This window comes from Homo sapiens, chromosome 8 (genome assembly GCF_000001405.40).
Source record: "Homo sapiens chromosome 8, GRCh38.p14 Primary Assembly".
Lineage (NCBI taxonomy): Eukaryota > Metazoa > Chordata > Mammalia > Primates > Hominidae > Homo > Homo sapiens.
Window position 1 is genome coordinate 58,798,038 of NC_000008.11, and position 576,716 is coordinate 59,374,753.

General features: G+C 37.4%; 1 protein-coding gene, 1 long non-coding RNA gene, 1 other non-coding gene and 1 pseudogene across 4 annotated transcripts, besides 14 other annotated features; 1 reads left to right on the plus strand and 3 right to left on the minus strand.

The window, feature by feature from the left end:
• TOX (thymocyte selection associated high mobility group box) lies at positions 7,375-321,110 on the minus strand. The gene is made up of 9 exons (NM_014729.3): positions 320,849-321,110; positions 161,906-161,971; positions 141,265-141,507; positions 53,487-53,768; positions 40,044-40,274; positions 28,785-28,865; positions 17,301-17,687; positions 10,081-10,232; positions 7,375-9,746 (listed from the first exon to the last, which is right to left on the minus strand). The coding sequence occupies exons 1-9, from the start codon at positions 320,948-320,950 to the stop codon at positions 9,710-9,712; spliced, it is 1,581 nt and encodes a 526-aa protein (NP_055544.1). The 5' UTR covers positions 320,951-321,110; the 3' UTR covers positions 7,375-9,709.
• Positions 9,913-10,207: an enhancer, noted in NCBI's record as "tiled region #1495; HepG2 Activating non-DNase unmatched - State 12:CtcfO, and K562 Activating DNase unmatched - State 12:CtcfO". NCBI's record gives its function as "activates a minimal TATA promoter and a strong SV40 promoter by Sharpr-MPRA in HepG2 and K562 cells {active_cell/tissue: HepG2 | K562}" and the evidence as "EXISTENCE:reporter gene assay evidence [ECO:0000049][PMID:27701403]".
• On the minus strand, positions 16,375-16,515 carry RNU4-50P (RNA, U4 small nuclear 50, pseudogene; annotated as a pseudogene).
• Positions 43,445-44,644: an enhancer, noted in NCBI's record as "P300/CBP strongly-dependent group 1 enhancer chr8:59754041-59755240 (GRCh37/hg19 assembly coordinates)". NCBI's record gives its function as "activates an origin of replication core promoter dependent on BRD2, BRD4, P300/CBP, MED14 and CDK7 cofactors, with strong dependence on P300/CBP, by STARR-seq in HCT116 cells {active_cell/tissue: HCT116}" and the evidence as "EXISTENCE:reporter gene assay evidence [ECO:0000049][PMID:35650434]".
• Positions 230,618-233,040: an enhancer, noted in NCBI's record as "VISTA enhancer hs1326". NCBI's record gives its function as "enhancer in: forebrain[6/8]" and the evidence as "EXISTENCE:transgenic organism evidence [ECO:0001131][PMID:17130149]".
• Positions 242,580-242,780: a silencer, noted in NCBI's record as "peak7040 fragment used in MPRA reporter construct". NCBI's record gives its function as "represses an SCP1 promoter by STARR-seq MPRAs in K562 erythroleukemia cells {active_cell/tissue: K562}" and the evidence as "EXISTENCE:reporter gene assay evidence [ECO:0000049][PMID:32103011]".
• Positions 257,295-257,795: an enhancer, noted in NCBI's record as "NANOG-H3K27ac hESC enhancer chr8:59967891-59968391 (GRCh37/hg19 assembly coordinates)". NCBI's record gives its function as "activates a minimal SCP1, AML or CMV promoter by ChIP-STARR-seq in primed H9 embryonic stem cells {active_cell/tissue: H9 hESC(primed)}" and the evidence as "EXISTENCE:reporter gene assay evidence [ECO:0000049][PMID:30033119]".
• Positions 260,749-261,285: an enhancer, noted in NCBI's record as "NANOG hESC enhancer chr8:59971345-59971881 (GRCh37/hg19 assembly coordinates)". NCBI's record gives its function as "activates a minimal SCP1, AML or CMV promoter by ChIP-STARR-seq in naive H9 embryonic stem cells {active_cell/tissue: H9 hESC(naive)}" and the evidence as "EXISTENCE:reporter gene assay evidence [ECO:0000049][PMID:30033119]".
• Positions 277,897-278,146: an enhancer, noted in NCBI's record as "active region_27415". NCBI's record gives its function as "activates an Ori minimal core promoter by ATAC-STARR-seq in GM12878 lymphoblastoid cells {active_cell/tissue: GM12878}" and the evidence as "EXISTENCE:reporter gene assay evidence [ECO:0000049][PMID:35858748]".
• Positions 283,241-283,420: a silencer, noted in NCBI's record as "fragment chr8:59993837-59994016 (GRCh37/hg19 assembly coordinates)". NCBI's record gives its function as "represses an EF-1alpha promoter that drives an FKBP-Casp9 reporter gene in an ReSE screen in K562 erythroleukemia cells {active_cell/tissue: K562}" and the evidence as "EXISTENCE:reporter gene assay evidence [ECO:0000049][PMID:32094911]".
• Positions 311,209-311,878: an enhancer, noted in NCBI's record as "OCT4-NANOG hESC enhancer chr8:60021805-60022474 (GRCh37/hg19 assembly coordinates)". NCBI's record gives its function as "activates a minimal SCP1, AML or CMV promoter by ChIP-STARR-seq in naive H9 embryonic stem cells {active_cell/tissue: H9 hESC(naive)}" and the evidence as "EXISTENCE:reporter gene assay evidence [ECO:0000049][PMID:30033119]".
• Positions 317,747-317,796: a silencer, noted in NCBI's record as "silent region_19220". NCBI's record gives its function as "represses an Ori minimal core promoter by ATAC-STARR-seq in GM12878 lymphoblastoid cells {active_cell/tissue: GM12878}" and the evidence as "EXISTENCE:reporter gene assay evidence [ECO:0000049][PMID:35858748]".
• Positions 321,173-325,441, plus strand: TOX-DT (TOX divergent transcript). Of its 2 annotated transcripts, NR_149031.1 has the most exons (3): positions 321,173-321,248; positions 321,920-322,034; positions 322,299-325,441. It is a non-coding gene; the product is annotated as a TOX divergent transcript (long non-coding RNA). The 2 variants fall into 2 exon arrangements; NR_149030.1 differs by lacking the exon at positions 321,920-322,034.
• Positions 321,635-321,854: a silencer, noted in NCBI's record as "silent region_19221". NCBI's record gives its function as "represses an Ori minimal core promoter by ATAC-STARR-seq in GM12878 lymphoblastoid cells {active_cell/tissue: GM12878}" and the evidence as "EXISTENCE:reporter gene assay evidence [ECO:0000049][PMID:35858748]".
• On the minus strand, positions 339,335-339,465 carry LOC124900267 (small nucleolar RNA SNORA51). Its single transcript, XR_007061205.1, has one exon. It is a non-coding gene; the product is annotated as a small nucleolar RNA SNORA51 (small nucleolar RNA).
• Positions 375,841-376,432: an enhancer, noted in NCBI's record as "OCT4-NANOG-H3K27ac-H3K4me1 hESC enhancer chr8:60086437-60087028 (GRCh37/hg19 assembly coordinates)". NCBI's record gives its function as "activates a minimal SCP1, AML or CMV promoter by ChIP-STARR-seq in naive H9 embryonic stem cells {active_cell/tissue: H9 hESC(naive)}" and the evidence as "EXISTENCE:reporter gene assay evidence [ECO:0000049][PMID:30033119]".
• Positions 462,859-462,908: an enhancer, noted in NCBI's record as "active region_27416". NCBI's record gives its function as "activates an Ori minimal core promoter by ATAC-STARR-seq in GM12878 lymphoblastoid cells {active_cell/tissue: GM12878}" and the evidence as "EXISTENCE:reporter gene assay evidence [ECO:0000049][PMID:35858748]".
• Positions 484,795-484,864: a silencer, noted in NCBI's record as "silent region_19222". NCBI's record gives its function as "represses an Ori minimal core promoter by ATAC-STARR-seq in GM12878 lymphoblastoid cells {active_cell/tissue: GM12878}" and the evidence as "EXISTENCE:reporter gene assay evidence [ECO:0000049][PMID:35858748]".

The following is a 576,716-nucleotide window of genomic DNA, read 5'->3' on the forward strand; positions in this document are numbered from 1 at the left end:
ATTGGAAATCTAGTCATTAGAAAAGTCAGGCTTGGATGCTGACATGCTCTAGGTTGATTCTATAATACGTAACATCAATACCTAGTGCCTTACAAGTCTGTGAAGGAATGGGAGATCTTGAGGGCTACTGAATAACTGAAGGGAAAACAATTAGGGTGTGAATCTTTTCCTCTCCCTCCTCATTGAGCCCACAGGCACAGGCACATGTGATATCTCTGGGGAAAGCAGTAAGAAATATTCCCATAGAGATAAGGAAGGGTGGGGGGAAGATTGGAGTTCAAAGCAAAGTTGGATAGTTTCATCATCTGTGTTTTCCGCAATTAGTCAAGTTTTCACACCACACTATAGTTCTCGTTTGGGTCACTAGACTATTATTATATGCTTCCGCCTGCCATTTTAATTTTAAGTAACTTAGCAGATTTTTTTCTTCTTATGTTAACACAGGTAACATCTAGCAAGCAGTTTACATTGACCCTGTACAACAACCAAAAGTGGATGAAGTTTTGACTTGTTTATTTGTAGTTTCTTTCTTTGAACGTGGAGTGTCTGAAGAGATTTTTTTTCCAGTATGGTATGTTGTCCAAATGGAAATATTCTGCAAAGTAATGACATAAGGATAAAACCAAGATAGAGAGCTGACATCATTATGTTTGACAGAGCATATACAGGACTTATTCTGAAATTGAAGTGATCAAAGCTAACCTCACGAAAAAATGCAAACCCTCAAATGTTGTATGAAAATATACATAAACCAAATTTGTAAAGCAATACTAATGACATTTTTTAAAAAGTAAACTCCATCTAAAAAGACTCATCAGCTCCACTGTAGTCCAAAAGCTTGTTGGGTGGCAGAAATGATGATGATTAAAACCTGAGACGTCAGCAAAACTCTTTCACATCTTCAAAAATGTGAAAACAAACCTTAAGGCAAAATGTTAAAAATAGGCTCATTTTGGTGAAATGAAGCTGTTTGAATAAATAAAATTAATAGTTTTTATCTAAACCATCTGTGGTGTGAAATGGGAAGTCATATAGAAAAGTCCTTAGAGACTTCTGATCGCTCTACATTAGAAAGGAGAAGGGGCGGAGAAAAAAATGGGACCTCTTTCTATCTCTATGGGAATTAACAAAGTGATCAGCAAAGGGAAGCTGCAGGCCAACTTGCTCTGGTTGCAGGCAATCTGGCTTTTCCAGCTGTCCAGAAGTCGAAGGTAAATGTTCTGAAAACATAAGACCAGAATCATTTCAGTAAACCAATAGGTAGTATAAAGTAACAGATTCTCCTGGAAGTAAGGAAAGAAAGGAGGAGAGACAGAAAGAGAGAGGGGGACCTAAACTCCCAGAGACTTAGTACTATAAAGGACTGTCACTTCTGTTTTGTTGGTCTCCTGAAACCACATCATGAAACCAGATGTTAAAAATGGCCCAACTCAACAGCTAGAATGGCTTTGTAGGTGTAAGTATTTTGTAATAGTACCTGGAAATTGCAGTTTCATTTAGACACATTGTTCTTTCTTTTGTTCATGTATGAAACTCTTGCTAAGACAAGATTTAGGTTTCTGTGGGTCTATCTTGATAAAAAACAAAAACAAAGTAAAATATGAAATACCCCAGAATTGGTTCCAAATTTGTAGAGAGATGAATTCTGAGGATTTTCCTCAGGCTAGAGAAACCAGATAGTCCTCGCAAAGGCAAATCTAGTAAGATAAAAGTACAGGCTGCTTTTATACAGGACAATTTCTACACGTCTGTGCATTATACCAAGATGTTAGGTTTCTGGAGGGACTTTACCCATGGACCACAAGCAATGGGGATAACTTCGTTGGTTTTTGGGTAATCATAGTGGGGTCCCAACAGTTTGTCGAGGACCCCTCACTTAATTCATTGGCTTTATCAGATTCAGTCTTGGAATTGGTATACCCCTTCATCTCCCACACTTAGTTAACTCGTCTGAATAATCAAATAATTACAGGCCAATGGGAAGCAACCAAACTTATAAAAGAGCTATGAAGAATAAGTGTGCCACATGCTATCCTACAAAGCATGACAGGAATACATGTAAGGGATTTTTTTCCCTGCCCCTACCCTGGCCTTTCTTTGATTCTATTTAAAGCAGTATTGAGTATTTTTGGGATTAAAGGTTGAAGCTGTAGTCTTGTAATTTGATTAGCAACAATGTGCTTTAAATCCAGTGATAGAACTCTTGCTTTGCTGTAAGGTCTGAGGTACCTTTGGAGCAAGTAAGAGGGTGTATTTCTGTACAAACTGGCACTTGGCCTAATTTCTCAGTGTGATCAGGCCTCTGCAGAGAGAGTTCTTGCCCTAGAAAATGACCACAGTGCCCTTAAGCCCAGAGCTATTTTAGAACTTAGAACACTCAATGACTTATGGTCACAGATTAATTTTTAAGTAAATTCTGTCCTCTTGATTTTTCTTTGCCCCAGACTGGGCTTCAGAGCCAGACTCAGTGGGGCTGAGGCAAACGCACACCTTTCTTGTGTTCTCAATGTCTATAGTCACTTTATTTCTCTGATTGTAAGTGCTGAATTAGTGTTATTTCTCATCCCACTACCACCCCCCATTGTGATATGTGGAAAGGACCAGAGAGACAGCTTTAGGGTGTTCATGGTGGAAAGTGACATATTCAGGGATGAGCGGATGGCTCATTTGTCTGTACCTTGGAATCTGGCTGGATTTGATCCTGATTCAAATGTCAAGCATCAGAGTGCATCAACAGCAGAGACACCAAAATGAAGTTATTTAAAAGTTAAACGTTGGTAAACACCTGCTTGAAATGTCCTTGTAGACAGCTTAGCTTCTAAGCCACCTCCCTCCTTCCCCCAACCCCATGCCTTAGAGTGTAATGGAAAGTGCCGGCAGAGAAAGGGTTAAGAGATGACAATGTCCTTTTGCATCTGCTCTGACAACTTAGTCCTGCCTGATGCAATGCAAAAAGGCTGATATTAATCCCCCCAAAAGCAGTCATATTGGAAAGGCTAATGTGACTTTCACCACAACACTGGGCCCTTTGTAGTCTGATGTTTAATTCCATTGGAATGTTATTCTTTCCATTGCTTTTCTGACTATACTTGGATTTGAAACTACCAGGTCTTACTCCAGTACAAAACTCAATCTGCCTTGTGTTTGACAGACTTCAAAACATCCAAATCTGTTTTATTCTACGGGTTTCCACTGAATCAAAAAGCAAGGTGCATGCTTTACCAAGTAAGTGGCTTGTCCTCCTTCAGAGTTCTTGGGAGAAATCCCAGTTCCAGCGCTAAAGATGAATGGCCACTACTGAACTTCTCAGCATCCCACTGTGGGGTCTTTTCCTAGCTATATGGCAGATATGGCATGTGCCTGGCCTGAAGAAACAAAACATTAATTTTGGAATTCTGATGGCTTTAAACCTTTGATCATCACTTTCTAACTGTCTTTAAAACATTTTGCCTACAACAGTTGCAAGCTGTGGTTTTTTTGTCTGTGTGAGGTGACTAACAGTGCTACCGCTACCGCTCTCTATGTGGGGAATGTATTCATCTAGCACCCAAAACCACCTACTGGCTTCCGGCACCTCTTATCAGCTAAGCCATCAGCCCTGAGCTGACATTTCAGCATTCAGAAGCTCCCTACCCCCACCAGAAGTAAGTGACAGGAGGAGAAAAAAGCTCATTTGGCAATAGTTTGCTTTTGCTGTTTGGCCTGGAGAAAGACATTCAGAGTGGTAGAAGATTGTTTAGGAACAGCTGGCGAGCACCAGGGTGTGAGGCTGATTTTCAGATATGACAGCCACTTACAGGAATGCTGCCAGATACAGCTGTTTAAAAGCCTTAATAAACAGCAAGTCAATACTAATCTTTGCCAAATTAATCTTTTCCCTGACAGCCTATCAGAGCAATTATGTTTGGGCTTATTGTAAACATACAATTGTCAAACAGGGACGCTCCAGACTTTAAAATACTGTAGTTTGGTTCATACTCTTTCTTTAGAATGGGATTTTTGTTTTCTCTGTAGTATCGTAAGTCTTTCCATTTTATTTTCTAGTCACTGTTCTTTTCTTCTGGCCTCATGTCAGTGTGAATAAAATTTCACTTTCAAATGTCTTTGCTAGCAAGCTGTTAATAAAATGTGAAATGATTCCTGCTGGTGGGCTTCATTAATTAGGCGCAACTCTGACCGTGCTGAACTATAACAGGTCATTGTTCTCAGTTGTCTCTCATCCGGGAACAAGAACTTCATCTTCACTTCTTCTCATCTACTACATTGCAGGCTGATGCTGGATACAAATGACAAGATGTTTGGCTAAGTATGAAATGAGAAGGCAAAGTCTAATCTCTCTGTGTACACGTAGATTGCCAAGTGTGTCTAACTTGGGTTTGAAGTTACCTCTTCCTCCCGCGGCTCCCAGCCTTCCTCCTCCGTGGTTGGTGAGGTTAGGGGGCTCCCCATCCCCTTTCTCCAAGCAATGGTCTTGTGTACAGATTTGGAGACTTTTTTTTTGTTAGGAAAGGTTTTCCACACTGGGAAATCGTTCCAAATAAAAGTAGAGAAATCGCCTTTGAAAATCCTAAAAAATAGAACCAGGAAATACAGTCTTTTCCTTGCTTCACCAAGTCATACTAACACTTGGTAATTAGAAAAAAAAAATTCAGTATCCTGTTCATCAATAGTTTAATTTAGAATCCATGAAACTTGTCTCCTGAATGTTCTCTCTTGTGTTTGACACCCTACATGTCTAGCACCTCTTTTCTCCCTTCTTATTTTCTTGGTGAGACTAGTGTGTATTAGATCTTTTACTTTTGTCACAAATAGAAAAGCTCTTGTTCAACTATGTAGGCCAAAAAAATATGGCATAACTCATTTTGAAATTCTTTCAATCTTTTTGTAACCCTAGGTTTTTAATGAAACATTTGCATCTTCACTCCTAATGCTTGCCTGTAATATTCAATTCCCATCTATATTTAAAGAGCCTTTAAATCATCAAGAAAACACCATACAATTCCTGTTGAGGATAATTGATGATGTTTTATTGATCTTTCTTTGTATCATTGCATTTTTTGTGCATCTACTGTGTGCTATGACATTCCAAATTGTTTTGGAGATAAGGAAATTGTTGAATTTCAGGCAGACAAAGAGATTTTTACCATGGGGTGACTCACATGAATTCAACCATTAAGTGGAAGGGTGACTTAGATTTAGAGGTTAAACTCATGATACGAATTTTTAACCTTGCCTTGCCACTATTTTAATATTTAATAATCAGCAAAAGAGATGAATTTTCTGTTTCTATCCTTCCTTGAAAATAACAATTATGGCTGGACACGGTGGCTCATGCTTGTAATCCCAGCACTTTTGGGAGGCTGAGGCACGTGGATCGCTTGAGCCCAGGAGTTCAAGACCAGCCTGGGCAACATGGCAAAACCCTGTCACTGCAAAATATAGAAAAAAATTAGCCAGGCGTGTTGGCATGCACCTGTGGTCCCAGCTACTTGGGAGGCTGAGGTGGGAGGATTGGTTGAGCCCGGGAGGTAGAGGTTGTGGTGAGCCAAGATTGTGCCACTGCACTCCAGCCTGGGTGACACAGTGAGGCCCTGTCTCCAGAAAAAAAAAAAAAAAAGAAATAAAAGAAAAAAAAAGAAAATGACAATTATGAGTGGAATAAGAAAATGTAGGTCAAATCTCTATTTAACGGATAAACATGAGGACGTCTATGTTTAACAAAAACTTTCTGTTCCAGCAGATAACCTATTTATTACAAATGTTCATATGAATTTTTTACTATAACAAAGAAATATGAATGGCTATTGGGATTTACTGGTAATTTAAAATATTCCTTGTTTAATATAACATACCTGTCTAGGACTCATTCTAAGTGGGGTACCTTGTAAACAAACATAATTGATTATTCCTTTGAGCATTTTCTCCCAGGACTTTGTAAAGTACTTCTAATTCCATTTGAAATTACATATCAAGTTATGGTCAAAACCCCATTGTCTCTAATTCCCACACCTTTTGGTTGAATCATATGAAATTACCATTTCATAGATAAAACAGGTCAAATATTAGCAATTTCATATGGTTCAGTCTAATCACTTTTCCAATGAGTGGGACAACTCTTTTGCAAAGGGCAAGAGATCCATAGAAAAGGGATTGGTTGTTGATGTGCTAATTTTAAGTCATGCATTCATAAGTTTAAGAAATATCTTAGTAATGAATCTGAGCCAGAGTATACATTGACCCTTGATTAACAAGGGTTTGAAGCAAGCAAGTCCACTTATGTGCAAATTTTCTTTCATCTCTGCCACATCTGAGACAGCGAGACTAACCCCCTTCTTCCTCCTCCTCCTCAGCCTATACAATATGAAGAAGAGGATGAAGACCTTTATGATAATCCACTTCCACTTATTGACACTAGTTAATAACTTATTTCTCTTCTTTATGATTTTCTTAATAACATTTTCTTTTCTCCAGCTTACTTTAAGAATACAGTATATAATACATAAAACATAGAAAATATGTGTCACTCAACTGATTATGTTATCAGTAAGGCTTCTCCTCAACAATAGGCTATTAGTAGTTAAGTTTTGCGGGGGTCAAAGTTGCATAGGCATTTTCAACTGCGTGGGTGTGGGGAGGAGTTGGTGCCCCGACCCCTGCATTGTTCGAGGGTTGACTGTATTGCTTTGGTGGCCACGGCTTCCCATGGACTGCTTGTGGTCCATGCAGACAGGCCTCTTTGCGTTTAACACAAATAATAAAAATAATCACAGAGACCAACTTCATCCTTGGCTATAATTTGACTAACTGGAAGTCATTATTTGACTCATTTTGCCTTATCAACTCGGTCACATTTGAATGGGAATCAGGATTTTTGAATTATTCTTTCTTAATCATTTCTCGATTATGTTAGAGACACAACTCAACCCACTCCTACACACTCTCGCAATTTTTTCTTTTTCTAATCAGCTATAATTTTGGTTTTGGTGTGTTGGTGAAGAAATCTGTCGTTCCACAGTGTTGCTGTTATCTCTCAGAATGACTTTACTGATGGTGCTGGAAATCTTCGGAGTGCTTCAGCAGAGAACTCGGCGTGCACCCCCACTGTTCCTCTCAGCTACAAGCTCCAAGCCGCTGGGCTACTGTGCCCAGGGTGGATTCTGGCTTTCTGAAAGATGGGGATTTCCTAGGCAACAGCTCACTATACTAGAGCCTCAGGTTAGTGAGAGGGCATTCTCAGAGTTTCAGGAAAGAACATTTGTGGCCATGGCGGCCATTAACCCCCACTCTGCCCGATCACTTCCACCATAAAATTTATTTGGGATTTCTCATCTGACTAGGCTTGCTTTTTAGAGACTGATGGATCACCAAATAGAATACGGTCACGCATAATAACAGTTTTATTGATGATGTGTTTTCTTTTATTTACATTTGTTTTTACTGTATTTGGTATTGAATTTCAACACTCTCTACCCTGGTCGCACAGCTGCTCTAGAAAAGCTGTAAACAACACGGCACTGTGCTTTCCTGCACAAACCGCCTGTCAAAGTCAAAGCTGCTCATTCTCCTCCCAGTAATTACCTTCTCAGTTTAGACTTAATGCAAGTGAAATTTTTACTTTATCATAATATAATAAATAAAAGACATTAGTTAATTAGTAGTGCTGGTATATTTCTAAAATACTAAACAGACAAACAATAAACTGTGAACTTAATCACATGAGTTCTTATACAGTTTCAAGACAGGAAAATTAGAGCTCTCAGCTACAGTCATTTTAATAATCACATGGATCTGCATTATTTATTAGTTATTACATGCTCAAGTGATTCAAGGTTGTACAATGCCTAAAATCATTCCAAAGCAAGCATACCTTTTGTCTGTTTAATTCTGAGTGGATTACACAATGCATATATTTGTATTTAGTTAAACTGCTAAATTTATTTCACATATTCCAAGAAAGAGACATCAGCCATTCTCTTGGTTTCCAACCAGACTAACTTTCTTGATATGATCCCCTAAAAAGGAGTAAATCTGCTAGCTTTTTCTTTTTTTAATGTGAAAGCTATGCAAGCCCTCAGGCAGATTCTCAAGCACTTTTGGTTCCCTAGCAAATCTCTGGTACCTTAAGAATCCTCTTGGAAGACCCAGGAATTCTGGAATGAGTAGTAGCTTGTAGAGGCACAAAAGACAGCAAGAATCTCAATTTCTATCAACAGCTTTCAAATTTGGATGGCTTTCCCTTTTCTTTTGCTATCTGGTTACTCACCTTTCATTTTTAGATGCTTCCCTTTCACTTCTTCCAGCCCCTAGTTCAATTCTTAAATGCTTTCTGGATTTTGTGAAAAGCATGCAGCTTGAGGAAGTTTGGTTTGACTTTTACTTTTTTGCGGGGGGCGGGGGGTGGTGGTTCAGAATTGACTAGAACCAGCTGAGAACCAAGAAGTAACCTTTTTAAGACAGAGGACCTGTCTGTTTGTTTAGTCTTGGAGCTTGTGTGACTTGGAGGGCAATTCTGTTATGTCGTATGAAGAAATAAAGTTCTTAAATATAATAGTTTTTTGTTTGCATCAACCAAAGAAATGCAGAAATAAGGACTGGTTACTTTAATTTGCTGCTAAATGAAAAGCAGGTTTGGCTTTATTCATGTTACTGTAAAAACTAAATAATAAAGTATTCACACCAAGCGTGAATTTTTTTTTGCCAGCAAAAGTTAAAACATCAAAGAAACCTCTTTCAAATACTAACAAATTTACTTACAAACACCTATATTTATTATTTCATAAATAGGCGCAACAGGTTCCATAAAAAAAGATTAAATACAGACACAGTATGAAGAAACAATAAGACAGAGCCATATGTAAAAGTTGTAATTTAGCTGTTTCCAATCTGTTTCTGCATCTAATAAAATACCAGGTAAGCATTTGGCAGTTTTATACATAAAAGGACTTAAATGACATTTACTAACCATTACACAAAAAGTGATACAAAAAAGCAATTTTTCTGCAGTACAAAATAAATGTGTTTGCGCTTCCCTTAATACTAGTTTCTTTTTGTCTGATCAATGAGACAAAGCCAATTTGTTTTTAAATTAAAATCACTTGGGAATACTTTTTATTTTCAAATATTTTGAAAATATAGAACTATCAGTCAGTTGTTTTAAAAATGAAGTAAAAATATGAATGTTTGCCAATTTAACCCCTATTGTGAAATCAATAAACTGGAATGAGCCAGTTTCAATTACAATTTAGCTACAAAAACATTCACATTTTATACTCTAGGAGAGTGTAACATAGATGCTATTTACAAACTTGCTATGACTGCTACATCAAGCCATTTAAAAAGTCTTTAGTAGTTTCATATAAACACCCATTATGAAAACCAATGGAAAATCCAGGACTTTTATCCGAGACATCTACAGTTGCTAAGGCAGTTACTAGAGCGCAGCACTTCACAGCAAAAAACCAACATAAAATCTGAATGGTCCAAATTTCCTTCAGGGAAGAAGAAAAACAATGTCCATAAAGGATTAAAAAAATAATAAAGAAGCATGACTATTTCTTCCAGAGTGGGTGACCCACAAGCTCAAATGGTCCTAAGTGCTTAGCAACTTGTATTTTCTAATAAAATGGAGAACTGCCTTGACTGTACAAAGCAATCCATGGTGAAAACACTTCCCTGAATTCCTCAGTGGAAAGAAGAGGTGTTCAGATTCTCAAGTAAGGTACAGTGCTTTGTCCCTCTGCATGCCCCTGTAGGAAGAGAAAAAAGACAGTTCCTTGTTACAGGACAACCTGTGCTACAGGTGACAATGGGGGGATGGATGTCTTTGAATTATTTGCTCCAGCTTGAGCTGTTCACTGGGAAACTGCAATTAGTTAACCTACATCTGAAGTGAGAAGTGAGCTAAAGGCATTTATTCTTGGAAGAGCTAGAAGACTGCTTAACAATTTCTGGTGTCTTCTGCCTTCATGAACGTGAAACTATCCCGGATCATGTTTTTGGAAACAAGAGAACGATCAACTAGGGACGATATGCATGCTATGAGCGCTGTCCACCACCAGGTGGCGATGACCGGCCGCTTACCCACTACTGCAGTAGTCGTTATTCCAGTCCACCGGTTGTGGGGGAGGATTTCTGCACCCCGAACGCACATACTCCATTGCCTGGGTGACAACTTGTGCAGCTGTAGATGTAGGATTGATAATAGTCTGATAGTCGGGTTGAAGAGTAAATCCCTGAAAGGGAAAGCAAGTCCGCAAATAAGGATCAAAATGCATTTTAAGAAGAAAAGCACCTAAATATTTATTCATTCTTTGCAGACACACTAGGCCTCTTGCTTCTGTCTCTGCAAGGGCAAGCCTGTCGGAAGAGCCCAGAAAATTTAAAACAAAGGTAGAAAAGAAATGCCCACAAGTCCATTCTTCTTACCTTTCCTTCATTTAGCCATGAGTCAGAAAACCTTTAATTATACCCTTGAGCAGATAAATTGAATTGAGAAACAATTTCAAATATAGAGGAGCCAACTCAATCAAAACAAAGGGAGAAGAGGGCCTAAACCCCTCAAAGTTTATGTTTTCTATCAAACCTAAGGATACATTAATAGTTAATCCCCAGAATATGCAACAGAATCTTTTTTGAAGGATTCAGGCAGCAGGTGGCTGAGTGTTTTATTAGACTACACCTATTCACATATTGTTCTCAAACCTCTTTTTCTTCATTCAGTCACAAAGGGACCATCTGCTTCTTCTTTTATTTGTATTTCTCTCTCAGCTAAAAAATTTCAACCAAAGCTTTTTAACAGTTGTTGGACTAATACAGGGAAAAGAGATTCAAAACGACTTGCCATTGGAAAACACGGGGAGGGAAAAGTGTACGACAGAGCAAATATTTTTTAATTGAAAAGTCTATTAACTGGCAAACAATAATCAGACTTCAGGAAGATTCTTCTAATACACTGGCATGGTGAAGTGTTGACTTTTAATCCTAGCGAAGCTATTAAAAATTCAAGGACAGAATCTCTGAAGTGTATAGCTATATCTGGTAAACAAAAAGCATTCTATACTAAGATTTATTTTTAGCTTCTCTGGTGAATTCAAGATCAACATAAGCAAGTTTTTCTGGAAATGACCAAAAAGGCAACTTAATTAATCTCATGGTTGTCTCCAAAGCAGATTCCATCCATGATTTTTAACCACTAAGAAATCAAGAGATTAAAAAACAAACCATTCTCTATTTACTTGGAGAAAGCTTTTGAAGCCATAATATTGTTGAATTTTCACTTTTAAAGAACTCAGCAGGATGACAGGAGGATTGATTTTTAACTAGGGATACCTCCTTAGACTTTTATTCATGTTTGAGTGTCCCTCGTGTAAAGACTCGAAGGCACCTATTACCAAATATTCTCATTTCTCATTATTCAGTTTTAGATATTAAGTTTATTTCCTATTCAAATGATAAAGACTTCAAGCCAACATCACCACTGATTCCCACACAAGCTGTGGACAAAGACAAAACTCTGAATGACTGGAGACAAATCACTGAAAAATGGACAATTCAACCAGATTGGTTACTTGATCTCACACAGACTAAAAGAAATTCACAGCTTGTTTACGGAAAATAAGTTTGTCTGTGTAGATATGACCTGTTCCTCAAGCTGTAAATATCTTCCAAAATATTTCCCTAGTGTCTAGTTCGATGCTGGGCGAAGGACAGGAGAAAACTCTTGAGAGGAGCCTTGTCTTGGCTTCCTTTATTCAGCCTCATCACAAGGCTGCTGTAAGCATCTTGAGATCAGAGAGTGTTTCAAATACTTACTGGGTATTCTCAGGGCCTAGCCCATAATAGTGGCTCAATAAATCATGTTTTTCATAAGTAAAGTTTATTGCAGACTGTTTGATGCTACTGTTGGAAAGGTGCAGGGTATATAAATGATTAAATGTCAGGGATTTCCTATCTTTTTGTTGTTGTTAGAGACCGGGTCTTGCTCTGTCACCCAGAATGGAGTGCAGTGGCATGATCATAGCTCACTGCAGCCTCAAACTCCTAGACTAATGCAACCCTTATGCCTTGGCCTTCCAGGTAGCTAGAACTACAGGTGTGTGCCACTATGCCTGGCTAATTTAAATTTATTTATTTATTTATTTATTTATTGTAGAGATGGAGACTTGCAATGTTGCCCAGGCTGATCTTGAACTCTGGGGCTCAAGGGATCCTCTTACCTTGGTCTCCCAAAGTGCTGGGATTATGGGCATGAGCCATTGTAGCCAGCTGCTATCTTTTTAGTGTAAAGTTCTCCATATTGGATTTTTGTTTTGTTTTGTTTTTGAGACAGGCTCTTGCTCTGTCACCCAGGCTGGAGTGCAATGGCACCATCTCGGCTCACTGCAGTCTCGACCTCCTGGGCTCAAGCGATCCTTCCACCTCAACCTCCCAAGTAGCTGGGACTACAGGTGCTGCCATTATGCCTTGCTAAATTTTTTTTGGTGTGCGTGTATGTGTTGTAGAGACATAGTTTCGCCATATTTCCCAGGCTCATTTCCAATTCCTGGGTTAAAGCGATCCTCCCACCGTGGCCTCCCAAAGTGCTGGGATTACACGAGTGAGCTACCATGCTTGGTCTCCATATTGGAGTTTTACACAGTTGACAAAATGTAACCTAAAAGGAAAAAAGTCTCAAAAAAGAAGTAGTCGAGAATATATTGACTTAGTTGACAGCGTGGAAACATATGAAAAAGCAAAACACAAGCACAAACAAATAAACCCAGCAACCACACGAGACCAACCCACCCCCTTTCGCTGCCCTTCCCCACACAAAGACCACAGAAACCGCCATTTTTTCCCCCCATCCAATGAAAATAGTTCTCAGGTTGTAAGAAAACATTATTAGTTTAAGATTAAATGAGTGACTTCAGTTTACAAAACCAAAATTATGTGTTAGCTACAAAGTTCAAAGATTTAAACTTCAGCTAACTTCAATGTCTATTTTAAGATCACTAATATCAAAACAAGGACCGAGAAACATACAAGCAAAGCCTGAAGTAATATTATTTCACATTATTTTACTTTCTTTCAATTTAGCAAATGACACATTCCTCTGAACACTATAAAAAGAGATGCTGAGGTCAAATGTAGCACTCAGTAAATATTGATTATTGGTGTAAATATGAAACAACATGATGACACACACTTTTTGAAAAAATGTTTGCTTAGTAGTCTAATTAAACAAGACTGAATATTTTGCATTTTAATACTCAGGAGAAAAATCACCAACTGTTTTGTAGCATGCCTGGAATTTTAAATTTCATTTTCTGGTGCCAGATTGAAATAAAAATAGGAAACATGATAAAGATTAATTTGATGTCAGAAGGGACATTTGCTCTTTAATTAGATTTCTGCAGCCCTCGCAGTTTTGTTGTGCCACCAGAGCAAGTCCGAAAAAGCCTGCAGCACAACCAAACAGTGATCCTCATATCCACACTTTACTGGGAACTAATTTCATTTCCTGCCTGTCTGGAGAGGTATTTTCAACAGGCATCAATGTTTTTGTCTTCACAACTGATTTATTCATCAATCTCAATGTGATTTTTTTTAAACCTTTAAATTACACCCAAATCCTAAAGCAGCTGTTTATTACACAAGGAAATTGAAAATCTGTCTGTGTGATATCATACAAAGATTTTTTCTTAAGGTTATAAAGGAAGTTGACAGATATTAATGATTTTTTTCTCTTGACCTCATTCGACAATCTCATGAGCAGAAGAAAAGAAAGAAAACTGGACAAAAAAAGCAGGTCCACGGTTTCAGTGTATAAAACATTATTCTAGAAAAAAATGAAACTATTATTCCTGGTGGACTACACAATCATTTTTGTAGGATACATTCATTTTCAAAAGGATAATAAAATAGCTAAAGTAATATTGGAATATGAGACACTATTTTAAAAATACAGTTGCTGTTAACGTTCTTCTCTCTCTGTCTCTCTTTCTCTCTCTCTGTCTGGTGTTTGGATGTGTCCACATGGCTCCCACATGAGGAAGCAAACATCTTCAGCATAAAGGTGTTTTGAATGATGAATCAGGTCAGATTTTATCCACAACTCAGGTCTGCATCTACAGGCTGAAGACTAACTGATGACTCGGATGTGGGCCCCAACAGACTGTGGCGGTGGCAATAAATGAAGTGATAATGTGGAGGGGTGGTGGACTCCCTTTTTGATCCTGATTTTAGGATTATCAGTTCTCTGGGGATACCAGTCCCCTTCACCTGCAGGATCCCACTCCAATTCCCTGCCCTTGACTCTGACCTTGCCCCTACCTCTCTCTTTATTCCCCTCCTTTCCACTGGCCTCCTTCCGATCTCCTGGACAGGCCATGCTCATCCCCAGATTGGCTCTCCCAGCTAGAGTCCCCTTTCCTGGCTGCTGCTGTCTGTGGGAACGTCCTCCACACCCTTCCCACTTTCCAGTATTTAAAGCGTGCTTCCTCTTCTCATCCTTCAGGTCACTGTGCCAGCCCTTGAGAAGGGCCTTCCTTGTCCATCCTAGCTAAAGGCTCTGTCCTTCCTGCATGCACCCTGAAAGTCTGGAATTCTGTCTTCCAGTTTTATTTTTTTCAGGGGACCTTCGTTATTTGTTTATCATATCACCACTGCCATCCCTCCCCTGCCAACTCCACGGGGCAGGGGTCTCATGACTTGTTCTCACTCATCACTCAATTTCCAGAGCCTAGATAGTGCCTACCACATGTTAGGGGTTCAATTAAAATTTTTCGAATCAATTACATTTTTAAAAACTTCCAAGGAATTGAAATTGAAATTCTACTACCTGATCTTTAAATCCTTCTAACAGTGAAACACTTTTACTGCTCATTTGTTTGTTTATTTGTTCACTACTCAACAATTATTTTGACTACTTACCATGATCAAGGCATTGTTAAAAGAGTTCTTAGTCAATGTAGTCTTTGGAGCGATTTAATCTCCATTTTGGGCTTATGCCATTTGGGTAAATTGTAATCAGGTCTTCCCATCTCAGCAAGCATACTTTTTGGGATACACTAACAGAACTGACTTAAAGGATGATGAATAACTTGTCCAATGTAATCTGTTCTATTTTTTCTTATACAGTTAAGATTCTATATGGAAAGACAAATCTCTTGGATTTTTACATGTGGTCTTATGTAAATCTGAAATATTTGAAAACTATTCAGGATCATGGCCACATCATCCAAGGTGTTTGTGTTAGCATAAATAGAAAAAGTAATCATCTCTGATTGATAAATCAGAAAAAAAGATCTCTGCACACAGCTCCAGCCCGCAGCATGGTGAGGAAACTGAACTTTTGGTTTTTTTCCTTCAGGAAGAAACAGCCCCCAACTATAGCACTGTAAGCAAAACATGGGTCCTTAGCTAGGCAGCACCCTCAAACAGGGGCCAATTACCCAACCAAGGGTGGCATCCTCCAAACCATTAATTCTTCATACAAACACTACTGGTTCATTAAGATGCATGGATACCCAAGTATGTCCCTTTAATTGAAGTTGATGTCTGATGGGAAGAGTGGGAATTTGACCCTCAGAATATAACTTGGTCATATGCCTCTTAAGACAAGGCAGGGTGGTGGGAAGTGGCTTTCTACGTACTCTTCTTCCCCAGTGAATCAACAACTGTCTGTTGGATGCAGATAAGAAAATCATCATAGCTTTAACAGTATCTTTGGCTTAGGGACCAAGAAAGACTTCAGTAAGAAGATAAATCCCTTTGTTCTTCATAACGACTTTGATTTGAGAAGTAACCAGAATTTAAAGATCCTTTGAATTCTTAGGAGATACAGGTTTTCTCATATGAAAGAGTTAAGAGTCTACAAGAACGACTGTGAATGAGATGCAGCAAGCCTAGCATTTTAGAATCCAGCCTCTGAGTTTTGAACAGACCTGGGTTTGAATTCCAGCTCTGACCTTATGAGCACATGACTTAACTCTGCCAAGCCTCAGTGTCTTCCTCTAAATGAAGATAATGCTCATACCCACACTATAAGTTTTCTGAGAATTAAAGAAGAGGTGGTGTATTAAAAGCATTGGGCTTGTTACTGTGAGCTCTCAAAAATTCTGTCAATAATAATAGTAGTAATAATAATAATGAATTGGGGACTATGTATATTTGATTTCTTTTTCTGCCTCTCCTTCCGCTTCATCTCGATCCCAGTCCAACTAAAGATTCAAATTCCACAGAGAGGTAGACATCAATTCTATAGGAAATCTGTGTTTGCCTTATATCCTTATAGCTTGGAGAACAATAGAGTAATTGGAGTATATAAGTGATACCTGCATTTAATGTGATTTGTAGTTTTTACTTTTATTTATTTTTTTAAAAAATTATATTCAGTCTCCATAGAGACTATAAAAGATTGCCAGTGTCAATTATACTGCAAGTTGTCATGGCAGGGTAGTGGGAGAAGCTTTCAACTGGCAATAATCACATCTCAGATAAACTTTATTGGCTATGATACTGCCACTGCGCAAAGCTGCTTTTATTTTTTAAAATAAAATTTAAAAAATAGTTTTAGGATTTCAGGATGCCTTCTGTTCAGTTTAGTTTATATTGTTTGAGCCTAATTTTCAAATTTTAAAATAACACCAAAATCCAAAAGCAATATTTGATTTCAAAGAAAAGTTAAGCTAAAATTGCACACAAATGGTTTCAATAATCAGGGAGTGGGTAGGGAGGCTTCCAAACAGCCTGTGTTTTTCAATTTATGCAGAAGCCAGATATCCATTTTTAAATAAAACTCTGGTTAAAATGTTCAGTTCTTAGGACTTTCAGGGTTCTACCAGATTTGGTGTTGGACCTGATTTCATTTTTCAGCATTTATTGGACTCAAGAGGCATACCAGTCAAGACTTTCTCATCTCCAAACAATATTTTTTAAAAAGTTGTAGAATTCTCTATTCCAAAGAGATTCGGCAGCACTTGGTATCTTAAAATAACAAATGTACTTTACTCAAGAAACAGAAAACAAGAAGAATGATTAGAAACATGAAGCAAAATGGATATCATGGGAAAGAAACCAGTGATTATGAAAAGAAGTGACTGTCAATTGTGATGGCATAATGCCACACGAACTCACCACTTGTAAATTACATTTTACAGAAAGCAGATATTTGTTGAATATCTTTAGTGCTCTCTTGACTTAAATAGAAGGATAGAAAACACATATCCCCAATCCTGTCCTGGATAAACAGCTCCCCCCACCTCCACCACCACACTTCAGAATAGGGGTGCACACTCTAAGTCCAGAGCCATTGCACTTACTTGCTGCATGGTGGGTGAGTGTAAGGCAGACTGGACCTGCATGGGGAGCTGGTTCCCAAGGGGCTGCTGCATGGTGAGCGGCTGGTGCTGCTGCATGTTGAGATGCTGGTGAAGAGGCGGGCTGATCTGGAGGGGAGGAGGAGGGGACACAGCCATGTTTGCTATAGAGACAGTCACTGGCATTTGGTTATTCGGCTTGGGGGCTATGTTCCTGGGGAGACTAGGATGCATGGCAGTTAGGTGAGGATTCATTCCCGGTTGTTGGTGATAGTGGGAACTTAGGTACAGGGCCGAGTGGGCCTGGCTGGGCCCATGGAACACCGACGGCTTCGAATTGATCAGCTGAGGAGGTTGAGATGTCTTCACGTCAACAGGTTCACTGTAGCTCTGTTGAGGAAATAAATGAGCAGAGTTGGGAGGCTGATACATGAGTGTTGATTCAAGGTATGACGCTTTGTGAGTTTATTAAAGCACCTTCCCTGGAATCCATACCCATGACTATCCCGGACTCTCTGATCTAAGAATTTCTTCACCATTATTTGTAATGTGATTTATAGAAGACAGCTTCTATCCCTTTTAGGAAATTGAAAACAATCTGCAATGACATTTTGTTCCTTTGCCTAAATGTTTTTAACTCGGTGACTTTTCTCATTATCCAAATGAGGGTGACAAGATGGGTTTGTGGAGGGTGGGGGACGGGAGAAGGCAGATGCCGTGAATGCCCAAATGGGAAACACACGTGAAGATTACTTTCAAAGCAAATCAGTTCTGGAGTTCTTCTATAGATTATAGGTTTAGTTTTTAATTTTTCCTTTTTTATATTCTCAAAGAGACTTGGCCTAGATATTTGCACAAAGAAAACAAAGCTGGTTGATGGAAATGGATATGGGAGAACAGAGTTCTAAAATACCTTTCTGAAGTCATATAAAACTACATTAATATACTCTTCAAAGTAACTGCAGAACTTATCCTGAGTTTTAAAATGAAGTTGGTGATGAATTGTCCTCCATAATGAAGTAGATAAAAATAATCTCTCTTAGAAATTTTAGACTCCATCATAAATTAATATAATTTTGCCCTAATTTTTTCCGCACCTTCATATGATCATTTCCTAATAATATTTTAATTGATTTTAAAACTGAACATTTCAGTAAAGGCTGAAAAGAATCAAGAATTAACCCTGTGGCAATTCCTCATGGGCCTGAACCTACCTCCTACATTTCCTGAGAGGAAGAGACTGATAAAACAACCAAAGGTAGCAGGTAGAACCAACTGGAAGGAAAAAAGTGATAAAATGGATTGGAGAAAAAAAATCACTTTGTCAAAACAAGGTCTTGAGGACGCATATATGCTTTTACTCTGCAATCTCAATGTCATGCTTATTCAGCTTTCAAGTCAAAGTGAGTTTCTTACTACTTTCCACACTGCAGGGAGAACTGTGCCATGAGGGCTCTCGGGGTCCTTCTGCTCAATGCACCACCGGGCAACCCACTGACAGGCCCTTAGAGAAACGGGTTCATCATGCACGACAGCGTGAAACTCAGGCCGGGTAGCTTCATTATCACCAGGCAGCTTACATTACGGTTAGCAACACAACTCATTTGTCTTCAATAATGCAGTCAAGTTTCATGAAAACCACAGTAAGAATGATGCTGTGTATGTCTGCTGACTCCTGGGGTGACGGGGACAGGCTGGGGTGGGTGGACGATCAGCCCCACGTTCTGTCATTATAGAAAGGACACATCTGACACCTGTAAAAGTATGCCAAACCATGGAAACCTGGGGTCCTGTGAGACTCTGAATACTCCACGCACAGTATAAAGTAAGGTGTACTGAAATAATTCCAGCCCCTTTGGAGAGTCCTCTCATTCTGACATTTTCCCCTGTGTCACACTGTTGATGCAGCTTTCTGAAATAGGAACAAACATATAGACTCCCTGTCTTCAGTATTAACATTAAAAACATCAAAAACTGTTCATGCAAAAATTTTAAGGGGAGGTTTTAGATCAAAGAAGCTTTATTAAATGTAGCTCCTAAGAGGTGCTTTTCATTAAAAAAAAAAAACAAGTTTTAAGTAGATTTTTTTTGGCTTCCATTTAAAAATTCTTATTGTTGATGTGCAAAATAGTTAACAATTCAAGGAAAAGGTCAAATGGGTTAATCGAGCCTGTGTAAACAGTGACTACTTCCACATCAGAATAACATGTACTGCAATTCATATGCCTCAAAAATTATTCCGTATATGCCAGAAAGATTATGTGTTAAGTCTGTGTGTTTAAGTAATCTGGAAAAGTGTTCGGTATGTTTGAATTCCCTCTTTTTAGCCTATTGCAGAAGGGCTAGTTTCATATTTAGTCACAGACTGTGTTGACTTCATACCAGAAAGAAATCATATTTATAAAAATGGATACATATTGGTGCATCTTTATTTTTTGCTTTATAGGTGTTGTTTTTAATTTAAAAATAATACAAGTCACTCACATTCTTGTATGATCAAAAGTAGAAAATATGTGTAACTGTAAAAATGTTTTCATTTTTAATTTCTATATATAACATATTACTAGATAATGAGGTAAGTTTTGGCTAAAGAAATAAAAATATCGAATTCAAAATAAACAATGAATTTAATTTTCCTGAATTCTACTATTTAAATAATTGTATGTGGTCCATCATATAGAGAGATGATAGATAAGCAGAGGTAGAGATGGAATAGATGTACAGATTTACAGAAGTGAACAGATAGCAACCTAATTTGAGATACTTTATTACCAACCTTGTAAAGCTCTCTTTTTTCATGGATAATTAAACACAAAACATTTTCTCTATCTAGCCACTTATTTGTCATTTATGTCCTCCATATCAAAGCACACAAAGACCAGTCCCCCTCAACCTACTTTGAAAGAGTAGTAACTTTTAATCACTAGAATAACTATTGGCAAACTCAAAGTAAATAGAGTTCCAAAGATAATGATTCAGACAACACTTGAAACATAATTTTTAACATAGAGGGAGGGAGAATTTGGGGAAGTTATATATATTTTCCCTTTATTTTCTAATCATTGACTGTGACAACAGAAATAACGTATCCAGCCTTGTGCCTGAACGTGGCAGGTGCTCCAATATAAGTTATTTTCCTGTAGTCTCTTTTCACAAAGATGTCCTGATTCCTCCAAAAGGGCATCTTTTTTTGATGGTAGGGACTTGAATTTCTGTAGCCCACGCATCTACCATAGTGCAAAATACATAAAAACACAATTATGTTTTCTAAGGAGTGAATGACTATTCTTGAGCAATCCTCCAGGCAGCCACCATTGCCCTTGCTGACTTGCCCTCTTGACCAGACACACCGTTCCTCTTCCCATGGAGTGAGGAAGGATCTGAAGGCTTGGAAAAGCCACAGAGTATTAGATTGACCTTCCTCATGCTCTTCTCTGCTCTCGGCAGGACCCAAACCCTTCCTGAAGTGATGAGAAATTACAGCTTTCCGCTCTGTCCTTTGGTTAGATACACTGCCCTTTATGCCTCACTGGTCTTGGGGGAATGGCAGTAGCAGGGCAGCTAGTTCAGTCTCACCCATACTTTGGGAATTTGTATGTTTATGTAATGGTCCACTCATTTAGATGAGGAAAAACCTGCTTCTGGCTTCGCTTTTCATTAATTATTAAGCAGTCTAGTACAATAGACCATCTATTAATTACAGAGTTATTTTATTGTTCTGGAAGATAGGTAGAATAAGTTCATTTTCAGTGGCAAACTGCCATAAATTCATAATGTGATTAAATGAAAATACATAGAAATCATAATGTACTCTTACTGTCATTTTTTCCCAATTTAACTGTGAAAGCAAGGCTACAATTTTGCTGATCAATTATATTGCATATGAAGACTTCTATACCTATCATTCAGAAATTAGAACTATTTTCTCATACATACTAAGTAATTTGCATTTGTTTCCACTTTTAAACACATTAACCACTTTTATTTAGCAATGAGTGTCATGTTGGTCACCTGACAAATGTGTTTCCTAGCTTGTAGACAACTGAAAATCAACCTTTGAATCCCACACTTTCACAGAAGGAATGTGTTCTTGCTGTTAGTTTCTGAGTATGTTCTCTTTCCTATTTGCATTTAGACGACAGATTCTGGAAGATATTTTCTACAAGCCATAAAGTGGGGGTCGTGGCCATAGAGACATTTTGAGTATTATCTGTAGGGAGTTCCTTTGACATATGCAAAATGTATAAAGGATACAACTCTATAAGCCTGAAGATACCTTTTACTAACCAAATTGTTGATTACTGAAGGTAGCTTCAATCCCATTTACTTTGTATAATGAAGATAATACTGCATAGTGTATAAATTTCCCCATTCTGGGATGATATGTGCTATAAAAATGAAAGATTGACAAAGCTATTGTTATTTAAAATAGCAAAGTATAAATACAATGCATAAAAATCAGTGGAAGGAACAATATAAGAGTTGCTGAACCAAATCAAATTAATAGTCCATCTAATTTGATTCTTGTTTTCAGCACTGACCGATACTTAATGCATTGAAAATTAAACAAAATTTATGCACCTACTCAATTGTGCATTGCTCCTTCTGGAAGGAAAATTCTTTCTGCTCCATGCAGGTGATTAACTTATACCCTGAAGCATGAGATTTTATTATCTTTAAATCACGATCTGGGTTTACAGAGCTGCAAATTTTACGTTAACAGTCATACAATGATCCATCCCATTTGCAAATTCAGACTCAATATTTGTCTCCATAGCTCACCATGGCATGGTATCTGTAAGTTTGCCTCATTCTATAAAAAGAAACTGTTTTTTTCAAATCCACTTTCCTTTAATTGAACTAAGCATTGTGCTTCTTTACTACTGACTATGGAAACAGAGAACTTTCTTGACTTAATTCAATATTGTCCTGTTCTGTACGTTAAAAAAAAAAAAGGTTTCCATTTGTCCTTTATAAATTTTAGCACTTCATGAACTATTCCTTAAGGTAGAAACAAAATCTTATATTTGATGTTATGACCTTAAAATCATGAATCTGATTGCCTTTATTTAATAAACCAGAACATAGTTATCCAAATGCCATATCCTTCCAGGTTGGCAATCCTGAGAAGTTGTACACTTATTTCAATAATGCTGCCTTTATTTGGGATATTTGGGAGCTTCCCTACTGGAATTCTCTTCAGAGCCTGTGAGACACTGTTTTACATATCCTCAGACAACTCTTTGTCTTTTGATGGTGAATTTGATTTTTGGAAACAGCTAATAGTCACTTGAAGCCAAGTCTGCGGGTTATATCTGGGTGATGTTTGGGGAAAAGAATGAGGTGTGAAAACAATGTAACAAGATTGATTTTCTAATGTGGCTCATAAACTTTTCCTGACTACAGTTCTAAAAGAGGAGTTTCAAAAATTTTTTGAACTCTGGGAGCAATAATAAAATGAGTTTGCAGCCTCCCAAGGTGACTACTTTGAATGCAACACTCATTTTGGGAATATAAATTCTGGTCTATGTGGTAAAATGAAACTAGTTCCATTGCTCTATAGTTATACATTGTTTTCAGCATAATAATTTAGATCCATGTCTAGGAATTCCCGAGTCTATGGAAAAACTATATTTCCTTAAGCTTTATTTGACAGTCCAACCCCATATGACCTTCAATAGCGTGTAAAATTGCTTAAGATGGGAAGGCCAAGCCTCCATAATAGCATATATCCTTGGACCTCTTTGCAGGGTTCATAAAGATCATTTCAATTAAGAAAACTATAGATGAATGCATTTTTGTTTATATCTAGATCATATCTTTATAAAGAAATGCATCTATGATGCAAAATTTTCCTTTTTAATGTCACTTTTAAAATTTCCTTATATCAAAGTAGCCTTTGATATAAAGACAAATTGAAAATATCATCCAGCTAAATTTTCAATGATATGCAAATCTTTCCCCCCTCCTTTCTATACCTACTAATACTAAAAATAAAATTAATAATAATACTCATAGCTTATATTTATTAAGTGCTTCCTATGTTCAGGATGCTGAGTCATGCTGTTTATTTTTTAAATTTTTGAATTTTAAAAATTTTAATTGTATTGTGATAAGAACACTTAACATGAGATCTACCATCTTCACAAATTTTCAAGTGTACAATCCAGTATTGTTGACTCTAGGTCCAATGTTGTACAGCAGATCTCCAGAGCTAATTCATCTGGTTTGAGGAATGCTTTCTGCCTGTTGATTATTGACTCCCTATTTCCCCCTCTCCCAGCCCTGGCAACCACCGTGCCACTCTTTGAGTCTATGAAATTGACTATTCTAGATACCTCCTATAAGTGGAATCATGCAGTACATGTCTTTCTGTGACTGACTTATTTAATTTAGCATAATGTCCTCAAGTGAACCATGTAATTTGTATAGATTTGCTTATTTTATCCTCATGGAAACCCTAAGATGTAGGTCCTATTATCTTCTCTGTTTAACATTTGAGTAAATGGAGACTTAGAACATACAAGGAACTGCATGAAGATATGCAGTTAGGAAGTGGGAAACCTGGGATTCGAATCCAGATCCACCCGCCCCAGAGACTACAGACTCCTCAGTCTGAGGACTCTCCCAGTATGATAGAGGTGGCACTTTTTAGATGTCCTAGAACAGGCTTCCTGTGATTCCATATGAAAGTGCAGAGGTTGAAGTTGCCTTAGAGGCCTCCAATCCTTATTTATAACATTTGCTTCTGCTTTTAAGTTTCTCTATGGAAAGAAGTTGTTTAACAATTCAAGAGTTTAGCAATGTCCCCTGTTCAGATTAAATTAATCTAATTTGAAATGGAACCTATTTTCTTATTCTGTAGTCAGAGAAAATTAAGCATGAATAATCACCACCCTATGTCTAATGCCAATGTGGACTTAAACACCTTTGAGTCTTTGTTTTCTGGGTTTCATAATCTTGAATCCTCTCTTTTTCTGCTACTACCTTCTAACTTTCGGCCTTCCAGCCAATTTTATGACCTTTTCCAACTTCCCCCTTTAAATGACAGAGCCTAAAATTGAACAAGGTATTTTGGAGTCTGACCAGCACTGTGTTTGCAGCATCCTATGTCCTATAGATGTATCCTGCAATTCTGATATGCTTGTACAGCAGGAGTGACCAGAGCCGGGCAGTTTTGTCCCTGGCTCCACACAACCAGCTGAGGTACCCACCCAGCTGGAATAGCATGGCAGAAAGCAGTGCTTTCCAAACATTCTGCAGGCCCAGATTCCTCTGAAGGTCTCAGCCTCTGTTGGTAGTGGGGGTAGCAGAGTGGGCAGTCGGCTGGACTCCACCCTCAATTAAGTGAGGGCAGCTTTACTCTTAGCTGTTTCCTATGTAAGAGCTGGCATGGAATTTTATGGGAGGTTGTTACCTCGATAAAATGAGGTGCCAGTTTGAAAGATTAAAAACATTTGAGAATCACTGAGGGTAGAGAAAAGCCTAAAGCTCTGCAACAAGACAGTGGGCAGTTTGAGTCCTACTCTGCCACAGCCACTGTGGGCAAGCCATTTACTCTCTCTGCCTAGAGACTGTCTAGAAAATGGGGCTAATTCCTACTGTGCAGGTTTGCTGTGATGGGAAATAGGAACACGTGTAAAATGCCTACCACAGTGTAAGGCACACAGAAGCTACTCTGTAGACGGATGCCATGTATATTTTTGTTACTATTGGAAACAATTCAATATCCTGGTAAGAATGGGCCAGGATTTCCATTGGAAGTTACAAAAGCGAGAATATTTGTTTCCTAGGATTAAGCGTTTTATTTTTGGCAGAGTTCAACGTTATTCTAGCTTGGAGTCATGTTAATTAATCTGCTGGATTAGATGGTATATAGCACTTTTTTATTTTTTATTATTTTTCTGAGATGGAGTATTACTCTGTCGCCCAGGATGGAGGGCAGGTGGTACAATCTTGGCTCACTGCAACCTCTACCTCACGGGTTCAAGTGATTCTCCTGCTTCAGCCTCCTGAACATCTGGGATTACAGGCACTCACTACTATGCTCAGCTAATTTTTGTAATTTTAGTGGAGACAGGGTTTCACCATATTGGCCAGGCTGGTCTTGAACTCCTGACCTCAAGTGATCTGCCTGCCTCAGCCTCCCAAAGTGCTGGGATTACATGCATGAGCCACCGTGCCTGGCTGGTATATAGTATTTTTAAATGGAAGAAGTAATCACTGAAGCATTGTCAATCCTGTGACTCAATTTCACAGGTAGAGTCAAAGGTCATTGATTGCTCTTATTTTTGATCATGTTCTGTAAGAAGCAGCTAATTTTAAAGGATCACTTCAGGCCTTTCAAGTATCATGAAACAGTCCACTTGGATCTGCTATATACATGTTTGTCTCTCAGCACCCAGCCCAGTGTCCGACATAGAACAAGTGTCCTGCAGCCCTGCTCTGGATGCAGAGTATGGCCTAGGGGCGAAGAGGGAAGAAGGAGCAGACTGTGACTATGACATGGCCACAAATTAGTGAAAGGATCTATTGGCCTAGAAATGCAAAGTCATATTTGGGGAAATGAATGCCTTGCCTAGAAAATAGGTACTAAAATATATAGCTCTGGATGAGTAAGTCAAAGTAGCTAGGAAGAATTTAGGAAAATGGACGAGGTGCTCTGGCTAACACAGCTTTTCATGAACAAAAATGACCTTATCAGAGAGAATGTCAATGCTGAATGTCAATGCTGTGCCATGACTCTGAGGCACTGGGTATTTTAGGAGTGCGGGAGAGCACATTGAGAGGACTCATGAGCAGCATGGCCCAGCAGAAGACTGAGGGCAGTGCAGGTCAATGTCAGCCTTGGCCAGTGGCTACCTGCAGGTGTCTTTCCTCTTCAGTGAAATGTTGATAATCAAGCCTACTTCAAGGGATAAGGCCTGAGGATTAAGGGAACTTATGCACGTAAGATGATCCTTTAAAAACGTAAGTCCCATCAGGGTATCTGTCCCTTACCAGAACCCATTCTGTGGCTTCCCTTTGTACTGAGAATGAACCCAGTGCCTTTCAAATGTCCTGCAAGTCCTTCAGGATTGGGCTCCTGCCCATCTTTCCAACTTCAGCTCAAACCACACTCTCTCCATTCACTCAGCTCTGGCCACACAGACCTTTTCAATTCAAGGAAACATTTTGCCACCCTGAGTCTCTACACTTATTGTAGCACTGCCTGGCCAGCTCTTTCCTCTGGCTCTCTGGTTCTACAAGCTCCTGTCTTCCTTCAACCCCCAGATCCAATGTCACCTCTTTAAAGAGGTCTTTGCAGATCACCTAAGCAGATCTCTTGCTTTATCTCCTCCAGAATACTTGGATTCTCAAATCTCAATCATTTATTAGTTTATGTTTTCACTAACGATTTCCCTTGACGAAAGAGAAAGTTCTTCAAGTCTAAGGAAAGGATTTCCCTGTTCTCCACAGCATTCTCTGAGCCTGGCATAGTGCTTGGCACAGAGCACAAGCCCAGGAAGATTGGTCAAATGAATATACAAATGGGGGGTGGGGAAAAAATAGAGCTTGGTTGGCACATGGTGGTTCCTGGGAGTTACAATTATGGAATATATCATGTAGCATTTTCTGTTTGCCCCTTTAAATCTTTTAGAATAGGGAAATAATTTATAACATAGTAAAAAAATTATAATGTAGAAAAAATATGTTTAAATATGACTGGTTATTATTTGCCTTGTCCTAATTAAAATGGAAAAGAATTAGATTTTTATATATGTGATTACATCTTATGGCAGGATAGGCTGGAAAATTTTCTGATGATGTCTAGAAAGTTACAATGCAAATATCCACTCACATACAACATTGGAGGGTCATTTTTTTTAACCTGGAGAGGATGTTTGTAACTTTCCTTCAATTTGTATACACACAATAGATGGTTGTACATAAATAGATATTCAACAGCTCCAGCAAAATTTCTACTGCCAAAGAGAAGAAAAATGTCAGAGTAAGCTGTAAAAAAAGTGCTTGGTTTTTTAAATGTAGAAATGGCAATTCGCAGCATTTATACAAATTGCCGTACACTGCGGGTTGCAACTCTGAAACTGAATAGTAAGAAAAGTTGCAGCTAAGAGCAAATCTGAGGACACTTGTTTTGAAAGTAAAGGCTTAGTCAGTATCACAGCATTCTGGCAATCTGCATATCATTAACTAGTGTGCTTTGTATTGGGATTGAGACTTCATGTATTGATTTGCTCCTGTGTAAAGTGCTCTGACTAAAACTCTATTTAAAATCTTCAAAAAGAATCTGATCTTGGATGAAATAAGGAGAATTAACTTTTTAAAAGCCCCGCTATGTTTTTGGCATAATTATCTGTTAACAATATCCACATGACTATTTAATCCAATGGCTATATTGATCTAATATTTTACACTTTTTAGGTTATAATTTTATACACATTCTATGTAATACATGCAGAAATGTGAGTTGGTATCAACAGAAAATATAAATAGTTTCAGAAGGAATTAGATAAATTAGAAAGTGTGAGATAATACAAAAAAGCTAGAAATTTTAAGGTAAATTATATCTAACTAAAGTTTTCTCACAGTGCCATACCTTAGAAGTAGAACATAAGACTGGATTAGACAAATAGTTTACTGAAATTTCTTATGCATTTGTACTTTGGGCTCTCTTTTCTTCTCTGCATCAGTATATTCAGTATGTATTTTCCTCAATAAAACATAATTTATATAATTACTTTAGAGTTACAATGAGTCTGGATATTTGTGAATGAGAAAAAAAGTCTTTCCTAAGGGGAAATGGGATGAAGTCCAGAGCCCCAGACCACAGTGAACGCAGTAACAGCCAATTTGCGACATGAGATAACAGTGTCTAATGCTTATAGACTCAGTCCATTTCTCTGAAGTTACCTTCTGAAGAATTCCATAACGGGAATTGTATCTTTAATAACATGAAACCAATCAGTCAACTCTTGGGTATTTATAACAGGAAGAACTAGTGTTTAAGATATTCTAGATCACTAAATATTTTTAAGCGGTGTTTTTATTTTCAAACAAAATGATGTGATTTATAAACATTTTTGGGTCCTGCTTACCTCCTAATGCTGCTGTAATGAGTCTAGAACTTAGAGTTGGCATGTCCTCAGTAAAGGCCAATGGCATGGGGGCCTGGAGGCAATTTAAGAAAGGGATATGGAGAAGTAGAAAGTTGGCTCAGGTTGAAGAATGTACTGTGACTAATCCACAAAACCAATCATCCACAGGTGGACAATATTTTAGAAATGGCCCAGGGGATGCTGCTCTGGTCTTTTGGAGCTGAACGAATATTTCCATATCGTATAGCTTTGTTTGTAATTTACTTTTTTTTCCAACAAAGAAGATTGTGCAGAATCGTTAAAGTGATCTTTTATGCCTTTAAGTGACTATCAAAGTCTGCGCCGAGATGGCCACAATCCTTCACAATATCACACAACTGCACGTTACCTTGGATACAAGGCTGGCTCTGTATGCTGCGAGTTGCTTCAGGTACTCCTTCTTCGCAGCCTCGGTTTTCTTTTTATAGACCTGCAACAACAGCAAAGAGTCTTAAATTAGAAAGTGCATTTGCTTTTGTTTTCAGAGAAGTACAATATAGAATGATAACTGCACACACAAACACACTTATAGTTATATAATATAATAATATATATCTCCCCAAAGATTGTGTTTTCTTACTGAAACAGATTTTTAAGAAGTATGGCAATAGACTAGAAAAGAAAAAAAAAGTTAGCAACAGTAAAACTTTACACTTTTACATAAAACATATGAAAGGTTTTATCTGGGTAGATATGAGTGTAGAGGTAGTTGGCTTACAAAGATACTATTGATGAAGGTTCCCAGGGAAACCACATGTGAGTAAACAAGGCATTCATATTTATATAATGGGCAGATAACTCCACAGCACATTCACATCCTGATATATATGTTCCACGCTAAATACAAAAACAAAGACAGAATTTAGAGATGACAAATCATGTTCAATAAGCAAATCAAAGGAAACAGAAGGGAGAGTGCAGGTTCATCACTGAGTTAAGATTTGGAGCCTTGAAGTTCTATTTTCAAAGACTCAGGAAACAGTGATGGTGATTAAGGACACGTTTGGGAGAGGAATGGGAAGCCCAAGTGGCTGTGGATTGCATGCATGCCCTGCCCTGCAGTCCACTCTGGTCACGTCCTTTCCAAGAAAAACACTGGATGTCATGGGTCTGTGGACACCTCATTTTGAAAAGGTAAAAGTGTTCTGAAATGAATTTCAGTTTACAGAAGCTTTCCATTTCTGAGAGGGAATCATCTTGAAAATAAAAGCAAAATCATCCTAAATTGAGCAAAAGTACTGAAAAATGACTTGCTTGTATGCTAAAGGTCACATTGCTAAGTTAAACAGTGAGCAGTCATTAGAGTTGAAAATGAAAGATTAGCAAAGTGAACACACATGGCTCTCTGCTACCATTAAGTTGATTCTTTCAAGGCTTTAGAGTATATTTTTTGGCAATCTTTTGAAATCAGCCTGAAAGATCAAAATATTTTTCATCCTTCACTGTGTAAATGGAAATGTATTTTCATTGATACAGCTATTTTAAATTTCCCACATTTTGGATTTTACAGCAGGGCATAAGGCTTGGCTAATATTTTGTAATGCTGAACTCAAAAACAGACACACAGATCAGTATTGAAAAGTGGCTTCAGAATTAGTCAGAGTAGTTAAATATAAATTATGTCTAAAGACCAAATATCTGCCATTTGGCAGCAGGGGTCAATTTATGGTTTCAAATGCTGACTGTGGTTTGCTGAGCCCAACGCCAGCTATGAAATTCGAGATGTGAGAAATATTGTTTATTCATGAATATTTTAATTAAAGCAGAACATTTTGCTTAAGGTAAACAAATGACTAACCTTGTCAACAGAATTATAACAGGACTGTATGAAATGAATGTGCTAATTTTTCTCCTAAAGTGGGGGGCTTCAGCCTTGACTTCTGTATTTGGCATTTTGGTCTAATAAAAGCCAAGTAAAATAAGGAATTAAGAATTAGTACAATATTATCATATAATCAATGTGCCATCATCCTAAGTATGAAACTAAAGAAACTTTAAAAACTATATTTCAGAGTTTTTTTTTTTTAAGCACAAAGCCAAGAAATCCTTTGGTTCAAGCACAGGAGTATTCTAAATTTACTGAGTTAATTATTGGAAGTCAAATTCAAATTCTTTTTTGGAAATTCACACGTGAAAACAAATAAATGCTAAAGTCGAGTAAGTGCCTTTGAACAGTGTGATCTGTGTATATCGTAAGCCTTGGTGCAGCCATGAAACAGCTCTCCTGCTTTTCATTGATTTATTTTTTTTTGAGAGACAGATTTCTGTTTATAGTTTTTCCTTAAAGCTCTTCTCAAAGACATAATTTATAATTAATGACCTTAAACTGACAATGTTTACATTTGCTTTTAATACCTCAAAACTTTCAAGAGGGTTTTTCTCCCATACAGATAGAAATCCTATTCAGGACTTTGAAGCAAACATTTAGTCAATACGTCTTTTATGGTAATGCATTTTTGTATACCCTAAGCATTTCTATCATGCTTTTATTAATATGCTACTCCAAGTGACTCCCATTCAGCTAACTAGGATGCGTTTTGCTTTCAAAGGCAAATAGAATGCACTTTGGTTCATAGCATTGCCCACAGTGGCATTTTCTAAGTTGTGGCAGATAAGACAGTATTGCCAGATGGTCTGACTACGGCATCTATCATTTTTCTTTCATTGGTTTCTACTGAAACAGCAACAGTGTGACTACGATGCTATCCCTTTGTTGAGCTCCTGGCAGTTAACATCACACAAAGTGTTAACTTTCCTGAAATTTGTTGCTTAACAACCAGGGAAGAAAGGTGGCTAACTCCACATGTTTCAGGCTGCATAGATGCCCCTGGTTTCCCTCCAGAATCGATGTTGTTACGGGATACCTGACTAGCATGCAGAGTCCCCTGTTTTCTACAAATGGCTCCCTATTGGCTATTGATGATTGGCTATGTGGGATCATCGCATAAGTGCCTAAATACCACTTTAGAAAAGAGTAAACTCATCACGTCACATTACATGGATTGATGGATACACTCTTTCCTGAATAGCTGCAGATGTTCAGAGGGAGAATTCAAAGGGGGGTCATTTCAGAAGGTAGATTCCTGTAATTGTGTTGAAAGGGGAGTAGCCTGGACCAGAATTAAAATCTGAGGTAGTCTCCTCAACAGTAATTAGCACCTCAATCTTTGAGAACTACCTGATGGCTCCCATTTTGTACACTCTGTATGTCTTTCTGATGTTACCTTCTAAAATTGGACAAGGATGTTGCTTGAATTCTATATTTAATGGAAATGTCTGAAGAAAGGCCTCAACTATGAATGAATGATAATGATATATAAAAATTCCACATGCAGGTGAAGTAGGGGAAATCCTTTAAAAAAAGATGTTTAAAAATTATCAAAAAAAAATCTCTCAAAAACATTTCAAAGCCTCTAATGATAGATAAAGAAAGTCCTCTGCTTGCAGAGAGCAAAGATGTCCCAGCACGGCATTTGGCAATGAACAACCACTGCCATGAGCAAGTGCACAGACCTTCTAACTGACAAGGATGGGTCTGATTTATGTCAAAGTTCAGTTTAGGAAAGAAATGGTCTCTCACTCTTAGGGAAAGACAAATATTTTAAAGGTATGTGATTCATACAGTAAATATTAGTATTTAGTTGAGTTACAAAATGGCTTCCAAATGGTCCACAGCTGTTTGAAATAAAGTACAAAGTTGGCCAGATGAGGATTTAAAAATCATAATACATCATTTATCATTTTCCCCCACTCATCTAAACACGTTTGAGTTCATCCTGTCCTAACTAAGTTATATGCTGTGGTTTTTATTCCAAGAAAGCTACCATATCCCATCTAAGGATTGCATCTCAGTGGCTAAACTAAAACATATATAATGGCTAAACTAAAACATACGTAGATAGTCATCAAATAGCAATTCTAGAGAACCCAAATCCTGTCACATGATCTAGTGATTCACTGAGGCATTTTTGAAATGCTCTAAATACCAGCATATACACGTTTTCATACGCTTATAATCCCTAATTGAAATCAGCAGTTCAATATCAACGATATGACAAACTCAAACAGAAAAAATTTCCCATACAATCTGTCATTTTCCTTTTACTTTCTGCTTCTTCCCTAAACAAACAATCCATCCAGCTCATATAGAAAAGCAAAATCTTATAAATACCATTTAATTCCTTCTTCCTTCCTTCTTTTCTGCTCTGGCCCTTAGTTAATCTCTAGTCATAGTTTATTTTAACAGTCTTTACAATAATAAGAAGAAAAAATGTAAAATTCTTCCAATTCTGGATTCTATCCAAAAACTAAAGGCATTCTTCATTCTGGGTAAGTTCAAATGTCGTTTTTCCCACTACTATTTCATATTTATAGAAAATCCTTAGAAATGCATAAGGATTTAGAATTTAACCACAATTCCCTGCAATATTTTTTAGAAATTTAAAATTTTCAGCTTCTTTCAAGGCTGTTGTTATTTAGGTCAGTTAGAGCAAGTGCATCTATATTTTATATAGAACTTAGTCCATTTAACTTAATGGTTAAATGTCCATCTTGTATAACTCGCTCAGCATTTTCTTAGGCTCCAAGGCCTTCACAAAGTGGTATTCAGAGGATTGAAAACATTATACAATGTGACAAACATCTTGCTATGGATTCCTTTTGAGGACTGTCTGACCCACGTAAATGGTCTCAGCAACACCGGTTTGACCTGTTTCTGGAATGGTAAGAATCCGAACCGAGGTCCTTGCCTGAAAAAATGGCTACAAAATACATATCTGTTGATTTATTAAATGAAGGTCACTAAGGAAAGTATGATGCTGTTCAGTTATGCTTACCAATCTATTGAGTGCCCAGTATGTGCCTACTGTGGTGTGAGGCACCGATGTTATAAAATTAAAATCAAAAAGTCATTAAAAATTACGCCTCCATTGTGTGCATTTTGCGGATCATGCACTCTATATATTACCTCTAATTCTTTCAATAAAAATGTTGCATTGGCATAATGAATATGGGATAATCCCCGTTTTGCAGATAAGAAAACAGACTAGAATGGGTAATTATTTTACCTAATATATTAGAACAGGTATATGGTAAAACCATGGTGTGAATAAAATGAGTCTGGTGTCAAATGTTCCATCTTTCTTTGCTCAATGGTTTGTCCTAGCCATGAGAACTCCTTTTGATTCTTCTCTCAAGACATACAACTGCAAGGCCTGGTCTCTTTTGTTCACTGCTGAAGCCCCAGCATGCTTGGAACATAGTAGGTGCTCATGAAATATTTATTGAGCATCTAATCCATGGTCTCAGGTTTCTCCTTCTATGAATCAGCATTAGCATGTGTGCTAAGGATGAAACTGAACTGCATGTTCTAAATTACAATGTACATCAATGGAAACAGTGGACTGATATACAGGTATACAATCCACCCAAACATGTTTTTCAATTATAGATAAAGCACAACAGACTTGAAGGAGTATTATGTTTAAATTATTTTCCTGCCAACATCATGGAAAATTTCAAATGAAACGTCTGCTTCCATGGTCTCTGAGCGTATGAATATTTGTATATGTGTAAAACAAATGCTTATGCCCATAAAGGCATGTAAGAATCACATTTATATACCAATAATTGTATATGTGGATATATATAATATATGTAATATATATAATATATGTAATATATAATATATGTAATATATGTAATATATATATAATATATGTAATATGTATATAATATATGTAATATATATATAAATACCTGAATTTTACAAGTATGCTCACCATTTCATATAATAATTTTCATTGCTCAGTTTCAAATTTGTGTGAATATGGACGGACTTTGCTTACATTCTACAGTTTTTAAGTGAGCAACTGTTTTACATATCCTTCACTCCTAGTTTTTAAAAAATTGGGAAAATGCTTAATGTTTATAAGAAAATGGCCAAGATAAACACATGTGTGAATGTTACAGTGCGACAGGATTTTAGTTAACCTTAAGTATTGTTGACATAAAAATCCAAATTTTATCAGAAGATAAAGGGGAAAAAGAAACCCCAACAGCATTATGTAGTGGGTGTCTGAGCACCAATGAGGAGGAAATGATTTGATTCTGTGGGCTCAGAGGATTTGTCAGCTGCCTCATAAGTATAATTCTGGCTCTTCATATCCCTGCTGCTTCTAATTTAGCAGGACAGGCTCATAATTGAAGCAAATTAACTATTTACACTTGCCACTTCTACCAGGGAAGAGGACACAGCAGCAGGAAAGAATGAGTAGGAAATTACATTCTTCCCACTTGTGTCAGATCTGCCCTTATATAAACACATTAACAGTAATTTCACGAGGCGTCAAACATAGGAATAAATACTGAGGAATAAAATAATGAGGTGTTGCTATTGAGCTGAACTGCTATGGCTAATATCCTTGGATATGAATTATGCATCCTGAAAGAAGGCATATGTTAACAGTATTCAAACAGTTTCCCTGCAAGTGAGATCTGCTCATTAGGTTCTGGATCTCTAGGTAAATCCACTCTCCTCTTCCACGACAGGGCTAGCATTTACAAAAATACACTCTGGGTACCGTGGGCTGTGGTTTCTCCTGAATACACTAAACTCTGAATAGGCTTTCCACTCCATTTTTAGCAAAACAGCATGTTTATTTAGCTCTTTGGCTGCAGCTTTAAAGCCATTTAATGTAATGTAAACAAGAACATTTTGTTTGTAATTTGCTAAATGTCTTACAGCCCGACTGTGTCTCCAATTAGGAACTTAAGGTTCATTTAGTAATTTACATCTGGTTCTGATTTAAGGTGACTTTCCTTTTTCACTTAAGAGCCGGCTTGCCGTGGCTAAAAAGGACCCAAGAACACTTTATAGCTCTTTGGACCAACCCTTTCTGCTTCAAAGCGGGACGAGCTCTTTTATTTTGTAGGGTTTTATTTGTTCTATATTGTCACTGTGAACCCAGGTCCTCCACTACAATGACCAGAATCAGAGAGTTCAGAAATAATGGAGGTAAACAGGAAATTTAGCTGGAACCTCATAAAAAAGATGCTGAGGGTTGCTCAAACTCCTAGGATCCTAATACAAAGGGTGTGATATTGTTAACTTATTTTTCTTTCTCTGCAGGTTCCAGTCCGTGAAAGATAAGTAGCAGAGACCAACATCACAGCAATACTTATGTTTTATTTCCTTCTCCATCTGGTGCATTTTAAACAACTTAGTATGCTTCTGAAATGGGCTCTCCATTGTCTTACGAGTCATTAGCATTTAAAACCCCCGGTTGGAATCCCAAACACAATTCTGCTCCCATTCCAGATTCAGTACCATCTTCCAAAGTATTAAAATGGGGAGATCTCTGATATGTGGAGTTTGTTCAGTGGCTTTGGTAGGAATGATTCATAAGGGAGGTTTTGTGTTCCTTGAGGATTTTTATCGCTTCTTTCAGCTTCCTTTTGATTTCTCTTCTTTGAAAGATTCTTCACAGAAACCAAAGTACATATTGTTTCTCACTCACCATGGATTCTGAAAATAAAGATCTGCCCTTCTGCAGTGGCTTCTTACTCCCGCCTATACTCCACAATGAGGAAGCATGTGATATAAACACACAGCAGCTCTATTAGTCATGTTCCCTCTGGCTGTCAAGAAAACATGCAATTGTAATCTCACTAATAGCCGTTTTTCCTTAAATATTGTAATTTTCTGAGGCCCCCAATAAGTCATCAATAATTTTGACCATTTTTCCCAGTTTGTGTTTATATTTGTAGCTGTTCATAATTGTGGGCTATGATGACAACAGGATTTTGGAACAATTGTGGCACATGAAATCTTAGCCTTCCACCGGAACCAGCTGCCTACACAATGCCAACAGCATCACATGGTTGGTTCTGTAACATGCATATTTGTCCAAAATTTTGAATTTTAATAGTCTGCCTCGAATCTGCTCCAGGAACGTTCTTTTAAAAATACATAGCAGTATGTGTGTTCCCCAACTTGAATATTAAATGAGAACAAAACACAATTAATTTAAGCTTGAAACGGAGATATTATAGTATGTTGGCACAATGAGTTAACATAAAGGGAGAGAACAGGTGGTAATCTACTGTTATAACACTTTGGGATATTTTGCTGAAATTTTCTGGATGCCCAAATGTGCATTTCAGGCAGGCACGTTTGCTCTGCCGATGACTCTAGCAAACTGCTAGAGAAGGGCTGCTGTGGAGCAGCAGAGCGGTGGCCCAGCCGGTGCAATGTGCTCCCTTTTGTAAGCAGCGTCTGATTTCATTAATTTGACCCTCTCCCTGCTTGGTTCTGGCACAGGCCTGCATCCAACGTGTGTCCTACACCATACCTTTAGGCATAATCTGCAGCCTCACTCTCTTGGTTAAGCAAGATCATCTTTTAGGTTCACATGATAGGTTATGTTGAACTTCTGTGAAGTCAAAGGAGCATACAGCATGGGGACAAATCATTTTAGAGTGACCAAAACTGTTTTAGTCATCCCAAGGCCTTGTTTTGGTAACTCTTAAACAAGTGTTCAAATTTTAAAACATTTACTTTTGTAAGATAAAAAAATTTATTTCTCTCAATCTTGGCATAATTGTTTTGGCAACTGGATTTTGATTGAGAAACTGCTTTATGATACCAAATGATTTATATAAGTCAACTATTATATAATTTTATCCTTTATAAAATGAATTTGCTCCCCCAAACCCTATTTTCATTGAGAGACAACCCAAAGGTAGACTCATTACAAGTTACTTACTAAACTAGGCAACATATGAAACCTACAAAAGAGAAACATACAAAAGAGAAAGAGAAAAATATTTGCCATCATATATATACAATTAAAAAGCCTTGCACATAATTGTAATTATATCCACATTAGGGAGACCAGCCTCGATTCTGAATGCCAGAATGGGAAAATGGGAGTGATTTCCCTTTTTAACATGACAGTTGAGAGTAGTGAATCTCATATTTTTGGGGTCTGTAAATAACTTTGATGGTTAGACAAAATGAATGCAAAATGCTATCTTAATATTCTCCTCTTGCTATATTAAAAATAAAAAGCCTTAGTGTTATAGAATTAGCGGGAAGAAATCTGCAGCCTGATATTTACTGCCTTGAGGAACTATCTGATTTTCATCATAAGAACATTATTCTTTTCCATCAGAAACATGAGAACAGGGATTTATTTTTTAATATTGACAATGTAAAGAACCAATCGTGGGCTAGGGAGTGCCTTTGCAGACCTCCCTCTTTAGAAATCACTGCTCTTGAATATGGAAAATGATTAGGAAAATGTAACTGGGGTCAGAGGACAGATAAGAGAAGTAAGGTGAGTGGCAGAGCAGGCGATTGATGTTTCCAGAAATGAAGAGTTTGGCAAAGTAGACACTAAAGAGGCACAAACGAGCCTTGAAACAATACTCCTAGTTCAGTCACTAAGTCTTAGGTAGGGAAGAGGGGCTGAGCCTTCACGGGGGAATCATGTGTCTTCAGATGAACAAGAATTGCTGTACCCAATCCCTAGGGAAGGGAATTGCTTTTGGGATGCTTTCTTCAGGAAATTTTGTCTCACAAAGCAACAAAGTTTATGGTACTGAAGCCAGGTGCATATTCAAGAACACACAGAGGGCTTACTGGAGGAGACAGCGAGCTATGTCTTCATATGTGGCGTCATGGGTGGAGCAGGGAGGCATTAAGGTGACATTAAGGGAACAGGGAGGGGGTTGGGATTGCTGGTTGGAATACACTTAGTTTCTCATTCAGTGAGGCTCTGCTGAGTGGAGAAGTCAAGTCACTGTAGAATTCACCCTGATTGTCCAACATCAGTTGGGAACCACACCTCAGGTTTGGCAGGGTGAGAGCAAACTGACCCAAGTTAGAATAGAAACTAGCTTTAAAATTCTGCAACAATATGTTAGGTTTCGATTAGAATCCCATAATACAATGTCAACTACCCTCTTATGGTGAGTGGGTATTTTAATTGAGTGTACAGAGAACGTTTTGGTGGTGTGTTTCCTGTTCTTAAAGAAAACTCTTGCAACACAGAGCTCCATATGGCAGGCCTGTGCTTTCCTAGGACAGCACTCCTTCAGGCTGGCAATCTTGAAAAGGACGTAGGGAAATACGTAGAGATTTCAGATTCTAGAAGACAGCTTTGACTTACAGAAAAGAGAGAATGGAGGGACCTGGAAGAGCAAGTTCTATGTTTCCTTAGCAACTGGTTTTGTCATTATCCCCATCATTAATTTCATAGGGTTTGTTAGGAAAAGCATTGTAAGTTGAGTGACAAGTTTTATTCATGGTAATTCTAGGTACCAGGCATGTAACTGTAGATAAATTATTCAACACAATGGGGGTCTGTTTGTCTTATTCTCTGTTCTATCCTCAGTGCCCAGAACAGTGCCTGGCACATAAGTGCTCAACAAATATTTGTTGAATAAATGAATGAATTTAATTTATATGGCCCCATTTTGTAATCTGCAAAATTTGGGTAATAATTTCCCTGTATATCTATGAGTATTGAGTAGAACAAATCAAATAAATAATGCAAAAGTGCTTTTAAAACTATAAGACACTATATACTTTATAGATGTTAATATATAATATAAACACAATATATAGATCCTTCTAGATGCATAAATAAGTGTGGGCTTTTCTGTATTTATATAATTCCTGGACATAATGAGGAAAGATTGGTGTCTCTAATTAAGAATAAAATATGAGACTAGTTCATCATTAATGCAATTCAGTATTCTGCAATGGCTAAAACTGCACCTACACAGTTATTTCAATCACTTATTTTAATGAAAATGCTTTTAAATTTTTCTTTGTGATGCTGAGATTTTTAGATGGTGACCATGGCCATCTAGTTCCTGGTTTAGAAATGTGGGATCAACATTGCTTCTTTGCTTAGGTTGGCTCCATCCTCTCACTGAACCCTCACTCTGTGACTCCAATCCTCTTTAAGACCTTCTGAGCTATTTATGCTGTGTCCGTGGTATCTCACGTGGCCTTCCCTGAGCATGGTCCTCAGTCACACCAGGGCAATACATGAGAGAAGGAAAAAACCAGGCATCTGGTCCCATTTAACACAGCCTAAAAATATGGTGTAAATACATTTGGGGGATTGAATAACAGCCCCTGGCGGTCTTTAAGGAATGGCTAGGGGCGGAAACCCTTGAATTTGAGGTTCATTTAGCAAAGAGCAAAGAGGGTTTTGATGACAAAATGGTAAATAGTAAGTGCTGAAAAGAGGTGTGGACAGTTTTCAAAATACTTTTAGGACTTTTTTTTCAGTCTTTATGTTCACATTGGCAACATTAAGGAATAAGGCAATCCTGTCTGAGATATGTAAAAGTGCTTCCAAAAGTAACTAAACTATATAAACTTTGAAACAAAGGAATCAACATGCTATTTATGGAGGAGTAATAAAGGAGCATAACATTATGTGAACGTCTCAGAAAGTCTGGTTCGGATGGGGACACCTTCTCAGCGTCTGTTCTGGGATCTAAAGAATTTACCCCAAGCCCTGGGAGGCCATTTCTTCAGACTGCACAATCTCAGCTTATGTAGATTCCCATTCCACTGGGAATCCCTTACCTGTTTTTGCTCTTCTCCTAAACCGTCCCACATTGAAGCCACAATTTTAGAGACTTCGCCAAAGGTAGCGTTTGGATTTTGGCCCTTGATGGCGGCCTGAGTATCACGAAAGAATAACGCATAGGCAGACACAGGCTTCTGGGGCTCATTGGGATCCTTCTTCTTCTTCTTTTTGGGAGTTTTTGGTTTTTTCCCCATATCAGAGGCAGGCCGCTTCTCTCCACCATTGATCTGAAAGAGAAATCAAAATAGAATTATAGGGGGACTGAGACAATTTGGGGACAAGACATATCGTTGTTTTCCTTTGAGACTTAGACACATACCCATTCACATCACTCAAACACAGGCTTTTCTAAGGGACACATTGTTTTGTTATTTTTTTTTCCCAGATGAAACTGCATATTTCAAGTAGTCTTCATATTCATCCTACTCCCAACTTTACTCACCTAGCTTTGAAAAAAGTTGGCTCTTTTTATATTATTACACTATTAAATACAACCCCTTAACATTCCTAACTTTTTCTCTTACACTGTAACTGTGTCAACAGCAGATTTCTCTGGTAGTAACACTATTGGATGAACAATCTAACTTGTTTTCTTCTAAGGAAGTTATCCTTGTCTTTTTTTTTTTTTTTTTTTTTGAGATGGAGTCTTGCTCTGTCGCCAGGCTGGAGTGCAGTGGCGTGATCTCAGCTCACTGCAACCTCTGCCTCCCGAGTTCAAGCAATTCCCCTGCCTCAGCCTCCCCGACAGCTGGGACTACAGACGCGCGCCACCACACCTGGCTAATTTTTTGTATTTTAGTAGAGATGGGTTTTCACCATGTTGGCCAGGATGGTCTCGATCTCCAGACCTGGTGATCCACCTGCCTTGGCCTCCCAAAGTGCTGGGATTACAGGTGTTAGCCACCGTGCCCAGCCATCCTTGTCTTTCTAATTATGGCTTTAAAACCTCGGGGGCAGCATGCCCAATAAATAAAGTCAAATGGCTTTTGACTTTGTCCCTAGATCTACGGAATGCTGCCAGGAAAACCCAGCAATGCTCATGGTTTAAAGAATGGTATGGTCTAGACCCTAGATCAGTGCTGTCCAATGGAACTTTCTCCAATGATGGAAAAGTTCTACGATTTGCACTATTCTATATGGCAGCCACTAACCATATAAAGCTAGTGAGCATTTGAAATGTGGCTAGAGTTAATCAGGAGCTAAATTTTTAACTTTGTTCAAATTTAAATAGCTACATATGACTAATGGCTACCATATCGGAGAGTGCACCTCCAGAAATTAGATTCTAGAGAGTTCTAGAAAAGGTTTTTACTCAATTTAAGAGTAGATTCTATTTTCTCCCATGTTCCTAAAGTATGAATATTTTGATAATTTTAATTGTTATTCTGATACAACTGGGAAAAAACACATTGAACATATTTAAGATGGCTGCATTTGAATATTATCTTTGTTACTAACTAGATGTGATATCAATTCATCCACCTCTAAAATAAAGCATTTTGGATAGGATTTCTTTCCGGCTCTAAAATTATATGAGTCTACATGAATACAAAATAGGGCTGCATCTGAAGGATTCAATTTCCACATGCCTTGCCCCCTAACGAAGTGTCAATGCAGCTTCTGTACCCTCACCTTCTATTGTGGTGGTTGTAGTTGCCTTCTCTCTGCAGATATAATGTAATATGTATCTTATTTAGACAAATTCCTAGATGGGATATTTGTGTAAAATAACTGCCACCATTGGAGATGAAGCATGATGTACAGAGAGGTCTGTGGATATGATTTCAGAGGAACTCGCTTCATGCCTTCTTTTTATTATTTTTAGCTGTTACCTTGGTTAAATTAATTTCTCCGGGCCTCTGTTTCCTCTAGTGAAAACCAGGTATGGTGCCATTTTATAATGACTAAGATGGTATATATTTATATATGTGTAGAAGTTTAAAAGCGTATTCAAATATCAATTATGACAAGGTATAAACTTTCAAAATAATTCACTGAATGGGTGGATGGAAAATACTTTAATATTAATATGTGATACCTTATAATCAGTATGAAAGATATACCTAAGCACCGAAAAGAGATAAGCAAAAGCTAAGTGATTTCTTTGTCTTTGTCTTTATTGAGAAACCTATTAAAAAGAATATCATTCTGAAATTGTCTACTGAAGCAGATCAAAGAACCCCAGGGGGACAGGATGCTGTGAACCAAGTTGACAAGCTAATGTAGATTAACACTAGATGATAACTTCCCTGAGATGGATCAGAGAGGTGATCCTGTGAAGTCACTGGCCACCATGTAAATCTGTCAGAGACTCAGCATGTCTGGTGCTTGATATTCGACAAACTGGCATAACAATGCTATATTAAAACACATAGGCATATATATGACCTAGAATGGTGCTCCTCAAACATGGCTGCACATTAGAGTCACCTGGTCAGCTTTTAATACCCTGATGTCCAAGTCTTACCCTACACAGATTAAAGCAGATGCCTATGGGTGGGAGACTGGCCTCAGTCACACCCTCTGAACTCTTCCAACTGGCATTTTGATATCTTGAGAGACAAAACAAACAAGCAAAATTTTTCTGTGCCCCAAGGCTACCTATGGCCATATTTTTCTCCTTTTCACAACCAAACTCCTCCAAGTGGTTGGCTGTGCTGGCCTGATGCAGCCTCTGCAACCTACTTCCGTGTGCTTTCCTGTCGATTAGCTCTCAATTAGATCTCCACTGGCCACACTGCTGAATCCAGTGGATGCTTGATGCTTGAGTCTCCCCCTTACCTGATTCTCACTGTGAGGGCCCTCTCTCCCACTGGTTCCCTGACACCACCCTCTCTGAGTTTTACTCCTACCTCACTGGCCCTTGATGTTTCCAGAATCATTTTAGGGTCATCCTTTTCCACCTGGCCATTAATTGGTAGCGATTCCTGATTTGTTTTGCAGTAAACTCCCTTCTCTTGTGAGTGTACTTAGGTAATCTCACATGTAAGCAGGGTTTCCATTACTATTTGTGGGTGGATGGTGGTCAAGTTCATGTTTCCCTTGAGTTTTGCACACACAGAAACAACTGTTATTTGACATCTCTATTTGCAAGTCTCAAAGATATTTCAAACTTAAGTCAAGCTTATTTAGCTCTGTATATTTCCATTCATAGCACGTATCAAGCTTGTAATTACACAATAATGTATGTGGTTGTTAGATCTACTCCTGTTCGTGTGTAGGCACTATGAAGGCAGGGGTTGGGCCTGGTTTTGCCCACTAGCACGTATCATGGTCCCTGATACGTAGTAAATGCTTAACGTTTGTTATAGTAGTAATAAAAATATTAATGCAAAATGATAATATTTTGTAAACATGGCCACTCTTACATTCACAATCATAAAATATTTATTTAAAAGGAGACAAAAGGAGTCAACAAGGTCCACAATGAAGAATATTAAAGATAGAGTGGTCAAGGGTACAGACTTTCAGTTATAAGATGAATAAGTTCTGGGGATCTAACATACAGCACAATGACTATAGTTAGTACTGTGTTGTACACTTGAAATTTGTTAAGAGAGTAGGTTTTAAGCGTTCTCATTTTAAAAAAAGTGACTAGGTGAGGTGACAGATAGGTTAATTAGTTTATTGTGGTAATCATTTCATGACGTACACATATATCAAAACATCACATTGTACACTTTAAATACATACAATTTTATTTGTCAATTATACCTCAATAAAGCTGCAAAAAGAGTAATCCTCATATTTCATCAACGATTGAGAGAAATTGGGAACAAAGTACAGAAATAAATGAATGCTTATTCATATGGAATATTACCTAGACTCATTTTAAATTTTAATTAAAAAATTAATGATCTGACACATTGAAATCTCCATGATTACAGATTATATCAATCTTTCTGGAAAATAATCAAATGTCAATCATAGAGATAAATTTCCTATCATGCAATTTAAATGCTCTTATTAAAAGATTTCCCCACATTATTTAAATAGTTTTTGTGATGGTTAATTTTAGGTGTCAAGTTGATTGGATTAAGGAATTCCTAGAGAACTGGTGAAATATTACTTCTGGGTGTGTCTGTGAGGGTGGTTTCCAGAGGAGACTGGGGTGAGTCAGGAGACTGGGGTGAGTCAGCAGACTGGGGTGAGTCAGCAGACTGCGTGGGGAAGACAGACCCTCAGTGTGGCCAGCCATCCTTCAATAGGCTGGGGTCCTGGATAGAACAAAAAAGACAGAAAAAAGACAACTTTTTCTCTCTCTCTCTTTCTCTGTCATACATGTGCTCTTTGTCCTTCTGCTTTCTACCATGGGATGACACAGCAAGAAGGCTCTCGCCAAGGGCCTCTTGAGCCTCTAGAATTGTAAGAAATATATCTCTGTTCTTTATAAATTACCCACTTTCAGGTATTCTGTTACAGCGGCACAAAATGGACTAAGACAATTTCCCTCCTCTATTGTCCAAAATTGTGTTTGAAACACTGATCATCATGCTTATCTCCTTTTTAAGTTGGTATTTGGACAGTATGGTACGGGCTTTAGATCTACTGGAAGTGTGATTCCTTGCCATAACAGGTAGGAGGACAGTCATCCTCTTGCATTTGACAACAGGCCCTACTTTTAGGGATGTCCTGAAGAAACAGGAGAACTTGTTACTGCCAGTAAGAGGCTCAATCATATGAAAACCACCAGTTATCATTTTGAGGCAATGGATAGCAACCCTATAGAAAAGCCTAAATAATTCCACGCAGCCAATCCATTTTGTTAGTTGCCTGAAGGCTTTACCTATTTTCCTGGTTTGTCCTGGAGGGCTAGCTGGATGCAATGTTGCTCAAAGTTTTGTTTAATAGAAGCAAGTATTTCATGACTTCTGCCTCCACATTTTCAAGGCTCAGGAGACATCATTTATGCATTATAGAGTGTAACTCTGGGGCTTCCATTGTATATCTGATTGAGTACCTGAGAGGCACTAGACTCTAAAGCTATGGTGTTGCCCCCATTAAAGCAGACTACCAGCCAGTCTTATAAGATTATATCATCTTTGTCTTTGTTGTGCCTAAAAACAAGAGCATATTGATCTGCTTTCAGTCAACATCACACTATGCCTTCCCTTTAAATACTCATGTTAACTTTGGTTTGAATTTTCTGCCATGCAAGAAAACTGGCATCTGAGAAGACCAATCTAAAGGATACACATAAAATATTCATTACTCAAGATTCACTGCCTCTCCTTCAATAACTAAACTAGATCACCAAAGCTAGATTCTTGGAACATAATATTCTGAACATTTATAAAATTGCCCTTGTAGAACTGAACTATAATCTAAGACAATGCCCTGACTTCCACTGAAGACTTACATATGGGGGAAAAACTATGAATGAAAGATCTCCATTTTTTATGAGATAAAATGTACTTTGGAGGGAATTGTTTATTATATTGCTCAATGTTCCTGCATAAAGGACTAGTGAATATTCATAATATCTTTGCTCTTTATAAATGCAATAGAATGGAATGGAAACTCCTTGTTGTAGTTTGATCTCTCATGTACCCAAGTACTTGGGCTTTGCTCTATGAAATATAAAGCTGTTTGTCTTATGAACACTGGGCATTGTCCCCTGATCTGTGGGGATCTTATTTTTTATTTTTCATTTTTCTTGTGTGGAAAGGATGCAGAAATGAGCTGCCATTTTAGATTCTGTGTAATGAACTGGGAATTTGTAAGGCCTACTTTTGGAAGTAGCTTCATCACATGTGTGAAAAACACATGATCATTGTTGTGTCCAAAGCCTCCTTGAAGACAGAAATGCTGCTGTAATTTGGATCCATTTTCATGTCAGTAACGGATGCACTTTGAAAGATACTTGGCTCTTATGACCACAAACTATTTGGGATAAACACAATGATGATAGATATGACTGTGGTAGAAAAATTAGCTAAATGGATTTATAATCTGTCCCTGGACCTTAATTTTGGATATTGTCTGGATCCGGACTTCTTGCATAGATGGATGGAAGCTTATAATTTTAAATCCTAACTTTCTGAGAGTACTTGACTTTTAAAGTCTAGAGCAGCACTGTCTCGTAAAATTTTCTAGAACGATAGATATGCTCTCTGCCGTGTCTAAAAGGGTAGCTGCTAACCACATATGGCTATAGGCCACTTGTAATGTGGCTAGTACAACTGAGCAATTGAATTTCTAAATTTAATTTTAATTGGTTAAATTTAAATGGAAGCAGTCACACATGACTAGAAGTCACTGGATTAGACAGCACAGTATTTTGTACTGGACACTGCTCTAGAGTACATACAGTATTTGTAAAGTTACCAGGGTGCTAAGACTGGAGAGTTAAATTTTATTCCATCATAATCTTTAGAATATGGAAGAAACCATATAATGCACAAATGTGAATTCCTTATGATGACAAGCACATTGAAAGTAAGGAGCAGGTCCCATTAATCTTCACGTCCTTCATAGCATCGGTACAGTGTTTTACATGCAATGGATCATTATACATTTCTGCTCTGGTATTCTACAGCAGTGGGCAGAGGCTTAGACTTATGAGGCAAAGAAAATTTGAAACAAACATAGAAATTGTATGAAAATCATAGCAACTAAAACATGGCTGAGCTGAGGCCCTAAATGTCGCCCTGATTACCCACGCACTGATTTCACCATCAGTTAAAGCACTAACGAATACATAAGTGCACAAATACCTAAATAAATATTATTTATAAATAAATATTACACATAAGCTTTACACAGATACACGTGCTTCATGTAACTTACTCGTAAGACATAGATTTATTTCTCAAATCCCTAGAGGTGCCTGAAGGCTTCTGGTAATTCACCCCTGTCATGTCTTATTGGTTAATTATAGAGATGTATTTAACTTATTTATCACAAGAAAACAATAATCTTTCACTTTAAAAAAGCATGTGCTAATGGTGTTGCTTAGATAACAGTATTTCTTAAGAAGCCAGAGCACAGGAGTTAAGACTATCAAAGAAAGAGAATCACTGATATTGAAATGTCCCTGGAGAAGTTAGAAACGTCTATAAGCATATTTAAAATAAACTGCCGCGGTCCCAAAGCCTTTAATGGAGCTGGGAGAGCTGTTTAATGCACACTATCTTGCAGTAATCGCTGTAGTTTAAAATAGATTTTAATCAAGCACCATCTGCATAATAGGCTGAACAAACAACATAGAACTCCACTTATAACTCTTATCATATAAAGTAAATATTATAAACTCCTCTCCATAGAAACAGGGCATATAACAGCACTTTTTGTGATGTTTCAGTGAGTGAAAATTTTGCTACTTAAATTCATTCTCTCTTTTCTAAACTATGCCATCTAAAATCCCCTTATGAGAATAAATTCAAATAAGCATGGAAAGTAAGTCATCTAGTTACTGTGAAATCAGCAAGGCTGTAATACTTCTTTCATTTTACAATTGGGTTTATTATTATCTTTAATAACGATACACTCTATGACTCAAAACATCAATTATAGAAAAATGCATATGAAGTGCTATACTTTTGAAATGATTCACAAGTGTGGGGCATTGTATCAGTGTCATAGTTTGTAAAGCAATTTCATTTTTAAGGATCTTTGATTCTGCCAAACATAGCTGAGTATGATTTTTGAATGAGTTTAGCAAAGGCACTCAGCGGCCTTATGTGAAATAGGAAGTCTGGGCTAATGTCCAGAAAAATCACTTTAAAGTGATTTTTTAAAGAGAAAAAAGGTTGGTTGTTATTTTATACACCTACTGGTTAAATTTATCAATTTTAGGAGATCCACTTGATCTTTTCTAAATTCACTGATGTAGGGAAATATGTTTACTTCTTATTCTTTTGGATTGAGGGCTTTTACAGGCTTACAAAGAAGGCAAGCTGTTGAGGTGGGGACCCGCTGAATAAAATGCTAGGCGGCTATGTTAAGTCTCATTCTGTTTTTATTCCATGAATTAATTAAGTATGCTCAGTCATCTAGGGTATGTCTATATCCTGGCATAATTATTTACTTGAATAAATTTTAGGAAAGATGATTTGGAACCAGGTACTAAATGGCTGACTAAATTTTATCATTTTCTCCTGAACTAGTTTATTAGGCTCAGCCTTAACGAATAGAATACTTTTTTTTTAAAATAAATAAGGGTCATACATTAGTTTAATTGCTGTGATCTAATACATACTTTAAAAGTATCATACACATTATACTATATAAAGTGAACAGTTACAATATAAGTACAGTTCAATGATGACAATACCAGACTTCCAAGTCCCAGTTTTAAGTATTCTGTCCCATTGCTAGTTAGATAAAGTAACCTGACATTTGGTTCTAACACTGTTTGATTTCACTTAATATTTGTAGAAACCTGTCTGTTTCTCATTTCTACTTTATTCCAGGAGTCTTCTTGTCTTCAGAGCAGTGGTAAATAAAAACTCCTACTCTAAAGGCTTATTTAATTGCTGCTCTAGTGATTTATCCTATTTGCTTTGAGAAAAAAACCTCCTGCTTCTGTCTAGTGTGGCAGAGCACATGCATTGATGAACTAGCAAATTAGTAACAAACTCTTAAAGGCAAAAACGAAGTGAACTCAGAGACGACGCGTGTATTAAAGGCAGCTTTCATACTGAAGATATTGTTGAACCTCGTGTGAATTTGAGTTAAGAGTGCAATAGACAGAAGACAAACCCCATGCCTTACCAAAAGCAAGATGTGTAATGGGAGTGGTCCTGTTAAATCAAGACGTAAAAGATTAGACTGTCAGTGCAAGGGTGAAGTAACATTCCCTTGTATGTGACCTCCCAGAACATGCAAGAATGGCTGCTCTGGAACCTTGTTACAAATGCAGAGTGGAACAAAATCTCTTGTGTTCATTCACAAACAAAAGCCAGCATTTGCAAGATTTGTAGCCTGAACATACTCTATGTGGGTGGTCTGAAAAATTCAGGCCAAGTGTGGTTCTTGATTCTAATGGTTCAAAATATGTGGCAGAAACAAATATAAATCATCCCCAGAGAAATCCACCTTTAAACAAGCTCTAAAAGAATTCTTACAAAGTTTTCATAAATATTAATTCTCATTTCAAAAGTACAAAAAGCAAAATGAAACAAGCTATTAAAACCAACATATTCTGACTTCAAAATACTTCATGTATTGAAATTAGCAAAAGAGGGTATAAAACAAATATGTTGAACATGCTTACAAGAATAAAAGAGATTAAATACATGGGTAAAGAGCAAGCAACTAAAGAAAGAAGTCCAAACTCATTTGAGAAGGAACCAAATGAAACCAAAAATATAAAATATTTGAGATTAAAATTGCAATAGACCATTTCAGATTAGGTATAGCTGAAAAGAGAATTACGAGCTGGAAAATAAGTTAAATCAGAATGTAATACATAGGGGCAAGGAAGTAGAAAATATGAAAAAGAGTCATGGAAAGGAGAAAGTCTAATATTCATCCCCTGAGAATAACAGCATGAGAAGGGAGCAAGAATGGGATAGAGGCAGTATCTGAAAAAAATAAGGAATGAAAATTTCCCCAAAATGCTGATAGACAGAAATGATTACAATCGGAATGCATGCAAAGAAACCCACACATATCACCATGAAGCTGCAGGACACCAAAGACAAGAGAAGATCTCAAAAGCAGTCAGAGAGTAAAGTCAGGTTACTTTCAAAGGAAAGACAGTCAGGCAGTAAATTCTCAAAAGCAATAGTGAAAACAAGGATTCAGTGAAATAATATAATATCTTCAAAACGCTGAAAGAAAATAACTGCCAATCTAGAATTCTATACCTAGCAAATGTGTTTTTTAAGGTAAGCATGTTCCCTGCAGACCTTCATGAAAGAACATTTTAAAGGCATAAAGAAAAAGATGTCAGGTGAAAGAAATATATATGTGAATAAATCCAAAGGAAAAATAACTTCATAAAATAATTAAAATAGTGTTTCATGAGGTTTATTCAGTTACAGAATTCAATTAAACTATAATTAGAATGAACAACAATAACAGCTCCCAATATAAATTGAACGGAAGGTGTATGTAGTTAAAGTAATCTAAGAAAAAAGGTAAAGATATTGGTAAATTTTAGACCTCTATATAGCTGTATTCCAGGGACAGCTACTGAAAGAAGAGAAAGAATATAAAATCTCTAATCTCAAAATGGGAAATTATGTAATGAGAAAAATAAGAGCAATCTTAAAGAAGATGAGGAAAAAAAAGAAACATAAAATATTTGTGGCATAAACAGAAAGTAACATACTTAGAAAAACAAGCCTATTTTCATATTTATAGTAAGGTAAATGCAGTAAAGATTTCATTTTAAAGTAAAAGCTCATTTAACTACACGAAATTTATAAGAGACACTCAGATAAAACATGGATATTTTCAACAGAAAAGCAGAAAGTAAAAGGATAGAAAAATATATAATGTGATTCTTACCCACAATTTCCTTAAAGAGAAAACTGTGCCAAAAATGTGATTGTAATGTCAGATACTTTATGTGTCTTAAAGTATCTCTTATATTACAAATACGGGATTACAGGCTTAGAACCACAAGCTGCCTAAGTTTGTATTTCTTTGATGCTTTACTGTGTCTCATTATGACTTAAGGCTGTCAACACAGTTTCCTAGCAATCAAAATCGCGGGTAGTGTTTATAAGGTGATAATTTATTTTACTGATGTATTTACAATATTCCTGTCTGTCAAAACAGACTTATTTCATTTAATTGTTCAATTAGATGAGCTGGAATCAATATATAATTGCTTAAAGACAGCACAAAGTGTTAAGAGGAAAGCTTTAAAAGCTTTTTCTGGTGTGGAACTAAATATTCTTGTTTAGTTCACTTGTTAGAAATGATTTAAATGATCTTTTTGACTTAATGCTATTTCACATTTAACTGGAGCTGTTGCACTACAACATTCCACATAAATCCTACTCACATATAAAGGAAAAAATCCAGTTTAATCCTTAACTGTAATGAAGAATGCTTTAACATTTTCATCAGAGGATTTTTCTAGCTTAAATAAATATAATAATATAACTCAAATAAATGAGTAGGAGGATTTGAATTGGAGACAAGGTGAAAAACAGTGCATAGAATTGGAATGAAGGGTTACTTTTCTTGAGATGGAAAATACACTTAAACTTAACATGAATTCGTATGAATGTTTGTGCAGATAAAAAAGTCATTTTAATGGGTGCAGTCTTAGAAATCAATCCCTAAACTTTCCTGCATTGATAATTCAATAATCTATCACTATAGAATATGAGTTTTACTATGCAATGCTTACACAGTCCACTAAAATGAAGCGTTATAAATTATTTCAAGATGTGGATATTGAATGATTGAATAGGATACCCACTGGCAAAGTTTCATATCAGCATGGAGACATGTAAATTCATGCTTTAGCAAAATTACAAAATATGGACCTAACAGGTTAATAGCAAATGGCAGAACCCATGAATGTTAATTCTATGAATTTCAGATTTCTACCTACTCTTCTACTCATATAAGTGGAAGACTGTGAAAAATGTTATTGTAATTAGGAATAATCCGGTATACAATTTACTGTCAGAGGATGCTACTAATTTTGCATTTAATTTCCTGAAATGTCAGGAATGAATACTGATAAAGACACAATCCAGATACAAAAATTGATCTTTACTATGAGCAGAACATTAATTTTTTTCGCCTTACAATATAGTACATATCATCTGTGTTTAGCAAATTGACTTGAATTATTCATGCATAATCAAAATCTAAATCACTGTCCACAAACAAATTATTAGTGTTCACATTTGGGTTCAGGTACTCATTGGCCATTAGGTGTAATCTAACAGCCAATGAGTACCTGGAGCCATTGGAATAACCTGTATTTTCTGAAGAAAATTATTGCCCTGGAAATGGTCAGCTAAAGGCAAGGCTTTCAGCAACCCAGTCAATTATTTATGAATATCAATTAGTTTCTTCCTGCCTTTTCACCTAACTCATGAGAGGCTGACTCACTGACAACAGGGAGAGACAGTAAGGATGGAGGGATTGGCTTGGGCAGTGTTAGATTCTGCAGCTGTTCTAAAACGTACTTGGGATTTGTTTCAGTCAGGTATGGTAAGACAGAAAACATGGAAATGATGATTGTGAGGAAGAAGTTTCCATTCATAGATCCCTGGAAAGAGAAGGCACAGCAGAGCCCACAGGGCCACCTAGGGAAGTACCCAGGTTGGCCAGGAGACAGAAAGAGGGAGAAGACAGAGCATGCCCAGAGCCTTTACTGGGGATTTTGTGGGCAGGAATAGGCAAGGCAGGCTGGCATGCTGAGTAAGCCTAGGACTGGATAGTTTGAATAACTTTGGCAGGCTATGGGCTGTAAGGAGTGATCCCTAGTTGTCTGACACTTAGCCTAGGGGCGATGTAGGGTAGAGGGAATACTGGCTTCATATGTGAGAGTTTTTAAAGGAGATGTTTTGGGGTGCAGCTGTGAATTGTTGGCTTGTTTATAGAAAGGGGGCTAGCAGAGTGTCGTCTGCAATCTCTAAAAATTAGCTAGCCCTGAATTTCCAGGATTAAGGCTCCAAATGCCAGAACATCAAGAATACAAACAATAGGAAAATATAGTCAATGCAGCAATCTTATCTTTGTCATCAGGCTAAATAAATCGATGAATCACTATCTGGACTGAAAAAATTTAGCGAAGCTACTAGAAAGTTAACCATGTATATCAGGATTGCACAGCGCTGCTTTTGGTAGCATGTTTACAGTTTAATTTTCCAAAAACAAAATTCTCACAATGGTAAAAAGAAGAAAAGGTGGCTGACATAAAACCCATCTTCCTATTCAGATAACTTAAAAGAATGGCTCTGCTGGTGACAGACACACAAATAAACAACTATATTGGTAAGGCGTTAACAAAAGGTATGCAATGAATCACCCAGGAAAGGAGTCATCTAATATCCCTGGCACTTACTTTCCACGTCCTCAATATGAAATGGTTGGGTCAGGTGGCCACAAAGGTTTCATGTAACATCATCACCATACATCTCCTCTCTCTCTCTGTCTCTCTCTCTCTCTCTCTCTCTCTCTCACACACACACACACACACACACACACGACCTTCATTGTACCCCAGTATACTGCCTTCTTAAAATGGTACATTGAATATACAGGCCCAACCTTCTGTGGGCACAAACAACTTTTACGCTTAACACATCTATATTTAAAGGATTTCTCAGGGGCTTTAAAGTGTAATTGGACAAGCAGGTGGTTTAATCCAGTATGTTTGTAACCTCATGCTTCATTAACAAAGCAGGTGTCTCCCTCCAATGTTTCTCGCATGGATGATATAAACTTGTACCCAGCACAGGTCAAAGAAGGTGCCTAAGAATAGTCTCCCATAGGTCCTAAAAATAACTTATTCATACCTTAGAGGTATCATCGCCTTCATCTTCATGCACTGAACTGGATGGTGAAGGAGTTGCAGACTTGCTTCCAGGTGGAGATGGTGAGTTGTGGGGAACATTGCTTCCTCCCATATTCAAACCAAGTTGAGCACTTAGCTGTGACTGGTTAATGGTAGTCAGCTGGCCATGTGGCATCATTCCTGGCTGCTGCCTGATGTCTGCAGGCTGGCCCCTTGGTCTCATGGCTGCCATCTGAGGATGGGAACTGTACTGAGTTCCTTCTGGGTTTCGTATATCTGGCATCTACAATAAATAAATAAATAAATAAATAAATAAATAAATAAATAGGAAAGGAGTAATTTTAACAAATATGTTTTGGGCAAAAAAGTAATAATTCTTTAGATTTCCAGATGTTCTGCTGAGTTACATACACATTTATTTTATCTGGGGTAAAATAATCCTAAAAGTATATATCACCATAAAGGATAGCATAAGACTACCAAAAGACTGGAATTTGAGAATCCAGTTAGCATCATACTTCATTACTCAAGATGTGATTAATTATATTTACAGTCTTTCTACACTAGTGAAATATAGAAATATATTATTTATATATGTATTTGTATATTACAGCATGATCATATTTATATAACGTAAGTTTCAAGATGTTGATGCTCATTAGAGTGTCTGTCAAAATTATTCAATTATTAGTGATTACAATATTCACAAAAATTCATTAAACCCTGTTTGTTTTATCTTCATCATTTAAGAAAGGCTTTGGGAGTTAATAAGTATACTCTTGTACTCAGTTTAAAGCTTTACAGGGTATTACTAGCCAAAATGATCTCCTAACTACCAGACTCAAAACACTGATAGGCTGGTATTAACCAATTATTAATTGACTATTGAAATGACTGCACAGTCAGACTTGAAAGTAAAGCTCTAAAATTGCAAGGTCAACATATTAATCCATTATGCTATCTGAGTCACTGGTTTTTAGCCTTAATGAGACTCACTCTTGTAATTCAAGCAATGAATTTTGTCTCTGCAAGGATTAGAATTAAAAGCATTGGAGGATGAAGCTTTTAAGGTATCTAGAGGTCAAATGTATTGTATAAGAGGAGTATGGAGAATTTCACTTAACATTTCTCTGGCATTTTCAAACTTAAAATAATGGAGAATATTTCATGGTGCTTATTGGAGCAGCTCAGTTTTTTCATCCTGAGGGGAGCTGAGGAATTCAGGCAGGTAGAGGGCACACAAAACAAGAGAGAAAAACAAGAAAACTGTGAGGAAAAAAGATATATGGTTAAAGTTACACGTTGGAAGTGAAAAAGTAATAATGTTACCTTATTCTGTTTCATTAGAAAAGAAAATCCCACAAAGTATCAGATGTTTAGCAATGACCTGTCTGCAAATGTTATTGTGACGTGAAAATACTGTGAAGGCAAATTAAGTAACCTAGTCATAGGTTCTTGTTTTTGTTTTTATGATAGTAAAATCATTTTACACCATTTTCCCTGTAGTCATTTTACCAATCTAGTTAGATTCACCTAAAGCTAAAACTGAGGCTGTCCACAGCCCCCATGTGTGCCCTGTGTTCTTCTCCGGAACGCATTTACTGCCTCCACCATGAGGCCTCTTATTAGTCAATTTCACTCCTTTAGCTCCTTTCCAACTTTGGTTACTTCTCAGTCTTCACGCACAGTTCAAGGTATCCTAGACCTCTGGCTGGCCTCATGATTTGTACCTGCCTTTTCTAAGTCCGAATCAACGTTTTTTCCATTATCCAAACTGTATTCCTCCAAGCCTTCAAAAGTAGTTCAGGATTCTCCTTTCTGTGATGTCCCTCATAAAGCAGCTTTTACTATTCAATGGTGCATGCAAGAGCTGCAAAGGCTCTTGGTGACACTGTCAGTCTATGGAAGAGGAAAACTGGGAGGGGGTGATGATAGTGCAAGCTTGTTGAATGTTTGTGGAATAAGTATATAAATAATTATAAATGAATAAATGAAGGAGTGAAACCCAAAGAGATCAAATGACTTGACCAAAACCAAAGATAAAACCCACCTCTCCTAATTCCAGTCTTTGATACTTCCCACTGTGTTAAGCAGCTGATTCAACATTTTACATATTCCATAAAAAGGATTACAGTTAATTAAAGATACTTAAAAATGCATTTTCAAATGTTGTCTACCCAAATCAACAATGGTTTTATCTAGCCCATTCATGTTGCCTTCAGTCACATTTACTAAAATGGTTGTTGCCTCTTCTTAGATGTACATGTAACTTCTACAATCTGATCTTCTTTATGAAATAATACTAACTTTCACTGATATCCTTAAAGTTGTGCCAAGGACAGAGGGTACCATGAAAATTAGGACTGATTTTTAAAAATACACAGAAGAGACAGTGTATACTAAATTTCTTTTCAGGCCTACTGTCAAATGTCCTCAAGTCCTGTATGTTTTTAGACCCTTAGCATGCAGAAAAGCTCCCATTATGGGCACAGAGTAATGGCTACCTGTAAGTGGACACTATCCTACAGGGGGGCAGTCTTCTTTCCCAACCCTGAACCAAATAAAGCACTAATGTGCATATTCCAACTTATATGTTTTATAGCCTTGTAAATGAAAAGCATTTAGTAGCAAAATCATACTTCAACTAAATGATCTTTCCAAAAGTATGTAACTAATTGCTATCTTTATTTCTCCTTCACATAAATCCCAAGTTACAAAACACGTACAGTCTGTAACATGTCTGTATTGAGCCCATTTCTTCTCATCCTTTCAGAAATCTTGTGGTTTTAATATATCAGAGAGGATGGTTTCTAAATTAATTTTCATGTGGAGTTCCAGATTTATGACTACAACTAAAAGTGTTCCAAAAGCTTGAAGCAATCTTCACTTTATCGCACTTTCTCTCCTCCCCTGTCTTGCAATCTTCTAAGATGTTTTCTCATGTTAATTTGTGTAGTGTGTAGATCTCTGGACACTAAAATCTGCATTCCCACTCTTGCAATGGAAGGAGAAGAAGGTGGGTGTGGCTATGGAAGAGTAAAGTATCAATCTGGGTAAGGATGGTGAAGTACTCAAGAGGGTACCTCTCTTTCCACAGTCTCATCATTAGTTCAATGTATCCTGTCACCAGTGGTGTTAGGTCAGGCAGACAGCTTGAATACCAAATCAAAGCACTCTTTTCCTGTGTGGAGCATGGCAAGCACAAATGAGGGAGCATATCTGTGTCTTCAGTCCTCAGATACACTTACAAACAGTGGGATCTACCCATGGCAACATTTCTGAATTAGGAGGAGTATTTCCACTTACCTTGTTTTCCTAAGAGACAGTTCAGTATTAATCACTGCCTAATGTATAATATGGGGAAAATTAAACTCGATAAAGTTTGATTACTGAAAATATGAATAATTAGTTAGATCATGCAAGTAAGCTAATGTTTTGACTATTGGTTTCCTGCTGTAAAGATATTGATTGACTACAGCTCTGTCATGTCAAATGCAAAACCTGAAGTAGCAGAATATTATTTCCTGTTAATCACCAATATTTTAAATTTATTTTGAATAATTCACTTAAGTCATGCTTAATTGCAATGGTTGTTCTTTCTGATTCTTCTCAACCCCTTCACTGACTTCTCTTTTTTCTACAACGTCCCACCTCTAAGTGATTCCTTAACATGTTATTCTGAGTCACATTTCTTCCACCCAGATAAAATTTGCCATGGTTTTATTAATGGGAAATGTTCTCAACTAAAATGTACAATTCTGACCCAAATTCCAAGCCTAAGTCTGCAATTGCTTGTGAGACATTACTACTTGGACATCATTCTTGCTAGAAATGTGAACAAAGTTTTCTTTCTCAAATCTATTTTTTTTCTGTCTGACCAATATCTGTTGATGACACCTTCATCTTCCTTGTCACCTCTACTCAAAATGTTGCAGTCATTTTTGACTCTTTCCTTTTCTACCAAACTCTTGTGAGTTCTGTTGGGTCTACCCTGAAACATCAATTATTTCCATCTGCCCTTCCACCCGTTTCCACACCCATTCATCTATCCAGGCCTTAATTATCTTTTCACTTGCAATAGCTGCTTAACTAAAATTGGTCTCTTTACATCTACCCCAAAGAGTGGTACAAAATTAATCTTCATGAGCCATGGGCTCAAAAATTCTCCAATGACATCTGTCCCCCAAATTAAATCCAAACTGTTCAGCATGACATGAAACCTTCCAAATGAAACTCACACCTATAACCATCCTTCATCTACTCTATTGTTCAGTCAAATCCAATTGCTCCTTTTTTACCTAAATCTCTCTCCCTTAATCATGCGTCTTTGTTTACGCTGCTCTGTCATTATTCAATTACCATTTTCCGAGAATTTGCTGTCTAAAGTTATTAAAAAGAGGGGAAAAACCCCATACTTTGCTCAGTGATTTGTGGTTTGCCCAGTACTTTTACTTATTGATCCTTGTAACTTCCCTTTGAGGGAGCCATGTAGGAATAGCTGCTTTGCAAAAGCCCACAGAGAGGTTAAATGATCTCAGATCTTTCTATCAACAAAGACTGAAGTAAAAATGAAATATACTTTTTTTACATACTTGTACTTTCCCCACGATTCCATGCTGCCTTTACCATCTTCATATATCCAAACCCTAAATGTACTTTAAAGTCAAGTTCAAAGGTCACCTTATCTATAAGGCTCCAAGAACCTTCTTATTCTGAATTGCCAAAGCATTTTGTTTATACTTTCTTTATGGGACACCACTTTAAAATTTATTTCTTTAACATGTATGTACCTTCTAGATAATAATCTCCTTGATTAGTTCATGACTAATGCATTTTTCAATCCCTCTTGAGATATCTTTTAGTTAAATGGTATTCCAAATATTCAAAAAATATTTGCTGTGTCAGTGTGTAACTAAGGAAATGAATTCATCAGTATAAACTGACTTTAACTAGTCTGATGATTTTTCTTTTTTCCTGGGAACTTCTTAGTCACAAGATGAAAAGACTTGATTAATGTCCATTTCCCTTTGTGGCAGAAGCCTCAAGCTACCCTCCTACACTCATTTTCCTTTTGTGCTGAAAAATGGGCCCCTCTAGCTGGCTCAAGGAGGACATTTGTAGCTTCCTTTGCAGCTATGCATGGCCCTGTGACAATGAAATGTAAGCGGAATCCTCGTGTGGTGCTTCCAAGAAGTCTCCATGAAGGGAGGGGCTCACCTTCCTTTGTTTTTTTTTTTTTCAAGTTCCTGCTGGCAAAAACGTGGAGGTGATGGAGAGAGCTAGGGAAAATATCTTGGACCAAGACATGGCACCATAAGGACGCTGAAGGCACAAGAAAGGAGGCTGAGGGTGTGATTATTCTGGAGCCTGGACAACCTACTTACAGTGGGAGTGAAAGGGAAGTAAATGTCTGTCATTGCAGAATTACTGACATTTGGGGTTTTCTGTTATAGGCAGCCCAACATAATCCTAACTGATACACCCTAACAGATTATAAACTTTAAAAAGCTGGGAGAGAATTTATTTTGTTCACCATTATAGCCCTAGTATCTAGAACAGATCTTGGCACGTAGTAGGAACTCAATACATATTTCTTGAGTTAACACTGAATAGATGTTTAGGTCTGGTACAATTAGAATTGATGATGCCAGCTTCACATAAATAGTTGTTATAAATCCTTAATCTTTTGGGAACTTCATTTGCTAAATTCTAGGGCTCAAATGTCTCAAAGGTAATTTCTCATGTGTGTGTTCCTCATTTTGTTTATTTTCAAGCCTAATGAACTTCATATTTTCTTGGCAAAATGTCCTGCATGTCATTGGCATTTTAGTGTTGCGTGGCTCTTAATATTTATCTCACCATTTGCAAAACTCTGTCCATTTGAAAATGGGTGCTAGGTTTCACTTTTTTGGAAGACAGATCTGTTTCCTAAAAATTTACATTGCTATTGATGACCATTGTCAATTAAAATAATGAAGGGGTATTATAATGATGAAGAGGAGATTTCAATTTTTCCAATTAATGCAAAACAAAAGTCCCATTAAAATCAATTAGGAAGCCAAAGCTGAAGTCATGTATTGTCCCTCATGACCTGCCTTGATGCTAAGGCCATGTTCCTTTCTCCCCTTGTCTGGTTACCTAGAGCTGAAGAGTGCCACGTTGAGGACAGAGCTCAAGGTGCAAACATGAGGCACAATATTAGCTACATATTTCAGCATATGTTTTCACTTTCTTTCCTTTGATTTTCTTTCTTTTTTTTTTCTTTGAGATGGACTCTTACTCTGTCGCACAGGCTACAGTGCATTTGCACGACATTGGCTCACTGCAACCTCCGCCTCCCAGGTTCGAGTGATTCTCCTGCCTCAGCCTCCTGAGTAGTTGGGATTACAGGCATGTGCCACAACACCCAGCTACTTGTTGTATTTTTAGTAAAGACAGGGTTTCACCATGTTGGTCAGGCTGGTCTTGAACTCCTGACCTCAGGTGATCCACCCACCTCGGCCTCCCAAAGTGTTGGGATTACAGGCGTGAGCCACTGTGACTGGCTCCTTGGATTTTCTTTGAAAAGCAAAAGAAAAATAAAAACCCTGTGCTCATCTCAGGTTATTATTTTTAAAAAATGAGTAAGATTTTGGTGTAACTGGAATGGTGAAAAAAAAATCCTTGGAATAACATTAGTCATGTTAGTGATGAAATAGTGTTAAAATCACATACTTGAATGGCACCAGAACGATGGAGGGCCTGCCTTTCAGTGTTTAAAACTCTGTGTGCTTCACAATCCTTCCAGAGTCTGTATTCCTCCTTCAAGTATCTGCATCCTTCCCCGTCCAACACACCAGCCTTGAAAGCTATCATTATCTCTGCCTCTAGCAGACAATCTATATCAAAACAGTTGTACACATAAAACTGCACCACCGCCTCGGCTGGCTCTGCTCTGATCCAGCTGTTAGAGTGAATAGCAGTTGGTGCACAGAGCGCTGGAACATGGGTAGCCCTGAGGCCTTATTTGCTAATGTGGCTCACCAGCTGCTGCTTTCTGTGGTCTTTGCAGGCAAGGCCTGGAAGGCTGCCAGTTGCAGCAGGAGCAGGAGAACGTGAGGAATCTCTCAAGCCCGTCCATTTACCCCTGTCTGTCAGCATTTGACACCCTGAGCTGTGGAGTGCTTTCCCCAGGGCAATAAGGAGACCCTGCTGGCTTTAGCTGTGACAAGTGCTTCCTCTCGGTCCCTTTTATACACACTATCAAACACACACCGTTCATAGCACCTTAAGAAAAACTTCTGAGCCTTGCTCTTGGCTGTCCATGCAGGCCTGCATGATTAATTAGGGCAGGAAGGCAAAGCGGTTTCATTTTTCTTAGGAATAATGCACTCTAAGAGTCTATGAGAAGAATGTAAATGTTGATATTATTTAAGTCCCCAATTTGATTACATATTTTTGCCAGGGATTCAATTAATATGTAAATGTATACAACAGAATAAATGTGTGGGGAAATTTAATAATCAAAATTTATTTATTATTTTCCTAAATGCATTTCCGAGAGAGCTTAATTATTTGTTGTCCAAACACATTAAATAAATCGTTTTTACGTGACCTTCTTGTGATCTATTTATTATGTAGAAATGTGTACTTTAAATAAACTTTATTTTAAGATTTTTGCTATTAGACTTCAATTAGTTGCACTGAACACTGATAATTAACAATGAAAGAGGGAAAATTTGGAAAAATACATATGCACAGAACTTGCTATATTTTTAAAGATTGAGACAAGTGAGGTTCAAAAGAAAGGTTGGACATTTTTATAAAAATGTATTTTTATCCTCAGTATTTTAATTTAGAATAACTTGATTTCAACTCTGCATTTCCAAAAACAAAATTGTTTTTGTATTTAATATTTGGAATCTTCGCTTTTCTTTCAAAAGACAATAGCAACAAGTAGGGTTCAGCTTTCTTTACAGTACGCTACAATAGAATACCTGTAGTTTAGTTAGGGTAATTAGTCATTATAAAACAATTTATCACAAGAAAGTAAGAACCCTGGAGCACAATTTATTAGATATTTGCCAAATGAACAGCCATAGTACTCTCTAGAACCACCATCTTCAGAGAAGATTAAAACTGCCTCAGAAACCAGTGCTCACACTGCCTGACTTCTACATTACCTGACCATCTCACTCCTTTACACTGTGGTCTCTCCATTGTGGCTTCTTCCACGAATGGGCCCCTTATTACTCAAGGAATTTGGTGTGTTCAGAGCAAAACATCACTGAAGAGTCTTAAAAGTGATGGCTAAAAATCACACTGGCTAAAAACCATGTCACCAGTTTTGGTGTTTGTTTGTTTGTACATCGTCTCCCAGGGATGAACCAAAGATCAGATATTGAAGAGCAGCAAGCAACAGAGAGAAGGGGGACCCTGAACCTGTTAACGCCCTTAGTGCCCTTGCCTGGCCTCCTCTGCAGAACTCCACTGCAATTGCTGCCACATCCAGCAGATCCAGAAAGAAGTGTCTTAGTTGCTCTAGTGTATGCATCTGGATTTATATCTATAAACAACTGAAAAAGCAATTTTACGCCATTTTATTCGATTTTTTTCCTTTCTCTAAAGGAGAGGGGGGCCGTGTGCTATTGTGGAGGCAACCCTGTTCATGACACCTAGCTGCCACTGTTTCTAATGAGTTGTCTTACTTTCAACTTCTTTAACCCTCATTTTTCAACTCATAAAAAGAGGATAATTTTTCACCAACAAATATTTATTGAGTGCCTGCTATGTGCCAGGCACTGTCTTAGGTACCTGGTCCACAGTGGTGACCATGTAGTTGGAATTCGTGCCCTGATGCAGCTCACTTCCTAGTGGAAGAGACAGACAAGACAATAAATATTTTAGGACAGTGAGATGTTGTAAGGAGACAAATAGGAGAGGAGTGTACTGACCTTAAATGCTTCCTTAAAACATGACTGTGAGGATTAACTAAGATAAGGACTACGAATGCATTTTGTCACAAATGAATTCATTTTTGTGGTTGCTGCTCACGCTGATGGTTCTCTTCGGTTATTATCCTTGAGTTGCTTTCCCTGACCAGTTCTGGTCCCTGGTGAGCCACTGACACAATTATGACCAAACATTCTGGCAGCCAAAAGCTTGTATCTATGGGGACCTTCCCTGGGATAAGCAGGGCAGCTTACAGTCACAGAGCACAGGGTTTCACTGAGAGAAAGTCAACAGCACAGATAAAGGTTGAACTTATAACCTGGGTTTTAATAGCTCCCTGATCAAGGCTAATAGGCTAACTGGTAGATACAAAGTTCAAAAACATTTTAACGTATAAAAAGGTATTCCAGTTCATAGGACAGCATTCTTTTCCATCAACTATGTACATATAATCTCTCTTTTGGATCACAACTTCGGCCAGGAGGTTATGGCGTATAGCGTTGCCCTTTAACTGCACAGTTGGAAAGATGTTTTTTACTCAGATTGAGCCACCTCGTTTCTGATTGCTTCATGCCAATGCCATTTGTTTCCTGCTGTGAATCTTAAACTATCAACGTCAATATTACCAAGTTTGACACACCGTGCTTCAGTGAGCCCTTGAAAGGGCTTTCCTGCCCAGCGAAAATAAAGGAAATGTGCAAATGGGCAACAGGCAAAGTTTACTTTTACTTGACAAGGTGCATCTCTCATAACTGCAGATAATGGCAGGACATGAGAGGCTCACGGACTAAAGGGTCTGTCCTGTCTAAAAGAGCTCTGGGGATCATGTGGTCCACCCTCTGATTCCCAAAACATCTGAATTAGCAGTTCCTACAAATTACATCTCTGGTAAGGGGAGTTTATGAATGTGCTCTGGGTCTACCTATGATTAGAATCAACGAAGCCTTTTATTTGTATTTGTATAGATCATGACTTTTGCATCTGTGCTACAAAGTGTAGGCAGTGTTTTGTTCACAAGGGGCTATGATTTTATATTAAAAGTGTATCAAACATGCTACTGTTTGCTCATATCTCCTTTGTTTTGATGTGCCCAGAGAAGGGACTGAATAATGTGCTTTATTTCTAGAATACTTTCAAAGGATTGTGTGCATTGAAATAAAAAGAATGGATTGGAAGTGTAGGTTAAGTAATAAGAAAATTGGGACGTACTGGGAGACATGCCGTCTGGGAGTAGCGGATCACTTACTAGAACTACCTCTGTGTATTCATAGCAGCATGAGCTAGCAAGAATGCTTCTTCACACCATATTTAAACTTGGGAATTTAAGTTGCTTTCTCATATTTTTCCACGGAATGTTAATGGGATGCTTGCAAAAATAGAGATGTCAAGTGGGATATTGACTTCCTAACATCAGTTCAGAACATTGATATTTGAGTTCATTTAGAGGCACTTAAATCATTAGATACACGTGACATTCAGCTTAAAAATACATCTTAAGAAGCAAAATTAAAACCTTATATTCTGCTTGAGCCAGACAGCTTCCCTGTGCAGAATACTTGTATGCCCCAACTTATTGGAGACTTGAAGAAAAGTACAATTTTTACATTAGTATTTTATTATGGAAATCATCCAATAATCCTTTCAAATAATACATTATAAAACATTAAAATAGCATGAAACGAAGACAGGAAAAGGCTGGAAATCCTCTCCTTTTGAGCATGGTATTAATAACTTGGAACAATCATTCTAGGAAAATTACAATGTCTTTCAGCTATTTTAAAGTGTCTGACTCTGTAAGTGACCTTAAGCTCCTTTAAAACAATTACAAGATTCAAATATTTGTCTGCCAAAATTTTATAGCATGTTAGATAATGGGATAGATGTAATTATATATAGTCTCAATATTTCTAGGTATACCTAATTTAGTTAATATTAACATCACTCACTCATTTATGGTTTTATAAACTTTGAGTCACATAAGGTCAAGGTCTCAAAACTAATCATAAAAACTAGTGACTGCTATTCATGCTAATATAATGATCCTTTCTTTAAAACAACAGCCAATAAATTTCATTATAAAAAGTTATTAAAAGGGTTAAAAACCTATTAAATGTCAAAGAATTTGCCTGACTCAAACTTCTAATAAAGAAAGAGAATAGGCTTTCTTTCTGAATTATTTAAATCTTTACTGACTGTGCACCGAACCATGAAATTAGAAAAGTGTTATTAGAAGTATTCTCTGGTTTTTATAAAAGTTGGAGCCCAGAATGTATCAAGCCATAGTCTTTAACTAGACTAGCTAAAGCAGTAGGTCTTTAATCCTAAATACATGGCTTCTACTGATATAAAGATCATAATTAAAACTCTATCCTGTAACTTGGTGATAATAAAGTTATTATTACAGAGGCACACATGTTCATTTAGAATATATGAACTACATGTTCTAATTTTAATTTGAACAAATATCTTCCATTTTGGGGGGATAGTTCCATGTCCACTAACATAGACCCTCTCAACTAATAATAAGGTTTTAATAGTGACTGACTTTAAAGCACTAATGTTAATAATTTGAATTATCTATCATTTACTGGTTTAACACCTACCAAATATACATTGAAATTATGTCATTATGGTCTAAAGTGTTAAAAAAAATCATAATCCTGCATGATTATAGCCCTGTGTGACAAGTGGCATAAATAAATTTAGGTATTATTGAAAAATAGGAAATATATCTTTCACATTTTCAATCTCTATTTCTCCAAGTGACTATACTCAGCACAACTGATTTGAACTGGTCTCTCTCTCACAAGCAGGTAACTGTCCTCATATCAGTTTCCTCAAATGCCCATTCTTAGCCTTTGGTAATTGTGATTTTAAGTTCTCTTATTAAAAATATCTAATACTGACAGGTCCCACCTAATATACTAAGCACGGTACTAAGAAGTTTCCATGAATTACCCTATTTAGGACTCACAGCAACCAGGTGAAACTGTTACAGTCGCCACTGCCATGGTACTCACGAGGGACCCAAAGGAACAGAGAGGGCATTCTCCAGTTATTCAGTAAGTGGGTCAGCTGCAATTTGTCACAGGGCGCCTGATCTCAAAGCCTATATCATAACCATGGAACTGTACTATTGACTCAGTGTATGATCTGATGATGTTTTTAGCTGTTCTTTAAACAAAAGATAGTTGGAAGGACTTATAGGGGAGGATGCAGCTAGAACCTAGAATGACTGAATTTAATGCACTAATTTCTTTTGCAGGAAATTCAATTAATTTTTTTTTTAACTGAACACTTACTCTGTGCCTCGCACTGTGAGAGGTCCTAGGGGAAACAAAGACAGATGAGACTATCCCTGTACTCAAATAACTCACAGCCTGGAAGACATACTATAATACAAGTCAAAGGGGATTAATTGCTATAACCAAAATTGCACTGCTATAGAATTGCAGAGAATAATGCTGCAACAAGGAGTCTGTCTGCATTGCATTAAAATTGCAGTGAGCATCACTTAGAATTAAGAATTTTTTTTTTAACATCAGAAGGTACATGAGTAGAATTTAACTCCGGAGGCAATATAATTGACAGCAGACACACCATCTAATTGTTTGACAGTCAGTACATCTGCTATATTTTCATAAAAGTAATGATATGTCTAAGATAGTGTGAAAGAAAATTGAACAAAAATAAAACAATCATGTGGCCTTTCATCCAATGATAAGGATGAGTTTAAAACCTCAAAAATTCAACATACAATCAAATTATACTTTAAAAAATGTGGCTAAAAGCTATCTGACAGTTTGATTTCTGTTTGGGAATTAGCAATGTGATTCTTAAGTGTATTGTCCTGTAAGTCTTAGGATGACTAGACTTAGTCTGTAGTTTCAAGACTATATGTCAGAATATATTCTGAGGTATAAAGTTGTTTTAACTGAAAGAAATCAAAAAACAAAAATAAAAAATACACTACCATTTGATACTATATTAGCAGAGAGACCATTTCACCAGTCCCCAAATATGGGCCTAACGTTTCAAAAATAACTTGGGTTTTTTCATTGGGTCCTAAAAAACATTTATGGGTACAGCAACAGTAGCCATTTTTATCTAGAGCTTTACAACGTTCATTTCATTAGCTAAAAATGTTGCCACATAAATTATGCTTTCACAGAGTGACTGACAAACATTTCCATCAAAACCTTTCTTTATATTGTTTCACTTGTCAATCAGTGCCTTTCACTTGTTAGTAAAGCATGTTTTCTAGAAGGGAAGAATGAAAGCAAAACACTCTGTAAGAGAAGGTGGAGAGTGCACAAGTCTTACTGTGGGCCCAGACGGGGATCATGGCTTAATTATGTGAAAGCTTAATAACTCTCTGAGACAAAATTGAAAGGGAAAAGGAACTTGGAACAAATTCATTGTGAGGCATAAACACTGAGTAGACATCGTTCGCTTAAAAAATACAGTTTCCTTTCACTTTAACAGTGAAAGACTAAATGGATGCTTGATGGGTTTATGAGAGCTGGTATCAGAAACTTGTATCAGAAAAGAAGAGCTTTCCCTACATTCAGTTTTAGATGAAGACAACTTTTCCCACTTAACCATTAAGTGGCATCTCTCCCATGCAATCTAACTGAGGAAGGTGGTGGATGGGTGAGACACTGAGGAGATGTTGACCTTAAAGACCCAGCAAAGCCTGTGGAACCATTTCTAGGCCATTGTAAGCTTTTAAAATTGTGTACAAGGGGTTTAACCACAGGAGAGTAATGAATACATATGTTGATTATAATGACTCTGGTGTGGTCCCTGCCATTATATATTGGAAGGCTGTCTCAGAATAAGAATTCAATTAAGTTTGCAGTTAACTCTGAATATTCATGCCAACAATCAGGATAACACAATTTTGGTAAAATGTCCAAATATTCTCAGAAAACAGTGTTTTTAAAAATTTAATTTGGTATCCTCGTACTTTTTTTTTTTTAGTTTTAATTCTTGTTGAAAACTGTTCTAGAATGCCTTTGCCTGCTTTTCTGTCCCTGTTAAATACCTGATTCTCAATAAAATCTTGAAAGGATTTCAAGAGAATAAATTTTCCCCTCAATTATAATTGTGAAGTTTTGTGGTTATGGAATATGGAACAGACTAAAGCAATTGTATGCTGCTCTGTGGACATGCCCTTCTTAAATATATTTTCGGTCTTTATGTGGTAAAAACAAAAAGAAAAGAAAAAGAAAATATGAGTCAGCTAATTGAGAGTATTGTTTGGAGTCGTTAGTAGAGATTTTAATCTGCCAGGGGAATTTTTTAAAATTAGAAGTAATATTCATTTTGTCATTTCACTATCTTTTTTCTTAATTATGGTAATGACAGTGGCTTTTTTTTTTTTTTTTTTTTGTCCTGAGACAGAGTCTCACTCTGTCGTCCAGGCTGGAGTGCAGTGGCACGATCTTGGCTCACTGCAACCTCCACCTCCCAGGTTCAAGTGATTCTCCTGCCTCAGCCTCTGGAATAGCTGGGATTACAGGCACCTGACACCACACTTGGCTAATTTTTGTACTTTTAGTAGAGACAGGGTTTTACCATGTTGCCCAGGCTGGTCTCAAACTCCTGACTTCAGGTGATCCACCCGCCTCAGCCTCCCAAAGTGCTGGGATTATAGGCATGAGCCACTGTGCCTGGCTGACAGTGACATGTTTTTAACAACAACAAAGTACGACTGTGGCCTAAGTCTATATACTAACAGAACCACTTAAACAATAAATTTCTGTATTGTAAAAGAGTTGACTTGCACTTAGTTATACAGGGATTGCTGGATGAGAAGGTACACTGACTGACATACTCATCAAGCAGTGGTTCAATAACCTCCAACAGGGTCAGACTGCCAGACACTAAAAAGGATAAATTATTTTAGGATTTACATAATTACCAGACTGATAAGCCTCACACATTTTAATGCCACAGGAATAAAAAATAGCAGCATTATTTATTACAAAACCTTAATTGCAACAAAGTAACTGATAGAAACAGCTGCTATGTAAGTACTTACCTTTGGACACAAATTTATGCTTTCTATCCTTTTCTTAACCAATGCCCCCAGGCAATCTTAACTTAGGTAAATTTTTTCAATATGATGCCCAGCCTCCTGAAAAAAATGTTAATTGGCAGAATGGCCATTTAGAATAGAATTATAATCTTACTAACTGCACATTTATAAATTGATATTTGCAACTCTGTTGTCCCCTAATTTCCTGGTGATAGAAGAATTCAAATACTGATGTCAAATTGAGTAGCTTTTAAAAGAATGTTAAGTATGTGTGCTACGGTGAGGCAAGATATTTCTTACAAGTTATGAGAAATGCACTTTGCTTATGGGTAAAACGTGGTTTAATGATATGGAAATAAGCTCAAAGTTCCTCTGTATTGTATTTACTTACAATTTTTGTGTCTAAGACATATTTAATATCTCAGCATAATTATATGACCACAACATGACAACTCCAATAAATAGGAAAAATCTCATTTACATTGATCAACTGAGGGAAAAGTGAGAAACTTGCACCATTAAAGTTTAGAGCCTATTATAGGAGAACAAGAAGGAATATCTACCCAGCATTTTTTAAATTTAAAACCCTCTGATCATTCTTCTGCATCTACATTTACAAAAGCTAATAGAATTTTCCAGGAACAGTTTATTTTTTGAAGACAAAAAACACTCTTGGCAAAGACAGAAGTCAGAATCTTCTGGAATAGTACATTATATTTTATTTCCCCTTTCATAGGCCAGGGGTATTTTAGTTAAAGACTAAAATCACTTATATTTTGATGTTGTTCTTTTTTAATAAAAAAAAGGGAGATAGCTTTTATTTGGCTTATGTTCCTGGCCTTCAGCCCCAAACGCTCATTGTCTGCTCACAAGGTATAGCACATAAGCAGGCGCTGTCCCCATTCTGGGGGTGGGGGTTGAAGGGACTAAAGGGCTGGGTCTAGATGAATAAGGCTCTACGTTTCAGTCTCCCTCGAGGGCAGCCTCCTCTAAGAGGCTTTCCCGGACAAGCCTATTAAACGTAGATCCATCCTTCCTAACCCAAGCATCTTTTTCACAGCATAACCACAATCTAACATTGTCTAGGGTAAGACTCTGCAAACTCTAACATGTACATGAATCTTTTAGGAATCCTCTTAAAGTGTAATTGTGATTCAGAAGTTCTGAGGAGGGGCCTGAGACTCTGCATTTCTAACATTCCAAGGTGGTGTCAATGTGGCTAGTGTGTGAACCCAAGTTTGAGCAGCAGGGCACGAATTTGCACAAACTAATTGGCTCTCCTGACCAGAATCTAAATTCTGAGGGCTGGCTTTTTTGCTTGACTTGTTTACTGCTCTGTTGTCAGTGCCCAATTCAGGCACATTGAAGAACCAGGCTCAGAGGAAATTAGGATGTAGGCACTGAATTGCAGAACCATCAGTTAAAGCTTCTTAATCTCCCAAGAGAGTTTTGTCTTGTTTTGTATTTGATATGGTTTAGCTGTGTACCCACCCAAATCTCATGTTGAATTGTAGCTCCCATAATCCCCACATGTCATGGGAGGGGCCTGGTGGGATATAATTGAATCATGCAGGCAGGTCTTTTCTGTGTTCTTGTGATAGTGAATAAGTCTCATGAGGTCTGATGGTTTTATAAAGGGCAGTTCCTCTGCACATGCTCCCTTGACTGCCACCATGTAAGACATGCAATTGCTCCTCCTTCACTTTCCACCATGATTGTGAGGCCTCCCCTCCCATGTGGAACTGTGAGTTCATTAAACCTCTCTTTTCTTTATAAATTACCCAGTCTCAGGTATGTCTTTATTAGCAGCATGCAAACAGACTAATAGAATTTTGTTGTAAATTCTTTTGCTAGTCCACATGATAGAGAATCAATAAAAAACAATGATTGGCTTTTCTGCACGGTGGACTAATGAGAAAGTTATCTCTTTCAAGTCCTGGGCTATTATTAATTAAGAGAGAATAAGAAATAGAGGGACTTCCACCCACCAAACATGGCAGAGTTTATCAGCAAATGTGGGAATCAAACCATGGCTCTTGGTCTTTAAAAGTTTTCAAAATCTGGGTCAAACTTTCCTAAAGTACTTAAAAAATAGTTATTTAAAATTTCTCAACATATGAATAACTTAAGAAAGAGCTACATGAAAATAAAGGTACAACAATAAAATTTGTGGGATGCAGCCGAAGCAGTGCTTAGAGGAAAATTTATACCATTAAATATATAAGAAAAGAAGATCCAAAAATCAATAACTTAAGCTTCTACCATAGTAAACCAGAGAAAGAGCAATTTAAGCCTAAACCAAACAGAAGAAAAGAAATAATCAAAATTAGAGGAGGATTCAATGAAATCAATAACAGGAAAAGAACAGGAAAAAAAAAAAAATCAACCAAGCCAAAAGCTGGTTCTTTGAGAAAGCAGTAAAATTGATAGACCTCTAGACAGGCTAGTCAACAAAAAAGAAGACACAAATTACCAATATCAGAAATGAAAGAGGAGCCATTAATACTGATCTCAAGGACATTAAAAAGCTAATAATCCTGGCCAACATGGTGAAACCCCGTCTCTACTAAAATACAAAAAATTAGCTGGGCATGGTGGTGCGTGCCTGTAGTCCCAGCTACTCAGGAAACTAAGGCAAGGGAATCACTTGAACCCGGGAGGCAGAGGTTGCAGTGAGCTGAGATTGCACCACTGCACTCCAGTCTGGCAACAGAGCGAGACTGCGTCTCAAAAAAAAAAAAAAAAAAGCGTTAATAGAAGTATAATATGAATAAGTCTATATTTACAAATTTGAGAAGTCAAATGAAGTGGAACAATTCCTTAAAATTCAACAACTACTAAAACTCATACAAAGAGAAACTGACATCCCAAATAATCCTTTACTTGCTAAATAAATTGAATCAATAATTAACAATCTTCCAAAAAAAATCACTAGTCCCAGAAAGTTACCAATAAATATTTAAGGAAAAAATTATACCAATTCTCCACAATATTTTCCAGGAATTAGAAACAGACGAAAGACTTCATAACTCATGCTATGAGAACAGTATTACTCTAATATTAAAACCAGACCAAAACACAAGAAAAGAAAATTAAAGACTGTTAACTCTCATAAACACAAATGCAAAACTCCTCAACAAAATATTTACAAATCAAATCTAAAACTGCACCACAACCAGGATTTATATTAGATATACAAGGTTAAAGTTCAACATTAGATATACAAGGTTAAAGTTCAACATTAGAAAATCTAACAATGTATTACAACACATCGACAGTCCAATAATCAATGTATTCTAACACATCAACAGGCTAATGAACAAAAACTATATGATCATATCTATAGATGCAGTAAAAACATGTGACAAAATATAACACCATGCATGAAAAAAAAAACCATAGCAAACCAGGGGTGGAAAAGAACTTCCTCAACTTGATTTTTAAAAATCTTTAAATCCTATGGTTGATATCATACTTAATGGTGGGAAAGTGAAAGCTTTCCTGCTAAGATCAGAAACAAATCAAGGATGTCCCCTTTCACTACTATTATTCAACGTTGTACTGAAAGTTCTACCTAATGCAATAAGACAATGCAAGAAAATAAAGGGTTGAACAGATCGGAAAGGAAGAAATAAGACCGACTCTATTCATAAGTGACATAATTGTCTATGTAGAAAATCCCAAAGAATTAAAAAAAATCTCCTGGAAATAATAAGTGAATATAGCAAGTATGGAGGATATAAGGCTTTCCTGTATACCAGGAGTGAAAATTTGGAATTTGAAAATTTAAAAATACCATTTACAACAGCACTCCAAAAATGAAAGACATAAATCGAACAAACAAGTACAGGACTTACACACTGAAAACCACAAAATATTGATGGAAAAAACCAAGATAGGCTAAATATAAATAGATACCCTGTGTTCATGGAATAAAAGGGTCAGTATTGTTAAGATGTCAGTTCTTAACTTAATCGATAGAGTCAATGCAATCTCAATGGAACATCAGCAAACTATTTCATAGATATTGACAAAATGGTTTTGAAATTTATATGGAAAGGCAAACAACCCAGTATAGCCAACACAGTACCAAAGAACAAAGTTAAGGAACACACACTGATAGACTTCAAGACTTACTATAAGACTTGCAATAATGTGGACACCATGGTATTGGCAAATGAATAGACACATAGATCAATGGAACAGAATAGAGGGCCCAGAAATAGATCCACACAAATATAGTCGCTTATCTCTGGAAAAGGAGCAAGGGCAATTCAATGGAAAAGACAGTCTTTTCAAAAAATTGGTGCTGGAAGATTGGAATCCATATGCTCCTACCCCAGGCCCCAAAAGAAAAGAAAGAAAAATAAAAAAGTAGAGTAGGATCTTTTATTCAATATTAAATAGTCTTCACATACAATTAGCCATCATGCTCCAGGGAATTTACTCTACTGATTTGAAAATGTATGTTCATACCAAAACCTGCACACAAGTGTTTATAGCAGATTTATTCATAATCAGTAAAAAAAAGTCCTTCAATACGTAAATGGATGAACAGAGTGTGGTACATCCATACAGTAAAACATTATTCAGTGATAAAAAGAAATGAGCCACCAAGCCATGAAAAGACATGGTTGAACTTTAAAATGCATACTGCTGATTGAAAGAAGCCAGTCAAAAAAAAAAAAAAAAAAAGCTACATCCCATTTGCTTCCAATTATATGTGGACAGTAAACATTGGTTGCCATGCATCAGGAAGGGAAGATGGTTGAATATAGAAAGCAAAGGGGGCTTTTTTAGGGTGGTATTATTCCGTATGATACTGTAATAGTGCATATAGGAAAGTAGGCATTTATCAAAACCTTTAGAACTTAACCTCATACAAAGTAAACCATAATATATACAAATTTAAAAAGCTATTTAGGACATTGGGGGAATCTCAGGATGAAAAGTATAATGTGACAAAAGAAGCTTAATGTATTGCAAACATATGAAACAACCTCATTGAAAGGAGCAGGATAATAAGATGCTGACTTAAGTAATTTTGGAAATGAGAGAAGTCCATAAGACTAAAGGCAAAAGAATTGTACATAAGCACTGTACCCTAGTTCATAAAGTTGCTTCCCAAGTGGGCATGGGTTTACTTACAAATTGGATACCACTATTCCATGGCAGATGGTGGAATGGAACCCTGATTTAAATGGATAGTGGATGTGGGTGCCAAGTTTCTCACTATTGTGGTGGGTTACAGCAAGAGAAGGAGGCTATGCAGCAATGGACTGGAGTTGAAGACAATCAGTATGAATTCATATTTAGCTTAATGTAGATACATGTTTACATATGGAAATATTTATAGATATGTGTTACATATACAGGTCAGTATTCATACATATATCTCCCTAATCTGCCAGTTAAGAGATCCAGGAAGCAATAAAACCCCAGTAGCAATGAGCATACCTAGCCATCTTAGTTTCTGATACCATTCTCCAATAAAAAGAAATAAGGCTCCTTAGAAAAATGGCTTGCTCTAGGACAGGAGCAGAAAATATACAAGATAAGTCTGGAGCATTTTTTTTTCATGGAAGATAGAACATGTACAAAATACAAAACCAAACAATATACACACACATACAGAGTGGTGAGTGTTTGCTAGAAAAATACATACAAGAGCCACCTAAAATAGCCTCATTGGCCAATGCTAGAACAATTTGAGCAAAACACTAAGTAAAATAGTTCTGAATCATAACACAAAGTATAAAAATAAATACCCATGAGCACATTCTGATTAAAGTAAAGGGTTGAATAAGTAAACACATATGAAGGAGAACATACAAGTCTCCAATGCCAAAGAATTTCAAATAATTTATGTAGTTGTACACCTTCAGAAGGGGGGAGCACAACTCCTCATTCCTTAAACATGGGCTGAATATAATAATTTTATTTCAAAGAGTATAGTAGGGAAAGGGAGGGAAAAAAAAGAGTAATGTTACATCAGTGAAACCTGACAAATACCACCTCAAGCAGGTGATCAAGGTCAACATCAACAGTGATAAGTCATACTGATAATGTGGACCCTTGAAATGATGTGATGAGAATGGCACTTTACCTCTATCATTTTCCCCCCAATAGTACATTACCTAATGTATCATCATCAGAAAACCATCGGACACATGCCAATTGAGGGACAAATCTGATGGTCTCAAAATTGCTGAGGTCATCAAAAACAAGGAAAGTCTGAGAAACTGCCTCAACTGAGAAGAGTCTACTAAGACATGAGGACTAAACGTAATGTGGAAACCTTGGTGGAATTCTGGAACAGAAAAGGGATATCAGGGAAAAGCTGAGGAAATACAAATGAAGTATGACTTTAGACAGTAAGAAGCTACCAATATTGATTCATTAATTGTGACACATATATCATACTAATGTAAGATGTTAAAAATAGGGGAATCTTAGTCTGGGGTATGTGACAACTCTCTAGTATTTTCACAATATTTTTTTAAATCTCAAACTTCTCTAAAATAAAAAACTTATTTTTAAAAATTGCCCCAGTTTTACTCCCAATAGTCAAGCTGTATGCTAACCAAGAGTCAGGTATATTAGTTCCCCAAATAATGTTCTTGCTCATTGTACTTGTTAATGCAATTATAACGTTTATTCAAATAGTGTATAAACTGATTAAACCTGCATGCATACAAACAGAATGGTTTCTTTATAAATTAAGCCTAATGCTTTGGAAAGACTGACTAAAGATATGCTGCATAAAAACTTGCTGCTGAATTACAACATGATGATACTTTAAAAGATTATGAAAAATATTCTAAAAATCCATAAAGAATCCTCTTTCACATTGCCTCATAGGAGTCTTTGACTTCTTGCACCCTTTTAAACACATCTAAAGGGAAAATTTTCATAGACAAAGTTTCATATCTGTTGTCCGTACTACAAAGACTACAAGAGCTGGAAACATGGACCCAAACAGTCAGTTGGTGCCTTGGTACTACTCCAAAAAGACTGGATGTTTATATGCTCAACTGTCTTTTTAACCAAGGAACTACTGCATCCTGATGCTTCTACTACATTCTAAAAATATTAATTGTAAGTAGAAAGAAGTTGTCTGTATACTACAATCTCATGTGTGTCAATCAAAGTGCAGCTAAGAATGTTAACGGGATGTTTTTCCCTCCCTAAGGGCTTATTGTGCTGGCATCTGATGGAATCTTTCAAAAGGAAGGCACTAAACTTATACTAAACATCTTTGGAAGATGGTTAGTAGAATATCTGACTACTTTCAATCTTTGCTCATGAGGGAGACTCCATTTAGCTGTCCAGTTGCCAGAGATTCCATGAATATTGGATATTTCTCCTCCATAATCTATTTAAGGGCAGAGACCAGAGATTTCCTGAGTGACTTGTCATTGTCACTTCTTGAAAGGAATACACATCCTGAATGCCAGGAAGCTTTTTTTTTTTTTTTTTTTTTTTTTTTTGGGAAACCATGATAGATGAGGGTCTATTGTTGGCCAAGCATGACAAGGAGCTGGGTCCTATCATTAATCATACTGAAGAAAAAGAAACTTCCAGAGTATTCCTTTCACCTAGTGAGTCTACTATAAGGGACTTTAATCCATCTGTGCCTGGTATCCTTTCTATCAGGTTTCTAAGTGCTGGAAGTGTGCTAACAGGCCCATCCATATTTTTACTCTCTCTGCCCCCTGCCCTTTGGTAGATTTTTTTAAAAAAAACTTTTGGTATTAAAATTTCAGGAGGGAAAGTTTTTTAGTTTAGTAATACAGGAGTGCCTATTCAGAATGATGGAATTTTTATTTTGTTTTAGGGAAGGAAAGAGTGAGAGATGTTTTGAGTGTGTGTGGGTAGACAGTGGTAAGAATATATGTGTTCCCAGGGACATTTTGGCTTCCTAAGACTTTGTGAGCGCTAAGGTAACGTTGGCTTCTGGATTCGCCTACTTGAAGCATTTCAGAGCCAAGATTAGAAAATCAGAGCCAAGGACAAGAATCATGCACTATTTATTCTTGAGAAAGGAAAGTCTACTTGTATTGGAGTCAATTCCAAAAAATCTCAATAGAGGTTGCAAACAGCAAAATGAAGGCAAAATTTTAATCCACCTTAATTTAAAACACAGATATGAGGTCATGAAAAACTTTTAGGAGTAGAAAACAACATTGCAAAGGATGCAAAAACATGTAGGGTGTCTAACACTAAAAGGCGGGGAATTCCCATTATTGCTGACAACTTAGTGGACTATGTCTTTATCTTATCCACCATGAAGGCTATATCTAAACCAGGGTGTCCAATCTTTTGGCTTCCCCAGGCCACATTTGGAGAAGAACTGTCTTGGGCCACACATAAAATACAATGACACTAATGAGCGCTGATGAGCTAAAATACTGCCAAAAATCTCAAGTTTTAAGAAAGTTCACAAATTTGTGTGGGGCCACATTCAAAGCTGTCCTGGGCCACATGTGGCCTGTGGGCCATGGATTGGACAAGCTCGATCTAAACACTCAGGAGGAAGATTCCTGCATTTCCCTTGTTCTAGGAGTCAGCAAGGACATAGAAGACCTCTGAGTACAGCCGACAGTTCACGGAGTCTTTCCTTGGTATGTTTGGACATAAGTACAAGACCTCTCTGGTGGTGACATTTGTCACTGCTTCTGCTTCACATGTGGGAGGCCAACTAAGGAGATTTTTATTACAGCTTACTTTTATTTTATTTTTTTATAAAAATAAAAGTAGTGGTTTCTAACATGATTGGCAAGAATTATGAAATTCTGCTGAGTCAAATAACTTATCTTCCTTAGAAACTCTTTTTAAGTCACTCAAAGATCTCGAAGTTAAAGGTATTACATGTATTGTCTATTAAGGGAGAAATGTACTAGTATATAGTAATTTAATAGTTAACTTTTTGCATTTTCTCTCTGTCATTAAGTTTTTCAAAGATGATTTTCTGAATTCAGGGATTTTTTTCAGGGCAGGCTCCATGACATCCTAGACTCAGAAAAGTGACTCCCTCTTAGAATAGAAAAACAATCTAAAAAGAGCATAATAAGTTTAAAAGGCTATAATTTACAATCTCATGGCTATGCATTAGAATAATTTAAACCAAAGTTCTGGTTCAGTATCTTTGAAATTTTGGTGATATTCCTTGGCAATTGGTTTTATACGTAGTGGAAGAAAAAGAAGTGAGCAGAGGGTATGGCTCATGTTGGCAAAAGTTCTGGAAAGGTTAGATGAGCTGGATTCAATTCTCTGTTAGCCACAACTGGCAATCACAAATAGTCTTTAAGCTTCAGTTTTTGCTCTTTAAAATACGAGGATGTGACCAGATGATTCCTGAGGTCTGACCATTCTGGGACTGTATCTTCAGGGTATGTGTATTGCATGAATTATGAAAGAAGGAATAAACAGCGTAAGTCAGTATAATCAAGGTTGTAATTGTTGCTTAAGACAGACTGATCTGGTCCTCAGATCCTAGATTACTTTTCTTTGTATACTTAACTTAGAATATTTAATAAAGTTTCCGAGAATGCCTTACTTTTCTACCAGGTATTAATATTTGACTAATAAACTAAGTATAGAGATGGATATTTCAGAAACATAAGCATTGCCACAAAATACATGTTAGTGTACAATCTTGTTTTTTTTTTAAGAGAAGATTCTGACAGATGATGTATTAAGGGGAAGCTATGTATTATCAAATGGAAATACAGATATTTGCTCAGCAATATATGATAGAAACTGTATACACATTTTTTTATTACCTTGAATTTTATCATCTGAATTGGGTTAATTCAGGCTGATATTGGGTCCTGGTAGACAGAATAAAATGTGTTGTGATTTGATGTGGGCTAGATGAGCTCCCCAAACTCCAAATACTTTGGATGGAATGCACTATTTTACGCATTCATTAATTTGAATCAACATATCCCTCTTTTAAAATGCTGGGGTGGGGGGAAAGGACAACTGTAAATATATAAAGTCAGCCCAAATCCTTCACATCTTGGTTTGAATTACTTTAATCTGATTGTTTTCCTCAGAAAGTTTATGTGATCAGTTTCACTGAGCGAATGTGGCTTTGAAGGAGAGTCAAAGAGGACATAGGGAATTGTCCTGCGGAGGCTGAAAAGATACAGATGCCCAGCTACATGTAGCTAGCGGGTAGCATAAAGGGTCTGGGTGTTCAAGGAGCAAAAAAGGACAACATTTCAAAGGCTAGAATAAAAAACTTCTGTTTGAGAACTTTCATTCCACAGCTATTCGTGGAGTGCCTATTACATGCCAAGCACTCTGCTGGTGGAAGGAAATAGTTACAATTTTGCCTAGCCAGTTTCATTTTTCTCCTAGAAATGCAAATAAACACGAACAATATACTTTCAGACATTCTGAGAATGTTCTGAATTCCAATTAGTAAAGTCCCTTCAGTATATTATATTTTGAACTTTTAGGAAGAGGCACGTTAATAATTTAGCTTTGAAGTGAACTAAAGTGAAATGATGTAGAATTAAAAGCATCACAAAGGCTGCTAAAATATTTATGGAGACTGTATTTTGACTAAAGGATTGCATTTACAGAATGACTTATGTCCTAGTTCCTGAGATCTCAGTTTACAAAGGGAACCAATGCTAGAACCAAATTTCACAATTGTGTTTTTCATTACGAAAAGATTTTCCATGTGTCTTCCTTTTAATTAATTATAACAGTGATGTATCTAGGTGGTCTATTGCAGCATTACGTATGATTTTTAAGTGATTTTCCTATAAACATGAAAGTCTTCATTTGGTTTTTACATATTTAAAATAGCTATGGAACAGTGACATGCACTTTACCATAATAAACGCATCAGACAAGAAAATAAAAGCATAAATGTTGCTAGTTATAGTAGCACCAGAGGGAATGTGTGGTCCCGCACAAAATTGTGCTTCCTCAATTCTGAATTGGCACACTTGACTTAGAATAAATGTATTCACTTTCTCGATCTTGTGAAATAGAGACTCAACAAGACTTCTTAATAACCCTCCAACCTTGCCTGCTGTTTGCACACATGGTTAGTGGAATCACAGAACTGCACATAATCCAATAAAGCTCACACCACCAAAGATATATGTAATCAGGGATCTGAAAGAACATCCTGTAGGTTATATGCAGTCTCTTTTAACTTGTACTTCACAAAACAAACAGTCTCTTCAGGCAGAAAGAAAATACAAGTCTGTCATCCAAAGCAAATATGCAGTCGTGCAGTGTACTAACATGTGCAGGCCTTTCAAACACTTTCTAATCCCAGCAACAACCTCTGTTTCATTGCAGAAGTAGATGAATATTTGGAGAAAGCCTACATATTAAAAAAAAAAAAAGCCTCAGGAAAACTTTCCAATTGATTTTGCTTACTCTTAATCATTTGTTCTGATTGCTCAGGGTAATGAGGATGACAGAGGTTGCTCTAGGTTACCCTGACTGGGGAGCACAGTGACAGAATCAAACACTGATATGCCAGGTATGGAAAGGTTCCTGGCAACCACGGTGCATACAATCTCTCTCTGAGATTTCAGAATTCTGATCTGATACTCATCACTAGCAGTGCCATCAGCTTTTTATCCCTGATGTTTATCCCATCTTGACTCACAATTCTTTTCCCTTTTTTATAGGAGGGTGGAAAGAGGCAATGACTCAAAGTTAGGTGGTATTTGGAAAAAAAAAAAAAGAGAGAGAATCTAAAAACTCCTTTGCTCTCCCTAGTTTCAAACCAACATCAAAAGAACAGGGAGTAGGACAGATGGCCAACTCCAAGCAATGTTCTTTAGGTAATATGCTTCTATAGCATACTTTTTTAAAATTCCAAACAAAATTTTTTGCAGGCCAAAGAAACTTTAGAATTTTAGGTCTATCATCTTTCTTCTCAATCATCTTTAAAACTAGTGAGGCTTACTCATTGTTCTTTTTAAATCTGCTTTGAAATAATTCCTCAATCTTTAGGTGAATGTTGAGATAAACAATGCCATTTGAAAATAGAGAAATAATCAGTCAAGCTCTATTTTACAGTATCAACACTTGAGCAACGTATTGTTGGTGTAACACACTCAGCTTCATTTGTCTTTGATAAGAATTCTATTTTTCTGGACCTTGTTGGTAATGTTCCCCAGGCTTTTCTGTAGTTTCTAGCTCTCTTATGGATAAAAAGGAAAGAAACCTTTGTAAAGGCATTTTTTGAGAATATATTATTTGCCAGCAGACAGATCATCACGTAAGAATTGTGTTTGAGTAGGCCAGGCACAGTGGTTGACACCTGTAATCCCAGCACTTTGGGAGGCTGAGGCGGGCGGATCACCTGAAGTCAGGAGTTCGAGACCAGCCCAGCCAACATGGTGAAACCCCATCTCTACTAAAAATACAAAAATTAGCCAGGTGTGGTGGCGCAAACCTGTAGTCCCAGCTACCCTGGAGGCTGAGGTAGGAAAATCGCTTGAACCCGGGAGGCAGAGGTTGCAGTGAGCCGAGATCATGCCACTGCACTCCAGCCTAGGCGACAAAGCAAGACTTCATCTCAAAAAAAAAAAAACAAAAAAACTCAACAACAACAACAAAAATTGTGTTTGAATAAGGGCAACAGAAGGAAAATGCATAAAATCTCATTTCCATTAAGACCTACATTCATGTGCAAAGGCCTCCAATTAGAATCCTATAGAACTGATGATGCTTTGATATTTGGTACAGAAACCATATTAGACTACTGGCATGATAGCTAAGAATTTCTGTGTTTCTATGGCAATCTATTTTAGATAGTTTTACCATGATGGCTAAAACGGAATGTCAATTAGTGCATATAATTTAGAAATTACACTCAAGTCTTGCAGAATTTTAAGTAAAAGTCAGATGTTCTCCCAACAGAATAAAAATTAATTTTCTCCAAAGAAGCATTACCACATTTCAAGAAAACCTCCTTAATTCCTACTTAAGGCCCAAAAGAAATCACCTAATTTGTGACTTGGAGATTGTGAAGTAAAAACATATTTTTAGTTATTACGTCAAACAAATATACTTCATTATAAATGAAAAAAAATATGCCAAGAGCACTGAGCCATGTAATCTAGCCATCTAATAAATTCTTTACTGTGGCTGACTAGTCCTTTGGGGAATGCCACAGTACGTTCCCTGCAAAAAATCGAGAGACTGGCTTGTACCAAACAAAGCATTCCTTAAAAACAAATCTAAATGAAACAAAACCAAACCCTGGTTTTGTAGTTGACCAAATTCCAAAACAAACAAGGCTCTACTGGATGGATCTATGACAAACCTCAGAATACATATTTTAATCATTTGATCCCCAAGAATTAAAAAAAATATTTTTTATAGTGCCACCCACATGTAATATGTCCTTGTACTGGTACAACCCATTTTTAATACTTTGCTTTTTCCTCTCTTCCTTGTAAAAAATGGCACTGAATAAAGGATTATTATGTTTTATTATCTTTACTGTCTTTTTAAAATGGTCATATCTATTTTGAAACATTCAAAAATAAAGACTTCCTAGATCCCATAGGAAATCCACTTCTGAAGAAACCTAGAGCAGCTTCCGTAGCTACTAATCTAGAATGAGGGATTATTCCTGGGACAAGGGACAACTGTAAGGGAGATACAAGAAGCCTTGAGGGTGGAGGAAAGTCAGTAGTGTGCAAGTTGGTCCTATCTGCCTGGATGTCAGTGCTCTGGGATGAGGGGGCAGTAGACAATGGCATTGCAGAGTGAAGCAATGACTAAAGGGGAAAAGGATGGCTGGTTATTTAACATCCTTGAGCTTGAGTTCCTAAAATGTAAGATGGGACATCATAAAACCCATCCCTTCAGAGCTGTGAGAGTTAAATAATACATGCAAAATATCTGGCGTATATTAAGATCTTAACAAATGGTGAATACTATTATTATAGCCATTAGCTGGAAAGAGTTTTAATGAACTTAAGACTTTATTTCTACATCTGGAGGGAATAATCATGAGAGACCAGAGTGGCGGGCAGCTGAGTATCCTCTTAGGGGATACTGGATAGTTTATTAAAGAATAGGAAATGCAGGCATTCTCTCTCTTTCTGCTAGAATAAGACCCTGAAAGCTAAACATGCTAAAGCAAAATGTGAGAGATAGAGCTCTGCATGGGCCTGAGATGATGAAGTTGCTCACAGAAAAATGGTGAGCTGAGAAAGGACTTACGTATACCTAAGATTGTCTTTGAAGCTTATAAATAATGTTTCTGTGCTGTCCAGCTAAGTTATTTATGGCTTAACATCGCATTACTTGAGAAGAAGCAATTGGATTTATTGGGCTTATTGAAAGGAGGGTTTTAACTTTTTATCAATTTGGTTGCATATATGGAAGTTATCCTTGAATAGCTACATGAAGATGTGAATAATGTACCAGCTAGCCTCTAAAGAAAACACATCACCAATTAATTTACTTATTTAACAAATAATGACTGCAGGCCTCCTATATAGGAGGCATTGTCCTGGTATCTGGGGTTGGGGAAGAGGACTCCCACAGGGGCCTCCCCTGTGTGGGAGGAGGTGGGGGGTGAGCGGGATTGAGCTATAAAGATTCAGAATGTGGATCCACAAACTTTAGGATTTCACCGACCACAAAGTATTTCCAAAGTAATGAAAATGACAAAGATTTACCAACTTTTAACTTCGTTAAATGAGGACACTGCAAATCTGATTACTATTTCATTATCACCATTTCATAAAAGCAAATACATTTCAACACTCATGAAATTAGGAGATTATCTTCGAATAAAGTATTATCCTCTAAAGACAATAAAGTTTGCTTTAAAAAAGAATTTCGTGGATTTTTCTCATTTTTGTGAGGAGCAGCAAGAACTTTGGGATTAACTAGCCCCCATCCTTGCATGGCACATGTGAACCATTAAGACGTAGAGAGTAAGGCCAGGTGCTGTGGCTCATGCTTGTAATCCCAGCACTTCGTGAGGCTGAGGTGGGTGGATCATCTGAGGTCAGGAGTTCAAAGCCAGCCTGGGCAACATAGCAAAACTCCATCTCTACTAAAAATACCAAGTTAGTGGGGTGTGGTGGCACGTGCCTGTAGTCCCAGCTACTCAGGAGGCTGAGGCACGAGAATCGCTGGAACTTGGGAGGCGGAGGTTGCAGTGAGCCGAGATCACACCACTGCACTCCAGTTTGGGAGACAGAGTGAGATTCCATCTCAAAAAAAAAAAAAAAAAAAAAGGCTTAGAGGCTAAGAGCTTAAAGTCTAGTTTAGGAAAGGTGACATGCACACCAAGCCGCAGTATCAGGAGTATACTAAGGGTATTGTCATTATCATGAAATGTGATTACACATCATCTCAAACTACCCTGTAAGATGGATAGGGAAGGCATAATATTCACTTTTTCTCAGAGGAGGAAACCAGTCCTCAAAAAGGTGCAGTAACTTGCTGCATGTAATTAGCCTTTGCGGTAACTTTACTACTGCAGTTGCCTTTGCAGTAACTTGCCTCATGTCAGTAACTTCCCTCATGTAAGTAACTTGTTCATGTAATTGTGCAATTGTGACTAAAACTAAGCTCTCCCACTTCAGTAGCCATTTCAGGAAACTGCAGTGCATGTCTGGTGAACCATGACTGTTAGGGAAAATAAACACTTTCATTTTCCAGTTGTTATGTCACCCTAATGGCATTGCCTGACACTATTAGGATGGCATAAGAATGTAACAAGAAGATCATCCTAACATCCTAACATATACTCCTTGTTTGAACTCTTGTTTTTTCTTGAGTGTGCTAGGACATTCTATGCCTGGCTTCACGATGACTTTATCTTTCATTGGACAGGCAGCTACTGTCACACCAAACAACAATAGGAAAATAGATAATTTCATTTGATGTTTGAGAAGCATTTCTTAGTGGTCCAAATTTGGTCATATCTTTCTTAGCTGTTTCTGCAATTTCATAGTAGCTCTGGTTTACTTAAGAGAACTTGACAAAATGAGTTCCACTGAAGTTAGCCCCTGCTTTGCTCTGCAATTGTCTAAGCTTTTAAGGGTATCTTGTCCTTGAAGTCAGATGGATTTCATTAGAAATTGACCCACTTTCTTTAAGAACATAGCCAATGTCACTATAATTTTGAAAAAATGTTAAAAAGGTAAGTTCAAGTTCAACACAAAGAAGACCTTTTAACAATAGACAAACTGGAATGGTTTGCTGTGCAAAGAAGTCAACTACCATCACTGAAAGTATCACAGCACAGGCTTGACAAATACATGAGGGAGATGTTGTAGGACATATGAGTGCATTGGGAAAAGAGTTAACTGGATGATGTCACTATCAACTCTAAGATTCTTCGAACTGTCTCATGCAAGCTTCACTGACAGATAGGATCTAGAATTCATTAGAGACATATCCACCCTAATTGGAAATTCCACTCTTTAAGGTACAGAAGAACAATGTCTCGCTTGCAAACACTCATTTCTGAATAAAGGCAAACCATAGATTTCTCTGACACACACACGTACACGACCCACCTGCTTTCTACTTTTGTTTTTTTAATTCTATTTTCTCAGTGATATGTGTCCTAATCACTTTCTCAGCAGTGTCATTAGACATCTATGATGTGGAGCAAGGCACACAGAGCTAGACTCTGGGTTTACAATGACAGAGTTTAAGTTCCCATCTGAAGTCCCCACATTCTGCTCAACACATGACTCTCCATTACTGAGCTCACTATCACCAGCAGGCTGTGAGCCTCAGACAGGAGGTCTTGCCTTAAACTCTCTGGCCTCAGTTTTCTTACCAGTAAATGGCCTAAAGGACTTTGATTGAACAACCTTATAGATCAAACATTTTTAAATGATCTATTTTATTATTCCATTATGTGGCCTACTAAAACCTTAGAAAATTATACATTCAAATCAACTGATTTCACTATTTTTAGTGTGGCCAATAATCCAAATTCTTAGTTTAGGGAGTTTTATGCTACAACGAAACTTCATGTTACTTCTGTTCTTAAAATCATTTTCTACATTGACAAATAATTACCCTTTCAAAAATTTCTCCAAAGCTTTGATTAATAGTGTGACAGCCTTGTAGAATAAAACTATGATTTTAAAATCTAATTTTAATCACTTACCAAAAACATCACATTAGGGAACTTTATCTGGGTAAGTGGACAAAGTATGGAATGTAGGATTTCTATGAACATTGTTCATTCGTATGTTTTTTTTTTATAAAAGCACTGCTAATTATATAGAAATTGTAATAATGACAAACAGTCCACAAATTGAAACCTCAAAGAAGACATATGATTGACTTGAAAAATAATTGGTATCTTTCCACTTAATCTACATTAATGTAAACAATAAATCTTCTCTTAAATAAAGATTGTGTGAATCTTCATTTATCTTTTATGACAAGAGTGCAAAGGTTGTGGTTTAATGAATGGAAAGAAGCAACAAGGTCAGTTTTAAAAGCCTCACAGGTCAAATGTCTGACACTGAACATTAAAAAAGAAAAAAGCCCTAACATGGTAATTTCTATTTTCGTCAAACCACCAGGGTCCAGCTGAGGCTTCAAGCAGAAAGAAAGAAAACACCATAATTTTGTAACATAGAGACAAGCAATTGGAATGACAATATCCTTTTAGGATGTATTCACCAGCATTTTAATAGGTTTGAATTAGGTAGATTTTTAAACAATTTTGAAGCTTTAAGCTTTGAAAGCTGACAACAATCCCTGGCATTGATAAAGGGATGAAGCACAGCATATACTTTTATTTTACATATGCATTGATTTTTCCGCCAAATGGAAGACCTCTGTCATCTAAGAAGGTTATTCATAGATCCAAAGAGCTGATCAGGGTCATTAATAACAATAGTAAACTGATCATCATTCCAATGGGACCTGACAAGTTTCTTTTCAAAGTGGATACTAATGTATTGATGCCTGTGAAGTTCATTACAGCAGTAATAAATCATTAGTCTCTGCAAAATGATTTATAAGTTGGTTGAAATGCATTACAATAGACTGTCAAAGAGCTTTGCAGGTATAAGAAGGCTCTTTCTGGTGCTTCTACCCAAATTGTGCTGGCTTGGAGTAATTAAACACCAGCACCAAAACAGCAAAACCACTACAACTATGGTTGTCTCTTGCTTAAAATCCAAGTTTTAATTCAGGACAGACTTAATCCTTCCTTGAATTACTACTGTCCTTATAAAGGCTTTAAAAATTCTTTTTAACTTTGGTTATTCCATAAAGATTCATCATGACCCTTGCTTAAATTTCTTTTAGCTTTACCAAATAATGCTCAGAACTTTTATAGTCACAATCACTTCCTTAATATTATTTGCATGCATAATAATATGCACTGTAAATACATTTCCAAGCATTTACCATTCTGAGCTAACACTGGAATGAAGTGATTCAAAGCTGAACATGGGTTGAAAAGTTTATTTTCAAACATGTGTAACAATGTCTTTAATATTCCTAGAATGTTTTCAAAAGAGTTACCTGTATTTGCAGGTACTATTTGTCTTCCAGAAAAGGAGGAGGAATAAGCTAAAAGGTTAAAACAGTATTAACCTTTTACAGAAGATAGCACTTTCTGAAAATAAGGATAGTTCAACATTACAATAGATTAATGGGTTATATGTGATGTATATTTATTTAATTTGGGTGTGGGCAATGAAAAAATTTATATTCTCTATCATTCTTCTACTGCAAAATACGACAAAAGCAGTAATCTCATAATTACTGGTACCTTATTTTAAATAAATCACCTTAATGTATAGTTTTCTTTGATTTCTTTGGTAGTTTTCTTTCATTACAGTAGTCAGATTGGAACCTATTGCTACTTCTGGCTGAAAAACTGAGAGGTGTGCTCACTTCCAAACAGTCTCTTTTCTGGATAGCTTTAAACTATGTATAAAATATTACCTCTTGCTATGTGTCACCTTACTCTGGTCACATTGGCTTCTTCTCACCAAATGAGCTCGTTCTGATGGTCATAATAATTTACTGGGTATCTAAAGAGTTTTGCTATGTTAGTAAAAAAAGAAAGCCAATATGCCGTGCCAATACCAAATATTACCAAAAACCAGTTTTCAATTGAGATTCACTTATCGCCTGTTCTTGGCTAATGTTTCTCTGTCTTGTGGCTTCATGACAAAGACCACATAAGTCCATGGTGGACAAGGGCCATCCTGCACTGAAGTGCTACAGATTAGTCTGGTGTGTTTGCTGTGTTGATTTTCAGAGGTTAATTGCTATACCTCAATCCCTGATGTTTGTGCTGCAGTGAAGACTTATAATATTGGCTCCATAATAATCTGGCTATTATTTCACTAATGTACACATAATATATCCTGAAACTTCAATTAAAGGGATTTTCTAGAGTAGGGAATTCACAACAACAGGGGTTTTATTGGGATATTAAACCATGCCTCCATCCACAGTATACTCTTAACATTGGATCCCTGAAGATAATTGCAATGTTGAAGTTTCAGTGTTTTCACACACTTGTACATCTGCCCCAATTTATCCCTAATGACTGTCCCAAAGCACATTCTATCAGTTGATTGCTATTACAGAGTCTAAAAGGGGACAGCCTCTGAGAGGTTTCAGGAGAGAACAGTCTTTTTACCTGGCCATGTTTCTGTCTAGATGTGATCAAATGGACTCAAATAGCCTTCACTGAGAAGAATGCTGGAAGCCCCAGCCTACCACCCTCATACATGCTAAATTCTTGACATTCTTACTCATGAAAGTATCACATATTAAGGAAAGCTACAATAGACATGAGCAGCATAAAGCTTAATTTCAAACTGCAACTAACTCTAATTATTTTATCAAATTGTTTCCCAAATTTTCTGAAAGTGTTGACATCACAGCTGCATCAGAAGGGAAACTGGATGCCTTCCTTGCTGAGACACAACCAGGGCTACATGTGACCATGTGTATGTGTCTGAAGTGGACTGCTTCCTAAATGAAAAATAGGAAATCAAGATCAATGGCAAAGAGATTACAGATTCTACCTGTGGTCAGATAAAAATGCACATATTTTGCAGTTAAAATAATTATTTTGATGCTTAAATGACAAAAAAATATAATCTTCAAGCAAATGTTAGGAGTGATAATTACACATGAAAAGTTTAATTTCTTTATACTAAGTTTCTATTTGAATTACCCTATTGTTTGCAGGTTTATAATGGATACTCTTAAGTTTTCCAAGTACACAATAAAATCATCTGTAAGTAAGGACAGCTTTACTTTGTTTTCTTCCCAACCACAATTTACCTTTTATATTTACTTTTATTTTATGTTTTATATTTTATTTTATGTTTATTTTTATTTTATTTTATTGGCTAGTACTTTCAATGTGTTAAAGGTAGTTGTTATAGGGGCATCCTTATCTCATTATTTTACTATGAGAATTATCAGGAAACATTAGGTTTCCTCTGTAAACATAAGACTAAATTTTATGCTCAGATAAATACTTTTCATTACATTAAGAAAGTATCCTTTGAATACTATTTTATTAAATTTTAAAAATAGAAAATGAGTGTGGAATTTTGTCAGATACACTGATATATATTTATCATGTAATTTATGTGAAATCAACACATTTTCTAATATTGAGCTACTGTTGCATGTTTGGAATAAATCTTTCTTATTCAGGATGGATTCTTCTAATTTTTGTTTTTTCATATTTTATTTAGGTTTTTGTGTTGGTATTTATTAGTGAGCCTGTTCTTTAGTTTTATTTTTGTGTGTAATTCCTGTCAATTTTTAGTATCAATATTATACTCACTTCATACAAGAAAGGTTGCAGTTTTACTTTTTCCCCTGATGTTTTGAAAAAGTTTTTGAGAGTTTTAAATATTTGCTGAAATTCTCCTCTAAAGCCATTTATACATGCTGCTGTTTTTATTGGGGAGAGGGACAACTTTCACAACTTTTTCATTTTCTTTCTATCTTTTCTCAGTTCAATTATTTTCTAAATTATATTTTTATAGAATTTTCAAACTTATTTACAAGGAATTGAGCAAAGTAGTCTCTTATGAGTCCATTAATTCTCTATATAATTGTGTTTATTTTATATAGTCTGTGCTTTGCTCTTCTTCAACCAACCTATTTCATTGTATTTTCAAAGAACTAGATTTTAATTTTATTTCTCAGTTCTACTGTTTTTCTGTTTTGCTTGCTATTTTCTGCTCTTTAAGGTCTTTCTTCTGCCTTTCTTAAGTTTATTTTGTTGCTCTTTTACCTCTTAAACTTTTTAATTTGGTTTTTATACGTTTTATATACTTGATCAATGTTAAGTATTTAAGGCTAGGAATATTCTTACGAATACAGCATTAGTTGCACACTTAGGTGTTGTTTAACAATGGGAATACATTCTGAGAATTGTGTTCTTAGGTGATTTTGTCACTGTGTAAACACCATATAATGTACTTACACAAAGCTAGATGGTATAGCCTACTAAAGGCCCAGGCTATATAGTGTAGCCTATTGCTCCTTGTCTACAAACCTGTACAGCATGTGACTGAACTGAATATTGTAGGCAACTGTTACACCATGGGATTTGTGTATCTAAACATAGAAAAGGTACAGTAAAAATGTGGTATTATAATCTTATGGGTCCACCATCATATATGCGGTCCACTGTTGACTGAAATGTCATTGTGCAGTTCATGACTGTATTTCATACATTCTGAAAGGCCACATTTCATTTTCCTATTTTTTTAAAGTCTCCAACCAGATAGAACATACAATAGAATACCCCATTTATAATAGCAAAATGAAATACACCTAGTAATAAGTAACTAGTAATAAATTTAACAACAAATGTGTAAGATATATAAGAAAACTTACTTAAAACACTACTGAAGGTCACAAAAGAAGACTTGAAGAAATGGAAATACGTGACATGCACTTGAAGAAAAGAACTCAATATCATTAAGATGTCAATTTTCTATAGGTTAGCTTAGAAATACAAAGAAATACCTATAGAATACTACCAGGATATTTTTGTTTTTATTTGTTTCATAGGGTTGGGCAAGTTGTCCTAAAGTAAAAATACAAAATTCAACAGAAATATGCAGAAAGAGCAATGAAAAACAATTAACACTAATAGATGCCAAAATTTACTAAAACACTTGAAAAAAATCACAACAGCAGAATATTAGTATAGGAATAAAAAGACTACAGAATAGAAAATCTGGAAATAGGATCAACTGTACATTTGAATTTTCTACATAATAGAAATAAATCATCATCCACTGGATCCAAATCAATGAATTAAGGAGGGATTACTCAATGCATGTCATTGATTTAATAAGTGAATCAAGTAAAAAAAAATCAAATTGTATCCATACCTCCTCCCTAACAGCTGGATAATTTTAAGAGACAGTTCATTCAAGCAAAAGAAAATATGAATGGCTCTTAAATATATAAAAAATAATACCTAGATCTTTTTCATCTATCAGATTGGGCAAAATCCAAGTTTGATAAGGCTAAGAGAAACAGGCATTCCCATATCTAGAGAATAAAAATGTAAATTTGTATAACACATGCAGAGTACAATTTGGCATATCTATTAAAATTACAAATGCATATACATTTTTTATCCAGAAGTTCCACTGCTGCACTTACACTCATATAAGATATTTATACAGGGCTCTTCATTGCAGCATTGTTTACAATAGCAAAAAAAAAAAAAAAAAAAACAAAAAACCCTGAAAACAAAATACCCTTAAACAGGATACTAGTTAATTGAATTATGAAGAATACACACAATGGAACACTAGGCAATGATTAAAAAAACAATAAAGCAGCTCTCATGAGAAAGAGCTCCAGGAGAGAAAAGAAAGGAGCGGAGTAGTGTGTCATCTTTTGTAAAAGAAAAAGTCAGGGTTAGGGGAGGATGGAATAAGAATCTGTAAGCTCTGGAGGGAGAGAGAAGAAACCAAGTCTGTGGCTACCTCTTGTGGTGGTGGGGGTGAAAATGGGAAGCTGGAAGGTAAGAATGGGATACTTTGCAGTTTTGAACAATGTGAATGTTTTACTAACTCAAATAATTAAATTTAGAAAAAAACAGAAATTTTAAAATGACATTTATACTATAAAATATATCTGTCAGTAATAGATGGACCTCCCGTAAGTGTCTTCAAATAAGATTTTACTTCCTAGGAGGGAGCTTATCTAATGGAAGCCATGATTTAAGAAGTGAATTTCTATGTCTAAAAGATTTGTCACAACAAAATTTCAATGCTGAGATATCTTGTAATCACCTTAATATTGCTAAGTTTTTATTTCAAAATCAACAGAAAGTGCATTATTAGTTGCCAAGAGTTGAAAATTCAAACTATGACTAAAGTGATCTCTTAACATTATAAAAACAAAGTTTCCAATTTAAAAACCTTAGAGGCTATATATGTTATGACATATGACTCACACTTTCCCAGATGGATATGTATTATTCATAAAGGTTGGGTGTAAAAATAGAAAAATATTTTTAAAAAATTATTTTGGTGGGAAATCAGAAAAGTGAGGTGTAATCATTTGCACATTTCACAAAATATTTTATGTCCATAATTCTGATCATCATATTTTTTGCTCTTATTAACCAAATATATTTGACAATACATCAATTGTTCAGTAAATGGGAATTATGTACAAAATATGGTTGGTAGTCTACACTGGGAGAAATTCAAAGAGGAATCCAATGTAGTTATCATATTCACAGGACTTAAGACATGCATCAACAATTAAAAGCAGAATGTGGTAGAGTCGTGGGAGGGATACACGTTACAAGAGCACACTGGCAGGAGATAAACTATGTCCACTTGAGAGCATCTTCAACTGAACCTGAAGGGTCAGTAGAATGTTAGAAAGCAGAAGTCGGGAAAGTAGAAAATTCCAAGTCAAATTAATTTCAGATGGGCAGGAAAGCATAAGAAGCGTTCATACAATGGCAAAGTATTTAATTTATTGGATATATGAGGAACAAGTTGAGAAATAATGACAATAAAGGCTGAATAAGGTGGGCAATAGGTGATATTGGACGGTAGGGAGGAAAGGGCAACAGTGTCATATAACTCCAGGGGGCTATGAGAGAAAGGTCTTAGGCATTGGTAGGTAGAAGCGTGGATGCATAGATAACGTTAGGAGGAGATACTTGGTGTAGTGAAGAAATTATTAAATTAGAGGTGCTAGCAGAAAACCCTGGACGGGATGGATGTTCACCAAGCATTTGAAGTCATGGAACTTGAGGTTGAAAATGAGAGTAGTGTGGGTGACATAGATGTGTCAGTCCCCTAAATAGGGTGATGGAAACTCTGGGGCTGGTTGAGATCCTGGGGATGCAGAACCTTGGGTGGTGTTCACACTTAAGACTGGCAGATGAGGTGGGGCCAGTGAGATGTCATAGAGCCAGAATCACAGCCAAGTCCAACAGGATCTTAGAGATCGGTATGTTCATTACTTAAGCACACTGATCTCTGAGGTGCTCCCTTCCTCTCTCTCCTCCCTGCATTTTTTCTATATGAGCAAATTGATGGTATCTAGGGATTCAAAGAAGGAAAAGGGCAGGCCACCTTTGAAGTATGGGGTGATAAAGAGAGGAAAGATGGAGCAAATACGTGAGACACTAGCGATCTTTAGGAACAGCGCTGAGTTGTCTTTTAAGAAAATAAAAGACCTAAACACATTTTTAGGTAGAAGGAATTCAACCCAAAGCAAGAGACAAAATATTTAAAATACAGAGACATATTAGAAGGTCAAGTACACATTTAGACATGCTAATCTAAATAGGAAAAAGAAAAAAGGGAATAAAAGAAAATAAAGAGCAGGGGAGGAGTTTTCTTCCACAGAAGCCAAAGGGAAGGACTAGTCAAAGGACCAAGATGTCATCCTGTGTTGCTTTATGTGTTCAGCCCTATGTGATGTGTAATTTTAAGACAATCAAGGCAAGCAGATTTGTAGAAACTCCAAACTCATCTGACTAGCACAAAGGGTGAACAGTGGTGGTATGGGGAGGGAGGTACCACCCTCCCCTTGTAATCACGCCACCCGACTGCCTATGTAGGTAAGGGGAACAGGTGAAAACAGAGACCCTTCAGGATGGGAAAAAGGAAAGTTGAAAGAGTTTCTGTTAGATAACTCTGATTTCTTCATGAAATGAAAGTTAAGCTCCCTTGTTGAACTGAGAAGCTGAGCGCTTAGAGAGACTGGAGTGCTTGAATCTGAACATGATTTTAAATTTAGGAAGCAACTCTGCTTTCTCATGTGAGATTCATCCTAGATGCAGTGTAGCTGTTTCTGCTTTAGCACTCTTTGCCGTGGCAGAGCCTGGGCTCTGTGTTTCTAGCAAACAGTGTCTCACTGAGAAGTATGATATTCTAATGTTTTTATTTACACATTTTGGTCAGCTACTCGCATCACCCGGTTTCTACTACCTAGTACATTTTCTAAAGCATTCGTATTCATAGCATGCTACAGATGAAATTAGACAATGAGACTGATATTGTGTGAGAGGGAAAAAAAAACTCTGCCATTCCTGGGTAGAAACCATTTCTGAAGAGCTTAATCATCAAGCTCTTCAGCAATTTCAACAATTGACTGTTGTTATAATTGCTCCACTTTCTACATATCACAGAAACATGCTTACAGCCATTGTTGTATAACATTTTGGTTCTCAGCATTTCTTTATTTTATGGCATGCCTTAATGCAAAAACAATGATGGATTCCATTCCAGGATGTACAAAGTTTTAAAGGAGGCAGATGTGAGGAGAGAAAGAAAGAGAGAGAGAGAGAGAAGCCAAATCATTCATGTAGGGACATTTTTTTCTCCACTTAAAATAAAACTGCCTTTCCTGGTGGCTTTAGTCAGTTGAGTTTTTCCAGTGGGTACTGTAACAGTTAAACTGAGCAAACATAAACCTGAACTGCCCTGATTTTAGATTAAAATCCATTTGGATTATAGTTGTATGAAGGATGTTACCAATATTGTATCCAAAACAGATAAAGGAAGAATGCATGTGGCTTTGGGCTCCCTCAAAAGTGTCAGATGGCCACAAGAACACTGCCCGTACAGGATTTCAAGTACTGAGTTAACTGAGAGATATGTAAAATCACACATACCGGGTAAAGTTGAGTCACATGCAGCCTGTGCATGTCAGTTTCTAGGTTAAATGTATGGACTGTATTGCTTGCACGAGGTGGCCTTTGGAGATGTACTCTATTGGGAATCAGCACCTCACTATTTCTAGCTTCATTTCTGCATTAATTCTGTACGACCTTGGGCAAGTCACTTCATCTACCTGCTCCCCCAATTTACTTAACTGGAGCTCCCTATTACTTAAAAGAGTTGGAGAAGCAATTGTGAGGATTACATATTAAAATAACAAAGATGCAGGCAACAATATTATAAAATGCTACAGAACCGTGTAATTACCAAGTCTTAGAAGTAACTAGAAGCAGATGAATTTGTTGGTCCAACACCATATGTTTCAGGTCAAATAAAAGTGTAAGAGCAAATAAATTGTCTTTATATTACTCTACTATATTGGTTTATTTTGCTCCAATTGCCATTTAACTCAGCAATCTGTAACTGCTTTGTGTCTACAGTAATTTTGTAAAGTTATAATTTTGCATGGGAATCATGATTTGCCGTTCAAATTGCTCCAGATTACATCCATAATCTCCCCCCCACAAAACACAGACAAACATACTCCTGTAATTCTGGGGAAAAATGGAGTTCTCAACAACTTTATTCATATCTTCAGGTGGCAAGAAGATAATATTTCTTTCTTTTCTCCGAAGACATTGTTTATCTTTATATAATAATCTTCTGAAATTATTACCCATGTGAAATATTACCTATTTCCAGATGATATTCACCACTGCAGTGGTCCCTGAGTAACATGCACCACATTATCTAGTGATAGTGTTTTCAAAGTCTTGTCAAAACTGAAAATATAATTTTGAAATCTACAGCACATAAGTCCTCAGTGCATGTTTATGTAAATCATGTCATTAATTTGTTATAAGTTCAGTGCAATTATTATATTTTTGGCAGAGTTAATTTAGTAGCTCTCTAACAAAACACATCAGCACCTCTTCTCGCATGTGGAGTTCCTAATGGCTTTAGCTGCCTTTGGTGGGTTTTCTTTCCCTCACAAATACCAAACAAAGTGTTTCCTAAGACCTAAGTTGACTTTACATAGAAGAAAGTTACAAAAGCTTTCAAAACTTCACCCTCAAGATACAACTGAACATTGGACTGGACTTTAAAACTGTTTAAGGTGAAACGTGAAAGCTAAAAAGAAGATTGAAGTGTAAATGCATGAAGAGGCGAATTCAAAGTATGTTTGCTTCTTAGTGAGCAGGTGAAAATGAGAGCTTCCCTCAGTAGTAGACAGGAAGGCATTCACTTCCATCTATGAACTAGATGTATTATTGTTAGGTAAGTTAAAAATAAAGATCACTTTTTAACTGAATATAAAAACCGTTTCCAAGTAAAATGGATTGCCCTTTAGCTTATTGGAAACTTGATTCCCAAGAATGCCTCTGTTGTTTTTAACTGTGTTCAAAATCATATCCAATTGCACTCGTGTGCTTTGAAATAATAGTGCAAGGGCCTTAATTCAATGTTTTTCTGAAAGTTGAAAAGTTGCCATGCCATGCGACAATGGGTCAGATTGGGATTCAGGAAATCTTTGCTGATTGCACACCCTGCTACGGCAATCTGTGCAGGTACTGCACAAACATTGTGGTGTTTAGTTCTCAAAACAGCTCAGCGGGAAAGGTTCTATTATCCTCCACTTTGTAGATGAATTAATAAAAGATCTTTGAAATTAATTGCCATCTATGGTTAGTAAGAAGTTGAGTTGAACTTTAAACATAGATGTTCTGGCTTCATGTGTGGGGCTTGCCCTCTATTTATTGATATTGATGTTAAAAGAATAGGAGAAAGAGCTAAATTAATAATAGTTTTGATATAATGATGTATTCTTAAAAGGCTCATTGATATTAGCTTGTTTGCTATTCAGTTGTCTTTCCTAATATGTGCATTATTAACAATTCTGGTTATTCTGGAGTTCTGGGCCAGGTGCAGTGGCTCAAGCCTGTAATCCCAGCACTTTGGGAGGCCGACGCGGGTGGATCACTTGAGGTCAGCAGTTCGAGACCAGCCTAGCCAATATGGTAAAACCCCATCTCTACTAAAAATATAAAAAAATTAGCCAGGCCTGGTGGCTGGCGCCTGTAATCCCAAATACTCGGGAGGCTGAGGCAGAAGAATCGCTTGAACCCAGGAGGTGGAGGTTGCAGTGAGCCGAGATCGCGCCACTGCACTCCAGCCTGGGAGACAAAGTGAGACTCTGTCTCAAAAAATGAATAGGCTGGGGGCGGTGACTCACGCCTGTAATCCCAGCACTTTGGGAGGCGGAGGCAGGGGGATCATGAGGTCAGGAGTTTGAGACCAGCCTGGCCAATATGGGGAAACCGTGTCTCTACTAAAAATACAAAAATTAGCTGGGCATGGTGGCAGGTACCCGTAATCCCAGCTACTCAGGAGGCTGAGGCAGGGGAATCGCTTCAACCGGGGAGGGGGAGGTTGCACTGAGTGGAGATTGCACCACTGCACTCCAGCCTGGGGGATATAGTGAGACTCTGTCTCCAAAATAAATAGATAGATAGATAGATAGAGTTTTGATTGCTTGGAGTCTTACTAAATTCTAGCTGAGTAAACTTTTTTCTATTTTTAAAGTAGAGTTAGTCTTTGGAAAAGTTTAAAAAAGATTTAGAGGGTCTATCTGTATAAATAAAAAGATTATATAGTAGTTCTTTATGAATACAATTATATATAAGCAAACGTATAAATATATGAGATAAAACATTTATTATCCTACTCATTTTTGTATAACTATTGTATTAAAAGGAATACAAAAATCAAACATAAACAAAGCTGTACAGAAGAAGAGGAAAAACTTTGGAGGTCTAAGTTCTATAGTATGCTAGTGATTCAGTGAATTCACTGGATATGAAGCCTTGCAGTTAAAGCATTTGGTTCTTTGTGTGTTTACTTTAAACCAAAATCTGATAGGACTGAATTTTGTCTGACCTTCAGAATTATGTGGATCTGCTTCCTCTGTGTTGGCGTCATAGGCTTCTGTTCTGAAATTATCCTATGCTGGAAGATGCCACAACTCCATTTTTCTCTGCATAACACAGCAAATTCTTTTGTTTGGGACTGCTCTGGAAAGACCACCAGAGAGGCAGACTGGGTTTTAATTTTTGTTTTATTTAATTCCCTTGAGGCTCAGTTTCTCTGTCTACAAAAATGGAGGTTATAGTTCCTACCTCGGGAGGGGATGCTGTGGATTAAATACTGTACTGCATCTACAAAGCTTCCAGCGCAGAGCCCAGCCCAGAGCAGATGACTTGTAAGTAATTAAAGAGGGATTTGTTTCACATCTAGATTCTTTCAAAAAGAGACTTGAAGGAGTAGTTAATAAATATCAGACTTTTAGTTCTCTCCTTTTTATTCTTTTTTTCAGTATTAGTAAGATTCAAGTGTTCACATAACTTTGATTCACCAAATTGCATTGCTTCCTACGTTTGGCTATGTCAAAAAGTGGGATAAAATCTTCCAGTCCTGACACAGACAGACGAATCAGGCCATGGCCAGCCCACATGGAGGTTCAAGCGGAAAACCCTGGCTGCATAAGGACGCAGACAATACGGCAAGAGGGGAAAACACACCCACACCCAACATAAAAGGGGGATGGCTCTGCCTCTGAGCCCCTGGAAATAGGTAATGAATGTGTCATTCCTTGAGCTGGCCATCAGAATATACCATATTAGCACAACATTAAAAAAAATCCTGGCCCGGTGCAGTGGCTCACGCCTGTAATCCCAGCACTTTGGATGGCTGAAGAGGGCAGATCATGAGGTCAGGAGACTGAGACCCTCCTGGACAATATGGTGAAGCCCTGTCTCTACTAAAATACAAAAATTGGCTGGGCATGGTGGCATGTGCCTATAATCCCAGCCACTGGGGAGGCTGAAGCAGGGGAATCGCTTGAACCAGGGAGTCGGAGGTTGCAGTGAGCCGAGATCATGCTACTGCACTCCAGTCTGGTGACAGAGCGAGAATCCATCTCAAAAATAAAATAAAATAAAATAAAATAAAATAAAATAAAAACAAAAAATCCTTTTCACCTTAAGGGAGGAAATGCCATTTCAGTACTTTAGTCTATCCAAGGTGCTGGGTTTAGTCCTATTACCCTGCATGGGCCACACAATAGGCAAGATACCCATTATTTAGTTACTCACTCTTCTGCTTCATACACAAAGAAATGCTGAGATTTATTACTGTAACATATTCCTACGTTAGGGATAAGACATAAGCATTCTGTCTTAAGTAGTATAAAGGCATATAAGACATTTCTTTAGTCTTTTATTTGTCAGGTTGTTACATTTTTCTTCCTAGACTATAGCTCTGAGTGTAATTCTTAAAATATTAACCCTGGAGATAATAATAAAAATATTCCTAATTTTATTTGCCTTCTAGTATCACCATTGACGGTTTGAAATAAAAGGGCATTTACACCTTGCATTATAAAATATCTTCCTAGCAATGGAAAGTTCTATAAGCAAATTCACCTATATAAAAATGCCCTGCCTTTCCCAGATGATGATCATCATTTTCTCCAATTACCACTCACACCCTACTCTATAAACATTTTTATTTCATTTTAAAGTGAAATTCAATGTACCTGTCCTACAACTTTTCTATCTGGATGGCAGAATTTAATAATTTGGATGTAGAATTCCTGGATACTACAAAATAAATTAACGTGTCAGAAAATCAGAAACCTGTGAAGATAGTGTTTTTAGGACACGTCCAGGAGGGCATAATCCATGTATCACAAGTTCATGTCAACCACAGGCATGACAGGAACTCATTGTAAAGAGAAATTTATCACTCAAAATCAAACTGCAACATCAACTAAAACTCAGTAATGTGTTCTCTGCTTCTTTTTGACCTTCTGTTGTTGCTTATTTGAAGATCCTGGCAACTGTCAGTGATGGAATATTCATGAGGCTATAGTCATTCCAAGACTAAAATGTTAGATTCTGCCACTTTTTCATAGATGGCTGTAGAAGTGGGATTTCATTTAAATGGAAGTCTTTTTTTTTTAACACATCCTACATACATGAGTCAGTAACAATTGTTGTTGAACCGTGAATGTAATTTTCATGAATGATAAATCCTGTTTGCCCTCTTACCTTGGATATTTCTACATTTTTTTTTTAATTCTACTAGTGACTTGGCAATCCATCAAAAGATTGGCTAGTTCTTGATTGTGTCTATGGAAAAAAATTTTTTAATTAAAGTTTTTCATGTTAAAAGAAAACATGTACCTTGAATTTAATACTGATTACCTATAATCACAAGATAAACTAATAATTGGGTTCTAAACTATAGCAATATCATAACATTTTAAGAATAAATTTGATACAAACATAAAAATATTTTCAGGAACCTTTCTCCATTAAAAATCCTTTATCTGGTAAGCACATGGTAAACACATACAGGATATATCTCATAATTCTATGCAAATATCAGAAAGAGTTTTCAATTTGGCTCCCTCAATAGCCACATAGGATTATTATGAGTATAACAGTTTTATGTTCAAGTGGGATTCTGCAGCATTAAACTCATTGTTAATCAAATCAGTCAAGCTCTCTCTGGAATTTCAATTTACACCTTCGCAAAATATTAACAGTGATTAATGTTTGATCTATTCATATGTTTGATTATTCATATACAGCTTTTATCTCTCGTTGTGCTCAAAAACTACATATTTTAGTCCCAATAGGTTATAATTAACTTTAGTAACGTAACTGCTAATGCATTAAAGATCAAAGCAAAATTTGTTCTACAAAACATCCGGTTTAGGGAAGCAACTCATACTGTTTCTCAGTTTGAGGAAGTTGTGATCTGGTAGCAGAGCATCATGCCAAAAAGCTTCAGGAACTATAAGCAGTGGGCCCAAGAGCAGGGTTTTTGGCACAGGGGATACAGGAAGCATTTGGGCCCAAACCAGTGAATGACAGAGTATTTGTGCTCACACTTTTGCTTGAGTCCAAGTTGTCCGTTTTCTTCCCAACCCAGTTTCTTCTCAGATGAAGAGAGTTGCATGCTTCCTTTGCAATGGAAACTGTAGGGGTGAATCCCACGAGGACACTGACTAAGATTCAGAGGAGGTCAACCCCTTCTGTGTCTTGACCTTGGGAAATCAGTTGTATCTCCAAGGCTCCACGTTGCAAATTGACTATTTCTATTCTTATGTATTAAGCATCTATTAAACGGAGGTGTTTGTACAAATGTAATCTTGTAGTTTACTCTCTGAGGTAGGCAATATCATTCCCTTTAAAGGAAATCAAGGCTCTGAGAGGTCCAGTACCTTGGCTGAGGTGGCATAATCAGGGTGCAGCCCTGCCCTGGTCTCATTACTCCAGATCCAGGATGCTTTCCAATAAATTCTGCCTTCTTTAATGGTAGCTCCTAGGCCTACTTATAGGACAGAGTGGTTGTAAAAATCTAACACGATCATGTACATGAAAGTTCTTTGTAAGTGGTAAAGATCTGTAAGGTACAGGCTAACATAATCATTTCTCAGCTATACTTTCCCGCTTTCTACTAACTGGCTAGCAATTGTATAAACTTCTTATTCTTTAGCAGGGAAAATTAGCCCTTGCAGACAACTATTTTAGGAAAAGTGCTAATAATCAATACAGATAGACACTCTCATTTTTCAATTTTTGGCCAAAATCTGTGCTTTAGACACCAGTCTTTTTAAAAGATATAAATTCTCTCTCTTTTGATAAGTGCTTTGAGACTTGCTCAAGCAAAACTATATTGGAGTCTCTCACACAGTTGTGATAGAGTGCTCACATGAGAACTTCTCCACCTTGAAATGAGAAAGCTGGGTCAACTATGGAATTAACAAAGACAGAAATACAGGTAGATTATTTCTGGTCCAAAATATTGGTGACCAGAAGTGTTTCAGATTTCTGACATTTTTTTTTGAATTTTGGAATATTTGCATTATACTTACCAGGTTCGGCAACCCTAGTCAGAAAAGCTGGAATCCAAAATGCTCTGAAATCTGAAACTTTTTGAGTGCTGAAACAACGCTCAAAGGAAATGCTCCTGGAACATTTTGGATTCCGGATTTTCAGATTAGGGATATTCAACATGAACCACTATTCTAACTGTAGTTAAAGGAATAATATGAGAAAAGCTAAATATCCATACTGAAGTGAGGATCTGAGGCTATCAGCTGGAAAATTCACACTCCAGGGAAAACACATGAGTGAATGTTATTAGCTGAAATTACAAAACTGTTTGCCTATTTTGATCTGTTTCAACAAATATATTTTCAATGCTTTTTTTTTTTAGTTGGACTCTAAGATAGTGCCAAGATTATCATTTCAGGAGATGGTCCTTTTGTTGCTATCTAGATGGGTAATTATTCTGTATGAAGTTCTTCTATTTGCAGTGATCAATAACATTCCCATTTGACCCTTCCTCTTTGAACTAACTTGTCCTGGCCCAGGCTTGAACCAAATATTTACTTATGAACAAAGAAGTATCTCCCATTCACCCAGTGGAATAAACAGTGGCCCAACATAACTATTTTTTTCAACCACAGCATATGTTATTTTGAAAATGAATCATTCATAATCAAAATATTATACAAAATGGCTTTTTAAAATGTATGCCTGGCATTTATATAATACAACCTCTATACACACAAGTAGATGAATACATATAATACCTTATTTTGTACAGCAAGGTAAAAACATACATATGAAACATTCTAGACATCTATATAATAATATCGAAGTGTAGAAGATGAGTAGCCAAAAAAAATCATAACTGAATACATCAACTAGCATTTTAATCATTTCTACTTTAAGCTGTTTTTAACTAATTTTTCAAGGTTTGGTTGTTTAGTTTCTATGAACCTACACAGAAGATTTGATTTACTTTAAATTGAAAAAATGCTCATACAATATGACAATTTCAAAAATGTACTTTCAGTAGCTGGTGACACCATCTATTCATGTCATGTGAGTGTATTTCTTAGGGCAAGGGACCTGCAAGGCAAGACTATATAGGCCATAATTTAATCACTGCAAATAAAGAAAGTCTAGGAATGACAGTGAAATATATGTATTTCTCCAAATGGGCAGCATACTAAGATGAAGATGTTTAGAAGAATAAAATTAAGATAAAATAAAGATCATGTATAGTTGGTAGAGGTTTTTTTTGTAAACACTGAGACCTTCGTTGAAATGAATTTTTACAAATAGAGTAAGATTTTTAAAATCCATTCTTCTCTTGCATTTCATTGTCAACAGAATGCTTCTACAGTTCATATAACTAAAAAGAATCCACTATTTTAACCCTATACCTTGGACAGCATCAGTCAAATTTTGAATTCTATCTAAGGCCATTCTTAATTAGAAACCAGTAACAGAGTAGCTTATCAAATATTTTATTTCTTCCTTCAAAAATCAACATAGGATTGTTTGGTGACTTTGCTTTGAATAAAGTGTCTTTTATTACTTATTTTAGTACAACACATTAAAATCAAATATCTCCTGTAGCAAAATGATTCAAGTCCATGGAACTCAAATAATTTTCTAATAAAAAATGCATGAGACAAATAAATGCACTTTATGTTCCACAAGAAAAGGCAGTTTCAACAGGCTAATGCTCAGAGAAAATTCATTTTATCAACCAGCCATTTCATTCTTTGGTGCTGTTACAAGCTCCTTCCAGTTGCTAGGCAACCATAATTCATAGTACCTTTTAATGGATACTCTGCTACTGCTGAGAACATTAAGGTGAAGAGAATAAATGCCTTGGGTGAATCTTGAAATCTTTCATTATGCATGTCATTCTATTTCTGTAATGCTATATTGCTGAAATGTTTCTGTGGCAGGAAACTGAGTTGTAGTAATTGCATATTCCACTCATATATGTTTTGTAAGCAGAGCAGCACGTACTTGTCTAAAATGAGTTATTTCAAACATGATTGAAATTGGACTTCTCTACTTCTAAAGGTAGTAAATAAATCTAAAGAAAGAAAGAATAGGTTTAGAGTAAAATGTCTTGAAATTTCCAGTAAGAATGAAGAAATCTTCAGCACAAATCAAAAGTAATCAAGCTGGTTCAAGCTAGATCAGGATGGTTTATAAATATGTGGTACATACAAGTTGAAATGTAAAAATACAATAGAGAGAATACACTGCAAGCTTTAAAGTAGCCTGGACAGACTTTACAAAAAGGTATAGGTATAGTAGTGACATTCGTGTGTCCAAGTTTTATAGAATAAGATTGGGAATGCACCATGGATATCTTCCACATTGTTGTCCAATGGGAAAGGTGTTGTATATTAACATAGTATTATTTATTGTATAGCACACTATTTCTGGTTTAATTTAAGCATTATTTTCATTTTCTTGATTCTGGTAACATATCTCCATATTTTATAAATATTTCTATATTTATCTCAGTGCATTAAAATATAAATCTGTTATTTCAAATTAGGGAAACTATCATTACGAGTATGCTTTTCTTCCCCCTTTTTCCTTAACTTGGTGTGTATATTCCTTTCAATGCAAAAGTTACAGCCTTTATCTGACAGAAATCACATTTAACTCTTGCATTTACTTACTGGTCACCATCAATTTCTGAACTGAAGAAGAACAATGCCTCTATCTCTGTGCATGAATGAAAAATGAACAATTCAATCCATCATCTGCATGGTGATCCAAGTCAGCAGTTCTAAATCGGTGCCAGATGCAGGACGGGGGGTCCTATAGGAGAATGATTAGGCTCACAAAGACCTATCAAAATCTCTGGAAATTGAGTGCTGGCAAGGGAAGCACCTCATTTGAGACTCAAATCCAGGCTCAGAAAATAATGTCAAACCTGGAGGCATCTCAAAATCTAGAACTTAGGTACTGCCTACTTTGCATTTGGCATCATGGAACTTTTATAATAAAGATGAATCTTATAAGTTTTCTGGAAAAATGAGTTAGTTGATCATGTCATTTTGCCAAAAATGGGATATAAATCTTTCTGTTTCTGGTCACCTGGATTATTTAAATTCATGTTTCTTTCAAAAGCTGATTGAACTACACCTGCCACTTCACAATGATATGTTGTTCTTTGCTTCTTCCTCATTCCACCCTATGCCTTACAAAATGCTGAATATCCTTTGTGAGCGTTTGAAAATCTAGCAATTTTTTTCATGAACTCCTATGAATTCTACTCAGTATCTACTTGTTTAGAAAAATGCCAGCTCTACCAGTTCTTGGTAAATGTCATCCCTATTACAAAGCCTTAGAATGACTTTGTACTACCCTCTGTCTCTCTCTAAATCTTGGCTGGCAGCCCAGCCTGAATCATGAAAATGAGAATAGTTGTCCTAAATAAAAACAATACTCTTTACCATTAAAAAAGTCTTCGAATGGAGCATAACTTTTTTGAAAAAGCACTAACTGAGCAAATAGGATTCATTTGGTCTATTTCAAGCACTGATCACAGAAATTAAGAACTGCAGAATTAACACAGACCCTGGAGAGAAGACATGATTTTGTAAGAACTGGTGGTGTTGAACACAGTTAAGCAAATGTTCTAAGATGGGTGTTAAGGGAGTTTATGATATTACAAATGTGTAGTGGACTCTGTTGTTTTAGGTTGGTTGTTAAAATTGAGGGCCTTGATCATATGCCATCATTAAAAATCCCAGGGTAAATGTAGCTCTTGCAGAAGGAGGCGGGTTAGTCTAAAGCTTCTGGACAAATTCCAACTGTGTAATTATATCCTATTTAAATTCCCTGTGTAGTTTCAACTGGATAAGGTATTTTTCACTTCTAATCCAAAATTCAGATATAGTTTTTCTCTGCACTGCTAAACAGCTGCTGCATTTTTGCCCCCAATGGTATTTAGAATTGGACTCAGTTGGGTGTTCCATCAATTCCAGGAATATTCATCTTTGCTTTCCAAGTTTAATAAGGGATCTTTTTGAATACTGGCTAATATTTACACTACTAAAAGTCTCACTGAATTGAGGGTACATGGTAAATATAGAATTTTTGAACAGGAGGTGACCTCAGGGATCCCCCTAGTCTTGCATCCTTCCTTTGAGGGAGAAAACTGAATTACTAATGAGTTAACATATATCCAGGGCTTATTATGTGGGCTTAGAGATATTTAATTAATGAATGGCCCAAAGTTACAGAAATATATAATATCAGATCCAGAACTCTTAACCCTGCACCCCAGCCTGATCTCCCAGGGTTCTTTCCACTGTGCTATTGTGTGCCATATATGCATTTCTAATAAAATGGATTATCTTATTCCTGGTAGAGGTTAGATGAGCAAACACTATTAAAATGAACCACACAAGTACTACCAAAACCTTACTTTAGCAATTAAGAAAGATTAGATGTTTAGAAAATGAGGCTCAGATCATGTTTTTTAAAAAGATTCATGGTATATTCCAATGAGAAAAGTGTTCAAATACACTTATTTGAATGGTTTTGCTAAGAAAGATACTAAAATTCTGGTCCCACAGAATGCTTCAGAGTGGAATAAAAATTTACAAAATGCCTCTACATTGTGAAATGTGTGACTTTTTTGTATATTTGTTTAATAACCATCTTTCCTGCTTGTCTGTAAACACTGTGATTGTAGACGACATATTTTTTTTTTTGTTCGTTTATGGCTTCTATGTGATACTAAAGCACAGAACCTAGTTTCCAGTGGGGGTAAAATAAATATTTGTCGTTAGATTGTTTAAGGGCTTTCCACATTACAAAGGAGGTGCTTTCACATTTATTATTTTATTCTACCTCCACAGCCTATGGGGATTCGAGAACCATTTCCACCTGTGGTTGAGCTCTGGGAATCTCTGGAAAATGACATTCACTGGTGTTCTATTGACCCAACATGACAAGCTCTACCCTGTATTCCTGAATGGCTCAGAGATAATAGCTATACTCCAGTAATCACTTTTATTTAGTTAGTTTTTTACTCTTAAGCAGTAGCAGCAGGGGCCTGACCATGGTAATGACTGCATTGTCTACTTTTTCTTTTCCCACATGGAATTAGTTGGTAATGAATTATAATCAAAGCTTTAACAAACTCACTATGACTTCCACATGACTGCCACACAGTAGGAGCTCAAAATATATTTATTGAATGGATGAATGAAAATAAAATAGCCAAATCTGAATGTATGGGGAGAGCACGCTGCAGAGGGAATAGAACATGGCTCAGGGAATGCATCTTGTTCTCATTCTTGTTTGTCCACGAATTGGCTGTATAACCATTTAACTTTCCAGTACTGGGGCTCTTCCCCCTCTGTAGAATGGCACGATCTGTAGAGTGGTACGATCTTGGCTCACTGCAAGCTCCACCTCCCAGGTTCAAGTGATTCTCCCGCCTCAGCCTCCTGAGTAGCTGGGACTACAGGCGCGCGCCACCACGCCCAGCTAATTTTGGTATTTTTAGTAGAGACGGGGTTTTACCATGTTGGCGAGGATGGTCCCAATCTCTTGCCCTCATGATCTACCCGCTTTGGCCTCCAAAAGTGCTGGGATTACAGGTGTGAGCCACCGTGCCTGGCCCAACATATCTATACTATACAAAAGTAGATCATTGGCCCTTGAATAATATGAAATTAATTTATTTCACTCCCACAGAGGAACAATTATATTCATTAACCAAATGACTACTTTCCTAAATATTTTCTCCTTGAAAGATCCTATTTACTTTGACAGGCAATGTTTACCACCTGAACATTTTCTAACTTGAAAGGTGGCCTTTGGAAAAAAATCTTTAATTATAGTTTCCTAGAGTTTGCTTTGTTTTGGAAATGGAAAATACTTCCAACACTTATGCTGTCAGAGAGTGACCATGGTCATTACCAGTAAACTGTCTCCTTGGCTGGATAAGATGTACAGGTAGGGAATTTTTGGTCAACACTAGGCCGAAAAGTCCTCCCATAGGCTTTGCTGAATTTACTTTTTGTGCTATAAATCAATTCAACTTCTCCTTATGCTTTGTATGGGGATAGATTTTCAGTAATTGCACAGTCGAGTTCACAACGTGCGCCATGCTTGCATTATTCCTTTATACTGACGGAAGTGTAGAGTTACAATTTGGATTCCCTTTTCCATTATGTTTCATTATCCAATCATTCGACTTTGATCCTATGGCAATGTTTAGTCACATTTCTGAATGTTCTTTATGAAGATCGGCGATGCATTGTCACAATCGTGCCAAAGATTCTGAGCAAGAACAGTAAAGCATCTCATAATTTCACCCTGCCAGCATTGTGAGACCACTTTCCTTTTAATTACTGTCAAATTCAATTTCACACCTTTTCATTCTTTGTTTAAGGATGTACTTTTCTAGGAATATAAAATATTAACTGATATTTACACTTTGCAAAAGCTTCCTATTAATCTTTCCCTGAAACAAATTTAACTGTAAGTTCAATATTAATTTGAAGTTGATGGGGATGACTATTATATAAACAGAGAAAAATGAATTTCCTGTCAAGTAAACATGCTTTTTTCAAACACTGTGTTTGGTCCAGCATGTCTACTATAAGGGCCACAAGTCGAGAATGTGCAAAAACAGTATCTTAGTTGTGCAAGAAGAAAAAGACAGTGGCTGTTCAATATCATTTATCAAAGTAAGAAGAAAAAATAAAAAATAAAAAGAGACCCGTCCAGTGGAAGGTCACAGCCAATAACATTTCTGCAAATAGAAAAGGGATGCTGAAGCATCAGATGTAAATTGCTGTTTGCTGAAGAATTTTAATGGAGTTCTACGTCACATTATAAAATGTTTAATTGTAACCCCATTTTAATAACACCATCTGATTAAATGAAAAGACGCCTTGCTGATCGCAATTACAATCTGTCAAACTGCATATTTATTTACAGTTTGGTTTTTTAAAACCATAAGATAAAAAAAGAAAACTCTATTCAGCTTGTCAGGAAACTATAATTATTGTGTATCCTTCTGTCAGTTTCTGCATAAAACTTTTGGTCCTAAAATGGATCTAATTATATCTACATCAACATTTTTATAAACGCTACATTTTTTTTCTCCATCTCAGTGAAATCTTTGTCGTTAACTAGGAAAAACATATTCTCTTTTAAAAAGGCATTAGCCAGGCTTGTTTGCTTTCTTTCCTTCAAGATGTTATAAAATAAAACATCCCTTTCAAAATATAAAAATATTTGCTTATGTCCCTCTCTCTCCTGGCATGAGATTATGAATAAAACCAACAGTTTTTGGCTGTTCTGGCAACACTGTTTCTGATTGTCTTGGATGTCATAAAATTCCTTCAGCCTGTAGCACTGAAAGTCTAAATCTCTTTTCATAATTATATTCTGACATTCAAGGCTTAGGAATCCTCTACAGATTGAAGTGGGACCAAGCTGCTAGAACCCAGGAGGGAAAAGATCAGTCGATTGATTTCTCTAAGGTTTCTCCGACTTCTCCATCCCTCCTGTATTTCCCTTGCCACCTACATCTAAGGCACTTGATAGCTCCATTCTTATTGGGGTCATCCATACTGAAGTAGGTCCCCTGGAAATGTCCCAAACACAGGATGTACATCAAATGTGTCTTGTCCTTTGAGGGTCCATTGGACTTGATAATTTGGTCTATATATTTGTACTGAGATGTTTATGGATTATAATGCTTATTATTCTGCCCATTCTGGGAGTTAAAAATACAGGATTCAGGCAGACCACCTGAGGTCAGGAGTTTGAGACCAGCCTGACCAACATGGTGAAACTTCATCTCTACTAAAAATACAAAAATTAACTGAGCTGTGATGGCGTGCACGTGTAATCTCAGCTACTGAGGAGGCTAAGTCAGGAGAATTGCTTGAACCCAAGAGGCGGAGGTTGCAGTGAGCTGAGATCACACCATTGCACTCCAGCCTGTGCGACAGAGGAAGAGCCTGTCTCAAAAAAAAAAGTGAATTAGCTTAAAAAGAAGCACCAGGAATGTTGTTTTCAAGCATGAAGGCACATACAATTTTTTAGGATCAGAGGCAGAATTGGACCCCACATCCGCCCTCCTAGTCCAGTATCAGTGAGGCTGTCTCATAGACCATTAGACTATTATTTCAAGTTGGTTTAATTAATGCCAACTTAGAATAAAACTAGTGGCAATTCCTCGAGGGCACAAACTAGATGCTCAGTTTCTTGTACAGAAAGCCTATATGAGGCAAGTAATCTGGACTCAATTCATTGGGTTTTGTGCTAGATATCTTCAAATATATAGAAAGATCCAAACTTTTTTCCGTCAACTTTTATCTTAAGTTTCGGTGTACGTGTGCAGGATGTGCAGGTTTGTTACATAGGTAAACATGTGCTATAGTGGTTGCTGCACAAATCAACCCTTCGCCTTGGTATGAAGCCCAGCATACATTAGCTATTCTTCCTGATGCTCTCTCTCTGCCTTTCCCAGAGCCCCCGCCATAGGCCCCCAGTGTGTGTTTTTCCCCTCAATGCAAATGTCTACCTCTGGGAGGTAATCAAATCAATTGTGATTTGTTAAAGGTGAGACAATTTTGTGATCTAAAATCCTTCATCATAGAACTGTACAGTAATAGCACAGATGGGGAATCTGGACGTCAGCATTTTAACCTTTTACACGTAACCCAGCCCACACAATCTAAACAAGGCACACAGGCACTTTAGGATGGTACATGTGCCCAACTGTCTGAACGCCTTTCCTGTCATGCACCTGATGCCTTCTCACCTCTCATCTCCCAAACCTGCTGTTCTTACCTCTGTGCCTTTTTCCAGCCACGCTGTTCCCCATGCCTTGAAAGCTGGCCCTTCATGTTTCTCTGGGTTTTACTCTTCCAAATTCTACAAACCTCAGATTTGAAAGTCTCTTGAAAGGCATTCTTGAATACTGCTGGCTGATTCATGAGCAACTTCTTCTATGTTTCTTAAGCAATTTGTTTATCCCTCCTCCAAAGCAATGATCATAACATGTTTCAATACTTTTGTGTCTCCTTATCTGATATTAAAGGCAAGGACCATTGAGTATTTATTCATTGATTATCACAAGAGCCAATGTCTAGCTTAGCCCCTGGAACACACAAGACAATATATATTTACTGAATAAATTAATCAGAACACCTTATCTATTTCTGACAAAGAGTTCTCTGGTCTCAATCTGTCTCTAGGGACAAAAATTTATTGAGTCTAATGCAGCCTGCTTAAGGCATGGTCAGCTCTACTTTATACAAAGTATTTTCTTATATGAAGTTGAAAACTACCTACAGCTTTTTCTCTTGTTTTAATCATTTTGTTTTCTAGAGTTTCTCATTAATGGGATGATATTGGCTATCTTCCCTTTGTAGGAACTAGTGGGTTTGGGGATTAGTGAACTTTCAGAGAACACAGAAACACTGTAGCTTCATGGTTTTCAACTCTAGTCACACATTAGAATTACCTAGGGAATTTTTTGAAAATACTAATCTTTGGGCCCCACCCTGAAACAGTTAGACCCAATATCATTGAGGTGGAGCCCAGGGCATTTTGCCTTCTGATGAGCACTCAGGTTTGACAACACAAGTCTTCTTGCTATTCAAAATGTGGATCCTGCAATACCTAGGTGATGGGTTGATAGGTGCAGCAAACCACCATAGCACACAGTTACCTATGTAACAGGCCTGCACGTCCTGCACATGTATACCAGAACTTAAAATTAAATGAAATTAAATTAAAAACAAATAAATAAATAAAAATACAGAATCTCAGCCCCCATCCTGTACATGCTGAATCAGAATATGCATTTAAACAAGATCACTTGGTGATTTGTATGGACATTAAAATTTGAAAAGCAACCATTTACAAAAAAAAAGTTAATTCTGTACCAGTAACCTAGGCCTAACCTCCCACACCTGATTTCAGACTTGCCAAATCAGCATCTACATTTTTAATAAGATTCCAGTGATTTACAAAAATTTAATGTTTGAGAAGCACTGAATATGTCTCTTAATTCTCTCTCTCTCTTTTTTTTTTTTTTTGAGAGGAAGTCTCACTCTGTCATCCAGGCTGGAGTGCAGTGGCATGATCTTGGCTCACTGCAACCTCCACCTCCTGGGTTCAAGCGATTCTCCTGCCTCAGCCTCCTGAGTAGCTAGGATTACAGGTGCCCATCACTACACCCAGCTAATTTTTGTATTTTTGGTAGAGACAGGGTTTGATCATGTTGGCCAGGCTGGTCTCGAACTCCTGACCTCAGGTGATCTGCCTGCCTTGGCCTCCCAAAGTGCTGGGATTACAGGTGTGAGCCACTGTGCCCAGCCTTAACTCTCTTTTGAATCTTGAGTTTCCAAAATGCCCATCAGGGAGCAGATCATGTTTCTACCACATAATATAGTAAAGGAGGTGGGGAAAATTGACCCCAGCCACAGAGACCAATTTGGCATCATCTTAAATGGCCCTAATTGTGCCATGCATTGGTACAGTAATACACAAATTTGAATCAGGAACTTTTGAAGTTATTGCAATAGTCTAGGAATCCATATGCAAATCGTAAAAATATATAGTTGTATTTGACAAATGTTTTTCAAGCCTACACAAATATTATTGAGATTCATACAATCCAAATAGATTTAATAGCATTACCAACTACTTTGGATTTTCCGCATTTTTTTTTAAACCAATGAATCTTGAAAGTTCAACCATTGTCAGGTTGGAAAAATGTGACAGATTTTTGAAATTAGAATGTAAAAACTTTGGGAACTATTGGAGTTCAAAAGTTTAAGGGCAACCTGTCAAAGAGTGGGTAGATGGTTAATGGATCCTGTGTGAACAGAAATACCATGAAGTTTCAATGTTCAACCGGCCATGTATGCAATGGATATATTCCCATGTCTAGCAGGTGGCTCATATTTTGTTGGGGCATGTTGTGACAATATGAATTTTATTATTTGGGAATTTTTTCTTTCTCTGGAATACAGTTTTGAAAGTTTAAAGTAAGTGAATTAAAAAGTATGATTTGATTTATCAAAATGTATTTATCAAGCACCTTTTAGAGAGCCTGTTTCCTTAGTAGCATAGTCTTGTAAACTCTCTCCAAGGCACAAAGAAATAGGCGCAAAGAAATAAGTCATAGTAGACTTATTTGTATTCCTCTATTTCAGTGGTCTGAGTCCCCTATCCTGGCCCTTTGCTCTAGTATGGAGCTATCACTGGTATTTATCAAGGAGATTCAAAGAATAGTTGCAAAGGAGTATGGTCAAATGAGGCTAGAGATCTGAGCATCTACAGAACATGCACCTCGGATAACCAAAGATACTTCCTTTCCTAAAGTTATTCCTATATTTAAATTAGGCATTTAATTTAAATATAGGATTTAAATTATTGCTTGGTAAAATATTTCTTAGTTCTCTCTTTTTTTTTCCTTCGGAGAAGCTTTCCTTCCTCTAGTGTACTTTGCAGTCTTTTCCCTTTTCACTGTCAAATTACACAACCCCTTGGATGTCTTCCAAATCCCCTTGGGAGTTTATTTCATGGTTTAATACAGGATGACCCATTTTAAGCAGTTCCCTTTGAAAGTGTTGAACAGGAGCTGTTCAAATGAGTCACTCTCAGTTTGGGACGAGTGTAGTTATTTAATTTAATACCTTGGACCTGGAGAGATTGTTAGAAATGTCTAGATACTTCAATGGCACTACTTGAAGCAAAATGAAAATATCTACATATAATTGGAAATATCTAGTTTTACCCCAAACTTTATTCCAATTCCATACTATTTCTTATTGTTATATGTATATGTATGTATATATGCATATACTGTATATCTAATACATATGTATTTCTCGCTAATACTATTTTTAATAATGTAAGGATTAAATTCAGAAAATGCACAATTTCATAAAGTATTCTATCTTACATAGGTAAGTCTTCATTGATAGTTAGGTGTTGTTCAGAATAGACTAAATGCTGACATGGCTGAACTGAAGCTGATTATTCCGAACTGCAGTGGAAGATGATCAAGGCATCTCTGAGCAGAAAAAAACACATAAGACTCAAGTTCAAAACTTTTCTTTTTTTTTCTTTTTTTTAAACGGAGTTTCACTTTTGTTGCCCAGGCTGGAGTGCAATGGTGCAATCTTGGCTCACTGCAACCTCTGCCTCCTGGGTTCCAGTGATTCTCTGCCTCAGTCTTCCAAGTAGCTGGGATTACAGGTGCATGCTACCATGCCCAGCGACTTTTGTATTTTTAGTGGAGACGGGGTTTCTCCATGTTGGTCAGGCTGGTCTCGAACTCCTAACCTCAGGAGATCTGCCTACCTCGGCCTCCCAAAGTGCTGGGATTACAGGCGTGAGCCACCGTGCCCGGCCCAAATACTTTTCAATGCAGCTCCCCCGGCTCCACCCCAGCCTTCGGCTAAAATGAAAATGGAGTTTTGGTGTTTCAGAGAGTACCACTGAAATGGACTTTGGTTTTATTGTAATTCCTCTGGTTATAGAACTTTATCCTATTATCTCCACAGGTCTCATCATAATTTTTCTTAAATTTAATGAATTCACATTTTGAAATCAAAGAAGTACAATTTACTTTAATTTACTCCTTTTATGGATTTAAATCAGGTTTTCAGATAGGATATTTTGCCCTCTGACAGGCATAAGGAAATACACTAAGGTAACTGAAGACCCAATTCAATTCATTTTACTAGCCATGATTAGGTTTTATCCTAAACTAAGCTTAGTTCAAACTCTGCGCATGATTCTTTGTCTGGGTTTACTATGGCAATGGTTACATTTTTCTCTTTCTATTTTTCAAAGGGCCGGCTGACTAAATTTTCTTTTTTCCATCTGGGGAAAAAGAGCAGATATTTGTTTCACATTAAGTTACTTTAGAACAGCAGCTCTCAAACCTGAGTATGTGACAGAATCAACTGGGGGTCCCAACAACCAGAATTTCTGATTGAAAAGGTCTGGGATAGGACCTAAGAATTTATCTTTTTAACAAGTTTCCACATGATGCTGATGCTGCCCCTCTGTGGGCTGCGCTTTGAGAAACCCCACGGCTCAGGAGTGAACTCACCTTTCTAGACCCAGTGGTGCACATGGCATGGGAATACATCACTTCTCTCTGACTACATTGCCAAGATCTTATCTGTAACAAACAAACACATGCTCTCCTATCTCTTCATGAGCATGATGACAATGCTAACCTTCTGGCCTTCCCAACATACTTGAGTCATGCTTTAATCTTACAGCAGAGTGTTCTACCTGTATATCCACAGAGTGACTTAGGAGAGAAATGACAAGTTGTACAACTCTGATCATGTCTCCTTTGATTGATGACAAATTTTCCACTGTCCTTACTAACAAATGAAGTTCAAATGTCTTGGCTTCACACTCAAGGTTCTCTACGAACTGGCCCCAATCGAATGTTTATTCTTTCATTCATATCCATTGAATGAATGTTTGGTGAGATTTGGCTCTCTACTCCCACCTTATATACAACTTCTCCCCTTCACCCATTTCATGATGTAATGAAGTTGAAATATTTGGTGGCTCATGCCTGTAGTCCCAGCTCCTTGGGAGGCTGATGTGGGAGGATCACTTGAGGCCAGGAGTTTGGGGCTGCAGTGAGCTATGATTGCACCACTGCACTCCAGCCTGGGTGACAGAGAAAGACACAGTCTCTAAACAAATAAATAAAAATAAAATAAAATTGAAAATTTTATCTTTGTTTTCCTTCCCTTTTGGCATGCCTTCACTTCCACTGTTTTCACTGCAATTTTCTGTAAATGTGGGAAGTGATACCCCTTCAAATCTTAGGACTACAAGACAGTGTTCGTACAGCACTTAGCCTGCTGCCTGGCAGAATGTGCTCTTGATGAATGCTTGTTTTCCATTTTCTCTTTTCCTTTTCTTCATTCTCTTGGTGCTTCACCTGTGGGGTCGTGGTAAAGTCACCTTCTAACAATTGCTTTAGTTTGATTTATTTATATATCACTTCCTTAGTGTCTGTTTCATAAAATTTTTTATTTTTTTACAGGAGTAGCATTATGCCTTGAAGCTAGTAGATGCTTAATAAAAATGCCATATTACTCTTTTCTTACCAATACTTGGAAGTATAAGAATGTTTTATAAAGCTCTATGTAAAAGTCTAAAAAATATTTATTGCCGGATTTTTAGATGCTTGAAAAAAAGAACAATTTGGATTTATTTACATTAAAATTCAAAAATCACTGAGTTTTGCTCAAAGTTAGCTTTCACTTAGCCACTTTTCGAGAAAAATATAAATCATGTCCTGGTTATTGGAGTGACAAGAAATGGAGAGCACGCGCTGAAAGTGTGCTCAATGGAGTGGAGAGAATTGCAGTGGCAGGAGGTCCACCTGGCATCATTTGGCAGTTGACTAAATCATGGAAACTGGTGTAAGTGGCGTTTATCAAAATGGTTACCCAAGGAAAACAGTGAAGGTCATAGTTCTAAGCACTGTGCTGTCAATATCAATGCCTCCTTTATCCAGAAGCAGTGAAGTATGATGGGAAGAACCCAAAGAGAGTCAGAACAGGTTGGTTTCGTCCTGCTGCTGGTAGCTGTATAAACTTAGGCAAGTCTGAACACCTCTGAGATTTGACTTTATTGAGCTGTATAATGAAGGATTTTGCCTAGTGAGCCATGTAATTTTCAGCTCAAATCTCTGATGCTCTGATTGTTCCTGCAAGACTAACTCTGCAAATAGGTAGACTCCCTATTTCCTTTTGCAGTATGCTTTTAAGAGAAGGCCTGAAGAAATCTCTAATCATTGCCCATTCCACATTGACCAAAATTGTCTGTCTAGAGCAGTTGTTCTCATTCAGGGGTATTTTTGCCTTCCAGAAGATATTTGTCAATGTCTGGACATTTTATGACTGTCACAGCTAGGGGGTGGGGGACAGAAATACTGGCATCTAATGGGGAGAGGCCAGAACTGTTGCTAACATCCTACAAGGCAAAAAACAGTATCCTTCTCCCCCACAAAAACTTGTTCAACCAAAAATGTCAATAATGCCAAAATTAAGAATCTCTGGGGAGGAGCCAAGATGGCCGAATAGGAACAGCTCTGGTCTACAGCTCCCAGCGTGAGCGACGCAGAAGACGGGTGATTTCTGCATTTCCATCTGAGGTACCGGGTTCATCTCACTAGGGAGTGCCAGACAGTGGGCGCAGGCCAGTGTGTGCGCGCACCGTGCGCGAGCCGAAGCAGGGCGAGGCATTGCCTCACCTGGGAAGCGCAAGGGGTCAGGGAGTTCCCTTTCCGAGTCAAAGAAAGGGGTGATGGACGCACCTGGAAAATTGGGTCACTCCCACCCGAATATTGCGCTTTTCAGACCGGCTTAAAAAACGGCGCACCACGAGACTATATCCCACACCTGGCTCAGAGGGTCCTACGCCCACGGAATCTCGCTGATTGCTAGCACAGCAGTCTGAGATCAAACTGCAAGGCGGCAACGAGGCTGGGGGAGGGGCGCCCACCATTGCCCAGGCTTGCTTAGGTAAACAAAGCAGCGGGGAAGCTCCAACTGGGTGGAGCCCACCACAGCTCAAGGAGGCCTGCCTGCCTCTGTAGGCTCCACCTCTGGGGGCAGGGCACAGACAAACAAAAAGACAGCAGTAACCTCTGCAGACTTAAGTGTCCCTGTCTGACAGCTTTGAAGAGAGCAGTGGTTCTCCCAGCACGCAGCTGGAGATCTGAGAACGGGCAGACTGCCTCCTCAAGTGGGTCCCTGACCCCTGACCCCCGAGCAGCCTAACTGGGAGGCACCCCCCAGCAGGGGCACACTGACACCTCACACGGCAGGGTATTCCAACAGACCTGCAGCTGAGGGTCCTGTCTGTTAGAAGGAAAACTAACAACCAGAAAGGACATCTACACCGAAAACCTATCTGTACATCACCATCATCAAAGACCAAAAGTAGATAAAACCACAAAGATGGGGAAAAAACAGAACAGAAAAACTGGAAACTCTAAAACGCAGAGCGCCTCTCCTCCTCCAAAGGAACGCAGTTCCTCACCAGCAATGGAACAAAGCTGGATGGAGAATGATTTTCACGAGCTGAGAGAAGAAGGCTTCAGACGATCAAATTACTCTGAACTACGGGAGGACATTCAAACCAAAGGCAAAGAAGTTGGAAACTTTGAAAAAAATTTAGAAGAATGTATAACTAGAATAACCAATACAGAGAAGTGCTTAAAGGAGCTGATGGAGCTGAAAACCAAGGCTCGAGAACTACGTGAAGAATGCAGAAGCCTCAGGAGCCGATGCGATCAACTGGAAGAAAGGGTATCAGCAATGGAAGATGAAATGAATGAAATGAAGCGAGAAGGGAAGTTTAGAGAAAAAAGAATAAAAAGAAATGAGCAAAGCCTCCAAGAAATATGGGACTATGTGAAAAGACCAAATCTACGTCTGATTGGTGTACCTGAAAGTGATGTGGAGAATGGAACCAAGTTGGAAAACACTCTGCAGGATATTATCCAGGAGAACTTCCCCAATCTAGCAAGGCAGGCCAACGTTCAGATTCAGGAAATACAGAGAACGCCACAAAGATACTCCTCGAGAAGAGCAACTCCAAGACACATAATTGTCAGATTCACCAAAGTTGAAATGAAGGAAAAAATGTTAAGGGCAGCCAGAGAGAAAGGTCGGGTTACCCTCAAAGGGAAGCCCATCAGACTAACAGCGGATCTCTCGGCAGAAACCCTACAAGCCAGAAGAGAGTGGGGGCCAATATTCAACATTCTTAAAGAAAAGGATTTTCAACCCAGAATTTCATATCCAGCCAAACTAAGCTTCATAAGTGAAGGAGAAATAAAATACTTTATAGACAAGCAAATGCTGAGAGATTTTGTCACCACCAGGCCTGCCCTAAAAGAGCTCCTGAAGGAAGCGCTAAACATGGAAAGGAACAACCGGTACCAGCCGCTGCAAAATCATGCCAAAATGTAAAGACCATCGAGACTAGGAAGAAACTGCATCAACTAATGAGCAAAATCACCAGCTAACATCATAATGACAGGATCAAATTCACACATAACAATATTAACTTTAAATATAAATGGACTAAATTCTGCAATTAAAAGACACAGACTGGCAAGTTGGATAAAGAGTCAAGACCCATCAGTGTGCTGTATTCAGGAAACCCATCTCACGTGCTGAGACACACATAGGCTCAAAATAAAAGGATGGAGGAAGATCTACCAAGCAAATGGAAAACAAAAAAAGGCAGGGGTTGCAATCCTAGTCTCTGATAAAACAGACTTTAAACCAACAAAGATCAAAAGAGACAAAGAAGGCCATTACATAATGGTAAAGGGATCAATTCAACAAGAGGAGCTAACTATCCTAAATATTTATGCACCCAATACAGGAGCACCCAGATTCATAAAGCAAGTCCTGAGTGACCTACAAAGAGACTTAGACTCCCACACATTAATAATGGGAGACTTTAACACCCCACTGTCAACATTAGACAGATCAACGAGACAGAAAGTCAACAAGGATACCCAGGAATTGAACTCAGCTCTGCACCAAGCGGACCTAATAGACATCTACAGAACTCTCCACCCCAAATCAACAGAATATACATTTTTTTCAGCACCACACCACACCTATTCCAAAATTGACCACATAGTTGGAAGTAAAGCTCTCCTCAGCAAATGTAAAAGAACAGAAATTATAACAAACTATCTCTCAGACCACAGTGCAATCAAACTAGAACTCAGGATTAAGAATCTCACTCAAAGCCGCTCAACTACATGGAAACTGAACAACCTGCTCCTGAATGACTACTGGGTACATAACGAAATGAAGGCAGAAATAAAGATGTTCTTTGAAACCAACGAGAACAAAGACACCACATACCAGAATCTCTGGGACGCATTCAAAGCAGTGTGTAGAGGGAAATTTATAGCACTAAATGCCTACAAGAGAAAGCAGGAAAGATCCAAAATTGACACCCTAACATCACAATTAAAAGAACTAGAAAAGCAAGAGCAAACACATTCAAAAGCTAGCAGAAGGCAAGAAATAACTAAAATCAGAGCAGAACTGAAGGAAATAGAGACACAAAAAACCCTTCAAAAAATCAATGAATCCAGGAGCTGGTTTTTTGAAAGGATCAACAAAATTGATAGACCGCTAGCAAGACTAATAAAGAAAAAAAGAGAGAAGAATCAAATAGACACAATAAAAAATGATAAAGGGGATATCACCACCAATCCCACAGAAATACAAACTACCATCAGAGAATACTACAAACACCTCTACGCAAATAAACTAGAAAATCTAGAAGAAATGGATACATTCCTCGACACATACACTCTCCCAAGACTAAACCAGGAAGAAGTTGAATCTCTGAATAGACCAATAACAGGCTCTGAAATTGTGGCAATAATCAATAGTTTACCAACCAAAAAGAGTCCAGGACCAGATGGATTCACAGCCGAATTCTACCAGAGGTACAAGGAGGAACTGGTACCATTCCTTCTGAAACTATTCCAATCAATAGAAAAAGAGGGAATCCTCCCTAACTCATTTTATGAGGCCAGCATCATTCTGATACCAAAGCCGGGCAGAGACACAACCAAAAAAGAGAATTTTAGACCAATATCCTTGATGAACATTGATGCAAAAATCCTCAATAAAATACTGGCAAACCAAATCCAGCAGCACATCAAAAAGCTTATCCACCATGATCAAGTGGGCTTCATCCCTGGGATGCAAGGCTGGTTCAATATACGCAAATCAATAAATGTAATCCAGCATATAAACAGAGCCAAAGACAAAAACCACATGATTATCTCAATAGATGCAGAAAAAGCCTTTGACAAAATTCAACAACCCTTCATGCTAAAAACTCTCAATAAATTAGGTATTGATGGGACGTATTTCAAAATAATAAGAGCTATCTATGACAAACCCACAGCCAATATCATACTGAATGGGCAAAAACTGGAAGCATTCCCTTTGAAAACTGGCACAAGACAGGGATGTCCTCTCTCACCGCTCCTATTCAACATAGTGTTGGAAGTTCTGGCCAGGGCAATCAGGCAGGAGAAGGAAATAAAGGGTATTCAATTAGGAAAAGAGGAAGTCAAATTGTCCCTGTTTGCAGACGACATGATTGTTTATCTAGAAAACCCCATTGTCTCAGCCCAAAATCTCCTTAAGCTGATAAGCAACTTCAGCAAAGTCTCAGGATACAAAATCAATGTACAAAAATCACAAGCATTCTTATACACCAACAACCGGCAAACAGAGAGCCAAATCATAAGTGAACTCCCATTCACAATTGCTTCAAAGAGAATAAAATACCTAGGAATCCAACTTACAAGGGATGTGAAGGACCTCTTCAAGGAGAACTACAAACCACTGCTCAAGGAAATAAAAGAGGACACAAACAAATGGAAGAACATTCCATGCTCATGGGTAGGAAGAATCAATATTGTGAAAATGGCCATGCTGCCCAAGGTAATTTACAGATTCAATGCCATCCCCATCAAGCTGCCAATGACTTTCTTCACAGAATTGGAAAAAACTACTTTAAAGTTCATATGGAACCAAAAAAGAGCCCGCATCGCCAAGTCAATCCTAAGCCAAAAGAACAAAGCTGGAGGCATCACACTACCTGACTTCAAACTATACTACAAGGCTACAGTAACCAAAACAGCATGGTACTGGTACCAAAACAGAGATATAGATCAATGGAACAGAACAGAGCCCTCAGAAATAATGCCGCATATCTACAACTATCTGATCTTTGACAAACCTGAGAAAGACAAGCAATGGGGAAAGGATTCCCTATTTAATAAATGGTGCTGGGAAAACTGGCTAGCCATATGTAGAAAGCTGAAACTGGATCCCTTCCTTACACCTTATACAAAAATCAATTCAAGATGGATTAAAGATTTAAACGTTAGACCTAAAACCATAAAAACCCTAGAAGAAAACCTAGGCATTACCATTCAGGACATAGGCGTGGGCAAGGACTTCATGTCCAAAACACCAAAAGCAATGGCAACAAAAGCCAAAATTGACAAATGGGATCTAATTAAACTAAAGAGCTTCTGCACAGCAAAAGAAACTACCATCAGAGTGAACAGGCAACCTACAACATGGGAGAAAATTTTTGCAACCTACTCATCTGACAAAGGGCTAATATCCAGAATCTACAATGAACTCCAACAAATTTACAAGAAAAAAACAAACAACCCCATCAAAAAGTGGGCGAAGGACATGAAGAGACACTTCTCAAAAGAAGACATTTATGCAGCCAAAAAACACATGAAAAAATGCTCATCATCACTGGCCATCAGAGAAATGCAAATCAAAACCACTATGAGATATCATCTCACACCAGTTAGAATGGCAATCATTAAAAAGTCAGGAAACAACAGGTGCTGGAGAGGATGTGGAGAAATAGGAACACTTTTACACTGTTGGTGGGACTGTAAACTAGTTCAACCATTGTGGAAGTCAGTGTGGCGATTCCTCAGGGATCTAGAACTAGAAATACCATTTGACCCAGCCATCCCATTACTGGGTATATACCCAAATGACTATAAATCATGCTGCTATAAAGACACATGCACATGTATGTTTATTGCGGCATTATTCACAATAGCAAAGACTTGGAACCAACCCAAATGTCCAACAATGATAGACTGGATTAAGAAAATGTGGCACATATACACCATGGAATACTATGCAGCCATAAAAAATGATGAGTTCATGTCCTTTGTAGGGACATGTATGAAATTGGAAACCATCATTCTCAGTAAACTATCGCAAGAACAAAAAACCAAACACCGCATATTCTCACTCATAGGTGGGAATTGAACAATGAGATCACATGGACACAGGAAGGGGAATATCACACTCTGGGGACTGTGGTGGGGTCGGGGGAGGGGGGAGGGATAGCATTGGGAGATATACCTAATGCTAGATGACACGTTAGTGGGTGCAGTGCACCAGCATGGCACATGTATACATATGTAACTAACCTGCACAATGTGCACATGTACCCTAAAACTTAAAGTATAATAAAAAAAAAACATTAAAAAAAAAAAAAAAGAAAAAAAAGAAGAAAAAAAAAAAAGAATCTCTGATCTAGACAGTAAGCTAGGTAATAACTACTCTGTGAGGAGTTACTTCTTCAGCACCTATCATAGTTCTGGGAACAGAGGTAGAGCTCAATATATACTTGTTAGAACTAAGAAAAAAATTATATATATTTAAAGTATCTGATATTCCCAGTTTATTAATTATTCCCTTGAGATAAGATTGTGAAGATTCCTGTAAATATGCATCTATGACTCATGGATAGGTGACAGACAGGCTGATTGATCACATTAAGTGTCCAGTCATTTTTTAGGACCTATCTTGCCTTATGTGGAGACACGGAGTTAAGAAAGGAAACACAGAGAACCAGGAGGTACTGTTCATCAGAGGGCTGCGTCATGAAGTATGTCAAAAGGAAAATTCAGCCTGGAAGCTGAAGCTCTTGCACCATCTCTTGAACAAGTGCAAGCTATATTTCATTCATTAAAAGTTGTTTCTGCTTTAAGCAAAGTAAAATGGCTGTTTTTGAAACTTGATTACTGATCTATTGACATTAAGAATGTAGTAAGAATCAAGTTACATAAAAATCCATAAACAAGTTCAAATAAATATCCAGTTCATATTCCAACCTAGATAGGAACGAATCGGATCCAAATGTCAAAAACAGTTCTTTAAGACACAGATCTATATGACAATTTGCCAAAATCCACATGGTTAACTATGAAATGTTATACTCCACCAGAAATATTAGAATACATTTGGTGTTAAGGCCCATATAAGTTAAGTGACTTACCAGGATCTTTCAGCTACACTTTCAGTATTTCTAATAACCCCAAAATGAACGTTAATTTTACTACACAATAAGCATTCTTTCCCTAACTAGATTCCTAGAGGCAGAAATAAGAAAGAAAAAGAAAAAAATCTCAAACTCTTCTCTGCCCTTCCCTACAAATTTTGTAAATACTTATGCAAACTATTTGCCAATCAACCAGATCTTACTAAAACCCACTAACCTGAAATTTTTATAATTGTTTTTCATTATTAAAGTACTTCCTAAATAGCTGTTGGACTCAAAATCTCTGAAAGAGGTCGTTTTTAGTTATCAAAGTCATTTTCACTACATATATTTTTATCTTAATGTTTATACTTCAAAAGCATAAGTACAATCAACCACAGAGCTTTTATGATGATGATGTTCTATTACCTACGGACTCCTAGATTTTATCATTTTAAGGACTATGATCAGGTACCCAGGGGTGGGAAGAATTGTGTATTACTATCTTGGTCCCTAATTTTCCCTCTTTGTTGGATCATAGAATGCCGTGGCCTGACAATAGCTAAGGCATTTGAGCTGAGAACAATAGCTGTTCTTAGTTTAGGATCTTCCTAAATGAAGGTGCTATATAAATGTAAGTTAACGATGGGTTACTTCATGTGGCTGATAAGCCAGTATCCCTGGTGCCTCAATCATATCTGTATACTTTCTTGGAATTCTCCTAACTGTGTGCTTTATGAATTTTACAGCTCCAGGATTGAAGTTTAGGAGGAAGGGACAGGAGAAGAAGGCAAAGATAAGACGTAACGTATATTTTAATCATGATAAGTTAGAATATTTGCACAGTTAGTGTTTGCGTGTATATATTGAAATGTGCATGCGTGTGTATACACACATATGCATACCTAACTCCTCCACCTGCTTCTATGGAATCCCTGCTATATTAAAATATGAACTGTGACCTTTCCTATAGCCTTTAATTTTTAAATGACTTTTTAATTTATTATAGATAGGTGTTACACACACACAAACACACACATATATATGTGTATATACATATATATAAAAAACACCAGATATATATGTGTTATTCAACAATACTAAGGGCATGCCTTCTTCTCTCTTCTAGATGTGTGGAACACAGCAGGATTAGGCAGCCAAGACCACCACCTCTCACGGTGCTTCTAGTCTAGCAGTGGGAGGTGGCCAATCAACTACTTGAATAAACTAGATGATTTCAGGAAGTAACAATGCTCCAAGTGGCTGATATTTATTCACTTCTTCCTCATTACATGCACTTTCCAGTGACAACTCATTTTATAAAACAGGGTGATGTAATGAGGGGCGAGCGGCAGGGCAGGAGCAAGGTGCCACTTACGGCTAGAGTTTCCGAGCAGTGACATTTGAGCTGAGACCTGAATGTGAAGATCTGGGGCAAGCGTGTTCCCAATAGAGGGATGGCTAAGCGCAAAGGTCATCCGGTGGGAGGTGGGAGACAGAAAACCAGTGTGACTAGCTCGGTGAGGGGCAGAATAGTGTGAATTGAGGTCAGGGATCTTGGCAGAGCCTGAATATCATATGAAGAAACGGATTTTTTTTTCTCCTTTTATCCTAGGTACAATGAGGAGTCACTGAAGGGTGGTCAATCTAATTAATATATGCTAAAAAGGTCACACTGACTCTTGTGTGGAGAATGTATCATGGAGGAACAGGAGTCAGGAGGCGAGGCCAGTTAGGATCACTGCTATAATCCACAAAGAAGATGGTGCTTTGGATCATGGTGGCAGTGGTGAAGAAGGAAGCGATGAGGGCAGATTTCAAAATGTATTTTGGAGGCATTTCTGTGGAGACTTGCTCAGTTTGGGTAAGAAAATAACTGGGTGTCTGGAGTGACAGAAATAAGATGAACGAAGGATGAATCCCAGGTTTTTGGGCCAAGCATCTGGGAGGGACAATGGTTCCTTTCACATAATACTCACTCAGTGAAACTTCCTCACTCCAAAAACGTCTTCTTCCCCACTTCTCCCTGTCATTCATTAATCAAACCTTTTTTCATTTTTAAGATCCTTAAGAACACTACCTCCATTAATTAGGTAGCTTTTCCTGATTCCTTACATCATTTTATAACTTAAAGGGAGAGTGATGCTTTAAACTGTTGCATGATTTTCTGAATACATACCTCATTTGTTTTGCTAGACACTGGAGGGCAGGAACTATTTCCATATTAATTTTTGTACTCCTGCTATCACCAAGCATAATGTCTCACACATAGCTTACCAGGACCTGGGTTCCGGGTCCCTCAAGACAGTCCCAGTTGTAGGCCTAATTATTACTAGTTACCTGCTTGACTCTCACAGCTGTGTTGGTTGGAATGATACACTACTACATAGAGTAGACACCCAACGGCCTAGCTATTCTAAGTCCTGTGTGCATGAATGCATATGAATGCAACACAAAGAGAAGAACTGGGGTTCAGTTTGGGAATCAACTTTCATATCAATTTTGGAAACTTTTATATTCCATGAAGCTCTAAGGTAAGAATCTTCTGATAAGAGAATCTTCTGATAAAGAACCCAGTCAAAAAGTTAAGGCTGCTAGTACTACAGTAATTTCGGCTGTGTTCACAAATAGAAAATGATATGCAGAATAATGAGTTGCAGATATTCAAAGATTTTCATGCATCAAACATCTTGCTATTTTAGGTAAAAATGCATTTTTAGTATTCAGGTAAACACCTTAATTTTCCAATGACATGTGAAGGTGCAGAAGACGTAAGAAGGAGAGATTTTCAAATTGTACAGTATATACAGAGTTGTCCTCACCATCCCCTCTCTCCATACATACTAAGCAGAAGTAGGGAGGGAAATCCCTGGACACCATCTGCAGGATATTGTCACAAATACTCACTCGAAGATTCTCAAAGCCAAGAACCCATAACCAGATCTATTCCTTGTCAAAACATTTGTTTGCTCTCTTGTGGACATAACCCTAATCACTTTCTCATCTCACACATTTTATGCCTGAATGGCATCTTCTTCATAACTTAGACCAAGAGCCCTTCAGGCATGATTCTTCCTTCCCCTGTGGAGGGCAGTCCTGTGTTCATGGAAGTGCTTATCCAATAAACCGTAATAGGGGAGAATCTACTATTTTATGCATCATAAAGTTGTCATCAAGGTGCCTGAGGAAACTCTTGTGATCCACGATTCAGAGTTATGTGCATTTGTCTCCCGATAGGTGTTTGATATTTTCTCATTAGTAATGTATTTTTCTCAACATTTTGATAGATTGCCCAGGGAGATTTATTCCTATTTTCCTCTTTCTCTGGCCTCTTCAGGAATATGTGTATTATAGTCATTTCTTTTTGGCTTACTTGGCCTGTGTTTTTTGGAATAGTTTCACATTTTTCATTTTATCTTTTTCACACAATCATTAGAGAACAATGCGAGAGAATGTGGGGTGGAGTTTGACTCCTCCTCTTCCTCACTGCAGCGCTCCCTACTTTCCAGAAGCAGCCCCAGATGGCACATGGAGATGCACCTCGTGCACAGCCACAGCCCCCAACCCTCGGCCTGCCTGCACCTCTCACCATTCACGCCACAGCTTCTATGGCAAGTTAGAGGAGAACTTATGGGTTTAACCCAAATCCTACACTTAGTAATCCTGTTTTATAAACCTCAGAAAATTTGAGTTTTTTAATTTAAAAAGGCCAAAATGTTAACTGAATGTGGATAAAAAGCATTACTTTGCAAATCATGTCAGTTACAGTATAAAAATTGCATTGTTTTTATGAAAACTCACATGAGAATAAAGAAATTACAATAGTACATTCAAGAGAATTAAGCATTCATCGCGCAGTTAGCTCTTCTCCAGTTGCCCAAGATGCCAAAAGGAAAGAAGACCACAGGGAAGGACGGGGTCCCATCCCCTGCTGTTGTGATAAAGCAGGAGGCCAAGGAAGTGGAGAATCTATAACCTGCTATTCACAAGCATCTATGACAATTGCCTTACGTGGACTATCTCATTTAATCCACACCACAAGAGGAAGAAAGTATACGATAACAACCTTTCTCCATTTCACATATGAGGCGGCAGCTAAAGTACCCTGTGCCTGCTTCTGCACCTAGGACGAGCCCATCTTTCTAATCACTGCATGGTAATTGGAACAACGGACACCATGATGTTAGATTTGGGATTCTCTGCCCTCAGACACATCTGATTTCAATATTCTTTCCATTATACCAATAAAAAATACCCCTGGTTTTTAAACACATCTGCATTTTTATTCCATCTTTTAAAGTATACTGCGCTCTGAGAAACAGCCCTTTGTCGTACCATTTTTAAGGGACTATGTTTCTATAGCTTTCTGCCACCTGAGGCTGTGCTGCCACTTTACCATGCACTGACTATTCTGAATATGTGCCCCTTCCCCTTTGCAGTGGAGACTAGCTGTGTATGCATAAGAGGGTCTTGGTCCACTGAGCTACCCTGGTAAATCCATCCCGGACTAAACTCTCTTCTGGAGACTTTATGCAGTCAGTTGAGTGCCTGGGCTGAGCTGGATTGTGAATTACCATGAAAACCTCACAAAGTGCTCACATGCTTGGACCCTATAGCTCATCTTCTGAGATATCAAAGTATGACTTTTGCCCAGCACAGAGAGTGGCTTCCCAGCGAGTTTTTGGCCTCATGAGGGGATCTCCACAACCCTATCCCCAGAGGCTGGGACATTCCCTAGGCTGGGTGAGAGGAAGATGGCTGGTTTCATGATGGCCTCATGATCCTCTGTGGACCAGTCTTCTGGTCCTCACTCTGGGGTTTATCAAGAAGGCCCTGAGCCCATGGGGGGACATGAGTATGCTGCTCCCTTGGGACTTGGCCTATCAAGATGCTTTTGTGATCCCAGCCACGTCAATTTATCATTCTTGAACGGGAATGAAGAAAAGTTGGCTGAGTTTATTTACCACTCTATGTTAATTTCTTTGGCTTTTGTGAAGGCACTGCATATAGAATATGCAGTTTTGAGAGGGGACAAACTGATATAAACACATTAGAAAAAGTAGCAGGAATTTAATAAAGAGAGGTAAACATTTCTAGCTAATTTTAGACCTACTATTCTTGGCAAGCTGCCTAGAATTTTTCCTCCTTTTATTTATAAAATGATTTAAATGTCTTCATACATTTATAAGCTAAATTTTTTATACTGTCGATGGAGAGAAAAGAATACCTTGAGGTTGGCCAATAATGGGAATGTGGTAAATGGCGGAGACCCCAACTCCTGGTCTTCAGTTAGAGCTGCAGAACCCTTGTCTGTTGTACAGCCTGTTGCTACCTGAGGCGCTAACGCTGTCTTCCTTGCAGAAGACTGGTATAATTTAAATTACTGGGTTTTGACAAAGAGCTGACATTTTTCATTAGCTGGAAAGCTAATGTCTTTAACAAGTGACTTGAGAATGGACCTACAACTTTAGGTACTAAAAATGCTAATCCTGTATCCAGCTTAATCCCCACAACCATATGGTGATGTAAATATGATCATTGTCACACCTTTTTTTTTTTTTTCTTTTATAGCTAAGGAAACAGGCTCAGAGAAATCAACTGATTTGTCAAAGTCACCCAGCCAGGATTTCAAGCCCATCCTTCTTTCATTGAAATGTAGGATCTCTCGTTTTCTCTACTCATTCTCTTTTATTATTTCAGCAATGTAAAAATAATATGAGTTTATTCTGATTTTTTAAAGAAGAGGGCAGAACTGTGAATGCTGGCTTTACACTGTCAGCTTGAGTCATCACGGTGCCGAGTTCATCAGGAGAGAGACTGAGAGACAGAGAGAGGACAAAAGGCTCAATTGAGGTTTCCAATGCAAATTTACCAAGCCTCTACCAAGTGTAAAAGCACGGCTCCCAGCCTCACCAGAAATGTAGAGGAGATCTGCACCCCAGCCTGCCTAGTTCACCACCTGCCAGCTGTCCATCCCTGTGCTCTGCATCTTTGTCCCATGGTCCTTCTGCGTAAGATGAGAATCGCACCTCCCACCTCCTGGTGTGATCGTGGGGATGAAGAAGAAAACTGTGTGTAAAACACCTAGCCCAGGACTTGGCAAGAGTCGGAGCCCAATAAATGTCAGTTGATTGGTTGTTAGAACGTCCCGTGGTACACAGATACCAGTAATGAGAAGAGGAATGACAGATAGTATAAGAAAAACCCAGACCACAACCTATGGGGGTTCTGAGGAGGTGAATAACACAGTAGCTGACATGAAGCTCACTGTCTGCCCAGTACTGCTCGGAGGGCTTCAGATGCACAGACCAGATCAAGCCTCACCACCAGCACGAAAACTGAGGTGCAGAGAGGTGGAATCACTTCCCCACGGTCACATGTGGATAGTGAAGGGCCTGCCAGGGTTCAAGTGCAGGCGGCCTCACCCAGACCCACAGGCGTACCCACCACTCATACGGCTTCTCAAGATCCCAATGCCATCAGTAGGTTTCTGCGGGTGACTCCAACACTCCCCGGACAAGTTAAGAAGTGTTCCATATTTGAGAATTTGATCTTTCCTGGTCTCATACTTTCGTCAAGTTTAATATATGTAACCCAAGTGAATGATCAGTTCCTGGGTTCTATCATTCACTATACATACCACCTGCAGATCTGAGGCATCATGAAGTCACCCTAGAAATGTCTGATTTATGCGGGAGATGCTGCAGGGAAGCGCAGCTTCAGAGAAGGCAGAGCGCCCGCTATTAGCTGGGAAATACAGGCCAGCCTTGTGTGCTATGGAAATCAGGAACAAGGCTGCTTTGGGGAAAGAAAAAACAACCGCACACAAGAAAAAATCCATGTGATAGTAGCTATTAACAAGAGGTCCCACTCTGCATCTGTCCAGTGGGGAAATGGCCACTGATACTTTCAGCCATGGCTTCACCTTGGTGCAGCTACCTTTTAATACTAAAGACAATGGGATCAGAGTCCCAGACACACAAACCTAATCAACACATGAATGCGTAGAGAGACAGAAAGAAAGATACATACATATATACATACAGATGCAAGTAGCATACTTTTATTCTATGTGAAAAATAGTTACGTGATCATAGCCTATTTTCCTTTTCCTGTTAACTTTTCAAGCACTATATATATATATATACACACACATCACAATAGAAAAAATACTTCAAAATGCTAATAATTTTGTCTCTTGATAGCCTTAATAATACAGCGTTTTTAGCAATAAACTTTATGAATCCACTGTCTTGAGAAGTGCAGAGAGAGTTATCTTTCATCCATAGCATTTGCAAGTTTCATACGGTATGAATTATGATCCTATCTCCATTTGGTAAACCATTAGTTACATCTACTGGTTAACACAGAATGTGATTACATATACAATAGATATAAAAATGTAAAGCATTTAATAGCATGATATGTTTACAGGGTTGGATCATATTTTTATTAAAGATTATTAAGATCATGATTAAAGAAAACAAAACTCCCTAAAGGTTGAAAAATAATGCTTTTCAAATGTAACACATTTTGAGAGGGTTTTTGCCTATCAAAAATAAAAATGCTACCCTGAATTACAAAAAGAAGTTTAATCCTCTCTCTGTCAAAGAGTACTTCTATTTCTCTGGGGAATTTGTATAGTCCATTAAATTCAGAGGATTTAACTATCATTTTTGTGATTATATATTTATCAAAATGTGAAATATATTTATTAGTTGAAAGAAAAAAAGACACGCTCTCTGGATGATTTTGGTATTTTTCATATTTTAAGTTATTTAAAAAAGGAAAGTCAAATCTAGTATTTTAATGACTGTAACAAATGGTCAAAAACCCTCCAGGACTTCATACCTTTTCTCCTACACAGTGTGTATTGCTGCTGGCACAAAGAAGTATATAAATGGCTAATATAAAAAGACAAATAATATTATGTTTCTGTAGGTAATGCTTGTCCACGTAAGAGATCTTGAAACTTTCAAACTAGAAAAAAACTAAAATGAAAAAAAAATCTAAAACCAAAACCTGCTCTTAAAGCATTCCCATATGCTCTAGATAATAATAGTTAATGAATAATGAAGATAGTGGTGTCTTGAAATGAGACTGGCTCATTGTTCTCCTGAAAAATATTTTAGATGAATTCTCCTATGATTTCATGACAAAATGAGTTTATAATGCAACATTTCAATGTTAATAATCTACTTGCATAAATCAAGCAAAAAGCAAGTCAAAGACATGGCAAGCTGAGATATAATCATTTTGTAATTAAAAAAATAACATGAGTCATATGGGCAAATGTTTAATAGACATCAATTTTTCATATTACTGCTACTTCTGCCCCAAGACTTTGGAAGACTAGGCACAAATATACTCCTTTAGAAGTCTTGTAATTTTACTGATAGTTTTTCTCTATAAAAATAGCCATACTCAGAAAATAAATGGATTTATCTAAAAAGGAGGATCAACTACACATTGTAATTAATTGTCAAATACATCAATTTAATAGTGGAATAGGTTAGAAATGATCAGTAGTAAGTTGATTAAGTATTAAGACTATAAAGTTAGATCTATGTTTAGGGCTCAAATTCATTTAGGTCTTTTGAAAGCATTATAGAATTTTAGACACCATGATAAATGACATTGTACTTTCTATAAAACTGGAATATTTGTATCATTTTAGAAGACTAAACAACTGCTTAGAAGTGTCAGCCCAAAAAGCAATAATAATCTTGTACCTGTCTGGGGGAAATATTATGGCTAGAGATAACTTTAAGTGGGAACAAATAGATTCATTCAATCAGAAAAATAGTTATTAAGCTCCTACTATGGGCTGTACACTTATATAGAGCATTGCTATCAGCAGTTTCTACATGGAGGTCTAGGCAATGAAACCAAGTAAACTCTCAGGGTTTCTAGGTCCTCTTTCCTGTAATGAGCTCATGAGGCAGAGAGAGAACAAGAAAAATGTTTTTCTCCATGGGGAGTGGAGTTAATGCTGAGTGTTAATGCTGAATGGGGAAGGAAGGAAAGAGAAAGCAATTCTTGACACATGAAGCACCAGCATGATTATTCAAGGTAGGAGAGGGAGGACAGAACATTCGCTGGACCTGAAATGAGGAGCGCAGAGCTCAGTTCTAGAAGAAGCACTGGAGGAAGGACCACCCACAAGAAGCCCCAACCATACCCCTACACATGCCTGGACAGATCCTCCAGGTATATAACTGCTATCCAGAACAGGCCTGTTTTCATTTATTGTTTATTCCTTCTTTCCAGTCCTATGTCTTCTTTATCCAGGTTCTGTGCTGCTTTCCCCAAACTGCCCCCTCAACACATTACGAAACATTCTACTAACAATTTTGAAGTTATAACTAATGACTGAAAGCTCATGGCTAGGATCTGGAAATTCTTACTTATGGACATACTTAGAATCCCTTTGTCCAAAGACAATTATTCAAATATAAACTACAATAAATTTTTTTATTCATCTTTGTTTGCTAAATAATTGATACCCAGGCAGGAAAAAAAGATGCCTTAAGAGCAATACCACAATGGCCTTTTCAGATGTTTGCCTTTAGGACATGAAATGACCTACACAAATACAAGATGGGAAACTGCTGGCTAGAAACCAACACAGCAAGAGTCACACACTGTAGGAGGGATCAATGAATCAGCAATTAAACATATCAGCAATCAATGATGCTATTAAGGACCCTATCATAAAACATCCACGTAGAGGCAGAGAATAATTAGAAAAAATCAGAAATTAATCTGCAATCTCAGGTTCTAGAGCTCTGCCATCCATTGTCATCAACATTCCTTAAGATCATAAATGTCAAAAAAAAAAAGAGCTAATTTGATTTAAAAGTTGAAAAATAATGACCTTTGAGGAAAGGTTAAAGGAATTGGGGTTATTTGGGCCAGATAAAACACAACTGCAGGATTGACTTAATAAATGTCAAATATTTGAAATCAACTGTTCTCCAAGCATTCAGATGGCTGAGGCAGACAAAATAGGCTAAAATTTCCTATTTGGTAAGCAAGAGATTTTGGTTTAACTTTAATAAGGAACTTCCTGGAAAGAATCTAAATCTCTTACTGCAATTTAACTTAATGTTACAAGGTTAATTAAGCACAAACAGGCTACCAAGGAAAGTTATGGAATCTTGGCTCTTAGAAAACCACATATCTCAAATGGTTTAGGTTTACTCCTGCCTAGACTTAAGAGACTGGATTAAGTAGGTCCCAGAGTTTGCTTATAGCATATTATATAACTGATGTTATACCCTTTTTACTTCTTTCATGCATGGGTGAGGCACACATTTGTATGAACTCAAGGGTTGAAGAAAAAGTACAAGAACTCCTATATACCAAGTGAATCTTGAGTCTGATTACTTGGCTTAGAAAAGAAAAAGTGTTATTTTTAAATTGGCTCCTTTCCTGAATACTATTAAGGAGAACTCTAGTTTGGGATAATATTTTATTATAGCAATAAAAGCCCCAAATCGTTAACATACTGAGTCCATTGAACTATATCAATACCACATTCAAAGTAGTCTGTTTTGTGCAAACAAAGATCTTAAGTAGATCTTAACAATTAACTATAAACAACACCTATTCTTGGCCTTATTAAGAATTTGTCCAAAAAGGAAAAAACCCAACCAACCCGCATATTTATTGTATTTGGTCAAAACTAAGAACAAAAAAACCAGCCCATTTCTTCACAGTATTAAAGTGGTTTAACGCATTGTTCTTGGGTTCTGCGATATTCAAAAAAGGATAATTTGTGAAAAAAAAAAACAGGCTATAATTGCTAAACATTTGATGAATTGTGGCATAATGCTAAATAATTGTTCTTCATCATTTTTCTTCTGTTAAAGTGGCAAAATTATTTTTTATGGCTTATTTTCCTCTTTGTTTAAAGAAAGAAACAAGCTGCGGTGACATCCATTCCATTTTAAACAAACACTTGTATTATTCCACCATTAAATGGGCTGACATCATAAGCTCCTCCGTGTTCTGAAAGATGCTTAGCTCTAGTCCATGGTTACATACTTTATGCATTACATGAAATAAAATACCTCAAGATTTGGAAAATATTTATTTTAAAAACAGCAATCAAATTGTCTGTAATCACATTTTCTGCTTGGCTTTGAAAGCTGCATTATTCAATAAGCCAGTGGTCTTTTCCATAATGGCAACATATTGGAAATTCATGCTGCTCTAATACATCTGAATTCCTTGATGTGCGGCACTCCCTATAGGCCTGAAGGAACACTTCTGCTTCAGTTTCATGAGTCCTGTATAGCACCTATGAAAGCGATGGTTGTCAAAACAGTTGTACAGTGGCCTTTGAATGCAAAGTGTACCATGACTGAATGCTAAAAATGACAATAAATCTGAGTATATACATTAGGCTTGCTTTTGTTCGCTGGAAAAAGAAGGCATTTGGGAAATAAACCCCCCAATTTTATTGCCTTTTAACATCTTTTTTCCATTTCAAACTCCAGAACTGGAAATTTGACACATTCAAAGAAATTGAAATCGCCTTTGTTGCTTTCCTCATTGTAAATTTTCTATAATGCGTCATTAGGAAGCACACTCTACAAAAAGCCCAGGTTCTAAACGAATCCTTTCTTTGAGGCCATTCTAAAACTTTGCACGGTTTTTCTTTGTATGAAAGAGCTTCTGTTGACTGCACAAAGAACAAGCAATCACCACATATAGGCCAGGCTGAGAGTCTGGGATGACTTTATACAAGGTTGCATTTTCCCGTTCACCAATCCATGATTAAGTGCAGCGGTGAATATACCAAAGTGGGGAGAAACAGAAGAGAGGCTCTTGATTTCAGTTTGGAGAAATCAAAGGATTTTTCTTCAGCCATGAATACTTAATATGGGCATTTTCTTATTCTACCTTTCTGCTAAAATAGTTCCGTAGTTTCCTTTTAACAACATGAAAACACTATCCATCCACACAAAGCAATATCACTTTTTTTTAATGGCAGGATTACATTTTCCAGTCAAAAGAAATTATCTATCCAGTAGGTTCTTATAACTGATTAAACTTTGAAGGGGGGTGGGGGGTGCAGTTAAAACACTGAGACAGCCAAAGCCATGGCAAGAAAAATTACTAAGTAACTAAAATGACAAACCCGGTGAGTCTCAAAGTCTAGATCAAAGTTGTGTGGTTGACAGAAAACAAATTACAGGAAAATGCTAGTCCTGAGAAGGATCATGGAGATCAACTAGTCTTGGGGCTTTCCATCTTCTTGGGGGCAGAACATTTGTTCAAGGGAACTTTTATAAGAAATGCAAAGAAAAATAAAAGCAACACTGTTTCCTCTAACTCCTGCACCCCACCCCTGACACCACTCCCAACAAGCTCAGTGTGGATCCAGTCTTCTATAGATCTACTCCAGCCCTGCTGGTAAGAGGGTTCAGTGACTTGCCCATGACTGACAAGCTTATCCATGGCTCTCATTTCAATGCTTTTCTAACCAGACTCTATCTCTGAGAAGTGCACACAAATCAATTACTCACTATCAAAATAACTCAGAGGAATGTTGAGAAAAATGGAACTCTTGCATATTGGGTCATGAATGACTGTTTAACTTGGACCTAGAGAATCAGAACTAATTGGCACTTATTTGACAGTTACATACTTATAGAAATTCTACCCTGTTTTATAGCCTGTCTTAGAAAAGAGGGACTTCAGGAAAATGGAATCCTTTTCAAAGTGCCAGAAATTTAACTAGTTGCAGGAATCCCTACTAACAATAAAATGGCACAGACAAGAAAATGCAAAAAAGTGGTGGGAAATTTGGGAAAAACTTTCACTCTATGTATGCTGCACCCCAATATGTCTATGATAAATTCCAGAAGGCAATATAGATATCTACCTTGGATACCTTTTTATCAGAAAGAGGTTCCCATTGAATATATCTAGCCAGACATTACAGATATTAGCTACTTTAATACTTACAACATGATGAGATTAAACAAGTGAAACTGAGGCACAAAAAGTTACTCACGGTCACACAGCTGGTAAGCAGAAGTGCCAGGATTTGAACTGACGCACTCTGGCCCAAAGACATCAATTTGAATCACAATGATAAATAAAGACACCCAGTAAAGGGTAAATACTCCTTTGGTTAATAGTAGGCTTATTGCAGTCTTTTTTGACAGATGTGAAGATTCAGGATGAAAGTATAAATAACTCTTTTGGAAAGTCTTCCTTCCCATGCATTTTAACTTCTCCAAAAGAGTCATACAGGCTTGCTTTTCTCATTTTATTTAACCAACACTTATATAATGCTTCCTATGTGCCAGCTACTGGTCTGCGTAATCTTAAATATTTCCTGAACCCCGTGAGGTAAGGCCTAGAATTATCATCCCCATTTTCCTGATAAGGAAGCTGGAGTAATTACTGACTAAGCCATTAAGTCACTTAACCACTTTGAACTTTCATTTTCCATTTGTAAAATTGGGATACTAGTTCCTCATTCAGACACTGATTTTTAATTATGGACTAAATTGTTGATGTCTAATATATTAGGCATTTGTAGGAAATGCTTATAAATGGTGAAACTGTATCACTTATGTTGCCAGTGGAGATAAGAAACAGAGGCAGATACAAGAGAATATATCTAAAAACAAAATTTCAGTAAATGACATACATTATAATAATTGATATATAAGTAACACATCTATAATATCTCATAATTCATATATAAAACATCACAATAACATCTAAAATCTATACAGTATCTAAATATATACAATAAATAATATAAAAGAACTTAAGTATTTTTCACTTCCTTGATCCATTCGAATACTAAAATGTCATCATGTGAAAATACTAATACAAAGATACAATCACAGTACTAACAGCAAAAGGCTCAGCTTTGATCACATTCAAGAGCTTTTAGAAAATATAATTAGAGAAAGTTGATCCTACACATAAATTTTCCCAGGATGGCTTCTACTCATAGGATTTTTAAATTCACAGCAAAATCAATATTTAGAATCTACAACTGTTAGCTTTTATTAGTTGTTCTCATATTGTAGGTGACCTTGAAAGAAAATCTTGGAAGGGGCACTGTCATTTCGAGGTGGGCAACATTTAAACTCTCATATCTGTAGACATTATTTTCCTGTCTAATGGGCACTGATGACGTAAACTGTCCCTACACATAAACATATTTCAACAATTGGCAAACCAGTCCGTAGCTCAGTTGTTAAATTTTGTGATCATATTAGCCATGAGCAAACTTGCTAGCAAAGAGTTTTAGTAAGTTTTTACAAGGAAGTGTGATGAGCAAATTTAATATTCAAAGTTTCTTTCAAAGAAACTAATTCCTTCATGCTTTTAAAATGTAAAATATGAAAAGACAAAATGTTGTTCATCTTTAGATCCATACATATTTGTGGATGCAAAAATGGCTTAATGGCACACCACACTGCTCTAGTTCCTCGGCACCTCTTACCTACATTGGGATAACGGGCGCCAGCGGCTTTCCATAACCCCAGCCTCTTACCGCTGCTATCTACACAGGGTCCTATTGCCAGAAGGATTTTCCTACAACACTGCTTTCGTAATACTTTTGCCCTTGAGTAAAAACCACCAGCGATTGCTTCTAACCTGTCCTAACATGCCCAAGTTCTTTAGGTGGTTGTTGAAGGTTTTGGTCAAATCTCTCATTTCAAAATACCCAATCTGATTTTTGAACACTCTCCAACATGCCTTTTCTTTCCTCTTGGTTTATCCAAATCAAAGCCCTCCTTCAAGCCGTGACGGCTGTCCTACCTTTTCTACTAAGTTTTATACCCAAACCAGAGTATAAAACTCTTTCAACTAAGAGTTCCTACTGAGTTCATGGCCAGTACATCTGAGTTGGGCACTCTCTTGGTCTCTAATTGCCCCATGTTTCTAATTGTTTCATAACTGTTTATGTTTTCACTGTCCAGAAGGACAGTAGCTAGGTCTTATCAATCATTTGAGCCTTTTCAAACATTGAGACCATGGTAAGCATTCAAAATATATACACTGAGGAATGGCATTCTAGTCGTGTGGGAGCTCAAAACAAGAACTGAAGAGGCTCTTTGTTTCTCACAGGAATTAGTAGACAAAAGATAGCTCCTGATTCTTCCAACTTTATTAGATTTCTATTGCAACTTTATAGTGTATCAGACTCTGGCTTCTGGAATCCAGCCAGAGATCCCCAAGCCTTGAGAAACAGAAACAACAAATTTAATCTCCAAATCTTCTTTCTCTGAGACCATGCTGGCCTGGAAAAATTGGGCTTAATATAGACTTAATGCTAGAATCAACATCATTAACGAGACCTATACTCTCTAACACAGTAGCTGCTGGGTGAATGCGGCTACTTAACTGTAAAGTAATTAAAATAAAATAAAATGAAAAATTGGTCCCTCAGTCCCACTAGCCACATTTAATAGCCAGTGACTACTGCTGTTGGACAGCACAGATTATAGAAGAGCTCCATCGTCACACCACATTCCACTGGGAAGTGCTGAACCTTACCCACTGTCTCACCAACACGGGCATTTGCTGGAGTCGCTTTTTGCTTGCAGCATTAAAGGCTAGGACCAGTGCTGTGAGGAGGCACAGGAGACGTGCAGCTCCAGAATGTAGCTTGAGGGGTACTGGGAAGGCTTGCCACCCTATGAAAATCCCAAACAGGCTCATCTTCAAGAACTAGAATAGCAAATCAGAGCTTCATTCCTTTATCTTAGGCCAAATAGTAGATTTGTTTCCCCTATACCCTGCAAAGTGTTGAAAGTTCCTAGGGAAACATCATGTTGAGGCAAAATTATCAAAGTCCAGTTTTTGACAGTAGGTTGGTGGGCAGAGAGCATAAGGAAATTTTATGAACAGAAGGAAGCTCCTGATAGGGAAAGAGGAAGGGACAGTGGGAATGGACATGAAAATGGCCTATCTTGTGGCTGTGACTGAGTCCAGTCCCAAATGTGCCATTTGAGGATGGCATGACTGCCATGGGCAGCAAATCTGGAAAAAATCTCTGAGCCACAGTTACTGACATTGCATAAGCATTTGTTTAAGAGTGACGTCTCTTAAAGGTGTATTGAGATGGATGTAGAAATGCTAAGGAGGGTAAATTTGTTACTAGAAAGGAGGTAAATTTTATAAAGGAAAAAGACTTGAACTATATAATTGAATATCTCATTATCCTTCCTATGGCCCCAATCTCACTCCTACCATGGGGAATAAGCCTAGAGAACAAAACTGGCATTTTCCATGCATACTGAACGCCCCCTTCTTCTCCTCTCTAGGGAACAGGGGTCCCTACAGAGGCATGACCTGAATGCCTTCTTTGGCTCATGAATTGGGTCTGAAGGCTTAGTCCCAAAGAGAAGTAGGCAGGTGATTTTTCAAGGTGACTACACTGAAATACATTTTTCAGCTTTACACATTTAGCACGTTAAAAAAAATCCATTTTCTATTTATGGAGTCATACTTAATACTCATAAGCTAAATCTATACAAGTGGAATATAATCTAAAAACCTGAGTGATGGTGCTGCCAATGAGTCTCCCCTCTTGGCTGCCCAGATGGCTGCCAGATTTTAGGAAAATTCTATACACCATTGTGTATTAGGCAGTAGGCTCTGGGTTTCATTCTCTAAAGAAACTACTTTGGAGTTTCTTTTGACTCTACTTTTATTCCACCCTTATGTTCATGATTAACAGAAAAGTCATCCTGCAAAATCACTCAAGTTAGAGATATATCCCCCAATGATTTAGATAAGTGATAATATGAAATGTGTTTTTTAATATTGGCAAGTTAATTAATTTATTCATTGTGAAAATGACAGTACTGTTCGATGACTTATGAAAATGACAAGAGAGTTAGTTGGACTGTTAAGTGAGTGAACAATGAAAACCAAAAAGTGCTAATTAAAAGCCACTGTAAACCTGGGAGGAGGGTTTTATGACATGGTCTAAAGCTCTCTCCTTGGCCATCTACTACTGATTTTTTTTTCCACTATTGGGGTATAGACAGAGAAATTATTAAGTTTCAGATGACATAAAAATCAGAAGGAAAGATTTTATAATAAGCCAGTGTTTCTCAAGTATGGGATGCTTGTAAAATATACAAACCACTGGACTCCCTGGGTAGAGCCTGAGAATTTGATTTTTTGCTAGTTTGCTGGTTGATACACATTCTTATTAAATTTGAAAAATTAATGGGAATTCATAGTGTTGTCATTATAAATTGTTAGACAACAGGTCCAGTAGACTGCAATACTTTAATGGAGATAAATTTTGATCACCAGAATTATACCTCCAAAATAAAACTGAAAAATTTTTTCTTACCTTCCTATGGTATACATTTGTGGAAATTGAGAGCCGAAAATAGGAAGGAAAATCAAGGTTAACAGCAGCTGCAGTTCAGAAGATGTGGGGATCTCCCTTTTGGGGAGGAATCCTCCACTGGATGAGAGGTGGCATCTTTCAAGATGACTTTTTCTCTGAAAGCTGGTAAGCCGGTTTGACTCTATGACAGCACATTCAGTGTCAAACAATATTTAGTACTTTGGGTCATAAATACGAGTGACTGCACAAGTAATTAATTGATTTTACCTTGACTTAAATATAAAATAGAACATTGCTTTAGAAATGTGTATGATTTATAAATAACTGTCTCCACAGCTAGAAACAGTTTCAGAATGCTATTATCACAATGCCAGGCCCTCGCATGAACTTGGTCCTTGTCCTTATGGTATCCCTCAGCCCCCACCACAAACAGGTAAGCAGATTCTTACCACAGAAATGGAATTAGAAAGCAGTGTTCCATCCTGGCCCAGCATATTGGAGACTGTGATTTCAGGGAGGTCCATGTTTTGTGGATGAAATGGTAGCAGGCCATTATGGTTCATGGGGTGACACAGAGAATGGTAACCAGACTCAACTTCATTCAGGTGCACCAGCGAGTGGTCTGGGAGGGAAGGAGGAGTAATTGGTGGAATGTTGAAGTCTTCACTTTCCAGGCTTGGACCAGGGTAGGACTGTGAAAAGACAAAAGTGACATTGTTGCAAATTATCATCTTCTTGCTCTTCATCATCATATCAAACACTTGACCCTTTAGATATTATTACAAGCAGCATATGGATTTGGCAAAGACATTTCAAACCTTCAGATTATCCTGCTGCCATTTCATCATTATGCATGAAAGAAAATTGCCTCAAAGGCAGATCCACTTCTCGTATAAAGACCACTTCCATTAGGTGGTTTTATTTTTCCAAAAAGCTGAACTCAAACAGATTTCAAAGTTCCCATTAAAATTTTCCAGAGTTTTAATCTAGCTGAATACCTCTTTCATGGGAATTGTACGGAAGGAAGGCAATTTATAAAATTAACGTTTGATCAAACATGTTTCACGGGGCTCCCTACTGCTCAGATCATGGGATGTAATAAAAACGAATTCCAGAAGTTCTGGGCAATTGCTTTTGGGTTTTGAAAGGCTACCTGCTCACAATTGACAAAAGAAAATGTCGTAGAAAAGAAGCGACTTAAACATGCTGCATAAAAGTGTAGTTCCACTGAAAGTGTGATATATGAAGAAAATGCCATTAAGAGCTATTTTTATCGCAAAGATCTTATCATCAAAATCAAAGTGAAGATTACTTTTATGATTTCCAATAAGATTTACTTGATTTCCTCCTAAGAGCTGACAAATAATATTGCAAATATTTAAATTCAGTTCTGTCCATTTTGAAAGACAAAATAGTACTAATATTATTATAATACTAATTCTGGAATAAAAGCCAGCAGTAAAATAAATAGCATTAACATATGTGGGTTTTTTTTTTTCTTTTACAAACTAGCATTAGATAAAATAGAAAGGGAGGGAGGGGAACAGGAAGGAAAGATTATGTGAGGACATGCCTGTTTGAAATGGAATGTGGTAAATGTTGAAAAATACATGGAAGAAATAAAAAATCAAACATCGTTACCAATTAATATTAAATACACAGTGATATATAGCAGTCCTTCATAGAACAGGTGTCACAGTATGAAAGGAAACGTTTCGGTCCAGATAATTCTCGCAAGCTTATCTTTCAAATTAAGAGTGAGCCTTCATAGTGTTTGGGTGTATGGGTGACAAGGATTCCCTTGTCTAACAGCCCAGTGCCTGCTCAAGTGTGCAAGATTTGAAATGAGCAGGCAAGGGTGGGAGCCAAATAAAGTAGTGTAAGGTATTCATATGGTGTCCAGCCAATAAGCGTCATGCTCCTGTGTCCAAGCGCCTGGGGTTATTTTTTCCAGATGGCGTCTATTTGTCTAACAGAAAGAAAATCTTCAAGTTCCACTTTCTAAATGTTGTACAAGTTTTGATATATTTGTTTAGGTGCCATCAGAAGACAAGACTAAATGAAGAGCTACTTGGAACATCTGGAATTTAGACCTGGTCATAGAGCAGCACATGTAGGTTAGAGACAGGGGGTGTATGAAGGGAAAAATTTGACTGTTATATGCAGATAATTTTTCTTAAATATCTAAAGTTCTGCTAAAAAAATCACCAGCTCTAGAAGTTCAATCACTTGTTACCAAATTCTCCTGTTAACAATATGTATCCCATGTGAAAAATATGTATGTGCTGTGTCAAAATTACAAGTTTGATGAAATTCTCACTCGTCTGATATACTTTAGACCCTTACAGATCTAAGCCATTGGTTCCTTGTACAAGTATGCATATAAGCATAAAAGATGCCTAATGGGGAGGTGGGAGAGATGTCTATTTCATATTAAAGCACTGTACCAAGGTCTTTGACTATGTTGCCTCCATTTAACCATTATAGTAATCCATTGTGTAGCTATTATTACCCCCAGTTTCCTGAAGAGAAAATTGAGACTCAGAAATTAAATAACTTGTCCAAGTTCACTCAGCTTGGAAAAGATCAACTCAATACACATGAGGGATAAATATATCATAAAAGATGGCATTTTTATTGCTATGCTATTTATAAAGTAGTTTAATTGCTACTATCTTATTAGGTTGAATGATACAAAATTGCCAACACCCAACTGTTTCCAATAAACAAAATTTCATAATTTAAGTAATAGTATTAGCATTAATATCAGGCCTTTCCTTTCCCAAATTCCACCCCGTTGCCCACCCACTGAAATTATATGAACATAGATTTCATAATTTGTCTGTCAACACTGCAAATGCTGAATTGTTGACATCTATCTTTTAAGAAGTTAATTAGTGCCTGTTTGAAACTCTCCTGGCGGGGCGCGGTGGCTCATACCTGTAATCCTAGCATTTTGGGAGGCTGAGGTGGGCAGATCACTTGAGGTCAGGAGTTTGAGACCAGCCTGGTCAATATGGTGAAACCCCATCTCTATTAAAAATACAAAAATTAGCCGGGTGTGGTGGCGCATGCCTGTAGTCCCAGCTACTCGGGAGGCTGAGGCAGGAGAATTACTTGAACCCAGGAAGCGGAGGTTGCGGTGAGCTGAGAGCGTGCCACGACACTCCAGCGTGGGGTGACAGAGCAAGACTCTGTCTCAAAAAAAAAAAAAAAAAGAGAAAAGAGAAAGAAATTCTCCTGAATAAGGCACAACTAATGCCAGCAATAATGGAGAAAGATGTTTTTAATTTTAGGAATGCCATTAAATCTCTGAAAATACTAAGGGATAATCCACCTATAGTAGACCACCACTTTACACTCTAGGGTTTCTTCAGTAGTTAATTCTTAATTTGTGGTGTTTAAAAGAAGGTTTAATTGGTATCACTTTACATTCAGTGATAACAATTGTATTGCAATTGAGTTAAGCTACATGGTTTATTTTCATGTAATTACACATTAATGTATTTAATTCAGACAACTATACACCAAAACCACAGATTCCACAACTTAACTGGTAATAGCTAGTTATGTGGATCAAGAATTTTAACTACTAAGGTTACTTAGTAGTTTCTGTTCTTTATATTAGAAATCATGATATGCTTATTTGCCATGAGCCTATTACAGTGTAATTGATGCCATATAAAAGTATAGTGGTAATTGTATAAATGCCAAAATGTCCCAGAACTTAGAACAAGTTCAATGCCAGGCTAATTACTTATTATTTTTTAATGTGGAAATGAATTTGCTAATTCTTCATCATTGGTTTCTATGACATGAGAGCTTTATTTTGATTTTTAAAAAATAAAGATACATTTAACTTAACAATAGTTTTATAATTTAGACAATTTGCAGTTTTGGGGGATGTTATACAATAGAATATGATTCAATATTTTCCCTATTCCCTCCTCACCAAGTAACGAGTGAGTTCTTGCTTGCTCACACAGATCCAATTGTTAAAAAGAGACTGGTGCCTCCTCCCATCTCTCTTGCTTCTTCTCTCACCATGTAACACATCTGCTCCCCCTTCACCTTCCACCACCAGTAGAAGTTTCCTGAAGCCTCACCAGAAGTTGAGCAGATGCTGGTGTGATGCTTGTAACAGCCTGCAGAACTGTGAGCCACCTAAACATCTTTTCTTTGTAAATCACCCAGTCTCAGGTATTCCTTTATTACAATGCAAAAGTGACCAATATAATTCCTCTCTGACTGCTGCTCTGATCCCCTGAAGTGACTGGTACCTCCTATCCCATAGTGACACAGAGATTTCAGAGGATTCGTAAAGGAGAGTTTGTGGCCCTCTGGCTCTCAGAAGCTATGGAGCCTAACCCCCATGGCAGGTAGGATATCAGGGCCCCTTGGGTGACTGCTGGGGCACGTGAAGGAAGTCACAGCAGCAGTTCTGATGCCCATGCCTGGCCAGAAGAGAAGCCCTGATTAGACCACAAGAAGGTATATGAGTGATGAGATCAGGGGCTGAATTGTCAGAGAAGGCTTATGTGAAGGCCATGCCTGGGTGATACAGGGGACCTGGTACACATGTCCACTTATTCCAGCAGGTTCCTTTTCTGACTTGGGCTTATTTCCCTCCCTCAAGACTCAGTGAGGCCTGGAGTTTACAGATCATTCATTCTCCAACTCTCTTGGGAACAAAGATCACTTGGTCCTTTCCAAGATGATCCCCAGATGCCCAGGAGACAAGAGGACTACTTTTTTTTTTTTCTAAAAAAAAAAAAAAACAAACAAATTAGAGGCCACCAAGGAGTGAATCACATGTCCTTGGAAGTCCTATGAGTCTGGGTTCCAGTCTAGAATGCTGAGGGAGGCCAGGTATAGATTTTCAAAGGTGGTATCATCTTCTTCATCACATTTTATAGTGACATGTACCCATCCCAGTTCAGAGATTGGAACCTGAACAGCAGCATGAACCATGCGAGCTCCCTCTTCCCCAACCAATGCTGAAAGTCAGCAATGACCATCTTACACAAATGGAGAAAAAGTATTTAGGGACTACAGGGTGAAAATCAGGCCAACACTTTTAATTTTATCTTGAATCTTCACCATATTAACTCAAGGTAAATTGGAAACATATTAGCATACAGAGTGATTTGTTCTAAACCAGAGGCAGTCTAAATGATGCACATGATTCAAAGAACTCAAAATTATATTACTGTTACTTAACCAGCTTCTCCCTGATCTTAAGCTACTCCCTGGTTCAAGACACAAGAGAGTCGCGAGGTGTTGCTAGTGCTGAGCTACGCAACAGGACTCTTGTGTTCCAGCGCAAGAGGCACTGTGCATCACTCTGCGGATGGGAAGCAGGATCCCAGCGCCACTGAATGTGGGTTAGAGTGGAGTGAACTACCATGAGGCATGGTTAATTCTGGAAAATAGATGAACTTTTCAAGCCCACAAGGGAACTGTTGGGAGCATTAAAGTAGTAATTTCAAAATATTACCAACCTCAAGAGTATTTCTATGGTTCTATAATAGAGAGTCAATTACTATTTCAAGTCATTTTCTTAAAACCTTAAAATTTGGTAATCGCACATTTAGCTTATAAAGTGCTACATCTTTCTCTGATGAGAAGGAGACAGATGTTGGACTAGGCGAGAATACGCATGACTTCTTCAGTGACTGTTAAGAATGGCCACTGTGCATGTTGCCAAGAATTGAGGCTTTGAAGCCCAATGGACAAGGTCTGCTTCCAAGTCCTTTAAACCACATATTAATTTGGGTTCTGCAGCAAGCTTAAAAACCACGGGGTTCTTATAAGCATTAAAAACAAAAACATATGTAAAAAGCCTAATAATATGTGTTTGCCAGATACAAAGTTCTGGATAAACAATGGCTTTATATAGCTACGGTTACTGTTAAACGGATTTATACATGCCATGGGTTGGGTCATGTCCAACAAAACAAACAACTGTAGACAGTACAGAAGATTTAGATCCATTCTCCACAATGTCATTATAAAGGAATTTCAGTATATTTGCCATTGATTAGGCCTCATAGTGGAGAAAAGTGTAAACCCGTTCATACCTAATGTATTTATTTATTTGCTCCCCATAAATAGCTAGGTTAAGGCTTCACCTTTATTCTAACGGAATTAAATTGCACTTTTTAAGTTAAGGAATAAAAAGATGGTGGGGAACAGGGTGGCAAAGGAAGTGGAAGGTGCCAAGAATTACTGCATGTGCAGAGGCCCAACAACTTTGCTCCTTCGGGGAGCTCTGCTGGTGGGCCTGCAGCTCTGGCTGATCTGGTTCTCACAGTTCAACTCCTACCAACCCAACTAAAAGGCGAATGAATTTCTGAACCAGAATGTCACTGTCTAAATTTGTACAAAAGCTATACTTTCTAACATACTGGCTGTGTCCTTAGAAAAGCGAACTTCTCTGGGCAATTCTTGGCAAGGAGGTCAAATTGCTAATTAGAGGCTCACTTTTGAGACTATTAATGGAATCAAGAGACTGAGATTGGGAAAGTAATAGTGGATCCTTCTGATTTGCTTTGGTTTGATCTGCTTGGATGCCTTTTCAGCCATTTCACTAAAGCCAAAGTCCTTCCCTGAAGTCCAACCTTCCCAGACTCCCATTTCAGTAGAAAAGGAAACTTCTCACCTGATTCTGGGAGATCTCATTTCCCCTGCCTGTTTAATGACATACTCACATTCCTTTTTAATCATACTGCTTTACATGTTCCATGATCTGAGTATCCTGTTTACATTATTTTCTCTTCTGCAGTCCACATTTCCTTTTGCTACAGCCAGTTCCTATATTCTTATTCTATATGACAACATCTGGAAATGGAATGTTAATTATGCTGACTTTTCTTTTGACTACAGAGAATTCATGTTTTCATACGGCCCAGAGAGAGTGTTAATATATGCTAACCAGGAATAAATAATGGGAAATCTCTTTTAAACGTTGCCTTTTCTTCTCTTTTCAAAATCTAGTTTCTCTACCAGAGAGGCATTGTATTTGTGAGTCTCTGTCCACATATTGCAATCATTATACAGAGCACTTTATCTTTGGTGACAAGAAGTCCCATAACTCAGAAGAATTCAAAAGATATCATCTCGTATGTATCTTTAAATTATGTGATGGATTCATGCAATCATGCATACACTAAAAATATGGCTATGGTTATAACTTTGTCAAATATGTTTCTCATATAGAACTGTATTTGAAAGATAAATAAATAGTACTGCCATCAAACATATACATAATGCACTAATTTTTAATCTGTAACATAATTCCTGAAACTTAAGGATAGAAGAATGCCAATGTTTAAACATGTTTCATCTTCTATTATTAAACATTCCTGTTGCATGATTCAGAGAACTGAAGGGAAAGCAAATTAAACTGAGAAGTTTATTAGAAAAATAATAAGCTTCCTCTGTACATTTTTAGAAGTAAAGATATTACATGTAATGGTGATTTTTCCTGAAAGAGTTTAAATTGTGTCAATATAATCTCTGATTTCTTTTGAGAAGACCTTCAGGAGTAAGTATTTTTCAGATTCTTTTGTCTCTGCATGAACAAGGGTTGATAGCTTGGGACTATAATGTATTACTGTGGAAAGCTTCGGTCTGTTCCATAAATCATCTTAACGCTCAGCAAGAATTGTCCAACAGTGCCATTGATATATGCTCAAGCCAATGATCCTGCAAACAATTTTTTTGTCTTTCTTCATGCTTTAGACAATAGCAATAAATCATCTTCATTTAAAAACACACAATGTACTAATTTTTCAAGCAACAGTTATCAAAATGAAATTTTTGGTAGAAAGTATGACATTTATTTGTGCTCATTAATTTTTTTAACTGGTGTTAAATAAAAAGCAATGAGTGCCTCATTTGTTACAGAAGCATTGTCATATACCTACTATGTGTAAGCATCCTGCAAAGAGTGATCTGAGATACAAAGAACCGAAAGACACAGTTTGTGAAAAACATCAAAAGATATAGCTCTCATTTTGTAAAGATTTAAAGAATCAGGCTTATTTATAAAATTGCGTAAGAAACACTGGCAAATTATAGGTGATACTAGATCTTCTTTTAGTTGCATTTATGGGTATTTGTTGATGTACATGTTTCAAAAATCATATAAATTTATAGAAATTCAGTGTGTTGTCAGTCATAAACCTGGTTATCTTAAAATGTTATATATAATAAAAAGAATTGAATATTTGTCAATTGTAAGCTTTCATCAGCTTTTTAACCATGCTATTCTAAGTTTTAGTCATGTAGCATTATTGTTTTTTATTCTTCTCTAAAAACATTTACAATCAGATTCATGAGAAAGACTCCAAGTTCTCTTCAATACAAATTTCAGATAATTTTAAGATCCATAGGCTACATAAAATTTCTAGAACTCTCATAAAGAATTTGATGGAGTCATGAAATGACTCAGAGATTAAGCAGAACAAAAGTTGATTATATGAGATTGAATAACTGATCAAGATCAGGTTTTTATACTTTTATTTAAAATATTGTTGGTCCTTTATTCAAATGTTTTGTCTTCTAGATTTAAGAAAATTTTCTCTCTTCAGCTATATGTAATTTACAGCAATTTGGTAAAGTATAATTTTATAAACAAAGATAAAAATGTTTTATTACATTACTTAATTCCTCCAGAATTCAAAAACTGTGAGTGTTCTTATGGCGATATGGTTATTTGCATAAGTCCAATAAAAATCTCTCTATACTAGGAAAAAAAAGACACAGTTTGTTATAAAGATAGTGAATTAGAAGAGAGAAATGGGAACTTAGGCTCTCAATAAAGAACAGTATATTTGAAGTGTCAAACTAAGTGATATCAGAGTGTAAACAAAAAGAATTACTTGAAGCTGGGATGATCAAGGGATTGCTATAAGCAGATTTACACTGATATCAGGGCCTAAAGATCAGACACTTCTGCCAAGATGCGATAAGTGATCAGGGGAGGACCACAAAACTGACAAATGAGCAAGTCCAGGCTACTGTCCAGGCTGCTGTCCAGGCAATAGCATGCAGGTTCAACAGCAAGGTCAGGCCTTCAACCTCTAAGATAAGGTCAAGGGCAAGACTGGTCCCACCAATCAAAGCAAACTTCAGGCTACTAGGCTCAATGCAGGCCTCTTCTGGAACTGGGGAGTAAGGTAAAATTTCACTTATGAAAAGCCAGTGTGCAAAGCCGGAGTGACACCAGAACACGAGGTCAACTTGAACCTGCCCCAGAGAATGTCTGACACTGGCTCTTCCTGGGACCTGGGCTGGGGGACCCTGAGGTCAGGGTTTGCCAGCTGAGGCTTTGAGGATTCAGGGATTACTGGAACCCTGGGCTAAGCACCTGAAGCAGATCAAATGAGGGTGGGGCAGGGTAGCCCTAATACTATCTGCCTCTCTCTCCACATACTTCCAGGAAAGTCCTTAGTGTTTACATGCAGGGCTTTCTCCCGCCATAATTCATTAATGATACCAGAATGGGGAAGGGATTTGTCTCCTCTCAGTATTGCTTGGGGGTCTACATAAGTCTCCAAGCAGTATTTTTAGGGGGAATTTTCATACCAGGCATTGTACGTAATTGTCATAAATAAGGGCCTCTCCTTTGGCTAAAAAAATCCCCAAGCTTTTGGAAAACAAATAATGTACTCCCCCTCCAAACCATAAACAAATCATTAGAGAGACCAGATTCAAGTGAAAGGAGCCACTTCTGAAAGTTAGTCAGGACATGTTTTTTAGTGCTAGATCATCTTCCATATTCAATGTTTAAAGGGGTAACTGAAGTATTTAATTTCATCATTCAGCATATAATTTTATACATAATGCAATCTATTTTTTTTAGTCATCTAGACTTTTTCAATTCTCATATTGAGTTCGTACATTCTGAGATCCAGTTCTATATTTTTTGGCTTTATTTTATAAATAACCCATGTTAACTAGCTTAAAAAAATTAGAAAATATACATAGGAAAAAAAAATCACCTTTAATCCAACCACTCAGGAGCAAAACATTAAAATGTGTGTCTTTCGAGATTCTTTTTAGTGCATATTTGCTAGTTGGTTTTGAGCTTTTGTTTTTGTTTTCCATAACAAAAGTCAGATAATTGAGCTTGGATTTTGGAGCTGGAAATGCTGAATACAGATCTCAGCTCATCCCTTAGTAGATGTATTTACTTAATTTCTCTAAGCCTCAGTTTCCAAAGCTATAAAATAGGGATGATGATAGTCTCCAATTCATTAAGGATATATCAGGATTAAATAAGACAAATGAGATCATGTAAATACTTTGAGTAATACACTGGTTCAAAGAAGCAATCAATAAATGTTAGCTATATTTTTATTATCACTTAATGTGATGACTTAAAATGGACTGTGAATAATTTTCCATGCCAATAAATATTATCAACATTAGTGTTTAAATGGTTGCATATTGCATTGCATTCATGTTCTTTCATTTATTCTATCAGTTCTCTATTTTGAACATTTAGGATGTTTCGGATATTGCTGTTGCAAACCACACCATGACAAATAACTTAATCCACTTATTTCCTTAGGATAACATTCTATAGTTCTCTACTTATGCTCAAATGGAATCATAGAATGCTTGCTCAAGAAGAAACCTAAGAAATCGTCCCTGAACTTTGCATATGAGAAAAATGAGGTCCAGAGAGGTTAAATTATTTGCCTGCATTTATAGAACTAGTTGGGCAGATGAGAATCCCAAAAAAAATTAAATAGATATTTTTTACTGTTAACAATTGATTGCAATTTATTAGGTTTTAATATACTATTTTAAATCATGTGCAGCCTTTAAGTTTTAATAAATTTTTATTTTTTAAAAGAAATGTGTTAAATTGATTTTTGCTTATGGCTAGGTTCTATTTGCTAAGCCATATGCAGGCAACCAGCATGGAGTTGAGCATTCAGTGTTGGGCTCTTTCTATATGTATATAAAATATATATATTTTTATATGTGTATATTTCATATACACATATAATATACAATTACATGTGTATAGTTCATATACACGTGTAATATACAATTACATGTGTATAGTTCATATACACGTGTAATATACAATTACATGTGTATAGTTCATATACACGTGTAATATACAATTACATGTGTATAGTTCATATACACGTGTAATATACAATTACATGTGTATAGTTCATATACACGTGTAATATACAATTACATGTGTATAGTTCATATACACGTGTAATATACAATTACATGTGTATAGTTCATATACACGTGTAATATACAATTACATGTGTATAGTTCATATACACGTGTAATATACAATTACATGTGTATAGTTCATATACACGTGTAATATACAATTACATGTGTATAGTTCATATATACATATAAAAATACATGCTGTACGTGTCTATTTATGGCCAATCATTTTTATTTTGTCTCTTGAGTAGAAATCAACAAATGCTGGGTGCAAACTCACATTCTGCATAAAGAAGCCAAATTAGCGGAGGACCAGAGCTAACAGAAAGCCTGTGCTCTTGGTTTGCCTCCTCAATCAAGGGGTCCAGAAAAGAGAAAAAGAAGCTCCCATTTCTACTCATCACATGCTGATATGCAATCCTACTCCCAGGGAAGAATTGTAAGTGCATCTCTCTAAATACTGGAGGTCATCTCACTTGCTAGATCTTTCCTACAAAGAAAGCTTATGCTGAAGATAGGGATGTGGAAAAAAATAGTTGAAAAAATGAAGACAATTTCCCCCAGTTTAATGACGATAAGAACCCTCGATGTTCAGTTCCCCAGAAGTGGGATTTCTAGGAAAGAGTGGAGGGAGGGTGAGATGTCTTCTGTGGAAAGACTTCCTGTAGTTTATCTTCTGGAGGGGAAAAGGAAGAGAACTTGGGTGGGAAAAGAGTCCTGGACTTGGACAAGAAAAGTAGTGGAGTGTGGAGGGAAAGGACTGGGCAGCGGTGGTGCAGGCATGGCAAAAGCTGGCTGACAAGGGGAGGGAGGAATCACTGCTCTGCATCAAGGAATCCAGGGACAGCAAATATCCACTGTGTGATTGTTCAGCTTTTATATGTGCACAAGTATGAAATTACTGCTTTGTAACTAAGAAATGGTAAAATAGCCATGATTTCATTTGGCGTAAGCTAATATTTCCCAGAGTATTCTCACACACGTAACACATTGCCGTTATCTCAATACTCTAGAATTGAAGTATGTCAACATTTTGTCCTTAAAGTTCTAAAATAAAATTAAGCCTAGCTGACCAAGGATGGAGTTTGACAGAAGCCTTAGACCTTCCAAGGTCAGAATCCTAGCTCTAATATTTACTATCTTTTTGAGGTCTGGTTAAGTCACTCTACCTCTCTAATCCTCACTGAATTGTTGTAAGGATCAAATGAAAAAATAAGTGCATAGATTTTGTTTAGTTCCTTGTCAGAAACAGGTAGCTTCCAACTGAGAGCTATTATTATTATAAATCTAATTATTTCAGGACACTGGGGGAGGAGGGTACTGACCTAAACTTCCAGGCAAGAAGAAGCTTCCTACTACTGAAATTTATCATCATCTTTCAAAGCAAGAAGTTTCATTGAGGTCAGAGCACAAGAAATAAAAAAAAAACTTTGCACCCATAGTACAGGGAAGTCCAGGCTTCCTTGAAGGCAATTTCTGTTGACCCGGTCTCACCTGGCATCCCTATTTTCCCCCACTCCCATTTCCTCCAAGGTTACTCTCTTTGTGATTTTGGAGAACAACAACAAACAGTAGGCTTAGCTCTTCTTGAAGGAAGGCCTCCCCTGAAATGCTGGGAGGCCCAGTTGCAAACAGGAAAGCCTTCGTTACTGGTCTTAAATCATGACCATCGGAACCCTTGGGAATTTCAGATCAGGCTATCACATTTGAATAATCTGATGCTGGGCCTTGGAAGTCACTTGTTTGGCTTTGCTACTGACAGCATCAAATATCCTAATTTAAGAACAGCAAAGGATGTAGGGAGAACATTTTCTAAGATAGCCACCAATTAATTTCAAATCATTAGGGTTATAGTTACATTTTTAAACACTCAAACTGTAAAATAATATAGATCAGAAAGAACACAGGAGAAAGAAAAAATACAGATATGGACGAAGATTACACTAAAACCCTCTTTGTGTTTCTGGGAAGTCTAGCTAGGTCTGCTCCCAAACTGAGGAACTGAAACTGCAGAGGGAAACTTGGCACTTTTTTAAAGGTGTTTGAAGTGGCAGGTGAGGATACACAGGAGGAGGTCTCAGAAGACACTGGGGTAGGTGGAAAACACCTTAGCTTTTCTAAGCCCCACTGTTTTTTATAGTAAAAATGGGCAAAACTGCTTCTACTTAACATAATGACATATTGAAAATTTAGTGTTTCTTTAGAACAATCTTTAAGCACCTTGGAAATGGAACTAGCATAGACAGGTGACATTATTCAACACATTACTATTCTTAAATTGAAGTATTATACTTATTTTGGAGGGCATTCTTTAGTGACAGGTTTATTATGCGCTACCAGAAAAGAATACAACATGTTATAATTGCAAAATTTAACAGGAAGGATCATTTAGTTTTTAATAATTGTTCACATGCTAAAGAAGAAAATAGTTCAAAATATAATTGTAAACAAGCCAAATGGCTGCTTTCAAAATTTATCAAATGCTACCACACAACTGGTCAGACTGCAGTAGTGCTACAACTCCTCCCTCCAATGCCTAAATATGCTGGCATCACTTGACATCTGTCTATTGAATAAACCATGCTCCATATGGAGTGCAAGGTTTTGAGAATCTGTTTTTACCACTAATGCTATTCCATTCAGATATTTTCATGATTTTTGTCACTGAAATACATTTCCCTAATACTTGACAAAACATACTATTTGACATTTATTCTAAAATTCTCACACCTACCCAGAAACAAATAAAAAATGAACCTTATATTCACAAATCCCACAGCTTGGAAATGTATATGATACACAACATTTAACCCATCAGCAGCCTCATTAGTGTCAATGAGTAGAAACTGGCAATCAGTAGATGGTGTGCTCTACATGTGTTTATGTTTTAAAATGTTCCTAAAATAGCTCATCCGCTGGCGAGGTTGATATAAAACACTTTTCCTGGACAAATGAATTTCAGTTTAAATATTATGGCCTATTTACTTTTTTTTTAGGAATTCATATTTTCATGTAGATGATCATTTTAGCTAATGGAGTCAATACCCAACTAAAATAATAATAATAAATAATAATAATAAAGGCTGGATGGGTCAAGAATTACCTAAAGTTCAACAACATCAATGTGGTTGGCCAACAAAATAAGCAGAAAGGCCAATGTGTGTTTGACTATCCCAAGCCCTAAGATATATATTTGTATGGTGCCTGTATTCAGTATCCATACAGCTCTTAAGACATTTTTATAAACTGTAAGAAATATGTGAGCTATTTCAAGATATAATGCTGAAAAACAGACTTCCATGTAAGAAGCCAATTTAGGAAGAAAACAACATAAACAATAGTAACTTGTGTGCTCAAGTGAAGCATCTTTTTAATTTTGAGTAATGAAGATGTCAAGCCAAATGCTAGAGTAGTTTAACTTAATTAGGTGGCCTATTTTTCCAGGCATCCTTTCATTTCCCATTGAAAACTCAGCTTGTATGCAAGGCAACAAGAGCAATTTTGTCTGTAATGAATACCTCCGGGACTGCACAGAGTAATCATTTGAATGTTACACTGAAGACTGGTTTGAGTAACTAGTCTGGGCTTGTTAAGATGCCAGACTTTGTTGGGCTAACTCGATTACTCAGAGCATGGCAGCTTTATCATTCTATTGGGTCAATGGTCAAAAAGTCAAGTTAATGTTACTTCTGAAATTTCTGCCAAAAGGAACTAATCCAAAAGGAATTGGTTTAATTTACAGTTCAAATTTATGTCACAATCAACATGGAGACGTTATGGCCCACAGTAAAGATACCTTTTTTTTTTGAAAGTATTCTAAAAATATACTTTCTAGGCCCTTTTTGTCATACCTCATTTATACTCTAACCTGGAGAATTTTCTCGTTAGGAAAACATGAAATTAAACAAATAGAGAGTCATTAATTTCTTTGTAAATCTTAAAACATAATTCTAACAGTAGATTTGAGAGAATATTGTACAAAAAGAAATTTGGAGCACACTACTGTTTCCAATACCATTGCATTGCTGATGATAAACAACAGCATGATGTTATTGTAATAAGCATTGACTGTCATTATCTAGTTTATTATCATGTTAACTCTTTGAGTCTTGTACTTGAAATAATTCTCCAAGGAGGAGGGAGTGCTATAACCTTCTGTTAATATATAAGGGCACTGACACAAAGATAAAGGTTCCTACTGCAATGGACAGGGCAGGGCTGGATTTGCTAAATGTCTGCAATGCAGGGTCAAGAATTGAATCGTTGCAATGGAAGACTCTAAGTATTCATGTGATTAAAAAATGTACATAAAATATTTTAGTTGATTTGCTTATCTTTCAACAAACAATGCAGCATACCTCTGATATGTCAGACATTATTCCAGGCACAGGAGAGCCAGACAGAAACAAGAATGAGTCCTACCTTCAAGAGCTCACAATCAGGTGAGCAAGACAAGGACATTCCTGGTGATGTCAGTGTGCCATGTGCCACCCAGGGACAAATACACACCATGATAAAGCAGCCTTGTAGACAATGGTGAGGCAGCAAAGATGAGGAAAAGGAAATGAGAGAAGGTAAGATGAGTTCATGAGAAACTGTGAGTCCTATAACAAAGGCAGAAATTGTGTAGCTGGAAAAGAGGAGATGTACTCAAGAGTTAGGCCAAAAAGTAGAATCAACACTCTCTGGACTCAAGAGTTAGGCCAAAAAGTAGAATCAACACTATTTGGAATTAACCAAAGGCAGAATGACAAGGGAGACTCCCCAAGTCTCTGTTTTGGGTGTTTGAACAGGTGGTGTTAACACTTCTGATTATAAGCCATAAAGAAAAAAGAGAAGATAGTGGGTGAGGAAGCAGGTGGGAGGTGATGAGTTGTGGTTTGATGAACTAATATGTTGAATTTGAGCTGCTATCAGCAACAGGGGCCCAGTGGAGGTAGAAATCAAACCTTAAATTCACATGAAAGCTGTCCTGGATATATACATGCTCTTCAATTTTATATTCAAAATGTACTTTAGGAACTGTATGTCAAATGCTTAGTTGTAACTGATTCCAGGAAAACATAATATTGCTATATTTTATCATTCTTATTTTTAATCTTGAGATTTGAGGGATCAAGTAAGAAAGAGACAGAATTCCAGAGGGTGCTGGGGGTCGGGAGAGAGAAAACTGCTCACAATCTCAGAATCCTCTAAAATATGATCTCGGGCCAGGATATTTAATATTTAGGGTTTACTATAATGCTCATAATGAACAACAAAAAATAGTTCAAGCTTAAGGGATAACCGTTCACGGAAAGAAGAAGGAAGAAAGGAATAAAAGCAGGAAGGTGGTGGGGAAGGAGGGAGGGAATGAAGGAAGCAAGGCAGGGGAACCAAACAGAAGGAAATGGTTTAGCAGAGTAAAGTCCAAGGTCCAAGAGGAAGTGATTTATTAAAAATCTAGTTCAATCAAGTAACCTGAGCTTTTCCATAACCTGATGCCAGGAAAATCTTCTCATTCTTCCTTAATATGAAAGGATTATTTCTTGTATTAAAAAGACCAGTCCTTCTTTATCTTTTCATACAGTACTTCAACTGAGGCAGGCATGTGAAGAGCTGAGTCCCTGAGTCCAGGGCACTGGTGGAAAACACAGAATGAACAAACAGGCAGCCGTGGAAAAGGACACTTTTTTTTTTTTTTTTTTTTGAGACAGAGTCTCCTTCTGTCACCTTGGCTGGAGTGCAGTGGCGTGATCTTGGCTCACTGCAACCTCCACCTCCTGGGTTCAAGCAATTCTCCTGCCTCAGCCTCCCGAGTAGCTGGGATTACAGGTGCACTCCACCATGCCCAGCTAATTTTTGTATTTTTAGTAGAGATGGGGCTTTGCTATGTTGGCCAGGCTGGTCTCGAACTCCTGACCTCAGGTGATCCGCCCACTTCGGCCTCCCAAAGTGCTGGGATTACAGGCATGAGCAACCACGCCCGGCAGAAGAGGACATTCTTGAAACTGACACAGAAGAGGAAAGAATGGGGGAAAGCCATGGCACATCTTCAAAACTGAAAAATCAAATAAAATAACCTAGTGCTGTAGAAAGTTCTGAAGAAGAGAACTAGACTTCTGCTTCTTTTGACGTATTTAATTTAGATGAACATTTATATCTTAACAACAGCCTCATATAAAGGACTATGAAAGGTACTACAATTATTCTAGGAGCTGGAGAAGGGGGCTGAAGTTTTATCGGGAGATAAGAGAACCCCATAGCATGCGTATCTGAGTGGGCTGAGAAAATTCTGGAGAAAAGTCAGGGCTGAGGTGGGAAGCCCAATGCCCCTCTGTTTTGTTCTGCCTGCTGGCATATTCGTCCAGATATTTTATAAGATACATTTTATTGTATAGATTTAGGGTGTACAACATGTTATGATATACATATAGATAATAAAACAGTTAATATAGTGAAGCAAATTAACATATCCGTCATCTTGCAGTTACCTATTTTGTGTGTGTGTGGCAAGAACAGCTAAAATGTACTCACTTAGCAAACATCCCAAATACTATATTATTATTATTATTTTGAGATATAATCTTGCTCTGTTGCCCAGGCTAAAGTACAGTGGTGCGATCTCAACTCACTGCAACCTCCACCTCGTGGGTTCAAGCGATTCTCCTGCCTCAGCCTCCGGAGTGGAGACTCTGGAGTGGCTGGGATTACAGGCACACACCACCATGCCTGGCTAATTTTTGTATTTTTAGTAGAGACAGGGTTTCGCCATGTTGGCCAGGTTGGTCTCAAACCTGACCTCAAGTGATTCTCGGCCTCAGCCTCCCAAAGTGCTGGGATTACAGGCATGAGCCACCACGCCCAGCCCTAAATACTGTATTATTAACTATAGTCCTCATGTTGCAAGTTACATCTCTAGACTTGTTCATCCTACATATCACTACTTTGTATCCTTCTGGTCTAGATATTGTCACCTCAATCAAACATGACAAGTTCAGAATGGCAAAGAAGTGGGTTTCTGACCAGCTGCTCATCTGGCTTCCTTTCAGTAGCCCACTCACTTTCTCCCACAAACTCTTAACGGGACAAAGTTCAGGAGGCATTAAGCAACAAGGTGCCTTTAGCCAGGGTTTGGAAACACAAAGAAATCTTGAATTGCTGGTTCCAATTCTAACCACAGTAAGAAAAAAGTTAAATGATGTTTCAATTAAAGCACTGAGTGACCAGCACACTTATAGCTAGTATAGGAGAAAACAGTCAATATTCCAAGAATGGTGCCAGAGTAAAATGGAAATCTTATGAGTTTTTATTATATACTTGTCAGGCTTATTATAAGGTGGTATATTCAATTTAAAAGCTGCCTATCAGTTACAAAACTATATGCAAAAAATTTTAAGGATTTGTATACTCTAGCTTAAGAGGTAGAGAATGCATGCAGTAGATAGTGCCAAAGAGCCCTTTGGGACTGTCTAAAAGAATATCATTAATTTTTACAGTGTACTTCCATTTCTGGAGCAGTTCCAGCATTGGCTTTCTATAAAAATCATTTCAAGTTTAGAATTATGCTATTTGCTTGCAGCAACATCACAGGAGCAGTAGTGCGCCATATGTTGCTACTTAGCAACTTAGTCTATAAGTCCCAAAGCATGTACTGATTTGAAAATTGAACAGGAATTATAATTGTTGAGTGATGCTATGAGGCAAGTTGTCTTGGATTACTAAACTATGCAGATGTTTGATGTTATGTAGGAAAAGGAAAAAACTATTTTTTTTTTCCCTGCAGGATGACTAAAATCTTATTTATGGTTGCCTAAAGGGGTAAATTGATTAAAATTCCCTAAAAGAATACCAGGTAATGAATTCTTGAACACACACTATTACAGTAAACAAAAGGAATGTTAAGTGTAAAATTTAGCTAAGGCCATTCAACTTATGTAATTTGTGAAGTTTATTTTTCTCCAGAGTATGTATTATCTTACACTAGTCTAAATTTTAAAACAGCACATTCTAAAAACATTTTCATATATGCTACACTATTTTTTTAAGTGTTTATTTCTGGATCACAAGCCTGCCCTATCTTTATAAAGCACAAAAGTATTTGGGGCTCTTCTTTACAAATTATCACTGGTATCCAAAACATTCTTAGTAACTCCTGACTGACATATGAAGAAAAACAATGTTAGTTGTTTGATTTCAGTAAGGGCTTAATATTATGCATTGTACTTGAATTTTAAAATCTAAGGAGCCAAGTCATTATGATGTATATGTTCTGAATTTCCAATCCTTTATCCAAAACTCTTTAAGACGGACATAATGATTCTCTAAGAGGGAGCAGCTGCTTTATAACAGCCATCATTTATTGAGTTTGTGTTTCTACTGTTTCAAACAAATTCAATTAGCCCTTACACTTCAAAACCCTAAAGGCACCAAAGAGATGATACCAGGTTGCTTTAATCTAATAGTAATACTAAACTTGTCAGTACAGTTTTGGGATTGATGGTTAGAAGAAAATTAATAGTAACATTTTTCATTTTTTAATCAAACAGTCCTGTTCAGAACTACCTATGGATCTTGGAGGCTACTTAGCCAAATGAATTCAGTTAAGGAAGAATTCTAAATGCAAAGCTCAGCCTTCCAAAAGTATTCTTAGAGTGAACAGCTCAGTTGAATGGAAGGCAATGTAGTCAGGATCTTTGAACTTCATGATGACCTTTTCAGCTGAACAATACTGTGTAGTTTCCAGAATATCTGCCAGAGAAGGCAGTAATCCTAATGACTTCTAAATGCAAAGTTCAGGGAGATGCAGGCCTGCCTCTGTTTTGAGTTAAGTATGAGACATTTTGGTCACAGAGTGCATCCTTAACATATACATTAGATTTAATTCACTGACAACCTTAATGAAGAAAAAGAAGTTTTATGCTCCCTCCCAACCCCATTCCCCAACCACTCCCAGTTATTAAATCTATATGTGTGGATATGTAGGCATTGAACATTACTAAGAGGTTATTTTAGAATTACTAACATATGAAATTCCAATCTACCATGGTTTTTACCATTCTAGAAAAAACAAGTTTGTGTCAACAAAATGCCCCTGTGAACTGTTCCTTGCTTTCACTTATTCGTTTATTTATTTTTGCTTACAATGTTCTTATATTTTACGTTATACTGGTATCCAAGGGCAGTTATAATTTGGCTTTAAATGTTCTGCTGAATTAAAGGACCTGGACTTAAGTATCTAAAAATAAATAGTCAAACATTTACTTTTATAAGTGTAACCATTTACATTCTCATTGGACTTTTGTTGTCATTTCTCATGATTAAATACCTTGTCAACTATTCCCAGTGAAATGTATACAAAGGTGCCCTTGAAAGGTTTCAATCATATCATGTTTTTTGGCCTGAAAGCTCCTCCCCAGCCCCCACTCCTTACCTCCCCAGGAGACCGTGAAAGCAGCCTTCTAGCCCCACCGGCCATGGGATTTGGGTTACGAACGTTACGTTTTGTTGAAAATGGCCCCAACCATTGATAATTAAAGCTATTTGTGACACGTGTAGCTTATAATGATTAAATCATCTACAGTCAGAAGCACAAATATCCTGCACCTGTAAAGACTTTATTTCCTAAAGGTAAAACAACTGTTTAGGAAAGATCATGCTGGCAAAACAGCTGCCTGACGTTCTGGAGAGGAAACAAGGTAGTATCTTTCAACAAATGCCAACTCTGGCGTTTTATCAGCTCTATCTCATTAACTGGAAACAAGGCTTAAATGCTTTGTTTATAAATTATGATTATTCCTGATTGCGGCAGTTACTGATAGTGCTACTCATTTGCAATGCAACTCTTTGAATTTGTTTAATTACAATTTGAAACAAGGCAGAGAAGATTAATTAACCCACCTGGCTGGCTGGCACATAGTCCTGGCTCGGCTCTGTCATGCTCATATACATGTTCTCACCGTCAAACTGCGAATGAAATAATAGTAAACATTCAGCAATCTTGACTGCGGGTATGTTTGGTTTTTATTTGTTTTGTTTTGTTTTTTAACCATCAAACTGGAAAACAGTAGCCATAAAAAATACTGCGGCTGGGACTATGGAAAATCTGTCACAGCAAGCGAGCCACATCTTTGATGTTTCTGTTGTCATCCTTACTGACCCTGGATGTCAGTGATTTGGAGTAATTAGTGCTCTAGTAATTACAGCAAGCAAGCAAGAAATGAATGGTTTCCTTTCATCTGCAATCTGTTTTAAAACAAAATGGCTCATTTTGCACGCCATGTATACATATTGCAGTTCAGTTGTAATGAAGTATTAAATGAATGGCATGATTTCTGAAAGAAAAGAATAACGAAAAATACACGAAGGCACAGCTCGGTGCATTCTGAGTTTAGCTCTCAAAAAAGAAAAAGTGCAGAGTTTTCATAATAGACTAAAACTGGCATCATCATAATAGCCTTCTGATTAAGAAAAATTTAACTTTATAATAATATTTGAAAAGAGCATGTGTCACTACAACCATGGCTAAGAATGATAATAACAATAAAAATACACAGGCACAATGAAATACTCCTTTTTGAAATATTTCAGATATCGAATTTATGTATTAAAAATGCATAGAAATTCATACGCAAATTTTCAAGTTAGGAAAAGGATGAAAGAAAGAAATTCGCAGGGGCAGCACAATTGGAGAACTCTCAAATAGTTCAAGCAACAACAACAATAACAACAACAAAATACTTTTCAGTATTTGGGGTTTTGCAAGTAGTCATCACTCTACTCAGACTTAATCCTCAGCTATTTTTAGTCACTTGATAGATGAGCAAAGCATTTCTCTTTTAGTTAGAGGAAGAATTTTTCCAAGGTAATAATCAAATGGATGAACACAATAACTTCACAGAGCTGGGTCTGAATATACTTTCATTGGTGGACTAACTTCAGACATGGGGAATTGGAAGTCTGAATTATTATTTTTGAAACAGAATAGTGTTATTGATAGTGGTGCAAACCATGGTATTATGGACATACTTCATATACTATGAAAAAATGGTGTTATATAAGAACATAAAAAATATTGTACTATAGACATCTCATTCCACCACCTATGAACTGCTAGCAGAAGGTTATACCAACATGAGGGTCGCTCACAGCCTCTAAACTGTAATTGCCAGAGTGGGTGCCCTGAAAATTCACGTCAACATAAGCTGTAAATAAAGACCTCCCTAAAGACATGGAAGCACTCACGAGACTAAGCTCAGAGAATCAAAGGATTTCTTCGCACATCACCCTAAAAATATATTTCACATTATGTGAACAACTTATCTAAACAGAATGAAATTACTTACTGAAAGATGTGGTTGTTAGAGCAAATAAAAAATAGTACAAGTGGAAAAAGAAAAGCTGGGTGTTTTGGTTGCTCTGTCAACTGGCTCATGAACCCGGAGTTAAGTGACTTACCCCAGGTTGCTTTTCCATTGAACAGGTGAACTCTTTTTTTTTTTTTTGAGATGGAGTTTCACTCTGTCACCCAGGCTGAGTGAAATGGCGCGATCGCAGCTCACTGCAATCTCCGCCTCCCAGGTTCAAGTGATTCTCCTGCCTCAGCCTCCTGAGTAGCTGGGACTACAGGTGCCCACCACCATGCCCAGCTAATTTTTGTATTTTTAGTAGAGGCAGGGTCTTGAACTCTTGACCTCAGCCTCCCAAAGCCTGCCTCAGCCTCCCAAAGTGCTGGGATTGCAGGCATGAGCCACCATGCCCAGCTGAACAGGTGAATTCTTTTCAACACAAAGATAGGCCAGCCCCAACCAATCTGCCTGTTACTCCTAACAACTCAAGACCTAACAAAGAGCCTCACTGTGCATTTCTTCATCTCCACCCACTGTTGGAGTACACTGGTTTGTTTGCAAATGGTTTTCATGTTAAGGTGCCAAGGAACCGTTTAAAATATGGACAGTTTCTCTGACTGTAACAAACTAAACCGAAGAAGTGGAGTGAACCAAATACTCCACTGCTTGTGCATATTCTATAAATGTGTTACTTTCTATTTCATCTTCTCTAACTCATTTTCTAAATCTGGTGTTGTTCTCAAGCCAGCTAAAGGCTTTGAAGTTTTGGGTTGAGTCTATCCAACATGTACGCTAATTGAGTACATTCAGTGTTACTGCTCTTGATGAAGTCTCTTTCCTCAAGAAGTACCAACACTTAGGTAATATTGAGCCAAGACTAAAACAGCATTTTACCATAAAAGACTTGTGGCTATCGGCATTATAACTATATTTTTAAGTATATTTTATGTTCCTGCCACCTGTATCTTTACATGTATTAACTGATTTAAGCATCACAAAACCAAGAGTTAGGTATTATTATTACCTACATTTTACGAAAGAAGATACAAAGGCACAGATAAGTTAAGCTAGATGCTTCAAGCTACATAGCTTGTGAGAGGTAGGGCTGGGATGCAAACCCAGGACCCCTGGCTTTTTAGCCACCCATGCACTTCACCACCAGAGCATATCAATATATTCTGAATCATAATGATAAGTTAGCTATCAATTCTGAAAATAACATCAAAAAATTATCAAAGCAGAGTGATGACATTATCTCAATGACACTTAGCCCAATGTGGTGGCACATGTCTGTGGTCCCAGCTACTTGGGAGGCTAAGGTGGGAGGACTGCTTGAGCCTGGGAGGTTGAGGCTGCAGGTATATTATCCAGAATTTGTGGTATTGTGAGAATTTTTTTAAGTGTCGTGAGGAGCTGTCAACCTAGTATTTGGCCTGGCAGAAAACTGAGAGAGGGAATTATGGTTAATTCTATAGGTCAACTTGACTAGGCCATGGGCTGCCCAGGTATTTGGTCAAACATTCTTCTGGGTGTGTCCATGAGGGTGTTTCTGAGCGAGAATAACATGTGAATTGACAGACTGGGTAAAGCAGATTGCTCTCCCCAAGGTGGGTGGGCCTCAGCCAATTAGTTGAAGGCTTGACTAGAACAGTAAGGACTGACTAGAGTAAATGAATTCCTCCTGACTCACTGTTGAGGTGAGACATCAGTCTTTCACTGTTTTGGGGCATGACTTGAAATAACATTGGCTCTTGTTGGACCTCAAACTTGCCAGCTTTCGGTCTGGAACTACACCATCGGTTCTCCTGGCTCTCCAGCTTGCTAACTGCAGGTCTTGGGACATCTCAGTATCCATAATCATGTCAGCCAATTCCTTATACTGAATCTCTTTTGATAGATAGAAGATAGATAGATAGATATATATATAGATAGATAGATAGATAGATAGATAGGTAGATAGATAGACAGACAGATACATAGATCATCTATCCATCCATCCAGTTGGTTTTGTTTCTCTGGAGCACCCTAATACAGGTGGCTTTTAAAAATTACTATCAGGATATTCAGAACTCCTCCAAAAGTGTATTTCTGGGGAGCCTACAATATACAAATGTATTTATTTCATGCTATCACTTGCTTTCTAGAGGAGAAGAGCCATGTTGATTTGCTATGAGACTCTCTGCTCACAGTTCCTATCACACCCACTTCCTGTGTTCCAGTTCATCCCACCCACATAATCACACCTCTTTGTCCAGAATGCCTTCCTTCCCTTTCACTTGTCGCAGTGTTTTGTAGACTCCTCACCTCTCCTTAGTGAGGGCTGGGCTGTCTGCAGGCTCTGGGCTCCCCTAGGCAGCCCTCTGTTTCAGGGCAGGTTTTGTTGGGGGATTGATTCCACTAGACTGGGAGCCACCAGAGGGAATGGTGCATACCTTCCTTATCTTTAGTGCCTCTATGGCTTAGGGCTGGCACGTAATAGGTCTTCGGAAATGTTTATTGCCTAAATAAGAAAAACTGAAACATATTTGCTGGATTAAATATATTATCTTTCTAGAGAAGGTGGTGACTTGAGAAGAGGATGAATTTCAGCTTTCGGAGAATGGTTTGATGGCTTTTTAAGGCAGGTGACTCAAAGTCTTACAGTGGATTAAGACTGATATAAGCACAGATGCCCTTAAAGAGAACAACAACGACAACAACAACAAAAAAGAATAAAAAGAAAAGAAAGTACAGAAATGGCCAGGGCACCATTACTCAAATGTTAGATTCAGTTCTTCCTCAGGATTTTTATTTAATAAAATTTTATTTAATATAAAACATATAGACTGGTCAGGAATCAAGAGACCTGGCTATAAATAAAATGTGTATGCCCTCTCTCCAAAGAATCTTGAGCTGCCAAATAAAAATACGTATGTGTATCAGAATAGGCGTAGTCATTCCCATTGAGGTTGAAATCTCGTGGTTGGACACACTCCAGGGCCCAGGTGAGAAGAGTAAGCCAAGATCCCAGCATTCACAGGACCTTTCCCACCCCACCCTATCAGGTTAATATTATCACTGCACTGTCACAGCTCCGTCCAACCACACCCTGACCAGGAGCTGGTTCCAGGGTTCTCAGCAGGCCTCCTGCTGACCCAACAATCTTAGAAAGCACCCCATGCCATGGGCTTGTGGACAATTGTCACTTGAAGTAGAATTATAGCTCTTGGTCTTAGAAGTGTGCTTGTAGAATGAGGCCTGAAACCATCATATCAGAATCTCTCATGTCATGATTGAATAAATAGACTTTGTATTGTTTATAAGGTTCAGCTGGGGATAGAACTAAGGTCTGGATTCTTAGTAGAAGAGTTTTCCACTATGACATACTGCTTTTTACTCCAACACTCATAAAAAATGAGGAATCAGACTCTGACTACAGCTTTATACTTCATCTCCATAAGAAGTGGGAATAGACTCAATGGCTATTTGTAGCTGGTGTGTGTGTGTGTGTGTGTGTGTGTGCACCCTACAGACCTGAAGGCACAGCATTCACATTACCACATTCTAATGACCCCACTTCACTCTACCTGGATTACAGATTAGGTGAGCATTATTAGTAACTATTGCAATAAAATCGTATTTATTAAATATAACTAACTGCATTTCCTTACTCCGTATGCTCATCACAGTTATTATTCTTAGAAGTCAACTGAATTTAGGCATCATAACTTTTCAAAATATATCTAAGCATACTAGGGCTTTTAATTTCCATGTATTCTCAATTTAAAACCTGAAGCAAAGTTTGAAAGAATAAATAGGCTGATTTATTTAAATCTAAATGTAAATGGCATCAACCTAGGATCAGCCTTCTTGACCAAGCGCTTTTAGACTCTTTATTGTGTTTTTATTTCAAAGCACCAGGGGATGCAATCATATAAAAAGTCATTTATAATCTTCTACTTCAGTTTTTTGAAATTGTTTTTAGAGGATATTAACCAAACCCATAATCCCAAAGAGCTTTCAAACTAGGTAGTTATTATTTCTTTTATTTAAAAATTGAAAGGAGAAATCTAGCAATATCTGAACATAGCGAATGACGAGCAAAAATGGGCGATATTAGGCTACCAAAACCACAAAGACAAGAAAAGTCAAAAATAGAATGTGAAGTGTAAATCAGTCATTGGCACTGGTACAGAAAATGGGAACATTTTAGGGAAACCATTAAAAGAAAATCAGAAAACTGCTGCTGAGGGGGAAAAACAGCCTCATGGAATTCATGAAACAGTACCACATTGTATTGCCTACAAAGGGAAAAATCTTACATTTCTGGGTGTTTTCTGAAAGAATATTTGATACTTTGATGTTTGAAAAGAAGGGCTAAAAATGGAAATGTTTATAACAGGGGGTCAATTTGACATTTCTTAGATGATGCATTATAATAAATCATTTTTAGAGAGGCTAATATCCCCAAAACAAAATTTCCATTTTTGTATTCCTTGGCCCAGTATAAGATTACGAGTCATCGTTTTTTTTTTTTTTTTTTTTTTTTTTTTTTTGGTAACAGAAGAAATAAGGTTGGGCAATGAAGACTTTGTTGTTTCCTAGAAGCAAAGCATTTTGAAAGTTAAGCATCAAATATAGGGTGATAATACGCATAGTTGTAATGCTGTTCACATGCACAGTCACACAGATCCAGTGAAAACTGAGCAAAGCTAACCCCCACACTTACTGCACATCCTCACCAGTCTCAAGAGAAGATGTCAGGAGGCACTGGAGAAGGAAGAGGTGTCTATTTATCTGCTAGTGTCAAGGCTGAACCTGTTGATGATACAAGTCTTAAGTCAGTCTGCCTCCATGCTGAGCCCAGCTGAATGAAACTGGTTCTGAGCACAGCACAACTGCAGAAGTGGATCACACTGAAAGGAAAGAGACCAGACTGAGCCGAGGCTATCAACACCCAAAGAAAAGAAAGCGGAGTTACTCTGCTAGTGCTTTTTATGGATGTGCATTCCAACTCAGGAGCACACAGAGCTGAACTAGGGAAGAGCAATCCCTCTTGATTGGGCTCCTGTCACTTGAACTTGAGTGGTAAACACTCAACTACAGATCTGAATGGTATGGAGAGGAAGAATGGCCTGGGTACAGTGCGGCTGCTTGGAAGACTTGGCCACGGGTGGGCAAAAGATAGTGCTAGACCCACAACTTAGAAGCTGGACTCCACTTTGGGGCTGAGTTTGTATTTTCATTTTTGTCCCAGTGATATACTTATTTGGAGGAATATTAGATATTCTTTTTGTTAACTGTGAAAACTGAAATTTTCAATAATAATAATAATACTATGCATTTATCCTAAACCTGTGGCTCCATGGCATGAATCTCAAGAGAGAAACACGACAGTTTCCCTCTGCTGTTAAGGGTAAGGCTACAATGCAATGTTTTTCATTGTTGTGTTTTTGGTTTTTTGTTTTTAACCAAATACACCAAACTTATGATTCAAGTTATTCTTTTTTTTTTTTTTTTTTTTAGATGGAGTCTTGCTCTGTCGCCCAGGCTGGAGTGCAGTGGCACGATCTTGGCTCACTGCAAGCTCTGCCTCCCGGGTTCATGCCATTCTCCTGTCTCAGCCTCCTGAGTAGCTGGGACTACGGGCGCCCGCCACCACGCCCGGCTAATTTTTTGTATTTTTAGTAGAGACGGGGTTTCACCGTGTTAGCCAGGATGGTCTCCATCTCCTGACCTCGTGATCTGCCCTCCTCGGCCTCCCAAAGTGCTGGGATTACAGGCGTGAGCCACCACACCCGGCCAAGTTATTCTTTTAACTAGTATTAAGTAGTCACTTAGTAAGCTCTACAAGTAAGATAATGATGCCACAGTGGTTCAAACCAGTTTGAACTTCTTCCTTTGGAGGCCCTCTCTAATTTCACTAAATATATGAAGCCATTTAATTTTTGTAATAATCCTGTAATATTATTACTCTTATTTTATAGATGACAAAACACAAGGGAGTCCAGTAACTTGTCTGTGATGGATCCAGTTACATGCTCCCCAGATCTGCTCAGCCTGCCTGACCCTCAGGCTTCTGACCTTTGCTTCCAGGAACAGCTGACACTGTTCCCATGTAGCCTCCAGAGGCACCACTTCCATTGCCACCACAGCTACAAACCAAGGTGTCCCCAAGCACAGCAGCAATTTATATAGATAAGCTTTGCACCTGGCTGGAGCTGAGGAGGTTTTGGGTAACATACTCTGAGAGTGCAGGGAAATTTCCTATTGTCCCATGGAAGGACTGGCTCATGATGTCCTCTGTAGCACCTCTATGTCCCTCATGCCCAGCAACCAGCGATGAGTTGTTGCAAAGCTATGGCCACTTGGAAATATACATCTTATGTTTTCTTCTCCATGCCTCCCTGCCTTGCTTACTTTCCCCTCACTCTGGTTTCCCTGGGCTTACATTCCCAGCATTAACACTCAAGCTTTCACTGCAGGCTCTGCTTTCTGGGAACCTGAACTAAAATAGTGCCCAATGGTACCAGTTAGTAAGTGACAACACTCTTAACTGCAATGCTATGCTAATCTCACTCCATCTTTGTTCTGCTTTCATTATATTAAAGAGTCATCGATTCTATTTTAATTCCATATGCAAAGACAGAAACAAACTTATGAAACAGTGATAAATAGAAGAAACAAGAATTGCCTATATCATGAAAGCATTACTCCATTTGAAAGAAAAAAATGCAAGTTTCTAGAAAACTTCATTAACCCTAAACTTTCAGTACCAAGCAATCCATTTTCATTATATATTGTTTAAGAAAAGAATATGTGGATGAAAGCTTAACTATAAAACCATTCTGGTGAATTTAATGAAAATAAGTTTAATAAAATGAAGATATGGATTTTACAAAAAGGCCTCCACAGGGTGTCTGATATCAGAAAATGAGGAGCAAAGACTTCGGCTTCTTTGTAGGAGCCTTCTTTTTCAAATGAATTCCCAAGTAATTTCTGAAATTCTGTAATGATTAAAGCTGTAAAACTATACCGTATAGTTGAAATTCAGCACAGTTTCAAATGATTGGTTCAGAACACTCCTCTGACTTTTCATGTTTTAGACAAATTTTTTCTGAATCCATCTACGAAGGAAAAATTTGAGAAGTGCATTCAAACTTGCTGCCGAAACTCACTTATTTCCACATCCTATCAGCTCTCACCTCATTTACCACAGTACCTAAATTCAACATAGATGTGGAATGAAAAGTATGAAAGTAATTACTTTTTGGGGGTTGGACCTTTTATTGCTGCTATTTCTTTTTAAGCACAGTGAATATTTTTCAGTATCTGATAGATGCATAGAGAAAAAAGTAAGAATATTTTTCTACACATATCTGGTTTGGAACAGTATGCTCAGTTCTAGGAACCTCAAAACAAAACAAAACAAAAAATAAGACTAGTAAGTCAAGGCACTGGAAAGGTTATGGGAAGAGAATGACAGATGTATTAAAAAGAACAACAGAGAAGTTGTATTTAGGTGACCACTGAGTGGGTTGAAACGGTAAAACTTTTTTAAAAAACCAAGGACAAACGATTCTTGAATAACTTTGAGATTAAAAGTGGTAGTATCAAATAAAAATAAAATACAAATAAGAAGGTACAGGTTATTAAGATGGAGATTCTCACTTCCCTATTATTATTACTCAGACAAATTACATCGTGACTAAGTATAACAATTATGTGACAGAAATAGACTTTTGGTGATTAAACTCTCCTGGGGTAAGACAGGTGTGGAATGGTATTTTGGTATGCTCAGGCAAACCTGACCAATTTGAAACACATGAGGGTCAGTCTAGAACTACTCCATTTTTTAAGAGATATTTGACATTTATTTTTTCAGATTGCAGAGTTTCTGTTTTCTAAATGAAAACATGTCATTTTAAATAACTGGATTCAATGGCAAATCCTTCACGACATTGAGTATGAGTATGGATTTGTCCATTGTGAACCGAAGCAAAGCTCTGTTTACATATCTTTTGCATTTTAAGGAATCTGAGAAGTCTTTCAATCCATCATCATATCCGGAGTATAATGTTTTATTTTTTACATCTTCAAGTACTACATAGTTATATTCATTATTGCCTAGTTGCCCTTCATAAAACCTCATGATCTCATGTAACTTTCCCTGCTGATTTATCTAAATTTTTATGAAGATTATAGAATAATTTTCATTGCTTTAGTTTAAGGCTTCACACATAAGATGTCCCCTTCACAAGGCATATGCATTCAATGTATTTCAGATTTTCAGTTCCAAAGTGTCTTTGCTTATAGCACTTCTATCTCCTCTACACCGAGATCATTCTCCACTCCTGTTTGATTTTTTATAGCATTTTTCAAATACTTCATCCTCCCCTTTGACAATGTCCATTTTATCATATGTTGCCAGAAACATGTCAAAGCCAAAACTGGAAGACTTGCTGGAAACAGCATGCTTGCTTCTACTCAAAGCCTTATTTATTCTGCATTGTGAGAGATGATTGGTGCCCCTTGTCTTACTTTCTGGAATGTCACCATGTGATGCCCTTTTGCTGAAAAATTTGGAGAACAAAGTATCACCACATGATGCTAACAGGCACAAACCACCTAGTATGGTCTTGTTGATACATTAAAATTAAATGATCATTAATATACTCCTAGATAAAAAATGTGATATCATTCATTCATTCAACAAATGCTCATTTTGTGCCTACTTATATGCCAGGTACACACATGCATTAACTCATTTAATCCTCACAACAACCCCACAGTCAGTCAGTTTCCACGTTGTTTTACCAGTAAGAAAACTGAGTCCTGGAGAATTAAGTTTTAAATATTTCCGACATCACTCCTGTCTGCATCTACCTCTCTATTTTCTCTTGTCACTCTACATTTTATCCTTGCTTAGTGATTTTCATATGACCAGATAATCCCCATCTCTATGCTTACCCATCATCTCATCTGCCTAAAATACTTCTCCAGCTCCCACTTCCTTCTATTTCTCCCCTTATTTACTACTAATTAGATGATCATAGAATTTATCCTCCAGCTTGGAACACTTCTGACAGTGCCAGGAGGTAAGATTACTAATTATGATTGAATAACATGCAGAAACTTGAAGTCTCCCAGCCAAGGAAAACCTTACCACCAGAAGGTAATCCTTCCCTGACCTCATGGATGATTGAGGTGCCTTCTCTGTGCCTATGTCTGTGCTTTAAGGCATCTTGTGCTTATCCCAGCCCACATCTCTTTCTACTGTTGTTGCTTCACTACCTCTTTCCTATATTGAACTATGAGCATTTTGAGGGCAGAGACCGTCCTAACTTACATTTCTATCTCTAGCACTTAGCATAGGCTTAGCACATTTTATTTAGTCAATGACATTAAATGAATCACATAAATCCAGGGCAATACTGTCACAACTAAAAGTATTTCAGAGATCTCACCATTCCATTATTCTGCAGTAACATTTATTCCATATTCTTTCATTTCTAAATCAAAGTCTGTCCATGGAAATAGCTAATTTTCCAGGGATACTGGAAAAAAGTTTCTGTAAACCAGATCCTACTTTAGTTTTCCACATCTTCCTATTCTAAAGAGACCACTCAGTCACTCTAGTTTAAATAGTCTGAAAAGTAGTTCATTTTTTCAGAGTTTAGATAATGGCTAAAAGCTTCATGGTACCAAGTGGTCAAGTCCTTAACCTCCTCCTTGATTCTGGGGGTCCGTTCTAATAAGCAGATTGTGCTAGAGCTGCTCCAGATCACACTGGTTTGTTCTTTTATGCCAAAAGCAAACTGCGGGTGGGCACTGCTCTGAATCTGTAGCAGCACGATGAGGAAAAACGACTAGAATGGCAGACACTGCCGTTCTTTCCTTCCCATCGCCCACATGGCGTGTGGGAAATTCAGGGCTCTGCTTCTCTTGTAGGTAAGGCAGAATAGGACAAAATGAGGACAGATTCTATCATGGAGTGGGTTTGAAATAAGGAGACCCAGAGAAGAGTCTGGGTTCTGACAGTTCCTAGCCGACTAGTCTTGGGAACGAGAGTAAAAATTGTTCTTGCTCTACGTAATTATGTCAGATTTAGATGAGACATGCAAGAGCATTTGTAAATTATAAAGCACTATACATATGGAAACTATGGTACTTCCCCCTCATGGCAAGTTTATTTGACTGTTTCCATCATTAATTGGAAAGATCAATAGGCGGGAAGTAGTGGAAAGAATCAGATTCGGTGTGCCCTCAATTTGCCTGTGAAAAGGTCTTTAATATGGAAAGTTATCTGTAGATTTTTTTCGTTTTGTTTTTTTTTGAGATGGAGTCTCTCCTCTGTCACCTAGGCTGGAGTACAGCAGCGCGATCTCAACTCACGGCAACCTCCGCCTTCCGGGGGTTCAAACAATTCTCTTGCCTTAGCGTCCACAGCAGCTAGGACTACCGGCATGCACCACCATTACCAACTAATTTTTGTATTTTTGGTAGAGATGGGATTTCACCATAATGGCCAGGCTGGTCTTGAACTCCTGACCTTAGGTGATCCACCTGCCTTGGCCTCCCAAAGTGCTGGGATTACAGGCGTGAGCCACCATGCGCAGCCTACATATTATTTTTTATCTTTATGTAAATGCAGTTATACCTGAAATATGAAATAATGGGAGGAAAGTAATGAAAAGGACAAAAGAAAATAATGGTAAAATCACCAATTAAATGAAAACTTTGTAGATCATTATATGTATATATATATGTGCATGTAAGCATACATAGACGTGCATATTCTTTAAATATGTACACATTTATTTACTCTGTATGTGCACAAAATATTTTTCTCTTGCAATGTTTTTATTTGGCTAACGTTAAAGTTATTTCAGATTACCTAGGGAAACAGCTATTATAGCACAGTATTAAAAACTACCACACAAAACTGCAGGAGGAGTTTTCTGAAAATGCAAAGTGCTGTTGAACTCTTCTCTTAATTCATACAGAAAATATTACCCAGTCATAACAAACTACACAATATTACTTTCATTAAAATTGCTTCGGGCTAATTTATTGTCATAAAAGAAAGATATCAGACAGTTTGACATGAAAATATAAGGTTATACTTAAATATAGTAGTACGACATAGGATGATATGTCTCCTATAACATTTTAGTATCCATAGCTTATTAGTTTTATGCATTGAATTATCCATAACAATCACTCTTTGTATTTAATTGAACTGTATAACCATTTTTGTTCTAGTTCAACAATTACATAACCTAGCTAGATACTTAAGCTGTTTCAGTAATCAATTAATGCTCCATTTAATACTCACATCAAAGAAATTATGTAATCTCTTCTGTATCATATTTTTCACATTCTGTCAAAAATTACATTATTAATAACTTTTGCACACTTCATATTTGCTATAAAAAATTCTTGCATAAAGTAATCTTTTTACCATTAAGTAAATTAATGTTAGATTAAGTAGTTTTAAGATAATATTGCTTAAAATACCTTCGGAACAGTTCTGAGCAGAATGTGCACATTTTAAATAAACGAGTCTTGTTTCCAAGAAATCTTTTAACGTTATTTGAGATATTAAACTTGCAACAAATAACTTAAGCATGTATTAAGAACAGGAGTTAAGTAAGACTGGGGTGGAAACTAAACATTAGAACAAGATTAAATTATCCAACATTTATTTTAGATTTTTATTTTAAAAGCAGAACAATGTTGCCTTTTCTTCAGTGCTAATAGGACCTTCCTCAGAAAGTGATATAGTACCTATTCCCCATTCTACATAATGCAGGCAACAAAGCTCTTTAGATGCACGACAGGAAATATGCCACGTCTAATATTTAAAATTCATATTTTACAGGATCCCATTATATTCTATTTTCGGGCAATGAACCTGCATTTGTAACAATCCATTTGTATTAGTGGTTCCAAAAGCTAATGTGGTTTCTCAAAATAGGTACTTTCCAACTTTTATGTAGGTTATAAACAGTACTTTTAAAAAACAGTGCCTTTTCACACTATCAGATGACTGAAAAGAAAAGGGCTTGTGAATATGCATTCTGAATAAAGCCTCGGAGGCTCCACGCATCTGCTATTTTCTCCATAAAACTCCTTTTTATGTTTTATCCAGTAGCAGCCACTGAAAACTGATTTTTAGTCCAATATTCCTTGAGGTGTGAGGCTGACTTTATGAAGGGTTTCTGTACTGCCAACTGCATTAACCATATAGTATAAGTAATTCCATTATTTAGAAGGTTATTAGCATTTCCTTGGTTCTTTGTGGATTCAAAGTTTTGTTTTGGTTTTGTTTTTTCAATTGCTTGGCCATAGCTTTGCTCACTCTTATTTAATAATACTAATTATCACGAGGGATACACAGTGCAACCCACATTTTCTATAGAAGTGGTTTTCTTTTTTTTTTTGAAATGGAGTCTCACTCTGTCACCCAGGCTGGAGTGTAGTGGCGCGATCTCAGCTCACTGCAACCTCTGCCTCCCAGGTTCAAGCAATTCTCCTGCCTCAACCTCTTGAGTAGCTGAGATGACAGTCATGCACCACCATGCCTGGCTAATTTTTGTGTTTTTAGTAGGGATGGGGTTTCACCATGTTGACCAGGCTGGTCTTGAACTCCTGACCTCAGGTGAAACACCTGCCTTGCCCTCCCAAAGTGCTGTAATTACGAGTGTGAGCCACTGTGCCTCACCTGGAAGTGGTTTTCAAATGGGAGTGATTTCACCCCAGCCTGGGGAGGGCACTTAACATTTGACAATGTCTGGAGGTACTTTTGATTGTTATGACTGACGGATGCTTCTGGCGTCTAGTGGATAGAGGCCAGGGATGCTCCCATACACCCTACACTGCCCAGACCCTGTAGAAAAGAATGATCCAGACTCATGTCAACAGTGCTGCTGTTGAGAAACCCTTGTCTATGTCATGGGTTGAGTTTGTGGTTTTGGTCATTTTTATGACAAACTGTGAGTTGAGAGATGAGGTCAACAATGAGATGTTTCACTTAGGAATAAAGACAGCTCAAATTCTAAATCCGGCAATAAGTCTATATATTTTTAAAGAATCACTTAGATATGGACTAGGTAATTTGTACAATGTGCTATAATTACCCAACTCTTCTAGGGCCTTTAGCACTATTCCAGGTGTTTAGGTGTGGTGTTCAAAAGAAGAATCAAAGAGCCTTGATTGTCTCAGGCTTACAACTCTGTTAACTCAAAATAAACATACACTGTATTACACAAACTTTGGAGTTATAATCACTCTCGGTGACTATAGAATAACAAAATAAATTCTTCAAACTACACATAAAAACTGCCACTTGTTATGATCAAAACCTAAAAGCTCTAAGAAAAATTACCGATTTGTTAGTTAGGATTCTATTTATCCTTTCATGCGAAAAACTAATTATTTGTTTGCAAGATGCTGCATCTTCATTAAAATCATTAGTATTCTGAGTAGATGGCACTATTAATTTTATGAATGGAATTGAAATTTCACTACTATGTTCCATACGGTTCTTAGGACAAGTGAGTATCCCCTCAAGATGTTATCTGTGTAAAAAGGGTAATTCTTCATAGGTACACAAAGTAGTTACATGTAATTCACAGTATGCATTATTTTTTAAGTAGTCTTACTAGATAGCAGGCAGGAATTATAAATTGTTCAGATATAAATATATGTATAAAGTTGTACATATACACACATTATAATTTATGTTTACCTATATGTAGATTTTACAGATATATATTATTATATATACTTACAGAGAAATGTATATGTATATATGTGTGTGTATATAGATAATAAGTGTGTATATGTATGTATATGTGTGTGATATATATATACACACACACACACACACCCCCACACAGAGAGAGAGAGAGAGAGGGGAGATTGACACTACTTTAGAGCAATATAAAGTCATCGTTTCAATTTTTCTAACAAAGGGGAGTCTATGACCAGGTTCTCTTCTAGAAAAGCAAGTAAACTAATTAAGTCCTTAATTTGGAATGTATTTCATACTTTTTAGGAAGTATACAGGTATATCTAGGAAATATTGTGGGTTTTGTTCTAGACCATCACAATAAAGCAAATATCAAAGTAAAGCAAATCACACAAACTTTTTAGTTTCTCAGTCCACATACAAGTTATGTTTACACTATACTACAGTCTATTAAGTGTGTGATAGAATTATGTCTAAAAATGTGCATACCTTAATTAAAACACATTTTATTGCTAAGAAATGCTAATAATCACCTGAGCCTTCAGCAAGTCATAATCTTTTTGCTGGTGGAGGGTCTTGCCTTACTGTTGATGACTGCTGACTGATCAGGGGTGGTGGCTGCTGAAGGCTGGGGTAGGTGTGGCAATTTCTTAAAATAAGACAATAGGCCAGGCGCAGTGGCTCAATCCTGTAATCCCAGCACTCTGGGTGGCCGAGGCGGGTGGATCACAAGGTCAAGAGATCGAGACCATCCTGGCCAACATGGTGAAACCCCGTCTCTACTAAAAATACAAAAATTAGCCAGGCGTGATGGCGTGTGCCTGTAGTCCCAGCTTCTCAGGAGGCTGAGGCAAGAGAATCGCTTGAACCTGGGACACGGAGGTTGCAGTGAGCCGGGATTGCACCACTGCACTCTAGCCTGGAGACAGAGTGAGACTCCGTCTAATAAAAAAAAAAAAATGAAGTTTGCCACATCTACTGACTCTTTCTTCCATGAAAGATTTCTCTGCAGCATGTGATGCTGTTTGATAGCATGCTACCTACAGTAGAATGTCAAAATTGGAGTCAATTATCTCAAATCCTACTGCTGCTCTATCAACTAAGTTTACATAATATTCTAAATATTTTGTTGTTATTTCAACAATGTTCACAGCATTTTCACCAATGGTGATTCTATCTGAAGAAACCACTCTCTTTGCTTATCCATATGAAGACTCCTCATCCATTAAAATTTTATCATAAGATTGCAGCAATTCAGTCGCATGTTTAGGCTCTACTTCTAATTTTGGTTATCTTGCTATTTCTACCACATCTACAGTTGCTGCTTCTATGGAAGTCTTGAATCCCTCAAAGTCATCCATGAGAGTTGGAATCAACGTCCTTCAAACTCTTGTTAATGTGGACATTTTGACCACCTTCCATGAATCATCATGAATGTTCTTAATGGCAACTAGAATGGTAAAATCATCTCCAGAAGGTTTTTACTTTACCTTTCCCAGGTCCATCAAAGGAATCATTATTTATGGCACCTATAATCTTACAAAATGTATTTCTGAAATAATAAGACTTGGAAGTCAAAATTTTACTCCTCGATCCATGGGTTGCAGAATGGATGTTATGCTAACAGGCACGAAAACAACATTCATCTCCTTGTACATTTCCACCAGAGCCTTTGGGTGACTAGGTGCCTTGTTAGTAGTGGTTGGGAAGGAATCTCATTTTCTAAGCAGTAGGTCTCAACAGTGGGCTTAAAATATTCAGCAAACCATGCTGTAAAAGGATGTACTGTCATCCAGCTAGAGTAGACTGAGCACAGTTCTTAAAGGCTCTAGATTTTCAGAATGGTAAATGAACACTGGCTTCAACTGCAAATCACCAGCTGTATTAACCCCTAACAATGGAGTCAGCCTGTCCTTTGAAGCCAGGCATCAACTTCTCCTCTCTAGCTCTCAGTCTTAGATGGCATCTTCTTCCAATAAAAGGTAGTTTTGTCTATACTGAAAATCTGTTGTTTAGTGTAGCCACCTTCATCAGTGATCTTAGCTAGTTCTTCTGAATAACTTACTGCAGCTTCTACGTCAGCACTTGCTGTTTCAACTTACACTTTTATGTTATGAAAATAACTATGTTTTTCTTTAATACTCATGAACCAACCTCTGCTAGCTTCCAACTTTTCTTTTGCAGCTTCCTCACTTATCTCAACCTTTATAGAATTGAAGAGAGGTAAGGCCTTGCTCTGGATTAGGCCTTGGTTTAAGGGAATGCAGTGGCTGCTTTGATCTTCTATCCAGATCACCAAAACTTTCTCTACATCAGCAATAAGGCTGTTTCACTTTCTTATTATTGGTATGTTCACAGGAGTAGCACTTTTAATTTCCTTTAAGGACTTTTCCTTTGCATTCACAACCTGGCTGTTTGGCACAAAAGGCCTAGCTTGGCTTGCCACATGCCTTCTTTATAAGCTTAATGATTTCTACTTTTTAATTTAAAGTGAGAGATGTGAGACTCTTCCTTTCAGTTTAACACTTGGAGGCCATTGTAGGGCTATTAATTGGCCCATTTTAATTTTGTTATGACTCAGAAAATAGGGAGGTCTGAGGAGAGGGGGAAAAATAGGAGAGCGGCCAGTCAGTGCAGTGGTCAGAACACACACATTTATCAATTAAGTTCATTGTCTTATATAGGTGCAGTTCATGACACCCCAAAACAATTACACTAATAACATCAAAGACCACTAATCACAGATTACCATGACAGATATAATAATAATAAAAAGTTTGAAATGTGAGAATTACTGAAATGTGACACAGAGACCAGAGTGAGCACATGGTGTTGTTAGAAAATGGCGCTAAAAGACTCTTGCTTAATGTGGGGTAGCCACAAACTGTCAATGTGTAAAAAACACAACACTTGTGAAGTACAAGAAGGTGAGGTGCAATAAAATGGGGGTATGTCTGTATTTGCATCCCAATTGCAATTTAATGGGTTAATAACATTATGAGTTTTATTTTTTCAACAGGGTAGGCATGGGGGAGGAGTCTCAGGAAAGAGTGGAAAGCCCAAGGGGATCTGCCTGGGATCTTAGATAGTCCCAGGAAATTCACAAAGTACATGATCTCCCAGATTAATAACCTTGAGAAACGGGAGTCTAGAGCCACTTCAGTCTGCATGGAATTAGAAGACAATGTCAGCAAATCAGAAATGTTGACAGGAAAAAATCTGCATAAGGCAGACATCTGGGAGGAGTTCATTTGGGTTCTTTCCAAACCTTGAAATGACAGACTCCTCGTATGCTTCTGGGACCCACCTTTGCAAGGAATATGCACGCACAGTGGTCTTAGACCATCTTAGACAACATAAGGTATCTAATGTTTTAAGTATTTAAACACATTCCCAGATGGAAAATGATGCATTAATAGGTTTCATTTTTACAATAGCATATTGGTTAGTTTTTTAAAAAATCTACACTTTAAGAGCAGCTTTAGGTACACAGCAAAACTGAGCAAAATGTACAGAGTTCCCATATATCTCCTATCTCCACACACACTACCTCCCCCACTATAAACATGGTGGTCCATTTGTTACAACTGATGAAGCTACACTGATACATCATTATCACCCACAGTCTGTAGTTTACATTAATTAGGGTTCCCTGTTGGTATTGTTCATTTTATGGATTCCAACAAATGTACAATGACATGTATCCACCACTGTAGTGTCATACAGAAAAGGAGCTATGCTTGTGGTTTTTAATTTTTTAAAGTATTTTTTGTGGACACAATTAATGCTAAGAGGATTCTTTTCAGCCAATGCTGCCTGTATCTACCTCCGAAAAATGCTATTGCTAAAAATAGAGCCTGTAGCCTAAAATCCTACTTGTAGTCCCTACCATACTGAGTATTAATTGGATTTTTCTTAAATTAACATTAGGGAAGGGTTACAGAAAATGATATGCCTATTTAATGCTCTGCTTATTTGACATGATACCTTTCCAGAAATATCTGTAAGTAGATACAGGATTTTACATGGATTAAAATGTCAGTAGTTGATTTCATAAAGAGGCAATGCCACAATTATACTTCTTGTGCTGTTCCATACTCAAACTGAATTTCTGGGAACATTTCCAAATATCCCCAATAGTCTTTCTAGGTTAGTGACCAGGAATGTTTGCAAGTAACTAAATTTATATCATTTGGATGAAAATTCCATTTGTGTTTCAGGCTATGTTGATACAGAACAAAGGAGAGTAGACACTTGGCAATTATCCTGTTAATTTGATGAATGTGGATGGCTGTCCGGCCTTACCAGATATTTCAAACCAACAAATAGAATTCTTTTTGTCTCAGTGATCTAATTTGTTAACCAGATAACTGCCAAGACTGCAACTTCATTCTGTTCTGTATAAAATTATTCGTAATTTTTCAATATTTCCAGAATCAGCTGCTTAAGGGAAATATATGTAAATATATGGATATTTTTGCATTCAAGCTATATTTCTCACTCCATATTGATGATATAAAGGGAAACAGAGAGAGATATAGATTCTCATGATGATTTTTGTCTTGTTTCTCAAATGTCCAGTATATATTAAAAGCAATACAACATGGTAGCTAAAAGCAGCAGCTTTGGAGCCAGTGTGCTGAGTTCAAATCTTGACTCTACCTCTTACTATGTATGTGACCAATGCCTCACTTTTTCTCTCTGTAAAATGGGGAGACAATAGTGCCTATCTCATGGGTCATTGTGAGCATAGAAAGTTGGTACATACAAACTGCGTAAGATAGAGCTCAGACTATAGTAAGCACTCAACAAATGCAACTATTATCTTTACATTAACTTTATCATTTAAAAGATCCAGGAAGGACCTTTTGGGGATGATGAAAATGTTCTAAAAATGGATTTGGGAGATGGTTGCATAGCTCTGTAAATTTAATAAAAAATCATTTAATTGGCCATTTAACACAGGGGAATTTCATGGTAATTAGATAGCTTAATACAGCTGTTACATTTTAAAAAGATGGGCCAGCCTTATTAAATCAATAGCATTAGCTTCTTGAGTTGTAAAGCCTGAGAACAAGAACAGAGAAATATGAGAAAGAAAGAGAGACAATCTGATAGAGGGAGAGCCCATCTTCTCTCCCCTCTCCCACTGTATGGACTGTTCTCTAACACAGTAGCTACAGAGACCTCATCAGCTGTCTCCTGGGAGCTGCCGCTTGGCCTGTTCTCTCATCGCCCTGTGGTGGCTATCAGTGATCTGTCCAATACTGGAAGGTGTACTCTGAAAAAAAAAACTAAGATTTACTCTTCTGTTTACACAGTGTCTTGAACCTACTCGTAAACTTTGTTTCCTTCAACCTTTTTCTTTAAAATCAAGTACAAACTAAGAATAGGTATCCCTTTCCCCACTCTTATTACCTCATTGCCTGAATATTTTTTAAGTGTATTCATTGATTGACTAATTAATTCAGCATTTTTGTGTTACCACCCTCATGTTCCAGGCATATTCCTACAAAGTGGAAGGGGAAAGAAAAAAACCAAGGCAATGTGGTCCCTGCCCTCTAAGGTCTTAGAACTGCTAATGTGGCCCAATTCATTTGGATCTGCCCTTCTTCAAATCTACCCACTCTTTCCTAATTCTAAATAAAACTTAAACCTTTTTTGAAGGTGTTTCCACCTTTCCAGTGTAGATAATCCTTCCCACTCACCCATCTCACTGGTCAAGAGGTAGAGGTGAGAACTCGTTCCTGCCAGAGCATCATTCCACTGCCATTCTCAATTAATTCCTCTTTGGAGTCTACATCATCTGCTTATTCCACATTTTCTCTCTCCTAACTGTTGTTATCTCTTATTTTCTAGGTCACCTCCAACTTTATTCTCTCTGTTTATTGCCTTTCCTGATTTTTATATTTCTCTTGCAGATCTTTTCCAAATTAGCTTCATTTTCTTGTTGTTGCTTCAGTTTTAACTAATGACTGCAGTTCGACTTCCTGTAGGCACTGGTAGTAATGTGAACTAGTTACCACATAGAACTGAACTCTGTGGATGTCAAATTGCAAAATTTCTGGCTCTGATTAGAACTTCCTACCCTCCCACAACTTCCATTCTTTAATTCTCTTGAGTCTTCCATCTTCCTTCCCAATTACCTTTAATCCCTCTACCTCTCTCTAGTCGTCGTTCCACTGTCTCCAAGAAGATGTAGACTAGATTTCAGAATTCATCACTTCAAGCAAGCTTTTTCTACAAGCCTCTTTATTTTGACATCTTTGATGGTTTTCTTTTTTTTCATTTCCCTCCATCTGCCTTACCCTTCGCCTGGCCTGGGGAAGTCCCACTCTCTCACTTTCTTTAGTCCCTGCTTCAAAATCACATAATATTGCCAGAAATAATCATGAAATTTATCTGATTAATTCCACTATACAATAATGTTTTCTGTGTTATCTAGGCCCTAGTTTTACTGCTCATCTTTTCCGTTGAGTTTCCATCACATTTTCCACCTCACCTCTTCCAAACATTTTTTCTGATCTTCTAATACTCAATCCCTTACCACCTTCTCTAATGATCACCTTTTCTCTTACTGCACAGAAAAGTCCACCCGAACAAACTCCCTTAATTCTCCTCCTCTTCATCTCCAAATTTTTGTTGGAAACTGAACTCTTTCTTCCTTCTTTCTTTTTGGCTTCAGAGATAGATTTTTCTCCATTCTTAAGAATAATCCTTCCCTTGGACTCTCAACTGTATCCCTCCTGGTAACTTGCCCCATCTGTCATTTCTCATCTTTCATCACCCCCTTAAGCCTACAAAAAGGCTCAAATTCTCCTTTATCCTTACAAACAAAACAAAACAAAATGAAACCCAAACAATCAACCAATAGCTCTTCTCTGTACTCAACCACCCACTGAAGTTACTAATTTCTCTCTCTCCTTTCCATTACCACAGAACTTCTCAAAGTAACTTGGTATGCCTCTGCATGCACTTCTAACCACTCACTTGCCCCTTGATCTCTTGAAGTTGCGTGCTGTCTTCTCCTCTCCTTATACTCATTCTCTTTCCCTCATTCAGAACTGACAGCCAGCCCTTCCCACTTGGATCTCTCAGCCTTTTATTTCATCCTAGTCTTCAAGACAGGCTCTCCTATGCCCCCACACCCCTTTCCTTACTCCTGAGTGCTCCCCAGAGGAATGGCGTACACACCCTCTTCTTGGGAATGAGCGCCCTTCTACAGAGAAGATCTCAAATATCTTTTCGGGGAGGATTACTCTGCCTATCTCCATCTTTTCATTCTTATGCCCTGCTGGACATCTTCATCAAAGACGCCTATCAGAATCTCAAGTTGATTGTGTTCAAGGCTCAACTCTTCTTCCCTCTAAAACTGGTCCTCTATCTTTACTGATGGCATGACTCACACTCCTTAGTCACTGAAGCTTCTAATTTAAGTATCTTATGAATCCTTCTCTATTCTTTGCATCCCAAGTCCTGCACATTACAGATCTCAAACACCTGTTCCCACCAGTTCAATCCCAATCTATGGTCTTCTCACCTTTTGTCCAGATTGTTGCCATTATCATTTAACTGATCTCTTCTATCCCCTGCTTCCTCTCAATGCAATCCATTCAATATAACTCTGAAAATAATGTCCTTAAGTTATAGCCTTGATCATAGCTCTCCCCTCCTCAAAAATATGCCCTGGCTTCTCATTGACAATTGAACAAAATGGATCCTTCTTATTCTGATATCCAAAGCTTTCTGACATCTGCTGTCTGCTCAGTGAAGCCAAACCAATGTGCTCTGCATGCCCTGTGACATCACCATTCCCTCCTCTCTGCATTTATTCATATGGTCCCTCTGGCTGGTGATGTCATACTTTATCTCCAAATATCCAAATTTTAACCATCCTTCTTCTGCAGCCTTTCCTGATTCTCAAACCAGAGTGGTATTTATCCCTCCTTTGAATCAGAAAATTCTCCATTAGTATTACTCCTACATCAGTTTCACTGTCTGCCTGAAATATTTGCACATGTATGTACTTTAGCTACTAGCTTATGAACTCACTGACAGCAGACACTGTGGACTTGAGTCTAGTTCAGTGCCTATACACACATCATTGTGTAGAATGGTGGTTTCCACACATGACATGCAGCAATCTCCTAGGAGGCTTGTTAATACACAGACTACTGGACTGTCCCCATGTGTTTGAGTCAGTAGGTCAGCAAAGGGGCCTGAGAATTTGCATGTCTCAGGTAATGTTGATGCTGCTGGTCCAGCAACCACACTTAAAGAACCCCTGGCATCGAGTTAAAGCTTCTAGGCTCAAATCCATGTTCTACCTCTTAAATGCTACAGAAATCTGAATAAAGAGACAAGTTTTCTGACCTTCAAGTTCTTCATATGTAAAAGTGAGATCATGATATTGCCAAACTTATACACATCTACGATGGTTGTTAAAACCAATTGCTGAAAATCTGTAGAACTCCATACAAATAAATATCAAATGAATAAAAATAATTAAGCCATCCACCTTAGAATGTCAAATCAATTTTGGTGACATTTTTCTCAGTGCCCCTTTATTCTCACTCCAGTGTATGTTTTTGAGTGTATTCTCTGATGAAATAATCACCTCCCTTTTGCCCTGTAGAGGTTCATCTGTAAAAAGTGTTGGATAAGCCCAACACTGTAGTGCATCAAGATCAGATGCAGTGAATATATTTCAGAAATTTCCCACTTGGGTTTGCAATGTACACATGGAAGCAATTTGGCCTGTAGGTTGAAAAGCTCCCTTCACTGCAAATGAATGACTTGGTTTATTCCATATGTGTCCCTGACATCCAGAGCCTGTACTAGGGTGAGGCATATTTGCCTGAGGAGAAAAACTTAAGGTAAAGGACTGACTAGTCAAGATAAATTATATTTTAGTACCATATTTTTTAAACAAATGTCAAAAACCCATCTGATGGATAAAAGCTTTACGATATTGGATTTGGCAATGATTTCTCTGGTGTGACTCCAAGAACACAGGGAACAAAAGAGAAAATAGATAAATGGGGCTAAATCGACATTAAAACTTTATATGCATTAAAGGACACAACAGAATGAAAGGGCAACCCACAGAATAGGAGAAAATATTTGTAAATCATATATATCTGATAAAGGGTTAATATTCAGGATATATAAAGAAAGCCAACAAATCAACAACAAAAACAAACAACCTGATTAGAAAATGGGTAAAGACCTTGGACAGATGCATCTCCAAAGAAGATGTGTAAATGGCCAATAGCACATGAAAAGATGTTCAACACCACTAATTGTTAGGGAAATAGAAATCATAACCACAAGGAGATACCCCTTCACACCTGTTAGGATGGCTATCATAAAAATTGACTAAAAAGGACGGGCGCGGTGGCTCACGCCCGTAATCCCAGCACTTTGGGAGGCCGAGGCGGGCAGATCACAAGGTCAGGAGATCGACACCACAGTGAAACCCCGTCTCTACTAAAAATCCAAAAAATAATTAGCTGGGTGTGGTGGCGGGCGTCTGTAGTCCCAGCTACTCGGGAGGCTGAGGCCGGAGAATGGCGTGAACCCGGGAGGCGGAGCTTGCAGGGAGCCAAGACCGCGCCACTGCACTCCAGCCTGGGCGACAGAGCAAGACTCCGTCTCAAAAAAAAAAAAAAAAAAAAAAAATTGACTAAAAAAATCCCAGAAAATAAGGATGTGGAGAAATTGGAACCCTGTGCATTATTGGTGGGCATGTAAGATGGTGCAACTGGCTGTAGAAAACACGATGGCAGTTTCTCAAAAAATTAAACAGAATTACCATATGACCTAGTAATTTAACCTCTGGGTATATAATCAAAAGAATTGAAAACTGAGTCTATATAGACTATGGACATAACTATGGTCCATATTTGACTATGGACATCTATATATTATATAGATATATATCTTCTATCTATATATGTTATAACTATCTATATAATATACATATATATTATACTCATGTCCATAGTCTATATAGATATATATCTATATCTTCTATCTATATAATATACATATATATATCATACTCATGTCCATAGTGGCATTATTCACAACAGCCAAAAGGTGGAAGCAACTCAAATATCCAACAACTGATGAGTGGATAAACAAAAGGTAGCATATATACACAAGGGAATATTATTCAGTCTTCAAAAGGAAATTCTAACACATGCTACAACTTGGATGAACCTTGAGAACACTATGATAAGTGAAATAAGCCAGATACAGAAAATAAAAAATAAAAGACAAATACTGTATGATTCCACTTGCATGAGGCACCTAGAGTAGTCAATATTTATACAGACAGAAAGTAGAATGGCAGTTGTCAGGGGCTAGGAGGTAGAAAAGGGAATGGGGAGTCATTGTTTGACTTTCAGTTTTGCAAGATGAAACATGTACTGGAGATTGGTTACACAACAGTGTGAATATATGTAATACACTGAATTGCACACTTAAAGTGGTTAGGATGGTAAATTTTATGTTATGTGTATTTTGCCACAGTTTTTAAAATTTAAAAATTTAACAAAATATCAAAATGTTAAACAAAGGCAGGACTGGTATACATTTTCTGACAAATATCTGCTTCAGTAGTAAATGATCAGCTGAACACAAATCTCTTTCTTCTTGTATTTCCATGAATTGGTTAATGGTGTCCTAATGTCTTATGAAATGATTCCCTACACTTTGGGCTTTTCCAGGTATGGACAAATTGGAAATTTGCAAGAAACCTCCCATTTTTAAAACCTCCATTTCTTCAACTTGCAAGAGCACCAAGGGCCTTATAAGGGTCCATCAATAGTAATAAATCTCATAATGAGCAAAAAATTATCAGTGTTGATCTATAATTTATGTGCTCTGATTATTGTTCAAATATTAATCCTTACAATACTAAATGGCATGTTCTAGTCTGAGTGCACTTTCATAAACTCATTTAAAAATCCTCACTACTCTTTTAAAACATAGTACTTAAGGTCGTCACTTAAATTTACTGATGGAGAAACAGACAGGACAGAGAGGGCACTTAGGGAAGTACTCATGGTTCCACTAATCACAGGAGGCATTGCAAAAGATGAGGAAAACCTTCAGGGTACTTAGAGCTGAGTGCTGGTGTCTCATGGTAGCTACTGAAAACTACTACAGGATTTAGAAATAGAATACAGACTCCCAGTCCGCAAATTCAGTTTGCAATGGTATGCAATTCCATTGGTTGAAACTGAAGCCACGGAAAAGCAAGTAAGATTACAGCCTGGTACTGAGTTCATGCAGTTCAAAGTAACTCTAAGCAACGTGGATCGAATAAACCTCCAGAGTCAGGAAGTGATTGGAGGGATGTGTTTTATATCTTTTTTAATTTAAGCTCAAAGAGCAATTTGAATTATGTATCCTATTTTATTTCTTACTGTTAAACCCAGACATTGAAATGTATATCCAGGGCCTTTTAGGAATACAAAGTAAAAGCAATGTCACGTATTGTGCTCCAGCAGGTAATTCAGTGTTTTAGGATTAGCCAAGAGATTTATCAAGCAGCCTCCAAGGGAATCAGAGTTCAAGTCTGGGCTCATCAATAATACATAAATAAACTGAACAATTAGGTACAAAGTGGCTATCTTGTCAGACAACTTATTAGCCGATAAATGATACACTCACTGGCTGACTTGAGTACAGAGACAAAGGACACATTAAGACAGAAAAAGGGCTGAATAAGAAAAAAGAGAGAAGCAAGCTTCCTGCAGCCTTTGGGCTTCTGTCCTGTCTCATCCTGCTGTGGAGAAGTGAGGCCTAGGTGTTAACATGGAAAGGAGAGTAAAGCCTAAATTAGAAACGCCTAGTCTGAATTTCATTACCTTCTTTAAGAGGCCTAGAGCTTAGCATCGGTATATTTGCACACGTTTGGAGAAGTTGTGGACAGGCTGCAGTCCAGAAGAGATTCGTTTTCTTTAGCAATGAGACTCTCCAGTTAGTGCCTAAGGCAGAAATTGGGGGTAGTTATTTGACTCTAGAAAATCCCTAAATTTGCATAACGACACGATTTTCCCTTAGTGTTCCAGATGCATTTGAAGACCAAACCAAGGAGGCACTTGCCTTTCAGGGACATGGAGTAACAGAATGCCAATTGTCACACACTGGCCTTCCCCCCAGCACTGTGAGGAGAAAGGAAGCAAATGCAGGTGGCCAAATGCAGGGACAACAGATGCCACTCCCTCAGAGAAATGGCGTGCTAGGAAATAAACCTTTTCTGCATCTTTTTTTTGGTTTTGGTCAAGACATGGAGTAGAATTTGCATTCATTAAGTTAGCCCTTCGTTTGTAATATAGATGGCACAAGTACCAACTTTGAAGGTACATTATAAACCGATGAAGAGTGAAAAAGTAGAATATAAAATAAATGGAAGTACTAATTCTGATTGGAGCCGGAAGAGTCTTTGAAAATCTGGGGAGGAGTAGACCACTGGAACTCAGTTCTCAATCAGTTTTAAGGTCAACGACATGAAAAGTCAGAATTATCCTTGACAGCTAAGGCCTCCAGGCTGGGGCCAGATGAAGTAGTGCCTGGTGTTTAGCACCTAACTGTGGGATACTTAGTAAGTTTCTTTAACCAGCAGGATCCTGGTCAGTCCTGCACCAGGCTCACAGAGGCACTCAGAGGCACTGGAAGTGAGGTTGGCAGATTCACCTCTCATCTCATGCACACTCTGGGTGGTTCCCCACTCCCAAGGGTTGGTGGGGACTTCTTCTGAAGCATTTCCTTTGAAAGATATGGAAATTAAGGCTCTGAGAAAAGAAGCTGGCCTAAATGACATAACTAGTTGAAAGTAATACAGGAATCCAATCCAGGTCTTCTGACTCCCAGGGTCTAAGTGAGTCCATTACCATTTTGCAGTTTGATTAATAACAGCAGGTAAATGCAAACTTCAGATGAAAAAATACTATCTATAAAGTAAACATTGGATGAACAGTCACCTGTAACTGTAAATGATGAACTAAGGTCACAATTTCACCATTGCAAAGACTGAAAGGACACAACTCTTAAAAACTCAAAAGAATGAACAAGGCTGCCAAAAAAGCACAGATTTCGGCAGATAAAAATAGGTTTTATTAATGGGTCTATTCATCTAAGTTAGGGTCCATAAACTAATGGTCACAGGCCAAATCTGGTCTGCTGTCTGCTTTTATAAACATAGTTTTGGGGCAAAACAGCCATGTTCTTTCATTTCTGTATGTCTATAGCCGTTCCCTGATACAATGGCGGAGTTGAATATTTGCCACATCAACTATCTGGCCTGCAAAACCAAAAGCATTTACTAGTCGGTCCTTTACAGGAAAATGATGCCAACCCCTGAGCTAAGTCATGATGAAACTAGGACAGATTAAAAAGTGTTATTAACAAGTCACATTTGTTAATCAAGATGGGCAATTCTCAAACTATGACTCACAAAAATAAGGGTTTTGGATATTAAGAGTTATTCTGATAAAATGGGCTCAATAGGCCAACAAGCTTTGGAAAGTCTGAGAAAATAACTGGAAATAATAATGTAATAATAATAAAGCTTACTACAGGACTTCTCAACCTCCAATATGCCAATGTGCACAGGAAATCTGAGTTGAAGTGAGGTGTGTTATTTCATGCAGTATTTCCCAGACTTATTTGACTTATGGTGTACATGCCTAGAGCCAAACCAATGGTCAGGTAGTTGGTCCTCTTCTGCAACTGTGAGACTTGGAGAAAGAGGCAGAGGGCAAAACTCCCAAGACAACAAGGAAGTCATTTATTCCCTTGCTTGCTCACTAGATTTTTGACAAGTATTAATGAAATAATAAAATTTTTCTCCTCCAAGAACCTGGCAGAGATTATCTCACTATTACAAAACTTTAGGCTGGGTGCGGTGGCTCATGCCTGTAATCCCAGCACTGTGGGGGGCCGAGGCAGGTGGATCACCTGAGGTCAGGAGTTCGAAACCAGCCTGGCGAACATGGCAAAACTCTGTCTTCTACTACAAACACAAAAATCAGCCGGGTGTGGTGGCATGCACCTGTAATCCCAGCTACTTGGGAGGCTGAGGCAGGAGAATCGCTTGAACCTATGAGGTGGAGGTGGCAGGGAGCCGAGATCACGCCACTGCACTCCAGCCTGGGTGACAGAGCGAGACTCTATCTCAAAAAAAAAAAAACTTTAGAAAACATAAACTCTTTTAGCTATGTTTAGTGCATGGTGTTATAAAGTGTCCTTTTTACCATAAGCCTGTATCTTCCAGGAGATCAACCGGATGTTGAGATGCAGAGTATCCATGAGAGAAGGGTGCATTCCTCTGTCCGGTGATGTGCCCAGTATTTGGTGTATTTTTTAACAGCTTTACACATTTTTGCCTTGCTTTGTTCCCATTAACTAAGAGCTACATGTCTGCTTGAGTAATTGTTTTTCCTTTACTGTTAGCAAAAGACCATATGCTATTTCACTTGCATCTCATTAAGCCTTTCAAATATTAGAGTTTTAAGAGACTTGGTATTTCTGCAGAAAAAATTAAGTGTCCTCCAATTAGCTGTATTTGACAATGTGTTAGTTATTAATATAAGCTATTTTCAAATGAAATGTTCTATGACCACTCTTCCTTTTGAACTAAAAAGAGTGACAGCCCAGTATGACTGAGAGGCTCAAAACCAAAGCCTTCGCTCAGGACACTTTCTCCTGTCACCTGGCTCCAGTTGGCAGACTGGCCCAAAGAAGCCCTATTCACACCTCATGACAACCAACATCATCTTGATCCATAATTGAGGTCAGACACAGGTTGGGTCAATCGGAATCACTCCAGAGACACAAAGTCCTCAGTGCTGTATCCCAGCAATGGTTGTGCTCCTCTGGGAGGGTGCAAGATTGCCCACACTTCTAATTTAACCAGGCTTCATGCAATATTTACTATATCCCACTGTCCCAAGCTCTTTCAAATACTACCTCTTTTAATTCACATAACCACACTATAAGGTGGGTATTATCAATCACCATTCTTCAGATGGCAAAACTGAGGCACAGAGCAGGTAAAGAATTGGCCTGTGATCACACAGATAGCAAGGTAAGGAGCTGGGATAGAAATTCAGATGGGATTTGACTCTAGAATCCATGCTTTTAACCATGATATGGTGGCCTCAAGGTTCAATTGTCCTGCTGAGACTTGTTTTTTCAATCCCTGGATAGCATGAAATACTCTAATATCCTTCTAGTAAAGCTTCTTTTTTTGTTTCTGTTATTCATTTATTTATTTTTATTTATTTATTTATTTATTTTTTATTATTATTTTTGGCTAGAGCTAGCCAGAGTTGGTTTCTGTTGCTTGCAACCAAAAGAAACTTAAACAGAGGAGAGAAAGCACTCCTCTGTTTTCCCAACAAGGTTTCCTCTACATATCATACTTGAAGGATACTGAAGTTGCTATTGGTAACCACCATCAACACCAAAATTCTACAGTGCAGAATTAATGTGGAACAGGAGAGAAGGGGAGAGGGTTGGGATGAGGGAGTCCGCAGCAAGCATCCCAGAGGTCTGCAGGTTTGCATGCATGTGCAACCCATTGTCAGGAATCTCTGTGCTGGTCAGCAGGTCAGCCTGTGACAACAGAATTGGGGCAGGCACTCACCTACCTAGGTGCTGAGGGCATCCTTCCATCTTCTGCTCCCACAATGTGGGCCACAGTTAGGCTAAATGTGTCCCTTGTCCATTTCCTTCAGAGCAAATGCTGTATTTTATCACCTTTAGCTCCTCAAAAACAGTTCCTTTGTCCAGAGGTTTCATTTTGTTTTAAATCTAACGTGTATTGAGCACTTACAAAATTGAGCACTCTTCTAAGTGCTTTGCCTATGTTAATTAATCCTCGTAAGCCTCATAAGAATAATATATTTTACAGATGAAGAAAATTGAGGCAGAAAGGAAGTGTACAGCTAGGCTCAAACTCAGGCAGAAGGTCCCAGAGTCGACATTGTCACCACTACCCCATGGTCCCAACACCCCATGGTGGGTAAACAACCAGAAAAATGTGCTGACAAACACACATTGTGGTGACGATAAAAATAGCTCCTAACTGTGCAATTCAAATTATCCTATTTAGTGAAGCTGAAGGGATCTGCTCATTTAGGACAGGATTAAGAAGAAAATTAAGGATTGGTCTTCAAGCTAGAAAGAGTGACTCACTTTCTCCCTCGAGCACTAGAAGTCTGATTTTCCAAAGTGACAGTACTACCTAAGAAAACTCAACAGTGCCTAAACAGACCCAAAATGTATAGCAGATTAATTGAAAGGGAAACTATAGTAAGTTCCAGGAGGAAACTGTTACCTAGAACAATCGGCCGGATCGCTTAGGTCCTCAGAACTTTTTCTGGACCATAAAAGCTAGTTAAAAAGCCTGTCTTCTCCTTTAAAAAGTGTATCTTCTCCAATAGCCTTTTTAAAAATGTTCAACACCACTCAGACTGAAATCAATGGATTTCAAAGCAGCTCTCTGCCCCTGGTGATATGAAACAAAAATGAAACTTGTGACTTTAAAAATGGTTTCAAAGAAATGTGCTAGACAATACTCAGGCTTGTTGGCATTTCTTTATTTTGCGAAGGGGTCTTCTCTCTAGCAATGAATTCATCTTCCAAAAGCTCCCGTAACATGTTGATGTTACAAACACTTGTGGAGACAGCGTATCTTGGGGTGAAGGAGGGTTAATGCTCTTCCCGACTGTAATCAATGGGAGCAGCATGATTTACAGAATCTCCCCTGGCTGTCAGGCAGCCCGCGTTATCAGCGTGCTCATCTTGGCCTCGGCAGGGCTGACGCGTGGTGGAGACGCCGGAGCCCTCGTTACACTAGTTTTACCTGGCAGGCAGTGCTAGGTCTGCGCAAAGATAAAATGAAAAGTCCCTGGGCAACCTCAGGCTATCTGTCTCTGCTGCACATGCTGCTGGCTATGACTTTGTAGTTTATGTAAAAATAGTTGTTTTCTGAAATGAAATGAAAGCAAGACGAAGGGGAATAAGCAGAGGCTGCAACTGAGAAAGAACTTAAAACACAGAGGTCTAAGTCTACAAGAATTCTAATGGGCGAGCTGCTTAGTGGTTAACTGACAGGCACCAGGCAGCCACGTGATCTTCCCCCCTTATGTCTTGGTCAGTCAAGGCACACAAATGCTTGCTGCACGTAGAAATGCATCAATGATTTCAAAAATGGAAATAATAATGTACAGATTTATTTTTTTTTCCTTATATAGGCACAGGATGTCTGCTTCCTCCTATCCAGATATTTCCAAATGAACTTTTCTTTTAAAACCACATGCACGTTTTAGGTGCCCAACATTATTTTTTGCTTTGGGCAGCCCAACTCCTTCTTTCTTCTGTATGGATTCATGGTCAGCTATACTCTGTCAACTTCTGAACTTACGTTAAAAATCTTTGGCACTAATTAGCCTTCTATAGAGAACAGCAGTAGTCTCCTCTCACGAAAAAAAATACACCATATCTTAATCAATCGTGCTTATGTAAGTTACAAAATCTTTCTGCTAAGGAAAAATTGCATTTTTAGAATTAAGCATTGCCTAACTTTTTTTTGAAGCCAACTGTACAGAACTCTTGTCACTTAAACATTTTTCACATCAATTCTCTTCTTTACTTACAAATTAAAGTTTGAAGATGGAGATAAAAAAGGGGAAGAAATGATTTTTCTCTGTTGCTGTTCATTTGCTAACACTGTTGCATATTTAAGGTATTTTCATTTTGTGAAATCCCAGCACTGGAGGTTAGGATGAGCTCTCCCTGGATACCCAAGTAAAGAAAAAAGTCAGAGAACAGAGGGAGTGAGAGAACGTGGGACCCATGTCCAGTAATGGCTCAGTCACTGGGCTCAGGGAAGGCCCAATATCTCTTTCTATCGGTGGCTTGAGAATTGGCTTGCCACCAAGACAGAGAACAGGAACTAAGCTGACAGATTGGAACCTGAACTGGGAAGAGTAACCGTCCTGTTCTGGGGATGGACAGAACAGTGAAGGGTTTCCTAGCAATGAGGACTCCAGAATCTCTACATAAGAGAGGTCTAAAGTCATTGTCTTCAAGCTACACTTTCATAGCAAATATACTGTTTTAATTAAGATTAGATTTAAGGTTAGATTTTATTTGGAAAGATGGGGGTGTATGGCCAAGGGATATTTATGGCTGGACCCTTTTCAAGAGGCTCACTGACATTGATGGATATTAATAAAGTTGATGCTATAAAGTTTCACCAGGAATGGCAGAAGGATGAACCTGTCAAGTAAGCACAGGCCGTTCCAAAGCCTAGTCTAGGAATCATTGCGCCAGACTGGGAAAAGTCCTTCTCATCTACATGGTACAGGAACTGCAGAGATTTCTATGGAAAAATAATGAACACATTTAAGAAAAGTTGAAATCAGAGTTTTCTTCTAAGAGAAAATGAAAACAGTAATAACACCCAGAGGTAAGACCTGATGGAGCTCTAGGATGAAATAACATTTCACTTCTACCATGCCTTTCAACTTTCCAGTCTCTGAATGAGATCAAGGGCAGGGAGGGAGGGAAAACCTGACTATTCCTTTAAAATTAAGATGACAGACCTTTACTCTTGAGTCATTAGTTTTATCCTTTTATATGGATTGCATTCTCAGTTTACTGTAGAGGTTCTGGCAATTCCATCATCTTCCTAAGGGGACCTAAGGGGAAAAGGCATCTTGCCATACCTTGTTCAGAATACAGAGAAAAGCATTCCCCGAATGGCTGAGTGGCCAGTTGCCATGGCAGCATAAAGACGTTGTGAATTGGTCTACCTGTGGGAAAAATTTCCAAAAATAGAACACAGTCTATTTTCACCTAGATCCACGACATATTCTTGCCAGTATTCATCAAGAGTTTCTAGAGACCTGAGCCAGGTCTAAAACAGCCAGAAAGTGCAAGAGTGGACAACTGGAAATAGCCTTCTTTCTTTGCCAGTCGTTCCGTGAAGACTCATATGAAATGATTGTTTGTCAGTAATGTATTGACTTTAGTCTAGAAAAGTCTGCATGGAGTGGTGTAGCAATGACAGAGAGGAGACGGACTCAGAGAAATGATCACTGAGTGTTGTGAAGAGGAAAATATAGATGAATCCATTCAAACTTGCATAATGAGAATGACTAGAACACACACGTATTTCCATTAAGGAAAAAAAATCAGTAAGGTCATATATCCCTATTTAGTTTATAGCTTTCAAAATGCCAAGTGTGTGTGTGTGTGTGTGTGTGTGTGTGCGCGCGCGCATGTGTGTGTATTTTTTTTTTTTAAAGAAAGGACTAAATCTCTTTAGACCTGTCGGAAACTCCAAGTCCATGAGGTAGAAAGTTCTACTGTCCAGAATGCTAAATTTCTGTCCTGAATGACTGGTAATTTCCTAATGATACCCAATGGCAGAAGTTCTATGACAGAATTGTGTTATAAAGATAACAGGATACATATAAAGTAATGCCATAAAATTTTAAATATATATTAAATCAAACAGAACATCTAAAATATTTTCCTACTCTTTCAGAGATGGCCTGAAACTTGGTTGTTTCAAAGAAAGCTGTTGGCCCATCTCCCCACTTCACCTGACTCCCATTCCCACACAGGCAACCCAACACATTCAAGGTCATGTCGGAACAGCTAACCTGACAGGGTGGGATGCGGCCTACTGCTCTGAAGACTCGAAATGCTGACGGCACCCTATTAGCTTTCTGTTCACTTCAGTCAACTTCCTTCTCATGGTCTATCCTCTTCCATATCGTGATGCCTTCCTTCCATGTATCATCCATCTTACATCATTGTGTATATCACACTAAGTGTCAATAAAGTGTTCACGCAGCAGTCTGCCCTATTAGACTATGAGCTCATCAGTGTCAATGAACATGTCCTTATTTCTGTATATGTAATAAGCAAAGCTTATTTAAAATTTTTACTTTTCATCACCAATATCACCACCACCAATATCTTCTGCCACTAACTTTATTTAAATCTCACTTGAGGAATAATTGCTATAATGGAGATAAAGGTCTTGGAGTATAGCATTTATTACAAATCCCAATTTAGCCCCTAATGTGATTTGGTTTTTTTGTTTTGTATTTCATAAGCTAAATACCAACAAGTAGCTCCTTTACTTCCCAAAGATGAAACTTCTATTTCAGTTTCCCAAAGACAAAACCGTTTTCTGAATTTCTGCTTAGGAATCCCAAATTTCTTTTGATTTTATTCTTAAGAGAGCAAACTGCAAACACTCAATGAACTACAATGCCCTAAAAAGCAGAACAGAGATTGCAAAATGACAATCATCTTATTTCATTTTCATGTCACCATGAATGTTACTTATTATTTATATCAAATTGAGCTAATGCATGGAGCACACAGGCACTGTTTATCAAGATCTCTCTACCCCTCTGGATAACACAGACAACTGAAAAAGCATGATTTGAACAATAAAGTGAGAAATACACACAAAAGTGATTACCTCCAAAATGGAAAAATAAATGTGTTTATTTTGTGTTATAAAAATATGAATTGGGGGAGAGAAATCAGATCCATCCCTTCATATGCTGGTCGTCTTTTCCATCATGAAAAATATACTTTAGCATTTTGTACCTCAGTGACTGATGTACTTGCTTGAATGAATCCTTACCAACAGGTAAAATATCATTTCGATTACTTTGTGCCATTTCAAAACTGAGGTGACTCACTCAGTAATGAGATAGAGTAAAAAGCAGTTGTTTTTAGTGGGTTTTTCCTGGGGCTGGGAATCATTTTAATTTACTTGTCCCAGATGCCACATTTCATCTAGTTGGTATTCCCTCCGTTTCCAGGCCTGCTCTCCCCTTACTCAATAAATATGGAAATCTATTCTTCGTCCAGTTTGAACATTGTAATTTTTATAGCAGTTTTACTCTTTCTGACAAGCATATTTCCACTCTCTTTTTAGTCCTGGAGAATGTGAAGAAACACACTCTTCCCTGAAAATGCTTTGCATGTATGAAACATATTTCAGAGTTCAAACTTTCTATACATGTATTGTTTAATTAGTCTCCACAAGGAAGACTTCACAATGTTTTCCCCACACTAGGAAGCAAAGCAGAGACTGAGATCATGAAGTGACTAGGGCAGACATGGCTGGGTCCAGATACAATTTCTAAGTCCAATTTTAAGGGTCTTCTCTTCCTAAAGTCTCATTTCAGAGAAGCATCAAACCCCTATCTCAGAATCATCAAGGTTCCAATCCTGCACACAGATTAGATTACAATCAATTGCCTTTCTTTTAAGTCCTTTCTGGAAAAAGGCTGGTTCTAATGAGGCAAGCAAATAAGTAACCAAGTAATTTAATAATGAATGAAAAAATAAATGAGGCCAATGCCCCTTTCCTATAACTTTATCTTTTTCTTTGTGTCCCTTAATAAGGCAATACCTTTTCCTGTACCTTTATGTTGTTTTGATAGTTTTGGTACTTTTTGTACTAAATTATATCAGTGAGCCCTACTTAGAGAAAAATATGCTATGAAAAATATTTATAGACAAATACTTTTTATCGGCAATTTCTAGCCACATTTATGCCCATTAGAAAACTATTCTTCATTTAATTAAAACAGCAACAATGCAATAGTCACACCAGTTTCCTTTGAAAAGACCATGATCCTTGAGTTTCCATCGATGATGTCACTGGGTTTTCTGGAATTAGCTAGGGGTGTAGCCAGTTATGCAATGGTTGCCAAGACAGTCCCCATTTCAGCCTCCTCTATTGGAGACCTTCCTCTAGAGGTTTGTTTCAGACTCGCATAGCTGTTGTGGTTGATTTCCTACCTAAGTAGTTTTAGAAATGCACCACTATATGACACTCACATGTTCAAACTAGTAACCAGAACCAGACTCACTAACCTCTCTGATAGCACACTCTGAAAGAGATCTTACAAAAAATACCAAGGTAAGGCTATCTCCAACACAAAACACACCTAAGGGAGACACTGCCTTTTCCTCCAAATACTCTCAGGTAGACATCAGAAAGCTGTAGCAGTCTATGAGGAAAGGTGAGTATTCACAAATAGATTTGATGACAACTAGAACAGGTGGGGGCTTACTGTGAAAGTTATCGTGAAGATGTGAGCAATTTAGAAATAAGCAAGAGGAAAGCAAGACTGGAGACCAGTGGATGAAGACTTAGGCCAGTAGTTGAGTTGAACAAACTTTGAAACTATTTACGTGCACTTGCGTCTAGGAACTGCACATTTTGGTTCTGTGGCCCTATGACTTTGACGAGTCTTTGGCTTCTGAAACCTTTTCCTAGGCCTCAAGGCTTCAGAGCCATAGATTCCCACCCTGTGCAAGTGGAACAACTATATTCATCAGCCTGCCAAGTGCGCCTGGGTGGTCAGTGTCACTAAGTTAGTTATTCCTTTGTCCCATTCATGTATTGTGTTTGCAGATCACTATTTGACAAAATCTTGCTGGGCATGGGGCATATCTTAAATAAAGGTTCAGAGTCACAGCCAATGGATAATGAAACCAATATTCTCTTAATAACTTACTTTTGCCTCTCCATAAAGAATACATTTAAATTTATATATTATTTATAGTAGGATTATACATTTGGAAACCGCTTTTTGTTTTTGTTTTGTTTTGTTTTTTTTGAGACGGAGTCTCCCTCTGTCGCCCAGGCTGGAGTGCAGTGGCGCGATCTTGGCTCACTGCAAGCTCCGCCTCCTGGGTTCACGCCATTCTCCTGCCTCAGCCTCCCGAGTAGCTGGCACTACAGGTGCCCGCCACCATGCCTGGCTAATTTTTTGTATTTTTAGTAGAGACGGGTTTTCACCATGTTAGCCAGGATGGTCTCGATCTCCTGACCTCGTGATCCGCCCGCCTCGGCCTGGAAACTGCTTTTTTAACCCATTAATAATTACATAAATGCTCAGACTTGCATATCAGATGTAATATTTTTCTCATGTTAATGTCAGATAATCAGTGGTGAGTATATGCATATTTAATATGAGAAAGAAGATTAGCCTTAATTCAAAAAAAAATATGGTAGCCGGGTGTGGTGGCTCACGCCTGTAATCCCAGCACTTTGGGAGGCTGAGGTGGGTGGATCACTTGAGCTCAGGAGTTTGAGACCAGCCTGGCCAACATGGTGAAACCCCACCTCTACTAAAAATATGAAAATTAGCCAGGTTCGGTGGCATGCACCTGTGATACTAGCTACTCTGGAGGCTGAGACAGGAAAATCGCTTGCAACCAGGAGGCAGAGGTTGCAGTGAGCCAAGATCATGCCACTGCACTCCAGCCTAGGTGATAGAGCCAGACTCCATCTCAAAAGTATATATATATATATATATATATATATATATATATATATATATATAAATTTATATATAATAAATTTATGTAATAAATGTATATATAATAAATTTATATGTAATAAATTTATGTAATAAATTTATATAATAATATATTTTATATATATAATAAATTTATATATGTATGGTAAGATTTGGAAAATGTTTTCTTAATCAGGAGCAGCCTAGAAGGTATATCTGGTCCACAAACAATTAGAAACAAAAGATAAATATTCACTGCCTACAAAGATTCTGCTAACTGAATAATTGATTCAGATAGTCTTCCTATTTTGAGTATGAAAGTCCAAAGGGTGAACTTAATCTCAAACAATAGGACAGGTATGAGTGCAAAACATTGAGTTTCCTAAACTCTCTGAATTTTTCCAAGAGAACACACTCCAAAATCACCAGTTACTAATTCATTTTATTAATTCAGTTCAATCTGTTACTTCCTAGAACTACCAAATGCTTTCTTTGGCATCATGTTTATAACCAAAATGTTTACTTTAAAATTAAAACATTTGTTTTAGTGAAAAGAGTTTCCAAAAGTAACTGAAAGTCCCAATAACTGGAAAGAAATTAAATGCAAATTGTTTTTTGGTTATAGTTTTTCGCACTTCTTCTTAGTAGCCAGACTAGTGCAAAGGAAGAAACAAAATATTTGTGCTTTTGAGATTATAGATATGATTGAGAAATAATTGACTTAAAGACAATACAAATGGCCAGTTCATTAAAAAGGAACCTGATGAAAGAAATACAAAAACAAATGAAAGCTGAAATCTGTGATCTTTAGAATTTCAGTAAACAATTTCAGGAAAAAAAAACCAATAAATTAAAGCACTATGACCTGAAAAAGGACTTTAAATCCCTGCATGGTATAGTAAGTCAAAGGAGAAAAAAAAAAGAAACTAAGAAGTCAACAAAGTTTCTGAAAACTAAATACAAGGGTTGAAAGGGTTGTCAAGACTATTGTAGAAATACTGTAGGCCCTGAAACGAGGTGGGAGGTGTGGAACTGCTGGGGTCAGTGACTACTGAGGGCATATTTTGATATGAAATATGAAATATGAATTAAATGCATAGAGGTTTGATCACTTTGAGGTAGGATGCTGGTACAGAAGACAGATCCTTTCATGAGTTGCTATAGCAGAACTCTATGTGTGACAAAGACAGGCAGAGCAAACCACTGGACGGAGTGGCACGGCGATCTCTATTTTTTAGGAAGAGGTATGGGGAGCTATCAAGTCAGATTCACAATGAGACTCTGGGGAATTTCTAGAGAAAATTAGGTTTATTAACTTGAATGAGTTTCTATCACATCATGAGTGGAAGAAGAGATAGCTAAGGTATTTTGTATGATCCACATAGGAATTTACATAGTAGACACAAGAGGGGCTGGTTTTGGTTTTTAAATTCAGATCTAAAACTTTAAATAATATAAAATTATTTTTCACTGGAATTCTGCAAGCACAGAAATCAAGACGGGAGGACCAAGATAAATTAGGACACTGGATATTTAGTCAAAATGCTAGTAGTAATATGCATTATTTTAAAAAATATAATCAGGTACCCTTTTAAAATACATCATGTCTTTTTAGGGGTAGAATTTGATCTAAAGAAATCTACTATGTACAGGGTAAAAGAGGAGGAAATCCTTTGGAGGAAATAAAAAGAATAGATGTGTATATTCAGTTCTTACAGATAATAGCTGAAGGGGTTATAAAATAAAGCTTAATCAAATTGATTGGCAGCAAGGGAGAAGTGATATTGAAGAGAAAGTGATAAGAAAGGAAAATTGTGGCTATGGTTATACACTCTAAAAATAATAATTATAGTGAAGACACTATGGGAATACCCAGTATATATAAAAGAGGTGCTAGAGGCTAGATGAATATTATTTAAAGTTCATTGGGAAAAAAATGAGCTGGATGCTATAGAAAAATGCAATTAGTTATTGTCCTAGCTGACAGATTTATAACTGACCCCCAAATTTTCATTATACTCATCTTTGAAATCAACTGAATAGTATAATTGTCTTGTTTATTCAGGCTCAGTTTGGCTTGAAAATCTTTTAATTTCACTACCAGTATGTATAATTAACTTGACTCAAATCATTTAGTATTATTGTTACTCAGTAGGTAACTTGCTCCAGGTCAGTGCTGCCATGAATCTTTTAGTATAGCCATAAAGAAAAATTGAGAATTGAAAACTTCTGTAATGTTTGCTATTTGTACAGCAATACTATATCAGTGATCAAAAATATACACGCATACACATTAAAGAGATCAAACCCACTGCAAATGAATCTTCTGTCACATATCATGACTCTCATAATAAAAATCCAGGACATTAAAGAAAATAAATAAACAGTTCAAGAATTAAATTTAAGCCAGGCAATTCAGTTATGAAATTTAAAGGTGCTTTCTTATCTCAATTGTATCTCTGATTTACTATCTTCCCACTATTCTATCTAGTGTCTCCAACTAGAAATAATATGGACTCATAAAAGAATTATGATAGCAAGCTTAGAACAATTGGTAATTATAGTAGTCTTTGCACAGTAGAAATCTCTGTAATAGTCTCTCAAGCAGAAGTAAGTCTGCGAAATACCTACAAGAACTAAGATTACTCTTTGTCTCCATTTACTCCCTGCCAATGTGGCAGGAAGAACTTTTCTCAGGTTAGCTGGGTTTAGATGGATAATCAAGTTTATGGTTTTTCAGATATAGATTATGATGCTGATACATCAAAGAGGTGACAACAGCCACCTCACAATTGTCATCTGTCCTCTTCTAATTTTCTCCCAATAATTTTGCTGACTTACATGGCGTTAAGTATTTGTGGTTCAATCTCCCTTACTTCCTACTAACACATACCTCCCACTCACACCCTAAAAAATTCACTCAGAAACAGGCAAATATCTCATGATGGGAAAAGTGATTCTAGCAACTCACAGCAATCAGTCATCAGTTTTGAGGGGATGTGAACTGAGAAGACTGAGGATAATTGAGTACATGGTATTTTGTGTCTTACTCAGTTATGTAAGCACACAGGGATGCTCACAAGTTGAAACTGTGAGTTTCAAAAACCATCCTGAGCTTGAAGATAAAGAAGATAAGGACCTCTAGAGTTAAGAATGCATTCGTGGAACAAAATGCAAAAAGATTTTAAAAATACTATTATTTTGGGTAACTTTGGTCTGCTCTTGTTGAAATTTTTATCATATTCAAGAAGTAAGAAATAACTATAAGGTCAATCAGATGACAAAATGATAGTTGCACTGTAAGTTGCAAAACAAAGAAAAAAACAAATCAAAAGAGACCAGAAAAAATAAGTAATAAAATAGTCATAGGAGAAATGTCTTATAAATAACTGGGCTGTGACATCTTTCCCTTTATCAGTAAAAGTATCTCTCTATTGTCAAGGAGACAATGGCACAATTTAAAATACAGAAGTACTTTTTTTTTTTTTTTTTTTTTTGAGACGGAGTTTCACTCTTGTTGCCCAGGCTGGGGTGCAACGGCACAATGTCGACTCACTGCAACCTCCGCCTCCCAAATTCAAGTAATTATCCTGCTGTCAGCCTCCCCAGTAGCTGGGATTACAGGCGCCTGCCACCATGCTGGCTAATTTTGTAGTTTTAGTAGAGACGGGGTTTCACCATGTTGGTAAGGCTGGTTTTAAACTCCTGACCTAGGGTGATCTGCCCACCTCGGCCTCCCAAAGTGCTGGGATTACAGGTGTGAGCCACCACGGCTGGCAGGAAATACTTTTCTTTAAAAAAAAAATGCAGACATAGGGCCGGGCACAGTGGCTCACGCCTGTAATCCCAGCACTTTGGGAGGCCGAGGAGGGCGGATCACGAGGTCAGGAGATGGAGACCATCCTGGCTAACACGGTGAAACCCCGTCTCTACTAAAAATACAAAAAATTAGCGGAGCGTGGTGGCAGGCGCCTGTAGTCCCTGCTCCTCGGGAGGCTGAGGCAGGAGAATGGCGTGAACCCGGGAGGCGGAGCTTGCAGTGAGCGAGATCGCGCCACTGCACTCCAGCCTGGGCAACACAGCAAGACTCCGTCTCAAAACAACAACAACAACAAAAAAAAAACAAACAAAAAAAATCAGGCATATAAAATGAACAACATTGTAAAAGACCTTCTAACCATTTAGCATGTATATGTCACTAGGTAAAAAATAGTTATAATGATTTTTCTTATATTTTATAAGTAAAAGGCATAAATGGTCAATAAGACAAATATCATGAAATAATATTTCTGATAGGGAATAAATTAGTCATTAACGTTAAAGCAGTTTAGTTACAGAATGAATGCACTACAGTTCAAGTCAACTAGAGCCATTTCTTGATGTTCTTAAATTGTTGGAAATGGTGCCTCAGGTGAAACACAAGGGGTATATAGATGCTTATAAATGCTGGTGAAGGGAATTCCATTTCTTTACATTGAAGCCTGTGTTATATTGAAACCTGTGTTTCAATATGTTTTTATATTTTTAACTTGAGGCCTCTGAGCCAATTTCATTTTGATAAAACTGACCTTTGGTTTCATCTTCTTCTAAAAGTAAAAAGCTTTGTTGATTCATTTTAAATAGACAAAAGTCAGACCAAACTTCAAACTATTTTTACACATTGACCCTTTTTCATGAAACTTGTTATACTGTTAGTTACTGGGTAATAAAAAGTATTTCAATATTTTTTAAGCAGAACAACTTGCGCGGTATTATTTTCAATGCCTTTTTTCTATTTAGTTACTTATGTATGAGTTATATTCATTGAAATGTTTTCTTTTTTCAGGTGCGATTCAAGAAAATATTGTGTTACTATGACTTGTCAGCTGTTACAGTTTATTACACGCTGCATCCTCCATTCTCACCTGATCCTGGCCTATTCCCAGAGATCTATTAGCGATGGGATTTTAACGAGTGACATAAGGAAGAGGGCGCTACAGTTTTTATGGAAGTTCAGGATTCACGAGGATTGTGGAAAAGTACAACACAAGACTTTTTTTCAACAGTGAAAGACGGGGGGAAAAGGAATGAATAAAATGTTCGGATTTTCGGATGTTAAATGATTGAAACAGTTTCTATTTAAATGCAAATTTGACTTTTTAAAAGATGGGACTACCAGTAACTGCACCCTAAATGGTAAAATGAAAATCAATTTGAAATATGGGATGAATAAAGTATATGTGGACTTTCTGGGAATCATTTTTTATTATGAAAACCTTGATGTATTTTCCTTTGCTCAATCCATCTTAGACTTTGGACAGCTATGTCTGGGATGAAATGCAAACATTTTTTAATTTGTTTAAGCACAAACATGGTCAGCTCGCTAGAAGCTTCCCTATTTGTTCCAGTCAGATTTCACAAAATAATGATCAACAGTATGAAGTATGTAAAATACAAGACCAAAAAGTAAGAGTTTAACTGCAGCATTATAATGACCAATATTCACTATGTGTTTTTTATGATGTTGGGGAAATCACTTTTAAGAAATGGAAATCACTACATTCTATTGATTCAAGAGCAGAATCTTCAGACATAAGTCAGCAGAGTTGACACTTTCAAATACATGAAATGTGACATCTGCTCTTACAAATGCACTATACAGCCTGTAAATCATCAAAGAGAAAAACAGTTCAATGTCATTTCAGCCACTGTAAGCTATGGTTTATACAGCTGAGAGATAAAAATAGTCATACGGTCTCTGTGACATCTAAACCACTTTTCTATTGCAGTATTCCATGTTCTAATTTATCTTTGTGGTTGAACAACACACAATCAATTGTAAGCAACTAGTGTAGTTTGACTCCAGTCAGTAGCAATTTTCTATAGCTTTATCTTTTCCCCTACTGAAGTGACTTTTAGTAATAGCCACAACACACTATCTCAATTTTTGTGGTTGGTTAGCTTTTAGCCATCATTCTAAGGGCTAACATATGCACTAATCCATACACAAAATTTACATTTAGTAAAGTACACATTAGTGATTGCATGCATTATAATAATTAGGGATCTATATTCTATGGAAAAAAGGTTTTATTCGATTTAAATTAAGACTAGTAAGAACATAGCCTTTGTGTAGGATTCCAGCTTCCACCACTTATTAACTATAAAAATTCCAGCCAATTATTTAACCTCTGAGATTCAGGTAACATATCTGAAAAATGGATGAAAAATCAATCACACAGGGGCAGCTGTAAAGACTAAATGAGACAACGTAACTACCTAATACAGTGCTTAGACATCTACACTAAACAACATAGTAAATAGTAACTATTATTAATCTTGGGTCATTTTTTATCATTGTTACTATAACAAAACATAATACTTTTTTGTGGCCCTAGTAATTAACAATGCCTGTTCGCACATCCCAGCACTGGAATCAATCCAACTTAGTAGTAGCCTATATCTGGAATATGTGTGATTACATTTTTATTTCATTTTTGCAAATAATGCTAGCATGTAAATATATTCAGAAATTTATTTTATGTAATTTAAACTTGAAAATATCATTTTCTTTTTTTTTTTTGAGACAGACTCTCGCTCTGTCGCCCAGGCTAGAGTGCAGTGGCACGATCTCGGCTCACTGCAAGCTCTGCCTCCCGGGTTCACGCCATTCTCCTGCCTCAGCCTCCCAAGTAGCTGGGACTACAGGTGCCCGCCACCAAGCCTGGCTAATTTTTTGTATTTTTAGTAGAGACGGGGTTTCACCGTGTTAGCCAGGATGGTCTTCATCTCCTGACCTTGTGATCCACCTGCCTCGGCCTCCCAAAGTGCTGGGATTACAGGAGTGAGCCACTGCGCCCGGCCCTGAAAATATCATTATTGTAAGTAGTTTTTGAAAATGATTACAAGTATTACAACTAAAGTATCATTTGTTAAAATATACTAAATACTAAATAGAGCTAAAAGGGAGGTCTATTCACTTTCTCTAAATTAGTAACTGCTGACAAATGGGATTCTATATACATAAAGAGGGATTTTACTTATCACACTGTTACATTTGTTAAAATAGTAGCACATTAACAATTTTAAAGAGTAAGAGTTATCACCATAAAATTTAACAACATAGTTTTCTAGCAAAATTCACTACATGTACAACCATTAATCACCAAAAGTTTAACTTTATTTTTTTTAATGAGCATTAAACAATAAGGAAAGACCTGCTAATCAAGTTGGTTTCTAGAATGATAGATTTGCTCATTGACAACCTTCTTGGAACTGAAACACAGTGTCTTTTATTTTTCTCCACTCTACTGCAGTGAAGCTGAAAGCCTAGTCTCCTGGTACCCACCAGCCCCTTGGCTGAAGCTGAAAGAGAACTGCTGTCCTGGCTGGATTTAAAGCCATTAGTTTAGCAGTTCTGATGCATTTTCTTTCTCAAATCTTTTTATTAGTAGAGCAGCATGCTCCAGGGTCTGTACTTGTCAGATCATTTTACGCACGGCCCTTGGCTGCTGTCCATGCCTCAGTTTCCCAGATGTGCACACAGGATCATGTACAGCACTCCCTGCCACATGCTCTTGCTTAAGGATAGGTTTTATATAGATGTCAGATCTTCTAATGTTCAAATAAGAGATGCAATGTACTTCACTTTCACTTGTCAGAAAACAAATATTCTCTGAACATTTATGTTTTAGATTCATTGTGTCTGTGCTTTTATTTAGTAAGAGAAGATGTTTTACATATAACTCCTAAGCCTGTGGTCTTTGCACACATACACAGGAAGATACACTGTAAGGTTCTTAACAAAGAACAAAAGAAAAACAGTTTCAGAAAAACTGGGATGCTGTTTCACTAACGCACTGGGTTCTGCCACTGGCTTTTACAGTAATGCTATGCCTTGATAGGTTTATTTTCTCGCTTGGAAAAGTAGCTGCTGTGCTATTGTGATGGATGTTTGCACTGGGGAAGGAAGAGGAGGAGGAGGAGAGGTAGGAGAAGAGAAAGTTGTAATTAGGTACATGTTTATGTTTCTGATCTGTTTCAATCCTGTAATTCTACCACCATGGTCAAGGACTACTGGATCACAATTTTATCAAGGACAGAAGTGCAGTCTTTTCTAATCTTTATGTTTCTCACAAAGGACCTAATATATATCTAATCCTCTAGGAACTTTTACTAAATATTAGTAATACTGACAGCAATACCAGCAACCTTCTTTAAAGATAATATCTAACTTTGGCCTTAGGTACACCACTGGCCTTTGCTTCTTGAGGTACTAACATTAAAGAGCTAATTGTAACCATTTAACCAACATTTAGAAAATAAATGGGATCTTTTTGTGCACAGACATCCAGACCAAAAAATGACTCCTGGAGAAAAGTTAAGCCCATTTTGATGTAGGTCTCTTCTAATGTTCAAGTTCCAGTTCCTCCCAGAAGCATCCTAACTCTAGAATGGAAAGATTTCCTTCTTTTCTTAACTTCCATAAAGAATAATGCTGAATGGAGGCATACACTTCGTACACACTTGTTGATGGATTGAATCCTGTTGAAATTGGGCAACAAAATCCTTGTCTGCAAAGTTTAAGAGAAGCTAGAAGTTCCTTGGCATATCATCTGTGCCTAACAATAGTGTATTTCCAGGACTTTTTCCTTTTCCCAGTGCCCACAAAACAAGCTATTACTTCTCCACAGCTCTCAGAGCTGTCGGTGTCACCACAGCTCTGCTGGAAAATAAGGGGCTGTCATCTTTTTTTTTTTCTTCAGTTATGCAAACTTTCTTTTTACTATACTTTATGTCATTTGACATAGTTTAATGAAATTCTTCTTTCTGGAAAAATTAATTTAACTCTGGGAATATGTCTAAAATTGGCAGGTAAAAAATGAGAAATGGCACTGCTAAGCAGCAGTTTGTGGACTTTGAAGTGTCCAGGGGAAGGCAATGTGTGTAACTTTCACTAGTTACTGGAGTTTAAGAACAGTATATCTAACTGTAAATCAAAGGCCTATTTTCAGAAAAAAAATATGAAGGGATCCACAACATTCAGCTCAGGATGGAAATCAATGAAGACATTTTGAATAATGGTATCTGAGTAACTTGTTTACTACCAAATCACAATTTCAGTAAGAAGGAAATCTATTGTTGAATCAACAATGGAGCTGTTTCCAATCCTTTCTGGAGTAATGTTGGGGGGGAAATAAAAAAATACATAGGTAAATAAATAAAAGTAGTGTTTGGCACTTTTAGGTAAATATTATGAATGATTCTGTCCATGAAATTATATCATATGCTGGTGTTATTTAAATATTCTCTAGAGATATTAAACTACACAGGTAATATTAATTCTTACAACTTCCAACAACATGGGACAGTCAACTTTGGGGAAGTTTGTCTAAGAGCCAGAAGGTAACCAATGATGGCACTGATAACCTGATTGAGGAATAGATTTCTTTCTTAAGAAGACCTTAGTTACTTTCAAATTTAACATGAATATTTTTCCATGTACATATCTTTGACCTGTTTCACCTCTGTTACATTTAAATTTGAAGTCATGATAGTTTTGACATTCAAAATGAACTATGCTACACATTCTTTTCATTTTTGTAGATTAAAATTATTTTCTTCCACTCATCAGTTTCTTTCATCAAATGAAAACAGTTTTTCTTGGAATGATTGCCATTTCCCTCAGGTCAGTTGGTAAAAGACTGCCCAAATGATCTGTGTGTTTGCTTGGATGACAGGACTAAGCTATATCCAGATTTACAAGTTATCTTAATTATCCACATTTTGAGGCTAATTTAGTAGTAGAATAAAATATCTTGAAGAAATTGTACAGCTTTAAATCACTGCTTGTATGACAAGATTATTAATGGATAAAGAATAAATAAGAAACAGTGGGAGTTCCATCGTATGTACTTACCTTTCAATGAAGGGGAAGCAATCTATGCTCACTCAAACCGAGCCCTGTGGGAGGGTCTGCTGGGCTGCTCACTTGCTGTTGTCTGCCAGGCCTTCTCCAAGCCTGGAAAGGACCGGAGGTCCACGTGGCAGGCCACACAGAGACTGCTAAGCCATCACCTGAGAGTGGGTCTTTCCGCACAGAAGCTCACCTCCCCCCCATGACTCCCCCCATGAGTCATTGGTCTGGAAATCACATGAGACGTAATGACCAGTCATACGTCCTGCAGGGTTCAATGGCGGTGACACTTTTCCCCGAGAAGTCTCAATGTTGCGGCCTCCTCAATGGCTGCTGGATTTCTCATGGTGGCTGTCTGTGGCATTTTCCATCAGAAAACCCACTGGCAAATCTTCCTGTCAGGCTATAAAGATAACCTCAGAGATGGCCACCAGTAAGCTAATTTCTTAGCAGAATTTGGCACACTACAAATCAGCAGTTACCCTTGATTTAAAGCTATAAACCACTTTTTTCGATAGGGAGCCTGAAGGCAGGGAGCTGTGGGACCAGGAAGATTTCAATAGATATGATACTGTAGTTCTTTCTTTTGGTTTAAATTCCCTCCATCCATCAAGTGCTTTATCTGTCCCCTCATTCCTTCTTTTCCTCCCTCTTTCCATTTTTCCTTCCTTTCTTCCTTTCCTGTTTCCTTCCCTCTCTTCCTCCCTCCCTTTCTTTCTCCATCCTACTTTCTTCTCTCCCTTCTCCTTCTTTCCTTTCTACTTTTTTTCCTTTATTCCTTCATCTCTCCTTTCTTTATTCTTTTTTTTTCTTTTCTTCCCCCTCTTTCTCCTTTCTTTCTTGATGAGTACAAGCCTCCCGGGAGCACAGCTCTCATCTTCCATTGTATGCCCTCCTTGGCCCTTCAGTCTCCTCTCTTTCCTTCTTTCCTTCTTTCCTTCCTTCCTTCCTTTCCTTCCCTCCTTTCTTTCTCTCTTTCTCTCTTTCTTTCTTTCTTTTTTTTGACAGAGTCTCACTCTATCACCCAGGCTGGAGTGCAGTGGTGCCATCTCGGCTCACTGCAACCTCCGCCTCCCGGGTTCAAGCGTTTCTCCTGCCTCAGCCTCCTGAGTAGCTGGGACTACAGAAGTGTGCCTCCACACCTGGCTAATTTTTGTACTTTTAGTAGAGACAGGGTTTTACCATGTTGGCCAGGCTGGTCTCGAACTCCTGACCTCAAGTGATAAGCTCACCACGACTCCCAAAATGCTGAGATTACAGGCTTGAGCCACCACGCCCGGCCATCCTCTCCTTTCCACCCTGTTTCTCTCTTCCACATTCTATGTTTTATTTTTCCCTTTGAGGTACTTCTCTTTTTGTTTCCTTTCTTTCTACCACAAGCTCAGCCCACCACCTCAAAGCAATCCAATAAAAAGTTAGCAACTCCTAGTTTTGCACTTTGTGCTACCATTTAATCTCATTTGCAGCATTGCACCAGCAAAGGGAGATGTGAAACTAACAAGAGATATGTAAATAAAAATATATTAAGAAATCTGGCCAGCTGGAAGTAACCTGAAATCCAGTTTTGAAATAAACATGGAAGGAGAATAGAATGTCTTATTTAAATTTGGAGTTTTAGTTTGGTTTGAAAGACTGGGGCACTATAGAGTTTCTATCAAAATTATCACTCTTGACTTTAAGATGATCTTCAAAGTTTATATCTAAGATACCAAATAGTGTAGAATTCACGAGTATAGGTTCCTACCTCTTCCACAACCAGATGTTAAATATTGGGCCAGATACTTAAAATCTGGAAGCCTGATTTTTTCATGAATAAAATGAGGATACAAAGCATACTTAATCTTAGATCACTGCAAATATTAAATGATACAGTGTGAGTAAAATGCTTTATAAGTTACCTAACAAGTAGTTCATATTAGCAATTATTATGACTATTACTATTATTACTATATTTTTAGAAAAACCATTATGAAAGAATTTAAAAATTCAGAGAGCTGAAGTATTTATGTGTGAGTGCTGACAAGATCATATTAGAATATTGCATACGATTTTAAGAGTGACGAGGCCAACGAAAATTGAAATGCAAAATGGCAAAGGTCTTATTTAGTTACCTCTCTGCCTGCCGTAATCATGCTGGATTCCGCTCCAGTGCAATGGGTTTTGACAGGATTGTGACCCTAGATGTATCACCTGATCATTGTATGAGATTATAAAAGCCATTTAACCTTCTGGGTCTCAGTCTTTACATCCCTTTTCAACAAAACTGGGATAATAATACCTACCACATAGTGTTATCATGAGGATCACTAGGATAATGAGTTTGACAATGCTTTCTAATGAGTTAAGTGCTATTATCCACTTTTTCTGCAATAAGAGAACACAAATATATTTCTCCTAGAGACACAACTCCTATTAAAAACAAATTGGAGTTAATTTAAAAGAGCAGCAGGGTTTTTGACAAAGCATCATTATGTATGTCACCTCCATTAGCTTCTGTGATATGGCTCAGGTTGCCCGGTATGTGTGCCTATCTGCATAGCTGAATCACAGTCATAACAGTCGGAATAGTAAGCAAGGCTGTTTCCCATCCTTGCTTTGGGAAATGAAATAAAGTCAGCACCTCTGGGAAAAGAAGTTTGCCTGGATAAAGAAAGAACTCATGGAAAAACCATGAGGTTAATTTCAGATATATTGTATTTTTAGATCCCTTTTCATTTGGCTCATGGAACATGTCGGAAATGACAATTACACATAATTTATCTAAAGAACATAAAGATACAGGTAGTAACTGGACATTGTTTAACAAAAGCCAAGGTAACAAAGAGACCAAGGATTAGTCTGCCACCAATGTGATTTCAATCCATCAAAACCTCTTTCTCTTGGAGGAAAATCCTATTTATTTCTACTCTATCTCCTAAGCACAATGAGCAGCTTTTCTGTGTGGAAGATCCCTGCCCTCCAAGATGCAGCCCTACCCAGGAAAGGCTGCAGAAACCAGCATGCCAGGCTCACTCTCTAACCGAAAAGCTCTGGAAAGAAGAAAGAATTGTTTCCATTTCTATGTTTGTTTTTTGAGAGAGGCCTAAGCCTCCTGAACATGGCAGTCTCAGTTGCAAAACTCAGCAAATGCTTTTTCAAGTGTCCAGCAATCTCTTTAGTAATATTGATATTTGTTCTTCCTATCTTTTTTTCAAATTAGGCTAACTTTGGCTGCAGGGTAAGTAACCTCTACCACTTACTGTCTGTAACTTTGATCAAGGTATTTAACCTCTCTCCTCTCTTCCTGTTAGTTTCCTAGTTTGTAAAATGGGAGTAATAGTAATAGTGATGATAATAATAATAATAACCACCTTTCTTCTGAGTTTAATGGAAGATGAGGTGAGATTAGATGCAGAAGTGCCTATCCTATTGCCTGGTACACTGTAATAGCCAACACATCTTAATGTCTCTCCTGCCTGCTTTTTCTTGCAAACCACTATTACTTGAAGTGCAACCCCAATGCCACATCATGGGGACAGAAATGCTACAGAGAGGAATTCATTAAAGGTCAAGACGAGGCTTGACACACAAGTTCAAGGGGACAGAAGCTCAGTTACAACATGGCCTGACCTGACCTTTTTATGTTCAAATCATTTCCGGGTCAGGCAAGACCACCCTGGAGGCATTGCATCCTCCTTCTCCCTGTCACCCTTGTATCCTCTCAAAAAAATGTGACCAGCCTTTTGTCTCTTTGATGTGGCTATAAGTAAAAATGCATAAATGACCTGGAATCCCACCTAAGGATTAGGAATTTAATGGTGATTTAAGCCAATCACCAATCTAATATTTGGAGATAAGGCAATTGGAGGACCTTTGATTATTAGTTTAGAACCACAGTCAGATGATATGTTTGTAGAAAGGATGGAGGAACTCAATAAATGGACATTTCAGCAATAAGTTTGAGGTGCACTGGGAATACCACGAGGGGGTGTTGGGGAGCAACTCAACCAGAGAGGCCCAAGGGAGTGGAGAGTTTGGGAAATGTGACTTGAGACTTAGCCTGCCACGAGAGGGACCACAGAGAACCTGACCTGACCCCATGCTTTGTGCACAGCTGGCAGAAGCCTCAGGCCTAAACCCCATACCTCACATGAGATCACAATTTTTTTTCTTGAAAAAAGAAAATAATTAATACTCAATCTTAAAGCCAGAATCAGGATATTGTTTTGTCTCTAGAAAAGGCTTCTGGAATTATAACTAATGGTATAAAAACTAAGAAATAAGTTCACATTAATCCTCATAATTTTATCTTTAATTAATAAAATAGCACATTTTTTAGAAAATCACCTTTTTACAAACACCTCACTTTCTCTTTGACTTCAAAAGTGACAATTGCAGTGAGGTAAGAAGGGGACTCACCATCTTTCAACTTTACCAAGAAAGAAACTGAGACACAGACTAAAATGACAGCCCTAGTTTCTCAGCTGGCCAGCAGACACCTCCTGTTCCCAGACAGCGTACTCTTTCCCCACCCACATTTGTTCCCATAGGTTAAAAAAAAAAAAAAAAGCCCTAAAATAAACTGAGTCAGGAAACACTGGTGACAAATAAATCAAACTAGTGGTTAATGCCATGATATACAGTCTTTTTAATTATCCAGCAATTCTATTGCTGTCAGTGCTTGTGTTCACAACTATTCACTCATTTTTACCTATTCCTTCATAGAACTATTGGCAGAGCAATGTTTTCTCAATTCTTGGATTTCCAGCAGGCCACTAGGTGAGACCACACTATCATAAAACTGCTCTTGTTTATCTGCATATTACATCCCCGGTTCCTGGACATTGCTTTCATCCTAGATTTCAGAGTCTGATACAACTGTTCAGCAACATCTTATTCTGGATGTTACTACACCTACGCTGTCATCAATAATGTAACATATTCTAGCTATAAAAACATAAAGTATGAGGCTTCAGATTATCTTAAAGTTATCATTTGATAATTTAAAACTCTGTAGGCTTTAAGTTCCAACTATCAGATAGGCCTTTTTTTTTTTTCTTGAGACGAAGTCTGCCTCTGTTGCCCAAGCTGGAGTGCAGTGGCGCGATCTCGGCTCACTACAACCTCCGCCTCCCAAGTTCAAACAATTCTCCTGCCTCAGCCTCCCGAGTAGCTGGAACTACAGCCACGAGCCACCATGCCCAGCTTATTTTTGTATTTTTAGTAGAGACAGGGTTGCACTACGTTGGCCAGGCAGGTCTTGAACTCCTGGCCTCGTGATCCGCCCGCTCCGGCCTCCCAAAGTGCTGGGATTACAGGCGTGAGCCAGCGCACCTGGCCATCAAATAGGTTTCTATGAGGCATCATTAATCATAGGCTAAGCATATTCTGCCCCAAATTTCCCCATCTGAACTCAATTGTGATAGAAACACTTTTATTTAATTCAATTCAGTTAAGTAGACTCAGCAAGAAAAATCAAGTCATGTTGTTTCCTTCTGTTTATTTTGGTTAGAAAATTAAGAAGCACTTTACAGAATAATCATGTCCCTCTTTTGAGGAGTAAGTATAACATTAAATAAAGCACCTTGCCAAATCCTGTATGCATTTATTTCTAAAACCCATTATCCCAAGTGACTAGTTCTGTGGACTAGACATTTTCATAAGGGGTAAGGGGGACAGGGAGAGGAAATAGTCATTGTTTTAGAAATGAATAAAGTTTAAAAGACACTGTAATCATCCAGCATCTTTAAAGAGTGCTATTTATTAAGAATTAACATATAAAACTATTATCAGTATATTGAAAACAAGACTTTTGTACCATGGTGAAGTTGACAATATGCTATTATCCTGTGGGGTACGTAAGAAATTAATAAATGAGTTCAGAAATAAAGCACTGATAACAGCAGCTAAAGCTGTGCTTCACAAAAGTTCCTTTAAATCCAGATGCTATCAATGGGTTCACATTGGACGCCTCCTCGTAAAATTACCAAATTCTCTTTATCTCTCATGACTGATCATTTAAATTTTTCCTGTCATCTGTTTTCATACTGAGTGTTGAGCTTTTTTTATTTTCCCCAAGTCCCTGGAAGGGAGGAGGAATCAAAGCCTATCTTGATATGCAGAATCTACAAAGTAGCTAGAACTGGAAAGCTTCCTATCGGCAGACAAAGCAATCCAAATCCAAGCTACTGTTATATCAAAACTTGTGAAGAGTGGATGGAAAAATATACTGAGGAAAATGCTGACGACCTGCTTTAAAGCTTAAATATCTTTGTTGCAAGGACAGTGATAAATAGAGAGCAGTTAAGAGTCATCTGGAGTACCAAAATGTCATTCCACTACTGTATTTATTTTTAGCATTTATTATTATTCATTGGGCACTCCTAGAATAATGGTGGTGTGAATTATGCATAGCAGAATGGAATGGAGGAATGGTATTTATAATGCTAAATTTACAAACATGAGAGAAATTAGTAATACTATGGTTATCAAAGGAAACAGGCCTAATTAAAGAAATAACCGCTACAAAACCATATGCAACTCAAAGCAGAAAAAGACAATTCAAATTTAATGAATGCCTTTAATATTAATTACAGAATTCTTAACAATACATTGGGACAGCTCTCTTGGAGAATTCAGCTTACTGTTTAACAGTTTCTGACTAATTTTATTAACCTGTACATCTGAGAGGATCAACCCCCTCTGGGTTTAATTAGAAGGAAATTCAATTTAAATCTAAATGTCAACAGTGGTTACTAATTATGGCAGAGCCCTGGACGGGACAGCCAGTCTGTAATCAGGCAGTTCCCTGGTAACAATTAACACTTTCTTTCTGAGTTATGAGTGCATTAGGATATTTTAAAATAAATACGATTCAGCACGGGACACTGCTAATATCATGAGCCCCTACTGCTAGGTGCAGACATGCAGAAGAGGATGCCAAATTAAATTACAGAGATTTCTCAAACATATAGCTGAATAATAAGCAGCTACAAAACTAGGTCAGGGTCGAAAAGCTAGAGCTGAATTCCCCTCCCCCAACATGCAAAATAAATATACCCACTATCTCTGAATAGAAATCATTCTTTTGTTATGCCCTTTGTCAAGAATACATTATTGCAAAATGATATTTATTTCCACAATCTTCACAGCTGTGAGCACGACTGAATTAATCTTTCTAGAACTGATTTCATTTGCAATTTCGTAATTACGATTATAAAATGTAAATTTATTACTTAAAAAAGAAATGATTATAAAAGACATAGATAAAAAAGACAGTGCTTTATCTATTGGTTTGCTTTGCTTGATACTAATGAAATAAATAGCTGACTAACCCTGAAATAAAAACAAACAGTATAAAGATGATTGCAAAAATGTGAAATGAAAGCTAGGAAAACAATAAAAAATCAGCTCTTTTAATGTAACACATACAGTGATAATGTGCTCATAGAAGTACCAGAACATGCAAATTTTGTCATGGTGAGGCTAAGCTTTAATGGTTAGTCATTTGAGATGTTTCTATTGCTGTTACTCTTTAAATGTTGGCATTAAAGATAATACAGAAAATACTTGGGTACCACTAATCTTTTTTCCCCCAGCTTTCAGTTTTATGCTCTTAAATGATAATCTCTAGCAGGCGATTTTCAGACTGTTTAATATTGATGACCTAAATAACAAATTAGTTTAAAGAAATCCATATTTATGACTTCAATTTTTAGTAAAATGTAGTCACTAAATTGGTCTTCTCTTCTTAAAAAAAATCATTTTTTATAATCAATATTTAAATGCCTACTGTGTGCAAGGAATTATACTGGATGCCGGGGTATACATAAGAATTCAAAAACAAGCATCACTTATTCAATTGCTACCAGTTAAAAATAATAAAAACAGGTATTTTTTAATAACCAGGACAAAATAAACCATTTATTTTATGAAGTATTTTTATTTACATAACTCACTTTCCCCCCAAAACTGGAGTGATCCACTTAATTAAAGTATCAATTTAATTTTCCCTGTTTAAAATTGTGACTCATTAATCTGGGCAAACACAATTAGTATACATTGTATTAAATATATTCAAGTGTTAAATGTCAATTACAGAAACACCACTACTGCTAACTATGGCTCAACTAAAAATGAATGTCAGTAAATGATTCTATAAGCACTTATGCTCATAATAGATGCAGCAGTATATTCAAATAAATATTACCATGTAAAACTGCTATTTATTTATCATGTGACCTCAACCAATAAAGATTCTATTTCTGTATTAGGAATGCCTTGGTTCTCTTTCTGCATTTGATCAAAATCACAAAGCAAAAATGCAAGCAATGTCACAAGGCATGTATTATATTCAAATGGATCCAAACTAGCTGCAGAGGAAAAGGCCATTTAAGCTTATGTAACAAAATAAGCTTAATAGATATGAATAAATTATTTTTTACCATATGATTCCATTCCATTTGCTTTACCTGTCCTAAGATACTGAGTTTTTGATAAAATATTTCTACTTATGACTTTTATAGCTTTGTAGAGTGTGCGCCTAGCAGAGCTTCTGGGTCAGCCTCCCAATCCCAATATTATCTATCACCTCCTCTAGCATGAAGGTTAATAACTTCTGGCTGAAGATGTCTACATTGCTCCTTCACTGTTTATAGCCATGAACTCTTCCAGGGGGACAGATGGCATCCTTCCTCCTTGAAGAGTCCACGTTTCACCTCTGGGAGGCATGCTGCCTCCACCAGGCTGCGAGGACATCGTCTAGCTTATCTAAACAATTCTAAGGCTGGTATTACTAACATTCCGCAAGTAGACCTTTAGTTAGCTGTAATAAACATATGCTACTTATCATACTGTAGCACTGTTTAGAAATTCATAATATTGTTTAAACATTCTATATGTAAATGAAATTTGGAGAGACCCTGTCTATGTAAATTATGCTTTGATTTCTTTTTCTTTATTTTTTTAAATGGCATTGTGCATCAGAGAGTATTTTTCACTAACTTCTTCAGCTCTCTACAATATCCTTCAAAATGGTACCTGAGGCACGGTATCATCCCCTGGAGGGAAACAGCTTAACAAGTGTGCTTTGCTGGTTAATTATAATGCTTCAAGGTCTGTCTTAAACTAGTATTGAATGACTTGTTTGTCCTTTGCTGAGGATAAATTTGAGATAATTTTCATAGAGATATTCCATTATTAGACACCTGTTAGGTGCTAGATCTCTTAGAAGAAACATGTTTTTAAAACTTAAGTAAAAGGAATAAACAAGAACAATTACGTTGAATATGTGATAGACAGTATAATAAGCCATGCTTCTTACACCAGTTTTTAACTGCAATTCACCAGGTAATATTATTCTGAGTATTATATTACAAACTCGGAACAGGTGTCTAGAGCTATTTTTCTACACTTTTAAATGTTAACTCTTTCTCCCTGCATAACTGAAGCTTTAGTTCAGATCTTTTGATAACAAAAAAGGAAGTTCTATAACCACAGCTCAATAATAAGGTGAATGGAAAAACAGTTGGTTTCCGTCTCCCTCAACTGCTTACATTGATGTGTTCTAGTCAAAAAGAGAAAGAGAGAGTGTACATTCTCCATTATACCAACAACCCCAATGGCAAACGATAGATACAAAGCACTGTTTTTTACTCCCTGTTGCATAAAGGCTTTATTTTTTATATTTTTATGAGTAATCTAATTTTTACTTTTATTTAGGACCATAAATTCCAAGCAAAGACTGAGTAGATTCATAATGTGCCACTGTTCAACAAAATATTTTCAGCCATTGAAATGGTAAGGTTTTAAGGAAATCGACAGTCCTATTTTATATTTGTTGTCATAGTATGGTAGTTTTACACCATCTTCTCAGGGGCAGACTTGACATTTTTGTGGACAAGAACCCAGGTGAGAAAGAAAATATCTGAAATGGGTGTGTCAGTGGGAACAGGGAACTGGGAAGGCTCTGGAGAATTCCTCTCCCTTTTGTCCCCTACCTTTTGCCCTGGCAGTTGGGCTTAGCAACACAGAGGAGCTCTCAAGTTTTATTTCAATATCAGGAAGATTCCAGAATAGCGTTTCCCAAAGTCGGTTCCACAGTATGGATAGTATGTCACGCTCCAATAGATTAAGTAAGTTGGGACATGCAAGGTTAAACAAGTCAATGAATGTCTCTATTGCAAGATTTCCCAGGGGTTCCGAGTCACACGGAAGGATTCTAAATCCATATACCCCACGTGCTTTCCCACCATTTTACTCTCTGGGGTGTTCCGGAGTTTCTTCACTCCTCCTGCAGAACCCAGAACCAACACTGGCTTGAGGCTTACTGTGGACTCCCCAGGGTGAGTTCAACAACTGTGGACCTGAAAGTTTGAACTTTTCTTCTTGATTTTAGCAATATATTCATAGTTAATGCCTTTCTTGCTGATTAAAAAAACCCCTAAATTTTAGGGAATAGCCTCAACAATCCCACTATGACTACCCAGGACTGAGAACAGAATAATTGTAATTTTTAAAGATATGGATTATTATGGTTAGCCTAGCTCATGGTTGATTCTCAATGATTTAACTTGCCAGGACAGTTCCTTAGATGTCTAAGAGTTCTGTTTTCATTGTTAAGCCTTGTAGCCTGGGTAATCACTATTGTTATCCCATTTTAGTTTCTGAGTATAAGATTTTGTATTGTTTGATAATCCCTATTTTATAAAATTTTTTTCATAGGTAGATCCTGATTAATTTTCTCACCAGGATACATCATTTACTTTCGTTAATACTCAACATTCATTTGCTTTCTTTAGTGTACAAAATTTAAACATTATATAGCATGTTTCCTAAAATTGAGGGATAATTACATAATTTAGATAATTGATAGACTACAGACTAGTAAACATAGTATTCTTCAGGGTATCATGTTTTAAACATGCATTGTTAAATAAGAAATTGGTTAGCCTTCAGCATTAAAGCCAGATTATTAGCAAATAACTAAGTGGAACCAAAAAAATCCACAATCCTGATCTTATCAAAATAATTACAGAACCTTTAATGTCCCACTAGGCACAGAGAGAAAGAGAATGTGGCACAGAAAGAATAGTGTAATGGAAACAGACAGAAATAGGACAGCCATTCTACTTTTTACACAGCAGACACAAACTAGTGTCGAAAGTTGAAGAGAACACAAAAATGATTGCCTAGCCAAAAATGAAATTTAATTTGTGTCTCAATTGACAAAATATTAAGAATATATTTGTAAGTAAAACAAAAATATAATTTAATGGGTTTACTCTTGTCATTTCATATAGATACAAATCATTTAGAACAACAGATGAATATTTTCTGTGTGTGTAGCCATATATATGATATTTATATTTGACCATATAAAATGGAATGAGAGTATGCATAATATGTGTGTGTTTCTACTTTGGAATCATTACAGATTATCATTTCACTCGGTGAGCAGTGTATTTCATATATTCTACAATTCGGCCATGTAACACTTAGAAGTTGATTTGCTTTGCAAAATATTTTTCTCCTGATGGAACTCAGCTGCATCTCTCAAATGAATCATACATAGTTCACTCTTCAAGATTAAATATGAAATACTATATACTTACAACTGCATGGCACATAGTAGGTACTCAGCTTGTAAAATGAATGAACAAATAAATGAATGAATTTATGCCTTGCCTATGAGTTGTTTCTACAATGCTAGTTTTCAACCTTAGCTCGGAAGATAGTACAGTACTACAAATTTTGTGGAAATGTTTTCAGGAATAGGCTTCAAAACCACTATAGAAAGTATTTGTTTCATAAACCATACTGGGCTTCCACTCAAGTATTTACAGGAAAGGACAGAGTTCTTGTTTTTAATGTGAAAACTGCAGGCCCACAGAGTCATTCAAGGATCTTCACAATTTGGTACAACCCCATCTTCCAATCATTTCACTTAGGATAAGCTCAACTATTAATATTTGTCATTTCCATGATGTCCCACCCGCTGTGAGGACTTCTACTGCTACTCTTTGCTGAGAATGCTTTTCTTTATCCTCTCTGCATGTCCAAAACTCACTCTACTTTCCAGCCCAGCTCAGAATCAATGTTTCTCCATGCCCACAACTATAATGCACAATCAAGTGCTACAGGAATGCGATACAGTATTTAAGATATAGCTCCTGTCAAAGTCCTAAAATGCCATGTGCCTGTATGAACAGGCATATCATCAGACATCTTACAATTTCTTTTTAAGTGTCATGTAAAAGTATTATCATACTTTTACATTGCATGATCATGCTTTTACGTTGCCTTTACATACCATGTGCATACCACTACATTATTTACCATTTATACGTGCACATACCATTACATTATGTACCATACTTTTACATTACCATACCCTTTATAAGTATAGTAAACTTCCCATTGTAAATAAAAATGCATTTTGATAGTTATCAAGTTTACTTAAAGTTGTATCTATAGAATATAGTTTAGGCAATAGTAATCATTCCTATGTACAAAAGAAGCTTTTCCTTTTATTAAAGGAATAGAGTTCCAGCCTGAGCAACATAGTGATACTGTGTCTCTACAAAAAATAAAAAAGAATCAGCCAGGCATGGTGGTACATGCCTGTAGTCCCAGCTACTCAGGAGGCTGAGGCCAGGGAATCATTTGGGAGTTTGAAGCTACAGTCAGCTGTGATCATGCCACTGCACTCCAGCCTGTGTGACAGAGCCAGACCCTGTCTCAAAAAAAAAAAAAAAAAAAGAGTTGTAAAATTTAATTTCTCTAAACCAATGTAACAGCAGAAAATGTATCTAAAACTTAAAACTTTTTAACAAAGGGATAATTCATTCCAGCCTTTTTTTTTCTATTAAAAAAAAATTGCATGAAGTCAAAGTGCTAACCAAGCTCTCCTGTGCACACTAGCTCCTGATTAGGGAAGTGGGGAAGCAGGAGGGGGAGGTTGGAGAAAGAAATGTAGTATGAGATTCTCTGGTAGCTAATAAATACATGGCTATTGTCCCTGAAAATACTGCCATCTGTTGTCAGGAAAAAAGGTCACTTGTTAAATTTTGCCAGGCAACAGGTTTTTCTACAAGCAAAAAAAAAAAAAAAAAAATATATATATATATATATGCACATATATACAATGTCAGATATATATAGATAGAGATAGAGATAGATATAAATCTGACACTGTTTCTTAACTGAGCAGGTAATCCTCCAGAAAGGAAAGTCTCTACAGGACCTACAATTTGGAACATATCCAAAATACAAAAATAGATTGGTTTTCTCGAATAGTGAAATAGTTCTCTAAAACAAGGTGACTCCTGTTGTAGGCACCTCTTAAAAATTACCATAAACTGGTATATACCATTTTGATTTTCCTTCAAATATATGCAGAGAATCAAAATCATGATTGAAATTCCAACCGTCACACCTGGATTCATACCATCTTTTTATTAACTTTTCCTGAAACTTTCTATTAAATTTTATTAGGTGATAAAAGCTACAATATTTCCTTGTGGATCTATAACAGAAGAGAAAGGAGAAAAATCACCCAAATCATCATTTAGTCAGTCTGTATGTGAGAAATTTTTGAAGTCTACATGTAATGTTATTTTTTGTTACAAAATAGCTCACATTTCCTATGAAGGGATTATTACAGAAACCATTTGTCACTTACCTCCCTCTAAAGTGTCACCATTTTTAATTAGGAAATTTAAGTTGCACCCCTGATTAAATGCAGAAGGTGTTTATGAACCATCATGATATCAATTTAGATTTTCTAAATTAGACTGAATATTTTAACTATGATTTAGAAACTCTAATCATATAGTGAAATGGAGTTAAACTTAAGTTTGGTGAGTTTTGTGAATTTCATTGGCATGTTCCCAGTCTTTAAACTCATTCATTTTCATTTCAGTCACCCACAATTATCTCACTAATGGAGGGGGAGGATCAGTGTAGAAAACCCAACCAAAGACTCCGACATGTTCTATGTGAGAGCTTTATGTACACTGTCATTTAAACCACACAACTCTATAACACCGGCTTTCTAGACCCCATTTACAAATGAAGAAATGAAAGAGGTCATGTACCTTCCCTAATTCCACACAGCTAACAGCCAACGGGATTTAAACCCATGCACATTCAGCTCCGTAATTCTTGCTTTTTCCTTTACCTCACACTGCCTCGATACATGCATAAATTGTAAATTGTGTGATCTTACTTTTCAGATTACAGGATGATTGATTTGCTTTTGCTTAAATTATTTCTGCTTCTTAAAACGTAGCAACTGGTAAACTCATAGTGAAGAAAGGCTCATCTAAGATGTCTAGGTGGAAGCAGATCTTGAATATGGGATTTAAAAGTGATAATGGATGATTCACAACTAGAAATAGACAGGTGAGCAATCAGGAGCTAGGAATGAAAGGCCAGTATATCTGAACAGTGCCTGTGGTGGTCTTGACCGTTGGCTCACTTTGCCTAGACAAATGCTGTCTTGAAGGATGACAGCAAAACCCAGCTTACAGTTTGGAATTGAGACCTTCACTACTCCAGTGGGAGGTGAAAGGTGAAAAGCTTCTATGAAAAGCACACACACCATTCTCAAATGGCTAGAAACCAGTTACTATTATGAGCTCTAACTCCTTTCATAAACAGTCACATTTAAATTATGAAAATCTCAGTGGTGTATGACTTCCACTCTGCAATTTTTGAAGTTCAGACCAATGATGTGCAGCAAACCTGCTTTGAGGACCAATCTCGCTGAGAAACTGAAGGTTTATAAGAAGACTTTTGAGCCTATAGCTTAGCTTATGTGTGTTCAGTGCACTTCATATCATTTTGAGAATAATTTATGAATCCAGTTTAGTACACAGTTAATGTCCAACCTGTGCCTGTTACTATGATAATCCCTAATCTTTACAAGAGTGTTGCATGCACCTTTCACACTCTCATGAGCTGTGAAAATACCTGAAGGTACTCTATGACTCTAATTTTCAATATTTGAGAATCACATAACAGATTTTACAATACATATTTTATCTGGTCAGTCTCTGAATTTTACAGTTGGAGAAGGCAACTCTGAGAAGTTAAGTCATCTGCTCGAAATCCCACCACCACTTAGTAACACAACTCATCATAGGAGACTCAGTCTATGGCTCTTTCCACTACATTACAAATAAAGGACCCTATTATTTTTCCATAGTTGAGAAGTTTTGACTGTTCTAATGACATGGAAGGTCACTAAGATTTACCTTCTTGGAATAGAGACTATTGCTAAATGCCAACCCAACTTATTTGCTGTGTGAAATCAAGTAAATGCATTTCACTTCTCTGAATCTTTCTTTTCTCACCTACAAAATGGGAATAGTAATACTGACTCCAACACAGAGTGTTGTGCCAGATAAACGGGTTCCTGTCCTTCTAAAAAAATGTCATACCCTAAAATGATTATAGTCATCTGTTGGTCACAAAGCTTGAGCTTGAAAAAGGAAATAAGTGAAACAGTGCTTGAACTCCCCAAAGTTCTCACTTCAGTTAAGTTATGGGAAAATCAGAGAAGAGAATTCCAAGTTGGGCACATGGAAGAAAAGAGTTTATAGTTTTCACTACAATCAAGAGCATACTTAAGCTCAATAAAGGTAATGAAAAGAAAAGGCAATATAAAGAAAAGAAAAAGAAATAGCTGTATATTAATAGAACATCCTGGGGAAGTCCTTCTCTGAATCTGTGTCTTTCTCTCTCTCGCACTGGATTATAAACTTCTTGATGGCAAGCCTCAGACCTCTGAATCTGTGTAATCACCTAGTGCCTGACATATGAGAAGTATTCAGTATGTGCTTGTTGATATTAAGAGATAAACTGTCTGGATAGCTATTTTCGCTTATAGTTTAGAAATAAATATTTCACAGCATTTGAACAATTTTAGATAAAAATATTTCTAAAGTGAATTGTGTAATCAACGCTTTACTAAAAAGCTTATAGCTTCCTTTTTCTTGATAAATCAGAATTTTGGGTTGGAACATTAATTACTATAATTTTCCATAAAAGAAGATATTCTCAGTAGCTACTAAGTGTCAAAGAAAATGGCCCCAGGCCTTTATGCTTCTTAAATTCTTAAGAGTAGGTATTTTAAAAACAGTTCGTCCAGATCCTACATACCTGTCAGGCTGTCACGTTTTTGTGTTCAGCTAGCGGCCTGACATGGTAGCCAGCAGCCCTCTTTATAATTTGCTGCTGCTAAATGCAGTGGTCTAGGAAATCTTATCACTAACCCAGCTAGGCTGTGTATAGGATGTGAGTTTCAGATAATCTGAATTATATCTCTTCTGGCTGCTACTTTTTAAAAACTAACTTCTGTGTGCTTGTCTTTACCCCCGAAAAAGAAAAAAAAAAGTGTCTGAGCTCTGGAAAAGCGGCCGTGTGATTATCCCATACAATTTACAGTGACAACATAGCCAAGATTCATTTTCTTTTAAAAGTAAAATTATTAAAGTAAATGTCAATTCCAAAGCCAGTCAAATTTGGCAAAGTTTTTAATTAATAGGATTATTAAAGATCATAGTGAAGTGTTTTTAAATATCAACTATTAACAGAAAATGATATATAGTAGCCACAGAAATCCCTTTATGCTTTAAGAAAGTTCAATCTCCATATTTCTACCACAAAGCGGCATTTCAGAAAATCTTAGTAGGTAAACGGTAGAGTGTAAAGTACAGTTAACTTGGACTCAGAAGGCCCAGGCTTCAGCCCTGACAGCCCCTAGTACTGCAGCCTTGGGCGAGCCACTCAGTACGCATCTGCAAGATTGATAATCTGGGCCAGAGGATCCTAAAGGTCCCTCTCAGGATGAAATTCCCTGATTCTATGCTATTTCTCGAGTGGGACTTCATTATAATATGTCTGTGTGGGGGTGTTTTATGCAAAAAGAAAGAAATGGTAAGTTCATTCAATCAATAAATTCACCAGCTGTTTATTTAATTCACTAGAGACTTGTTAAATACCTACTGTACATCCAATATGAGACTGAGGCCAGTCCACCCTCCACGGAGGCTCACCATTATCCAATCGGGAAGGTAGGACTACACATAAAGTAAGCAGCAAAGTTTACGTTCTTAGCCAGGCACATAGGACCTTCAAGCATAAAGGGATCCCAACCTACACTTCTAGCCTTCTCTATAGCCATTCTAACCTGATAAATGCCACATTTTAAACACACCTACTGATCACACCGCTGGCGAACATCCAGTGATCTTCCCACCTCTCTGCCTTCTCCCCCTAGTCTCTCAATCGGCCTGGTGACTTTCTTCTTCAAGGCCCAACTCAGAGGTCACCTTCTCAATGGCTCTCCAGCTCCTGTTTCCCCAGGCAGATGGTTCGCTTACCTGCATTCCCCTCCAATTTCATCCTCATCATTGTCACTGCACTTCTCATACTGAAGCAGCATCCAGTGTTCATAGGACTGCCTTCCCCATGTAGGGGACTCATCAAGGACCAGGACCTTGCCTCACTCTGATTCTACCTCCAGAACTAACGGAGTTCCAGTCTTGGAGTCAGTACTCAAAAAGGGTGACTGAATAGAATTGAACTGGTTGTAAGCAATGCACCACGTGAGTGTAAACACACAGGACTACAGCTTTATCGAGGTGCAAGTTTCAAGAGTGGCAAAAAAATGAGACCAAGTTTATATGCTCTATCTGCGCTCATTCAAGGGCATTGACGGGTTCTAGATTTGTTTCACTTAATTTTATGTTTTTTTTTTCTTTCAGTCATTCATTGAACACACTAAATGAGCCCCAGTGGAGTCAATATTGAAACTGCACAATAACCGTGTACACTTTGGATCTGTCCTCTTTCTAGGACGGTCCATGGTCCCATGTCACTGTGATGACCTACTTCAGAGTGCTGCTGGCATCTTAGAGGACAGGTTTTAGTAACTAGCAAAGTCATGGACCAATAGGAAGGCCTGAGAGGAATGTGTAAGAAAAGCAATAGAAGAATGGAACTTGGTGGGCCATGAGTACAAACATCTCATTTTTTTAAAACAACTAAAAAAGGAGGCAGGGCACAGGGATGAGATTGATCACTTTTCTGGACTACACGTGCATGTACTTCACAGCATTGTGCTATAGACTCTCCAAGGATTTCTTTCAATCTGATAAATGAGCTATTTTCCTTTAGCAATCTGAATTTGGATAAGAAAGCTTACAGGATCTAGAATCCACTATTATTGTCAGTCCCATAAGCCTGTAACCCTTGGACACTGAGAAATGCTATTAACAGCACTTGCCATTTGAGTGACATTCAGGTACCATGTACTGCACAGAGTGATTCTATCATTTAACTTCTTAAAGTTTCAAGTCATCCAAAAGAAATATGCTCCACCTACTGAAGTTGCAGTATTTAACAAATGACAATTTTCTGCCTGTCTTGCCCCAGGAGCACCAAATATTTGAATGCAAAATTTTCATAAGAGCATGAGACAATTTAATACATTTATAGAATTCTTTAAAGAGAAAGAGAGAGAAAGGAAAAAAAAAAAAAAAACCAAACCAGTGTCCCTGTGATTAGTCCAGAAGGAGTGAGGGAAGCAATGGAGAAGGGGGAGTGAAGAAGAGGTGGAAGGTGACTGCTGAAGGCTTTCGTGATTACCAAAATTCCATTGGCTAGTTCCCTGTTTGCACCTTTGCATCCCTTTATTCGTGGTCTCACCATGAAAGCTACCACCTGCTAGAGAAACAGACTGGGTGCAATCTACAAAGGAAATGTTTCTGGTTTCTGGTTTAATGCTAAAGTTATGTCCAGATTATCTAGTTCTAGGCCCTGGAACACTACTGGTTAGTAAAACACTTGCTTACAAAGAAGGTTCCAAATTTTATAAAAGCATATAACATCTCCAGCAGGCAGAAATATCTGTCTACCTAAGAGATGCTAGAATTACAGACCACGAAAGTATCCTCCAATTACACTTCAGATTTAAAAAAAGTGTGATCTTCGAGATTTGCAGACATTTTTGCAATTTATTGTCTTTGTTTCTGTGTTAGTCACATGAAATGGGTCCTTATGTCATAGGAACAAGGTTTTTTTTTTTAAATTTTTCAATGAAAGATGATTTAAAACATGAAAATGTTTTCTTTTTAAAACCAGTCTTTCTGTTTGACAGCACCAACTGGTTTGAGTCTAAGTACCTTTCTAAAACATTCTTGATTTGTTGTACAGATTTATATCTTTTCATGTTTCCTCTCATCATTAAGCCAATTATGAAGGAATTATTACCTTTGCCCAATCTGATTTTTTACGGACTTCATTGAAATAGTCTCATCACTCACAATCTACTCATGAGATTGGTCCATTGCCCAGAAGTGCACAAATGATATTTCTGATGAACTCCCATTAGCCTTAGAGGAGTTGCCGGTACACATATGATCCTCATCAAGAGATGAATATAGACTTCTATATATTTGAACATGGTAATAGGTCCTTTCTTGCAAAACTGTGACCTACTGCTCTTCATTCACATGGTTGTTAGCTGGTTAAATTTAGCCAGGTTTTGTATTTCACTGATATCCCATGTGAATTATTAGGAATCAACTCCCTAACATCAAGTCTTACAACTCTGTGTTCAAAGAAGAAACATCTTTGAAATCTTTCGAAGCATGAATTCATTAATAGATGATATACTAAGCATTAGAACTAACTGCATGAATTTGTATCTGTTACCACGAATTTGTATAAAATAGCAGTGAGCTCCCCTTAATAAGTAATTCTTTTTAATATTGCTAATCAAAACATTTTAATTCTGTTATTAAAATAGCAGCATGTGTTTGACCCAGTTGTGCCTAACTTATCATTCCTCAATAAGAACGAACTTTTTTTTTTCCTTCGAAAGGAAGTTTATAAATATGCTAGGCACATATTTCCAAGTCTTAATTTAAAACCAATGGCTATAATACGAGCTACAAAAATGAAACGTTCCTCATTTGGAGCCATAATTCAGAAAAGGGGTTATTTTACAAAGGCTTAGAAGCCATATATTTTATAGTTTCTTAGACATCAAAAATGAATTGTTTGCAAAGAAATTCATAATATATGCTTCAGGCTATTTTGGCAAATGGAGAGTATTGGGAAGATCTAATATATAGACAGATATAAACATATATCTAGATAGATATTTAGATAGATAGATACATGCATACATACATACATACATACATACATATATAGATATTGCCTATGAACACTTTTCTAAATAACACCTGGGGTGCACACTCAGGAACATAGATTACGTCAGCTCCTTGACTTGGCTGCAATGTTACTCAAAGCAGAAAAATAGACTTTTTGAAAGAACTTTTCTTTTTCCCACTTAGGTTTTCAAACAATAGCAGATTTCATAGTTTTAATATGAACAAAGTCTGCTCGATCCTTCAAAGTTACATTAAAAAGACAATTGCTGATCTACCTAAGTTTGTAAACAGGTAATTTTAGAAACATTATGGTAGCTGTAAAATATTTTTTCAATTGTTTTTATCATTGCTATAGTTTTTGGCTTGATTAGTCAATAACTTAGCAAACCTTGAGGTTCACAAAGTTGTAAAATTCTGAATTGAGGCTTCAGGAAATTTATTTGGTTTTCATCAGCATACAAATAGATAATTGCTCGTTTTGGGACAGAAATACTTTACAACTAAAGTACTTTCCCTCGGAGGAAATCGTACTGTCATTTGTTTTTATTTTCAAAATGAAAACAAATGGCACTATAATTCCTAAGGGCAAAAATGACTTCAGTCTATTTCTTTTCCTATACACTCTCATTTATTCATTTTTAGTTAGATGGAATATAGATATAGTCCCCACCCACCCCCCATCCCCATGACTTCCACTGCCACAAAATGTATTCAGTCGCTGTACAGTAATTAACAGCTCTTGACTGGAAAACTGCCAGCATGTACAACGTGACACTCTTCCTTTGAACACTAACAAAGTGCATAAGTAATTTATGTTGGATTAAATATCCCTAACAGGGACCCTTAAGTAACCCAATCACTTTAAACAGGCTCCACATGCATGCTCCTGTGCAGTGAAAATGTCAGACAGTGATAACCCACTAATAGCACAATTCTAACTATATTCCAGCCATTAGCATTTTATGACATCAATCCTCATTAAACCTGGCAAGGAAAAAGATACTAATGTTTCCCAATTTTACAGACAAGGTGGAAGAGAAATGGAGAAAATGTAGACAGGTGCTGTCTCCCAAAAAGGATTAACATTTTTTAAAATGTGGTAGCAATTTTCTGTTAGTACCTTTGTTTGCATTGAAAGAGACAACAAAGAGGTAATGGCTACAAGGACCTCGATGGAATCCAGCCAAGAGTGAAAGAAAAGACTGGTATTTCAGCCATTGTGCTCACTGCTAAAGCACTGTGCCAACTCATCTTCCAACCCATTATATGAAATTTAATTTAACCTGCTATGCAATTAATTCAGATGTTCAGCCTATTTTTCTCATGGCAGAATCCCTCACACAATGCCTTATTTAAATATTAATCAGTCCTCTTTCAATTAGGACTAATTTGCTTCACAGGGTTTCTCTCATCTTCTGATTGCAGGAAAATGGAGGTAACTTGCAACGTTTGAGGATAATTAACATGGTATTTTTATAATACTGATACATCAAATGGGACCTTAATGAACCCCGCTGATTCCATTTAGTAAAGCATGCCTCAAAGTTATAATCAAGAGGAAAGCCATTGCCATCTGTTTAAAATACTAAGGAGCACAATTTAAACACAAAATGCTTATTTCTCTAAACTGTCTATTGTAGAGGTCTGCAAAAGTCATTTTTCTATGCAAACTAATTGTACAGTATTTTAATTTAAACCTTTTATTGCACATATACAAAACAGTGACATCTTAAGATGTAGGGGCCCTGTTTAATTAAATGTTGACAACCACAGAAATAAGTAATGTTTGTTAATGTTACTTCTCTTAAGCGCACTGCACAGTTGCTGCTAAAGTAATGGTAGTAAGTTGTACATTGCTAATGAATCTAATATTTCCCAGCCTTTTATTTAATATTTGAAGAACTTTTCTTAACAAAAGCCACTGAAGCTCTACGAAATGGAAAAACATAAGCATACGCGCTCGTTTGCTGCTTCTAACGTCACTAAGTAAACAGGTTAACATTTACACATGGCCAGTTGTTCACAAAGTGTTCCATCTGCTTCCAGGCAGGTTGAAGGTCAATGTTTTAGGCTTTGAGCTGTTCTAGAGTTCCTTGGTAACATCTAGGTTACTGAGGCTACTGGCTCCCGAGGTCATTATCAAAGCATTCAACATGTTCCAACGGTAATAAAACATGATTGATAACAGACTGCTTATTTACAATGTTTACACTATGGCCACAAGGATTTCCTCTGTTAACTTTTGGAAAAGTAGGCATTACCTGTGTGTGTTTTCAATGGGAATCAGAATTTCCTCTCATTTTTTCTATAAAGCTTTTCTATCCACATACTGAGTCATTGTGTCAGAAACATCATACATCAGAATTTCATGGCAAAAACACATCTAAACATTTGATATGAAGTATCACATTCATATTAATTGTTAGTCAATCAATACAATTATCAACTAAGATGTATTTGCCATATGCAGAGAAAAAATTATTGGGGGTACAAAGAAGTATAAGCAATTTTCCACTTTGGAGCCCAGTTGGTATGACACATTCCAGTTGGGTATGACAGGTGAGCAAGAAAGACCATAGGTGTGAAAAGAACAAGGAAGAGATGAATTAGATTGGAGGAAGGGGATTAGATTAAGGCATTATAGAAAATAATAACTCACACTTAAAGTTCTGATATTTCATTAGTCTCAACTAATGGCACATTGAAATTGTTTATGTGTTGGTTACTTCATTGAGCTTGAAAACTTCTAGGACAAGATGTACAAGTTTCTCATCCCAGTGCCCATTGCAGGTGCCTATGTTTCACACCAACTGGGCATACATCAACCATTTATTGATTTTATATAAGATTCATGTGCTTAAGTATTTGGCCAATACTTAACTGAGCACACGCTATGTTCCAGGCGCTGTTCTAATCATTGGGTATAAATTAGGGAACAAAAAGATGGGGCATGTATATCCCTGCTCTCAAGGAGCTTAAATTCTAGTGGGGAGAGGCAAACAAGGTCAACCAACAAATGGGAAAACTTCCAAGCACACAGATCTATGAAGAAAGCAAAGCAAGATGTAAGGATTGAGATTGAATAGTGAAGATGTTTTAGACTGGGCAATCAAGGAAGGCCTCTCTGAGGAGGTGACATTTAAGCTGAGAATTGAATGACAACAAGCTAGCTTCAAGGAAGATTGTTCCAGACTGAGCGAGCAGGTTGGGCTGTGACCCTGAGGTGGGAATAAGTTTGGCCTATGTGAAGGACATTAAAAATAAACTAATAAATAAACCAGAGAAAAATACAAAATGAGATTGGAGAGATGGAAAAGGTCTGGAAAATGCATGGTCTTGAGTACATAAAGAGAAATTGGATTTTCCCCCTCAGTTCAATGAAAAGAAACTAAAGATTTGTATGTGAATCAGTGGCATCATCTGACTTAATGCTTAATGTTTTCTCTCTCTATCTTCTGGGTGAAAAAGGGATGGTAGGGGAGTAAGTGGAAAATCAAGGAGACTAGTTAGAAAGCCTCTAAAGCAATCCATACGAGCTGCACTCATGGTTTGGCTAGAGCAGGAATATCAGAAATGGAGAGGAAGAGATGGACCCAATATGGGAGTGAAGGAGAAGTGATGTGAGATTCAAGATGACCTTAAGGATGTAGCCCTAAGTAACTAGGATGGAAATACTGGGGAAAGAACAGTTTAAGGAAAAAGTCTAGAGTTCTCTTACGGCCACTTTAAGTTTATAGTGGAGCTGTGACACAGTAAAATCAAATAACAGAAATAATGTCCAATGTTACTTAAAATTTTAATATTTACTATTATATTAATGACACATTGAATAATTTCTTTCATATTCACTATTATTAATGACTCCACCAACAAACATTGTTTTCAGTTTTGTGACAGCTCCTTCTTTGCAGTCTTCAGAGGACACCCCGCAGTCTGGTGCCTTGGAACTTCTGCCCATGCCATCACCTCCAATTGCATTCCTCCTTCTTCACCTATACCTCTGGCTAATGCCTGCCCTTTCTTTAATAATAATGAAACTCTGACATTTAGGATTGCTTTGTGAGTCCAGGCAATGTGTTAGGTGCTTCAATTACACCATTTCACTTAAAGCTCATGGATACCCTCTAAGGTCAATGTTATCTCAATTTTATATAATAAGAAACTGCTGGGCACAGTGGCTCACGCCTGTAATCCCAGCACTTTGGGAGGCTGAGGCAGGTAGATCTCTTGAGGCCAGATCTCTTGAGGTGGGTAGATCTCTTGAGGTTTCTTAAGAGACCATCCTGGCAAACATGGTGAAGCCCTGTCTCTACTAAAACTACAAAAAATTAGCTGGACGTGATGGCAGGCACCTGTAATCCCAGCTACTTGGAGGCTTAGGCAGGAGAATTGCTTGGACCTGGGAGGCAGAGATTGTTGCAGTGAGCCAAGATTGTGCCATTGCACTCCATCCTGGGCCACAGAGTGAAACTCCAACTCAAAAAAAAAAAAAGAAAAGAAAAGAAAACAAGAAAGAAAAAAAGAAACCAAGGCTAAGAGAAGTTAAGATTCAATTTGGATATCTCTCTTAAGAAGCCTCTCCTCGTGGCCAAAACTTGGCTATGCCCATACTCCTCTTAATTCCAGAGCATGACTCTCCCATTGTGAGTTGGACAGGATTTAAAACATGGTCCCCAAATTCTTTGACACTCCTCCTATGAGATCCTAGAAGGCTCACTCACCATTCTATTGCCAGGCTGGTGCCCCTAGCACACAGTAGGCACTCAGTGAAAAACACATGCTAAAAATGAACTGTCTACAGTGGTTACAAGTTGCTGGCAGAGGGAAGAATGGGGAGATACCAGAGGATGCAGAATTTCAGTTGGGGATGATGAAAACTTTGAGGAGATGAGTGGTGGTGGATGGTTGCACAACAGTGTGAAAGTACTTAATGCCACTGCACCTGCACACTGAAAAATGGTTTAAATGGTAAATTTCATATTATGTGAATTTTTCCACAATAATAAAAAGGTCGATGCCCAGTCGCCACTATTACAAGAAAGGAGGGATCAGCTAGAATTTATTCCAGACATAAATGTAAATGTTTGCTAAGGTATGAGTTAGGACAGTCTATCACCAAGAAAAGTGGTCTTAGTCGAATTGGGGCAAACCATATTATATATCCAATCTCTCCATCACGTCAGGGGAAGGGAACTATTTCCGACAGAGCCCACACTGGAATGTATTTAAAGACTGTGTTCACAGCCTAACCTCTTGAGTGATCTATTCTAGAGAATGTGTTTTCTGGTAGCAAGAACATGTGGGGCTGCTCCTGTGACCTTAGCAGATAGGGCGGCCTCAACATAGACACTGACAGTAATTTCTTAGCTGCTCCTGCCCTTTCAGACTGAAAGTCCTTGGAATCTTCAGGGAAGCACACTGAAAGAAAATGTACCCAAACAAAAATCTGCAAGTGGCCAAGATTTTGCCTTGCACATGCACCATCCATAAAGGGACCTTCCAGGTATCCTCCCCAACGAGTTCCCATCAGACTGACGGAGGCTGACTTCTTGAAAACCCTTCCTGCAATATCGAGGAGCTCTTCCTGGTCTCCCATCCAATTGCTTATCCCGTGCAGTTTGAGAGATTGTATCTGTCTCACAGTTTAAAGATAGAACAGCTGCCAACAGTCCCAAACGATCATTAATAAGTTAACCGTTACCAGATAAGATTGAAATCTATGCCAGTCCTATTTTAAAGTAATCTCTATGATAATTACTACACAAACTGCTACCCAAATGCCAGCGCTGACGCAAGAGCGAGGGGGTGAGGTTAGGCATCTACTCCCAGCTCAACTGGAGAATATAGCCTTATCCAGATATCCTTCCCTATCCCCACCCTGTCCCCCACCTCCACCCCCACGAAGAGCAATATCCAATGCTTAAAATGGATTACCAGTGAAAGGTGACACTTGACACAACTTCCTATCTCCTTTAAAATGAAAACAGAATGGCTTGGTCCTGTCTGTCTGATGCTTTCGTCCAAGTCCAGTGTTGAGCAGGAAAGCCCTGGAAGACAGCTGAAGAGTTCTCTGCACCCTCACTCAAGAAAACCCAAGGTGAATTTCTAAGCAGCATCTCACCTTCACCTCACCAGCTCACCATCATCCCCTTTTGCATTTGGATGTTTGAGAGTAAGGGAAGAAAATGGCAAGTTAGAGAAAGAAAAGGCAATAATAATTAGAACAAATACCTACACGGCTCTCATTATGTGCCAGGTGCCATTCAAAGGCCTTGCAAAGAAGCTCATTTTGTCCACACAGCAACCCTACGGGGTAGGAATGAGTATCATCCCCATTTTATAAGTGAGCAAATTGAGACACACAGAAGTTAAGAACCAGCTCAAAGTCTCAAGGTCAGGAAGTGGAAGGGAAGGTGGAAAGAGGGGAAGAGCAGGGCCCTGGGAGGAGACGCTCTGGAGGTGCTCTGATCCTCCCAGGTGTGGGCGGAAGGAAAGCCACAGGGAATGGGGCAGCACACCTGTCTTTCTAACTGCACCGCAACCACCCCAGTTTATCTTGAGTGCCACTTTCACAGAATGTTACCATGCTCATTAGCCTACTCTGGTACTAAATTTGTCTAACTAGATTTCAGCTGGAAAAAATACTAAATTACTATCCATAAAAACATAAATCCATAAACTTAATCCAATAAAACAACAGATTTTATTGCTAAGCAACATAAATGTGTGTAGATGAAAATTAGAGCCAATAATTTAATGCAAGTTATGGTGACTACAGCAAAACAGTAATTCCCAAATTATGTCTACCTTCCATTCCTTATTTTTCAGAGACAGGATCTTACTGTGTTGTCCAGGCTAGAACACAGTGGCTAGTCACAGAGGCAATCACAGCTCACTGCAGCCTCCAACTCCTGGGCTCAAACGATCCTCTGTGTCAGCCTCCAAAGTAACTGGGGACTACAAGTGCATCGACGCCCGACACCAATTTTTAATATTTGCTTAAGCAAACAAACAGAAGCCATGCATTTCATTGCTAACATCTAATCTCTCAGAGCCTATAAATAACCACTCAATTTTTTTTATCAGTTATTTATTTACTCAACAAAACATTTAGTGAAAAATATTGTGTGCTGAGGGTGCTAGACACTCAGGCTGCAAAGCCAAAAATGTCCTGAAAATAATTTTTCTTTTTAGATCAGTGATCATAGAGAAATAATCATAATAACAATAATGATGATGAAACAATGATGGTGCAAAGAAGGACAATGACAGCTCACACTTACAGTGGTTACCATGTGCCAGCCAGAGGGCACTGTTCTAATTGTTCACATATGTGAACTCATTTAAGCTATTGTGACAGCACTATGAGGTGGTTACTATTATCCTCACTTTACAGAGGAGGAAATGGCCCAGAGAAGTCATGTAACTCCCCTTGACCACACAGCTTCAAGAGGTCAAACTGTCCTGCTGGCCCAGGCACTAACTCCAGCATTTGCCTCTCATCAGCACATATAGTTGTTCCCCTAGCAGTTGTATTCAGAGTATTCTCGAAGCTCAGGAAAAGAAAAGCAGGTCAGACTTAGGTAGTGGGTAGGGGATATTAGAAAAGCTTCCAGGAGGAGGTGCTCTTTGAGTTGAATATTTAAGTATGAATAAGAGCAATGAGGTGAAAAGGACGGGTGTGGGACGTTCTTTACTCTTGGGAAGGAAATGCAGTATCTAAAGGCATGAAGAATAGCTGATCCCCTTTGGAAACTATATCGTTTGCCAGAGATGGACTGCAGATGACATTTCAAAGAACAGTGAGAGAGGCCCAGAGACTCTGGCCTCTCATCCCTGCAACGGCCTCTTGTCTCACTCAATGAGGGGAGACTGTGTTATCTCTACTGTGTCTTATCCTGCATTTTATTGAAAATTCTTTTGAATTTTTAACAATTTCAGGACCTTGTTAGTCTCACCAGAGAGTTAAAATTGTAGACATCCTAAACACACCTATGTCCAAACCCTCTACCCAACAGTTAATCTATGTGTAATGGTGAGGCTCCTCCTGAAATTATCCATGAAAATACCATCAATCAATCAAACTAAGTTACATTCAGATGTATTAGGTAATTCATCCATCTTTTTCTATAGTATCAGTGTTTATAGATGAAATTGTTTTATTCATTACTGGTCTTAACACTGATCTCACTGATTCTTCATACATTTGGGGTATGTGTGTATGTGTGTGACTATGATGTTATTTGTCTTAATAAGGTCTGTGACAAACAGATTGCTTTATTTTTGCAGATAATAAGATAGAAAGTCATCTTTCTGTCTTTTACAAAAACATAGACCCCGTGTGTGTCTAATCCTTCCTTAGCCTTCATGCATTTCTCCCCTTCATGAAGAGGCCTTCAAAACAATGGTCTTTCTGGATTAATATCTGGCAATTCCTTATATGACCTGGAATGCGTGTCAAGAGCTGCTCATAGTTTGACTACATGGGCTTTTTTGGGATATTATTCAGTCATTTTCTCATCTGTCAGAAATATCCTACCTTGTGAATCCAGATGGCGTTTGTATTGAAAGGTTAAAACCCAACTATCAGAAGCTCCAATGTTTCCAAGCTCCTTTTTTTTTTTTTCACTTTTCCTTCTTTATCTTGGCCCTCTCTGTTTGATTACATCCTTGCTTGTTTTTTCACACATTATCAAATGTTGGTATATTTCCTTTTGGATGTTTCCTGAATGTCTAACTTTTTAAATATATTTTTGAATTTTGTCTCAACTGCCCACTTCCCTGCTTCTCTCTTTCTTAAGGTCCTGGTAAAATTCAAAGTAGAGTCAGATTGTCAGTCTACTTACTCTCATGTTCCTCCTGTGAACTGTTAGGGCTATGTTATAGTACTCGCAATTCTGTACTTAAAACAATAAAAACAAAATAAAACTGCTTTTTCTCCTCTTTGGGTCTACATATTTCTTCATTCTCTTTGTTAATTCAGAATTTTCTGTAATCCCAGCCCTTTGGGAAGCCAAAGTGGGCAGATCACACGGTCAGGAGTCTGAAACCAGCCTGGCCAACATGGTGAAACCTCATCTCTCCTAAAAATACAAAAATTAGCCGGCCGTGGTGGCAGGCACCTGTAATCCTAGCTACTTGGGGGGCTGAAGCAGGAGAATTGCTTGCACCTGGGAGGCGGAGGTTGCAGTGAGCCGAGACCATGCCATTGCACTCCAGCCTGGGCAACAGAGCGAGACTCCATCTCAAAAAAAAAAAAAAAAAAAAATTTGTACTTTTTCTTCTTCAGCTATTATCCAAACAAGCCACCCTTCCTTTCTTAAGATCCTGAAAAAACATCAAATGTGTGTGTTCATCTATTTTGTGTTAATGTTGAAAAAGTATCATGAAATAGTAACATTACACAGGACAATAATAAAATCAGAGGGCTCCAAGACAGTTTTAGAGAACATCTAGTGTCTCTATGACTTTTGAAATGCCAGACTTCCCTGTGGAAGAATTTCCTGACAGTGACACTAATTAAATCCTGAATTAGGTATCCAACATGAATTTTATGTGTATCTACTTTAATCATATGCCATAGTTAAAATGGTAAACTCAGGCAATTTATTTTAACTGAAGCCTTTAAAATATTACATTTCGATCTGTCATAACAGTTAACATATCATTTTTCTATAAAGAAAGAAACTAAGTTCCTTTCATAATTTATGGCTACCCGAACACAAAGTTGAGGTGGGAGTTTTCTAAACTTTCATGAATCAAATAAATGCCTATACAAGACTAGTAAGGCAGATGACAATTAAATAGCAGCAGCAACACAGTTAGGTTTGGTTTGGTTTTATTATAATCAGAAATTTGTTCTTTGCTTGTGATATCTCCTTTCTTATGTAGAGCTGACACATCAACATTTTTCTCACATTCCATCTGAGATTTTCAGCCAATAGTATCATTTTTCAATAACAACAGTAGCTGTTTCAGAGAGATTATACTACTTACTTTTCCTCATTTTGATAAGGCATAAACCACAAATGTCCTTAAAAGTTCAGGTTCTCCTTGGCACCCATGAAATTATATTAGAATTTTCAAGTTGGTAGAAACCTGGATTCGATGAGATTTGCTATCTCCCCAGGCTCGCTAATTAACAGGAACCCTGGAGACAGGACGCTTGGCTCTTGGGCTGGTGCACTACCCCCACAGCACTGGCTTCTGCCATCTTGGGCACTTTTGACTTTTTAAAAAATAATGTGTACTTATTTTCCCTTGGGTTAGCTCCGTTTTGAAGTCAGCAAGTTGACTGATAAAATGGCAGCAAAAAGGGACAGCGTCCTGCTCTCCTGCAGCCTGCCCCGCGATGCGGGAGCAGTGTGATGTGATGAAATCTCACTGGACTCGGGGAATGCCAGTAATTCTTAGACAGCTCCACACCAGCTTTGGCCTCAGGCAAAGGCACTTAGATTCTCCAGGATTTTGTTTTCTTCATCTACCAAATGACAGTTGGGCTAAATGACCTCTGACCTCCCTACCCCGCTTTAGAATTAAAACAATATTCCCAAATACACTGAAGTCACTTACGAACCACACTGTGGTAATCCTACATTATGTCAATTCACATCAATCATTCATTAGTGGACTTATCTAAAAAAGTCTGAGCCAGCCCGATTAAGCAAAGAATGTCAAACTCAACCAACCTTCATCAAATGGATTTGATATGAATTGCAAGTGTATTGTTCACATACCTTTATGACTGAAAGCAACAATTATCAAATATTTTCCAATCTTCTAATGAATCTAAAAACTGTGTATGAAGTGGAAATAACTATTGTTACACTTCCTTTCCTTCCTATTCTTTACCACGGTTGCTTTGGATTGCTCACTGTTCAGCAGTGCTCCACACTTCCCTTGGTAGTGAACAAGCAGACAGCTGAAGGAGTAAAAATTCTAGGATTTTTGTTTACATCTTCATTATTTCCCTATGCTCAATGCATTTCCCAGCTGATTTTCATGAATGCTCCCTCCTCTGTTCATCTCTTATTCCCTCTCATTATCCTTCCGACAGGATAATGTCCTTCCATTGTCCATTTTTTTCTCATTACTCTCTTATCATTACCCTAACTACTTCACTCTGGCATCTCACTAATTTCCCCTTCAGGCTAAACATTAAAGAATCCTAAACATTTCTGTAAATTATTGAAAGAGGCTTGTTTTTACCTTCAGAAAAATATCCAGCAAAAATAGAAAAGCTTTATGTATTTACTTTCTGGTTTTGGACAGAGGAGAGCTAATTTAAATAATTTTTTTTAAGTACGAGCTTGAAGAAACAACACATTATTTATTGAATTAACACTTCATAATTAACATTTGAGTTTGATTTACTCACAAAATGTTATACTCATTAAAAATATAATAATTCCAATGTTCCTTGCTTAACAGAAATTCACGGAGAATTTCAAATGTGAAAAATAATTTAATAAAAACTGTATTCTAAGAAGCATCGGCCGGGCGCGGCGGCTCACGCCTGTAATCCCAGCACTTTGGGAGGCCGAGGCGGGCGGATCACGAGGTCAGGAGATCGAGACCATCCCGGGTAAAACGGTGAAACCCCGTCTCTACTAAAAATACAAAAAATTAGCCGGGCGTAGTGGCGGGCGCCTGTAGTCCCAGCTACTTGGGAGGCTGAGGCAGGAGAATGGCGGGAACCCGGGAGGCGGAGCTTGCAGTGAGCCGAGATCCCGCCACTGCACTCCAGCCTGGGCGACAGAGCGAGACTCCGTCTCAAAAAAAAAAAAAAAAAAAAAAGAAGCATCAATTTCCTTCCATCTCAGAAAATTCAGAGATGGAATTTGCTATCTTAGACCATCAGCAGCAACTATTGAGCCCCTCAAATTAGGTACAGCAGTAACCTCCCACCCTGCCAATCATGGGCATTTTGTCAAGCTCAACAAACACTAATTTGAGTGCTAATATTCTGTGCTAAAGGCACTAATCATTAGTTAAATAAACAAACCATTTGAGTGTATAACTGTCAACAAGACCAAAACCTGCTCACAGAGGGATCAACCTCATGCCCTAGCCAACTACTGAAGTGCAATAGACCCAATTATACAGCACTGCTGAGTCACCAGGGCCACATCTGCACAGCACGACCAAAGCACACTTTGACTAGAAAGTCCAAGGGTAGTTCAGGAAGAATCAAATCAGAACTGCCTTTAGAGCCCCAAGCTACTCACTGCCTTAGGAGCTGGTGCTGCCTCTGGGCTTGGGATGGCCCCGCCTCTCTGACCCTCCCACTCCCCTCACTGGTCCTTTCTTCCTGGCTCCTGGCTCCTTGGCTGAAAACAAAACAAAAAACTGTGAGCAGGACACACCCTTGCTTCAAAGCCTCCATTGGCCCTCAGGAACCAGGTGAGGTCAAAATAAGCTTTAGCATCAGTTGGGACCTGTCACAATCCTGTGCTCCCATCACTCACTGGCAGGGAGACCTTTGACCATCAGCAGGAGGCACTTCATAAAAGGGACTCCGTGTGTGTGTGTGTGTGTGTGTGTGTGTGTGTGTGTGTACATGTGTAAAACATTAAAGGAGCTGGCATCGGGTGCTTTATTTCCATTTCATAAGTATTTTCATTTAATAGGTATTAAATGTACATTGTTTTCCTCCCTTTCTCTATTTAATTGATGGGTTGATTTCAAATTTCTTAATGTGGCACACCCCACTGTTACCATCTGAACCAAACTGTGTTGCTCTGGCACCTTCTTTCACTCCCCCATCCTGAGCCTCACTCAGGGGCATCAGTGTCCCCAAACTCATCAGGCAGGAGTCCGTGACCTGTTCCTATGATGCTGTTTACCATTTTTCCCCTTCAAAATGTGTACTCATTATTTAATCTCAACCTCTATGTCTTTGCAAACTCCGGTGAGCTACAGCTCCTTTCTGTCCTCACAGCACATTCATTCATTCATTCATTCATTCACTCATAGCAATTCTACTTTGTGTTTAGAAGCATGGAGGCTAGCACCAGCCAACCTGAATCAAATCCTAGCTTGACCACTCACTAGCTGTATAAACTCCAGCAAGTTCTTCATCTTTGTGCCCCAGTGCCTTTAGCTATAAATCACAGTTAAAAACGCTAGTGTCAGAATATCTGACATATGGTAGGAAAACAATAGGCATCGAAGTTAAAGGTCTTGAATTCTTGTCTTGGATCTGCCCGTTATTACAAGAGTTAATTTAGGCAAGTCGATGAAATCAACACTGTCTACCACCATCATGTTGTATGTAAAATGAGGAGGAGTGAAAGAGTCTCTCTGAGATCTCTTCTACATTTAAAATTCTAAAATTTTCTCTTAATCTGTTGATTTATAATTCCTGAGTTATGTTATGTACGTTATGTAAGTTTTCCTTGCATTAATGTGCCCATAGAATTCCTTAAAATATTGCCAGATCAAATGCAACTGAAAAGAAAATTCTCCCTAGTTTTCTTTTCTCCATATAGCGTACTCCCTTTAATTGGGAACACTTGTACTACAACCAAAGGGGTTTCTAATAAAATACAAATAGTGTCCAAGTATTAAAGCATTCTGATCGCTACATAGTAAAGGGTTACGAGCCAAAAAAATCCAAGATTACGGGAATCTGATATTCATGGGTGTTTGCACTGCATGTCAAGGAGCCCTGAGTATTGCCTGTCAAGAATCAGAAGTTCTTCAACCAAACAGCATTTCCTCTCATTCACATCTACATTAATATCCTTCAAATATGACTACTTAATACTGAAGTCAGAACGCCATTTCAGAGCTTACTGAATCAAAGACTTTTACAGCCAGAGGGAACTTTAGCATTTTAAAGATAAATATGCTCCGTTTTTGTCAGATACCACCTTTGTATATTAATCCATAATCTTAACAAGGGAGGAACAACTGAGAATAATTTACTTCTTTATAGGAACTATTTGCATTTTTATTATTATGCAAAAGCATGGGAGGATCTAAAGTATCACACAACAGGTTCTCCACAAATTCATCTTTGCTGATTGTCAAGTCCATACACCTAGTTCTTATAACATAGCTTGTAATTTAGTTCCATGTTTCTAGATGTCTACATCTAATCTTATTTGTAAAGTCATCATATAGCTGAAGCCATAAATGAAGTGTGACTCTAAAGTAATATAGCTAATTTTTAAGTAAATATTGTATACCAGAACTTTAACATGGGTATTAACTAGTCCTTTTTAAGGCACTAAAGTTATCTTGAGAGTGTTCTTTTATATTGTAAATTAGTAATTTATAATTGTATGTATTTATGGGGTACAATGTGATGTTATCATATACAATGTGGAATGACTGATCAAGTTGATCAACATATTAGTCACCTCACATAGCATTTTTCGTGATGAGAACATCTTAAATGTATTCTCAACAATTGAGAAATACACAGTACATTATTATTAATATAGTCACCATGTTGTAGAATAGATCTCAAAAAACTTATTCCTCTGTCTAGCTGAAACTTTGTACCCTTTAACCAAAACTCCCCATCCTCTACTTCCAGCCCCCAGCCTCCGGTAATCACCTTTCTACTCTATCTTAAAGTATTCAACTGGATCCATATTTATCTCAAAACTCTTGTTTTGAAATTACCTACTTTCTTTTCTGTGTGTGTGTGTGTGTGTGTGTGCATCTGTGTGTGTCTGTGTGTAAACTTTATTTTTCCAGTAAATGAAATTGGAGAAACTATCAAAAAGTCAACTAGATATGTGTTAAAGTACAGCAAAATGTTATGGTAGAATCTAGCTTTATTTTAAATTATGTTTGAATGTTTATTATTTATTTTTAAGTATTTTTATTTATTATTATATAATTAATATGTTTGAATATTTTCAAAATAAATTATAGGAAAAAATCAGAACTTAATAAAATAGGTAATCTATTGAGTAACAGACTGACTCTATATAATAAACTATATAGCTAAACTAATGTTCATGCATATCATGTCTCATAGATCCTTTCTCTATAGACGGTTATAGAAAAGGTGTTCCATAGTGTTTCAAACAATGGCAATACTCTCGGGTCAACTGTGTAGTGTTAAAAGGAGTATCACTTCTTTGGAGCTAGAAATTCCTGAAATTGTATTCATTATAGAGCATGGAGGCAACTTCATGACTTCCTTCACTAGCCAGAAATGCGAGATGGATGGGTAGCCCCGAGTAGTGCTATCATGCTTCCAGTACAGCGTGCCTTTTGAAAGGACTACGTAGGCAGGAATAGAGATTTGATCAAACATGTGGAACTGATTGATGCTGGCATTCAGCCCTGAATTCATTTAAATTATGATACCAAATACAGTAGAGAGGGACCAAGACTTATGAATGGATACTTCCTGCCTTTGAATGGCACTGAACCCCAAGAGGTCCCCTAAACCATAAGTCTTGCAACCACAAAATGTACTCTTCCTTTTTTCTGTTCCTTTTTCTCTTTTGGAACCCACCAAATTCTCTGTATATAGCTATTTCTCTGAGCCAGCTCTGGTGTAACACTTAAAAACCACAGAATTATGCTGGGAGGTTAGCACCCATTCCATAATAAAACTGTGAAATTGTTTCTTGTTCAGAAAAGCTATGGTGGTATCCTTAAAGGCTTCAGAAGGAAAAAAAATTCCATTTTCCCTTTCATGGCACTCATCAAAAAAAAAAAAAAAAGGTGGACGACAGCCACCAACACTGTGTGAAGCAACAGCTCTGCCAAAACTGTGAATAATTAACAGATTTGAAAATATAAGTAGCTTAAGCCAATCACACATTTGGCAGAGGTGAAAGTTGACTGTGGTAGCTTGCTACTACAAGTGCACTCTTCTTCAAAAACAAGATTTCCCACCTGTCCCTTGCTGACTACAGAGAGTTGAATCCCCATCCACATTTCCACAGGCTACGATGATGCCTCCAAAATCCTGGAGGAGACAACAGAATATTTATAACATTTTATATTCAAAGCATTTCAGAGAGTTTTCTGTAAAAGAAATTTTTATGATTTAAAGTAAATTAGCTTATTTCCCCAGAAATAGATGCTTCCTTCACCTAACATACATGATTTTAAAAAAATCTAAATCTCTTTTTTTATTGTGTTAAAATAGAGGGTTTTAAGATTCTCCACCAAGGCTCTTTCAAAATGTAACCCATTTCCTCTTCACACCTGCGTAAAGACTGGACAAAAGTTGAACAATGTATTTTAAGGATGAATGGCATCACTCACTTAAATGTCCCCTTCAAGGGAAAAATATTATAAACAACTCCTTATCAAACACAAGAAAGCATAAAAGGAAAAACCAACAGATTAATCATATGAATAATCGGCTACACACATGTTTTACTGCTTTCAAAAATTCATTTTGAATTGAAGTATTAGTCGTGGAATGCCTTAGGGCACTGAGGCTATCATTCCATTTAACCTACACATATCATTTCTCTAAGCAAAAATAGTGCACACTCACCTTGTACAGAATTGTTCTAATGTAATAAAATAATGTAATTGTTATTATTTTCCAGCCTTTCTTGGGTGAAAATTAGACTTTTTCTTCCTAGACAATTTCATTCTTTTTTTCAACTATTTACCTGTTCTTTTCTACTTTCCCATGATTCTCCTTTCTTAATTTTTACGTCCTTCATTACCTGCAGACACATCACATTTTTCTTATTATTTAAACGAGCTATATTTAGAAGCAACTGCACTGTATTTCTTTTCAAATATGAAAGAGAGTTTCACCTTTGATAGCACACATCTGTTCTTTTCTATGTTTATGTGATGGTGGTAATAAAAGATTTTTCAAAAATGCCTCAGAGCTCAAGATTTTATTTTTTAAATAATTCATAGGCAAGTCTTGTAACTGGTGCAAAAATAATTCTGCTGCTGAGACGCAAAGAAATCATGTTTGATGTTTAATAGCCAGGATTCTATTTCCTTCCCGTGGTTGTTATTTGAATAATGGTACAGTCTAGATGCATAGTAGTTTGGTCTGTAGAATACAGCAAGGTCACGACAAATTCTGGAGCATTTTCGGCCCCTCAAACATCTCTCAAGTTAAAATGAGTCCCAACCCATTGGGAGGCAAACCCAATGCATGCTCAAAACATCCAAACCAGATAAGCAAAATTCTGGGGTCCTGTGCTTCATTCTACTCCTCTCCTGCCTGAAAAAACTAGTGGTCTCTTCTAACTTAGGAAAGGATTAAGTAATAATTTAGTAGAAGCTGACTTTTATAGGACTCAAAAACAAAACTGCTGGCAGAGTACCTGTGATTATCATGGAATGAGGCCAAAATATTTGAAGAGCTTCTTTTGCCCTTGACTTCAGAGTGACTTTACCAGAATGTTAGAAGTGAAACAAGGCTCCAGCTGTGGCACCAACAAAGTCACTCAATGTGTTCTGGGCTAAGTTGGTGATATTGCCCTTCTCCTGCAATCACAAATAGTGCCTGTGTTTGCGCTCAGAGGTGACTGCCGTCCCCTGGGTTTAAGGGCTCTGTGTGTAATGACTTTTAGGAAACTATAACAGTTACAGAGACCTGCTGCTAGCTGATGATTTTTACCCTCCATGTTGCATGTTTTCATTCAATCATTCATTGGACAATAACCACCAAAACTATAATAACATAAATTCCATATTTATGGAGAGCCTACCATGTGCCAGGCCATTTTATATTCAATATACATACAATAAAAAAGTTTAAAACACTCAACTAAGAATTAATAATGGCACTGCAGAAGCTTTCTATAAATTAAATATTTAATGGGGATTTAAAAATCCCTGTTATTCATTATTTATTTCAACACAACCAAATTCTCCCAGTGCCCAAGCTGCATTAACACTTTCAGTCCTGAGGATCTTATTGGCAAGCTCCAATTTCAGAGAACTAAATAATAACCTAGGTGTTAATGAAAATCAGGATTGCAAAGGGTTCATAATTTACAAATAGGGAACAATTGTGGCACTGAAAGAACAAACACCATTTTCCTGTTAGAAAATAACACTCTAGGCCGGGGGTGGTGGCTCATGCCTATAATCCCAGCACTTTGAGAGGCCAAAGTGGGTGGATCATTTGAAGTCCAGAGTTCAAGACCAGCCTGGCCAACATGGTGAAACTCCACCTCTACTAAAAATACAAAAATTAGCTGGGCGTGGTGGCACGCACCTGTAGTCTCAGCTACTTGGGAGGCTGAGGCATGAGAATTCGCTTGAACCTGGGAGGCAGAGGTTGCAGTAAGCCAAGATTGTGCCACTGCACTCCAGCCTGGGAGACAGAGTGAGACTATGTCTCAAAAAAAAAAAAAAAAAAAAAAAAAGAAAAGAAAAAAGGAAAAGAAAAAGGACACTCTGGACATGCAGTCTAAGTAAACTGAATCATCATCCACCACGCAGTGACATGTTTTAAAAACTGCATATGCAAAGCATATATTCCATGTCTATTCACTGGTAATAATGCTCTGCACTATGGCATAGGCCAGGCTAGTGGAGAATGTGTCCATGGAGAAAGGGAAGAAGCAAGCGCTCCAGCTTTCCTGTGTTTCTGCTCACAGCTAGCAGCAGTACCTACCTGCACTCACTGTGCAAACTAATTACATGCAACAGGTTAGTTTTTATTGAACAATTCCACCAAGAATTGTTTTTTTTTTTTTTTTTTTTTTTTTTTTTTTGAGACGGAGTCTCGCTCTGTCGCCCAGGCTGGAGTGCAGTGGCACGATCTCGGCTCACTGCAAGCTCCACCTCCTGGGTTCATGCCATTCTCCTGCCTCAGCCTCCCAAGTAGCTGGGACTACAGGCGCCCGCCACCACGCCCAGCTAATTTTTTTTTTATTTTTTTATTTTTTAGTAGAGACGGGGTTTCACCTTGTTAGCCAGGATGGTCTCGATCTCCTGACCTCGTGATCCGCCCGCCTCGGCCTCCCAAAGTGCTGGGACAGGCGTGAGCCACCGCGCCCGGCTGAATTGTTCTGCAAATAGAGCCCTTAGAGACTCATCAGAGATTTTTTTTTTTTCCTAGAGACGGGGTTCCACTATGTTGTCCCGGCTGGAGTTCAGTAGCTATTCACAGGCGCCATCATAGCACACTAGAGCCTCAAATTACTGGCCTCAAGCCATCCTTCACCCTCAGCCTCCCTAGTAGCTGGGACTACAGGAATATGACAGTATGCTGGCTTGGAGAATTTCAAAGACAGAAGGGGCTTAAAAACACCATATAAGCTAATTTCAAAACATCACAGAATTCAATTACAAACAACATTATCAGAAAATTAAAATTTCTGTCTTTGCATTATGAATAAAGAATATTTATGTCTAACAGGAAAAAATTATTGCAATATAAGTTCTTGCATTTCACATGGATGTAAAAACATCCAGCCTCAATTTGGAATGATACTCAGAATAGAAACATATTCAATAGTGTATGATTGTTAGCAGTCCTTGATTATTATTATAGTAATGTACCTTCAGGACATATCTGAAGTGGAATAATCACTTTACAAAAAAACAAATACGGTTTTCCTGAAAGTAAAAAGTAATATTCTGTCTTGTTCTCAAGATCAAAATGGCCATGATCCCAAAGGCCCCATGCAGAGCTACTCAGCGCCTCAGAATAAGAAATTCTCAAAATCAGCAAAGAAAATATCTTTATATCCTGGCAGCTTTCAGTTCTAAAGGTAACTGACAAATTCTGTTCTTGACCATTATCTGTAGCAATAACCAGGAAGCTGCTGGGTTAACCAAACTATTAGATTGTGTTCAGCAATCACTCTCTGTCTGAATCTTCAGGTACCTCCCTGAGTCTGCACATCCATGAACAGTTCCATGAAAGCTCCACATTAGAACATAATAGATAATTCCCCCTTTTTTATCTGTGAAGACATTGAAACATCAGACAGTTAGAAAACTCACCCAAAAAGCATAAAACATATAAATAACAGAGCAAAATTTCTGGTCTTCTGGCTTCAAGTTAATAGACCTTCCCCCAAAAAGAAGGCAACAGAGGAAGTTTTCTTGGAAATGTTCTCATTTTTTATATTATCGGGAATGAATTGAGCCAAAAAATAAAGGGTGGGAGAAACCTATGGCTAATTTTAATTCTTCCCAGATACATTTTTAATTAATTTCTTATTTTTGTGGGTGCACAGGAGATTTGTATATTTATGAGTTACATGAGATATTTTGATACTGGCATGCAATGCATAATATTCACATCGGGTAAATGGGGTATCCATCACATCAAGCATGCCAGAAATATTATATTTTAAGTTACATCATCCATTAAAAGCAATTTGTATTTATATCATGTAAAACACTATTTATGTTTATATAAGTATGTATAAGCATAAGAGATATTAATATATGAAATATGGTTATTGAAAATAAAAATGTATTTTCGAAAAAATGTTCAAATTTACTCAAAGACATTTAAAATTAGTCATGAGCTCTTTTCAGCTAGTTTGCAATCTATTCCACTGACTCATTTTCAATGACAGTATAAGCAAATCATTTTATCTATCCATTATTATTTGGCCCGGTAATGAAAATGAAAAAAACAAACAGCTGGTGATATAAGAAAACATGCACGCTTAAAACATCTGAACTATATTTAAATCCATAATATAAGTCAGTTTGCTCTTTCAACTTAGGGACCAAAAAATCAGTTAATTAATCATTCAATTGCTAACAAATGCTACTCAGACTTCACTTGGCAACTATGTGGTCACCCCAAAAATCAATGATAATTAAGTGGCTGATCAATAAACTCTCCTCTTCGTTGGATCACAAAGACCCTAAAGTTTTATCTTCTGTTCTTTTTAACAAACTAGATAAAATACATTTTTTAATCAACATACTGGGCTGAAAAGATCTAGAACTTCAATATCTTGTTGTATTTTTTAATATAGATTAAAACCAATGTGTTAATGATCATATCTACAATACATCAAAGTATTAAATATTAGAAACTGGATTTTTTTTCGAACATTCTTCATTGAATAAGACAACCAAAGTAGACCAATAGCTAAGCAATTATTCAGCCAGCTGAAAACAGCAGTATGGTGAACCTGCCCAGCTCTCCATTTTTTCTAATCTATAAATTATTTTAAATCCCTTGTAAAAAGATTTCAATAGGATTTTAAACAATGGTTTTCAAACACTCAGGTAGAAGAGCATTTCTGCTGGCTACTGATACCTTTATGAACTCCTGAGTTAAACCACTTCTATGGATCACAGAGTGCTTTATAGTTTCCCAAAAGAAAGTGAATCTGTTTGAAATATGAGTATTTAGAAAGTTCGCCTCTCTTTTGGAATGTAGTCAAAGAAGAGAGAAGAGTGGAGTGGCGGGGGTTTCTATACTAAGCAGGCTTTGAAAATTAAAAGCACAGAAGTATATGTTCTTGTATTATATAGTCACACTAATAAAAGCAATAAAACATATCCAGGGGTTGCCTGACATGAACAATTTTATAAGCCTGGTATCGATCCCCAGATTCTTTTCAAGTGAGGTTGCTTTGCAGTAACCTATTCCCTTGTGCATTTTCTATCACTGCACTCCTAAGCCTTGTGCTAAATATAGGAGAGCTTGGAATTTCACGCATTGTGACAATTTATTGCAACTTTTGTTCTATTGTCAAAGTTTATTATCCAGTCAGAATTAACACCAGTGCACAAGGAAAGCAGATACAATGAAGCAACAGCTCCAAGTTGACAAAGCAGCTAGACTTGGAGCTGAAACTCCAAGCAAAGTTTTATTCTCCCTTCCAGGATTGTTGTTAGAATAGCATTTGTGAAAGTGCTGCATGAACCACACATGACTACTCAAATATTAGAAACGATAAGCCAGAATGAAACTCCACATATGCCATTAACTCAATACTCAACACGTTTTATTTCTTTGATCTAGTACTTAAAGAGCCATCAGATTAATGAATTAAGTAGAATCAAAATTATGTAATATTTTATTGAAATTTTTTTCTAATATAATGTTAATACTAGTTTTATTGAACTCTACGGTAAATTTTAAAGCATCAACATAAGGAGGAAAAGTCCATACTTTCACTTCATCCTAATTCCTTGTACTAATACAAACACCTAAATATGTTCTCAGGGTCAAGAGAAGCTCAAGATGACCTTCTGGATCTCACATTTGCATCACCTAACATTTGGTGTGTGTGCTAAGTATTTTTTCATCCTTTGTAATCTCATTTTGACAGAACTGAATTGTTTTTGTTTTTTATGTGAAATATCTGTAAGAACAAAAGTGAAAAAGCTCTCATTGCATTCTGCAGTATTTCACCAATATAGAAATCTCTGCAGTAATCCTGATAAAGTCATTAAATCATTCTTTGCTTTGAAGATCAATTATTCATCATCTAACATTTATGAGAGTCTATTTTATGAGAGGTGCCATGCTAGAAACTGGTCATATGAAGACTGAGACAAATGTACATATTCTCACATGCTCTATGGCATAAAAATATCAGCTGAGCTGAACTAGGTTGATTTTAGATGACTTCCAGAACACAAAATGAAGGGCTGCTGATGGCATACCCCGAACATAGGACATCAACATATAGATGGCAATTATAGTCTAGAAAATAACCCTTCATACTTACTAGGATATTAAACTGAAGAAAATGAGGCAGATTTGGTCCCTTAGAGAAGAAACAGATTTCCCACTATCTGATAAGGATGTGGTTTTCTTTACTTACTGTGTAGGTAAAAGCAGTATATGGGTTTAAGAAAATATCAAGGACAATGAATAAGTCTAGAACAATCCCTAAAACCTTCGAGATTATGTCAGATATCTCAAATAGTCATGGACGTTGCGGTATCTCCAGGATACAAGTAGAACAGATAACTTTAAAAACAAACAAAATTTTCATTTTAGTTTAAAATTGCGCCAGAAATCTTTACAGTAATTCTGATAAAGTCATTACATCATTCTTTGCATTGAAGATCAATTATTCATCATCTAACATTTATGGGAGTCTATTATATGAAAGACACCACACTAGAAACTGGTCACACAAAGACTAAGACAAATGTCCTTGTAAATATCCATGTCTCTATGCAACCTAAGTCTTAGCAAACAAATAAAGAAAATCTACTCTAAAATTTTAAAACTTTCGTAAACAATCTGGGCATCCAGCAGATGCTTTAAAAATACCTGTTGGATGGGGACTGAGTGTTTACACTTCTCACTGAAGTAATAAAATGATGCAGATGATGGAAAAAGTTGAATTGGTATTTAGACTCCCAATACTGCCCTGATTTCAGGTTTGTCTCTATTAAAAAATTAAATGGAGAAGTTTATCAGCTCTATTTAGTGAGTCAATATAATGAGCACATCTGAATGATCCTAAATCAATTTTCCTTATCAGGATATGTGTTTGCCCGAAGTTTTGACTCTCTACTTTGTCTTTTCTTTTGGAATCATATCCCTGTTAAGAATTTATATATGATGAGAAATAAAGCTAAAGGATATGATCCTACATAAGACAAAGCTTACAAAGAAAATTCTGTTTTGGATGAGATCCGAATATATGAGGAATCATCCATAACACTTTTCTCTTACCTACTTTTATACAGAAACAAGGATGCTATATTTTAAATATGTAATGGGAACACATTAAAGTATCATTATAACATTATTTTATATGTTTAAATGTTTTCCTACAATTAAACTTACAATCATGCCAAAAGTGTTTTTTCACATATTGACTTCCAATTTACTAAAGTCATTTTTCAATCAATACTTAGTGCATTTGCAAAGCATGCAGTGAGATTCTAGACTCTGGAATAGATCACTTTAATGAAATCAAATGTCACGTGTCATGTGGAAATAAATCATATTATTTATGCTTATTTATGTTAAAGGATAAATAAGCATTTACCTTCTCTGCTGACTTTTATAACTTTCTTAACTTTCAGAATTAATTCAAGTGTGGATTTTAGTTGACTATTCTTAAAACAAAAATCTCAATTTCTCCATTTACCAGAAAGCTACAAGGTGCTCTCCCCCAGCAATGGTCTTAGTTGAACTGAATTTCCATATATGCTGTTATGTTTTTACATGAGGCAACATAAGAGTTCACTGGGACCGAACTCCATTTCTGCCATTCACCAGCTGGGTGACACTGGGCAAATTGCTTAACATCTCTGTTCATTTCTTCTGATAATATTAGTAGGATTGGCAAGACATTCCTTAGCATATTAATAATATACCTCTCAAAGTGCTATGAGGATTAAAGCTGTTAATACTTGCAAAGTTCTTAGAAAAAAACCTGACACGTAGAAGCTGTAAAATAAAAAATTTTAATGTGCCCTACTTTCGTATCACATATATAGAACCAAATAACGAAAAATGAATTGTAAAATAATGAAAAAGCTTGAATAATGGAAAATGTGGTTCTAAATGGTTCAAGACTTAGATAAATCAATATTTATTTGAATTCCATATGGCAATAAAACTAATGATAATTATTATTTTCTGAGGATGCCCTTGACATTTCTTGGATGAAAAGAAATCATATATACAATCAAACCAAACATTGTTTAGGTCAGTGATAAAACTTTTTTTAAAAAAATGTTTTGCTTAAGCACAAATATGTACTCTCACTGACTAAGCCATTCGGTATCAAAATAACACCATTTTACTCACTATTTTGACTCCCCAAATTGCAGAAATCTTCTGACCCTTTCTATCTTTTAATATGTTACAATGAGAAAATATTATCTCCCATAAAACAACAAAGTCCTGCTATCCCTACTGAAAAAAACAACGGAACACATGGTTGTGTCTGCCCGTGTTCTACGGCAACCTTGCGCTCACACCACACTGCCTCTAGGATCTCAGCAGGTTTGTCTCGAAAATATATTGGTCTGCCTCAACTAGAAAAAACATAAAACATAATCTTGACTGTTGTTTCATTCCCTTCATAAGACCAATAATTCAGTTGTCTTTTATCCAGAAACGTAGTCTTTATAACATGTTCTGTTCTGTACTGACATTTTTATACCATTTTTCTTTAAGTGTCATGTATTTCAAACAGCTTTATAGTAAGAGTTATTGCTCAAGAGTCACTGCTTCCTTTATGGAATCTAGGGAATTTGGATCAATGTGTAAGTGGTATTGTGAACACATGTATGCTATTTAAGGATTTAGGCCCTATCATTGGCCTTGAGATACTCAAATGTCGAATCTATTTCCATTTAAAAGGGAAAAAAAGGAGAATTGTCTAATGTTTTAATGTCACTTTTCTTATAATTCTAGTAATTCAAGACCAAGCAATAATTTTGCCTACTTTATGTAAAGCAAACATATTTTTCTCAAGTCAAAAAAATATATATCATACATTTTCAAAAAGAAAATCTTGCATCCTCTTATTAAACTTTTTTAACTTTGCATCTGGAGTCTAGAATTAATTTTAACTATATTGGAAAAAAATATCAGAGAGTGGTGAAAGAGTGGTTAGTTTAACCACTTAAACTAACTTGCAAGTAATCTCCTATTCAGTGTGCATGGCTAAATGTGTGAGAATGAATGGCCAAAAAGATCTAATAAAACCCCACAGCATTTTAAAGCTACATATGCATAATGCCAATTTATTTTAATTATTAAATGCTTACGTTATAATATCAATAAATAATTTACACTGTAATTAACTCTATTATAAACAGTTCATGAATAGGCATGAGCACAGAGGTCATTAGCATATAGGGATCATTCTGATCTTTGCGTACTCTCTCCTTCCTTTGGCAGAAAGAAGGCAAGAAAACATTTTCAACTACCTGACAAATTTCCAAGCTTCATCCAGTATTCCCAAATGTCCGAGATCAGGAACTGTTGCCTTTTATCTTGCCAATCTATCCTTAGAGTTGTGAGTTCGCTGGAAATGGCTTCTATGATTTGTATCATGTAGTTTTAAATTGTCAGGATTTAGTAATTTACAGGCAAGAAAGGTTTGGAGTTTGGTTTTAAAAGTTTGACTGAGACAAATATATTGTTTTAGAAATATGTTTAGTAACATTTCCAGGAACAACAATTAAAAAAAATAGTTCTGAGAATTATATTAAAGGCCGACTCGTTACAACTTTGAAAAAGGAAGTTTCCTCGCCACAAACCAAATACATTCCTCTAAATGTATACTCTCATAAATTACAGAAATGTTCTCCACCAAGTACCAACAGCCACCACAAGCTCATAGTGATAAAGGAAGAAAAAGAAAGAGAAAAAGACAGAGAGAGAAGGAAGAAAGAGAGAAAGAGAAAGGAAGAAAGAAAGAAAAAAAGAGAGAGAAAGAGAAAGCAAAAAAAAAGAAAGAAAAAGAGAAAGGAAAAAAGAAAGAAAGAGAAAGAAAGAAAGAAAAAGAAAGAAAGGAAAAAGAGAGGAGGGAGGGAGGAAGGAAGGGACGGAGGGAGGGAGGGAGGGAAAGGAAAAAAAAAGAGTCAAAGAAAGAAAGAGAAAAAGAAAAAAATCTAACTAGCTTCATTGTAGTAGCTTACAGTTTTCCAAGGACTTTTCTGGGACTACTCTATGTGCCACTGAACTGATGTGACAACCAGCTTGCTTTATTACTTTGTATACTCCTAGAGTTGATTCAAAACTAAGCTTGCTGTGATATCAAAGGGGGAGCTGTGCTCCGATCAGCTGCAAACAGGCCCCAGGGGACAAGCACTGTTGTAAAGCAATAGGAACCCTACCCATGGATCAACATTAGCACACAGGGACTCAATGAAGCAGACCCAAGGAGGGCTTTTCTCTACCTGCTCCCCTCAAAGGCAACATTTTCTCATGTTTGAGCTTGTGAATAAAGAACAAGGGCCCACATGAATGCTGTCCCTTCTGTTTGGCCTGTTAGCATTTTGCCTACTACAGAGTTCCAGGAAACAAGAAAGGCTGCAGCCAGGAGGCAGTGGCTAGTGAGGATTCCAGTGCAGCCACCATGGCTGACCATATATTTGATCTTAAATGGACTAAACCAAAGAAAAAGGCTAGAAGCAGATCCCACTACATATGGGAAATTTAACACATAATAAAGGTGTCACTGGGAGCCACTGGGGAAAAGTGTTTGATCCCTGCCTCACACCTTAGTCAAAACTAAATCATTAGATGGGTCAAATGTTTTGAAGAAAAACATTTTCTTCAAGGTAGAAAACACTTTAATTTTAAAGTGGGAAAGGTCTTTCTAAGTATAATACAAAACTCTCTCTAAAGCTCTGAATCTTTCCCAAATCAGCAACTGGGTCTGCATTCCTAGTACTTGCTCACTTTATCAGGGACATCTACTTGCCAAGTCCTATTTGTCCCATCCTACAACTTAAACAAGACTACAGGGAGAACATCTCAGGATATAGAACATTGACAATAAATCATAAAAATTTTTACCCCTTATAAGTCCTAAAATAACTTTATTTAAAGTAACTGCAAAGTAACATTATGAGACTGCTCATAAACATTTCTCTTGCCAAAGAGATCAAAACATTTTGCTAAACATCCCATAAAAGGTAGTAAAAAATGAATAATTTTAAAGTCTTCTTGGAAGTCTTTCTAAACCAAGGACCCCAAGAATCATACCGAAGCCAGGTGTGGTGACTCATGCCTATAATCCCAGCACTTTGGGAGGCCAAGGTGGGAGAATTGCTTGAGCCTAGGAGTTCAAGACCAGCCTGGGCAACATAGCAAAACCTCATCTTTACCAAAAATAAAAATTTAAAAACTAGACTGGTATAGTAGTGAACATCTGTAGTCCCCGCTACTAGGGAGGCTAAGGCTGGTGGATCACTTGAGCCCAGGAGGAAGGGGTTGCAGTGAGCTATGATCGTGCCACTGCACTCCAGCCTGGGTGATAGAGCAAGGCCCTCTCCGAAAAAAAAAAAAAAAAAAAAAGGAAAGAAGGAAAAGAAAAGAAAAAAAAGAATTATACTGATACCACTACAGTGAAAATGGTAAGATGACCCCTTAGTAAAATGTTTGAAACTAAAATTGCCAGGTGCTTTCTTTACAGTGTCCCTAGGACTTAAAGGATTAAAGGATTGAATCTGAGCTTATGGAAACCCAAGAAAAAATATTCAGTAGTCTGTGTCATTCGTTATATAAAAAAATGCACATCAATGCAGAAATTTCTACTCCGTTCTGTTATCTGAAAAGTCACATGCCACCTGTTTAGGAAGTATCTGATTGAAAAAACCAACTGTGCATGCTTCCCTAGAGTCCCACATAAGCCCACATGAAGAGCAACTAGAAAAAGACAAAAGCAATGGCCCTTTCTTGGCAGCAAGTCAGATCTCTCCGTTTTAACTAGCTGCTTGGAAAGATAAGGTCATGACATGTCTAGAAAAACTGCACACTTACTTGAACAGATAATATACAAAAAGCTGGCCCTAGCCTTTACTAATGTAAGAATCTAAATTTTTATCCCCAGAAAAAAAGAGTATGAAAAATACCCTTTGATACCCTTTAATAACGTAGTTCTTTCCTCCCAAAGCAGTGCTGTCTCCCAAGCTCAGCTCACCCAGAAAGCCACCACTGAACAATCCAGGGAGATGAGCTGCTCCACCTTCCAAATGCTAGTGCTGCCTTGAGCACTACATATTAATGAAGACATTAACTAGTAAATTTATATTTAAATAAAAATATGATTCAGGGAAAATATTGAAACATAAAATGAAAAATATGCTATAAAATTTTCTGTTACAAACTGGCCATATCTTGTAGAAAAAAAAATCACATACAAATAGTATTTATTACACCTCTGACACTACACTGAGCCCTTTACAAGTATTATTTGCATACAAGCAGAGGCAAAGTGTCATAATACACACCTCATAGGTTTGTTGTGAGAATTAAAAAGAGTTATTGTGTATAAAATGTGTAGAACAATGTTCAAGACACTGGAAACAATAAGTATTAGTTCCTAGTATCTGATTTAATCCTCACCCCAAACACCTAAGGATTAGAGATATTAAAGAACTTGCCTAAAATGACATTGTGTCACTCCAGATTTCATGCTTGTAACTGCTGTGGGTGAATAAAAAGTATATTCTCTCCGCCCCCCGCCTTTCAGTGTACACAAACAAAACAGTGTGTATATGAATACCATATATTTATAATTATATATATGAATGCTGGGAAAAAATGCATGCTGAGTGGTCGAATTACACATTTTTATTGCTTCATTTTCCATATTTTCTACAAGCAATATGTATTCCTTTAATAATCAGCTGTTTTTGTAAATATCTTCAGGAAACTTCAATCATCAAAACTTCTGGAAGTTGTTTTTTGTTTTTTGGAGTTTTTTGGATACAGAGTCTCACTCTGTCACCCAGGCTGGAGTGCAGTGGCACAGTCTCGGCTCACTGCAACCTCCACCTCCCAGGTTTTTTATGCTTGACCCAAAGGGTGCTCTAGAATGTGGACTACAGGTCAATCCAGGCTCTAGACGGAAAAAATAATATTTTTAAAATATAAAACCAATATCCCTATCCTATTTCAAAAGGATTTTTGTTTAGACAATGGTTTACTTATTATTTGAAAGCTTAAAGAAAAAAATGATTAAGCAACTAAGAATATCATCTCATTTCAGATGAGTTCTCCCCATGTAAGCTTGCTACAAAGGAGCAGAATTTTCAGGAGCTGCTCAAGGCAGCACTAGCATTTGGAAGGTGGAGCAGCTCACTTCCCTGGATTGATCAGTGGTGGCTTTCTGGGTGAGCTGAGCTTGGGAGACAGCACTGCTTTGGGAGGAAAGAACTACGTATATATTTCAGGACTATGTTTCTAAGATGACATAAAGGTGGGAATGAAAAATAGCATGAGCTGGTTCCTTCAAGTGGTCCAGAAGGAGCAAGTGGGGCCATGAGGGGAGCAGCTGTAACTGGTGGAAATGGTGAGCTGAATCCACATGCTTGCCCACTGGAAGGAGACACCTTTGATAATTTCATTTCTGTCTTTTTCTCTTTGGAGACACTAAGTTCCGGAAGAAGGCAAGCCACATTCTCAGGATCATGTGGGTCTGCCCCAGCTAAAGATGTACAAGCTATAGGGACTCCTAAGTGCGAGCCCTGTGACTGTTCATCCTTAAATACGTTAGCAGCCAGCATGCTGACTATGATGAGTTGTGCGCTCCAAGTCAGAGGGTCTGATTCCCCAGGTTCCAGAAGGAGCTCAGGAGGCTCCATGGTGCCTTTCCCCACCTGCAACTATTTTCCTACCAGCCACTATCCAGCAAGAGCCTCCTAGACCAAGGAGCCTTTCTCTGTTTACAATTAACAACAACAAAATATCTATTAAAAGGTCAGAGTTTCTCTCAATGAAGAAAGTTAACACAGCCCAGGGCATCCAGGAAGACAGCCAACTCTGGTCTTTAATCTTGCACATCAAGCACACCCTGATGGCCAACTTCTCAGCCAAGTGAGACTGCTGGTTGGCCTTTCTAGAATGTAGGAGGCAAACAGTAAAGTCTTCTTCAAGAGCAGTAAGAGTAATCTGGCCAGAGAGGATTTGAATTGAGGTATACCGGCAGCTTTTCTATTTGTTTGTAAATGAGAGAAGATAGAGGTATTTTAAGTAGATAATGAGGGTGCCTAACTAGTGAAGTAAGAGCCAATTTGCTCTAAGTAATTGTCTTCTAGAATATAAAAAGAATTTCAAAAAACATGATCCTTTCTCATTCCCCTTCCTTCACATCACCAAAATTAAAATAAAATTTAATTCCTTTCTAAGAGCCTGGAGAAGGTGGGGCTACCTTGGATGTTCTTCTAAAGATCAGATGAGCTCCTACAGAATCCCCATTCCAAGTACCGGAAGAAAATAATTTAATTGGAAGGTAAAAAGAAGAAATATTTTACTCTTTAAATTTTTTTTTAACTGAGAAATATCACCAAGTTACTAAAGATACAGAATGGAAAAGGAAGAATAAAGAGTCATTAATAAATATATCTCCTCTGAACAACATCAACACTCATTTTGTTTCTTAAATGTCCATACAGTGGTCTACTGTCAAATTAGATAACATGAATTTATATTATTATTCAAGAAAGAATCCCATATCAGGAGGCCCATATTTCAATGCAGAATGGATTACATTATTTGTCAAGGAAAACACATTACTCTTTGAAAAACAGAAAAGTTGACCTTGGCAAACAGTTAGTAAAATTATTCCCTACTTGATTTCCCTTATGTACAGAGTGTGGGAGAGCACATATTTAGTGCTGCTTTGTGGCATTGTTTCAAAAGAACTCTTGTTATCGTGGCCAGAAAGGAGTAGTGAACATCTAGAAAATGTTCACATTAGTGTTGGGAAGTGACCAAAGTCTTGTTTCCACCTTTTATGTTATGTTGTAAAAAAAAAAAAAAATCTTTTAGAAAGAAAATCATCTAGATTTTTATAGTAAGTAGACACAGGCTTAATGTATGCTTATCTTTTTATCTTTTACCTTGATCAACCATAGTTCTTTTTTTTCATAATCAGAGACAAATACAAATAAAGCATTTATTCTTTGACAAAATTCTAAAATTGTGTAACGATTTCCCGTTTTATTAGGATGCTATTACCTTATCATTTTACCTTGTCTCAGCTGGCATTCCCACTATTTTTGTAATAATTGATAACAGAGTGTTTAATTCCATCAAGACAACATTTGATAGCCCCGTGTCTTTATGTCTTTTCATGTGGATTACTCAAATCTACCTCAACAGACTTACTTATCGCAACTCTTCCTTTCTTCCTTATACCCTTCTGGCTCCCAATCCCAATAGTGTGCTGGCTATTAATATTTTATGGCTGGGCGCAGTGGCTCACGCCCGTAATCCTGGCACTTTGGGAGGCCAAGGCGGGCAGATCACGAGGTCAGGAGATTGAGACCAGCCTGGCCAACACGGTGAAACCCCGTCTCTACTAAAAATACAAAACATTAGCCGGGCGTGCTGGCACGTGCCTGTAGTCCCAGCTACTCAGGAGGCTGAGGCAGGAGAATTGCTTGAACCCAGGAGGCGGAGCTTGCGGTGAGCCAAGATCACACCACTGCACTCCAGCCTGGGTGACAGAGCGAGACTTCATCTCAAAAAACAAACAAACAAACAAACAAACATTTTATATGTAATAATAACATAAAAATAGTACTAATAGCCAATGTTTGTTTTATACCTGTCACCTTTTTGAAGCCATTTTTGCCTGTTATGCCATTCAATTCTCTTAGTAACATCAAAAATTAAATAATACCATTATCCCATGTTACAAATGAGGAAACCAGGGCTGACAGAGACTGACTATACTTGCCACTGTATCTTGTTGTTTGGTGCCCTTTATATCTTATATTTAGAGTGGAACATTAAGCCACTCATAACCAACCAAGGCTAGTTGAAGAACAACGCTACTATTGGGGGAAAACCTATTTGAAAAATACAATCGATCTTTTCCTGCTGAATGTTCTTCCCTTGTATCACTCCCTACTCAAAATCTTCCATAAAGCTGCATCTTTTAGAGTTACTGAGATATGAATAAGTCAGCAAAGATTACAGGAGATTACCAAGAGATTGTACGGTAAAAATGATAGATTGTAAATAATGTAAAACAGAAAATGAAAACAGAACATGTTTACAAAATTGTAAACCAAATCTGTGTTTGAGTGTGTGCGTGTGTATACTTGTGCATAAAATCATGTTATTAAATGACTGGATCAAAGTATTATGAATGGCAATGCTTCAGCTTCTAAATAATCAATGTGGATCATCGAAAACCAAAGAAACCAAAGCAATTGGTACTGATTGTTGAGATAAAAGGCATTTGATGAAAAGATTGTATGGAAAGCAATGCCACAAACCAGTTCACTCCTGTAAATGGAGGAACAAAACAGCTTGTATCTCTAAAAGATAACGTTCAGTAAAGGTTTAGTAATTACCTAGTATTTTTTTCTCTGTGATGGCCTCTTCGGTAATTTCCTCTACCACAATTTTTAAATAAATGTTTTAAAATGTTTATCTGGTAAAAATCCCCTCTTTTCCCCCACCCCATAGTCACTACTAGCAAAACCCCCATCTGGCTGTAAAGATCCTTAACCAGTTTCATAGTTGGTGGCCAGGTGATGATAAGAGGATGGCAACCCCTTGAATAAAGCCCACTCCTTTATGTCGGTCGTTCCATCATTTAACACTTTCCTATATATATCTAGTAGCAAGAAACTCAGAAGGTCTGGAATGACAGCCTCTTGGAGATCACCATGGAAGAGGAAGGCAGAGCTAGAGAAAAGCAAAATCCACGTGCGCCCATGCCCAGCCCCTGCCAGGAGAGGGAGGAAGGCAACAGCAGAACAAGGGGAGTGACGCCCCTCCATCTTCTTTCTTGGCGCTTCTCTTCTTCAGATTCAGATTTTATCTTTTTATGTATTTTCATTGAGATTTTACAAGCTCAAAAGCTTGTTCTGAGGAATATTTACTTGTCCTAAACATTCCAAGAAGAGGCTTCCTGTATAGCATTTTGGGATCTCCAGTGTGTCTCTAACCCCAGAAAATTCTGCCCCCACACCCAGGAGATTCTTCTTTAACAGAACCAAAGTTTTTTACCAAAACCCAAACCTAAAAGTCAGGTGGAAAGGTTGCGAAGCAGTGTGAGACGTCCTCTAAGGGAAGTTGAGGGTGGAGAAGGGGTAAGGAGAGGTGGTAGGAGTGGAAAAGGAGGAGGTCCTAACTCCGCAGAGGCTGAGGAAGGCCTTCTGGGGAGGCAACTCCTTAAAAGAAGCTGGAAGAATGAAGACAATCCTGCCAGGTACACAGCGGAAGAACATGTCCAAATGAATCCGCTTTAGAGCAAATACCAGTAAGGGCTGGTGCAGGATGGTGGTGGCTGAGAGAAGATTACTCATAAAAGCATATTAATTTTATAAATATGGAAAATTTAACTAGATAATTAAATGTGAATTGAGTTTGAAGGTTGCATGAGAGTAGGGAGGAGGTAGTTTCTACTTATAGGGTTTATATAAGTGTGCTTCAATAGAATGGCTCTTTCGGATGACAATGATGAACTGTTCTAAGCAGACAGCTTAGGGTCACTTTCCCACTTAACAACGGGTGTCGTTCTATAGTTGTTCCCAGTGACAGAGGTTGAAACAACTAAAATTCCTCAATCCTTTACTCCTTACTAGTGAAGTCAAAGCCACCTGTATGCCTTTTGGTTTTCTCAAAAATTATACAATCAATGACAATTATTTGGAAAAGAGAGAGGGTGTGTGTGTGTGTCTGTGTGTGACAGAGAGAAAGAGAGAAAGAAAGTTAAAATTACAAAATAAAAGGAAAACAATCAGGTCTATCATCAAGCTTTAAGCTAGCATTTTTCCTGATAATATGGATTAACTTCTGTAAATGATTTAATTTAATACCTTTAACAAGGAGGTAAAACTGTAAGAATCTTTCATAGTGAAGAAAAAAGTTTATACATTTATTCCATAATTTTTTTATTGCCTATGTTTTCAGTAAAAATAAGCTTGCAAAAATTCTTCAGAAAAGGCATTTTTTTGGCCATCAAATGCACATTTTGAGTAGGTATTAGTTACAGGGCTCTAGCTACTGAAATCCTATGCATTTCTCAATGGAACTACCTAAAAACTAAGCACTGAGGATTTGTAAGAATCTCAATCAAACATTGCAACTACCAATACTGTGCATATGGGCTAATTCAAAGGAGATTTGCATGTTAACTGAATCCAGACAGGTAAATGTTTCAAACATTATAGGTTAAGAGCTAATGACTGCTTATTTTTATGTTTCTCACCTAATGATAAAATTTGCAAAATTTTTTTTTTATTCCAAAAGACTGAACGATGGCCAGAGAGTTCTAACGATGGGATTACTTGACTAAGGATATAGACTTTTTTTTTTTTTTTTTTTGAGATGGAGTCTCTGTTGCCCAAGCTGGAATGCAGTGACATGATCTTAGCTCACTGCAACCTCCGCCTCCCGGGTTCAAGTGATTCTCCAAACTCAGCCTCCCGAGTAGCTGGAACTACAGGTGCATGCCACCACGCCGGGCTAATTTTTTATATTTTTAGTAAAACGGGGTTTCACCATGTTAGCCAGGATGGTCTTGATCTCCAGACCTCGTGATCCACCCGCCTCGGCCTCTTAAAGTGCTGGGATTACACCCTAAGCCACTGCGCCCGGCCCGGGATAGACTTTTACTGAGAACATAGCTTTAAACTTAATCTCAACTATAAAAGCATATTCCAGCTTTGTGTTTCTAAAAATCACCACTGTAAATCACATGAACCAAAACGTCTATAGACATATCTAAGTAAAGAAAAGCATTTCTAATTCTTTTTGCTGTGATATATAAATCATGTATGTGTGTGTGTGTGTTCGTGTGTGTGTGTGTTCGTGTGTGTATATGTACACGAACTATGCTATACCTTCCTCGAGGACCAATGTTGTGCTAAATGTACTAAAGAGAGAATAAAAGACTTGGAAATGACATAGGTTTAAAGTCCTTTGACTCATTCCACTGGGATTATTGAAGTGCTTGGGGTGGGGGGAGGTGACAGCAAGAGTAGAAAGGAGCCAGATATTAGTGCCTATTGTAATTACCATGTTCCCTATGGTCTGAAATGCTAAAAATGAATGTTTCCTCTATTACAAGGATATAGACCTTTTTCCCTGCAAAGCTATTAACATATATAATGCACATGTCTGAAAATCATGGCTTCTCTGTCATTCTTTGGAGACCTTTAGGGACCTGGGTGATCGTATAGTCCTGAATTATAGCCAAAGTATAATCTGTCGTCCTCTAGTTTTCCAGCATATTTTTAAAAAATCACTTTAAGCAATTTTACCCATATTGAATGTCTCACTACTTTTCAACAAATTAAAATGTTTGCATTGTCTTAACTCTGGATAAAACTGCTATATAACTTGCAAATGAGAAAGCACATTAACCATACTTCATCAAGTGCCAGCATTTCTATGAATAAAATGCGTTAGCATATAATTCTAGAAATCTATTAATGTAGTTTTTTTCAAAAATAAACAAGCTTCTCGGAAGTCAAAACATATATAAACTCGTGCTCTGCTTGCACTATTCTAGGGAACATGAAATCACAAGTAAATAAATTGACATTAATTTATACCTTTTGTACAAATACATTTCCTTCTATATTTTGGGGGCAAAATTGTACCTTAACATATTCTACATTTTCTCTCTGATTTCCAATTCTTTTATCACAAAAGTAGAATAAAACAAGAAATTTTACTTCCTTATTCAGTTTTATTTCAATGTATGTCAATTTAGCATATTTTAAATAGTCTGTATAATTTTTAAAAATGAAAGAACCATTCTAATGTTAATTTGGATCAATCTTCCAAACATATGATTCCAGGTTTCTAAAAGGGGCCCACTTGAGGGGGCTTTTTAAAAGTGAACAAAAAAGCGCCCTGAGGCTTCCCAATTCACATTTAACCTACTTACATGAAAAAGGAACTGCTTTGGTTAAGAATAAACTTCCACAAGCTCAGGTTCAAGCTAAACACGCCAGCATATTAGTGAGGAAATGAGACAGCAAATAGTAACTCCTTTCATACTAGTAAAAGAATACTGTATTTATTTAAAACAGTTGGCAGAAATTCTCATTTTAATTAAATTACATTTACTGAAATAACATTTTCATAATTAAACAACAACAACAACAAAAAAACCATTTCTCCCCCTCAAAGAACTACCAAATATAATCACAGTAACTTAAAATGGGCAAAGGAGTAAGAGAATGGTTAGAATAAATGTGACTAATTTGGATTACAATTGCACGTTACTTCAGTGGTTTTCAGTGATTTAGAAGACATTATTATCCTCCTTTGCCATGTAAAATTAATACAAAGCAGATAACAAGTTTTGTTATTAATGTTTTTTAAGAGGAAGTAACTTAGTACAAGTTTCATATCGTCTATGTTATTACTTGCATATTCGAATTTAAGATTATTGGCTTATGTGAGATTAAAGATAATCTAATCTGACCCCTTCCTTTTACAAATGAGGAAGCTGAGACCCAGAAAAGTTAAGTGCCTTGTTCTGAATCATTTAGCTCCTTAGAAGAACTCTTCTGGAACTCAGAGGCTTCCCACTGCACAGCTCTGTCACAGAGCAGAAACATCTTTACTTCATAGATGACAGAAGAAAAAAAGAGAAAATAGTGTACCATCTATGTGGATTATGGTAGGAACAAAATTCTGTTCCAAACTAAGATTCTTTCACTCTTGGTTTCTCCCTTCTGAATGCTCACATGAGAACCAAAGTTCATGTTCTGAAGAAAAAAAAAATCATCAAATAATCAGATTAAGTCTCACATATTGACAAAACCAATAAGCGAATAACATGCGTCCATGATTTACCATGACGGTTTGATTGAGAGCAAAACAACAAACCCAATTCTGAATGCTGAATTCCTCCAAATAGACAAAAGATGTCCAAATTGGTAAAATGATCAACCTCAGTTATGGAAGGTACACAGGAAAAAACGAGGAGCATTTAAATGAGGGAGGAAAGTATACCAAACCACAGGGAAAACAGAACCACCCTCTTCCTTCTTGGATATTGCTGAATGCTGGTCTTGTGAACAGTAAAAAGCATTAAATGGCATAGTTGTGCCAAATAAAGTTTCCACCATTCAGAAAAGGACTTACAATAGTTTCATACATGTGCTGCTGGATTATTTAATGAACAAATAAGTCACAGTTAAAGGCTTGACAAGTAGGAAGTTTGCTACACTTGTACAAAAGGAACACCACTGATCTTTCATTAGCTTCCTTCTCCATTACTAGGTCAAATTAAATTACAAATGAGTGAAACCACATGGTTGCTTTTTCAAAACAGATTAATAACGTATTAAATGTTCTTACGATCTTAACAAGTTGCAGTAAAAAAAAAAATTCCAATAACAGATAGAAGTCAAATCCCATAATATTAAATATTTGTGACAATGACTAACCAAAAGAACCCTTGTTCTTCTTTAATTACAGATTGCCTGCCTTCCCTCTGTCACTCAAATTATGTCTTGCAGCACCATTAAATAGATCCCACAAATTCTTTGCATTCAAAACGTCCCCAAAATTCTTTCAGTTACAATCTATGACTTTGTCTGCCCTGTGTAATATTAAACTGAACTGTAGTATGAAGGCCATTTAAACTCGGAGGCCCCAGCTACTGTTAAGAAAGAAGTGAACGAAAGTTCTCCCCAAGAGTCTAATTTGCAAATTAATTTCCTTGTTCACTGTCAGTTATTCTCAACTTACAAGCTTGAGGGTCAAACTCATTATGACCAAAAGCTCATTATGACTAAAATGCAACAAAACCTGTTAAAAATAATGCACCACATTTCATAGGATGGAACCCAGACTGGTAAACACATCAATATTATGCAAACTGTGTTCCACAGAACACTAATGTGCCTGCAGATATTAATAGACATTGGGGTGGAGGAGGGGAAGGTTTTGTGAAATACTGAGTTACATACCAAGTTGCAAGCGCCTTTTCTGCAGACCGTCTTGCTGCATCTTAATCCTACTGCAAATCCAGAAGGGGGGCCGGGGGGTTGATATGCTACCAATTTTTAACTTTTAAGTAAGTTAAAAACAAATTTCCTAGAATCCCTCTTTATTTGTAAAAACAAAAATAAAACAATCTTAAAGATGTGCTTAAACAATGCTCTCATTTAAAATTAAAATAATAACTGGCCGGCCGAGGGGGCTCACCCCCATAATCCCAGCACTTTGGGAGGTCGAGGAGGGAGGATCATTTGAGGTCAGGAGTTTGATACCAGCCTGGCCAACATGGTGAAACCCCATCTCTACTAAAAATACAAAAATTAGCCACCCATGATGGTGCACGCCTGTAATCCCAGCTACTTGGGGGGCTGAGGCACGAGAAATCGCTTGAACCCAGGAGGCAGAGACTACAGTGAGCTGCGATCACACCACTGCACTCCAGCTGGGAGACAGAGTGAGACTCTGTCTCAAAAACATAAATAAATAAAATAAATAAATAAAACTACAATAATAACAAACATAGCACATTATTATTTCTAAACATATTCTCTCCTTCCAAAGTGCTCTTCGTAAATGGCAGAGATAGGATATTGCTCCAAGGATCAGGCTCCTACTATTATAAAAAAAAAAATGGAGGCGCTTATTTCATGGTTAAAAACTCCATCCCTGATTACAACTGGGTCACGAGGTTAAAAAACGAAGACTCCATTTTACCTATTAATTTGCATATGTGACACACTAAAGATTTTTCATACCCGTTTCTCTGATCAAATGGCAGTTCTCTCCTACCTTCTAAGATATAAAACCATATCTGTCATTCCATTTCTGATGTGAAAAGGTATAATTGTAGTAATTACTAACAGATAAAATTACCATATGTAGAAATAAGTAATCTATGTGAATTAATAAAGTAACTTGTGAATATTAGACATTATCATTGGGGACAATAATGGAGTGAATTTGTGTATAACCATGCCTGTCACATCATGTTCTATAAATATCTGAAATTATTATTATGCTTATCATGAATTTAGAAGATGCTAAAATTCTTGCATATTTAGCATTCAATAGGTTTCCTGAAGATCCTTGTATTTTATTGTTAATTTAAGGAAATATGCTCATTAACTCTGAACGGTGAAAATAATAATTGTTTAAAAGCAGAAAAAAAATAATATTTTCCCCAGTGTCTAATAAGAAATAACATTATGACAAGATATAAGGCAGAGAGTTAAATATAATATAGTCTCAGTGTCCACAGAGTTTATCTAGTGGGGGAGATAGCTGTAAAGGAGACGGGGGATAAAGAAGAAAACAAGAAAGAGGAAGAAGAAGAGGAAAAAAAGAGGTGACAAAAGAGGAAAACGAAGAGAAGAAAGAAGAGAAAAAGGAAAACAAGAAGAGATGGAGCAGAATAAGGCGGAAAAAAGTAAAAAAAGAGGAAGAGAAAAGGGAAAGTAAAAAGAAAACTAAACTTTTATTGAGACTTACTCTTCTTGTGTATCAGGCATTCTGAGTGTTTTACAGGTTTTGTTAATTTAATCTTTACAACAACCTTGTATGCTTGGTAATATTATACCCATTTTAATGATTAGGAAACTGAGGCACAGGCAAATGAGGTAACTTGCTACCATCATGACGAATGTTCGAGTCTGGCCACGCTCCAGGCAGGTTGATTGTGGAGCCTAGGTTTGTAACCACTTCACTAAGAATTACAACATTACCTATCATCCTAAAGTTAAGATAAGGAAGAGGGTGGCCACGGGCCCAGAGGAAGCATATAGAGCTGAAGTTGGGTCTAGCAATGCAGGAAGGGCTTCCTAAAAGGAGTGATGTGAGAAGAGTTTGCAAGAGTCAGTCGGATGAAGCAGGGAGGGGCATCTGAGTCAGGCACAAGTAGGCTGTGTGAATTCACGATGGATTGAAACAGCAAGGCTCATGAAGGTTCAAGGGCATAGTGCATGCAAGGGGGCTCCTGCGACATGGCCAGGAGTTGGGACAGCAGTGCTGCAAGCCTTGCAAGAGAGTTGACAGCAAGACGGATGGGTATTCAAGTGATCCAGTAAGAAATGAGGAGGGCTGACCTATGCGAGGGGAAGTGTTGAAGGATAGAGGGGTAGCAAATAAGAGAGAAATTAAGTTCAGGAGTAGAGAGGTGGTTGGCAGTCCATTGGCTACAGAAGTTGATAACGAGGGAGCAATGAGGATCCCTCCGTGGATGCTGGCTGGGGTCGCCAGGTAATTTGGTACAATCCTCCACATTAGAGATTACAGTAGGAAAACAAACAGGCTTGGGAGGAGAGGTGTTATGTTTGATCTTGATTTAAGATGCAGGATATTGAATTATAGATGCCTAAGTGGCAGTTGAATATAGACGTTTTGAAATGAAAGAAATCTCCATTGAAGATATAATTTTAGAGACATCAGTTTATAGTTAGTAGCTGAAGCCATTTATTTGGGATCGATCACCCTAGGAAACAATGTTTACAGAAAGGAGACCAGCCCCAGGGAATGTCGGCACTTATGATGATGGCTCTTAACCACACCTTTGGCAGGCTCAGCACACTTCCATCAGAGATAGCGCCAAAATTTCAAGCCATGATTTTCAGTGTATTAAAATGCATTGGCTTATTGATCTAAGAGGTCCAGAGAAGAAGAAGAACTTGGGGAGAAACAGCCAGAAAGGTATAAGAAAAAGCTGGGATATGTTGTACAGTGAGTCAGATACTGAGAGGAGAGGCTTCAAAAAGGAAAGTGTTCAGTGGATGTGGCCACACAGAGTTCAGTGTTGACCTTTCAGAGCGAGAAGGGCCTAAGAAGTGTGAAGGGCACTGAGGAGTCGGAACAGGTGAAGACAATGTGTAACACGGTACCCTGACCTGTATAGCGCCCGGTGGGAAAGCGATGAAGACAGAAGAGAAACCTCAAGGGCAACATGGTTTTAAGCATTTGTATTTTCAAGATGGAAGAGACATGCAACAATTGTTGTTGAATTCAAATACTTGTATTTTTAATATGGGCTAAAAGTAATAAAGCTAATTTATAACAAATATGTGACAGCGCAGCTACTTCAAAATAAACTTACAAGTGAATAATTCTCTCACATTTTTGCTCTCTTCTGAATAATTAAAAAGTTTAAGTTTAAATGGAAAGGTAAAGCCAAATATCTGCCTCAACACAGGCATACTTTTTAATGGGTCTCTTATACCTACACAGTGACAAACTAGAGTTGAATTTCTCAACTAAGGCTTTAACAACTAACACACAATCCATATAACTGATACCTGGGAACATGCAAACCTCTATCTATGCTTCTATTTATCATCTTAGAAGGAGTTAGAAACATCTCAAGGATCAGCATTAATGAACTTTGTTCAGATTCCATAAGACAGTATGTGCACATTCCATAAATTATGTCAAGGAAAACACACACACACACACACACACACACACACACACACACACACAGGGAGACCTAAGACTGAAGATACAGAAGAAAAGATGGTGGAAAGCAGGTAAGAGCACAGGTTGAGGTCTCAGTCTTGGTTAGAAGGAGAGAGAGAGAGATGCGTCCTCTACTAAGATCCAAGAGCAACAAGAAAAGAATAGTGGGTACAGAGAGATTTTTAGATGTTGTGGCTAGAAGAAAGTATTTGTTCATTTAGTGACCTCTATTTCATCTGAAATATGTTTCAACGTCATCTTTGGAAATTGATGAGGTGAATGGGATAGAAAGCTTGAAAATGAGGTAAGAATGTACAATTACCTCAGAGGGGAATGAGAGGTGGCTGAAGCTGTCACATAATTGCATCCCGAACAAAAGCAATTATTTAAAAATAAACCCCTGTACGATAGAGAAATGAATCACAGAAAAAGCTAGCAATATCCTTCAAAGTGAGAAAACATGGTGTTTCTGATTTTTCAGACAGAGAGTGCACCTACACAAGGGAATGACTACCAGCTACATTATAAATTGCAATTTGGTGTAAATATTTTGTTGCTTCTGTTCCTGCTTCTACAATAATCGTGAAAAGCTCGCAGACATGGGGCGGGTATCTATTAAAGTTAACGCAGGTTTAGTGTCTGATTCACTGAGATTCCACTTGCAAGGAGGGAGGGAGTAAGGAAGAGTGGGGCAGAGGGCTTTGGAGCAGAAGGCCTCAGGATGCCAAAACTCCAAGACACATACTTAGGGTGACACACTCTCCACCCTTAATACACACCACAGAGCACCAACCACCTGCTTACGTCTTTGAGAGTGAATGAGTTATCAAACTTCATATGGAATGCTCTCCACTCAGGGAATCTTTTCCTCACTGGACACTAGTCCTCCAAAACAAAGATGTTCCTTTCTTAATTAATTGTTCAATTATCAAGTTCCAACGGCAGCTTGTTTTAGTTATGTCTTAATTAAATGGAGTTGCACATTTAGAAGCAAAAGGAATAAAGAATTTCTAGAGAAACAATTTCAGAAAGATTAAAACTCATTAATTTTAGAATTAAGAGATAGCCAAACTTCCACACACCATTTTTGGTCACCATAATGCCCTATAGTATTAGGATGGTATCCAGGAAGCCAAAATGAAAGGAAGCCTAAACAATTTACCTATGAACTTTATCCAGGTAAGTAGATTTTGACTGAATGTGACTATGAAAACTTATGGCATAGATATCAGCTGAATATGGATCTATATCTACTCATCGAGTAGCTCAAATAATTGGCTCTGTCATGCTATGATTCATGGCCAAAGAAGACTAATCTGGATAAATTAGATATTTAAAGGAAATTCCAATCATTTTAATTCTTCTATTTTCTTAAGTTTTCATGTTTTCCCTTTGAGCAGAATGCTACACAATATTCTCATAATTTTATCAATTTGTCAAAAAATGAACATTAAAAATATAAAGTTAAAATATCGAAGAGATCATCTTTTAAGTTTTTTAAAGGCCTGGGCTTCTTCTGATTTTCTTATATTCTCCTTCCTTTTCCACCAACCTCCTAGGGACCAGCAAGATTACACATTACAGGTGTTCAGGTAAATGTTTGTGTTGACATCGTTGTAGTTCAAGTATATGCTTTTGTTAGGTTTGTGACTATAAAAACAACATAGATCAACATGCCAACCAAAAAGGAAATAAGACTTGCATTTCTGATCAGTGTAAAAATACCAGTTTAGATTGTATCTTTCCTTGACCATCAAGGCATTCTGCCACGGTGACTAAAAAAATCTTTCCGCAATAAAGTCCCCAAATATATTGCCTGGTAGGTAGAAACAGTGCTGAATTTCCTGGTGTTTTGCCACTGCTGGACTCCAGTAGATTCAATGATATCATCATAACCAAAAGACATGGGAAGGGTTCCTGATAAAGAATAAGAGCTGAGGAAACTGCCTGATGCACAGGATATTAAAAATTAATATTTTAAGGGAAATACACAAATTATGCTAATAATTGACAAATTACATAGAAATGAATTAAGAAATTGGTTATTTAGTATCTTCCCCTGAACATAGCCACGTAGTTGCATTTCACAGAAATGTGAAACTACTGAGACCTTTGTAGACCATGATACTATCTTTTCCAGCTGTGGTATCTTACATTTGGAAACATGACAAAGAATTCCTGTCACTTATCGCTTATATTATTTCTAATTCTTCCATTTTATGTCACAGCTATTTCAACTATCATAAGTTTAATAATACTTTTAAGTAAAACAAAAACCTATTATTGACAGCATATAAGATACGGTTGTAATTTCATTTTCTTTTCACATTTTCATTAAAATTTCCAGAATGTCTTATACTTTGCTTGGTATTATTTAAAATTGTTCTTGAATTTAAATACTTGTACTTTTAACACTTGCTAAATGTAATGAAGCTAATTTACATCAAATATGTGACAGGGCAGCTACTTAAAAATAATTTTACAAGTGAATAATTCTCTCACATTTTTGCTGTCTCCTGAATGATTGAAAAATTTAAGTTCAAATGGAAAGGTAAAGCCCAATCTCCACCCCCAACACAGGCATACTCTTTAATGGGTCTCTTATACCTAAACAGTGACAAACTGAGTCGAATTCCTTAACAAAGGCTTCAACTACTAACACACAATACTTATAACTGATACTTGGGAACATGTAAACCTCTATCTGCGCTTCTGTTTATCATCTTAGAAGGAGTTAGAAACATCTCAGGGACCAGGATTAATGAAATTTGTTCAGATTCCATAACCATTGTAACTTATGCATTTTGTTAAACATCCCTTGCTATGACATAAAAACCACCAGGAAAACTTCAAAAAATGAATAAAAACAACAGCAATAACAAATATCCAAAACTTTATCAAGCAAAGCCACACGAAATGCGTTGCTTGAAACCAAAGAGCTTTTGCAGTTAGTGAGTGTCTGAGGATCATGCTTCTTGTATTTAGAGTCCAATTTACTTTCAGGCCAGCACATATAGTAGGAGACTTTTTTTTTAATCTTGTTTTTTTGTTTTGTTTTGTTTTAAATCACAGAATTTCAGTGCTTAAGACATTATCATTGGATGGTATCCCAGAAAATTAAATACAAATCCTTGTGCTAGAGAAGGCTGTTCATGGTCTTCATAAATCTATTTAATAGAAATCAAGAGCCTTCCCTCCAACAGATTTGGAAGACCTGACTTAAATAATATTAAGTGTTCCATCTAGAAATGACATATCAGAATAGACTCAATTCACCCCTCTGCCCTCCAGAGGGTCCCAAAATATAGTCCTAAATTGTGACTTTCTGTGAGGCCCTTCACTTAAATAGCATGGGTCCAGTGTGACTTGCGGATATTACGAAAAACAAAGCATTACTTTTCAAAGTTCATAAAGCATTATCCCATTTCCTCATTGTCCTTGGTATTTAAATATTTTTCTTTTCTTAAAGCTTGCATTGTCCAGATAATAATTTCAATCTTCCACTTCAAACCATGGCAATAAGTACCACGACCACAAAATAAGTAACCTTGGGCAAGTCACTTAACCTCTCAACTCTTAACTTCTCCGACAATAAATCTGTCGGCAAACATGCTGTCTATCTGTTCTCTGAACAAATATCTATTAAGCTTCAATTGAAGAGAGGCAAGGAACTTGTGTTCCCTGCTAATAGTGCTGCTCAAGTACTTACATAATGGGTGCTTAAGAAACATATTGATAGCTATCTAGTAAATGTAATTCCTACATAAGAGAAATACATTTGCATTTCTCAGCAAAATGTTGAATATTTGTAGAGCAGAGAAAAAGAAGCAGATGAAGAGTGAAGCATCTTTCTTACCATTCAATACAGGTTCATTCAATACTGATTGAATGAACATCTATAAGCAATAAGTACTGAATGAACATCTATCTACGAGGTACCTCGTAAGATATGCGGATGGATCAAGCTGAAAAATATCTGGCCCCCGACGGATGAATCTTATTATTGAGACATTATTTATTCACAAAAATGATGAGGTAGCAATGCAATATTGCGTTAAAAAAAGCACAATATTAAGGACTAAGATATAGTGGACTGCTTCTGGATGTTGTAGACAGAAATTAAAGTTAGAGAAAAAAATCAAGGTGAATTGGAATCTCAAGATAAGTTCAGAAGGAAAATGAGGCCCTTGACTCTGTGCCTCTTAGGAAGCCAAAAATTTGAGTATAGCTTGAGCATTAAAGGAGCGACAGCAGCGTGGAAAAGACAAAGACAAGAGAATGTCCAACACTCAGACAGCATGAGACTCCAGGCCTTTGGAAAGAGGTGGCTGGCATTATGTGGAGGCCATGCAAGAGAAAATAGGCAGCCACTAGAGGAATGGGAAAATTAAATTGTCACTAAGGAAGAGCAGACTACCTGCTAGTCTGTTCCTGTAAGCAGAACTGAAGGCAGGGACTGCAGACAAAGTCTTTCGTAGTGACACAACCATGAGATGGTAATGGTGAAAATGGGAACGCAGATGTAATCCAGTAAGACAAATTGACAAAATGTATTAATATGATGAAGAAAACGGTGCCCTCAAAGGAGACTCCTAGATTTTTAACCCTCAAGGATCAGAAGAACAAAGATCCTAATGACAAAAATGGTGAAAGGGAGACAGTGGATAAATTTGGCTTTGGAAATGTCGGCCTGAAAACATCTGTGATGGGGTTCAGAACATGTCACTCCAAAAATATGGTGCCTTGACATAGTGAATAGTCTAAGCTGGAGGAATCTAAGAAACAGCAGATGCTGAAGGGACTCTCTGACCTTCCCCCAAAGCAGGTCATGAGACCCTCACATGAGAGGTGCCCACTGTATACCCAGAGGAAAGGAATGTCCTTATCTGAAGACAGAGGGACGCCAAGAGATCGAGTGAGCAGGCTTTGCAAAGCTTCCTCCGTGCAGCTCATGACCTTTTGTTCTAACATGAGGTGGCTTGAGGTCTTCATTTCTTTATGGAGGCTCCCATGCCATATAAAACTCAGCTTGAACATATTTGTAAGCTTTTCTCTTGCCAATCTGTCTTTTCTTATAGGGGCCCCACTTGAGAACCTAGAAGAGCAAAATAAAAAGGTATTTTTCCTCCCCTACATCTGTAAATATAAAACTGAAGATACTGGTTTTGTAGTCAGCAGCACAGTCATAGCTAAAACCTTGATGAGATAGTGCCTACTAGAGGGATGAGGGCAAAGGGAGAGAGAAAGCAAGGAAGGTGGAGTCAAAGGGCCTGCTCAGCATTAAAAGGTCAGGAACATGAAGAAACCCCGTCTCTACTAAAAATGCAAAATTAGCCAGGCGTGGTGGTGCATGCCTGTAATCTCAGCTACTCAGAAGGCTGAGGCAGGGGAATCGCTTGAACCCGGGAGGCGGAGGTTGCGGTGAGCCCAGATCGCGCCATTGCACTCCAGCCTGGGCAACAAGAGTGAAACTCCATCTCAAAAAAAAAAAAAAGGGGGTCAGGAAGGGCCTACATGAGGGAGGGAAGGGAGAGCTCAGGAAGTCAGAGAGAAGAAGGCGCTGTAAACCAGGTTAGAAGAATCTTTCAAGGGGAGGGACCTCCACTGCGCAGTACACATCCAAGAGAATCCAGTGAGGATACAAATGATTTAGCTGGAGGAATTCAGTGGATACCCCTGAGACGGTAAGATAGGGTTGAAGTGAAAGTCACGCTGCAAGACACTGATTAGAAAAGCCTGGTGAGGAAGTGAAAACAGCAGTCCTTCAGACGCAAAGGAAGGTAAACTACCCAGAGATACAAGGAGCTTCTCACTATTGGAAAAACCAAATGAGGAGATGTGAGAGTGCCTTTGTCTGAATGGTGGATGCTTCTCAAGTCTGGCTTTGCCTATATGCTGAAAGAGAATTTTCACACTGGTGAATCTGGAGTCAAATCAAGTATAACTACTTAATTTTTTTTAAAAGAATTCATAATAATGCCAAAGAAATAACTGATATTTCAGACTCGGCACCTATACTTTTGGCATCTTCCTCTATTCCTCAGAGAGATAAAAATATACAATGTGACTAATATAATGGTTATTTTTTACACAGCTGATTTTTTATGTTGCTAATTTTATGCTCCTAATTTTATGCTAATTTTTTTGCAGTAGTTGTTGTTATAAATAAATAATCTCATGTATGTTTTCAGTGAAAAGAATATTTCTATTCAAAAACATGCTCTCTTCATCAGGGATCATAGGGCAAACCTTTTTAGTACCCAACCTAACAGTCTCATATTTAATTATATTTTGCCTTACACTGTTCTCTAGTTGTATCCCATATGATCTCTCTTAAATTCAGGAAAAACCAAGTCTATCAACTACCAAGACATAATCAATCAGTATCAATACTAGAGTATCATTTGTATAGCACTTTACAAAGCAATTTTATATATCTTATTGCATATTATAATTGAAACCTCACAACCACCAAAAAAGCCAGTAGCATTTTCTCATTTTACTGAAAATATTGAAGGCAGCGGAGTGAACAAGCTGGGGTAACCCAGCTCCTGCACTCCTTGTGTTAGAGCTAGGGCAGAGCTCTGACCCACACCCCATAAGGCAGCTCTGCTCTGGGATGAACATCTTTGAGGAAGTTCTACCACAGGCACAGATAACCACCTTTCCTCAGTCACAAATGTTTCCCCTGTAAGTTAAAGTCCATAACCATAGGAGTGCATGCTCTTTATTCTGCCAATGAACACACTACTTCCTAACCCTGTTTCAGATACCCAATGCCTATGCTGTGACTCCAGCTTCCCCTTTCTTCTCTAAGTATGCAGGAAAATCGATCACCTGTTCTTGAGGGCTCATGTTAAGTTTAGAGTGTCTTCTTAGGTTAGTTTTTATCATAAAGTCTCTGTAGGAGTGAGGTCATTCACTTCTAAAATGGGTGAGGCATGATGCTTGGTACCCAGGAATGTGTGTCTCGTTGCTGTGATCCCTGGGTCTCTGAGATCCCTCTTAAAGAGATCCCTGAATAATATAGGCATCTACACATGCAGCCCCCTTCTGTTGTGTTCTCCTGGCACTGAGATCTGCTGCTGCTCCAATCCCCTCCTGGTGGGAGTCTGAAGGTTCCAGATAGCCTTGATGAAAAACTAAAACTTTTCCAGACGAAGAGCCTGAACACTGACATTTTATTTACATGGTTGATACTGAATGAAGTTCGATACTTATTGATTCATGCTTGTTTGCTAAGGGCTATGATGTAGAAAATGTGCTATTAAAAAAGGAAAATTTATTTATTGGACTATAAAGAATAGAGGCAATTGAAAGCCTGGCAACTCTATATATGGAACAATCCTTTTTGCCCCTTAATCATGGTAAGACAAATGTGAAATGTAGTAAGTGGCAACTTGCTTCTCGTGCAGGCCTTGGTTGCAGTTGGGAATACGTGCGCTGTTCACAGGGAGAAGATGAATCAACTTTGGAGGGGAAAAATGAAGAAAAAAGGAAATGGAGGAAAAATATTATCCATACAAACAGCTACATTAAGAAAATTATTAGTAATGTCACCAAAAGTCATAAAGCTTAATTCTACTTATGCTACAACCCAAGCTTGGTGACAAGTAGAGTCTCACAGGCCAGTTTATGAAACTTTATAACACAGCAGAGATGGGAACCAAGTGACCTGGGCAGTCACTGTCTCTGCAGTCCTGTGCAAGTATCTGCTAGGGAGACTCTTCCTCCAGGAGCCTGGGACAGCATCGAGGCAGTTTGGGTATCTGTCCCTACCTAAATCTCATGATGAATTGTAATCCCCAGTGCTGGAGGTGGGGCCTGGTAGGAGGGTTTGGGTCATAGGTGCAGATCCCTCATGGCTTGGTGCTGTCTTTGTGACAGTGAGTTATCACAAGATCTTGTCATTTAAAAGGGCGTGGCACTTGCCCCAACCCCCACATTCTCTTGCTCCTGCTTTCACTGTGTGAGGTGCCTGCTCCCTCTTTGGCTTCCACCATGATTGTAAGCTTCCTGAGGTCCTTACAAGAAGCTAAGCAGATGCCAGCACCATGCTTCCTATATATTCGTGAACCAATTAAACCTCTTTTCTTTATAAATTACTCAGTCTCAGGTATTTCTTTATAGCAATGCAAGAACAGCCTAACACAGAAAATTGGTACCTAGGAGTGGGGCTTTGCTATAAAGATACCTGAGAATGTGGAAGCAATTTTGGAACTCGGTAATGGACAGAGGTTGGAACAGTTTGGAGGGCTCAGAAGAAGACAGGAAGATGAAGAAAAGTGTATAACTTCTTAAAGATTGATTAAATGTTTGTGACCAAAATGCTGACGGAGATAGAGACAATGAAGTCTAGGCTACTGAGGTCTCAGATGGAAATGAGGAACATAATTGGGAACTACAGCAAAGGTCCCATGTGGTATGCGTTAGCTAGCAAAGAGCTTGGCTGTATTTTGTTCATCCCCTAGGGATCTATGGAAGTTTGCACTTAAGAGTGATGATTTAGGGTATCTGGTGGAAGAAATTTCTAAGCAGCAAAGTGTTTAAGAGGAAGTAACTTGGCTGCTTCTAACAACCTAAGCTCAGATGTGGGTGCAAAGGAATGACTTAAAGTTGGAACTTATATTTAAAAGGAAAGCAGAGCATAAAAGTTTGCAAAATTTGCAGGCTGGCCATGGAGCAGAGAAAGAAAAACCTTTTTGGGAGAGGAATTAAAAAATTTTAGTTATGCAAATATAGCAAAATTGGCAAAACAAAAGGGATCTAAGTGCTAACATCCAAGACAATGGGAAAAAGGCCTCAGAGGCATTTCAGGACCTTCCCAGCAGCCCCTCCCATCACAGGCCCAGAAGCCTAGGATGGAAGAATGATTTCATGGGCATGGCCTAGGTTTCTGCTGGCCTTTAACGCCTTGGGACACTGCTCTTCACATGCAGGCCACTCCAGACTCCAGCCTCAGCTCAGGAAACCTCAGGTACAGCTCAGGCCACTGCTTCAGAGGATGCAAACTGTAAGTCTTGGCACCTTTCATGTGGTGTTAAGCCTGTGGGTGCACAGAGTGCAAGAGTGAATGAGGCTTGGTACCCTCCACCTAGATTTCCGAGGATGAATGGAAAAGCCAGGATGCTCAGGCAGGAACACTGCTGTAGGGGTGAAGCCCCAACAGACAATCTCTACTAGGTCAGTGAGAAGGGGAAATGTGGGGTTAGAAGCCCCACACACAGTCCCAGCTGTGAGAAGAAAGCCAGCATCCTCCAGACCCAAGGATGGTAGATCCATTGGTAGCTCACACTCTGAGCCTGGAAAAGCCACAGGCACTCAACAACCTGTGAGAGCAGCCTCAGGGGCTTAGCCCTGCAAAGCCACAGGAGTGGAGCTGCCCAAGGCCTTGGAACCCACCAAAGGCTTAATTAACATCACGTGCATGGGGCCTGTAGCCCCTTTCTGTTTTCTTTTCTTTTTTTTTTTTTTTGAGATGGAGTCTCCCTCTGTCGCCCAGGCTGGAGTGCAGTGGTGTGATCTTGGCTCACTGCAACCTCCGCCTCCTGGGTTCAAGTGATTTTCCTGCCTCAGCCTCCTGAGTAGCTGGGATTATAGGGATGCACCACCATGCCTGGCTGATTTTTGTATTTTTAGTAGACACAGGGTTTCACCATGTTGGTCAGGCTGGTCTCAAACTCCTGACCTCGTGATCCACCTGCCTTAGCCTCCTAAAGTGCTAGGATTACAGGCGTGAGCCACTGCACCCAGCCACAGCCCCTTTCTTTTGTCAATTTCTCCCTTTTGGAATGGGAATATTTACCCAATGTCTGTGCCCCATTGTGTCTTGGAAGTAACTACCTTGTTCTATATTTTACAGGCTCATAGGTAAAGGTACTCCCCTTGTCTCGATGGGATTTTGGACTTTAGACTTTAGAGTTAATGCTGGAATGAGTTAAGACTTTTGGGGACGGTTAGGAAGGCATGATTGTATTTTGCAATGCAAGAAGGACATGAGATTTGGGAAAGTCCTAGAGCAGAATGATGTAGTTTGAATATTTGTCCTCACCCAAATCTTATGTTGAATTGTAATCTCCAATGCTGGAGGTGGGACCTGGCGGGAGGTGTTTGGATCATGGGGGCAGATTCCCTCATGGCTTGGTGCTGTTGTCATGACAGTGAGTTCTCACAAGATCCGGTCATTTAAGTCTGTGGCACCTTCCCCCCGACCCTCTTGTTCCTGTTTTCAACATGTGATGTGCCTGCTACCATTTTGCCCTCCACCATGATTGTAAGCTTCCTGAGGTCCCTACCAGGCTTCCTGTACAGCCTGCAGAACTGGGCCAATTAAACCTCTTTTCTTATAAATTACCCAGTCTCAGGTATTTCTTTACAACAATGCAAGAACAGCCTAATACAAGCCTCTACCTACTGGTCGGTGTTCACCTGTGTGTTGGTGGAAGTTATAAATTTTAGATGTTGTATCTGACAGTGTATAGGGAAGGTTTTGTTTTTGTTGTTGTTTTGTTTTGTTTTGAAGACAGAGTCTCACTCTGTCGCCCAGGCTGGAGTGCAGTGGTGCTATCTAGGCTTACTGCAGTGTCTGCCTCCTGGGTTCAAGTGATTCTCCTGCCTCAGCCTCCTGAGTAGCTGGGACTACAAGTGAGTACCACCACGCCCAGCTAATTTTTGTATTTTTAGTAGAAACAGGGTTTCTCCATGTTGGCCAGGGTGGTCTCAAACTCCTGACCTCAAGTGATCTGCCTGCCTCAGCCTCCCAAAGTGCTGGGATTACAGGAGTCAGCTGCTGTGCCGGGCCAGGGAAGGTGTTAAAATGAGAGGAATTTGATTCTGTGTATAAAGGGAGTTTTCAAGTTAATTCGGGATTGCAGCATAAATGAGTTGAGAGATGGCAAAAATGTAGGTATGGCTTCTACACAAGATTCTTGCAACTCCCTGAGCAATACACCCTTATTTGCTTAAGGTTTTTTAAGTTTGTTACAGTGCAAAAGAAGAGGAAGTCAATGGTAGCTTTAAGTTTCACATTGTGATTGCATGCTCAGAGCATCATTCAGCATCTCTGAAAAGTAGCACTTGAAAAAGTGTCTTTACATGATGTCTAAGAAAAGTAGAATAAAACACCTCTGAAGGTATTGATCATGTTACTTGGGAAAGCTCTAATAACTGGAACTTGTCAGGCAGGATGAAGCACTAGCCTCCTTTGGCATCAAGTTCAAAGAGATGGTGAGGCGGTGGATAAAATTGAGGCAAAGGAATAACAGGTAACTCCATCCTGTTTTAAAAGCCATAGATAACTGACAATGGGACTTGATTGAAAAAAAATCGAATACTGCACGGCAGACTTCCCTAGCTACTGTAAGACTATACCATTACCAAAATTGTGAATATATATTTCTTCATTTTCCCACAACTTAAAATGGATCGTTAAGTACTTATAAAGGGGAAAAATAATAAAAAATTTAGTTGAATATTTGTCAACTAAAGCAGTGATTTATTTCATTCTATCTGAGAACAGCTTTTTGAAACAGAGATATCATTTTAGTTGTGTTGATCTTGCCCTGCTCTTGTTAATGCCATTTGGGTAGATCCATAAGTAGTGATCTTTGCATTGTAGTTCAATTTTATTTCCTAATACTCTTTATTTGTCTGGTTTAGTTTTAATTTGGAAAAGGCTTATATTTCATTTATTTTTCTAATTAGAGGACCACTAATGCCTTAAAGTTTGCTTTTAAAAAAAATCTTCCACGGAGAATTGGGGAGTTGAAAGCATCATTCTTCAATGGGTCAGTCTGGACATTGAAAGCCAAGTTTTCCATGAGGCCTTGGCCTTGAGGCCATGAGATGGGTAGTTTCCTCGCATCAAATTGCACTGCGAAATTCACTTAGGCCAAACTAGTAGTTTGCTTGCAAACAGTATGACTGTGCAGCTAGAAGTGATCTTAACATATATTTATGGATATGAATTTTAATTAATCAATGCCCATATGTCCTTTACATCTCTACGTATGTACATCAAAAACATATTTACGAAATGCCTTCTAGGTGTGGGCATAATGCTGGTTGATGAGGGGGTAGGAAAATAAACAAGATATGGACTTTGCCTTAAGGGAAAAGGAACCTAATATTTATGAGGGACCCCCATGTACCATACCCTAGACTGTATCTTTGTTACAACTACAATCATTCTGAAGAATACCATTGAGAAGTTGTATGATTTTTGTCAGCTAAGTGATAAAATGGCTTTTAAGTTTTCTTTTAATATATCCTCATTTGCGTACCTCTACCCTTGGGAATCTGTGTGATTTCTGTATAAATCACACAGGAAGCTATGTCCCTCATCCTTTCCTTAATCTGAAATTAGAGAAGCACCGTATATTTATCCAATTTCATTTCTCCCTACCCCAACCCCTTCATCGTTGTTTTTTGTTTGTTTGTTTTAAAGAATTCACAGTCAGTCAGGTATTCCCACTGAAGAGGCTGTGTCTGGATTTCTGTCGTGAGGGAGTGTGAGTAGGCACAGAAAACACAACTCCAAATACAGGCTCTCCTTTGTACCATAAGGGACAATCAACAGACTAACCCAGGAAAGGAATCCCAAGAAGAGTTGTCTTAATAGGCTAAAATTAGAAAGGGAGGAAGGGCAGAGGAAAAAAGAGAAAGTGGAAGGAGAGAGTCCAGAAGAGGCTGCATAAATGCACTTTGTAAATTTTTCATCTTGGAACCTACTTTTTATTATAATATTTATTTAAGCAAAATTTCAAATCACGATTCAAATGCTAGCTGCATCAATTTTAAATACCTTTAGTTCTGTATATCATGATGGGAAAAGACCTTAACAATCAAAGGGTCCTCCTATCAACAATCAAATAATATTTTAAGAGTTATTCAAATATATTTGGTTATTAGGTTTATTGGAAAAATAAAATAAAAATGAGTGCCTCATCATTTCAATTTTAAAATCAACACCACAAGGAGCATTTATGGAGATGAAATATATTTATAATAAGAGTGCTTTGAAATAAATGCTATTGAGAAAGCTTGGAGAATGATTATATTTTATTTCAACAGAAAAAAACAATTGAACCCTGCTCTTGTCTTCTGTTTCAACATCATGTCTCTCTGTCCCTCCTCCTCCTGTAATAAATATTCTCTTGCCAGCCCTGCTACTGACAATAATGTAGGTGAACTCTGCACCATGTACATCTGTCATTATTAATGACCACGGGAGAGAGAAACGATAACTCACTCTTTTAGGAACCAAGAGGCTAAAATGCTGTAGAAATTTCCTTTCACAATTTTTGCTGGAAGAATATCTGCATTTATTCTTCCTAAATTCAGGAACAAGCCTCAGTGACAGAGTAGAAAAACCCTCACATTTTTAACTTTAAGTTAAAAATACTGTTAGGGCAAAAGACACTTGTTGACTTGTTGCTCTATGAGTGTTAATTTTTATCACAATGCTATACTCAATGTTTTAGGTATCACAATACATATAATCCTTTTAATGCTCAGGTTATAAAGAAATGTTATGAGAGGAAACATTTCTTTACCCATAGGTTTAAGTACCTTTCTGTATGACCGCACCGCAGAATGTTCTTACTAAAATACTTATTCCATTCACTGGGTTTATAAAAAGTATATACTTATTTTAAAATAAAGCTTTCAGGTATTTTTTACTTGAATTATGAAAGAGGACTTAAAATATTACATCTTTATTATCAAACTATAAACCAAATGCTACAGAGATAAAGAAAAAGATAACGATATATGACTCTTTAAAAACAAAGATCCTCTATTTACTTTTTAGAAAAATAAGGGAATGATTGTATTAATATTGTACTGGAAAATAGCCACAAAAGTCTATATTAGTCAGTTTTTAAGTGAGAGACAGATAACACTCTCTGGTAAAATAAAAATACACCTATCCATGCAAATATCATGTTATTTTAAACTACTAATAATTCGTAGGTAATAACTTTCTATGCATTCTCGATATCTTTTACTTCTCATTAGCATTAACACTGATGAAATTTTGTCATGAGGGTTATTTTTACTTACTAGAAATAGAATTTTCCAGAACATAAAGTTTAAGACTTCAATAGATTGGGAGGACTCCTTTAAAGCCACTAAAATGCTCTGCTAATTCTCTCCTGTCTTCCCACTGCTCCTTATAGTGTTTTACACTGTTTTACTGACATGTGAAATTCTAGAAATGTCAGCTTTTGGCAATGGTGCAGTTTACACAGTTATTAGTAGCTCTCTTAGGAAGTGTAAAGGAATACTGGAAAAAATCATTTTGTCTTTCAACAGGTTTCTAGAATACAGTAAAATACCCACAAATTTTAAACATTCTCTACCCAAATCCCAAACTAAAATACAATTTTCCAAGTGTAATGCCAAGTATAAATGAAATGGATATATCAATGGATATTCTGTAGTAGTAAGTCCAGATCCTACATCTGCTTAAATGTTAAATCATGCCAAATAATAAGAGAATAAACCAAACAAAGAAATATAAAAAGTAGATAGAAATGGGCCCCTGCAGGTCTGCCTGAAAATTTTCAGTATCCTCTAGATATTACACTATAGCACTTACCAAAACAGCCTTTGATCTGAGAGGAACTTTACTACCAAACTTTAATGAAAGCAATCCCTTTCACTTTCATGTGCAGATCAGTGAATGAAAAATAATCAGTCACATTCCAATGCCACAATTTTTAGCTACCAGCAACTGAAGGCTGAATTCAACTTCTAAATTAGTTCATCTACATTAACTATTAAGAAAAGTAATGTAATCAAACTTTTTTTAAAATTATATGATGCCAAACCACCAATCTGAAATCATAATTTTCTTTTTCCTTTTTTATTTTTTCTTTTTAAGACAGGGTCTTACTCTGTTGTCCAGGCTGGAGTGCAGTGGCACGAGCACAGCTCACTACAGACCCAACCTCCCAGGCTCAAGTGATCCTCCTGCCTCAGCCTCTCAAGTAGCTGGGACCACAGGCATGCGCCACCACACTTGGCTAATTTATTGATTTTTGTACAGACAGAGTCTCCCTCTGTTGCCCAGGCTGGTCTCAAACTCCTGGGCTTAAACAATCCTCCTGCCTTGGCCTTCCATTGTTCTGGCATTACAGGCGTGAGCCACTGTGCCCAGCCTAAAATTGAAATTTTCAATTTTATTTTTGGTTCAAATGCAAATATACTGGAGGAAGACAGCAGGCTTTGTGTTGACTGAGTGACTCTTATTTAATCAAATGATCCTAGCATTTTTATTATTATTGTCCAAAGGAAAGGAGGTAGGAGAGACTTACGAGAAAGAGAATGAGAGAAATTTTTCTTTACAAACTTTTGTTCCTCTGGTTCTCCCATTACAAATTTCAGGGTGAATCAAACCATTCCAACAAAACCCATAGAGTACTTTTTTTCTTTTTCTTTTTCTTTTCTTTTCTTTTTTTTTTTTTTTTTTTTTTTGAGACAGAGTTTCATTCTTGTTGTCCAGGCTGGGGTGCAATGGCACAATCTCAGCTCACTGCAACCTCCGCCTGTGGGGTTCAAGTGATTCTCCTGCCTCAGCCTCCCAAGTAGCTGGGACTACGGGTGTGCGCCACCATGTCCAGCTAATTTTGTGTTTTTAGTAGAGATGGAGTTTCACCATATTGTTGAGGCTGGTCTCATACTCCAGACCTCAAGTGATCCACCTACCTCGGCCTCCCAAAGGGCTGGGATTACAGGTGTGAGCCACCATACCCGGACTAAAGCCCACAGAATATTAAACCTTATTTGACTCTTGGGGTGTGAAGAGACATGAGGAGCACATTATTCCACTCCCCAACTCCATACCCATTTTTACCCTCTTCCCAGCAGTCCATGTCCAGAAGACAGAATCCGGCCTAATAAGTTTGCTTCCATTTCTCTCTGTCATTGTTTTTGCTAAATAGACTCCCATCATCAGTATATAAAGTAGACTATTCCTTAGTCCCACTTAAATTTTAAGTCACTAAGATTAAAAAAGAAGTTAATAAAGATTCCAGGGACGTAAAATCATTCAATTCAATAAACTGCTCTGAATCAAATTAGTCTGAAACACTTTATCCTTAAAACTGCAAAAACATTGTGATACTAAATATTCAATATTATCAGTCAGGCAAATTGGCCCAGGTCAAATGAGCAAATCTAAAAAATGAGATTGCTAAATTTCTCGGCTTGATAGCTTCGTAATAAATAATGTGCTTCTATTCAATCTGTACATTAAGTCTTTTATGTGGCCTTAAGGCACTCTCTGATGGCTATGCCCATTACAGTGTAGCCATAGAAACTGACACATTTATTTCTTGGATTAGTGCACCATTGAAAATATTAATATGATGCAGTAAATGGGGATTTAATCTAATCTACTGATGGTAGGATGAAGTTAGTAAAAGGTTCAGTGCCCTTATGGAGAAAGAAAGATTATATCTGCAGAGAGAAGCTTGTTATTGGTTACAAAGATCAACTAAACAGCCTATGACATATTATGCACTTCTACATTTAAACAGACTTTGTCAAACTCAGCAAGCCAGGCTTTCTGCAGGCTGAAGAATGCTTTGAAAATGAAATATATATTTTTAAAGATTTCTATATCTAAACTGAAAGACCTTTTCTCTAAAAGCATCAACAGTCGAGCACATATCTTACAACATACTTTGTGAAGCATGGCACCCAGGGAGAAGCTGGCATGCCCAAAACCGTTTTCATGAATTTTGCCTTCTGATTTAAAGGCATTTGCTTAGCCTTTCAGCTTTGCCGAAGGTTAAAAAAAAATCAGACAAACTTCATCAAAGAAAGCCAATTTTGTTTCACATGTTTGGAGAAAAATATAGCTAATCAATTTCACTGTTAATTTTTTAATACCTAACTTGAAATCAGATACCAATAAATATTCCTTTTATTGTGGAATAGATCACATTTGACTCTGGTGTCTCCTAATAATTCATAGGACTCCAGGTCTGTCCCCCCCTTTACTCTGTAGCAAACTACATAAATTTCAAAGATATATTCTGACAGATGAAGCATTGTTGAAAAGCAAAGTACAGCACTTTGTCCTTGAAATGTTAACATGTAATGCCATAAAGTATTCAAATAATAATTTACTCAATCTTTCAGGGTAATTAATTAAAATGTTCGAGATGTTGGAGAAAATCACCTTGAGCTTATAAAACTGGAAACCCACCCCCCTTTCCTCTCTGCATGCAAGCTGCCCCAGCAGACCTACCACATGCCTTCCCAGTTATGGGGTTTGATTTCAGAAGATAATAAATAGCCAGGATCTAATTTTGCCATGTCACAACCGATTATGTTTCACAAGAAAAGGTGGAGTGCTCACCTACCAGATGAAGGTGAAACATAAAACCACTTTTATTTATGTCATGTGTCCAAATTCAACTCAACCTGGCCCTGGGTCCTGTGAGTGTGTGGACTTTCACTGTCATGCGAATTTATGTACCTCAAGAAAGTGTCAAATATAAACAAAAATTTAATCAAAGGGATGGAAACCTTTATTATATTAAAAAAACACATTTTTGGCAGCGAATATAAATTATTTTAATGCCATTTATTTTACTACTTCTCAGAAGGTCACAAAGAAGGAATAAGACGTTAAGCAGATACAGCCTATGGCTATATCTTAATTCAGGTGATGATTAGCAGTGTAATTTAGACTCAGGCTTATTTTTAAAGGTTTTTCTTTTTCTTTCAAAAGTTCATTTCAGCTCACTATCTCAATCAATTGCACTATTATGCTTTGTATGCTTACGAAGGGATAGGTAACAATGTGAAGGGAAATTCATCATAGGAATTTATATTTCCAATGGGAATATAATCAGACGTAAGTTTTTGAACCTCCAAGTGAAATGAAAGACACCAGACATTTTCTGGATAACTTAGGCCAAAAATTTTTCTAGATCATGAGTATAACTGCTCCAGCATTACATTTTGGGTACAGAATTCAAGGCAAAGTTTGGACATCATAGTCCCTGTTTCTGTTCATGTCAGGAGGATAAAACAGAAAGCTGATAACAATAGATTAACAAGCCCCGGGTATTAGTCAGCCGTTCCCCTTAGTTGGATAGGCTTTGGACAGAATTTTAATGACTAAAAAAATTGCATATGATGAATAAGGATGTCATTTTCAATTAACACGAACAAAGGATCATTCCCATATTTGGCAAATGAGGTAGCTGTGGTGTAAGAAAAGCTGGAGCATTCACAGACAATGCATCACTGCTTGCAAATCAAAACAAAATGATGACATTTGGGTATCCTTGCACAATGACATGACTACACATCTCTTAGCAGGTACCTATTAGCCACAAGTTATAGATCACACTAATGGGCTTCCATTCACTAAAAATAATACTGATCTTCATATTATTAATGATTAGTGAAATGTAATACTTAACAAACCTAAATAGGCTGTAAACTATGTCAGCATCCAAGTTTAAGATAAAATAAGTACAGGCCAGAAAAGAATTTATAATAGTTCTCCATGACAAATTAGAAATCAAGATCTTAATGAACCTTAACCCTCTGAAATCACTTTGTGAAAGGCACGCTAACAGAGCTTCATGCTGATAATAGACCTAGCATATTTGTTTCGGGCATAGCACACATGCTTATGATGTACAAAACACTTTTAGGATGTAGCTTACGTGTTTACAGGTGTATGAAGCTTTATAAAACATACATATTTTCAGCACATAGTGTGGGAAATCCTGCTGTAGGTAACTGAATTTTCTTCAAGTCACTTCCTGTTGTATATTTTCTCACTTCAGGGGTCATGTCTCCAGCACAGTGGGTTGTGAGACCATCATAGTGACCTCTTTCAGCTCTTCAGTAATCTGGAAGGTACACTGAGTTAAGAGTTCCTGCAAGTCCCTCATACAGCCACTGTATTATTTCACAGTGGTGCCTGTTGGAAGTAACTTCTCAGATTAAGTGACTAGGGAATTCCATTCACTCCTTGGTAGCATGGAAGAGCCTCAGGGAAAAAACGCAAGGCTGACTTAATCCAAACCATTCAGCCAGAAGTTTTGTTTTTCTGAGACAAGGTCTTGCTCTGTCACCTAGGCTGGACGGCAGTCGTCAATCACCACTGACTGCAGCCTCAATCTCCTGGGCTCAAGGGATCCTCCGCCTCAGCCTCCCCAGTCGCTGGGATCACAGGCATGCATCTCCATGCCCGGCTAATTTTTTAATTTGTAGAGATGATCCTTATTATGTTGTCCAGGCTGGTCTCAAATTCCCAAGTTCAAGTGACCTCCTGTCTTGGCCTCACAAAATGCTGGGATTACAGGTGTGAGCCACCATGCCCAGCCAAAACCAGAAGTCTGGGATGCTAACACCTCCATCCATGCTAGGAACTTAAGGCTTTATGGCCAGCATTCTCCAGTGATGGTCTATCAGACTGAAGGCCCCATCAGATTCAGAACGTTGGCCACTGATGTGGTCAGGTGCTTTCAGTGCACTATGGCAAGATACAAAACCATTTGTTTCCTAACTGTGTTCTACTGGATTACACAAAGTTAAAGAAGTGACAATATTGAAGGGCTTCTCAGAGCCTTTTATAAGCTAATATGTAACGAGTTTCTAAGAGGAGAGTAGTGAATGCAGTGATGTTTTATTTGACCTAGGAAAACTTTTCTCAAGGAACACCTATCAAAAATTTCACAAGACATACATATTTTTGGCACACAGTGTGGAAAATGCTGCTGTAGGTAACTGAATTAAATTATCTGCATACTAGTTGCCCTGTGACTCTTTAAATTTTGCTTAAATCTAAGAGCCCTTTGGTAGAACTCATCATATGTTTCCAATGCAGGATATGACCAAGCATCTAATGTCAAGAGGCGGACACGGTGTGTGTCAGGTATCCTTTATGTATTTCTAATTAAATTTAGAAGGAAAAAGCAAACCAGAGAATGCCACCTGTTTATTGGCACCTGATATTATTATAGCAAAATCATCCCCCACAGAAAAAGGAGCCCAGGATGCTGGGAAGAGTTTGATGTAACTTTCTTAAGGTCATGAGCTCCTCAGAGAAGGAATCCAAGTATTCAGGGTCCCTGCTCTCAGCTGGGTCCTCAGTGCTGCTCACAAATCCTTATTCTTGCTTTTGGTTAGCTCCTTTCCCCTCATCTCACAGCAACTGTTCCAGATCTTCACTCATCTCTTCAAGGCCACTAGCTAGCCCCATCTCATCACTCTGGGCATAGGATTCCACCTCCTAGTGTGCTAAGTAACCAGGGACATGGACTTGAGGAGCTTCCTCAAGGCCCATCAAACAAATCAACCACCTTCTGCATGTGTCCTTACTTGCTTCCTGCCAGTTGCAAAGCACAAGTGTCCTTTATTCTATCAAAGGCAGTCCCACCCCAGCCTCAGTAGGTCCCTATGCCATCTCCACCAGCTGTGACTCCAGCAGGTTTTCCCATGTGCTCCTTCTCCAGCGGCGTTGTCCTCTCACATATAAATATACCGAAGCCTCTCCTATCCAAAAATAACCCCTTGGGCTCTGTCTCCCTCAACTATTGCTCTCTCTCTTCCCTTACCTTCTCAGGTAAATGCAGTGAAAGAGCCCTCCATACTGCCAGCCTCAAAGCCTCAATTCCTTCTCATTCCTCCGTCCACCACTGCCTGACTCCCAGCCTCAGCACTCTATTCAAACTACCTTCACCAAGTTGCCAATAATGTCCATAGTGACAAATTCTATGGCTATGTTTTAGTCTTTCTCTTATAACATCACTGTTGAGATGACACTCCCCAGAACTCTCTCTGAGACACTCCCTGGAACGCTCTATTCTCCTGGCTTCCATGACACACCACTCTATCCTGGTTCTGATTGTTCCTTCTTTTCAGGGGTCTCTTCCTCTATTCACCCCTTAAAACTTGGGTTATCTCATGATTCTTTTCCTTTATTACCAATATGCTCTTCTTGGACAATATAGACAGACAGATCTAGTTGTTAGTCTTAGCTCACTTTTGTTTTTAACTTCCTAAGCACAAAACTGTTACCTCATCTGTAAAATGGGTTTCATAACAGCATATCTCTCATTAGGTTATTATAAGAATTAAATAATACACAGAGCCCTCAGTGCAGGGCTTCATCCATGTTTGGTATGGTGGTATCAATAAGTATTTGTATCATGTTATAAATGACTTTCTTTCTCAGTGACTGGCATCCAACCAAGCATCTACATCTGATTTTCCTTTCTACCTACATCCCAAATCTTTCCACTGATTTCACCATGCTAGGTCAGTGCTGCCACTCCATTCTCCAGTCACCTTCATCTAGATCAATGGTTTTCAAACTTCTTCTAAGAAGCTTTAGGAATCCTCTTTTTCCATCTCCCGTATTTATTAAATTTCAGTGTAAGATTTGTTTTTAATAAAAAGCTCTTGTGGCCGGGCGTGGTGGCTCACGCCTGTAATCCCAGCACTTTGGGAGGCTGGGGCATGTGGATTGCCTGAGGTCAGGAGTTCCAGACCAGCCTGACCAACATGGTGAAGTCCTGTCTCTACTAAAAATACAAAAAAATTAGCTGGGAATGGTGGTGGGCACCTGTAATCCCAGCTACTCGGGAGGCAGAGGCAGGAGAATCACTTGAACCCAGGAGGTAGAGGTTGCAGTGAGTCGAGATCGCGCCACTGCACTCCAGCCTGGGCGAAAGAGCAAGACTCCATCTCATATATATATATTTTATATATATATATATATTATATATACATTATATATATTATATATTATATATACATATATATATTATATATTATATATACATTATATATATTATATATATATAATAAAAAATAAAAAGCTCTTGCTGGTATAAAAAAAGTTGGAAAATTATCAGTCTGATAGATTCCTAATTGGTATTCCTGGTTTCCATCCTGTCCTCATAAATGCATTCACTGTACGGAAGCCAGAGTAATCTCTCTAAAATCTACATCTGATATCTCACTTCTTTAATAAAATCTTTAAATGGCTTCTCACAAGCATCAGCAAACAAATGCCAAGCTCTTTAACGTAACTCAAGAGGAAGGAGTCTAGCCCCACCCTTCACTCTCATCCTGTGCTGGTCTCTTCAGCTGGGAAACACTTCCCACCTTTGTCCTGGTTAATTCTTACTGTTTCTTCTCTTTCCATCATCCTCTCTTCCAGGAAGTTTTCTTTGAGATCCAGGCCAGGTTACAGCCTCTTTTTGTGCTGTGTGTTGTTCCATCTTAGCATCTTCCATGATATATTATAATGACCTATTTGTGCGTCTCTCTTTCTAGACAGTGTCTATATCCTAACCACCTTTACCTCCCCGTGCCTAGAACAGAGTAAGTGCCCAGTAAATATTCACCACTCTGACATAAACTATTGTTTTCTTTAGAAGCAGTGAGGCATAGTGGAAAGAGCATTGGACAGGACTGGCAAACAGGTGGCAAGGGGGATCCCAACACCAACAAGTAAGTGAGTATTGTCGGGAAGTGGAATATGAGGCTATATCTGAACTCAGCAAGAAAACGTCACAAGATGTATGAGCACTTTCTTCAGGGACACAGGATGGGGTCATGGTAGAACTTCTGCAGCTCACGCCTTTTTAATCCTTTCTGTTCTTCCTATAGTAGGCTCTGAGGTGAGATCCTGCTTCCAGTTCCAGCTTCATCACTTACTGGTTGTGAGTTCTTTGTTATGCCCAAGTTTCATCTCTCCATAACAGCATCCACTTTCATAAGTACCACTGACAAATAACAGTGAATGCATCTACAGAACTGTGAAGTCCTCAAGCAAACTGTGTCTTGTTCTTATTTTAATTCCCAGTAGAGCCAAGCACAGGTGGTGGTAGGTGCTCAGTTAACATCCACTGAATGATTATTAATGTACTTTGTTATGTGTTTTATCTGACATGGCCTAACTGCTAAGTACTAGAAAAGCTTTTGAACCAAGTCTTATGAATGTTGTTTCTTCAACAAATATTTCCCTTAAGCCTGGTAAAATAATTAAATATTTACAGCTATTGTTACAAGTTTATAATGGGGGAATACCTGTGTAGAAAATGTACCTGAAGTCCTTTCTTTCTCCTGCAAAGTATAAGTTTTTCTGTGTGGGTTCTCCTGCACCTAGAAGCTGTTTGCTTGAAAATACATTCTTGCTTCTACATATATGGCCTCAGTTAAATAGTAGAGTTATTTGATAACTTGATTGTTGAGCTATAAATCCTAATGTTTTCCCCTAATAATCCAACCTTTAAAAAATGATCCAGGAGGATTCAATTACAGACTTGATCAACTTTTACTGGCATGTTGGTAAATGACAATAACAATTTCCTGCAGAAAATGTCACATCATTTGCATTTACCTGCCAGCTTGTCACACTAAACAAGACAAGTATTTGCCTACAACATCGAAATATCAAGAGTGATGGCTGTATTAATGTAAGCCAGCAAACTAAGGACTTTCAATTATTATTTACTGAAAATTATAATAAACAAAATAAAAAGAATATGACAGACCATGATTCTAATTTGGTTAAAAATTACATGTTTTACAGATTTTGTAATATTCATTATATATTAAGTATCAGTATCTTTAATAAGATAAATATTTATGCTTAAATAAAAATAGTAAAAAAATGGAAAGATACACACTAAACTATTGGTGGATGTTATTACTAGAAGTGGAACTAGAGGAGAAAGTAGGAATGTTTTGACTTTTTATTTTATTTCTGTATGAGTGAAAACATAATAAATGTAAAAATTAGTATGAGTATTACATAACTACAATATTAAATTAGCATATAGTGGGACTGGCACAGTGGCTCACATCTGTAGTCCCAGCACTCTGGGAGGCCAAGCCAGGCAGATTACCTGAGGTCAGGAGTTTGAGACCAGCCTGGCCAACGTAGTGAAACCCTGTCTCCACTAAAAATACAAAAACTAGCCAGGTGTAGTGGCACACGCATATAGGTATTACATAATTACTGTTTTTGAAAGATTTAGAATAATACTTGGGGTTTTCATTATTATATTTAATTATTATATAATAATTATAAGTAATGATAATAATTGGGTTTGAAAGACTTCGTAATTCAAATATTTTTAAAATGTAAAGCAGTAATTGTCCTGAGACACAGTGCAGAAGGACCTCTGAAGCAGCCCAGAGTTTGGAAGCAAACCCGCAGACCGCACTGTTAATGGGTTTGACATTTCTGAAGAATGAGTAGTGTTCCTTAAAGTTATCTAAGCCCCCAAGGAGGTTTACATTTCCATATGCAACCCTAAGAGAAACACATATTTTAGTCACCTTTTATCCTGGTTTCTAAAGAGAGGACACTCAAATAGCCTTTTGGTCTTACTGATGTCACTACATTTGGTAGTGGCACAGAAAGCCATTGCTACACTGGATCCAAAAATAATGATATAAAAACGAAGAATAGTATTGGATGCTGTTATTCAAAGTTCACTGTCATTTGCATTTCTTTTACAGCACTTCACTGTCTTATATCATCATTTACAGATGTCTTATAAACCCTATTATGTTCTAAGCATAAGGGACAAGGACTGTGATCATATTCGTATCATTCATGATTTTGTTAATTTTGTTGAATTATGTAATTGAGGTCACTTGTTTTAGGATCTAACTTGACCTTGCAACTATATACATAAAGGTAATATTCGCTCTAAAAGAGTTGTTTTTTTTTTCCATAGGAATTTCAGAGATACATTCTGCCTATATTCCAACACATTAAAACAATTTACGACTAGGACTTCTAACATTCATCTCAGGAAGCTTTCTTGTCAACATTGACCTTATGTGCATTCATTTTCTCAAGAATATCCTGAAAGATGAATATTAAAAATAATCTTTTTTTTGAGATGAAGTCTCGCTCTGTCGCCCAGGCTGGAGTGCAATGGCATGATCTCGGCTCACTGCAGCCTCTGCCTCCTGGGTTCAAGCAATTCTCCTGTCTCAGCCTCCCAAGTAGCTGGGATTACAGGCGTGCACCACCATGCCCGGCTAATTTTTTTGTAGAGATGGGCTTTCACCATGTTGGCCAGGCTGGTCTTGAACTCCTGACATCAAGTGATCCACCTGCCTCAGCCTCCCAAAGTGCTGGGATTACAGGCGTGAGCCACTGCGCCCAGACAATATTAAAAATAATTTTAAAAAGATGCAGATTCCTGCACATTTCTTTAAAAATAAGGTGAAACAGGTTTGCATTTCTGTGGCAGTTTTCACCTAGCCAATGATTTAAGTGTTTAGGTAGGCATGCTAGCACTCCAGTGGTTTCCGGAATTCAGCAGAACTGATGTGTTGTAGAATAGATGTGTAGAGAGGTATTTGAATCAGTCATTCATTTAACACATCCCCATTCTGTCATTTACTGATCACACACTTTTAAATAATTTACTTAAACTTTCTGAACCTCAGTTTCCTTAGCCGTGAAATGGAAATCCAAATGTCCAACTCCCCACCTCTCCCCAACAGTGTTGTTATTCATTTCAAATATATTTACAAATGCCCTGAAAACTACAAGAGGTAATACCAATTAAAGGATAATTGCTTCTTATCAAATTACTACTAAAAGTATAAATGGAAATGATAATGTCTCTTTTACACTTTTATTATCACCTGATGAAACAGACTAACATTGCTTCAAAAATGACTTTAATTAGTTTAATTTTCCAACACCCATTAACACTCCTAATAGTATTAGTGGCCATTTGAGGAGCTTTTGCTGAATCCTTATTATGCAGAGAATCAGTAACCCATCTTAACTTCTTTGCACTGTGGCAATTTATCTTTTACTAACCTCAAACCAGTGCTAACAATGGTAACCAATACAGACAGTGCATACCTCCAAATTGGAAATGAATTCCTCTCCCCTTTTATGGGATACATGTTAATGAAACTGTATTCAATAAAATCCAGATTGCCCTGTAGAATTTTAGAAACAATTCTTAAAATTTGGTGACACATACAAAAATTATGGTCTATAATTTAGTTAAAAGACTAAAACTCAACCCAGAAATCCACAACAAAGGTAATTTGACTCCTGCTTAACAGATAATGATCATAATACTATTTCTGGTAATTTTAGAGAAAATGAAAAAGATCACTAGAGGCACAGAGTTTCATAGGAGGAGAGACTCGCCTATGATTCCTCCAGATTTGTGAACACCTCCAGGAGCAAGTGTGGGGGAAGCATAGCTAAGAACCAGGTGATGAGTGTTGCTGGCGTCCTCCCATCATCTCTTTCTGTGAAAAAAATCTCCTGTTCTTTCCGATTCTGTAACCAAATGGTGTGACCTACACACACAAATCTACAGGCATCTTGGGTAGAGACTTCTTCATCTGGCATCTCTTGGGGCCTAGGGTGTCAGTTTATTAATGTGATGAATTCATCTAAGTGCATTGCTGGAAACAGGATAGAGGGCAATCCCAGGTGAGATGCATATTTTACTGGAGCCAACTATAAACAATGCTCTGGCTTTTGTTTTGGGACTCATTGGTGACTGGAGGTACTCACAGCCCGATGTGGGGGAACACGTGATCAGGAAGTCTGCTAGCACCTTCAGGTCAGATATCCCTGAAGTGACACCATCCCCGGGAAGGTTCTGACCACAGTTCCAAGATGATAACCTTAACAAGTTTGTGTCTGCGCTGGTGTGAGCTTACAAACAATGCCACCAACTTCCATACCTGTCTGAGAAACCCCAAGGAACACAAGTTAATGAGTTTCAGAAGTGTTGGAGTTTATAGACAGTGTGAGCTCCTCCGGCAGGGTCTACGCCACCGGAGTGAGGTTTTCAGCAGCAACAACAGCAACTAATGTTTCTGAACACTTCTCATCCAGGAAGTCTAGGTGGTGCTTTACACAATTTTTATCATTTAATCCTCATTATAAATTCTACCAATAAAATACTGCCGTTAATTTCATTTTGCAGATGGGAAAACTGTGGTACAGAAAAGAAATAAAACTCACGTAAAGTTTCCCATGATGCCTCTATTTCCTTCGTACCTAGGATCCTTTCTCATCTGTGGCACATTCTACACCAGAGTTAGTGGAAAAATCCATCTGTATAACTCAAATAACTCAACAGTTAACACTCAAGTGATTTCTGCTATGGCCTTGACTGATAGTTGTACAGGATGGTATAGAAAGTCTCCATGGTTTCTTGAGGAATTAAAGATAATTTTAGAGTTTTATGATATGTAAACATTATGTTTTATGAACATACAGTTTTAATATTTTGTTTTCATGCATCCTGTAAGCATAAAGATTATCTCTGGTACTACTTTAACAAGTGGTTGTCAACTAGTGTGTCAAAGCATATTTTTGTTTTTCAATTTTTCATGGTGGGCCCCTAAATTTTGATCAAAGCATAACATTTATCTTTGCTTTAACTGAGATAAATTACTTACGGCGCTATTGGCTGGGGGAATCACGGAGGGAAATCCATCATTTGGAGTAACCAGCACAAATATGATCTTGTTGCAACTCATGTTAAAAAAAAAAATCCAAGAGTGACAATGAGCTGAAGTCAAAGAAAAAGGGCACCTACAGGAACAGCCAAAAAGGTGGCCTCACAGGTACCTGCCGGAGCGCCAGCAGCCAGGTTCAACAGCACAGAGAGTGAACGCCAGAACAGTAAGAGAGCTGTGGAGGATTCCTTTTTCAGTTTTCTGAAACTTTGTTTTTAAAGCATTGACCTATGAATTCCTTTTAAGTACAGTGTCAGAAATTCTAGAATATTCACTTCTATGTGTGAACCAAAAAGGTTAAGAACGACTGACAATCTAGCACTAAGAATATATTTTGTCTTTCATGCTATTCTCTCTGCATTTTTTGGTTTTCAAGAATAAACTTCTTTTTTTTTTTTTTCCAAACCAAAACCTTCTGGAAGTCAGGAACTCTGCTTCCTTGAATCCTGCTGGTATTATATGTGTGAAAGATGGAGCCGGCTGACAGAAGGCAGGTCCATTTTTGAAAGCCTGCACACTCTCCACTTAAAATAGGGCCTTTCAAGTTGCCTGAATCAGAAAGGCTAGGATTTGTTACAGCTGTGAAAGAATCCTAATAATGATGATAAATCTGTGAACAGGACAGGAAACTGTTTTAATCAAGATGCCTGGATACAGCTGTTTGGCTTGCTCCTTCAGGCCTTGCTAAATCCCTGGATTCTTCCCAGCTCTCTGAGACCTGTCCTCCTGTAGCATCCTCCTTGACTTCTGATTCCCAAATTCTTTTTCTAATTTATGATCCATGACTTGCCCTATGAGTACAGGGAAACATTGGAGAAATGCTTTATCCTTTGCTACTTTAATATGCTCCAGTTGCCCTTTAGCCAAAAATGGTTCCGATGTGAATTAAAAAGAGTGAAGTTTTCTGCCAACATGTTATGATGGAACTAGCTGCAATCATGTTCAATGTCTACTCTCGATTAAATTTCACTCTTTGGAAACCTACCTTGCTGTACTTTTTAGTTGTTATGATGAATGCCATGGTGCCTTAAAAGACAACAGCATTAGATTTTTAAACTTGGTGTCTGTAATAGAGATGACACTCCGCTTGCTTTTAATCTCAGAACCTCTTGATATTGTGGAGTTTACTATTTAACAAGCCAATGGATTTCTCTGACTTCTTGGGCTGGAAAAAATCTTAGAGGTGATCAAGCCCCTCTTTTTAGAGAAGAGAAAGATGAGAATTAAGTAACTTGCCCCACATCATTTGGTTAGTTCTGTAATTAACATCCAGGGCCTGATATTCCATCTCCATCTTCTTTCTACCATACCAAGCTACAAACAGGACCATTTCATGAATTGATTTCATTGCTATCACTAATCATCAGCAGTGTAAAAGGAATTACCTGAAAGACAGACACTAAATGGCTTAATACCAAATAAATGAATAATTACGTTGTTTAAAAAAGTATACTGATACATTTAAGCACTGTGAAAAAAACCTGAGGTATGCAATCAATTATCTGGAAATTTCTGAACATTTGACATTATAGACTTGTAGGAGTACAGTACCCATTGGGTATTAGCACTTGGCTCAAATCTCTCTAATATTTCAAAGGAGAAGCAATCACTCCATGTTGGCATTTGACAGCAGGAAACACATAAGGTGATTATATTTTAACTATGTCCTATTATTTATATTTCAAATGTCATTAGTTTATAAGAGATGGCCAAATATGTAAGTTGTTGTAATGTAATTACAGTTTGGGAGTGAAATGAAATGATAAAGAAAAAATACATTAAAGAGACTGACTGTACCATATGGCTCTCAAAGTCAACCAAATCTCTTTTTGGACGACTCTCAAAGACCCTAAGAACTGGCTATTTTAAAAGAATATTTCACTTTGTAATGTAAAAGAAAGGTTCCTGATTTTGTCATTAAATGTAAATGTACTCAATATTTGAATATAAGGCATTCCAGTTTCCATTTAAAGACATGGAGTAGAATTGCATCTTTTTTTTTTTCCCATAAAATGCAATTACGGAGAAAAGAAGAGCTTCTGAGTGAATTATTTGAAGTAGAAAATCTTAATCAACCTCTTTCAGGGAAAAGGAGCTCTACACTGGGTAACATCATAATTCTCAGGTTGCTACAGACACAAACACACTATTAATAATGTGTTGTTTTCATTTTTTTCTCTTTGACAAAGATCACAAGTAAATATCCAACATTCTAAAACACATGGCCTAATTCTGCAAGCTGTTATAATGAAGTCCTTTGAATTATTATAAATGCTGGAACATTAAAAATTCATCAGCAAGGAGAGAGAGGTGCTTTCTATTTGTGGTGTTCTGAATTTAAACACAACCTGCTAAGAATGGCTGATTGTCCCAAGGAAGCACCGCTGACAGCCATCAGCAGGTCTGTGTAAATGGTGTATGGAAAAGGTAATAAGAGCTTCAGGAGTATATTTCAGCCCATATAATAAAGTAATTGTGAAAGTATAATTGCAGTCTGGTTCCATACCATATTAGGGGAAGAAATGAGATGGTAAGAAAATATGAGATTCACGGAATTATTTTGTAAGCAATTTCTGCAATGACTCTCACAGAATAAGTAGAATTTGTCAGAAAAGCAATTTTAAAATGCACAACGATGTTTACCTTTTGAAACCCATTATGATGAATCGGAACAAAATGAACACGGATTATTTGACTATTCTAAAAATATCCTGAGCTTATGAACACTTCATACATAAAAATAGTATTGAGTAATGTTAAACAAGTGATTTCAGCCCATTAAGGCATTAAAAAAAAGAGTTGAGCATGAACTCCCATTTTTTATTTTTGAATGATACCTAGTTCAAATTTCCAAAGATTTAAATATTTGCACGATTAGAATTTCAATTTTTAAAAATTCATTCCTTTAGCTACTTCATAAACAATCACTATTGGCTTAAGTTACCAAGTTACTGCATCCCACATGCTATCAGTTGCTGTCACAGCAAGACTTGAGACAGGGCAAGGAATGCTGGTTCTACTCTCGGTCATCTCATCTAGACTAAAGGAAAGGAAAGGAAAAGCGCAGAGAGGGTAAATGCACAAGTGAATGCAGGGGTATTCAGAGCTCAATAGTAATAGTATTTAGGTCAAATATTAAAGTTGTCCATTTAATTCTCAGCTGACTCATCTTCTGTTAATAGGGTTATGTGTATCACATCTAAGATTATTACCTCTGTAAGTACACAGATTTTTTTTCTTTTTCTATCCTCACCATTTTAGCACAGTTCCTGGCACAAAATAACCATTCGGAAAATATTTAATGAATAAATTAACCAATATCACAAATGTCATGCTCCTGGAAGCCTTCTCTGTACCAACCCTATGGCAAATGTTCTAAAACCCCTATAAAATTGGGATATGGGATCAGGTATAAGGAATCTACATCTCTTAGTCATTAATTTTTCATTTTATTTTAATGAGACCTTGAGAATAAATGTACATAAACTGCAGACACATAGTATTCATTCTCCTAGACTGCTGTTGCAGATGAAACTTCAAAATGTGTTAAATATGAGGAAATTACCTTGATTTGGACAAAGGCAAAATCTAAAACGCTTATTTTTATATGCCTAAACTGAGTTTTTAGAAGGAAAAACATATTCTTGTCAATAAGAGCAAATATCCATTATTTACACATGTCCATTTAACAAAAACTTCCAAAACCAGATTAAGGCTAAAATGAGGAAAAGGGGGAAAAATCCAAAAAACAAACAAACAAAACCTTTTATTTTTATGGTGTTCTATGGACATCGTGTAGTTTGACATTTGTTGAGAAGTCTTCTATGCACACACCTAAAATCTATGCATGCCACCCTGCCAAACCAAAGCTACTGGGTGTCCCCTAACAATAATGGGGAAGATGGGAGAGCCTGGCTGCCCAGAAACAGAAGCCCACTGTGGGCAGGTGAGGATGCAGGTGGGAGAGTGGTAGTGAAAGGGCATCCATATCAGTTTGTTTTCATGCTGCTGATAAAGACACACCCAAGACTGAGCAAATTTGCAAAAGAAAGAGGTTTATTGGACTTACAGTTCCATGTGGCTGGGGAGGTCTCATAATCATGGCAGAAAGCAAGGAGGAGCAAGTCACATCTTATGTGGATGGCGGCAGGTAACAAAAGAGAGCTTGTACAGAAAAACTCCCGTTTTGTGTTTGTTTGTTTGTTTTCAGATGGAGTCTTGCTTTGTCCCCCAGCCTGCAGTACAGTGGGGCTATCTCCACTCACTGCAACCTCTACCTCCTGGGTTCAAGCAATTCTCACACCTCAGCCTCCCGAGTAGCTGGGATTACAGGCACATGCCACCACACCTGGCTGATTTTTGTGTTTTTAGTAGAGATGAAGTTTCACCATGTTGGCCAGGCTGATCTCAAGCTCCTGACCTCAGGTGATCCACCTTCCTCGGCCTCCCAAAAATACCAGGATTACAGGTGTGAGCCATTGTGCCCAGTCGAAACTCCCGTTTTTAAAACCATCAGAACTCGTGAGACCCGTTCACTATCACAAGAACAGCACAGCAAAGACCCACCCCCATGATTCAATCATCTCCCACCAGGTCTCTCCCACAAGACAAGGGAATTATGGGAGCTACAAGATGAGATTTGGGTGGGGACACAGAGCCAAACCATATCAGCATCTAAGAAAGTAATTCAGAAGAATCTTGAAAATAGTATCAATCATCTTACAAATTATGTCTGCCTGTGGTGGAAGGAAGAGAAGAAGGGAGGAAAGAAGGAAGTATGGGAGAAAGGAATCCATGCCTCATGCCATTTATTATGTTACAGGCCTCTCTCAGCCCTATACCTGCCCCCACTTCACCCCCAAACTATCATCATAGTTGTTCAATTTCTTGCTGATCCTTTTCTTGAATTTTCCAAATTCGCTTCATGTTAGGTTTTCTATTAATGCCTAACAATATAATACCACACTTGACTATCTCCTGCCATCACTAAACATCATCAGTTTCTGCAAATAACAGAGGGATTTTTCTCTTCCACCTACACATAGGATATTTGACTTCCTCCCTCTTTTCCATTTTCTCCCTACAAAGCATAACGTAGGTCGGCCTGGGGCACCAGCAACTATTGAACCCTAACTGAAGTCATCCAGTTTAGACTAAGATAAAATACTTTGTCAAGCTTTCTTATCAAAAGTAGAGAATTAGTGAAAGTCAGGGAAAGAATCAGGGGAAACAAATCATTCCATTCTCTGTGGTAAAGATGACCTAATAAAAGGAAGTTTTTCAAGGCCTCAACTCTATTTTTTAATAATAAGGACAAAAGAGTATTATGTTGTGTCATGCGTCTCCTAGGAGCAAAGAACTATATCCCAAAGCAGTAGAACTATAGAACAGCAAAGACTATTTTCCTAGAACAGAGTTGACTTAATTGTAAGTGCTTCAAAGTATCATATTCACATTAAAATAGACATGAGTGTGTTGTAGAATATAAGATCCACATATTGCTTAAAGATGAAACCTTAGCCTTCTAAGACCTATGTAGATTGCAGAGGCAGTTCCAGGGATCTTCGTCTAGCCCCCTGAGATATAAATTCCCTCCCATTCATTAGGGCACTCCAGTGGAAAAGTTGGAAAGCTTTGCTATGTGGATACTGGAAGATTATGAGATACCTTCAAAAACGCCAACAGAGATTTCTGAATATGTTTGGACACTTTAATATACTCTCCAAATTTACTAATAATATGTGTATTTACCACTAAGCAAGCTATTTCAGGAAAGCAATTACTAATAACTTGAGTAAATATTACTCCACAATTAGAACAGATTGGAAGTTAACTCAGCAGGTGTTCTTCTAAGACTACACATAAAGCATTAATATTCATGCTAATGTCTGGGCTTATCAATTAAAAAATTAATCTGCATGTAGACTACAACTTCATATGTGCTTTAAGAAGTTAGATTTTAACATAACTCCAACTTTTGGCTAAAGTATAAAACCTCTAAAAGGTTATCTTTCATTGAAAAGCCATCAAAAGATAGATCAATTGCTGGTCATTCATTTCAACATGTGAGTCCGCCCAGGGAAGTCCTCTCTGGCACATTGTTACTAGAAATGAACATTAGCCCACTGACAACAGCAATTTGAATTCCACCCCAACTTTCCCCAGCACATTATCTCTACATTGGCAGCAGTATCTTCCTCAAACACAGTTCTAATCTTTTCACGCCCCTTAATCCTAAACTGTACCTGGCTCTCCCTATTGCTTATTCCTGCAGGCCCCTCCCGGTTTGCCATGCCCCATCTCCCACTACCGAAACCCCAGGCAACTCCCAGTAGACTCCCCCTCGGAGAGCCAAGGATGTCGCCCCTCCATGCGTTGCCTCGTTTTCTCTCTTTTGCAGCCTTTCACTCGAGTTTTTGCAACTTTTCACTAGAGGAAAACTTATTACACATGACTAATTAGTGTTGATACTCTCTCTGATAATCAGAACTCTGTCACTCATGTATTTCCAGTTTTGCTCAGATGAAGAGCAAGAGGCCAATTTAAATGTTGAATTATAGCTTAATATGTAGGTCAAGAAGTATGCTTGCATCTCCACTTCCGGGAGATAACGTTCTATGTTAATTCAAATAGCCCTATTGTATGTGTGGCTTTTATTTTGAGTTATCATAGATCATTTTATAAAAGGTGAGAAGTCTAAAAAATAATTCAAAAAATTAGGAGTAACTTTCCCCTTCTTCACTGCTGGATTTTTGAGGCCAATTGAAATGCCATCTCCTCCAGGAAGCAACAGGGATTCCTCCAACTTCAACTTTTCCTTTTATACTGCCAGCACTTTGACCACAGACTTCATATCACATCAATTATACTGTGGTTCCATGATAGTTATCTGTATTCCTCTCTTATTAGCCATATGGAGGGAGGGTTCACGACTTATTCATCTCTGTGTCCCTCCCTGACCCCCTTAACACTTAAAGTTCTGCACTCTGTGTTCAAAAAATGCTTTTCAATTTCTGAAAATGAATTAAGTGTCCCTTATTAACAACCCCAAAGCTTTTTAACAAGCGCATTCCAAATTTTTTTTAAGAAGTTGACTTCTTAGGCTCAAATATTCTCATTTCATCCCTATGCAAATATTTGTATAGGGACCACATTAGAGCTATCTGAAAATAAGAAGTTATAATGGAAACAGTGACACAGCCTTAAGTGAGGCAACCGAAATAGGAACTACTTTAATACTTTTACTGAAATGTTCTCTGCTTGATAAAGTTCATTACCAGAATATCATCTTTAAAAGTGAAATGCATTCAGCTGAGCACTTTTTTTTCATTTTGTAAATAGATTTTTTCCTTGCCTAAGCTCTCAGTATAAAGCACAAAATAGTCTTCCATAACATTAGAAAAATGTCACCCCGCACATAGAGCTGAATTTTTAAAATAAAATAGATTTTTCTTCTTTAGCATTTTAAAGGTACAGCAGTGCCTTCATATAGTGATCATCGGTACTGCATACTATATGAAGGCTGGATCGTCAGCCTGCAATTTGTTATGTTCTAAAATGAGTTGAGATAATATATTAGAGCCTAGAACAAAGTTATAAGTCCCTATGGGATATCCTAAGTCCATAAAGTCACCATCCTTTCAACATTACCCTACTTATTACTCTAGTTATATTTAAAATGACCCTGGTGCTAATCTTTTTCTCACCTATTCAAAATGACATTAAAAAGTAATTATGCACTAAATTTACAGCCCAAATCCCAAAGTTTCCTGTTACATAAAATGAAAGCTTATGTATGGCATAATTGTTTTTATTTTTTTCCTGTTTTTACATTATTAAGTTCTTGATTAGTCTGGGGTATTGTAGCCAAAGTTACCTTACAAAGTAAGTTTCACTCCACTTTAAAATCTCACATGTACCATATTGGGTTTTAGGCATTTCAGTAAGATAAATGGCTTATCACCACCACTGTATCTTGACCAAGCAGTGATAGCAGAAATGAATCTTCAACCAAAGAGCCATTTTTCTAAGAAATGAACATTCATATGTTTAATAATGTCATTTTACAATAAGCATTATATTCTTGCTATTTTCTCCAAAATTCAGAAACAACTGTATGAACCTTCCACCTCTCAGAAATATATCCTTCCTTCCCTCCCCCACCCCAGGCCAGATCTTTTCTCAAGATTGCAAGTTATAGAAAGGCAATTGACCTCAGTAAATTTTTCCACTGGCTTACATTTTTTCTTTCTTTTCTAAGTACTCTTTAGGGGGGAAAAAAAAAGAAAGAAAGATAAACACACTTCGTATAGCAAGTGCCATAAGAAAAATATGTTCTGGCAGACTTTTCCCAACTTGTAACTGAAAAGAATTTACATCATCCAAGTATATTATAAGTACAGAGAGTAAAAGAAAGAAATCTCAAAATAGATTTTTGTTCTACTTTCAAACTCCAAGGCTCAGGGAACACAAGTGTTTCACTTAAGAAATGAATAACAAATGACTTCAGTACACATACACCTTTCTCTTTTTGGAAAAATTGCACATAAAAGAGCATTTTTTGGCACGGCTGACCTGCAGAGATATGGAGCTAAGCAGAGTCATGAATTCACTCACTCTGATATGCACACATGATACGCAATTAAAATCTCCATTCACATTCCTGCCGGGTTGTCAATCATGAGGAAAGCCTTTTTGACAACATTCAGCGAAGCGTACCAACTAACCGCTCAACAGGAACTTAAACAGTAACAGCTTTTGTTACTAGCAAGAACGAATTTTTCACCAAGATTGGGTTCAGTTTCTAAGAAATCATTATGCCCTGAATTTTAGGGCCTTTCATTAAAAATGAAAATGTGTCAAAAAGATTTTGTATGGCAAGCTATGTGATGTCATAACTAGAAAATACAAGATATGTAAAAAATCCTAACCTTTTCAACTGGGTGAATCTTTTAAACTTTTTTTCCCCATTGAGAACAATGAACAATGATCTTATAAAGCAGTTTGCTGGGGGGGGGGGGAACGTGACATTTCTAATTCATTCTGAAGTTTTTCAGTAGAATTTTTAAACTTTTAAAATAGATCAAGGCTCTAAACTCACTTGAAAAGTGACCAACCAATCTATAAACCAGTGGGTAAGTGACTTTTTTAATCATGAAAAGAATATGTAGCATGTTAGAAATATTGCATGCATCAAACCTTTCAATTTATGAAGCTCTGTAGAAAATATTATGCACATAAATTCTTTCCAGATGAACCCAGAAGGTACTCTGCTCATAACTTAGTTTCTGTTGAACATCTAATCAAAGACTGTGCCCTTCATAATAGCATATTAGTGTGCTTTAAAGCCATAAATCCATAAAAACAGGACCCAGTAAAATTGAATACAGGATGCTTGTTAATCTGGTACTGTGTCTGTTTTAAGCAACTAACCTTGGATTACAAATTTGAAACAAGTTAATACTATCAGATGTTGAAATATTTGTCTTCTTACTTATCATGCTCTGTAACTGAGAGAGCAGATGCATCCTGACCATTAACAGTCATGACAAATTGCCTTGCTAATGAATGTTACACACTGAAAGTGCCATAACTGATTAAACTACAATTTCCCACTACCAGATAGAGAGAGAGTTGGGGACTCCAGCAGTGGGTGACTCTGATATTCTGATATTCTGCCAACAGGCCTTTAGGGCACAGTGCGATATTTAGAAAAACATTCTAAATTCCATATGAACGTATTCTGAAAGCCTATGTGTATACAACAGGTTTTTAAAGCATATTAGATAAAACAGCTTAGGTTGTAGCTGATGAGCCATGAAAAATAGATGTGTTTAACTATTTGGTATCCTTGCAAGTATGTGCTAAAGAATATTCTCTGATGTGGGTTTCTCTCGCTCTCTCCTTCCCTTTCCCCGCCCCCAAAACATTGCGTGTGCTTTGCATCTCACATAATCTTTTGTCAGTTCTTTTGTTGGTGCAAAATTGGCAGCAGTTCAAATTCAAAGTACTCCTATTCATTTACTGACCAATGTCATTCTAGTTCACATCAGCCAGAGAGCTAAGCTCTAAAAAACATAAAAGACTTGCTTCACCACTGACGAATAATGTGTACACTTTTACAGAGCTTAAACCTTAATGCTTTCCCTGAAACTAACAATACAGTATATCTTATCATTCCTTTTTCACAAGCAGGCAGCTGCTGAAACGCTTGCCACTTCAAAATATCAATTGCTTGCCAGAGTTGTCCTCAACACACCCTGTCAAATTCACGTATATTGTGCAATGAAAATGGTGCAGGGCTGAAAGCTAGAAATTGTGTCAAATTCTGCTGTAAGGGTATGATGTGCAAAGAACAATGTATGACAACCGTAGAGACTACAAACAATGGCACTGGAGCCACGGACTTCATAGTTCACAACTGCGCCTGTACATATTTTATTGTAGGCATTATATATTTAAAGCATGACAAATGTACCATTGTACATTATGTGCTGCACAAATAGAAGCTCCTCCCACTCATTCGCCTTTTGCATTTCTCTTGATGATGGAAACATAGTTGAGTTTCATTTTTTTCTCTTCTCTTAAAACACTGAAGATTCCTAAATCATAAAGGAAACACACACACACACACACACACACACACACATACACACACAAGGTTATCAAAAGAGTAACAGAAAATAGAAGGCAATAATACAAGATGAGAAAATGAGATCTTGTTCACTTAACATTTTGGCTTCTCTCTGAGGACACAAAAGCAAGGATTACCTTCAATACAAACTGAGGGTATGAAGAGAACTACACCAACACTATGCCTATAAATTGTTGTCTACCTAATTTTAATGCAGATAAGTGCTGGCTTATTGATTTGCACAATTTTCCAGCAAAATGGAAATCCCACGTGAATATGTTCTTTGTGTGCAGAAAATATGGCTTAAGAAGCTTTTACTATTATTGCTTTCTTATGCCAAAAGAACAATTAAGAAAATAATATCTCACCACCATATCAGGTCTACAAACTAACACTGATTAATTTCTTAGATTTTAAATATCCCTTCCCATTTCCTGATTAGCTCTGTTTGCTTTAAATGGGTCTCTGGTTATTGAAAAGTTGTTTTTCTTCTAAACATCTCTTTAAATAACATGTAAAATCTGAAAATATTCTCATTTTGGTACACACCTACTTAATTATAAAGGAGCTCACGGCTATAACAACCCGACACTAATTCAGTCAATGACTGTGGAAATGGAAACATGTTTATGGGAGAAGATTACTATGAATATATATTAATCTCTTCTACGACCTAGCTTAGGTTACAAAACCTTTATCACACAAGTAGCTTGGAGTGGAATTAACTGACTCGAGGCTAAGGAAAATGAACAGATATGTTTTTAAGGTGTTAATAAATATTTTGGAAAGAGAATAGGTGGTTTAGGTGCTTAGGGGTGCTGACCTTTGCTATGTTGATTAGTGGGACAATGATGCATTATTAACACACAGCAGCTGTACCTGAACTGCTGCCATGAATATAATAGCCTTTTATAGCCATCAGGGGAGTGAGGTAGGAGGCCTTTATTAACCACTAGACATGATTAGCACATTATGTGAACTTTACTAGGCAAATTATCTCTTATTGAAATATAATGTTGGTTATAACTAATTGTAAACATGATTTTTAAAACTTCGCAGTGAAAAATTCAAATGTTTTACTACCATTCAGCTCATTATTGGCTGGTAATCGCCGACGAAAACATGGTCTATTTTGTGGGACGTACTTACAGGAGCTGAATCTCAAAAGGCAGATTGTGTCACAGAAGGCTGCCTTTAAAATTATTTAGCATTACAAGTTCAGGGATATTAGCATACATGCAAACTTTCTCTCCCTAATTAAGTAAAAGTGTTCATGAACTAGAAAACCTGCTTTGGGATTTTTCTTTCTTTTCATTTCTTTAAGTAGTTCTTAAAAGATTAGTTTTGCAGTAAATTTTTGAGAGTTACCTTGAAAAATAACAGCATAATTTATTTCAAAAAGCTTAATTTTGGGAGAGGAAAGATTATCCCATTAGCCTTAGTAACTGAACATAGCTCTGAGAGTCCATTATGAACAGTCTTTTATGCCCTGGCAGGAAGTCATTAACATAAAATAAATCATTAGCTTTGATATTAAGCTTCTACTATCTGCAGGTTTCTATGATTAATGTTCATGACTGCATCTGCCAAATGATAAAATACACTTTTTGTTGAAAGGTTATCCTGCCTCTTTATTATTAACATTTCTCTTAATACAATTGTTACTGGCATTTTAGGCTGAGGTGTATTGGTATAGAAAGGAAGCATCGGTGTTTTTCAATGGTATGAAAACACTAATGCGTATAACACTTTACCCATCATTTTTTAAATTAACCATTTAATTGAGTTAACAGACTTAAGGAAATCAGGCAGTGCTTTAGGCCCAGTTGGCCCATTCGTTAATTAATCTTGCACATTATATTTCACATCTCTGACCCATATATCAGAGGAAGGTATAGAGAGGTAAACTTGCTTCTCTGAAGTCAGGAACAAGAGGGCATTTCCCTCTTTCACAGTTATTCTCCACTTTTATCTTCTTACAGTGCAAAACAGACAACAGCCCTCATAATAGCATCTCTCCTTAGGTGCACTGACTCTTAATGTGGAGAGGGAAAAAGAGGCCCCCCGGGGGGCCTATCAATATCTGAGGGAGGGAGATTACACACTGTACCTACAGAGACCCCATTTTCCCAATTCACCTTTGACTCTCCGGAAAGGTTATCTCTTTGACTCTCTTCCTGAAAGAACCACTAGTCTACAACTTTCCAAAACACTTTTATTCCACTAGGGCAGCAGAAATGGAAGAAATGGGCTGAGAATGCAGTATTTTGCTGAATTCTTTGAATTTTTGAACATCTTTCACCACAAGATTTGAAATAATCTACCTACTTAATTCTCATAAGTCTTCTTTGATACAAATATATTTTCTCTACTGGATATATGGAAGACTGGAACACAGATGGATTAAAGGTTTTAGTGTCAGAACTTTTACCAGACACAGAACAAAGTCAGGCTTCTCAAGAGAATGGGAAACAGAGTGGGAGGGAATCACATCCTCTTATGGTTAGGTTTATTTTGCCTAGGGAGTAAGTCAACATAGACTTAACGGCACTTGGTTTTTATCTCAAATATTCAACATAATGGAGTCTTTCCCTGAGAAAGGCCTATGGTTTTCCTTAAAAAGACCTGGTTCTTTAGTCTTATTAGGATATAACATGTCTGTTTAAAGCCCTAAGATTCTCAACAGCATCTTCTCCTGTGAAATATTGCTGAGTATCTTAAAAGGGAGTGGTAACCAGGCATTCCCAGTAGTCATGATGTTTTTCCTTTGTTGCTGCTGTTATACACATTGAGGAAGTCTGCCATTTAGGATAAATCTTCATGCATTTATGGCCAGAAATATTCCAGAACCATGAGAAACACAAACACACACACACATGCAAATACACATGCACACACAAATCCACCCCCACACACCCATACACATGCACATACCCATACACACACCAATGTTTCTAGCTCGGTAACCCCAACCCCAAAGTGGCATCAAAGACTTCAATCAAAAGGCATTTTAGCCAAAAGCTAGTATCATCACTACTGTGGATCAGACAAATAACGTGTAAGACCACATGGCACCCAAAATACATTCTATTTTCTTGGCCACTGGCAAAGCTTCTTATCAACCAACCATGGCCTCCTTTAATTAGGAGTCCTTTCCAGACAGTTTCATAAAAGCACATAATTCAGGAATGAAAAACGATAAATACTTGGCTAAAGCAGAACCATTTAAATCTCCCAAGCAAAAAACAAACAAACAGAAAAAAGCATTAATAGTGACCCTGGTTTCATGACCTTTGATATTATAAATATATATCAGTGATGATTTTTTCATGAGTAACATGGAAATCTGAAAATAGCTTTTAAAATTTAACTTTAAAATTTTTATCAAGTGAGGCAAACTTGCCATAGATCAAACTAAAGAAGTGTGGGAAATAGTGATACCTCCCATCAGGAAAGAGCAAGGAGTTTCTGGAATTACCCTCCCTTCTCGTCTTTTCTGCTGCACCGTCAACATCGAAGCACAGAGTAATATAATGTTCCCATTTTCAAAATGAATGCTGTAGGGAGAAACATGTTATAACCAGGAAAAGCTCATTCAGGTTAATGTGAATTCCATGTCTCAAAGTATTATGGAAGAACTGCTATAATTAACAGTCTGTTGGCACTTCCATTATAAACCACATTTCTAAGCAGTTTATAACTCAACTGTTTTTAATCAGAAATTGCTCTTTGGGATGAAACTTGGCATGCAAGGTTTAAAACAAAAAATTCTCAAATTCATTAGGGCATATGTAAGCGGTATCATCTTGGCACTGTAGTTTCCTAGTGGACAGCCCATTTAACACAATTCGTTATCAATCAGGGGAGACCAGCCTATCTAGTTCTGAAAAGTGCATATTCAAAGAAAAAGATGAATTGAAAATACATCAATAACTCTGAGGTGGAAGTAAATGAAAAGGGAAAAAAGCATGTCTAAAATTGGTAAAATTAATACCTTGGGTAAACATGCAATTTAAACAAATAAGGGAGCGTTCCAGCTTCTAAGATGTCTCAAACAGAAGCTTCTTGAGGGCAAGAACTACAGTTAGGATCATGAGAGCCACAGTGTCTAATAACTATGATGTGCTACAATCTTGTTTTCTGATAAAAGTATGAATTTTATATTCTTGTATTTGGATGTACACAATATGTTTTATTCTAAACAACAAGTGATCATATTTTTACAATGTAATTGTTAATAGCATACAATCAACTCATGATAATTACATTTTTATTGACATGTAAGATAACTATCCTACCTATGACTTCTCAGAAATCTTGAGATTCACACTCAGATAGCTAAAATGTAGGGTGGTAAGTGATCTAAATTTGATTAATTGATTCAGTTCTACATGGCCAAACATTCCTGTTCTAGTTATCTATGTATATTCTGATGAGAATACATCCACATGCTAACCCCTGTTACTTACCTCAAGTGTAACCCAACCTAATTTACTGTATTCCAACTGAAGATCACAGTCCCATCTTCATACTATTTTGGAATCTAAACATAGCCTTCTCACTGAGGAAGGATGTTTAAGGGGCTTATCTCTGAGCTCTAAATACACTGCATAAAATGGTAGGGGGTGTGGAAGGGACACTATGATAGCTTAGAAATATCAGTCATAGTTATTTTTCCTCTCAGCATCACATGAAGGTTGTCTTACTCTAGTACAATATTGTATAACTCCACATCATCCATTCAGGTAGGGGGGATGGGGAAAGGAAAACAGCATAATTTGGGATTTCAAAAAGCAGATACAAGCCTGAGGGCTGGTAGATTCCAAATAGAAAATGGAATCAGGTTACTGCAAGAATGGATATGTTCGCATGATTATGGTGATGATGAAGGAAGGTAAGCTGAAGAGGGAGCCAGGCAGCCGAGGCAACCACAATGGTGATTAGTATCCAGTGGAGAAGAGAGTTCAGATTAGAAGTACAGACCTCCTAGGTTCAAATTAAGATTGGGGAGGAGACTAGCAAAAGCAAGGGTGGTCCCAGGAGTTGGAGTGGCTGGGAAATGGGTAACTGGGAAGGAGATGGAGAGGTGGGAGGTAAGAGGCGCTGGGCATACTGGTAGACCTGCGACTGAGGGCTGGCTTTAAAACAGAATAGGAAGAATCATCAGTATTTGAGAAACACCCGCAGGGTCTTTTGAAGTTTCTAATGTCCTAGCAAAAGTTTAGAAAGCATTATAATAAATCACCCTTCACAGCTAAATAAAATCACTGTGCTCCCCACTACCTTCGTCATTTTCTAGGCCAACCCTCTTGAATGGAGCCCATCACAAAAAACGTATGACCACTAGAAATAGTCTCACATACCAAAACCAACATTTGAGAACCAGGTTGGTACCCAGGAAACCACCCCTAAAACTGGAAATTTCCCTACTTCTTCCTGTTCCACTGTTCTTAATTCCCTTGCAATCACATCATTTAAACAAAATCCACAATAATCATTCAATTAGATATTTACATATTAGTTTAGTTTTTGTAACTAAGCAAAATACCAAAATTCTCCTTAATATCATTTACTAACTTTTAAAATATATGATAAACTGTGAGAATACTAAACTACCTATGCAATGTTAAAAATAACATCAGATCCCTCTATAGCTCATACTTATAACTTTGTTTGCATAGACATTTAAAATTGAATTTGCAATACTGAAATAACCCACACAGTCAAGATAGCTACATTTGAAACTTTTCTATAATATCTGATTTAGTGGCCAAAAAACCATGATTGCTTGGTTTATGCTCTTTCTTACATAGGCATTTATTTAAAACATATTTAACAACCTGAAAACTTCTGAAAAGTGCCAGCTGATAAAACTCCCAGGGGAATTTTAATTATATATATGTGATGTATGAATTATCAACTATGAATTTCCCAAAGTCCTAGAAGTTATGGAGGTGGATGAAGAACTAATCAAGCATGATGCTCTAAACTGCTTATAACCCTCCCTTCTTTACCTTCTTTCTTCCCATACTCCTCCTTGACCTACTCTTCCTCCCATCTTTTCCTTTTTCTTACATTTACTGTTCAAAATAGGAATAATGACTCCTTCTTAATGTGCTTACAAATCCTGTATTTTTGATGAGTATTGCCACATTAAAGTATAATACATAATACATTTTAAATAGAAAATAAGCTCAAAGGAGATTTTGCAGAGACTGTAATGAATCTCGTTATTCTTAAAAGTTATCAAATGTCTAATGTTTGTCCTGACATTTTCAAGCAGAGTTCATCACAAATGGGTCCTTCCTTGTGCGTTTTTACGAAAAAGAACATATACACTGTCCTTCCTCATTTCAATGATAAAAGCTGAATATTCCAAATGCCCACTATTCTTCACTCTGTATATCACCAGCATGAAGCATGGGTTTGTGTTTTGGACTTCCCTGTTTCTAAATCAACCAAAGAAAGATTCAGGACATGATTCCATAAAGGCAACCACTGAGAACAGTGAAGCCCATTATTTCTCCTCCCACTGCAGGCCGAGGTCACCATCCCTGTCATTAGCCATGTCATAACATAATTGTATTACTACTCCTTATGTGGGCAGATACTGAGCAATAACTGAACACATCACATCGTTGTAAAAATGAAAAAGTACCACTTCTTTGTCCTATCTTAGCATAAAACCAGTGAAAACAATCTTTGGAAATGACGCTGCACTAAGAAACTGAAAAGAACTGTTATTACTCTGTAGGTATATATTTAAACTGATGATCTGACATCTTTAACTAGAATAGAAAACAAGACTATATCACTACAGAACTCCAATTGTAAGCTCATTTAATCCAATTTATTTTGGTAGCATTCAGCTCAATTAAGGGATACAATGTTACTTAAAATAGTCTAATTAGATGAAACTCCACTATGGTACTCATCTTTCAATGTCTGAAATATAACCATGCATTAGGCTGCAAGAGGTGAATACTGTTAACTCCAGCCTCCATGTGTCTGTCCAGTCTATGAGCTACACTGCTATTTCCAACACTGACCTATATACAGCAACATGCCATCCGTTCTGGCTGTTTGTGTAAGAGATGCCTCACACACTTGCCTTAACCAACATCATTCGCATTGTTCCCACAATGGGCTATGTGAAAATGGAGGCTACTTTGCATAGTGATATGTTCATAACGTGTATTAGTCTTACAGTAGAGCAATACTAGATTAAACCGTTTCCAAAAATGCCTCCTCCAGAGTTTATTAACTGAAAAATGTAAGTAGCATTTTGGCAATCTATAGAGCAGCAGTGCCGGAAAGTGTCAGCAGAGTAAAACAATCACATTTTAGTTTAGAAAGCTTCAGGAAGAGAATATTCATTTTCTCCATTAGAGTCTCTTCTGACATTGAAAAAAATGTCACCGGGAAACTGTAGCTACAGTTGTAGGATTCTAAAGCACAGATAGATACTGGTTCCGCTGGGATTTAGCACACCAACTTTAAATAAGCAAAGTGTTGACAGGTTTAAAATAAAGATAATTAGTAATTTATGATCTTATCACCCTATTAAAAACAAATCACCTGACAAACTGACTGCTATTTGTAGTAAGCTACATATTCATTACGCCTCCGAAGGAAGCAAGATTTACTTTGCAGTATTGTTCTTTTGGGGATGTCTGATCCAACTTGTTTTAATAAATGTAGGCACAGATTTCTTACTTCACCTTTTCCAAACTTCTGTCCTTCTTCCATTTCCCTGCAAATCCACTCATGTCATTGCAAAAACAAATGCTAGTTGACTGCATTATGCACAACTACAATTGTGGAGCTGGACAGAAATTTTGTACCAATGCTAATCATGGTGGAGTGAAAAAACTCAAGTGCCTGGGATTTGTGGGGCCTAGAAAACTATCCAGTACATTTAATATAATCGGGACCAGTGACAAATATATCTGATGGACTGCTACACAGAGATGGGCCAGAGATGTCCCTGGAGAAACATTTCCATGAAGTCTTCTTCCACTATTAGAAACATGTCTTATGACTTTGGATTTTAAAAAATCTATTATTCTCTGGATAAGTTAAATAGAAGACTCGCAACTAGTCTACAGAAAGGGTGCCTAATTTGCATTTAAAAAGAACAGTTTGCTTCTTATACACGGGGTGACTTAAAAGGAACTTCAATGAGCTAGTAAAGAAATTCTGAATACTTTCTAAATTAATTTATTCAATTCACAGCACAACCCACTAAAATTATTTAAAGCACTTAATTGGAAAATGATTTAATATATTGAAGTAATTCCTGATTTTCCAAAGCATTTAACTTTTAAATTAAATCTGACCCTACTTATCACAAGAACGAGGAGTGAAATGTGTATCCAAGTCATTAACTTCTTTTTGGGGCCTAAAATCACTGATAAACTTAATAAGATTTGTCCAGTCTCATTGCCAAAATAGTTCTGAGCTTTTGGTTCCGGTAACTACAGTGGAATAAGTCTTTACTCTCCAAGATAGGGCTGCAACTTTATTATTTTTTATTAGCAATAGTATTGGTGTCATAAGCAAAATAAAACGTAACACAATACTTGAGTGTACAGACAAAACAGATTTTAGACTAAAAGAACTATGTCACCAGCAAATAATGAAACTTCATCACACAAACTCCTATGCGCTTGCCAAAGTTCCCCGTACCTTTCAACTTGCCCGTAGCTGAAGGGCTCCCTGTACAATGGAAGCCCTTCTGCCTTGCTCAAGACTGGATGTCCCTCTTTTCTAACTTGCCTAAACACCATCGGCACACAGCACAGTCCTTTGAGTGGGTCTCACACTGGACACAGCATCGAGGAGCTTCTCCACGGGGAAGTGTGTGTGTGAGAGCCTGCCTGTGTGTCAACACTGTCCAAGACTCGGAGCTGCGACTCGGTCGCGTGGTGCGGAGTCCAGGGCTGAGAAGGCAGCGCACTAAATATCTCTGTATCAGGTAAAAAAGCCGTTTGGTGATGACTCGCCACCAGGCAAATGTTGGGAGTCCCAACGATTTTTCCCGTGGAATGCACCGAGGGTCGCCATGGATGTGCCTGCAGGGGCTGTGAGTATCAGGCAGATTTATCACCAAGCGAGAGTTGGGCGTCTAAAAGGCCCGCCCAGCGTTTTAGAGAACTCAATTCTCTCTGCCAACGTTCATCCAACGGGACTGCTTAGACACGTCCAACTAGCCCTAGGCGTGGGCAGTCGTGCCCCTGCGACCACTCTGGGGGACCGGTCCCTGCGTGTCCTCCCTCTCTGGGATGAGAGAGTTCGAGAAGCCGGGAGAGTAACCCCCTCCCTCGTACCCCCTGACTGTCCTATAGGTGGACCCAGCCGAACTCCGCAGCAGCCCAGGCCAGCGCCCCACCTCCGGGTCACCGGCATGATCCGCCTCTCCCCGGGCCCCCGCGGCCCTGGCACCCGAGGTCAGCGGGCCGTGGGTACAGCTCAGCCGCGGACCCTGCTCCGCGAGTGCGGGAGCTTTGGACTTGAACGCGACGTGCTCGCCCGGCTCCCAACAAACTTGCAATTTCCGCGCGCACCCCTTAAACAGGAACTGTTCCCCAAACCTTGACCCAGCTACCCCGCTGTGCTCTGGCCCGCGGACCTGTGTCCGAACCCGGGCTCGGCTGCCGGAACCGGTTTGAGAAAACAAAAGAGTTGTGGGGCAGTTTTCCCTGTGGGGGGCAGGGGCGCCTCCCAGGTCCCTGCACCCCGACTCCCGGCTGCTCCCCTGGCAACTAATCCGGAGAAGGGAAGTGGTGCCACGAGCCCCCACTGCCCGGGGAGGGAGGGAGAGAGAAGGGGGAACTGGGAAATAAACTGAATTCTCTTACTCTGCCTCCGTTCCTGGACCCCAGACACACCCCCAAAGTATTCCACGGTTTTCTCTTATTATTTTTTTAAACGCCCCCCGGCAAACCTAGGCAGGGATCCTTAGCCGCGAACAGCAGGAAGGAAAGAATCCGAGCAAATCGTGTCACTTTCCGCACAATCGCGGTGTTTGGCAAGCCCCCGGAGCTACTCCACAATATTTACTACCCAAGCGCACGCAGGCTGCAGCGGGCTGCGAGCCGAGCGCGCCCGGGACCGGCCTCCGCCAAGCCGGCCCCGCCGCGGCCCGGCCACCGCCGCTCCCCTCCCAGGATCAAGCAGCAAGAACACGGTGGAAACAAAAGCAGAGCGTTCACCTTGTTGCAATAGTAGGGGTCCAGGCAGGGAGAAGGTCCCAGACAGGGAGCGTCGGGCGCAGCGGCGGGCTGGGCTGGAGGTGGATAAAATCTTACGTCCATTTCACTCTCACATCAAGCAACTCCTTTTCTTTTTCCTTTTTTAAAAAAAAGTGTTCAGCAAAACAAGCTTAGACGGAACAGAGTGAGGTGTCTGGGCTCAGGAGTAAAAGAAACACCTTCCTTCCCTCACATCCGTTTGTGGTTTGTTTAAGAAGAAGAGGAAAAAAAAAAAAAAGAGGGGGGAAAAGCGCTCAACTCTCCCCCAAGCCGCGGCGCGCACCCGTCGGCGCCGAGCGCGCAGCCTGCTCCACCGCCGCCTCTTGGTCCCGCCGCCGCCGCTGCCGCCGCCGCCGGGCAGGTAACTTCATGCGCTCATTGTCCCCCCCGCCCGCCCCCCCATCCCCGCCTCCCGCGCCCCTCGCAGCCCGGCACACGCGCTCGGGCTCTAGGTACTGGGCGTTTTATTGGAGATTCTGAGTTGTTCTGCTTGTAGTTTATTTTCTCCACCTTGGAGGCCCGGGATGTGGGGGGTGGGGGGGTGGGGCGGGGATCCAGAAGGGACAGGGCGGGAGGGGGGCGAGCGTCCCGGGCCGGGCGGGGTAGGGAGCGCGGCCGGACGCGGGCTCGTCAAGGCCCAATGGCTGCTGTTCGGAACCAGAGGCCGGGGACCGGAGAAAGGAGGAGCGGAGAAGGAGAAGGAGGAGAGCACGGCCTGGCTGGGACAGAAGCGGTGGGACCCTGGGAGGCCTCCGCTGTGCCCGTGCCGCGCTCCTCGGGACCAGCGCGTCGCACACAAAGGGGCTGCCGAGCCAGAGCCACCAGCGGCCTCAGGGCACCGTGGGGAGCGCGCAGCTAGGGGGCGCTGTGGCGCACCCCGCCCCGCAGCCCCGCCCCCGGCCCTCCCCGGCCCCACCCCACTCCCACCGCCCTCTCCGCGGCCGTCCCCACCCCTATCTCCGCGACCCCCACTCCTCCTCGGCTGTTCCCCAACCCTGTCACTGTGCTCCCCTCCCTACTCCCGGCCCGTAGTGGAGGTGACTTTCCTGCGCAGCGCCGCTTCTGAGGGCGGAGAACCCACAGGGAGTGCGACCCCTTTGCACGCTGTGAGTGGGCAACTGTCCGAGGGACTCGAGCCGATCGAAGGGTGAGGACCAGCTCGCCTGGGGGTGGACGGCCTGGAAAAGCCGCCCCTCTTTGGCTTCCCTCTGCCGCCTGCAGCCCGCACCCCTCCGAGATTCGTGCCCCACTGGACGGTTTGCGAAGGCTGAGGCTGCCTTGGGGACTCACAAAAGACCACAGGGGTGATTCGAAGTGTAAATAGGGAAACAATCATCAGCACACAATCCGGCTAAAGGGATAACATATGAGTTTGCTTGTTGTCCTTCATGGGATTCTTCTCTTTTTATAGCTGGACGCCCTATAGGGCTCTTGGCAGTCCACGAAAGACCTGGAGTCCGCCTCCCCATTTCTCCGGTCGGTGAGTGGCAGGAGGAAATCGCCAAACATGTTTTCCCGCTTTGCCTCCCCAACTCGGAAACTTGCAACTTGCCGTGTCCTGGAGGTTGAGACAATTTGGGGTCTCTTGGCTGCCGTCCAACAGATTTATCTCTGAGGGCAGTGTCCTTGGTGAGAGGTCCAAGTAGGTGTGGGCGACATTGTCCTCCATCTCATGAGGGAGCAGCCCTGCACACTAGGGCCCAAAACTCTGCGAAGGAGCTTGGAAGTTCTTCATCCGTTCCACTTGTTTTGCTACTCCACACACCCTTCTAGGACATGTTGATTGCCAACTGCTCTGTGCAGCTTTCCCATAGCTGTCTGTTCCCGTGCATTTCGGAGCACCAAGCAAATACGAGCAGAGAGACCTGGAAAAAAAAATGATGAAGACAGTATTAATGATAAAATTAACATGGCTGAGTGAATTGTCAATGCAAGTTCCTTTACTAACTCTTTGTTAAGTTTTGCTTTGTACTCCTTACATCCTCTTTCTCTTAAGCCATTGTTTTAATTTCTTCTCGTTATCATTTTTAAAAGTAACAGAAATACAGCTTTCTTCCTACCTTCACGATTGACTTGGTGGAGGTTGGGTTGCAAAGAGGAAGCAGTAAGAAAAAATAATTATTCTATACATTCACAAGTCCTTCAAGGCACAAAATAAAAGTAAGAAATAGAAAATATGTCCTTTCTCCTAATAAAGGTCTTTATAATAAAATTTAAATGAAGTTTTGTGTTTCATAACAGCTTCCCAAATACTGTTGTAGATACTAAAATGTGCCTGTATGTATTTCCTTCCACAATAATAATAGTAATAATAAACTTTTTTAGGTCCAAATTAAACATTTCTCAGCTTAAATTTCTATCCTCAATCCAACATTTATTATATCAAAACTTGATTTTTAAAAATAAAACTTTCTTGGAATTCATCATTGATGTCTGTTTGATGGCCTCGTGAACATCAGGAAGATGAAATGAAATGGTTCAAGACTGGAACAATACCATTATCTGCATCTTGACTCCTGGGAGATAATGATATCTCCTGCTTTCCTCTACAGACCTACCAGTTTTCTCTGCTTTAAGGGAAAATCCAAATGCATGAGACCTGTGCATTCTTCTACATAATCAAGAGTCTGGTTTCTTCCATCGGAGTGTATGGAGTTAAAGTGGTATACTGTACATGGCATGGTGTGATAGGTGGGAATATGAGCTACTGGGGGAAAAAGTTCTTACTTCTAGCCACTTATACAAAGAGAGGCCATCTCAGTGTAATCTGAAAAAATGCTCACTTTATAATGCTGTATCCAAGGCCCATCAAAAACTAAATGGATGTATTTGTACTAAAAGTTGGGGAAAGTTGAATATCTAAACCTCTGAGCAAATCTTTCTTAATTTAGAAAATAAAATAGAGCATCATTGTAATACTTTTCAGTTTCCTGGACATTCAACTCCACATCATGGATAAATAAAATAGTTATTTGTCCATTCACTCATTCATTTGTACATTAATCAACAGAGAGAGTGGTGAAAAACACTAATGCTTTGTATTATTTATAGGTTTAAAATACAAAACAAATTACTTAAAATGGTTCCTGCTCTAGATGTAGTCTTTCAGAGTAGTATTTTCCAAACTAGTCTGGTCAGTGAAGTCATCTTAGCAGTTTAGAAAAATACTCATGCCAGAGCCCCACACGCACAGATTCTGATTCAGTTCTTTTCAGGTAGGGCCTGAGCACAGGAATTTTTAAAAGCTCTCCAGTGGCTTTAATTTTCAGAAAAGATTGAGAACCACTGGCCTAAAAGGAAAGATAAGGTAGTCTAGAAGGAAAGAGTCCTTAACAAAGGAAATGTTAAAAGTATGAAATTTTAGTAGATAGGCTGGATTGTCATTTTGTGTTGATCCCCATAAGAGGACATTGAGGATCACCACTCCCAAAACCTCATCACCTACGCTGCCTTTTAGAGATGGAGTTGGCAATTTGCCCATTTACTGTCAGTAAACTTGCATGACTTGTAAAGGTCCAGGTTACAGTTTATTCACCTGACCTAGGAACTTTATGTACTCTAGTTACCAGAAAATGAGTGCCTGTAAACAAAACGTGTCTTTACCAGTGCTGATGTAATGCTATCAGTACCTACTTGTGAAATGCCTACTATATCGTGGACCTGGTCCTAATTTCTTTACATTGAATTTCGCAGTCTTATTTAATTTTCCAGATTACTTTGGAAAGCCTCATCAGTAATTACAAACCACACGGAGCATTTGATTTTGTTCCCTCAACATTGCCCATCTTCACTTTAATTATAGTTTCACAAATTGTTACGTTTTCAAATTTATACTTGTTTTCAGTGACCACATTTTATGTCTACTGATTCTTTGTATTATGTAGGTTAAGTCCTAAATCTTGTAGTAATGTCTCCAAATCACATACAGAATGTGTTACTTTGGGGAAAATAGCTTTTAGACAGTTAATCCTATCTGTGATTTACAAGAGTCTTATAAAAATTATTCAACAAACCATGGTACTTCCTGGCAGGCATTCTTTGCTAGATTTTGGAGTTAGTTTTTCTTCAAGGGTTGAAGCCCTCTATAGATGCACATGAGAATGAAATGTCATATAGAGGGGTTGATTTTGAAATGCCAGATATTAAAACTAAAATCAAAGCCTGCCGTATTGTATAACTAAATTAATATTTAGCCCTTCACTGGCCTTTCTGATTTATGGGCTAGTTTTCCAGTGACAGCTGATGTCGCAATATTTCTAGGGAAAAGAAAGCCTCATTCTTTTAAAATACCATTCATTTTATACCTCATATGGCCCACCTAGGATTTTAAGCCCTCATTGGACATGTGTATACCCAATGAGGTTACATGGTGAAGTAGCTATTTGTTTCCTTAGAATCTAGCCAATCCTGAGTGCTATACATTTTAAATTCAAAAGGACATCATTAATGGTTTTCATGGGAAATGTTTACATGTTCTCAATTTACCAGTTAGCATTTACTGTTGTCCAGGGTTATTTAACATTTTTCTAAAGTAATTTAAATGTAAAATGGAATGATATGCAATAAGTAATATCTTTCAATGGAAGAATGCAGAGTACTGAAGTTTATTTCCTGGGGAGACTAGTGAGAAATGACTAGATTGTAAGTCTTTCTACCAGAAAATAAAGGATTTCAGAATGATGAGGAAAGTTTGAGGGAAATGAAACAGGTCCACAGATAGCTCACATGGTACTAAATGACTCATAAAATGCAGTATTTTTTACATAATTTGGGAAGTGTGCCATGCTTGTACATCTCACCATTGAGTGTGGTACAGTACTTTGATCTTCAACAATACACAACATTTGTGACATAATAGCTATAATAGGACTATTCAGCTATTTTACACGGCAATAATCCAGTCCTCTCTCATCAGGATAAACTATGAGGACAAATCCTTTCAAAATCAGAATTAGTTCCTTGTAGAAGAGTGAGGCTACAATTATCCCTTAAATAGGAGCAGCTGCAACATGGTATCGGCCTGGAGCATGGCAGTGAAGTGTTTTTCCAATGCAATTAAATGGATTTTTTAATGCAAACTAATATTCTATAAAAAGTCAATTGGTAGGGGAGTAAGTGTGGAATTGCTGAGATGAAAGAAACAATCATTTTGCTTACCTGAGTTAATATTCCTGCCTTAGTAAATGATATTTTGGTAAGAATGGATAATCAAGGCTCATATTTTCCTGTGAAGTGGGGCCCAAAAGAAAACCAGAGTAATACAAAGGAAAGATAATTCTGGTTTATTTGTACACTCTACATCTTATTTTGAAATGGATTCACAGCCATATTTTGATATTGTTTTTCAAAATGGTATGATGAGTGAACAGCAACATTTCAATTTAAACAGCAAAGGTAATACTGTGGTGGAAAAATATAAAGAGAGCTCACAGGACCTATATTAGTCAGTGCCCACATCGAGAATGAGACAAAGAGGAATGGGAACTTAAATTTCTTACCACAGAGATGATTAAAGGATCAGAAAATAAGACCTTTAAGAAAGATTAAAGGACCTGTCTAGGGAGAACAATACTGAGAGGCAATGTAATGTCTTCAAATCGTATATATCCAGAGCTCGTTCACAAGCAACAGGGAAAGAACACCTCCACGGAAGATATGACATGAGGAATTGGATTTTAATACTAGAACATGGAGGACTAAGCCCACACGAAAAGAATTTTTCCTAGCGTAAGCTTAAATGTATTGCCAAAGGAGAGGTGTCGGCTCTCAGTAGGACTGATTTAAAAATCTCTGCAAACCAAAGTTTGTGAATTCACCTGCACATCCACTGACACCCTTCTTGAGTATGCTTTCCTTATATAAGATCGAGTGGGCTGATAGTTTGAACTTAGCTCTGATTATCTAAAAGACATATACTCATAAATTTTGGATAACATATAGGGAAGTTCAGCCAGATGTGAGCTAAATAATCTCTTACAGTTCTTTGAAGTCAATAAATGCTTCCCTTTATATTATGACTTGTTGATGAATATTTTCAAGGACTTTCGTTACACAGAAAAATAACACATCTGATTTTGCAGGCAAAATTTAAGATATGACATAAAACTAAAAATCAAAATAACACATTTCTAGAGTGTTACATTAGTAAAAGGATAGTCTCACATGATAGGGATGGTCTTTTAGGATGACCTCAGAGCCAAAAACAAAAGGAGTCCTCCTGCCTTACTATCATATATTTTAAGGCATGGCATTCACTAAGTCAAAATTCACACATTTTTCAGATAAGAAATACCCCAGATTCCCAATCAGGCTGATGGCCGTTGCTGAATTCCGAATTCTCCCATGAAATCTTCCAGGGTTGTGTGGGTAAATGTGACTTTGCACCCTCCCCCTACCCGATCTCCCCCAGGAATAGGTACTGTTTCCTTCCACTAAAAATCCACTTATGCTTGACCTTTACATAATGTGATTAGCTATCTACCCATGTATTGTTTTAATGTTTCCATTTTATTCCTAATGGCTTTTGAATATGCCTGTCTCTATTAATGTGTTTGATACTGATTATAGGCTCCTAGAGAGAAGGGGCAGAATCTCTTTGAACCTGACTTTGAATCTCTTCAATAGGATATATGACCCCATGTATCATCAGTTCCTTAAATATTACTCTTTGCAAGAAGATGACCTCTTCTGAATTGTGTCTCTCCCAAATTCAATTCACCTGTTGAGGCTCCAACTCTGACGTGATAGTATCTGGAGACGGGTCTTTGATAATTAGGTATAGACGAGGTCATGAAGATGAGGCCGCCAGGCTGGAATTAGTGCCCTTATAAGAAAAGATACCAGAGAGATTGCTGTCTCCCTCCCTGATATGTGAAAACACAGAAGGTGGCTGTCTACAAGTTACGAAGAGGGCCCACCCCAGAAACATGTGATGCTGACACCTTGATCTTGGATTTTCAGGCTCCAGGACTGTAGGAAAATAAATTCCTGTGACTTCCAGCCTCCAGGACTATGAGAAAAATAAATTTGCCCAGTCTATGGTATTTTGTTATAACAGCCCAAGCTAAGACAACAACTTAGCAATCTTTTTCTTGGTCTCAGCCAGAGTTAATTTAGGATGCTACTGATGCAGATTCAAGGTATAACAGTATATAATCACTTCCACTGCATTAAGACAGCTTAGGAAGAGTTACAGTAGTCTTATATTCTCTATGTTGCCTCATCTGTATTGTTATAGTTCAATATCACCTTTAGTTAAAGAAACCATTATTAAGAGTCCTCTGTGTGTCAGGTGCTGTGACTAACAGTATATGTTAGTTGCTGTTGATCCTCCTTTTCTTCCCCTTCCCTTTTCTGCTCTTGGCTGCCTTACCCATTTATGTTTTCTGTGTCGCCTGTATACACATTTGTAATCTCTAGATTAGAAATTAGTCAGAGAATGAACAGAGAAAATAACACTTAAGCCAAGAGAAGAGCATGAACCGAGTCGGAGAGGCTTCAAAAACAAAGAAAAGTTTGGAAACAACCAGATCAATTGAGTATTTGCTATAATTTTTAAGGTGTTGAGGTGGAAGTAGGAAAAGGACAGATGCAAGAGAACCATGAGAGGAGACGGAGGAGGTTCTGATAGTTGCAATGTTGTCCTTCTAACTGAAGAGCTGGAACTCTCTGTTGGGGAGTCTTGAAGAGCTTTAATATAGGATCTAACTTTGATATATTTGGATTATAATATTTTATGAACAATGGGATTTTTCACACACTATTTTCGTTACAGTAAGGATTCCATAAGCAATTGCAGGAACTACTTACTACAGAAAGAGAGAGCAGATACTACTTTTTCCAAAATTCTATAAATCTGTTTTAGTAGCTATTGAATGTAAATATACCTAGAAAAATATTGAGTATTGTTACCCTCTGTAATATACCTATCTCTTTTTTTTTTTTTTTTTTTTTTTTTTTTTTTTTTTTTTTGAGACGGAGTCTCGCTCTGTCGCCCAGGCCGGACTGTGGACTGCGGTGGCGCAATCTCGGCTCACTGCAAACTCCGCTTCTCGGGTTCACGCCATTCTCCTGCCTCAGCCTCCCGAGTAGCTGGGACTACAGGCGCCCGCCACCGCGCCCAGCTAATTTTTTGTATTTTTAGTAGAGACGGGGTTTCACCTTGTTAGCCAGGATGGTCTCGATCTCCTGACCTCATGATCCACCCGCCTCGGCCTCCCAAAGTGCTGGGATTACAGGCGTGAGCCACCGCGCCCGGCCATACCTATCTCTTTAGCTTCATATTTTTCCAGCCTCACAATCCCCTTCCTCTCAGCCCCAACCTCAGTATCTTAAAATATAGCAAACTACTTAAACAGGACCACAGCCCCTAAATTGCAACTCTAAATTCAAAAAGTTCTGAAAACTTAAAGTTGTGTAGTTGTGTCATGACACATTGGCAGCAAAACCTAGAGGCATCATCTAATCTGAACTGACAAAAGCCTCTTTAGAGTTCATTGATCCTACTCAATGTATGTTCATATGTTTTATTGCAGAAATATTACCGTTCCATTATGTGGTACTACCTCAAATCTCACATTAAATGTGGTTTATGTAATATTCTGTAAAACTTTTCAAAAGTTAAAAAAAATGTTTATTTCAAAACGCAATTGTCTGTAGGGTGTCAGATAAGAGATGATGGACCTGTACTTGTAGTAAGCTAAACTCACTGTGACTTATTTTGAAACAGAGGAATAATTTGCCTACAATAAAACCACTGATATTAAATGTACACATTTGATAAGTTTTAAGAAATGGATGCATTTGTGGACCACTGCTACAATGACAGTGCAGAAAAACTGCATCTTTTTACAAAGTTTTCCTGAACCCCTTTGCAGTCAATCCTCCCCCAGTCTTCAATCCCCAGAAACCACTGACCTGATTTTTGTCACTCTAGTTTTGTCTTTTCCAAAATGTTCTATAAATGTAATCATTCAATATATGAATTTTTATGTCTGATTTCTTTTCCTTAGAATAATGTGTTTGAAATTCATCCATACTGTCATATCCATTGGTAGTTTGCTCCTTTTTGTTACTAAGTGTTATTAGACTATCAGTATAACACAATGTTGTTTATTCATTCACTGGTTGAAGAGCATGTAAGCTCTTTCCTGTTTCAATTATTATGAATAAAGCAGCTATAAAAATCCAAGTACAAACACTTGTATGGACATATGTTTCCATTTCTTTTGAGTAAATATCTAGGAATGTGACTGCTAGATTGTATGGTAAATGCATGTTAAATTGACCAGAAACTGCCAAGTTGATTTCAGAAGTGACTGTGCCATCTTTCATTCCCACTAAGAATGTATGAGAGTTTTGGTTGCTCCAAATCCTTGTCAACACTTGGCACTACCAGTTTTGTCAAGTTCAGGCATCCTAGTGGATGTATAATGACAAGTCATTTAATATTAGGAAAAGTCTTTTAAAACCCTTACCTTTTAAAAATTGGGTTGTTTGTCCACGTATTACTGAGTTATATAAGTTCTTAATATATTCTGAATGTAAGTTCTTTTTCAGAGTCTAGGGGGAGAAAGCTACTAGGGCTAATAAATTAGTTAAGAGAGACTATAGAATATAAGGTCAGTATACAAAAATAATTACATTTCTATATACTATGACAATTAGATATTGAAAAATACATCATTTATAATAACATCAACAATATGAAACAGGAATAAATTCCACAGAATATATACAAGACTTGTGCACTAAAAATTACAAAACAATGCTGAAAGAAACTGAAGAAGACCAAGATAAATACAGACATGCCGTGTTCATTGTATGGGGGCCTCTATAATTAAGATGTCATTTTGCCCACAATGATCTACTGAGTCAATGAAATGTCAATAAAAATCTTAGGCTTTCTTGTTGAAAATAAAAAAAGTTTATTTTAAAAGTTTTTATGAAAATGCAAAGGACCAAAACACTTTGGAAAAGAATAAAGTTGGAAGAATTATACCATTTGATTTTAAGACTTACTCTAAAGCTACAATAAAGAAAACCACATGCTATTGATGTAAGGATTTATAGACCAATCAAACTGAAGTCCAGAAATAAACCCAAATATACATGGTCAATTGATTTTCAATAAAGATGCCAAGGTAATTCAGTGGGAACATGATAGTTTTTCAATGTATTCTGCTAGAACTATTGGATATCCATTTGCAAAGTAAACCCTTACTTCATACTGCATACAAAAATTAGCAGAGCACAGATCTGCATTTAAGCAAAAACCATAAAACTAATAGAAGAAAACACAGGACCTGTGTTAAACAAAGCTTCCTTAGGAAAGAAAATGAAATTTATTAAATTGGATTGTAGAAAAATTAAGAACTTGCTTTTCAGAAGACACTGTTAATTAGATGAAAATTCATTCTACAGACTGGGAGAAAACATCTGACAAATGTCTTGCAATGCTCATGTTTGCAATATTTCTCTGCCTGGTTTCTGTTATTTCCTTTACCTGGTGTGCCCTTTTCCCTGGTCTTGGCATGAAGAGCTCTTATTTCTCTTGGAGAATGGATAAACTTGGATATTAGATCATTTTGTTCAGGAAGGCTTCCCAGACCCTCCAGCTCTTCATGTTCTAGGCTGCTCTTGGCATCCATCAGACTGTACTTTTCTGATCAATTTGCGTGTGTTTTCTATAATAAACAGTTAGTTCATTGAGGGAAAAGAGAGTGTTGTTCATGCTTTCCTGGGTTCTTGGACTGAAGAGCACTCACCTTTTCCATATCCCTATCCCCCACTCTGTCCTCTCTCAAGTAAAACAATTTTTAATACTGCCTCCCCTTCCAGATAAAGCTCTATATCCTTCCATCTTATTGCTGCTAAACTTCCTGAATTCATTCCTATCTGTTCTTCTTCACTGCACCCATTTTTTCTTCAACCCACAGCAGTTTGCAGTTTGGTTTTCTGCTCCTGAACTACTTTCTATTGAAACTGTTCTAAGACTTCCATTGAATTTCTAACTGTCAATTTCACTGAGCACTCTTTATTCCTCACCTTACTTGACTTCCTTGGAGCTTTATTAATTAGCTCCCTATTACATTGTGAAGGCTTTGAGCTAAGGGGTCCTGCTTTATTTGTCTTGGTGGATAAAGAGCTGGAGCACATCCATACAAAGAGAACAAACAGGTAGAGAAAGCTGCATGACAAAAAAAAAAAAAAAAAAAAAAAAAAAAAAAAAAACAGAGAAATGAGAGAACTCCAGGGAGCAGGGAGTCATAGGGTACCTTCCAGGAGGGAATGGCAGACATTCATCTGTTCCCTCACTCAGTTAGCCATCCATTCGACAAACACTACTTGAGTGTTCACTTTATGCCAGACACAGTGTTAGACTCCAAGTCCACAAATGCTTTTCTATACCCTCTCCTGTATGACCATTTGCTTCCGTAAATCCAACTCCAACTCATTTGCCAATCCCTTCCAACTTTATGTCTCTTTCCTATTTTCTGATTCCCAGGTACATATTTCCAACTGTCTACCAGGTATATCTGGCTGTATCTCTGGAGACACTCAAACTCAGCATAGACACATGCATTTTTTCTATAAATTTATGAGTTTTTTTCTATAAGTTTATGAGGTACAAGTGCAATTGTGTTACGTGCATAGATTACATGCTGGTCAAGGACTTTAGAGTATCCACCACCTTAATAATGTACATTGTACCCGTTAGGCAATTTCTCATTTATTCCCTGGCACATACAATTCTGATAAATATAATACATGTATTAAGCATTTCCTCCTGGAATACATATCTCATTTAATAGTAATACTCAATACCCTGCCATGATAATTAACCATGGTTCCCATTTCTTGACTCTCAGCTGGACTATTGCTGGAGTCTTCCATTGGGTCTCCTTGAATATAATTCAGAATCTACAAACCCCCTATGACTGTCTAACTAAAAGACAATTTGAGCACACCATTGCCCTGCTTAAACACCTCCAACAACTTTCTGATACTCAAGCACCCCAAACCATTTGTTGTCCTGCAAATAGCCACATTTATTTGGCTTCATTCCAAGCATCTGCTCTTACTGCCTCCTCTGTGTATGAAAAAAGTCCTCAATACCCTATATTCCCATAATGACTTTTATCACCTTCAAGACTCAATCAAATACAACTTTGGTAAAGTCTTGCTAACTCCCCTCCCCCAGTATGTACTGTGTATTCTTTCATCATGGTGTTGTAAAGATTTGCTTATAAGCTCTTCTTCCATTCTAGATTATCTAAATCATCATTATACTCCTAACATCTGGAATAGAAACGAGTACAAAAACTAGTTTTGAAAAGGCAGCTATTCTCTGATTTTGATGTGACCAGTTTCTATTAGGTGTTATTTGGGAATAGTGTCATATATTTTATGGTGAATACAGTACTTTAAAAAAGATTTAGCCACTTCCTTAGTAGTGGTTTATCTCTCCCTCAGAGAAAACCAGAATGAGTTTTTAATAAAATGATTGAAAAGGTACACCAAATCTCCAATTTAATTATTTCAATTCCAGCAAAAAGGTCTTTCAGAGAAGCTGCCGCTTGGTAAAATGTGATAAAGTTTCAACACATTCTTAAAAATTGTAAATTAATTTATAAACTTCCATTCAAAGTTTAATCTGCTATTTTCACATATGAAAACTCATAAGATTGCTTCCTATTGACTTAGTATTTTGCATCTAGAGTTTAAACTAGAATTTAATCTCTTTCTAGAAGCTTCCAGAGGCACTTGGTGCTTATCAGTGAATGTTGCCCATTTTTACTGCTTTCAGAGTTAGGTAAGGACTCCACACCCAGTGTTCCAGATCCCAACTTAGATCTCTAGGCTTATTTCTCTCAAGTTTGTGTTTCTATTAAAGCAGATCACTTCGTATTATTTTAACACTCCCTGAATTTTTATGGCTTCTATGTGTTTGTTCAGGGGCAGTGCTCTGCCTGCCTGCCACTTCCTCCTGTCATCCTCTAGCCTCTCTTCCCATCTTAACTGCCATTGCCTTTCTGAAATCTCTCTGGCTCCAACCTGAGTTCTCACCTTTCTTATTCACTGGAGTGCTTGCTGGTGATCCTTTGATGGAATTTCTCATATTTCACCCTGCCCTACAGTTATATATATATATATGAAAAAATATAATATATGCATTATATATAACATATATATTATTAGCGTATATATAATGTGTGTGTGTATATATATATATATTTTCCCTTTCTTTCTTTTATTTTAGAGGCAGGATCTTACTCTGTCACCCAGGCTGGAGTACAGTGGCTAGGTCATAGCTCACTGCAATTTGGCCTTTTGGGCCCAAGCCATCCTCCCACCTCGGCCTTTCGAGAAGCTGAGACCACAGGTGTGCACCACCATGCCCAGCTATTTTTTTTTTCATATTTTGTAGAGATGGGGGTTCTCCTTATGTTGCCCAAGCTGGTCGCGAACTCCTAGGTTCAAGGGATCCCACCTTGGCCTCCCAAAGTGCTGGAATTACAGGCATGAGTCACTGCACCCGGCCTCCTTTTTCAACTAGACAACAAGTTTTAGGGGAAGTATTACTGTGTCCAGTTCATCTCTGAGGCTCCCACAATGCCCAGAACAACTTGAAAATAACAAGTACTCAATAATTATTTGTTTAGTTGAGTTTAGTTAAAATAAATTCAAACAGCTTTCTCGTCACTACATGTTAACAAAATAATCATAACAAAGACATACATAATCACAATAAGCAGTCGAGCCAGGATTTGAATACAGACAGTTTGCTATGCTTTAAACTCTTGGATTTGGTTGCCTTGACAGCAGTTAGAATATGTGTTGCAAACTTGTTGGTCCAGCTATGGAGCTTCGCTCTAATTGCAAAAACATAAAAAGTGTCCTGAAGAGACCTAACATTTTCTCCCTGACAGTGTGTGAGAGAAAAAAAAAAGTTTTTATTGAGACATTAGTTTCAAGGAGTAGGAACACATATAAGAGCATTCCTTTCATGAATTTATGATAACCTTATCATCTATTTTCTAGTTTAATTCTTTCAGGATGTATAGATACAAACTTATAAATATGTAGACATAGTCAAACTCACTATTTGCTATCAGAGTGAGTGTTCCCAATTTGAAGACCTAGACAATTGCTCTGAAATCTACCCAACCTGGGCATAAATACAAGTTGTGCTTTTGGTCAGGCTTTGGGGAGGGAATCTGCCTTTCTAATCCTCAATTTCCTGATCTATAAGATAAGGATGCTATTAGGAGTGCAATGCATAACTTACGATAGGAAGATCCACAAGAGGCTCAAAGGTGGCAAGAATGTACTGTATTAAAAGCCAAAGATGTAGGATTTGAAATAAGCTTGGTTTGGTGATCAGATCCTTATTCTGGGCCTTTGGGCTTCAACAAGCAGGAGGAAGTAAGGTCATAGCAAAACATTGTTCAGTGTTGGGACTTGAAATCCATTAAGGGAGTGTGAAAATAATGTTAACTTCATTGGTCCCCACGTAAAGTAACCACTTGTTCTAACTGGAAGCATTATGTTTATTCATTTATAGAATATGAGAAAGAACTGAGTGAACCAATGATGTAGCAAAGAATTTTCCATTTGCATTTTGGGATATATCTGAACCTATTTTTAAGTAGTGTCTGGGGTTTTTCTGGAGGAAAGAAAGTAGAAAATCTCTTTTACATTGTCCTTTAATAGCAGGATCAAAATTTTCCTGAATTATCTGTGATTTTTCCTTATGTGCAGATGAGTTTACTGTTTTTACCATTTGGTATTTCCAGTCAACGTGCCGATCTCCACCATCATCTTGATCAAGAACCCCCTTCCAGCTCCACATCTCTCTGTTAAGAACACCTTAAGTAGGTCTTTTACTTTACAAACCAGTGTACAGTTTCTTTTCTAAAATATTTTGAGAATTTGAGGTTCTGGAAAGATCCAGAGACTACAAATGAGAAACAATAATGCTCATTGCCAAGTGATCAGACACAAAGAATTGCACAGAAATTGAAAAATACCAACCAGCTTTGTGATGCTTCATGGGCTGCTCCAAGGCCAATGCACTGGCTCCCTGGCTGGCTGGAAGAATGTGGGCCTCCTGCTCCAGGAGGAGAATGATCTCAGACCCCATTCCACCAAACTTTCAGCAGGATAGTTTGCCCTTATTTTGATTTATGGGTATTTTCCAATAAAGGTAGGTCTAAGATTTCATTTATCAGTATAATTAAATAAACTTGGAAGAATATATTCAGAAAAATATTTTTCTCCCTTTTTTAGATGGCTCTGTCTAGCTTTGCTCTGCTTATCTTGAAACTACCTCAATACAACCAACAATTTCTGCCAGGGAAGTAGAAAAACCATGCACATAGTGTTGGCTAGTTGTGTGTGCTTTCTGGGTGGGAGAGAACAGTGTAGGATTAAAAGTCAGGCTCTGAGTTCTAACTTGGGTCTAAAAACAGGTTTTGCTACTGACCAGGCTTTGGGGAGTGAATCCATCTGGGTGATTCTTAATTTCCTCATTATAAGACAAGGATAGCAGGCTGGCATGGTGGCTCATGCCTGTAATCTCAGCACTTTGAGAGGCCAAGGCAGAAGGATTGCTTGATCCCAGGAGATCAAGGCTAGCCTCAACATGATAGCAAGACTCTGTCTCTACCAAAAAAATAAAAATAAAACTAGCTGGGCATGGTGGCATGTGCTTGTAATCCCAGCTACTCAGGAGGCCAAGGCAGGAGGATCACTTGAGCCCAGAAGTTTCAGGTTGCCGTGAGCTATGAGTGCACCACTGCACTCCAGCTTGGGCAATACAGTGATACCTTGTCTTCAAAAAAAAAAAAAAAAAAGATATGGATGCTAAGGATCCTATTAAGAGTGCAATGCATACCTTATGGTAGGGAGACCCACAAAGGCAAATAATTCTAATATTTATTGAGCACTAATAGTAGGCACTGGTTTAAGCTCCTTAAATGTATTATCCCGGCCGGGCACAGTGGCTCACGCCTGTAATCCCAGCACTTTGGGAGGCTGAGGCAGATGGATCATGAGGTCAGGAGTTTGAGACCAGCCTGACCAACATGGTAAAACCTGTCTCTACTAAAAATACAAAGATTAGCTGGGCGTGGTGATGCGTGCCTGTAATCCCAGCTACTCAGGTGGCTGAGGCAGGAGAATCGTTTGAACCTGGGAGGCAGAGGTTGCAGTGAGCGGAGATCACGCCATTTCACTCCAGCCTGGGCAACAGGGCGAGACTCTGTCTCAAAAAAAAAAAAGTATTATCCCATTACTCCATGAGGTGGACTCTATTATTAATCTCAGTTCCTTGGAGAACTTGGGGCACAGAAGTGGTTTAGTCCCACAGCAGGTAAGTGCTGGCAGTAATTCTAGCCCTGGCTGCTTCTGCAGGTGCCTGCTTCTCCACTATGCAAAGCTGCTTTTTCACAAGCACGGCTGAAGTGACTCAGGGTGATTTCAGAGCACACAGCAACATGTGCATGTAGTATGCTGAGTGCTTCTGAGTGATGTGACAAGGCCCAAGAAGTCTAGCAGGATTGGTGACGGCTGAGGTTCATCACCTACCTGGGATTAGGGTGTTTGCATTTGGGAGTAAGTGTGATCAAGAGGCCAGCCAGAATTGGGCTCCTGCCACCGTGCTGAGACTGCTCTGCTCTGAGCTTTTCTTGAAAGCCTAAGGGTAGATCAACTTTCCCTTTCCTCTTTGTCTGATATTTTTGCGCCTCATCCCCCCACCATACTATCCATAAACATCAGCAGTCAAATAAATAAAAGAATACTTCTGAGGCTGCCATTTAAGATCCTGTGGGGCTGGGAGGCCTAATAAACATGTCTAGAATACTAGACATTTTTTTTGGCCGACTTCATGTTTTAAGATGCTCCATAACCTCTCCTTTTTTTGTGAAGACTTTCTTCACCTCTTTGCCCCAGATGTAGTGTTTGTTCTTCTTTTATGATGTCTTCCATATGCATCCTTCTCAACCAACCAGGAGTATATAATCTTCTTGAGAACAGGGATTCTTTTATTTTTCTTTTTTTTGAAACAGGGTCTCACTGTTATCCAGGATGTAGCACAGTGCCTTGCCTTAATCATAGCTCACTACAGACTTGAACTCCTGAGCTAAAGTGATCCTCCCACCTCAACCACCCAAGTAGCTGGAACTACAGATGTCCACCATGCCCGGCTAATTTTTTTATGTTTTATAGAGATGGGGTCTCACTATGTTGCCCAGGCTGGTCTTGAACTTCTGGGCTTAAGGATCTTCCTGCCTCACCCTCCTAAAGTGTTGGGATTGCAGGCATGAGCCATCACCACTGGCCTCAGAGAATAAGCATTTTGACTTTTGGATCACGGTATGACCTACAGCACACAGCTTATCATCTAAAAAGTAGAAGCTCATTATGAAATAGAAAAATGTGAAACATCTATAAATCAAACCATTCCATAAACGAAGTCAAGTCAAAATACAAATGACAGATTGGGAGAAAACCTTTGCAACTTATATAACAGTGTATTGTGATTCATAATATATAAATAATTTCTTTAAATTAAAAAAATTATTTAAAAAATGGATAAATGACAGTTATTTTACCAAAGGTGAAATGCAAATAAATGGTCAGTAATGTGGAAAAATTCTAATACTCATTAGAAATTGAGAAAGTGTAAGTGAAATCACTGCCCTCCAAATTTTAAACATATAGGCAAAAACTTAAAAAAGATTTACTTCTAGAAAAGAAAAAAAGAAAAGAAAAAAAAAGAAAAGAAATGAGGAGGGAGGAAAAACATTTATGTACAATGGGTAGTTATGAAAGGGTGTGAAAGAGTTTGAAATCACATATTTTATGTGTAATTATGTGTAGTGTATTAGTCTACTAGGGCTGCCATAACAAAGTACCATTGACTTAGTGACTTTAACAACATAAATGTATTTTCTCACAGCTCTGGAGACCAAAAGTCGGATATCAAGGTGTCTGCAGGGCTGGTTTCCTCTGAGGCCTCTCTCCTTGGCTGGTAGATGGCTTTCTTCTCTCTGTGTCTTCACATGGTCTTCCCTTTATGCCTGTGTCCTAATCTGTTCTTAGAAAGACACCAGTTATATTGGATTAGGGCCCACACCAACAAACACATTTTAATTTCTGTATCCCTTTAAAGATCTTGTTTACAGATATGGTTATATTTTGAGGTAGTGGGGGTTAGAACTTCAACATACAAAGTTTGGGAAGACATAATTCAGCTCATAACATATAGGGGTATACATAGGTAAACACATACTTACTAAACAGGTAGGTGCATGTTACAGAAACAAACCAAGTAGGATAAACTCCAAATTATTAGCAATGTTTACCTCTAGGGTTGGGATGGAATGGATAGAGAATATTTGATTCATTTTCCAATTGTAAAAGGTCTGGAACGATGGTCTTCCATATTTCCCTATTCACAATATAGACGAGGTGCAGGGTCCGGGGATGAAATGCATATGGGGTAAGGTTTATTTCCTTCTCTTTCTACACAGTCAGTATAAGAACACAGCTGTGTTAAACACCAGGAGGCTGTTCTGGTATTATTATTTGTTCCTTGTTCCTTTTTGAGCTTTTCAGGATTTTCAAATGATAATAACAATAATAAAGATAATAGAAATATCGTGTACAGAAACAATATCATCATCAGAGGCACACACTGCCCAGACGCTAGCCAATACTACTCCTACTCTTGGGCAAACAGGAAAGCTACATTTCCCAGCCTTCCTTGTAGTTAGTTAGATTGGATGATTTGACTGAATTTTGACCAAAGTAACATAGGTGGAAGAAAATAAGCCACTTCAAGTCTTGGCCTTAAAACATCTCTTGTTATCTTCCTTAGTTTGCTCCCTATCTTCTTGATAGCTTATTGAATCAGAGTATCTAGTGAGGGAACTCTGAGCCCATTCTCTGAGGTGACAGAGGCGTGTGGTAGAGGAAGAAGCTGGAGTTCCTGAGTCACCACATGGAGTAGATCCAAGATAGCCTGATTTATATCTGACTTTGTGTTAAGTCACTGTGTTTTATGGTTATCTGTTCCAGCAACTAACATTAATTACTATGACAAATATATAACCAATACTAGCTCTTTTCTATAAGGTAAATATCATCCATTAAAATGAAATATGTACACACGCTTCCAACTAGAAATTACTCTTCTAGGAAACAAAGCTTTACAATTAAAACCATGAGTATACAAACATGTGCTTGTAATGATATGCTTGCAATAGGAAAAAAAGTGAACTATATTTTCATCCATAGGTAAATGGTTCAAAAAATTATGGCATCATGATTTATTAAACCCTATGCAGCCATCAAAAAGAAAAATCTAGCTGTATGTACTAACTGGAAAGATACTGATCACATCAAGTTATTTTCACAACAAACCTGGAGGTAAATATCTATAGCATCATTTGTTTTTATAAAAGGTAGATGTATAAATGTGAATAAACTTAAGAAAAATTAGGGAGAATAATGTACACAACTTTATTTTAAATAATAACATTAGGTAGATGGATTTCAAAAATAGCTCCAATTCTTCACCTCTTTTTATTTATGTTCCTTGCAATACAACTTTGCAATTTCTTCTAGCAAGAAGTAGAGTCTGTTCTCCTAGTTCTTAAGTCTAGATTCATATTGGCATTTGCTTTTGACAATAGAAAATGATGGAAACTATGCTAGTTTTAAGCCTAGAACTCAAGATGCCTAGGCTCTTGAGTTCTAGGCTTAAAACTAAGCTAACTAAATTATGCCACCACTATGAGAGCAAGCATATGCTAGCATAATGGAAGAGACCAGCCAAGTTCAGCAAAGTTGTCTATGGATACACGAGCAACCCCAGCTGAGATCAGAAGGGCTGCCATCCTGCAAACCATTCCTACCTTCCATCCTTCTCTGTCTTCTTCCCTCCTTCCTTCCCTCCTTCCTTTTTGGCTTTTTCCTCCCACTCTTTCAGTAAATCTAAGACTTAGCGGTGTAGGGTACTCTAATAGACCATCACATCTACCATATTAGGCCTGTAGTGATTGAGATTAAGAAAGACACTTCTTAGCTCTGGCAACCTACATAGTAAATGGAGCCTTCATACAGCCAGTGCACTGGGAGGGTAGTGCAAAAATTATCATTACAGAACAAAATTATTCCCTTAATAAAACTGTTTCTTAATATATAGTCTGCTTTTTTCCTGCATTAAATGTTACCTACTTCTATTTTTTAAGTGGAAATATATGTATGTATGTATGTATGTGTGTATACAAACCCCCTCACAACACCCCTATATTTTATATTGTATTTTATATATACATATATAGTACATATATAATGTTCATACATAAAATATGTTATGTATTATATTCTTATATAATATATAGTATATATTATATATGTCTATATACACTTACATTTTGATATATTATATATTTATGTTTTACATTATGTTACGTATACTTATATTTTCTTATTTTTTATATACTTCTATATTATACAAACTTATATTTTTACATATGTTTACATTATACATAAAATCATGTAATGTAAATGTATGTATATTATTAGGGTGGTAAAAATGTAATTGTGGTTTCTGCCATTAGTTTTAATGTCAAAAAAACTGCAATTACTTTTACATCAACTGAATACATCTACGAATTTATATATACTACATATTAAAATATAAATATATACTATATAACATAAATATATATATTCTTTCCTATTAGCCCTCTGATACTGGTTACTCAGACAAATGAGATGTGTACATATGTTTTTATCCTTGCCTGCAGCATACAGGCCCTCTGTCTGTGGAAGTAAAGGGAATGAAGAGGCATAAAGCTGTTTATCTAGGGTTTGAAGGGCCATCCTGGTGGGGGTATCACCCAATTTCATTGAGATGGCCACATTTTCCCATGAGCGGCCTTTGCTAGGATGAGAAATTCTCATGAATAATTATGACAGTGCAACAGGAAGATGAATGGCTGTTCCAAGGGAGGCATCACACAGGAAGACTTTTTTAAGAACGCATCATATGAATGTTATAAATAAAACTAAGAGAAAAGCTGACGATTTTATCAGTTGTATTAAATTGTAATAGTTCATTAAATAATATCTCAGAATTGCTTTAGGTGCCAATTAGCTGATCCCCTCCCAACAACAATGGAAACAAGACTGCTGTTGAGCAAGACGTAGGCATAGCAAATAGTAAGTGCTGAATGGTTCCAAAACAGCCCTGGGGTGGAAGAACACTATTAACTGTAAAATAGCCAAATTAAAAATCATTGAAAGTTAGATTTCAATATGGTATTTTCTTTTTCAAGAGAAAGCATGAAATTACATTAAGGCTCATGTTGATTACTCAAAACAGAGAAATAAGGATCTCTTCTTTTGTACAGCAGTGTGTTTGCTGAGTACAAGCCTTCATTTTCCGCTACATTTCTCTGCCTCAGTACATAATTGTTGCCTTGTATGCCAGTTATTCCACACGTATTGAAGTACACCAAGGTGGTGAGCTAATCCTTCGGTTTAATGCAGTATTATGCTTAGAGTAAGATTCACAAATATTTTGAGTGAAGAAATGAATAAAGCTCCAAATTGGATGATTAAAATCACCTTGTATTCTTACAAGGGAATTGGTTAAACACAAAACACACTCAGTTAATGTTCAACTTCATGGGTAATCAGGAAATGCACATTAAATCATCTATGATACATCACTTTTCACCTAACACACACTGCAGTGAATTGTAAATTGCTACAACCTTTCTAGAAAGCAATTTGGCAAAATATATCAAGAGCTCAAAAGAGTTCATACCCTTTGTCAGGATAATAACACATCCAAGAATCTATTCTAAGGAAATAATCAGCGACACAAAGATTTTTGTACATCGTCTTGTAGCTGTAGCACTATTTATAATTGTAAAGATATTACGATTTTGAAACAATGTCTGAAAATAGAATTGTTGCATTTCTATGATTAAAGGGCTATGATTAAATGCTGTGACACCAATAATAATCACGTTTGAAGAACATTTAATCACCTGCAGAAAGGTTCAAGTTCGGTTTTGTATTCTGGTTGTGTGTATGTGAGAGAGAGAGAGAGAGAGAGAGAAATGCTTAGAAAACTCCTCCTGGTATAGAAAAAAAAAGGAAGCTGTATAAAATATATAACCAGAAATATTTGTAATGCATGATGGAGCTTCTGACAAGGAAAAAGAAAACCTTAGAAGTCTAAAAGGGCAAGAAAAGCAGAAATTATGCGGCAAGTAGGCACAGGGGTTAGTATTTTACCTGGGGGATGCCTTGAGTGGGTTTAATAAGTCCTGCGTAGGGGATAGGAAATAAACCATGGTGCTGTTAGGGCTAAAAGTCAAATCAGAGACCCTCATAGAAAGAGTGGAAGTGCTACAGGGCAACACCTACCGTAGGTAGTAGATAGAGAAAACACTTCAGAGAGAGATGGTACAGTTTATGTTTATCTTATGTTGAGTTTGAGTAAAGAAGAAGAAAACTGGAAGAAAAAAAACTCTTTTCCCAGGTGAAGGTATAAACTTTGCTTACGCTTATCTGGAGTTGAGGCCTGTGTTTATATTACATGTAAATGAGTCTCCAAATTCCCAAGATAGAAATTTAGTTGAAGTGTTATAGGTTGGTAATGCCCTTAAAGGCCAATGTTTTATTTGCTGTCTCTTCACTCTGTCCTGAGGGAGGGTTTCCCAACCTAGGGTTATGAAGACGGCTGAACACACCACACTCCACCCTGGACAGAAGAGATCGATAGCAGTTTATTAATCACACACACGCACAGCCTGGGGGAGGAAGACCTCGTGCCATGCAGGGTCACAAGGGGGTTGTCCTTGCAGAGTGAACACAGAGTGGCTACGGGAGGCAGTCTTTGTAGTATTAAGAGGATGAGGTGACCCCTGCTTCATGTGAGAGATTGTGGTTGGTTGGTTTGAATCATTCCGCAGACTGGCAGGAAACTGAAGCCTGCCATTCAGGGGTAAGCGGGCCTTGTGCTTGGTCTCTATGAGAAGTACAGTTTTTTTTTTTGTTTTGTTTTGTTTTTTTTTTGGCTAGGGGACCTTATCCATATTATCCATAGGAGTAGAATTGGGAAGGGAGTGTTACAGTTTGGCCATCTGTGGTCCTCCAAGTTTCAGGTGACAAGGCAGCACGTAATACAGAATCTTAATTTCAGGTCTTAGAGCAGGGGTCTGGAACTCCCGGGCCGCGGACCGGTACCCTTCTGTCGGCTGGTTAGGAACCTGCTGCACAACAGGAGGTGAGCAGCGGCCAGCCAGCATTACTGCCTGGGCTCCGCCTCTTGTCAGATCAGCGGTGGCCTTCTGATAGGAGCATGATAGATAGGAGCGTGATTCTGATAGGAGCGTGAACCCTGTTGTGCATGCGAGGGATCTAGGCTGCACGCTTTTTATGAGAATCTAACTAATGTCTGATGATCTGAGGTGGAACAGTTTCATCCTGAAACCACCCCCGCGTCCCCCAAACCCACCAGCCACCAACTTCATGGAAAAAGGTTGGAGACTGCTGCCTTACACCACATTCAGAAGAAGCAAGAGCAAAACCCCTCTGAAGAGATGCATTTCAAAAGTACCCTCAAGGAATTCCCACAGCTGAAATTCTAAGAAACATCTCCAGACATATTAAAAACCAAGCTGCCTGAGTGAGTCACACTAAGCATAAAACTACCGAATCAGATCTTTAATCACTAGTTGTTAGAATTATCTGATAAAAATATTGAAAAATATGTTTAAGATATCTTTTTTAAAAGATAATATTAAAAGCATGACCAAAAAAAATGAGACTACAAAAATTGACTAGAAAGATTTGATTTAAAAATAGAGATGAAATTTGAGACTATGAATGAAATTAGAGACTAATAGACTGGTTAAACAGTAAATTTAAAGCAGTTGTAAAAAGAAGTAGCAATCTGGAAGAGCCATCTGAAAAAATGGGAGGTTAAGAGACTTGTAAGACAGAAGGAGACACTCCAATAAAATAAACTGTCAATCCTGAATTATCTTTCAAGATAATCCTGAATTATCTTTCAAGATAATCCTGAATTATCTTTTAAGAATGAAGGTTTTTTTTTAAAAGACATTTTAGGCCAATAAAAATGAAAAGGTTTTATTGCTAACAAGAATAAACCAGAAAGAAAAATCATATATTTCAGGTAGAAGGAAAATGATCTCAGAAGGATGATGAGATAAAAGGAGGTATTTTCCTGAATTAACAGAGCAAACATATAGGATGAGGAAAGAAGCCACAAAATACTTAATACATCTAAAATAACTCCATGAAAAATTTTTAAAAAATACAAATATTTATCCAGAAACTGTCAGACTTTAAACAAAGTGATAGGCAATAAAGTAAACTGTGATAAAGTAGAACACCTGAAACGTAAGGACGAAGAAGGATGAAAAATATGTAGCAGGAATGTCCAACAGTGCCAAGAAACTGTTGATCTGCTCTCAGCTCGATCTGTTCTTCACTTTTTCCCTCTGCTCTGCTATTTATTACATAAATTGTTACAGGAATTGGCTCATGTGATTGGCTCATGTGACTATGGAGGGCAAGAAGTCCCACCATCTGCCTTCTGCAAGTTGAAGTACCAGGAAACTCCCTGGTGTAATTCAGCTGGAAGCCGAAGGCCTGCGAATGGTGGTGGGGGCAGGGTGGTGGCAGTGATAGGCCTCAGGTATAAGTCCCAGAGTCTGAAGATCCGAGAACTGGGAGCTTCCATGTTCCAGGGCAGGAGATGATGGGTGTTCCAACTCAAGAAGGGAGAGAGAATTTACCCTTCTTTCACATTTTTGTTCTATTCTGACATTTAATGGATTGGATGATGCCCACCTACATTGATGAGAGTACATTATCTATACTCAGTCTACTGAGGCAAATACCATTCTCCTCTGGAAACACTCTCACAGACCCTCCCAGAAATAATGTTTTACTAGCTTCCTGGGTATCCCTTAACCCAGTGAAATTGACATGTAAAAGAAATAATCACAACTGTCCATTTAAATCACTGTGGAATGAATTGAAATTTGAAAATTTTGTTTGCTACCTAAATTTTTGTAAATGTTCTATGTACTTTTGAAAACAAAATATAATCATGTGCTGCATAATACTGTTTAGGTCAACTATGGATGACATATACAATGGTGGTCCCATGAGATTACGATACTGTATCTTTACTGTACTTTTCTGTTTAAATATGTTTATATACACAAATACTTATGATCGTGTTACAATTGCCTACAGTATTCAGTACAGTAACATGCTATGCAGGTTTGTAGCTATGTGTATAGGCTATGTGCTGCTAGCTGCAAAACTGTATGAGGTTAGCAGAGTATAAAATTCAATACAGACATAAATTACAAAGCCAAATTCTGTCTGCACTGTTTACCTTTTTGATCTAACAAAGGTCAAGAGAACCATGTTAAAGTCTCCTACAAAATTTGGTTTTCTAGTTTCTTTTTCTAAGACGAGAGTCTTAAATACCATGACAGTATGTTATTCAGTATACAGTATATCTTGTGTATAATTGTTACACATTATTTGATAATTATATACCTCTTGCTGCTTTGATAATTTTAGTTGTGAATTATGATTTGTCTGAAATTAATAATGTCATTAGCTTTCTTTTATGTTTACATATACCTTATTCTCTTTATATCATTTGTCTAAGGCATATCTCTGATAAGCATCATAGACTAATTTTTTGTCTTTTTTTTGAGCTAAGGTATCACTCTGTTGCCCAGGATGAAGTGGAGTGGCATATGTCATCATATTTGTTGATTCATTCATCCACGGATGGACATTGGGGCTGTTTCCACATTTAGGTTAATGTGACTGGTGCTGCTGTGAACATGTGTGCACAAGTACTAGTTTGAGGCCCTGTTTCAATTCTTTTGGGCCTATACTTAGGAGTATAGTTGGAAGTCATATGGTAATTCTATTTAACATTTTGAGGAACTGCCAAACTGTTTTCCACAGTGGCAGTGCCAATTTACATTACCAGCAGCAATACACAAGGGTTCCAATTTCTCTAGCTCTTCACCAACACTTATTTTCCATTAAAAAAATAAAAAAGACACCTAGTGGGTGTGAAGTATTACCTCACTGTGGCTTTGATTTGCAATCCTTAAAGACTAATGATGTTGAATAGCTTTTTATATGCTTATTGGCCATTTGTATATCTTCTTTGGGGAAATGGCTATCTGAGTCTATTGCACAATTTTAAAATTGGATTATTTTCCTATTTGTTATTGAGTTGTAAGAATTCTTTATAAATTCTGGATACTAGACCCTTGGCAGATTTAAGACACAATTTTTTTTTCCCCATTTTGTAGTATGTCTTTTAACTTTCTTCATAATGTCTTTTGATACACAAAATTTTAAGCTTTGATGATGTTCGCTTTATTTTATTTTTTGGTTGTGTGTGTGTCAACTCTAGCTAGCCTCATTTTTAAACCCTAGAAATGATGCTGTGACTCTGTCTTTTGAACTTAATACGCTAGAGGCAGTAATTTTTCTTTGAGCTAAGTGATCTGTGCATTGAGTTAAAGATAATGGAATTTGTGATTCCCTTTGATGGAAACAGTCACTTCCTTTTGGTGACAAACCTGAAAACAGATGTTCCACTGTGCAGTTTAATGGCTCTTTCTAGTTAACGTATTATGCATTCCCCTGGAAGCAATGAGTTAGAAATTATTCTTTTCTCAGTTCATTGTCACTATCACCTATGCTTTACTCTGCAGACATATATACAATGTTCTATGGGATGTCAAAGAAGAAATACATTATTCTGCCTAGGAAAATGAATTAAAATTTTAATTCATTTTGTAATAAAATGAATTAAAATTTTAAGGTTGCCAGGCATGGTGGCTCATGCCTGTAATCCCAGCACTTTGGCAGGCCAAGGCGGGCAGATCACGAAGTCAAGAGATCGAGAACATCCTGGCCAACATGGTGAAACCCCATCTCTACTAAAAATACAAAAATTAGCTGGGCATGGTGGCAGGCACCTGTAGTCCCAGCTGCTCAGGAGGCTGAGGCAGGAGAATCACTTGAACCCAGGAGGTGGAGGTTGCAGTGAGCCAAGATTGTGCCACTGTACTCCAGCCTGGTGACAGAGTGAGACTCTGTCTCAAAACAAAACAAAACAAAAACAAAATTTAAGGTAAAAAATATTTGGCAATGTCAACAAACTTTGGAAGGTCATCTTATTTGAGTGCGTACTTGAGTGAAGCAATGAAAGTTTTCCTCTTTGATGTGTATGATTCTTTTCAACTTTGTTCTTCTGGAATGATAGATGATTCACACTCAATTTGGATGAGAATGAGTGCAGTAACATTCATTTCACTCATTCAACAAACAGATACTGAGGGCCTACATGTCCCAGACTCTGCTCCAAGTGCTGGGGATGCAACAGTGACCACCATAGACAGAGTCCTTTCTGTTACAGAGCTTGCATTATAGTCAGGAAGACACACAGTAATCAACTAACAATGACACACAGTAATTTCAGATAATGACAAGTAAGGAAAATGGAACTTGAAAATGTGATATGAGAGGGGACACACATTTTAATAATGTGGTCAAAGAAGCCCTCTGTGAAGAGGTGATATTTGAGCTGAGGTTTGGTTAATGAAAAAAAGCTAGCCATGTAAGAATCTGAGAGAAAGGGATGTGATTTTGGAATGAGCTAAGGAAGTTTAAAGTAAAGCAAGGAAAGTGTGCTGAAGTTGGCTGTGCAGGTGGGAGATTGTGGGCAGATGAGGCTGGTTAGGTGGGCAGGGGCTAGAACTTCTACAGCTTTGTGGCCCATGGTGAAGAGCTACAGCAGCATGGCTCCTCCTCCATCGGCAGCAGTTGGAAGTGGAGCTGGGGATTGTGGTGGCCCAGCAAATGGTCTGAGGACAGCTCTGAAGGGGCACCTGCAGCTGAGATAGGAGGTGGCAGCAGCCATCATCAGGCACTCATGGGGAAGGGAGATGCCAGCAGCCCCCGTCCTCCTGAGTGTGCCTGTCTGCCAGGAGGCAAGAGTTCTATGCAGATTCTTAGGGCAGTCCAGCCAGGGTCAGATTGGAGTCAAAGCCCTTTGTGAACTTCGTCACTTAATGTTGAATATGATTTTTCTCTTGTATATTGACATATTTTCTGTTCTAGAATATATACTTTTGAAGGCAGGACTTTGCTTCATTCAGAGCTGTATCGTCAATGCCTGGAATTGTACCTGATTTAATATTTCAATAAATAAATATCAATAAATCTGTATCAAATTAATGAATAAAAGAATAATATAGAAAGGGTCCCTGATTTTTCCTATTAGTAACGTGGACTGGGACTACAAGAGTTAACATCACTTTTGAAATGGAGATCCTTCTTTAATTTAGCTACATGGTTCCAGATTGCCAATATGTACACAAAACACAGCCAAATGTTTCTTTCTAACCAGTCATATCTTATCAGTGTCAGTTGAACAAAAAGCCTTTTTGTTGAGATACTTTTCAAGAGAATTTTCTTTTAGTAATAGTGAAAATCTGAAAAAAAATCAACCTCAAGACATTTGTTTGTGTGTGTGTTGAAATGTATCAAAGTCTAAGTTTTTGCTTTAGTATAATTATTAATTAAAACTTCCAACTGAGGAAGTCATTTTCCTCCTGTTAAGCATGATTGAATTAGCAAATGTAAGGAAAGCACTTAAAACATAATAAGAATGTCATTTGGTTGTTTATTAAGCTTTTGGCTCTGATATGCAGCCCAGAGAAGTCGTTCTCTATCTTCATGGACAAAAGAACTGAAACTGACAGAACTGGTGATGCATGAAAAAGTCTGTGTCATGCTTTGGTGAAAGCCAGTAACTACATCCAATTTTAGTACTTTTAGGGGTAGGAGATGATCATTTTCAAGAATAGCTATAAATACTCAGCTCTCTGTTGTCTTAGGCTATATGCCTGCATGTGACATCCAAGGAAGTCAAGATAAGGATAAGTAAGATCTTCACTCTTGATCTAAATGACAGAAGAGTTACATGTCTGAACCACTAAGAAACACTTACATTGTTGTTCAGTAAGATAACGCTTGTACATTTTTAGCATTTCTGCCTTTAGCCAGATCACTTACAAAATCATATGCTGTCAAAAACAAAAATGAAAATTCCATTAATGACTGCCATTTGAAAGGTTTGTAGTATTATTTTCAGCACTAATATTAACTGGAAGTCTGCTCAGAAAAGCATGTATTTTTGATACATTTAAAAAATGTACATTTTTATTTATTCTTTTAATACATGCATTCATGTCATACAAGTAAATATTAAATGAACCTTAGTTGAAAATGATACTAAAACAAACAAAATTTTAGATATGAAAAACACTTTCATGATTGTGATGCTGGTCTTATTATATAAAGTGCTTGCTAAGAATAAAAATGAAAATCAAACCAATTGTGGAAAAGCAGATGTTTTGAAAAAATGTATAAACTTGGTAAAAAAAATTTTAACTTAGATTGGGTGCTGAAATTAACACAGAAGTGAAATGTTCTTTCAAATATTTTAGAATGTTTTCTAATAATAAATGTGGTCCCTATTACAGAGCCTCTCTTTCAGCATTGTATCAGTATGGATCATGATGAAGTCAAGAAAATACATAATAATCGCAGGCAAGAAAAAAGTGAAAGCACTCACTATATTGTTAGTAAGTCTATACTGAGAAAAAATTTTAGTGGTGGAATTCCTTATTTTAAATTTTAATGTTGGGGGGAAAGGTTACTACTTACCGAAATGTATTTGAATCTGTCTAATTCTATTTCCATGACCAAAAGCCTCATCCAAGCCATTCCCACCTCGATGGCAATAGCCCCCTCGCTCAGCTCTTTCTCACTCTTGTCTCTCCACCATCCTTTCTCGAAGAGCAACCATAGTGGATCTTTTCAAAACATGGTTCAGAACAAGTCATTCTCCTATTTAAAACTCCCCAGAATGTTCCCTTTACAGGAGAGACAGACTGAAATCCCTGCCCCTGGCTTCACCTGATGAGGCCCTTGTTGAGCTTTCTTCCTACTACTGTCTTTCCACTCACTAGATTCCAGTCACATTTCTCTTTTTTAATTCTCAAACAAACTAAACTCTTCCATGCCTCAGGGCCTTTGCACTAGCTGTCACCAAGTCTTCTCAGGGCCTCCTCTTTCTCGTCATCCTGCTCTTAGCTTAATTATCAACCCTGTAGAGGTTTTCCCTGATCACTCCAACTTACATCACTCCATGGTCATTCTACCACAGCGCTCTGAGATATTTTCATCACAGCCATGTTGCTAACTGACTTGTTCTTAACCTTTCTCGTTTACTGTGTGATACACATACATACAAGAATAGGAGTTCTATCAGTATGAGAACAATGTCCCTTATGAATCTTTCAATGGCTGCACAATCTGTAGTGATAGCTTCTATTTTATTCCTGATATTAAGATTTGTGCCTTCTCTGTTTTTAGACTTGTCAGTCATGCTAGAGATTTTGATTAATTTTTTTAAGGCCAGATTTTTATTTCATTAATTTTCTCTATTGTGCCCTTAGATTCAATTGCATTGATTTTTGCTCTTATATGTATTATTTCCTCCCTTCTGCTTGCGTTGGGTTTATTTTGCTCTTTTTCTAGTATCTTAGTAGGAACCTGGGTATTAATTTGAGACCTTTTCTTTTTTGGAATGTAAATATTTACTGCTCTAAATTTGCCTCCCAGCATCACTTAAGTTTCATCCCACATTTTTTAATAATTTTGTGTTCATTTTCATTACTATGTATTTTTAAATTTCTTTTGAGACTTCCTCTTTGGACATAGAGTATTTGGAAGTGTGTCTTTAATTTCTACGTTGATATAGTTTGGGTATTCGTCTCCTCCAAATCTCATGTTGAAATATGATACCTGGCTAGGCATGGTGACTCATGCCTGTAATTCCAGCACTTTGGGATGCCGAGGGGATGGGTCACTTGAGCCCAGGAGTTTGAGATCAGCCTGGGCAACATAGCAAGACCACATTTCTACAAAAAACACAAAAACTAGCCAGGCATAGTGGCATGTGCCTGTAGTCCCAGCTACTCAGGAGGTCGAGGCTGCAGTGAGCCATGATCATGCCACTGCACTCCAGCCTGGGCAACAGAGCAAGATCCTGTATCCAAAAAAAAAAAAAAGACATTTGATCCCTAATGTTGACAGTGGGGCTAATTGGGAGTTGTTTGGGTCATGCTGGTGGAACCCACATGAATGGCTTGATGCTGTCCTCATGAGTGAGCTGTCACATCTATTAAATTTCTTGAACATTGACCATTAAAAAGAGCCTGGTACCTCCCTCCCCTCTCTGTTCCTTCCTCTTTCATCCTGTGATACCTGCTCCTCTCTGCTCGCCTTTGCCTTATGCCATGAGTGGAAGCTTCCTGAGGCCTCACCAGAAGCAGGTGCTGGTGGCATGCTTCCTGTACAGCCTGCAGAACCATGAGCCAAATAAACCTCTTTTCTTTATGAATTACTCAGCCTCAGGTATTCCTTATAGCAACACAAATGGACTAAGACACATGTGCGTAGACATTTTTCTGTTGTCTTTCTAGTTATTGCTTTCTAGTTCCATCCTACCATGATCCGAGTACATACGCTGTATAATTTCAATATTTATTTATTTATTTATTTATTTTAGAGATGGGATCTGGTTGTTTTGTCCAGGCTGCTCTTTAACTCCTGGGCTCAAGCAATGCTCCCACGTCAGCCTCCTCAGTAGCTTGGATTGCAGGTGCATTCCACGGTGTCTGGCTGTATTTACCTTTATTGAGGTTCATTTTATGGTCCAGAATATGTTATCTTGGTGAATGTTTCATGGGCTTTTGAAAAAAAAGTGCACTCTGTTATTATTGTTTGCAGTGTTCTATATGTTTCAACTAGTTGCTGTTGGTTGATTGCATTGTTCATGTTTTTTGTATCCTTGCTAATTTTCGTCTGGTAGTTCTATCAGTAGCTCAGTGGGATAGAAAGTCCCCAACTGTAATTGTTGGTTTGTCTCTTTCTCTTTTCAGTTCTATTTGTTTTTGCTTCATGTATTTTGAGGCTCTGTTGTTGAATGTGTACATATTATGTTTTCCTGGTGGACTGATTCTTTTATCATTGCGCAATGTTCCTCTGTCTCTGGTAATTTTCTTTGTTCTGAATTCTGCTTTATCAGCTATTAAATAGTCACTCCTGGTTTTTTTGATAACAGCTTTATTGAGATATAATTTACATATCATACAATTAACTAAAATTAACTCAAAATGTATAATTCAATAGTTTTTAGTATTATATTCATAGTGTTGTGCAACTATTATCACTATCAAGTTTAGAACATTATCATTGCTCTAAAAGGAATTTCTATATTCTTTAGCTTTTAACCCCAATTCCTTCTTTCTCTTCCCTAGTCCACCCCAGCCACTAACCTACTTTCTGTCTCTATGGATTTGTCTTCTGGACATTTCATATAATTGGAATAATAGAATATATAGTCTTTTGTGACTAGTTTCCTTCACTTAGCACAATGTTTTCAAGGTTTATCCATGTTGTAGCATGGTATGATTTATATTCATGACTGAATATTATTCCATTGTATGGATATACCGTATTTTGTTTATTCATTCATCAGTTGATGGACATTTGTGGTGTTTCTGTCATTTGGCTATTATGAATAACATGCCTATGTACATTCATACACAAGTTGTGTGAACATGTGTTTTCATTCTCTTGGGTATGTATCTGGGAATAGAATTGTTGTGTCAAAGGGAAATGTTATGTTTAATATTTTGGGGAACTGCCAGAATATTTTCCAAAGCACCTGCAACATTTTACTTTCACACTAGCATTAGCTACCTTTCAGCTGATGAGAGTGCAACCCTTAAACTACGTACTGGAGATGGTGGAGATGCAACATGAAACAGGGTGGATTGGACAACCCATCCTCCACCCCTCATATACCCACATTGAAATACACCAAGGCTGTTATTTTCAGCCATTAGCCGACTCAGAATAATAGATGGTTTATTGTTTATCCAGATGCTCCCATAATTATTATGTATTTGGGCATATAATCTATGGTTCTGAAGAGTACCAAATGACCGTGATTCACATCTCTTATACTTTTGGTAACTCTTACATGAGTTAAAGCCATAAATATTTATTTATTCTTAATTTTATGTGGAATTAACCCCCAAATTCCATATAGGAAGGGTGCATTTTCTACGTAGTTTTCACCTTGTAAATAGTACAGAAAATGTCATAAACAACATTTGTGTTCATTAATTTTACCCTGACTTCTCTGTAGATGCCAAGACTCAATTTCTTCTTTTTCTTTCTTTCTCTTTCTTTCCTTTCTTTCTTTCTTTCTTTCTTTCTTTCTTTCTTTCTTTCTTTCTTTTCTTTCTTTTTCTTTCTTTCTTTCTTTTTCTTTCTTCTTTCTCTTTCTTTCTCTCTCTCTCTTTTTCCTTCCTTCCTTCCTTCTTTCCTTCCTTTCTTTCTTTCTCTCTCTCTTTCTTTCTTTTTATATATATATGTATATTTTTATTATACTTTAAGTTCTAGGGTACATGTGCACAACGTACAGGTTTGTTACATATCTCTTTCTTTCTCTCTCCCTCCCTCTTCCTTTCTTTCTTTTCTTTTCTTTCTTTCTTTCTTTTTAATTAAGATTTTATTTTTTTAGAGCACTTTTAGGTTCACAGCAAAACTGAAAGGAAGGTATAGAGATTTCCCATACATCCCCTGCCATGACATGTGCATAGTCTCTCCCATTAAGAACATCCTCACCAGAGTGGCACATTTGTTATCACTGATGAGCCTACATTGACACGTCATTACCCCAAGTCCATAGTTCACATTAGGGTTCACTTTTGGTGTATTTTCTGTGGGTTTGGAAAAATGTATAATGACATATATCCACCGTTATAGTATCATACAGAATATTTTCACTGCTATAGTACCATACAGAATATTGTCACTGCTCTAAAAATCCTCTGTGCTCGGCCTATATTTCCCTTTCTCCCCTCCAACCCCTAGAAGCCACCGATCTTTTTATAGTTTTGCCATTTTCAGAATGTCATATAGTTGGAATCACATAGTATGTAGCCTTTTCAGTTTGGCTTCTTTCACACTAATCATATGCATTTTTGGCTCCTCCAGGTCTTTTCATGGCTTGATAGCTCACCTTTTAGTGCTGAATAATATTCCACTGTCTGATGTGTCAGAGATTATCTGTTTACCTACTGAAGGACAACCTGGTTGCTTCCAAGTTTTGGCAATTACGACTAAAGCTTCTATAAACATCCATGGGCAGGTTTTTGTGTGGATATATCTTTAACTCCTTTGAGTAAATGCCAAGGAGCACAATTGCTGAATTGTATGGTAAAAGTATATTAAGTTTTATAAAAAACCTCCAAACTGTCTTCCAAAGTGGCTGTACCATTTTGCATTCCATTGTCAGTGAATTGGAGTTTTTGTTGCTTTCCATCCTCACCAGCATTTGGTATTGTCAGTGTTCTGGATTTTGGCTGTTCTAATAGGTGTGTAGTGCTATTTCATTGTTTTTTTTTAATTTGATTTGCATTTCTCCAATGACATATGATGTGCAGCATCTTTTCATATGCTTATTTACCATCTGTACCTCTTCTTTGGTGAGGTGTCTATTAAGAATTGTGCCCATTTTTTGATTGTTTGTTTTTTATTGTTGAGTTTTAAGTGTTCTTTTTATATTTTGGATAATAGTCTTTAATCAGATATGTCTTTTGTAAGTATATTATCCCAGTCTGTTGCTTGTCTTTTTATTCTCTTGACAGTGTCTTTTGTAGAGCAGAAAATTTTAATTTTAATGAAGGGCAACTTATCAATTTTTAAAAATATAGATTGTGTTTTTAGTGTTTTATCTAAAGATCCATCATCAACCAAAGGTCATTTAGATCCTCCCCTATGGTATCTTTTAAGAGTTTTATAGTTTTGCATTTTACATTTAGATCTGTGATCCATTTTGAGTTAATTTTTGTGAAAGGTATAAGGTCTGTGTCTAGATTCTTCTTTTTGTGTGTGAATTTCCAGCTGTGCCAGCAGTATCTGTTGGAATACTATATTTGCTCCATAGTATTGCCCTTGCTATTGTTTTGTCAAAGATAAGTTGACAATATTTCTGTGGGTCTATTTCTGGGCTTTCTCTTCTGTTCCATTCATCTATTTGTCTGTTTTGTTGCCAATACTACACAGTCTTGAGTACTGTAGCTTTATAATAAGTCTTAAATTCAGATATTGTCAGTCCTCTCACTTTGTTCTTCTCCTTCAATATTGTGCTGGTTATTTTGGGCTTTTTAACACCTGAAAAAGATGCCTGGAAACCAATGTTCAGATGGCATTTTTAGTCCTTTAGGAATGTCTTATGCACTAGACCACCCAATGGAGCCACTCTCATCAAGAGTATCAAGGACCTCCATGTTGCTAAATTCAGTGGTCAGTTGGTCAGTTCTCTTTCCTTTGATTTCACCTTCCATATCGGCATAATTTCTTCATGTAGCTTTAAGGCCATCATCCTCTTTAGGTTTTCCTTCTATGTCACTTAACTGGCCTCCCTGTTTGTATTTTTGTGTTTCTACAGTCTAGTCTCAATATATTAGGGAAATTATTTTTTTATAAAGTGTGAGTTAATCACGATACTTCTTTCTTCAAATGCTGCAAGTGGCTCCTCATTTTATTAGAGACCAAAGTCCTTAAAATGGCCCATTTTCCTATGTTTCTTCCTCTTGCTCACTCTGTTCTATCCAATTTGCCTCCCTTGCTTCTCCTTAGACATGCCAGATCCTCTCCTAGCCTGTGTGCTGCCTGCATCCTCTGAAAAGAACACTGGTCTCAGTTTGAAACTTTCTCATATTCAAGTTTGAACTTAAATGTCAACTTTCCAAAGAGGCCTCTGTTGACTACTCTACTTAAAATTAAGCCACCCTTTACCGTGTTCCCTCTCTCCTAATTTGTTAACCTTGCTCTTTATTTGTTTTGCTTTGCACATAATTTATAATACATTATATAACTTACCCATTTATTATGTGTATTATTTATCAACTGCCACCACTTCTAATCCTACTAGACTATAATTTACACAAGAGAAGAAATCTTAATCTTTTTGTTCACTGATGAATTCAAGGCCCATGCACAATGCCTGGCACATAATACATGCTCAATATGTGTTTATTGAATAGAGAATAAATAAATCTCCCACCAGAGAAAGTCAAAATCATCATCAAAGATACCAGAAATATAATTTCTGTTACAAATTAGTGACTCTGATTTGTTTATATTAAAAAATTATCCAACAGGCCATGGAAAGATTCACAAAAACATGAAATATGTAGACTGGCAATAAAATTGTAAACAGCCAGCATTGTTTTTCCAAACAGCATCAAAGAAACTTTACCAATAACAGAAGATCTTTGATACTGGTGCATTAATGAAAGACAATATTTCAGCCTAATTAAATTTACAGTGCAGAATAGGAAAAAGTTAAGTCTTTGTGTGGTTATTAAAATACATTATTTATGTTAATATCATAAATCTTACTTGTGAATATATTCTTGATTTGCTCTATTAGCTCTGCGATTTCATAAATGTAACTATTGATTGCTTTTAAATTATTGTCTAAAAATTACTTATCCTTGTAGCTTCTAAACCAATGTTTCTCAAAATGTGTTCCAAGAAATGTTAACAGACAGTTTATGAAAAAGGAGAGTCTAAGCTCAGGTAAGTTTGGAAAACACCAAGTTAAATTTCTTCACTACGGGACTGCATGTACCTTTGAATTTTTCTAGAAGAAATTTGGTGGGCAGCATTTCCCACATTTATTTGATCACAGAACCTTTTTATTCAAAGACCATCAATATTCTGGGAAACAGTGCTATCCATACCCAGGTAAAACTATGATCTAGTATGACATTTCTGTTATATTTACCACACACATGGTGAATACATTTGTGATTGTATTTACTTCCTCTCAAATGATTACCAAGTGATAGTACTTTGCGGGACATCAGTTACATGAGTCCTACAAAAAAAAAAAAAAAAAAAAAAAAAAGCTTTGCAGATTCCTGGATAGAAGACATATAAAAACTAGGTGGAAGTTAGACATTTATCAAACACTAATGTAGAGGGGGTCTGGGGCATAACAACAGCCGAAATTTGAAGAGAAAACGGTAAGCTGAGAAGAAATAGAGACAGCAGAAAGGATGGAGAGAGGGTTGAGAAAAAGCATGCTTAACATTTTCAAGCCCTGATATGCAGCCAGAATCCAGATTTGGGGCAAAAGATTAAAAACTTGGAAAAGCCTCGGTGCCTATGTCCCATTGGAAGTGAAAAAGAGTGGGGGCTCCTGCTCTGTTCCTCACTTCCATTATTTCAAGCCACATTTCCATAAAAATTATCAAGAGTGAACAAAATGCACATTTCATACAATATGGCTGCTTTTCTTTCCTAACAAAAGAATGAATTGCCTCAGGAAATTAGATTCTTGTGACATTTGTTCCTCTTTACCATTGCAATGCAGTGTTCATTCTCTGATTCCAAAGGACAACTGATTAGCAACACATGTGTGACATTACTGAAGAAGCCAAACTTATGTGGCGTGAAATATTTCTTTAAAGACAGTAATACGGAAAAAAAGGGTATGTTATTTTGGGGAAGATGTCAACTAAATTTATTTTGTCTCAACATTAAACAATTTTATTTTGGGCCACAAAACTGTATCATATTGAGATATCCCCAAGAGTATGAAAATGATCTTCTATCTTGAATATGTTATTAAATGACTTATAAATAATTATATATGTACATAATAATTACATCTATTTGATATTTAATTTGTTTAACTAAGTTACACTGTTCCTTTAGGTAATCAATTTTAAACAGATTTGTTTGAAATTTATAGAGAGTATTTAGAAGTAAGGCACATAGTTTGAACAAGAGCTGTGCACTGACCAATTGTCCTCCCATCATAACATCTAGCAGTTGATTTATATAGTTTGTCAGGATACCTACTAGATTTTGATATCTATTATTGGATTAATATCTTCATCACTTTTAGGTTGATGTTGCTGAAGAGTACAGTCAATTGAGTGCCTTCTCTTCATTGGGCGTTAGTCTTTATAGTAGCTTCTGCAGCGTCAGAACTTGCAATGGAAGAGATATTTTTCTAGCCCAGTGGCTTCTGCTGGGTTGTAAACAGTCCGCTTGTATTTAAGGGAAGGAGCATGGCCTATAACATGACAGTCCCTGCTCAGTTCGTTGCTTCTGCCACCTGCCTTCTGGCTTAATGTTGGAAGCAAGAAGCATGCAATTAAGTGTGAGGAAATGAAAATAAATGACACCGTTCATTGCACATTACAAAGTGCCTGGCAGAAAGAGTGCTCCTTGTAGAGACCCAGTGACCCTGTGGAAAATGTGCCTCTGTTTGAGAAAATGCTGGGACTGAGACAGTGACCTGGGTTTTCTCTCTCATCTAATGTACCTATGGTTGCTGTAACACTCTTACATTTCCTTCCTGGTTTAAAAAACAAAACCAGAGAAAATTATGTTTTGAAAACAAAATAAATTGCAAATACAACTATATAAATGCCCAGGACATTCACTGTGTAATGATTTGTAGAGTCAATAATTAAATTTGAGTACAAAAGAATATACTCACAGTGACATTTTAGCTGATTTTGTAAGGTAAATTCTATAAAAACAATGATTTTAAAGTAAATAATTGATTTTTGGGAGCAACCATTTGAAAATTGTTTTGTAAAATAACATATTTTAAACCCAATTTATTTTCAAAATTGCACCTTAAGAAGCATTTAGGTAAGCTATATTGGGTTCACTTGGTAGCAGTTTAGTCATCCTCAGTGGACATCAAAACGTAGGCTGTGGCAGGTGGATACTCTATTGCATTCTATGCATAGACAGTTCTACCTCCTTTCCAATGAAGAATTGAGAGCAGGAAGTGAATTGCTCTTGGTCACAGAGCCCAGGAGAGCACGACTGAGCTGACAGAGAATCTCAGAAGCTTTCAATTTCACACTAAGATTTAATCTAGTTAATAAAGACATCTTTTGGATGTGTATATCATTTCCAGATGAGAACAGCATTACAAATCATTCTACCATACAGATTTAGTACATATTGCAGAAAAAATGCAGAACAATTATATACAATATATTTTAAATATTGAGAGGGTTGAGGAATTTGTAGACTCTTTAAGAAACTCAGGAGTGATTTTCATAATGAAAACTCATCATCAATATCTGCAGGAACTCCACATTACAGAAAATGGTGCACGTAGGTCTTTTCCTTTGGCAAAAAAAAAAAAAAAAAAAAAAAAATTCCTCAAAGCAGGCAGAGGCATGAAAATCTCAGGCCAGCATTCCAAATATTATCTGCATTGGGAAACTACCCCTCTGAAACTGAGAATAATAGAAGGCTAAGGACTCAGTAGTAAATTAATACTTAAAGTTTTAAATATTTTTGTAATTCAAATCTCTAATGTTAACATTGCTAATGTCTGTAGTAACCTAATAATTCAAGTTTCATTTAAACTCATTTATTTATTCTGCTTCAAATTTTGATGCAAATGGCTCAGCAGAGTGGAGAACAGAAGGAGCCATGTGGTAGATGCTGGGATAACCTGTTACATGTTGCCAGGAACCTCTTTATCAATAAATAATTTATCCCCTGAGCCACTAGGAGGGCTGCTGGAAGATGGTGCTCAGCTGTAGCTCCTCTATGGGTCTGTCTTCCATGAAGATGGTTGCCTCACCAGAAAGCTTATCTCCTTTCAATGACTGATCAATGTGGGTGTATAAGGGCCTGGCTGCCTTGCCCCATCTCAGAACAAGGGATGTGGAAGGAACATGATGGGAACATTGGTGACATGGAGTTCTGGGGAAGAGCTATGTGCCTAGATCTCTCCAAATGGTCACAGAATGGGACAATATCTGTGTTCCATGTGAAAGCTCACTGATGGGTGGTCTTGGCAAAGGAGGAGTTTAAAAATGAAAAGGATAGTATGATTTGTTCCATTCATACCAATCAGCCTCTTTTCATAGCTGCCCCTGTTATTGCCTCATGGGCTCATGAACAAATCAGCCATGGTGGCAAGGAAAGAGGTTGTTGGTGGGCACAGAAACACGGACATCCATTCACCAAGGCCAGCCTTGCTACAGCCACTACTGAGTGCCCAATCTTCCAGAAACAGAGACCAACATTGAGCTGCTGATATGTCATCTTTCCCTGGGGTGATCAGCCAGCTACCTGTGGCAGCTGATTACATTGCACCACTTTCATCAAGGCAAGGACAGCATTTTGTTTTTACTGGAAGAGATTCTACTGCAGATATGAATTTGCTTTCTCTGCCTGTAATAGGCTGCAAAAACCACCATTTGTGAGCTTACAAAATAGTTTTTTCACCGTCATGGTATTCCACACATTATCGTTTCCCACCTAGGAACTTATTCATAGCAAAAGAAGCATGGCAATGGTCTCCTGTTCATGGACTTCACTGGTCTCACCATGTTCCTCGCCATCCTGAAGTGGCTGGCTTGATAGAATTGTGGAGTGGCCTTTTGAAAACCCAGTTAAGGCATCGGTTAGGTGACAACACCTGAGGGCCGAGGCAATGTCCTCCAGAAGGCTGTATATGCTCTAAATCAGCATCCAACGTATGGGGCTGTATCTCCCATGGCCAAGATTCATGATTCCAGAAATCAAGGGGGTTGAAATGAAAGTAACATCACTGCCTATAATCCTTAATATCCACTAGCAAAGTTTCGCTCCCGTTTCCTGCTACTTAAGGCTGGCCTGGGCTAGTGGTCTTAGTTCCAAAGAGGAATGCTTCCATAGGGGATGCAACAAAGATTCTATTGAATGGCAAGTCAGTACTGCCACCTGATGTAGAAAGATTTGTGAAACCAAATTTATTTTTTTTGCTAGAGGCAGAATTGTATTCCATCTCTTTGACTTCTAACCAACATGGGTGTCTTTTGTAACTATGCTTATATTCACATACAGAGAGACAGAGGGTGAGAACAAGTGATTATGCTCCTTCATTGTCAATTTTTAAGAGAAAAGATTGCCATTATTTCTCTAACCCATAGTAGCAGCAACATGGCAATAAAAGCCCAGGCTTTTAGCCAGATAGGCAGTTGTGTTCAAATCCCAGTTCCTTGATTTACTAAGTTACTTAAGTTTTCTGGGGCTTAGTTTTTTATCTGTCATATAGGGCTCTATCCATCTATGTTGTGAACTAATAAAGCAGAGCATGTCATAGAGTGAGCATAGCGCCTGGTTGGATATCAGAAGGGGCAGTCCTGGTTTGCACCTGTTCTCTTGGAACAATTATTCATAATTAGATTAATTGATACTTATAATGGTATTAGTGATTATACTAATTATTAAGTGCTCTCCCTCTTAATCTCAGAAGTTTACATGACAAATTATATGTTCACTCTAATCATCATCAAATGTTAGTTTCTGTGCTCCATTTTCCTGTTGCTTATTGTTGAGAACATTGCTGTAACATGGAATTGTAAAGTCTATTCAATGATTAAAGTGCCAATTGAAGATCCTATTCCAGACGTTGGCTTTATTCAAGGGGATGTGTTATATGGACTGTCAATCTCTAATGTGATGGCATTTGGAGATGGGGCCTTTGGGAGGTAATTAGGTGAAATGAAGCCATTAGGGTAGCAACTTCATGATGAGATTAGTGGCTTAACAAGAGAAGGAAGAGAGAAATGACCATGTGAGCACATGGAGAGAAGGCAGCTATCTACAAGCCAGAAAGAAAGCCCTCACCATAAACGAACCAGAAAGCCCTCACCCTAAGCCAACTATGCTAGCACTTTGATATTGGACTTCTAGCTTCCAGAACTAAGAGGCTGGGAGAAATAAGTGTCTGTTGTTTAAACTACCCTGTCTCTGGTATTTTCTTATAGCAATCTGAGCTAAGGGTGATAAAATAGATATCTTGTTTCCCTGTAAAGAGTTCTTGAAAGAAAGCCTTAAGATAAATAAAATGTAATCCACCATTTAGACATTATAACGTGAAAAGTTTACAAATATCAGTAGAATTATTGTCACCTCATATTTTAACACACTTTCTACCTGGGGCTGCCTGTGCTTTGTTGCACATAGAATAGTCTAGAAGGTAGGACCTTCAATACTCATTCATGATTACTTACCAGAGGCGGAAAGTCGACTCATGCATGGCCCTGGTCACAGCCTCTGAGGACACATTTCTTATATCCTTTCTTTGCTAGACAACTTTGAGAAGAATGTTCTGTCAGGGTATTTATAGAAGCCATTAGCATGATGAGTGAATTCTATGGATAAGTGATGGCTCTTTAAAAATATGGCCTTAAGAAGAGAAAGAGAGAAACTCGTAGGGTGTCTTTTCCAAATAGCAGATTGCTATATTTGGGTGGTCTGAGGATTATGACAAATGTCAAGGACTGCAGACCTCACGAAAGCAGCTCATTATAGCTGAGCACACAGAATGCCACATTCAAGGTTGAGTAGCTGATTTTGTTGCAAACACTACTTTTCAGATTATACCATTTGAAATTTTTAATTAGCCATGAATCCTTCTAGGGATAACTTTCCCACAGCTCTTTATAACACTGTAAAAACAAGTCAGATTTTGCTTCGGCAACCTAAAGAACTCAAAATAAGGGTTTCAGTGTGATAATGATTGTTTCCTCCTCAAATGCTAATTTTGAAAATTCATATTTCAGAAGAATGGATGCTCCAATCCTATGGTCATTCTGCATTTCTAAATCTCATTAAAGTTAATGAATTCTGAAAATTAAAATAATAAAGAGAGCCTTTACAGTTTGACTGAATTTTTAGTTTAATAAAATAAGGCCCAGTGAAACACTTAAACCTGTTGGTAATGTCCACTTTACAAATGGCTGCTGGATTCATACACAATGTCTTTATTGTTGGGCTCATGGTGTGGACAGCATGAGGGACAACCTAAAAAAAGATTCCTGTCTTGGGCTTATCTGCTTAGACTCAGCGTATGTCGGATATAGAGAATGTGAAAATCCAGTATATTGACAAAAACACAATCCTTTGCAATGGAGGCATTCCACAAAAGGTTGCATTCTTGGAGCTGATGCTGAAAGAGATTTTGGTACATATATAATTACATTGTTGCAAGGAACACAGATAATACAATTCTACATAATAACTGTAGTGTTTCACATGGACTATTAACATTCTTGCCTAGTTTGTTTAACTTGTTTAACTCACATTTATTCCCTCTATTGAGTAGTTAATGACAAATCATTTCTACTCTCCTGTGTGTGTATGTTTTCCCTTGGATACCAGATCTCCCCAAATCCATATTTTAGAAAGTCTCTGTGAGATAGCATATTTTCCTCTGAATTTCTATAATTCATATATTTCTATAACTTTCTGGCAGGCTCAAAGCTTCAAACAAACTCCACAAGTTCGTTTGTTTCTTTAATCTTTTTCCCTGTAGGTTGCTCTAAGCCTGTATTATCTAAAAAGGAGATACGAGTTTCTAAACTTATTATTCAACGGTTAGCATCCGCATTTTGCAAATGGGGACACCAAGGTACAGAGAAACTAAGTACCTCATCCAAGGTCACACTCAAAGTTGTGAATAGATATTCTCCAAATTTTGTCCAGCAATAGAGTTCTATGACTTTGTGAGGCATTTAGTAACCTAAATTTCAGTCTAGACATCCTTGTGTGAACTCAGAAATTAACATAATCTTATAAATCATAGTTTATACTAGCTTAAAATGGAAATGCTAGAATTATGAGGCAGAACAGTGTGAGAAAAGACTAGTTATTTCTTTTTTAAAAAATTGTTATTGTTAAGAACAAAGCAATAATTGGTACACCACATCAAACCAAACAACCTTTATTGCTAAAAGACCATGATAGTCTGAGTAAACAAATTCAAAGAACTAATTGAGCACAATTCCAGGAAAGCAGTAAAAGTTGATGAGACAACTCAGCTACATCAGTGTATGATCTTTAACTTTTTCCCAGGAACCAAATCAAACCAAACCAAAAACAAAGAAAATCCAAACTATACAAATAGTAAGGTAGTGGTTAATGAAACTGTCGAGGATGGATATAAACAGAACAAATCATTAAAGTTCCATAATTTCAGGAATTCCTTCTTCACACATATCGTGTTAAAGATTACTTCAGCTATAGCAATATGATTTGATATTTATATTTTTCAGTTTATGTCCCTATCCTGGAATTCCTGTGATCTGCTGTGGCTCACAAAGCTGCAAGATTACTAAATGGAGCATCCTTAATCCAGCACTTAGTTAAGCCTTGAGGAAACTTTCCTAGTTCTTGCTGAACTCATTCACATGTAAAGTTTTTCTTACCTAGAATTTCCAATTTGGAACATAGAGGTAGTGTCAAACTGCACTGTGCTGTGTACTAAGATCAAAGGAATACACTTCCTTGTATATGAGATCATGGTTTGTTGAGTCATATAGTCTGTGTTCTCTTGATAAAGAATGGATTTTATAACACTCTTGACTGCTCAAGAAAATAAGTACAGTCCAAGATATTATGCTTTTCATAAATAAAAAAGAGCCTCACAGACATCTTCTCCACAGATACACTTAGAATGACATAGTGTATTTTGATCAAAATGTATGTTATCCAGTCTCGAAAATCTCAATGAAAATACCATGGGACTGACAGGGTATTTTTAAGGTATGAAGTTAGATTCACAATATATTTAAATAATACATTTTATCAGTCATTCAATACATTCATTAAGTGTACAAGTGTTCAAAAGAATGGTGAATGAAATAAAATCCTTATCCTCAAGGAGCTTACATTCTAGGGAGAACTGCTTAAATACCAATTATCCAATGTAGTCATAATGGTTAGAACAGATGTGTGATGGGCTAACAATGAACATAGGAATAGTCCTACCCTTCCCGATCCCCAAATACTAAAGAGGGTTCTGGCTCTATCCACTTCATTCCCTTTCTTTCTGTCCTCCCTAAGAAGGGGCCTTGCCGAATGAGCTCTGGGGTGTTTGAGATGAAATATTTTGAGCAAAAGAAGACAGGAGAAGGACAAGAAAATGTATACCAAAAAAGATGACAAAATAAATTATTTTGGGAAATAAATTGTGTATTATACATAGTAGGTATATATATTTATGAGTACATGAAGTATTCTGGTACAGGCATGTAATGTGTAATAACCATATCATGGAAAATTGGGTATCCATCCCCTCAAAGCACTTATTTCTGTTAAAAACAATCCAATTATATCCTCTTAGTTATTTTAAATTGTACAATTAAATTATTATTGACTATGGTCTCCCTCTTGTGCTATCACATACTAGGTCTTATTCATTCTTTCTAACTATTTTTCTTTGTACCTGTTAACCATCACCACCTCCCTCCCACCCACCACTACCCTTCTCAGCCTCTGGCAACCATCCTTCTATTCTCTGTCTCCCTGAGTTCAATTGTTGTTAGTTTTAGATCCCACCAATAAGTGAGAACATGTGATGTTTGTCTTTCTGTGCGTGGCTTATTATACTTAATGTAATGATCTCTAGTTCCATCCATGTTGTTGCAAATGACTGGATCTCATTCTTTTTTATCGCCGAATAGTACTTCATTGTGTATATGTACCACATTTTCTTTATCCATTTATCTGTTGATGGCCACTTGGGTTGGTTCAAAATCTTGACTATTGTGAACAGCGCTGCAATAAACATGGGCATGCAGATATCTCTTTGATATACTGATTTCATTTCTTTTGGGTATATAACCAGCAGTAGGATTGCTGGGTCATATTGTAGCTCTATTTTTAGTTTTTTCGAGGAACCTCCAAATTATTCTCTATAGTGGTTGTACTAATTTACATTTGGGAGGGAAAATTTTGAGGAAAAAAGGCAATACATTAGGGATAAGGAGAAAGAAGATTTTTTTATAAGTGTTGCTGGGGGATTATAGGTTTCTTTAAGGTGTTAGAGAAAACAAAAATGCTGATTTATCTTGAATTTTTGGGGGGGAATTTGTGTGTTTTTTAACCATTGTACTGCTTTAGAACTGAATCATGCAGGTAATAATTAATCCTTTTTAGTATTTATTAGAGGATGCAGAGTGAGCATCATAGAGTATAATTGAAGCAAAGGATCAGCACGTTCCACAGTGCCTCAGGGACCAGGAACATTCTAGATGGAGGAATGGGCCAGCTGGTCCTGGGAGACAAGTGGAGGCCAATCAGGAGAGGATGGTGTGAGTCGGGGTGGTAAAGGAGAGTGATCAAAAGGAGAAAAAGAAGGCAAAACCCCAGAAACAGAGGGAGGAAAAATGTAAAAGGAAAGAAAGATTGTTGCATTGACGGACTTTTGGGAGATTTTTCAGGTTTTGTACTCTCATGTGGAAAGTTTTGTTACAATACAAAATGCTGCAATAAACAGGCAAATACATTTGTGCCATTACTTCTGTAGAACAGATTTATACAAGTGAGTGGAAAGGTCAAAGAGCATTGTGTAGTTTATTTTAACAAATATTTCCAAAATACTTTCCCCAAAGTTTGCAACAACTCATGCCCTCACCACCAAAATCCTAGGGAAGATCCTGATTATTCTGACTTGGGTCAGACTGGCATTGGGAATCATCACTGTGCCAGATGGCGCATGGGAGATTAACACATCCACCAGGTAGGGGCCACTATAGCATTCTGTTCATCGTGAATTCGCAGTTCAAGCAGAGTGCCAGGTACATAGTATGCATGTTTTCAAACATTTTACTGAATGAATAAATAAGAGTAAGAGGATGGAAGGCAGAAAGTGGCACCGGGGACATAGACATTGGGGAAAATGTGAGAATGTTTAGCATGTGGTATTCATGGAACTTTGTGACCAGTTGGATGAAGGAGGTAAGAAAAATGAAGGGACAGAGGATGATGCCAAACCTCTTCCATATGAATTACGTAAATTTACTAAAATAAATTATAACTAGAGAAAAGTACATATGTAAGTATATATCAACATAGATTTTCACATACTGAAGACAGCTATGTAATCAGTGCTCGGATCAGGAATACATGACATCTAACCAGCTGACTTCTAATGTGGCAATTAATTGTATAGGTGGAGTCAATTATATGACTGGAACCTCTTTTTATGGAGCAGTTGCATTTGTTGATTCTCATTGTTGAATACCGTTGGTTCTCACTGTTGTATTGTCTTGTCTGTGCTGTGAAAGTACCACAATGTATTTGTCATTCTACCTCAGCTGACCATTTGGTTGAGTAGTACTGCTGGTAGTAATCTAGTACATCTGTTATGAATTTCTAGTACTTGTCTACTAGTACTAGTAGTTGTCTCTTGGTGAACAAATGTGGACAGTTATGTGGGAATATACCTCGGAGTAGAATTGCTGGATCATAGAATATTCATGTATTTAGCTTAGAAGATACCAGCAAAAAGTTTTCCAAGGTAGTTATATCAATGTACTCTTCTGCTAGGAATGAGAAGAGTTCGTAGTTGCCCCACACCCTCACCAACACTTGACATTATCTATCTTTTTCATCTAGACATTCTAGTAGGTGTATAATAGTATTTTATTTCAATTGTTGTTTTAAGTTTTAGTATTTCCCTGATACTAATGATGTTCATATGTTTATCTGCTATTTGAATATCATTTGTTTCAAGTGTCTGTTGAAACTTTTGCCCATTTTCTACTAAGTTATATGTCTTTTTGTTTTTACTGATTCTTACAATTAAAAAACACATCCTAGATATACATTTTTTTTGCTAACACATGTATTGTGGATATTTCATCTCATTCTATCAATTGCCTTATCAAGTAACTTGATAAAAATCTTTATTTTAATATAGTCTAATTTAGTGCTTTCATTTTTTTTTATACATACACCATCTTAACCATTTTTTTAAAATGTGCAGTTCACTAGTGTTAAGTAAATTCACACTGTTGTGAAACAGGCCTCCAGAAGTTTATAATCTTGCAAATCTAAAATTCCATAGCCATTAAACAACAACTCCTATATCCCCACACCCTTTAGCCCCTGGTAACTAACATTCTACATTGTTTCTATGAATTTGACTACTTCAGATATCTCATATAAATGGAATCATGTACTATCTATCTTTTTGTGACTGGCTTACTTCACTTAACACAGTGCCCTTAAGGTTCATCCATGTGGTAGCGTATGACAGGATTTTCTTCCTTTTCAAGGCTGAGTAATATTTCATTGTATATCTATGTATCTACCATAGTTTCTTCATGCATTCATCCATTCATGGACACTTAGGTTGCTCCTATCTTGAACATGGGTTCACACATATCTCTTCAAGGTTCTGTTTTCAATTCTTTTGGCTGTATATCCAAAAGTGGGATTGTTGGGTCATATAGTAGTTTCATTTTTAATATTTTGAGAAGCTTCCATACTGTTTCCACAGGGGTTGCTCTATTTTGCAATCCCACCATGCCCAAGGTTTACAATTGCTTCACATCCTTACCAACACTTATTTTCTGTTTTGTTTTGTTTTGTTTTTAGATAGTAGCCATCCGAATGGGGGTAAGGTGATAGCTTATTGTGGTTTTAGTTTGCATTTCTCTGAATGATGATGTTGAGAATTTTTTCATGTTTCTTGGCCTTTTCATTTTTTAATAGACATTTTTGATTACTCCAAAATTATGAAAATGTTCTATTAGATTTTCTTCTAAAAATGTTAATTTTGTTTTATCATTATTAGTGTTTACCTTTAATATTCAGATCTTCAATCTATTTGGAATGGACTTTTGGTTATGTTAAAGTGTCAAAGTATCTACATCTATATTTTTACTTTATATCTGTATATTTTTGTTGTTCTTATATATACCTAATTCTCACAGTAACTTCTCCCCCTGCAATTTAGTCAGCTTTGTTATAAGGTGACTGCATATGTGTGGGTCTGCTTTTGAACTCTATTTTGCCCTATTGTCCAATTTGTCTACTTTTGAGCCAATGTTATAGTGTTGTAATTACTGTAGATTGATAATAGTTCTAACTATTTTATAGTGTAATCTACCAATTTTACTCATCTTAAGATTGTCTTGGCTATTTTTGGCCCTTTGCCTTTCTTTATAAATTTTCACAATTTTTTCACTGCTCCCTGCCACACATAAAACCAGATGATATTTTACTTAGGATTTCATTGAATCTATAGATTAATTTGAGAAGAAACATTAGCTTTACAATATTCAGTTTCCTAATGTGTGAAAATGGCATAACCCTGAAGTTTTTAAAGATCTCTAATTCTTTTCAATGATATTTTATCCATATTAGTGTAGGCATGTTGCACAGTTCTGTTTAGATTTGGTGCTAACAGATTATTTTAATGGCATTATAAATAATATTATTTTTAAATTTTCATTTTTTCTTTTTCAGTGATAAACAGGAATATAATTGATGTTTTTCTATTGACTTTCTATTAAGAAATCTTGCTAAATTTACTTTTTAATTCTAATAGTGTGTAGATTCATGTAGATTTTCAATTTACACAACTATGTTGTCTTTTTTTTTTCCATGTTAACCTTCAGTTTACATATCAAAATGTCTTTCTTTTTTTATTATTATACTTTAAGTTTTAGGGTACATGTGCACATTGTGCAGGTTAGTTACATATGTATACATGTGCCATGCTGGTGCGCTGCACCCACTAACTCGTCATCTAGCATTAGGTATATCTCCCGATGCTATCCCTCCTGCCTCCCCCGACCCCACAACAGTCCCCAGAGTGTGATGTTCCCCTTCCTGTGTCCATGTGTTCTCATTGTTCAATTCCCACCTATGAGTGAGAATATGCAGTGTTTGGTTTTTTGTTCTTGCAATAGTTTACTGAGAATGATGATTTCCAATTTCATCCATGTCCCTACAAAAGACATGAACTCATCATTTTTTATGGCTGCATAGTATTCCATGGTGTATATGTGCCACATTTTCTTAATCCAGTCTATCATTGTTGGACATTTGGGTTAGTTCCAAGTCTTTGCTATTGTGAATAATGCCGCAATAAACATACGTGTGCATGTGTCTTTATAGCAGCATGATTTATAGTCCTTTGGGTATATACCCAGTAATGGGATGGCTGGGTCAAATGATATTTCCAGTTCTAGATCCCGGAGGAATCGCCACACTGACTTCCACAATGGTTGAACTAATTTACAGTCCCACCAACAGTGTAAAAGTGTTCCTATTTCTCCACATCCTCTCCAGCACCTGTTGTTTCCTGACTTTTTAATGATTGCCATTCTAACTGGTGTGAGATGGTATCTCATTGTGGTTTTGATTTGCATTTCTCTGATGGCCAGTGATGATGAGCATTTTTTCATGTGTTTTTTGGCTGCATAAATGTCTTCTTTTGAGAAGTGTCTGTTCATGTCCTTTGCCCACTTTTTGATGGGGTTGTTTGTTTTTTTCTTGTAAATTTGTTTGAGTTCATTGTAGATTCTGGATATTAGCCCTTTGTCAGAAGAGTAGGTTGCGAAAATTTTCTCCCATTTTGTAGGTTGCCTGTTCACTCTGATGGTAGTTTCTTTTGCTGTGCAGAAGCTCTTTAGTTTAATTAGATCCCATTTGTCAATTTTGGCTTTTGTTGCCATTGCTTTTGGTGTTTTAGACATGAAGTCCTTGCCCATGCCTATGTCCTGAATGGTAATGCCTAGGTTTTCTTCTAGGGTTTTTATGGTTTTAGGTCTAACATTTAAATCTTTAATCTATCTTGAATTGATTTTTGTATAAGGTGTAAGGAAGGGATCCAGTTTCAGCTTTCTACATATGGCTAGCCAGTTTTCCCAGCACCATTTAGTAAATAGGGAATCCTTTCCCCATTGCTTGTTTTTCTCAGGTTTTTCAAAGATCAGATAGTTGTAGATATGCGGCGTTATTTCTGAGGGCTCTGTTCTGTTCCATTGATCTATATCTCTGTTTTGGTACCAGTACCATGCTGTTTTGGTTACTGTAGCCTTGTAGTATAGTTTGAAGTCAGGTAGTGTGATGCCTCCAGCTTTGTTCTTTTGGCTTAGGATTGACTTGGCGATGTGGGCTCTTTTTTGGTTCCATATGAACTTTAAAGTAGTTTTTTCCAATTCTGTGAAGAAAGTCATTGGTAGCTTGATGGGGATGGCATTGAATCTGTAAATTACCTTGGGCAGTATGGCCATTTTCACGATATTGATTCTTCCTACCCATGAGTGTGGAATGTTCTTCCATTTGTTTGTATCCTCTTTTATTTCCTTGAGCAGTGGTTTGTAGTTCTCCTTGAAGAGGTCCTTCACATCCCTTGTAAGTTGGATTCCTAGGTATTTTATTCTCTTTGAAGCAATTGTGAATGGGAGTTCACTCATGATTTGGCTCTGTTTGTCTGTTGTTGGTGTGTAAGAATGCTTGTGATTTTTGTACATTGATTTTGTATCCTGAGACTTTGCTGAAGTTGCTTATCAGCTTAAGGAGATTTTGGGCTGAGACAATGGGGTTTTCTAGATATACAATCATGTCGTCTGCAAACAGGGACAATTTGACTTCCTCTTTTCCTAATTGAATACCCTTGATTTCCTCCTCCTGCCTAATTGCCCTGGCCAGAACTTCCAACACTATGTTGAATAGGAGTGGTGCGAGAGGGCATCCCTGTCTTGTGCCAGTTTTCAAAGGGAATGCTTCCAGTTTTTGCCCATTCAGTATGATATTGGCTGTGGATTTGTCATAGATAGCTCTTATTATTTTGAAATACGTCCCATCAATACCTAATTTATTGAGAGTTTTTAGCATGAAGGGTTGTTGAATTTTGTCAAAGGCTTTTTCTGCATCTATTGAGATAATCATGTGGTTTTTGTCTTTGGCTCTGTTTATATGCTGGATTACATTTATTGATTTGCATCTGTTGAACCAGCCTTGCATCCCAGGGATGAAGCCCACTTGATCATGGTGGATAAGCTTTTGGATGTGCTGCTGGACTCGTTTTGCCAGTATTTTATTGAGGATTTTTGCATCAATGTTCATCAAGGATATTGGTCTAAAATTCTCTTTTTTGGTTGTGTCTCTACCAGGCTTTGGTATCAGAATGATGCTGGCCTCATAAAATGAGTTAGGGAGGATTCCCTCTTTTTCTATTGATTGGAATAGTTTCAGAAGGAATGGTACCAGTTCCTCCTTGTACCTCTGGTAGAATTCAGCTGTGAATCCATCTGGTCCTGGACTCTTTTTGGTTGGTAAGCTATTGATTATTGCCACAATTTCAGATCCTGTTATTGGTCTATTCAGAGATTCAACTTCTTCCTGGTTTAGTCTTGGGAGAGTGTATGTGTCGAGGAATTTATCCATTTCTTCTAGATTTTCTAGTTTATTTGCGCAGAGGTGTTTGTAGTATTCTCTGACGGTAGTTTGTATTTCTGCGGGATCGGTGGTGATATCCCCCTTATCATTTTTTATTGCGTCTATTTGATTCTTCTCTCTTTTTTTTCTTTATTAGTCTTGCTAGCGGTCTATCAATTTTGTCAATCCTTTCAAAAAACCAGCTCCTGGATTCATTAATTTTTTGAAGGGTTTTTTGTGTCTCTATTTCCTTCAGTTCTGCTCTGATTTTAGTTATTTCTTGCCTTCTGCTAGCTTTTGAATGTGTTTGCTCTTGCTTTTCTAGTTCTTTTAATTGTGATGTTAGGGTGTCAATTTTGGATCTTTCCTGCTTTCTCTTGTGGGCATTTAGTGCTATAAATTTCCCTCTACACACTGCTTTGAATGCGTCCCAGAGATTCTGGTATGTTGTGTCTTTGTTCTCGTTGGTTTCAAAGAACATCTTTATTTCTGCCTTCATTTCGTTATGTACCCAGTAGTCATTCAGGAGCATGTTGTTCAGTTTCCATGTAGTTGAGCGGTTTTGAGTGAGATTCTTAATCCTGAGTTCTAGTTTGATTGCACTGTGGTCTGAGAGATAGTTTGTTATAATTTCTGTTCTTTTACACTTGCTGAGGAGAGCTTTACTTCCAAGTATGTGGTCAATTTTGGAATAGGTGTGGTGTGGTGCTGAAAAAAATGTATATTCTGTTGATTTTGGGTGGAGAGTTCTGTAGATGTCTATTAGGTCCGCTTGGTGCAGAGCTGAGTTCAATTCCTGGGTATCCTTGTTGACTTTCTGTCTCGTTGATCTGTCTAATGTTGACAGTGGGGTGTTTAAGTCTCCCATTATTAATGTGTGGGAGTCTAAGTCTCTTTGTAGGTCACTCAGGACTTGCTTTATGAATCTGGGTGCTCCTGTATTGGGTGCATATATATTTAGGATAGTTAGCTCTTCTTGTTGAATTGATCCCTTTACCATTATGTAATGGCCTTCTTTGTCTCTTTTGATCTTTATTGGTTTCAAGTCTGTTTTATCAGAGACTAGGATTGCAACCCCTGCCTTTTTTTGTTTTCCATTTGCTTGGTAGATCTTCCTCCATCCTTTTATCTTGAGCCTATGTGTGTCTCAGCACGTGAGATGGGTTTCCTGAATACAGCACACTGATGGCTCTTGACTCTTTATCCAATTTGCCAGTCTGCGCCTTTCAATTGGAGCATTTAGTCCATTTACATTTAAAGTTAATATTGTTATGTGTGAATTTGATCCTGTCATTATGATGTTAGCTGGTTATTTTGCTCTTTAGTTGATGCAGTTTCTTCCTAGTCTCGATGGTCTTTACATTTTGGCATGATTTTGCAGCGGCTGGTACCGGTTGTTCCTTTCCATGTTTAGCGCTTCCTTCAGGAGCTCTTTTAGGGCAGGCCTGGTGGTGACAAAATCTCTCAGCATTTGCTTGTCTGTAAAGGATTTTATTTCTCCTTCACTTATGAAGCTTAGTTTGGCTGGATATGAAATTCTGGATTGAAAATTCTTTTCTTTAATAATGTTGAATATTGGCCCCCACTCTCTTCTGGCTTGTAGGGTTTCTGCCGAGAGATCTGCTGTTAGTCTGATGGGCTTCCCTTTGAGGGTAACCCGACCTTTCTCTCTGGCTGCCCTTAACATTTTTTCCTTCATTTCAACTTTGGTGAATCTGACAATTATGTGTCTTGGAGTTGCTCTTCTCGAGGAGTATCTTTGTGGCGTTCTCTGTATTTCCTGAATCTGAACATTGGCCTGCCTTGCTAGATTGGGGAAGTTCTCCTGGATAATATCCTGCAGAGTGTTTTCCAACTTGGTTCCATTGTCCCCATCACTTTCAGGTACACCAATCAGACGTAGATTTGGTCTTTTCACATAGTCCCATATTTCTTGGAGGCTTTGCTCATTTCTTTTTATTCTTCTTTCTCTAAACTTCCCTTCTCGCTTCATTTCATTCATTTCATCTTCCATCACTGATACCCTTTCTTCCAGTTGATCGCATCGGCTCCTGAGGCTTCTGCATTCTTCACGTAGTTCTCGAGCCTTGGTTTTCAGCTCCATCAGCTCCTTTAAACACTTCTCTGTATTGGTTATTCTAGTTATACATTCCTCTAAATTTTTTTCAAAGTTTTCAACTTCTTTGCCTTTGGTTTGAATGTCCTCCTGTAGCTCAGAGTAATTTGATCGTCTGAAGCCTTCTTCTCTCAGCTCGTGAAAGTCATTCTCCATCCAGCTTTGTTCTGTTGCTGGTGGGGAACTGTGTTCCTTTGGAGGAGGAGAGGCACTCTGCTTTTTAGAGTTTCCAGTTTTTCTGTTCTGTTTTTTCCCCATCTTTGTGGTTTTATCTACTTTTGGTCTTTGATGATGGTGATGTACAGATGGGTTTTTGGTGTGGATGTCCTTTCTGTTTGTTAGTTTTCCTTCTAACAGACAGGACCCTCAGCTGCAGGTCTGTTGGAATACCCTGCTGTGTGAGGTGTCAGTGTGCTCCTGCTGGGGGATGCCTCCCAGTTAGGCTGCTCGGGGGTCAGGGACCCACTTGAGGAGGCAGTCTGCCCGTTCTCAGATCTCCAGCTGCGTGCTGAGAGAACCACTGCTCTCTTCAAAGCTGTCAGACAGGGACATTTAAGTCTGCAGAGGTTACTGCTGTCTTTTTGTTTGTCTGAGCCCTGCCCCCAGAGGTGGAGCCTACAGAGGCAGGCAGGCCTCCTTGAGCTGTGGTGGGCTCCACCCAGTTCGAACTTCCCGGCTGCTTTGTTTACCTAATCAAGCCTGGGCAATGGCGGGCGCCCATCCCCCAGCCTCGCTGCCGCCTTGCAGTTTGATCTCAGACTGCTGTGCTAGCAATCAGCGAGACTCCATGGGCGTAGGACCCTCCGAGCCAGGTGCGGGATACACTCTCGTGGTGCGCTGTTTTTTAAGCCCGTCGGAAAAGCGCAGTATTCGGGTGGGAGTGACCCGATTTTCCAGGTGCCCTCAGTCACCCCTTTCTTTGACTCGGAAAGGGAACTCCCTGACCCCTTGAGCTTCCCAAGTAAGGCAATGCCTCGCCCTGCTTCGGCTCGCGCACGGTGCGCGCACCCACCGACCTGCGCCCACTGTCTGGCACTCCCTAGTGAGATGAACCTGGTACCTCAGTTGGAAATGCAGAAATCACCCGTCTTCTCCGTCACTCACGCTGGGAGCTGTAGACCGGAGCTGTTCCTATTCGGCCATCTTGGCTCCTCCCCTCATGTTGTCTTAATGGCAGTTTAATTATGCCTTTTATTTATTTTCTTTGCCTCATTTTGCTAAAATTTCTGGTAAATTGAAATTTGTTAAAATTTCTGGTAAATTGAAATTTGTTAAAATTTGTGGTAAATAAAAGGGTTTATAATGATGATCATTGTTTCCTTTTCAAGCTCAGAGAATGTTTTCAAGATTTCCTCATTGAATATATTGCATGCTATAGGCATAATTTTTAAAGATAATTCTTTGCCAGATTAAAATTAGTTTTTCTAGTTTTTTAAGAGTTTTTTTTTAAATAATGAATAAGTGTTGAATTTAGTGGAATGCTGTTTATATAATGATACAATCATATAATTTATATATTTTTTCTGTCATATTTCCTGATTTTCAAAAATATTTTAGTTGGCTATTAATTCTACTTCTGCACTTAGAATAAATAAAGATCAGATATAACAAGACTAATGAGAAGTTAGTCTACTTCCTGACTAAGGAAGGTTGCGTGTCTTCCTTCAAGTGTAATTTCAGCTCTCATTCTTTTGGGTCAGGCCTATGTATATATGGGTTAGGAAATGTGCTAAGAATTCTATCTATACCAGACATATGTAATTAATTGTATCTATATCCTGTGTTGAATTTAGGAAGCTGTGTATCTCTGGACCTTTAGCTTTACCATCTGTAACCCTCCTGCGTGCGCAAGCTTTAGGATTTGGTGTCCACTGGACAATTCTTGGAATATATGTATCTCTTTATCTCTAGGACTGGACTAATTTTGTATCCCAGACTACTTGTCTACGGCCTTGATCACCTGATTTGTTCTTGCTAACTTCTCCCCAAGGTCTGAAGCCCATTTTGTCTTACCCAGTTCTAAGTTGGCAGGACATCCCAGGAAAGTTATGTAAATATTATTCAGAACTGGCAGTATTAACAAGGACTTTCACCCCTTGTGGATCAGACCCTTAAATAGATATGTGCTTGAGTACAGCTATGCTTCTTTGGCCATTTTGATTTTATTACCCGGCTATATTTTGGGGAGCCAACTGAACAAGTGAGTTAATGACTCTAAATATGGCTTTTTCTTTACTTAGTTTATTTCTCCCTCTCTCTCCATCCCAGAGTGCTTTGTGGTTTTATATAGTTTTTAGGCACTTTTAAATATTTTAAAAACAGCCACCTAGTAAAGACCTACAGGACCACTGGGCATCTAATGCAGAAAACCAAGGAGAAGAAATCTCCCTCCGCTCTCTACGGTCATAGCAAGTCCAGTTCAGGTTTACCAATAGAAGAATTGTTTTTATATATGGAAGTATCCATTTTCTTTATGAAGAAATGCATGATTTGAAATTCTTGGCCTCTCTTATCTGTAACTGATCACAATCAATCTCTGTGAACAGGCTGGAGTGAAAGAAGAGAAAGATGATGGTGGGAGGTGCCTCACCTTGAAAGTGTCCTACGCTGTAACACTTTTAATATGTTAAGGGAACACTCAGGTAGTCATGATTTCTTGGAAGGAAGGTCAAAGAAGGCCTGAAGATTAATTTCTGGAACACTTTTCACTTTCTTCTGATTGTATGATAAATAAGACTAAAGGATTTCCCTCCTATTGAGGCACACTTATGATGGTCTTGCCCCGAGCCTCCCTTTGCATGAGACAAAGAAGGAGTTTAGTAGGATTTGGAAGACTCTTCCACAGGGTTGTTAGGATTAGGCACCTTGTAGCTTCCAGGTCACCTCAGTTTACATAGGCTATACCAGGTGAAAAATGTTCAGGTTTTTTTTTCTGCCCCAACTGTCACTCAATTTTGGTTATAACTACTACTTAGCTATTAAAGTTAACAGTCTTTGAAAGATTTTTACAAAGTTTAATCTGCATTTATCCATGTAAGAGTCAATTTAACTCAATATAATTGCCACTTCTAAAACCATGTATAATTGAGATACATAGTCATATATTACCATAAGTATCAAGATGATTTTAGTTTTGATTTTGTTATAATTTGTTAACTAAAATAATGTACTACTGCAAATGGATTTTTTTAAAGTTTTTAAATACTTTTTTAAGAATTGTGAACATTTTACGTGTAGAAAACTTTTATTATAAATAATTTGGTTATACATATTACCAAAATAAGAGAAGAGAATTGCTTTCCTAATAATAGGGTATGTTTCCTGTGATGGGTAGGTGTCCGATATAAGCTAAATAAATTACAAGTAACACCTTTACCTTGCTGCAGGTGAATAAATAAAGTGACAGTGAAATAAATTATTTCTTGCTGGCCAAGAACAGAGTCAACCTTCCTTAATAAGGTAATGAAGCAACAGAGCAATACTTTATTTGCTTTTCACCTTTAGTCTGGAAAGATCATATCTCAAGGCAAGTCAGCTCTCCTCTCTGGAATTACAGAAAATATAACAATATCATTGCTTGCATTTTAATTCATATATTCATTCTGCAATAATTCCATTAATTCTAAAATAAAATATTCTATATATTAAAAGATGCTTTAATACCAAATTACAAGTTTTTATTACCAAATTATATGAATCTAAAGATCGGTTATTTTTTAAAGACACAAAATATTTACATTATGCATATCTGTGCAAGCCTAGCAAAAAGTACAGTTTTAGAAAAATAAAGCATTTTTACTTTATTATTTATTTATTTATTTGAGACAGAGTCTCTCTGTCGCCCAGGCTGGAGTGCAATGGCTCAATCTCAGCTCACTGCAACCTCCACCTCCCGGGTTCAAGTGATTCTCACGCCTCAGCCTCCCAAGTAGCTGGGACTACAGGTGTGTGCCACCACGTTTGGCTAATTTTTGTATTATTAGTAGACACAGGGCTTCACCATGTTGGCCAGGCTGGTCTTGAACTCCTGACCTCAAGTGATCTGCTTGCCTTGGCCTCCCAAAGTGCTGGGATTACAGACGTAAGCCACCATGCCTGGCCTATTTGCTTTTTTTTTTTTTTTTACGTTATTATACCTGTCTGTGTTTTTTGTTGTTGTTATTTAATGTTTCTTTATATGTTTATTCTAATAAAATAACCATAACAAAATTTACCATCTAAACCATTTTTAAGGGTACAGTTCAGTGGCAGTAAGTACATTCATATTGTTGTGTAGTCATCACCACCATCCTTTTCCAAAACGTTTCGTCTTCCCAGACTGAAACTCCATACTATTAAATAATAACTTCCCATTCTCCTCTGCCTCCAACCCCTACAAATCCCCATTCTACTGTCTGTCTCTATGAATTTGACTACTTTGGGTACCTCATATGAGTGGACTCATCTAATATTTCTTTTTTTGTGGCTGGCTTATTTCACTTAGCATAACGTTAATACTTTTCTGTTTGCTTGTTTGTTTATAATAGCCATCCTAACATGTGTGAGATGAACTCATTGTGGTTTTGATGTGCATTTCCTTATTGATTAGTGATGTTGAGCATCTTTTCAAGTACTTACTGGCCACCTGTATTTCTTCTTTGGAGACATGTCTATTCGTTATTTGACCATTTTAAAATTGTATTTTTTGATTTTTTTGTTCTTGAGCTATAAGAGGTTTTAAAAAATATATTTTGGATATTTATACTTTATTAGATATATGATTTGTAAATATTTCCTCTCTGTGTTTTCTTTTCACTCGTTAATGGTGTCCTGTCGTACACAGTTTTGATGAAGTCTAATGTATCTGTATTTCTTTTGTTGCCTGTACTTTTGGTGTCATATCCAAGAAATAATTGCTAAATCCAATGTCATGAATCTTTTCTCCTGTGTTTTGTTCTAAAATTTTGTAGTTTTCATACTCATGTTTAGATTTTTGAAACAATTTGAGTTAATTTTTATATATAGTGTAAAGTAAGAGTCCAACTTTATTCTTTGGATGTGACTATCTATTTTTCCAGCACCATTTGTTGAAAAACCTGTCCTTTCCCTTTTAATGGTTTTGGCACTCTTATCAAAAATCTTTTGACCATATATATGATGGTTTATTTCTGGGCTTTCTATTCTTTGATCTCTATATCTGTCTTAATGTTGGTGCCACACAGTTTTGATTACTGTAACTTTGTAGTAAGTTTTGAAATCAGGAAGTGTTAGTCCTTCCTTTGTTCTTTTTCAAGATTGCTTTGACTATTTGGGATCCATGAGATTCCATATATATTCTGTGGTGAATTTTTCTATTTCTGCAAAATATGTCATTGGGATTGAAGCTCTAGATTACCTTAGGTAAAACTGACATCTCAACAATATGATGTCTTTCTATCCATGAACATGGATGTCTTTCCATTTATTTATGTACTCTTTACAGTCTTTCAGCAGTGTTTTATAGCTTACAGTGTATAAGTTTTTCACCTATTTGTTAAGTGTATTCCTAAGTATTAATATTCTATTCTTTTTGATGCTATTGTAAATTGAATTGTTTCATATTTCTTTTTTGTATTATTAACACATTTTTAGTTTATATAAATACAATTAATTTTTAAATTTTGATTTTGTATCCTGAAACTTTTCTTAATGTATTTTTTAAATTTAACTTTTTATCTTGACATAGTTGTATATTCACATGCTGTTTTAAGAAATAATAGAGATTTCATGTACCATTCACCCAGTTTTCTCCAATGGTAGCATTTTGTGAATCTTAGTACAATATCATAACCAGAAGTTTGACTATGGTGAAATCCACTTACTCAGATTTCACTTGTTTCATATGTGTGTGTGTGATTCTATGCAATTCTATCACATACGTAGGATCATGTATCTATCATGATAGTAAAGATACAGAACCATTCCTTCACCACAAGGATTCCTTGTATTGTCATTTTATAAACCACACCCACCTCCTTCCTCTCTTCCTAACCCTTAGCAACCACTAATGTGTTCTCTGTCTTTGTAATTTTGTCATTTCAGCAACAATGTATAACTGGAATCATACAGATGTAACCTTTTAGGATGGGCTTTTTTCACTCAGCATTATTTCTTGGAGGGATTCATCCAAGTTCTTACATGTATTAATAGTTCATTTCTATTTATTGCTGAGCAATATTTTATGATAAGGACGCACCAAAGTTTAACTATTCATCTATTGAAAGGCATTTCCAGTTTTTGGCTATTATAAGTTAGCTTCTATGGACATTTATGTACAGGTTTTTGTGTGAACCTAAGTTTTAATTTCTCTGGAATAAATGGCCAGGAGTGAAATTGCTGGGCTATAGGGGAGTTGCATGTTCGGATTTGTAAGAAACTGCCAAAGTTTTTCCTGGTGTTGATTGCACCATTTTCATTCTCACCAGCAGCATGTGCATGATTCAGTATCTTCACATCCTCATGATCATTTGGTGTTGTCACTACTTTTTATTTTAGCCAGTCTGACAAGTGTGTAGTGATATCTCATTGTAATTTTAGTTTGCATTTTCCTAAGGCTAATGATGTTGAATATCTTTTCATGTGTTTATTGGCCAGCTGCATATCCTCTTTGGTGAAATGTCTCTTAATGTTTTTGGCTCGTTTTGACTTTTAGTTCTTATTTGCTTTTGCTTTTAACTGTTGAGTTTTGAAAATTCTTCTTACATTCTGGATACTAGTTCTTTGTTATATATTTGGTTGCAAATATTTTCTCTCAGTCTGTAGCTTGTCTTTTCATATTTACAAGGTCTTTCATAGAGGTAAGTTTGCTAGTATTTTTTTTTAATGAGGTCCATTTCTTCATGACATCTCCTAAAATTAACATTGGATATGGCACATAGTAGACATTTGATGTTTCTTTGCTGAAAGAATAAAATGAATTAAATGATAAAGAAACTAGCAAATTTACTTCTAACTTTATGATGTCTACTCCTGATATCCTGACCATTGTTAGATGTGAAAATAGTATCAGCTCATAATTATTTGATATCTCTCACATTTTTCAACACGTTATGTAGGAGCATGTGGAGGAATATTTACTGTGTTTTGAGGGGCCAGGAAGTAGAGAATAAAAAGGAATTTGAAAAAGGTGTAGATTGTGAAGGAACAAGAGGAGTAAGAGGGGAATGGCATAATATGCCCTACAGTAGCAGTTTGCAAAGTAAAGCCTGTGGGCTCCTGAGGGGCCCGAGGTGTCATTTGTCTTTTGCACTTTGTTGACATTTGCACTGATGGTGTAAAAGCAATGGTTGGTGCAGAAACGATTGTGGTTAAAACTGCTGGAAATTTAGTATGAATCAAGGCAGTGGTACCAAACCATACAAGAAATCATTATATTATTTCCCACCAGGCACTTGCAGAAGAAAAAAAAAAGCCAGTTTTGCTTAAGAATGACCTTGACTAAGCAGTAAAAATAATTATTTTTATGAACTATCAATCCTTGAGAATACACCTTTTTTCTATTCTGCATGATGAAGTGGGAAGTATACATAAAGTGTTCCTGTTGCATTCTGAGGTATTTATGGTTGCTTCAAGGAAAAAACACTTTTGTGATTATTTTAGGTGCAACTGGAGCTAACCACTTTTTGCAAGTAACACCAGTTTTTACTTGAAATAGCGTTACAGATAAACTGTTTTTTCAAACTTGGGTATTTGGCAGACATTTTCTTGAAAATGATGAATGAGGCCACAAAGTACCTATGACAAGTAGTCTTGTGTTTATTTCATTCCCCACCCAAAACTTTCTTTTCTCCATGTTTTTCTAGAGTATTTTCTCATGTTGATACTTGTCATTACTAAATCAATAACTTTGATAATGTCTGTTTGCTTTAGATTCAGCCAGCAATAGCAGAAGTAGTAAAATTGCTATCAGATTGTTATAATGACTTCCAACATCATACTCAGAAGGCCATAGGGGAATTTAACAATTTGTTTGGAGATTGGAGGGGAATATATGGAAAATATCTGTTTAGTATGCATATTGTTCTCTGGTCACTCTGTAAATACCCATAGCTTAGCGATTAGTAAACATTATTTTAATTGTCTCTTTACTTGCTGCCTTTCAGTACTAGATAGGACTCTTGGAAGGAAGGGATTATGTCTTATTAACCAGGACAGCTCTTAAAATTAGCAGAGGGCCTGGCATAAAGTGGTCATTGGATATGTCTTTGCTAAAGAATGGAATGAAGGAGTGAGAGAGGAACTAGTAAATGTGCTTCTAATTTGTGCATGTGTATCTACTGCTGATATCTTAATCATTGTTACATTTGAAAATAGTAGCATCTCATAATTTTTTGGTATCTCTTACAGAATTTGTCACATTTTGGCCAATGAGATGCTAAATAAATATGCTTTCAGCAAGGCAATTTTTGGGGTAAAGTTTGGGCAATAGTACATATTTTTATAGGACTGATGAGATTGTGTGTGTGTATGTGTGTGTATACATATATTTGTGTATATGTATATATACATATATATATGAAGCACTTAGCCTATACCCCACATATGCTAATTGTTACTTTTACTACCACTGCCGTGGTGACTGCAAGAAGAAAAAATGTTTTCTGCTTTTGCTGTCACCTAACTTCAAAATTTCTACTTAGGACTTGTAGATAAATAATTTAAGAGAGACAAAATCACATTAGACTTTAGCTCTAATCTCTTCAGGACACTAATTCTGAGGTAAAGTTTTTGGATAATATATTTATCTCCATATCTTGCTGTTTTCTCAAAAGGTAAGCATAAGAAACAAGATCAAGAGCCAGAAATATGTACCCGCTCACTCAGCATCCAGACCACTGATGTGTTAGATATTATAGGTGGAATGTAAGTAACCCAAGAGCATGGACACTATCTGCTTGTTCATTGCTGGATCCCTAAAGCTTGGCCCATAGTAGGTCGTCAATTCATATTTTTCCAGTGAATGGTTACATCACTGGTGTTTAAATTGTAACTGTTAATGAATTTTCCTGCAGTAATGTTGTAGGTTTTCATTTCAGATGACGGTGTTGTACAACAGATAATGTTTGAAGCAAATAGGTAGGGGACATGGTAGTGGGTGACAGGCAGCAATACACCTCTATGTAACCAATAGAGAAAGTATAAAAAGGCATTTTAAAACATCTGAAGAACTGATGTTACTGTTATAAAAATTAGGCTAAGAGGCAGAAGCTGCCAGGGGCTAGTGGGCTGGGAGGGATGAATAGAGCATAGGGGATTTCAGGGCAGTGAAACTACTCTGTAGGATGCTATAATGGTGGCTGCATGGCATTATTCATTTGTCAAAACCCATAGAGGGTACATCAAGAGTGAACACTAATGTGAACTGTGAACTTCCGGTGATAATGCTGTGTCAATGTGGGTTCATGAATTGTAACAAATGGTTAACAAATGTACCACTGTGGTTGGATGTGGACACTGGGGAAGCAGTGCCTGTGTGGGGGCAAGGGTTATATAGGAAATCTTTGTACCTTTCACATAACTTTGCTATGAACCTAAAACTGCTCTAAAAAATTAAATTTATGAAAAAAAGTTAGGCTAAATTGTAACCTCATGATAAGCCTTCCCCTAAACATTATAAAATAAAACCACTTCCCCTGGAAAATTAATAAACAAGGTTTTTTTTTTTTCTTTACCTGCTTGGTATTGGGGCTTACTCATTTCAATGACAATGGAAAAATCTATTACTTTTGCTTTCTCAGAAATTATGTTTCATTTTATAATAACTGCATAAAATGATATATGAAACTATAGGACTTTTTTGGTTACATAAGTTCAGCTCTTAATTAAACAGTTTATTCCATAAACAATAATTTAGCGTCTCAATTCCCCCAAGGTACAATGCTAAGTGTTCTAACAAATGTAGAGATTTTTATAGGAATCTGTTTCACTTGAGAGGTGGCTTGCCATTTTCAGAGCATGTACACATATATTTTCTCACTGTTCCTCACAAGCCTGGGCAGTTGGCAGAGAAGGTCTTTAAACTTCCACCTGAGACATTATTATTTATCTAAAAATTGTATTTTTGTACAGTAATAACATTAAAACAAAATAGAATTTTAAAACAAAAAATCACATATACCCAACTATCTTAATAAAATAAGTTTAATTTTTAACATTTTATCTTTTAGACTGTTCATGTTTGAATAGTAATCATTATTGGGTTTGAAGGGATATTCAGAGAAACTGCTTATTTAGAAAAGTAGAAAAAGTTATGGCAGTGAGGAAGTCAAAGTAAAATATGTCACTAATACATTTGGGAAAAGATGAGTGACTGGCACCACCCTGTCGGGAAACAGAGCACAGGAGTGGTGGACCTGGTAGAACTAAGAAATGTTTCATTTTATTTTTTTGATGCAAGAATGAGGGGACAACTCCCCTCAACAACTGTATTGAGAATACGGTTGTTAAAATGACCAGATAGAGTTAAAGATTTTGAAAGGTTGAACTCTGGATGCCCCACTTTTATTACCCTGGAGAGAAGTCCCTTCCGCTTTGTTAGTCCCCCTCCCACCCCCTCCTTTAAAAAAGTCTACCTTACAAAAGAAGTAAATAGGAAAAAGAGGAGGAAGAACTTGTATCTAGTTAGTTCTGTCTTGAAGAAAGTCAGGAGAGGACTGTAAGCGAGTTGATACTGCACTTGAAGGTTGAGGTCATGAAGAATGGGCTTTGAGGTAAGGGTGTAACAAAGCTTCTGAGGACCAAAGTGGTTTCTCCAGTGATTTTTTTTTCTTTTGAGACAACATCTTGTTCTGTCATGGAGGCTGGAGCACAGTGGCTCACATGGTTCACTGTAGCCTCCACCTCCCGGGCTCAAGTGATCCTCCTTCCTCAGCCTCCTGAGTAGCTGGGACCGCAGTCACACGCCACCATACCCAGCGAATTTTTAAAAAATTGTATGTAGACATGGGGGTCTCCCTATGTTGCCCAGGCTCGTCTTGAAATCCTGGCCTCAAGTGATCCTGCCTGAGCCTCCCAAAGTCCTAAGATTACAGGTGTGAGCCACTGCGCCCAGCCCTTTTCCACTGATTTTGATGGGAGGCACTGCTGGTTCTAAGTCATGGGGCTGCATGTCCATGCTCTGTCTCCTATTCTGTCACTGTGGCTGTCTGGAAGGAAACTCGGAACAGTAAGTGTTGGCAACTAGTATTGGAGAAACTAAACAAGTCTGTTCATTAGATGGTTCTTCTTGTTTTTCACTAGTAGCAGGGAAATTATGCCTGCCCAGGGTGCCCAAAGTAGAACTCAAAAGTAGAAATTCAAAAGTAAAAATGTTCAGTTGTGCGCATTATAATTTTTATAACCACAGAATAAAAGTCATTTCTTTTTTTTGCTTTTACTTTGCTTCACTTTAGATAATAACTAGATTTAAAATTGTGAATAATTTTATAATTATTTCTAATGATTTCATTATATTACAGAAGATATATTGCTGCATGTTTTACTACTTTTGGCCATTTAGGAGACATCTAAGTTATATGTTATAATTTATATTATACATATAGGTGTGAACATTTTTATTTTGTACTATTGCATTAAAAGTGGAGTTTGAAATATGAATTATAATGCAGGATATGAGTATACAAGCTTCAATAGCTTTGCTTTGTTTTAAATTTCTGCTAGAAATAGGTATGGCACTGGTTTAACTTACATCTCTTTGTTATTAGATTTCATTTTCATTATTATTATTTCCCTGTGGGTGCAAATTATTAGCTCATGTTCTCTTCCTTCCTCTTTCCATTCTGTTGTCTTGCCCCATATGTTTCCTGCTCTGTAGGACTTAAAATCTAGTAGGAACAGTAAGTGAAGGTACTCAAATAACTAACGTACATTAAAACGTTAACCTTTCGTCAGGCTATTATTCTTACTGCCTCACCCAAACTCTTCTTGACAAGATTTTGAGCAACATGTATTTCCCTAAATATTAAAGGGAATTAATATTTTGCCTCTCCCTCAATAAAGGCTCCTCCTCTTTCTCTGTCCTTTTTGGATGAATGTACCCAGTTACCCAAACCGAAGATTTCAGATCTTGTTAAGTATTGTTTTATTCTCATCTCCCACATCCATTCCATCACCAAGACCAGGCAATGCTATTTACTAGGAATCTCTGGCACCATCCAATTATTTTACTCCCATGCACTTAACCTTAGCTGAAGTCACCTTGTATTTTACCTGGTTTACCGAACTGAGGCCTCACTTGGCTCCCAGATGTTAGTTTTTCTCTAATCCATCCACAGAATTACCTCTACTCTAGTAGAGGTGAGAATGGCCACTTTTTTCTGGCCATTCTCCTTTTTCCTTTTTACATGCTCATCTTCCTCCTCTGAATAAGAAAGAGGGGAGTTTAAAAATTCTGTTTTCATGTTTTTTTCACTTCCAAGTGAATCACATTTGTACCCTCTCTTTAGTTCAGGATCTATAAACCAATCATTTAAAAACTTTTACCTCTAATCTAGACTTTTTTTTTTAATATGACCGAGAACCTTCTATTCAACCACTTCCTAAATATTTCTGCTTGGATGTCTCAACCTCAAAGCTTCCCCACATCATTGCCACCATGCAAGTCCAGAATATAACCCTAATTTGCCTGGAAACTCTAACAATCTCTAACTATCCTTTCCACATCCACCCTGTTCCCCAACCCTAATCTTATTATCTACACTACAGTTCATGATAATTTCAAAAATTCTGATTATGTTGCCCCATTGCTCTAAGGTTACACAACAGAATCGCCTGGAACTCAACCACTAGTTATTAAAGGAATAAATCAATGGTATTTCCAAAATTCAAATGAGATAATGCTTTTGTCATGTTCAAATCCTTTAGATAACTTTCCATTGTGCTTAGGACAACATTCAAAACATTTATGTGACTTGAAATTCACTGAATGCTCTGGTTCATGTTTGGTCTTTGACCTCATCTTAATTCAGTGTCAGTGTCTGCCTTCTATTTAGAAAGAAAGTTAATCTTTTTGAATCTGATATGGCAGCATAGTCTATAAAGACCATGCACTTCAGAGTTTAATGCCTCATTTTCTTTACTAGAGTGAATTTTATCCTGGAATTATCATCATTACTGTTATTTTAGAAATTATGGATTTTTTTTTTTTTTTTTTAAGACGGAGTCTCTCTCTGTCGCCCAGGCTGGAGCGCAGCGGCACAATCTCGGCTCACTGCAACCTCCACCTCCCCCGTTCAAGCGATTCTCTTGCCTCAGCCTCCCGAGTAGCTGGGACTACAAGCGCGTGCCAGCATGCCCGGCTAATTTTTTGTATTTTTAGTAGAGACGGGGTTTCACCGTGTTAGCCAGGATGGTCTCAATCTCCTGACCTCGGGATCCGCCCGCCTCAGCCTCCGGAAGTGCTGGGATTACAGGCGTGAGCCGCCGCCCCTGGCCAGAAATTATGGATGTTCAAAGTGATAACTTCTGTGTCTAACTTAGGGTATTTTCAATTGCCATTTATTCATTTATTTTTGATCACTGATCTTATTATTAATACATGAACCAACACAGACTAATAGGGAATTGCCGCAACTTATTTGATGGCTTTGGTGTTGTGAAGAGAATTTATAAACAATTCAGGGAGAATTTTGTGTGCCATTAACCGAAAAGAAAAATAGAAAAAGTAAAAAAGAAGTACCTGTCTCCAAAATGAAACGTATCCATTGTTTGCTCACTGAAATCTAAAATGGTCTTCACCTTCCAGTGATCACTTTGCATTCGAATGCTCATAACTGTTGTAGAAAGCTTGACGCCCACACTGCAGGATCTTGCTCCTCTTTAATTTCCTCTAATTTGTGTAGTGAATAACCAAATACTCATAATGCAATTAGAAGATAATCAGGCTTGTAATTATGTTAATTGCTGGAGACTTACATCAATCCTCCAGCAAAGTGATAGGATTTCAGGGGAACGATTAATGTGGCAAGAGAGTGAGCGAGAGACTGGGATGGGGAAGTGGGTAAATCGATGAACAGCTTTGACTTGTGTCATTTAACGACACTGAGAAGACAACAGAGCCATCCATGAGAAAGGCCTTCAGTGGAGATGCTTAGAAAACACAGTTCTGGGTTCCAGAAATTCAACCTCTTATTTTTTTTCCCCATAAATAAATACCTTGTCCACTTAAATTTATTGGAAGAAGCCTAATTCAAAGAAAACCGATAAATAGATGAGGGAGAAAAAGTAAGAGAAAGAGAGAGAGAGAGAATGTTGCTATTTGCTCAAGCTACCCTGTCTTATAAAAAGAACAAAACAAAATATTATTACCTTCTGTGCTCCTACACTAGAAGGGTCCTGTGAAGAGATCTCAGTCTAGCTCATCCAATGATGACCAACTTTCAAGCTGGAGCTGCCACTTGTTGATTGTAATCTGCATAGCCTCGACATTAAGTTTATTTCTAAAAACAATAAATAAAAATCTTAAGATTTCCCAGCTTTTCTTCAAGCGGGCTGGAGCTGAGCTGGCCACCCCGAAGCCTGCTGTGGACTGGCATTTTTCGCCTTCATTAGCAACGATCAGTCTGAGAAGCCCACGCTTTCTCTTCCTGCACCCACGTCGGCTGTGTGGCTCAGCAGGTGAAACGGCTTGTGGTGTGGGTTAACTGCCACTTCACAAAGACTTATGCCACCACACTCCTATCACCTCATGAAGTTAAAAATAAAGTCACTTTGCCAAGGTTTGTCTATTACCTGGAAATTAAAAACTAGGAGATCTGGGTAGTGCTGCGCTTGATGCCACATATCAGATATGATTCAGATAAACTGTAAGACTCTTTCTTCAAATGCAGGCAGACAGAATGACCACAGCCATGAAAGTAGGTCTTTAAAAGCCAAACCTCTGCCAAGGCTACTCAGCATGAATACACAGTGCTCATTTTCCATTATAAGTTATATTTTATATCCTTAATGTCAAAATAAAGGGACAAATTTGCGTTTGTAGTTCACCATATGTTTACTGCTTCTTGGCCATTTGGGAAGCATATTGGAACTGTACAGTGCATAATTAAACTGTAAGAATGTTATAAGCTGAGGTAAGGTGCGTCACATAATGGTCACTCATTTTCTGCTATATTTTTGACTACTTGTGAACCATTAATGCAAACACAGGTTCTTACGGTTTATGAAAATTTGAGTCATTATAATGACCCACATGATTAGATTTTACTGGCTACTAGAAAGCCCATATATATATATATATATGTATGCTGAACCCAGAACCATTTAAAAGAGAGAGTTTCTCTGAAGGTATCAGTCAACTGGCAATTTATTTGGAAATAAAAGGATGATTCTATGACCAATAAAAGAGTAACCACCAGTTACGAATATTACAGAATAAATGAGAGGTTTGAGAAAAGGCCAAATTTAGTGAAATGGAGTGATTAGGAAAATATATTGCTCATAGAAACTATGAACTTTTCCTGTAATTTATTTATGGTTGGCAAATTGTACAAAAACCTAATTAGACAAGCTGATGTTCTTGGAAGAGATCTCAGAGTAGCTCATTACATTAACTCCATAAATTTGTTCCTTCAGAAATCCCCAAGTAGGCAACTAATCATACATAGAGTTTTTTGCTTTTTCTCATTTCTTAATTTCAACTTGTGTCATTGGCTAGAATTTTATTTTTACTGCTCACAAAAGTAATTGAGCCAGAAAAATTTATTTAGCTTATAAATCATCACTACAAATCAGATGCAGATTTAGAGATAATTCTGTTAGCATTCTACTATGATTTCTCATCAATATAAAAATGTGAATTTCATCTCCAAAGCCCTTTAGTTTATACAATGAGAATACAATTTGTAATACTGTTGTTATGTACTGAGTACTGAGGGAAAGGATGATCCATTCTAAAAAGTGTAACTCAAATCTTCTTTAAGAGTGAAATTGGTTTTATAAATGTTTGTTACTTTTTAGTCCCTCTCAAGGTCATGGAAGAATGGCAATGCCAATGGCAGAACAGTAGTCACAGCAATGGGTGTCAAGCTTATAAGGAACAGACAGTTTCCATTCTAAATACATGCAGTTTCATTTATTACACATACCACTGATAAATCACATTTGTGTATGAGGCAGATGGGGATTAGTACTGTCGGTGTTAGAATATCACATTTTAGCTCAATTAGTGTTTCATGAAATGTTATAAAACTAAGTAAAAAAGAAACAAAAAATTCCACATTTTGCTTTTATATATTTTCCTCTCTCTTACTGATGTGCTTTTTATTCAGGTTCTAATTTCCCCTACAGTTAACAAATTTGGGTCTGTGTAGATTTTCCCCAAATTGCATTCAAGTTTCTATTAACTCTGTAGCAAGGTTTTAGCTTATCCCACTTCATGCTGATTTATTTTCTGCCTTGTTAAAATACTTCAAATGATTGATTAATGCAATGGACAGTAGCTAATACTCATATTTAAAGTTTAAAAGATTATTGAGCCTAACATCCTGAGAGTATTAAAAAATTGAAGGAAAGTGGCTAGACATGAACACTGAAATTATTTAAGAACTAGTATTTGTCAAAATCAAGCTTACAGCTCTGCATAGGGATATTCAAAATGTGTTTTAAAAGTAAATATTCCATCTGTGTAACCTGAAATGCTCTGTGAAAACTCTGAAAATAATTGCCTTAAGGTATGGCTAAATTATTTAAGCCTTATTCCTTTTGAAGTCTAATTTGTATCCCTAAATGATGTTAATAAGTCAAAAAGAGATCGTGTTAAAATGGATGTATATAATTAATATAATAAAAAGCTAGCAGTATGTTTGTGTACTAACATGAAAATTAACCTTATTTGGTTTATGCCAAAAGACAAAAATAATTGAGAAAAATGAAAGAATTTTTTCCAAGTTCATTATTATAATGATTTATACTGGTTAGGAGGTGGCTCAAAGATTACTCAAAGGACTTGGGTTGTGGGGAAGAGAGAATGGCTTCTCTATTGGGGCTAGAATAAAAGTTAAATATATAGTTTCCATTCACGGAGTAAAAGTTGTTTTCAAGAGAAAAATGCAGAAATAGTAAAACTTTTGAGGAGGTTAAGATAAACTTTGTGTGTGTGTGTGTGTGTGTGTGTGTGTGTGTGAAGAATTTGAAGAATTATGTAAGCACACACCTGTAGATAAAGGCTTTCATTGAAATAAATCTTTAAAAATTTGATTAAAGGGGTATATTAATTTAGAGACAAAAACCTCTTAATGACCATATGATCATGAAGGTAAAAATATTGAAAAATTAGAAGATTAGATTAAAAATATACACAGTAATGTAAGTTCATTAAACTCCAGTCAATGATATTCAAAAGGGTATAAATCTTGGATGAAAGAATATTAATTATAAGAATTTAAGCCAAAAATGTACCATAAGATGGAAATAAATCTTATGCACCAATACAGCATATGAAGGTTATATGAATACATCCAATATGGTATTTTACTTCCATACAAAAAAATTTAGAGGGGCCGGTGTGGTGGCTCATGCCTTTAATCCCAGCACTTTGGGAGGCCAAGGCAGGTGGGTTGCTTAAGCCCAGGAATTCAAGACCATCTTGGGCAATATCAAGAAACCCCATCTCTACAAACAATACAAAAATTATAGGCCGGGCGCCGAGGCTCACGCCTGTAATCCCAGCACTTTGGGAGGCCGAGGTGGGTGGATCACGAGGTCAGGAGATTGAGACCATCCTGGCTAACACGGTGGAACCCCATCTTTACTAAAAATACAAAAAATTAGCCGGGCGTGGTAGTGGGCGCCTGTAGTCCCAGCTACTCGGGAGGCTGAGGCAGCAGAATGGCGTGAACCCAGGAGGCGGAGCTTGCAGTGAGCCGAGATCGCGCCACTGCACTCCAGCCTGGGTGACAGAACAAGACTCCGTCTCAAAACAAAAAACAAAACAAAACAAAACAAAACAAAAATTACCTGGGTATGGTGATGCATGCCTGTAGTCCCAACTACTCAGGAGGCTGAGGCAGGAGGATCCCTTGAGCCTGGAAGGTTGAGGATGCAGTGAGCAGAGACTGCACCACTGCACTCCAGCCCCGGTGACAGAGACAAAGTGAGGCCTTGTCTCAAAACAAACAAAAAGACAGAGACATTTAGAGTACACCATTGTGCAAATGGCATTATAATTATGGAATATTGTAACCTCTTCTTTTCAGCTCTTCATTGTATAACATAATATGCCAATTAGAATTACTCATAAGTTTGTCAGTTATGTTAAAAGCAAACGAATGTTGGGTTAAAACAAGATATTTTTGGCTGGGCATGGTGGCTCACACCTGCAATCCCAGAACTTTGGGAGACTGAGGCAAGAGGATCACTTGAGGCCAGGATTTTGAGACTAGCCTGGGCAACATAGTGAGATCTTGTCTGTAAAAAAATTTTTTTTAATGAGCTAGGCATGGTGGCACATGACTGTTGTCCTAGCTACTCAGAAGGCTGAGGTGGGAAGGTCTCTTGAGTCCAGGAGTTTGAGGTTATAGTGAGCTATGATTGTGTTACTACACTTCAGCCTGGGTGACAGAGCAAGCCCCTGTCTCTGAAAATAAAATGATTTTTTTTATAGGGGTGACAATAAAAAGTATATTCATGTGTTAAAATACTGAGTTATTTAAAGTGAAATCACCAAATGATATCTTTAGAGAAGTCCTTAAGTAAATAAAAAATTAAGAAAATAATCAAATCATTGGATTATAATGACACCTGTGAAAAGTATGAATTGCTGAACAAGATTGGTCCATTTGAGAGTCCCCTTAAAGGGACAGGAGAGAAAGCCTCCTTGTGGTTATTTAGATCAATTATTTTAATTACTATTTTTGTTAAAGCATCATGCTATTACTAGTATGGAATGAAGAATCCATAAAGCATTTTGATTAAGCACCCTAAAATTGTGTTTCTCCAGTTAATGTATGAACTGAATTAGAATTTATTGAAGATAAAAATGTCACTTTAGATATGTGATAACTCCTGCAGTCTCAAATGGATAGTAATATCTCAAATGGATGATAAAAGATGAAGTCCATTTTAAATAATAACTCATGTAATTTAGAAGCAATTGACTGGGTAGAAAAGGGCTTTGTTTTTAATACTTATGATTTTCCTATAAATGGAATAGAGTAGTGGTGCAAATATAGTCCTAAATAGTAAATAACTCTCTTGCTCCTCAAACCTGTATTTTACTTAACAATAAGTTATGATTTGTAAAAGTAGCTTTCAATCAAATTATAATCTTCAGGACTACTGGTAAACCAAAACATCTGTCTCTGATACCTCTAGGTATCTTTTTCTTACCTGATTTTAATATTTCTAAAAATGTTAATTTTAACTATGGTGTAATTTTTAGACTTACGAAAGGATCCCCATGCTCTTGATCACACCTCAGTATAAATTCAGTACCAGTAATCTTTTTAAAAAAGACTTTAATCTTTAGAAGTTTAGATTTATCGAAAAGTTAAGAAGATAGTCCCAAGAGTTCCCATATACCCATCACTCAGTTTCTTTTCTTATCAATATATTAATATGGCAATTTGTAACTATTAATGAATCAATATTGATACACTACTATGATTAAAGTCCATTGTTTATTCAGATAGTCTTTACTTAATGTCCTTTTTCTGTTCTAACATCCCATGTAGGATCCCACACTCGACTTAGTCATTTTGACCCCTTAGGCTCTCCTTGGCAGTGAGTTTCAGACTCCTGTTTATTGATGACCTTGACAGTACGATTGTGTCTCAGGCAGGTTTTGTGGGAGGCCCTTCATTTGGAATTTGCTGAGAAAACTTCTTTGCTCTCACTTCTCATTTACCTCAGTTACGTTTCACAGCAATTGCAAATCTTTGACGTATATACTTAGGCTCTGAGAAGGATCCCATCACCCTCAAGCTTGCACTGTATGTCATCCATGAGTGGCAGGAGATGTTTTTCCTTACCTAGAAGTGAACAGTGCTACGTGTAACTATCTCCTTCTGAGTGAGAAAGGCCAGCACTCACTCTACACTGGGTGCCAATCTGCACCAAATGCTGTTGCCTTTATTATAGGTTTAATAGCTCCACCCAACAGGCTCTGCTGGAAACCTGTTTAAGACCTTAAAAAGAGGCATGTAAAGTTATACAAATCGAAGTTACTTGAAGTCATAAAAAGTAGAAAAGTGAACAGTATTTCAACTTTTTTCATCGCATGGTAAGAAGTACTTCCAGCAGATGGCAAAATTTTCATTGGCCCTTCTTTATATTTACCAAAAGTTCATTCCTGACCAGTTATCATTTTCTCCTTTTACAGGATATAATGTTTCCTAACAGTCACATTTCATATGAAATAGTATCCTTTAAAAGACTAAGAATCTGGCATGTAGTGGTTATTTAATAAATGTTTACTAAGTAATAGCTGATTGGATAAATAATACGTTTTTATCCTTGTGATGTTTGGCAAATTTTATTCATAGATTATTTGGTGCTACCTGTATGAAAGATATTGTGCTGGGTCCTCTAGATGAAATATAAATGAAAAAAGATTGAAGCTCTATAGACCCCTCTTCTCTCTTTCTTGACCTGTCTTTTATCACCTTTAGATAAGACCCTGACACTAAGATTGTGGGCTTGGTAATCATCATGGAAAGATATTTAACCTTCATGTGACAACTCAGTTCATTTCATGATAAAATGTCTTTATTTCACATATATTCTTTAAAAGTATTTTCACTGGGTCTAGAATTCTTTCATTCTGTTGAAAATTTGGTTCTACTTATTTGTGGCTTAGTTGTCACTATTTTAATGCAATCATTTTATTGCCAGGTTATTTAAAAATTTGCATATTACTTGGTGTTTGGCAACTTCACCATTATGTGTGTAAGATTAGCTTACTTTCCCCTCTCTCTCTTTCATCCTGCTAGGGTTTGTTTAGTATAAGAATTTGTGGATTGCTATTTTCAATCTATTATGAAAAATTCTCATCACATACCTTTTAAAAACTATTGCCCTAACATTTCTCCTCCCTCCCTACTCCACCTTTGTTGTTGTTTCTTTGTGGAGCTGCAAGTAAAAGTATGTTAGATGAGAAGTATTCTATGTTTATGGATTGAAAGATTCAATATTGTTAAAATGTCAATGATTTCCAAATTGACCTATAGATTCAATACAATCCCAATCAATATTCCAGAAATATATTGTTTTAAAATCGGCAAACTGATTCTGAAGTTTACATAGAAATGCAAAAAGACCAAGAATAGCTAACAAAATACTAAAAAAAAAGTACTCAATTTTAATCTTCTCAAGCTGCAGCAATCAAGACAGGATTTTATTGCCAAAACAATTGGCTCTAGATTGATGGAACAAAATGTAAACCACAGAAATAGGCCTGCATAAATACAGCCACTGATCTTTGACAAAGGAGCAAAGGTACTTAGATGGAGAAAGGACAGTTGTTTATGATAGTGTTGGGACAATTGTAAGTTCATATGTGATGACAATGAGTCTAGATCTTAACATTTCACAAAAATTAACTCAAAATGGATGATAGATGAAAATGTAAAGTGAAAGACTATAAACTTCTAGGAAAGAAAAGTAGGAGAAAATTGAGTGACTCTTGATTCAATGATGAGTTTTTAGCTATAGCATGACAAACATGACCTATAAAGGTTACGTTGATAAGCTGGTCTTTATTAAAAGTAAAAAGTTCTGCTTGGTTAAAGACATGATTAAGAAAATCCAAAACTAAATCACGGATTAGGAGAAATATTTGCAAAACAAATATGCGCCAAAGGCCTTGTATCAAATGTATACAAAGACCTCATAAAACTCAAAAATAGTAAAATAAGCAACCAAATTAAAAATGGGCAAAAGATCTGAATAGGCACTTCACCAAAGAAGATGTACATATGGTAAACAAGCATATGAAAAGATGCTCAACATCAATTGTCATTAGGAAATAACAAATTTTTAAAAAATGTGATACATAGCCATAAAAAGGAACTCATTCATGTCTTTTTCAGCAACATGGATGCAGCTGGAAGCCAGGATCCTAAGCGAATTCACACAGAAACAGAAAACCAAATACTGCATGTTGTCACTTATAAGTGGGCGCTAAACACTGGGTACAGACGGTGTTATGGTTTGACTCTATGTCCCCACCCAAATCTCATCTCAAATTGTAATTTCTATGATTCCCACAAGTCAAGGGTGGGACCTGGTGAGAGGTGAATCGATCATGGGGGCAGTTTCCTCCATGCTGATCTTGTGATAGTGAATGAGTTATCATGAGATCTGATGATTTTATAAGAGGATTGTCCCCTTTCGCTCGTTCACTCTCTCTTACCTGCTGCCATGTAAGATGTGCCTTTGCTTCTCTCTCACCTGCTGCCATGATTGTAAGTTTCCTGAGGCCTCTGCAGCCATGCAGAGTCAATGAAACATCTTTCCTCCACAAATTACCTAGTCTTGGTTATGTCCTTATTTTTTCTTTCTTTCTTTATTTTTTTACAGAGTCTTGCTCTGTTGCCCAGGTTGGAGTGCAATAGCACAATCTCGGCTCACTGCAACCTCTGCCACCTGGGTTCGAATGATTCTCCTGCCTCAGCTTCCCGAGTAGCTGGAATTACAGGTGTTTGCCACCATGCCTGGCTAATTTCTGTATTTTTAGTAGAGACAGGGTTTCACCATGCTGGCCAGGCTGGTCTTGAACTCCCAGCCTCAGGCGATCTGCCTGCCTGGGCCTCCCAAAGTGCTGCGATTATAGGTGTGAGCCACTGCATCTGGCCTTGGACATGTCTTCATAGCAATGTGAAAATGGACTATTACACACACACACAAAGATGGAAAAAATAAATACCGGGGAATCCAAAAGGGGGTAGTAAGGGAGGGGGCAAGGACTGAAAAACTACCTATTGGGTATTATGTTCACTACTTATTTGTGATAGGATCATTAAAAGCCCAAACCTCAGCATCACACAATATAGCCATGTAACAAACCTGCTGGTGCACCCCCAATTCTAAAATTAAAAAAACACCAGCCCTTTGAAGACTACCAAAGCCTCATTCTAGTATCAGGATAATAATTGACAAGCCAATCAGAAAGTGCATCAGCATTGATAATGACCAAGTTGCACTAGAGTAGCTACTTGTTATCAAGCACTCTACTAAGCACCTTAGGCATATTTAATTCTCACACAAACCCTAGCTGGTAGAACTACAAACATTCATTTTACAGAGACAGAAACTGAGGCTCCAGAAATGTTGAGACAGTGCCACAGATTATACAGCTGAGATTGAATCCAGTGTGTGCTCTTAGCTATCACTTTGCCCCAGTGAGTCAAATTTAGGGCCATGGCTGATGGTGCCCGGCATTTTACCATCTATCACACCTTAGGCTGTGCCTAAGTCCTGGAGAGATTTTGGGCATATGGACAGAAGGAGAAGATGCAAATCTGATTATTGTCACTCCACTGCTCAAAACTATTCACTGGTTTTTCTTTGACCTCAAGGGAGAGTTCCAAATTATTAATGTGGCCTTAAAACCCTGTGTGGTTGTGTCCTTTGTACCATGCTATTCATCCCACTTTTTACTCCCTTTCCTTCCCACTCCAGGGCCTTTGCACATCCTATTTCTCCTATCTATTTGACCCTTTTCCAGTGTGGGCCCCAATGCCTGGCACAGAGTACATGCTCAATCAGTATTTCCTGGGAGAGTAAATACAATGGGCTAAACAGCTCCACGGGTTGGGACATTTGGATTCTGATTCATGCTGTCACTAGGTAACTTTGAATATGAGCATAACCTCACTATGCCTCAGTTTCCTGACCTGTAAAGAGGGCAGACATTTATTCCTCATTCAGAAAACTGTCTTGGAGGATAATTTTTTAAGAAGCAACACACATGAAGAATTGAAAGTTACCAAGTGCTAAGCAAAAATAAAGGACAATTCTGATTTTTTTAAAGCTGATAATACCAGTTGCTGGTGAGGATGCAAAGCAACAGGAACCCTCATTCATTGCTGCTGAAAATCCAAAACAGTTCAGCCACTTTAGAAAACACTTTGGCAGTTGTTACAAAGCTCAGTGCAAAATCTTATCCTATGACCCAGTAATTAAGCTTCTAGTTATTTACTCAACTGACCTAAAAACTTATGCCCACACAAAAAAACCTGCATGTAAATTTTTATAGCAGTTTTATTCATAATTGCCCCAAACTGAAAGTAACCAAGATGTCCTTAAATAGGTGAATTGATAAACTCACTTTAATGCATTTGAACAATGAAATATTGTTTGGTAATAAAAAGAAATAAGCCATCAAGCCAAATAAAGCACAAATAAATCTTAAATTCATGTTGCTAAATAAATGGAGCCAGTCCGAAAGGCTACATACAGTGTGATTTTAATTACATGAAATTCTGGAAAAGGCAAAACTGCAGCAATCATAAAAAGAGCAATGGTTGACAGGATTTTGGAGAAGATGGTGAAGGTTAAATAGGGATGATTTTAGGGTGAGAAAGCTACTCTATATGATACTATAATGTTGGATAAATGACACTATGCATTTGTCAAAACCTATTGAACGTTATGGCACAAACAATAAATCTTATTGCTCACAAATTTTAAAAAAATAATTTAGAAAGTCAGAAACCCCAGTATGAAATACAGAATGTGACAAAATATATGAAACAACCCAGCAAAGGTTGATGGGGAAATGTGCTGACCAAAGTAACTGAAAATAAGCACAGTTTATAAGACTGAATGCAAAAGAAACTGTGTCTAAGCAGTGTACTCTAGTTGATAAAGTTGCTTCCTATGATGGTACAGGTTAACATTTCTAAAATTGCAATATATGTGCACTGGAATTGAAGAATTAAGTAAACAGATGGCAGATGGTAGGAACCAGGTTTCTCAGTGTTGGAGTGAGAATTAAAGATAAACAAAGGGACGGGGCTAGAAATATCCACGTGACAAAGGATTAAAGTTGGAGACATCATATGAACTCATGTTTAGGTTAGTGTAGGTGTAGAGATTACACAAAGAAATATTTATGAATATGTGTATAATACACAGGTTAGCACACACACACACACACACACACACACATATATTTCATTACTGTCTGTCAAGAAAGCCTGGAAGAAGTGGCACCCACTAGCAACAAGCACATCTAGTGCCCAGATCTTGGTTTCTTAAACCATTTTCCAACTAAAAAACCTGCTGGAGTAATGAATGATTCCAGGCCTGGGGCAGGAAATATACAAGATGAGCTTGAAGCCTCTTGTAGTGCCAGAAAGTAAGAAAGTACTCAAAAAACTTGAAAAAACCCTACATTAATGGGGAAACATCAAAAGGGTTTTCCTGTGAACCACCTGAAGGAGCCCCAAATGGTTAAATCTGGAACAAACTGAGCAATAAAATAAATTAAGTAATATTATAACCTAAAGCATAAAGCAAATATTTATGAGTCTGCTTTCATAAGAAGAAATAATGCAATTAATTAACTAATGAGAAAAAAGAGCCAATCTCTCATGGAGAATTCCAAATAATTTACATAGACACTTCACCCTTAAGGAAGTAGAGCTTAACTCCCCACTGCCTGAATGTGGGCTGTATATAGTGATTTCCTTCCAAAGATACAGTATGGAGAAGGAAAAAGAAAAAATAGCTTTACAGTGGATAAACCTGAAAAACATTTCCTTAAACCAGGTGATCAAGGACAACATCAACAATTATAGGTTATGTTGAATGTGTACACTTGATACAATGTGATGAGTGGCACTGTATTTCTGTGGTACTCCTCCCCCAAATCATAATGCTAGTCTAATAAAAAGTGTCAGACACATTTTAATAGAGGGACAGTCTACAAAATGCCTGACCTGTACTCTCCAAATCTGTCGAGATCATCAATTTTTCAAGAATGCCAGCAAACAGTAAGCAGTCAAAAAAACAAGCACACAAAGAAACAAGGCACTATAACACAAAACAAGTAGAAAAACAAACAATAGAAATAGATTCACACAAACTTAGCTTTTAGAATTTAAAGATTAGTGTTAAAGTGTTATGAATAGAAAGGTCTAAAAACTTGTCATGGCCAAGTGAAGCCTAAAAAGATAAAACTACTAAATGTAATATGTTATCTGTAATGAGATCCTGGCAATAAAAAAAAAAGACATTAGTTAAAAACTTAGCAAATCTGAGTAAGGTATAGAGTTTAATTAATGATAATACATCAATATTAATTGGTTCATTAATAAGAACAAATGTGCCATATTAATATAGGGTGTTAATAACAGAGAAAACTGAGTGTGGAGTATATGAGAACTCTCCACTATCTTTTTTTGTTAAATTGGAAACTCTTCTAGAATAAATAAGTTTTACTATTTTTATTGAAAAATAAGTACATTAGGCTTTCTCAATCTATGTTCTTGATCTCTTTACCTGTTTTCCATGCCTCCCCCATTATATTCTGGTTGATTATTATAATCTACATTCCAATTCACGAATTCTCTCTTCAACTCTATGTAAAATGCTATTAGCTTCTAATTTTGGCTTTAGCATTTTTTATTACTAGAAATTCCCTTTCCTTTTGCATCTTTTAAAAATGTGCCATTATTAATAATTTTTAGCTTATTGTGGATATAGTTATGCTTATATACAATTTATTAAAAATAGTAAATATACTTATTTAATAACATTTTGAAAATTCTAATAGCTAATAAAATAGTGTGAATCTATTTCTGCTGTCTGTTTTTTAACTTTTTTTTATATAGTGCCTTCTTTGTATGCTTATATATTTTTTTCTGACTGCTGACTATTTGTTGTTATTTTTAAAAAAGTTATTTGTGGGGAAGAGATTCCTTAAAGACTACAATTAAAGTGTCTTCATTTAGAGAAGATTATTGTTTTTCCTGGACTATTCTCAGAACACTTTTATACAGTTCATCTTTTGAGTTTGCCTGGATCATCCAGGTAATGTGAACCTAGGCAGTAAATTCACCCATGACTTCTCAAATTGTTATTTCTCTTTCTTTTGCACCATGCTCTGTTTAGTGCCAATCCATTAAGTTATGTAATTGGGTGGATTTACTTCTGGTTTATCTTTAATCTTAAGCATTTAGCACTTTGAAAATTCTTCTTAATGTAAAGAGGTTCTCCTATTAGATTCCTTATTTTGGGTGGCCACTGAGCCTTATCTTCCATCTGTCTCATCTGATGAGTTTGTCATACTGAAGCCTATGTTTTCAGGGATTGGCAAATACTTCAGAACAAAAGTGGCATTAGTGTTTTGGTCATCTGCTTCCCTTTCTATGTTTCTGATTTCTCTTATATTTTGGCCTGGCAGTACTTTACTCTTTTGTTAGTTGGTTCTTGTTTTTACAAAAATATTTTTAATATTTTATTTTGTACTTTAGTTTTGAGAGCAAGCAATGGCTTGAATAACCTGGTCCCAAATTAATGATAATCAAAGCCCCAAATTATTCTTTTAGTAAATATTTAATTGCTTATTTTGTTCCTGATACTGCTTTAGGAGCTGAATAGATGGCAATAAATAAGCTAAAAATAATCTGTTTTCAAGGAGCTCATATATGGTTAACAAAGATTAAAGATTTAAAAACTAAACAAAGTGATAAGAAAATGTTAGACATCAATGTTAAATGATATAAATCTTAGGAAATTAGAATTCAAGATAATCTTATAAATGTCTATATCTGCATGTGGGTTTGGGGAGCTCTGTACTCTAGGGATAGTTTTGAAAAACTTAAATGAAATCTACTGAATATGAATGACAAGATTTCTAAACAATAATATGGATCAAGTTGAATCTAAGCATTATTAGTTAAAAGATAATTCAATCAGTATAACTGATAATTTTCTTATTACTACTTGGCTATTCAGGCACGAAAAGTAGAGAAAAACAGAAATGTTTACAATTTTACATGTTTGTATGGCTCATGCTATTGCGGAACCTGCCCCGATAGTCATGTAGGTTCTTTTCTATTTTCCATAAGCATTGGCTGGCTTGAGAAATAAAGGGACAGAGTACAAAAGAGAGAAATTTTAAAGCTGGGTGTCCAGGGGAGACATCACGTGTTGGTAGGTTCTGTGATGCCCCACAAGCTGCAAAAAGCAGCAAGTTTTTATTAGGGAGTTTCAAAAGGGGAGGGAGTGTGCGAATAGGTGTGGGTCACAGACATCAAGTACTTCACAAGGTAATAGAATATCACAAGGCAAGTGGAGGCAGGGCGAGATCACAGGACCACAGGACCGGGGCGAAATTAAAATTGCTAATGAAGTTTCTGGCACCATTGTCACTGATAACATCTTATCAGGAGACAGGGTTTTGAGAGCAACCGGTCTGACCAAAATTATTAGACGGGAATTTTCTCTTCCTAATAAGCCTGGGAGCACTATGGGCGACTGGGGTCTATTTCACCCCTGCCAGTCTACAGACCATAAAATATGGACACACCTGGGGGGGCCGTTTATAGGCCTATACCTCCAGGCGAGTATTCTCTTTCCCAGGGATGTTCCTTGCTGAGAAAAAGAATTCAGCGATATTTCTCCCATTTGCTTTTGAAAGAAGAGAAATATGGCTCTGTTCTGCCCGGCTCACCGGTGGTCAGAGTTTAAGGTTATCTCTCTTATTCCCTGAACAATTGCTGTTATCCTGTTCTTTTTTCAAGGTGCCCAGATTTCATATTGTTCAAACACACATGCTGTACAATTTGTGCAGTTAATGCAGTTATTACAGGGTCCTGAGGCGACATACATCCTCCTCAGTTGACAGGATTAAGAGATTAAAGTAAAGACAGGCACAGGAAATCACAAGGGTATTGATTGGGGAAGGGATAAGTGTCCATGAAATCTTTACAGTTTATGTTTAGAGATTGCGGTAAAGACAGGCATAAGAAATTATAAAAGTATTAATTTGGGGAACTAATAAATGTCCATGAAATCTTCACAATCCACATTCTTCTGCCATGGCTTCAGCCAGTGCCTCCGTTTGGGGTCCCTGACTTCCTGCAACATCATGCGTCTCTCCTTCCAAAACATATTATTAGTGCAAATCCAGCTTCTAAGATACTGTTTTGTATGATGTCACACATGAATGTCATTTACATTGCATTATACCAAACAGTACTTTTTATTCATTAAATTATTTATTTATTTAACCAAGATTGTCCTGAACGTTGACAATATGTGGGTATAAATGAAGACAAAATAATACTATTACCTTAATTATTTTTTTCAAATAAATAACTTTTGGCTTTGTTGGTTTTTATATTGTATTTTAGTTATTTGATTTCATTGATTTTTCCTATATTATTTAGGGACAGGGTCTCGCTTTATTACCCAGGCTGGAGTGCAGTGGCATGGTCACAGCTCACTGCAGCCTTGACCTCCTGGGCTCAACTGAGCCTCCCACCTCAGCTTCCTGAGTTGCTGAGAATACAGGTGTGCACCACCATACTTGGCTAATTTTTGTATTTTTTTTTTCCTAGCGATGAGGTCTCACTGTGTTTCTCAGTCTGATCTAACACTCTGGCCTCTAGCAATCCTCCCACATTGGCCTCCCAAAATGCTGAGATGACAGGCATGAGCCACTGCCCCTGACTCCTATTATTATTTTTTTATTTTTTTTTCCTTTCTACTTTCTTTTGCTTTTCTTTTATTAATGTGAAATATGAGTTGACTGGTTTTCAGTCTTTTTCTTTCTCAATGCATACATAAAAAGCTATAAATTTTAATCTAAGAATTGTAGCTGTATTCTGTAAGTGTTGATATGTGGTATCTTCATTTTCATTCAGTTAACAATATTTCCTAACTTTCTTGTGATTTCTTCTTTGACTAGTATGCTATTTAGAAATTAGCTGTGTGATTGCTAACAGTTGATGATTTTCTAGTCATCTTTACTCATGCATTTCTAGTTTAATTCCAATATTGGCAGAGTATATACTCTGAGTGAGAGCAATCCTTTGAAATTTTTAAAGGCTTTTTTATAACGTAGCATATGGTTAATTTTTGTAAATATTCCACATGTAGATGGAAAAAGTATGTTTTGTTGTCAGTGAAAGCAATATTCTATATATTTGAAGTAACTTAAACTTGGTAATTGTTTTCTTTCAATTTATATCTTTTTATAATCTTGTTCTGTCACCTATTGAGAATGTGTGCCAAAGTAACTATGATCATAAATTTGTCTACTCTTTCAAAATTTATCAATTTTTTCATTATGTTATTGAGTGCATATTGATATTGAATTGTTATAATTTCCTAGTGGATTGATGCTTACATCATTATGAAATAATTCTTTTTGTGTCTACAAATGCTCTCTGCATTAAAATATTCTTTGATATTAGTATAAAAATATGTTTTGGTTAATATTATCATGGTAGATATTTTTCATTCTTTTATTATACTTTTAAATATTTCATTTTTTTATATTAAAAATGCATCTCTTTTAAGTGGCAAGTATTTTTTATTTTAAACATATTTTAGTTTTTAAATTTTTTATCTGAATCATAATTTTTTCTTTCAGTTCAGTTTTTTCTTAGACAAAATGTCTTCTATTTTAGTTGTCTAAAAATATCTTTGTTTCATTTGTTTTTGAAGAATGTTTTTGTTGGTTATAAAATTCTAAGCTGTGCTTTCTATATTTTGTAGCACATTAAACATTATATTCACAATATTTCATTGTATCTTGGCTTCCATATTTCTATTGAAAACTCTGCTCCCAGTCTTAACTGTTTACTCTTTGAAAGTAATATATCATTTTTCTCTTTCGACTTTTAAAATATCTCTTTCTGTCTGCATGTATGTCCGTCTGTCTCTGTCTCTGCTTTCCTCCCAACTCCACTCTCATCTCTTATCAGATTTATTATGATGTCAAGTAGGATTTGTTGTACTTGTCCTTCTGAGGTTTACAGAGGAACCTGGGGTTGACAACCTTCATCAGTTCAGAAAAATTCTCTGCCATTATGTCTCCTTCAATCTACTATTAAATCAATTTTTAGACATTGTCCATTTTAGTTTTTGAATCTCCATTTATTTCTCTTGTATTCTAATTTTCTGATGAACTTCTCCATCTTTTTACTTATTTTCTTTACATGTTCCCAAATTTTATTTGATATGTTAAATGTAATTACTTTAATATTCTTATCTGCTAACCTCAATATCTAAATCACCTGTACGTCTGTTTCTATTGCCTATTTTGGTTATTGTTGGTTTTTGTTATTTTGGTCTTGTCTTTTGGCACATAAAATTGCAGAGGATCAAGATAATAAGGAAAACCTCTTGCTGTTTTTAGATGATTATCTTAATCCAATCAGAAACAGAGTGAGTCCAGTCAGGATTAAAGTTTTGATAAGGCTCATTGTACTTCTACTTCATCCTGTGATTCTAGGCTGTATACTTCTGTTCACTGTCTAAGTGGTACAAGCAAGGAGTCCCTCCCATTATGAGTCTTCCATTTTATTCCTCAGTTTGCTTAGCTATTTTGCCTTCTACCTGCACTTCTTAACAATTCTGCAAATGCCTTGAAGGCAAAATGGCTATTATTTGATGCCTCTAAAATGTCCAGTTTTATACCTCTAGCCTCACAGGGCTGCCAAAAGCACAGATATTTCTCTTTCTCCAAGAGTTGGTCTTCCTGCTGGGATGCCACCCAAATGATCAGTCTCTCCTCTTGCACACAGAATCAACAAGTCTTTTCAGAGCAAAAGAAACTGCAGATAATCAGTTCAGCTCTCTATGGCTCTTGCTCTGTCTAATTATCCTTGCCTTAGTAGGACTCTGATGCCTTTAAACAAATTATTTTATAGTGTATTTAGTTTTTAGATGTTCTTAGTAGTAGACTTGTTCTATCACGAGCAACTTAAATCTATACAGGAGGTCATAATAACATTTAGACATTTATTATTTGTCAAGGATAATCATTTGCACCTGCTTAACAGGGGCTTTGAATAAGAGCATATCAGAATCTATAGTAGAACCTTTCTGGGTAGGGACTTGGGAGTAGTATCATTTGAAAAACTGCCTAAGTGATTGTTAGACTCATTTATCTGTCCTCCATCAAGTTGAGACCTTTGTGGGCTAAATATTTTCTACTTTTCGTCTCCCATTTCAAATTATCATAAGATAATTAGTTGTCTTGTATTTCTTTCCCTTGCTCCTGCATTTTCTCTCAGGATACAAAGGGAAGCTTCCCAGTTGAATGAACAATGATTTAGGAGAGTTTCCAGATTGTTTTAGTGTGCTTCAAAGTCTGTGTCCACAGTGACTCCTCTGGAATAGATATTATTATATATATTATGGCAAAGTCTGGATTGCAGCTAATTTCATCATTACTAATGCAAACAATTGCTTATCATTTATTGAATAATTCATTCTTTCCTTGTATGGAAGATGTTAAAATTCTAGCTCAGGTTCGTAACTTTAATCACTTATTTGAAAACAATCCTCTACAAAGTCTTAAGGATACTGTTTTGATTGATTCTCACTGTAACAAGTAACTATAACTAATTTAGGATTTTCTGGCTAATTCTATTGTGCCTTGTAGTTTCTCCCTCCCACACCCTCAATATTGTTAACTATTTCTGCCCTTGCCTAGATAGTATATGATAAATGTTTCCAAACTTGTTCTCAGCTACCATTTCTCATCCACCAGTTGGTATAGTGATGTCTCTCCAATATCTAGCTGCAAAGGGCTCACCAGTGCCCCATCCCTGAGCTGCTTCCCCAGATTGCTCTTACTTCTTGTGATGATCCCAGTGCATTTTATCTCATTGTGATACTTCTCTGTAGCCATGCTGAGGAAGAAAAGAAAAACCCCTGCATTTAGCCCCTATCACTGTTTCAATCCAGCATGATTATCTCTAAGGAGATTACGTAGAGGCAAGCTTGCTTAGAGATAATTAAGGAGACTTAATTCATAAAATATCACTTTTTTTGTAAATATTATTTGTTTGTTTCTGCTGACAGCCCTTTCTATGACTCAGACATGAATGAATAAAGACATGACTTGAGAACTACCTCTGAGCTAGAACACAATGCCAACTTCCGATCCCCCTCCCAACCAGCATTCCTTCTCCTGCCCAATCTTACTTCCAGAATATAATAATGTATTTGAAGTTTTACTTACTTTTAATGTTTGTTACATTTAAGAACTATTCTAGACCCCAATATGAATCCAACAGCTGCTAAAAATTATTTGCAAAGGCATGACATGTTTTTTGCCATTTAAAAAAATTTTAATGAAACATTTGTTGTACTTTGAATAGAATTGCAAAAATAAGCAAATAACTAATTACTGTAATTACTTCTTTACTTTATAACAATATTTGTAATTTTGGCCAAAAAAAAAAAAAAAAAAAAACCAGGCTAGTCTGATGCTCATTTGTTCAAAAGGTTGATAATCTGGCCTCAGAACTGATACTTACAGGGTGAAATCCAGTCCAGAGCATTTTATTTCTTGCCTCTACTTCCAAAATATCTACCAGTATTAATCATTTTTGTCAATATTGAAAATAGAAGAAGTTTCTGATTAAAGCATTCTGGATGTTTTTAGGTCTAACAAGCTGCTTGGGTGTAGCCACTCTTCAAACACCTACAGCGGCCTGAAATATGTTAGTAACACAGTAAAGTTACCTAAGCACTTTCCGCTATTGCACTCCTTTCTAACTTTTCGTTACCCCTCCACAAACACAACCACTCCCAGAAGATAAAGATATTGTCAGTGAATAATTTTCTAGCATTTTGTGTGATGTTTCATAATGTGGTTTTAAATAAGAGACTTTCCAGTTGAAAGTACTATCTTTGAAAAATTGTTATTTTACTGAACATTAGAAGTACACAGCCTTTATTTCTCACATGAGCTAGAAATAAAGCCACCCTCTATGAATAAGCCTTAGTTCTGTTCCTGCATTTATCCAAGTCCATCCTCAGTTTAGGGCATTTATACTTGCACCTTCTCCTGAAATCTTCTCATGGTTAACTTCTGAATCTCTTTCAGGTCTTTGTCATAAGATTCATATTCTACCTACTCAATCTAAAGTGGCTCTCTGGTCAATCTCTATAATATTACCATCTTTTATTATTTTTATATCCCTTATTATACTATAAATGATCTATTTTATTTATTTGTTTACTCATTTACTCATGCAAACTCTATGAGAAGGAGGACCTTGCCTGTTTTGATCAATGCTCTGTCTCTAGCACCTTGAAGAGTGGCTGCCACAGAAGAGAGACTCAGTAAATATTTATTATATGAATAAATAAATGGAAACTCAGTATCCTTATGTGAAAGAGGCTTAAATACATTGGAGGCATTGTATTAAAAAGAGTCAATTGTTGCAATAGGTCCCAAGGAATCAAAAAAAAAAAAAAACACAGAAGGAAAAGGTGTTTTCAGAGTAGGCAGAAAGATTAGTCATACAGAATTTAAGAAGAAAATATTTTTAAATCTTAAGTTTTAAAGATTTGAGATATAGGAAGTGTTTACTATAAACAAAAGGGAGCTTTTAACAATTCCCACTTCCAAATTCGTTGCTATTATTATTAGCAGTGAAATGGTACAAGGTGGAGTAGCAGGTGGTCTTAATTCTATCTGTAATAAATCTCAACTATTAACCATTTGATGAAACAGGGAATCTGTGTGGCATTGACTGCCCTTACCCACAATAGATTTCATTTTTAATCTTCTCAGAAAACGTAGTCAGCTCTGTCCTTGCTCTTAAGGGTCATTCAAAAGGGCTAGATGATAAAGGTACCGCTCCTGCCCTGAAAAACAACAATTGTGTGATTCCTGATTCACTGTTGTCAGGGCAAGCAATCAGGCCATTGCCGTTATTTCTCCCATATGCAACCAATGAAAGGGGAAAAGAAACAAACATATTTCTGCTAGAGCACAAAGTTCTAAACTTTTTACTAAGATTTTCTCTTAAGGGTCTGAGTCATAAGGCCTGTTTAAGTTCTCTTGATCATTTCCCCTTGTAGATAGCAGATGAAAAACAAGGATCCCTACAAGATAAAAATTCAGGAGCAAATAAATTTAATGAAAAGAACAAACAGGCTGAGAAAATAAATTAAACTAGTATTTGAAGTCCTACTACAGGCTGGGAGTGGGGGCTTACGCCTGTAATCCCAACATTCTGGAAGTCCGAGGTGGGTGGATCACCTGAGGTCAGGAGTTCAAGGCCAACCTGGGCAACATGGTGAAACCCCATCTCTACTAAAAAATACGAAAATTAGCTGGTTGTGGTGCTGCATGTCTGTAGTCCCAGCTACTTGGGAAGCCGAGGCTGGAGAATCGCTTGAACCCTGGAGGTGGATGCTGCAGTGAGCCAAGATCACACCACTGCACTCCAGCCTGGGCAACAGAGAGGAATTCCATCTCAAAAAAAAAAAAATTAAAATCTTACTACATGTCTAGCTCTGGGTAAACAACAGAATAGGTGATACTACTTTCCCATGAAGACAGACTTCTATCCTGGGTGACAAACTTACCTCTTGAGAAATCAGCAAACAGCAATGTTCCAAATGGATAAAGTACCAACATAATTTTTTTTTCATCTTTTATTTTAGATCCAGGGGCTGCACATGCAGGTTTGTTACAAAGGTATACTGTAGGATGCTGAAGTCTGGAATACAATTGAACTTATCACTCAGGTAGTGAGCATGGTACCCAACAGGTAGTTTTCAACCTTCCCCTCCCTCCTTCCACCCTCCAGTAGTCCTCAGTGTCTATTGTTTCCATTTTTATGTCCCTGTGTACTCAGTGTTTAGCTTCCAACTATAAGTGAGAACATACAGTGTTTGAGTTTCATTTTCTGCGTTAGTTGTCTTGGGGTAATGGCCTTTAGCTGCATCCATGTTGCCACAAATGACATAATTTCATTCTTTTTTATGGCTGCATGGTGTTCCATGGTGTGTATGTACCACATTTTCTTTAATCCACCACTGATAGGCACCTAGATTGATTCCATATCTTTGCTAGTGTGAATTGTTGCTGTGATGAACATACAGGTACATGTGACTTTTTGGTAGAACAATTTATTTTCCTTTGGGTATATACCCAATAAAAGTATTGCTGGGTTGAAAGGTAGTTCCATGTTTAGTTTTTTGGGAAATCTCCAAACTGCTTTCCACTACTTATTTACATTTCCACCAACATCATATTAGTGTTCCCTTTTCTCTGCAGTCCTGCCAACATCTGTTGTTTTTTGACTTTAATAGTAGCCATTCTGACTGGTGTGAGATAGCATCTCACTGTGGTTTTGATTTGCATTTCTCTGATGGTTAGTGATGATGAGCATTTTTTCATAAGTTTGTTTGCCTCTTGTATGTCTTCTTCTGAGAAGTTAATGTTTCATATCCTTTACCCATGTTTTAATTGAGTTACTTGTTTTTTGCTTGTTGTTTTGTTGAAAAGTTCCATAATACCTTTGTCAGATGCATAATTTGCAAATATTTTCTTCCATTTTGTAGGTTGGCTGTTTACTCTGTTGATAATTTCTTTTGCTCTGTGGAAACTCTTTAGTTTAATTACGTCCCACTTGCCAATTTTTGTTTTTGTTGCAATTGCTTCTGAGGACTTAGCCACAAATATTTTTTGGTGGGGAGATCATATAGTTTTATGTGTGCAGATTTATTTCTGGGTTTTCTATCCTGTTCCATTTGTCTATGAGTCTTCTTTGTACCAGTGCCATACTATTTTTGGTTACTGTAGACTTGTAGTACAGTTTGAAATCTGGTAATGTGATGCCTCCCACTTTGTTCTATTTGCTTAGGATTGTTTTGGCTATTTGGGCTCTTTTTTTCTTTCCATATGAATTTTAGAATTTTTTTTCCTAATTCTGTGAAAAATAAAGTTGGTAGTTTGATAGGAATAGCATGAAATCTGTAGGTTGCTTTGGGCAGTATGGCTATTTAAATGATACTGATTCTTCCAATCCATGAGCATGGAATGTTTTTCCATTTGTTTATGTCATCTCTGATTTTTTCAGCAGTGTTTTGTAATTTTCCTTGTAGAAATCTTTCACTGTCTTGGTTAGCTATATTCCTAGGTATTTTATTTTTTGTGGCTATTATAAATGGGACTGAATTCTTGATTTGGCTCTCAGCTGGAACATTATTGATGTATAGAAGTGCTACTAATTTTGGTACATTGAATTTGTATCCTGAAACTTTACTGGTTGTTCTAGAAACCTTTTGGCAGAATATTTATGGTTTTCTAGGTATAGAATCATACAGTCGGTGAAGAGAGATAGTTTGGCTTCTTCTTTACTATTTGGATGCCTTTTATTTCTTTCTCCTGCCTGATTTCTCTGGCTAGGACTTCCAGTACTATGCTGAATAGGAGTGGTGAGATTGGGCATCCTTGTTTTGTTCCAGTTCTCAGGGGGAATGCTTCCAGCTTTTGCTCATTAAGTATGATGTTGGCTATGGAATTGTCATAGATGGCTCTAATTATTTTGAAGTATGTTCCTTTGATGCTTAGTTTGTTGAGAGTTTTTATCATAAAGGGATGTTGGATTTTGTCAAAAGCTTTTTCGGTGTCTTTAAGATCATCATTTGGTTTTTGTTTTTAATTCTGGGTATGTGGTGAATCATATGTACTGCTTTGCATATGTTGAACCAACCTTGCTTCACAGCAATAAAGCTTACTTGATTGTGATGAATTAACTTTTTGATGTGCTGCTGGATTCAGTTTGCCAGTATTTTGTTGAAGATTTTTGTGCCTATGTTCATCAGGGATATTGGCCTGCAGTTTTCCTTTTTCATTGTGTCTTTGCCAGATTTTGGCATCAGGATAATGCTGGATTCATGGAATGTGTTAGGGAGGAGTTCATCTTCCTTGATTTTTTGGAATAACTTCAGTAGGATTCGTACCAGCTCTTCTTTGTATGTCTGGTATAATTTGGTTGTGAATCCATCTGGTCCAGAACTTTTTTTGGTTGCTGGGTTTTTATTACTGATTCAATTTCAGAACTCATTATTTGTCTGTTGATGGTTTAAATTTCTTCCTGTTTCAATCTTGGGAGGCTGTGTGTTTCCACAATTTATTCATTTCCTCGAGATTTTCTAGTTTGTGCTAATAGAGGTATTTATAGCAGTCTTTGAGGTCCTTTTGTGTTTCTGTGAGATTGGTTGTAATGTCATCTTTGTCATTTCTGATTGTGCTTATTTGGATCATTTCACTTTTTTCCTTTGTTGATCTAGTTAGCAGTCTGTCAATCTTGTTTATCCTTTCAAATAACTAACTTTTGGATTTACTGATCCTTTGTATGGATTTTCATGTCTCAATTTCATTCAGTTCTGCTCTGATTTAGTTATTTCTTTTGCTATCTTTTGAATTAGTTTGTTTTTGTTTTTCTAGTTCCTTTAGTTGTTATGTTAGATCATTAATTTGAGAGCTTTTTAAATTTTTAAGATAGGCATTTAGAGAGATAAACTTTCCTCTTAACACTGCTTTTACTGCATCTCAGAGATTTTGGTATGTTGTGTTTCTCTCTTCATTTATTTCAAAGATTTTAAAAAACTTACTGCCTTAATTTTATTGTATCCACAAAAATCATTCAGGAACAATTGTTTAATTTCTACATAATTGTGTGTTTTCAAGAGATATTTTGGTTTTGATGTCTATTTTTATTCTATGGTGGTTTGAGAGTATGGCTGGTATGATTTCAGTTTTTTAAAGTTCATTGAGACTTGCTTTATGGCTGAGCATGTGGTTGATCTTTGTGTATGTTCTGTGTGCACATGATAATTATGTATATTATGTGGTTGACGGGTAGAATATTTTCTAGATGTCTATTAGGTCCAATTGGTCAAGTGCTGAATTTCATTGTTAGTTTTCTGCCTCAATGATCTGTCTAATGCTGTCAATGAGGTGCTGATATTCCCCACTATTATTGTGTGGCTAAGTCTTTTCTTAGATCTAGAAATACTTGTTTTATGAATCTGGATGCTCCAATGTTGTGTATGTATATATTGAGGGTAGTTAAACCTTCTTGTTGAATTGAACCATTTATCATTATATAATGTCCTTCTTTGTCCTTTTTAACTGTTTCTTGTTTAAAGTCTTTTTTACTTGATATATGAATAGTGACCCCTGCTCTTTCATGTTTTTCATTCACTTGATAGATCCTACTCCATCTGTTTACTTTGAGCTTGTGGGTGTTATATTTGAGATGGGTCTCTTGAAGACAATATGCAGCTGGATCTTATTTTTCTATAAACTTTGCAACTCTGTGACTTTTAAATGGGGGCATTTAGGCCATTTACATCCAAGGTTAGCATTTATATAAGAGGTTTTAATACCATTGTGGTGATGTTAGCTGGTTGGTTTGTACTCTTGATTGTGTAGATGCTTTAGAGGATCTGTGGGCTATGTACTTAAGTGTGTTTCTGTGGTGGCAGGTATTGTTTTGTTTCCATGTTTAGAGCTTCATTAAGGACCTCTTGTGGAAAAAGGAATGCTTTTACATGGTTGGTGGGAGTATAAGTTAGTTCAACCATTGTGGAAGACAGTGTGGCGATTCCTCAAAGGCCTAGAGGCAGAAATACCACTTGAGCCAGCAATCCCATTATTGGGTATATACCCAAAGGAAAATAAATCATTCTATTATAAAGATACATGCATGTGTATGTTCATTGCAGCATTATTCACAATAGCAAAGACAAGGAATCCACCTAAATGCCCATCAATGACAGACTGGATAAAGAAAATGTGGTACATATTCACCATGGAATACTATGCAGCCATTAAAAAGAAAGAGATTATGTCCTTTGCAGTGACATTCATGGGGCTGGAAGCCATTATCCTCAGCAAACATGCAGGAACACAGAAAATCAAATACTGCATGTTCTCCCTTATAAGTAGGAGCTGAATGATGAGAACACACGGACACATGGCAGGTGGAAAGGAATAACACACACTGGGGCCTGTCAGAAGATTGGGGGTAGGAGGAGGGAGAGCATCTGAAAGAACAGTTATTGGATGCTGGGTTTAACACTTAGATGATAGGATGTTCTGTGCAGCAAACCACCATGGCACATGTTTACCTATGTAACAAACCTGTACATCCTGCACATGTACCCCTGAACTTAAAATTAAAGTTGGAGAAAAAAATTAACTAGAAGAAGAAAAACAAGAAGAAGAAGAAAACAAATCTGAGCTATTTGCGGCTCTATTGTGCGTAATTTATGTTAAAAGAAAAGAACTTATTGTTAAGCTAGTCTAGTGGTAATTAATTCCCTCAGCATTTGCTTGTATGGAAAAGATTTTATTTTTCATTTGTTTATGAATCTTAATTTGATGGGGTATGAAATTCTTGGTTAGAACTTATTTTCTCTAAAGATGCTGAAAATAGGCCCCCAATATTTTCTGGCTTGTAAGCTTACTTCTGAGAAGTCTGCTGCTAGCCTGATGGGGTTCCTTTTGTAAGTGATCTGACTCTTTTCTGCAGGTGGCTTTAAAATTTTTTTCTTTCATGTTGACCTTTGAAAATCTAATGACTATGTGTCTTAAGGATGGTTGTTTTGTATAAAGTCTTGCTGGAGTTCTCTGAATTTCTTTAATTTGCATGTTGAACTGTCTAGTAAGATGATGGAAATTTTCGTGACCTATATTCTCAGTTATATGTTCCAAGTTACTCTCCTTCTCTCTCAAGAATGTCATTGGGTTGCAGGTTTGGTCTATTTACATAATCCCATGTTTCTTGTAGGTTTTGTTTGTTTTAAAAAATTTCTTTCTTTCTTAATTTTTCACTGATTGAGTTGATTTTAGTTCTGAAATTCTTTCCTCAGCTTATACTAGTCTGTTGTTAAGGCTTCTAACTGTAGTTTGAAATTCCTGTAGTAAATTTTTCAATTCCAGAAGTTCAATTTGGTTCTTTCTTAAAATGGCTATATCATCTTTCTACTGTTGGATTGTTTTACTGGCTTCCTTGGATTGGGTTTCAACTTTCTTTCTTTCTTTTTTTTTTGGAGACAGAGTCTCACTCTGTCTCCCAGGCTGGAGTGTAGTGGTGCGATCTTGGCTCACTGAAACCTCCGCCTCCAGGGTTCAAGAGGTTCTCCTGCCTCAGCCTCCTGAGTAGGTGGGACTACAGGCACGCGCCTCCACGTCCAGCTAATTTTTTGTATTTTTAGTATAGACAGGGTTTTGCCATGTTGGCCAGGCTGGTCTTGAACTCCTGACCTCAGGTGATCCGCCCATCTCAGCCTCCCGAAGTGTCAACTTTCTCTTGAATCTAATTGAGCTTCCTTGTCATCCATATTCTGAATTCTATGTCTGCCATTTCCACCATTTCAGTCTGGTTAGGATCCATTGCTGGGGAGCTAGTGAGATCCTTTGGAGGTTAGGCCACACTCTGTTTGAATTGGCAGAGTTATTGCACTGATTTTCATCTGAAAGGAGTGGTTTTTAAAAATCTTTTTAAAGTTGCTGTTGTTTGGATGGGGCTTTTTGTTTTTATATTCCTTTTTTCCCCTTGCGTGTTTGACTGTAGTTTATGATGCATATGGACTACACAGTACAAATGTGCATCATTTCTGGGTGCTTTCGGAGGGCCAAGGCTCTGTACTAGTTCCTTAGTTGTGGCTAGATTCCTATACTGGGTTTCATAGGCAAGGTGTGCTGAAGGAATTTATTTTTGTTTGGTGGTGTAATTCAGGCTTCAATGCAGCAGATGGCACTTAAGAGTAAGGGCTGGCAGATGGGTTGTTGGACACATGCCTCTTTTGTATTTTCATGTGTTTGCAGCAGCAGTCTGGGGAGGGGGAAATAAGTGGTAAGAGATGACCCCCTTCACCAGGTCCATTCCTGAGCCTTGGGGAAGCCCCCTCCAATCACTGACATTGTTTCTGTGTTTCCTTACCCCAAGGATGGCCCTGGCGGGTTGCATTCTCCACCCCTTTTAGGAGCAGCCCAAGAGGAAGATTATGTTGCCAGGAGACCCATAACCACCCAGGCACCCACTGGTCCTCTGAGCTTGGCAGAGTCAGGGCAAGTTGTATTGTATGTCTGCAGGTGCTCTGGTGATGAAGTGGTTCAAGGGCAGAGGATCCTTGGTCCAGCCAATGGTGCTGTGGGTGTGCATCACATATGGTTCCCCTAGCCCAGGGATTTTTGCCCAGCAGACCTCTGTAGGGACCACCCAACTCATGCTCCCCATGACCAGGTCTCCCTCCAGTGTCTGCCCCAGACACCAGCCCAAGAAGCTAGATTTGTCCCAATCCTTCTGCACCCAGATTGCTGGGCTGTTGGATGTTCCAGGCCATGGGACTCTCATGGGTAGAGGCTGTGGCTGGCAAACAGGCTACGCCCTTCTTGGACTGGTCTTATGGAGAGAAGAATGCCTAGCTCCTGCACGGGTACACCAACCACCTCTCACTCTTCTTGGTGTTCTGAGAGTGGGGCTCCTCCCTGGCTTGAGCCAGGCCCCAGATCTCAGCTCAATGCACCTGAGCCTGTGTGGTTGAGACTGAGCCTGTGGCTTTTCCTCTGGCCCCTCAAGGTGGAGTAATGTCTGCGCGGGGTTGCTGAACTGCTCTTTGGCCGACAACAAAACACTCAGGTGGGGCAATAGAGGCTATGCTGTGTGAATCCTCTTGTGGAGTGACCAGGCAGGGTCCTTGGGAAGGACCAGCAGACAAGAAGACACGCAGATCAGATGTGCCTAGTCCTGTGGCAAAGACAGCCCTGCTCTCTCTTGGCTCAGCAGGAACTAGAGCCACTCATAGCAAGCTAGAGAGCCTGGGGGCATGAGCACCTATGGTTGCATTTTGTTCCAGCTGTCCCAGGTGCAAAACCTTCTGGACTCTGCACAGGTTTGAGCTCTGCCTCTGCCTACTCTCTGAACCATTTCCCCCTGACAGTATAAATATCTGGGAGTCCTGGGATCTCTTGCAATTAGGATCCCAGGGGTCCACGGCAGGAGAGTAGTGCTCTGCAGTTCCTTCACTCTAGGACCTGTTCAGAACCAGGAGGTGATCCTGGCACGCAGTAACTCTGTGCAGGCTTCCCAGCCTCTTCCCTCTTCAACTTTGGTGTTTTTGTCACCTTTCTATTGACTTTCAGTGTTTTCTCTCAAAAAATCTGTTCTGGCCAGGAGCCGTGGCTCATGCCTGTAATCCCAGCACTTTGGGAGGCTGAGGTGGGTGGATTACTTGAGGTCAGGAGTTTGAGACAAGCCTGGGCAACATGGCGAAACCTCGTCTTTACAGAAAATACAAAAATTAGCCAGGCATGGTGGTGCACGCCTGTAATCCCAGTTACTTGGGAGGCTGAGGCAGGAGAATCACTTGAACCTGGGAGGCAGAAGTTGCAGTGAGCCAAGATCACGCCACTGCACACTCCAGCCTGGGTGACAGAGCAAGATTCTGTCTAGAAAAAAAAAAAAATCTGTTCAAAGTGTGATGGTTTACTTGAGATTTTGGTTTCTCTCTGTGGAGAAGCATTTCCTGGTTGCATCCAGTTGGCCATCTGGCTCTTTCCAGTATTATTATTAATAATTTTATACCATTCCTGTTCAACCATTCTATGGTCTATTGCAGCATCTTAGTTTTCCTAAAATGCTGTTCTGAGAATAGAAATCTTCCCCTTTTGTTCATTTTCTTAAAGTCAAGCTTTTCTGCAAAGAGACCAAGGGTACCCAAAGGAAAGCCCTTCCCTTCATAAGCTTTGTCTTAGGTGAAAAGAGGAAAAGAGAGCATGACTGTTTTTCTCTTTCCCACCTGTCATTCTATTTCATCTTCAGCTTTTGCTTTTAGAAGAGCAACATACATTTTCCTTTTTTGAAAATGATATTTCATTACCCATAGGCTTTTAATTAATTCTCATAATTGAAATTATGTCAACAGAGGGTTAAATTAGTATTAGGTAGAACTTAAATTGTTTTTTCCCTAAATGTAATAAACTTTCACCTTCTGCTAATTAAAAAGGAAAGTAAGCCATTAAAATATAATCACAGTTCCTATTTTCAATAACATACACTTCAGTTAGCCTTATCATAAACTACATTTTTATAAAAATATCAAATTTTTCTCTTTAGAATGCTCCTAAAATCAGAAGTCGTCTTTCTGATATAGAATTAACACCGAATTCATAAATGATTCTCAAATTTTTAATCTGACAATTCTTGTGAAAAATGCTGCACCAAATATATGTAATACCATCGTGTGATCAAAGTACAATTGTCTTAACATAAAATATTACTCTATTATGTATATGTTGGTCTTTCAAAATAATATTATATCTTAACTGTTTTTAGAAATAGCATTTGTTTTTCCTTTTATATTCTTTCATGTATTGATCAGTTTAGTCACCTGCTAAAATGCACAAGCAGACAAATAGGCATTTGACAAAAGTTTAAGGAAAACATATGGAGGAATCTATTATTGAGGGTTTGTTAATCACACACACACACATACATACATGAGCAGACACACATTGTTGTATATGTTTTGAACGGGAATAGATTACCAACATCAGACTTTAGCAGAGAAACACGTCAGCCCAATTCAGAACATATTAATGTACTAAGAAAGTGATGTGTGAAATTCAGTGACAGTAGTCTTCTATGATCTGCAAGGGCTATGTTCCAGGATCCCAGTGAATGCCTAAAATTGTGGATACTACTGAACTCTATATACACCATGCTTTTTCATATATATATGTATATAAATAATAACTAATAATAAAATATAACAATTATGACAAATACTGTAAGAAAATTGCATGAAGTGGCCTCTTTTTCTCTCTCTAAATATCTTATTATATTGTACTTACCCATCCTCTTTTGATGGTGTGATATGATAAAATGCTTTGCATATCCCAATTAACCTGATTTGATCTTTATACATTATATTATTGTATCAAAGTATCACATGTACCCTAAAATATGTACATCTCTTATGTATCAATAAAAAATGGCTTCCTATGGGCTCAGTGTTTTCCGGGGCAACACAGATGTTGTCAATTGAAACACATTTCTGTTCATATCGCCTGCTAAAAAATTCAATGCTTTTTCCACCTTAACTTTGCACTTATCATGTACTGTGGCCATAATTTTTGCAGTCTGAGGTGTGATCGCAAAACTATCACAAATTTCTTTTTCCTTCTTCACAATTTCATGGATAAAAAAGATTCATTCTTACTGTAGATCTTAGCAACCTCAGCATAAAATTTTTATGTCTTCTTATTAAATAGAGAAATTTTACCTTTCCACTTAAGCTCTTTATGGCTTCTCTTTGGCTATCCAAATTGCCAGCATGAATACTCTTGTACTTTGGGAATCAAGTAAGGGTATTTGGATCCAAGCACTGACAGTTGATCTGATAACTGAGAAGGCTATTGAGTGACTTATAGGCTGGTAGAACAGGCAGCGTGGATACACCGGACAGAGGGAGGAGTCACATCCTCTGCAGAATGATGCAAGATTTCATCATGCTACTCAGAAAAGTGTGCAATTTAAAATATATAAATAGTTTATTTCTAAAATTTTCCATTTAATATTTCTCAGACTACAGTTGACCATGGGTAACTGAAACACAGGAAGTAAAACAGTGAATAAAGGGATACTACTATATGTATATTGTAAATATTATTTAAACTGTTAATATAAAGCACTAAATTGAAGTCTAATTTCTAAAAAGTAGACATACTTCAAAGATTGATTATTAAAAATGTACTTACAAAATTTAAATGTAAAATTATTGTAGTATAATAATGAACATTGATAATTTTTTATATTGATATATTTAAATAACACTAAGCTAATTGTTTTATTAGAATTTACAATTTTCTTTTTGTTTTTGATGGATCAATCTTTTTTAAACCTTTTCCAAAGGTTTTTTCCAAAAGATTTTCAGACTCTCAGAGTAACATGGGGCAGGTTCTTCCTGCTACTATAAACAACTAGAAAACTAGAGAAAGCATATATAACAATTTTTTGTGCATTAAACAACAGGCAGCACAGAATTCTGATCTTTGGGAAGAATACAAATGAAATGAGCCCTAGAATTGCTCTGGCTTTTTCTTGGGGGCTCATTTCAGTTTTTGGTTCAGGGAGAGGGATCTTAAGTAGAGAAGAGAGAAATTGGACTTTAAGAAAACTGAGGAGTCTAGAGGTTATGGGGCAGAGAGGGGGATACTACATAGAAAAATAAGCTTTAGGAAACAATTTGAGAGTCACCTAGAGTATTTTCTTAATTCTTAATTGGTCCACATAGAGTGATAATACATGAAACTAGTGAAGAAATATCAGGGAGCTGTAAATGAAATAATTTCCACAGATCACACAGGATAGAGAGATAGTCAAGCTTTCATCAGCTACAGTAAAGTTATTTTAGGTCACTCAGGGAATTTGGTAGAAATGTCAAAATGTTCTTAATTTAATATTATGGTTAAATAATACTTAGGATAAAGGCTACTCTAGACTCACCCTAACAAAGGTTAAACAATAGCCTCATGAGGATCAAGCTTATTATGAGAAACAAAGCCTGCTAGAACAAGTACAACAAAATCCAGAACTCAAGTATGTAACAACACAATATCTAGCATCTGGTCAGGAATTTTAGGATATGACAAAAGCTAGAAAATGCCTCCATGACTAAAAGAAAAAACAGCCATGAGAAACAGGCCGGGAAATAATAAAGGTGATGGAATTGGCAGAAAAGGACTTCAAAAGAACTATTTTATTCTGTATATCAGCAGGGATTTAAAGGAAAACATGAACATCATGAGATGAAAAATGAAAGATTTTTTTAAAAAACCAAATAGAACTGGAGATGAGAAATACTAAAATGAGAAAAACACTAGATGAGATTTATAGCAGAGTAGACACAAGCAAAAAAAATAAAAAGATAAATGAACTTAAAGCCATAATGATTGAAATGAAGCAGAAAAGAAAAAACAAAACTTAGTAAAAGGAATAGATCCTCAGGGAACTATGGGACAACATCAAGTGGTCTATCAAGTGTGCTATTTGAGTTCCAAAAGGATGAGAAAGACTCAAAGAAAAAAATTAAAGAAATAAACAATTTCCAAATTTCTAACACCAAGCACATTGCAACAAATTATTTCGCAAAATGGGTAAAGACTAAGACTTAAAGGCAGCTGAAAAAAAAAATAAATGTTATATAAAAAGAATGACAACAGACTACTTGTCAGAGATTATGAAAACCAGAAGACATTCAATGAACATCTTGAAAGTGCTATCAGGATAAAAACCAACTTGTCAATCAAGAATTCTTTATCCAGTGAACATTTGATTTTAAATATAAAAGCAAGGTAAAGACCTTTTGTAGACAAGCAAATGTGAGAGAATTCATGACCATTAGACCTGAACTATAAGAGATGTTAAATGTAGCTCATGAGGCTGAAATTGGCAGATGAACATGTAGATCTACACAAAGGAATCAAAAGAATCAGAAAACATAATTACATGAGTAAAAATAAAATAAGTTTTTCTTAGTTTTTAGGATTTTTAAAAAAATTGATCCAAAAATAATATCCAGAAATAGCGACAATGCATTGTGAAGTTTATAGAATATGTAGAAGTGAAATGTATGACAAAAATAACAAAGTAATTGGAGGAGGAAATGGAAATATACTGTTTTAATTTTATTACATTTTATGTGAAATATAATATTAGTTGAAGGTAGACTAAATTAAGTGTAAGGTGCATCCTGTAGATCCTAGAACCATCACACAAAAAATAAATAAAGCAACACACAGATAATAAACCAACAGTGGAGATAAAATGCAATACAAACTAATAATACAAAAGAAGGAAGAAAAAGAGAAAAGGAAAAAAGAAGAATAAATGTGATAAAGAGAAGACAAAGAGCAAGAAGGTAAATTTAAACCCAAATACATGAATAATTACATTAAATTAAATTCTAATTAAAAGACTGAGAGGTGGGATAGAAAATCAAGACAAATATATGCTTTTTAAAGCAAAACCATTTTAAATTTAAAAAAACTGTAGATTAAAGGTGAAAGATGAAATAAGCTTTATTATGACAAACTTATAAGAAAACTAGAGAAGGTATAACATAGCTAAAATCCACTTCAGAACAAAGAATATTACTAGGGATAGAGAGATATTTCACTGCTAAAAAGGGTCAATTTATCAATAAAATATAATAATCCTTAATATATATATATATACCTAATAATAGAGCTTCTAAATACCTGAAGCAAAAACTGACAGTTGTTAAAGAGACATGGTTAAGTCTACATTTATAGTTGAAGATTTTAATAATTCTTTCAGTAAGTAATAGGACATATAGAATATCAAAAAGGATATAGAAGACCTGAACAACACTATCAAGGAACTTAACATAATTGATATTTATAGAATGCTCCCAGCCACAACAGAGAACAAGCATGAAAAACATTCAGATAGACCATGTTCCAGGCCATACCATAAAACTAGCCTAAATACATTTTTAAATGTTTAAATAATAAAGGTATGTATTGTGACCACAGTAAAATTAAGATAGAAATCAATAACACATCGATCTGCAACATTTCTTAGTATTTACAAATTAAACAGCACATTTCTAAATGACCCATGGGTCAAAGAAAAAATTCAACTCACTAAAACTAAAAATTCAAAAGATTTCAATTTGTGGAACATGCTGCTAAAGCAAAATTTAGTGTAAAATTTATCACTTCAAATGTTTATATTAGAAAAGGAAGATGTATGGAAATCAATTATATCAGCTTTCAACTTGAGTCTAGAAAAAGATCACATCGAACCCAAATAATTAAAAGGAAGGGCATATTAATGATGAGAGCAGGAATCAATGAAATAGAAAATAGACAAACATGGAGAAAATCAGTGAGTCCAAAGATTGTTTTTCTGCATATATCAAGAAAGCAGTCCCAAATCATAACTCTAGTGAAATGTTAGGCGGTTTGGCATAAGCTAAATCAAGACAAGAGAAGGAAAGGAGGGAAATGTCACCCTGCTTTGGGAGGATGTTTTCCACTTTTCCAGTGCATTTTACTACCTTTGGGCTCCTTGACAGTTTGTTGGAATGCTGTTAGGAATAATCTGAAGCTCACTAGAATAGATAATATCGCCTCCGGATAATTTCCACGGATCTTTTTAGAAAGAGGTTTCGGCCAGGCATGGTGACTCACACCTGTAATCCCAGCTCTTTGGGAGGCTGAGGCGGGCAGATCACCTGAGGTCAGGAGTTTGAGACAGCCTGGCCAACATGGTGAAAACCCTGTCTCTACTAAAAATACAAAAATTACCCAGGTGTGGTGGCAGCTGTCAATAATCCCTGCTACTTGGGAGGCTGAGGCAGGAGAATTGCTGAACCTGGGAGGTGGAGGTTGCAGTGAGCCAAGATCACGCTACTGTACTCTAGCCTGGGTGACAGAGCAAGATTCTGTGTCAAAAAAACAAACAAAAAAGGAGCTTTCAAAATATCACTCGTAGGACTGCAAATAATGGCATAAAACATTGGTGTAATTGAAACAGGGTATTTGATCTAGATAACAACAGAGGTTTAGTATCCTAATCTGTAATACTTGAAAGACTGACTAGATGGTGTACATATTTCTAACTCTATAATTTGGTGACTTTATATATCTGTAAGCTGACAAATGGATTGATAGATGAAGTAGGAATTTGAATATTTAGAGCCTTTATATAAATTAAGTTTTATTAATAAGTTGAGTAGTAAACTGCAAAGTGATTGTAACCTCAGCCTGACTATTTCAACCTCTTCACTTTCAACTGAAGTTAAGATTTGTATTGGGAAGGCAGACACGGTGGTGTGTGTCTATAGTCCCAACTACTCGGGAGGTTGAGGCAGGAGGAGTTTGAGGCTGTATTGTGCCATGATTGAGCCTGTGAATAGCCACTGTATTGGGTAACACAGTCAGATCCTGTTTCAAAAAAAAAAAAAAAAGATTTGTGTTGAGCTCCTAGAGAATTCAAGCGACATGTTTTCTAGATAAAGTAAAACCTCCATTCATGCTCTCATTCTTCTTAAATTATCTATTTTCCCTCATTCATGAAATATTCAACAGTTTATATTTTCTTCTTCTCTCTTGTTTTTCATCATATCACTTTCATCTGGTCCCCTTTCTTTTGCTGGGACTATAGTATTGATATTTCTCTGGTTTACTTTCCATTCCTCCCTCCACACCTCCTTCCCTTTTTCCTCCCTTTCTGAAGATGTTTTTCTTTGTCATATCATCTATGGTTATACAACTTAGAAAGATAGCTTTTGGATATTTGGAAAATGGTCAGTATTATCCTTGTCCATTGGGAGACATTCTCAAGTTGTGTGAATAAGGTCTTCAACATTTTCTCAGCATTTTTGAGCAATGTACAGTGTTGACTCTAGCAAAATATTTACAAGAAGAATAAGCACTTATTGGCCGGGTGCAGTGGCTCATGCCTGTAATCCTAGCACTTTGGGAGGCCAAGGAGGGCAGATCACCTGAGGTCAGGAGTTCGAGACCAGCCAGGCCAACATGGCGAAACCTTGTCTCTACTAAAAATACAAAAATTAGCCAGGCGTGGCAGCGTGTGCCTGTAGTCCCAGCTACTTGGGAGGCTGAGGCAGGAGAATTGCTTGAACCCGGGAGGTAGAGGTTTCAGTGAGCCAAGATCGTGCCACTGCACTCCAGTCTGGCCAGGTGACAGAGTGAGACTCCATCTCCAAAAAAAAAAAAAAAAAAAGAGAAAAAGAAAAGAAAAGAAAAAAGAGTAAGCACTCATTGATAGATGTTATTAATACATGTGGAGAATATATAAAAACTGGAGGTATCATTGAAAACTATACTCCTTGGGATAAAAATTAGTATAAGTCACAGAGTTAACAATCTTAGGAAACTAGCTACAGATAAAAATTTTTGTGTATTTTAATTATTTAAAAAAGCATACCATTAATGATTCTATTTCCCATTTGGCAAAAATTATTTATCTTAAATATATTGTGGGTTACTTTCCTATTGCACATGAATTACTGAAATTGATTTCTAAAATATTTTTTCTATTTTTCTATTACCATGAGTTGGGTCTTTTTGTTTCCAGTATATATTTCAGCCAAGTGTATAGAAATTGAAGAATATATTGACTTTTGTGTACTTATTTTTAACATAGCTATATTATAGCTATATATTCCCAACCCACAAGGACTAACTAGGAGTCCACATGCTGCTATAATACATTGTTTTGTTTTGAAAATAATTCCTATGGTACTCTTGATATACATTTATGTCATCTATTAATGAATCTGTTTCTTATTTTCCAGAATTTGATATTCTATTTTTTTCCAGATTTGTGAGATTTTAAAGAGTGTGCCCTTTTTTTGTTGTTGTTTTTGAATTTGTTGGAAATGACTTTAGAGGGAAGTGGCCAAGATGGCTAACTATAAACAGTGTGCATGACTCACAGAGAAGAAAGAAGGGGCGAGTAAATACAACACCTTCAACTGAAACATCCAGGTACTCATATTGGGACTAATCAAGGAAACAACTTGACCCATGAAGAATGAAGAAAAGCAAGGCAGGGCAATGGTCCACCTGGGACAACATGGAGCCAAGGGAACCTCTGCTGCCCAGGAAATGGTGAGTGAATGAGCAACCCAGGAAACCACGCTTCTCCTACAGATCTTTGCAACCCTTGGGTCAGGAGATCTCCTTGTGAACCCACTCCACCATGGGCCTTCAGTCTGACAGAACTATGCGGAGTCTTGGCAGAACAGCTGTCCAGGCATGCATAGAGACCCTGGAACCTTAGATACTTGGGCTTTCTGGCAAAAGTAGCTGCAGCTCTGGCAAGGTGGGAGGCTAGACACCCATACATACCTCTAGGAAAGATGCTGAATCCAGTAACAGCCTGCAGGCCCCACTTCCAGGGCACCTCAAAATGATAAGACCCACTGGCTTGGCATTCCAGCCACCCACGGTAGTGGCATTGCACTTCCCTAAGAAAAAGTTCCTAGAGGGAGGGGTGTGCTGCCATCTTTGCTGTTCAGGCACCTTAGCTGTTTCAGCCATCAGGCTTTGGAGAGTCTGAGCCAGTCGGGGGTGGAAGGGATCACCCAGCACAGCACAGCACAGCTACCAAAGCCTGGCCAGACTGCTGATTTAAGCAGGTGCCTGCTCTTGTTCCTCCTCACTGGGTGTGACCTCCCAACTGGGGCCTCCAGCCCCCCAACCTGTGTTCTCCAGTTGATAGAGATCTGAATTCCCCTGGGGATGGTGCTCCAAGAGGGAGGGGCAGGCCACCATCTTTGCTGTTTGGCTGACTTAGCTGATCCAGCCTTCAGGCTTTGGAGAGTCTGAGCCAATCAGGGGCAGAAGGGATCCCTCAGCATAGCACAGCTGCTGTACCAAAATGTGGCCAGACTGCTTCTTCAAGCAAGCAGGTCCTGGTCCCACTCCTCCTCACTGGCAGGACCTCCCAAATGGGGCCTCCAAAAAACCCTGTGGGTGTTCCCTGGTCGACAGAGATTTTTAACCTCCCTGGGACAAAGCTCCCAGAGGGAGGGGTAGGCTGCCATCTTTGTTACTTGAATGACTTAGCCATTCTGGCCTTTGAGCTTCAGAGTATCTGAGCCAACTGGGGCCTGAAGTGGACCCCCAGCATAGCACAGCTGCTCTATCAAAATGTGACCAGACTGCTTTTTAAAGTGGATCCCTGATCCCATTTCTCCTCACTTGGTGGGCATCTCCAGCCACTTCCTACAGGTGCCTTTGGGTTGGCAACAGGCCCTTATCTCCCTGGGAAAAAGCTCTAAGAGGGAGGGACAGGCTGCCATCTTTGTTGTTTCACAGCCTTCACTGGTGATACCTCTAGGTACTGGAAAATCTGAGGCAACTAAAGACTGCAGTGGACCCCAAGTATACTGCAGCAGCCCTACAGAAAAGTGGCCAGAGTGTTACTGGGATGCCCATTCCCATATCTCCTCACCAGGCAGGTCCTGCAGGCCTGGGCCTCCAGCCACTCCCTGCCAGAGCTATTGAGCCAGTAGCAACTCAGCAACTCTCTAGATAGAGCCTCTGGGACAATTGAAAGCCTCTCTCCCACTCTTCTGCAGTGGAACAGCCTTTGCCACCCTCGGACTAACAAGGAGCAAAGACCCTAAGTGCCTTATCCACACCTTCAACAAGCTGACCCAAGGAGAGGAGGCCAGTCTGTCTCCCACGGGTCCCACACACCCTCCACTGCTCATCACCAGAAAGCGAACCCCTGGCTTAGACTCACAGCACAGGCCCTCCATCCTGGGCTGATTACACTGAGCGAGCTGATTACTCCAGGAGACAAACAAATGACCCTTGACCACACCCACTACTGAGATCCTCTCCTCTGCTGTCTCTAAGCTGGGGAAGGAACATAAACACTGAGATTGCCCCAGAGCTGCTGGGCAGCCAAGGAATGCCAAGTTGTGATCTATAGCCAGCACTCAAGGGGGAAAGAAACCCACACTTTCAGAGCGTTGAGAGAGAACATGGCTTCAATTATGAGGAAATATAGGAGAACCACACAACCAAGCAAGAGTCTACCAACTGACCAGTAAGCCTGAGTGCCACCTGCTTGATCACACCCCAAAGCTTCAACACCAAGAATACCTAACTAACATACCTCCCTCTGAAACCAGAGACAAGAGGTCAGCTTCAAATAAAGACACTACACAAAGCATTGGCCTGGTTATAACATCCAGAGAATAAGTCTATTGACTACAGTGTATTCAATCTACACAGTAGTTAAAGGAACACTCACATACAGAGATTAAGAAAGAACAAACGCAAGAACTCCAGTAACACAAATGACCAGAGGGTCATATGGCCTACAAATGACTGCACCAGTTCTCCAACGAGAGTTCTTAATCAGGTCATACTGGCTAGAATGACAAATAGAATTCGGAATATGGAGAGGAACAGAGATCATTGAGACTCAGGAGGATGGCAAAACTCAATCCAAGGGAAATAAGAATCACAATAAAGTGATACAGGAGGTGAAGGACAAAATAGCCTATATGAAAAAGAACCTAACAACCTAACATGTCTGGCAAAGGTGAATAACACAAGAATTTCACAATGCAATCACAAGTATCAACAGTTGAGTAAGCCAAACTGAGGAAAGAATCTCAGCACTTGAAGACTAGTTCTCTAAAATAAGATTGTCAGACAAAAATAAAGAAAAAAGAATAAGAAGTAGTGAACAAAACCTCCAGGAAATATGGGATTATGTAAAAAGACCAAATCTGTGAGTCATTGGCATCCCTGAAAGGGAAGGGGAGGAAACACACAACTTGGAAAACATATTTCAGGATATTGTCCATGAAACCTTCCTCAATCTTGTTAGAGGCCAACAGTCAAATTCAGGAAATACAGAGAACTCCTGCAAGATTCTATACAAGAAGATCATTCCAAAGACATTTAATCATCAGATTTTCCAAGGTCAAATGAAAGAATGTTAAAAGCAGCTAGAGAAAAAGGGCAGGTCACCTACAAAGGGAACTCCATTAGGCTAACAGCAGATCTCTTAGCTGAAACCCTACAATCCAGAAGAGGTTGGGGGGCCTATATTCAACATTCTTAAAGAAAGAAAACTTCAGTGAAACATTTTATATCCAGCCAAACTAAGCTTCCTAAGTGAAGGAAAAATAAACAAATGTGGGAATTTATTGCCACCGGACCTGCCTTATAAGAGATCTTGAAAGGAAAGTCCACTACCAGCTAATACAAAAGTGCACTTAAATACACAGACCAGTGTCACTGTAAAGCAACCACACGAACAAACCAACAAAATAACCAGCTAACAGCACAATGACGGGATCAAATCCACACATATTAATACTAATCTTGAATGTAAACAGGCTAAATGTCCCATTTAAAAGGCACAGCATTGCAAGCTAGATAAAAAAGCAAGACCCAATAGTGTGCTGTCTTCAAGAGATCCATCTCACATGTAATGACATTTATGGGCTTAAAATAAAGGTATGGAGGAAAATCTACCAAGTAAATGGAAAACAGAAAAAGCAGGGGTTGCAATCCTGATTTCAGAAAAAACAGATGTCAAACTTATAAGGTCCAAAAAACACAAAGAAGGGTGTTACATAATAGTAAAGGGTATAATTCAACAAGACCTAACTATTCTAAGTATATATGCACCCAATACAGGAGCACCTGGATTCACAAAGCAAGTTCTTAGGCACCTACAAAGAGACATAGGCTTACATACAGTAATAGCAGGAGACTTAAACACTCCACTGACAGTATTAGACAGATCACTGAAGCATAAAATTAACAAAGGTATTCAGGACGTAAAGTCAGCATTGGGCCAAATGGATCTGATCGAACTTTACAGAACTCTCCACCCCAAAACAATGTAATATATATTCTTATCAATGACACATGGCACATATTCTAAAACTGATCACATAATTGGACACAAAACAATCCTCAACAAATGTAAAATAACTGAAATCATACTAAATATGTTCTGGGACCACAGTACAATAAAAATAGAAGTCAAGACAATGAAAGTTGCTCAAAACCATGCAATTACATAGAAATTAAACAACATGCTCCTGAATAACTTTTGGGTAAATAATGAAATTAAGACAGAAATCAAGAAGTTATTTGAAAATAATGAAAACAAAGATACAATATACCAGAATCTCTGGGATATAACTAAGGCAATGTTAAGAAGGAAATTCATAGCACTAAATGCCTACATCAAAAAGTTAGAAAGATTTCAAATTAACAATCTAACTTCACAACTGAAAGAATTAGAGAACCAAGAACAAATCAACCCCAAAGCTAGCAGAAGACAATAAATAACAAAAATCTGAGCTGAACTGAAGGAAATCAACATGAAAAACCATTCAAAAGATCAACAAATCCAGGAGTTGGTTTTTGGAAAAAATTAATAAAATAGGCAACTAGCTAGAGTAATAAAGAAGAAAGGAGAGAAGATGTAAATAAATACAATTAGAAATGATGAAGGGAATGCTACTACTGACCCCAAAGAACCATCAGAAACTACTGTGAACACCTCTATACACACAAACTAGAAAACCTAGAAGAGATGGATAAATTCCTGGACACATACACCCTCCCAAAACTAAGACAAGAAGAAACTGATTCCCTGAACAGACCAATGATAAGCTCCAAAGTTGAATCGGTAATAAATATCCTATAAACCAAAGGTCCTGGATTTAGGAATGGGCAAAGATTTCACAACAAAGGCACCAAAAGCAAGTACAACAAAAGCAAAAATTGACAAGTGGGAGCTCATTAAATTTAAGACCTTCTGCATATCAAAAGAAACTATCAATAAACAGACAACCTACAGAATGGGAGAAAACATTTGCAAACTTTGCATCTGACAAGGTATAATATCCAGAATCTATAGGAACTTAAAGAAATTTACAAGAAAAAAAACAAATAAATGCATTAACAAATGGGCAAAGGACATGAGTAGACAATTTTCAAAAGAAGATACACATGTGGCCAACGAGCATATGAAAAAAAGCTCAGTATCACTGATCATTAGAGAAATGCAAATCAAAACACAATAAGATACCATCTCACACCAGTCAGAATGGCTATTATTAAAACAAATAACAGATGCTCACAAGGTTGTGGAGAAAAGGAAACATTTATCCACTGTTGCTGGCGGTGTAAATTAGTCCAACCATTGTGGAAAGCAGTATGGCAATTCCTAAAAGAGCTAAAAGCAGAACTACGATTCGACCCAGAAATCCCATTACGAGATATAAACCCAGAGGAATATAAAGTGTTCTACCATAAAGACAAATGCACACAAATGTTCATTACAGCACTATTCACAATAGCAAAGACATGGAATCAACCTAAATGTCCATCAATGACAGATTGGATAAAGAAAATGTGGTACATATACACCATGCAATATTATGCAGCCATAAAAAAGAATGAGATTATGTCTTTTGCAGAAACATGAATGGAGCTGGAGGCTATCATCCTTAGCACACTAATGCAGGAACAGAAAACCAAATATCACATGTTCTCACTTATAAGTGGGAGCTTAATGATATGAACTTATGAGCACAAAGAAAGGAACAACAGACACTGGGGTCTAATTGAGGTGGGAGGGTGGGAGGTGAGAGAGGAGCAGAAAAGAGAACTATTGGGTACTGGGATTAATACCTGGGTGATGAAATAATATGTACAACAAACCCCCATGACACACATTTACCCTTGAACAAACCTTCACATGTATCTCCAAACCTAAATAAATTTTTTTTAAAAAGAAAATGACTTGAGTTCTTAATGCTGAATTTTTTATTTAAAATAGATTTTCCTTATTTAAAAATCCTTCTATTCTCATTAAAATTTTAACAATTTACAGTATGTACTAAAGTTATTATCAAGATATAGAATGTTAATTTTTAGTTTATCATGCATTTGTGGTAACTATTTTAATAGCTTGCTAAATACTGCAGCATCCTTACATTCCCAGATTGAACTTTCTTGATCACGGCATGGTGTAGCACTGAGTTTAAAACAACTTCATGAGAAACAAATTGTTCATAATAAAATTTTCTTTTAAAAAATTGGCCCCCAAATAAACACTATCTATTACTCTTGTTTTAAGCAGGATTTCTTACTAGTGTCAGTGGTCAACTCTGGATCAATATCAGTCAATTATTTTTAAAAAATGGCACTGGTTTGACATGAAGTGATAAAATATTTAGTATATTTTTAGTGGAGAGTGATTAAAAGAAGAAATTGTTGATAAATTAATGGAAACATTTCTAAAAGGGAAGAGGTATAATTCATTACAAATTAATTGAATTTTAAAATACTTAAGAAGTCTTAAAGCTTGGAATGACAGTTTTCTTTTCATAGCTTTTAATCTCCTTTTCTCAATGTAGAAAGGAAGAAGTAATCAAAACTCACACACAAAAGAATACCCATGACATAACCCACTCTGAGCCTATCATTATTAATATATTCTTGCACATTTCTCCAGATCTTTTTTCCCAACACATATACTAAATTTTAAATAATTACAAAGATAGAATAAATATCATACATATAATCTGGTTTATTTTCATGAATATCTTTCCAAGGCAATGGGTAATTTCTCCAAGGTCATAGGTAATTTCTCCAAGGTCATAATTAATGATTATATACAATTTCACTCATATACTCTATTTTATTGGACTATCATTTACTTAGTTGCCTATTATTGGGCAGTGTTATTTTTTCTAACATTTCATTATTATTAACAGCACAAAGCAAAAATGAATTGTAAAAATTGGTTGTAAATAAAAAGGAAATGCATTTTCAACTGTAAAAACAAACAAAACCTTCCAACATTTAAACACAGACAAAATAGACTCAGAACAATTTTGAAAAAATTCCCCCAGGTGCACCAGTTACCAGCACCACCTGCTATACATATTCATTTTCAAACAATTAATTGTCATAACCAAATAGATTTTGAACAATTGCCTTTGACTTTTAAAAATTTAACATATTTGTATCTAGATTTATCTATTTATTATATTATCAATTTTAATTGATATTTCATACATATATGCCAGTTGGACATTTTTATCAAGCTTAAGATTTTCATATTTTATTCATTGAATAAATCAAGTAGCTTCCCACAATTTTTCTGTTTTCTGAAATAAAATATCTAACATGAAAACAATCTATTCTGTGGTATTTGAAGTACTTAATTAGTAAATCTCTCAGCATTTGACATATTTTAGAGAGTGGCTTTTAATACATGTTTTTCAATATCATATATATATATATATATATATATATATATATATATATAGCCTGTATAGCTTTTTCAACTTGTGCCAACTTTTATATTTAAAAATTTTTTGTTGACATTCTGTCATTTGCTCGAGCAATTAAAATCAATTATGAGTAGTAAATCATAATACTTAAAAAATTTGGCCAGGTGCCGTGGCTCATGCCTGTAATCTCAGCACTTTGGGAGGCCAAGGCGGGCGGATCACGAGGTCAGGAGATCGAGACCATCCTGGCTGACACGGTGAAACCCCGTCTCTACTAAAAAAAATACAAAAAATTAGCCGGGCATGGTGGCGGGCGCCTGTAGTCCCAGCTACTCGGGAGGCTGAGGCAGGAGAATGGCGTGAACCCAGGAGGCGGAGCTTGCAGTGAGCCAAGATCACGCCACTGCACTCCAGCCTTGGTGACAGAGCGAGACTCCGTCTCAAAATAAATAAATAAATAAATAAAAATTTCTTTCTCCATTCTCATTTCAATTTTTGTTTGTCTTTTATCATCTTTGGCTTGCCTGGAATTTTAAATCTTATATTATTGGTTTACCAGCAAAATTAGCTTTTAGATTTGTCATTGATCTATTATTTTTCTACTGTCTAAAACATCTCCTTGTGTAAACATCAGCATTTCTAGAAATAATGGTGTCCAGATATTATACAGATTGCTGGAACTTTTTATTATGTTTCAATAGTCAGCCCAAATTTCCAAATTTTAAGGAGCAACTTCACAAACACATTGACATGTTAAAGAATAGGTATCATTATTTCACAGGTAACATACTTAAGAAACCTTTTTGTGTGAAAAAGTGACTGGACTCATACCGCAATATGTAGAAATATATTTCCAAATTTTTTTATCTGCATCTAATATGACAAAATCTGTAGTGTTTTTATCTATATGAATTTCTAAATGTTCTATAATAGTGATCTTGCATTTTTCTCTGACATAATTACTATTGTGGGAAGTGTGTCTATAACTTTTCATATTTTCTGACATGTAAAGTATCTGATTTTATTGTGTTGGATCTTGAGAAAAGAATCTATACAATTTTTGGTGTTTTAAATCTACCGCTTTTTTGTTCTTGGCATAGTATAATATCAGTGTTTGTGAATTTTCTGTGGACACTTGTGAGTTGGAAAGGAGTGGGAGGAGAAGAGAGTTAATGATTTTTAAGTACACACCGTATAAAAAGGCTTTCAGTATTTATCTCATTTAACCCCCACAACAACACAGTGAGGTAAGAGTTATTATCTACACTTTTTTTTTCATTTGAAAAATAGATATACAGTTAAGTGACTTGCCCAATTACATCTTGAGTACCTGGTCATGCTGGAACTCAGAGTAGGGTGTGTGTGATGCCAAAGGTTCCTGCCCTTTTTACTAAATTACAGTGCCTTTCAAGGAGATGTAATTCCTAATAGGGGTGTACAGAGTTTGATGTATATCTAATTGTGGTGCATTTACTGTATTATTCATTTCTTTGCTGTCTTTATTCAATTTTTAATGGGGATTTACCCAGGATAATTGGATGCTGTAATTTAATAGTGGATTTTTAGAAATGTGCATTCCCCAGGCAATCGGTCTCATCCAGCACAGTTAGTGGTTTCAACCACTAACTCCTCCTGGCTGTCAGCTTCCAAACATGTAGTTTAGCTCCAGACTTGAGCTCGGCAAATATGTTTTTAAAAGCACAGATGAAATGCTTTATCATATTGGATGATTAGTAAGGAAGATTAATAAGCTTTTACTACAAAGTATTTGGAAAACATGAAAAATATAATAAAAATCATCTCTAATTCCACAAGGTGAGAGAACCATTAATATTTTAATGAATTTTCTTACTGTCCAATTTCTCTGTCTTTATATGGGCACACACACATACATATTTTATTTATCAGTTTGATTCAAACCAAATATTCAAACCATTGTAACCTCCTCTTTTTTACTTAACTATATAATGTGAACATTTTAATATTATTAAATATTATTCTAAAATGTGATTTTTTATTAGCCTCACTGTATTGTGTTGTGTGTATGTATTATGGGATAACAATTACATATTGTTGAGCATTCAGGACTACAATCATGTAATTTTTACACAAGTTACGGGGTGGTTGTTGGTGTAAATTTGAATTGCACCTAGTTACATAACAAATGAAATTACTATTAATAAAATTTTATTAGGCAGCGTGGCCTTGGAATTGAGCAGCCAAGAACCAATAGTGTTGAAATATGCATTATATCTTTGACAATATCACCTTCAACAATTTATCTTAATGGTACACTGCATTGCAGCTGGATTTCATCATGAACTGTCTCTCCAGCAATATCCCAAACCTTTCTCTCTGCAAAATTTGCACTCTTTAGTCTTTTTCTCAGGTGGTCTAATGCTGCCAACCTTTTCCCGTGCTGATGACAACAGATATGAGAACTAAGGTGACCCTTCTAGATAATAATCTTCTACAGACAGGTGAACTGGGAAAGCACATTTTAAATGGAATTAAATACTGTTGTATAAATCTTGATGAGACTATTCATTACTAATGGTTCTTCTATTCTTGGCATGCTTAGAATTTCATTCTACACTTTCTTGAATCTGTTATCTGTACATTTTTGCTTTCCTGTAAGTGGTTTGTGAAATAAGGAGAGCATTTACTTTCCATTTGACTATGCTATAATAGCTTCTAAATAGGAAAGTTGTGAGAAAATGTTCACATATAATGTGAAGCTATTGAATTTTTTCATAAAAGATGAGAAAAAGCAAAAAAAAAAAATCTCATTTCACCTAATGCATTTCACAGATTGCCATAAACTAAGACTCTTTATCATTGGAAAGAAAATGCTGCTTTTCTTCAATAGGAAACATACATATTTGCATTATAACAGAATGGGAAAGTTGTAAACAGAAGGGTAAATTTTGGTTGTTGCTATGCAGACTGAGCTGTCATAACCCTCAGAGATATTTGGAGAATATTTTTACACAAAAGGTGAGGATCTAATAATTTGTTCATTAAAATCTATGATTTACTTTCCATACATAAATAACCCCATAAAATTACCAACATCTCAATGACTTCAGGCCTTCTAGGGCAACTTTGTCACCTATCTTGATGACCCTTTTAAAACTCTAGTTTCATAACATCACATTTGCAGAACTTCCATATTCATGTAGTTTTAGTCAATACTGGACATTCCATTGATCTCTTTGACTTACTCTACCTCTAACATCAGAGATACAAAAATTTCTCTCCTATTATTTAATAGTTTCCATTCTCTTCGAGACAAGCCATTGTGTTCATTGTGCCATCTTTTCCTGACCTAGCTTGGCATTTTTCATGTCCACTGTCACTTTCCTGGGTATTAGGGCCTCTCTTTCCAACCTGAACTTGTTGAATGCTTTATTTCTTTGACTTCCTACCATTCCTGTCTTCTATTATCTTAATTAATTTAATCTAAATTAATCCCCAGATTCTAATTTCCACTGCTACTCTTTCTACTCCTGAGCTGTCAAGAGTTGATAAAGGTATGTTGCTGAGCAAATCTATTACACATCCATGCTACTTAGCCCCATTGGGGCTGTCATTGCTGCTCAGTATCCCTATTCCCCGTATCTGCAATGAATGCAGCAATTATTTTGAGCTCTTTTCAGGTTACTAACTTGACTCCAATCCCCCAGTTCTGAACAGATACCTTCTAAACTAATCAGGAGACAGGAGGCATCTAACGTCAGTTCTGTCACTCTGTCCTTTTGCACTATGATTCCTCCCGCCTGCTTCTTTATTTTATATATTTGAGAAAAGCGTCCTTACTGCAATGGTTCTCAGACTCTAGTAAATCACAGAACCATTTGAAGACCTTAACAATGGAGGTTTCCTGCATTTACCTTACAGACAACGCTTAAGCAGGTTTGTAGTGGGGCCCAAGAATCTGAAATTGCATGACTACTCCAAGGAGTTCTGTTGCAGAAGGGCCATAGGCTCACTCTGAGAAAAACTGCTTCAGGGCCAAGGCTCACTTTTGCTCGTCCTCTGAATCTTGTCTCTTCTACTAGAATTGAGATAAGCTGGAACATTAAGTTAAATTTCAATTTCAGGTAAACAACAAATAATTTTTAACCTATGTCCCAAACATTGCAAGAGATATGATTATGCTAAAAATTATGTAAAGGAGAGTTTATTAAGTATTAACTTACATGAACACCTGGCCCCACAATAGGCTGTCTGAAAGCTGAGAGCAAGGAGAACCAGTCCGAATCCCCAAACTGAAGAACCTGGAGTCCCATATTCGATGGCAGGAAGCGTCCAGCATGGGAGAAAGATGCAGGCTGGGAAGCTAGACCCATCTCTCCCTTTCACGCTTTTTTGCCTGCTTTATATTCGCTGGAAGCTGATTAGATTGTGCCTACCAGATTAAGGGTGGATCTGGCTTCTCCAGCCCATGGATTCAAATTTTAATCTCTTTTGGCAAAACCCACACAGACACACCCAGCGTTAATACTTAAGTCCCTCAATTCAATCAAGTTGACACTCAAGTATTATTCATCACAACATCCTATAGTTTTACTTGCTAAACATGAGACCCTACTTCTGACTCTATCCAAGGCTCTGTTTCACTTCTTTTTTTTTTTGTCTCTGATGGCTGTTAGAAAACAACTGCTTGCTGTTAGCCTATAAATGTGCTTGGACCTCAGCTTTCCTCTATACGCAGGACGAACTGAGCTTGGACTTTGCTTCCCACTGTTATTTCTCTTCATATTTCTCCAGGAGTTATCTGTCCATGATGACTCATCATTCTCTTTATTTCTGCTATGCCTTTCATGTAGATTAATCTTATTTCTCATAGCCTAGATTTCTGCTTGTTAAAATTCAGCTTCTTTAATGCTCAACTTGGTTGTGCTTCCCCACAACCCCATGTATACCTCCATCACTGCAACTACTTTCCTCTCATATAAAAATGTATCTTTGGTGTGGTTTTCCCATTGGTCTGTATGTTAGTTCCTTGGGGACTGAAACTGTTTCCCCAGTGTCTCACACAGTGCTAGGTGTACGGTAGATAGCAATTGGCATTTCTCAATGACTCTGTAAATGTAATCCTACCTTTTGCATGAAACTTTCTCTGTTCTTTCACCTGTTCATTGCCTATTCTCTGGCCTTGGGTTACAGGTATTTGTGTATTTATTTTACTCACCATTTCCCAGTCCCTACTTTCCAATGGCAAGGATCAAGGCTTATTGACTCTTGTATCCGTCTTCGTATGAAAGTTACTGTCTTACAGCATATAAATCCTTTAAAGCAGAACTACTCTGTTACCATGCTATACTGGTATTCTATGAATAGCTCATGGTTATACTTGCTGAGAAATGGATTTCATCAGCCTGGGACAGTCATCTTCACCCACCAACAGCCCATTTTACCCAGTGTGTCTCCCAAACATATTTTCTATGTGTGCTGTGATGTGGTAAAGATTAAGAATCACTGCTTTGTTGGTAGCAATTGAATAAATGAGTAGATAATTGTTATGTACTAATATTTAATATTGAGTGAGTTGCATAACTTCTCTGCCAGTTTCCTTGAAAGATTGTTCCAAGTTTGTGTTGATATTCTTCATAAAAACTCTTAGCTTTGTTTCGTTTCATTACTATAATGGCAATGATGAGGGTACAATGCCTAGTGAATGAATTGTGATAAGGGTTCTTTGTGATAAGGATTACAGACTATACAGAGGAAGTTAGGTACTCTCTCCTTAAAGAGATGTCAGTATAGCTGGGGAGACAAACACTCAACACATAGAAGAAGTACCAGAGTAGTCTATGGTGAGTGTCAAATGCATGTGACAGAGATAGAGTGCTGGAGAGCTCAGGAGTCAAGTGGTTAAGGGAGGGCTGCCCAAGAAGGTGGGTAGAAGATAGGTCTTAGAGATGGTTGGGAGTCCTACCGGTAACATGGGACATGGCTGACATGAACTATTCTAGGAAACTATTTAACTGTAAGAAGGAAACCAAGATAAAAACTGCTATGTACTTTCTAGCTGAAATTATCAGCAAGTGACAAATTTCAAATTTGATTTACTTGAAGTTTTTGACACATCATTTGAAAATACTTTTAGTGACAATTATTCCCGTTTTTGGTAATTAAAAAATAAGACAGTCATCCATAAATGTAATTTCCTCTCCCTTTCTCTGCTCTGGGTGGGGCTATGCTGTTTTGATGCCTTTATTTGCTGTAAGCATTCTTTTTTCTCCTTCTTTGTGCTCCTTTCTCTCCTTTGTTTATAATCAGAATGACTTTAGATAAGAAGGAAGGTAACTAGAAATCCAGATTCTCAGTGCAGGGGCAGGTGACCCTTCTGAGATCTCGGCCACTTGTAGTTTTTGATCAGCCATAACAAAGAAAATGATGAAAAGGGAGAAGTGAGAACTGGGAGAGCAGTCTGTAAAACCATTCTCCAGACTGTGGCTCCACAACCTCCAGCAGGTGGACTCCATTCCTCTGAGTATTTAATCAGGATTTAAAACTAAGAAAAGTGAACTGAAAACCTGGAAAGTGGTACCTGCTTTAAAAATTTCCTAAATTGGTCTTATTAGTAATAGCTTTAATGTGATGCTGGGAATACACTTCCTATTAAAAACCATTTGCTATATTGGCTGTTTTGACTTGTGGCTTATCTTAAAATGAGTTGACCTCACTGATATCTTACAAAACACTTCAGTGTTACAGAATTAGCTCTCAACTCTAACCTGAGTACACAACTTTAGTTTCCTGTAAATTACTATACAAGCTCAAAACCATTTAGAACACAGAGCACTTGATTCTTTCCAGGCACAATCAATGGAATGTCGTTTTTCCTCCATGTGATAGATACCATTGAGATTTTGTTCTCCTTGCATGATGCATTAGTATATTATTGTAACAACACAAGTATTACAATAATGAAAGTAATATGTTAGTGGTAATGACAGTCTTTACCACTTATTAGAAAGGCCAATATCATTATTAGACAATAGATTTAGATGGAAAATTTTCACTGGGATCCTTAACAGACCAAAGAGTGCTGAGGTTCTGGGAGAGTTGATCAGAGGTTTTCATGAAATCGTCTAAAAGGAAAGTAAGTTGCCTTCATTTCTCTCCAACCCTTCCCTTAGTGACCTCCCAATTATTTTCAGTAGTCTCATGAGGTCAGAATCTAGTCTATTTTTTTTAGAAACCATTCCATTTGCCCAAGAGTATTTGGTCCAAAGAAGGTCAGGATGTGTGTTGACTGACTGTCAGCTGCACTCAGGAGCCCAGTGTGTTTCTTTGGTCTTTCTTCTTGTGTCTCCACCAAAACTTATTCATCCTTTACTTGAATTCTAATTGTCACAGGCAGTGCTAATTAATAATGAATTAATAAAATAGATAAACCCATTGAGATAATGTGTTAATACTACTTTTCTCTTTTAAACAACGTTATGTCCAGTTGAAATAATTATGTATCAAATTTGTCCTTATAAAATGATATTAATGGGAGGAATTTTAGGCTATATGCAATTCTGTGGGAAAATATTTTCATTGATAATAACTGTTTACATGAAGTGATTAGATAATTCTTTTGGCATTTCATAAATGACACAGTGTAGGCAGCACAATCCATGGAGGCTGAGACTTGGAGGAGTTGTGAACATGACTCAGAGCAGTTCTAGAAGGATCAGCATGACCAGAAACAGGTTAGCCTGGCTGACATCAAAGAGTGAATGCAAATTCACAGATTATTAAACATTAATGGCTATACTAAACATGACAATCCAATGTCATAAGGATAACTAGATAGCTTAACCTAATAGACAGGGTTATAAATTCTTGAGATCAAATGGAAAAAGAAAAAAATATAGATTATCTTAGTTTCATTATTACTGGTCAAACACTAGGAAAGTTTATAGCTTTCAGTAATCTTTGGAGGAAGAGAACAAAAAAATGAAAAATAGAGAAAAATAAGATTGGGAGTAATTCAACAATTTACTGAAGAATGAGACATCTGTAGTCTACCCACTCTAAGTATAATTATAAGTAGTATGCATTGCTTTTGTTTCTTTTCCTTTCTTTCTCTCGAGCCATTCAATGTTGGTGATATTTCATATGAACACTGTATTTATCAAAAGTCTCCATTTGGAGGGAGGTATAACTCTGCCTGAAAATTGGATCATCTGTTGATAGTGTGTCGTGGCGAAGGCAGTCTCCTGGTCTGTACCTTTCTCTACACCAGCCTACTCTCACCCTGCTCACCTTTATCGCTTTGTCTTTGCCCTTGGAGTGTGCCCCAAGGCTACAATTTGCCACATCAAAGCAGAACATGGGTGCCCTGGGTTATAGGGGTGTAGGCTGGGACCAACGTGTATACCTTTTTGCCTTTGCTTATCACATTCTGAAACAAATATGTACAATGCACATTTGTTTATTTTACATGTATGGATTCATTCATACACATATACCAACAAAGACACTCATTCATAAGGATGACCTGTCATAACAGAATTTGTGAAGCTATTGCTTCTCTCATCATTGAAAATTTCCTGCTCTAGCTGCACAGATACATCACATATTAAATGCAACAAAACAACAGAGATATAAAGTCTACACACACCTATTCCTCAATTAATAATAATTTATCAGAATTCAGAATCTAGAATATTTGAAAATCATAGTAAATTCACTTTAAGGAATAGTAGATTGCTCATGGACACAAGGAACCTGGGCATTCCATATCACCATTTTGTATTTTTTAGTTAATTCCAAAGCAGCCACTAAATAAAGTAAGTGCCTCTCCCTTCTTTCTGTGTATAAACAAAGTCTTCCAACTTGTCAGGTTTCATGTTTCCAGAATTTTTCAGCCACAGAAACTGATGTCCTCAACTCTCAGGGCTAACTCTACTCATTTTACTGGCAGTTCTTGCCAAAGAAGGCTGTATGTATCTCAGGATCTTTTTACTGGGCAACTAGAACTTTTGCTGCCATGAACTTGGTGATCCTTGTGCAGAGTGCAAGGGCCCTCCCTACTGCACAGAATCCTAACACCTCTTCATCTAATCATTGTTGGTGCAGAGCACAGAGGACAGTTCTTCTGAGCTGGTGTTCATATTGGTTCTCCAATTCCTAGAGGCTCCTAAGCATGCAATCCAATTCTATTTGTCTTGGTCCTTGTCAACACCCTCCCTGTGAGGGATCAAATCTTTCTCCATACCCACCATGCTACATGTTAGGGCCTTGCTTCAAACTAGTTCTGTCACCCAGATCAATGAGCCTATCTGTTGGCTGACATTGACAAATTCTGCATGACCCATCAGATTGAACCCCGGGTTCAGTGCTAACCTGGACAGTACCAGAGATGGTCACGCCATGATGGATGTCATAGGTTAATTATGTGTCATCCCTGTTTTGAAAGTTAGCCCTAGAATCTGGTTCACTTTTTCCTTCCCTACTCCCATGCCTCTACGGATAATAGATAGAAAATATTAATTTTTTTATGGGGGCAACTAAAATTTATCTTAAGAGGAATGTGTCTATTTATAAAAATCTTCATGTGCAATTTTAGATGTGGAAAGATAAAGTTTAGAGCCTGAAAGTGTGAGCTAGGAATGACAAAGAACTGTACTCTTTTTCATAAGAAATGGGTATTAAGGGTAGATAAGTTCTGGAGAAAGTTGAAGAAGAGAGAGTTTAGAAACATTGCTACAGACTGGAGTCTAAGGAAAATGGATAATTAAGCACATTTCTTGATGGCAAGAAATGGGAAAATGGATTTTAAGAACAGGAATGTTTGACATTTTATTTTTAATTACTTCCTATAATATTCAAAATATAGAAAATAAAATTTGGAGTAATTAAATAACTTTCTGGGAGGAAGTTTAGTTACTTATTTTAAGTGTTATTAGAAAATCTATAAATGAACATTAGAATTGCTTTGTTTCTTTTCTTGCTTTCTTGTTTCCATCCTTTTTTTTTTTTTGGTACTATTTTACAGAATGCAATACTTAACCAAAAATACCTGCTGGGAGGAAGACATATCACCATTCTCAAAATGACTTGTCATGGGGATGCGCCTCCAGTTGTACATGCCACTGCTGTGGACATTTGAGAGCCCTTGGGGCTAGCCCTGTGGAGCTCTCTTTGAAAACCACAGAGCTGAGTTTACTCTGAGTTTTTTTCTAAATTTAAAATTCCCTGACTGTATGACAGATTAATGCTGCTCTTTTATGACTCATCTTAATCCAAAAGAATTATAATAAGCTGTAAATGATTAGGCAAAAACATTTGACTCACCAATTTGCATACATTTGATATAAAAATGTTGGCATGTCCAACAACATTACCTTCAAACCTACCCAGATTCTACTGCTTTTCCTCATATTCACTAGTACATCTCTAACCCAAGACTGTTATGTTGCAAACCAAAACATGCGTAGAGCAATTGTGATGTGCCAGCATCCTAAGAACCTCCTAGCAACTCTGTAAAGTGAGCATTATTATTACTGCTGTCTTACAAATGAGGAAAGAGGGGTTTAGGGAGCTTAACCCACTTGCTGCAGGCCGCATAGCTGATATATGAAAAAGCCAAGATTCGAAGAGGCTCTGAGTCTATTAACTCATCCCCCATATCACATAGCCTTGCCATTGTCTCTTACCTGGCCTCTCTGTTTCTATTCTTGCCTGCCAACATTCCATTCTCCACACCATGGCCAGAGTGGTTTTCTAAAAATATAAACAAGATTGTGTCGCTTCCCTGCTTAAAACAGCTAGTGACTTGTCATTGCACATAGAATCAAATTGTATGCATTCCCTACTGTGGCTTATGAAACCTCACAGGGTACTCTCCTGCCTCCTTCTTTATCAGTGTCTTCATACCATAGCATAAACTGCATGGGTGCAGGGATTTTGTTGGTTTTATTCATTGCCGTATCTGCAGCATGTTAACAGTACCTGTCACATAACATTAAATGAATGAAGGAATTGTTAAGTAGACCATTTAGATTGAAGGTAGGCAGATGGGGAGAGGAAACTCATTTATTATATGGATCATCCTTTTGCATTGATTCTTCTCCTGAAAATCCTGAGCTCCAAAACACCAAGACAAGCCTCTTGTTGTTTTCAGGTTTGCCAAGCCCTAGGTATTTACTCATATCTTAGAACTGCATTTATATTTGACCAGAAAATATGTTCTGCCAAAGTCTATGTTCATACTTAACACTATTCAATAAATGCTAAGGAATCTTGTTGAGGTGGGGAGGAATTGACCACTTGGCCTTTCATCTTTTAAATCAAATAATTTACAAATTTAAGCACCAATATTTGTTTAGGGAAAAAAGCTTTTTAATTGTCAATATTTATTTTTCTTTTGTACCTCAACGAAACTATCAGAATATTCTGAAGAGAAGAATTTGATCTTTTTACTCTACTGAATGATTCACATAGTAAGTACATTTTTCTTCTTAATGACCCTCTTCTACATCTCTTGAATAATCTTCTTATATGCTACACATATTTAAAGTAAATGTGTTCTGTTTGCCAACATAAAAAATGATCCCTGTTGTTAAAATGTCCATACTACTTGAAACAATGTACACATTGAATACAATCCCTATTAAAATTCTAACGGCATTCTTCACAGAAACAGAAAAAACAATTCTAAAATTTATATGGGACCACAAAAGACTGAATTGTCAAAGCAATTTTGAGGAAAAAAAATTATTACTGTAGCTTTGTAATATAATTTGTAATTGGAAAGTATGATCACACTTCATAGATTTCACCTTCTGATTTCAAATTAATTACAAAGATACAGTAATTCAAACAATATGATACTGGCTTAAAAACAGACACATAGACCAAAGGAACAGAATAGAGAGCCCAGAAATAAACCCAAATATATATGGTCAACTAATTTCTGATAAGGGCACAAAGAAGACACAGTGGGGAAAGGATAATCTCTACAATAAATGATGTTGAGAAAGCTGGATTTCCACATGCAAAAGAATGAAACTGTACCCTTAATTTGACACTATACACAGAAATCAACTCAAAATTGGTAGAACTGTAAATGTGAGACCTGAAACCATAAAATTCCTAGAAGAAAATATAGGGGAAAAGATCCTTGACATTAGCCTTGCCAAGGATTTTTTTGGCTATCACACCAAAAGCTTAGGCTATAAAAGCAAAAATAAATAAATGGGACTATATCAAACTAGTAAAATGAACAATTAAAAAAATTAAAAGCCAGCCTACAGACTGAGAGATAGTATTTGCAAATCATATATCCTATAAGAGGTTAATACCAAGAATATACAAATAATTCACACTACTTAATAGAAGAAAAATAAATAACCCAATTTAAAAATAGGCAAAAGATCTGATAGACATTTCTTTAAAGAAGACATAAAAAAGGCCAAGAGGCATAAGAAAAGGTGCTCAACATCATTAGTTATGAAGGAAATGCAAATCAAAACCACAATGACCTCATACCTATCAGAATGACTGTTATCAAAAAGACAAGATATAACAAGTGTTGCCAAGAGAAAAGGGAATCCTTGTACATGGTTTGTAGAAATATAGACCGGTGCAGACATAGTGGTAAACAGTATGGAAATTCTTAAAGAAATTAAAAATACAGCTACCATATGACCCAAGAATCCCTCTTCTGGATATATCCCCAAAGGAAATATCATCACCATCTTATAAAAATGTGTGCACTCTCATGTTCACTGCAATACTATACACAGTATCCAACATAAGGAAACAAAGTGTCCATCAACAGATGAATGGATAAAGAAAATGTGAGATATGTATGTGATGAGTGCTTATGTGTGTGTGTGTGTGTGTGTGTGTGTGTGTGTGTGTGTGTATTTATATAATGGAATATTATTAAGCCTTAAAAAACAAAGAGGAGGAGATACTGCCATTTGCCACACTGTAGATGAACATAGAGGACATTATGATAAGGGAAATAAACCAGATACAAGACGAAAAAAATGAAAAATAAAATACTGCACAATCTCACTTATATGTGGAATTAAAATGAAGCCTAATGCATAAAAATAAAACAGTAAAATGGCTGTTATGGAGAGGCTGAGGGAAAGAAATGGGGAGATGTAGCTCAAAGGATACAAACTGGAGACATTTGGATGAACAAGTCTAGGGATCTAATGTACAAGATAAGGACTGTAGTTAATGATATTGTATAGTATAATATTTGGGAATTTTGCTGATGGAATAGATTTTAGGTGTTCTTGCCACAAAAAAGGGGTACCTATGTGAGATGAGGAATATGTTAATTGGCTTGACTATAATAACCATTTCACAATGTGTGTGCATATCAAAAAATCATGTTGTACATCTTAAATATATACAATAAAGCATAAAGCAAAAAAAAAAAAAAAACCCAGAAAGAGATGTGACTGTCACTTCAGTCAGATTTTCACATATTCTGTCTTATTTTTGAAAATGTATGCACAGGTTCTTGAATAAATAATGCAAGATTCTGTATTCATTTCATGCCAAGTCTGCTCTCTATTTTTTTTTCTTTTTTTTGACATGGTCTTTCCTGCTCTGAGCCCAAATTTTTAAATTTTCCCCCTCAAATGGGAGAGTTCTCAGCCTATAGAATATTTTAGGAGTTATGATATATTTTGGAGAATTCTTTGAGTCTTTATTTATGTATTTTTTTAAACTTCATTGGATCAGTCAGATTTTGCTGGTGATTAAATCACTCTCACAATTTAGTGGACTAAACAGATGATGTATGATTCTCTGGGTTGCCTGAACACATTCTTTTCTGGCTTTCCTTGGCTCACTCTTGTGGCTGCATTTAGCTGAATGATTGTGTAAGCAGGCAAAGCTGAAATGGCTTCATCCACACCTATGGCAGTAGGTGCTGATCCTCAGCTAGGGCCCCCGGTTCTCCTTCACAACGCCTCTTCTCCGGTGGGCTAAACATTTTCCTTGTGTGGTGATCTTAAGGAAAAAGCAGAAGCTGTAAAGTCTCGTAAGGCCTAATCTCAGAAGTTGCATGACATCACTTCTTTTGCATTCTATTGGTCAAAACAAGTCACAATATTGGTCTGAATTCAAGGGTGGGAGGTAAGTGGTCATCAGCTCCTGGGGAGAGCAGCAGAGTCACATTGCAAAAGGGTGAGCATACTGGGATGGGAGGAACTTGTGGCTGTCTTTGACAATTTATTACATTCATTAACTTTGTGCAACTTTTGAGTCAGTTTCTTTCCATTGAATTCCCAGAAATCAACTCCCAAATCTACTGAATTTTGTAGATTGGGAAAAACTGTAGTATTTTGGCTAATTTGCTCTAAATAATAAATTTCAGCTCAATCTTGATCAGATAGCCTATAATCACTTAATTTTGTGCAGTATTTATAGTCAATGTTGTTATAATTGCCCACTACTTGGACAAGAATCTGGTAATGACAGAAGGCCTCTTTAGAATTATTTCTGTTCAAGTAACAGAAAATCCTATTCAAACTGGTTATTCTATAAAAGAGAGTTATTATTAACATGAAAAATCTAAAATTAGTGCAAGTGTCAGGTATAGCTTGATCAAGACATTTAATAATTTCATCAAGAAACCCACTTCCTTTTTTTTTTCTGCTTTTTCTCTTATGTTGTTGACTCTTCATTCTCGGGTTGGCTGCATTTATGGTTCCTAGATTAATGTCTGATTATCCTAGGGACATCTACTTATATATATTTATATCTAGCCAGAGACATGTTTGCCTCAGATTTCTCTTTAAAATCATGTTTATTGGATGTGTTTGTTACATGTCTACCACTGAACTAATATCTGAAGCCAGAGGAGCAGGATTTGCTGATTGGGTTAGCTTAGTCCACATGCTGAGCCCTATGGGTAAATACTGCTTTTTTGGAAATGCATGTCTTCCAAGCGGAAATTAACAACTGTTGAAGAGGGGGAATAGAGACTGAGGAGGCCACCAATACACCAGTCGGTTTTAGGAACAACGAGTTTATTTTAGGATTATTTTGGCATGCAGTGAGGTTTCTGTGGCAGTCCTGAGGCCAACCCAGGTATAACAGTTCATATTTTGAGAAGGCCAGCTGTAAAATGGGAGGTGAACTGGTGGGCCAGAGGCCAGCTGATCATCAGGGAACCACAGGGCCAGATAAGCTGAAGCAAAAGAAAGGCCTTGGCGGGCCTAAGGAAACTGCAGTGACCTTCCAAACAGAGCTGAGTGCTGTGGACAACGTGGAGGAGTGGCATGAGAACAAAACAGGCCTTGGTTGTGTTGGGGCAGGTGCAAAACAGGTTGAAGGACATTAAACAGCAGTCCTGTATTGGCATTTCCAAAATGGCTTTACACAGCATCCCCCTCTGCCGGGAAAGAGGAGGTCATGCTGCCCTGCACCCGGCTGCAGTGCCCACAGTGCCCTAACGACTGTCATTGTTTCCCACAGTGGTGGGAAACTCCTTCACACAGTGAGGGAGTTCTGAAAAAGAAGGGCTTGCATGTGTGTATCAGAGGACCTGCGGTATTACTGGCATCATGTTTCATTTGGCCCTGTCTCTATTTTAAAATAAACGCTGATCCCACTCTTAAAAATGGTTTTACCAATGAAAAATAATGTTACCTGTTTGTTTGTTTGTTTGACTAGAAAAGATAAGAACACAGTACCTGTATTTCTACAGGACAACTGCCTGGATCCAGTGGTTGCTACTTATTTTTAAAGAGTCTGTGGTGTGGCCTCTCCAGAGTTCATCATCTAGATAGTGCATGCAGTGGTTACACTTGCCTACACCCTTGATTGACTTGAGTTTGGAGCCTTTGTAAAAACTAAGCAGAATTAATCAGAGAAGTAGTTAAAGGACCTAAGCCCATGGTTTTTTAATGCCTAGAATCAGAAGCAAAATTATTGGTATCAAAGGCACTTTCCATTCCACAATAATTGTAAGCAACTTGAATCATCATAACAGATGGATAATAAAATGAAAAGCTTCCAAGACTTTGAAAGTGCTTTCTGGGTGGCAGACGCACCTTCCGTGATAGCCTAAGGCATGGTGAGGCTGAGCCAAGGCACTTGAATTTCCACTCACCTTGTGGAGCCTGTATAGCTTGTCTCTTGATACTGTGGCTTGGCTTATAAAATAAATAAATATAATTAAAAACTTGCTTTTCAATAATCCTTTATCTTACTAACATATTTAATCCTTCTGCAGTGGGAACACTGAGGAGAAATTGCTCATATATTTTTCTTTTTCTAATACGTCATTTATTTTCCAGTTAAAAAAGCAACGTATACTCATTATAGGAATTTGAAAAATATAGACTGATTACTTATCCACTAAAAATAAAAGGAAAGAAAACCACCCTCCTACAGTTTCATCATCCATAGGCAAATTTTGATTTATTTACAATTCTCCTTTCATCTCACACATTTCTCAATTCCCCTTTATCTCAATCTCCTCTCCAGCTGTTGACCTCTTTCTCTGCCACTATTTGCAGAAAATGTCCTCAAAATAGTTGTCCCCTCTGTCTGTAAATCCTCTACTCCCCTTCTCTCAGGAGCCCAATCCAATTCTGTTAATACCACACCTAGAACTTTTGGTGTTCAGGTCACAAGTGAACTCTGATCCTAAGTCCAGTGGTCAGTCTTCAGACAGGATTGACACATTTGTTAATTACTTCCTTCTTGAAACATTGTGTATACTGGCTTTAAGGATGCCATTTTCCCTGGTCTCCTTATATCCACCTAGCTGCTCTTCCCATTCTTCTTCTTTGTTGTTTTCTTGGTCTTTCCCATCTCTAAACATTGACAGCTCAGGGCTGACTCTCACTCCCCTGTATAAACTCATCCAGGTTCAAGTCTCTAATGTTATGTAGATGGCTTCTGCCAGAACTGCTTCTCTCAGACCCACATTTCCAATTGGACATCCCGATAGGCATATTAACTTGAACTATGCCAAGGTTATTTTTGATTCACAATTTGTACATAGTTATGGGGTACATGTGATATTTTGTTACATGCATAGAATGTGTAATGATCAACTCAGAGTATTCAGGGTACTCATCACGTTGAGTATTTACCATTTCTATGTGTTGGAAACATTTCAAATCCTCTCTTCTAGCTACTGTGAAATATACAATACATTGTTGTTGACTATAGTCACTCTATTCTGCTATCAAGCATTAGAATGTATTCCTTCTATCTAACTATATGTTTGTACCCATTAATCTTCATCCCAACTCCACCTACATACATACCTTTCCCAGGCTCTATGACCTATTCTTCTATTCTCTAATTCCATCAGATCAACTTTTTTAGCCCCCACATATGAGTGAGAACATGTGATATTTGTCTTTCTGTGCCTGTCTTATTTAACTTAACATAATGATCTCCAGCTCAATCCAGGTTGCTGCAAATGAATAACATTCCATTGTGCATATATACCCCATTTTCTTTCTCCATTTGTCCACTAATGGACATTGAAGTTGATTCTGTACCTTGGCTATTGTGAATATTGCTGCAATAAACATGGGGTGCCAGTATTCCTTTGATATACTGAATTCCTTTCCTTTGGCTAAATACCCAGTATGTGGATTACAGGATTTTATGATAGTTCTATTTTTACTTTTTTGAGAAATCTCCTTACTGTTTCCATAATGGCTGTACTAATTTACATTCTCCCAAACTCTGTATAAAAGTTTCCCTTTCTCCACATCCTCACCAGCATCTGTTACTTTTTTTCTCTTTTCTTTTTAATAATAGCCATTCTAACTGGGCAAGATGATACCTCATCGTGGTTTTGATTTGCATTTTCCTGATGATTAGTGATGTTGAACCTTTTTCCATATACTTAATGGCCATTTATAGGTCTTCTTTTGAGGCATGTCAATTCACATACTTTGCCCACTCTTTAATGGGATTATTATTATTATTATTATTATTATTATTTTTACTGTTGAGTTGTTTGAGTTTCTTATATATTCTAGGTATTAGTCACTTGTTGGATAAATAGTTTGCAAATATTTTCTCCTATTCAACAGGTTGTTCTTTCACTCTGCTGATTATTTCCTTTGCTGTGCTGAAGCTTTTTCATTTAATATTTGTTGATTTTTTTGTTGCCTATACTTTTGAGAACTAAACCATAAAATCTTCGCTTATATCAATGCCCTGAAATGTTTCTCCTATATTTTCTTCCAATGGTTGTATAGTTTCAGGGCTTATATTTAAGTTTTTAATCATCCTGAGTTCATTTTTGTACATGGTGAGAGATAGAAGTCTATTTTCATGCCTCTGCGTATGAATATCCAATATTCCCAGCACCATTTATTGAAGAGAGTATCCTTTTCTTAAAGTATGTTCTTGGTGCCTATGTTGAAAATCAGTGGGCTGTAAATATCTGGTTTTATTTCTGGGTTCTCTATTCTCTTCCATTGGTCTATGTGTCTATTTTTATAGCAATACTATGCTGCTTTGTTTACTATAGCCTTGTAATATATTTTGAAGTCAGGTAGAGTGATGTTCCAGCTTTTTTTTTGTTTTTTGGTTTTTTTTTGCTCAGGATTTGGATTTGTTTTTCTTTGGCTATTTGGGCTCTTTTCCAGTTCCATATGAATTTTAGTTCTTTTTTTTTTCTAATTCTGTGAAAAATGACATTGGTGTTTTGATAGAGATCACATTGAACCTGTAGCTTGCTTTGGACACTATGATCATTTTAACAATATTAATTCTTCTGGTCCAAGAGCATGGGATATCTTTCCATTTGTTTATGTTCTCTTAAGTTTCTTTCATCAGTGTTTTATAGTTTTCCTTGTAGAGATATTTTACCTCCTTGGTTAAATTGATCCCTAGGTATTTTATTTTATTTTTTTGTAGCTATTATAAATAGGATTGCCTTTTTAATTTCTTTCTCAGCTATTTCATTATTGGTGTATAGAAACACTACTGATTTTTGTACACTGATTTTATATCCTGCAACTTTACTGAATTTATTTATCAGATATAAAAGTTTTCTGGTGAAATCTTTAGGTTTTTCTCTATATAAAATAATGTCATCTGCAAAAGCAGATAATTTGAATTACTTTTTTCTAATTTGGATGCATTTTATTTCTTTCTCTTGATTAGTTGCTGTAGCTAGGAGATTCAGTACTGTGTTGAATCAAGTGGTAAAAGTGAGCATCATTGTCTTGTTCCAGTTATTAGAGGAAAGGCTTTCAGCTTTTCCCCATTCGGTATGATGATAGCTGTGGGTTTGTCATATACGGTCTTTATGTTTAGGCAGGTTTCTTCTATGTCCAGTTCGTTGAGAGTTTTTATTGTTAAAGGATGTCGAATTTTATCAAATGGTTTTTCGGCATCTATGGAGATAAACGTGATTTTTGTCCTTTATTCTGTTGATGTGATGTATCACATGTGTTGATTTGTGTATATTGATCCATGCTTGCATCCCTGGTATAAATCCCATTTGATCATGATATATTTTATCTTTTTGATGTGCTGCTGCTGCTGGATTCAATTTGTTAGTATTTTGTTAAGGATTTTTGTGTCTATGTTCATTAGAGATATTGGCCTGTGGGGTTTTTTAAATTGTATTCTTGTCTGGTTTGGGTATCAGGGTATACTGATCTTGTAGAATGAGTTAGACAGAATTCTCTCCTCTTCGATTTTGAAGACATTGGTGTTAGGTCTTCTTTGCAAGTTTGGTAGAATTTTGTGGTTTCATTCCTAATCCAACCATTTCTCATGACTTCCACCTTTACCAGTCTGGTTTCAACCACCACCCTACTACTGGGTTATTGTAATAACTTTCTCAGTGATGTCTGTGCTTCTGTCTTGCCTCCCTGTAATACCTAAATCAGATTACAATACTCTTTTGTTTATAACTTTTCAATGGGTTCCAAACTTCATGTTTTTAGCCTTGCATGATCTGGCAATTGGTTAATTCTCTAATCTCATCCCCATTCTCTCTTTGCCTGCTTTCTGCACTCCAACCATATGGTCACATTTTTGTTCCTTAAACAGCTATCATGCTCCTGTTTCATGGTATTTGCTCTTGCAGTTCCTTCTGCCTGGAACCTTCCTTTTCTGGAAAGCCTCTCAGCTCATTTGCTGCCTTGCTTCATTTATATCTCTCTTTGAAGGATTTTTAATCTGTGAAATATTGAGTTTTCTGTCACATAGCCACAGTATATCTTTGTTTATTTAGGTCTTCTTACTTTTCTCACCAATGTTTGGTAGTTTTTATTACACAGAACTTAGATATCTTTTGTCAGGCTTATCACTAAGTATTTAATATTTTTTGATGTGATATTCAATGGTAGTTTTTTGTGTCTATTGATGTGGTCAAATCAGTTAATGCAGAAAAAGCATTTGAGAAAATTAAGCATCCATTTCTTATTAAAGTTCTCAACCTAGTAAGGATAGAAGGGAAATTTCTTAACCTAATAAATGGCATCTACAAAACCCTAAAACTAACAGTGTACTTAATGGCAGAAGGCTGTCAGGAATAAGAGTATTCATCTTTATAGGGGAGGTTCTACCAGTATAGTAAGGCAAGACAAAGAAATAAAATGCATCCAGTTTGGAAAGGAAAAAGTAAAACTATCTTTATTCACAGATGGCATGATTGTTTTATATAGAAAATCCTATATTATCTACTAAGTACTAAAACTAGCAAGTGAGGTTAGCAAGGTTGCAGGATATAAGTTAGTATACAAATATTAATTGTATTCCTAACAAAAGATGTGGAAAACTTGTACCCTAAAAACTGTAAAACATAGTGAGAAACTATTTAAATATGCTGAAAGCCCAATCAATAAAAAATTAAACATATCTTTTAATATCACATCAAAATACAAAATACCTGGCAATAAACCCTTACTTTGGTGGGATTAATTATATTTGATCTTTATATGTATATGTACATATAATAGATATGTAATATATATATAATATACATGTAATATAATCCTTTGCTGGGATTTATTATAGTTGAACATTATATTTTTTTATATATTTTGGAGCCCTTGTGCTAAAATTTTGCTTAGAATATTTACCTCTATATTCATGAGACATATTGGCCTGTAGTCTTCTTTTCTTAAGCATTTTTGTCTTGTTTGGGTAATGCTGGCATCATAGAATGAACAGGGAATTATTCTCTCCTCTTCACTTTTCTGGAAGAATTTGTTTAAAACCAGTATTATTTCTTCCTTAAGGCTGTGGTAGAATTCACCAGTGAACCCATTTAGACCTAGAGTTATCTTTGTGGGATAGTTTTTAAGTGAAAATTAAATTTCTTCAATAGAAATAGGCTTATTCAGGCTATGTATTTCTTTCTGAGTGAGGTTTGGTAGTTTTTATCTTACAAGGAATTTTTTCATTTTATCTAAGTTATCAAATTACTTGGCATAAAGTTGTCCATGATATGTCCTTATTATCTTACTATTAGCTATAGAATCTGTACGGATGATGCTTCTTTCATTGTTATTATTAGTAGTTTTTTTATTCTCTCTTTTTTTTCCTGATTAGTCTGGTTAAAATACATCACTTTTATAAATCTTCTCAATAAAAGAGGTTTTGGTTTCATTGGTTTTCTCTAGTATTTTTCTATTTTTTATTGCATTGATTTCTTTGTCTTTGTTTTTGTGGAGAGGTCTCACTATGTTGTCTAGGCTGGCCTCAAACTCCAGAGCTTGAATAATCCTCCTGCCTCAGCCTCCTGAGTAGCTTGGACTAAAGGCATGTACTACAATGCCCAGCTGACTTTTGTTTTCATTTTTACCATTTTCTTTCTTTTGCTTACTTTGCTTTTTTTTTTCCAAATTTCTTAATGTAGAAATTGAAGTAATTGATTTAAACCTTTATTATTTTGTAACATATGCATTTAATATTACAAATTTTCTATAAGTACTGCTTTAGCAGTATTCTACTTATTTTAATATATGTGCTTTCATTTTCATTCAATTCACTCTACGTTGTCTTTCCCTTTTGATTTTTTTCTTTGATGTAAGTGTTATTTAACAGTGTTAGTTTCCAAATATGGAGGATTTTTTCAGAGATCTTTCTGTTATTGATTTCTAATTGAATTCTATTGTGGGCAAAGAAAATACTTTGTATTTAAAATATATGAAAACTTTTTAATTACCAAATATTGTTTATGTTGGTAAGTATTTTGTGTGTATTTTAAATAAATGCATATTCTGCTATTTTTGCTTAGAGTGTTCTATAAATATCAACCAGATCAAATTGATGGATAGTATTGTTCAAGTCTTTTGTAAAAGCCTTACAGATTTTCCATCTACATGTATTATCAGATATTGAAAATAGGGTTTTGAAATCTCTGACTGTTATAGTGGACATTTCTATTCCACCTTGCAGTTCTTTTTTTTTTTCATCATATACTTTGAAATTCTGTCTTAAGTACATACACATTTAGAGTTGTTATGCAATCTTGATGAATGTACTTTATTATTATTATGAAATGACCTTTATCTATGACAATATTCTTCATTTTGAAGTCTTCTTTGATGTTAATATGGCCACTTCAGCTTTCTTTTGATTAGTGTTTCCCTTTCCATCAGTTTCCCTTTCCATCTTTTATTTCTTTAATTTTAAACCTATTGGCATCTTTATGTTTGAATTGTGTTCCTTTGATGTGGCATATAGTCAAATCTTTGTTTTCTATCCAATCTGACATTTGCCTTTGAATTGGCATGTTTAGTTTGAATTTATGGTTAGACTTAAGTATATTATCATGCCATTCACTTTCCAGTTGTTTCATCTATTCTTTGCTACCCTTTCCTTTATTTTCTTCTTTCTTTTGGGTATCTTTTATGATTTTTTAATTGTTATTGTTGGCTTATTGGCCACAATTTGTTGTTTTGTTATTTTAGTATGTTTTTCTAAAATATACAGGTGGAGCATACCTTATCTGAAATGCTTGGAAATAGAAGTGTTTTGGATTTCAAATTTTTTCAAATTTTGGAATATTTGCATTAGTTATACTTACTGGTTGTGCATTCCAAGTCTGAAAATCTGAAATCCAGAGTGTTTTAATGAGCATTTTATTTGAGCATCATGTTGGCACTTAAAAATTCTGAATTTTGGAGGATTTCAAGTTCTGGACTTTTGGATATGAAATGCTCAACGTGTCTATCTTTAACTTTGCACACTGTACCTCCAAATTATATTGAACACATCATGTATAGTGCAGGAGCCACTCATTTGTTCCCTCCAGGCACTTCTACTATTGTTGTCATACCTTCTACTTTCTCAAATATTTAAGCCCCACACTATACTCATATTATTTTTGTTTTAGCAGTCAGTTATTTTTAAAAATGTATTTTTGAAAATCTTACATATTTATCCAAATAATTAGCATTTCTGTTGTTTTCATTTTTTCTGTAGATCCATACCCTCTCCATCTGATACAATTTTCCTTCTTCTTGGAAGACTTTGATATTTCTTGTAGTATAGCTTTGTTCTAAACACTTTTACATTTTGTTTGTTTTGGAAAGATCTTTTGCTGGGTATAAAACTGTACATTGGGATTTTTTTTTTCACTACTCTAAATAAGTTGTGTAACTTTTTCTTGTTTTCCTTGTTTGCATGAGAAACCTACTGTCATCCTCATCCTCTTTCTTGGTGTGTAACCTGTCTTTTATTCTGGCCCCCTTAAAAGATTTTCCTCTTTATCACTAGTTTTGAGCAGTTTATGAGTTGCCCTGGTGTCATTTTCTTCATGTTTCTTGTGTTTGAATACATTGATTTTCTTGGATCTGCACGTTTATAGCTATCACCATATTTAAAAAATCCCTGACCATTCCAACTTCTTTTGTATAATGCTCTCTCTCCCTTATCGAGACTGCAAATACTTGTATATTAGGCCACTTTGTTGTGACCTAAAGCTCATATATTTATTCAGCTTTAAAAATTCTTTCTCTATATATTTAATTTTGAATTGTTTATATTGCTAGGTTATTAAGGTCAATAATAATTTCTGCAATGTCTACTCTGCCATTAATCTTATCCGATATAGTTTTCATCCAGGACACTCAAGTTTTCATCTCTTGAAATTTAATTTAGTTCTTTTTCGGATCTTTCATGTCTCTGCTTAATGTTTGGAACATTTGGAGTGCAGTTACGTTAATTGTTTTAATGTACTTGGTTGCTAATCCTAACATTTATGTCATTTTTAAAAAATAGTTAATTTTCTCCTCATTAGAGGATATATTTTCCTGCTTGTTTGCATGTCTGGTAACTTAATTGGATAACAGACATTATGAATTTTATCATTCTGGGTAGAAGAACAATTTATAAATATGCTTTTGCTTGATTCTCAGTCAATGTTAAGTTACTTAAAAATAGCTTGACCCTTCAGGCCTTGCTTTTAAGATTAGGAGAGTCCTAGACTAGTGTTAATTACTTTCCTCTACTGAAGCTTTTCTACCACTTCCTGTGTACTTTACCCAGTTCCACAAGAATTATGAGTATTTGGTCAGACAGGTTCCATTCCCTGTGTCATGTGAGTGCGGCTGGGTACTGTTTTCTCTAATTCTTTCAGGTGGTTATTTCCGCAGCCTCAGAGCTTGGCTACTTTTTTTATAAAATAAAAGTTAGACAACCATGTTTACAAAAATAAAACAGAAAAGACAATAATAAAATGAGAAGTAAAATTTCTCTTTCATTGTTTTTGTATATAACAAAACCCTCTTCTAAAGTTAATTATTTATGACTTTTTTGGTATAACTTTTATGCATTTATTAGAAAGATTCCATATATATATCTTTTTATCCAACTGTATTATACTTGTTTATCTAGTTTCTTTGATTAGAATAGCATGTACATGGTTATCATTTAAGAATAAATGTAAGTGCACAGCATATTCTGTATTCAATGTTAATCATTTATTAAATTATTTTAGGAATATATCAATTATCAAATGAGATTTTTTTCCCATTCCCTTCATGATACCAAATAGATCCAGGTCCTAGGTATGTGTTTTAAAATTAGATATAATAAAAATATTTTGGTAATTTGCTCAAGGAACCTAGTTCTTGGTCTTAATGAGGATTTTATAAACTGTGTGCTATGTGCAAGTCATTTAGTCTTCCTGAGTCTCAGTTTTCTCATCTGTCATTAAATCGTATGGAATTAGGTTATATCTAATATTAATTCCAATTGTGAATTTAGATGACATCCTTAAGTTTCTTCTTTAGGACATTATCAATAAATGGAAGAGTTTTGTTGGCAACCTGGCTTGTCATTGGTGGGTGATGATGAGGACATGTTTGCCTGATCGTCATACTCACAATGGTCTTACATTTGGTTTTATATTTTTTTTCTTTTCAACTTTTATTTTACAATCAGAGGGTACATGTGCAACTTTGTTACCTGGGTATATGGTGTGATGCTCAGGTTTGGGGTATGAATGATGTCATCACTGAGGTACTGAGCATAGTAGCCAACAGTTATTTTATTTATTTACTTATTTATTTTTTAATGATAATTTAAGTTCCGGGGTACATGTGCACAGCATGCAAGTTTGTTACATAGGTATACATGTGCCATGTTGGTTTGCTGCACCTGTCAACTCATCATTTACATTAGGTGTTTCTCCTAATGCTATCCCTCCCCCAGACCCCCACTCCCCAACAGGCCCCAGTGTGTGATGTTCCCCTCTCTGTGTCCATGTGTTCTCATTGTTTAGCTCCCACTTATGAGTGAGAACATGCCATGTTTGGTTTTCTGTCCTTGTGACAGTTTGCCGAGAATGATGGTTTCCAGCTTCATCCATGTCCCTGCAAAGGACATTAACTCATCCTTTTACATGGCTGCACAGTATTCCATGGTCTATATGTGCCATATTTTCTTTATCCGTTCTATTACTGATGGACATTTGGGTTGGTTCCAAGTCTTTGCTATTGTGAATAGTGCCACAATAAACACACATGTGCATGTATCTTTATAGTAGAATGATTTATAATCCTTTGGGTATATACCCAATAATGGAATTGCTGGGTCAAATGGTATTTCTAGTTCTAGATCCTTGAGGAATCGCCACACTGTCTTCCACAATGGTTGAACTAATTTACACTCCCACCAACAATGTAAAAGCTTTCCTATTTCTCCACATCCTCTCCAGCATCTGTTGTTTCCTGACTTTTTAATGATCGCCATTCTAACTGGCGTGAGATGAAATCTCATTGTGGTTTTGATTTGCATTTCTCTAATGACAAGCGATGATGAGTATTTTTGCATATGTCCCCAACAGTTATTTTTTAAACCCTTGCTTCTCTCCATCCATACACCCCCCCATAGTCCTTAGTGTTTATTGCTCTCATTTTTATGTCCATGAGTATCTAACATGCAGTATTTGGTTTTCCGTTCCTGCATTAATTTGCTTAGGATAATGGCTGCCAGCTGCATCCATGTTGCTGCAGAAGACAGGATTTTGTTTTTTTTAATGGCTGCATAGTATTCATTGGTGTATATGTACCATATTTTCTTTATCCAATCCACTGTTGATGGGCACCTAGATTTTCTTTGCTATTGTGAGTAGTGTTACAATGAACATACTAGTGAATGTGTCTTTTTGGTAGAGTTATTTGTTTTCTTTTGGACATATACCCAGTAATGGGATTGCTGGGTCAAATGATAGTTCTGTTTTAAGTTCTGTGAGAAATCTCCAAAATGCTTTCTACAGTGGCTGAACTAACTTACATTTCCACTAACAGTGTATAAGTGTTTCTTTTTCTCCACAACCTCACTGACATCTATTGTTTTTTCACTTTTTAATAACAGCCATCCTGACTGGTGTGAGGTGGTATCTCATGATGGTTTTTATTGCATTTCTCTGATAATTAATGATGAGAATTTTTTCATGTTTGTTGGCTGCTTGAATGTCTTCTTTTGAGAAGTGTCTGTTCATGTCTTTTGCCCATTTTTTAATGGGGTCGTTTTTTTTTTGCTTGTTCAAATGCGTTACATTTGGATATTTGATGTTATTACCAAGTGATGGTGTACACATTATTACAGAGAAACTCTGACATAAATGAAAGAAAATGTTAATCATAGAGCTTTATTCTCTTTTCCTATTACTAGACACCCCATTTGCAGTAATTTTTTTTATAATTATCGCATGAAAAGCACATTTATATGGCATTGGATTTTTAAGTTAAAATGTTAATTTGTTAAGTGGAAACGTTTAAATTATACTACAACTTTTGTAATATTGTTTTGAGATTTCTTTAATTTTTAATAAATTGTGAGTGTAAAAAATGCCAGTGCCCTTATCCTCTCTTGACCTGAAGGTTGCTGGAGTATGTGTGTCAGAAAGATTAAATCTAATATGCAACATTTCATTTAGAGTGCTTGGACTGGTTCTCACAATCCTACCAGCTGAGGCTATATTTTGAGTTTGTTTTCCTTCTACTTATATGCACATATACATATGGTAGGCCTGAGATAATGAGATTCTTTTCAATTTAAGCTGCCTGTAGTTAGACATATGAACAAAACACCTCCGTATAATTTGCCTTCCTTCATGACATTTACATGGGTAGATGTGTTTTGATTTGCTTTTGTGTAGCAAATACTGTGTTATCTGGGCCAAAAACATTTCACCGTCAAAATTAAAGATGGTAAGCACAGCTGATTTTTAAGAGTATTTTGGGCAGCTGCAGAATTCTGGTGACTATCCACCAGGCATTTTATTTCTTCCTTGCCCAAACTGAGTCACTTTCTATCTTAAGGCTAAGTTGATATAAAAAAAAATCATCCTTTGCCTACTGATGAAATAAATATACAAGTAAAACAAAACTAATTAGGAGGTACGTCTAATGGAAAAGCCTTATGTTTAAGAAATGCATACATAATTTTGAAATTAACATAAGCCAGTACCCACCCATGTATCATTGGACCAGAAGTTCATCATTTTTAGTTCCATCAGTAATTGTTATTTATTTCTCTAAAATTATGCATCATTAGATATTTTCCTATCATAATGAAAATAAGGTATATGAGCTAAACATATATTTAGGTTAGAATATAATTGAAGAAAATTAATACTTGATTTAAATTTGCACGAGGGAAGATTTGAATCTGAGATGAAAAGTGATAATTGTGACTAAATTTAAGTATAGTCCTTGAAACCACTTTCTAAAGTTCTCTCAGATATTCCATTTATATAGTCTTTCCTATTCATCATAATATATTAGTTACTTTGAGAAAATTAACTTTATGCTTTCACCAATCCTACATTAATATCATTAACCCCATTTTACAGCTGAAGAATCCAGAACTTACTGGGCAACCCACACAGCTGGAAAAAGAAAAAAAAAGGCCTGGATTTTAATTCAACCCTGTCTGAGGCAAAGAGCCTGTTCTTTGACGCTGAGACACCCATTCTGCCATGAGTTGTGTCTTGCTCTGCAGCCCATTCACTTTCCAACAATGCCTAGTGGTGAGGGATTGGGCTTTATATGGGCATGGCCATGAGCTGACTCTCGAATGGCTCTGCCAACCCTTCCCAGGAAATGGCCCAAGGCTGGGCACGCTGTTCTGCTTCCCCCATCCCCAATCCCGAGTTACCTTCTTTGTGCAAGGAGCTAATTTGACATGGGGTTGAGTGTTAATGAGTCACACCACTCAAGAAATGGCTGCTTTCTCCCCACAACTCTCTATGCTAGACCTGCTGGGGGAAGCACCTGAAGTTAGCATTGCCCAAAGTGTTTTGAGGAACTAGTCTGTGTTAGAAGAAAAATAGACTCTGTGGTCAAAGAACTGCAAACAGTTGGTCTGTGTCAACTTTAAGAGGGTCAGAGTCTTTAACGTGTTAATCTGCTTCACTGGTTTCCAAGAGACAAAGTTAACATATAAGATACCCCAAATATATTTGACCACATCTAGCTGGTTTTATTTTTTTAAATAGAGCCTTTTAGGAGAATAGTATTCTGTGTAAGATACTTTAAAAATTGTTGGCTTGACCTAAAGAAGTGGTGGGAATTTCTGAAGCCCTTAATAGGTGATTAGGGGACACATTTTGGGAAGTTTTCCCTTTGTGATATTTGAGTTATATCACATTGGTAGTGTTTGTTTTTATGTGGCTGACCCTACTTCTGATACTCTCCTTAGTATCACCTTGGGCAACCCTTTTCGGGAAAACTTCATTAAGTAGACGTTGTCCTGGAATGTGTGAGTGCTCCTGGCTGAGAATGGGGTTTGAAGAACAGAAACAAGTACCCGGAGCCAAGAAGAAAGTCTGAATCCAGGAGGTCCCGAGCACATATGCGCACATATGCAATCACCAGATAAAGCAGGCAAGGGTTTCTTTTTTCCTGTGGAAGCATCGCAAAAAAGGTGAGTCCTGAGGGCAATTTTATAGGAGGGGGGACTTTGGCAGGAGCGTGCTAAGTCTCCGGACGAGGCAGGGAATGTGTGAGACTAGAAAAGGTGAATCACATCCTGGAGAAAGTAAACAATTGATTTCCGTGCCCTCTATGTCCAAGCACATCGAATTAAGTTTACTCCCCTTTCTAGAAGAGGGGAAAACATGGGGAAAAGGAGGACACCTATGATCTCATAACTCTTTCCTGCCGACCCTTTTATACTACAGCCTTTCTCCTTGGCTCCAGGTACTTGTTTTTGTTCTTCCATCCCCATTTTCAGCCAGAAAATCCCTGAAGAGTTTCCTCTAAGTAGACGCATTCATACTTTAAAAAATATTGTTGATTGAACAACCACATTAGAGAAAATGAATATTTTTTAAGCTCAAAATTGGGTTCTTGGAAATTAAAAGAATACAAAATAATGTCCAGGAGCAATAACCCTACTAGAAGAGCCTTAGAAGCAGCCAGATGGAAGATACCTTTAGCCTGCATGCAGGGAGGAGGCACGACAGAGCCTCGCGAAGGAAGGAACAGGCGCTCATCCATCTCCTGTTCTCAGCCCGCACCACTCCATCCTGCCTGCTCGCCCTCTCCTGATTTCCCTCTCACCAGTGGCACCTTCTGGGCGTCACTCTCTATATAAAACTCATGCTAATTTTGTACACAGGAGGGAAACTGGCCTTTTAACAACATAAATTGGATTAAATTATTTCCCTTGCTCAAAACTATTCAGTGGCTCTCTGCCTTTAGAATGATGTTTATATCCCTCACTGGCACCAGTGAAGCCCAGCACACGCACCTCCCCAGCACCCAGCCTCGGCTCCCTCCCTCTCTCCTCCTTTCCGAGGTGAACACATCACCTGGACTGGCTTTGATTTTGCACCTTGGAGCTTTTGTGCATAATTGTTCTCCGGTTCTTATCTTCCTCTTTTGTCATTAGGGGTTGGCAAACTATGGCCCACAAACTGGTTTTGGCCTTTGCCTTGTTTTTGTAAGACCCTTGAACTAAGTAAAAATCATTTCTATGCTTCTAAAGAGTTGTAGAAAAAATATGCAGTAGACATGAAATGTGGTCTCCAAACTCCCAAATATTCACTGTCTTGCCTATTATAGCAAGTTTGTCAACTCCTATCTAAATTCATTTGTCTCTACCAATGCATTCTAGTTATGTTCTTTATATCGCATACCTCACCTTGCAATTATATTCTTCTTAGGGTCCTTAGTTATTGAAGGTCTGATTCCTTTCTACCTCTGCAAGGACAGAGGTCATCCTTGCAGAATTCTTGAGTGTACGGCTCAGTGTCTCCCACGTGTCTTGCTGCCATGAGTGCTAAATATATATTTCTGTTTCACTTCCCAGTTCAACTTCTCAGGTGTCCTTTAATGGTTGGTGCTCCTGCTCATATCACACCAGGTTAGTTACCATTTCTGTGCTTACCTTTGTGTAATTGGTCACATGTAATTTCTGCATTAGGAAACCCAGTTCAGTTGTGGGAATAAAACTTGTACACATTCCTTTCCAGCACATGTGAATTCAGCAGTGTGACCCTGCATTTCTAGGGTTGTGCATAAGGGCTACCTATTGTGAGTTTCACAGACTTACCAGTATTCCTGTGAAGAGTCGGGAGGCTGGGCCCCGTGACGTTGCAGTTACAGCATCGCATAGGCAGGCTGGAGACCGTTCTTGTGTTTGTCTGAGCACTGATGATCTGTCTGGTTGAATCCTCTGTCACTGAAACTTAAGAGCAACAATTCTGAAATGTTAGAAATTGGATTACTGTTGATAATTGTCTTTCTATAACCATGGAAGGTCCATGTTAATAATTCTCTGCCATACTATTCAAAGATGATATCTGTTTAAGCATACATTATAAAAGTCAGATTTGTTCAACAGAGAATTTATTAATTTGTTACTTTCTCTGAGCAAATGTGACTGCACATTGGTTTAAATATTTACAAATGTAGGTGAATGAGCAGCAGAAGAAGGCAAAATTAAAGCCAAATAGGACACATGCTTTTGAAGAAAGATAGGGTTTCATGGACTTTGTTGTCGTATGAGTAATAATGCAGTACAGAAAATGTGATATGTTCACACTGTGCTTCTCATATTCACTGATTGAAAAGGGACAGTTCCATTTTCTGCAGTGCAAAACCAAGTCATTCTTATTAAAAGGTCACAGGAAACTGAGGAGAAATGTCAGGCACACAGACTGACCTATTCAGAATATAATCAAGCTTGCTTTAAAAAGACAACATCTACATTATGAAGGGGAGAGATGTGATTGTATTCTGTGTGCCTTCGTAATGCAGTTAGTGCCGATAAGACCTGAGACAATCTTGCCCTTCAGAAAATGAGTGTTTGTGGTGGGTGTGGGTGGGTCAGAGGGAACCTCATGCTGTAATGTGGCTGAGCTCATTTCTTCAGCCACTGTTTCCTTTCAAATTATTGAACCTACCATTTCGTTACAAGATGAATTTCTTTTTTTACTTCCAAGATAACTTTGCTTCACTTTCATTTTCCCTTAGATTAATTACTTTCATAAAGGGTTGATGAAAGTGGTCCCATGGATCCAGTGGCAGATTGACAACCACGCATTCCGGTCCTCTGTTTGCCCAGAGACTAAATGCGGTGCAGAGGTACCATTTCTGCAGCGCATCCTGCCATATTCTCCCATTCCGTTTGAAGAGACCAGCTGTAGAGGCAAGATGGTAATTCCATTTTCATGCCAGTTCATCCTTGGCCTCTATCCAGATTTCTAGTATTTAGGGCTTGATTTTGCTGGCTGCCTCATTCCTTGTGTGCACAGAGCTCCCATTTACTTCATTATAATAAACAGAATGATGATAAACTTCAATGGTAAACAGAAGGGTTCTTTACTTCAGTGGGAATTCTGCATGTATGAAGAGATATGGTCCAGTAAAATCAACTCATCTCATATCAAATAAATAAGCAGAACAGTGTCTGCAATGCCAAGTTGGTGTCATGTGACATATGTCTAAGAGAATGTGAACACTAGAGACTCCACTCCTGTGGTTACCAAATTACCATCTGATGGTTCATACTTGATTTCTTCAGTCTCCTGGTTGGAAATCTTCAGCTGGTTATATTTTCTTCTGACTGGTATGGCTCTTTCAGCTGATGTATAGTAGCAGATATTATTATTATTTTTTTCCTTGTGAAGATGGATAACAAATGGGGCCACCTGAAGCAAGTAGTTTATGGAATTTTAAATATTTGTTATTTCTTCATTGGTTCAAATGTGCATGGCCAACAATCTGGTATATATTTCCTCCTAAGGTGGCAATGTAGCAAACTGACATCATGTGGATGGTGCTGCCTGGTTAAGTATTCAGGGTTCTAACCAAGAGGCTTATTTAGGCATGCATAATTAGTTGAGTCAAAAACTTTAGCATGTACTTTTGATTGTTAACTCTCTATAAAGTAGTATTTTATTCAAATAACAAAATGACCTTTGCTAAAATTATTCATTTATGGTATTTAAAATGAGAATATCCAAACTGGAGTATAATATAAAGAAAAAAAAGAACCCAGGTACAGTTAGATATCCATTTTACTAATGACGAACTTTGTTTTTTTTTTTTTTAAATACAGAGTCTTGCTCTGTTGCCCAGGCTAGAGTGCAGTGGCACGATCTTGGCTCATTGCAACCTCCGCCTCCTGGGTTCAAGCGATTCTCCTGCCTCAGCCTCCCAACTAGCTGGGACTACAGGAGCACACCACCACACCCAGCTAATTTTTTGTAGTCTTTGTAGAGACAGGGTTTCACCATGTTGGCCAGGCTGGTCTCAAACTCCTGACCTCAGATGATCCGCCCGCCTCTACCTCCCAAAGCGCTGGGATTACAGGCATGAGCCACCGCACCTGGCCACTAATGGTGGAATCTTGTTAGTTAAATTGGATTTGTTTAGATTTATTTTCCCACAAAGATTGAATAAACTTGGCTTACTGTATATTTTTCTCAGCTTAGATAAATCTTCAATAGCTTCTATTAGCATCTATGGGTAATAAACTATTCCATGGATTTTTTTTTTTCTGTTAAGAAGTTTTCCTTTTAAAATTTACTTCCTTTTTCCCTCTAATAAGAGAAACCTGACAACTTTCTATGTACAACCATTAAGGGAAAACTTTTTGCCTTTAGGTTTCTTTACTTTCTGCTTTCTCTCTTTTCTTAAACATTTTAATACTTTTTTCCCTTATGTTTCTTAGTAGCTAGCTTCTTTGTCTTCTTTTAAAAATACTTTAAAAAATTTCCCGTAAGTATTGTTGCTATCTTCCCCTTTCTGGTAGACTGATTAATCTAAATGTCACTGGATTATTTATTAGCAGACTAAAATTTTATGGATGGTTTGCAGCTGGGCCTCTGGCACAGATTACATTTTTAGAAAAAAAAACCCTATTTTTATTTTCTTAGTATTTAGTTTCTAAACACACATCTGAATAGGTTTTAACAAAGCATTTTTTCCAAGAAATACAAAGGGATTTCTCTGCAAAACTATTGTGTGGCCTAGATTCAAAGGCTCCATTAAAAGTAGCAAGACTATAAATAAATGAGTCATAAACAGATATTTCCATTTTTTATTATATACTTTGTAAGCTACAACTAGGTGGGAGAAGTAAAATACTGCTGAGTAAACCTTAAGAGAAATAACTTGGAAATTGGAGTTTTAAGAAAATTGGTATACTTTTCAAGACAAACTTTTTTGCCCATTTATTGGCCTATTTTTCAAGAAAAATTTCACTTAAGAAGGCAAAAAAAAAAACATTGAGAGACATATGGTCCTTTCCCGGTAGCTAAAAATGAAACAAACTGAAAGAAAAAATGGAAGAAGAGTGAAAATATTTTGTCACCTCAGATGATTAACATCATAATTTTTGGTATAATTCTTTATGCCATTTCAAAGCACTATCACAATTGTTTTATTATGTTCCACATTGCCACTATAAAGTCAAACATGAAAAAAAGTCATAAATACAACAATTTGCCGTGTCTGTGTGTGAGTGTTGTTTTGGCAAAATAAGTTCGTCAAATGACCACCTGGAAAGGTGAGACACAAACAGGGATGATGACTCACTGCAAAAACAACAACGAACTCACGTACATTAATGTTTTAAAGTCTCCAATTTCCAAAAATTGTTTGGACAATTCATGGTATTGTTTGGACATTCATTATGTTGTTTATAATAGTGAAACGAAAAATGGAAAACTAGATGTTCAACATCAGAGAAGTGATCGAGGAAATTAGGGTATATCCTCTGGATGTAACAGCACGTAGCCATTAGCCCAGGACTCGTGGAGAGTTTGTCATCACAGGGCAGATGCTTGTTCTGATCAGAGAAAAGGCGGATGCAAAATATCTGCAGGGAGATGCACAGTGAAGTGTTACTGTAAGCAAAGCATGTGGAAATGAAAAAGAAGCATTTGAATCTGAATGGGATTTGGGGGAAAGGTTCTCCATAAGCCAGTGTTTCAACCAACCTTTAAGTGAATCGTGAAGTTCTGCTAAATACACTGGTGGTGGTAAGGAACCAGGGTGGAAATAGAAGCAGAGGAGTTCAGAGCTATGTGAAATTAATCGATCATCTCTTTTGTCATTTTAAATAAATCATATGTCCCTGGATGCCTTGATTTTTCCTCATTTTGAGTTTCATTTTTTTAAATCTTTTTTTTATTATACTTTAAGTTCTAGGGTGCATGTGCACAACGTTCAGGTTTGTTACATATGTATACATGTGCCATGTTGGTGTGCTGCACCCATTAACTTGTCACTTACATTAAGTATATCTCCTAATGCTATCCCTCCCCCTTCCCCCCACCCCACGACAGGCCCCGGTGTGTGATGTTCCCCTTCCTGTGTCCAAGTGTTCTCATTGTTCAATTCCCACCTATGAGGGAGAACATGCGGAGTTTGCTTTCTGTCCTTGCAATAGTTTGAGCTTCATTTTTAAAAACTCATTTTTAAGAGAAATAGTACAATTTGATAGAAAAGTAGCACCTGAAGGAAAGGTACTATAAAATACATATTGCTGTATATTTTGTTTTCCATGTTTGTATTTCTATTACTTAATGAGAAAAAAAAAGGTCTGTGAACTCTGGCTCTAAGTGTCAACTCTGTGAGTTTTTCGAAGTCCCTTCCCCTAAGGAAGCCTCAGTTTCCAAATCTGTAAATAATCATTATTATTATTTAGTAATAATGCAAACACTAAATAGAGTTCATTGTATGCCAGGCACTGTTTCAAGTGCTTTTTTTTTTGACAGTTTAAACTAGATTAATCCTCATATAACCCTGTAGCAGTATTAATATTATCTCTCTATGCATGATGGGGAAACTGAGGCAGAGGACAGTTAAGTAATTTACTGGTACTGGGAGACATGGGATTATAATTCAGGCAATATGGCTTCGGAATCTCTTCTCTCAAACTCTTCAGTCTTCTGCTACTCACTAATTATAATAATGCTATAATGATAATAATATTACAGAAATATGAAAATAATGATAGCACAATGATATAATAATGTTGCCTGAGAACACTAATTGGTGTGACCACGTGCTATGCTCTGTAAATTTTCTCCCATAATCCTAATCCTAATTCTTTTTCCGGGAACGGTGAGCAGTGACTGTTGTGCATACCTGCTGTTTTCTGTATCAGGGAGCTGAGAAACCCATGGTCACACAGAGACTGGATTCAAACCAGGGTGAGTTTCTCTGCAAGTGGGGGTGCACCCCACTTAACAAATGCATCCCAGTAGGAAGAGGGAATTTTCCAGGTGCTCTCTAGACTCATTGCCAGCTCTCCTTGCTGCGATTTTCTGCTAGGAACGTCTTGCAAAGACAAACTGAGAGCACCTCTGGCTCTGGCTGAGCAGAGAGCTTGTTTGTTGACTGCAGTTAAGGGTGGATCTTCATAACAAGATGGAGGAAATCTGCTGCAGTAATGACAAATTAAACATTACAAAGCACAGTTTCAATATTATTTCATTCTAATTAATGTGGGGGAATCAAACTTATAAAAGTTATGGTGTGTTTCCGGTGCCTAAGCAAAGTGTGTGGCCGAGTAGGCACTCAAGGAATGTTTGAAGAGTGAATAAATATTAAGATAGAAAAGTACTTCCTTCTACTCACTGGCTCTTTCCATGTACTCCTCTCAGTTGGTAGACATTTGTTAAGTCATTAGTACTGTGACTCACTTCTAGTAGGATTGTACGTCCTATTGAAATCCAGCCACATCAAGGGACTAATGTATTCTAAGGAGATGGAATCCAAGGAGGAAAGAGCTGTTTCTCAGCATTTAGCTTCTCCACTAAAGCCATGGGATCTACCCCTTTCCTTCTTGCCATGAATACTCATTAGCAAAGCTAGAGCCTTCAAATGCTCAGTGTTTGAGAAATATACCTTAAGATAATCTATCTCTAAGAACAGAATTTTGTAATAGTGTTGCACAAGCCCCTTGAAAGGAAGACTCTTTCTTCAGTGATATTGTGAGGCTGATCTCATCAGCTCTGAAAGCAGGCATTTCTTTGCCTTCTGTAGAGAGTGTAGGAGTGAAATAATACTGAAAAATAAAATTCATCCCCAAAGTATTCTATATGTACCATAAGGGTGAGGTAGTGATGTTAACTCTCTGGAGATGAAGCTATTTTTGTGCAACTTATTATGTGTACTTATGCCTGCAAAAAAAAAGATAGAGAAATGTCTGTATTTCTTACGTGGTGTTCCTTTTAATATTTTATAGTATTTAGTTACAATGAAAATAAATATTCAACATTAATGGAAGTCAGTAGAAATTCTGTTTATAAGAGTCTATTAATATACCACTTGGGAGGTTAGGGAATAGAGATGTGTTGAGTGGAAACACAGTAATTAAGTGGCTTCAATGTGACCATGTAGTTAAATTAGGATTAAGAAGCATAGCAACAACAACAAAAAAATCCATAAAGACTTTTTTTCGTGTACCTGAAAATAACTGGATACAAAGAGCATAATGTATCTGTTATTAATGAATGTATTTATGCTCTATTATTTGAACCTCTAATGGCATTTCACTGTAGCAACAGTCCCTGGAATCTATCCTCCGAGAATATCTGAGATGAATGCTTAAAAAATGAAACTATTTTGACTTCAGTAATCTAATGTGTCTGGCCTAAAATCTCGGTTTTTCACTTGAACATTTGAATTCCTATTTTTCACACATTTTCCAGCTCCATTTTACTGTTCTTGAATTGTGGCCACTAGAACTATGTGAAATTTCACAGGCACAAATGCACCAGGATTTGTTTTATTTCAATACCCTCTAAGATGACACTGACCATTTGTTTGCCTTTTGAGTTGCAAAGGTACCAAAAATACTGGCATCCTTCCCAGGAAGGTATCATTTTATTGTCAGTATAGCCTCTCTATAGAGGAATTGAGATGCTTAGTGTTGGCTGATGGTACCCTGTCCCAGAATGAGAGTAGCTCCACACTGGTGGGAAATTGCAAAGACCTTTGATCAAGTACAATGGCTCATTGAATTGCCTGGGGAGCTTTAAAATCTGCTACCCAGCAAAAGGCATGGAGGAATTATATAATGCTTACCAAAACCCAGCTTTCGGTACACCAACGAGGCTTGTATTTTGTGATGGGACCTGGGAGGAATTAGAGTTGAAGTATGCCAGTGGATAGAGCCTCCAGAGAATCTCATGAAGAGTAATAATGTTAGCAACCTTTTACTTGAGTATTTCCAATGTCCTAGTTACATTGTATCTATCTACCTACCTACCTACCTGTTTATCTATATGTATATGTATGTGTGCTTTGTGTGTTTCTATATATGGTCTGATTTCCCACCTGTAAAGGGTAGCATGATAACATATCAGGCAAATCAGATAAGCCTGCCTGACGTATTATCATAGTACCCTTTACAGGTGGGAAAACGTAGTTTGGAAAGTTTCAATAATTTGCACTATTAAGCTGCCAGACAAAAGTTTGAAGATTTGAATTCAGGTCTGCCAATTGCACAGAGCATGTGCTTTTTCACTGTATCTAAGTGAGCCACACATGTTAGACACTGCAGCACCAAACTTGAGTCTTAGGTATTAAAACCATCAATTACTAATCAATAGACAGCAGGCAATCACTATAGTTCTTCATACACATGATTACATATATATATATAACCTATCTACAGGTCAATCACAATCACAAATTGTTATTTGGGAGATGAAAGCCAATTGCTCTCAGTGGAGATGGAACAGAAGCCTCTAAAGTGATTGGCCTTCTCTTCATTGGTGTGTGCCTAAGGGCTGAGTGCACAGAGGTCCTTGAACCAAATTCCAGAAACTAGAATCTATCAGGGGATCATAGAAGGTTTCTGTGGTGATCTGAGAGTCCCGAATGAAAGTTTTAAATATGCTGTGCTTCTATCTCAGTGAATATCTAAACACTGAACTATTCTGGGTCATCTATAATATGGGTATTATAGAGCACAACTGTGATTTCAACACACATGAGTTTATGATTAAATTGGTGTCAAGCACTCAACCTAAAGTAACCATATTACATTTTTTGAAAAACATTGCTTTAGAACAGATTTAGATCTTCATAAAATTGAAAAGAGAGTACAGAACTGCCATATACCCTTCACCCAGTTTCCCCAATGAATAATAACAGCTTGCGGTAGTATGGTACATTTGTTAACAACTAATGGACAATATTGATACATTGTTATGTTTATATTTTATTCAAATTTCCTTAGTTTTTACCTAAGGTTCTTTTTCTCTTCCAACATCCCCTCCAGGTTACCACAATCACATTAGTTATTGCATCTCCTAGGTCCTTCTTGGCTATGACAAGTGATCAAACTTTTCTTAATTTTTGATGAGCTGACAGTTTTGAGGAGTTTTTGGTCAGGTATTCTGTAGAATGTGCTTTAACTGGTATTTGTCTGGTCCTATTCCTATGATTAGTCTGGGTTTATGTGTTTTCAGAAGGAAGATCAGAGAAATAAAATGCCATTTTTAAGTCTTTTTTTATTGTATGTGTTGAAGGTATTCAATATGAGGTTCTGATATATATATATATATATATATATATATATATATACACACACACACACACACACACACACACACACACACATATGCATACACAGAGTGATATGATTACTGTGGTCAGGCAAATTAATATATCCATCACCTTTATAGTTTTGTGTGTGTGTGTGTGTGTGTGTGTGTTTGTGTGTGGTGTGGTAAGAGCACCTAAAATCTACTCTTTACACATTTTTAGTATCCAATACAGTATTATTACCCACAGTCCTCATGCAGCACATGAGATCACTAAACTTACTCATCTTACATAATAGCAAGTTGACCTACTTCTCCCCATTTTTTTCCTCCTCCCCATCCCTGGTATCTACCATTCTACTCTCTATTTTTTGAATTCATCTTTTTTCTTGGAGTCCGTATATAGGTGAGTCATGCAGTATTCTTCTTTCTGTGTCTGGCTTATTTCAATTTATCACATCGTATCAAGGGTACATATTGTCAACATGACCAATCACTGTTGCTGTTGACTTTGATCTCCTGGCTCATATAGTGTTTGTCAGGTTTCTCTGCTATAAAGTTATTCTATTTTTTTCCCTTTCCAGGCTGTACTTTTTGGAAGGAAGTCGATATATTGAGCCCACATTTAAGGAGTGGGGAGTTATGCTCCATCTCCTTGAGGCCAGAGTATTCACATAAATTATCTGGAAATCTGTCTCTTCTCCCCTATTTACTTACTTATTTAATTACTGTGATTATATTAATATGCATATACAAATATTTATTTCATAGCTTATAATTCTATATTGTTCGATTTTGTTGCTTAAATTGTTCCAGATTTGGCCATTGGGAACTCTTTCAGTTGATTCCCAGGATGCTTTGACATACTTCTATGTTCATTTATTCGAGAATGGTATTAGAAAGCAAGATCTGGACTCTTCCAGATCTGCTGGTGTGCTCCTTCCTTCTGGGGTATCATTGATTCTGAGCCCTCTTAGCTTACAGGGCAAGAAAATAATGTGTGTACATATTAACTTGTGTATATACCGGTATCTATAAATATATCCATGTGTACCCATCTGTATCTATATTAACCTAAGCATGAGTTCATGCTGATGTCCTCAACTTTAATCCATTGCCACTTGGGTAATTGTAGCCTCCTACCTTGCTTATCTGTTAACTCCCACTTCAACAGTGAGAACCTGGCTCCCACCAGCTGCCATCCATTTACTTAATTATTCAATTAAACATACTTAATTTCTAATCCAGCATGTCTCCAAGTTGTTCTCGCAGTTGTATTCTCTGTAAGTTCTCACTTTAGCAAAAAATGCTTACTGGTAAGTTGTTTGGTATTGACACATTTGAATGTATTTGCATGAAGATATTTTTGCATTGTGAATATTTTTTGGCATATGTAAAAATTCTGAAACCAAAGCCCTTTATGTGTTCAGTGATTAGGTCAAGATCTCTAAATGCAGATTTCCACTATCTTCAGCAGAACAAGCTGGCTTAAAAATGGTGTTGCCATCTATCCAGATGAAGTCATTCTCAGTGACAAACACTGGTGGCTTTGGTGTTCTCTTAGCTACTTTTTCAAGATTCTTACTGTTCCTCATGATCCCCTCAACCAGTTACCTATGTGCAACTCGTTTCTATAGGCTGTCCTTCTGCCATCTGTCAGTTAACTTCCATATGCTGTAGTTGAAACCATTAGGAACTGCCCTTTCCAATATATTTAAGATTTAATGAGACATTAAAGACCCTAAAGCATTCTGTGCTTATAGAAACACAGAATATAAATGATTTAATTTCTAATGGTGAAATTCCAGGTACAGATATTTCCAAAGTGAACACTCCCTGTCTAGTGCTCCTCAAGTGATGCCTACATACATACCTACTTATGTATCTGTCCAAATGAGGACAACTCTCTGTGTATACATGCCTTTTATTTTCTTGCTTTTAAATAGAAACTTGAGAGCCATTTTTGGAACTGGAATCTCACTTTAAACAGATGTGTGATTTGAGTATTTTATTCATGTTAGAATTTAGTCTGAAAAAACAACCACTTGACATTGTTCAATAAGCATTTCAACAACCAAAGGGATATGTTGTCAGAATCTTAATTAGAGTGATGTGATGGGGCACGCTCGCAACACAACATGAGTAATTGCATAAAACAATCGCCCACACCCACAAGTACCAACTGTCTGAGATATAGCATGTGAGGAATATGATGGCAATCTTTCTAGATTAATTGAGATCTTTTTTATAAAACCAATTAGTTAAAAATAATTGATATAATTGATGTAATAAGACAGCCTATAGTCTTTTTGCTTTTTAGAACCTAGCCATTGTGGAATGACATGCCAGATAAAAGAATTCTTTTTGTTGTGCATATTACAGAATACTCACCATTCCAGGAAAAAGAAAAAAAGGATAATGAAGGACATGAAAATTAATTAAAGTGGAGAAATTATAGTGGAACATTTAAGAAAATTGATACAGAAAAGCTGTGTTTTTGAAAATGTAAAATATCCCTATACCTAAAAATATTGACGTAAGTGACTTGAAAGAATTGGACTGGCCCCAAGTAAACTGCTACCAAAGTCAGTGGCAAATAAGAAGGCTAAAGACAAATTTAAAAAAATTAAAGTTCCTACTGACAAAACAGAGAAATAATCTTGGGAAAGTATTTTGTATTAGTATTCATGTAATCGCTGATACTTGTTTTAAAATTATGCCAATTGGTAACATATCTCTGGGTCTTAAGTGAGGAACACCATCCTGGAACCCGTGGCTTTCTTAGTCAAAGAGAGAAACTTCTGAAGTTTCACATTAGCCAACTTTCCATCCTTCCCAGGTGAAAGCTCATTTTACAAGTTTAGTTTTAATATGTTGACATTCTACTTTTACTGTGAAGTTTTCTTTCAATGTTTAACTATGGTTAGTATTTATTTTGAGGTACTCTAGATAGCCCAGCCTTACAGAGAGATGAAGGAGTGGGGATGAGGTGGATCATGGATAGTAGCTTTAAAAGTAAAAGTGAATGGCAAACGTTATCAGAGAAGAGCAGCACTCTTCCTGAAGGAAGGGTGCAGAAGTGCTGGGTAGAACGCTTTTTCATTTTTTTGAGCAACTTCTTCTTGTTCTGACTCATGGTAACCTAACTATGAAAGCCTCAGGCCCTCAATCTTTTGCATTTAAAAAAATCATCAGCTTTCAGATCTCCCCTGTTCTCTAGCTGCCTTGCCCTGGATATCTTGTTGCTGTAGAATAATAACACCCAGTATGCAGGGCCCATAGCAGAATTTTTGATTTGATGGAACGTAATCATTCATTTGCCTTGAATGAGGTGAATGAGCAATGCAGAGATCCAACACTCAAAGCAAAACAGACAGCCGTGCTTCGTACAGTCATGATGATGACAGACGCTACTCACCACACAAACGCTGTATTCTGGGCTCTCTGCTTTCCACCTTCCAAGCAACATCACATCTAACCTTCCGCTTAACCCTATGAGATTTACTCACGCACTCATTCACTCACTCATTCATTCATCTGATACTTCAGTGTCTCTCACCAGAGGCTTGTGAAGCAAAGGTGGCTAATAGGTAGCCCCTGCTTCCGACCACTCACAATGTCATGGTAGGTTAGCATGTTGGTGGAAGGTTGTATAAGTCAAGAGGGGAACAAAAGAGGGGATAGGCCTGGGAAATTCTGGGGCTTGAGTGGAGAATAGGAGCTTGCCAGATAACAAGGAGAGAAAGCACACTCCAGGCAAAAGTAACAATACGCAAAAGCCTTCGAACAGGAAAGATCAGGCATGTTGGGGAAAGAATGACTCTCGCATAAGGAGCATGATGGGAAAGGGAAGTCTGTGAGGTGGTCAGGAATGGGTCCTGGAGAATCTCTGTGGGAGCTAAGAAGTTTGAAACTTTATCCTCTAGATAAAGGAGAGTCAATTCACAATTGACTATTAGAAAAATTTTACACATGACAAATGTTTATTGGGGTGAAAAATAGAAAAGCAAAAATAAGACAATATAAATGGACAGTAACCCCACCACATGAATTAACCACCTAGCATAAATATGCAAATATAAACATCTGTATATGTAAATATAAAATACCTATATATGTATTTATATGAATATATGTAGTCCCACATTTTTTCCATGTGTGTATGTATGTATGTTTGTGTTAACATAATTTTTCTACAGATTTAAATTGTAGTGTACATGCTTTGGAATCTTCCTAATCATATATCGTGAACATATTTTTAGGTCAATAAATATTCTATTGCAAATTTAATTTTAATTGCTGTGTGCGAGAGAGAGGGAGGACAGTGGGATCGCTGTCAGACCTAGCCAGTGTGAATGGCAGGACTGGGCAACGCTGAAGGAAGTAGAGAGATGTTCACTTTTGAAGTGCCTCCTTTAAGAGGTCTGGGTTTGGTTGTGTGTCTGATTTCTCTCTTGGGAAGAGAAGTATTCCCTTGCAATGACTCTTAACTTTCCTCCTCACTTCCATTTTTATCAGATTAATTTTAGTTGCAAGGCTGTGCCCATGTCTGGCTTGCTTTGAACAGTGCTGGCTTACAAGACATATTCCATGTCCTGTCCTGGTCATGATAACCCTGGTATGATGATGGCCCAGCAGCCCTTTATTTTACAAATCCTGTGGTTCCACTTTGAGTAAAAGTGGCATTTAAATGTTGGTGAAAAAAATAACCAAAATGGTAGCAATTTTTAACTTGACTGCAAACTTAAATGTCTGAGAATTAAGAATTAAAAGTACAATCCTTGAATCAGGCTAATTGTATACCATCGAAAGGGATTAGTTTGATAGACTATGTTTGGTGTATGATGTCAGAGAGAGACAAACTTTCCCTAAATCTACCTATAGGCAGTTGTAGGGCTCTTGTTGGCTTCTTTAAAATAGAAAATAAAACTTTTAACACATGTCTCAAAAGATATGTATATATATAGTTACTGAAGACAATTTAGAAAATTCAGAGGAGGAAAAAAAAGAGAAAAGAAATATTCCAGAATTATTAGATTTTAGTTCCAATTGAAAAGTAATTTCATATTAATATAGTTTGATGAAATTTGACAATATTAGTGTCCTAAAAGGAGAATCAGCCTGAAACTGAGTTTCTTCTCTGAAGGAGATCCTACGTAGTAAGTTAAATGGTCATAAAATAACAGGCCTTCTACATTGATTCTACTGGCTCTGGAAATTTTGTTTAGGAACCCATGGTTGGCTGTTATTTCAAAAGCATACTCATTTCTATATCTGGGAATATCAATCCAATTAAAATATAAAGAATTTATTAACTGTTGCCTGCTATAAGAGTGTGGAGATTTCTGTGGGAGGAAACTCAGCATAATTTTTACTGCTTTATTTTGACAACTTAATATATTCAGAAATATATGCAACCTATAGTTTGATTGTGTTATTTTCATCATGGAAAATGCTGCTGCTTAAGTAGAGACAAAATGATTTTGGTAACATATAGTACTAAAATTCTAGGATTCTGACTTTCTGTAATTCTGTCCCAATCTAAGTAAGAATAATGTTCAAAGCAGGTGGTAATTGTGAAGAGACATAAAATCAAGTTTATAGTTGGTAGACCACGATTAGTTAAAATTATTGAGAAAATGACTGTTTCAATGGATATGTACTCTGCCTCTTAGGAAACTGAGAAATTAACTTATTTCAAATACGCTACTCTTATTTCTAAACATGAATAGGGATTTTAGAGAATAAAAACACAAGACTTTTCAAAAAGGAAAAGCTATGGTAGAAATTGAAAGGTTGTTGAAAAGCTTTAAAAAGCTTTAAAATAGCTAATTTTTTAAAAATGTATAACTTCCTAAAAATCTTGAGATACTAAATATTAACTGATACTTTTGCCCAGTATAATTTCTTTCCTTGTCAAGGGATATACCTGTTAATTAAGGAAAAACAATTTTCACTAATAAATGTTTTCACTAATGAATATTTTAAAAGTATACTTCTTATCAAAACAGAGGTAAGAAAAGGGCACAAAATATTATAGAATCTTCGGCCATGGAGTATGGGAAGCAGGCAGGGAAAAGAGAAAGAAATACCATCAAAAGAAACTTGATTCTAGCATTGTCTGTCCTAAAGGGAGCTTCCACCTCAAATTGAAAACGTTTGGGTTTTAATAAAAGGATGATTTTTTATGTAACTGTGGTTTCATTTTTGCTTGGATAGTTGGAAGGTAAAAAGATACTGCATGCATTCCATATGTAACTCATTAGGCTGCAACAAAGATTCCAAGCACAATTATTTTGTGAGTCAAGATTTCAACTAAGGGTAAGTTATGATCTCGAAGTGTACAGTCACAAAGCTCACCTGTGTTGCCAGGTTCAGTACGGGGTGCAATAATAAATCTCAAGGAAGGCCAATTATCTTTAGACATAAAGTTTCTACTTGTTTGTATATGTTTGGCATAGGAATTCTATGATTCACCAATCAACTGTTCCTGGCAGTGCTTTCTGTGGTCTCCATATAAACTTGCAGGAAATGATACAGTCATAAGTTACATGTTCAAATTTAGAGCTTTAACTTCACAGTATTTGTCAGATATAATAACCTCTGACAAACCCTAATCTATGGGTTACTTAAACATGAAAAATTCTAGCACTCAAACCACAGATAGCATAGTAATTAGACAGTTGAAATTAACCTTGAGTTAGATTATAAATTAATATCCCACAGAGTATTGTTATTATTATCTATGATTGTGGCTTAGGAATTTTCTTTTGGCAGGCAAAATTCTTTAGTTTTGGATACCATAGTAGGTAGATTTATAAGATAAGTAATAAATATATGCACACAAAAATTTAACAATATAGACAATCTCATAAATACCAGGTAATTTTTTTGTTAAATGAAATAACATGCTATTAAGTCACTTCTTTCTCCAAATTCTGAATAGAATCAAGATGACACTTTGTAAGTTTGTGATTGGCATACAATGACTCATCCAGGGAAACAGTAATTCTCCCTAAAGCCTGGGTTTTGTTTTTTCCTGTTGAGTATTCCTTACTTCCTATAGGTGTTTCTTACATGAATTCATTGTTCTCTTGTCTGATTTTGGCCTTTAAATTATTGGTTCATCACTTAAACACTGTTTGTCGAGTGTAAATTAGTTCAACCATTGTGCAAAGCACTACGGCAATTCCTCAAAGACCTAAAAACAGAACTGCCATTCAACTCAGCAATCCCATTACTGGGTATATACCCAAAGGAATATAAATCATTCTACCATAAAGACACATGCATGCATATGCTCATTGCAGCACTATTCACAATAGTAAAGACATGGAATCAACCTCAATGCCCATCAATGTAGACTGGATAAAGAAAATGTGGCACATATAACACCATGGAATATTATGCAGCCATAAAAAATGAGATAATGTCCTTTGCAGAAATACAAATGGAGCTCAAGGACATTATCCTTAGCAAACTAACATAGGAATAGAAAACCAAATACCAGATGTTGTTACTTATAAATGGGAGCTAAATGATGAGAACTTAGGGACACATAGAGGGGAAAACAGACATTGGAGCCTACTTGAGGGAGAAGGGTAGAAGGAGGGAGAGGATAAGAAAAAATAATTAGTGGATGCTAGGCTTAGTACCTGGGTGATGAAATAATTTGTACAACAAACCCCTGTGACACGAATTTACTTATATAACAAACCTTCATATGTATCCCTGAACCTAAAAACAAGTTTAAAAAATAAAAATAAAAGAGAAATGTGAAGTAATAAGTTGATTCCCTCCAGTAAAAATACAAAACTTAAAAAATAAAATATTTGCGTATGACTCTCAATCTTCTCCAGCCTACCCTGCCATAAATTGACAACACTCCAATAGTTATATCTCATCTTATTTCAGAAAATTTCCCTGATCCCACAGACATAATCCTTTTCCCAATACTTGTCCAAAATATAACCTGAAATGATTCCCCTAGTAGTGTGAAAACATCTATTGATTAGCCAGTTGTGTGTATATATCAAATTATAGTTGGTAAAGCATTGAACATATGTAGGAATAGTCACACTTTTAAACTTACTTTATACTTCTTTATTTTACAGATCTTTAACATTGAACCAGACACCAGACTCTCAACAATCAGATTGCTAACCTCTATGCCAGGTGTAATACCCATTAAATTTTCATAAGAATACCATGAGGTGGAAATTTGTATCCCTTTTTACATCTGAGGAAGTGGAGTTCAGAAAAATTACATAAATTCCCCAAGGGGGCAGAGCTTTATCTGAACAGTGAGAAGTCCTGCCATACGTGGTTTTTTTTTTGAGACAGAACCTTGCTCTGTTGCCCTGGCGGGAGTGCAGTGGCATGATCTCGGCTCACTGCAACCTCTGTCCACCTCCTGGGTTCAAGCGATTCTCTTGCCTTAGCCTCCTGAGTAGCTGGAATTACAAGCATGCACCACCACGCTCAGCTAATTTGTGTGTTTTTACTAGAGACAGGGTTTCACCATGTTGGCCAGGGTGGTCTCGAACTCCTGACCTCAAGTGATCCACCCGCCTTGGCCTCCCAAAATATTGGGATTACAGGCGTGAGCCACTGCACCTGGCTTCACATATGGTTTTGCAATTTGGCATCCCCTAGAGTTGTGCAGGGCACATGAAAGCCCCACCAGGGTACAACTCAGCTGTTTTCTTTACAACCAGACCCCTTTCTAGTATGTTGCTCTACAGAAAAAATATGGAATGGATTCCCCTTCGTGGAAGAAGAACCTAAACTGTTACTTTGTATAGATGTGATTAGTTTGTGGCAGGAGAAAGGTGAGGTAAGAGAGGTTTATCTACAGCACCTCGGTGCCATCCCTCTTCACCCTCCACTTGGGTCTTTACTTCGTCTTCCCACTGGCCTGTGACCTCTTGCTGACTTTGTAAATGAAACTTCCAACCACCCTCTCCAGGTGTGGTCTCTCCCCTGGGAAACAATACCTCTCTTGAGTCTCAGTTTGCAGACTCTGGCTAAGGACTATTATGGCCCTTGCAAGTTCAGACTTTATCATTGCTATTTATTGGCTCTCTGACATTGAGTTAGTGATATATCTGCTCTCAGCCTCAGTTTCTCATGAGTAAAATGAGAATACAAATAATAGTAACATTATTTTTTACAAAAATATTTAAAGAGGCAAAACATAATGTTATTATCACAAAACTTGGAATGTAGTAAGCGCAACAAATGTCTCTTCTTTCTTCTTTGTCTTGATCTTCGTCTTCATCTTCTCCCCTCATTTTAACATATATGCATTTTAAATTTGGCGTTTCTCTCTTTGCACCCTACTTTTGTAGTCTGTTAAGGTAACTAAGCAGTGGGATTTCAGGCTGGTTTCCAGGGGCAAGGAGGGAACCCAGGCAGACTAACAGAAGAGTCATGAGGCATTTTTGTTTTCTGGCAACCATCAAATCACACAGGTCCTGGCCGCTAATATCATCAGGTTTGCACTTAAATGTTGAGATGCTCACACAGGTTTTGTATTTTTCATAGAGGATGTAATTGAGAATACTTTGCTCCATCTCAGTAAGTTTAGGCAAAGAGGAAGATGGAGACTCAATTATAACACTGTTCTTACCTACCGCTTCTCTCAACCCCTTTCCTCAGAGCATTCTACTGCCGCTAGAGCTTGTCTTTATTCCCTTACTATCTCTTTCCTTCTCTAACCATTCCTCTCTTCCCTTTCCTCCCTTGCCCTTCCCTCCCCTTCTTTTCTGCCTTCTTTCCCTCCCTTTCTTTTTTCTGACATGGAGTCTCACTCTGTTACCCAGGCAGGAGTGCAATGGCGCAATCTTGGCTCATTGCAACCTCCACTTCCCGGATTCAGGCGATTCTCCTGCCTCAGCCTCCCGAGTAGCTAGGATTACAGGCACCCGCCATCACGCCCGGCTAATTTTGTATTTTTAGCAGAGACAGGGTTTCTCCAGTTTGGTCAGGCTGGTCTTGAACTCGTGACCTCAGGTGATCCGCCTGCCTTGGCCTCCCAAAGTGTTGGGATTACAGGCGTGAGCCACTGTGCTCAGCCTCCCTCCCTATCTTCTTTTCTCCCTTCCTCCTTTCTTCCTCCCCCTTTCCCTCTCTCCCTTCCTCCTTTCCTTCCTTTTTTAAAAAATTTCTTTTTCTTTCTTTCTTTGTAATAAATCTGATGCTAAGATGATATTCTCACTACCTATGCTTCCTAACTTAAGCCGTGCATATATTTCTGAGTAATGGTAGTTGTATGTCTAGGCTTGAATTCTATGAATATTATATAGGCTAATAAATCTAGCAAAGAACATATTTAAAAAATAATTTTTTCTCATGGAGCCGTTGCATACACTAAGAATGCCAGAGCATTTTTCCCCTTCATCAAACACCTGGTAATGAAATTTATTGACATATAAACTTAATAAGCTGCTGATTGAGTAATTATCGATTGACGGAAATGTGTTCTTAAAAGTCACATTAACAATTGGCAGAAAGGCAAAAATAGAACAGACTCAGTTTTCAACTTACTTTATAGCATTACCTTAAAATTGTAAAGAGTTAATCTTATCACACTACACATGGCTGAATTTATAAAAGATAAAATCACAAACGAGTAATGCACAGTTACTTGTTACATATTCTTTCCATTACAACTGACAGGTTCATTAATCATACAGTGTATTTTACTATTAGAAGCTATAAAAAAGATCAAATCTCTTGTAATTTTTCTTCTTCTCTTTCATTTGATAAGTGTGTTGTTTCAGTGTGTAGATAAAATATAGTGTCAGTCACCAACAGTCTCAGGAGATTTTCATTTTTCCAGTAAGAATATCCTTGCTTATTTGCAATGTAAAAAGTCCCTAGATCATGCATCATTTCCCTATAACTTGACCATCAGATTGAGTAAAATGTCTGTAACCACAGAAGTGGCCATCCAAAAGGAAGTGCTGTGGGAGAGGAACACTGTTTTTGGCGATAGCGGTGTTGCTTACTGAGCGGTGAAGGCATTAACGACGAACACCTCTATTCATAACGAAACACTGATTCATAATTAAGGTTCATGTAAATTACACAGAGAGCTGACAGATTTCATAAGCTGTTCTGGGGAGAGGTGGCAAATTTTACAGTTTGTCACAGATTGCCAATGAAACACTTGAAAGCATAAATGAAATATAGGACTATTTGCCAATAAATAAGGGAGGCTATGATATCCCCTTTCATGGAGTGTGATGAAAAAATATGTCTTAAAGGGCTACATTCCTACTTAGCAAACAAAGGGTTTTTTTTATTTTTATTTTTTCAGTCTAGGAAGAAATCCTGAAAAGAAAAGCAATCAACCCATACAGCAAAAACAGATGGACACATTTTAATTTTTTTAATTAGTTAAAAAAATGAGATGCCTTTTTATCTCTTGTCAATTTAAAGAGGGGAGAAGTCAACCATGAAAATTCTTCTGTGTTTCTCAGTGTTTTCATTTTCTTTATTTTTAAAAGTATAACTTATAAATAAAATTCTTAGGATTTCTTAGTTTTGGTGATTTGTGTGACACTGATGTACTGTAATTTATACAAGAACTACTTCAGTGTATGTTTTTCAGTGCTTCTTGCCAACCTAAGTATTCTAAATATAAACTGAAGAAATTCAGTCTGGCACAAAACAGCTGATGAAATATTCTGGGCTTGCATTCCGCTATTTTCCCATAAGACCTTCTATGAGAAGCAGGGAATGTAAAGAGATCTTGATTAAAGTGCAAAACCGTATGCAGTCCAGTTGGTTGTAAACTCAATTTAAAGTCTACCATGAGTGGCCTTTCAACTCCATCATACAGCGCTTCATTCCTGACCAGGACACAGCCTCATAATTGTCTATTCTTAAGCAACAGCTAGTCCCACATTGTAACTCTTCCCCAGATAGTTTCAATTTTGTCATGTCTGCATATTAGGATTTCTGCAGAGGCTAGATTGGTAAAGCTATTTACTCAGCCCATAACTAATTTCAAACTGCATTTTCACAGCACACTGGAGAACTGAGTAATCATTGGGTGAAACTGAGGGGTGTAAATAGTCAATCTCCCCTTGTTCCTCCCATAGCGCTTTCTTCCCTTCTATTTACACAGATAATTGCCCCAGTTCTACATGTTTTTATTTATGTATAAGTACCATGCTTTATATTAGAGATATGAGTCTCACATTCACTTTGCTTTACTAAGGGTTACATATAGTAGATTAGCTCAACAAGTCGGCTAAGTGTTCCTATTCAACGAGATCTGAGGCTCTAGCTTGCCTGAGAAGTTCAGCCTGCATAACTCCACCCTGGAATTTTACGTAGGTTCTTACACCTGGATGCTTTTTTTCTTTTTCTTTTTTCCCTTTACAGATGTGGAGATTACTTCTCGGCTTTTTGGCTAAGATCAAGCGTACAAGTGTAGAACATTGTTTAGGGGTCTGTGTGTGTGTGTGTGTGTTTCATTAAAGCGTACAATTATTCAGTGGAAGCATCACTGGAAGTTGCCATTAGAAAGACAAAGAGGGAATTTCTAAATGAAAAGATTGAATGGATTTTCCCACAGTTATGCTTATTGTGCTGAAACTTCAATTTGAAGATGTGATTTGATTTTGCTGGAACACCCAAACCAGTGTGTTTGTTTCTCAAAGGGTCATTAGGATGAATGGGTGCATAGAAGTTTAGGAAAAACAGTCACTTTAAGTGCCCTCATTTCTATGTCTAGAAGAGTTTATTGTGAGTTTAGTTCTAGACTTATTCTTTACCTGCTTCAGACCCGCCCACAGTTAGACCTGGGCAAGCAGGGTCCTGCCCCAGGCCTGAGTTTGGAATGTCTTCCTGGAACTTCTTGTCCCAAAGGGGAGGGCAGGGGCAGGTCCCACAGCACCGTCTCTGCAGAATAACAGGGTGGCCCCAGAGTGGACCAGACCCTCTGGGTTCCTGGCTGAATTTCTCCTCTGCCAGGAGATCTTCAACCCTCTACACCACAGGCCAGTGGTGGGTGCCTTGGCTGGCCCTGTTTCTAGATGGGTGGCCTGGCAATCCGCTCGGCTCCCTGGATCACAGGAGATTGGGCCACCAGATTGGGACTAATAGGCTGATTTTAAGTAACTCTCATTTAAATAAGACACAGGGCTCTTACTTGGGCTTGAGCCATGTGTAGGGGAGAGGGAGGTTCCTGGGTTGGCCACAGCCCCCATGGTGGTACAGAACGCATGCAGGGCGGTTGCCCTGTCCTTTGAAGACTGCACACTGTGTGTCAGGCAGCCCTCTGTTTTCTCTGAGGGCCTTCCAGACCCAACTCCCTAGGGCCCTTCAGTTCGCTGGCTGCTCTTGTCTGCAGTGGCTATGGTGACATTGCCCTTCCAGGTGCATCTTACTTAGGCCGTGTGGGGGTGGATTGATTGCTTTTCTCACTCTGTGCATGTTCCTCCTGCTGGTGGCCTGGTGGGGTAAACACTGAAAGACATCTCATTTTAGGAATGCAGTGAGTGTAGCCTAAAGCTCATACTTTGGAGGATGTGTTGCTCGAAGCTGATCTTAGAAAATTCTGAAAGGTAAATGTAATAGGAATAGAAAATGAATCAGCATTGCCATTTTCCTACGTGTTCTGGATAAGACTTGCATTTGGGGTCAGTATCAAAGAAGCAGGGTAACAACCACTGAGAGTGTCATTGGCAACTAGAGTGCTGGACACAGTGGATGATGCAGTTCATTAGCAGTGATGTAACCAGCACTGCATTAATGGTGCTTGGGAACTGCAAAGGTAAGAACAAGATTGTTTCAATACAAGTGTATTCTAGAAAGTCCTGGCATTGCTACCTTTTCCTGCAATAAAGAGATTTGAAATTCCCCATCCAGGGGTGACTGTGCCTCATATGGGCCCATGAATTTTGCAGTGCATTTTAAAAATCAAGTTATCTATATAGACAGGGTCCCCACTGACAAATATTACACAAAGCCCCACACAATCTAGGAGTGGCTCTGCTTCAGGCAACATATATCAAGGGTCTAGAGATGTTGGAAGTAAAGAGATAACATGTGGTGTTATTTTGTTGTTGTTTTGATTTCATTTGCTATTGATGTGCAAGATTACCACATTTGGCTTCCATTACTATAATCTCCAACTTCAGGGTTATTGAGTCTTTTCTCAGATAATCTTCTTTAAAATTATAAATATTTATTACTCTATTACATCTGATTCTGCCAAGTTTAATAATAACTTAATATGGAGCAACACCAAATACACAGTGGGCAGTCAATACATTTATTTGGAAGTGAGGAAATAGTGTGCTATGTGTATCCACACGAGAAGTCCGAATCTGTCAATTTTAACCTCTTTTTTTCCAAGTCATGGATGGTTATGAGAAGGAGCTTCCTCTCCCTAAATGATGTAAATGTATCTCAATATATCTCTATAGTAGATAATATATTTGGTTTCCTTTGGATACAAAAAGGAAAAAAGAGGGCTGGTTTAAATTCAGAGACACCCAGGCTTTGATATTTAAAATGCATTATTAGAAGGATAAGTATTTTCTGTACTTTGAGTGTCGACGCTTGTTACTATGGATCCCGTAAGTAGAAGGGGAATGGTTTAGAAACAACTAGCTAAGATGATCATCTGACTTTTTGGATCTTCAGGGACAGAACCATTTTCTTCTTGACTCTGCTAAATATACTGGGTCCTTCCCTTTGTCTCGTTCCCTCTTCATAGGTTCTGCTCCAAACAATGTATTTGCTCATTGTATATCGTTCAGTTTTCTCTGTCATAGCTGTCTTCACACCATTTTCACACTTCGAATCATGCCTGAACGGGATATTTTCCTTTTCCCCCTCCAGTTCTACTTCTTCTCCCTGCTTGGTGCCTCGCTAGGCTGAACCTTATGAACTGGCGTTACCAGGCTCCCTGCTCTTTGCTTCTGGTTGGATTTGCCAATGGGAGTCCCCAGCAGGAGACAAGTGAGCATAAGGAGATCTCGGGGTACTCATTGCCTTGCCTCCCTCCCCAACAGGACATAGTTGCTGCATATCCCTCCTGAAGGTGAGAGCTTCTGTCGAGTGCCTTTAGGCCTGAGAGTGCCCACAGCTTCCCACTTTGCTAGTTCCAAGGTGCTTCATTAGTGCTGTTGGCTTTGCTTAACCCTGCATTGTTAGATAAATAATATCTTCATTGCATTCTCTTAATCGCCTCTTTTGAGTGTGCCTCTCACTTGGGTGAAGAGCCCTACCACTAGAGATTCTTTCTGTCTCCTCCGGTTTTTCAGAATGTATATTGCTTCTAATTTATAAACAGAGAAGGGCCTGGATTAGGCTCAGATTGCTATGTGAATCTGTTTATTTTATCCATTTGTTTTATCTCATCCCTGGAGCATCCTGAGTATCATTGATTAAATGTTAGGATTAGGTTTGGCCGATAATAGAAATAGCTCAAATAATGCATGCTTAAACAGGATGAAAACTCATTTCTCTCTCACATTAAGGAAGTTGAAATGTATATGCCAGTGATGTTATGGCATCAGGGAGCCAGGCTCCTTCCTTTCACTACTCCACCCACCTGAGGAGCTCCAAGATGACTTTGGAATGTCTAGGCAGTCCATCTGTCTCAGGGTGGAAGAACAGGCAAATGGCATGCTTGGGATTTGCACCCTTTCTATTAAGAAGACATCTTGGAAGTACAACATCACACTGATTACATATCAGTAGCCAGAACTGAGTCCCATGGCTGCAATTAGATGCACAGGAAGCTGGGAAATGTAGCTGTATGTCTGCCTGACAGTATGCTTACTGAAAATCAGAGTTCTAGTATTAAGGAAGGAATGGATTAATAATGGGAGATGATGGACAGTCTCTTAAAATGGCACCATGGTCTAGTCATCCTGTGAGGCTGTCAACACCTTTCCTACTGACTGTGCTTATGAAGTAGGTAGGGAAACTTCAATGGTAGCATCTTGTCTAATTACTTACTATTTCTAATTTATTTAAAGTGGACTGAATTGTCCATCTTCATTAACTCTTCTTTCCTACACTATTCTCTGTTGACCTTCTGCAATATGATTTTTATCCTGACAAATTTATTTAATCTGTTGCTTTAAAGATATCCAGTTACTTTCTTCTTTAAAAATTCAGCATTGTCTTTTTTGTTCTCGTTCTTTTTAATAGTATCACAATAGATACTGCTTCACTGATCAAATCTCCTTCTTCCTTAAATTTTCTTGTCACTGGCTTCCAACATGCAACAGCTTTCTGTTTGTCCACCACCTCTCTGGACAGATCTCTTCTTGTTTGCTTTCATGGCTTTTTTTTCTGTTTCCATTTCCGAATTCTGGCCATTCTTGGAAGGTTTAGGCCTCCATTCCCTTCTAGCTTCCTTTCTTGACTTAATGATTGGATATCCTCTTACAATTCAACCATGGTTTTCAATGGCCCAAACTTTGGCACAAACTACAGTCTCATGTCTTTGAATGATCTTTAAAGAATTTCTCAACGCTTCAAAAAGGATACCTGAAACCACAGAACTCTTCCTTCACAAATCTCTTTCAGAACTGCTCCATTTGTTAACACCACCACATTTTTCCTAGTTTTCTAGGCATAAAACTTTAGATCCATCTTTTATTGCATCATTTTCTTCAATCTATCATTGAGTCAAAAGGATAATTCTTTGAAACTTCTTTTGACTGCATCCTTTCCAATCCTATTGTCATTCCCATAGTAACACTGCCTGCTAAATATCTATCTGAGAGAAGCTGTGTGTGTGTGTGTGGGTGGGTGTGTATGTGTGTGTGTTTGTGTATGTAATCATTGGCATATAATAGCAATAGCCTAACTTTTATTGAGCAGGTACTATATTTCAGGGACTATTCCATGTTATTTTATAAGTGTTAACAATTTAATTCTCATAAGAACCAAAGAAGGATATATTATTGTTATTTATATTTTTGAGGAAACAGAAACACTGAGATGGGAAATAATTTGCCCAAACTCACATCCAGCAAATGAAAAATCTGGGACTTGACCCAGGCAGTATAGTTTCAGAGTCTGAACTCTTAAACTTTTTGCCACATTGCCTCTCCTTCTGCTGCTTGATCACTAGATCATGCCATGCTATCACCTCTGTCTCCTGATTACATCAAATGTAAACCTAGCAGTCTCCTTTTCTTGACCTGCCAGGATCTATCCCCATCAACCCATCCAACCCTATTTGTCATTGCAGCCTACTATATATAGCATCCCAAACTGATTGTTTCATTTTTCTCAGTTCCCCAAATTCCATTTCTTTCTTAAGCTACAATGTACTTGTTTTCTCCTGGAATAATACTTTCTTGTTCTAGTGTCTTGGCAAATATTTTCCATTCTGCTTGGCTTCAGAAATCATGTCTCCAAGGCTGCCACTGAGGAGCCTGTCCCTTTGCCTATCCATCCTCAGAGTGGAGGGCATTCAAAGGGAGAGGGGTCACATAAGCAGAGATGAGGAAGGGCACTCCACTTTGCTGGCTGTCCCTAGCATGCTTTAAACCAAAGCTCAGGTATAAGAATCTACTGCATGAATCAATTATTGATACTCATCATAAAAAATAGAAGTTTTGAGCAAAAGTGGTCAAAGATGTTCCTTTTGAAATTCAGGAAAAGGTAGTGTGTTGTATTTAAATAATTGATGAAGTCTTTACAAATCATAAGGGAACCAGAACAAAAGCCTGGTTTTCTGATCCCTAAACCACTGTATCAGTGTTGCTCCAGAGCTTCTCTGGAAGTGCAGTTACAGCCAAACAGGGTGCTTCATTCTCCCTCCTCATGTTAATTTATTCATTGTCTTCATTGTGCTTCATTGCCAAGTTTCATTTGAACAAAGAAATCTGTCGCTGAAACCATTTTGAAATGCAATGAGTTATACTAGGGGTCAGTAAATCATGGCCTGTGGAGCAAATCTGACCCTACCCTTAATTTGTGTATGGCCGGTGAGCTTAGAATGGTTTTCACATTTTTGAATGGTTAAAATAAATCAAGAGGAGAAGAGTATTTCATGACATGTGACAGTTATGTAAAATTTGAATTTCAATGTCCAAAAATAAAGCCTTATTGGAATACTTGACACTCATTTCCTTATGTATTGTCTGTGGCTGCTTTTAATGGCAGAGTTGAAGAGTTGCAACAAAGACCACATGGCCCAAAGAGCCTAAAATGTTTTTTAAGTGGCCCTTTGCAGAACAAGTTGCCCCCATTTGTGTTAATCCACATTAAGAGACTTGTCTTACTGAGCCCTTCTTTCTCTGAACATGCTAAATTTGTATCACAGAATTTCACTGTCTTGTGAGTCTGTGTGAACAACCATTTTAGAGATTTTAATAATTCCTTCATGTATTTTACTTTTGCTTTTTCTATCAGACTTCAAAACTCTATGGGGCAAGGATGAGACCTTATCCAACCAAGTTATCCTACATGTCACTTACACCAGGAGTTCTTAACATGTGTTGATTGAAAGGACAGGGAAACTTTTGAGTGCACAGCAAATATTCATTGAAGTTAGTAAAGTCAAATATGCTATATTAGGTTCCAGCAGAATCATGAATATTGTACTAGTTTGCTAGGGCTCCCATAACAAAATACCAAGGACTGAATGTGTTAAGCAACAGAAATTTATTTTCCCACAGTTCAGGAGGCTAGAAGTCCAAGATTAAGGTGGCAGCAGGGTTGGTTTCTCCTAAGGCCTGTCTCCTTGGCTTGCAGATGGCTGCCTTCCTGTGTGTGATCACATAACCCTTTTTTTTGTGCACATGTATGTCTCTGGTGTTTCTTTCTCTTTTTATAAGGACACCAGTACTACCGGAACAGAGCTCCATCCCATGACCTCATTTAACCCTAGTTACCTCTTTCAAGCTTCTGTCTCCAAATACAGTCACATTGGGGGTTAAGGTGTCAACATATGAATTTTGGGGGATACAATTCAGTCATAACAGACATCAGGGGATGATCTTTTGGAATGCTTCCTAATCAGAGTATGATATACTGGAGTAGAAATAAAGAGGTATGTAAGCATAATGCTATGGTCTCATTGTCATATTCAGCAATAGCAGTCTGATGTTTAATACTTGACTCTCTCTCTCGTATTATTACTGACTCTAACTATGTTGTCTTAGGTGGCTGACAGCATCTCTTTTTCTCATTTTTCATCTCCAGAATACAAAGGTTTTATGTCTCCCTAGACAAATTACATAAAGGAAAAAGTACATTAGACATTTTGAAGGAAAAAAAGGCTGTGTAAAGTATAAGGGCATTGTCAATACTTTCTAATGTAATTAGAACATTCTTCTGTGACCTCAGGTAGAGATTGGAAGAAGAGAATATGGAAACAAAAATAATCAAGCAGGTATACTGTCATTGCCAAGTGGTTTCTCTCCGTTGTCAAAGCCTCATTCTGAAAGAACAATGATCAATGATTTGAGACTGTTAACAATTACCACTGAACACATTGAGGACTGGTCTCCTGGTGTATCAGACCCAGGAGATGCTTCTTCTAAATAGAAATGTCCTAAGTACAGAGAAAACTTGGTGTCTGACTTTGTCATGGAAAATTTGGAAATTATATAATTTTATAAAGGATAATTACTTAAGCTTGTGAGGTAGGGAAAAAAATAGAATAATTTTTAAACTTAAAAGTGAAAAAATTGGCCTAACCTAAAGAACATATGGAAGAACACATTTCTGAACTGCATACTGCTAAAAAAAAACCCTTCTTCAGTCTCAGTTTTTCTCCCCACCACTGTTATGCCAATTTCAGTTCCAAATATGTAAATCTTGCCACGACCATAGCTGCGAGTGTGGTTGTTCAACCAAAATCACACCAAAGAGTTCTTATTGCCAACTTTGACTTCCTCTGGTTCTAGATCTCTCCTTTTAAGTCATTCATAGACACTGGTTACATGAAGTGGTGGCAGTGAAGGTGGAGATGAAAGTAGGTGTGTGTGTGCCAACACGTGTATGTGCACACGTGTTTGGGAGTGTATATATGTGTGTGTACACATGTGTATTAGAGAGAATGTGTGTGTATGTGTGTGTGTGGTATTGGTATTGGTAAAGGGACATATTCCATTTGACAGAAAACATGAAAAAGGTTAAAGCTTTTGAAAGCGTCCAATGAGTATTTGATTAAATACTTAGAGGACACTCAGCTGATTTAAGGAAGTTGTGTGCTAAAATGGGAAAAGCATGATCTTGGGAGACAGTGAGCAGGTCTGGATTTCAGCCCCTCTTCTGCCCTGTTCCAGCATGATGACCTTGAGGAAACCGGATAACTTCTCTAGTTACCTAATCTGTACACATAGGATAATTGTTTCACCACAAAGGTGTATTTCTAAAAAGTTTTTATTTGGAAAAAATTTTGGATGCATAAGAAGTTGTGAAAATAGCTCAAAAATAGGGAAAATAGTTCAAAAACAATGCAAGAATAGTTATATCAGTAGTGCATTTTGGGGGTAAATAGTTCCATACAATTTTACCTCATGCATAGTTTTTCTAAGCACCGTCTACTTGGAAAACAAAACTGTCCTGTCAAGACTTAGAAACCCCTGAGGATGGTTTTGAATGAGAATAACTGTAACAGCCAGTATACTCACATACCTTTCTTTAAACGGATGCTTTTGTGGTTTTCCCACATATAGGAATCTTAACTATGATAATTAGATGAGGTCTTTCTCATTATAAGACATTTTATCATAACACTAAGGATGTGTTTGAAATCAGGTATTTTTGAAAATGACAAAAGGATTTGTTAAAACTTGCTGAGCCCATTCTCCATAAAGAGGGTAGTATTCAATGTGTTGTACTAGAACAAACGCTAAAAGTTAGAGATAGGTTCTGATAGAACTAGAAAATTCGTACCAACCCTAAATCTTTGCTCAACCAACCTGCATCCTCTTTTGGGTGTTTGGTGTGATCAGATCTTTTGAGTGGGCCATCTTCTTAACTTCAGGGCTAGTATTTTCTATTGCACAGTTCTTAGTCATTGGTAACCAAAGATATTCTGCTTGCATTAGAAGTTCTTTCTCTCCTGAGTTCATTTGTTCTTTCATACATATTTGCTGGGTACATACTCTGTGATGAGCACTGAGTCAGGTGCCCTCCATAGAAAGGTGTGTTCCTGCTCTCATGGAAGAACAAACCTGGTAGGAATGAGAGAAGCAGAGAAGCAATTAATTACAATACAAAGTCCTATGGAATCCCCAGGAAGGGTATCCAGCCTGAAGCTGTGAAGAATCAGGAAAGGGTTCCTCAATAGGGCAACACATAGGCCATGTCCTGCAAACCCCAAAGAAGTTATCCAGGCCAAGAAGAAGGGGGAAGGGCGTCACAGGAATAGAAGGGAAACTGAGGCACAAACAAAAGAATACGCACAGAATGGCAACAACACCTTTGCAACACCATTCACACAAAGCTCTCTCAGTCCAGTGGGACCTGGTCTTTCATCATCTCATCACTAATCTTGTGAGGTTCACCCCATAGATGGTAGGGCCTTTGATTCTAGAATGCTCCTGCTCTTGCTCTGATTATGTAACTTTTACCCTTGCTTTCCTTCTGGTTTGCTTTGATTCCTTTTTACTTGAAGGGAACCTCCAAAATGGAGCCTGTGTTTGTACAAACTGTATTCATTTCTGTTTTAGTAAATGAAGTTGTATATTCTTGTTTCTGCTTTTTTAAAACAGAAATTCAAACTCAGAAAACCAAAGTACTCCAAGCCAGTTTACTTTTTCATTTAATGAAGCAAAGCTATAAGAAGTAAGTCTTCTTATAGTAAAAGTACTAAAATATTCACACGGGATTTTCAAAATATAACACAGGAAGGAGTAGAATGCTTCAAAAAAGAATATATGTTTCAAGAAGAGCAAGAAAAGTGATGGACTGAAACAGCTCCTAGGACACAGATTCTGTAATGTCTGAAGGATATTAACTCTGACACCAGTCAACTACAATAAGTGACTAATTTTATTATAGCCTTTGAAAAAAACCCTATACCCCAAGTGATTACAAAACAGCTGTAAAGATTTCACTTGACCCCTCTCTAGTACAGAAGATTTTTCTTGTTTCTCATCTGTCAGGTTATGGCAATAGCTTTGACCATCTTTATGGCTGTCTTCCATAGAATACTCTTAATTCTGTCCTGAAGTTTTATCTCACAGTATTTTTAAAGCAACAACATGAATTAAGTGTTAAACTTTTATGTTGCCCTTAAATCACTAATTTCAAAAAGGCGTATTTATAAACTTCTACCTTAACAATTGTTCAATTTAACAACTCTCTTTGAGTGCCCACCATGTGGAAACAGAAATTCGGCATTTTATGATCATTAAGGGGCCAAATATTGGCCATCCCCTGAATTTATCAAAGCAAAGATCAGCTTGTTCTAGAGTGTTTTGCCTGCTAGATTCAGCCAGTGATTGCTTGGATTAAATGCTCAGAGTGTGCAATTTATCTTAATCTCCTACTAACAAAGCCATCCCCATTGGGCTGGTAGGATTTCCCTTGTTAGTAGTGTCTTTTCTGAGCTTTCTCATTATTCTCCAGGATTTCCATTAAGAAACCACCTAAAAATTAGACATAACACCAGACATTCAATCCATGGGTAGCTACATAAGACAGAAATTTGAGCTGTCATTTATTGGTTTATTCAACCAAAATTTATTGAACACATACTAGGTGCATGAAACTAATGCAGCCATCTATATGATGCCAAATATATAATACATTCAATGTTTGCTTAAAACTTCAGCTTAATTCTGATTACAAAATATATATAGATAAAATGTTTTTTTGAAATTATTTTGAGAGCTGGGTGTATCGCCTTAAAACATAATGTCTTTAGATGACTTGTTCACTAGCGAGTTGTGTATAAATATTAAAAATAAAGGTAAGAGTTGACAGTATACATGATTGACCAGAAAGGCAGTATGTGTCATCCAGACCTCAACGTCTACCCCACAGCCTTCCCCAGCCATCTAGAGTAATGGCCAGCATTGGCTGTCCACACCAATTAAATTAATCAAAGTGTCAGCTCGCTTCTACCCTTCACAATCTATGTGTAATGCCAAAAAAATTAAACCAACTGGTCAATAATTTTTCCCAAATTGATTCAAACTCAGTTATGTGCTTTATTGTCAAATGTTTTATTCTGAGATTAAAAAAAAAACTACCAAACAAATCTGAAGCATTTTATTGTCAAATGTATTTAGTACTTTACATGGGAATAATTTCTATAGAGAGCAATGTATATAATTATGAGTGATGAATGGAAATATACAAGTGATTACGATCCATCTGTGGTTGATATTTTCGTAAAGTTGAATTCATTTAAATTAACTAATTAATTGAAAAAGGAATTGTTGTAGTTGGCTGAGGAAAACTGCAACTACAGTCACGTAGAGCAACAAGTTTCCAAGTATAAGATTAGAAGAGGAATAGGTTGTTTGTACTAGTTTTCATTCTTGTTACAATTGTTGTTATGAGAATGGATTCATGTTGTGCCATTTTCTGTTTCTTTGCCATTTTTTGTCACAAGAACAAGATATGAGAATCTCAATGGCTAGTGTTATCTATGAAAGGCAATAAACTATTCTGTTTTAACCTTTCATATGGTCTCATTTTGACTGACTAGCTATTCTACCTCTTTCTCCTAAGTTACCAATGCTGTTAAAAGAAAAGAAGAGAAATCGTTGCCCAATCAAATGGGAGAACATTAAAAAGGTCAAAGCAGTAGACTTTGCTGCTGGCTTTCACAGCATGGATGAAACATTTTTTTAAAAAAAGAAAAAAACTTATTCTTGTGACAAAGATTGCAATAAGAATAGAAAATGTCAGATCAAGAATCTATTCATGGGACAATGATTGCAATGGGAATGAAAATAGTGCACGCTTTACCCTTTCTTTTTATAATCATAGTAAAGTAACTTCATGTGGTGCTGCTTGGGAGCTCAAGTTGAGAATTCTGAAACTAGAAGAAAAAATCAAAAGGAATAGTGCGGCATAATGTAAGAAGTATCAACATTTAAGTGACCACCCAAGGTATCGGCATGTCTCAATTACAGAATGTGGGTGGTTTTAACTTAAGGGCTGGTAAAATTGGTCTGCAGATTAACCACATATAGTTAAACAGGAATTGTATTTCAATACTTACATTGCTTTTGAAATATCAAACTGTGGACCTTTCTTTATTATGTAAGCCATAAAACATGTTTCTAAATACCCATAAACTAGTAAGTCATTAACAAACACTATAGACACTTAAACATTTTTTCCTGTGACTACAAATGACAAATCACTCACATGCTTCTTTTTAAGTTCTTTCTAGAACAGAAGCCTAAATTGAGACTTCCAGTGTGCTCAAATAATAATTGTAAGATATAGAATTAAGCAGTAGAAGCCCTTCCCAAATTTAAAGTGAATTTGAATGAATTGCTTCAATATACATGACAGTTAAGATATTATTTCTAGAATAATAATATAATTAGGAAATCAAGTAATATCTCAAAACTATCATATAGGACTCCCACAATACATTTACTGAGAAACACAACCAAGTCACAAAAAGAGAACCTTTCTTTTGGCTTTCTAACTTGATAACTCATCTATTTAAATATTGGGTGTATACCTAATATTTGCAACCAGAGCCATGTTCCTGGGCCCACACAATCCCATCCTGGCTCAGTGGTTTCTCGCCAAGGCACTGTAATGTTTCCAAAACCCCCCCTCCACCCCAAGGAATGACATAGATTTGTACTTGTATTTATGAATTTTCATTAGCCTTATACATATAGGGGGAAAAAAATCAATAGCTGACTGACTTTTAGACGTCCAAAGACAAGGAAAATTTTTGAAATTAAGATTTTCTTTTCTGATTCTAAATGAGTGTTCTGAACAGAGAGCAGCAGACGTATCATCCGTAACTTGAGACCACTAAATTTACTTCTTGAGAATTTGGGGTTTCTCTTCCATTTGTGGGAAGATCCTTAAAACTCAGAGCTGAATCTTAGCTTTAAGCATAAACATTAGTTCCAAAATGGTTGTCCATATGCTATATTGGTATTTACGTTACATGATATTATATAACAAAACTAGCAAACCCTGCAAGTTCTGGAACACACAGATTTGAAAAAAAAAAAAGCAGTAAAGTTCGGTTCAAACTCCTACATGTGTTATACTTTTGAGTTTGCCATCACAGTATGACTAAAGGAAAAAGTTATTTGACTGGAGTTTAGACAGCAGCTTTTTGAGGAAAGGGACCCTGTTTCATTCATTCCCAGCAGTAAAACCTGGTGGTACTCAATAAATATTTTCTGAATTGATGAATTAATGGCCATGTTAATAAGACACTTATGATCATTGAGGCTCCAAAGGCTGTAGCATGTCCCAAACTCAGATACGGTGGGGGAACTCCAGGTGCAGCTTTTCATGGGGAACTCTCACGATGCTAGAAGTCAATGAAGCATATTTATTCATGCCTGTTTCAGGGTGGGCATTGCAAAAACCACATCAGGGAAATGTCAGTAGCTGCTGTTATTTCGAAGCTAGGAATTCATGGAGATTTCTAGGTATGGTTTGAACTTTAGGACTTTTTTGTTTCAATTATATATTGTTTAAAATTCTATCTATCTATCTATCTATCTATCTATCTATCTATCTATCCTCTATGTATCTATGTATCCATGTGTCTATCTATCTATCTATCTATGAATGACCCAAGATATTATTTGACCCAATGTAATTGTACATGTCTACAGGTTACAGGAATTTTAGGATTTTTGGAACGGCCTTTTCTACCTCCCTCAGGATGATTCCAGCATGCTACAGAAGAGCCTGAGAACTAAGGTCCCGAATCTGTTAAAATGTGAGTATCCTGGGGATGGTTGTCAGCCAACACCCTAGCACCCATAGCATCCTGACAACAATTAAAATGTTTTCTAATGACATGAAAGAGATTTTGATAAGATCTGGAATTATTGCTTATGGCCTTGGTGTGAACTCACTTACCACGCCCTGTGCTGTAAATAGGCTTTAAGGGAGAGATAGAAGATACCCAAAGGTGAGAGTCTGAGAATAAAGTGGGAATGTTGAGACAATCTTCCTATTCACTATGTTGGGAGAACACGGACACACTCCATATATCTTGTTAGAGTTATTAGGATTAGTGAAAGTGACTTTCTTTCATAAAGCTTTACTGGGATCCAGTGCCAACACATTTTAAAAAATAGAGTTTTACTTTCTCTTTCCCTGGTTGGTGTTTTTGCCTTGACTAACTTCTACCTGAAGCACCTAAAGCACTCAGTATTAATAGCTCCTTGAAGAAAAACCAGAGAATTTGGTTACAGGATCTTCCTTTCTTCTCCAGCAGGTCTAGTCTCTACTGTCAACCACTGACCCAGAGGTGCTTAAAACCAGAATCCAATATGTGCATTCGCTCATCATTTAAAATCTTTCTGCTCTACAAGGGAGAAACATTTTTCTCTCGTAGCCTTATTAACTGCAGAAAAGAGCATTTTTATTCTTAATTTATGTTCTGAAAGCATGTCAGCTTTTGTGTCTGTCATTTAGAAGCTATGATTCACAAACATGGGTGAGTTCATTAGCTGCCAAGGCTCAGGTGACTGTTGGGGTGGCCCTTGGTTTGATGTAAAAGCACAAGTGCCCATAATATCCTGAGAGCCAGCAGAATGTTTTTAAGCTGCATAAAAGAGATTTTGATATGATCTGGAATTCTTTGGCTAACTGGAGGCCAAATTGCATTCAATGTCTTAAAAGCCAGTATAAATGATTACAGAACATCCATTTCTTTAGCAGATGGTCATTTGTTTTCACTTTCTGCTTAATTTAATGTAAATATTCAGATTGACCTTTGTTTTTCCACAGTCTTACAGATTGTTCTTGAAATATCATGTCAGAGAATCTGGCTTATAGGGTAGCTTTTTAGAACAGTAATTCTTGCTTTTAAAGGATCTCAATTTTATTACAAAAATGTAAGATCACCTTATATTGATTTAACTCTACATCAGTGATCACTGATGAAAAATATAAAATTTGTAAGAGTAAAGGCCACATTACATGTAATCATGGAAAAGAAGCAGTGATTGATGGCGGAAATGCACAATGATCTTCCTTTCATGGATATTGTTTTGCGAAATTTTGAACTAGAAATAAATTAATGGTTTGGCTTTACCTTTTCTGATTGGGGGAATATTCATTACAAACTCGTCAGAATAAAGAGGAAAAATGTTTTTCTACCTACCATGTACTTTCTTCAGTTCAGCTAAAGAATTGACCTAGTTATCCTTTTGGCTTAGCTGTAGCTGGGGAGGTAGTGCACTTTTTCTTTCAGAGAGTCTTGACTTGTTGGGAAATATAGATGTCCATTAATTGAGCTTGGTTCAAATGTAGAAACCCACTTGATAAGACCCATGATAGTTGACATACAACCTCTGCTTGCATACGGTCAGTAATATTGAATTATTTACTTTTCAAGGAAATCCATTTTATTTTTAATAACTCTTACTGTAGAATATTCTTCTTTTTAAAATCAAACTTAAAACTGCTTCTCTGTAACTTCCAACCTTTGCATTTGGTTCTGCTTTCTGGAACATCATTGAATAAACTGAATTTCACATGGAGACTATTCATATATGTGGCATGCTGATTTTTCAATTCAAATATTCCAAGCTTCTTCAGCTATTCCTCATATGTAATGGTTGAGGGATTTGTCTTTTTTGCTGCTCTTTTGATGTCTTCTAGATTGCCAATGTTTTTCCTATGGAATACTTGGCAGAACTGAAAATGCATCTAAATGTGATCTGAATAATAAAAAGTAGAATGGATCTCTCACCTCCTTTAATATACAAGCCATACTTCTTTTATTATGTTTTTGTTTTTTAATTATACTTTAAGTTCTGGGATACATGTGCAGAATGTGCAGGTTTGTAACATAGGTATACACATGCCATGGTGGTTTGCTGCACCCATCAACCCGTCATCTACATTAGATATTTCTCCCAGTACTATCCCTCCCCTAGCCCTCCACCCGCCGACAGGCCCTGGTGTGTGATATTCCCCTCCCTGTGTCCGTGTGTTCTCATTGTTCAACTCCCACTTATGAGTGAGAACATGCGGTGTTTGGTTTTCTGTTACTGTGTTAGTTAGCTGAGAATGATGGTTTCCAGCTTCATCCATGTCCCTGCAAAGGACATGAACTCATCCTTTTTTATGGCTGCATAGTATTCCATGGTGTATGTGTGCCACATTTTCTTTATCCAGTCTATCATTGATGGGCATTTGGGTTGGTTCCAAGTCTTTGCTATTGTGAACAGTGTTGCAATAAACATACGTGTGCATGTGTGTTTATAGTAAGATTATTTATAATCGTTTGGGTATATACTCAGTAATGGGATTGCTGGGTCAAATGGTATTTCTGCTTCTAGATCCTTGAGGAATCACACACTGTTTTCCACAATGGTTGAACTAATTTACATTCCCACCAACAGTGTAGAAGCATTCCTATTTCTCCACATCCTCTCCAGCATCTGTTGTTTCCTGACTTTTTAATGATTGCCATTTATTATAATGTAGCCTAGAATACCTTGTGCTTTTCAGCACTTACTAACTGAATTCATGATAATCTAAAATTCCAGGTATTTTCCATGAAGAATTCTGACAAATGAACACCTCTCCCTTCTATTCTGGTGCAAGCACTTGAAGGGGAAATAATTAAAAACTGTTAATATTTTAATAAGGTGATAAAATCATCACAGTATTTTTGGAAATGAATTGACTTTAGAAGTCATCTAGTATGATCCTTAAATTTTACAGATGATAAATTTGAGAGTCCAGAGAAAATAAGCACATTGGCCAAAGAACATTTGACAGCGTGTGTTGAGGCAGGGCCAGGCCCTCAATCCTTCAATTCACTGAGAGCAGAAATACTGTTTAACAACTTCATAACTAAGACAGAAAAGGCACTGGCTACTGAGCACTGGTAAAGCAAACTGGCTGAACCCACTGGCTAATTTTAGCAACTGTCATCTGCAAATTAATTTCAGGAAGCTATATCCAGCTAGAGATTTGAATTGTGAAAGGCCGCTTGACATTTCTTTAAGGTAAAAGTGTAGAATTATTTTATTGCCTTCCAAGTACTCAGCCCCTGGCTGTAGTAGGGTCTCAATGGGATTATGTTGCTCTATCATTTTCCTCCCAGTTTTACTTCTTTCAAGTGGTGAAAGGACAGAATAGCAGAAAAAGATGCAGTAGAATTAGGAACAGGAAACCGCAGAAAAGAAACTGTTTATTTATCTTGCTCCCTGGCAGTTATTCCTCTTCTAACAGTGAGAGAGGAGTGAGGCTCGTTTCTGTCAGATAAGCAGCAAGAGGTGCTTTGATGATGGGTTAACATGAAGATTGAGTACAAACTCCCTGCAAATTTAGAATTTATTTCAAGGAAAAGACAATTTCAGGATTAGTGAGAAAAGTGCAGAATTTTCCTCTAGGTTGTTATTAGTGGGAGGCCGAAAAGTGCCACACAACTGGTCACAAGCCTCTCTGCATAACCCTGTGGAATGGAAGCTGCTGAGATTCTGATTCTGTAGGCTTGGGGAAGTTCCAGTGCTTTTAGAATTGCTCCTCAAGTTACCATGATGCACAGTTAAGGTTCATCATCACTGATATAATGGTTAAGAGCCTGGGCTGTGTATGTAGTTGATCTGCTGATTTGAATCTGAGCTGATCCCTTATTAACTACATGTCTTTCGTTGTGCCCTCTAAGCTCAATTTTCTCATACGTAAAATGCCAATGATATTGGGAAGATATTATTATGATTCAGCTTCATAAGGTTGTTATGATGATCAAATAAACTTACAGGCAAAGTACTTGGTAAAGATATGCAGTAAACATCCGATGCCTACTGGTATCCTGAGTATTTCTTTAGAAGTTCCTCTAAAATGCAATCTTCATAAATATGATACTGTTCAGATATTATGACAAATACATATCACACATGTATATACATAATACAATTTAAAAATTGGAATGTGAACAGCAAAATGTGAGAATTGGCTGGAAGGGGCTGGATTTTATGGGCTGGCAAACAAGATGTAGTGTATCACAGGACTAGAAAGGGCTGAAGTGTGTCCCTGCTGTTAAAGAATAGGATGAAAAACTATGTAAGATATTGGATTAAGGGAAAAGATAAAGAATTCCAGCTGGTTAATACACATTGAATGTCTTTGTATCCTATTATTTTATTTAATTCTCAGAACCAATTTATGAAGTCAATACTGATATTATTTGATTTCAAACTGAGAAGTCAGGGCTTGCAGTGGTTAAAAAACGTGTAAGATATATTGTTAGTAAGTGATGGAGACTCTCAAACATATGGACTGTATAGTAATTGCCATTTAGACCACAAAGTAATGATTGAAGACCTTCTACCACCTAATGGCAGAATATCCAAATTGCAGGTTTTGTTTATTTGAGGTTTGAAGAAATTTCACATTTAAAATTTTAGCAGAACTCTAAGATTCTGCAGGGTGTGAATGGGACTTGACTCAATATTTGCCACCGCACCAACAAATTTGACTAGGAGGTATCGTACCATATTTTAGAATATATAGCATTGTTTAGTGCTCAGAAAAACATGGGTTGGGACTTCATCACTTTTGGGATCTTGTGCAAACTTTGACCTCTGTGAGTGAGCTTTATGTCTTATTATGTAAAATAGGGACAAAGTTTTATACTTTTCAAGCTTCTTTATGCATAAGAAATAATACACATTGAAATAATTTGGCACAGTTCCTGGCACATAGAAGATGCTTAGTAAATGATAATGCACTTGCTTCAGGTGCACACTTAACTTACCTAAAAGCAACTATTGAGAGGGAAAGAGAGGAAGAAGGGGAGAAGAAATGGGGAAGGGAAGAGGGAGGAAGATGGAGAGGGAGAGATTTTCAACAGAGAAAGAAGCCTCTAGACCAAAAGCAGAGAGATAAAGTTAATAAATGGGCCGGGCACTCCTGGTGGCTCACCCCTGTGATCCCAGCACTTTGGGAGGTCGAGGCAGGTGGATCACTTGAGGTCAGGAGCTCGAGACCAGGCTGGCCAACATGGTGAAAACCCTGTCTCCAGCAAAAATACAAAAATTAGCCAGGCATGGTGGTGCATGTCTGTAGTCCCAGCTACTCAGGAGGTTGAGGCAGGAGAATCACTTGAACCTAGGAAATGGTGGTTGCAGTGAGCTGACATTGCACCACTGCACTCCAGTCTGGGCCACAGAGCAAGACTCTGTCTTAAAAAAAACAAAAAAAAAAACAAAACAACAACAACAACAAAAAAGTTAATAAATGCTTGGTTGGAGCTCCTAAGTGTCCATTTATAGACATTAAAATGTGATTTAAGTGGTTTTATGGGGACAATTTTGGCTTAATTTCCTCTTTAAACATTGACTAAAAAACGAAAAATTGAATGTGTTTTACTCTATGGTCAGTAGCAGTATTAATAACAAAACGATAATATTATAAGTGTGATGCTCTATTTTAAAGGTATCGATGAGGATTCAGTAAGGTAAGATTGAAAACTTAAAATGCCTTGCCAATAATTGGTGCTCTAAAATGCGAGTTCTCTTCCCATTGTTGCAGGCGCGTCCCCTCAAAATTTCAATGAAGTGTGACACCGTGAGAATCTTCACACAGGCCCCTGAATTATAATTTAGAAAAAAGGTTTTTTTCCTCCCATAGAAGGTTGAGAACTTCCTGTGAAATGATTTGATTATTTGTTTTCACAGAGCATTAAAACAGAGTGATTTTCTTAGTGATTATAGACTTAATATGGAGGTACATGGGTTTTGTAATGTTTATTGAAATACAGAAAATTTTAAATTACATTTCTTAATATTCTTCAAATCAAAAACTAGTTGAAATCTTTCCTTGTTTTAGTGTACTTTTTTTGTTGTTGCTGTTGTTGGCAACAGTGTCTTGCTCTGTTGCCCAGGCTGCAGTGCAATGGTGTGATCTCGGCTCACTGCAACCTCCGCCTCCCAGGTTCAAGCGCTTCTTGTGCCTCAGCCTCCCGAGTAGCTGGGACTACAGGTATGTGCCACCATGCCTGGCTAATTTTTGTATTTTTAGTAGAGGCAGGGTTTCACCATGTTGGCCAGGCTTGTCTCGAACTCCTGACCTCAGGTGATCCACCCACCTCTGCCTCCCAAAGTGCTGGGATTATAGGCATGAGCCACCAGGCCCAGCCTGTTTTAGTCTGCCTTTAAGACCTACATCTGTCTTCCACTCCCCAAGTTTTTTTTTGGTCTAAATTTGTTATTGTTTTGATTAATTTGACATTTCACATAAAAATATATCCATATATATGTAACAGATGAGCATTTAAAAGTTGGGTTCAATGATAGCTTAATTATCTACCCTTTTACCTGTTCTCCTAGGTGATTCTTGCATGTCTGAGGTGTCTAAGCCTTGTAGGCTAACCTTGAATGTCAACTGTTAAATTTTCCACCTTCAGCTCTTCTAGAAGGCATGGATGACAGCTGACCAGAGAGTTTTATTGAGCCTGACCATTGATGTCACATGAGTCATAGGGAGGATGTCTTTCCACCTTTACTCAGGCATTACTTAACACAGACACACAATAATGCAAGAAGTAACCCAAACCCTTCTTCATGTGAAAAGTCGAGAGTGTCAGCCGGGCGCTGTGGCTCACACCTGTAATCCCAGCACTTTGGGAGGCTGAGGCAGGTGGATCATGAGGTCAGGAGTTCAAGACCAGCCTGGCCAAGATGGTGAAACCCCATCTCTGCTAAAAATACAAAAAAAAAAAAAAAAAAAAAAAAAAAATTAGCTGAGCGCGGCGGCAGGCGCCTGTAATCCCAGCTACTCGGGAGGCTGAGGCAGGAGAATCGCTTGAACTTGGAGGGCAGAGGTTGCAGTGAGCCAAGATCACACCACCGCACTCTAGCCTGGGTGAGACAGAGTGAGACTCCATCTCAAAAAATAAAATAAAAAAGTTGAGAGTGTCATTGAGGTCATCATTGCTTTGCTCTGTCATCAACATTTAATAAACAGATCACTCTTACATGAGTTGCATTGCAAAATGGTAACTTGGCAGACTCAGATCGTGCCTCCATCCACCTAAAGAAGACATATTCAGATACATCCATCATGTGACAGAATAGAGATGTTAAAATGATTATGACTGTACAGAGGTATTGATATTACTGGAGATGTACACAGCAGGAGGCATTATCTAGTTTCATGGTCTACCTGCAATGCAAAACAAAAAGGCCTTTTTCTGCAGGCACCTGCTGAAATCCTTCTCTTCCCTTACTCTGCAGTTTAAGTGACATTTCTTCCAAGAAGTCTTTATGAGATTCTTCAGGCACAATTAATTGTTCCCTTCTCCAAATTCTCTGGTATTTATTAGAGTCTGTCTGCTATCAAACTTTGCTATGTGTCTGTTTTGTGTATTCACCATGGCAACTAGCATGTTGAACAGAGTAGTTACAGGAATAAAATATCTTTCCAGTTCGAGCCTCTTTCTTGCTGGTGTGCTCAGTGATTTCCTCTGTCTCCTACTCTATGTAGGCTGTTCCATACTGTACCTGGTGTGTTCTTCTATCTAGGAACCAGGACAAAAATCTCTCATCTTTTCTTTTTTGCTGACTACCAAGGAAAACACGTTGGTTGAAAGGGTCATCTGCTAATTATTGTTAAGAAACACACAGAAGATAATAACAGGAAACTATTCAGAAGAATGAAGATGGAACAGAGATTTAAGGTGCTTTTCCAGGTTCTTATGGTCATGTTGCCTGGTTTATAGTTCTTACGGTCATGACTAGGTTTTCTTTTTCTTTTAAATTTCCTTTCCTTTCCCATTTCCCCCCGCTTCATTCCCTCCCTCCCTCTCTTTCTCTCTCTCTTTCACTGGCATGCAGATTCCTGCTGCTCTTTATTTAGAGTGTGTGCAGCACCTCATTATAGTTCCCTTTCCTCGGCCACTGCTTTCTTTCTTTATATCTTTCTCAGAGCCTTTCCCATAGAGGATACTACAATAGAGAAGAAACATCCACTTACATATTTCCTTGTCTCAAGGAGTTAATTTTTATATCCGAAACCTCTAGGTTGACCTCAGACCTATTATTCTCTTCTTGGTCCAACCCTGTTATTTATTTATCTATTTATTAGCACCCAAGCTATTTCAAAGATAAATAAAACACGGTCCTTATTATTATTATCAAATAATAACTTGTCTTCTATTTGGATAAAGTTCTAGGTTCAAAATACTGCAATATTTTGTTATAAGTTCCAAAAGGAAGATGTATTAGGTAGACTTTGTGCAAAGGCAATTCCATGGAGATATGATAGTTAAAAAACAAAAACAAAAACCAATAGCGCTGAAACAATTAGATCCTGACAAACAAAAAATGATTCTGAGCCCTGATTTGTACCACATATAAAGGTTAATTCAAAATACGTCATATATCTATATGTAAGATGTAAAACTAAAAAATTTACAACAGATAAATACACTAACCTCATTAGTTATTAGGGAAATGCAAATTAAAACCATAATGAAACATCACACCCACTAGAATGACTATGATCAAAAAGATAGGAAAAAGTTTTGGCAAACGTGGAGAATTCAGACCTTTCAAACGTTACTGGTTGGAATGTACAATGGCACAGCTGCTTGCAAAACAGTTTGGCTGTTTCTTGAAAAGTTAAGCAAAACATATACTTACCATATGATCCAGCCATTCCACTCTTAGATATTTACCCAAGAGAAATGAAAGCATGTGTCTACACAAAGACTTGCATGTAAAAGTTCAGAGCAGTTTTATTTTAAGAGCTCTGAACTGGAAACAACCCAGAATCCATCAAATCCTAGTCTGCTTGTGAGGAAAGACGCAGTCTCTCCAGCTCACATTTTCCTTCTTGATACTGAAGACAGGCACACTGACCATTTGTGTTTTAAAATTTTTTGTTGTTAATCATTATGTAGAACTTTCAAAGGATAACAAACACAAAAATCACAAGACTGGAAGCAAGGTTACCCACCCTGAAAAATGTTTCTGTGCTGGTTTTATTCTACTCTTGTACTAGCTGGTACAAGAGATCTGGATAGTAACCAATTTTGCTCACCTACGTTTATTCCTGAGGATGAGGCTTAAAAACAAAGCTTGCTTTCCTAAAGATTCAAAGAGATTAAATGAAGGCATGTTGCACCTTTCACCTTGTCTCATGTAGCCTAATTAGACCACTAAGCATCTTTCAGCTGGATGACACCCAGCCTAGGATATTTTTTCAAAACCTCAAACACAAATAAACACTCAGTTTCTACTTTTCTGAACTGCTTATTTGTTTTTCGCATTATTAAGACAGTAGGTACAATAGAAATTAGAAAAACAAGCACAAAGAAGAAAAAGAAACCCGTCTACATATTACAAGGCAGATTAATAGTTTGGTACATTTATATACATAGCTTACAGTTGTAATTGGAATAAAACTGTAAGTATAACTTTATAAGGCTTGTTCCACTTATATCTTAAGTATTCTGCAATATGACTAAATGATTTGGAACATATAACTATAGTGGCTACAGAGTATTCCATTGTGTGGATTTATTATAAATTTAACTACCTCTCATTATTGGAAGTTAAATTTGTTCTAATTATTCAGTCTTACAAAGAACACCTCAGTGAAAATCTTTTTACACTTTTGTCCCCATTTCTGATTATTAATTTTAGTTAAGTACCCAGAAATGGAATTTCTTAATCAAATAGTCAAATAGAATTTGTTGTTTTTTTTTTAAAGAACATGTAATAAAATCACTGACCGGAAAGGTTACATCAATTTAAGAGAGTTTCTGACACAAATCCTGGCTGGCTTCCTTCTGTGGCTTTATCAGGTTTCCAGATCTGAATTTAAAAAACACTCCAGACCAGGATGTAAGCAAGACAATCCATTGGGTAAAGGAAATAACACATTGCCAAGAACTTCTATTTCCACATCTTAAAGGTCTCATTCTTTTTAGTGCTTTTTTAAAAAATAGTTGCAGAAACAGTGTCAAACATTTTTGTATACTTTCTACCCAGCTTCTCCAAATGTTAACACATTACATAACTATTAGTACAGGTAACCAGACCAGGAAATTAACATTGATACAATACTATGAATTCATCTAAATACCATATTCAAATGTTGCACATCGTCCCACTGGTGTCCTTTCTCTGGTCCAAGATCCAATCCAGGATCTCACATTGCATTTAGCCATCATGACTCCCTCTTTGTCTCCACTCTGGGAAAGATTGCGGCTCTGTCTTTATCTTTCATGAACTTGACATTTTTCAATCATACTGGCCAGGTATTTTGCAGACTGTTCCCTACTTTGAGTTTGTGTGATGTTTTCTTTTGATTAAATTTAGGGGATACATTTTTAGCAGGAGCACTACAGAAGTGATATTGCCTCTTTCTTGGTGCATCTTATCAAAAAGCATGTGATATTGATATATATAGCCCATTCATGCTCATGTTAATGTTGAGCATTTGTTTAAGGTGCTGTCTGCCTGGTTTCTCCATCTCCATCACAAACTTTTTGTTTTATACTTTGTAATTGATACATACCTTGTGAGGAGATATGTTGGAATTTCATCCTTTAATATTTTCATTTTTTTGTATCTTTTATAATGTATATACTTTATCAGTGCAATACTGTAGGTATATAACTTATAAACAACTGATCAATGCACATGTGGAGGGTAAATGCTCTAATAATTTTTGTTAAGTTTACCTAGGCAAAAACATTTTGGAAACAACTGTTCTCGACCAATTTATGTTCCTTCCTTACCCTTTAAACATGACACCCCATTCCTTCTTACAAGAAACCTTCTACGGTAGCTGACTCTACCCTGTTATATTTTTTTCCTTATCTACATTTTATACTGTGCCAAATCTGTAGATGTTTGCAACAGTTTGCTAGTTTTTAAAGCACTCTTCATTTTTTTCTCACACTTCAGTGTCATGCAGCCTATCTAGATTCTAAGCTGGTCAAAGACAGGGATCATATATATTATATTTGTTACTAGGCTAAGTCCTCTGAGGGTAGTATCTGTGCTTGGTCTATTTCTGTACCTTCCATAATATGAACATAATGCCTTGCACATAAAAGCCTCTCAATTAGCCTTTGTTTATTGACTGCGTGAGAGGATAAACATCTGGTACAATGTTTGCATAGTGAGGAAACACAATTACTTTGGTTCAATGACTGTGGCAGACACTCTTGGGTGGCTAACCAAGCCACTATTTCCAACTTCTTTCTCGCCAACTTCCAGTTAGTGTTGGGCCCATGACATAGTTTTAGCTAATGAAAGAGAAGAGGAAATCTGATGTGTAGTTCTGGGAACAGCTTTTATTTTCCTCATAAATGTACTGTTGCTTCTTCCTGCTCCTGGCTTAAAATGTAGAGGTAGTGATTGGGCTGCAGCCTCCTTAGGACCGTGAAGGAGAGAGCAAGAGAAAAGCAGAGACTTTGTTCTTTTTGTCTTTACACTGAAGAAGCAAAACCAAGAACAAGCTACTTTTGAACATCTTCTGTGTGAAAAAATAAATCCATACTGGTGTAAGGCATTATATGTGGATTTCTGCCTTCCTGTTTAGCTAAAGTATTTCTGACTTAACCTCAATAGACCAGAAAAGCAAGAATTATTCTTTGATCGATTTGAAAAAGCTTCATTGAGAATGAGGATTTCATGATCATTTGTTATAACAGAAGAAATGGCCTTGGGTGCTTGAATTAAAAGAAATAGAAATACCCATAGATATGGTACTGCTTTGGATGTGATCTGGAGAAGGGGATAGAATGAGCAAAATACAAAGATCTAATTGCTGGGCTATGCCGATGGGTGAAGGGTTGTGGGGTAGCCAGAGATGGGATAGACGCAGACCCCCCAGGAGGGCTTTGAGAGCTGGCAGTGTGAAGGAAAACTCATAATGCTACAAGGAAAGGTAGGAATTAGGTAAAGATAATGCAGCAGGCAGATCAGAAACAGGGCTACACTTATGAAAATGGAAAACTGAAGAGGCCACCAGAGATGTGATGAAATGAGGAGCAGCGGGACGTAGCAGATAGCTCAGGATGTGTGGGCTCAGAGGCAGGAGTTCAAACCTCACTTCTGCTATATCCTAGCTGAGCATGCTGGCTAGTGCACGCACTTTCACAAGTGCATGTCCTGTGTGACAGTAATAGAAGAGGTTTTATTATTTTGTGAGGCGTATACCTCAAGAGAGGTATGAAACAACTGCTCCAATAGGAAATGGTAGAAAGTAGTAAACACATGACATTTGTTGATACCAAACTGTAGTTTGGCTTGAGTGTGATTTTGTGCCACATGTTCTCTATCAATATGGAAGAGAATTCTTTGCTAGGCATTTTGTCCCTTTGACTGAGGCTCAGCCAGTGGAAGGGATGGCTTCCAATATGATGGTGGACCTCAAATCTCAGGGTCTCTGATGTGCTTGGGTTTCAGTGGTCCCAAATACAAACTTCTGGCACTCCGCTCAATTTCAGAGGCAATGGCAGGAAAGTTTGATGCAAACAATCTTAGCAGTTTAAATCCCTAATAGTTTTCAAGCCAATAGTAGTTAATGAATGTTACATTTTTGTCTTTTCACCTATTTTAATTGGGGGACCTTCTGTAAAATGCTATTTTGGGTTCTAGCACATTCACTAGTAGGGGTTACTACTCAAAGCCAAACTCATTCAGCCAACAGCACTAAAAATACTCTTGGTTTCTGCCAGTCAATTTTCTTCTATTTTCACAATTAGTGGTTCTGCCTGGAAACTGCCTGCCAACATGCAAATCTCATCCAAGGGCTGATGGAAATTTGAGAATGTGCTAAGCTGTGTAAGGTTTAAGAGCAACATTATTCATTCACTATTTGAAATATTTAAACAAATGTAAATCAAAAAAGGGGATGAAATCTCATTATAAGAAATGAATGGCTGCTTTCCACTCTTTCTACAATAGTCTTGATACGATTTACATACCATTTGTAATATTAATATTATTGTAGTAAAATAAATCACATCCTTCACTTTTACATTTTTAATTACATTTTACTGCATTTGTTCTTTTGTTTATAGTTAATTAATAAAATATTTATTACATCTTACATATATGGTGGTGTTTCTGTATTTTAATCAGATTTTACACATAATCTTTTCTCTCTCTTTTAGTATCTTTTTTATGACCCTACACACCACAGGATGTTGTTTTGTGGAAAACCTCATTATTTTTTAATGCATGGCTATTTATTAATGTATTGTGTCTATAACACACTATGCATTTCTTTGAATTGATGAATACATTTACATCCACTTGAGAATAAAAATTCCCTTAAGGGCCAATCTCACATTTCTCTCGCTGTGCTGCCAGAAGCCTATACTGATTGTTTTTCTTACTTTGTTGAGAAGTGGAAAGTGAAAAGGAGAGATAAAAATGGAGAAAAAAAGAGAGATACAATAATCAGCATTTTAAAATTTCATTTTCTGGAAAACCTTTCTGCTGAGGTAAAAAATTAATACCTCGTTGCAAAATGGAATTTTTAGAGCATGCAAATTAATTTACCCTTTGAAAAATCTTATATTTGATGTGCGTTTTATGTTGAACAATTGACCTGCTGTTTCTCAAGTTATTTTCCATTGTATTTGTTGAATTATCCCCTCTACTGCTCCACTATGTTGCACTTAGAGGATTAGATATTAATTGAATGACGAGTGAAGAACACAGTTAGCTAGAATAGCAGGTACCACTGAAGATAATTTTAAGCTGTAAAAAACAAAAGACTTTTTCTTATTTAAAACTCTTCTACTAACTGTGAGCCTTACTCCCCACAACTCAGAGAGTCTATGTAAGCTGGCAGACCAGGTTAGAGAGAAACAATGCTTCCCTCCAGGTGTGAGGAGCTGGACACAGCTGCCCAGTTAATTCATCCACTATTTGCACTATTTGTGAATTACCCTGGGGCTTGCTGGGTGTGGGCCCTGGGCATGCATCATGCTAAGCACTCTTCCCCATGATCTTGGAAATCTTGAAGGGACGCTTATCTGGATTCATTTTTGGAAACAGTACAGAAAAGTGGCTAGCATAAATGACTAGGAGGACCAGAGGATTTGACCTCAGCAGAATTCTCCTTTGCTCCAGTGAATGTGAGCCAGGTTTAAAGGGAGGAAAGTGAAAGAATGGGGAGCACGACTGAAGCTCCATTTTCTACAGAAAGCATTGTTTTGAATGCTGCAGAGAGAAAACATGATACAGGCAGAAAAGTGTCCCTCTGTCATTTTCTCCCTCCTGCCCCACTGTACAGCTTTGCTTGACATCATCAATTACCTGCACACTCACAGTGCTCTTGGAGGCATTTCCATGATGACTCTCTATATTTTAAATGCTTCTCTGTTTCCAAGAAATACATTTAATTTTCATATGGTTTGAAGAGGCTGCTGAGCAGGAAATTTATTGTGACCTTTAATTTCAAAAAGTAAATGTGTCCATTGTGACTATGTGTTCAGCAAATAGGAATGTGAAATGCTTTCTAAGAGAATATACTAGAAGGAAGTGTTTCCACCTAGTCACAGAGAGACACCACGCTTCTCCATCTTCTGAATAAATCAGGCACACGTACCTCCATGTGGGCTGTATGCAGGACCTCTTTGGCAATTAGGGGCACTCTTGATACTCTCTTACAAGCTGTGGGAGATAGTCCAGGACCAGTTAGGTATCAACAGCTTTTCAGGCATCACACTGACATATTACTGGCTTAGAGATGCTCTCAGAGGTCTAAATTAACACCCTTGTCACCTCTCTGCTCTCTTAGAGCCTAAGCAATGGGGAGATAGTTTTTTATTTTTTTATTTTATTTTTTAATGAATGACTAAGCACATACTTAAAGGTAATTATTCCTAGTTTTCTCAAAGATCTAGCAGTAAGCTAGATCTGTGGGTCATATGATATTGTTCATTTGCTATTAAGTCATTCAAATTCTCAGAGCCTTGGTTTCCTCATGCTAAAATGGGAACGCAATAATAAAGGCTTCACAAATGTTAACTGCCAGTAACAAACACTTCTGAGACTACCTAAATGCTAAATATCTTCTTTGTCTTTCTCTCTCTCTCTTTTTTTGTTGTTATTGTTTTTGACAGCATCTCGCTCTTTTGTCCAAACTGGAGTGCAGTGGTGTGATCATGGCTCACTGCAGTTGCACATTTTTAAATGTTTAAGAGACAGGGTCTCGCCATGTTGCCCAGGCTGGTCTCAAACTCCTGGCCTCAAGTGATCCTCCTGCCTCAGGCTCCCAAAGTTCTGGGATTACAGGCCTGAACCATTGTGCCTGGCCTTCATTCTGTTTCTTTGTTCCTTCCATTTGTCCTCTGCCCGGCCTTATCCATGTACTCAAGTTTCCTACAAAAATTGTGCCTTGACACTGCTTCTGACATTTCTGCTTCTCCTTTAATGGAATCCCTCGAGTTCTTTGAAGATGAGCCTAAGCTCTCACTCTCACCTACCTTTTGCTTCTGTTCACCTCACGGGGCTTCATGCTTAATATTATTTATTGAAACAAAATGGGCCTTCCTGTAACTTTGATTTGTTCTTTGTGTCTTTGTTCTCTTCTGTATTCAGAAATTAGCTTTTCATTTTCTAATTTGGTGGTGAATTCTGTACAATTAATCTCTGCAGCATTTCCAACACCAGCTGGCCCATCTTCCTTCCACCCTCTCTGTGGGTCCTGAACATGGGGATCCCTCTCTCTTCTCCCTGTGTGCTGGTGGGTGCTACCTGCTCATGGAAGTCTTCCCCATTTTCCAGCCTGGAGTAGAGACTGAGTTATTGTCCCTCAGGGCATGGGATGCTTTTCCTGTGGATGCTTTTAATAATCTGTAATTCCATACCTATTTGTCTTTTTGTTTAATGGCTTTCCACCGGGAAACATTTCCATATTGCTGCTGTTGTTGTTGTTCACTGTTAGAAAGGTAGCCTAACTCATCTTCTCCCCACCTATGGTCCTCATTGTTCTTAAAGCAGATAGTACCATTCTTCACACATAGATACTGGTGCATAAAGGTACACAAGAAATGAATGAACAAATTGAGTGTATATACATACATAGTTATATTGTGTGTGTGTGTGTATACACACACACATATACATATATATATATACATATATATATATATAAAAAACATTATTCACATGCTTTTGGGAATTAATATTTTGTTTCTCTTTATTTTTCACTGGGACTACTGGAAGATTCCCCAAAGCTCTTTAATGTCTCACAGCAGGCCACTATTTACATGGCTGTCTGAATCGTGTGCTTAAATAAAAGTTAGGTGATGCAATTTTCTTGCCTCCAAATTTACTAAACTTCATCTCACTGCTTTCAGATTTAAGTGTTCACTCTTAAACATAAACTTCTAGATCCTCAAAATCGCACTCCTCTTACCTTTCCAGGCTCCTTGCCCTAAGTCAACACCACACAGTGGTCCTCTGGCTGTGAGCACGTGGTTTCAACAGCTCCAGTTCTCTGTGCATGCTGTCCCCTCTTCCCCAGGCTTCCTCTCACTTCTCGTTGCCACTTACTCTTTGACATGCCTTGAGATTTTACTTCCTCTGTGGGTCTTTTCCCATAGCCTCTCTGTGTGATAACACTGTTGTAAACTTCTGTGATTTAGTGTTTATTGAGCATATCTTTTTTTTCTGCACAGTGCTGTACGATTGGTATTCCATCAGACAGTAATAGCCATGAAGGCATGGACTAGCCCCTTAGGCTGGCTCCATTGTCTTTGTCACAAAGTACTATGATTATTCAACTCTGTTGAATTATTAATAAACCTAGTAACAGCTGCCTCAAACTTTCTAATATAATGTATTCTGGTATGAGAGTGCTCTTAATAGAGACATTTGGACCCATTTTAAGTGCCTTTGAACAGGTGGAACAGGTAACAGTTCAGCCAAGTGTATTGACATCATGTAGGCTTTGTACTGTATTCCTTAAATGGAGTTTTACATTTAGAAATTACCTAGAACCTACCCAGTACTCACATAACTACTGCAAATGAGGAGAAAAACATATTTTTATTGGCAAAGAGAATAATGGCATAGGTCTACTATAAGGATCCTGATTCCAAAGTGAAATGTGACTGCGAAGCAATTTGTCTAAAGGCCAATGTGCCATTAATCTGTGACCAATTCTGTTCTTTGTCCCCAGAGGGATCATCAACCATGTTTTACAGGTGGATTTCATAACAATTTTATAAGCATATATGTTTACCATTATGGAGATGATTTTTGCAGGATGGAAGTCTTATTTGGTGATGTCATATTTCCCCCTAACTTTTAAAAATGTGTGAGAGCAGGGTTTATGATAGTTTATGTAAAATTATCCCAAGTATACTAAAAGTAAATAATCAAATAGTTTATTTGCTTTCATAACAAATAGAAGGTTTGATTAATCTGTTCTCTGAGGGATATGCCAAAATGTGAAACCAAAATAACTCATTCCCCTGCACTGTTGGATATTCCCAATTGACTGTTGTGCTTGACTACATCAATTTTACTAATTTTTAAAGATTTGTCTACACACTAAAGTTTGGCATTTACTAAGAGGCATACTTTCCTCCTCTCTTCTTTCCTGCTTAGGTGTGTTTTACAAGACTTTTGCTACTACCATGGGTAAAAGTTCCAGAGTTTCTGGCTCCCTTCTAGTCTGTTTACAGCTCACCCATTTGTCAAAATGTGAGACTTAAGAACATCAAGCTTCAAAACTGTCATTGGTAGTCCAGAAATATTAAAAGTATTAAAAGGCAAAACTGAATTCACTTTATTCCCAGTGATTTTGATTCTTCAGAAATGAATTAACTGAATTTACTATATATAGATGTCATCTTTAAAATATGCTTTGAATGATATATGCAAATGGTAACCAAATTAAGACAAGATTTTATGACACAAATTGAAAATCCAAAGTATGTACTAACCAAAACGATATAATTCATTAATTATTTTTACTCTTCCACTCTAAGTATCTTTTGAATTGGTTTTTCTTCATAGGTATCTAGCAAATAGATAAACGTATCAATCCTGCTTGAGAAGAGATAACACTGTCTCTGTACTTACATCCTGGTTTGTCAGATTTCATGAACAGAGCAAAATATTGCTTCCCTCACTTGTATATTGTATGCTCTGCAGAATGAAAACTCACAAATAGCCAAGCAGAGAGAACTTTCCCCATCTGTTCTGAAGTTTTGAAACTTTAGGGTAAGCCATGTGTAAGTGTATGGGGAATATTGTGTGATGTCAAGTTGTTCTTTCTAGGACCACGGAAGTAAAAGATATAAAATGTAGTCAGAGTGCAAATTCTTAGTGCTTGTTTACTTTGTGCTGTTAACTTGATGCTATTCATTTTATTCTGTACCTGTTTAAATAGCCTTAATATAGTTTATATCTTTTAAAATATTGTAGATTAAGCTTAATAGTTCCTATCATAATATACATTACATGCATTTTAAACTGTCTATATTAAAATTATACATAATTTTAATTAAGTATTACATATAGTTATATTATAGTATATAATAATATATCTATATAATGTGCTATAAATGTGTAATTAAAATTTTAAATACGTAAATTTTATGTAGATGTTAATATTTTTTAAATATGAAGTTTAATTGTGATATAAAGTTTAAAATATAATATAATTTATATTAAGTATTTAAGCAAGTACAGAAAAAATAATATTTTACACACATATGTGTAAACTCTATTTCTGTGGTTGACTCTGTGATTGTGAGGGATAAGTAAAAATAAAAACTTAGGGTTTCAAATAAGTTACTAAAATGTGTGTGTATATGACATAGATATAGATCTATCAATATGCACACACAAGCACGCACACACACACACACACACACACACGCACGCGCAACTTGGACACCCAATCAAATCACACGTCATTTTTCATTCAGCACCTGGCTGACTGCCCTCATCAGCTCTCACTGCCTCCTCTCTCCTTCCCCAATTACAGTGGCCTCCGTGGTTGGTGCTCAGTCATTTCAAGCCTCTCCTACCTCAGGGGCTTTGCACTTGCTTAGGTCATCTTTCCCTAGGTATCCACATGCTCACTTCCTTCAAATCCCTGCTCACGTGTCATCTTATTAGCAAGGTTTTTTTCTACCCACTCTATATAAACGAGTAAGCCTCACCCTCTCTTCTTTAGCATTTCCTCATCCTGTTTTGTTGTTCTCTATAGCATTTTTCATCATCTGCCGTGCTATATATGTATTTTCTCTCCTGCCATATCTATGCTTGAAACGATTACTCCTTCTGATGGAACAGGAAAAAGAAGATCTGTATCATTATGGCATGCTGGTGAATGATGACGAAAATGAGGGGACGTATCTGAGTTGTGTGAAGAGTCTCAACCTCCTCACCCAATTTTCATCATGTACAACCCAATTCCTGGAAGGTGTTAGGTGCTGAATGAGCTCTTATTAACCAGAACAAATGAGGAAACAACAGGTGACAGGGAGCTCATGCCAGCCATGTGGTTCCTGTTTGTCCCCCACCTATTTCATATACCTTAGGTATTTCTTCACATTAAAAGAAAACCATATTAATTTTGCTCTCATGCATTTACACTTCAGAATCTAATCAGGTTAAATTACAAGGGAATTATAATTGTGCTCCATTACTTAAGATTTGCAAAAACTTGCCCTCAGAAACTTTAGTAAAATATTCATGTTCAACTAGAAGATACTTGATATTTTGATAATTTTCTCAAATCATCAAACCTCAAAGGCATTTTTGAAAGTAATTTTTCATTAATTTTAAGATGAATATCAAGAAAGCCATGTTGCAAATTCTCATCCTCTTTGGCAATAGGATATTGAATAAGATATTTTATAAGATATTATTAAATATGTTATCTATATTTAATAAAAAACTTGTTAGCATAATTAGCATAAAAACAAAACAAAATAAAAATTAACAAATATTACCATTGAAAGATGTGTCCATAAGGTACAATTATGACTTTAAAATAAAATAAAGTCTTTCTGATAAAGAAATGAATGTCCAGGAACGCCTTAATTTTCTAGACTATTTTAAAGATCTAGATAGTCAAATACGTTACTAAATTTATATTTCTCTTCCTATAAAACTACAGTTGAGGGAGAAATATCCAATATATAACAAGATAGCTACAAATTCTCCAGCTTATGTAGTGTTGCCAAATATTTATGTCTCACATAATAAAAATGACATCTTGCAGTCCACATTTTATCTTTCTAAGAATTGCCAGAGAAAACATTGGGAAGGCATTATAGAAGCATTTTCTTTGGACCTGGCAATGTAGGAAGAGTGAAAGATGGATGGAGCCCAGTTGCCTGGCAGTAGGAAGGCCCAATGTTAGAGATCATGACATCAAGAGACAGACTTACCTGCATAAAATATGATGAGTTAAGTTTGTACGTGTACTTTATGTGTCAGAGTTAAGTAAAATATCCAGGTGGAAGAATCTAGAATTTAGTTAGAAATAAAATAAGGCTGAACTTAAATAGAGATTTATGATTCGCTTATATAGAATGGTAACTGAAGAAGAGTTTGAAGAATAAAAATAGGGCTAAGGCTAAAGTTTTGTGGAATCTGAAACAGTCCCTTCTGTTTTCTAATTTATTGTGTAAACTGGGTCTTACTATATAATTCAGCTAGAAAATAATTAGTTCAGATAGACATAGAAAATATAGGAATTTTAAAAGGTAACAATTGACTACCTTAAGAATACTGTATGGCATAAGGTAAGACATATATATAATCCATCAATTACCAATTACGTGAATATTTAGGGAAATAGGCAGTAGTTTAAGTAATTCTTTGCTTTGTAAATGTTTCCTCCATTCTGACTCTCAACTGTGTGTATACCAGCCAATTTATTTCTTCCTTGCAGGTTGTGCATTTAATCAATGTTTACAAATAAACCACTAGAGACTTAGTTTGAAATGGGAGATTAAACTTTGAAATTTGTTTCAATGAACTGATGAAGATTTAATCATTTTGTTGACTTTTAATGCTGATTTAATGGGAAGATATTTAGATGTTTAGAGAAATACAAAACATGAGCCTGAGATATATGTTTCTAGGCAAATAAATAAAATATTTACATCTATTTTGTGAGGCCCCTCATATTGACTTCCTTTAACCATATTGTATCTGTAAGAGAAATTCCAATATCATAAAATACAAGGATAATTGTACCTCAGTGATAGTGAGCCCTAAAGTTTAGGAGTAGAGAAAGTAGGTGACTACTGTAGTTCCAACTCACTCAGGTTTGTAAAGCACCGTGTTTGTCTACACTAGATTAATTGGAGGCTTCTTCCAGTAGCTTTAAGGACCCTGGGTCTGTAAGTCCTACTCTCAAATTGTCTAGGGACAATCAGTGATTGGTTCATAGATGAGCAAGTGACTCAGACTCAAAGCAGGAGATTTTGGCTAATTCTTCCGGGTAAGAGACTCTTGCTCTTTTTCATTGGATTTGAAAGGGAAAAAATGTAAGGAGTGAAGGTGCTTTGTGAACTCGTTCCCTTGAAGGGAGAGCTTGCTGAAAATGAAGCTTTATGGATGAGAGATACATGGAGTGGAATGAGTGGAATTGGGGCCTGGTAACAGTATGTCAGCCTTGGCCACATTGCCCTGAAACCAGCTCTGTCTTCGATTGTTTTTTTTTTTTTTTTTTTTTTTTTTCCAGTTTTGGTGCTTAGTTCCTTTTTTAATCCTAAATTCAACTCGCGGGGAGCTTCTTTGTCACTGTAAGTGTTCTCAACGATAAGATAGTTTCCTGTTGGTGATTTTGTTTTTCTCTAAGAAATTCTTAAATATAACCTCAGAGGAAAGTCACATCTTAAAATCTAGTACCCAAGCTATGACTATGCCTTGCTCAATATTCAGGAAGTCTCCTGGGTCAATCTGGTCCTCCCACAGCTCCAAGAAAAATTAGGTGCCTTCTGTATTCAAATAGTTTTATGTCTTGTGCTGCTTCAGTTTGGTACCTGACTTGAGACTGCATATGGTGGAAACTGAAACCCTATTGCCTGATGTGTTCGGAGCAGGAGCGTCATCAGACTACATGGTGCTGCATGGTCCAGTCACTGGACATTTTTGTGATGTATGTTGGGATGTCTGTCAACCACAGGCATGCATGGCCGAACCATTATGATTTCTCAGAATTCATGTACGCTGTATTCTCTCTGTCCCTCTCTGGCTTGTTTTTTATTAAGGATGAAGAGTTAAATGTAGATTCCATGTAAAACTCTATTTCCTTCACATTTGTTTTAAGGCCAGAGCAGGTGCACCCCTGTGCAATGTAGTGTTGCATAAGCACTTTGTGAGTGTGTCCTCCCCTGGTCCCTATACCCAAGACTCAGTTTCTACTTGTGCCTGAGAAGATATGGTAAGGACTCTTCATTGTTGGACAGCACTTTACCAAACATTTGCAAGCCTGAATTTGGTCATAGGAAGTAGATGGTTATGCCCTTGATTTATAAATGGGGGTATTGAACCTCAGCGACATTGAGACCAGAAGGCAGGTCTTTTAATATCAAGTCTAGGCTCCTGCGATCATTCACCAGTATAGCTTTGAGTGACAAGGGACTCACACAACAATCTGTCTTCAGATTCAAGGACGTGCTCTGCCTTCTCCACGTGGGAGTGTTGGAGAAAATGACTGCATCCTGTGCCTATGCTGTCCCCTACACCTTTTCCTTTCCTTTGACTTTGTCCCTCTCACATCACCCCAGTGCAAGAATGTGCGGGCAGTCATGCCCAAAAGCGTGCACGTGCACACACACAAACACACTGACATTATCTCCCTCTCTCACACACACAAACACACATAGCCTCTCCTTACTTAACTGTCTTTGGACTAGCCCTGTTTACATTTTGTCTCTCTAACTGGGACCTGCCAAGAACCTTCAAACCAGTGAAAAGGTTATTATACATTTTTGAAGTTTTTGTCCATGAAAAGAAAGAAATTCCTATGGAAAATTCCATTTCTTCTTTTTTATGTGAAGAAAATGGAAGACTGTAGTTGGCTGCTTAAACATATTAGAGTCTGTCATTAGTTAATAAAATATGTCCATGTTTACTGTTATTTGGGAAAATGTGTTGTGCCATACCAGATATTTTGTAGTAATTCCAAGCTGTCAAGATAGAGAAGTCCCAAGGAATTATTTTTAGTGTGATTTTAAGCCCTGTGAAATTAGCTCCTTTTTGGACTCCAGTTAGTGCACTACAGCATGAGATCTTTTCCAAAACCTCACAACTGGTGCACCTCCTGGAGCTTGCATCCTGTGTCCCTGGCTAGTCAGCATGGCACTTGTGGTCAGGTGATAGTGAGGGGAAGCCTCCAGGAACTATTTCTACTAGCTCTGCTGGACTAAATTAGTAATGCATTGTGCTTGATCCCTTCATGGAGGGAAGGTCTACCCTAGCCTTTCCTATTGTTTGTTTTTAGAACAACTCCCAAACATGACAGCATTTCCCAGGAAATGTTTCATATTGCATTGCACAGAGAAATAGCTAACAACGTTCTCACTTCTCATCTCATAATCTCGAGAACTCTTATTTTAAGAGATTTTAAAGATTTTTAAACTTGTATTTTATTTCATTTTAGATAAATTTTAAGAATATGTCTTGTGCAAAATAGTGCTTGTACTGGAGGAGAAACTTCGCTGGTTGCATTTAAAATTCTAGAAGTTTGATGCTGGCTAAAGTAGGGCAGGGGAGGGTATAGCTGTGATTGCAGGCTTCTTCTTGTAGCTCAAACTATACCTTTGAGTAGATCACACAAATCTATATCTTTATGTGATCGAGGTATTTGTGCTATATTATTAGTTTTTAGAGTATAGCAGAACCATAGTTATATGAACCATTTAATGGGAATTAAGTGTTTAAAGATACTTATAAATATCTTTATGCCTCTGAATAGTGTGCTATTGTTACATGTTTCTGCTGGAGTAGATACTTTAAAACTAAATTTATTAGCTATTCTTACACATTTTCCTATAATGAGTATGCCTTTTCAAGCATGATTTTGATAAATATTTACTCTCTAAGAACGTATCACCCCGAGATTGTAACACACACTAGATTGTTTTGAAGAATTCTTTCAAAACCCTCCTTGGTAAAAAGTTAGAAAAGGAAAAAAGTAGTTTTACTCTTGGTTATCATTCAATAGCATCTAAGTGGAATTGATGTGCTACTTTTGAGGATTAGAAAGAAAAAAAACGATCCACTTTTTTCTTCTCACTTGCTTTTTCTAAGCAAATACGTATGATGGATTTAATTTATTTTCTTTTCTGCAACCATTAGCTAATGACTCACCAATTTATATATTCTTCCCAGATCTTTCTCAAACTCCAGTCCTGAATCCAACTTGCCATCTTCCTGTGAATGCTCTTCAAGCCCCTCAGGCCTATGTTGCTCCCAGACCTGCCCCTCCCATAGCTGACCTTACACAGTTGGTGGGCACCACCATGCACCCAGCTGGCCAAACCAGGCTTCTGTGGATTTCCTATGATTCCTAAATTTTCTCAAGGGCTTTTTCTGACCACTTATTGCCATCTTTTGGGAAAAGACTGTTAGTCTGGGCTGTTCTGTCATTCATTTTAGAAACAATCTTCATCTATTTTTGGACCCAATGATAATGAGTTCTGAAAATTTTCACCCATATATATCAGCCTAGTTACGGTCAGCCAAGTAAAGACATGACATGTGAAAGAACAAGGATGGAACCAAACCACCTTCCCTGTGTTCCTTTCACCTGCATGCACACAGGGGTCTCGCGGTGATAACTCAGCCTGTGTTTGAACTCCTGAGACATACACAAGGTGTTAGAGAGAAGTCACACTGTGTCACTGTCCTCCTGAGTCCTCTTGTTTGAGTGATGTAGGGGGGAGGATAAAGGCTCATTGCTCCAAAGGACTTCAGAAGAAGCATTCCATTAAGTGGGAAAAGTGGGACTTTCTAGTACATTGGGAAAAGAGTGAATATGCGCCTTTCATCTACCCGATTTCTTGTGCTGCCATTAATTTATTATGGCAATAGTCCAGGTGCAAAATGTTACCAAAGGCAAAGTGGTTTGAATCCCAGTTTGTTAACAAATAATATAATATTAAAACTGTGTTTCAAATGTGATTCATAAGGAATCAACATTTAAAATATAATTCCTGGGACTTCTAGATTTCTAGAGTAAGTATGTTAAACACTTATATATTTCTCTGATTACAAGAAATTGTTAACTATCCTCAAAGTTTTAATAAATGTATCTTCTTTTCAAATAACTTAGTTTGTTTTTCTTGAAATTCAGTCATTATTGTTCTTAGGAGTCACTTGATTTCACCCCACTTTCCTTTTTTATTGTCTCTTAAATTATAGATCAGATAAGGCTATATTTAAGCATTTAATCAGTATAAAAGCTCATAAAGAGCCCTTCTCCTTCACCTTCCATTCTGTCCTAAGCTCACTACCTGCAAGGTGAAGATATGGTAGTTAACAGTGTGGGTTCCTCCAGGCCCTCCCAGCCATTGATACATTGCATTTGATAGAACATAATGGGAGCTGCCATAAGTCTTACGAACTTTTTCTCTTCAGAACATGCACCTCGGCCTCCATGCTTCACTGTTACAGAGTATTCTACATATGGGAAGATCAAGTCATTTAACAATTCCTCCACTGCTGGTCATTTTAGTAGGGGAAATAGATGGAGACAGTAGTAACCTACCCTGTGTCAAAACTACCTCTTAAGCATCTTTTCATTTTTTTCTCCTCCTTCACAACCCTCCTGCCAGTACAGTTTAGGGTGCTATCTACTCATTTCTGAATTACTCTGACAACCTCTAACCAGTCTATCTCTTTTTCTACAGCTTTAATTCCTCTCTAATTCATTGTCACCTTGCCACCAGTGTGATTCTTTTCAATTGCAAATTTCGTTATATTGTTCCCAGATTATACTCTTTCAGTGGTGTAGGATGAAGCCCCTCACCTTAGCATGATATGTGTGGATGCCTATGGAAGAATCTTTCTTGTGTCTCCCTTCCCAATGCCCCTCTTTCCTTTCACCATGTGCATCCTGATGTCACATGGAACTCTTTGTTGTTTTCTGTATATACTCTGACCCTACGTCAATGTTGTCAGCTTTGCTGCATTGTACATCTGGAAAAGCTTGCCCCATTTTGCCTGTCTTGTGAACTCCTCTGCACTCAATTCAAATGTCATCGTCACTTGCCTGGTCTTCTTTCACAGTTAGAGACCTCCTCTTCCCTGCTTCTGTAAGCTCTTGCACATATCTCTACTGTATGTATTTAAATGATTATCTCCTACGGGGACCATGTTTTATTAATTTTGATATCCCCTGGATCTGTCAAAATGCCTGAAAACTAGTAGAGATAAACAAAATAAATATTTATTCAAGGAATGAATGCATGAGTGAACCAGGAGGATCTCTGCTTTGGGCAACTTGATCACTGGAAAATGGAAATGAAAGGAAGGAGAGAGAGATATACAAAACATATGCAATTAATCAATTTTTTGGTCAACAGATTGAAAATCCACAGTATTTTTGAAAGACCAATAAAAATGGTTGACAGTTTAGACTCAAAACTGTCAACCTGACCCCACTCCTCCCCATCTTCCCATCACCGTAGCCCCTCCTCTCACAGTCTCACATGGCCTGCTTGACTTCAGGTTTTTCTGGGCCACACTCCTCATTGACGTACATCAGTGAGCATCTGCTTTCTCCTCACCTTTGGCCTGTGCTTAACATTCTCGTGACTCTTGCCACTTTGCTCAGCCTGACAGTCTGACACCTCCATCACAATGCTGATACAGATTGAAGAGGGAAGATGTAACATTTGTGGATATTATACCTCAGTTGAGATCCAGGGGAACTGAGATTCAATTTGGATTTTGGATGCTATTGTATATTTTTTTAATGTACGAGCAGATTTGTGTTCCTTCAAATGTACTGTAATATTTGTTGCTGTTTTTAATTTGAAGGTTAAATTTTCAGAGTCTATTTTATCCAGGGACTTACCTAAAATTCTGGTAATTGATTCCAGATGAAGAGTGAGCATGGAAATGTCTCTGTGGCTTGAACTGTGAGACTTCACATAACTGAGGATAAATAAAATGGAATCTAATACAAGAGTCATTTAGTTATGCCTTTCAATTCAGGAATTGTATTCAAACAATGAGGCACAGAAAATAGTTTCTAATTGCTAACTTTAAAAGAAATGATGTACAATTTAGGGCAATATTTTAAAAATGTAAATGTCTAGGTATTATCTGAAGCTTCATCATATACATGAAGAGTTATGTGATATTGTTTATTCTAATTGTATTTAATCACATTTCTAGCTCTAAGACTAAGAAAAGAAATTCAGCTTGCAAATATTTTAATGATAATAAAACCTGTGACTATTGTATGTAGCGAGTATTTTATTTACATCATTTGATTTAAGCCTTACAACACATTCTGAGGTAGGCATTATTTTCTTTGCTTTGCTAATGAGAGCATGGGCATTCAGAGGTGACAGTGACATACCCAGGGTAAATAGCTCTTGAGTGAAAGGGCAGAGCCTTGACACCAGATCTGTCTGACTCAGAAGCCTGAACCATTGTCACTGGCCCATACTGCTTGTCACCTGCCCATATGTGTTGCCTCCATGCTTAGAGTTGGAAGCATGTCAGAGTATATGAATTTAGCTCTCCTGCTTTGGAACTTTGATATATTTTAGCATCAAACTCCTTTGTAGGTTATCTTGTGTACTGAGTCACTAGATCGGTAGACTTAAAGAGATATAGGCTGTTTTGTTTTATTAATGTTCCATTTCTGCACTCACTCATCATTCTGCTTCCATTGTGATAAACAGAGAGGAAAAGAAATAATATCTGAGGCTTGTTTTTGGAGCCAGTTAAAATGCAGATTCCAGGGCCTCATCCCTCCAGATGTGTTTTAGTAAGGCTGAGATGGGGCCCAGTTGTTTAAATTAGTAACAAGCACCTCTGGTGTTTCTGATGTAGGTGCTACATTGAACAGACTCTGAGAAACACTGTTTAGATTCTTGAACAATGCTGTCCAAGAGAAAAATTATGTGGATCATAAATGGGTTATTTAAAATTTTATAGTACTCACACTTAAAAAGCAAAAAGGAACAGGCAAAGTAAATTTGAATTATCCCATGCGTTCAAAATATTATTTAAAGTGGCATCAATATAAAAGTTATTGAGCTACTTTAAAGTTTCTTCACGCCAAGTCTTTGAAGTATTTTGCAATTAGAGCACTTCTCAATTTGGTCCAGTCACATTTCAAGGGTTCAGTAGCCCCCTGTGGTTGGTGGATGCAATGTAGGAGAGTGCAGGTCTGGAACTAGAGAGAGGGACATTGTTGAGATTTGGTTTCCATGGCAAATCACGACTGAGGGCCAGATGAGTTAGCAAGCGTGTCTTCAAATCAATTGCTGTGTCAAGCATGGCACACAAAGTGGAACTAAGCATGAAAACAAGTCTATTAGACTTGGGAGTGCCCTCCTGGAGGGGACGAAGAGAGGTAATAAAGCAACAGTATGAAGGAGACAGGGACTTTAGGTAAGGTGAGGGGACTCTCCCATCCTGGAGGCCAGGGCCAGGGTCCTGGGCCACATCCTTAGGTGTACTTTTGCTGGAGGGGAAGGCATGTGCGTAGGGAGAAGGCCCGGATAAATTTAGTCATTTGTACAATGAGAGTATCAGAAAAGATTGTCTCTAAATCCTCATTACTCAAATGAGATGATTCAGTGACTACGAACTCTATGCTATGTGTACAACTAATGCTAATGTGTCCATTGTCTACCTTGAGAACATTTCTTTTGTATGATTGAGTTCCGTCAGCTCCTGGCCTTTTGGAATGGAAGTTTGAACTTTAACATGCAGTTTCCTTTGCTACAGTACACAGAAATCAAGTTTTATATCCATACCTAATTCTAATTCTTAAAGGGCCAGACCCCTTTCCCCAAAAGGCAGGTTTTAAATTGCACCAAAACAGAAGGCACCATAGCTTTGATACAAAAATATATGGTTGGTTAGCCACAAATTACATAAAAGCATGGCTTTTGAGTTGCATAAGAGGACTCTTTTGTGTTTTGCATTTGAAGTACATGTAAAGTCCCAAACTGCCAAAATATGAATAGCTGACAGAGGCATTCTGCAGTTTGTGATTAATTAAATCTTTGAGTTCATCATTAGATGATAGCTCAGGTTGTTTAAGGCTGTTGGCATATGCAGTTTCATATATCAACACATTCTAATGGTTCAAATACGTACCATCTTACCTTACACACTGATACAGACACACAGATGCATAACCAATCAATCATGACTAAGCTTGTATTCAATAAGAGTACACAGATACATTGGCCAAAGAGGGGTGAGGTAAAGCTAGCTAGATGATATAGTACTCATAAACTATTAGGAGAAATGAAACACAACTTTTAAAAAGAGGCATATTTGCAAAGTCACAATATAATAAGTACATGAAGTGTTCAGAAAAGGGAGAGGTTATTCTGGGTCAGATTCATAAGAGTAAGATGCCTAAAACCAGCAGAACTTGAATTGGGGTTTGCTGCCGAGCCTAAAATTTCTGATACTATAGCCATGAGTCCACTGTATGATATAGTAGAGTTGATTTCAATAGTTGGGTAGAACTGCTGCAGGCACAGTAGCTGCCATATGCTTTTGGTGTTCCAGTATATTTCCCCCTTTAGCATGTGGTGAATGTCAAGTGGCAGGAGGAGTTTTCTTTTCTAGCTCTGGTGAGCTTGGATGCTAGACTCAAGGCTCAGAATAGCCCATGATTTCTCCACACCCAAAAGGGGATAGAGCGAGTGCTCTCCTCTACACAAAGGAAGGATGTGGGCTAGCGTGTTCTGTACCAGTAAAGATAGTGGAAGGAAGAAGAGGGGAAATTATAGATTAGAAACTCAAGTTCCACTTTTTGACACAACTGCAAATCTGTTTATGGTCGTATTAATCTTCATAAGTAGTCGGCTGTAGCCTTCTTGATCTTAATTGTTCTGATGGTCAATAAAAATATAAATTTTACTAATTTCTCAGCAATAATGATGCTAATTAAGTTCTAAAGCCCTTTTTATGGGAGCTTTGTACAAACAATGGTTCTGAGAAGAATAATTATTAACTATATGTGGAATTGCTTTGAAATAAAGTTCCTAACACCTATCAGTTACCAAATGGATTGCTGGGGTGCCCTCAAATACCACAGATGTTGTTAAGAAGCTTGAGAAATTCTTTTCTTCACTGCATACAGATATTCCAGTTAGGTCCACGTGTTTATGAAGGAGTGGAAGGCTGTGTATTGGCACACTTTGAGATGTTTAGGGATAGTCACAACTGTTCTTTCTTTAAAACGTCTTCCTCACTGTCTATACCACGGTGTTTGGTGCTTCCTAATTCTTTCCCTTCCTCCTCCTTCCCCTCCTTCCCTTCTTCCTCTTTCTCTTCCTCCACCTCCTCTTACCAGAACCTTGAAAATACCTGTTAAATGTAAATGTTTTCTATGTGGGATAAGACGCATCAACATTGACAACAAGCATATATTTCAAATCCATGAATCATTACATTAATTATGAGACTGGGTCTAACATGCATGGAATTTAGGAAAGAAAGATGCATTTTACAGAAGTTACCAATAGGGGCTAAAACATGGAGTGTGTTTGGGGAGGAGGTGCAGTGTGGGGGCTGTGAATAACTGGGTGGAATTGAAAGCATGAGGCGGTGAGTGTGAGAATTAGAGAGGGATGGTGGGTGGGCAGTTGCCCAAAAGAAGAAAAAATATGCAAAAAAGGGCAAGGTGACAGAAAGAACATGTTGCTTAAGGTCAAAATGCCATTTATCACTTACAGTGTTTCTCTTGTTACCAGGAAGCAGGCTAAGGGTCTTATGACTTATTTATTCACTGTGTCTTCTACAAAGGAATTAAAATTGAGAAGTCTCAGAAGAATATGTACATATTATTTAAAAAATGAATGAAGGCAAAGAAAAAAACAAAGGAATAAAGATACGAGAAAGGCTAGAAGTAGAAAGCAGATAGAAAAGAGTGCTGAAAATTCTTACATGATTACTAAATTGATTGGTTGACTCTGTTCTGAGCTTCTTGGTGGCAAACACCAAAAGAGGAGTAGGGTCATTTATAAGGTTTATGTCGAAAGAAGAGACAATTTTCCAATGGAGCTATGTAAATTTTTCTCATAAAATCTTATAAAGTGAACAATGAATTAAGTAGCAGTTAAGTAAAGTCTAAGGGTTTAACATCCAGAATATACAAAGAATTCTTACCGGTCAACAGTATAAAGTCAAACAACCCAATTAAAAATTGGCAAAAGGTTTGAATAGCTATTTCTCCAAATAAGATATACAAATGACCAATAATAAGCATATAAAAGGATCATCATCATTAGTCACTGGAGACATGTAAATCAAAGCTACAGTGATATACTACTTCACACTTATTAGGATGGCTATAATCAAAAAATCAGAAAATGAACGAATGTTGGCCAGGATTTTAAAAAAATTGTAACACTTGTACGTTGCTGGCAGGAGTGTAAAATTGTTTAGCCCCTGTGGAGAATGGGGTGGTCGTCTAGTTCAGAAAGTTAAACACAGAATTACCATATGAGTCAGCAATTCAACTCAGACACCAAAGAACTGAAAATTGGTATTTTAATAAAAATTTGTACTTGAATTTTCACAGCAGCACTATTCATAACAGCCAAAAGGTAGAAACAATCCAAATGTCCATTAACAAATGAATGGATAAGCAAAATGTGGTCTATCCATACAATGCAGAATTATTTGTCATAAAAAATAATGAGGTTCTGACGCTAAAACATGGGTGAACCTTGAAAACATTAGGCTGGGTGAAAAAAAGGTCACATATTGTGTGATTCCATTTATATGAAACATCTAATATAGGTAAATTCATAAATACAGAAAGTAGATTCATGGTTTCTAATCAGTGATTGCTGGAGGGTGAGTAGGGGAAGGGGAATGACTGCTCAATGGACATTTTGAGATGATGAAACTGTTTTGGAAATAGACGGTCCTGGACTTCTTTTTGTTGGTAATTTTTAAATTAGCATTTCAGTCTCGCTGCTTGTTATTGGTATGTTCAGGGTATCTAATTCTTCCTGATTTAAGCTAGGAGGGCTGTATTTTTCCAGGAATTTATCTATCTCTTGTAGGTTTTCTAGTTTATGTGGATAAAGGTGTTCATAGTAGCCTTGAACAATCTTTTGTATTTCAGTGATGTCAGTTGTAATATTTCCTGTTTTGTTTCTTAATGAGGTTATTTGGATTTTCTTTCTTTGTTTCTTGGTTAATCTTGCCAATGGTCTATCAATTTTATATTTCTTTTCAAAGAAACAGGTTTTGTTTCATTTATCTTTTGCATTTTTTGTTTGTTTGTTTAAATTTCATTTAGTTCTGCTCTGATCTTGGTTATTTCCTTTCTACTGCTGGGTTTGGGTTTGGTTTGTTCTTGTTTCTCTAGTTCCTTGAGGTGTGACCTTAGATTGTCTGTTTGTGCTCTTTCAGACTTTTAGATGTAGGCGTTTAGGGCTATGAACTTTCCTCTTAGCACTGCCTTTGCTGTACCCCAGAGGTTTTGATAGGTTGTGTCATTATTGCCGTTCAGTTCAAAGTATTTTTAAATTTCCATCTTGATTTCGTTTTTGACCCAATGCTCATTTGGGAGCAGGTTATTTAATTTCCATGTATTTGCATGGTTTTGAAGGTTCCTTTTGGAGTTGATTCTGTTTCATTCCACTGTGGTCTGAGAGAGTGCTTGATATAATTTCAACTTTCTTAAATTTATTGAGGCTTGTTTTATGGCCTATCATATGGTCTATCTTGGAGAAAATTCCATGTGCTGTTGAATAGAATGTGTACTCTGTGGGTTGTTGGATAAAATGTTCTGTATATATCTGTTAAGTCCATTTGTTCCAAGGTATACTTTAAATCCATTGTTTCTTTGTTGACTTTTTGTCTTGCTGACCTGTCTAGTGCTATCAGTGGAGTCTTGAAATCCCCCACTATTATTGTGCTGCTGTGTATCTCATTTCTTAGGTCTATTAGTAATTGTTTTATAAATTTGGGAGCTTCAGTGTTAGGTGCATATATGTTTAGGACTGTGATATTTTCCTGTTGGACACAGCCTTTTACCATTATATATAATGTCCCTCTTTCTCTCTTTTAACTGTTGTGGCTTTAAAGTTTGTTTTGTCTGATATAAGAATAGCTACCTCTGCTTGCTTTTGGTGTCCATTCGCATGAAATGTCTTTTTCCACCCCTTTACTTTAAGTTTATGTGAGTCCTTATGTGTTAGGTGAGACTCCCGAATGCAGCAGATGGTTGGTGAGTTCTTATCCATTCTGCAGATCTGTATCTTTTAAATGGAGCATTTGGGCCATCTATATTCAATGTTTGTATAAAAATGTGAGGTACTGTTGCATTCATTGTGCTCTTTTTTGCCTGTGTACTTTGTTTTTTGTTTGTTTTTTTTTTTTTGCTTTTTAACTTGTATTTTTGTTTCATAGGTCCTGTGTGATTTATGCTTCAAAGAGGTTCTGTTTTGATGTGTTTCCAGGATTTGTTTCAAGATTTAGAGCTCCTTTTAGCAGTTCTTGTAGTGCTTGGTAATAGTGAATTCTCTCAGTATTTGTTTGGCTCAAAAAGACTTTCCTTCATATATGATGCTTAGTTTAGGTGGATACAAAATTCTTGGCTAATAATTGTTTTGTTTGAGGAGGCTGAAGATAGGGCCCCAGTACCTTCTAGCTTGTAGGGTTTCTGCTGAGAAATCTGCTGTTAATCTGATAGGTTTTCCTTATAGGTTACCTGGTACTTCTGTCTCACCGCTCTTAAGATTCTTTCCTTCATCTTAACTTTGGATAACCTGAAGACAATGTGCCTAGGTGAAGATCTTTTTGCGATGAATTTCCTGGGTGTTCTTTGTGCTTTTTGTATTTAGATGGCTAGATCTCTAGCAATGCCAAGATATTTTTCCTCGATTTTCCCCCCAAATATATTTTCCAAGCTTTTAGAATCTCTTCTTTCTCAGGAACACCAGTTATTCTTAGGTTTGGTCATTTAACATAATCCAACACTTCTTGGAGGCTTTGTTCATATTTTCTTATTCTTTTTTCTTTGTCTTTGTTGGATTGGGTTAATTCAAATACCTTGTCTTTGAGCTCTGAATTTCTTGCTTCTACTTGTTCAATTCTGTTCCTGAGACTTTCCAGAGCATTTCACATTTCTAAAATTGTGTCCAAAGTTTCCTGAATTTTTGATTGTTTTTTCTTTAAGCTATCTATTTCCTTGAATATTTCTCCCTTCACTTCTTGTATCATTTTTTTGATTTCCTTGCATTGGGCTTTGTCTTTCTCTGGTCCCTCCTTGGTTAGCTTAATAACTAACCTCCTGAATTCTTTTTCAGGTAAATCAGGGATTTCTTCTTGGTTTGGATCCATTGCTGGTGAACAAGTGTGCTTTTTTAGGGGTATTTTAGAACCTTGTTTTGTCATATTACCAGGGTTGGTTTTCTGGTTCCTTCTCATTTGGATAGGCTCTGTCAGAGCAGAGGTCTAGGGCTAAAGGCTGTTTTTAGATTCTTTTATCCTACGGGGTGTTCCTTTGATGTAGTACTCCCCCCCTTTTCCTAGGGATGTGGCTTTCTGTGAGCTGAATTGCAGTGATTGTTGTCTGTTTTCTGGGTCTAGCCACCCAGTGAGTCTACCTGGCTCTGTGCTGGTACTGGGAGTTGGCTGCACAGAGTCTTGTGATGTGAACCACCTATGGGTCTCTCAGCCATGGATACCAGTGCCTGTTCTGGTGGAGGTGGCAGGGGAGAGGGGGATGCAATGGACTCCATGAGTGTTCTTAGCTTTGGTGGTTTAATGATCTATTTTTGTGCTGGTTGGCCTCCTGCCAGGAGGTGGCACTTTCCAGAGAGCATCAGCTGTGGTAGTATGGGTAGGAACTGGCAGTGGGTGGGGCCCTAGAGCACCCAAGATTATATGCCCTTTGTCTTCTGCTACCAGAGTGGGTAGGGAAGGACCATCAGGTGGGGGCAGAGCTAGGCTTGTCTGAGCTCAGGCTCTCCTTGGGCGGGTCTTGCTGTAGCTGCTGTGGGGCATGGGGATGAGATTCCCAGGTCACTGGAGTTGTGTACCGAGGAGGATTATGGCTGTCTTGGCTGAGTCATGCAGGTTGTCAGGGAAGTGGGGGAAAGCTGGCAGTCACAGGCCTTACCCAACTCCCACACAAACTGAAGGGTCAGTCTCACTCCCACTGTGCTGCCCCCACCCTCCCTCCCAACAACCCCCAGTCTGTTTCCAGGCAGAGAGCTATACGGGCTTGAAAACCTGCCCCCGGCTACCCACCTCCCAGCTGCAAAAGAAAAGGGCTTGGTTCTTCCCCTGCTGTGGAGTCTGCACACCGGATTTGAGCCCTCCCCCGAGTTCTGGCCAGGAGGCTTCTTAACCCTTCCAAATTATTACAAAGTTCAGCTAGAGATTTCCTTCTCCCTGTGGAGTTTTACCCCCTGCTCCTTACCCGACGGATCCTGTGGTGCCAGGCAGGAATGGGCTGCTAGGGGACCCAGCGAGCTCCCAGGGCCTTTCTGCTGCTTTCTCTACCCCTGTATTTCTCTCGGCTTTCCAAATTGATACAGCTGCAGGTAAAGTCGGAAACGTCTCCTGGAAACAGAACTTCGGCTTCTCCATTGGGGGTGTGTGTTCAGGAAAGGAGGGTCTCCCTTTCCCACTTCCACAGTTGGGGCACTCACAGTATTTGGGGGGTCTCCTGGGTCCTGCAAGAGCAGTCCACTTCCTTCAGAGGGTCTGTGGATCCTCTCAGGATTGCTGGTTTGTTCTTGCAGTCGATCTGGAGCTGAAATTCATAGTGCAAGCCTCCGCATGCTGCTCTGTCCGGAGCTGCAATCTAGTCCTGCCTTTTGTCTGCCATGATGATCCTCCTCACAAGAATCTTCTTTTGTATTGAAATTAGATATATTTAAATTTCATTGTGAAAATTGATAAAAATGAGTATCATTAAAATCAGAGTACGAACCTGGTACCTTGCTATGTGATACCACCCTCACTTCCACAATGTGTCCCCAAGAATCTTTGTGGATTCAGAAACTGGTGAACACGGTCTGAAAACCATTGTTCTAAGTATGCAAAGCTAGTTTTAAATGATTAAGGTACAAGATGAGAGAGAGACACACTCACATTGGGTAGAACAGGCAGACAAAGTTTTGTTTTTCCTGTTTGACATTAACACTTAATCTGCCAGGATACAATTTACTCATTCTGACCCCATGTAAAAAAAATTGTATATTAAAGAAAAAGTTCTAAAGAACTTTCAAAAAGAGGAGATGTCCATTGAACTCACATCTCTACAGTTGTCAAATGTGGCCACCCATCCAAGCATCTTACATGGTCTGTGAAAACTAAAGATCCCAAGGTCCTGTACTAAGAGATTATGCTTTAGAAAGTCTAAATTTTAATGTAGCTAGATCTTCATTAAAAGAGGTTTACCATTGGGACCATCTTTTAGCCCATAACTTTTTGTTGTTCTTAGATTAATAGTGTAAAAAAATGACCATTTCAACCTGCAAATTATGTTATATTATTCTTAACACATTTCTGTGGAAATTGATCAAAAGTATAGTAATCATTACTTGTGGAACAGTTTTTTTGTAAAAAGACCTATTTGGACTTCATGTAGAATATTGATCTAAAAAACCCCAAACTCGTAACTTTTTAAGCTCTCAACCATAATTCTGTATACATGGTAAACATCTTAGTCTTTATGTTGATTTTTCTGTCTCCCTTTGACTATGAGACAGGAGAGCTTTGCTCCCCCACGTACATTTATTGTGGTGCTCAAAGTCCTGGGATGTCAACTCAATCATGGTACAGAAATATAAAAAGGTCATAATGATATGACCAGATAGTGACCTACTTAAGGTCCTTGCTTAAATGGAATCTTTTCAACGAGATCTTCCCTGATCCTCCCATTAAAATTCCAAATTCCTTCTCCCCAAACTGCATATCTGCCCTTCCTGCATTACTTTCCCCCACAGTGTTCATTACCACAAGTACATATTATGCTTATTTACTTTTTAAATGACTTCCTCGGACATCAAAATATAAGCTGTATGGGAGCAGAGATTGTTGCTGGAGCTTCCTGAGAAGATCCGCACAATGATGGTTCTCCCATCCTATGATTCCGAGATGGAGTTCACATTCTCAGGTAGGAGAGTTCAGAAGGGCTTCTTCATAGCACTGGATGGGAGGTACAAACTGGCTAAAATAAAGACAGAACTTTTATTCACCTGGGTCCATCCAAGGAAAACAGACTGCATCTTATGAACAAAGTGACCTAAAATTTGAAGACTTGTCAGTGAGGCCTTAACTCTTGACATAGATCTGATCTCTCTGTTGGACTCTTCTCTCTCCAACAGTAACTTCCCCTTGCCTGTTGTCTTGGCAGATTAAACATCCACAATGTTCAGACACATGTGGTTGTGTCTTCAAAACTTCCCTAGGACCAACAGTTAATTGACCACTTCCTTCTCTTTAGGTGCCAGTATTCTCTGTCACTGATCACCCATGAGGGTGTTCTCTGATCATGGATTCACACTGCAGAAGCACAGCTTCTTTTACTGGAACAATCCTGTTGTAAAATCCCAGGTTGAACCAGTGCCTTCTTGTCAACCTTCCTGGATGAAGGTTTCTGAAGAAACTTTTGAAGGGAGATCTTTCTGTTAACCCATTGACAGGGAAGAAACTTACCAGGATGAGAGGCAGGACTGGCTACATAAATAACAGCCCGGTAAAAAAATAAATATGTGAGACTTCCATTCAAAATGTAGTAAGGATTTCAAGATGACAAGAGCAGAACACTAAAGCACAGGCCACTGCCCTGCTGGGAGGTAAGTGAAGTGTCAAGGAGAGCTTTCTTGAAGAAGTCATGAGGCCTCGCACAGAAGAGAAGTTTCCAAGGAAGAAGAGACAGAAAGTATAAAGACAGAGACATGGAAGAGCAGGTGGTGCAGAGGCTCTGTCAGCCAGTGTATGAGGAGTAGGTCCGAACGTGTGAAACTCTAGCCAGAGGGTAAAGGGTTTGCAGCAAGGGAGGGACATACCCATTTGCATCTCAGGATTGGGAGTGCGAATGGAGAAGGAACTGGAAGAGTAGAGCCTGGTGAGAAGGAGACGTTGGACACGCTGAGGCAGTGTAGGAGGTTGGATAATGGCCCCAAAGATGCCAAATCCCTGAAACCTGTAAATATGACCTTAGACATTAGCGTGCTAGAGTGGCTGGAACAATGTGCCACACACTGGGGGGCTTAAACAGCAGAAATGTATTGTCTCACAGCTTTGGAGGTTGAAGGTTGACATCAAGGTGTCAGCAGGAAGGATCTATTCCTGGTCTCTCTTCTTAGCTTTTAAGTGGCCATCTTCCCCCTATGTCTCTTCACAGCATCTTCCTTCTATGAATGTCTCTATGTGCAAATTTTTATAGGGATATAAGTCCTTATAAAAGGGGGAAATTTGCACATAGAGTGGCCCTTGTATTAGAACCACTCTAACGACCTCATTTGAACTTGCTTACCTTCTTAAAGACCCTGTTTCCAAACAAGGACACATTCTGAGGCATCCAGGGTTAGGACTTCAACATACGAATTTTAGGGGGATGAAATAACAACACACAACACTTTGTATGGCAAAGACATTGCAGATGTGATTAAATTAAGGATCTCAAGATGGGGGTTATGCTGGATTATCTAGGTAGGAACTAAATGTAATCATAAATGTTCTTATAAGAAAGAGGCAGAGGGAGGTGGAAACACACGGAAGGGCAGAAGATAATGTGACTGCAGGAGAAATGAGAGTGATGCAGCCACAGGCCAAAGGATGCCAGAAGCCCTCAGAGGCTGGAAGGAGCACAGTCCTGCTGACACCTGGGTTTTGGCCCAGTGAAGCTAATTTCAGATTTCTGGCCTCCGGGACCCTAACACAGGAAATGCTGTTTGTTGCTTTCATAAAACAGTGGGCAGTTTTAAGCCACCAAGTGTGTGGTAATTTGTTACAGTGGCTATAGAAAACCAATAGAAGCAGGAAAAGCTGATGGATTAAACTAAGCCTATGGCAAACGGAAAGGAATCAAAATCTGTTTAAGGGAGGAAATCACATGGTATGGCTGGCCATGTAACATGGGAGAAGGAGCAGCTCTCTTGGATGGCTACTCAATTTCCATCTTGAGTGCCTGTTTTTCCTAAATTCAGGGCATGACAGGAAGAGACAATGGTTTGGGGAATTCAGTCATGGGTCTAGTTTTAGGGTGATAATGTTTGATTTTCCCATGGTTATTCAAGGTTAGCTGTCTATTTGATCTCATGGCCAAAACACTAAAAATGTAAATGTTAGACTAATTATGGAGCAGCTAATCATGTTATAATATCCTCCTTCCCACATTCTGATCATTATAAAAATTTTGATTTTGGTCAAACTTCTGTGTTTTTATGAATTTAACACAGTCAGCGTGTGTAAAGCACCAGAGTCAAGAGCTTGACTCTTTGCCTTCAGGATAGGCGAGGGGTAAGTTGGCTACGTGTCCTGCTTTGCCCGGGCAGTGCCAGCTTATGCCTGTTGTCTCAAGGACCCATCAGATATAGGCACCCCCTTTCACTCTGAAAGGAATGGTAGGAGAAATATACTATGTGGCCATCTCGACTCCGGGTGGGGGATGGGTTCTTTCTGTCTTGCACTTCTCAGCCTAAGGTACAAATTAAAGTCCTGAACAAGGGACTTGCCCAGTGAGCTTAACTCATTAACTTGCTTACTTTAATGTAACCTTCACGCTGCGGGGAGGGAGAAAAAGTTCATACTTGGCTCTGGAGTATTAGCTCCAGTGCCTGGCAGGGCACAGTAGCTTATGTCTGCAATCCCGGCACTTTGGGAGGTGGGAGGATCCTTTAAACCCAGGAGTTCAAGATCGGTCTGAGCAACATAGTGAGACCACATTTCTACAAAAAGTAGGAAAATTAGCCAAGTGTAGTGGCACATGCCTGTAGTCCCAGCTACTCTGGAGGCTGAGGAGGGAGGATTGCTTGAACCTGGGAAGTTGAGGCTGCAGTGAGCTGAGATCACGCCACTGCACTCCAGCCTGGGTGACAGAGCAAGACCTTGTCTCAAAAAAAAAAAAAAAAATAGCCCTAGTGCCCTTCTTTCCTCTAAAAGAGTAAGGAGTGGCTGCTTCATGGGCAAGGTCAGGGCAATCAGGTGCTTAGTAAGGCTATGGAAAAAAAAGAAAATAGATGTTTTTGGAAGCTAGCCAGAATGAGTGCAGGGAAGAATGACTCTGGGCTTTCCTTCTTTTAGGCTAGCTGAAATGCTTTTTCATTTTCTAAATATTTGCCATTATCTTGTCAACGTTTGCATCTCCATTTGTGGGCACTCAGTATTCACTTGTGAATGAGCAGACACTGCCTTCCATGTGCTGCATGCTGGAGTTTTCATTTCTTGCCACCTGCCACTAGCAGCACACCTGAGTGAACTCAGACTTACTGAGGCTAGAAGATGAAGCACGGACATGGAGGACGTCCCCATGCCATTGCCCTGTCAGTCAGATGTGACACAGTAGATTATTGAGTGCCTGGGATGTTGCCTTGATTGTCTAACTATGTCCTGGTAGTGAACTTAACAGTCATTTTGCCTGGGGAGTACTGGTGTGTTCTGGTGCTGGGAGCTTTGTGTTGCATGGTAGGAGCCTTCTTTTCTGAACATCAAGAGTGTGCATTTCGTGCTCCTAACAAATGGATTTAAAATAGAAACTTCCTTGTATCACATTGGCCTCGTGTGCTAAGTGAACGAAAATGTATTGAATGTCAGACACTACTAGTTATTTCACAGATAATCTAATGAGTGGAACTTGTAAAATATTACCATTCTATTACACAGATGAAGAAACATGGACTGAAGGGGCTAAGTTCCCAATTCGCAAAGGAAGTTCCCAGTTTTACAAAGCAGGGGAAAGGCAGAAGCAGGATGAGAATTCAGGTCTTTTAGTCTCCAGAGCCTGTTCTTGTTTCATTTTATCATACTGCAAGGTGAAATGTAAATACAAACACACCAACTAAATAACAGAACAAATACGCCAACTAAATTACTGGATGATTTTCTACAGCTATCATTTGTACTACCACAGAAGTACGATTCTACCCAAATTTGCAGTACACAAGGTTGGTAATGTCAGGCTTCCACCTTTTTAAATGCTAGTCCAGTGGCTAAAATTTCTGTAGAGTTTAGCTGTTACATCTTCCCTCGGCAAATTCTTGTTCAAGCTTTCATGCTCTCACAGAAGATGAAGATGAAGAAGTTAATCTTTATATTTAAATGGTGCTTTGTATTTAAAGTTAAATTGGGGTTTGAGGCCCAGTACAGAATAACACACCATCCTACGGCAATGAGACTTTACTGCTGTATTACAAGCATTATTTCATGTCCTGCTGTTGAAGTCTGTCCCTTTTCAGAGCTTAAAGCAAGCAATGCAGAGTGCTTTGTCATCCATGATATATGCTAAAATCACAGGTGGGGGCGATGTGAAGAATTTTTATTCTTACAGTCTTTATGATGTTAATGATTCTCTCGACAAAACCACTTCATTTTATGTAAAATTAGAAATTCATAACCTGTGAAACTCACAAAGGCTTTGCACCAGCAACCATGGAATATCACCGAAGTAAGTGTGGTCAGTTTTGTTTGTGCTCTTGTAGATAAACAGAAAAAAAAACTTTAAAAATTCTTTGACCCTGCTTTTTGCTGTTTGAATGGTCATGGTTGAGTGGAAAATCAATGAAGTGCTGTGAGAATTGCACCTCAGTGTTGCCGACAAGCCACACAAAAATCCAACTTTTCACAGGAGATGAAGATTGCCTTTGCTTCATTTACTCTCTTAAGACACATTAAAATCAAAGCTATCACCCCATTTGGCCATCTGTCAATGCTCCCTACACAGTAAGCGGGTAGACTTTGTTCCTGGAACACCAGAATAGGAGGATGTTTTGTTGTTGTAATAAATGGTTTTAGGCTTACGAGACAGAAATAAATCAATGCAATTTATAAAGTTGGGATAAAAATGTTAGATGCAGTTTTCTAAACTACAGAGAATTATATATGGATGAACTGCAATAAATAAAGCACAGCTTTAGCAGTTTACAGAAATAAATGATAAAGATGAAATACTTTAATGTATAGCCTTTCATTTGGAATCATTTCTTGCTTTCACAACATGCATACAGCCATCCTTTGCTTATTAAATTGCAAATTTCACGTTTGAATATAATATAGTTAATAATGGTTCCCAATTTCCTTCCTAAAGTTCAATTTCCAGTTTTGTTTAGAGTAGACCAAAACCCTGAAAACCTAGTTTTCGAAGGCTTTTGGACAATTGTTCTCCTGTTTATTAACAATGCACTGCCTTTTAACAATGGCGTGTAGTTTTAGATTGAACATACTGAATCCAGTTTGCTGACCCTGAACTCAGTTAGATGTGAGTGCTCGCTCTGCAGGTGCTGATTAATAGAACTTGTGTGGCCAACATCTTCAGAGCTGTTCCAGGCGACAGAGATGCCCTGGGCCTTGCTGACAAGCTCACAGAGACTTCTGTTCTCATCACTACCAAACTCCAAGTCTACTTCCATGGTTTACCATTTGCAGCAGATTAAACTCTTGCCTATATTGGTAGATTTCACTAGGCATAATGAGTTTCCAAGGATAAGCCACTGTTTAGTAATCAGTCAGTCACAGATTCTTCTAAACGTGGTTTTATGCAGAAATTTGGAATTTAATCTATTGGAAAAAGACAAAAATCAAGAAATCATAAAATGTGTCATATTAGAAAAAAGTAACTGAATGATATAAAAATCTAATAAAAGTGGCTTCCTCTCAAAAAGGACACTTTTAATTTTCAAGGCTCAATTTGTTTTGATGGAAATCTCATTTGCTCTAACACTATCACTAGGTTCCTGGAACAAGTAAAATAATGATAATAACAATAAAATAATGATCTGTGGAATGCTAGTTACACTGGTTAATAAGGATTTGGGTTTAGGCAATAGTTTATCTCATTACTTTTTATCTTTGAAGAGTCACATGCTCATTTAGATATTAAACGCCCAGAGAAAGGCTATAATAAAAAATGCATTTAACTTTTTCAAATCTCTTGTTCCCACATCTACTTGAATGCAGAAACTCTTGTTTGCCTTAATATTTACTTGTATTTTGCAGAACAAATTTTTGCAGAATTCATTTTGGAAAATGCAGCCACTGACAACTGGGATAATTTTCTAAAGGAAATCATTACTGCTGTCTTATCACTTTCAAGAATGTCCCTACAATTCATAAAAGTTGGCTTTTTACTGCCCTCCCAAGCATTTTCTTTCTTACAACAAAACAAAGTTACAACAAAATAAAGTGTCTGCCAAAAGTGAATGGAAAGGTAAAACGTGGCATGTGCATGGGATAGAATGAGCTTCAGAGCTCAGAAGTGTGAACTAACTTCGTACACTACAGTGTGGAAGTTCTCAAAGATACATTGTTAAGTCAAATAAAGTGTGGGGAAAAAAGATTTATCACACAGTATTATTTAAACAAAGTATAAAACAAAAATTTTCAGTAATATACACATATATAATTGATATCATATATACTATATGTATATTTTTGATGTAACATATACCTAAATAAAGATATGAAAGTTGGGTTAAAAATACATGCATTAAGTATTATAGACCCGAGTGCCCATAATAAGAGGGGAATGAGCTAGTAAGAAAAGAGAATGACGGAAAGTATACAAAAAAAGTAAAGCCAAGTGCAATGCAATGAAATAGAATGAAATAAGAGCCTTCCTTGGGCCAGTCATGACAATCTGCCATGATTCAATTCTGGGCACTTAAGGTCCAAAAGACAGAAAGAAAAAGGGTTCCAGGTCATTGTGATGTATTTTATTTTTGTTCCATAGTACAAGAAATGCAGGTCCACTTACCTGGTCTGGCTATAGGATTCCTTGTGTCCGTGTCTTCTCTGAAAGACAGTGGCACATTTTGGGGCTATTCAACCTCTCCATGTGGGAATCAGAGGTGCCAGATGCTCTTGCAGCTTTAGGAATCTTTCTGATTTCGGGTCCAGTACCTGGAAGCTAACCACAGTTAGTCAGAAATTCAGGCCCTTTCCCTGAACATGAGTGCACTATAACTGGGAAATCACATGGTTAAGACTCAGACCATTTTCCATCAAGGTCGGCTGCATCTACTAGCCTTTCCTCTCTAGGACATGCAGTAGGAGCTACAGTTGCTTATTCCTTCTCTTTGACTTTGTACATCTGTGTCTGAACCTCTCAAACCCTATTCCCATCCATATACATTTCAATATCTTACATCTATATCTATCTATATAACTCTTGGAAAAGTGCCTTATATTTAGCAAGTACTCTAAAGGTTAACAATTATTTGTTTGTTGACTTATTATTTAAATCTGCTGCTACACACTCTTTCCTTTGGCAGCTTTGCATGCCAGGATATTAAATGTAGAAAAAGACTTTCCTGCTTATTGTAGAAACAACCATTTGTACAGGTGTCTAACTGTGATTGTCTGAGAGGAGCAGCCCAAGAAAATAAAAGTCAAAAATACGAGGCAGTCACATATAATAAAATATCCTACATGGTTCCGACAGCATTGTCTCTAATTTTTGACTCCATTGTTGAGATGGCAACTGAGAAACATTGGTCTTTGTTTTCATTATTTCAAGAATGAATCTCATCAAATATTTTCTTCACTCATTTCTTTGCCTAACATTTCCATGCTTGATGAAAAGCACACAGAACTCCTCAGCAATAAAGACCTTGAGCCCCAATACATGCTCACCTTCATTTGCCACAGGAGGAATGGCATGTTTCCCCACTTACTCTGCTGGAGGCTAAGTACAGAGGCTCTATACAACTTTTCTCAACACACTTATTTTTCTTCTCAGTTATACTGATCCCATTGAATCATCCGACACTCCCTTGTGTCTAAGTGTTTGCCTTTAATCCTCTGCTAGTTAATTATTTGCAACCATTGTGAAATGCTGTAACAGAATGGGGGCATATTTCTCTTTCTTATGTAATTTTTTGTTCAGAAGTTAATTTAACAGGCTTTAATATTGCCATATGACAACAAGAAATCAATCAATTTTCCTGGGATTCTTTCACCCAGAAATACTTTTTCTTTCTTAAGTTATTGAAGGCCCCGTAAGGGTCAATATAACTGAAAATAAAAGGTTGTGATGCTAATAGCTTGGTGGCTTTTTTTTTTTTTTAGACAGAGTCTCACTCTGTTGCCCAGGCTGGAGTGCAGTGACACAATCTCGGCTCACTGCAGCCTCTGCCTCCCGGGTTCAAGCGATTCTCCTGCCTCAGCCTCCCGAGTAGCTGGGATTACAGGAGTGCACCACCATGCCCGGTTAATTTTTGTATTTTTAGTAGAGACAGTGTTTCGCCATGTTGGCCAGGATGGTTTCCAGCTCCTGATCTTGTGATCCACCTGCCTTGGCCTCCCAAAGTGCTGGGATTACAGGCATGTGGCCTTTTACTTAATTGACTAAGGGTCTCTCTATTTTGGACTCCTGTTATGTGAACTTCTGGGCAAGCAGGATTTACTATGGGTATTTCTTGACATAAAGTCAGAAATATTCAAAATGCTCAGAGAAGACCCTTGACCCTGTCTGATTACCAGATTGTTTTCCTATTGATTTTTATCAGATGTAATTTGAAGGGAAGTCTTTCTCTTTTTTTTTTTTTTTCACTTAAGACAGAGTGTCTCTCTGTCACCCAGGGTGGAGTACAATGGCATAATTATAGCTCACTTTAGCCTCAAACTCCTGGGCTCAAGTGATCCTCCCATCTCAGCCTCCCAAGTAGTTGCATAGTCCCAACTACTTGGGACTGCAGGTGTGCCCGGTTTGAAGGGAAAAAATGTGTCTGTGTGTGCCGCATCTAAATATTCACCATAATTCTTGACATTTTACTATTTTACTTTCATTTGTTGAGGTCCTACGTGTTTTTTTCTCCTCCAAGATTGCCACAGCCGAGCCTGGCTGCCCCAGCTGTGAGTGATTAAAATCTACTTCCCCAGATGCAATGTGGCCCAGGAATCATCAATATCTGAGTCTGACAGTCTATAGGGCTCCTTCCCCCATAGCAGGTACCTTCTGCAAATTCTTACTGCTCATTGTCAGTGTGATCAGGGACCCCATGAGTGCTTGACTGTCCAGGTCCCTGGTGCTGAATTTGTCCTCTGACTAGCATGTTGAATAGTGTTGAATCTCCTTTCTTTTGGGGATTCCTAATTCCTCAGAGATTTGAACCCTACCTTCCATTTGATGTTTGATCACTTGGATAGGCTTTACTAGTTTATAATTTTAAACCCACTTGAGTCTAAAAACTATTACCCACTTTGTCTTTGGCCACATCCTTTCCATTCACTGATATACTGGTATCAACCCTACTTAGGCTGAAATTAACCCACTCTCTTGGTGTCTTTTGTCCTAGTTAGTTCTCTAGCCCTTTAGTATTAATCTTAGCTTGTTTGCATTACCTATCTTATTTCCAAGGATGTGCTAGTTTGGACACTAAGATTTTATGTCTTTATATACAGTACATATAGAATATGTACTAATATATACATATTCTTTTTTTTTTTTTTTTGAGATAAGGTCTTGCTCTATTACCCAGGCTGCAGCGCAGTGGAGAGATCAGAGCTCATGGCAGCTCCAACCTCCTGGGCTCAAGTGATCCTGCCTCAGCCTACTGAGTAGCTGGGACTACAGATGCACATCAAAATGCTTGGCTGATTTTTTTTTTTTTTTTTTTTTTTTTTAGCAGAGATGGGGTTTCATCATGTTGCCCAGGCTGATCTTGAACTCCTGGGCTCAAGTGATCCACCTGCCTCAGCTTTCCAAAATGCTGGGATTACAGGTGTGAGCCACTGTGCCCAGCCTATATACATATTCTTATATATAATATTATATATGTATATATGAAAGGCATACACATAATTTTGCTAATTTGATAAAAATGAATCCCCCCCATCAAAAATAAAACCATCATTACCTTGTACATGTGTTTTCTCAGTATCCCTTCCCCTTTATTTGCAATTGGAAGAATGGCATGTTAGTCTCTATTCTTTTCTCCTTAGGCAGCCATGAATATATAGCACTGGGAATATATGGGACCCTGCTGGGGCATATGAATAATCAAGATGGTACAAGGTTTTACTTGAACATAGTGACCATATGGATAATCCCCAATCTAATTGACAGACAAGCTGATAATGGTATAAAGTATTTTATATAAATATTGTTCCAGGAAGTCTAACATAATATTGTAACAGTCACTCTGAAATTGGTAGAAAAATCACCTCTCTCATCACTGAGAGAGATAGCATACAAGTACATTTTACAATAAAATGACTTCCTCCCATTTTTCTGGATTGAAAGACTGTATTGTGAATGTGGACAAGATTGTTAATGTAAAGTACAATACTGGATACACTTTTGGTGTTTGAGGTCCTTAGAACATTAAAAAGAAAAAATTCATGAAAAAGAGAATTAGGTTGAGACATATATTTTGAGGCTTTGAGTACATTTTGGAAGTGAATGTATGTATTCCTAGGCTTTGGATCAGAAAGCTAATGGAAGTTCTTCTCCAAGGTGAAAGAGACAATGCAAGGAAAAGATCCAGCTGTTCTTTGCATCTGCTGGAGACACACATCAGAACAAAGCCAAAAGCAGCAGAGGCTGGTAGGTCATTAATGCCTTTCACACAGGCAGCGTGGAAAGAAAGATGGCCACCCTCAAACACTCATGAATTGGAGTTAGCTTTCATTTTATCCATCCTGCTCTCGAGAAGTTGACATTATAATAATGAAAAACATGTCAGGTTGGTGAGATTTGAATTGAGTGTGCACATTTGTTAGCATTCCTGGCTGCATGGGTACTTTTGTTGATAAAGTGAAGTGCTCTATAATATTAAATCATTATTTCATGCCACTTATATTAATGTTCTGAAAGGCATTGCAAATTATATTATACTATTTCTTATAGCTGATTAACTTCATAGAGCTGGCCATGTCCTGTTTGTGGGATAAGATACTGGGAGGTTTTTTTTAGAGGAAAGGAAAGATTATTTACAGCATATTTATTTTTTCTCATACATTTGAAATCCAATGCATCTTTTCCAAACATGCTAGAATGGATGAAAAATAAAGACATAGAAGGAAGCAAAAATAAGAGCGAGTGGGAGAGATCCCATGGGTTTTCTATGCAACATTTTATTTTCCTTTTTTTGTCCCCCTGTTTATACAAGAGGCCTTTCAGAAAGACCTTGCATGGAACAAAGAAGCATAAAAGAAAGACCTGGGAAAAAGAAAAATGAAGGATTGGAGTAATCTTAATAAGCCCCCAAGAAGAGAAAGGGATTTCTTATTGTCTCTCTGACATTATATGGGAGTCCGATGGTGACCTGAGCTCTGCGGAACTCACTTTCTGTACTAGCTCCAGATTAGGCCTACTTCTGAAGAGCTGCACAATATGGAACCCAGAAAACCCTTTCTCCTGTTGATAACCATGCCTCCTGCAATTTTCTTCAGTCTCTTTAAGAAGTATGCAATAAGTTTAGAATACAATAGAGAAAAGTTTATGAGTAGTAATTTAGTCAGAAGACCAAATAAGCCTGTTTGCAAATATCCTGGCAATGTAGTCATATGTTACTGGGGCCAGTAAATGTAGCTGATGTCTGGGAGAGAGCTCTCCAGATGTTTCTGGCATCCTTAGAGGCAGCAGGAACTGAATGTTGGGGATGTCCCCAAGCATATTATACCTTCTTAATGTGAAACTTTCAGAGCCAAGTGAATACTAGCAGGAACCACATTGGGAGCAGGAATTAAATGTTGAAGGTACTTTGAAGGTGCTTTTCTTTATTCACCATTTGCTTCACTGGGCAGTCTGTTAAAATGTTCTTTGACAAAGTAGAAATAGTAATTCTATTATACTGTCCTATATATTATTGCCAGTAGTGTTTTTATGAACAGTTATTGAGAATTAACTAAGAAACTTCTGCACAATAAAAGAAAATATCAATAAAGAGACAACCTACAGAATAGGAGAAAATATTTGCCAACTGTGTATCCAAAAATGGTCTAATATCCAGAACCTATAAAGAACATAAACAAATCAACAGGCAAAAAACAAATAACCCAATTAAGAAATGAACTCAGAACATGAACAGACACTTCTCAAAAAACAAAAAGAATAAAGTATCTAGGAATACAGCTAACCAGGGAAGTGAAAGATTTCCACAATGAGAATTACAAAATGCTGCTCAAGGAAATCAGAGATGACACAAACAAATGGAAAAACATTCCACATTCATGGATAGAAAGAATCAATATTGTTAAAATGGCCATACTGTCCAAAGCAATTTATAGATTCAATGCTATTCCTATCACACTACCAATGACACTCTTCATAGAATTAGAAAAAACTATTTTAAAATTCACATGGATCCAAATAACCAAGGCAATTCTAAGCAAAAAGAACAGAGCTGTAGGCATCACGTTACCTGACTTCAAACTATACTACAAGGCTACAGTAACCAAAACAGCATGGTACTGTACATGAACAGACACATAGACCAATAAAACAAAATAGAGCACTGAAATAATGCCACACACCTATAATCATCTGATCTTCAACAAAGTCGACAAAAACAAGCAATGAGGAAAGGGCTCTGTATTCAATAAATGGTGATGGGATAACTGGCTAGCCATATGCAGAAGATTGAAACTGGACCCCTTCTTTACAACATAGGTCCAAAAATCAACTCAAATGGATTAAAGACTTACATGTAAAACCGAACCCTATAAAAACTCTGGAAGCTAATCTAGGAAATACATTCTGGACGTAGGACTGCACAAAGATTTCATGATGAAAATGCCAAAAGCAATAGCAATAAAAACAAAAATTGACAAATGGGACAAAATTAAACTAAAGAGCTTCTGTTGATAGAAGAAACTATCAACAGAGTAAACAGACAACATACGGAACAGGAGAAAATTTTTGCAAGCTATGCATCTGACAAAGGTCTAATAAATCTATTGTAGTGAATCTACAAGGAACTTAAACAAATTTACATGAGAAGAACAACCCCATTAAAAAGTGGGCAAAGGGCATGAACAGACACTTTTCAAAAGAAGGCATACATGCAGCCAACAATCATATGAAAAAAACTCAATATTACTGATCATTACAGAAATGCAAATCAAAACCACAATGTGACACCATTTCACACCAGTTAGATGGATATTATTAAGAAGTAAAAAAAGTAATAGATGCTGGCAAGATTCTGGAGAAAAGGGAATGCTTATACATTGCTGGTGGGAGTATAAGTTAGTTTAGCCATTGTAGAAAGCAGTGTGACAATTCCTCAAAGAGCTAAACATAGAACTACCATTTGACCCAGCAATCCCATTATTGGGTATATACCAGCAGGAATATAAATTATTCTACCATAAAGACATATACATGTGTATATTCATCACAGCACTATTCACAATAGCAAAGACATGGAACCAATCTAAATGCCCATCAGTGATAAACTGGGTAAAGAAAATGTGGTACATATACACTATATACACTACGTAGCCATAAAAAGGACAAGATCATGTCCTTTGCAGAACATGGATGGAACTGAGGGCCATTATCCTAAGTGAACTAACACAGGAAGAGAAAATCAAGTACTGCATGTTCTCACTTATAGGTGTGAGCTAAACATTGTGTACATATGGAAACAAAGAAGGTTAACAACAGATGTTGGGGCCTACTTAAGGATGGAGGATGGGAGGAGGGAGAGGATCAGAAAAAAATAACCTTTAGGTTCTATGTTTAGTATCTGGGTGGTGAAATAATCTGTACACAAAACCTCTGTGACACACAGTTTACCTATATAACAAACCTGCACATGTACCCCTGAACCTAAAATAAAAGTAAAACAACAACAACAACAACAACAACAACAAAGAAGACAAGCAGCCAACAAACATGAAGAAAATGCTTAACATTACTAAATATGAGATAAATGCAAATCAAATATAACGAGATACTGTCTCATACCAGTCAGAAAGGCTATTATTAAAAAGTCAAAAAAATAACAGATCTTGGTGAGACTATGGAGAAAAGGGAATGCTTATACACTGCTGGTGGGAGTATAAATTAGTTTAGCCATTGCAGAAAGCAGTGTGACAATTCCTCAAAGAGCTAAACACAGAACTACCACTTAACCCAGCAATTCCATTATTGTGTATATACCAACAGGAATATAAATTATTCTACCATAAAGACATATACATATGTATGTTCATCACAGCACTATTCACAATAGCAAAGACATGGAATCAATCTAAATGCCCATCAATGATAAACTCATGGTGGGAATGTAAATTGGTTCAGCCACTGTGGAAAGCAATTTGGAGATATCTCAAAGAACTTAAAACAGAACTACTGTTCAACCCAGTAATACCATTACTGGGTATATACCCAAAGGAAAATAAATAGTTCCACCAAAAAGACACACACACTTGCATGTTCATTGCTGTGCTATTCACAATAGCAAAGACATAGAATCAACCTAGGTGCCCATCGGTAGTAGACTGGATGAAGGAAATGTGGTACATATACACCATGGAATATGACACAGCCATAAAAAGAATATCATGTCCTTTGCAACAAAATGGATGGAACTGGAGGCCAGAATCCTAAGTGAATTAAAGCAAAATCAGAAAACCAAATACCACATGTTCTTACCTTTTTAAAAAAATTTTTGTTTTTTTGAGACAGAGTTTTGCTCTTTTTGCCCAGGCTGGAGTGCAATGGCACAATCTCGGCTCACTTCGACCTCCACCTCCTGGGTTCAAGCGATTCTTCTGCCTCAGCCTCCCAAGTAGCTGGGACTACAGGCATGTGCCACCACGCCTGGCTAAATTTTGTATTTTTAGTAGAGACGGGGTTTCACCACGTTGGCTAGGCTGGTCTTGAACTCCTGACCCCCAGTAATCCACCCACCTCAGCCTCCCAATGTGCTGGGATTATAGGCATGAGCCACCACGCCCAGCCCACATGTTCTCACTTGTAAGTGGAGCTAAACGTTGAGTCCACACTGGGAACTTCTAGAGAGGGGAAGGAGGGAGTGGTGTGGGTTGTAAAGCTAATGATTGGGTACTATGCTCCCAAACCTCAGCATCACAAAATATTACCATGCAACAAATCTGCATGTGTACCTCCTGAATCTAAAAGTTGAAACTGTAAAAAAGAACATTATTTAAAAATCAGTTATAAAATGACATTTTTGATCAAACAATGTGACAGTAAGAACTGAAGCTATCTCAACCTTGCATATTTAATAATTTGATGATTACTAATATTTATTGCATACATACTTTCCCAGACACTATTCTAAGCCCTTTATATGTGTTAAGTCATTTAAACCTCTTAACAACATTACTATGAGGTATTTTTAAGGAAACTCAAGCACATAGAACTTAACTTGCCCAAGGTCATTCAACTGTTAAGTTAATGAGCAGGAATTTGAAGCCAGGCAGGCTTGGATCGTATGTTAGAATTTCTTCTCTACTTTTTTAAAAGACTAGCAAAATAGAAGACAGCAGTGATATCTGACCTCGATTATTACTGTCTTGTCAATGATAGCCTGGTAAGAGAGCTTATCATATGATCATGTCATCAACCTATCCATCACTGAACTCATGATCTTTTTTACTAAAATTTATCTCAGCTTGTGTGGTGGCTTACGCCTGTAATCCCAGCACTTTAGGAGGCCAAGGCGGGCGGATCTTTTGAGGTCAGAAATTCCAGACCAGCCTGGCCAATGTATAGAAACCCTGTCTTTACTAAAAATACAAAAATTAGCCGGGCCTGGTGGCACACACCTGTAGTCCCAGCTTCTCTGGAGGCTGAGGAAGGAAAATCACTTGAACCCGGGAGACTGAGGTTGCAGTGAGTCGAGATTCCACCCCTGCACTCCAGCCTGGGCAACAGAGCGAGACCCTGTCTAAAAACAAAAACAAAAACAAAAACAAAAACAAAAAATTGATCTCAACAATGTAACTCTTCTCTGCATTGAAAACACCATTATCTTTGCAGAACACATATTAAAAATATCTGAGGACCCACACTGTTTGCCTATTTATCAAATTCCTTTTTATCTTCCAAGGTTAATTAAAGAAATACTCCTGCTGAATTCCCCCCAAACTCCCCAGTGAGGTCAGGCATCCTGTGAGCCTCTTTCTCTTGCTTCCCAAATGCTGGCCTCTACATCAGCTACTTCGAATCCCTGGGACCTGAGCTGGAGATCCTTTGCCAGTCCTAAGAGATCTGTATGCTAGACCCTCAAATATATATATGTATATGTCTGTGTGTGTGTGTGTGTGTGTGTGTATATATATGTGTATATATATGTATATATGTATATGTATATATATATTTTAAAGGAAAATTCTCTCAAGTGATTATGATGTTTAGCAGGTTTGGGAGCTACCCAAAACTGACCTCCCTCTTCCCAGCTTTCCTTCCATCCAGCCTCTTGGGCATTCATTCCTGGAACCCAGTGCTACACCTGGCACAAAGCACATGCCCAACAAATACCACTGAAGGAATGAAGAAAAAAAATGATTCAGATCGAGTTGACACCAGGCAGATTTTCAGGAAAATAAATCCTAGAACATATGTCAACATCAGCCTAACTGAATCCTCAATTCTATCACTAATGTCACATTATTAATCATTTATAAGAATGACCTAAATTCAGGAAAAATTAATTTATTTATATTCTGTAAAGCCTAATTATCAGAGGAGATAGTTTATAGTTTCATGGTAATTTCAGATGAGCAACACTTTACATTTGCACCACCAGGTATGTGCCACCATGACCCACTAATTTTTGTATTTTTAGTAGATACAGGGTTTCACCATGTTGGCCAAGGTGGTCTTGAACTCCTGACCTCAAGTGATCTGCCCACCTCAGCCTCCCAAAGTGCTGGGATTACAGGTGTGAGCCACTGTGCCAGGCCTCCCATGTCCCTTTTCAATAAATACTTCCCCAAATATATTGATATTGTCCCACTTCAACACATTGCCATTATCACAGCTAATGATATTAATGGTAATTCAAAAATATCATCTAATATTGAACCTACATTTAAATTGCAGCAGTTGTCATAAAAGTACTTTTGAGAGTCTTTTTATTCTATTTCTTTTTTGAGATAGGGTCTCACTCTGTCACCCAGGCTGGAGTGCAGTGGCACAATCTCAGCTCACTGCAGCCTCGACCTCCTGGGCACAACGGATCCTCCTGCCTCAGCCTCCTGAGTAACTGGGACTACAGGCATGCAACGCCATGCCTGGCTAATTTTTCTACTTTTTGTAGAGATGGGGTTTCACCATGTTGCCCAGGCTGGTGTGGAACTCCTGGGCTCAAGTGATCCATTCGCTTTGGCCTCCCAAAGTGCTTGGTCTACAGGTGTGAGCCACCCCCACGTCGTCCCCTTCAGAATCATTTCTTAAAAAATAAATAAAATCAGAAGTGTTCAAGGATAATGGCTGCTCTAGTTTATTAGCCTATGAATGTATAACGATTCTTTTTTTTTTTTTTTGAGACGGAGTCTCACTCTGTCTCCCAGGCTGGAGTGCAGTGGCGCGATCTTGGCTCACTGCAAGCTCCTCCTCCCGAGTTCACACCATTCTCCTTGCCTCAACCTCCCTAGTAGCTGGGACTACAGGTGCCTGCCACCATGCCCAGCTAATTTTTAGTAGAGAAAGGGTTTCACCGTGTTAGCCAGGGTCTCGATCTCCTGACCTCGTGATCTGTTGGCCTCGGCCTCCCAAAGTGCTGGGACTACAGGCGTGAGCCACCGTGCCTGGCCACAATCCATTTTTTTATGCATAAATAGTTCATTGACTTTTTGAAGGATCAGCCCATTGTCTTTTAGAATATTTTACCTTTGATTTGTCTGACAGTTTCCTCATGGTTTTAACGCAAGCTTGTCCAATCTGCCTTATTTTGTTGTTGTTGCTGTTGTTCTGGTTTTTTGTTTGTTTGTTTTAGACTTTTAGCAGCCCGAAGCCATGGTTTTTAGTTTCTGTCTTTAGTGACAAGTGGAAAAGTGGAATGAGAAGGGGGCTTTACTGGCCCATCGAGAAACAGAAACTAAGAACCTATGACTATTCTCTCCCTTGGACACCCCGGTTCAACTTATTCCTCTTTCTTCCATATTTCTCTTAGTCTAGAAGTTAGATCTAAATATTTGACTAAATTTAGGTTAAATGCTTTTGGTGGGAATACTCACTGGGGAAGCAGTGGAATTTGTGTTGCATTGTTTCAGTAGGTACAGAATGTTTAGTTGTGCTCCAAATAATTCTTGATCAGCAGGCAATGGTGCCAGGCAGTGTTACTTATAAAGGAGGGCTGGTGCTCTGGTAGCTTTTCTCTGGGCAAACCTTAAAAGCTTGTTTGCCAAAGATAACTCTCCCATTGTCTCTGGCATAATTTCTGGAATGCTGACATCATTAACCTTTGTTTATGCTGAGCTATTGGAAGCCCTTGATAGGGTTAACCTATTAAAAACCACTCTCTGCCATTTACACTTTATCTTGAACCATATTATTGGATTATACAGCTATTGATCCATCAGGGTACTTGAGGGAAAACAACAGAGAGCACATGAGTCTTAATGGAAAGGAGAAGTACACAACAGTGGAAATTAGAGAGCCTGGTTGGCGATATTACCAGGGTCTCTTAACAATTGTATTGCAATGAGACTAGCAGTTTGTGTAGACAAAGAAGTTAATTTGGGGGTGGGGGTGGGTAATGAGGGGCAAAAAGAAAAATGTTTTTAAAAATTGGTTTGGAATGATTCTTATCTACCCAAGTATGTTGCAGCCCCAACCTGTTGGTGTGTAACTGTAATGCTGAGACCTCCATAAGAGGGTTGCCTCACCTGCAACAGCACAATTGACTTTACCATATCAAGTTCCCCTTTTATTTTTCTTTCTGAGTTTACTAATTAAAACATGACTTGAGAATAGTTAATAGAAAGACCTAACAATCTTGATTTTTTTTTTCATTTTATAATCCAAAGCTATTGTCCTTTAAATTTATTTGCTTATTTGTCACCATCTTCTGGATGAAGCCAGAGGCTTGATGGCCTTGGTCACTTTTCTGTTTCCAGAGCTAGAACCAGCCTAGCTCATAGGAGAGGTTCAGTAATATTGTTAAGTGAAGTAATGAATTAACAACTTGGAAACAGGCTGGAACCTTTGTTTTCTATTGGAGGTAACTACTTTGCATTACTAATCCTATTAACTGTTTTTGGTGGAGTTTATTGGGTGATGATGTACTGACTAAAAGTTTCCAAAACATGTTTCCCCAAAGTCACGACCTTGCACTTCTAAAGAAAGCACATGCTATTCTCATTTACCTTGAGGGACTGTAGGTATACTCTTGGATTATTGTAGGTATATTTCCTGCAACCATATATTTTGAAAATAAGGAAGGAAATAGAGTTTAAGACTTAAATTTTCTCTCTGTGATGTTTTGTTTTGGTAACAGTATATATTAAATTGAAGGAATTGTTGGCATATACAGAAACTCGGAGCAACAAACTTTTTCATTTGTTAGATGAAATGCAAGTCCACTCTGAAAAGAGTCTTCCTGCATTTCCCTCATGAGAAAATAGTGAATGAGTAAAGAATAAAGAGTTATGGATATTGACCTTTGAAACTCTCCCCAAAGCTTCGTGACTACTGATGGGATGACATGAAAAGTCATTTCACTTATAATGAGATACAAAGCGGGCCTGTCTTCTTTTAAAACCTGGCATTTAAAAATACATTTACTTCTATTATGTCCTGGCCTAACCTGCACAGGCTATTGCATATGACATATTACCCGAGCAGATGTTTTAGACAATATGCTGGCAGCCACGCAAGTAAAGAATAAAGTTTATAGTTTTGTTTCTTCAATCTCAGAGTCACACAATTGAGAAAGCTTTTGTATCTGGCAATTTATTGCAAATGTTATGTAAACTGCCTATTAATTTTATGCCTACTGTGCAGCAGAACTCTTTAATATGAAGAAATGGGAGGAAATAGACATCTAGATGATTTTCTTCCATAAGACATCTTCTCACCTTAGAAAAATCTTTTGTAGCCAATTTGCTTCTGACCTTATGAATGAGGAAGCTGGTTAGAGGGACATGCAGATGTTTGGGGACTTGTATTTCTTGATACTAATGGGGGTGGAGAGGGAAAAATGAGAAGAAAGGTATGATGATAGGAATTTCTATAATTGTATTATTTTGAGCAGCTACCTAGACTATACCTAGGTTATAGAAGAAGTGTGAGGTTTTAAAAGAACTGTTCCAGGGAAATGATTGCATTCATTTTACTGTCATGACCTCTACTGCAATTTATATTATGAACTCAAAATAAGCCTGTTTAATATTTCATTAAAATGTATAAAGTATAAACATACAGTATTATGTTACATGATGCATTTGCAAGTTTATGCTCAGATGTGGAAGATTTCTGTATTCATGAAGGAATGACCTTCATACCCCACTGGAGGATCACCAGTTTATGCAATTCTATGACATTTTTATTTTATTTATGTGCCGAATGAAAATATGACATTCCTATCATCTTCTTTAACAAATGTATTATCTATCAGAGAGGGCACAAAACCATCTCTGTTTTCACTGGGTGGCTGGCACAAATATTTGTCCCAATGACTTAGCAATGCCACCTTCACCTGTGTACGTGCTCAAGCATTTGCATTTGTGTTTCTGAAATTCACTTTTCCTTATCCAAATGTGTAGAATAATAATTTGAAAAATAGGAAAAAACCTATGAGTTTTATGCTATGTAATCAATAGGAAACATTCCTAAATAGCAGATAAGTGGAAATTAGGGAGATGAAAGGAAAATTAATTAATCCCAAATCAATTAATAAAACACTTCCACTACCACAACAAAATCAGAATGTTTGAACAATTTCTGAGCTTCACATGGATAATTCATCAAGATAAACAGATGTTCATTTAACACTATGGCTTCCTGTCTCCCAAGCAGCATTGATTCTGTTCTGATCAATCTTTTAGTTTTGAATTTCTAACCAATAGAAGGCCTTGAAAAAAGCAAACCATCTATGTGAATTGGCTGTTTTTGTAGGTGGCAGGACAAAAGTTGCTGATTTGGATTCAGAAAATACTTACTAATAGATTAAGGGGGAAAAAAATCAATGTTTTAAATTGCTTGGTAGTTTTGACTCTGAGCCTAGTGGGACCTAGAGTCTCATAGAGTGAATGTATTGAAGGAAATAGGGTAGAGAATAAAGTTTTTATTTTGTTTCTTCAACTCAGAGTAACACATGTGAAGAAAATGCAAATGGACCTCATGAGAGGCTGTCAGGCTCTGTCTCTCTGGGACCTCTAGATCTCTTCTGAGCATTTGTTTCAGGTTTTCACTTCCTTTGAAGATTTTCTCATGATTTCTGTGCATTTTTATTTTTCATGATTTCTATGCCAAAATTTGATCACGTGGGCACTGGTACTATAGTCTCTTCCAGTTTGGCACCAAACAAAGCCTAATTGTAGTCTCTCTGTCCCAATTCACAATTCTCACACTCAAGATTCCCAACCCCCACCTCTTCCCTTCCCTTCCTCATCTGGGCCGGGGACACTTTAGCTCCCATCTGGGATGGGCAGGAATTCAGGCTCTTATTACCCTCTAGTAGGTTGTGGGAATTCACTCTTCCAGAAGATGATGCGGGCAGGTTCAGGCATGAAAACCTGTGAGATTTTAAGACACCTCTAGAACATCAAATTATATAACTTTACATCTAGATTGCTCTGTAACTCCCTTCTTAGAGATGCTGCAAGTTATATCTCATCTTAAAAACAGAAGGAGGTTATCAATTTTTTAAATTGGTAGCTGACTTTAGCTTCAGGTAAACAGCTCTCTCTTTTTTATTAAAATGAGAGGAAAACTAAATGCAACAAAATATATTCTTTTGATTTTCATGAAATAACTTTCCTGCTAAATTATTCCTCAGAAAAATTGGCTTAGTGTAGTGAAAGCTCCCCCAGTAAAGCTCAATATAATTGTTTGAGAGAAGTATTGTTTTACCGAATGGTTAGAATGCACTCTGGGGGAATAAGAATGATTTAAGTACAATTAATCTGACTAACAGCATTTTCCGCAAATACTGCAGATGTAGTCTAACCAAATATTAGAGCTCCATTTAAAATATACATATATTATTTCCCCTTTACATTTTTTCCTTTAAACATTTTGAGAAGGAATTTATATAACATAAGATTAACTACTTAATCCCTTTACATTTTCAATAGAGTTTAAATGTCAGGCTTGAAAAATAATAAAATTAAAACATAACAATCAATGAAAAAGAGTTTTAAACAAATGGATTAGCTACAGGAGGCTTAAGGCAGACAGACTGCCTCCAGCAGCAACAGCAGGAGAGAGAAGGGAGCAGTGAACCCTTTTCCCCAAACCCGAAGGAGTTCAAGAGATAGATGGCTTCATCCCTAACTGTGTTAGAAGTTGTCCTGTCTCTGGAAGCTGACTCCATATGGTGATCCGTTAATTTAAATGCCGGAGGGAAGAAATGGCTGAGACCATTTAAGAAATTGAAAGTTTCATTGTTCCCCGTATATATGGCTACAGAGGAAGCTTTTTAAAAAATTCAGATTATTCAGCCATGGATTTGTAATCCCAGCTCACTGACATTAATGTGTTGAAATTAATTTGCTTTATACAAGGTTCTTACAGATCATATATACCATGGTTAAGCTCTCAAACTCAACTATTCATAATACCTTAGCTGAAGTTAACCTTAAAAACATAAATAGATTGCCATTGTTTTCATATCACACTTTAAACAATAAGAACAACAGCAGACAACAATCCAAGGTCTTAACATAACTCCCAGCCCAATAAGGCCAATCTCAATTTCCACCACTTTTCTCCTAACTCTTTTTTCTCCAGCCACATGGGCCTTTTTCCTAGTCCTAGAAAATACTAAAGATACTCATTTCTACCATCTTCATTTGGATTGTTTGCTCACTTCATTTAGTCTCCTTCCAATGCCACTTGATGAGAGAATTCTTTTGATTAGTCGATTTAAAGCAGCACCCACCCATTATTCTTTTTCTTTTTTCTTTTTTTTGAGACGGAGTCTCGCTCTGTCTCCCAGGCTGGAGGGCTGTGGCGCGATCTCGGCTCACTGCAAACTCCGCCTCCAGGGTTCACACCATTCTCCTGCCTCAGCCTCCCGAGTAGCTGGGACTACAGGCGCCCGCCATCATGCCCAGCTAATTTTTTTGTATTTTTAGTAGAGACGGGGTTTCACCGTGTTAGCCAGGATGGTCTCAATCTCCTGACCTCGTGATCCGCTCATCTCGGCATCCCAAAGTGCTGGGATTACAGGCGTGAGCCACTGTGCCCAGCCGATTCTTTATATTGTGATAGTGCCTTACTTTTTCTTTATAATACTTATTGCCACCTGATATTACATTATTTATATTTCTATTTTTTTCTCCTCTATTGGAACATAAACACCTTGAGAACAGGGACCTTGTTTGTTTTGTTCTCTTAATCCACAGTGTCTAGAATAGAATCTGGCACATAGTAGGTACTCCAAGTATTAGCCTGTAAACTTTGTGTTATCAGTTCATGGCAAGATAAGTACATTATGTGAGAAAAGTATTTGCAAACTTTTGTAGCAATTTGACATTGATAGAACATTCAAGCATGGGATTTTGTAGATTACAAAAGTATCAGCCCACGGTGAATTGGGGAAAATAAAAAAAAAACAAACTGGTTCTTCAGCTAGAAAGTTTGAGAAGTACAACCCTCGCTCTACCTACTTCATAAGACACCTCTTAACTTAGATGGTGGAAGGTAAACCCCATAAAAATACAGATTCCACCGGTTTGTGCTATGTAGGAATATGTACTCCAAAGTGCAAAATCTGGTGCTGGATCTTGCCCTATATGTCACTAAAAAAGAACCCCAAGGCATGGTAGTCCTCTTTGTATTTTGGAGACAACATATACCACATGTGGGTGTGCAGCTCTGATCAATATAACAAGTAACCTGCCAGAGAAGGCTCTGCAGTAGATCCATACTGCAGAGAAAATCCAGCTGAACTTTTGTGGCAACTCGGAATTCTTTTTGGAGCATCTAACAATTACCCATTGGAGAATAACAGCACAGAGCTCTAGGGCTTTAAAATAAAATCATGCTGTATTTTTTAGAAACTCAGTTTCTGTTTGAGAAACAACTACTAACTTGCTAAAAGATCCAAATAGAAACAGAACACATGACTTTGGGCCATCAGTGACCAAGTAGGCCAAGCCATCCCGGATGAAGTGGGTGTTATGTAGTTTACCAAGCCATGATATTGGGAGCAGACAGCAGTAATATATTAATATTGTGATTGGAAAACATACACATATACATTTTCTCAGCAACATATATAGTACAATATTTTAGCAATAATGTGTAATAGACACATAACATATAACAATTACCTCTAAGTATTATAAAAGAATCTGAAAAGCAATTGAGTGAAAAGAATAACCTCCAAACAGTAACCTAGAGTATACATTCACTGAAAGCACCCTACAGAAATTAGGGGAAAATATACATTTTCAGACATATAAAAACTGAGAACATTTATCAGTAGCAAACCCAAATTAAAATAAATAATTTTCTTTAGGTAGAAGGGATTTTTTTTTTTTTTTTTTTTGAGACAGTGTCTCACTCTGTCACCCAGGCTGGAGTGCAGTGGTGAGATCTCGGCTCACTGCAACCTCCGCCTCCTGGGTTCAAGCGATTCTCCTGCCTCAGCCCCCTGAGTAGCTGGGGTTACAGGTGCATGCCACCACGCCCGGCTAATTTTTGTATTTTTAGTAGAGACGTGGTTTCACCATGTTGGTCAGGCTGGTCTCGAACTCCTGACCTCGTGATCCACCCACCTTGGACTCCCAAAGTGCTTGGATTACAGGGGTGAGCCACTGTGCCTGGCCTGAGGGATGATTTTTTATGGCAATTTAGAGACATAGGAAAAAATGATGGCAGAATAAGTTGTAGATATATAGATAAATGTGAATTATCATTGGCATATATGTAATAACAACAATAATATATTGACTATTAAAATATATAATACACAACATATGACAAAGACGGAGTAAATAATGCTAAGAGTTCTAATATAGTTTAATTATCTAAGAAACGATAAGAGTATTAATCTACGATAGACATTTGTAAGTTAAAAATGTATGTGATTTTTAGAATAACTATTAGTAAAATAGTAAATTGATGTATAACTAACAAGTTGTAATGAGCAAATGAAATAATAAAATTACTTATGTAAAATAATACAAGAAAAAAGGAAAAGAAGGAATGAATGACTGTTGGAACATATAGAAAGTGAAGGCAAATAGTAACATGGTAAATTTAAACATTCAAATTTCAGCAATCACATTAAATATGTTACTAAATATATTAATTAAATGGCAAAGATTTTCAGATCTAAAAAATAGCCTACCATTTGCTGCTTATAAGTGACCCATTTGAATATAGGATGTCAGAAGTATTGAAATTAAATTGACAGGTACATTATGTTATGTAAATAGTATCTAAAATATATTAAACTAAAGATTAATGTGTCTTTTTATAATAACAAAAAGGTTTACTAGAAAGATTTAATAATCATAAATGTACACCTAATTTAGAAAATATGCAAAGTAAAAATTGGCAGAGCTAAAATAAGAAGTAAATAAATTCACAATAATAGCAGAAGATTATAACACATCTTTCAGTAACTGGGAGAACAGCCTGACAAAAAAATCAATAATGATGTAGAAGATTTAAATAACAGAACTAACATCATTGATATAAATGATATATGTGTTAATAGAACATTGTATGTAACAACTGTGAGATATATATGCTTTTCAATTACATATGGAACATTTACAAAAATTGACCATATACTAGGCAATAAAGTAGGTTTCAACAAATTTTGAAAGATTTCAATCATATGTAGTAAGACATATCAAAACTTGTTGGATACAGTTGAAGCCATGATTAGAGCAAAGTACACAGTCATATATCAGAAGGGAAGATATGTTAGAATCAATTTTTATTAGCTATCTAAAGAAGTTAGAACAGCAAGTTAAATCTCAATAGAATTAAAGAAAGGAAATATAGAAAACTATAGAGCCAAATGGCTTCCCCAGGAGTTCAATCAAAGACTTGAGATTGATCTACAGATTCAGCCCAATACCAATAAATGTTCCAGAAAATATATTAATGAAAATTGATAAATGTTTCCTGAAATTCATATGGTAATTGAAAAGCCAAAAATGGATGAGAAAATCTTGAAGAAGGATAACTAAATAGAAGTACTTCTTTAGATTTCAATACTTACTTTGAAGCTACCTTAATGAAGACAATGTGGTATTGGCGCAAAGAAAGACAAAGCAACCAATGGAACAGAATAGAGGGTTCAGATATATACAAACATATGTGAAGTCACTTGACTTATATTGATGGTAGCTCTACAGAAAAGCGAGCAATGGACAGTCTTTCAATAAATGTGTTGGGTCAATTGGGTATATACATACAGAAAAACAAAACTTGGCTTGAAATTACATCATAGATAAAAATCAATTTCTGGTATATTGTTGCCCTAAATATTGAGAGTATAGCAATAAAGTTTCTAGAAGATAATATAGTGGAATATTTCAAAGTTATGGAAATATGGAATATTTCAAAGTATGCCCTGAATAAGAAAAAGAAATTACTGGCCATCGATGAAAACATTGATAAAAGAAGATGATTTTTTTTCTACTAAGACCTTTGCAACAAATAAACCCTCAGAAGGCTTGTTCCCAGAATGCATGTAAAGCTTCTACAATGCAAATAGAAAAAAACCCAATCAATGCAATTTAAAAATAAGCCCGAAACTTCTAGAAGCACTTATGAAAAGAAGATCTCCAAAGAGATAATAAAGATATCAAAAGGTGCCCAACCTTAGCGGTCATCAGGAAAACTTGAATTAAAATTTGAGACACCACTGCACGTCCATCAGTATGACTAAAATTAAAAAGACTGGCAATATCAAGTGCTAGTGAGGATGTGAAGATAACTGTGATGCTCTTCTACTGCTGGTGGAACAAAAATTGTATAATGCATTTGAAAAATTGTTAGGCAGTAGTTACTAAATTTGAAGGCACACATGTTCTACAACCTAGCAGTTTTATTCTTAGTTATATTCCCATAAGAAATACATATATATGTGTACAAAAAGGCATAAATAAAAATAATCATAGTAGTCTCAAACTGCAAACATCTCATATGCCCATAAACAGAAAAATGGGAAAATAAATTGCAGTTTATTCATACAAAAGGATACCATACATCAATGAAAATGAACAAACGTATATAAAGTAATATTGATGAATCTCGTGAATATGATGTTGGATGACAAAAATACATAAAATTACTCAAACTGTAGGATTCCCCTTGTAAAACATTTGAGAACAGGTAAAACCAATATCTGGTATTAGACATCAAGATAGGGGTTCCCTTTAGTGAGGAAAGAGTGGTCACAAGAGAACTTCTGGAGTGCTGGAGATGTTCTATTTCTTGTCTTTGGGGGTAGTTACATGGATGGGTTCATTTTGTGATAATTCATTGAACTATCCACGTATTATTTGTGCTATTTTCTGTATGTATACTTTAATAGGTATTTTATGTGTCATACTTAATATATTTTAATAAAAAGCAGAGAATACAGATTATTGCTGGATGTACTTATCTATTGACAATGAAACGAGTGTATTAGAGAATAGTCAAAATTCTTCCCAGGAAATAGGACGTAACCAAAGATTTGCCCCTTACTTAGCCGAGGCTAGAACACGGACACTTCTGTATCACTATATCCATTTGTAAATCTATTTCAATACTTGACAATATGTTTTTCAGTTATTTTAAAAAGTACTAACAATCCCTTATTACTTATGTCCATCATGGATTCTGGGTATTTTTTTAGTTTTGCCTCATGATCATATGCTCCTATAGGTAATATATAGTTTTCATACAATACACTTGGTGTAATACACAGATCTTCATCATTTTGTGATTTCACAGAAAATAATCATTAACAATGCCCTGCTCAGTTTAAGCTATGGCATCATATTTGATTTACTCCAGAGTCAGTCTATACTTAAATTTAATAAAATGGCATTATAATTTTTTAAAAAATATGCTTTAAATATGCAAAATGAGGTAAAATATTAACAATAACACAAAGCAGTCTATGTTAAGTATTTATATTACTTACAATGCTTTAATAAAAAAAGTTTCAATTAGCTCTTCCAATTTTTTCCACTTTACAAAATCTACTAGTTGGGTGGTTAATTGAGTTGGTAGAATGAAGACTGAATTAATTTTGTTTATGTCTTGTAAAGATATTTTCTGTTAATAGAAAGACAGTGATCTAGCCAAACTTGTTGTTGGATTTATTACTCTTTGTTAAACTTTTCTAAGTGTCACCTTTAAAGCATTTGGGATTTCCATCCTAATTCTATGCTTCAGATTAGGAGCATAAAAATGTTCTATGAATTTTTCTATCTTCAATTTAATAGATTATGTAGAGTATTCTATTAGCAGAGAAAAAATTTCATGATAACTTTAAGACAAGATTTTCAAAATTTGGAGAGGTTCTAAGCTTGATTTTGGGCTCAGTCAGGACAAACTGGAAAATGCTTTCATTGTGCATAACAACTTTTAAAACACAGAAAAGATAAACAAATATTTAACAAAACAGTTCCTTAGTTCTATAAAAACTTCTCTTGGCTAAACTCATTGTACGTTATGAAGTTAGAATACTTCCTATGTTGGGAAACCCTGACCTCAGGAAGCTATCTCTTCCACATTTGGATAGATCCAAATTGTTAGTTTTTTCATTTTAAATTCTAAATGCAAAAAGCTATTGTTCACCAATCCTAGGTCCACCTCTAAGACTGCTCCCATTCTTCTTGGCATATTTGACGTATTACAAATATACCTATGTGCTCCCTCTCTTATATTCAGGCCACACAACCATAGTTCTTTCTACTCTCCTTATGTGTTGATTGCTATTCTTCATGATCTTGGTTACCATCATTTAAAAATAGAGGTGGCCCTCATTTGGTGCTATAGGTGGCTGTTCTTGTAGCTTAATTGGAAATTCTTATGGAATCTTTCATATAATAAATAAATCCCTTACATTATACATGTAAACTCTTATTTACAACTGTGACTGATAACTGAGTCTATTGGCTCTGGGCCTGTGCATTCAACAACAACAAGAATATGCGATCTTCTGATTCATGAGGTTGAAAGAATTTTAATAACATAGAACAACGAATCCACACTCTTCTGAAATGAGCAATGGTTTTGGCAAAAGCATAATTTTTTCTCATAACAGTGAAAGAGTTCTGGAGGCGAAGTATGGAGGACCCCAAAGAGATTTTCAATATAGAAAAAGGATGTTGCGATCCCTTCAAGAAGGACACTGGTTGATGTAAATGATATCAACGATTGAGAGAAGCTGCAAGAATTGATAACCCATACATGTATTCCTGCCCCCAGCCCTCAATTTAGTATAGTCTGACCTGTGTCCAGAGACAAAACAGGTAATAAATAGGAGATCCAGACTGACAATGTTTACCTTAAAATATGGCATGTTGGCTGGGCACAGTGGTTCATGCCTGTAATCTCAGCACTTTGGGAGGCAGAGGCAAGTGGATCACGAGGTCAGGAGATTGATACCATCCTGGCCAACATGGTGAAACCCCATCTCTACTAAAATATAAAAAATTAGCTGGGCATGGTGGTGCGCACCTGTAGTCCCAACTACTCAGGAGGCTGAGGCAGGGGAATCACTTGAGACTAGAGGTGGAGATTGCAGTGAGATGAGATCGGGCCACTGTACTTCAGCCTGGGGACAGAGTGAGACTCCATCTCAAAAAAGTGGCTCACGCCTGTAATCTCAGCACTTTGGGAGGCTGAGGTGGGCGGATCACGAGGTCAGGAGATCGAGACCATCCTGGCTAACATGGTGAAACCCTGTCTCTACTGAAAATACAAAAAAATTAGCCAGGGGTGGTGGCGGGCACCTGTAGTCACAGCTACTCAGGAGGCTGAGGCAGGAGAATGGCGTGAACCTAGGAGGTGGAGCTTGCAGTGAGCCAAGATTGTGCCACTGCACTCCAGCATGGGCGACAGAGCAAAACTCTGTCTCAAAAAAAAAAAAAAAAAAAGGCATGTGAAATGAAATACAGTACTAAATGCAATCTGAATAGTGTAGAATGACATTGGAATATTATCATTCCTCAAATGAACAATGCACTTGTATTTAATGAGACCTAAGTTTCCATTCAATACAGTATTTGGTAGTGATTTGTATTCTCATATTGAGTTTGTAATCGCTTAAAACTTATATCATTGTCACTCAAACTTTTGCTAAGCTAGATCTCTACATGTTACTTGTACAATCAATTGAATCAAATTAGAATATAAGATGTTTTCATTCATTACTTAAAAATTCATCTCTTTAATTTCCTGTTGTTTCCAAACTAGAGATAATTTTGAACCTTGATTCCATCATCCCACATCATGGCTACCCCTTCTCATTTTGTAATTTTTTTTTGCAAATGTGATAAGCCACATTTCCTCAGCAATGTTTAATAGACTGGCACAGAAATAGTATTGGTGTTATGCAATGGGGAACCACTTTTCAGCGCTAATTCCAAACATAAAGTAATTTCTTCTGCCAGAAAGATTTTAAAACCACCTCCTCCATTGAAACTACAGATAGTGGCAAGCATAATAGAGACAATGGCAAGGACAGAAATCCTGCACTCAGGTTAGGCAGAGAGATAACTTGCCACACTCTGATAGGAATTCCCATCACCTAGTTAAGTCAGCAGCCAGAGTTTTGCCGAACATATTATAGATAAGAAAGCCTTTGATGGAAATCTACTGATAAACATGCAGTCCTAAGGGATGAGAAGCATGTTTGTAAATTCTAAGGGATGAGAGGCATGTTTGTAAGGTCTCAAAACCGAGTAGTTATGCTTTTCAAGCTAAGAAGTGACATCCTAGTGAAATCAGCTTGAGACAGGTCTTCAGAAACACAGATGTGGCTGGCCAGCAGGTCAGCTGCTCAGGGGGCACTTGGCCAGGTCAGGAAGACATGGAGACAGCAGGTGGCTCTAGAATCCACTCTGTAAACTTTTAATTTAATGGTATAATGTCTGGAAAAATATACATGGTTCTTATTAAGAGCATGATTTTCAAAAATATATATATTTTTGTTAATAACATTAACTAGGTATTACAACCAAGACTCTGGTTCTCAGATGAGAAAGAAACAGACAAGCAGCCCCTTCACAGAATATTGTTTTTCCTAAGACGTATTTCTGGCTTAGAGTTTTCTATGTTTCATACTCACTGAGGTCTTAATACTTCTTAAATAAATAGGCCTGTGCTGGCTTTAGTAAGCACCTCTCTGTGCTAAGTAATCACAAACCATCTGACTAACAGTTTGTTCTAATGTTTAAGATATCTTTAATCTTGGTAACTAATATCTGGATGCCATTTTCCTCCTTTTTTTTCAATTCAAGGAATATTATCTTTACTACCCTGGTACCTCTTCTCCACATATTCTCAAAATTTTTGGTAGTTATCTTTAATGTCATCTGAGTTTTTGTAGTACATTGGGATATACTTTTTCTAGACACTTAAGTTTATTTAAAACAAATAGTTAATTTCTTGCAGCCTCCTTATGTAATCTCCTTGGTGTTAGTCCATTCCTAAACATTCTTTACATGTTTTTCCATGTTCTTCCTTTCTTTTTCTCTTTTACATTGTCCAGTGTTTACCACTGTGCATCATAAGGAAAAGCTTCTCAATAAATACTTAATAGCTTGTCTTGTCACTCACATTACAAAAGCCGCTGTCTTGGAGATGTTGGAGAAATGTCAGATATCTTTGGCTTGTCATTTCACCATCTGTTCTTCACTTTAGATTCTTTTTGGAAACTTTGCCTAAGCACATAGATGATTCATTTTCTTTTCCATAGTGTTGATGACATTTCCCCAAGTGTTAAACCTCGTGCTTGTGGTTAATCAATTCTTGGATCCTATCATCATTCCAGCCTGATGATTCTTGCTATAGAATCCATGTGTCTTTGATTGAGGCTATAGATTGTGGTCCTCAGATCATTTCCAAGACTTCTGACATTGGCTCACTCACAACTGGGAATTAAAATTTGCCAGTTTTTCTGCTGAAGTGAGAGGGTCTTCTTAATCAGAGAATGTGCCTTTTATCTTTCATTGAGCTAACCAACTGTTTTCAGGACCTCTTTAATAGTTAACTCCTTTTCAGGGATTTATGAGACTTTTGAGCAAAGTAGGCTAATGTTATGCTGAACACTCATAAGGCCAAAATTCCCAACAAGCTTTCATCAACAAGTCATTCATTCCGAAAATTCTGATGAATGGAAAACTCCAGAGAACATTCAACACTGTCTCTATGAAATCATTTAATGCTGAAGTTGGAAAGGAATTTAGTAATAATTTAGCACATCCTCTTCATTTTACTTATGGGAGAAAGTGAGACCCAGAAGAATAAGTGATATGCCCAAAGTAGTTCTATAAGTTGTCAAATGACAACTAGAAGTCAACATTTCTGACAACAATCCTAGGGCAGGGCCCCTTTGGTGGAGCCCTACCATCCATTTTGGCTTTTCTCAAAAACATAGCTTTCAAGAGTTGAAGAAATGGCAGAATAAAGTAGCGTAGAGCTAATGAATGGGTTCTGGCTGCAATGTGAACTTTCGTAAGTGAAAAACCTTATGGGCTCAGCAAAGGAAATGTTGCATATTTAACAAAAGTGGTCAGAGGTTTGGTGGGGTTTGCTGGAAATGATGATTGATGTGGTGACTATGATGGGAACGAAAGGTGAGGAAAATGGTGATGCTAATAGAGGCAGAATGTGACAGAGTTCTGAGTGATTAGGGTAGAAGTTAGCAAATTTACTCTCTCATCAATAACAGAGTGTACCTTCATCTTCCAAATGTGATGAGTTTATAGCCAAAGGGTAGCAAAGAATTTGTTGTTTCTAAAAACATCTTCTGTGAAAATATCTGCATTTCTTAAAGGAAGACTAATTGTAGATAGCATCTCTTGGTCACAGATTTAATCAAATACAGTTTCCTGAATTGGTGCTGTCCATATTTGTATGTTTCTACTTGGCAGGTGTATGTGAGGACAATGGTACTTTTTGCGGCAATGTAATTACCAGTAGAATAAATTTTTTTGGACTTGCTGCATTGGCTGTGTTCCTCAAAGCTCATCTTGTGAAGTAGTGACGGGACTGATATTGAATTGTGTGATATTGAATCATTTCAGATTGGCTTTGTTTTCATACATATTTGCTGGATTGTACACCCGTTTCAATCTATGTCAGTTGTCACACCTGCTACTATTTTATTATTTCTCCAACAACTAAGAAATTTGTCCTCCTGTTTCGTACACCTTCCACTGCACGAACACACAGCCTCTGGTAGAGCAGCATGCAGCAACTTTCAGAAGTTTAATTCTTCCTTGAACATGCATAACAAGTCAGCAGCTTTCAAAGACAGTGCTTTGAAAAAAAAAGAGATTACTTTTAATGAAAAGAACTCCACGTTTACCATCTATTACAAAATTCAGGCACATAGAGCTTGGAGCAAAAAGACAGGACAGAATAAACCAGCATTGTGTGGAATCATAAAAATGTTAGGAGTACAAAAGACACAAAAGATGCTATATTGAAGAAGGATATAAGGTCACAGAGGAGAAAAAAAGTGAACTACAGTGATAAGAGGAGGTGAAACATAATTGTCTGTGTACCTGAGGGTAGGCACCACAGAGGCCTACAACTCAGAATTGCTAACAATCGTCTCTTGAAGAGGACCACTAACACTTCAGAGTTTCTAGCACTGGAAGTCAGAAAATCAGAGAAATGTAAAGGAAGTAAATTTGTACTGCTGAATATCTTCTGAATAATTATACGTGCTGTGTTACAAAAAGAACCATATCTTAACTTGGAAAATATATGGTTTGGGAATGAAATGAACAATTCAGGTAGAGAATATATTTTAAAAAATTGTTGCAAAAGGATAACAAAAATATTATTATCTCTTTATTCTGGTGGTTACGTCTGGCTTTTCCTTGTCCCATTTATATAGCAAAGACTACTTTCCTCCTTTTTGGAATTAATCAATCCATGATAAGTACTTTATTTGTTGAATTTTGTGTGTATTCTGTGGGAGCCATTTTACAACTGTGGTGCTACATAGTTAGATGAACTCAGCCTCCTAATACTGGGAGTAGGTTTTCATCTTGTTTGTTGGTTTGTTTGTTTGCCCCAGTGATTTGAACTAATCCTTCTATAGACAGTTGAGGGTTGATACAATGTAAAGCCATACATGTAAGTTGGGGTACAACTGTAACCAAACCCTTAACCCTCATGGAGGTTGCAGTTTATGAGAAATATGGGGGGGAAAGGGCAAACAAAGAAAAAGTATGATATTTGGGGTAGGTTCTTTTTTTTTTTTTTTTTTTTTTTTTTTGCCAGAGTCTTGCGGTGTCACCCAGGCTGGAGTGCAGTGGTGTGATCTCGGCTCACTGCAACCTCTACCTCCCAGGTTCAAGCAATTCTCCTGCCTCAGCCTCCCACATAGCTGGGATTACAGGCGCCTGTCACTATGCCCGGCTCATTTTTGTATTTTTAGTAGAGATGGGGTTTCACCATATTGACCAGGCTGGTCTCAAACTCCTGGCCTCGTATAATCTGCCCACCTCAGCCTCCCAAGTGCTGGGATTACAGGAGTGAGCCACCACGCCTGGCCTAGGGTAGGCTTTCTTGTGGGTAATATTTGACAGAACTTCATACTCTAGTAGTGTTTGCATCTTTCTCCCTACTTGTACCTGCCTATCATTCTGTGACAGTATATTTTTAAAACTCCTCTCCCAGCCAAATTTTAACTATGCATTCATCTCAGATCTTCACAGAATCTCTTGTGCTGGGCTATGCATCCATGCTTTCTCTCTGCCTTCCTAGGTGGCTGAAAGGAGAAATTCATAGCTCTTTTACAAAACAAAACTGCAGTTGCAGAACCTACTTAGGGGCTGCTCAACACATGGTAAATTCCCACATGAATTTAATGTGAAGAAAAACTGTGGCTGCGTAGATTAACTTGCCTGCTCCCTGTTGTGGAAAAAGAAGTGTGTAACCAGACACATTTTATTTTCTACTTCTCTTGACAAAAATCATAGTGATTAATGTCTTACCGGAATGTTACAATCTGCTCAATTCATTTGCCTGAAAAACACCTATTCCTCTGCTTTCTTCAGATGGTATCTCTTCTAGTTTATCTTTAAATATATGTTCATGAGGTAGTGGGGGTAATTATGTAATTATGTGCTGTCAAGTTCAAGTTCGATTCCATTTTGCTACCATGAGTAGAGGATTCCTGGACAAACTCTTCTCTTGTGTGGGGATTGTGTGCACCTCTTGCATTGATCAGGGTTTGCTAACTATTCCTCTTTTCTTGCAGTATCATTTTTTTTTTCTTTCAGATGAACTTTTGCATCAGCAAACACTTATGCTCTAACATTTCCTTTATTTAAAAAGAATAAAACACTTTTATTTCACCCATTCCCTTCCACCTCATCTTTCTATCTCTTCATAGAAAACTCCTTTACTTCACATTCTTTTCTGGGTCTGCTCCGACAGGGCGTCTTTCCTCACCACCCTACTCAGACTGCTTTGGTCAAGGGCCTGCTCACCCCTCCTTCCCTCTTTCCTTCCCTTCCCTCCTCCCGTCCTTTCTTTTTTCCTCCCTCCTTTCCTTTTTCCTTCCTTCCTTCTTTCCTTCCTTTCTTTCTTTCATCATGACAATCCTGCATATATTTTGTTAGATTTATTTCTACATATCAATTTATATCCAAAGTATGTTCTTTATATTCCCCTCATCTCATGCACAGTTAGAACAGAGGTAGCTTAATGCTGTTATGTAATTAAAAGCAGAGATACTGAAATCGGCCCAAGGTAAACATACTGGTTTTAACTCTTTAACCTTGGGCAGTTACTCATCCCCTTCAAACCTCAATAATTTCAGATGTCAAATTGGAATAATAGCACATATCTCAGAGGGTCATTATAAGTACTAAATGAGATAAAGTATATGAAGAGCTCAGTACAGTAACTGTTATATAATAAATATTCAACAAATAATTTTTGTTAGTATCATTGTTATTATTACAAATATATCCTCTGGTTGTGCCTTTTAGATTCTAGTGGTTTGAGAGCTGTTATTATATCCATTTTATAAGTAAGGAAATTGAAAGTTCATGAGATATTAAATAACCTGCCCATTATTACCCAAGTAGGAAGTGCAAATTGAACCCTATTTATTTCCATATCCGAGACTTTGGCTGTGATATGTGAATTTTAAATTTTTCTCTTAAGAAAAATGAATGGCCTATATTTTGCTAGTAAAAGTAAGGTGCAATCAATTATGGAACTTGTATTATCAGAGTGGAGAAAACATGCATGCTCCTTCAGTGACACATAGCTCTTCCTTATACTGAATAATGTAAAGAAAGAAATTTCTCATGATGGGCTTTAGTGAATACAAAGTTTTTCAGTAGGCACTGTTGTCAACAACATCCTTTCAGGAAGTATAATAATGGATTTCATACGACCATTCCTATATTATACTTAATACATACATATTATACATAATACATAATACAATATTCAAATACACTTCAGTTAAGTAAAATCTGAAAAGGAATACACTAATATAGTTTAGCTTGAACCCCTAATGGCCAACAAAGTTATACAATATGTGGAATAATCGTGTGATTTAATAGTTTGGCAGAAGCAAGGAAAGTGAGTGCATTTTGTGTACAGACAACTCATCTACTTTTGCTCTCATGGAAGTATTTTCCTTCCTAATTCATCTTCCATTGTTTCTTACATTAGATTCCCTTTCTCTTTCAGCTCTCCTTAGTTCTAGTAATAGAGTCATTTCCTTATAATTATCTGGAATTATGGAATTCCTTTAAACGGGCAAAATGGAGGTTTTCTTTGGAGGATGAACTCAGTCTGTTTTAGGCTCTTTAATTTTGTGCCCTTTTGCTCCACTTAGTTTATCCCTTTCTCTTTTAGTTGCTACAATGTAATCCCAGCTACTGGGGAGGTTGAGGCAGGAGAATCGCTTGAACCTGGGAGGCAGAGGTTGCAGTGAGCCGAGATCGCGTCATTGCACTCCAGCCTGGGCGACAAGAGCAAAACTCCATCTAAAAAAAAAAAAGAAAAAAAAAGAACAAACAAAAAAACAAAAAAACAATCAACCAACCAAACAAAAAAGCACATTGTGCTATTTGATTTGTTTTCACCTAGCTCCAATGAACTGATCCAAATTTTGGCCTCTTATGGGTCTGATTTTTCTTAAATGATAGGATTTAAGGTTTCTTGACTAGGAGATCAGGTACACATTCTTCAAATAATTTTTTCTAAATTGTAATTCTGTTAGGCTTTGAAGGAAGTTGGACTGAACTGATCGAATAGTCAGAATGAAGAAACCCTTTAAGAACAGAGTTCATCATGATGGAGCAATCAAAGCGGGAACAGAAATTTAGGAGCTATGTTTAAAGTTATGAGTTATGGAAAAGATATTAGGTTATAAATTGTTAATATGTAAACCTTCCAAATATCCCTCAATCTGCTTTTGGACTTTGTTTCTGCATATTAAGATGAGGCTCCTTGAAGTAAAAATAAAGATATCTCGTTAATTTAACTATTGTTTATAAAGTAGTCTTAGACTAGATCGAATTTTTTCCCTAATAAACATTTTCATAAGGGCTCACTGTTTTCTGATATGGTCTTGCTGTGAAATTGTTTCATGAATCGTTTTTTTGAGCCAGATTATAAACAGAATCTATTTCCTGTGAAAAAAGTGGCTAGGAGAACTCTTCTCAAGCCAGTATTCCAGTTAAATGCTCCAAATTACCATTTAATTGCTCTGCCCTGATGTAACTAGCTTATGCATCCTCCAGGTTCCAAGACAGAAGGAAATAGTGCAGATAACTATAAATTATCCAGTGGGTTTTGAGCCATTTATATAGCTAATCAAATATTGGACATGTTTAGCATTTACCCAGATATGCCTGAATTGACAAAACCCACATCCTCAGAATAGCATATTTTTTCTCATTAAGCAGCATATGTAGTGATTAATAAATCTAAATTATGAAGTCAAAATATTAATTGCTACTGTACTTGGATGCTTCTAATATAATTTTGTTTTATTCCATTTATTTTGCATACCTTAATGTATTTCATAAAGAAAACACACTGGTGTAATCAATTTATTAAAGAAATAATGTATACAGAACAAAGTGGAGACAATTGGTTGTGGATTACTGGTAGCCAAATTATTATTTGAATATTGAAAGGACTATACCTTAAAAATAATAGCTTTAATAATTTAGGACATATTCAAAATTACTTTAGGTGCCTTATCCAGATTTGGAAAAGTGACTTATTAAATAACAATATAACTATATAGCTTGAATGAAATAAAAAAAGACTTTTGAATTATAATACGCCACTCATGCAGAATAATTCATGCATAATACAGAATTCCAGTTGGGGACTGATTTAATAGTGATGTTAATGAAGTGCCAAGAAGAGAGTGAGTAACAGGGTGAAATTCCTTTATAGCAATTTCCAGGAGAGGGATTTTTTTTTTTTTTTTTTTGGTAATAGAACTTCTTAGAAATTTCAATTGGAGCAATTTCATTTGGGTTGGGAGGGATTGATTGAGAAGACAGAGAGGAAAAGATGAGGAGAAAAAAGGGCAAATAAGGGGGAAAACTGATTATCTTTCTTCTATGTAAGATTAAAATTTGCTCAAGTAGTATAAAATGAAATTGACTAAATGTAAGTATGAAATGTACCTGCCTCATACATTTTCCAAGCTGAACAAATTCTAACAATAGAAACAATAAAGAGTAAAGATATTTTGTAAATTTATCCAGTTTTAAATATCTTGTGCTCCTTTGATATATTCTTTAAAAAAGATTACTATCTCCAATGCAACAACTTTGACATGTCATACAATTTAAACCATAAGTAAAATAAAAATGCATTTTGTCACTGTAGTTGAAAATACCATTTTCCAGAAGAATTATAACAAGAAAACATCATTGTAATGGATTGAACTCATTCAGTGGAAGGAGATGTTTTAATTTTGTTACCATCTTTATTTCAGAAAGCAGTCTGTAAAGTTAAACATATGTGATGTCTCACCTCTTCTGGAGACAACACTGACTTATTTGATAAAGTTGCCTGCTTGTTCCAACTGTGCACTACTTCCCAAATTTGCTAACTATAGAGCATTTAAAGAACAGAAAAACTCCCAAAGCAGAAGGCCGGATAGTTTAATAAGGCATAATTTTTATATA

What these genes read in the sequence shown, in the direction of transcription:
- TOX (NM_014729.3), bottom strand. Translation starts at nt 320,950, where the DNA reads ATGGACGTAAGATTTTATCCACCTCCAGCCCAGCCCGCCGCTGCGCCC. An exon ending in GAGCCAGCCTTGTATCCAAG is followed by an intron (nt 17,688 to 28,784) that starts GTAACGTGCAGT and finishes TTTCCTCAACAG; the next exon opens with AGCTACAGTGAACCTGTTGA. An exon ending in AACGACTACTGCAGTAGTGG is followed by an intron (nt 9,747 to 10,080) that starts GTAAGCGGCCGG and finishes CTCTTCCTACAG; the next exon opens with GGGCATGCAGAGGGACAAAG.